At 39.2% G+C, this 476,001-nt stretch overlaps 18 protein-coding genes and 1 long non-coding RNA gene across 37 annotated transcripts; 9 read left to right on the plus strand and 10 right to left on the minus strand.

Annotated features, from left to right (window-relative positions):
* The first annotated feature begins 49,823 nt into the window (after positions 1–49,823).
* ly6g6c (lymphocyte antigen 6 family member G6C) lies at positions 49,824–57,012 on the plus strand. The gene is made up of 4 exons (XM_031891486.1): positions 49,824–49,923; positions 52,987–53,051; positions 54,348–54,458; positions 55,947–57,012. Exons 2-4 carry the CDS (start codon positions 53,003–53,005, stop codon positions 56,144–56,146), a joined length of 360 nt encoding a protein of 119 aa, XP_031747346.1. The 5' UTR covers positions 49,824–49,923; positions 52,987–53,002; the 3' UTR covers positions 56,147–57,012.
* Positions 57,013–71,626: 14,614 nt separating this feature from the next.
* LOC100487364 (lymphocyte antigen 6A-2/6E-1-like prostate stem cell antigen-like) lies at positions 71,627–77,311 on the plus strand. The gene is made up of 3 exons (XM_002939451.4): positions 71,627–71,939; positions 75,892–75,999; positions 76,616–77,311. Exons 1-3 carry the CDS (start codon positions 71,888–71,890, stop codon positions 76,834–76,836), a joined length of 381 nt encoding a protein of 126 aa, XP_002939497.1. The 5' UTR covers positions 71,627–71,887; the 3' UTR covers positions 76,837–77,311.
* A 5,281-nt stretch (positions 77,312–82,592) lies between these two features.
* Positions 82,593–90,399, minus strand: LOC116406936 (lymphocyte antigen 6 complex locus protein G6d-like). The gene is made up of 3 exons (XM_031892101.1): positions 90,244–90,399; positions 83,445–83,552; positions 82,593–83,124 (listed from the first exon to the last, which is right to left on the minus strand). The coding sequence occupies exons 1-3, from the start codon at positions 90,299–90,301 to the stop codon at positions 82,922–82,924; spliced, it is 369 nt and encodes a 122-aa protein (XP_031747961.1). The 5' UTR covers positions 90,302–90,399; the 3' UTR covers positions 82,593–82,921.
* A 38,960-nt stretch (positions 90,400–129,359) lies between these two features.
* On the plus strand, positions 129,360–148,538 carry abhd16a (abhydrolase domain containing 16A). The gene is given in 20 exon segments (NM_001006773.2): positions 129,360–129,663; positions 131,719–131,775; positions 131,888–131,954; positions 133,422–133,508; positions 133,911–133,996; positions 138,695–138,765; positions 139,427–139,549; positions 140,428–140,542; positions 140,698–140,799; positions 141,025–141,088; positions 142,135–142,184; positions 142,918–143,041; positions 143,207–143,311; positions 143,440–143,503; positions 144,688–144,744; positions 145,455–145,517; positions 146,179–146,255; positions 147,294–147,392; positions 147,492–147,538; positions 148,206–148,538. Coding segments are annotated over 20 exon segments (1,719 nt in total). The 5' UTR covers positions 129,360–129,486; the 3' UTR covers positions 148,290–148,538.
* Positions 148,539–159,374: 10,836 nt separating this feature from the next.
* On the plus strand, positions 159,375–162,851 carry LOC105948251. 2 transcript variants are annotated; one of them, XR_001171672.3, is made up of 4 exons: positions 159,375–159,513; positions 160,049–160,096; positions 160,771–160,824; positions 162,607–162,851. It is a non-coding gene; the product is annotated as an uncharacterized LOC105948251 (long non-coding RNA). The 2 variants fall into 2 exon arrangements; XR_001171671.3 differs by lacking the exon at positions 159,375–159,513 and adding an exon at positions 159,573–159,715.
* Positions 162,852–163,061: 210 nt separating this feature from the next.
* On the minus strand, positions 163,062–177,461 carry sapcd1 (suppressor APC domain containing 1). 2 transcript variants are annotated; one of them, XM_002939454.5, is made up of 6 exons: positions 176,387–177,461; positions 174,483–174,604; positions 168,782–168,916; positions 168,146–168,250; positions 164,401–164,484; positions 163,062–163,699 (listed from the first exon to the last, which is right to left on the minus strand). In XM_002939454.5, exons 1-6 carry the CDS (start codon positions 176,733–176,735, stop codon positions 163,595–163,597), a joined length of 900 nt encoding a protein of 299 aa, XP_002939500.1. In that variant the 5' UTR covers positions 176,736–177,461; the 3' UTR covers positions 163,062–163,594. The 2 variants fall into 2 exon arrangements, with proteins under 2 accessions (XP_002939500.1, XP_031747438.1); XM_031891578.1 differs by lacking the exons at positions 174,483–174,604; positions 176,387–177,461 and adding exons at positions 172,396–172,482; positions 173,040–173,607.
* Positions 177,462–182,495: 5,034 nt separating this feature from the next.
* msh5 (mutS homolog 5) lies at positions 182,496–215,250 on the minus strand. Of its 2 annotated transcripts, XM_031892343.1 has the most exons (24): positions 215,170–215,250; positions 213,596–213,719; positions 213,268–213,348; positions 210,470–210,541; positions 206,076–206,197; positions 204,722–204,831; positions 204,077–204,112; positions 203,332–203,414; positions 201,526–201,571; positions 201,253–201,391; positions 199,738–199,800; positions 197,623–197,751; positions 195,380–195,452; positions 193,777–193,886; positions 193,233–193,313; positions 192,389–192,476; positions 191,336–191,522; positions 189,993–190,119; positions 187,944–188,093; positions 187,103–187,177; positions 186,369–186,512; positions 184,748–184,885; positions 184,191–184,264; positions 182,496–182,692 (listed from the first exon to the last, which is right to left on the minus strand). In XM_031892343.1, exons 1-24 carry the CDS (start codon positions 215,248–215,250, stop codon positions 182,581–182,583), a joined length of 2,445 nt encoding a protein of 814 aa, XP_031748203.1. In that variant the 3' UTR covers positions 182,496–182,580. The 2 variants fall into 2 exon arrangements, with proteins under 2 accessions (XP_031748203.1, XP_031748204.1); XM_031892344.1 differs by lacking the exon at positions 193,233–193,313.
* A 12,224-nt stretch (positions 215,251–227,474) lies between these two features.
* clic1 (chloride intracellular channel 1) lies at positions 227,475–247,751 on the plus strand. Its single transcript, NM_203558.1, is given in 6 exon segments — positions 227,475–227,561; positions 239,818–239,927; positions 242,911–243,036; positions 243,140–243,246; positions 245,083–245,264; positions 247,061–247,751. Coding segments are annotated over 6 exon segments (723 nt in total). The 5' UTR covers positions 227,475–227,525; the 3' UTR covers positions 247,223–247,751.
* A 7,330-nt stretch (positions 247,752–255,081) lies between these two features.
* On the minus strand, positions 255,082–264,319 carry ctgfl (connective tissue growth factor-like). The gene is made up of 4 exons (XM_002939456.5): positions 264,170–264,319; positions 262,839–263,040; positions 257,072–257,274; positions 255,082–255,772 (listed from the first exon to the last, which is right to left on the minus strand). Exons 1-4 carry the CDS (start codon positions 264,236–264,238, stop codon positions 255,434–255,436), a joined length of 813 nt encoding a protein of 270 aa, XP_002939502.1. The 5' UTR covers positions 264,239–264,319; the 3' UTR covers positions 255,082–255,433.
* Positions 264,320–270,473: 6,154 nt separating this feature from the next.
* Positions 270,474–286,700, plus strand: ddah2 (dimethylarginine dimethylaminohydrolase 2). Of its 5 annotated transcripts, none has more exons than XM_031890345.1 (8): positions 270,474–270,582; positions 279,851–279,903; positions 280,056–280,321; positions 280,522–280,621; positions 280,950–281,023; positions 281,107–281,226; positions 282,864–283,007; positions 284,540–286,700. In XM_031890345.1, the coding sequence occupies exons 3-8, from the start codon at positions 280,058–280,060 to the stop codon at positions 284,654–284,656; spliced, it is 819 nt and encodes a 272-aa protein (XP_031746205.1). In that variant the 5' UTR covers positions 270,474–270,582; positions 279,851–279,903; positions 280,056–280,057; the 3' UTR covers positions 284,657–286,700.
* Positions 286,701–287,842: 1,142 nt separating this feature from the next.
* Positions 287,843–298,796, minus strand: LOC105948211. The gene is made up of 6 exons (XM_031892182.1): positions 298,523–298,796; positions 297,450–297,758; positions 293,240–293,378; positions 291,271–291,302; positions 290,130–290,203; positions 287,843–287,977 (listed from the first exon to the last, which is right to left on the minus strand). Exons 1-6 carry the CDS (start codon positions 298,569–298,571, stop codon positions 287,882–287,884), a joined length of 699 nt encoding a protein of 232 aa, XP_031748042.1. The 5' UTR covers positions 298,572–298,796; the 3' UTR covers positions 287,843–287,881.
* A 4,522-nt stretch (positions 298,797–303,318) lies between these two features.
* vwa7 (von Willebrand factor A domain containing 7) lies at positions 303,319–327,043 on the minus strand. 2 transcript variants are annotated; one of them, XM_012969247.3, is made up of 17 exons: positions 326,768–327,043; positions 321,695–321,957; positions 319,542–319,823; positions 319,138–319,234; positions 316,516–316,638; positions 315,870–316,065; positions 311,730–311,899; positions 311,178–311,290; positions 310,972–311,088; positions 310,575–310,763; positions 310,347–310,479; positions 310,118–310,246; positions 308,925–309,017; positions 308,454–308,713; positions 306,677–306,813; positions 306,324–306,492; positions 303,319–305,636 (listed from the first exon to the last, which is right to left on the minus strand). In XM_012969247.3, exons 1-17 carry the CDS (start codon positions 326,769–326,771, stop codon positions 305,253–305,255), a joined length of 2,859 nt encoding a protein of 952 aa, XP_012824701.2. In that variant the 5' UTR covers positions 326,772–327,043; the 3' UTR covers positions 303,319–305,252. The 2 variants fall into 2 exon arrangements, with proteins under 2 accessions (XP_012824701.2, XP_004916972.2); XM_004916915.4 differs by having other exon boundaries at positions 326,707–327,043.
* A 596-nt stretch (positions 327,044–327,639) lies between these two features.
* vars1 (valyl-tRNA synthetase 1) lies at positions 327,640–353,958 on the minus strand. 4 transcript variants are annotated; one of them, XM_004916912.4, is made up of 31 exons: positions 353,840–353,958; positions 352,409–352,739; positions 352,173–352,316; positions 351,821–351,935; positions 351,085–351,239; positions 350,897–350,981; positions 350,185–350,285; positions 349,579–349,706; positions 347,239–347,403; positions 346,828–346,909; positions 346,588–346,707; positions 346,080–346,188; positions 345,899–345,987; positions 338,663–338,753; positions 338,349–338,473; positions 338,128–338,231; positions 337,895–338,053; positions 336,991–337,081; positions 336,731–336,836; positions 336,167–336,237; positions 335,075–335,200; positions 334,729–334,833; positions 334,519–334,587; positions 333,739–333,817; positions 333,002–333,129; positions 332,600–332,755; positions 332,295–332,501; positions 331,676–331,787; positions 329,112–329,287; positions 328,153–328,302; positions 327,640–327,821 (listed from the first exon to the last, which is right to left on the minus strand). In XM_004916912.4, the coding sequence occupies exons 2-31, from the start codon at positions 352,721–352,723 to the stop codon at positions 327,753–327,755; spliced, it is 3,732 nt and encodes a 1,243-aa protein (XP_004916969.2). In that variant the 5' UTR covers positions 352,724–352,739; positions 353,840–353,958; the 3' UTR covers positions 327,640–327,752. The 4 variants fall into 4 exon arrangements, with proteins under 4 accessions (XP_004916969.2, XP_004916970.2, XP_004916968.2 ...); XM_004916913.4 differs by lacking the exon at positions 353,840–353,958 and adding an exon at positions 353,719–353,737; XM_004916911.3 differs by lacking the exon at positions 353,840–353,958 and adding an exon at positions 353,647–353,729.
* Positions 353,959–359,176: 5,218 nt separating this feature from the next.
* Positions 359,177–361,883, minus strand: lsm2 (LSM2 homolog, U6 small nuclear RNA and mRNA degradation associated). The gene is given in 5 exon segments (NM_001016402.3): positions 359,177–359,635; positions 359,753–359,812; positions 360,697–360,727; positions 361,211–361,278; positions 361,743–361,883. Coding segments are annotated over 5 exon segments (288 nt in total). The 5' UTR covers positions 361,746–361,883; the 3' UTR covers positions 359,177–359,509.
* A 2,401-nt stretch (positions 361,884–364,284) lies between these two features.
* Positions 364,285–367,270, plus strand: hsp70 (heat shock 70kDa protein). Its single transcript, NM_001112899.1, is given in 2 exon segments — positions 364,285–366,331; positions 366,376–367,270. A coding segment is annotated over 1 exon segment (1,932 nt). The 5' UTR covers positions 364,285–364,336; the 3' UTR covers positions 366,269–366,331; positions 366,376–367,270.
* Positions 367,271–371,866: 4,596 nt separating this feature from the next.
* On the plus strand, positions 371,867–383,887 carry npdc1.2 (neural proliferation, differentiation and control, 1, gene 2). 4 transcript variants are annotated; one of them, XM_018096976.2, is made up of 9 exons: positions 371,867–373,015; positions 374,913–375,047; positions 376,968–377,042; positions 378,444–378,638; positions 379,391–379,457; positions 380,343–380,421; positions 381,147–381,217; positions 381,346–381,439; positions 382,280–383,887. In XM_018096976.2, the coding sequence occupies exons 1-9, from the start codon at positions 372,967–372,969 to the stop codon at positions 382,334–382,336; spliced, it is 822 nt and encodes a 273-aa protein (XP_017952465.1). In that variant the 5' UTR covers positions 371,867–372,966; the 3' UTR covers positions 382,337–383,887. The 4 variants fall into 4 exon arrangements, with proteins under 4 accessions (XP_017952465.1, XP_017952466.1, XP_017952467.1 ...); XM_018096977.2 differs by having other exon boundaries at positions 381,180–381,217; positions 381,343–381,439; XM_018096978.2 differs by having other exon boundaries at positions 381,180–381,217.
* Positions 383,888–393,791: 9,904 nt separating this feature from the next.
* Positions 393,792–400,680, minus strand: tcf19 (transcription factor 19). Its single transcript, XM_002939458.5, has 3 exons — positions 399,834–400,680; positions 397,611–398,184; positions 393,792–397,055 (listed from the first exon to the last, which is right to left on the minus strand). Exons 1-3 carry the CDS (start codon positions 400,114–400,116, stop codon positions 396,833–396,835), a joined length of 1,080 nt encoding a protein of 359 aa, XP_002939504.1. The 5' UTR covers positions 400,117–400,680; the 3' UTR covers positions 393,792–396,832.
* Positions 400,681–400,803: 123 nt separating this feature from the next.
* cchcr1 (coiled-coil alpha-helical rod protein 1) lies at positions 400,804–445,497 on the plus strand. 2 transcript variants are annotated; one of them, XM_012967979.3, is made up of 18 exons: positions 400,804–401,184; positions 406,888–406,957; positions 407,658–407,856; positions 411,965–412,211; positions 412,444–412,619; positions 413,842–413,977; positions 414,071–414,181; positions 414,620–414,751; positions 414,926–415,036; positions 424,230–424,336; positions 433,185–433,297; positions 434,046–434,124; positions 434,743–434,870; positions 436,788–436,976; positions 438,210–438,311; positions 438,820–438,971; positions 439,851–439,995; positions 444,949–445,497. In XM_012967979.3, the coding sequence occupies exons 2-18, from the start codon at positions 406,903–406,905 to the stop codon at positions 445,035–445,037; spliced, it is 2,271 nt and encodes a 756-aa protein (XP_012823433.2). In that variant the 5' UTR covers positions 400,804–401,184; positions 406,888–406,902; the 3' UTR covers positions 445,038–445,497.
* Positions 445,498–448,548: 3,051 nt separating this feature from the next.
* Positions 448,549–475,023, minus strand: mdc1 (mediator of DNA damage checkpoint 1). 4 transcript variants are annotated; one of them, XM_031890791.1, is made up of 17 exons: positions 474,794–475,023; positions 470,566–470,681; positions 468,048–468,527; positions 467,202–467,283; positions 460,974–462,619; positions 459,880–459,948; positions 459,720–459,797; positions 458,007–458,051; positions 457,012–457,683; positions 456,875–456,930; positions 454,388–456,038; positions 453,900–454,168; positions 451,183–451,335; positions 450,602–450,784; positions 450,052–450,177; positions 449,013–449,123; positions 448,549–448,902 (listed from the first exon to the last, which is right to left on the minus strand). In XM_031890791.1, exons 2-17 carry the CDS (start codon positions 470,678–470,680, stop codon positions 448,714–448,716), a joined length of 5,925 nt encoding a protein of 1,974 aa, XP_031746651.1. In that variant the 5' UTR covers position 470,681; positions 474,794–475,023; the 3' UTR covers positions 448,549–448,713. The 4 variants fall into 4 exon arrangements, with proteins under 4 accessions (XP_031746651.1, XP_002939513.3, XP_012824676.2 ...); XM_002939467.5 differs by having other exon boundaries at positions 453,900–456,038; positions 468,075–468,527; XM_012969222.3 differs by having other exon boundaries at positions 453,900–456,038.
* Positions 475,024–476,001: the final 978 nt, after the last annotated feature.

Genomic DNA, 476,001 nt, shown 5'->3' on the forward strand with positions numbered 1-476,001 from the left:
CTTCTCGTCTTTTCTTCAATTTTGGAGGGACGTCCAGTTCTTGGTAATGTCACTGTTGTGCCATATTTTCTCCACTTGATGATGACTGTCTTCACTGTGTTCCATGGTATATCTAATGCCTTGGAAATTCTTTTGTACCCTTCTCCTGACTGATATCTTTTAACAATGAGATCCCTCTGATGCTTTGAAAGCTCTCTGTGGACCATGGCTTTTGCTGTGGATGCGACTAAAAAAATGTCAGAAAAGACCAACTAGAGCAGCTGAACTTTATTTGGGGTTAATCAGAGGCACTTTAAATGATGGCAGGTGTATGCTGACTCCTATTTAACATGATTTTGAATGTAATTTCTTAATTTTGAACACAGCTACATCTCCAGTTAGAAGAGGGCGTGCACACTTATGCAACCACATTATTTTAGTTTTTTTGGTTTTCTTCCCTCCACCTAAAAGATTTCAGTTTGTTTTTCAATTGAGTGGTACAGTTTATAGGTCACATTAAAGGTGGAAAAAGTTCTGAAATAATTTATCTTTGTCTCATTTTTGTACAGCACAGGAACCTGACATTGTAGACTTTTTATATCCACTGTATGTTCTTCTCTGAGAGGTAGTTTGATTTGCTTGAGCACTCTTTCACAGATTTTGATGAATGTGAGTAAACTAAGTTCTGATAAGTTATGGAACTGCTGGTGAAAAAGTCACATTCATTAAATTTTTCTGGGACAAAAAGGATTTTTTTTAACATCTTAGCATTTTCCTGTTGTTTCCTGTTGTTTTACACCTAAAGGTTCCACAGTGGCTTGCTTGGCTAGCAATAATTCCCTTAAAGTAGTGTTCAGTTCTTCATTCATATGAAATCATATGCTTACATTATATTTTTATATATTCTATTTATTCTATGTATTTAGAGCCATATAATTTACAGAACTGGGATTATGACTTCACACAAGTCAAGCATATTTAGAAAGCTAATGTTCTTAACACAAAAGCAGTTAGTAAGGGAACTTACCAGTGCTCTGTATTGTTGCCTCTAGGAAATGCCCCTAACGTAAAAGAGCTCAATTTGTTGTTAATTTGTGTGCATATTTGTGGAAAATTGTCTGTTGTCTGTTACATGTCACAAGAGACCCTTTAAGTATAGCGACTTCAAAAAACGGTATTTTTCTGGAAAGTACACATTCTGATTAAATATAGATATAATAGAGCTCAATTATGAGCTTATTTGTGCAATTTTGCCATGTTTTTTTTTACCCACATTGAAGGATTTTTCCCCCATAATTGCAGCAAAAGGGCAAGGGCACACTAAGTGGATTGTCCGCTTTCCTCTGCTGGCGTCTTTTAAAGAGCTGGATTAACGTTATTCCACTCTTATGTGCACACCCCCATAGCTCTATTGTCAAGTCTGGTGTTGGCCTGTGTGGACCTAAATGGAGCAGATATTGGTGTGAAAATGCATACATTCACATTTTCATGCCAGTATGTGCTCCATTGTAGCTCTATACAGGTTGATGCCGGGTCTGTTAATAAAGCTATGGGGGTGTGTGCAAAAGAGTGGGTCTGCTTTCCTCCGTGTCTATAAAAATGCCTTTGGAGAAAAACATACATTCTGCTTAGTGTTCCCTTGCCTAATATCAGTCCTGAGGTGGCATTGTGCCTGACAATCACACTGAAAATCTCCAATATTTAGATTTCATCACTTACATTGCTGCGTCAAAAGTACCTTTAATAATTGAAATATTTTTGTGTAAAGACTGCAACTGCACTTTTGTGTAGAAAGACATCAGGCATCATAATTTCGAACGCCTAACTTTCAATCTACAAATCATTATAAATATGAATGTCGGGTCAAAAATGCATGGTATTACAAAACTAATTGTGCACACAAACTATTTATGGGCAAAAACAATATTACATAAAAATCACAAAAATTATTTGATATATCTTTTTAATTTATTTAATATATTTTCTATAAGTTTGTTATACCAGGCAGAAAAACACTTTTAGAGCAACAGAATAAAAACATAGTAAAAAAATTGTGTACGGTTGCCAGATGCTGCAAATTAAATGAGCAGCATTCATGCCACCCATGATAATATCTTTTTTTGATATCAGGAGGATTTGCTGTGTTTAGCACTGAGCTGTCAGTATATACTCAATATATAGTGCCATTGTACAGGGACACTGTATGTATGATCTTTTCATTCTGTGAGCAACTAAGGTATTGAAAGGGTTTATGGGAAATTGAACAATAACATGTTGAATTTACAGTTCACCTATGAAGCTTGTAAGGACAAGGTTAACTTTTTGGATGTCACTGTTTCTAAAGGTGTAAATGGAGAATTGATTTCTAATTTAGAGAATTTAATTTTCTAAAGAGTTGGCAGACTTTCAGGATGATCTGATGAAGCTGACCCCTACCAGGCATACATGCCAAAATGATTAGACAGTATGGTTAAGTAACTCCTAATTTGCCCAACCATATCTGGGCATGTATGGCATGTTACACATCTGTTGGTAAGAAATGCTTATGTAACACTAGGTACCCACTTACATTTATATTGCCAAACTGGATCTGCAGCCACTTTTGTAAATATTGGCCTTGCCCATATAACTTTGAGCATTAAGGTGACCTTTCTGACATTTATCTGTGAAAAGAGAATGAGTGGATTTTCAGGTTGTGCGCTCTTGTACCACAGGATTTGAATGAAAGCTAATCTTTACATTTATTTTTATAAGCTTTGTTTTTTGGCATAGAGATGAGTGATGTGGGGATAGGCCTCGTGGAAGTGCCTCTTAAGGGTTTTTTTCTATTGGAGGGATGTGACTTCTAGATGTTTTCATTGTTCTGTTCCTTTGGGTTCAACAGTTGATAACACTGTATTTTCTTTTTTGTAGTACTTGATCTAATGTGTCAGTTGATAGCAGTATATACTTTTATATGAGGGTTAATTTACAAATGTAAGTACAAAAAGCAAAAATGATGCACTTAATTAAACACCTTTATGGACAATGTCAACATTGATGTGACATTGATTTTAGCAGACTGCTGGGTTCCTGGTTTATTTCAATAATATCCTAAGTTTTCCAGACAGGAATGATGACTATGGGTGCTCTCTATTTACACACACCTGTTTTGAATTTTTAATTATTTAGCCTATAAATCCTTACCGCTCAGTTCCTCCCACGCCCATTATAGATCTTTTTAGTATAGTTCCTGGGTGTGCGTCTGTTCTGTGTATTTGGTTCTGACCCATGCCTGTATCCTGGCTTTGTGTGAACGCCACCTGGACTGACCCCTTTGCTTGTTTGACTCCTCTTCTGGATCCTGATTCAGTACTGCACTAGTGTTCTGGTTTTGACCCAGCCTGCCTGACTTTGATTCTAGTAAGCTCCCTCAGTCCTCCTTCTGGTTCCCTTGCTCACTCAGAACCTTTGTCCTGGTCCTCTCACTTTAAGACCTGGCGGCACCCGAGTAGCAGAGGGCTCCACCTGAAGCGAAAGGTGGCTGTTATAGGCAGAAGTGTGATCTGTGACTGGGACCTTGGCAATTGTTCTGGGTTTTGGGTTACTGACCGTGACACTAATAATCACACAGCTCCAGCTTTGTCTTCTAAAGAAGACAGAACACACACTTCATATAAAAAGCACCAAATGGATAACAGTGCAAATAGGTTTGATGGGTAGGAAAAAAATCCCACTTCTCCTGAGTTTTAAGGCATGTAAATTATCTCAGCAGATTCTTTCACAATATTGTAGCGTGTCTCCTCAAAAAATTCTGCAGAAAACAGTCTATTTTATGCAAATGCCAGATAAAAATAACTGGATAAGCCTGTTACTGAAAGACATGCTTAAGGTACTGTGAGAGAACATGTGAACAGAATAGCTGAGATGGGGTCGGAATACAGCTAGGTTGTGAAAAATTGAACAGTGACATTTTCCCATCTACCAATAACACTTTCCTCAATATACAGTATTCTATTTCCCTAAGCAAATGTATTTTAAGGGTAGTATGCTTATTCTAATAGCAGTTTCAGTAGCATTATTTCATATTCATGATAAATAAAAACTACAATAAGATTTTCATTAATCACATTATAAGAGACCTAAGGCATTCCGTGAGAGTTAAAAAATAAAGACTGGTGTGGCTTTCCTAACGTTTTAATGCAAATAAGTCACACAATTTATGTCAAAATTATATCCAAATATTTTACGGCCTCAGCACAAGAGTAGAAAACAGGGATAGTCATTATGATTGGTAATAAAATCTCAGTGGAATTGATCTATCTGTATCTGACCCTATTGGCATTTATGTAAGGTAATATTTATGGTCCCAGCAAAACATAACTTTCTTTTGTAACACATTTTAACTGAGCTCCAAATGCGATGAAGCTCTTCCAACTTATCTGGAAAGGAACTTATGAAATGGCAGTACTGACTTCAGCAAGGGAATTGGTATCCCACTAGAGACAAGCCTGGAGATCACAAAGCTAAGGACAACCCAGCGGACATAAATGCCAAATGGTTGGGAAACAACATGGCTCCTACTTTTAATTTACCACTGGCTTTGAAGTAACCTAATTCAAAACAAAGGCTCACATCATATAATGGGAGAAAAGCCTATATAGACCTAAAAACCTATATTCAACTGAAACTTTTCAAAAGCCAGGGCACAACCTATCATGTCAGGCATTGATTGCCCAATTCATTATAACACACATAATATAACTCTGAGGAGAAAAAAATGTATGCGTTCGTAGGACAATTTAACCCACTCCCAAAGAGAATGATTAAACGCAAAGAAAAAGACAAAAAAAATACAAGAATTAGCCCAACAACCTCTCCAACTCAGGGAACTCACCAAGTAAACTCCCAAGACTTACTTATCAAGACTTTGATACTGCATGTTTTCTAATCAAAAGTTGCATGCAGATACCTAAAGAAGATAAGGATCCAACACAATTTCCCTACTACAGACCAGTTCTGTAACTGAATTGTAATTGCAACATATAATCTTGGATTTGTGCCTAAGTCCAGGCAACACCAGATATTTTATTGACATAATAACAACAACAAATGTAAGCATGTAAGGAAATGGGGTATGTTTGTATGTTAAGCATGATTTGTAACCTAGTATAAAGGATGATGCTATGGAGGACAATGAGAGGGCTGAAGCCTTATGGGTTGAACTTTCACATATTGTGCTGTCTGGCATTGTAAAAGTATGCTACAGACCCCACATGTAAGCAAAGAAGAAGAGATTCAGTTCCTGTTGGAAATAGAAAAGCTGCAAGTTTGGGACAAGTCTTAGTAACAGGGGATTTAAATTACCCAGATATTGACTGGAGCGATAACACTGCAAGCACATTTATACAGACCAAGAATACTTAACTGACACTGGGCTTCAGCAACTTAAAGGAGAACTATACCCCCCAGTGCAAAAATTACTCTTTACTATCATTGCCTAGAGCCCCCTCACCTCTCCTTTATCGCATAGTTTTTACATTTAAACTCTGACCCTATTGCTAACCACTAGCTAAAAATGCAAAGTAAGCGCGGCAGCGTACCTGGCCAACAGCTTCTTACCGACTGAAGACTCTTCGTGTCTCACCACTGACACGAACTCTGTTTGTGCATGCGCAGTTGAAACTGATTTCCTGCTGCCTCCAACTGCGCATGCGCAAGCAGGTTCTTATGGGCTGAGAGACCCGCAGTACCCGTGGGTAAGCCTCCCCATGTCTGTAAACAAGACACAGCTCCCAAGTTTTAGTGAATTGTTTGTGCGAATCAGATAGGATACTAGACATTTTTTCCATTGCCATGATCCCAACTCAATTTTTGAGAGCTTCGAACGGAATTTGTTTTGTTTTTTGTCTGCCTTCTTAATTACTATATCCCTGTTTCTTTTTAATTTAACTAGGGCCGTACTTTCCTTCATAGGTTCTGTTTAGACTTCTTATGTGTACTGCGTTCCCAGTGTTTCTTTACTTCTGCTGTCACTGTAGGCTGAAAAGCATTGAATGAAACACATTTTACCTCTGGGATAAAGTCAGTATTCAAAGAATACTTTTACAATCATAAAAGTGGATGGTATCTGCCATCCATCTAAAGGGTATTAAATTAGATTGACAGGCTAAAATATCTATGTAGCAGGGCCTATGTAGGGCAACCCTCGAGACAAGGTATTTTATTTATAAGAACACATAACTTTAGGGTAGTGCCACACAGGGCTGGTTCTTATTATGTTTATAAAATTAGGCTGAGAATTAGCTGACCCTCTGGCCTCCGCTTGCTCCAGAACAGAACAGATTTCAGCATGGAAACCCATTGTATGTATTTTAATGCCAAAATCTGCTCCATGTGCCTGCACCCAGGCCAATGCAGTGTCTGACACAGGAGAGAGAAAAGGCCAGTGGATCAAGTGACTCTTGTAGTGATGTGTGAGTTGACATTTTCTCAACCCACACCCCAACCTGCACGTGACCCAGAAAGGCAGTTGTATTTATATACCTGTGCCCTACCCGCCCATCCGGGATGTCACAAATGGGGCAGGGGAAGGCAGGCATGTGCCTATAAATACAGGCTGCCGGAGGCAGAAACCTAGAAGAGTAAAGTCGTAGGCTGGGAGGCTGTAAAGGAGGACTCAGCCCAAACCTGTTTACATCCTGAAAACTGTGCAAAGGTCAACCCGAACCTGCCCGGCATATGGGTGAACCCACAGGTCCCACTGGTTTTGGGCTGGCCAGCACACCACTAGACTTTTGGATTATGTTTATACTCAGGCCAATATCAGGTTATAAGGTTTACTTATCTATTAAAATGACTGCTCTCTATTAATTTTCAGGTAGAGCAAGCTAAATAGACCAGCCTCTCCTCAGGTACAGTATACAGTATACTAATATTGTTAATGAGAATATGACTGGCCCTAGTAACATATAGAATTGACATCGCATTCATGTAATGTTTATTAAGAATATGTGTGTGCGTTAATTGTTGTTGCACAGGAATGTTTTTTTTTTACTTTTAATAGGAAATGGTTTATTGGATCAAGGACTTGATGATGGACACTGATATGATCCAATCCAAGTAGGAGATTTTTTTTTAGGAACATGTTTGTGCAGTGGTTGTGTGTATATGCTTGATAAACAGTGGTTGGGCCCAGAACTTGTCCCAACACAATATTAATAAATCCAGGAAGATAGCAGTGTATTTCTGCCTGTTTGTGTGCTCCTTCCTGTTTTGAGTTTTTGGGGTTTTTTTTAAATGCTATCAGTCTAACAATCATACATTGGATCAACAAAGACTCTATCAGGAAAGCAATCAGCTACTTTAGCTCCCTCAGATCATTACTACGGGTTGGGACATTGGAGTCTATAGCTAAAAACACAAAATAGTTACATAGTTACATAGGGTTGAAAAAAGACCAGTGTCCATCAAGTTCAACCCATCCAAGTAAACCCAGCACACTTAACCCACACCTACCAATCTATACACTCACATACATACACTATATATATACAACCACTAGTACTAACTGTAGATATTAGTATCACAATAGCCTTGGATATTCTGATTGATCAAGAACTCATCCAGGCCCCTCTTAAAGGCATTAACAGAATCTGCCATTACCACATCACTAGGAAGGGCATTCCATAACCTCACTGCCCTCACCGTGAAAAACCACCTACGCTGCTTCAAATGGAAGCTCCTTTCCTCTAATCTAAAGGGGTGACCTCTGGTGCGCTGATTGTTTTTATGGGAAAAAAGAACATCCCCCAACTGCCTATAATCCCATCTAATGTACTTGTACAGAGTAATCATGTCCCCTCGCAAGCGCCTCTTTTCCAGAGAAAACAACCCCAACCTCGACAGTCTCACCTCATAGTTTAAATCTTCCATCCCCTTAACCAGTTTAGTTGCACGTCTCTGCACTTTCTCCAGCTCATTAATATCCTTGTTAAGGACTGGAGCCCAAAACTGCACTGCATACTTACCAGGGACCTATAAAGGGGCAAAATTATGTTCTCATCCCTTGAGTCAATGCCCTTTTTTATACAAGACAGCACTTTATTTGCTTTAGTAGCCACAGAATGACACTGCCTGGCATTAGACAACTTGTTATCAACAAAAACCCCTAGATCCTTCTCCATTAAGGAAACCCCCAACACACTCCCATTCAGTAGATAGTTTGCGTTTATATTATTTCTACCAAAATGCATAACTTTGCACTTATCAACATTGAACCTCATTTTCCAGTTTGCTGCCCAGTTATCTAATTTTGTCAAATCGCTCTGCGATATGATTTTTTTCTTTTATTACTATTTTTTTATCTGCAGTGATTAAAGTTTTTTTTACTGTTGTTGTTTTTTAAACAAATAACACACAAAGGGCCCGATTCACTAAAGTCCGAAATAAGGAGTGCTATTTATAGCATGCGTTAAAAATCTTATCACTTATTATTTTTCACTCGAGTCACTAAAAGGACACTTGTCATAATTAAGAAGCGATGTTCTTGGCGTTATTTATCTTACGATGACATATTTTCAAGCAATATATTATGCAGCGCACAAGATATTACGCAGCGCGCGATATTTTATGCAGAGCGCAATATATTACGCAGAGCGCAATATATTACGCACGTAACCATTACTTTCTGAAAACCACCATTTCCCTGAAAACTGGAGGATGCATCACTCTAGGGCCAACATATACTTGAAAAAATACGACTGCAAACTCCATGTTGTGTTGCCAATAGCTCACGAACCGCAATTTTCTTTAAGTACCGCCTGCCCCAAGTAGGGTTAATATTCACACAGATTAACACGATATTTTGCACATTTAACGCTTCATATGTGTTTGTGAATCATGCATTAGTACTATTTCTATTCGATAATTAACGCAATGCGTTTTTTTTGTGCATGCAATATGTGGATTAACACATGCGAAATGACTTTGATGAATCGGTACTTAATTATCGCATGCTTTTTAATGAAAAAAACTATGTGATAAGCGTTATTGACCTTTAGTGAATCGGCTCCTATAACGCTTATCGCAGATAAGATTTTTAACGCATGCTATAAATAGCACTCCTTATTTCGGACTTTAGTGAATCGGGCCCAAAGACTTTTATGAGGGAGATACTGAGTATAAAGTAATGATTAGATCCATTACAAAAGGTTAAAATCATTGATATCCAAAATAATATAGAAGTAGCACTTGATCTGTTTTTAAATGTAACATCTATTCCTATGCCATTTCTAACTAATGGTATCTATTACATCTTACATATTACATGTAAAGGTGGCCTTAAACAGTAAGATTTCCTTGTTTAGCAAGGTCGCCATGCTAATGCAATCATTTGGCCCTAGGGCCAATCTATTGCATTACTATGACAGGTATAGGAAAAATCAGAGCGAGGACCGCATCAATGACCCCATGTGGTACCTGGTTGTAGCACGGTGGATTTTATTTTTATTTTATAATGATTTACATTATATATCTGCTTTGACATATGAATCAAATCTTAGGTTTGAGTCAAGTAAAACCAGCAGATTTTGGGACATCTATTGTCCAGTGTTCAAGGTACAATGTCTTTGTTCTATGTATATTGCTGGGTAAACAGTAAACACAGGTATTGTTACCCAGCAAATATCCTTGGAATAAACAAACAGACAGCATATAGACAATACACTTTATGTACAACTTATTTGAGAAACAAATAAGGCTTTCTACAAAGTTAGTAAACTGTCTAGTTAATAGGTTTTGTTCATGACAAAAGTTTGTACACAAGTTAGCACTTGGTGTTGGGGGTTTGCTAAGAACTCTAGTATAAAAAAGGAGCCTCCACCATGGGTCAGTAGCTTCGCCTAGGACTCCTGAACGAGTGCCGGGATATTTGGATCATCGCTTGGTTATCGGGAACCTGAAGGTCTTGCGCCAAAGGTTGTGGGGCTCCCCGATTGTGCTGAATTGTGCAGAACTGGCTACACTTGTAACTAATCATACTAAGATAAGTAAATCTATTTGATTCTATTATTACTTGTGTGTGTGTAAGTTATTGCTCACTAACAGTCTATCAGAAGGCTTAATCATTGATCCTGCATATTTATTAATATTTGTCATTAATGTCAATTAATACAAATTATTAATATTAATAAAGGTTCACCCCCTTTATTACATTTGGCGTAGTCGGCAGGATTAACCCTTTTGATGCTGGGAAGTGCAGTAATAACTTGTATAGAAATTGTAGAATTTATAGTGCAGCTTTGTATGGTAGTGTAGTGGCAGTATTGTAGTGGCTTGTGCAGGGCAAACATACTGTTGAAAGTTAGCAATAATGTTCTGTTGGTTGAAAAACAAAGTTAGAGGGGTAGATGATCAAACGAGCAACCTTCCCACATGGGCTAGTTCCGGACCCTGGACCCATGTTGCTCGGGATGTGATAGGAGATCAGCAACTCTCTCAGGTGACTCACCCCCATCACCTGTTGCTGAATTTGGATTTGTCTATGTGTTCCAAGGAGCTGAAGTCCTCAGCACAATTGGGTTGGTTGTGTTTTCAGGCGCTCAGGGAGGAGACAGTCCAAAGGGAGGCAGTTGAGCTTGAGCTGCAGGCAGTTAAAGATCAACTAGCCACAATGAGAGAATGTTTGCGCTCCTCATTAGCACACAATGAGGAGTTGGAGATAGAATTTACAAAATATGTGGTAAGAACTATGAGTAAAAAGCACCATAGAAAAGGGACAGAACAAGCAGAAAATGGTGTATTAGTTAAAGTAAGAACTCTTGTAAGTAAAAGAGACTAAGGGAGTGATTTATTTCTCAAGATAGAGAAACAAAGTAAATGTTACATTGTGTTAAATTGTACTGTATGTTAATGTCATATGTTTTTCTGTTTCAGGATTTAAGAATCTGATTATTTTGAGTTAATATGGTTTTTGATAACAGGCATCAAGAGTTGATGGATCCATTATTTTTGACACTTTTTGTTTTGTTTTTTAAGTGCACAAATTTGTGCGTAAAGGCCTTAAGACATGTCTGTTTTTGTTAAAAAAAAAGTTTAACAATGAAACTTGAAAGTTTTTAACACTTTTTGTTGTATGTTTCTGAGAATGTGTGGGCCCACATGCATGTTGTTATGGTTTGTCTTGTCTTAATTGTGACAATGACTTAAATGTGACAGTGACTGAAAAATTCTTGACAAAGTAATACAAAATTAAGAAAGTTGTTAAAGTTGACAAAACAGATCTTAAATGCTAAGAACTGATGTTGCCTTGATCTTTTGTTTTATAGATGTTTATCATGGATATAACAAGTGCATTAACAAATGGGTTAATAGCAAAACAATGGACAGCAAACAAGGATTTGGACATTGTTAATCTTGAATGGACATCAGTACAAAGTATTGAAGAACCTGGAATTCATTTGAATGGTGACCTGGAAACTTAAATGGACATTGGTTTTGGACTTTATAAATGAATACTTATGTTTTGTTCAACTGTTTCTACAGACTGAAATTAGCATTGCATACACTATTGTACTAATGGTAATAGGAATGTTATGGCTTGTTACATGAACTGTAAAGTGCTAGTTAGTGGGTTTTAGAGCACAGGCAGCACAGCTGAACTGTATATCTCCTATGGTATATAATATTGTGCAGTGAACCTGCAGTATAGAGAAGGCCCTGGCTGACAATCTGTAGATGCAGGCAAATGCCAGAGGTACTGATGTAAGATGCCAGACAGTCACTATCTATTGGGCTGGTGGGGGCTGTTTGGGTCTTTGTGTATTTGAAATGCCAGGGCCTATTTTGAAATTAGTGTCAACGAAACTCTTTGATAAAACAGAAAGAGTGAAATTTATTATTCTGAGGGAGAAATTATTATGTGAAACTGACAATGTCTGTAGACAAGTATTATGGTATAAGTAATTATTGTAAGTGTGAATACGGTAATGTTATTTTGTGAGTTAGTACTGTGATGTCAATGGGGTTGGCTGAAGGAGAGTTTAGACAACTCTATATGATTGAAGTTAAAGACTACAACTTAATATACAATTCTGTTGAGGGACACAGTAGTTTATAAGAAGTCACTGTTAGACTTGATAGTATCATCCCAAGTGATTTGAATGCCCTGTGTGATTTGTGGCCTTATGGGTGGAATTTGTGGCTACTAGTGATAGACATATTTTGGAAAAGCATTGGCAGAATGTGTACTGAGGCTAAAACTCTGCTGAAAGGAATTCAGTTGCCATTTGGTCTATAAGAGGGGGGTTAGGTAGAAACAAAGTGCATGGCAGATACATAATATAGTAAACATATTGCTTATCAAAGAAGCACTGTTTACCTAAGTGAGCTGTAAAGCCTGCAATGAAACCTGCCCTTGGCCTAATTGTTTTGAGCAGCTGATAGTCTGTAATGAAAATGCAGAGCAAGAGGGATTCCTATACATGTTTGCCACATGATTGCCCATGATATGTATCTACAAGTAGACACAGATTTTCTCACTGGACAGAAATCATTATAGAGATGTTTTATGACTTGGGATGTAGGTGAGATTTGTTTAATCTTTTGTTAAATCTAGTGTCCTTCAGTCAGAATTACAGTCATTAATTGTTTATTTGTTTATGGTAATGGGGACAACCAGTGAATGCATATATTGCATTGAATGCAGCATTGTATGTTATCTGTATTAGAGGACTTACCAATTTGTATACTGTTGGTTATTATTATCAAATCAGTATATTTTGTAAATCAAGGGGTGGAATGTAGCACGGTGGATTTTATTTTTATTTTATAATGATTTACATTATATATCTGCTTTGACATATGAATCAAATCTTAGGTTTGAGTCAAGTAAAACCAGCAGATTTTGGGACATCTATTGTCCAGTGTTCAAGGTACAATGTCTTTGTTCTATGTATATTGCTGGGTAAACAGTAAACACAGGTATTGTTACCCAGCAAATATCCTTGGAATAAACAAACAGACAGCATATAGACAATACACTTTATGTACAACTTATTTGAGAAACAAATAAGGCTTTCTACAAAGTTAGTAAACTGTCTAGTTAATAGGTTTTGTTCATGACAAAAGTTTGTACACAAGTTAGCACTTGGTGTTGGGGGTTTGCTAAGAACTCTAGTATAAAAAAGGAGCCTCCACCATGGGTCAGTAGCTTCGCCTAGGACTCCTGAACGAGTGCCGGGATATTTGGATCATCGCTTGGTTATCGGGAACCTGAAGGTCTTGCGCCAAAGGTTGTGGGGCTCCCCGATTGTGCTGAATTGTGCAGAACTGGCTACACTTGTAACTAATCATACTAAGATAAGTAAATCTATTTGATTCTATTATTACTTGTGTGTGTGTAAGTTATTGCTCACTAACAGTCTATCAGAAGGCTTAATCATTGATCCTGCATATTTATTAATATTTGTCATTAATGTCAATTAATACAAATTATTAATATTAATAAAGGTTCACCCCCTTTATTACACTGGTCCAATGAAAATCAAGCCTATTCGATTGACATCTGGCCAATTTTTGCCCACATATAGGTCAGGAAGGCCTGTTGGAGTTCCCTATACACAGGCAGATAAGCTTTCTTAAAAAGATTAATTTATTTATTTTCATTCTGTTTCCTGTTGACCTGCTGAGGTGATTGACAATAAGACTAAGGGGCTGATTTACTTACCCACGAACGGGTCGAATGGAGTCCGATTGCGTTTTTTTCGTAATGATCGGTATTTTGCGATTTTTTCGTATGTTTTGCGATTTTTTCGGATTCTTTACGAATTTTTCGTTACCAATACGATTTTTGCGTAAAAACGCGAGTTTTCCTATCCATTACGAAAGTTGCGTAAAAAGTTGCGCATTTTGCGTAGCGTTAAAACTTACGCGAAAAGTTGCGCATTTTTCGCGTAAGTTTTAACGCTTTGATTCTTTGAATACTGACTTTATCCCAGAGGTAAAATGTGTTTCATTCAATGCTTTTCAGCCTACAGTGACAGCAGAAGTAAAGAAACACTGGGAACGCAGTACACATAAGAAGTCTAAACAGAACCTATCAAGGAAAGTACGGCCCTAGTTAAATTAAAAAGAAACAGGGATATAGTAATTAAGAAGGCAGACAAAAAACAAAACAAATTCCGTTCGAAGCTCTCAAAAATTGAGTTGGGATCATAGTTTAAATCTTCCATCCCCTTAACCAGTTTAGTTGCACGTCTCTGCACTTTCTCCAGCTCATTAATATCCTTGTTAAGGACTGGAGCCCAAAACTGCACTGCATACTCAAGGTGAGGCCTTACCAGGGACCTATAAAGGGGCAAAAATATGTTCTCATCCCTTGAGTCAATGCCCTTTTTTATACAAGACAGCACTTTATTTGCTTTAGTAGCCACAGAATGACACTGCCTGGCATTAGACAACTTGTTATCAACAAAAACCCCTAGATCCTTCTCCATTAAGGAAACCCCCAACACACTCCCATTCAGTAGATAGTTTGCGTTTATATTATTTCTACCAAAGTGCATAACTTTGCACTTATCAACATTGAACCTCATTTTCCAGTTTGCTGCCCAGTTATCTAATTTTGTCAAATCGCTCTGCGATATGATTTTTTTCTTTTATTACTATTTTTTTATCTGCAGTGATTAAAGTTTTTTTACTGTTGTTGTTTTTTAAACAAATAACACACAAAGGGCCCGATTCACTAAAGTCCGAAATAAGGAGTGCTATTTATAGCATGCGTTAAAAATCTTATCACTTATTATTTTTCACTCGAGTCACTAAAAGGACACTTGTCATAATTAAGAAGCGATGTTCTTGGCGTTATTTATCTTACGATGACATATTTTCAAGCAATATATTATGCAGCGCACAAGATATTACGCAGCGCGCGATATTTTATGCAGAGCGCAATATATTACGCAGAGCGCAATATATTACGCACGTAACCATTACTTTCTGAAAACCACCATTTCCCTGAAAACTGGAGGATGCATCACTCTAGGGCCAACATATACTTGAAAAAATACGACTGCAAACTCCATGTTGTGTTGCCAATAGCTCACGAACCGCAATTTTCTTTAAGTACCGCCTGCCCCAAGTAGGGTTAATATTCACACAGATTAACACGATATTTTGCACGTTTAACGCTTCATATGTGTTTGTGAATCATGCGTTAGTACTATTTCTATTCGATAATTAACGCAATGCGTTTTTTTTGTGCATGCAATATGTGGATTAACACATGCGAAATGACTTTGATGAATCGGTACTTAATTATCGCATGCTTTTTAATGAAAAAAACTATGTGATAAGCGTTATTGACCTTTAGTGAATCGGCTCCTATAACGCTTATCGCAGATAAGATTTTTAACGCATGCTATAAATAGCACTCCTTATTTCGGACTTTAGTGAATCGGGCCCAAAGACTTTTATGAGGGAGATACTGAGTATAAAGTAATGATTAGATCCATTACAAAAGGTTAAAATCATTGATATCCAAAATAATATAGAAGTAGCACTTGATCTGTTTTTAAATGTAACATCTATTCCTATGCCATTTCTAACTAATGGTATCTATTACATCTTACATATTACATGTAAAGGTGGCCTTACACAGTAAGATTTCCTTGTTTAGCAAGGTCGCCATGCTAATGCAATCATTTGGCCCTAGGGCCAATCTATTGCATTACTATGACAGGTATAGGAAAAATCAGAGCGAGGACCGCATCAATGACCCCATGTGGTACCTGGTCCAATGAAAATCAAGCCTATTCGATTGACATCTGGCCAATTTTTGCCCACATATAGGTCAGGAAGGCCTGTTGGAGTTCCCTATACACAGGCAGATAAGCTTTCTTAAAAAGATTAATTTATTTATTTTCATTCTGTTTCCTGTTGACCTGCTGAGGTGATTGACAATAAGACTAAGGGGCTGATTTACTTACCCACGAACGGGTCGAATGGAGTCCGATTGCGTTTTTTTCGTAATGATCGGTATTTTGCGATTTTTTCGTATGTTTTGCGATTTTTTCGGATTCTTTACGAATTTTTCGTTACCAATATGATTTTTGCGTAAAAACGCGAGTTTTCCTATCCATTACGAAAGTTGCGTAAAAAGTTGCGCATTTTGCGTAGCGTTAAAACTTACGCGAAAAGTTGCGCATTTTTCGTAGCGTTAAGTTTTAACGCTACGAAAAATGCGCAACTTTTCGCGTAAGTTTTAACGCTACGAAAAATGCGCAACTTTTTACGCAACTTTCGTAATGGATACGAAAAACTCGTGTTTTTACGCAAAAATCGTATTGGTAACGAAAAATTCGTACAGAATCCGAAAAAATCGCAAAACATACGAAAAAGTCGCAAAATGTTCGTTTTCAAGTCGGAACTTTTCCAATTCGGGTCGGATTCGTGGGTTAGTAAATCAGCCCCTAAGGGTGGCCCCTTTAATTAAAAAAAAACAACTCCTGTCAAAGTGGATAGACTTGCCAAGCCTCACCAATATCTTAGAATATACATTTTATATATTGAGTAAAGTCTAGCTATGCAAACCGCTGGCACATTCATATATCTCCCTGGTCACCAGTAAGTGACAGTGAAAATAAATCCAAATCCTGCTCTCCAAATGTTGACTGAAACACAACCAAATTATTAACATAGGTACAAAACCTCATTTGAAAAAGAACTCCAACCCAAATGAAAGAATTCAAAGCAACATTTCTATACATAAATCAAGATTCTTAACAGTATTTGTAATGAACCCATGTAGCAGAAACCAGCTTTCCAGCCAATAGATACACAATAAATTGTAAGGTCTTCAGTTCAGAGAGCTTATGCCAATTGTGCTCTGAAACACCTAAGCACTTAGTTACATAGTTACATAGGGTTGAAAAAAGACCATTGTCCATCAAGTTCAACCCATCCGAGTAAACCCAGCACACAACCTATACTAACCAATCTATACACTCACATACATAAACTATATATATACAACCAGTAATACTAACTGTAGATATTAGTATCACAATAGCCTTGGATATTCTGCTTGTTCAAAAACTCATCCAGGCCCCTCTTAAAGGCATTAACAGAGTCTGCCATTACCACATCACTAGGAAGGGCATTCCACAGCCTCACTGCCCTCACCGTGAAAAACCACCTACGCTGCTTCAAATGGAAGCTCTGTTCCTCTAATCTATAGGGGTGACCTCTGGTGCGCTGATTGTTTTTATGGGAAAAAAGAACATCCCCCAACTGCCTATAATCCCCTCTAATGTACTTGTACAGAGTAATCATGTCCCCTCGCAAGCGCCTCTTTTCCAGAGAAAACAACCCCAACCTCGACAGTCTCACCTCATAGCTTAAATCTTCCATCCCCTTTACCAGTTTAGTTGCACGTCTCTGCACTCTCTCCAGCTCATTAATATCCTTCTTAAGGACTGGAGCCCAAAACTGCACTGCATACTCAAGGTGAGGCCTTACCAGGGACCTATAAAGCGGCAAAAATATGTTCTCATCCCTTGAGTCAATGCCCTTTTTTATACAAGACAGCACTTTATTTGCTGTAGTAGCCACAGAATGACACTGCCTGGAATTAGACAACTTGTGATCTACAAAAACCCCTAGATCCTTCTCCATTAAGGAAGCCCCCAACACACTACCATTCAGTAGATAGTTTGCGTTTATATTATTCCTACCAAAGTGCATAACTTTGCACTTGTCAACATTGAACCTCATTTTCCAGTTTGCTGCCCAGTTTTCCAACTTAAACATAGATTTATTTATTTTTACTGTATAACTTGTTTGTGTTTACACCTTGTAAAGTGCTGCATGCATTGGTGTTGTTATATAAATAAATAAAATACAAACATACATATAATTAAAAGGGGCACTATTGCACCCATTAGAGCTCGAGAACTTGCATCTGGAGTCATAGTAATTGACCTTTTATATCTGAAGAAGTAATTCAAGTAGCAATCGGGAATCTAGTGTACTATGATTATTCCGTCTTATTGAGACCTTAGAGCATAAGGAAGAGCAAGCTCAGTGGAAGATAAGCAATAGTGCAATGTTAAGTTGAAGCATAGTCAAAGATTTGATGAATTTGGTGGAGTGCCCTGGTCAGAATGCTGTAGAATCAAAAGGAAGAATCACACTCAGATCCAGAGACAATTAGTTGAGAAGTCAGACCAACATTAAAAAGGAAAAGTCAGAAACAGAAGAAAGCACTGTATCTTGCCACACCAAAACAATGAGTGCTTTCATTGTCTGTTTACGCACTATCAACATGTCAGCACCAATGTTCCAACTAACGTCACAAGCATTAGTGAGTTTCATTACGAAAGCATTGGTGCATGTGCAGTAGCACCAACACAGACTTGCAGAGGTACAGAAACAAAGGGATACAAAGTGTAACAGGTGGCAATAATCTGCTCAGCTAAAAGCAATGTTCCGTGTGTACAATTATCTATCCTCTCGTATGTAACCCCTTTTTGGCTGAAAAGCACTTAAACACCAGGCTATGGGTAGAAAATGGGGTACTCTTTCTGAGGATAGGCCTTCTCTTAGGTGGAAGAGACCTTTATGGAGCTGAGGATGTGGTTAAACTACAAGTCACGACAGGTTGTGTACTGTAGGTGCATATAATTATGGACGCCAGAGAGGTTCATAATACATATTTTATTGTCCAAGACACGATGTAAATGGTACAGGAGTAATCAATACTCACATAAACAAAGGCAGAAATAGCAGGGCCCACTGAGGATAGCAAAGGAGGATGCCACCAGTTTATGCCACCTCTTTTGGAGTTAGGGCAGGGTAAAGCACCTGTCAGCTGGGCACCACTTTGGAAGGCAGTCTGGATAATTATTTCAATCCCCAGGTTGATAACCTTTAACTCTTGTGGGTCCTACGGCTGGCATAGATCAGAGTTTATACTAACCTGTATCCTGTCAGTAGTCCGTGGCCCTGAGGTAATGCAACATTGCCGGATGGAAGGAATACTTCCAGCTGTCTTCTAGTTGGGACATGAGCTGCCCTTGCTATCTAGATCTTAACTAGCTCACTCTCCTAGGGGGAGAACAAGTGCTGCTGTTCTTTTCTAAACCTTGTTCTCTGGGACCTGTCCCCAACTTCCCCAGAGTATGTATTAAGCTCTGGGGTAATGGCTTTGCTGTACTGGGGCCTTGTCAGCGGGAGCCTTCGGCACCCACAGGGAGGGTGTAGTCAGGATCAAGGAGGAAGGCCACTTCCAGCGAGTCCGAGCGAAGTACAGTTTCAGGGCAATCCAATAGAGAGGTCAGGTTCAGGCAAAGGTCAAATAAGGCAGGCAGCAAGGTTCAAGGTCAGGAACAGGCAGTGGATCGGCAACAGGAGAAGCAGGAAAGACTTTAAGAGACCCAGGAACACAATAGTAATATTGAGCTATACTCGGGCATTGAACCTGGGTCTCTGGCGTCCTTTTATTTTTGAATTTGGCGCCACAGCGCGTGACGTCATCGCGCCGGCGTCCTTGCGCCCACGTGGAGTCCTGGGCGCCGCCATTTTGGATTTACCACCGCACCGGGAAGGAGGACGCCGCTGATCGGGTAGGGAGCGGCGATCGCTCGTGACAGGCCTGTTTCTGCACCCAGGCTCAGTGGAGCTGTTCTTAGGTAACAGAAAGGCAGCCAAAGAGGAAGCCACTCCTCCTTGCTAGACTCTATATCAGTCTGCAAGGGGAGTGATCAACCAGACTAAACCAATGGGATATAAGTATAGTGCAAACTAGATATATAGGACATAGTAACAGTAGAATACATGAAGAGGTAGGATTTAAAGCCATAGGGGAGCTAAACCCTATGGGTCCCTACACGTATTTGGCTTATTTCTGGAAAATATGTTTAAAAAAATGTAAAAAAGTTTAAAGTGGAAATAATTCCCTTGAAACTGCCCATGTCCCTGTTGGCAAATTAATCTGTAATGAAATCATAAGGATACCACAGGAATGTTCTCTCTGGTAGGGTGTGTCTGGTAAACAGGACAGTCACCCTCTTTTACTTTGCTTCATTGCAGCCAAGATCTGTAACTTCTGTGTACAGCTTGTGCATCCCCCAGATGTAAGGCAGCAGTGAATGGCTAGGAATGCTGCACTGAGGGTCTGTCAGTTGAATGAGGATGTTTGGAACTGTGCCCAGCACCTGATAAATAGTTACAAGTGTAAGGCAAATGCTCTAAAGCACATATAGCCAGCATCAGGTTTTCAGCAGTTCTTATCCCACAGCATCAACAGATACCCATTGGGTGACGGTCTACTAAATGTATAATAAACAAATATATATTCTTCACAACTCCTCCTGTCTGTTCCATCTCCCTCCCTGATCATTCTCACTCCCTCTGTTTCTAAATGCTAGGGGAGGGCAGACGGTTTCCCCATCTGACTCATGTGTTTTTACTTGTTATTATACAACAGATCCCTCTGCCATGCAAGCTTTGGGCTCCTCCCATCAAAGGTCTCTAAAAGGTTAGCAGGTACTCCTAATACCATACACATACTCTGTTTCTCAATACTAAATTCCAGCACTTCAATGTAAATAAAAGTACAAATTATTTCACCTAAATAAAATATATGTAAAGAGATTTCTATTATTTAAAATTAATATCACAACTGATTGTAAGCTCTACAGGGCAGGGACCTCCTTCCTACTGTGTCTCATACCACATGGCACTTATATATATATTTATATATATTTATTGTATTTATTAATTATATCACTTGTCCTCCCTGTGTGTAATTTTGTATTTTGTAAGACTGTACAGCGTTGCGTACCCTTGTGGTGCTTTATAAATAAAGTTATACATACATACATACAATTGTATCCCTTGCTGAACTCCCTGCTGCTGCTGCCCTAATTCTTGTACTGCAGCACTGTTGTATCTCGCTTTCTACTGCTGCTACTGCTGCAAGTTTTGTTATGTGAAAATACAATACAAAGGGTCAAATTTCAATAGACCACAGACAGAAGTGAAGCTCAAGTTTTCACCGCAAATCGCAAGGTTTGATTGCAATCTCAGGGGTGTAGTTTCTGTAACAAAATCTAACTTAGTCCAGATTCTCAAGCCACATGTTCCCCACTGAATTACACAGGAATAGTGCCTTAATGGTCTCTTAATAGGAATAAAGTAAGTAAAGAGTAAGTAAAAGCTAGAATATTTTTAATAATAGCATCTGTCTTATTCTATTCATTTAGGCTAAAGGACTGTGCCTTTGGAACAGATGTTGTATCACTGATGGGACACCTCACCCTAAATCCTAACCTATTATAATAGGCAGAGCCAGGCCGAGAGATACGGGTACCCAAGGCTGCACAAAGCAAACCTCTACCCCTAACCCCCATTCATTTGAAGCTACCTACTGCCACACCAACTCATCCCATAGTTTGCTGCAACTTGTGCCAGCCCCGCTCCCCTATACACAGTGCTTCATGCAGAGAGGGTGCAGATTTACTAAAACTCCATAATTTCTTATAAATTTTATTTTCAAATTCAATTAATTTGTTTTCCCAAATGTCTGATATGTACAAAAAAAAAGTCGCAGAAACTTGACTTTTTTTAATTGATTACTCTATGAAGTTTTAAGACAAAAGAAAAAACTTCAAGAAAAGGGAAGGGACCTTTGCCATTGACTACATAAACTCAGCAAGTTAAATCTGGCAAATTGTCCAGTTTAGATTTTTAGCTGTTTAGAAGCATAGTAAAAAGTCGCAGAATTTTTTTTCAATTACTTTTTTGAAAAAAATCCAAATTGAGTTTAAGATACAAAATTGATGGTTAGTAAATGAGCCCCAGGATGTTCATCCTTTGTGCCTTTTGGTAATTCTGGTTTCCTTTCATATTTAAAATGCAAACATGCAGGTTAATTGACTCCTGTGAGTCAACCCTAAAGTGCCCATATAGCTGGAACTTGTAAGCTCCATTGGAGTTGGTACTGATATGAATGATGAACAATCTCTGTGTTCCTTAATATAGTTTATATCAGTGTTCCCCAACCAGTGGCTCGTAAGCAACATGTTGCTCCCCAACCCCTTGGATGTTGCTCTCAGTGGCCCCAAAGTAAGTAGTTATTTTTGAATTCCTGACTTGGGGGCAAGTTCTGGTTGAATAAAAACAAGATTTACTACCAAATAAAGCCCCCTGTAAGCTGATAGGGTGCATAGAGGCTCCCTAATAGCCAATCTTAGCCCTTATTTGGCACCTCCATGAACTTTTATGATGCTTGTGTTGCTCTCCAAGTCTTACATTTGACTGTGGTTCACAAGTAAGAAAGGTTGGGGACCCCTGATTGATATAAAAAAGCCAATGTGTAGTCATGGGGCTGCTGTTCAATTTACATTTAAATAGGGCTTTAAAGTCTACATTTGCATACTACTTTGGTTTTAGAACTTAAAGGCTGATAAGAAGAAATGCTGTCATTCCTAAATCACTACTCTCTACACACAGAAAGGATGAAAATCATTATTATATGAAAAGGAGACTGCTTGCGACAAAGAATGTTTTATATGCAATTGTTGGAGGGACAAATCTATAAACTGAAATCAAGTATTTTTGTTTTTGTGTTACTGGCACTTTAATTCTGTACTCTCAGTTTAACTGTCACCACACCTTATTTGTCAATAGTCATCATAACAAACTTTGTAGGGCAGATTTCCACCTTTCCTTTATTGACACAATACATTTAACAGATTTATTTCTGGCACTGTATTTGAGTAATCTTTCACAACAGCTCTTTGTTCTATATAGTCATCTCTGTCATTTGTGGTATTCCACACAAAACCTTTGCTTACATTATTCCTGTATTGAAGATATGTTCTATAGACTGTGCTACATTCTTAATGTACCAAATCACACAGTGTATACCTAACCTACTGCTGCTCTGACTACTCTGGACTGCAACAGAACATATATTCATTTTTTTATATTCATATAAAATAGAACCATATGCTGGGCTGTTATAAGGCCTGGTGGGCCCTGAGCAAAACTTTTAGGCCACACCCCTAAACACCAAAACAAAACTTAGAAAATGGATAACCAGCAATTTACCCTAGCTGTGCCAGTATAATCATTGTAGAAATGGCCAATGAGCACTCCATTAATCCCAGCCAGTAAGATCACTGAAAAGAAAAACTTCATTTGCTCAACACATGCCAGTAAGATCACAGTAAAATGGCTAATGAGCACTTCATTAATTCTGCACATGCCAACTAATAAGATCACTGGAAAATGACTCATAAGCACTTCATGATTATGTCATGATTTTTATGGTGTACTTTTTATTTCTAAATTGCAAATAATTTACTGACTGAGGTTTCGGAAGGAGCCAGTGCTACACATAAGAACTGCTTTCAGGTAACCTATTGTTTCTCCTACTCCCAAGTTACTAGAGGAGTCCCAAGCCAGACTTGGTTTTCTTACTACTGAGTGCTATTCTGATATCTACTGGGAGCTGCTATCTTGCTACCTTCCCATTGTTCTGCTGATCGGCTGCTGGGAGGTGGGTGATATCACTCCAACTTGCACAGTGGGCCCTGGGCAGATGCCCTATTTGCCCATTTAGTAGAGTGGCTCTGAGCACGTGTCATTGTGCACAATTCTTTCACCTATAAGATAAAATCATTCACCTTTATTGTACAAAATTAGTTCTCTGGGTATAAATAACTTTTTAACCTCTACAAAATTTCACCTGAGGTACTGAAAAGGCAGTAAAAAAAATCTTCTGATTGCTAATGCTGAGCTGTTATTAGTTCCTGTTAGCGCACCAGCACAATACCTTGCTACCATACACACTATATAGTTTGTGAGGTGCCTTGTGCCAAGTGTGGTTAGGTGAGTGGCTGGATCACATCTTACCTAGCTCATTTTTTGGACAGCTCAAATGTGCACAGTGTTGCACCCAGAGAATATCTTTAGTACCCAGTGCTACAGTATTGGATAGTGCACAAACATTATGTGAAAGAAATGTAAATATTACTAGAACCATGGATAAAACCATGCCATAGGCTTTTGTCTGTACATATAACCTGTAAGGTCCAGTTCATGTAAACTAGAAAGAAAGTCTTTGAAATTCAAAAAAGCAACTTACAGGGGCATATGGTAAGCACTAACGACCCTCTAACAAAAAATCTTTGTGGCCCTTCACCATATATATCTGGAATCGACTGAAAGTTGATTGAAACCAGATATGTTGATAAATTAATTGAATACAACAACACCAAAATTTGCTCTAAGCCACTCAGCACATCAAGTCTAATTTAAAATTTGAAACAGCCAGTGTCAGACTCACCGAATCAGGCGGCTTGATAGAAGTTGCGCAGATAATTGCACCCCCTACGCCTCTCACTGGGACTCAAACCTGGTAATGGGAACAGGGAGAGCCCAGATGTAGAGTAGCAGAGGTGCCGACAGGAATTAGTACTTGGCACTCGCAGTCACTGGAAAACATCAAAACAGTCAATTGCAGGTAGAATCGGAATCGAGGAGCAGGCAGAGGTCAGGACGGGCAGCAAACGGGAGAATCAGAACAGGCTAAAGGTCACAACGAGAATCAAATCAGGAACAATGCTTAGTGTCTACCAGAAAGGACGATCACCTCGCAAAGAACTGCAGGCCTCGGCGTCGATCCAGTTTAGAGAAACTTTTAGCCTCCTGCAAGTTCTGAAACAGTTCTGGAATGAGAGGAAGAGGATAACAGTTCTTGATTGTGATTTGATTTAATCAATACAAGGCCGTAAAGAACAATCTTTTTTTTCCGACAAAAAAAATATCAGCTCCAGCGGGTGATGTAAAAGGACGAATAAAACCTTTCTTTAAATTCTCCTCTATGTACTCTTTAAGGACTGCAAGTTCGGGCTCGGACAGAGGATAAATTCGACTGAACGGGATAGCAGCCCCCTTTTCATTAAACACATCAATGAAATCATGGAGAAAGGCAGGGATAGAAGAGACGAGGATCCAAGGTGGAACATAATGCCAAGGATTTAGGAGGTTCAGGAGCAAGGGTAAGATGAGAAAAACAAGTCTGAGTATTGAATTGAATACAACCTGAAGGGTTGTGAGCCTTTAACCAGGGAAGTCCAATAATAATAGGAAATAATAGTGAACAAACAACATCAAAAGAAAGAACTTCATAGTGTTTTGAGTCCAAAGTAACCTTCAATGGATAAATCTTTTGAATTACAGGACCTGAGGTGATAGGAGCGCCATCTGCCGTTCTTACCACAAGAGGGTGCTGTTTAGGCTGGATGGGAAATGCATGAGCCTTGATAAAGTCCATGTCAATAAAGCACCCACATGCTCCAGAGTCAACGACCACCGAACTCCTTAGCCAATCTTGAGGCCACTGTAAAGAAATGGGAACAGTAAACACGGACGACTCTCTTGCTGGGGGGGGGGACAGTCCGCATATATGAAAAACAAGTCTTACCCCTGGGACGAGTAGGACAATCCTTTAGGAAGTGACCTGATAGTCCGCAGTACAGACATAGGTTTAACTGACGCCTACGAGCCTTCGGATGCTTCGGAAACAGGGGTTGCCGAACAAGTGGAGGCAGCAGGGCGTGGAAGTAGCAGCGCTTTTGGAACCATCCACTGAGACAGGGCTGGGTTACTTCTCTCAGAATGCCTCTCCCTTAGACATCGATCAATTTGAATAGCTAGGTCAATGAGAGCTTCCAAGTCTTGTGGCACCCCAACCCGGGCAATTTAAATCAGAGAAACCCATTCAAAATTGATATTTCAGAGCCTTATCATTCCATTCTGTGTCTGAAGCATATCTACGAAAGTCAGATATGTAATCTTCAACCGGGCGCCAACCTTGGCATAAACTGCAAAGAGCAGCCTCTGCCGTGGCCTCTCTTCTGGGATCGTCATAGAGCTGAACCATGGCTTGAAAAAGGCATTAGAGTCATTCAGGAGGGGACTCTGGCGTTCCATAAGGTGATGAGCCCATACTTGCGGCTGGCCGGAAAGCAAGGAAATAATTACCCCCACCTTGTTCTGCTCAGATGCATGTGTCTGTGGCAACAGGGAGAAAAGGAGACGGCAGCTGTTATAAACAGTCCAGAACTGCTGTCTGTTCCCAGAAAACCGCTCCGGGAGGGGAATCTTGGGTTCAAGATGATGTGACTGCAAAAAAGGTGGAGCCAAATGAAGAGCAGGCCCAGCCGGAACGGCAGAAGGGTTAGGTGCAGTAGTAAGGCCCTGAATCTGAGTTTGCATTTGTTGGAAACCACCTTGCAACTCACGAACCGCTTGTGCCAGGGATGCCAGCTGTTGAGATAGAGGATCCAGCGAAGCTGAAGGAAGACCTTCACCCGGATCCATTCCTGGCGAGGTGATACTGTCAGACTCACCGAATCAGGCGGCTTGATAGAAGTTGTGCAGATAATAGCTCCCCCCTACGCCTCTCACTGGGACTGGGAACAGGGAGAGCTCAGATGTAGAGTAGCAGAGGTGCCGACAGGAATTAGTACTTGGCACTTGCAGTCACCAGAAAACGTCAAAACAGTCAAGTGTAGGCAGAATCGGAATTGTGGAGCTGGCAGGACGGGCAGCAAACGGGAGAATCAGAAGAACAGGCCAAAGGTCACAACGGGAATCAAATCAGGAACAATGCTTAGTGTTTACCAGAAAGGACGATCAACTCGCAAAGAACTGCAGGCCTCGGCGTCTATTTACGCGCTGTGTGCATGCATCAAAGCGTGCGCGCGGCAAAGATGTGCGTACGACAAAACACACACACGCGTCAAAGTACGTGCACCTGTGTGTAGATCCGCACATGAAGCGCCGAGACCTCCACGAATGCAGTGGAGGCTGAGGAACGAAGAAATAGACGTGAGTTAGCTGTTCCTGACAGCCAGTCTCAATTAGCATTCGCTCACCCCTTCACAAAGTTGGTCCCCGGACTACGTGTTGAAAAACACGAAACGCGTCAGGACAAATGTGAATAAAGCTATTTCTTAAACCACCTTCACCTGTGTCTGGAGTGCGTACCCATTGAGAAATTGTGATAAATTAATTGAGCCAGTAAGGAGTTATTGGTCTAACGGACTGTGTGAATTTAGGCCTCCATATGTTACAGCTGGTCAGTGATCTACTCATTTGACCATCAGGATGGAAAGGATGGATTTCCCAGTGTACTGGAAGCTTCAAGTAGCCTTAGTAACTCAGTGATGGAGGCCTGGAGAATCACAGTGCCACTATAATATATGCCTGTAAGCCCTTGCTTTATGATTGTACATCTGCCATCTTACAATGCCTGTGGGTGCTTACACTGGGCAGTGTTTGGGGCAGTTACATTAAAAACATTTGCTGATACATAAGCATGCAGGGAAATTAATGCATTCTGAAAAAATGTAGCCAAGAAATAAATACTTGAGCACAAGAAAAAAGGGGGAAAAAAGCACACAAAAGAAATTGCTGGTGTAAAAAAATATCTCCAACCTATTTATTGCGGAGTGCACATACAGACCAAACATTTCAAGAGCTACATGCTCTCTTCATCAGTGGATAACGGAGTGAGTTTATAGGGAACCGTGAGTGTATGACTTACTTTGTTTGTTAAGAAATAAATACAAACCGGATTCCAAAAAAGTTGGGACACTAAACAAATTGTGAATAAAAACTGAACGCAATGATGTGGAGGTGCCAACTTCTAATATTTTATTCAGAACATAAATCACGGAACAAAAGTTTAAACTGAGAAAATGTACCATTTTAAGGGAAAAATATGTCGATTCAGAATTTCATGGTGTCAACAAATCCCAAAAAAGTTGGGACAAGGCCATTTTCACCACTGTGTGGCATCTCCCCTTCTTCTTACAACACTCAACAGACGTCTGGGGACCGAGGAGACCAGTTTCTCAAGTTTAGGAATAGGAATGCTCTCCCATTCTTGTCTAATACAGGCCTCTAACTGTTCAATCGTCTTGGGCCTTCTTTGTCGCACCTTCCTCTTTATGATGCGCCAAATGTTCTCTATAGGTGAAAGATCTGGACTGCAGACTGGCCATTTCAGTACCCGGATCCTTCTCCTACGCAGCCATGATGTTGTGATTGATGCAGAATGTGGTCTGGCATTATCTTATTGAAAAATGCAGGGTCTTCCCTGAAAGAGATGACGTCTGGATGGGAGCATATGTTGTTCTAGAACCTGAATATATTTTTCTGCATTGATGCTGCCTTTCCAGACATGCAAGCTGCCCATGCCACACGCACTCATGCAACCCCATACCATCAGAGATGCAGGCTTCTGAACTGAGCGTTGATAACAACTTGGGTTGTCCTTGTCCTCTTTGGTCCGGATGACATGGTGTCCCAGATTTCCAAAAAGAACTTCGAATCATGACTCGTCTGACCACAAAAAATCTTCCATTTTGCCACACTCCATTTTAAATGATCCCTGGCCCAGTGAATGTTATCATTAACTTGTAACTAAAACAACTGTTTTTGCAAATATATGCACAAAATATATTGCTAATTACAGGGAGTATGCATGGAGCAATCCTCAGTTTTTAATGTCGTTCAATAGAACCAAGTGAACAGCGAAAAGTCTGAAAGATTTAGAGATGTGAAGCTAAGATAATTGGTGGGGGGGGGGTTGCAAAAACATGGTTTAATATTTTCCAGTCTAGTAACAAAAAACAACCAATCGGCATTATATGTTCATTATTCAAACTGCACTAGACCAGTAAAGGCTATCATCTGGGCAACTTTTACCACCCTGCTATTGAAACATCTTTTCCTATACAAAGTCGTAAGTCAACCGAAACTGCTTATACCAGTTACTATCTCTAAATCTTTCCTGTAAAGCAGTGCTGTCCAACTGGCGGCCCGCGACCCCCCTCTGTGTGGCCCCCCACCTGTCTGGCTGCTTTGATGGCTTACTCTTGTGTAAGCTGTAAATGGTATCAGTACTGTGATTAACTGACCCCCCCTGCATGGTTCTCACCTCAGATTCAGGCTGTAATCAGGCTGTATTGTTTAAATATGTAATCCCCTGTACTGTTCACACCTTTTAATCTCTGCATTGTTCATGGCATACACAGTGAAAGTATGGCACACGCAGGCAGGGTAGGGCAGGCAGAGTATGGCACACACAGGCAGGGTAGGGAAGGCAGAGTATGGCACACACAGGCAGGGTAGGGAAGGCAGAGTATGGCACACGCAGGCAGGGTAGGGCAGGCAGAGTATGGCACACACAGGCAGGGTAGGGAAGGCAGAGTATGGCACACACAGGCAGGGTAGGGCAGGCAGAGTATGGCAGGTTTTTGCTGTACTACAACCGTTAATATGGGTATGGTCATGTGATAACATGGGTGTGGTTTAAAAAACGGGAGTGGTCAAAACTGGCTTCCATTATCGGCCCTCCACCACGTAGGTCGGAAAAATTCCGGCCCTCGGTACAACAGAAGTTGGACAGCACTGCTGTAAAGCATAGTTTCTGTTATTTTATCAGCTAACCGTGTGTGATCTTCAACACACTCTACCTTGCTCTACCTGTGGGTGACAAGTCTCCTGAAAATACCTTTGGTGTTAATGGGAATCTCCACACTTGAACATATGAATTATTTACCTGCTAAACATTGCCTTCTCCTGCATTTTCTGTCAGTTATGCAATTTATATGTTTTACTGCCTGCAAGTCACACTGACACCAAAAAAAAAAGGTATTTTTTGGAGATGTCACCCGTGGGTACACAGTTTCCCATATGCGACAAATCTTCCAGGATGCCATATCCCTAACAGATGAGAACAGACCAGATTTGTCAACAACAATAAATCTGCACTACCACAGGGCAACAGATCTCCTGGAAATACCTTCCCCTTGGCTAACACTGGATCGCTGCTTGTAAGTTTTGAAAATGCCTACTTTTGCATTTTCCAGAGATTATGCACATTACCACAAGTAATGGTTGTCTATTTGGTGATCTGAAATACATTGGATGATATTTCAAACATATTAAATACAGTGAGAAGCAGTGGGAACTTCCTTCCAAAAGTGCAGTGGGAGACAGTGGGAACTTTAATTACAGATACATTATAAACAGTGAGGGGCAATTGTTACTGGCACCCCAGATCACCCTTACACATTTAAAAAAGTAGAAGGCCGGGGAAGGTTTCTGCATTATACAGACCAATATGAACTCAGAAATTGTTTGCATTGCTAATAATGTTCCCATGCCATACCTAGAGGTAGAGATTATAATAGCACCCAAGCAGAAGAAAGCAAAGCTGGACTTTGCAACTAGGATGAAATTTGTTGCAATGGTTGGATTGAATAGGGGAATAAAGCTTATCTGAAAGCAGTTCTGTTGTGTGGTGCTGGCTCTTTCTAAAAGCTCAGAATGCACAATGACCTGATATGGCTGCCTACACACCAATATTAAATCAATTGGTTCAAGAATAAAGTGTAATTAAAAGATTGAAATATTTGCAATATACACTGTGTAATAAAGTGCCATAAAAATCATGACAGAATCCCTTTAAGGTAATCAGACTTACTCTAAAAGATAAGCTTAATCTCAACAGTAATATATGAATGTCCATGCAACCCCATGTGACCCCATTTTTTCCATAAATAAAACTTTCATACAGGCAGAGGTTTTGTGCCATTATTAAGACATTGTTATGCCTAGTAGGTAGGTAGGTAGGAGGTAAGAACAATGACACTGAAATTATGAGAAGCAATGCTGCATCCATGGAAAATACCTGGCAGGCTGAGACAATTTTGTTTGCACTTAATAAACAGGCTAAATAGGAGCTTAGTTATGCTGTCTCTGTCTCCTCAAGGAAGCATATAACTCATGTGACATGAAATCAGAACACACCCAACCTTTGTGGCTGACAATACACACATGCTGTGTTTTAGCCCTTTATTCAAACAAATGGGTTTCTTCTCTGCAATAATGAAGGAGTTTCATCTGAATTAAAATGGACTGTGAATACAATTATGTATTCACAGTACATACAAAGACATACTGTAGTTCTCTCTTGCTGCTAAATGGCACTCAGTATTCAGCTCAAAATATTTACATTTGATAAAGCATTGTAAAAACATAACAGAGACTGCTTCAGAAAACTGGACTCCTACAAGTCCTTGCCTTGGATTAATCAGATTTGAATAACCTAACAATGCAGCATGCATGGAACCATGGATTTAACACCTGGGCAACGACAGATGCAAAATACAAGCTGCTATTGTGCCTTATTGTGCTGTGCCTAATTCAATGGACTGATCTGAGAGCAAGAAAATATAGACACAATAGCTTGCAGCATGGTTTTTTAATGCAAGTAGTACTGTGTCTGATAATAGTAAATAAGCTCCATATTCCCTTAAATTTAAACATATTAGTACCTATATATAGTACCTATATATTTTTTTAATTAATATATTTTTTTGCATGACAATGTCCTTTCTAGTTAGCTTACTAATTTAACAATTATTGCTGTGCACTTCACACAAAGCTCACCAGCCTTTACAGATAACCAAGAAGAAGACTGGAAACACTTACGAAGACAGTCCTGGGTTATACTAAATAAAATAAACTGTAACATTATTATTATGGGAGAATGAATGGCAATAACATTGAAGGTCTGACACAGTGCACAGTCTGCCTGTGGAACAACAGTTCCAAAGTGCATACCTCTGTTGTGGATGTGAGCGAATTGCCCTTTAGAGGCTCGCGTTAAAGCCCTAGAGGAACAAGTTGCAACACTGCGTTCGATTGACAATCTTGAGAGGAGTCTCTTGCTTACTGAGCAAGAGCTAGCGGGGTCAGATAGCTTGGGGGGAGGGGAGCAGCGAAAGGATGATAAGGCAATAAGCTGGGTGACAGTTAGTCAATCTAGGGGGAGATTTATTAAGACACAAACGCTCAGAAAATTCATTAGAGCGTTCCGAGCGTATTTTCACTGATTTTTTCGCGCTTGCGCGACTTTTTTGTACGCCCGTGCAACTTTTTCATACACTTGCACAAAAATTCGGAAAGGCTCTGCTGCTGTTTACAATTGTTCGATACGAAAATTTCGTAACTTTTGGATCGCCAATATTATCGTGAGTTCAGTATTATTAGATATCACCAGGTCCAAAATAGAGTCATTAGATATCACCAGGTCCAAAATAGAGTCATTAAAATATTGCTTTGCAGGTATACACAACAGTATATTCCCCTTGTAAGCAAGGAGAGGCATCACAAAGCAAAACCTTTATGGCTGAATAAAAGTGTTAGTGTTGAGGTTGGTAAGAAAAAACATGCTTTTAAAGCATTCAAGTTAGCTGGGACAGCGGAAACTTTCATCAGGTAATGAAAGTAATTTAGCTACTGACTCATGGGTCACTCGGGAGGAAATTCAAAAGAGACTTGAACATGTAAAGGTAAACAATGGTCCAGGACCGGATGGGATTCACCCAGGGTATTAAATGAGCTGAGCGCTGTGATTGCCAAACCTCTTCACTTAATTTTTCAGGATTCGTTGAGGTCTGGCATGGTGCCGAGAGACTGGCGGATTGCTAATGTGGTGCCGTTAATTAAAAACGGATCCCGTTCTCAGCCTGAAAACTATAGGCCAGTTAGTCTGACATCAGTAGTAGGAAAGATTTTGGAAGGGGTAATAAGGGATAGGGTACTTGAATACATTGCAGTTCACAATACTATAGGTTTGTGCCAGCATGGTTTTATGCGTAACAGATCTTGCCAGACTAATTTAGTCGCCTTTTATGAGGAGGTGAGCAGGAACCTGGTGGAATGGCAGTTGATGTCATCTACTTGGACTTTGCTAAAGCCTTTGATACAGTACCTCACAGAAGGTTAATGATCAAATTGAGGAATATTGGCCTAGAACATAATATTTGTAATTAGATAGAGAACTGGCTGAAGGATAGATTACAAAGAGTGGTGGTAAATGGAACATTTTCTAATTGGACCAGTGTGGTTAGTGGAATACTGCAGGGGTCAGTCCTTGGTCCTTTGCTGTTTAACTTGTTTATTAATGACCTGGAGGTGGGCATAGACAGTACTGTTTCTATTTTTGCTGATGACACTAAATTGTGCAAAACTATAAGTTCCATGCAGGATGCTGCTGCTTTGCAGAGCGATTTGACAAAATTGAAAAACTGGGCAGCAAACTGGAAAATGAGGTTCAATGTTGACAAGTGCAAAGTTATGCACTTTGGTAGAAATAATATAAACGCGAACTATCTACTGAATGGTAGTTTGTTAGGGGGATCCTTAATGGAGAAGGATCTAGGGGTTTTTGTAGATAACAAGTTGTCTAATTCCAGGCAGTGTCATTCAGTGGCTACTAAAGCAAATAAAGTGCTGTCTTGTATAAAAAAGGGCATTGACTCAAGGGATGAGAACATAATTTTGCCCCTTTATAGGTCCCTGGTAAGGCCTCACCTTGAGTATGCGGTGCAGTTTTGGGCTCCAGTCCTTAAGAAGGATATTAATGAGATGGAGAGAGTGCAGAGACGTGCAACTAAACTGGTAAAGGGGATGGAAGATTTAAGCTATGAGGTGAGACTGTCGAGGTTGGGGTTGTTTTCTCTGGAAAAGAGGCGCTTGCGAGGGGACATGATTACTCTGTACAAGTACATTAGAGGGGATTATAGGCAGTTGGGGGATGTTCTTTTTTCCCATAAAAACGATCAACGCACCAGAGGCCACCCCTTTAGATTAGAGGAAAGGAGCTTCCATTTGAAGCAGCGTTGGTGGTTTTTCACGGTGAGGGCAGTGAGGCTGTGGAATGCCCTTCCTAGTGATGTGGTAATGACAGATTCTGTTAATGCCTTTAAGAGGGGCCTGGATAAGTTTTTGAACAATCAGAATATCCAAGGCTATTGTGATACTAATATCTACAGTTAGTATTAGTGGTTGTATATATAGTTTATGTATGTGAGTGTATAGATTGTTAAGTATAGGTTGTGTGTGCTGGGTTTACTTGGATAGGTTGAACTTGATGGACTCTGGTCTTTTTTCAACCCTATGTAATTATGTAACATAAAGATTTCTTTTTTTATGTAATAAAATATATACAGTATGCTATGTATTTTGTTTTTTACAAATAGGACCAGTAACACCAATAAATTTATTTATGTACGGTACATTCATATGTAACTCCAGTCAAGTATCTTTAAGTTGATGGCAGAATGTCTCTGCTGTCTGGAGAACTTCAGACTTTGGCTTATTGTACTATTACGATACTGACTGTATCTTGATCCCGACCTCCGCTTTTACATTTGGCTTGGAATTAATTCTGATAAATTTGGGTCTGGTTGAGCTCCCGACTATTCTGCTTGTCTCTCCTTGGATTTGCTATTATTACTCCACAGAGCTGGCCCAACACACAAGGCCAAGGCAAAGCCACCACATCCCATTTGCTGCCTTTTTGTGGTTAGTAGGTGTGCATTGAGTAATTGATTGAAAGCCACCACATCCCCCAGATCAGCAACCACACCGCCTAGCTCAGAATCCTCTTCCCCACCCTATTAATCAATCTCCCCCCATTTGCACCTGTGCCAGCACGTCTTCTTCCACAGGTGCTTTCTGATCAAAGAGAAGGGCTGAAGTTAGAAGCAGATTGGGCACCTGTCTTAGGGTCTTAGTCCTCCCACAGTTGAGCTCTAGGTAGGTGCCTCTTCTGCCTACCCCTAGTTCAGTCCCTGCTTCTCCATTTGGTTATGTCTTGTTTTTTACAACAATGCCTCAGTAGGCAGAGCAAGAAAGTCTGCTAATTACAAAGCTTCAGGGGAAAGTGACTGTTTTTTTGTAAGTTACTTGGCCATTGCCTTGTACCAAAAGCCTCTTATATTTTCAGGAACCTTTGTTTTGAACATAATTCAAGAATACAGATCTGCGGAGAGATCTTTACAAGATAAAAAACTTCCATGGCCATTCGTGCTGGAAAGGTTGCTTAAATGAAATGTGCAAAATTTGCATTATATCTGCCACAATGCAGCATTATTTGCCAAAATTCCAATTTGGATCTACCTGTCAGAAAAGTAGTAAACCTTAACATTTTGTGTCCACACTGGTTTTACAAGCATTAGTATTGCATTAATGTGTGCAACGTGAATACATTTTAGGTTTTTGTGCATATAGCGCCTTCTGTTACTTGGTGGGATGGGGTGAAAATTTCTAAAGATGAGTAGCTTTGTCTGGAAGGATAGATAGTAAGGTTTTCTTTGTAGGTTTGTTATATTCTGTTATTTATCAACTACCCAACATACGTTTTGTGTTTTTTGCGAGGACAGAGCAGGTGTATTATTCAGCAACTATATACTTGCTCCAAGTTTCATTACTTTAACAGGCACACTGCCAATTGCACAGCCTTGTAAATACTATAGTTCTAGCAGAGCCAAGGGGAAAGTGCGTGTGAAGGGGAAGAGAGAGAAAGTCACACAGAAATGAGCCCATTGGCTGTTTGTTATCACTTTGTGAATCAGACATGAAAATACCTTTAGGCATCTATTACAGTCTTTCTCAATGTGGGCAACAACTTATGGTTGTAACATAATAATATAATTTCCTTATTGAAATGACCCAAAATAAACAATATCACTATTTCCCAACAATGTTAGAACTAAAACAACACAACAAAAAATATATACACTTTTGTTAGAAAGGTGTTGTTAATTTGTTAAGCACTAATGCTGATTATTTTTACTCACTTTATGTAGTAAATAAGCTCCATTATCACTTTCTCGACAGCTCCCATTTCTAACATCCATATTGCGTTGTATTCACTAATGACGTATGTCTATATTCAAGAAAGTAGGAGAGCACCAGTGTGCAGGTTAAATGCTTAGCGACTTTTTATTGCAGACGTACAGAGCACAACATGTTTCAGACCCTTAGTGCTTTTTATCGAGTTGATAAAGTTAATTTTGTAAAAAGTGCTAGGGTTTAACTGAATCTCAAATGAATCTTCAATCACAGCCTTCCTGTGCATTAAAGATACAGAAAATACAGATTGTTTTGATTGGCTTCTTTACTTTAAATGATAGTATTATTACATAGGAAACCTGTTTATAGATGCTATGCAGACGCAATAGCTTGTGCACCCCACTTACCTTCATTTGATTGGAGATGGTATGTTATTACAAATCACAGAACACTTTCTATGAGAGCTAATAGCTGTAAATAAGTGAAAAGCGCACATGTATTTCAATCATTTTCAAATGTGTCTAGACATGAAAACTGTTACTGAGTACATCAGCATGACATTTTTACTTGCCATATGGTAGCAAGTTGCATTCTCTGGTTATATAATGATAGCTGGTTGTGAATGTTTTCTGGGAGCAACGTCTTATTTGATCCTCCTCATCTTTGATGATCGACAGATTTTCCCTTTGAACAGAGACTCTTTATGATTCTAACCCCCATATGTAATAAAAGGCATTAAGTTTGCCCAGGAGCAGTAACCCATAGCAATCAATCAGATGTCTGCTTTTGAACAGGCGACCAGTAAATGCTACTTCTGATTGGTTTCATCATTATTGTGGCTCTGCACACATCTAAAGAGATACATGTGATCATTTTTCAGGATATGTTTTTATACAAATCAAAATATTTTCCTTGTTAAACATGGACAGGAAGCAAAGGATCTATTTTATAGAGCATTTTCTGTAATACTGGTGAAGGTTCATAATTTTATTTTCCCTTGGTCCTATTGGGTAGCACATAATAGGTTAACATTCCATGTAATAGGAGAGGAAAAAAAGCAGTAATGAATATTAATTAATGAGCAAGTAAGAAGGCCATACACATACCAATAGTTGTGTCTACAATTTTCTGTACATGTATGTTGGTCGGACAATCCACATAGATCTATACCATGGATTACAGTTGGTTCACGGGAAGTTTTGAATAATTTAGGCCAGATTCACCTTATTGAGAAAACCTTATCTACTTATTCAGTTTCCCACAGAGCCAGATACAAAAGAAAACTTATCTCCCTGTTCATCACAGTAAAACTCTATTGAAGTCTATGGAAGAAAAACTAGAACTGAATTAGGACTAAAGTTTTTTTGTATGTATGTATGTATGTATGTATGTATAACTTTATTTATAAAGTTATACCCACAAAGGTAGGCAGCGCTGTACAATCTTACAATATACAGAATTGCACACAGGGAGGTATGTTATAATAAATACAATAACTAAGTATAAATACACAGAGAATAAGTGCCATGTGGTATGAGACACAGTAGGAAGGAGGTCCCTGCCCTGTAGAGCTTACAGACTTTAGTGGTTGGGTAACATACAGGCACAAATTGGAAGGTAAGAGTGCACCAGGTATGGGCATTTGCCCTTAAGCGCAGGACTGGGCAAAATAATGTTTTAGTGCTCCAGAAGGTAGCATCTGAGTTTTATCTTAAAGAGAGTGGGCGAGTTTTCCCTACGGAGGGATTCAGGGATAGAGTTCCAGAGGGAAGGAGCAGCGAGATAGAAAGGTTTAAGACGAGAGAGCGCAGTGGGTGTGGATGGTTTAAAAAGACAGAGGCTCTGAGAGGAGACGACCAGGAATGTGCAGGGAGACCAGTAAATAAATGTAGTGAGGAGCAGAGGAGTGAAGAGCTGAATGTTAGCAGAAGGATTTTGTATGCTATCCTTTGCTTAACAGGCAGCCATGCTAGAGAGCTTAAGTGAGGCTGAACAGGTTCCCTCTTAGGAGACAGCAGGAGGACTCAAACTGAATCTCTCCCATACATTTTCACATGATAAACTATAAAATAACACTTTCTCATGGGACTGAATCTGGCTCTTCATCTTCTAGTTCACCATATTGTGTGATAAAAAGAGCATCCCCAATGGTGAATGCAGAAAAAATACCTTTATTTTTCTGCTTTTGGTATTGGTTTCAACATCAACAAATAACCATTCCAGTGAATGGTGCATCAATATACCGCAGTTGCATTGTTCGTACCACCTGGCTAAACAACCAGAACAATAGAGAGTTGCTCATACCCTGTTTGACTGTTATTATGTTCAGTCCATGGGTCAATTAGTCAGATACCATAGGATCAGCCAGCGTATAGCCCACCATGTGTTTTCCCAATAGGAACGAGGAAACAGATAATGAACCTCATGAAAACTTCCACTATTACATTGTGTTACACTGTGTATCAGTGTTCCTAAAAAATATTTATTTATTTAGGAACCTTTTTGCCCTGTGTGATGGAAAGAGAAAAGGCCTTAAAGCCCATAAATCAATCAATGCCAAATGGAATTAAAATGCTATATTTACACAATATACTTGCGATAGGAAAGATCCACACTTACTCCACCAATCATTTCAGGTACATGGACAGAGAACCTCTATTTGGAAATTTATAGAGGAGAAGCCTGGGCCAGCTTCCATATTGTATATTTGTTAAACATTACACGCGTGACATCCCAGCCTCTCAAGATGCAGCCTTTTGCAGTACCATCCATTGAACTGCCTTCTAGAATAATTGTTTTTTCTTCTTTGCTCCCTTTGGTTTGGTTCACTATATCCGATTCTGTGCTGCCTAATAGGATAGAAAGGAATAGGAAAAGGTCATACTTACAGGTGTTTCTGTCTATACATTAATATTCATTACTGCTTACATGCATGCAGGTTATATGGGGTGTCTGTGGCCCACCGGGAGTCTGACTGTAAGAGCCCTCTGTGCGAACTGAAGTGCTCTCCCCGGCACATAAGCTCACACCGCCCCCCCCCCCCCTGTACTTCAATTATGCATTGTGATTGGGTCTGTCCAGGGGAGAGGGGGTTTGTCCGGACGGGAGAGCGGGCCTGGGTCAGCTGGGCCCACCAGGTTTTTTCTCGGTGTCCCGCCAACCCAGTCCAACACTGCATACATGAACATCACACAGGGATGTAACTATAGAAGAAGCAGAGCTTGAAGGTGCTGGGGGGCACAAGAAGTATAGGGTGTAAAATTTTCAATTTTGCAAATAACTAATTTTTTCCTACCTCTTTCAGATTATAGCATCCTTAAAACATTCATTCAGTTTTATGGGTTCCACTGCACAACAACACAGGTGTTTTTACTTCTATACTGGGGGCAATACTGTTAAATAGCAATCCCAATGGTGAATGCAGAAAAATACCTTTATTTTTCTGCTTTTGGTATTGGTCCTTGCTATATGGACACACCCACAGGATACCCACATGGTAGAATGATGTCAGTTGACACTTGAATTGTTGTGTGGCGCAGCTTGTCCTCCCTGTTTCTATATTTACTGTACTATAAAAGTTTACAGTGTTGGCTATACTAGTAGTGCTATATGAAATATTATATGTGTAAGCATAGCATCTGCAAGCTGAAATTACATTGTACCCCCAAGGCAGAGAGCAATTGTTAGAAAAATGCAGAGAAATTGCTACCTTAGCCTTGTCACACAGCCAACATATTGCCTAATGGCACTTCAGTGAATTTATGCCATATTTATTTGTTGATGTTGTAACCCACAGTATCCAGTATCAGAGGAGAGAGAAACAGACAATAATACATTATGGAAGAGTATAGGGAACTGCAAAATATGATGATTTGCATTTTATGGAAATATTACCACAGAGCAGGTCCATATTTTAGAACAGAAAATTCAGAGCAAAACTGATATAAGGTTTTGGGCCATGGCAGCAGTTTTAAGCTGTCAATCTAAAATAGATTCCACTGTTTCCTTGGGCACAGTCTGAATTTTTAGTTCCTGTGGAATGGCCCATAAGAAAAAAATGAAATCTTTTTTTTACTGTGCCACATGTAGTTAGCAACAGCCCCCCATCTGGCATTGGTCTAGAAACAAAAGTAACAATTATTAAACATGCTAATATAATGTGTAGTAGAAACAGCAATGGCTGAAACCAACAAGTCTATTTGTAAATATTATCTTTGTATTTTGCTGTCGCTTTCCTGAAAAAAAAGTTTATTTGATCCACACTGAAATCCCATGCTTGGCCCTACCCAAAGCAAGAGAATACTTAACATTCCTGGTGGCCATAGTGCTTTACACTCCCTAAATGGGCCCTTGGGGTATAGTCTGTTAGTCTTATATATGCAGGGCCCTTGAGGGAATTTCAGCATGACTGTCAGTGCAAAGGCAGGACCACTTCACAGCTGATTCAAAGAAATGGAATGTTCTAGTGTAGCTGTAGTGTTGCCATGAATGTGGTTATTTTAGATAACTGCTTTACACACCCAAACACTTTACTTTGTGATCATTCTATTTGCTTATATACCTCTGTTTGCAGTCACTCCTGCTAGAAAAATGATTTGTTTATACAGTTTAGTATTGCCCACAGTTCAGTTTTGCTAATGGACTTTTCAGGTAAGGTGCTGTCTTTAGAGGGGTCCTGAGTCCTAGCAGACCAACAACTTTGGAATAGGAAGAATACGGGGAAAATCATTATCAGTAGTTAATAAAAGTCTCTTTTATTGAGCCTGGGATGGAAGGGACAGGAGTTCAACATGATGGTCACATTTCAGTGTTACGGAACCGTCAGCTGTTGGATTTGTAGATCAACTGCTAAAGGCTGGAAAATACTAATACTAAAGGTACATTGAACAAGAGAAGCACCAGCCTGGGGTCCTAGGTTAGTGGTTAGAATTACTGGGGGCGCCCAACACATTGTCTTTCTCCCAGTGATTTGGCAATACATTGTCCTTCAGATTCCAAACTGTAGCATTGCAAAACTTTAAATAAGTAAAAAAAAAAACAAAAAAACACACACACACACACACAAATGGGGTTAAGCAGTACAATTTCTCAGAATTTTAAAATGTATCCTTCTGACACTAGTTCTAGTTTGGAAAAGTTGCCAACAATCTAAAACTGGATTATATCACTGCAGTATATTAGCTTTTTTCTGATTCTAAAGGAGAATGAAAGATATGATTGTTGGTTGATACACATTTCAGTATGTTGCATACATGTCAAGATCCCCCTTGAAAGAGGTGTGATGTAAAGAAAATGCATTTTGCTTACCACTTTTTCCAGCCATTAAATGACAACAAGCTCCTGCAACAGACTTACACTACACTTGTTTTGGAATCTTAGAATTTAACCTGGCTGTTACAATGGCATTTGATTAATTCAAAGGCTGATACATGAACAAGGCCCTTGATTCTAGTGAAGAATCTACTAGCTACATTTGTGGGAAGAATAGAGGAGACTTAATTGTATGAAACTTTACTATCACAGGTTACACATGCAGAAGAAGATAGCAACCAATCAACAATTAGCTTTGAACACTACAAAATATACATAGTTACATAGTTACATAGGGTTGAAAAAAGACCAGTGTCCATCAAGTTCAACCCATCCAAGTAAACCCAGCACACCTAACCCACACCTACCAATCTATACACTCACATACATAAACTATAAATACAACCACTAATACTAACTGTAGATATTAGTATCACAATAGCCTTGGATATTCTGATTGTTCAAGAACTCATCTAGGCCCCTCTTAAAGGCATTAACAGAATCTGTCATTGCCACATCACTAGGAAGGGCATTCCACAACCTCACTGCCCTCACCGTGAAAAACCACCTACGCTGCTTCAAATGGAAGCTCCGTTCCTCTAATCTAAAGGGGTGACCTCTGGTGCGTTGATTGTTTTTATGGGAAAAAAGAACATCCCCCATCTGCCTATAATCCCCTCTAATGTACTTGTACAGAGTAATCATGTCCCCTCGCCTCTTTTCCAGAGAAAACAACCTCAACCTCGACAGTCTCACCTCATAGTTTAAATATATATAAATATAAAATGAAAGCAACCAGGTAATTGATTGCTATGGGTAACCACACTGGTGCAATTTAGTACCTTTGTCTGTACATCATTGCCATGGTCATAGTTAGAGAGGAATGATAGAATGATAAAAGGAACTCCTTCTGTTTCACAAACAGACTCTTGCACATCACTGTCCTTGCACAAACTTCTTTCCCTAATTCCAAAATGGCCAAAGTAGTTCTTATTCCTGCCACAGATGTAACCTCCTAAAGGAAAACTTTATAAACCACATATGCACAAAACCAACAACACAACCAACAATTACCGAAAATAAAAAAAAAATAAAAAATTCACCATTTATGTCCCGCAGTCCACCTCCTCACAGGAGTGAAGTATTCATGGTTTCTTAAAAACATTGGGTTCAATATTTTAAAAAAAAATGTCTTCTGTTTGTGAAACTGAACCTACAGGTTTATTTTATTGCAACTGAAACTTTCAAAATTATAGGGCACACTTGGGAAAGATCATTATATATATGTATAAAGTGTTACTTATGTACACAGCACTGTACAGTAGATTTTTTTAGCACACTAATATTGGAAAAACAATAATTCATTTTTATATTCACAGATCTACAAACCCTTAAATTAAAAAATATTTCCCAATGTTATTTAGTAAATGTATATTTTTAGATTTTAAGTCCCATTTATTTGATTTTATGAAAGAGAGAGATATACAAAAGAGGTACAGTATATAGATAGATAGATAGATAGATTCAACTTTATTGTCATTACACAAGTACACGTACAAGGCAACGAAATACAGTTTAGGTCTAACCAGAAGTGCAATTAGCAGAAAGTACAGGATAAGGGTATAAGTTCTAAGTGCATTTAAAGGGATATGTGCAGGTAGAGCTATAGGTACTTATTACAGAAGATTCACTGGTGAGCATATATACAGACTACAGATTACTAGTAACCATACTTATGAATTTACAATGGATGAATCCTATATAAAGGTATTATTAACTGTTAGTCAGAAATTTGCAGATAGATATGAACATAATATACGGGTTGCTAATTTCTACAGACAGGAGTTTACAAGTGAACATTTACAGATGAATATGGACATAGTGTACAGGAATTTACAAGTAGACATGTGCGAATATATACTCAGTCAGAGGTTTTACAAATGTATTGTAAATGGGTATTTGTATTTTTGTATTTTCAAACAGATATGTACATTGTGTTGCAATATTAAATAATGTAAAGTGTAATTAGTATAATGGTAAGAGTATAGGGTTGTGAGATGTAAACAGGTGTCAGTGGGGGGCAGAGTTCAATAAGGAGATAGCTCTATGAAAGAAGCTGTTCCTCAGTCTGTTGGTTCTTGACCTGAGACACCTGAAGCGCCGTCCAGAAGGCAGGAGAGAGAACAGTTTATGGGCGGGATGAGAGTAATCATTAAGAATACTGCATGCTCGACGCACACAGTGTTTCTTTTGAATGTCCTCAATGGCTGGAAGAGGAGTCCCTATAATACACTGGGCAGTTTTCACCACTCGCTGCAGTGCCTTACGCTCAGCAACAGAACAGCTTCCATACCAAACTGTGACACAGTTGGTTAGGATGCTTTCTATTGTGCAGAGATAGAAGTTCACCAGAATAGTTGAAGACAGCTGATTCTTCTTTAGTGTTCTCAAGAAGAATAGACGCTGGTGGGCCTTCTTGACCAGGCTAGAGATGTTAGTAGCCCAGGATAGGTTCTCCGAGATGTGGGTCCCCAGGAACTTGAAGGATGAGACAGGCTCAACAACCATCCCATTGATGTGAATGGGTTCATGTGAACCACTTCTTCCTTTCCTGAAGTCCACAATGAGCTCCTTGGTCTTATTGGTGTTAAGGAGCAAATTATTGTCCGTGCACCAAGTGGCCAGGTGCTTGATCTCCTCTCTGTAGGCAGACTCATCGTTGTTGCTGATGAGGCCAATCACTGTTGTATCGTCTGCAAACTTGATGATGTTGTTAGATCCATACACAGGCCTGCAGTCGTGGGTGAAGAGGGAGTAAAGGAAGGGGCTTAGCACACAGCCTTGTGGTACGCCAGTGTTAAGCGTGGAGGTAGTGGAGCAAATATGGCCTGACCTAACATGCTGAGGTCTGTTGGTCAAAAAGTCCATGATCCAATTGCAAAGTGAGCTGTTAATATCCAGATCTCTCAATTTGGTGATTAGTTTGGAGGGTAAAACAGTATTAAAAGCTAAGCTAAAATCCACAAACAACAGTCGTGCATAGGTGTTTGTCTTATCCAAGTGTGTGAGTACAGAGTGCAGCGCTATGGAGATTGCATCATCTGTGCTCCTGTTGGCATGGTAGGCAAACTGGTGTGGGTCTAGTGAAGATTGGAAAGAGCCTTTTAGGTGTTTCAGGACTAGCCGCTCAAAGCACTTCATAATGATGGGTGTGAGTGCTACCGGGCGGTAGTCATTCAGGCACGTTGGGCTAGAGTGTTTCGGCACTGGCACAATCGAGGTAGATTTAAAGCATGCTGGTACAATTACATGTGAAAAATCAGAAAACTTTTGGTTGAGTCCTACAAATAAATTGTGCTGTACTTGCAGGTACCCACAGGAGACCTGAAATGGACTTTTGGTTTTGTAAGGGGTACAGGATGATTTTCCTGCAGTTTGATCTGCATATATCAGAAGGAAGGCTAGGCTCGATCGATCAATCGCTGCATAGTGGATGCTTCTCCTTATACTTCCCCTGCATCGCCGTATCGCCTTCTTTCAAATGACCGGAAGCCAAGTTTTAACAGGTATTTTCTATTAAAGCATTCAAAATAATAAATGGTTTGCAGACTAGGGCAATTATTGGGGCAGGGTAGAATAGATTTTTTTACTTGAAAATTTTTAGTGTTACTTTTCCTTTAAGGGGCCCATTCATTAAAGCATGAATTTTCGCTACCAAAAAGCACAATTGGAAAAAAATTGCAAGTAGCCACGATAATTTCTGATGTGCGAAAATGTCACGAAAATGTATGATGTTCGAAGCCTTCTATAGCACTCCATGGCACTGTACAGACCCAACCTGGCGAAAAGATAGTCACAATAGCAAAGCTTGAATGAATAGTGAAATTTTCATAGCCGTTGCAAAAAGTACGACTTTTCCATGGAATAACAAACGTACCACGAAAAAGTTAGTGAAATTTTAACGAAATTATCGTGGATATTACAAAATGTTCTACCCAGTCATACCCAATCGTGCTTTAATGAATGGGCCCCTATGTGTGTTCTTTTTAAATTACCTTCCTTTATCTTCTGCCACTCAAGCCTTTAACTGAAAATATTGCCTGACTGCTAAGGACACTGAACTTATAATCAAGAAATTATTATTATTATAACTTTACCTGTCTGCTAAGTCAAATCTGTAATGCAAACCATTTCCAGACTACTAAGGTCGCCAACCCTAGCAATGAAATGTCAGTTTTTATGCCTCACTAGATACCTTATAAATATATGCACATACGGGCCGCTTCGCTTTGAGAAAGGCTGTTGACACAGTCGAAACGTCAGTCATGTTGTACTTTATTTTTTCATAAGTCCTGAGCGAAGCGGTGCGTTTGTGCATTTATCTACCTTGACATTTTGGAGGCCTGCACCCAGGCATCGGATGACTTAATTATCGTGAGTGCCTACCGTTTCAACTGTTAAATTATAAATATAATGTAAAAATGCAATCTTACTTGAACATCACTGTCTATAACACAATAGATGGTCACTGAGATAAGGTGTTTATGAGTCATTTTAGGCTGATGCCACACGTGGCGTTTTTACGCTGCGTTTTTTCTAATTCTCTCAGCGGCTGAAAAACGCCCGATATCATCATCCATAGAAATAACTTGAAAAGACTCGAGGCAAACCACACAAAGCGTAAATACGCTAGAAAATGCCTTAGCACGGATTTTTCAAGCGTTGGCTGAAATACGCCAGTATTTGCAAAGCAAGCTATTCCTATGTATACACAAAGGTAGCTGCCAGACCTAGCTGAAATACGCTGCGTTTTTTACTATTTTGCACTATTAGCACCATGGAAACGGGATTTGCTACGTCACCAGTTCTAGGCTGAAAAACGCCATAGTCAGGGGCTGTGTGGCTTGTGCAGCATTTTTAGGCTGAGAAAAAACGCAGCGTAAAAACGCCACGTGTGGCATCAGCCTTAGACATTCTGACTCACACACCCGACAGCCTTTTACCAGTGGAATGTGCCATACATTAAGCTGGACAGCCCTGCCTTCAGGCATTACCTCTGGTTCTGCATTCCACTCTCAGCAATATCAGTTTGCAAAGGAAAAACCTCTGTACAAGAAATAAAGCTCAGCAGTATGATATTTAATAACAACTAAAGATCACAGTGTAAGCTCAATCACTAAACATAAACTGCTCATGTCGAGGCAGTCCTTACGATAAATATTGCCCTGTGCCAAATAATGCAGTGGGCAAAAAATATAAAAACCCATAGTAAAGTGTAGCACTCCCTTGATTGAAAGTCTGCTTAAAAACAGTTCAAACATGGCTACTTCATTCCCCTTGGTGTACACTTAAATATATATCAGTTTAACAGCAATACATATGTTTTTAAGTATTTATATAGAAGGATAATCACAAGCCTGGTGGTCCTGTTAGAGCTAAACCACACGGGAGAGTTTAACCAGATTTTGTGGGTCAGATCTTATCTAACCCATAAAATCTGGTCATGAAACAGCACAAGAATTTGTGGGATACTACAAAATCTGATGCCCCGGTTAGATATTGTGTTTTGCCCGTGCATCTGCATCTGACAGTCACTGTATTTTAATGAGAACAAAAAATATTTTCAGAAAGCATCAGACTTTATCTTGTTAGATGCAGACAGAGCACGCAGAATTCCTTTCCCACAGACATTGTCGTTTCAAATGGCAAAGTTACCACGTAGCACACAGATTTTTCGATCAATCCCATTATATTTTGACACATGCAACTGCATCCTGCTTCTACAATGCCATCTGTTGATCCAATGCTATCCTACACAAACAGCAGCAATACTGCTTGCCAACGCGATTATTTGTTCTGGTAAATCTGGTACATCTATTTGTCTCAATATCACTTGGTCAAAGAAAGAAAAATAAAGTTTATTTATTCCTGTCTCCCTGGCAACCTGTGAGCTGTTTCCTGTAATAAATAATATTTCCATTATTTCTCTGCATTGAGTTTTTATTTCACGTTATCGGCACAGCCCAGGGCTTTCCTCACAGCCCCATGTGAGGTGCTTCCAGTGATGAGTAATAGTTCCATTCTGACAGCATAAAAGAGTGGAAAAACCTCTACCTGTGTCGGCATGTGGTTGGGGGTAGGGTGGGGCAGACTCCTGAACAGGACAGAGCGTGAGAAAGGAAGAGCTATGGACAGCAAGAACGAAAACACAGTAACTGACACACCCCAAATGCACAGTCCTTGTACTTTCAATGTACTCACTGGCCAATTGGGGGCTTAAGCACATTTCACACATGATTTGGGACACCTGCCCCCATATGGCCTAAAGAACAAGAATTACATGCAGAACAGGTATTGTCAGTATTATGCAGATTTTGGGGGGAATTATAAAACAGCAACCCGAGGAGGCTGAGGATGCTGCATATAGTAGTTAAGCAAAACAGCCTGACTATCCCTGTTATAGAGTATAAATACTGAGCTCACACTTTCCCACCTTAGATGTATTATGGTCATTATTACTTCCACATGGGTAACATGAAAATTCCTTCACATTAGTGATACAGGGAAACATTGTGTCTATGACAAGACAAGTTCAATCCCATTTTAGATAAAACTCACAGTAATACAAAGGAAATCAAGCTAGATATAGGAAAGATGGAGGTGCCAACTCTATGCAACTGCCAACTCTATGCAACTGCCAACTCTATTCAATGACCTGCTTCTCTCCGCCTGCATTTTGTGTGCCTGTCAGAGCATGTCTGCTTCTCTCTGGCAGCCGTCTGGCTACCAAACATAGATGGAGAGTGTAAAGAGCGTGTGGAGTTTAATCTGTATATACCTTTAACACTTCCAACAGAGAGAAGCGGGTCATATTCCTTATGTGCCCTTGCACTGCCTCATGATGTCAAATCAGGTAAACAATAACAGGGAGTTGCAAGTAATCTGTCTGTGGGCAATAGGATTAGAAAACTCTCAGTATCGATACACCTTTCCTTACATACACTGCTCTCACGTCAACAGAATCACATCTAAATACAATGCCTGGCATTCTTAAAAGTGACAAACACCAAAATGTATGTTACTACTGGCAACTGGGCTCCTATCATCCCAATGTGCCCTTTTAGTCCTTCAGGCTTAAAGTCAGATTCCACACCAACTTTATATAAGCGCTATTAAGGAGAACGAAAGCCATAAATTAAAGGCAATAGCTCTGGAGAGCATAGAGGGGGTTGGCAGGCGCCATCTGACCAAGGCTAACCAAGGCCTAGACTAAGGGGCCTGAGAGTGGCACCAACCTTACTTTCTAACAAACATAAGGTGAAAGAAGGAAATTATCTGTTTAAAAATCTTAAAATAATCCCATCATTCACCATGATTTTTTCGTCAAGCGGAAAAACGCTTGGCGAAAATTCAGCCCTACGCCTGCTACTTGTGCCTGCACCCGAATGAATGGAATACGCTTGGGTGCAGGCACATGTAGCCGATATACGCACAAAAACGCGAGAGAATGCAAAGTCTCGCGTTTTCATGCGTATATCGGCTACATGTGCCTGCACCCGAGCGTATCCCATTCATTCGGGTGCAGGCACAAGTAGCAGGCGTAGGGCTGAATTTTCGCCAAGCGTTTTTCCGCTTGCCGAAAATTTCAGCCCTACGCCTCGTGTGGCATCAGCCTTACACATGAGTGTTTGCTTGTGCATTGCCCTGTGCTGGATCTTTCATGTGTTCCACCGCAGGAGGTAATGAAGCCTATTTCATTCTATAGACTGGGAGGTTCCAAACTCAGGTGGAATACAACTTGATGCCCTTAGGAAGAGCCCTTAATCCTATCATTACATGAGCCCGAGTGACACGGATATTTACATGTTTTATCAGTGGAATCGGTTTGGAGCAATTGCTGAAGGCAAACATTCATTAAGAATGACCAGAAATTACATAAATATTGTATGGACATCCTTTGTAAACTGACGATTTACATCTTGATCAGATAACGCTTGTTATTCAATGTTACTGTTTGTTTGTTTAATAAAACAAAATAAATAAACACTTTAAAAAAAAAAAATTCTGAAAGGAAAGAAAAATGTTTATAAGGATTCAAGAGAACTCGGGGTTGATAACTGCTGTTGTTTTAAGGAAAATTAGCTAGACAGATCTGAAGATTACTTGTAGTACAATTGCACTTAAATGAAACAATGTCAATTAAAAAATTTCAAGTACTTCTGCAAATGCGTGAACTCTTTCTAAATGGCTTTTGTATGTGTTACATAATAGCCTTCTGAGTTTTTACAGCAAGCACTTTGCCTTTGATGCCTCCCATAAGATCCTAGTGCCATACCAACAGGGTATATCTATAAATACAGTATTATACAAGTACTAAAACCACATAATTCAACCCCCAAGTCCAGCAAGCAGCCTGGAAATTTCTGCTACTAAAAGTATTTTATCCTGAGTGCCTTATTCCATAGCCATTGGCAGTGTTTCTAGAACTACGGACATGACTCGCTTACTGGTAGCTGCCAGACAGGGAAATTCCCAGGGACAACTTTCTATCTGCCCTGGCTGACACTAAAATATAAAACTCATTTGTTTTGCAGCCCAAAAGGGGTCATGTTGCAACGAGTAAACATGTATATCCTTCTAACCCAGCCTTACACGTCACACACAGATATATAATTGAATACTAAAAATAGCAGCCAAATACAGAGGGGTTAAGGACAGTATGACATGTAACTTCTCCCTTCCCACCACACCCTGTTATGCACAGAGAGCTGCATGCACTTTACAAACACACAGGTGTGTCCCGTTAGAATCACCAGTTATTTGGCCCACAGGCCCCTCCCCTAGGAGCTGGGGTATATAAAGGTGGGCTAGACCTTCCCCCCAGCACAGACTCTATAGAAGTGACACAGCTGCAGGGAACGTCTGGTAATTTGAACTGTCCTGTGCATTTTCTTCTCTTCCATTACTCTCTGCCTGGGACTGGTGATCTGCTCTCTTTGGGCTTCTCTTTGGAGCTTTGACTTGTTCACATGGGCATCCTTGGAGCTTTCCACTCAAGCAGGGCAAAAGCAAGTGCCCTAGATCCCCATAATGGAGTTTGAGATCACAACTGCTGAACTATCTGCTGATCTGCAGTAGGGTCTCTGGCAGCTGCTACAGTTGTGTCTTTATATGTGAAAGAGACTATGGGGCAAATTTATCAAAATGTGAGTTTAATATAGAGCTTAATACATAAGAACTCACCCATGTTTTATTTATCCCTATGGGATTTTTAGAGGTGTATTAATCAATGGGTGAAAGTTAGATACATTTGATAAATATGCTTCTTAAAATCCCCTAGTAATGAATAGAACATCTGTCATTTTTTATGTATTCAGTTTGAAACTCATATTTGGCTAAATCTGCTCCTTAGTGTGAGACTAGTTGCATGTTTGTGAGTCTGGGCTTTTGAGCATGGCTACCTGTGGCCGCTGCACCAAGGGAACCCACCAAACCCAGTATGAGCTCCCCTGTATTTATTCTGTTAGGAGAAGGTAGGTGCTATTGTTTGTATAACAATGAAGCCTGTTTTATTTTGGCTCAAATCTCTAAGTTGATTGTCAGGTTTTTCCCAATAAGTCTGTTTTTATTACCCATCATATAATGTATAAGAAGGGTTTACGCTAAGGAAAGGTTTTGAGTGCTCTAGTTTAGCAGTAGAGTAGTTAAACTGCTGTAGCCTGTGGGATGTGGGTGGGAACATTTTTTTAAGGCACATTGTATTTGTGCTGAGTATTTGCTATATATACATACTGTATATATGCATTTAGTTATCCTGAGAACTTTGTTGAGTGCAGTTGAACTGCAGACAGGTTTGTGTTTTCTGTGGATATACATATACTGTATGTATGTGTGTGTATGTATATATATATATATATATATATAATATAATATAATTTAATTCTTAAAATTATGTAAAGAATCTTTAACTCTTCACGCGGCCTCCAGAACTTTGCTTTCACTGCCCTAACTATTCACTTTATGCCCCCAAAAGTTCAGTAGTGAACAAAGAAAAAATTGACTTTGAATCACTGTATTAGATTGTATAAAATATTGGTATAACAGAGTTACTGAGATATATTCATGAAATTAGGCAAGGATTGTTCTCCTGCTTTTAGATTCACTGTAAATTGAAACTTTTTTTTCCTGCATCTAAAGGAATAAATCTATAGAACTTGAAAATACCAATGGCAGGATCTGTAACTTTTGTTCCCCATATGTTCTTTTATCTGTATGCAGGGGTGCTGGAATTTTCAGGCTCAGCGACTTATACCCATACACTTTTGTGCCATAATTATATATATATATATATATATATATATATATATATATATATATATATATATGTGTGTGTGCAACACATTTTCATTATTTTCACTCTCTACTTAAACAGACCTCTAGTTACACAAAGATGTAAGCTGTCTGGCTTGCAGGGTTTTTCTGATACAAATCATCTCTCAAACTTGTCATTACCTAAATGCTTAGTTAGTGTATACAAAAGAGATGGGATTAATTAATGTACATTCCATGGGCCATGTTTCATTAGTAATTTAATATCTGTGGAAGAGCATATCATTTTAAAATGGGTTTTCAGTTGCAAAGTTGTGATCATAAAATTGCCAGACCACCTACAACATCAAGGTTATAGCCATATGTCCCAATTTACCTTCAGTCATATTTTTTTACTAGGCTGGTTGTGGTTAATGTATACAGGTTTAGTCTATGAATACAGGCTGCTATTAGTTAATGAGTTTGCCCCACCCTGGACGATTTTCTCTGGACACCCATGCTATCAGAATGATTACTATGCATTATACTATATTAGAAAATCTCCAAACTGATGATTCCTAAACCACTGTTGGTTTTAATAATGTGGATTTCCATCTTCTGCTCCATTTTCTCTTCTGAAAGAGGAATTCTTATCCACCTTCATTTTTCTATACAGAATTTCCATGTTATCAGAAAGTTCTTTCTGAAGAACTATGTGTTCCTTCTATTTCCACCTGCATTCTATTCATTCTATATCAGCTGGCAGCTCTCGCTCACTCACTCACTCAGGCTTGGGTATTCTTGGGTATTCCCTGCTAACTGCTTGTCTTTCCAAAGAACCTTGGCAGACATGAGTGCAACCCTTCTGCCCCATCATGGCCTTACACTCATGGTGCTACTTTGGTAATTTGGCAGAGTGCCATATTAGTGAGTGAAGAGGGTGGAAAAACAATTCAGTGTAAAATGCTGTGAGTACTAAAAGGCCATGCTAGGTTATAACATACAAGCTTAGATTTTGGGTGATACTTACTTTTCACAACTTGAGAATTAAGTATACTCTCCTGTATAGGAATGGGTGGCAGTTTCAATGCTATCCTATTACAAACCACATGTAGACTCAGCACGCCAGTATGTGCACCAAACCAGCATTGGTCAGGCACAGGTGTTTGCATTGTGTGTCACTCTTCGGTATCTGCCATATTTAAACCACACCACAATGCATTTGAATCCATCTAGGCATTTAAGTATCTAGCTTACTAAAGGACCTCCCACCTGCCAATTAAGCACCTGCATTGGATAAATGTACAAGAACAATCAGATATAATTTATTTTGCCTGTTATAATTTGTTAATAAAGAACCTTCTAAAAATGGCACACCTCACTGTGTTGATTAGCTGTAACTTTAGGCTATTGCTGCCCAGATCTTTCAATGAGTTGGGCCTGTTAAATGATGTGTGTGTGTGTGGCCAGATTTTATTAAAATTATGTTAAACTAAAGGCAATGGATTCCATAGGCAGATGGGGGGGGGGGGGGTCACATCCAGCCAACAGACCTCTAGCTGGCCAGTCATTAAAACTTGGTGTGTGGGTTTTATTGCCCCTTTTCTTTTTTTTCTCCCTGCCTTCCCATTCTAAACAACTTTCTTTATTTGAGACTGTTTCACAATTTTTTTTTTTCAGAGTCTTCTCAAGCACCATGAAGTTGCTTTTGTCCTTGTCTGTGATTATTGGAGCCATTGTGATGGGTAGGTGATGTTTGTAGGAAAAATCCCTTAAACTCGCCATACATGGGCTGGGTTGGTAGCTTATTGACCTATGTATAGTGGCAGTCTGCTTGGCTAATTGATATGCAATAAGGCATGTTGGTAAAGCCCACAGGGGCCTGTGTATGCCATATGGAAGAATACCTCATAAGCAAAACTGTATTGCTAGAATCCAGTTCACACAATATTTTGCATTTTCTGTGAATAATTGGGACATATATAGCAATTATAGTAACTTATCATTCTTTCATTCTGCATAATTAACAACTGAGGAAAATTATTTTTAAATATTAATAATTTCCTGCATCTTCCAATAATTATTGTAAAAAAAAATGTGGGAGTCTCCCTTTCCTATGGTTTTTTTGTCCGCTGCTGTCCTTCCCAGTCTGTGAAGCAAGAAGGTCAACTACAAGTATTATAGGTGGTCATCCCACAATTCTCTGTTTCAGAGCCTGTACAGTGCTGGAATTGGTGAACTGACTTGTAAGTGTGGTTTGGGACACCTGCATAAAAGAATAACAAGTGTGCAAGGTGTTTGGGAAACTGGAGTCTTTGCCCTAGAGAAACAAATGTATCTCAAGTCAACTCTCCAGCAAAGACTCCAGTTCCCAAAACAACCTTGCACACTTGTTAATATTTTATACAGGTGTACAGGTGTCTGATCTCCGACAGACAATGAAGCATCTGAAAATTATTATCAAGAATAATAGGCATTAACCTCATGTAGAACACTTTACGTGTGGTGATTTGGCTACATCGTGGGAAAATGCCTTCTGCATGTAAAGTGTTTAACATCAGGTTGTGGATTCAAAGGTATTTTTGGAAGCTTTGTTGCCCATGGATGACAAAGTGCTACGTGTAACATTCCCCTTAGTCTGTTAAACTAAGAAGAGAATAGCCGAGGACAGACTAACTACTTTCTGCTGCAATTTAATCTACAAATATGCCATTCAGCACACATTGTATATGCAGTGTACAGGATTAAAAATTATGAGCACAGAAGTATGCACCTACCTATAAGTGCAGGGTACAAGAACTAATGCTGCTGTTTTTTTGTATTTTGCATTACCATTGTAAAGCCCTAATAACGCCTGAAACATGCAAATCTTAGTCTTCCTGAGTGATATGCCTGAACAGAGCAGTTTTTTTTTCTGAAATCATCTAGAAAAAGGGTTAAAGACCACGCGGGTGGACTTTTTGATAAATACCCTTTCCTTGGTTACATAAGTCAGACACCTTTTAAAATAAATTACATTTTGCTTCTTTCTGTTCCCACAGCATCTACCTTGACATGCAATGTTTGCAATTTTCGGTTCCTGTTCGTTTGTATTGGCTCTTCCTCAACAATAAGCTGTACTGGAAACTGCTCGTTAACCCAAACTTTTGCTGGTAAATATGCTTTTGATCATTTCTTCTGTTTAATTGGTATACATGTTATTTATCATTTCATGGTAAAGAGGTGAGGGTGGTTTTTTCCAGTTGCTAAAGCACATATAATAATAATAAGTGAATCTGTCACTGAAATACTGGTAAAACGTTGAAAATTTGCAAAACACAGTGAAGTCAATGGACATCTTTTTGCGGCAACTTTTTCCATTACATGGTGGCTTTATTTTGCGGCCATTGGAGTCTATGGGCTTTTTACATAAAGTAAAATACAGGTATTTGTCAAAAGATGCATGGCATTATAACTTGTCTACCCAACCATATTACAATAGCATGACTGTACTGACACCTAACTCGCTCTTCAATTTATCTACATGGTTATGCTCATCTTGGGTTTAAAAACTAAGAGAAAAAACAAAATAGAAATGCTGGAAAGGCTGTCTTTATTTCAGCAGAACCTCTAAAGATCCTTTTCTGTTCTCTTGTAGTTGCACACACCTAGTGCATTATTAAAATGAATGTCATCACAGGTGACAGTCTTTACAGCCAGCGCCATCTAGTGGATCACTGGATAGCTTGGAAATCTCTAGTACAGTATAAACTCCTTTATGAAATACAGTATCTAGTAGAATTAAGTCTAAAACAACTGGACTTTTCTAAGCTTTTCTTGAAAACGTTTCACTGCTCATCCGAGTGGCTTCTTCAGTTCAAATGACTGGTAGGTTCGCCAGGGGTAAGGATGTCAAAGCGGCATTGTGTGTTGATGACAAGCGCTGTTGCAGGCCCCTTCCTCTGTTCAGGGATGGTTTTTCCATGCTGGCATAAATGGCCTCTTTCACACCTCTTTTGAACCATCTGTCCTCTCGGTCCAAAATATGGAGGTTACTGTCCTCAAAAGAGTGTCCTTTTTCCTTGAGGTGTAGATAGACTGCTGAGTCTTGTCCTGAGGAGTTAGCCCTCCTATGCTGGCCCATTCTCTTACAGAGAGGTTGTTTTGTCTCCCCAATGTATAAGTCAGAGCACTCTTTGCTACACTGGACAGCATAGACCACATTACTTTTCATGTGCTTTGGTGTAGGGTCTTTAGGGTGCACCAGCTTTTGTCTCAGAGTGTTGCTGGGTTTGAATTACACAGGAATGCGATGTTTGTTGAAAATTCTCCTATGTTTTTCTGATGTTCCAGAAACATATGGGCTGACTATATTGCTTCACCTGCTGTGTTACTCCACTCTGTTTGTTGGTCTGGTCTTTTTGCTTGTCTTTGATTTAAAGATTTGTTTTAGATTTAATTCTACTAGATACTGTATATCATGACCTGGATAAATGAGAATCTTCATAGACTCCTTTATGAAAGTTTTCCAGCAACTTTTCTTTCTGTGGTTTCTTCCTGTCCCAGCATTCACAGTTCACTCCCTGCACTGGCACACTTTACAACATTAGTGTAGGAGACCCAAGAAGGCAATATCTTAACTTATTTTTCTTTCTCTGCAGGCAGCGCTCCCTTTTTCAGCCAACAGGCATGTGATACAAATTGTGTTTCAAACACTACCACCCAAAAAGAGAATGTCTTTGGCTTAAACTACGTAAAGACCTGCTGTAGCACAGACCTCTGCAACAGTGGCAATTCAGCCAAGCTCTCTCTGTCCCTGGGGCTAAGTATGCTCCTCCTGTGGCTGCTAAAGTGTGTGTAAAACTTGGCAAAATGAGCAATACAGTGAACTGAAAATGTACAATTTAAGGACTGCTTGTAACTTCTTTTAAAACCAGGTTCAAAGTGTGTATAAAAAACCCAAAAGTGCTTTACCTATTAATATAGACTGTCCCCAAGCAAACACGTGTTTATAAAGGGCAGCTATGATTACTTGTGTGGAAATGAGGTCTCGCTGAAGAACTAATTCACATGGAAATGTTATCTGGCGCTTTCTCCTAATGTTACTTTTATTTGTATGTTTGTTTTTATAAGGATACTGGAGATGCCTAAATATTGATCATACAAACAGAATGCATTCCATTTCTTTATTGAGTTGTTTCTTGTTTCTTAACACTAGCTACCTTATATCAACCCCTTCCCACCATTCAGCGCCCAGGTGATAAAACTAAATTTAAAGGGGTGGTGGCTTGAATGAGAGATTGGAAGATGAATAGGAGAAGGGCTAGATAAATAATAAAGCAACAAAAACATTGTAGTATCACAAAACTAAGATTTTTTGGGCTTCTGTGGTCAGTAACCCCCATTTTATTGCTGGGCAGAAGAGGAATGAAAATAATTCAAAAGCTATAAAAAAATTAAGACCAATAATAGGACATTCTATTACATACTAAAAGCTAACTTAAAGGTGAACTACCTCTTTAAGACATAATATCAAGAATGTTTGATGCAGTACTCCAAACCCATAGCAGCTAAGCAGCAGGTAGCATAAACCACTGGTCAGCCAAACAGCTGATACCACTGCTTGGTCACCAGGAACAAGAAGCATATGTTGACACAAGTGCGGGACAGTCCCTCTTTGGAGAGCGCGGCCTACAGTCTCGGATTCTTACTGAAAAGTCCCTCATTTCCCTTTGATCTCCTGCACTGAACGCTAAAAAAGATACAAACTTAATTTAATAAGTAGCTTTTGGCACGCTAAGTTAACAAGCTTCACCTGCATTTAGATACAATTGTAACTAATAAGCTAAACAGGTCTCTTGGGGGAACTGAGACTCACAGCTTAAAGGGCAATTTCAGCTTTTTTAACAAAACTGTAATAAAACAAGACCCCAAAACCCCTAACAATGTGTCCAAACTTTAAATAACCTGCTAAATTTAGTCAAATGGAAGTGGTATTTAGGGGGTGTGGTCGCAAAAATGGTCGTGGGTAAACATTTCCCCACACAATGCACGGCATTTCTTTTTGTCCCTCTTTCAATTTTCAAAATGTTGGGAGGTATGCATTCATTCAGAACCTCTTACATTCTTTCTGTGAGTTGTTCTAATTTTTAATGAGTTGTTCTAACTTTTAAGGGTCAGTAAAAATTTTATTTATTTCTCATATAGTCGTAGATGAATATTTAATTTCTCCAAAGATTATGTGAAGGTTCTACTACCCTATGAAATACTCCTTTATAATCCTATTCCTAATTAAAGAGGGGGTGTGATCAGTCAAATGGAGCCATTTATAAAGCTCATCCTACCAGGGACATTTCCCTGGGTGTTTTTATAGCCTACACAGAGAGCTGAGAAAAAAGCCCATGGTAGCGGGACCTATGTCACCACAGGATCCTATGTGCTGCCTTAGTGGACTGGGATGGAGTTAGGGTTGCCACCTGACTCGTATTGTAGCAGTCTGGTCAGTAAAAATTATGGTTTATGTCAATGTTATTAATAGCAAAGAAATTTACGGTGTTACCCACAAAAAAACAAGGGTTATGTATGAAATGTGTTAAAACATCAACAATGTCACTTTTAAAATAAAAATGTCAAGACAACAAAATTTATTTTTTTTGCCATGGGTCAGTGGGTTAAATGGGTTTGGCCATGGGTAAAATTTTAGCTCTTCTGGTGCACTAGCACTGCGAGCCCCCCCCCCCCCAACCTGCTCTGACACAAAAAAACAGGGCAAGGGGTGGAGGGGCACGATTGAGCCCTGAGATGCACCTAAAAGGTTCTATGTAAAGGATCTGCAAGCTGAACCATAACACTCTCACACATCTCAACAATAATTTGGCTCCTAGTGGTTCATATTAATAGAGAGAAAGCCGTGTAACAAACATCTTCAAGGATAAAGAGGACTTCACTAAGTATACAGAATTGCTTCAACAAATCACATCAGCACATGGAAGCATTTTCCTTGGTAGCTAATCCCTCTGCTGGTATACAGCCCTCACCATACCAGAACTCCTGGAAAACATAGTAACATAGTAAGTTAGGGGTTGAAAAAAGACGTACGTCCATCATGTTCAACCATAATGCCTATATATAACCTGCCTAACTGCTAATTGATCCAGAGAAAAAACCCCATCTGAAGCCTCTCTAATTTGCCGCAGAGGGGAAAAAAGCTGAGGATTTAGCACCTCCTTTGCTAGAACAGGAAATGGACAGGTTCTTCAACATAGAAGAACTAACATTGGCAGCTAGGATTCAACAGTTAAACAAGATTCCGGACACATTTCCTACAGCAAACTAGAGGAAACTGCAAAAAAACAACTAGAACTCCCACTGTTGCCCCTTAGAAACCCATTACCTCCACTTTCTAGAGTGTGCTATAACAGATGCCACCCTCCGTCATGGGCTCTCTCTTGGCTCCCACTAAGGCCTGAATTAATGGGGATGGATAATGCCCAATGTAATGTTGCTACGTCATCCTGAATAATAGTGCTCACGTAATTCCACTAGCTGCATAACTGGGTTAAGCATGTTCAATGCAAAGGGCCATTGTGAGATTGGAGAAGCACAATACTGCTACTATATGGTTAAATGTGAGGCCACATAGTAGAGAAGCAGAAGTGGAGGAGAAGGAGAGTGCAGCTGTTAATTGGGCTGGGTTCAGGTTAGTAGACATGTTAACTACCTGCTTAGTCTTGTCAACTTATACAGATTATTCTGGAGTCATCCTGATTTGCGCCCACTTTGGTAAAACAGGAATAGCTACAACATTGCTGAGAAAGCTATGCTCATGGCGGCTTTCAGAATTACTGCGGCAAGAAATTGTGGTAACATAGCTCCATCTTGTGGATGAAATAAAAAAATTGGCAGCCCATTGATGCAACGGTGCAACACGTCTATGATCTTCCACAGCTGAATAAGAACTTGCAGGAGTTCTGATGTTTTTGTTTTTTCTATTCTCCTTCCACTTGACCAAAGCTATCAACCCTCAGGATTTCCAGGGAGTTACCCAGCCCCTTCCCCTTGGCTTCCTGTCACTAAATCCAATTCCACTTTTTTAGGTTTCTCCAAAAAAGTTAGATCTGCACATGTACAGAAAGCATTCAGTGGCAGGTTTGGTGGCTTCAGAAGGGCATCTGCACATGCACAATGATGTCACATTCACTAGGCCACACCCATATTCAGGTACTGAGTTCCCCTGGCAAGCGATTTGTCTTTGTTTGAGCTGACATCTGTCACGGCATGACATATGGGTGATTATGTCTTTGATGTGTCAGTGTTGATATTTTAATTTGTTTTAAAGTTCTTTTTATTAATCATTCAAAAAGAAACTTAGGCACCTTGTGTATCAAGAAAAAGACAATGCAGAGAAGCTTTGCAAGGACAAACTCCACTGACCACAAATGAATTAAAAAAAGTCAACATCTGCTACATGAACTTTCCAGCAGTAGAATGACTGGTTATTGGACCCTACAGCATCATTGGGCCCTCTACACTTATGCAATTTCCGTAACTTATGCAAAAATGTACGTTACTTTCAAAGAAACAAATGTAACTTACCTATGGACTCCACTGACCCCCCAATTGAACTACCAACACATACACTCTCACAGTGTATTTTCCCTTGAAGCCTCCAGGACCGCTATCTCCTACAGTGTCCAAGCTATATACAGCCCAGAGACCCCATTCTCCTACAGTGTCCAAGCTTTATATAGCCCAGGGCCCTTGTCTCCTACAGTGTCCAAGCTTTATATAGTCCAGGGCCCTTGTCTCCTACAGTGTCCAAGCTTTATATAGCCCAGGGCCCTTGTCTCCTACAGTATCCAAGCTTTATATAGTCCAGGGCCCCTGTCTCCTACAGTATCCAAGCTTTATATAGTCCAGGGCCCGTGTCTCCTACAGTGTCCATGCTTTATATAGCCCAGGGCCCTTGTCTCCTACAGTGTCCAAGCTTTATATAGCCCAGGGCCCCTGTCTCCTATTGGTACAAGCTTTATATAGCCCAGGGCCCCTGTCTCCTACAGTGTCCATGCTTTATATAGCCCAGGGCCCCTGTCTCCTAAAGTGTACAAGCTTTATATAACCCAGGGCCCTTGTCTCCTACAGTGTCCATGCTTTATATAGCCCAGGGCCCCTGTCTCCTAAAGTGTACAAGCTTTATAAAGCCCAGGACCCCTGTCTCCTACAGTGTCCATGCTTTATATAGCCCAGGGCCCCTGTCTCCTACAGTGTCCATGCTTTATATAGCCCAGGACCCCTGTCTCCTACAGTGTTCATATGTAACCCAAGCTTTCTCTCTACAGCTTTACTACCAGGCTGCTACCCTAATCCTACTCACTCACAATCCCCAGGGGCAGAAATAGGGGTAGGCAGAATCGGCGCCTGCCTAGGGCGCAATCACTGGGGGGCACAATTAAAAAGGAAAATATTTTTTTTCATTTATTTTTTTCTTTTTTAAAACTAGTTTCCTTGGCCTTCAAAAATCACCCTCCCCAAGCCCCTCTGGTGTTGTGCAACTTAACTTGTGCTGTACTCGGTAGTTGGAACCTAGGAGCACTCCCCCACCCCTCTCTTTGCCGGCGTGTACCTTAATAAACTGACGCGCTCTCCTTTTATCACATTGGCGCTGTGACACATGTGCAGTAGAGGGTAGCGCGCGGATATGCCGCCATTCAAACAGCGGAGACAGAGAGAGCTGGCGTGTTGCGAAGTGTGAAGAGAAAGTATGAGCAGGAGAAACCTGGGAGTCCTGACGCTTGCTGCTGGCACAGGTTGAGATGATTTGGGGCAATATATGATTTTTTGGCTGCTGCTGCCTGCTGGCATGGGTACCCATTGGGGGCAAAATGAAGGTTTGGCTGCTGCTGGGGGGCTTTGGAGCAATTTTTTTTTTTGGCTGCTGCTGGCACAGGTACAGTTTGGGGGCTTGGGGGCAATATCACGGCTGCTGCTGGCACAGGTACAGTTTGGGGGCAATATCATGGCTGCTGCTGGCACAGGTACAGATTGGGGGCAATATGAGGGGATGGCTGCTGCTGGCACAGGTACAGATTGGGGGCAATATCATGGCTGCTGCTGGCACAGGTACAGATTGGGGGCAATATGAGGGATTGGCTGCTGCTGGCACAGGTACAGATTGGGGGTAATATGAGGGATTGGCTGCTGCTGGCACAGGTACAGATTGGGGGCAATATCATGGCTGCTGCTGGCACAGGTACAGATTGGGGGCAATATGAGGGATTGGCTGCTGCTGGCACAGGTACAGATTGGGGGCAATATGAGGGATTGGCTGCTGCTGGCACAGGTACAGATTGGGGGTAATATGAGGGATTGGCTGCTGCTGGCACAGGTACAGATTGGGGGCAATATGAGGGATTGGCTGCTGCTGGCACAGGTACAGATTGGGGGCAATATGAGGGATTGGCTGCTGCTGGCACAGTACAGTACTCTACCCCACATACTGACTGCTTGTAGGAGCCCAAGCTGTCCTTACTAACAACTAGTGACAAGTGAAAATTTCGCGTAATGAGGCTACCACGTCACATTTTTGAAGCAACTTTGACTGATTTGATGAGACTTTTTTGACGTGACTGCAACTTATTTGATACAACCTCAACTTTTTTTGATGCACTGCAACTTTTGTGAAGCAACCAGGACTTTTTCCTCACTCTGCAAATTCTTCTAGCAGCAATTTTTTGCGTTATCATTAATAACTACCATATCAAACTCCTGTTCCGAAACTAGCTAATTACAGCCTCTACCCTCCTATCTACCCAAGCAAGGTAAGGGTGGCCCACCAGATTTAACTCTGTGTTATTTAGCTGTCTGCAGATCTTATTAGGCCAAATAGAGGAAGTGCACAGCTAATGCACACCCTTATATAGGCTTTCAGGTGGATTTGGCACCACCTGCTGGCTAGCCCTGCACATAGCTTTAACTACACTAATTAAATAATTTCTTACCCCTTTACAAGCACATCCTCTATTTTTTTTAAATTATTAGATAATTTACAGTGAACTATTGATCTCAGTTATAAGCCACTGACTACTTGATTCTTCCTCAATGCAAGAAGACTCTCTAGTTCATCTGAAATGTTAGTTCTTGGTATGATGCACTTAATAAACTTCAAACACTTGATTCAATGTTCTGTTTATTTATTTTACAAATATATTTGTGGTAAAATGAATTAATGTTAAGACATAGATTAAGTCTGTAACCACTATTTTTATGATTCTCTCTCCCTCTCTCTCTCTCTCTACATAAATCTACTGTATATATTTCTATATGATAAAAATCACGAAAGCACTCACAGAATAATGAAAATAAAAAACAAAAATGCTTTACTGAATTAAAAAAAAAACATTGCCACAGACATCGACGCCTTTCAATTGTTGTCAGGATGTGAAAGAAGGAAGTGAAAAATATCCCATTAACCCACTCATCACACCAACAGGTAATGGTTACATTCAACTTTAAACACACACACAGGCACACATATATATAGTTCAAATAGAGGAGCACTCCTATAAAAAAATGAGTAAATCAATCAACAGTTCCCTTGAGTAAGGCCACTCTTGTTGACTGAAACATGGGGTTTGTGAGTTAATAAAACACTTTTTTTCAGAAGTCCTGTTAAGTGCTGCACCACTTACATTTGGTTCCCCCCGTGGGCAATGGCCCTACATATTTCAGGGCCCTGTCTCATGTGTTATTTTAACAAAATCATTAGTTTTGGGACAAAAAGTTTTTTTCTTTTGTATGCAAAACTGCCACAACCACAACTGCCCCACATCCGCAACAGCCTGCCATTCTATCTGACCGGCCTGTCCAGTTTTCCAGGCAGGCAGTTTTGACCCAGACAACCCTTATGAAAACTGGGTTGCCCAGATCAAAACCAGCCTAACAAGATCCAAAACGATTAGCTAATGAGGATAATTTAAGATAAGACAAAAAATAAAATGTTCATTTTCTATTTACTAATAATTAAATTCAAAATCCCTAAATTGACTTGACTGATTGTGCGTATTGGATTAGAGAAGTGTTGAACAAAATCTCTCAAAATTAAAAAGCAAGTGAATTGAAATTTGAGGTGGCCATACATGGGGCAGAAATGTAGCTGCCAATCAGTGTCCTTCAGTCCTCTGCATCAAACTGTTCAGAATACCTGTGGAATTCAAATGTATAATGTTTATCTTAGTAGCTAAGCACACACAGGTGGTAAGATACTGTGCACCACTTTATATTAAAAGGCATGTTTGCAGCATGAGATCAGCCTGCCTGGAAATCAATTAAGAGACTCTTGTTAACCCTACTGATACCACATCTTGGATTGTTAGTTTTCCTGAACTCAAGCTTCCTCTTTCGTTCTGACTACAACCCCAGCAGGAGCCATGCAGGCCCTGACAACTTTACAGTGTCATAATTTACCGCACATAAAATCTAGGCATTGTGTATATGCATAGTACTGACTTGGAAATCCCTATCTGTCTCAAGCAAGTCATTACAAAATAAAAATAGTTTTATAGGGATTCCTCAGCTTTATAGCTCAAAGAACTGTACCTATAATCAGCATTCTTTAGATTACAAGGCAATAAATGTCACTAACAGTAAGTTGACTCCAGAAAACCATATAAGCTATGCATGTACAGGTATTGGGACCTGTTATCCAGAATGCTTGAGACCTGGGGTTTTCCGGATAAGTGATTTTTCCATAACTTAAATTTGTGAAAACTGAAAAAAAATTGAAAAATTTAAATATTGAATAAACCCAATAGGGATCACCTCCCAGACCTGGACTAAAGCATCCACCAACTCCTGGACAGTCTGTGGGCAACGTGGCATTAGTGGATGGAGCGAGACATGATGTCCCAGATGTGCTCAATTGGAATCGGGTCTGGGGAACGGGCGGGCCAGTCCATAGCATCAATGCCTTCGTCTTGCAGGAACTGCTGACACACTCCAGCCACATGAGGTCTAGCATTGTCTTGAATTAGGAGGAACCCAGGGCCAACCGCACCAGCACATGGTCTCACAAGGGGTCTGAGGATCTCATCTCGGTACCTAATGGCAGTCAGGCTACCTCTGGGAGCACATGGAGGGCTGTGCGGCCCCCCAAAGAAGAAGGCAGCAGAACGTTCTCCACGGCGTCTCCAGACTCTGTCACATCTGTTACATATGCTCAGTGTGAACCTGCTTTCATCTGTGAAGAGCACAGGGCGCCAGAGACAAATTTGCCAATCTTGGTGTTCTCTGGCAAATGCCAAACGTCCTCCACGGTGTTGGGCTGTAAGCACAATCCCCACCTGTGGACGTTGGGCCCTCATACCACCCTCATGGAGTCTGTTTCTGACCGTTTCAGCAGACACATGCACATTTGTGGCCCACTTGAGGTCATTTTGCAGGGCTCTGGCAGTGCTCCTCCTGTTCCTCCTTGCACAAAGGCGGAGGTAGCGGTCCTGCTGCTGGATTGTTGCCCTCCAACAGGCCTCCTCCAATTCTCCTGATGTAGTGGCCTGTCTCCTGGTAGCGCCTCCATGCTCTGGACACTATGCTGACAGACACAGCAAACCTTCTTGCCACAGCTCGCATTGATGTGCCATCCTGGATGAGCTGCACTACCTGAGCCATTTGTGTGGGTGCATGCCCAGGCATTGTAGGGAGGTCACACAGGCACGTGGAGGCCACACACACTACTGGGCCTCATTTTGACTTGTTTTAAGGACATTACATCAAAGTTGAATCAACCTGTAGTGTTTTTTTCCACTTTAATTTTGTGTGTGACTCCAAATCCATCCAAATCCTCCATGGGTTGATAAATTTGATTTCCATTGATAATTTTTGTGTAAGATTTTGTTGTCAGCACATTCAACTATGTAAAGAACAAAGCATTTAATAAGAATATTTCATTCATTCAGATCTAGGATGTCTTATTTTTGTATTCCCTTTATTTTTTTGAGCAGTGTACAAAGTACAGGTAGGGGACCTGTTATCAAGAATGCTCGAGACCTGGGGTTTTCCGGATAAGGGGTCTTTCTGTAATTCAGATCTCCTACCTTAAGTGTGCTAAAAAAATTATTTACACAATAATTAAACCAATAGGATTGTTTTGGCTCCAATAAGGATAAATTATACCTTAGTTGGGATCAAGTACAAGGTACTGTTTTACTGTTACAGAGAAAAATGAAACCATTTTTAAAAATGTGAATTAGTTGATTAAATTGGAGTCTATGGGAGATGGCCTTTCCGTAATTCAGAACTTTCTGGATAATGGGTTTCTGGATAAGGGGTCCAGTACCTGTACTGTTTTATAATTACAGAGAAAAAGGAAATCATTTTTAAAAATTACAATTATTTGCTTATAATGAAGTCTGTGGGAGATGGCCTTTCTATAATTCTGAACTGTATTTCTTATGTTTCTCTTTATTATGAAAAATCTGGAGTAAGAAAACATTAAAGCGGACTTAGGGGCCCATTCACACAAATTTTGTGTGGTTAAAATCACGATTGGAAAAAATTTGGAGTAACTATGATAATTTATGATGTGCGAAAATGTCACTAAAATTCTTTTCTCGGTCGTACGAAAATATTGTGGTTGTGATCCGAAAGTCACAAAATTTTCGGATCCGAACAATTGTAAATGGCACAAAAACCTTTCTGGCTTTGAAACCTTCAATGCAAGATTTTGGAAGCCTTCCATAAGACTCAATGGCACGCTACAGATCCAACCTGACAAAAAGATACCAAAGCTTGATTGAATTATGAAATGTTCATAGTCATTACGAAAAATACGACTTTTTCGTGCAAGTTAACGAAAACCACAAAAAAGTGGTGGAATTTTAACTAAAATATTGTGGACATAAAGAAAAGTTCTATAAATTAGAAAAAATATGTTTTTTTTCTTAAAAAAAAAAATTGTGGTTTCATGAATCATGTATGGACCCCTTAGTAACACAGTTTTCTATAAAAGAAATTAAAGTGTTTAGATACCGTGCCCTGCATCTTTAACCTTTTCTGTGCCCGACACATTTCAACATTTGAAGCAAGATGTAAGACTCACTAGGGCATATTTATTAAACTTTTTTCTGCAATCTGAAGTAAGACACAACAAATCTTAATCCTAATTGTGTTTTCTTGCATCAGTTGCCTTTTTCCACAAATTTGTTTTGAAACCATAAACATAACTCTATACACATATACAGTATATATATATATTTTTTTTGTTTGTTTGTTTTCTTAATTCATAGAAAACATGATGCAGAAAAACACAAGCAAGATTTGGTTCTCTCTCAGGTCCTACTTCAGATTGCCTGAAGCAAAATACAAATGGTAATACTTATGTCCCTTAGAAATCTACATCTTGCTACAAAAGTGAATCCTTGGCTGTTACTGAAAGAGTTAAAGACATAGCCTACAGTATTTTAAACACTTTAAATTCTTTTATTTAACAACTTGTTTGTTTCTGGACAGGCCGGAGGTGGAAAAACTCTCAAAACAGCAAGAAATATCTGGAAAACAATTTTAGCAATTCATTTTATTGTTCTCACAACTTTTCCCACAGAGACACAGGACAAACTACATTCTTCAGTATCCCTTTACGTGAAGCATCCACTGTAACTGTAAAGATATATTGTACAAACAAATGCCATGAACCGTAACCAGAAAAATAAGCCATTTCAATGAGCTAATCACAAGGTTAGATCAAGTGGAAAATAAGGCAAGTAGAAACATTCACTATCTTCACTGTTTAATCATTTTTAGATAACTTGTTATTATTAAGTTGTGTGTTTGCCTGTACAAATATTCAATATAAAAGTTATAATAATTGTCACATGCACACAAGGCATATGAGATGACATCATTTCTCCTTTTACCGAGAATAGGCAGGACAATTTGTGTCAATTTTGATTACATTTTGCTGAAAAGTTTCAAAAATCACTATTTTACCAAATATTTGATGTTTGGTAATTCTGTATAAAAAAAAATTTAAATTAAAAAAAATAAATTATATATATATATATATATTACATCCATAAAATAGTAATACAACACAATCAAGCACTATTTTCACTAGTCTCAGGGTAACACACACATGCCATTCTGCTAGCTGAAATTAAGGGGCAGATTTACTAAAACTCATTTTTTTCTCATTTTTATTTTTAAGAAACCATGAAAAAACAAATTTCCATTTATCAAAACATCTGAGCAAAAAAAGATCTTCCAGCAGTAAAAGTGACATCTGCCATTGACTTTCCTGTTTTTTCTACAATTTGATAAACTCGGAAAATTTTAAACTGGAAAATGCTTACATGTTTTTCAATGAAAAAAACAACAACTAACTAGTAATGGGCTAATCTGTCCTGAATCTGTCCACTTCTGCTTTGCTGGAGAAATTCGGGAAATGGTGAAAATAAGTGAAACACTTCTAAGGGGCTGATTTACTAAGACACGATTTCGAATCCGAATTGGAAAAATTCCGATTGGAAACGAACATTTTGCGTCTTTTTCGGTAATTTTGCGATGTTTTCGGTAATTTTTTCGGCGTCTTTACGATTTTTGCGTAAAAACGCGAGTTTTTCGTAGCCATTACGAAAGTTGCGATTTTTTCGTAGCGTTAACACTTGCGCGCAAAGTCACGCCTTTTTCGTAGCGTTAAAACTTAAAAGGCGCCATCCCACCGACGAACATGTAAGTCGCCGGCGGGATGGCAGACGCGGCGGGGTGATTTCCGGAAATCGGCGAAAAAGACTTGCGAGTCTTTTTCGGCGATTTGCGCGAAATCGCGCCGCCGCATGTGCCATCCCGCCGGCGACTTACATGTTCGCCGGTGGGATGGCAGGGGTAGGCAACTCGGGGAGATTAGTCGCCCGCGAACAGGGAGTTAATCGCGGGCGACTAATCTCCCCCGTGTGCCAGAGCCCTTAACCAGACAACTTTTAGGTGTTGATTTATTTTTTATGCAAGATTCCGCATTTTCTGTACTTAATCTCAAAAATAAGAGTTTTGGAATCTTGAATTTGAATTTTCAATTTTGGTTAATAAAAAACTCAAATTGTAGTAAAAAAAAATGCACTTTTACATATAAGTTTCTTTTATGCTTAATAAATGTTGAATATTTGAGTTTTGGAAACTTGAATTAGAAAAAGTCAAGATTAAAATTGCCGTAAAAGTTTAAATTCCAGTGTTCATAAATCTGACCCTTGTTGTTGTGACAAATGGTGTCAGACATGGCATTTTAAACTGCAGGCTGACCTTTTTTGTACATTTTGATGCAGCAGCAGGCTCAACATATCCAACTACTGCATAGTGAAAGAAAATATAATCATTTTCCAATGCACTTCAAGTAAAACTTGTGAGTATGGGCTGGTCAGATATCATACAGAGAAGCAATTAGGAAGTGCTTCCCCCCAGTGAATCAAAGAACCAGAAATAAAGTCAACTGAGCCAGTCATGTGTTCCTCTGGTATGGGAGTAATAAACAAAGTTAAATGCAAACAGCCCAACTCTAAAGAGGTGATGGGATTAATTTATCAGAAGAAGGTTTGGTCTTTTTCGTGGAGAACATCAGGACATTTGCTACTGAGTGGTGGAAGTTACAGGTTGAGTAAAATAACCCTTGGAAAACATAGGGGGGACTTCTTCTATTTCCTCCCTATTTTCCCAGATTGATGTATCTGTACTTAAAGGGGTAGTTCACCTTTAAGTTAACTTTTACTATGTTATAGAATGGCCTTTTCAGCTGTTCTTCATTTTTTATAGTTTTCAAATTATGTGCCTTCTTTTTCTGCCTCTTTTGAGCTTTTCAGCCAAAAAACGATTGCTCTGTGAGTGTACATTTTTCTGTTGTTATTGCTTGTCTATTCAGGCCTTCTCATATTTATGTTCTGTCATTCACAACACTGCCTGGTTGCTAGGTTATACTGGACCCTAACAAACCAATAGTTTCTGAAATCGCAAACTGAGAGCTGCTGAATAAAAAGCTCAATAATTCAGTGACTACAACAACAACAATAACATTGCAAATTGTCAGAATATCATTGCCTGCATCATACTAAAAGATAATTTAAAGGTGAAATACCCCTTTTCATCAGCTGAGAAAAATTATCTTTTCCAGGTCATTTTGTTCCACACCCAGAGTGCAGTTTTGAACATAATCACCCTGTTTTTTGTTCTACAAAGTTTTCCGCTAAATTTCCAGTGTCATTGTGGCCAAGAGGGGAGTCTTTATGCAGCTACAGCCTGTGCATCAAAACTGACACTTGCACTTTGACGTGACTCTGATGCATTTGAGCTGGTTGGCATAATTTTTGGCATCTGCCATGCAAGTAACCTGTGCCCTTTGGTGCAAGTGCACAGCGACAGTTGACCTAGGCCACTGTGGGAACCCTGGAGCTACTTCCTGGATCGGTGGTGGCAGTAAGGCCAGGGTCCCCTGTGCCTGTAGGAAGGACAGAATAGCACTAAGTGCAAATGCAAGGATCAGATGTTGAAAAAGAACCTGAATGGGATTTTTTACGCAACTGAATGTGGGAAAGTAGGAGACCACGTAAATGCTGTAAATTTGTATTTCTAAAACTGTGAAGTCATATCTATATTTAACCTTACAATAAGTTCTGCACCTTTTCCTTGGCATGCATGTAGCCTTTATCTGGTACTGTGGGAAGTCCTGCACTGAGTTAGTATATTGTTGCTACAGGATTCCTGAGTCTCCACTGTATGAAAGAAAAAGCTATACATTAGCATGGCATGCCTCCATCCAGGTTCAGGAGACACTATGCTATTATACATCTCCCTGGGATTTTCTCTAAACTACAATCACAACTCTTAGAGGAGAACTTCAGAATATCATTAGTAAATGTGATCTGCCCGCCAGGAGTGACCTTACACAGGAATGTCTTTGATATCCATTCCTTCCCGTTTGATTTTGTTTTATCTCTGATTTGATAGTTTAAGTTTGGTTTGCAACTTAACTAGTAACCAATAACAATCAATTAGCAGATAGCATTTTAAGGTCAGCTGAAAACAAACATTTGATTGGTTGTTATGAGTTAATAGATGTGGGCAATTTTCACAGCACAGAGACTTGTGGCCCCCACATGAATATTGCCCAGCTTGTAAAGGGGTTACCCCTATCTGCCCTCTACCCTTCCCGTAATTTGCTTATTATGTGGTGTGCAAGTTAGGAAACTTTACCAAAGGGCGAAATTCACTTTCGCTCATTGATAACTATGACTCCAACAATCCCATGAAAAAATACATAGTGGTGGAATTTATGATCTCTAGTGATAAATATGCCCCATGCAGCATCATATTGCACAAGTTCATTTGGACTGGATAAAGTATTTTCCTCATCTATTGATTTTTAACATATGTTGCAGAAATTGGGGCTTTAGACATGGTAGTTGCCCTGCGGGAGGTATAATGTATGTAAGATATCACTTCAAATGGTGATGTTATCATAGGCCTTGTATAGATGCCTATTTATTGTGCACATATAAGGGTGGTAGGAATTCTAACGCAATCGCCATGTTTTTACCAACAATAAAGTGCAGTCAATGCACCTTTTGAGGTGGCAGTGGCTCCAGGGTTTACCTGCATTCAGTTCAGAACAGGAGGCAGGACAGACCAGGCTGTGCAAAGCCAATCTGTATGGAAAAGCAAAGGAGTGTCTTTTGACACAAGTACTTGTAATGAATGGGATTGTTTTCATGCAGCAACTGCATTTGCGTTCAGTAATGACCCCTACAAAATATAATCCTAGTAAACCATAGCAACCAATCAGATGTCTACTGTGAAACAAAAGAACTAGAAAACACTTGTATTATTAAACTGACCGTGCAGTTAACAGAGCTTTGCAGTGACAACACAGCGATTCTATAGAAATTAATTGAGTAGCTATAAGTGTTAGGCTGTTAATGTCCTGGAGGCCGCAGCATTTCCCCCCCAATAGATTTATCTTCAGCTGAAAACAAAGCTTTTTGTAGCAATGGGTGGTTGAGGGTTAAGATTCTCCCCTTCGCCTGTAAACAACAGTTTTAGGGTACAGCAAAGAGGCCATTTGCCCTTGATTCTCAGCATCGGAGGGGCCCATTGGAGAAAAACATGGATACAAGTACAAAGAAAATATGCACAATTAACATTTGTTAGATATTTCCAGTATATACTGAAGTTAGAGACAAGTGCAACCTGCAACCCTCCAGCTGCTGAGTTATTTATAAATTTCTCCCACAGATAGGGCCCCAGTCCTCCTGTATTGCTCTTTTCTTTAGGTCTCTGGCCTTGCTCCTTATTACTATGCCTTTATTCTCCACCACATTTTAAATGATTTCATTTCTTCGACACACATCTCTAATTTATTTAATATACAGAAATAAATGCCAGAAGCAGTTTTTTCTACATAAATGAAATTAGAAGGATCAGTGACTGGGGGAGGTTAGGGAATAGGGAATCTATATAATGAAACACAAGAGAGGCAGGCTGTGGGCTGAGAGCAGTGGGTGGAGATTCCTGTACTATAAGTGAAAGTAGCAGAATCACATTCACAGGCTGACTGGGGAAGCAGAAAGAGACAATGAATTCCTATAGTCTGATGATAGTTGTCCTTCTTTTGTGCAGCAATGTTGGTAAGTAAAATCCTAGACTATGTGTGTTTTAAATCCAGCTCTCCTTTATGCGGGTTGTAGGGTTTCTGTCAGTTTTCCACAATGTTCATTTATACACGGCTGTTGTCTGCTTTACCTTTCAGCAATTAGCTATTAATCCTGTGCTGGTGCTCTGTGTGTGGAATCTGGTACTGGCATGCTGCCCTGGTGTGTGTTTGTGTACATGGCTGCTGTTCTGTTGTGATTGTGTGTGTGTGTGTACTGGGCATATGTAGGATTTTATTTGTTCTGTCCTTTGCAGGACCTAGCACAGCTACAATTGTACTCAGATGGATGATAAACTGAATCCATTGTTCCTCCCAGATTTAATATGTAAGCAGCTGCAACCTCTATGCATGCCTAACATGCATCCTTCAGCTGTTTTGGTTTTACCACTCTCCGCTTTCTCCTAGCGCCAAGGGGAAGGTAGTTTAATAACAGCCTGAACATTTATGTGCTTGTAAAATACATTTGTGTATGTAGGGTACAATTCTCTGCTGGCTCTGAGACATCCCTTACAGTCTTTATTTGACCTTTTATTTGCTAAGTCCCTATGTCCATAACCTAGATACTTGGGAGGGGTAAGGTTTCATATAGTGAGAGGGAGCATTTGGCTCTTTCTCTTTGGCCTCCACCTGCTAAACTGTGTGGGTGACTGCTGGGGAGCCTGGGCTAGCAAGGCCCCAGTAAAAGACCTAAGGTAGGTGAACCCTTAGTAAAGTTGGGGGGAACAGGGACCCTGTAATTAAGGTAATTAGACAGCAAGATAAGATAAAATAGTTGTCAGCTAGAAAGCGCAGTACTGAACTCCATTATAGGACTGATAGATTGGAGGTGTCTCTCCCAGGTGAGACTCTGCCTGAAAGTGAATGCATCACAGTGGATAGGGATTCAAGCTGGAAGTGTTTATCTGAGGTTCCACTGTACGAGATCTGGGTCCAGTAAAGGGTGTCACAGAGCAGAATTGGGATCCTGCCAAGTATGTTTCCAAGGTGGTTTCACAAAGTTATGCTCTGTTAATTATTAATGCTGTAATCACTTTTCCTCATATTTCTGCACTGGTACTGCATGAGTACTGGTTCTCTGTTTTGCTTAATAAACATTTGTTATCTGGTTAAGAACCTCTGGTGTCCAAAATCCTGTTTGTCCTCTCAGTGGTGTAGTTCATCTACACCACTCTCTTCCTCCACTCACTAATGTGAAGGTCCAGTGTAAGCAGTGCTCTGTGTTTGTTAAGCTAGCACTGGAGTTTGGGCTAAAATAGGGTTACATATATATGGAGAGAGAAAAGGACAGACATACAATTCTTATGTTTAGCCCAATAAGAGCAGAAACTGTTGTGCATACAACAGACAATTTGTGTGCAAATATCCTTATCCTTACATTAGACATCTATATATAGCTGTCAGAAGCAACTTTGCAGCACAATACTTAACAGTTATCCAGTTCTCCCTGTAACTTACATGAAGAACAATGACCATTGTGTTGCCGAATGTTCTACAAAATAAGTACTGTCCTGCCCACTTCTGTTATTGTGCCTATCAATTAATAAAGTTGGTATCAATTATAATTTTGATAAGGCAGGCCTGTACACATGGCAGCCCTGGATGGAAACCATTGAATAGCTTTAGCAACACTGAAAATACTGATATAAACAGTTAACAATAGAAATTAAAACCAGCAAATCAGCAGGTTTGTTCTTCCCAATGTCACCCTAACTATTTGCTATATTGTATGTACACCCTTTGTTTAGATATATGCTAATGCACGTGCCCAGGATAAATTTCAGTTTACTTAATCCTCAGTAGCTGCAAAGATCTAAAATAAGAAAACCACTTGGTTCCTGCCTGGCACTGGGATCAAATTAACAAGGAACAAAGCTATAACATTCTGCACCTGTATTTTGTAACTTGCCCCTTTTCAAATATGATATATATATTTCCTTGTTGTTTCCCAACTAGAATACAATCCAACTAATTCCTGTGGCTAGAATTAACCCTCTAAAAGCTTTGGACTGCCCAGAAGTGCAGTATAATCACTGTGTGAATGTAAAAGTTGATCACAACTGCCATATGTTAAATATATACAGTGCCTTCCAGCAACAAGCAGAGCCGCACGGCAAGGTTGGTAGCCCCATGTTAGGTTGTTTAACACCCAAGCTCTCTGGTAAAAGAAGCAGTAAAGTTGATCTGGGTGTGACTTTAACTGCACATGCTCCCAGATTGGGAACTGAGCATACAGTTTGCAAATATCAGAAATTGTTACCAATTTAACATAAACAGCTTATTTGGGTCTAAGTTAATAAACCACATATAACATCTGTATATGCCCGTAGGTAAGAAAAATTTAGAACATTTAAATTAACATACTGAAACTGAATTTAATTGTAATCTATGACCTGCACAATAGCAAGAAAAAGAGGGAAAATAATACTCGAAGTAGCCATGATTGTTGCACTAAAGAGTAAACTTTAATAAAATACTCGAAGGAAACATCCAGTGGTTTTAATTCTTACTTCAGAAATTCTTAGCTTTTTACTTAGAATTCTTAAACACTTTAAAAGAAATAACCTCTAGTGGTATAATGTGCCATCATGTTGCTCTTCCTGCCCACCCACATATTGAACCCCCCCCCCCACACTGGCACGCACGACTTATAAGGATATTCCTGTTGCAGGGCTTTTTTTGTTTGTTTGTTTGTTTGTTTTTTTTTTAAGGTATTTTGTGAGGGTTGCCAGCCAAATCACACTGAGGATATTTAGTCAGATCACTGCAAAAATTAACCCCATGATATTCTGGTTTAGGGATCATTAGGTAATGCATAGCTGTTTAACGTATTATGTTCGTTTAAAAAACCAACAATGTTCTTCAGCCTCTCCTACAGTTTTAGAGGTACAGCACCCAAACTCTCCACAATTCGTCCTTTAGTGGAGCTGGTTTTCTAAGAGATCCCGCCTTCTGTCTTTTTGTGGCGCTACTTTGAACACCCCAACTGCTGCCACTCTTATGCCTTAATACTTTGGCATGGCCAGAACTAGGGGTGGGCAAAAGAGCCTCCAAATAGGACACGAGCGCACTGTTAGTGTATAGTGTCCCAAAAATTAGGATCAGGAAGTGCATCGCATCTTAAGAGAACTAAGAGTTTCCCATTGTGAACAGGACATTTTTGCACAGAAGCAGCAGGGTTTGCTAGAGCGGGGTCGGAGTCATGTTTTTGGGAGGCTGAGGGCAGAGATGCTAAGTGGAGCAGGGTTGGAATGTGTGGTGACTGGGGCTTGCCTTGGACATTTTTATGTGTTGGCCTGGTTCTGAATGCTTGCAAATAAGTAAAGCTGTTTTAGATTATATACCGGCACAAAAATCAGGAAGTGCATCCCAGTTTAAGAGAACTAAGTGGTTCCTGCTGTGAACAGGACATTTTTGCACAGAAACAGAGGTGCCAAGCATCTAGTGTGGATGGAGATAGGGTTGCAGAGAGCCAGGAGTCAGTCATACAGTATGTGTTAGTGGGGCTGAGGGCAGAGATGCCAAGTGTAGCTAGAGGGTTGGAGGAGTGTGATGAATTGGGCTTGCCTTGGGTGCACTTATGTGTTGGTCCAGCTCTACTTTGAACAAGCATTTCATAGCCTCAGAATGCTTTTACTGCGTTATGTTTTCCCAGGAGAATGACAACTTGATCATTAAATGTTCTAAGATCTAATCATGAGTCCATGGTACCAATGCAGAGTTATTATATCTGTTGCTCTGGCCTGTTGCCAAAGTATCAGAGGTTTTCCCTCTGGACCTCATCCAAGGACAATGTCTCTTAGCCCTTTCTTATTTCCAAGGCTGATTCTGTTTGTGTATGGAATATGGGTAGATCAGTTTGTGTGTATTATTTGTAATTGATGCTGATGCCACAGATACTAATGATGTGCACATTCTGTCTCTTCTAGGCCACGCAATGGATTGCTACAAATGTGACTATGGTGCTTGCCTGTTTCCTTCAGTGACAAGCTGTCAGTTTGGACAGGTCTGCATGACACAAACAGCATCAACATCTTGTGAGTGTTACATTCTAAAAACCATTTACAAACCTACCCACATTTCAACTAATTTAATCCTTTAGTGCATGTCACACTTAAATAACACAGAGTCAAAATATAAAGGCAAAACTCAGGACTGAATGAATTTTATTGTGGCTACATGCACTCTCAGGATGAAATATAAACCATTTAATATAAACATTAACTTTGTTAATGTACAACTGGTTAGTAATTGCAAAATAATAAAATCTATCCAGATAACATTAAACATATAATGGGTTAAAAGTCAGGGAAGGGACTAGGGACACAGAGTAGGGGTATTTGGTCTCTTAATAGCTTTTAGAAGTTATAAGGTTATTAAAAGGGGAAACGGGGTAATGTTATTTTGGTTTAGACTAATATTTCTCGTGTTTGATAGTGGAATGATGGTTGGCAATATCTGGAGGCATTATCTAGTATGTATATCTTCCAATACTGCCCTGCTGGGAATTAATTGAGGATAGTGTGATGCAGTTTCCCTAGTATTTATAATAAATATTTGGTTTCTGTAAAGATAACATACCAAATAAAGGTTAAAATATCTTCTGTAAATCACAAATACCTGCCCTTTCAGCTTGACACTACTTTCTTTCAGCCCTGCCGTTGGTGTCGGATCTGGTAACTCTTCGCAGGAAGGACTGCTTATCAATATTAGCTTGTGGAAGCGAAGCCTCAGATACCTACCTGGGTGTTACAGTAAAAGCCACGCGTACCTGCTGCTACAGTAACCTCTGCAATTCAGCCATCAAAACCAGCATGTCTGCTGTCACCAGTGTGGCTCTCTTGGTGGCCCTGTGTTTCACAAAGCTATTTTAAATCTATCATCTGTTAAAACTGCTCTTCCTCTTTGGCTGAGTATCTTCACCATATTTAATTAAATAGAATGTTGTGTTCCACAGAGAGAATGCTGTATAGCTACTATCACACCGTTTTCAACCACTATGCTTTTCAGGACTCAACTTGCACTCCAGAAAAAGTTTCCTTATGGGAAAAATAAGTAATTTTCTTTGTGTGTCTTTTTAGTTTTTACTATTCCAAAGGTGTAATTTTTAATAATAAAAAAAACTCTGTGCCCGTTCACCTGCTGCTGAAATAAAGCTCCCAACACCTAGAATGCTAGAGTCTGAGGAACACAGTTACACATTACTTACACTTTCCTCAGAACCTTTACAATGAATGTACACTATGTAGAACTACACTACGGGTTCTTAGCTAATGACCTAGGCTTCTTTAACATAATTTGAAATGTGTATTTTTGCAAGCAATAAAATTGACTTCCATGTAACAGAAATGTATGATGATTGGTCTCCATAATGCAACAGGGAAAACCTTATTACAAGCTTTATAGACAATTACTATGCATGGTATATAATGCTAACAAGCTACATCAGGGGTCCCCAACCTTTTTTAGTTGTGAGCCACAGTCAAATGTAAAAATACTTGAAGAGCAGCAATAGCATCATAAAAGTTCATGGAGGTGCCAAATAAGGGCTATGATTGTCTATTAGGGACCCTCTATGCTTACAGGGGGCTTTATTTGGTAGTAATTCGTGTTTTTATTCAACCAAAACTTGCTACCAAGTTAGGAATTAAAAAATACCATCAACCCCACATCCGAGGGGTTGGAGGCCACAAAGGCCTGGGCCTAGGGCGACAGAAATGTAGGGGGCGGCGTTCCACCCAGCCGCAATGTGATTTTGCTCATATGGAGCAATGGGGACCGGACGCACAGAAACTTTAGTGCGTTCTCGTCCCCACTGCTCCGTATGCGGGGGAAGGGGGGGTCCAGCGTGAGGTGGGCAGGTGGCGAAAGGGGGTGGCCTCGGAGCACCCCATTCTCAAATCCGGCCCTGGGCGTTGGTGAGCAACGCTGAACTACTGGTTGATGATCACTGGGCTACATGGTCACAAGCAGGCCAGTACTCTTATTTCCGCATCCAGGATTTATGTAATGTTTTCATGTGTAGAGAAGGATTTCTTTACATGCACAGGCCTCTCCTTCTATTTCTGCCCAGTTCTCAGTAATTGTGGGGGACGGCACCCCCTTACCGATATGGATTCCCAAAGAGATTATTGGCACAACATGGGGATTATATGCAGCTCCCACAATGTTCACCTGTTCGCACCTCAGACAGACTTTAGCATTGCCAGCATTGTTTCACTGTATGTACTGCCTGTGTGTGCCATACTCTGCCTGCCCTATGCTGTCTGTATGTGCCATACTCTGCCTGCCCTATGCTGCTGGTGTGTGCCATGCTCTGCCTGCCCTATGCTGCCTGTGTGAGGTGAACCTAGCAGGGGATATAATAGTCATTATATTGTCCCTAATGTGTGTAATTAGGGGGTTGCTGTGCTATTCATAGGGGAGACATATGGATTTAAGGGTATTTCTTAATATGACATAATAAACTTCTTTCACATATGGCTGAAGGGTTATATCCTTGCAGTGCACACCAACCATTTGGATTTTTCCAGCGCTACCACCATTAATGCGGGTATGGTTTTAAAAGCTCTTGTGATGGGTGTGGTTTCAAAAAGGGCAGTGGTCAAAACTGGCTTCCATTATCGGCCCTCCACCATGTAGGCCAGAAAAATTCTGGCCTTGCTACCACAGAAGTTGGACAACACTGATCTACAGTCATTTAATATATATATTGGGAAAAAAAAGCTACATACTACTAAAACACACTCATATATTGTCAAACACACATTCCCAGCACAAAGGTCTCACTCAAATACATATTACCCAGACTTGAACACTGTCACACTTATTTAATAGACCATACTTCATAAATGCGGAATAACCAGAAAAAAACATGTAAAATAGGGCAATCCGGAGGCATAAGAAAATACTCAGATTTATAAATATACAGTTACATGTTACCCCAGGTGAGTGCTCCTTTTAGCAGAAACTGCACCGGCCTGGGGTACATGGGAGCGAGTGATCCTCTTCCTTCTTTTGTCGCACTGGGTGCGCATGTGCAGTAGAGTGAAACATTGAACTTTAATTTAAAAAGCCTTTTTTTTCTCTCTGCTGCGCATGTGTCAAGCCTGGGATTTTAAAATAAGAAGGGAAGACAAGGTAAGATAATATATCATATAAAGTAAAACAAAAAACGAAAAACAAAAGTAAATTTCTCTACATATGATAATATGTGCTCCAATTCACAAAATACAATCTGTACCAATCTAAACAGTGAGGTCCGGGTGTAAAAACCCCGGACGTATCGCAAATGCTGTTCAAGGAACACAATAGTCAAGCATAGTCAGTGCAAGTCAAAATAGCTCATCGGTATCCCTGGCTGGTCCGGGTGCAGAGGGGCCCGAACCATAGGCTTATGAGTAAGTGTGCTTGGCACACGAAACGCGTTAGGCGTTCCTTCTTTTAATGTAACAATAAAGATTTGATTTTATGAGAGACCCCGGAGTGCTTGGTGTTCACTATGTTTGAAATTAAGAAGGGAATATGCCAGTGCAGTTTTCTGCTAACAGGAGCACCATCCCAGAGCATTAGTTAAGTGATTGTACCTTTTCTTCTTCTTTAATTCTCCCTTGCATCTCTTTGTCCTCTTATTTGCATTTTACCTGACCATGATACTGTCACACTAATCCCACTGACCATGATACTGTCGCACTAATCCCACTGACCATGATACTGTTACAATAATCCCACTGACCATGATACTGTCGCACTAATCCCACTGACCATGATACTGTTACAATAATCCCACTGACCATGATACTGTCGCACTAATCCCACTGACCATGATACTGTTACAATAATCCCACTGACCATGATACTGTCGCACTAATCCCACTGACCATGATACTGTCGCACTAATCCCACTGACCATGATACTGTCGCACTAATCCCACTGACCATGTTACTGTCACACTAATCCCACTGACCATGATACCGTCACACTAATCCCACTGACCATGATACCGTCACACTAATCCCACTGACCATGACACTGTCACACTCACATTTACAATCATACTGCCACACTCATTATACTGACCAGCATGCTGTTATACCGTACTTATCTCGCTAACTGTAATACAACCACTCTCACAGCCTCCAAAAGGGATGCCCCAAAGTCAGAATTCTTTTGCATCCCACCCCTACTAAATCTTTAGGGTTATGGTAGTGTATTTCAGCCAGCAGAGAACACCTACTACCACCTCCCACTGACTTCAGTAACAATTGACTTCAGTTCTTGTGGCTCATGTCCTGAAAATACAGAATCTTCCAAAGTACTGTACTCAGCATAATTTTAGCAATTTTTTTTGTCGTGAACTTTCAAGGTTTGACAATTTAAGGAAGTCATAGTACAGGCTTGTAAATTGAACTCTAATTTAAATATGTGAGTTGGGCTACAGATTCAGTTTAGTATTTATGTAGGCTGCTGTTGGCCACTCCAACAAAAATAGATTCTGTGAATACTGTCACACTTCCACACAGACCAGCAAATTGTTGATCTTGCTTCATCGAGGAGGTTAATGCAGGAGCCTGAAGCCACTGTGAACCAGTTAGGCCTACATGACTGGATAGTAATAGATTAGTGAGAACCTGTAGCACTGCCAGTAAGGACAGGTGAGAAAAGCTGTGTACTATCTAGCTAGACTTTAGCTCTTTTTACTCTTTTAGCCATGCTGCTATATCCAGAACACAGGGGGCAAGCTCCAATTTTTTGAGAAGAAGAAAGCAAGATTTGAGGATGTACACAAGTAAGGGCTGCCCAGGGTAGAAGGTTGTACTGTTTGTTAAAGGAGAACTAAAGCTTAACAAAAAAGTAGGGTAGAAATGCTGCACATTATGTTTTGGGGTTTTGTACCAGCGCAAGGAAACCACAGCCCTAGCCCCTAGTACCACACCATCTTCTTTTCTGCTCTATGCTGAGGTTAGGTATTGCGTTTGGTGGCAATACTACTTGGCCTGGCTCTGCACAGTATACTGTATTTAGAATTTAAATGTCACAATACAAGGCTGCATTCTCTCGCGTTTTTATGCGTATATCGGCTACATGTGCCTGCACCTGAGCGTATCTTATTCATTCGGGTGCAGGCACATGTAGGAAGTGTAGGGCAGAATTTTCAGCAAGCGCTTTTCCGCTTGCCGAAAATATCCATCCTACGCCTCGTCTGGTATTAGCCTAATTCAGCCCTGTAGCATCAGCTTTTATAACAGGTGATCCTTATTTTACTTATTCTGTGATGATTTCCGAAGACCCTTAAGCTTAGCTTTTGTCCAGACCACACTGAGCATGTGTCACTGACACACCTACAAAAATCCAAAGTGGCGAGCTCCTGTGCACAATTTTGAAGGTCTGGGTCTTTACTGGTGTATGGGTGTTGAACCTTTAGGCTGACAGTATGTTCAGTAAATAAAATACTGAATTTATATATATATATATATATATATTTATTTAAAGATTTCCTTTAACCTCTGAGAAGGACTGCTCCAATAAATGTTCTACTTCTGGTACACCAAATCTGATACATCAATGCATCTATAATACCTATATCTTGCAGTAAATCTCCTTCATTCCTGACCTAAAACCATAAAACAATTCTTCCTTATTCCTTATCATAATCTAGCAGACATGTCTGGGATGGCAAGTGTATTTCCACTAATGTAAGAAAATGGTAGTCAGTTCAGTGCTAGAGAATGACGGAGGCTAGAAAATAGGTTGGATTACAGACAAATACCAAACTCAGCTGGTGTATAGTACAGATATCTGTTTTGAGGGGGGCAAATTATTTTATTCCTTTCTTTTTCATTTCACTCTAACCATATTTTTAAACTTTTAACAAAGGATACATGGGAAACAACCCATTTGATAATGTTTTGTGGTAAATTTGTCCTGAATGAATTTGAAAGGGAAGTTTGTTTTCCAATTATATTTTAGAATTACGTGGATAATATTATTCTAAGACACTTTGAAATTGAAGGGGAAATTTTTAAGACTTTTTTTCTGCAGTTCACCAGCTTGTAATACAAACTTAAAGTCACTAGGGTCAGTGACCCTAGCAACCAGACAGGGTTTTGAATAGCACACTGCTTTCCAGTCATTTTTGCACACTGGTTTTAAAAGTGAGCCCAACTATATATTTTGTTCACACAACCAAAAAGAAATGGTTCCCAACAAAAAGAATTATTAATAGAGCAGGTGATCTGTTAAGTATGATATGACAGGTTATAGTCACATGTTAATGATTTCAAGAGAGGAAAGCAGAAAAGACAGAAGGTACCCTCTGGCTCTTGTAAAATGTGGATCAAACATGCTGTGCCTGGCCCATGCTTGAAGACAGAGCTTAGAGTCCTGTAAATAATATATGGACTATATTGTCCTATATTGGTCCTTTTCCTTTCCATATCCGTATGTCAGTATGGGCACAATGCTGTGCCTATTTCTATGTAAAGTGGTAGGCACAATGATGTTGGAATTCTTGAAAAAACACTGCATTGTGGATAAAAACATATTGCTGGTTTTTGCACTTTGCCTGCTGTTAGTAAATTAGACCTTATATTAACAATCAGTATGTGGGCAGAGAATTAAAACAGAATGCAGAATGTGGAATTTTGTTTAATAACCAGAAACCTAAAAACAAAGGTTGAGGTGCCTTTATTTGTCCAGGAGTAAATAGGTGTGAGCTGTACAGAATAAGTGTTTTCAGAAAAACCATAGCTCCAACAAGATCAGTGGAAAAGAGAGGATTCTTCAGACCATATATACAGTGAAGTCAGGTTTAGCTAAAGATACATATAACAAGCAAAAAAAACATAACAACCCATTTAGGAATAATACATTCCGAAATAGTATTTAAAAGATCCAAGGGTGGCACCATAAAAGTAGTTTTTGGCAAATTTACTCGCAAGAGGCACATTTCTTGGTACTTAATAAAACTTAGCTACCCAGTGAGTCACCAGGGCTGCTATGCCACTGACCACAGACAGACTCTGTGTCACAGCAGAATTGCAGAAATCAGTGGAACAGCAGCTTGGGGTAGCTGTCACCTGGACACCTAAATGTGTATCTGAAGTATTTACGAAACACTTGCTGCTTTCAATGCAGTCCTTCCTCATTAAGGGAATTGCACCTGCAATAAAGATATTTTAGGTTAAATATATATTTTTTTAAATAGACATATACTGGCATCTATTGCTAGCAAATATAGACAGTAAGGCTTAAGCAATTACTTTATCACATTATGAGAGTGGTAGTGGTCATATTCAGTATGAAATATGTTTATCTAGGCTATCTAATATTGCATATATCTAATTTACATATTTCAGGGTTTTTTCTTTTTTTTAAATCTTTTTATTCACACATTTAAATAAGTGCACTCTGATTTCACCATCCCGGATGGCACAAATAACCAGCTAAAGACCATGTTCTGAGGGGCACTATTTTACTTACCAAATTTTGCTTTTATCGTCGCACATTGTTCTGAAATATCACAGGTCTTTGTTCTCTTTGCAATATCACAGGTGCCATAGATGCATGAGAAGCACTGCAGAGTATAACCTGAGTGAAACATTAGTATTAGTATTAGTGCTTGTAGCTTAAAATTAAGTTCCATCCCTGTGCTAGGTCATTTTTTTTGAGCCAGGGTGACATCGTTAAGTTATTCGTATATAATAAAGCTTACTCAGGAGACGTGAACCTTGATTTGGTATAAACTACTTTGTTTGGTGACTCTAGGTAAGCTCAGGATATGCTGCTAAATGAGCCCCTGGCAGTAGCCTGTGTATCCAAATGAAGAGGTCACCCCTGAAAAAAACAACTTGACCTTGTGGGCTGTTAACATGAAGGTCATTTGAAGGTATGTGTGCTTTTATAAATAGTGGAACAACAAGATCATTCAATGACTGAACCCTCTCCACACAGACGCACACATGCACAGTTTCCATTGCTCTAGACATAACCAGGTTAGACTAAGAGCTCAAAGTTTCCACAATGGCAATGTACTAGCCTTAATCAGTGACACAAACTATAAAACAGGTTTAATAGTTTTCCTCAAGAAAATAGAAAAACCTATTTCCTGCCAGCTAAAAGTATTAAATGCTTATCTTCTTGAGCGATAAAGGCTTATAGCGTGCACATGTTGCACATATTGCACTCAAGTGTGCATTTTCTGGCAAAACATGTGTGCAGTGACTTCTGACAAGCAATTAGCAGTATAAAACTATACAGATCAAAAATTAAGACCAAATTAAAATCTGCTAGTAATAGGCCATACTATAACATAAGTCAACCTAAACCAGAACTACCCTACTAGAATGTCATAGTTCATCATGATTGTTTATTTATATAGTACAGGTATCGGACCCCTTATCCGGAAACCCGTTATCCAGAAAGCTCCGAATTACGGAAAGCCCGTCTTCCATAGACTCCATTTTAATCAAATAATTCAGAATTTTAGAACTGATTTCCTTTTTCTATGTAGAAATAAGACAGTACCTTGTCATTGATCCCAACTAAGATATAAATAATCCTTATTGGATGCAAAACAATCCTATTGGGTTTAATTAATGTTTTATTGATTTTTTAGTAGACTTAAGGTATTGAGATCCAAATTACAGAAAGACCCCTTATCCGGAATACCCTTGGGCCCGAGCATTCCGGATAATGGGTCCTATACCTGTACCAGAAAGCTATGCAGTGCTTTACATTCATTTATAACAAACATGGGATATAGAATACAAAATGGGATCAAAGAATCAATGTAAAGAGTTTGGGTACATTTGAAACATAAGAAAGATGAAAACAATTGGTGACTTATGATTAGTTGATGTCTGCTCAGCCAAGATGCATTGAATAAGATTCTCTAAACAAAAGTGTTTTTAGGGACTGTTTGGAAGGAAGGAGAGAGTTTGATAGCGGAAGGTAGAGAGTTCCAGAGACAGGCAGAAGCCTGAAAGAAGTTATGCAGTGTAGACTCTTTAGGGTGCACCAACTTCTATCTCAGAGTGTTGCTGGGTTTGAAAAACACAGGATTGCAACGTTTATTTTCTGATGTTCCAGATCCATATGGGACGACTATGTTGCTTCGCCTCCTGTGTTCCTCCCTTCTGTTTGTTGGTCTGGTCTCTTTGCTTGTTTTTGATTTAGGTTTGATAAAAGCCCAATCTGGGTACCCACAAGTTTTCAGAGCTCCTTTTAGATGTTTGTATTCCTTCTCTTTAGCCTCTACATTGGTTGCCACAGTTTCAGCCTGATGATGTGGCATGGCAGCAACAGGAGGCTTTGATTGGCAGTCAGAAATTCAAAAATGAGCACCTGCTATGAGACCATTGGGGGAAACATCAAAGGGGTTGGTGAGAAACATGTTGCTCGCTAGCCACTGGTTGGGGATCACTGGCCTAAAGTAAAAGGGTGCAAAACCTTCCTACACATAAAAACAAAAAAGAGTGTCAAAAGCTAACTTGCAAGTTGTATCAAGAGTAAAACAATATCTCTTGTAGTGCAATATTTTTGAGTGTTAGAAAGAGTTGGTCTGGTTATCTTTTTTCAATGAGACAAACTGGTGTTTCAGCAAAAAGGTAGAATGTTTTACATAAGAACTGAAACAGTTTCTGGACTCCAAAAAAAGCATTCAGATTGATGAAGAGGACCTTTCTATGCACGAATAAAGAAGATTTGTCATTGCCTCCAATACATTATTTGCTAAGATAAAAAGCACATCCTACTGTAGTAATTACTATAATTTGGCCCCATGAATTTTCAATCCAGCTCACTAGGAAAGTCACAGCTTAGGCTAAACCGCCCATATTATAATTATTAATATATATAATCTACAACATACAAAAGATTCCTGTACATGTTTACTAATGCTTCACTCCACTTTTTACACAGCAAGATAAATAGAATTTTTAGTGCCCCATAACTTGCCTGGTAGGCTGACTTGGAACTAAAGACCAGGTCCCAATTAACCCACCACAAAAAAACCTCTGAACATAATTCCTTCAAGTGTTCACAGATACTTGACATTTATGGCATGATGCATCAGGGAATTTGATTTAGCACATGCAACCTGAACACCCAGAGTCAATTTTTTTGTGTGTCCTCTCTCTTTTTCAACAATACACCTTTCAAAAGTCCACAAATCTTTTACTTAAAACTTAATACAGTATATGTAGCAAATAGCATACAAAACCTTGTGGAGGAACAACTGACTGTGCTCTGTAAACCATATGTTTTGGGTCCTAATCTTCCTCTATACCCCCCCTTCCCTTTCATTATTATGTTGGGTTGAAAAACCCAACATATTGTTCTTCGACTTCAGTTTATTCTTCCGCTTTTTCTTCTTCTTCATCTTCTTCTTATTCTTCGCGCTCCCCATTTTCTAAACGCTACTCCTCCTACAGTTTTAGGGGTACAACACCCAAACTCTCCACACTTCTTTGCCCTATAGCAGAGCAGGTTGCTTGTGCTTTTCTAAGCGATCCCGCCCCCCATCTTTTTGTGGCGCCGCTCCGAACACCCCAATTTTTCCATTGACTTTGACAAGGAAGATTTTCAAACTGCTGCCGCACTTACAGCTCTGAAGCTACACCCCCCAAACTTGAATAAAATAATAATGGGGTCACCCCGAATGAAACAGTGACATTTGTGGGAGGAGTCAACAACAGCCAATCAAATTTCACCCATTGACTTTTATGGGGAAATTGAAACTGCTGCCACGCTTACAGCTTTGAGGCTACACTCCCCAAACTTGAATCACACAGTCATGGGGTCAGCCTGAATGAAAATATGATTGTTGGATGCCCAAAAGTTGGCGGAGCTGTAAACAGCCAATCAGATTTTACCTATTGACTTTCAATGGGTAAATTCAACCTGATGCCATTCTCACAGTATTAACACCAGGGTCCCCAAACGTTTCACAATTGGTCACTAGGGGACTGCAGTTTTAGATTTGAAAAGTGGGCAGAGCCACCAACAGCGAATCATATTTTACCTATTGAATTTTATTAGTTTAATGCCAGGGTTCCCAAACTTTGTGCAGTCAGTCACTGGGTGACTTCATACTCAAGGTTAGAAAAAGTGGGCGGGGCAGCCAAAAGCCAATCACATTTCTTTCATTGTTTTCAGTGGGGAAATTTTAACTGCAGCCATTCTCACATGTTTAATGTCAGGGTCCCCAAACTTTGCACAGTTTGTCACTAGGTGACTATGTTCCAGGCTTAAAAAAGTGGGGAGGGGCCAATAACAGGCAGATTTAACCTATAGACTTCATATGTTTAATATGCTGCCATTCTTTAAATTTTAATACTAAGGTCCCCAAACTTTGCAGAGCTAGTCACCAGGTAACTGCAGTTCAGAGTTAAAGTGGGTGGAGCTACCAACAGCCAATCAGATTTTAACTATTGATTTTCAATGGGGAAATGCAACCTGCTGCCATTCTCACAGTATTAACACCAGAGTCACTAGGGGACTGCATTTTTAGGTTTTACAAAGTGGGTGGAGCCACCAACAGCCAATCCATTTCCACCCATTAAATTTCATTGGTTTATATTTAAACTGATGCCATTATTTAAGTATTAATTCCAGGTTTGTTGAACGTATCAAAGTTAGTCACTGGGTATTTGCTGTTCAAAGTTAGAAAAAAGTGGGTGGAGCCACCAACAGCCATCACATTTCACCTATATACTTTCAATGGCGAAGTGTAAAATGCTGTCAGTCTCACAATTTTTATGCCTGGGGTGACTGGGGTGACTGGGGGACTGCAGTTCAAAAATAGGGAAAGTGGGTTGGGCCACTAACAGCCAATCAGATTTCATCAATTGAATTTTATTGGTTTAAATTTAAAATGCTGTCATTCTCACACAATTTATGCCAGGGTGCCACTGTTTGTCACTGGGTGCCTTCGACTCAAGGTTAGAAAAAGTGGGCACACCCACCAATCCCAATTTACCTATTGATGTTTATTGTTTAAATTTAAACTGCAGCCATTCTTTAACTATTAATCCTAGGGTCCCTAAACTTTGCAGAGTTAGTCACTGGGTAACTGCAGTTCCAGGTTATTAAAATAGGGCCACCAACCACCAATCAGATGTCACTCATTGACTTTCGGTGTGGAAATTTAAATTTCTGCCATTCAGACACTATTAAAACCCCGATGCTGCCCCCATTGCTCCTGTAGTAGATAGTACTTGTAAAGTACTTGTAAATTTTATCACCATCTCCAAAAGCAAAGTTGGAATTTATTTTAGCAAACTGCCAGTAAATTTATCTGCTATGATGTTGCTATATGAAGTTTCTATATTATATATAATATATATATATATTTGTAACCTTTCTTGAAAGTCTCCGTAGTGGTCCTTTGATGTTAGCATGTCACACTCTTACTGCAATGTTTAACTATGAGTTAAGAAAAGACCTGTTTTACACCTCATGACACATCCACCCATCCCACCTCTCTGTCATAACAGCTTGCAAACTCTGCCCACCACACCTCACCCTGGAGATGTTTTCACTGGACTAGCTCTGTATGTCACGCCCCAGCCAGTAACTTGGAGGGTGTAGATAAAATAATTATGTGAGAGTAAACCCCACCAGGTCCAGAATGACACAATATCCATAGGTATGAAGAAAGCCTCCTGTCAGATGCATTAAACATATCCTACCTATGGGTTTGGCTATTATACTACCACTATAATTTGTGCTTGGACAAAAACTAGGGGTTCTCAAGTTAGGCATTGCTAAACCATGCAACAGCATGCTAGCTTGGTATATAACCCCCCCCCCCCCCCCCCGACAAACAGCAAAGGCCATTTAATATAGCTATATGTGTATGCTAAATTATGTTCATTTTGTTATATCAGCATATCAAATATTGTTTTAGAAACGATAAATAGAGAAGGCAAACAGTTTGGTGAGGGTCATCTAACGCTGAATCCCCAAGAATACATTTAAAAAAAAACCAAATGAAGGTCAAATACTAGAAAAATGTATTATTATGTATTATTAATATTATTTAAAGTTTACAATAATTTTTTTTAGCACCATCATCTCCCACAGCACTTCACAGAGAAAGGGAATACAAATTAAAGACAAAGCTAATGGGAAATGTATAGTGCAGGGCTGTACTTTGCAATCTCCCAGTAAGTGCGGTTCTGCCAACATTCTCTTTATAGGTACATATAGGAAACGTGGAGCTCACAGGGCTGTGCTAAAATCTCTGTGCCCAAACTTTAGCTGTTTTGCTTCTAAATCTCCCTTTATATTCTATGAAGAATGTACTGTGCAGGGCTGTACTGAAATCTCTGCAGTTTTATATTAGTTGCTCCTGCTACAGACTTATTGAAGGGCTAATTATTTAAAACACCAAATATTTATGGGCAATGCTCTACTATCAAAGAATTAGTAAACAACATTTCCTTCCATATCTAGTTCTCCAAACAAAAAAGATGAAATAGAAAAAAAGAATACCTACCTAAGCCTGGACACAGCATAAATAGTATTTTTACCTGTGACTTCTTTTCTGGCTGGGACACTTACTCTTGTCCAATAATTGGAATCTAATTATTTTGCATAATATACAAACTAGCCAGAACTGACTCTTAAGGTGGCCATACACGCACCGATATTATCGTACGAAACCTCGTTTCGTACGATAATCGGTGCGTGTATGGCATGCCGGCGAGTCGACCGATATCGCAGGAAGCTGCCGATATCGGACGACTCGCCGATCGGACAAGTTTGAAAATTTTGATCGGGCGCCATAGAAGGCGCCTGACCAAAATTCTCCTTTCAGAGCTGAATCGGCAGAAGGAGGTAGAAATCCTATTGTTTCTACCTCCTTACCTGCCGATTCAGCCCTGAATGGTGTGTGGCGGATCTTACGATGTTTCGTGCGACCGATGGTCGTACGAAACATCGTCAGATCGCCACGTGTATGGCCACCTTTACTTTATGCAGGGACTCATACAAACAAACATTATGAGGTAATAAATACGTAAGCTTACAGAGTCAGAGGATCCTAAGAAAGACTTATCTAATCTTGAGATTAATGTATTTGCACAAAGCACAACTCACTTTCAGGGACATATTGATTAAAATGTGAAATAGTTCATCTGAGGGAAATTTTACAGCTCTCTATTCACTTGTATGGGCTTTTTATGGGTGCAAAAAGAGCTTTCCCTATGATGAACTGTGGCAAGTTCTATTTTTGATAAATAGTGTAAAATGGGAGAAACAGTGTACTTTTCCTTACCTTGTTTGCAGCCGAGAAGGAGGAAAAAGACAACTGCAATTAAAATCTTCGCCTGCATTTTTCTATTTTCTTTCTTTTTCTTTTCTTGTCTTTTACTTCTTTGATCCTTTAGACTTCACACTTTTTCAGATGTCTTCCTTCTGTGTACAGAATAATTGTGGCAAACTACATCCCACCCTCCAATTCTACACACCCTCCATGGAGGCAGGATGGATAGGTGTTTTGGGAGGTTGTACTAAAGAGATGATGTTCATTAATTATTTAATTTACAGAAACAATTGTGCAGTTTAGAGGTTTGTTACTTTCATTTATTGCAAAGGTTTCTTTGTGCTAAACATTACATTAACATTTAGCACGTGGACTTGATGTGACTGGTATTCAGTGGTTACAGAGGCACACAGCGTCTGAGACACCTTCAGACTTCTAGGCTATGCACTTCTTTAACCATAAGGCTGTTATGTTCTTTATTTACCTGCATATACACCACAATGTACACTTCCCAAATAACACAGCTGCAACTTAAATTCTCCCAGTGTGCTAAGAAATCACAAGTTAAACAGTAAGAGAGATTTATATACAAAATTAAGAAAACATCACATCCATAATACCAACACAGTTGCCTATATTCAACTACACTACAGTAGTAGCTGCTGGTATTTTTTATGGTTCATTGTGACCACTGCTGTATACTGTAGTAACTGAGATAAGTACAACAGAGGCCTTTACCGCACACCCTAGCTCTCCAAATTTGAACGCCCGGTGCTCACTGCTGGAGGGATCGGCACCCTCCCAAAAACCAGTGGAAGTACAAAAAACAAAATGGCACTCATGCTTGATAAAGGGGCTGTTTTGCCTCGAAACGTTGCATTTTTCGCAAATAAAGATTTTTTTAAAAAGGAATTATTTTCCTCTAGCCCTGAGTGCCATTTTGCTTTTTGTACTTCTACTGTAGTAACTGACACACTGGGAATCATTTACTTTGGCGGATTTGTCATTGGGGCGCCCCAAGGCCCCCCCATTCGCGCCCCATGCCCCACGAGTGTGCATGCACATTCGCAAATCCACCCCCTCCCCGCCCCCCACGAGCATGCCGCCCCTAATTTTGTGCCACCCTAGGCCCGGGACTTTGTGGCCTCACCATAAATCCGGCCCTAATCATTTATAAATACTGGGCAAATTTATTCCTGAGCAGTAACCCATGGCAACCTGGGCAGTAACCCATGGCCATCAGATGTTTGCTTTCATTTTTCTACCTGCATCTGGCTGAAAAAAATGAATCGCTGATTGGTTGGTATGGGTTACTGCCCAGGTGCAAATGTGTCCAGTGTTTATAACTGAGCCCCACGCAAACCAAACATATTGCAGTTTCTAATTGTTGCATGTGACAGTGCTATAGCAAAATAACCTAATTACTGATTTCCTCTATAAATATGATGTTTAATGGAATACATACATCTAAATTAATATTTTATAACAGAATACCAGAACCCTGAATGTCATGTTTTTGAAAAATTTTAATGTATATGCAGTTGGAGTGCTACCCATACAAATAAATTGCCACTAATTGTGATGGTAGGATCTCCTGCCTGCACTGAAGACTAAAGAAGCACCGCATTCACTATTTTGGGATCTGGCCGAAACCCGAATCCTTTGTGAAAGATTCAGCCGAATACTGAACTGAATCCGAACCCTAATTTGCATATGCAAAGTAGGCTATGGAGCAGTTAAAGAGAACCATGTGCAGTGAAAAATTTTCAACTTCTGAGTTTATATGACAAAAAGTCTTATGATTTTAAAGATTTGGATTTGGTTCAGCCACGCACTTGGATCTGGCTGAGTCCTGCTGAAAAAGACAGAATCTTGGTAGAATTCCGAACTGAATCCTGGATTTGGTGCCATACTGGGACCTTTTTCAAGCCTTTTAAAAAGGGCCGGTGAGGCCCAAGACGACACCTGTATGTTACTTTTGGGCTGATAAATGAATAAATAAATTCTTCACTCATTTTTAGTGTGCCACTGGATTTTTTGTTTGAAATTTCTTAATTGCTTGGGCCACTTCTTGCCATTTCTTTCCTGGCTATGAGTGCACTTAAGTTGTATTCTTGTTCATTTTAGTTTTTTGGTAAAATTACATATGTCCTCCATACTTTATTTAACTTGTTGCTCAGTAAAATATAATGCAATTCTAAGCATTGAGGAGCACAACTGAGGTCTGCTACATTGTGTCAACAGTCGGTTTCGGAGAACTGAAAGGGATACACAATTTTTGCTTCCAGTTGCAGCTACATTTATAGAATTAAATTAAATGGAAACCACTGAAATGTTTTCATTATTGTATATTGGAAAGTTGATTTGATTTACATTTTTGTTAATCCTTATGGGTGGAGAACTTATTACTCTGCTATGTCACTGCAATTTGAACGTTTAATTGCAGAGAGATTTCAAACAGTGTTGTTTATAATTTCTACAGAATTATGTAAAGTTCTAATTAAAGATCCAAAATACTTTCCTCCCCATAAAGACAAGCCGCTGCTTGTAGACTGCTAAAAATTCAGGTTTCATTGCTGCCAGTAAAGCAGGCCCTGTGGACTAGTATTGTTTTCAACCACAGCAAACAGTAAGAACTATTTGACTTGTAAAGAGAAAATCTGTGTAACAATAGTAATAGTTGAAACACAAGTACTGTAAATTATTTTTGCTTTTTATCTTCCTGACTATCCATTGGCACAATTCTCGTGTAGCCTTAAACCCCAACTACTAATGAAACAATATTAAGACTCAGAAACATGTATAATTTCCTTGTAAAAACACAGAGATAAAAAAAAAACAGGAAAATAATGATTATGCTGACAAAAAGCTTCTTTAATGTACAGAAAGAAGACACACATTTCAACCAACACCATACATGACCTTCAGTTTGTAGTGTTGAAAGAGGTTCTAGGTGGCTTTTGAAATGAAAACTTTATAAATGAATTCTGTAGGGACTTAGGCACCCACATTGCACTGATGGCCCAAGCAGAGTGTACTTGTATCCCCTCTGGGACCTGCAATCCATCATCTAGTCTTAGATATTGATACCAAAAGATCCTTTATTGGGCCCCAAAATGGTTAAACAGCCTGAAAGACTTTATCCAAGCAAAACATGTATGAAAATAAATTGCCAAAGACTTCACATGTACAGGCTTGATTCCATTAATGAACAAGGCATTGCTTAGAAGAAAAGAACAGCAACCACTGAACTTAGATGCTATTCAGAAACAAGTATGTTAGTAAGAAACTTCTAAACTAGTCATCTAAGAAATACTCCTCCAGGTTAAACGTTAAATGTGAGGCATCTCTACTAAAAATGCTTGCAGCTCTTCACACTGAAACTACTCAAACTAACACATTGCTTTCAAAGTCAAAAGAGAGCTTAGGTTCAAGTTCAATAAAGAATGCTACAATCACTGTGGGGGCTGGATTCCCAAAGCTACCGCCTTATATCTCTGAACAGCCGGGCCTCCAAGTTCCTGAAATTGCAGAAACTTAAGATATTAGGGTTTGCCAAACTGTGTATCTAAGCACTGCTGCAAGGTTTAAAAGGTCTGGAACCTGAAAGTTATAAATGTTATTCTGATTAGCATGAGCTCAATCAACATAAATGTCTTCACTTGAATAAAATTGGATGACAATGCTCGCTCTTGAGCTGTGCGAAGCACACACAGAGATTTATCAAAGTACATTTACATAGTAACATAGTAAGTTATGTTAAAAAAAGACATATGCCCATCAAGTTCAACCACAATACCTATGTATTACCTGCCTAACTGCTAGTTGGTCCAGAGGAAGACAAAAAACCCCATCTGAAGCCTCTCTAATTTGCAGCAGAGGGGAAAAAATTCCTTCCTGACTCAAAGATGGCAGTTGGACCAGTCCCTGGATCAACTTGTACTAAGAGTTATCTCCCATAACCCTGTATTCCCTCACTTGCTAAAAAGCCATCCAACCCCTACTTGAAGCTAACTAATGTATCAGTCAGTACGAGGGAGGGAATTCCACAACTTCCCAGCTCTCCCAGTAAAAAATCCTTTCCAAATATTTAAACAGAACCTCCCTTCTTCTAAACAGAGTGGGTGCCCTCGTGTCAGTTGGAAGGACCTTCTGGTAAATAAAACATTAGAGAGGTTATTATATGATCCCCTTATATATTTATACATAGTTACCATGTCACCTCTTAAGCGCCTCTTCTCCAGTGTAAACAGACCCAACTTGGCCAGTCTTTCTTCATAACTGAGACTTTCCATACCCTTTACCAGCTTAGTTGCCCTTCTCTGGACCCTCTCTAACTCAATAATGTCCCGTTTGAGCACTGGAGACCAGAACTGAACAGCATATTCTAGATGGGGCCTTATCAGCGCTCTGTAAAGGGGAAGAATAACCCCCTCCTCCCGTGAATCTATACCCCTTTTAATACAGCTCAAAACCTTGTTTGCCCTTGCAGCTGCTGCCTGGCATTGCTTGCTACAGCCAAGTTTATTATCTACAAGGACTCCAAGGTCCTTCTCCATTATGAATTTGCCTAGTGCAGTCCCATTAAGGGTATAAGTGGCTTGCATATTTTTACATCCCAGGTGCATGACCTTACATTTATCCATATTAAATTTCATCTGCCTCTTAGCCGCCCAGATTGCCAGTTTGTCAAGATCCTGCTGCAAGGATTCCACATCCTGGATAGAATTGACTGGTCTGCAGAGTTTTGTGTCATCTGCAAAAACTGATACATTACTCATAATACCCTCCCCCAAGTCATTTATGAACAATTTAAACAAAAGTGGATCGAGTACAAAACCCTGTGGGACCCCACTAAGAGCCTTACTCCCAGGAGCAAACGACTTCACTAAGACCAATAGACCTTAGTTTAGAAAGCAGCGGTTTGGGGGGAACGGTATCAAATGCTTTGGCAAAATCCAAATAGATCACATCTAATGCACCCCCACTGTCCAGCTTCTTACTAACCTCATCATAAAAAGCAATTAAATTGGTCTGACATGACCCTTCATAAAGCCATGCTGATTACTGCTCATAATGCCATTCTCCAGTACATAATTGCCAGGCTGAGCTCTTACACCCTTTTTAAATATAGGAATGACATTAGCATTCTTCCAATCCATAGGTACGGGGTACGGGGTAAGGGGTAATAAGGGATAGGATAGTTGAATACATTGCAGTTCACAATACTATTAGTTTGTGCCAGCATGGTTTTATGCGTAACAGATCTTGCCAGACTAATTTAGTTGCCTTTTATGAGGAGGTGAGTAGGAACCTTGATGCTGGAATGGCAGTTGATGTCATCTACTTAGATTTTGCTAAAGCGTTTGATACAGTACCTCACAGAAGGTTAATGATCAAATTGAGGAATATTGGCCTAGAACATAATATTTGTAATTGGATAGAGAACTGGCTGAAGGATAGATTACAAAGAGTGGTGGTAAATGGAACATTTTCTAATTGGGCCAGTGTGGTTAGTGGAGTACCGCAGGGGTCAGTCCTTGGGCCTTTGCTTTTTAACTTGTTTATTAATGACCTGGAGGTGGGCATAGAGAGTACTGTTTCTATTTTTGCTGATGACACTAAATTGTGCAAAACTATAAGTTCCATGCAGGATGCTGCCGCTTTGCAGAGCGATTTGACAAAATTGGAAAACTGGGCAGCAAACTGGAAAATGAGGTTCAATGTTGACAAGTGCAAAGTTATGCACTTTGGTAGAAATAATATAAATGCAAACTATCTACTGAATGGTAGTGTGTTGGGGGCATCCTTAATGGAGAAGGATCTAGGGGTTTTTGTAGATCACAAGTTGTCTAATTCCAGGCAGTGTCATTCTGTGGCTACTACAGCAAATAAAGTGCTGTCTTGTATAAAAAAGGGCATTGACTCAAGGGATGAGAACATATTTTTGCCTCTTTATAGGTCCCTGGTAAGGCCTCACCTTGAGTATGCAGTGCAGTTTTGGGCTCCAGTCCTTAAGAAGGATATTAATGAGCTGGAGAGAGTGCAGAGACGTGCAACTAAACTGGTAAAGGGGATGGAAGATTTAAGCTATGAGGTTAGACTGTCGAGGTTGGGGTTGTTTTCTCTGGAAAAGAGGCGCTTGCGAGGGGACATGATTACTCTGTACAAGTACATTAGAGGGGATTATAGGCAGTTGGGGGATGTTCTTTTTTCCCATAAAAACAATCAGCGCACCAGAGGTCACCCCTATAGATTAGAGGAACGGAGCTTCCATTTGAAGCAGCTTAGGTGGTTTTTCACGGTGAGGGCAGTGAGGTTGGGGAATGCCCTTCCTAGTGATGTGGTAATGGCAGATTCTGTTAATGCCTTTAAGAGGGGCCTGGATGAGTTTTTGAACAAGCAGAATATCCAAGGCTATTGTGATACTAATATCTACAGTTAGTATTACTGGTTGTATATATATAGTTTATGTATGTGAGTGTATAGATTGGTTAGTATAGGTTGTGTGCTGGGTTTACTCGGATGGGTTGAACTTGATGGACAATGGTCTTTTTTCAACCCTATGTAACTATGTAACTATGTAACTATGTACCTATACCTGATGAAAGCGAGTCAGAGAATATCAGAAACAGAGGCCACTGTAAAACGGACCCTACATTTGGAGTTGGCTGATACAGTATTTTGGTATTTATGTATTTATTGTGATGGATTGGATCAGGGAAAGAGATGACAACGGACTCTGCAGGGTGAGAGGGGAAAAAAGGCAAATATTGAAAGGAAAGAAGAGAAATAAAAAGAGAGAAATAGCTACTAAAAGAACAAAGGTAAGAAAACTGGGAATTGTTCTCCATACAGTGCCACACATTTAAACTGCACATTAGCCTTCATTTAAAGTTCCTAATGTCTTGCAAGGTCCTTCAAGTGGTCTATGAGCAACATGTGTTAAGCAAAGGCCGCAGTTCACCATTAAGTCAACTACCAGGTTGTAAGAATAACCAGCTACACTAAAGCGAGTTTAGAAGTCTTTCCACCTAGATGTGTTCTGCTCTGTAGTAAGCTGGGGTGATTTCTGTGGGAAAAGTGCTACCATGTAAGGGAGGCTCATATAGACTGTCTAATCTATCTTTTTGTAATTTTCATAATTTGGATCACCATACTTTATTATTTACATGTTTTTAGTTGACAGCTGATACTTTTATTTGCAGTCACAATGAAAAACCTGCTGTATGTGTAAATTTCACCAGCAAGATTTGATTACAAAACATAGTCTGTATGATGCATAGCACCCACAAGTACAAAACTTTCTGTTCTGTCACACCCAACAGACTAGTAAGCACATGTTTTATTTCTTGCAATTAGTATCTAAATCATACATAGTAATTATGTTCCTAACAACATAGTTAAACACACCTGGTTTATGGCACTGTATAGGCAAATTTGAAAACTATAAGGAATTTTGCAAAAAATGTAATTATCTCTTTAAGAAATCATGAATATTAACAAATAACATATGCCTTACTTTTTAAAACACTATTATTCTTATTTTAATCAGTTTTTTGGGGGAAAGAAATGTGTTGCTGGATAAAATTAACAAATCCTGATAAGTTCAAAGGCAAACAACTCTGGGATATAACGATAAAGATTCCTTAAATATGTTTGCCTTATCCAATAATCTATGATAAATATACATAAACACTTCTACATAAAAAGTTCTCACATAAGTAAACAAGCCCTAACATTTCAGCAATATAAATATATAATTTTCCAGGGCTGATTGAAGGGTGTGGATATATTTCCTGGGCAGATATAGGTCTTAACTTGTAAGAATCATTTTCAGGTCTTTAGCAGATCTTGCTTTTGCCATCCTGATTAATGTTTTGTTATTCTTGTATCTACTGCCCTTTTTGTTCAATCTACATAAAATGTCCCCCACACATAGATAACCAGATAACCAGCAAAACAAATAAAAATAAGAGTAATATCTACTATGAAAATTTTTTTAAGTGACTTTTAATGAAATTGGTTTCTACCCTACATCTTTTCCAAAGTTACTTTTGCCACTTACCTGTAAGTAACATCAGCAGATTAGAGTCACCTTTTTACTAGATGCCACTATTATTACAATGTATTCTTGATTTAATGTGAAATGCTATTGTACCTTTTTAAAGGTGGCCACTGGTACACTGATTTGTTGTAGCATGGACTCGCTAGCTACATTCTTAGATTTTGGTAATCCAGTGGAAATTATATCCCTTTTCTTTATTAAGCCCCACTAAATTGTTGCATTATTTTGGAAATCCTCACACTTTGAACAAATGCTTTGGACATGTAACTGTTGTCCTTTTGTGATACTTTTTAAGCAGTACATCATTATAAGTATGCTAGTGGTGTTTTGAAGACCATTTAAAACTGTAGGTTTCCTATTACATTTGTTAGATATTTTGCCATCCCCAATAAACAGGGTTTACCTGGCACAGGGGGTGCATCTCCCTGTTATTATGTTTAGTTGTAAAAGTAAAAAAAGTTGCCATCATTCTTTTTCATCATGGCCATGCATTATCAATGCCCACTGTCCAAATAATTATAAGTCATCAATATATCTAGTATACTAAAAGTATAATAATATATAAATAATAGAGTCCTCCCATTGTGCCATGTATAGGTGTGAATTAGAAGCTAAAACTTGATTCCCAATATGCACAACTGCTATTCTTTGCCAGACAAAAAAAAAAAACAGCAAAAAATAAAGCATTATATGTACCCTTGGGTTAATTGGGGATGCTGTCCTACTGAATAATATGGGTAAAGGAATACTGTCATCAGTTAATAGAGCTTCTACAGCAGAATCCTGCATTGAAATCCAAAACAGATTTTTTTTTTTATATTTAATTTTGAAATTTTACATGGGGCAAGCAATATCTTGATATGTGAGTGATATCATCCCCCTCCTAGTAGCCGATCAGCAGAACAATGGGAAGGCAGCAGGATAGCAGCACCCAGTACATCCTAAAGAAATAGACTGAATAACTGAATCTTTAACTAAAGAAATAAGGGAGCTAGGCCATCGTACTTGATCTACTTTAACAAAAAATAAATCATAATATTACAGTTTGGGATGGCCATGAGGTGTGAACAGGGGAACAATGTGGGTGATTACAGCCTGAGCCTGAGGTGTGAACACTGCAGGGGGTGAATAATGCAGGGATTAAAAGGTGTGAACAACACAGGGGATTAAATTTTTAAACAATACAGGGGGTTTACAGCCTGAATCTGATGTGTAAAGGTGGCCATACACGCACCGATATTATCGTACGAAACCTCGTTTCGTACGATAATCGGTGCGTGTATGGCATGTCAGCGAGCCGACCGATATCGCAGGAAGCTGCTGATATCGGTCGACTCGCCGATCGGCCAGGTTAGAAAATTTTGATCGGGCGCCATAGAAGGCGCCTGACCAAAATTCTCCCTTCAGAGCTGAATCGGCAGAAGGAGGTAGAAATCCTATTGTTTCTACCTCCTTACCTGCCGATTCAGCCCTGAATGGTGTGTGGCGGATCTGACGATGTTTCGTGCGACCGACGGTCGTACGAAACATTGTGAGATCGCCACGTGTATGGCCAGCTTTAACCATGCAGGGGGCCAGTACTGATACCATTTAAAGCTTACACAAAGGTAAGCCATCAAAGTAGCCAGACAGGTGGGGGGCCACACAGAGGGGGGTCGCGGGCCACACTGTGTTATATCATATAATTTCTTCAAAGCGTGTACTTTTGCTTTGTTTTTCGGAAAACTCAAATAAAAATAACAAAAATGTGGATTATAACTTATGACATCACTAAGCAGAGATCATAAGGATATATCTGACAACTCCATATATCTGACAATCTACCATAGTTCAGGTTTTGTGCAATACTCAGGGCTGATTCAGTTCAAGAATTAAGCCTGTAGATGAAATGCAGTTTAGGAATTTGCCCCTAGGTTGATAGAGATTGCATACTGTCAGGGACTGCTGCCATCTGTAGCAGAATCCCCGTTGTGGCCCCCTTACTCACTCCATGCTCTTTTCTTTAACATTGGAGCAGATATGGGTGGGGCGGAATCGCTATTGCAGAGATCACTTTTGTGCTCTCTGCACTAGGAGAGCCAAATTTCTGTTTTAAAAATGGAAATTTGGCTGTTAAAGTTACCAGAAGCATTTTTTGCCAACTCTGGTAACTGGCTGCTCACTGTCACTTGAAGCAAGGTTCTTCTCAAAAGCGGAGCTGCATACAGTACTCCTATACTCAGCTTATACTTTTAACATTTTGTATCATACTTCATTACCAGCACTACTGTACCTAGAAAAGAAACAGCGCAGCATATTGTAGGCAATTAGCAAGAGTGCTGAGTCCAAAATCAGTCTAAGGATTGGGGTAGTTCAATCAGACTTGGTATACAGGCAAAGGCTTGAGGCAAGTAACAGGCAAAAGAGAAGTCTAAAGTCAGACTGGGTCAAATCTAGGCCCTGTTTGTTATAAATCAATGTAAAGTGCTGCAGTATATAAATAAATGATGATTCATTCCTGTTATTTCACACATGGGATGGGTGTGGGTTGTTTTAGAAAATAGCAGGGAAAACCCAATGTGTGCCAATAGCCTTAAATGTATTGAGCAGATAATTTTATTTTTACAATTTTCACACATTTTGCATGCATTTTGACATTTTCCAAATAATAATATTTCATTTGTAATAGTAAATATAAGACTGGCGTTCATTTTCCCACTCCCTTATTCCCTTTCCCCCAATAGAGGTTAGGCACATATACTTGCATTGATTTTATGCATAGTCTCTGTAGCATGAGCCTACTCTCCATAATCATAACTCAATCATAGAGTGTTACTTATAAGGTTTGCTGCCAGCGCTGCTATCTGGCTCTTCACGTTCTTAAGAGCAAATTTATACACAAACAAACACAAATGATTCTTGGGGATTTAAGTGCTTACATGTCTGATTATACAAAAATCAGGTCTCTACTATATGTGAAATGCAGTAGTTGTGTGAGGATACTATTGAAGGAAAATATACAAGAGTTGTGAGTTGTCTTTACCAGCTGCATTGTTATTCATTTTGTTGTATGCTAGTATTCTTAGCTATTCAAGTTTAAGAAAATATATAGGCGGAATTTTAGTGAAAAGCTTGGGAAGGCTAAGTTTTTCCAAACATATATTTGCTATAGATGAGCTCAATGTTCTGGACATAATAGGCATGATGGATATGATATTTCTTCACCATATCATCTGAGCTCTTATATTACAACCTCTTCCAATCCACGTTTAGTTTTTGTATAAGCTCTTCACATTAATCATTTACTCTCCCTTTCTAACCTTTCATCCACCCTTCTTACTTTAATCCTATATCTTTCAACAGTGTGGTTGTAACTGGTTCCATATGCCTTGTAATTACTATACAAAATGCCCAGTACCAGTATAGAATTGAACGTGCCCTGCCATGCTTTCTGGGACGACATACATGGAATTAGCATTGCCACTGTATTTATCCTGCTATGTATTCTGTATGTTGGTTATTATACACACATTTACATAAATACATACTTTTGGCATTGCAATTATGCATGGTTGCTATGGACAACATTACCGGTGATGTTGGCTTACACACTTACATATTATGGGGTATATTTATCATAGTATGTAAGCCAAAATAACCTGTGATTCTGCTCATAGCAACCAATCAGATATTTGCTATTGTTTTATAACTTGTAGATGATCAGTCAAATCCAATTGCTATGGGCAACAGCACACATAAGGGTTGATTCACTAAAGTGTGATAACGCTTATCGAATGATTTTTTGCATTAAAATCGACGCGGAAAAATGCGCGATTCGCTAAAGTATTATCGCATGCGTTAAGTCACATATTGTGTGCGTTAAATATCGCGCAACCGAATGCATTAATTTTACCGCATTGCGTTAATTAACACATGATTCACAAACACGCACGCGCTAAATATTGCATTAGTCAATGCGAAAATTAACACCTACTTGGGGCAGGCGGTAATTATAGAAAAGTACAGTTCATGAGCTTTTGGCAACATAATATGGACTTTGCAGTGGGATTTATTCAAGTATGTGCTAGCCCTAGAGTGATGTAGCCTCCAGTTTACAGGAAAATGGTAATTTTCAAAAAAAGTAGTTTTACGAACGTAATGCTGTGTATGGCTAATATGGCGTGCACACGGTAAGTAGCGCACATGCGTTAATTAGCACGCGCGACAAGTAGCGGGCTGCGTTAATTAGTGTGCATTGCGTAAAATACCACGAAAATAGTCTTTGCGAATTAAATAACGCAAACAGCATCGCGTCTAAATTAACGCAAATATCCTTTTAGTGAATCGTGCGTTAAGACGAGAAAAAATAAGGCGTGATAAAAATTTTAACGCATGCTATAAATAGCGCTCCTTTTAACGCACTTTAGTGAATCAACCCTATAGTCAGTGTGTACATACACACTATAATAAATATGCCCAAAAAGCAGCAAATAATAAATTGTTGTTTTTGTAAGCCACTATTCAGAAGGAATGCACAGTTGTATAGTTTTGCATTTAAAAAATGGCATGGTGACTGACTCATTAGTAGTAACAAAAGGTTTATATTTTATAGAACTGTGGACAGCACAAAAGGAAAGCCTCAGTGCTGCTGCAGGTGTGGGACAGAACCCTATTAGCACAAGTGTTTTCCCAAAATTTTGCATTTATTTTATTTCTGTTTATATTTTTATTTTTGACAGTGATGAATGTCATGCCCAGGATGCCTCACTGGAAGTGGTGCTTCAGTAGCTCTTGTGCACAGTGAGAATGTGCGCTGTAGCAACTTGCTGGTTAGGCTTGTTTATTGGAAATGTGGTTATTCCTCTGCATTGAAAAACATGTTTAAAATGATTCATGCAACCTGCCACAAGTATCTGTAGAAGAGGATTTATGACAATGGTAAACAGCATACTGCAACAGATTTGAAACAAGATATACTGTAATATCAGTACATTCCAACAATACTTCTTAAAGTAGTTTTAAGCCCCCAAAAATTCTATTGTAAATGGAGGACATTTTATTGTCCAGCATTTACACAAACTGACATCCTAGGTATCAAAAAAGGTGCCTCTATGTTGGCATAACATTTGCTTCATCTGTGTAGATTGTTTACTTTGTTTGCTTTGCCAGCCACAAGCTATAATGGCAATTGTATTTAGCTATATTTCTTTATATAACAACCCAAATACATGACATGCTTTACATAGCAAAAATAGAGGAACAGAAAACATATGTAAAAGCATACCTTGTACTATAGATGGTAAATATGTTTAGAATAATTTACTCAACATTTGTAATTTTAGTATAGATATCAGAGACTTGGCTAAGACCCTATGTGTAAAGCATTTGCGGTAATTTCAGGGCAGCCCAGTACCTTGAAGATCTTCAAGCTCTAAAGTGCGCACATAACAAAGTTGGGGTTTATTTCAGGTGATTCCCATGTACTGCATACCATCTGCCCCCATGCTGTGCTGCATTTAGAGCAATGTGCATCTTGTTGCACTCCATTCTAGGAGCACAAACTGTACCTTAGGGAGCAACAAGCAGGCCAACGTTCAAACAGGGTGATTTATATCTGTTTTATGTTTGGGCCACAATGCCCCATGTTAAACTAATGAGGCCCACTGTGTTTTACATAACGATTTTTATGTTGTTAGACTTATCTTTGGCAAAAGTTATCAAATAAATGGGGTTATGTAATAAAAGGCACTAAGTCTGCCCAGGAACAGTAACCCATAACAACCAATCAGATGGCAGTATTTATTGGTCAAGCAAACATCTTATTGGTTGCTATTGGTTACTGCTCCTGGGCAAACTTAGTGACGTTTATTACATATCGGGGTTTGTTTACATTTTCCCAAACAAAATATAATTGTATGGGTGTGGCTCATGTTATAAAGACATGTCTCAAACAAGTACTTCTGTTGCTTTGAACAATATACATATAACTATATACTGTATAACTACAGAGCAGCTAAAGCTTTAAATTACTATGCGTGGGGGTTGAAAACAGACCATTAGGCTCTTTAGCTTCTATCAATGGGGTGAAGGGGCAGAGCTGAAAGCCTTACCTCTAAGTCCCATGGAACCCAGAGAGGGCCCTCTACTAATGTTCTACTAAAAACAACATTTTTTAAGTTTGCCCACTTGTTAGTCTTGGTCCAAAAGCAAACCAAGCACACAAACAAATAAATATTAAAAAGTGAGAAAGTGGTTTGTGAGCTCCTTTTTTATATTATCTCTCCTTTGAACAAGTCTTGTATAGTTCTCCTACCCAGGTATCCTTGAATATGGCTGCCAAGACTTCCAGATAGAGATATTCCACAGCATTTTACAACAGATGATTGTATATATCACCCTCACCCCTCTCCTCTATCCTTCCATCGCCATTCTCAATCTGCCTTCAGCTCTCCATGATCCACCATAGTTCTGTCCTCCCTCCATGATGCTCCTCAGTCCCATCTTCCCTTAACCCAGCAAGATCAGCCCTCTAACTCAGCCCCCTTCTACCTCAACTCACCACAATCCACTTTCCCCCCCTTTATCCTCCCTCAGCCCACCTCTTTATGTACGTTACTTCTCTTCTCTCTCAACCCTTAGCCCTCTTATCCATCCTTCCTTAGCCTCTACTGATCTTCCCATAGCCCTCCATGATGTGACACAGTGTCCTTCAACCCAGCAAGATCTGACCTCCATTCCCATCTCCATCAGCCCATCCCAATTTATCCTCAGCTCCTTTTTCATTCACATCTTCATCCGCAGAGCACCGAAAGAGACGTTTTTGGCTCTTTCCAGCATGATTTCTAAGACAAGAAGGGAAACAAGAAGTGGGATCTTTATCTGCAGAACTCTCTGAAACCAGCAGGGAAATGAGAAGTGAGATATTCAACCTATGATCCGGAATAGAGGAATGAGGAACGAAAAGTGGGACTGTCTCATGAAAAGTGGGAAAGTTGGGAGGTATTGCAGCTGCTGTCTAGGTCATGTAATTTCCAGTTCCAGGTCCCATAATGACGAACTGAAAGCCAACCTCTGGTCTTCACCCTGTGTACATGCTTCTCTGCACAGATATCTATGTGCCCAAACATAGAGGCCCATGCAGCTAAGCAATAAGGGCGCCACTCAGGGGAAACAGTTAAGTGTGGATCTGTGCAGGGTGCTGTGGTTTGAGAGGGGCAGGGGAACTGTGTCCTGAACTTAAGGCAAAACTTATGGGGGAGGGGGGGGGGCGGTGAGTGGGCACGGTGGCGTCCACAACAGAAATCATGGGACACTATACCTCTTTCTATGGGAACTCATAGCTGCAACAATATAAATAGGTGATTGGAAGATAGCACAAAATGTGCCAGGGAAAGAAATTCACTTATTGCAAGGATAGTCTGGTAGTACCTTGGACAAGACCAAAAATGAAAACAGCAGCCACCAAATTGCATCAAATTAATTTAAATGATCTCTGCGTCCAAGGATTGCCAAACTTTCTATCATCTCGTGTCAACAGGATATTAACCCATGAGTGACCACTGCCATGTGAGGATCAGAAAATATAATCGGTCAACTCAAATTATTAGGTAAAATACCTGTTACATTTCTGCAGCACATTACAGAGATTATTCATCATTCACATCAATCCCTGCCCAAGAGAAGCTTACAATCTAAGTTCCCTATCAGACATTCACTATGGTCAATTTAGTAAGAAGCCAATTAACCTGCTTGTATGTTTTAGGTGTGAGGGAGGAAACAGGAGTACCAAAACGGAAACCCACACAGACATGGGGAAAACATCCAAACTCCTGATAGTGCCCTGGCTGTGATTGAACTCAGCGCTACAAGTGATACTCACTAAGCTACCACCATGCTCATATAGCTACAGCCCTTGTGGTTTTCTGTTAAAATCAGTGCAAGTATCCAGGAAAGGTATTCCATTGCCAATGTATGAACATACAATTTTGTTTGTATTTTATGTTATTAATTAACTTGCCAAATTTTACCTAAAGTGGACATAAATGGTTTTTGGACTTTAAGGTTTACTGTCCCATTGAAGTCCAGCATTTAGCCAGGGGCCCTCTTTCCTCATAACAGGTTATAGATATATGAACATATTGTTTAAGCAGCTATGTTTTGTCCCAGGTGCTCAAGGTCTTTCTCTGGCATTGCTGGCATTTCCGCTAGAGTGAGCAGTAGAAAGTTTGATAATCTCTCAGAGGTACTCTGATACCATCATGTGGTTGGATGGTGCAGTTGCATCTGATCCTTGCTCAGGGGAGCAAGGATCAGGGGACTTGCTCAGGGGAGATTCCACACATTTCAGCAAAATCTGTACATTATTTGTACATTACTGATCAACACTGGGCAGATATATTTATTCACATTTACAAAGGAGTCAATAAAAAGCAGATACTTTGGGAAGTGAGATATCTTACACAAGAGATAAACCATGCATTGAATAACTGAGTGATTAAGGTTCCTCTGGTGGAGTCTGAAATGATTCATAAGTATCTGACCCATGGCATTTTTGAATTAAGAAAGAGAACAGCATTTTGACAATTAGATGATTACATGTGCCTGTTATACCATACCCACACCTTTACAGGAGAAATGGAAACAATACCATTACCATGGTTAATTAGAAAGTACCTTGCTCTGTGGAATTTAAAGCTGCTTAAACCCCCCAAACATCTGCAGAGATACATAGTTCATTTTGCTGAAAAGACACTTGTCTATTAACTTTGCCGCTTCAATGTACCAGCCAGCACCATTAACCCAGAAGAGACAGAGCAACCCATACACGTCTTGCAAGCTGGCCGCAAGAATTTTGCAGATGGTGGCTATAATGCTGGAAAAATTGTGATTTACATGCATTTTTGGTACTTTGTACATAATTATGGCCTAAGCGGGTACTAGCATCTATAGCATATTGTACATTGAGAGCAGTTGATACTGAAATCTACAAAACACTTAAAGGTCACCTATCACATCTATATTGTTTCCCCCCACCAGATAGGTGAAACAATAGTTTCAATAGTAACTGCCCCTTCCAGTGCTGGGCTACCCACAGAGGGAGGGAGCCCCCAGTGTGGGCAGCCGTATTGAGGCACATGCATGCACATAATGAGCGAGTGCTGCAACTCATTATGCACATGTGTGTGATGTAGGAGGGTGAGTTACATCCACAGCTCCTATGTCAGGCGCATGCGCATAGTAAGCAAGCGGGGAGCTCCACTTTTTATGCACATGTGCACCAACCAACATGGCCGCCCGCACCAGGAGCTCCATCTCAGTGCAGGTAGCCCAGCGCTGGTGGGGGGAGTTTTTTTTAAAACTTCTGGTGGGGGAAACAATATAGAGTGATAGGTGCCCTTTAAGTAAGAGCTTTGGGTACCTGAACCTATACAACATTTGACAGCGAGAGCAATAGGCACTTACATTAATAGCTTGTTATACAGCTATGAGACTTTTTATCTGGAATGCTTGGGACCTGAGGTTTTTGGATAACCATACCTTAAGATTACTAATAAACATTTAAACGTTAAATAAATCTATTAGGAGTGTTTTGCCATGGATACGGATTTATGCAACTTGGCTATCAAATACAAGGTACAGTTTTATTATTACAGAGAAAAGGGAAATCATTTAAAAACCTAAATATTTCCTTCAAATGGTCTTAGTGGGAGATGACCCTCCTGTAATTTGGAGTTTTCTGGATTTCAGATTTCTGGATAGGGAATCCCATACCTGTATAAAGAAAGCAGAGGACAGTGGCACATTCCAACATTATACAGTGACAGCAGTGCTGTTGCAGGGCTTAGTGCCACCCTGAGGCAGCCAAGTTGATGCCACTCCCCGCTCTTTGTTTTGCATTGAGGGGGCCATATTGCTAATGCAGAGATCACAATAGTGCTCTCTACGCTAGAAGAGCTGAAATTATGATTTATAAATCAGAATTTTAGCTCTTTAAGTTACCAGGAGCTGCTTTTAGACTCTCCCGGTAAGTGGCAAGGTGCTGCCACCTGAGGGAAGTTTATCAACTCGCCTCATGTCAGCAGTGCCCCTGAGTTACAGCAGATGGTATTTGCAACCTACAGCACATTTAAAGTGAAAGCAGAGTGTACTGGACCCTAAAGTGTATTTTAAAAGGTGAAAGCAGAGTATACTGGCTTCTCTGGCTCATTTTACTGAGACAGCACAGGGTCCTGGTGCCCAAAGCTCATTAAATACCTGATCGATAAATACTGATTGCATATTATAGTGTGACGACAGTCCTTTGTTTTCTTCTGCCACCCTTCCTCATAATTTATGTGCAGTGGGTTATAAGATAACAAATAAACAAAATGTTTAGGTCCTTGGAGATCTGCTACATCAAAGAGCAACAGTTTTTTTTTGGCTGCCATGGCCAGTGAAAAGCTGGAAAGATTCAGAATTGAAAAGCAAATAATTAAAAAATGATAAAAAATAAAAAAGGAAGACCAAACTGGAATGTTGCTAAGAACTGCCCATTCTATAAAATATTACAAGTTAACTTAAACCATCCCTTGTTGGTTCCACATCCCAGGAATAAACATGCAGGTTAACTGGCTACTAATGAAGTAGATCTTTTTGTGTTTGTCTAGGGAAATAAGACATATAATAATGCACATAATTCTCTCTCTATATATAAATATATATTACAGCAAATGTTAGAATACTTTTAAGTAATTATTTTTTCAGACAAATAAGTTCAAATGAGTTAGCAAATATATTAAAATAGTTATATCACTTTGGACATGTTTATAAACAGGCATAGGTGTAGGGTGACCTTTTTGTTCGGGGAGGCTAAAGATGGGCCTTACATAGACTGACCTAAAGCTAATGTGAGACTTAGTGGATTCGCTGCTGGTGTAAAAAATGAACCTCCCAACTACCTCTTGCTGTTCCCAATGACTTCCAATGATTCTGTACAAAAGTGCGGGTGGGGGTGCTTTTTTTACCCTAAAATGCTTAGGATGTAAAAGTATTGGTACTTTTACCACGCTTCACAACACCCCCGACAGGGCCAACATCAAAGCAAAAAATTTGGAAATAGAAGCGGAGCACAGGGTAGCTAGTTTAATAAAAACACTTATTTATTTCCATCTTTTAAAATCATAGCAAAGCGTCCTCACCTATACAGCTTAATGCGTTTCATGGCTAACATGCCACTTCCTCAGAAGCTGAATCTGTGACCCTGACCACCAATATTTAAGTGATTACACACCCAAATACACACCCACTAATCAATTGACAATTAGTCATTAACCCCCATAAGTGCAAAAAATACAAAATGAAATAAAAAATATATATAAGACCATAACATAACAACCATTGTTGTAGGGAAAAATACAAATAAATGCATCAAACCCCCCCTAGCCATAATCATAATTATAATTAGTTACTACAATATAAAACCATATACATAAACTTTCATATGACAATTGCAAAAGTATATATAATATATAATATACAGCATAAAATAATCATAGAGTCACAGTATGGTATACAGGTGGTAGTGTCAGCCCGAGTAATGTTGCCCATATCATTGACGGAAGCGATGATTAATGAATGATTAATGAATCTTAATTAATGCATTCAATAATACTACAAATGCTCAATTAATCATTATTTACAATAACACAATATCTCCCATTCTCTATTGAGGCCCCCATATTGCTCTATAGTTTTAAGATGATAAATCCAATAAACCTCTCTCTCCAATAGCCTTTTATCTAGGTCACCTCTCCTAACATTGGCCTTGGTTTATCTATAATTTGAAATGTCACCTGGCCCCTACTATCATGTTTCTCAATCACATGCTTAGCTATCACAGACTTAAAATCCTTTCTCTCTATATCTATGTACATACTAACTGGTTACGAAAGGGGTTACCATCTCCAAAGACATGGAGCCGCTCCCACCACCCCATAAAAAGGTTGGCGTAGGTGGGAGCAAAGGATGCCCCCATCGCAGCCCCACGTCTCTGGAGACAGAATATCCCATCAAAAAGAAAGTAGTTAGTGTGTGGAAGAAAATGAACAGCCTGTAAAATAAAATCCATTTGTGTCGAGGAAAAACCCCCATCAAAATCCAACCAGTGCTGTATTGACTATAAACCCAAATTATGATCAATCGAAGAATACAAGGCAGCCACATCCATTGAAAACCACCAATAGGTCGGTTTCCAAACTAAATCTGCCAGTTTATTAATACACATAGTGGTGTCTCTCAGATAAGTTGGTAATTGCACCACCAGGGGCATCAGTAATTTATCAATATAACGGGAAAGCCCTTCATTCAGTGACCCAATACCCGCCACTATCGGGCGTCCTTTCACATTCTCCAATGATTTGGGAACTTTCGGGAGAGCGTGGAAGATCGGAATAGTAGGATGTAAAGGATGTAAAAGATGGAAATAAATACCGTATATACTCGAGTATAAGCCGAGTTTTTCAGCACCAAAAATGTGCTGAAAAAGTGACCCTCGGCTTATACTCGGGTATATACGGTAGCACCCCTGTGGATGGACTGATGGGCGGGTACCGCCGGCGTGCGCGGTGCTGGGGAAGCGCTTATGTGAGTGATTAGGTTGTATTTACGGTATGTAGGTTGTATTTATGTGGGTGCTTACTTGATTATGAGGTGGGTGATTATTGTATTTACGGTAGCAACCAACCGCCGATGGCGTGCTTTTTTGGGGAAGCGCCTCTGAGTGATTAGGTTGTATTTACGGTAGCACCCACCCCTCGTGGACGAGCGGGTCCCGCCGGCCCACGTGCGCGGTACTAGCGTAGGTATTATCTCTTCTTAACTGTACCACTGCAGCTCTGCACTCTGACTGTAATTGCGGGCGGATGGACGGACAGACGAACGGGCGGGCGGGCAGCGGGTCCTGCCGGCGCGCGTGCGCGTTTCTAGTGTATGTATTATCTCCTTACCTGTACCACTGTTGCTCTGCACAATTACGTTCATCGATGGCTAGGCAATAGTAATAGGGAACAGCAATCCTACTGCAATGGTCAGCATAATATTAAGAGAAATGTTGCTATGTTAGAGATACTGTATATGTGCTAATATCATGAAAATATACAGTTTGCATGCCTAGCTTTTCTGACTGAGACAGATATACCCCATAGTTCTGTGAAAAAACTAAGCAGGCATTACATACAGGGGTGATCCTGGTTCCTGTGCCAGCCTTTCCAATGCCACCCTTGTTGTCTTCATACTTAACTTTTTGGCATTGGAGAAGGGGCTGCATCTCTAGTGCAGAAAGTGCAATCATAAAAAAAAAGCATTTCACTCTGACAACCTAATATTAGGATCCAGCATTAATGCTAAATAGAGAACGTGCAATCTTAGCTTAAGTATTTATGTCTTTTTTAATGTATTCACTTTCACCAAAAGTCCAGAACCAATTTTAAAGCCCTCGGCAACTCAACATAAAATTATATTGAGCATTGGGTTGGAGGATTCCCACTTGATCTGCTTATTCTTATATAGGTGGGAATAGTCAATTCCTCAGTACCTCCAGGGGGAAATTTTCCAGCTGGGAAGAATGTGTCATGTTTGTGATGCACTATCACAAGTAGAAGCTTTGCTGTCAGTTGTGCTGGGAGAAATGCTGCATTGCGATGGGAGCGCACACAGCAGGATGGCAAGTACTTGATACTTAGTATGGCAGCTTCCTTAGCCTTCCCAAAACACCCTAGGCTTATACTCGAGTCAATAAGTTTTTCCAGTTTTCTTAGGTAAAATTAGGTACCTCGGCTTATATTCGGATCGGCTTATACTCGAGTATATACGGTAAGTGTTTTTATTAAACTAGCTACCCTGTGCTCCGCTTCTATTTCCAAATTTTCTGCTTAGAAATGAACAAAACAATGACAAAAAAAAAAAATAGTAAGTGCAAAAAACAACAACAACAAATATATAAAAGCACAATGAGCTTTTTCAGGGGGAGAGAGTTAACTTACCATCCATCTGTTAGGGTAGGGGATAGATTATATATTATTATAGATGTCAGGTCAGGCAAAAAACAATTTAATATCAGCTAGTGATTCCGCTTTTAGAACTGTATAGTATCTGTGGTAGTGGGATTATACAGTATAGTACCTGTGTATAGTACCCGTGTATAGTGCCCGTGTATAGTGCCTGTGGGAGTGGGATGATACAGTATAGTGCCTGTGTATAGTACCTCTGGGAGTGGGATGATACAGTATAGTGCCTGGGTATAGTACCTGTGTGAGTGGGATGATACAGTATAGTACCTGGATATAGTACCTGTGTATAGTATCTGTGGGAGTGGGATGATACAGTATAGTGCCTGTGTATAGTGCCTGTGTATAGTACCTGTGGGAGTGGGATGATACAGTATAGTACCTGGGTATAGTACCTGTGGGAGTGGGATGATACAGTATAGTACCTGGGTACAGTACCTGTGGGAGTGGGATGATACAGTATAGTACCTGGATATAGTACCTGTGTATAGTACCTGTGGGAGTGGGATGATACAGTATAGTGCCTGTGTATAGTACTTGTGGGAGTGGGATGATACAGTATAGTGCCTGTGAATAGTACCTGTGTATAGTACCTGCATATAGTACCTGCGTATAGTACCTGGGTATAGTACCTCTGGGAGTGGGATGAAATCTGCAGCCAAAGTTGAGAGTTACAGCCTGCAGATTTTTCTTTTCAGTCTTCATTTCTGCACTTCCTTCAGTCTGTAATATCTCCCGAGCCCTGACTGCATCTGTGCTTTGATTGGTCAGTTTTACTGTCTGTCAAGAAAGCTGTGCTCTGATTGGAGAATCCACAAGAAGAAAGATCCAATCAGAGCACAGCAGGACCGGAGCTTGCAGGAACAGAAGGTTTCCAGGACAGTACAGAAATGGAGTGAGGTTTTTCTTTTTGTTTTTTTTAATGTGCCAAGCAGGTTTGGGGAGGCTTAGCCTCCCCTAGCCTTGTTGAAAATCCACCTATATAAACAGGAATTGTATGTAATGTTCTTAATTAGCATATAGTATAGTTACATAGTTACATAGGGTTGAAAAAAGACCAGTGTCCATCAAGTTCAACCCATCCAAGTAAACCCAGCACACCTAACCCACACCTACCAATCTATACACTCACATACATAAACTATAAATACAACCACTAGTACTAACTGTAGATATTAGTATCACAATAGCCTTGGATATTCTGATTGTTCAAGAACTCATCCAGGCCCCTCTTAAAGGCATTAACAGAGTCTGCCATTACCATATAACCATTTCCTCGTGTAGAGGTGTCACAAAACAAAATTGCTAAATGTACGAGTTGGGCTGAGGTCTTCTTTAATACTGAACCTGGCAAGAGGTGACACAGAACTCCATGTCATGGGAGTGATAATGATTCAGTCCTGGGTTCGGAAAATGAACTAGGGGTTTAAAAATGCTCAGCAAGGACCATTATCGTCAGAACATGGGGTTGGTTCAACACATCTAAAAATATTGCAGAAGTGTGAATTTTCTTCTCATATAACTCAGTTCCTCAATTCTTCTTCTATGGGGACCTATACACAGGAGACCAATTATGTGGGGGGGTTTATCCAGCTCTAGTAATCTAATTATCTACCTCACAAGGACCAAACATGGAGTATGCATTTATGTATGTATGTATGTATATAGCTGTATTTCCCCTGTTTGTCATGTTTAGTGACATAAGCATTTTTTTTTTTAGTTCATTACTCCATATCTCTGTAAAACATATACTGTGATGGAAACTATGAATGAAAATTACCATGTGATGAAAATAAGTAACCACTAGGGTTTGTTTGCATAATACAGGAATATGTTTAATAACTGATGGCTGCTAATTACAGAGGCAGATAGCGAAAATCCAGAGTTTAGGCTTGCCCAGTTTAACTATTTGTTTGTTTATATCAGTAATGCATTTGGGAAGATGTAATTACCTATTAAATGACTCACCAAATTGGCTGTAGCTGGGTGAGGATACTGTGGGTTTCAGTTACCACTGATCACTCATAAGCAATTTGGCATGCATGTACGCCCTCAGAATCTACAAAGTATTAGTTATTTATTCAAGGACAAAATGACAACACAATTAATGTCAGAACAACTATTTATAACAAAAGACTGTTATGTTTAGATCCACAAAATAAGGAAACAGCCTGCGAGAAAACAGACAATGATGGCTATTGTTGAACAGCTTGTTCCTTTGGTTTGCCATAAGATGCCATAAGCAGACTCTATTTATTCAGCCTGTGGGGGGCTGTTTGGGCTTCTGTGTATTTTGAAATACATAGGCAAATTTTAGCTGCTGATTCAGGTCCTTCAGACAGCAGCTTATCTGACCATGTATGGGCACCCCCGATGGGCCTACCTGACCAATATCTGGCCTAAAATTGCCCAGATCTTGATTGGGCAGATTTAATTTTCCTGTCGAAATGATAGGGTCTTCGGTCTGACAGCCCATATACCCGCCATTTTTTGGCCCTAGGGACAAATGATCACATTAGCTCCATATCGCTCACCTTAGGTGGATATATCAGGAGAAGAGCCTCTCGTTTGGTGAGATTTGCACATGTATGGCCACCTTGAGTCTGGACCTGAGTAGAACAGCTAACTTTCCAATGGGAAAACTGGCCTCCAGGCTGTCTTCCATTGAAAAAGGACTAGCCTTACATAAGCTAAACTGTGGTAGCCAATCAAAGACTTAACAAGGCTTAATAATATAATAATTCAACATGACTGTGCATAGTTATATTTATATTTTTGAAATATATAATCCTTAAGTCCTTAAGTCTAGTACATGTCTACAAAAAGCCTGAACTTTGCTGTTTCCCTTTCATGGGAACCATACATCTAATTTTAATGGTAATGAAGCAAGTCCCTCTGCACCTACTCCATATAGAACTGAGATTTCCCTATCTTATGGTCTGTCTTCCATCTACTTCCTAGAGCACTTTACGCTATGCCAGAAGTAAAGCTGTGTTTCAGAACATGCCCTGTCATGTGCATAGTAAACCAATGAGAATGTCACTGTACTCTAAGGAACAATAGAAATCAATACTGGCACATGATCTTCCCTGTTAAAGGGTTGAGGTTGCCTTGGGCTGGTACAGAAGCCCAAAACATAATGTACAACATTTATAGCCTACTTCTTTAGTTAAGCTTTAGTTCTCCTTTAATGTGTTTTGAATGATAAGCAGAATTTTTATTTAGGCATACATGATGATATATTTTATGTCTGAGAGACAAATGCTTATTTTTTATTAACAGTATGATATGGGCACTGTATGCTTAAGTTTTACATCTGTTTGTTTCTGGCAGATATGTAGATCCTTAAATAAATCCTTGTGCTGCTCCTACCTGCAAAATTATATACTTATGTATGTCTCATTCACCAAATATTTTTCCAACAGAAATACACATCATGTGTACTAACTCACTCCAGTACCATGCCATGTAAAGAATATATATTATTATTATTATCATTATTAACATTTATTTCTAAAGCGCCAACATATTCTGCAGTGCTGTACAGTAAGTGGGTTTCATACATTGTACATACATTTAATACAGAGTAACATATAAAGCAACCAATAACTGATACAAGAGGTGAAGAGGGCCCTGCCCAAAAGAGCTTACAATCTACAAGGAGAAAGGGTTAAGACACAAGGTATGGGAATGGGCAAGATCACAGTTAAGTAATGTGAGAGGTGTGGCACAGGGTATTGCTTTTAGCAGCGCATTGAGGTTAAGTTAAACTAAATTAGGGCAAGCTTCTTTAAATAAATGTGTTTTTAGAGATCTTTTGAGGGCAGAGAGATTGGGAGAAAGTCTGACAGATTGTGGGAGCAAATTCCAGTGAAGGGGGGCAGCCCTTGCAAAGTCTTGAATGCGAGTGTGTGAGGAGGGAATGAGAAAGGAGTTTAGGTGCAGGTCAGTAGAGGAGCGTAACAAGTGGGTTGGTTGGTATCTAGAGATAAGTTCAGAGATGTAGGGTGGGGCAGAGTTATGGACTACTTTGAATGTGAGAGTCATTAGTTTGAATTTTATCCTGGATGGTAGGGGAAGCCAGTGCAGAGATTGGCAGAGTGATATGGAAGAGGAGTAGCAGTTGGAGAGGTGTATAAGTCTGGCAGCAGTATTCATTATGGACTGGAGAGGGGACAGTCTTTTCTTTACATGGCTGTGGGCAGTAACACTTCAAACTCGAAAGGCCATGATAGCAAGCAACTTAGGTGGATAGTATTGCAGGTTGTCAGTTTCCCCCTAAAGAAGGCGATTCAAATAGGGTTCTATTACAAACAGAAGTCATGTGGATTGAAAGGTTAGATACTATGGCACCTATGGGTTTTCATGATGAGATTAAATATTCTTGCTTCTTTTAGTTCACTTAAGTTTTTTATGTATAACATTATATGCTCTAAGACAAAAGGTTGTATGCCATCTTTTGCATTAGGGGTGTTGTCGTTCTTTATGCTGTTCCATTTGTACAATTTAGCATATGCACCTTTTCCTTTCTAATAATAAGCAGATATGGGTTATTATTTATGCTTTATGACATGGACTTAAATCCGAATGCATTTCAACATATGGTTAAAAAGGTGGTAAAAATGTATCCTCTTTGTTTATATTGAATGCATACAGTATTTTGCCCTAAGTAATATACACTGCTCGCTTAATGGTCACATGATATGGTGGGAAGGTCTTGTATACTGCGTTCCCTTGAAAATACCTGTACCTAATCACATCATGTAAAAGTACTTGAAGAAAGGAGTTACTCCGAAATGGTTGCTGAGATCTTAATAAAGCAAGTAGTGTACATTTCAGAAAATAAGAGCCATTTGGATTGTGTGTTATTAGGTGGACCTGAAACTTGATTCATTTAAATATTTTTGCCCATTGTTGCTGAACTTTATATTTGCTTTTTACTCTAATAAATTTTCTTTTTTCTTAAGTGTCCTTCCCTTTTGTTATATTGTGCCATGACTGGAAATTAAATTTTATTGAAACTGGTGCGTATCACACAAGTTTTGTGGTTTGGTTACAACAGAAAGAAATCTACACAAAATTGTTCGTCCGCAGATTGTTACGTTGAGAAAACATTGTTCAAAATTGATTTTAAATAGAACCGAGAAAAGAATGTTTATGTATCTTGCTACAAATTCATTCAATGACTAGACTGTCATGAGCTTGTAAGCCTTTTTGTATCAATACAATCAATCACGATAGATGGTTCTCTAGCTTTTTTAGATGGGGTGTGAACTTTAAATAATTTTAGGGTAAAACAACACACCACACCTCATGTCTTATACCACAAATAATCTTCTTCCTGCATTCCCCGTTTTCTTGCTTGCTGCCATATTTTCTATTCCACTGATACCAGAGCCGCACCTTGAAACTTCAAAGAGAAAAAAAACTGTAAACCTCAAAGCACTGCAAGACTCTTCCTTGCCCGGAAAACATTCCTAAGATAAGATTTGTCCCATCCCCCCAAACAAAAAGTATATATAAAGGAGATCATACATAATACAAAAAGTCCATTCTTGGTTGGAAAAACTCTCAGAAAAATCTTAGGATGACACTCTACCTGCTGCTCATTCTAATAACCATGTATGGAATCAAGATGGGTATGTACTGCCATTTGGGATACTATTATTATGATATAAGGCAGTGATGTCTGGGGGTCTTTTTTAATATATGCATAACAATCTGGATGTAGATTCCTAATTATTATTTGTCCTACGTTTTCCATGAATTCCTATTGCAATATAAATGTTGTGGTCAAGGGGAATTATCTCCAGCTTAGCATTGTGTGATTTTCCTTATGGGTACAGAATAATCTGTCTAAATATTAAACCTATTAAACATTTTTTTGCATTTTTTTTAGATTCTATAGTAAAATCCCAAGCCTGCTCCTCAGCAATCCTCTTAATCTTTCTCTCTTACCTTGCTACCCATTGGTGCTGGATTTTTAGCATTGCAACATCTAGTGTGTTATATTTCTGATCAGTATATTCATCTTATCAGCTCTATGGCCATTGCTTTGGTAAAAGGTGATGGAAAACAAGACAAGCATTGCTACTTACTTTTCCTTGCTTTCAGAAAATTCTGATACTTTTCCTCTGTCTCTCAGTCATACTCAGAGCAGGATAAGACTTAGCTAGCCTTAATGTTTTCCTTATTAACTTATTGCTTGCTGTCTGATACAGAGGGCTAATATTAAATTAGTTTTAAAACAGTTTATTTTGTCTGCTTTTCCTTTTATCTGTCTATAACTAGCTTTCTTGATTTTGCAGCCTGTGCACACAAACTCATATTTTAAGTTAACTGTAAAAATGGGCATTTCCCTTTCTTGACACTCTACATCACTCTTGATACAAACTGGACAGTACAGGGCCCCGCATTTTTCCCTTTTGTCTAATATAATTAATCCAAAATGGAGCTTGAATATTCAGCCATCCTTCAACTTATTTACAAAAGAGTGTGTTCACAAATTCAAAGTCTAGACCTAAGTCCAAAATTGTGTACGCACTAATGCTATTCACAAAGGTACTTGGCTTCTCTATACTTTTAAATTGTGCCAAATGGTTAGTTTGGGGCTGCTTTGTTAAAAAAAAGAGCAGGATGCACTTCCAGGAATAAGTATTTACCTACACAAGCAATTGACTTTCCTAATGAATCTCATGTCAATATTGGCACACTGGAAATTATGCAATTTGCCACTCTTTCAACAAACTAAAAGCAAGACCACAACGTGTGCACTATTTATCAAAGCAGATGCAATGGCAAGGTAGACTGTAAAGCACTCTATTACACAGGAGTTCTGGGAAATAAAACTGGATGGGCATGTTTTGGGCACTTTGTACATTGCACTTGTTAAAAAAAGCCATAACATTTTTACTCCAGTACTAGTACCTTAAGTTTGTTTACAACTCTCTTGAAACAATTCTAAAAGCCTCAGATGAATATAAGTATATCTTAGTAACATTGAAGCTTAAGACAGACATACTTATAATGCCTAAACCTTCTCTGAAATAATTCCTACTTAGCCTCAAATACTTGCTAGTACTTAGCTATCCTTAGCTTCATAAACTAAAACCATGAATGTCTAGTCATTTATTAAAAGATCTGAATTAAAAAAGCACAAATAAATTAAAAGAAAAGAACACGAAAACCCTGAATTTTTCATTTTCATAAGAATTTTCAGCCCAAACCTCTAAAACCACAAATAAAATAATGTAACAAGTGGTAACTGCACATGATAAGTGGCCCCGATTTCTGCTGGCCCCACATTTCAAACAAGTTTAAAATTTTCTATCTGTGTCATTCCCTGATCGCAGTGATTAGAAAAAAACTGTAAAGACATGCTGTATTGTGGCACAACACGATATTTCATAAAGACCTACCCACCACCGCCTATACATATTTGGGCAGATATATCTGGGAGGTGTTGAGTTCTTTTCTGAATGTGCTGCACATTCAGCTTTTCATGATTCTGGAGCTGCATGCAACTTTATGGAATACAATTTTGCCAAGCTACATATTCCTCTCTTAACCTGACCCACACTTTGTGGGCTGCCTTGGCAACACCTCCACAGTCCCACCATAGCTTACTCTCTGGTCCAAGCTGACTGGAGTTCTACTGTGTAGAGCATTTTCTCTCTCTGATTGCCTATCAACTGGTATCCTGACTGCTTTATCTCCATTGTATCTATAAAAACCTGACAATCCCTCAGTTTACGCAGATTGTTTGAATGCCTGTTTTCCAGCTTGTTCCATTTAAGGTTTTCCTGCCTTTTTTAGTGCAGGCTTCCCTGGCCATTCCAGTGCCTGCACCCAAGCTTGTCAGTGAGGTCCTGGGACCTCCTGGGGTGGGGAGTACTGTGAGGCTAGCCTTGTCTACCCTGTCCACAATTAACCTAAATTTTGCATGCCTTGCATGTTGTGCCTATCTTGCCATTTTTGTCAGTTGCCTGTCTTGCATAACCAGTTGATCTTGTCTGTCTTGTCTTTTATAAAAAGCAAAGCCTGTTTTGGCAACACCAATCTTGCTTGTCTTGCCTATTCCTCATTATTTGCTGCCTCCTCCAGTCCATACATCATATTTATAGGCCACTGACACATACATTGTGCAACATGTTGGCCCTATATAAAAAATATCATAATATTGGCACATTTTTAGTCAGAAAGGACAAAAACAGTAAGAAAACTCAACTTACTTGCATGCAGTTAGTCAGTCAGTCAGAAGGGGAGTGTTAATGCACACTATTTTTCATTTCAAATAAAAGTACTGTGTATCTATTTTTTTTTTTAATTAGAAAAAAAGAGACATGCCATATGTTAGATTAAATACTCTGGTGTTTGGTCTTTGATCCTTTAGGATAAAAAAAAATGATTTTTTTTTTTCCTTTAACAGGAGAATGTCAGGTCTACAGACAATGCAATTTGTGCAACATAAAAATAAATGACCAGTGCCTCGCCACTCAGGCTTCTGCCGCTTTTTGTCCTAATGAAGATGATCAGTGTGGGATCATGAGGTTCACAGCAGGTAATGAAATTTTTAGTTAGTTGTATACAGTGCATATGAACTTTAAGGTTAATATACTAGGGAAAATCTGTATCATTTTTTGCCCTATCGATGCATTACTCCGATATAGGAGGAGGAGGATAAAATGCTACAAACCCCCTTTCGCCATTCACAGAAGAATAGATATATTAAATCAGTGATACTCAGATTGGCAGGACTGATGAAGTGTATAATATTCTACCAGAGGAAAACTACTCATAGTAGGAGAACTAAAGCTTAACAAAGAAGTAGGATAGAAATGATATACATTATGTTTTGGGCTTCTGTACCAGCCTAAGGCAACCACAGCCCTTTAGCAGGGAAGATTTGCCTCAAAAGGTGCCCCACTAGCTCCCCATCTGCTTTTCTGCTAATTCACTGCACATGCTCTGTGCTGCTGTCAGTTACCAAGCTTAGGGATCAACTCTGTATATACAAAATATAAATGTCCCAATACAAGGTTGATTGGCATTCAACTCATATTCTCATAACATGGCAGAAGAAATTAATAATCAGCCCCGTAATATCAGCTTCTATGACAAGCAAACCTCATTTTCTGCTTCATAATTTGTCACAACCCCTAAGCTTAGCTTCTCAACAGCTGCCCAGAATCCACTGAGCATGTGAGTGTGACTGACACTGGGTGTAGCACAAAGGAGTCAGGTCTTCAAGTAATTTCTGTTGTTTGGTTAGCAACCCACAAAAATTGCTGCTCTTCCCATGATTGTTGTAAAAGCCCCTGAAAAGTAAGTAACCTCAGAAATCTATACATTTTTGGAAAGTACACATTCTAACATATTCAAAATGAGTAACAATGTCTTTCTAATCCAAAATATAAATACTCGTCCTTTTATACTACATAAAATATATGCATCTCAACATGTAAGCATATAATATTATTGGAGCAGTCTCCACAGCAGATAGTTGTGGATACTTTAAAAGTCTGTGGCAGATAGTGTAAATCCTATTAACCACTATATTTCTTTTTGACAGATGGTACTAACACTATATTCAGCAGATATGGATGTTTTCTGGTATCAGACTGCAACAAAACTAATGCTCAAGTTTCTGGTGTGCTGAGGGCTTTGTCCTACAATTCGACCTGCTGTGTAACTAATTTCTGCAATGGAGGACTCACACTACATGCCCCTCATCTCATCTTCCTTGGAGCAATAAGCATTTTTACTGTATTCATTAAATCATAATTATACTGAAGTAATATTCCTCTATGCCGTAGGATACAAAGAAATACCCCTCTGTCCATTAACTTATCATTGTTAAAAATACAGTCTTAACAAATGTAAATACAGGAGCATACATATGCAAGTATAGGTATAAACAAGAGAACATATATATGAGTAAACATTCCTTGATTAATCTTTGGGGTCATTCATATGGTGCAGTAATAACTTCAGTACAGGTATAGGACCCATGACCTACAATGCTTGAGACCAGATAAGGGGTCTTTTCATTGGATCTTCATGCCTTAAGTCTACTAAGAAATCAATAAAACATTAATGAAACCCAATAGGATTGATTGCCTTCAATAAGGATTAATTATATCTTAGTTGGGATCAAGTATAAGATACTGTTTTATTATTACAGAGAAAAAGGTAATCAGTTTTAAAAATCTAATTTAATCTAATCTAAATTATTTGCTTATAATGGATCAGGCTCCCTCATGAATACACATTAGGATATTTTAACTTGAATTTTTGAGCTTTATCAAAATGTAAAATCTTGACAATGTATATGAAAAACTTTAGCAGCTAAAAGCCGGTGTGGTTCTTTAAAATGTTAAAGTATATCTAACAATCACATAACTTTTTTCTTAACTGAGTTTATTAATACAGTTTATTAAAAACAGTCAAAATCTGACAGATTTATTAAAATGAATGGAACAATGTGTTTTCAGTTGCCTCCACTATTAATTGCTGAAAAAACATCTGTATTTTTACAAGGTTGAAAAATTTTACACGTGACTTTTTAATGATAACAGCAACAGAGTGACCTCTGTGGTGCACTTACATGTCACTGCAGTAGCCTTTGCATAGACATGTACCAATCGAACTTGTAACATATAATTGTATATGGCAGTACCTACATATAATAACTATTTTACCCTTGTACTGAGATCCCAAATTTAAAAAGAAACATAGGTATTAATATAAATTTAGAATGAGTCATACTGCATTACTGCATTGCTGACCAGGTTAAAACTATGCAGAATGTAAAATACACCTTCTTCATCAATGTTTTTGGAAGTCAGAGATAATTAGTATATTGTATTATTTTTAATTACGAAAGGATGTAAAAACTATTGATTATTGTGAATAAATTGTGCCTAGATGTAAATGCAATAAATGATATTTACTATCACATGAATAAAAAATATATTTTACAGCATGTACAGCCTTAATACATTTTTATAAAGATTCAGGGGCTGATTAACCAGGTTAATCCAAAAGGATTCCCAGCAGTTTGTAATATCACCCAATTATTAAAAGTTTACTGCCAGGAACATTTATGTACCACAAGTCCACAAGACCATAGGTCACAACAGTTTTTTAAATGAATCAACAAAAACTTGACTAATAACTTAGCTGCCAAAGGCCTTCCCACCCTGAACCATAGCACTAGGGAACCCATTAACATCCACATATGTTGTTCCTGGCACATTTGAGAATTGCAGTGGTGTTGGCAGGTGTCATCTAGTGTGGCTTTAGGCTCTTTTATCTAATACCTCAGACCCAGAGCATGTGTACTTGAAGCCAGGTCCAGATTGGCTGCTACTACACATGTAACTGTTGGGAGGTTGCAGAGATGAGTACCTGAAGCGGTGCAAGGTGGTGCCTGTCAAGCTTTTATAACCATTTACAGTATGTACAGCAGTTTATAGGCCCCTCAGTGGTGCAGTTTGGAGAGGGAAGGGTAGCCTCTGGATAATGCTACGGTATTAAAGGAAAAGTAACACTAAAATTTTTTAAGTAAAAAAGCTATTCTACCCAGCACTAACTGCCCTATCCTGCAAACCACTTAGTATTTTAAATGCTTTAACAGAAAATACCTGCTAAAACTTGGCTTCTTCTTTCTGTATAAGAAGGAGTCAGGCTAGGCTTGACCAATCGATCTTCGCATAGTGGATGCTCCTCCTTCCTTCGCCGTATCGCCGTAGTTCAATTGACAGGAAGCCAAGTTTCAGCAGGTATTTTCTATTAAAGCATTTAAAACACTAAGTGGTTTGCAGGATAGGGCAGTTATTTAGTGTTGCTTTTCCTTTAAGTAGTCTGCAAGGCCCACCAGGGCTTCTGTCCCATTGCCCCCCCTCAAAGAGGCCCTCCCCCCGGGGGGATATCTTCAGCAACACTCAGAGCAACATCCAAGGGGTTGGTGAGCAACATGTTGTTCACAAGCCACTGGTTGGGGATGACTGTCTGTAAAGTTTTACCAAGTGGTAAACACTGTACTGTTACAACAGTTGGCAACACTTTATATTTATCTGCATTATGTGTTGTTTTACAACTATAATAAACAACAAGCTAACAATACATAAATTGAGAAAGGGTCCGGAGGGGCCCTAAACGTTGCTCTTTGCTTGTTTATATGTACTTGGGCAAATAAAACATTTTTTTTCACGGCTTGCATCTTCAGTGTGCTACTGGATTCTTTTGCTGTTGGATATTGACCCCCATGCAAGGTGAGGTTCTTCCAGTATTTGCACCTGATACCCGCTTGGGTAAGTTAACAGAGGGTTGAGCTCCCCAATACTGCTATTGCAACAATACATTAACAGGCACAGTTGAAGAATAAAACAGGAGTAAGTTAGCTTGTTTGTGGGAATTTTCAAACAAAGGATATATTTATATTAATGTTTACCATATGATTTAGATTTCTAGCCTTATTTAACATGCCCCATATGGAGGGCATGGAAAGTGAGCTCCAAAATATTTGCATAAAGTCAAAGGCACGGTTATGGAGACTGGCTGCATCAGGGTCACATTGGCCCACTGGGATATCAAGGAAAACCCTTGTGGCCCTGGTGGGCCCTTGGCAGCTTTGGACATGCAAGTTGCACATGCACTGGTTGCCTCTGCTCTCCCAGTACATATCAGATGTCAATTGGCACACACAGGCAATGCAGCAGCCAGCCAGACCCTCATGTCACAAAGTAGGCTGGCCTTCAACATCCTGAAAGATTCACTAGTTGGGCAAAATGCTTAAAGAGTAGAGCCCCTGTGAGCATGGAATCATATGGATCATTGTTAAAAAAAAAAACACCTCCACCCAGAATACCAAAAGACAGCATCTGAAATCTGATAGACCTGCAGATCTCTGGACGCTGACATCCTACGTATGTACTCCTTTAAAGCGGACCTGTCACCCAGACATAAAAAGCTGTATAATAAAAGTCCTTTTCAAATTAAACATGAAACCCAAACTCATTTTTTTATTAACACATCCATACCCATTATAAAAGCATTTAAAAATCCCAACTGTCAATCATATATTCTCTGGCCCACCTCTGTGCCTAAGGCAAAGAGGCGGGGCAGACACTTACTTTCACTTCAAATTCAGAAATTCTTATATGTTGCTGCACTCCTCTCATTCCCCCTCCCTCCTAACCATCTAATTTTGTAACCATTGCACCGGCATGAGCATCAGGTCCCCCATACTGGCACAGAAACCAGATTTTGGCAAGATACAAAGCTTACCTTAATAGCAGTGTCCACAAAATGGCACCTACCTATTTGATATGACTATGTAATTCCAGGACTGAAGGAAACAAGATTTACATTACTTATATAATGTAAGTGAAGTTTATTTTGCTTAACAAACACAATAAAAAATAATTTCAAATTATTTCTTAGGGTGACAGGTCCTCTTTAATGAATAGAATAGATTTGTTTGTGCAACTAACCGTGGGGAAATTTGCATGACTGTAACTGTGCTAGTTATCATAAATGACTTGTAATGAATACTTCACCCCTTTCTTGTAGCTGCCTTGGCTAAAAGATACTGTAAGCAAAAGTGCATTATGTGTGGTTTTATCTGTGTCCTGGTAATTTATTTATCTATATTAAATGGGAAGTTGGAAACATGGAGAAACCTCAGTCTGTTTGTCCTGTTTAGCTCAAGAAATAATAAAAATCATAGGGGGTTGTGTAATAAAAGGCACTAACTTTGCCCAGGAGTAGTAACCTATAGCAACCAATCAGCAAGTAGAATTTACTGGTCACCTGTTTAAAAGCAAACATCTTATTTATTGCTATGGGTTACTGATACTGGGCAAATGTAGTGCCTTTTAGTACTTCTTTATTCTGCAGAAGTCCTATTTATTTAACTCATGCTAATAAAAAAGGTACAGTACCCCTTCATTTTTGACTGATTTGCTTTTTGACAATATGATACTCATTTTTTCATCATTTGGTTGTCCAAACACAGATTAATGAACATTAATACATCTGCCCCTTTATGATTCAAAATCTTTAGATGTCCAATATGACTGGAAAGTTTTAATTAGTTGAGCAGTCTTAGAACAGATGGAGAAATAAAGACCTCTCCCTCCCACATCTCCAGCACTGGTCATTGGGACTCTTCCCCATACTGGCTAGTATGTTTGGGGTCAGATATATCTGATGTATAACTTATCCCTGGGACACAAGGAATGGAAACTACCTTAGGGGGTTGACTGGAATAGAAAGTCTAGGATACAGTTACTCATACGTGACATTGTCAACCCCCAATCTCAGAGGAAAAAGCATGGTGTTATTGATAATACTTGAGGTGATGTTGCATACATACTTTCCTTGGAGGAGGGCCAATACGGTAAAGGTTTTTCATGAATGTTGGCCTCTCCTATGCCAAAGTCAGCAAGGTTTCAAAAATGTGGAAAGGAGGAGTTTCCGTACAACAGTTGAAAGATGGCAGGTATGGGGAAAAGTAATTGTGGTAAGATCCTTTAAGTCTTTACATACATGAGCCATATCTTTAATTGTGCCCAGTTCCACAGCCAAGATGAGTGTTTTGGGTTGTCAAAGTCTGGCATCACCACCCCATATGCACTACATACTGCAGTGTGATATAGTATATCCACAGGGCTCAAATCCAAGACCTCCAGCATATATTGGGGCAGTGAGTTTTTCCCAGGAAAATTTGGGACTCATTCACTGAGATTAAGGGCATGACCATTTGAATATAACTAAATATGGATTTGAGGAGAATATAAAATAATTTTGGGGAGGAAAATAATTTGTAAATGATAAATCTTCCGCAAAGTGGGAGTCGCAACCATTTCCGCAGCACTATTTCCACTTTATGGTGCAGAGTTAGAGCCTCTCTTAAAGGAACAGTAACACCAAAAAATGAAAGAGCTTTAAAGTAATAAAAATATAATGCACTGTTGCCCTGCGCTGGTAAAACTGGGTCCTCCGGGAGAAAAGCGCATTACAAATGTTTGTTGTTGTAAAACTGGTGTGTTTGCTACAGTAACACTACTATAATTTATATAATAAGCTGCTGTGTAGCCAGGGGGGCAGCCATTCAAGCTGGAAAAAAGGAGAAAAGGCACAGGTTACATAGCAGATAACAGATAAGCTCTGGAGAATACAATAGTGTTTTATCTGTTATCTACTATGTGCCTTTTCTCCTTTGAATGGCTGCCCCCATGGCTACATAGCAGCTTATTTATATAAATTATAGTAGACTTTCTGAAGTAAACACACAACTTTTACCAGTGCAGGGCAGCAGCACATTATATTTTAGTTACTTTTATACACTTTCATTTTTTGGTGTTACTGTTCCTTTAACCCCCTTGGCAACAAGCCAAGGGTGCTGTCACATCTTTCATGTGATGCAACCTACTCCTAAACAGCAGACACAACAGGACCACGTCTGCTGTTTGGAAGGCCCTATTCAGCCCCCTGCTGTAAAGACTTTGCAATCCTAAATGCAGAAAATTTCAATATTTTTAGATGATTTTTAGAAGTATCATAAATCCAATGACTTTAGCATAGCTTTTTTAGCTTGATAGTTTGGAGTATAACAATATCTTGACCCATTTTGAATGTCAGAATGTGCACTTTTCAAAAATATATGGGTTTTAGGGGTACTGCCTGTGTATTATGTGTTATAAGAACCCCCTTCTTATAACACACAATACACAGGCAGTAGAAGATGAATTAGCAGCTGAGAAAATCCACATGCACTCTTTTAAATTTAGGGTCACCATGCCACATACTATGGTAAGTCTATGCACATTGAGCATCAAACTGTTCAATAGACCCTTGACGTTTATATTTAGGATGTTTTATCTTTATACGTAAGAAACTGTGCAATATAAATTTGGCAAATTGCAATATTTTTTAGGCAATTTTCAGATATGTCATAAAATCCACTGCCTTTAGCAATGCCTCGCAGCTTGGTAGTTTCAAGTTTTAAAAAACTCTTTATTCATTTTGGATTTGTCAGAATGTGTACTTTCTGAAAATATATGAGGTCCACATACTCTTAGGGGCTTTTAGAAAATGTAAAATGCAGCAGCCAAATTGTTAACCATGAAATTTCTTACGTATAATTTTCATTTTTGAATGCCTCCAAACCACACACATTTGCCATCAAATTCTTAGTATAAACAAAAGCTCTAAGGCATTTTTCAAAAATTTCATTAAAACCGCTAACTTTAGCAAAGCTTTGCAGTTTGATAGTGTGGAGTACATAGAGAATCCCACATGGGTAAGTACCCCATTTCATTTCTTTTTTGGAAAAAAAGGTAGGTTGGTGTAGAGAAAGTATGCTATTCTTAGATGAATAATCCGGTTTCCATGCCATCATCTCTAATGATAAAGGTGGCTGACCATACAAAAGTAAGGAAAGTACAGAAGGAAAGCGCAAACCACTTGGAGGTGCCAAATGTTACTATGGTAGGAACAGCTACCCACTGCCTTTACCGAAAATGACTAAGGTTGCCAGTCAGCTTTGGGCCTTATGCCCCTGGCTCCCAGAACATTCAACCCTGGTACTATATGTGCTGGAGAACCATGTGCTCCCTCTCCTGGTACAAACTAGGTACAGGAACTGGCCCCACCATCCCTGAGCCAAATAACTCCCACACGGGTAATAGTTAACATGCTGGTACTTCTGTCTTGAGAAGTAAGAAAATAATGTATTTGCGTCCCCTACAGTCACACCATGAAAAATGAGTAGAGAATTCGTACAGAATACAATACGTACGACCAACCAATAAAAGTAAATGCTTTTACAAGCCTGGAACAAGTATTAACTTATCAGATACAATATCTAGCATGATATAGAAGCTAGTACATTTCCTTGCTTCCTATCTCTAAGCGACACTAATAAAAGCCCCGCCTTCTCAAGGACACGCCTTTGCATGTATTTTGTCGAATCGGCTTCCCTTCCTTATTAGTGGAGTCCCGCCCATCTGTCGCTGGACTTTACCGTTTCACAGGCTTCTTGTCAGCTGATTGGACGAGCGCCTAGAAGCACAACATATTCATTCTCCTGCCGGTGACCCTCATAACGTGAGCTGCTAGTTGCTTGAGGGAGTCACATAAAGTGCTGATATCGCTGGAATGGCGGCTGCTGGGGGGCCGGTGGGGGATGGCTTAATTCGGAGATGTGTAAGGGGAATGGCCCTGCTGTATCTGTGTGTGAAGGGCCCACGGCTCTACCGAGTGTATCGGCAAAACGGAAGGACGGCGGCGATTAGAGGACGGGGCCAGGAGGAGGAAGAGCCCGGGGTTTCCTGGGTGAGGGAATATGAGATGTATTCCTCCATGTTGTTTAGGTAGACCTTTCAATAGGCAGGGCCACTTTAAATGAGAGTTGACATTGGGCCCATTACCTAACAATGAGCCTGTATAATGTTACGGTTCAGTTGTATCCTGCGCATACTGTATGTACCAGGTAGGGGCGCATGTGTACTTATTTCATTGGACTAATATAGAAACTTAGAAAGGTAGCGCAGTATTCAGGCACAGCCAGTCCCTGCAGAGCTGTCACCCAAACCATGTCATGTGGGAGATAATGAGCTGCTGCAGGCCTTTTTAACACCTTATTTCATTTTGTCATTTAGGGTCATATTTATTGAAGCGCGTAAAAGGATTTACGCCGTTTTTTCGTCGTTAAACGCGGTGTAAACCTAAACTTGCGTCATTAATTCCGACGTTCTTCAACCGCGTCTTTTCCCGCCGTTATTCGCCATCGCGGAAAATAGCCTGGCGATCTTATTCATTTCCGCGCGTACGCCAGCGGCGTAAGCAAATTTTATGCCGGTGGCGTACGCAAATTTTACGCTCATTTCAATGGGTGTAATTATCACGTTTTATATAAATTAAATTAATAACGCCGTTTTTAACCAACCAATGAAAACAACTTGCGGAAACTTTAATAAATAACGCCGTTTTTAACCAACCTATAAATGAAAACAATAGCTTGAAATAGAACACGCATGCGCTAAATTACATTCACGCTTTCGCTGTCATTTCCGTAAGAAAGAACTCCGTATACACTGCGGTTTTACGCAATGCAGAAATAGCAGCCAGTACCTAAGTACGCTGAATTTTACACCGTGAACGGCGGCGTAATTTTATGCGTTATAACGCCGTTTTTTAAATATGCCCCTTAGTGTGAAGAGATATTCAGGCCTAAAATAACGAAGGACTGGATCATTATCTCCCTCGTGATCTAGGGTTGGCTGACAGCTCTGGGTTTGGAGATGTGGTATTAGGATATTAAAGGGCTGGTTCACATTTAAGTTAACTTTTAATGTGTTATAAAATAGCCAGTTCCATGCATCTTTTCAGTTGGTCTTCATTTTTTATTGTTTATAGTTTCCGAAATTATGTACCACCTTCTGCCTCTTTCCAGCTTTCAAATGGGGCTCTCTGAGGCTACAATTTTATTTTTATCACTGCTTTTATTACTTATCTTTCTACTCAGCCCCTCTGATATTCATATAGCAGTCACTCTCTCAAACCACTCCCTGGTTACTAAGGTAAATTGGACCCTAGTAACCAGACAACTGCTGAAATTTCAAACTGGAGAGCTGTGGAACAAAAAGTAAAATAATAAAAAAAAACTAGCAGTAATAAAAAATGAAGACCAGTTGCAAGTTGTCTCAGAATAACACTATATATAAAACCAATATATATGCCTTATATATTGCTAGGATGCAAGGCTGATGGCCAGTTAGAGTGAAATTAGGCTAAAAAATTATTTGCTATTTACAACCTATTTTGATGTTATTTAAAGATTCATAATAAATTTCATTTGTAGTCATCTGCCCCAATGGGCTACTTGCATGGACCTTTACTTTGGGCTTGTTCTGTTACGGTATCCTTAGGAGGGAGGATAGGAACCGATTTGTACCTTGCAAATCCTCCATTTTTAATGGCCAGTTTAAAATACAAGGTTATACACATGGAGAATAGTCATTTGCATGGACACTGGGATGGCTCTAGTGACCACATAATACTTACAGTTTCAAGCTGAAGAGGAGTAGAATAGTTTGTATAGTAGAATAGGGTTTGTATAAAACTTTCATCATTACAAGTACTCTGTTTTACATTTAAAATATTTAACCTTTTAAAGAGGATATTAGTGTAGACCTGCAGTAAGCATCACTTTAGAGCTAAATGTTAGCTTTGGCTGGTTGTGTTCAAATCTGACTTTTAGTTATGTATTTGTAATAAATATTTTACTTGGCTGGGTTTAAGAATAAAGTTGAGATTATATTTTGCATTATTTTTTACTGTTAATAGCATATTGTCTTGTATTCCTTACCAATTATTGTTTCTTTAAAGGAGTCTTTTTATCAGCCACGAGCACTGGAGAAACACACAGATAGCATTTTAGCTTGGGTACGTATGGAATTCCTATTGCTGTAGTTGGTTATTGATAGGACTAGATAAAAACACTTTTACATTAAAATAATGGTATTTTATGCTGTTGGGTTTTTTCTATCCCCATTAGGTTTCAGTCTTGTGGACCATTTCCTATTATTCATCCCCTCTTGCTATCTGCTATATGTACAGAAAAGGTATGGAATCTTGTCAACATGCAATCAATACAGTAATTAATATAGTTTGTGTTGTGTTCGCTGCCATAAAGGTGAAAAATTATCCACAAACTTTCTTAGCGTACACATATGGAAGCTGTTATTTGATGATGTGATTATACAATTTGTAATGATGGTGTTACTATTTTGCTGCAGATTTCTACAGAACTGCCACAGACAAAAAAGGTGTTGACTAGCAAAATTGCACAGCTCTTGGTTTTGCTTGGGTATACTGGGACACCATAATGCTTTGGCAGTTATCAGTAATGTGATTTAAATGGGTACCTGGGGTCCAGTGTATTGGTGTTAAATACATTTTTATTTTTTTTTTATTTTTTTTAAAAAGTAGGAAAAAATAATTATTCCATACTGGATACCCCATAATTCTCCAGATAAACAACAACAACAACACAGCAGTGCAACACACAGAATATTTATTGGCTACAGATCAAATTAAAAAAATTCAGTAAAAAATGCATACCATACCAAATGACCATAGTCACTTCCTAGTGCCACATGGCCCCCATGCTCCGCCCTACTTATACGTTTCCCACCATTGGGGGCTTCATCAGAGATATAGTCTGATATAGTGCAAAATGCATGCATATGGAAACAGAGCATAGGGGCCATGAGGCACTAGCAAATATCTTTGGTTTCTTTGGTATTGTAACCAATAAATGTTCTGTGTGTAGCACTGCTATATTAGCTGCTTTAGCGCTAAATTACATACACTGGATGTCTTTTTTTCTGTCTTTAAGTTGATTAATAATGACAGCCAGTTATCCATCCAACAGCTTTTCAAACCATCCTTCAAACAACTAACCATTAACTCTTTCATTGTACAGTCACTGTGAGCTCAGACTGATGTGCATAATGTCCCAAAGTTAATGCAATGTGACATGGAGTTTTTCAGGGGCTTAACCTTTCAGTTGCTGAAAAAAATCCCTACTACAGACTAACATTGCAATTACCTGACAATTGGTTATATCAGCAATTGTCAGGAGATTGTTGCTTATAAAGGGTGCACAGCTACTTTTTCGAACAACTGTCACCTAATAAGCACTGGCAGAAGTGCCTGACTTGTGATTATAGTGTAAGTAAGTGGGGTGTTGTTTTGGGTGCTTTAACACTGTATTTATGCTTGTTTGTATGACTTTCCCAATATTTTCCTTCTTAATACTAATTTTAACCTATTCAGTTGTCTTAACTACTGATTATGCACTCATTTTTTTAATTCTATTGGTACTGCTTTCTTGACATGCCATCTCTTATGTTCAGCTCTTCTGCCTCCTTTTCTGTACTTCCAGTCTTCTGAAAAAACATGTGTATGTAGAATGTTATTTAACTTTTTTGTTTAATTTTTGTTATTTCCCTTTACAAAAATGCCTGATGTAGTTAGATCTGTGCTTTTGATATCTCTGTGCTGACAATCATCTTTTTGGGTTTCAGGTTATCTGAACATGTCCCGATTGGTTCCCCTTGGACAATATGGTCTGACATTTCTACTTCTGCTGGCAGGGGTTGTGTGCTTGAGAGGTAAGGAAAACTATAGGACAAAGCATGATTAAAAAACAGAGCTACGTGTACTTACTATTTTACACACTGCTTTATAAGAATGCTGATCCTGCATTAGCAATTAAATTCTTCCCTTTAATGATGTATAAGACACTTATAGCTAGTTATATATAGATTGGTGGGGTTTAGCAACTTCATTGCTAAGCCTCATGTTTAGTAGTTTTACTAAATTATGACAGTGGATCTTAGTTTGATTTTATCTGCTGATGACCTCTTTATGAGTATGCAGTTCAGATGTGATCTGGCCATCAACATAACTGGACTGATTACGCATAAGGTTCTCATGTGGCCAAATGGCCCCAGTCAGATGATGTGGAAAAATGCAACTTATCACTTTTTACATTGTACTGTCTTTCCCTGCAGGTATTGGCAGATGGAGCAACCCTCATTATATTCAGTTTATTTACATTTTAGAGAGAACCAAGATAGAAAACAACCCAGAGAACAAAGTAAGGTGCTAGAGCATGCCTGTGTTGCATAGGTGCTTTTTCTGCCTGTATGCCATTTAATTACAACTGTAATTTCCAAGTTCCAGGTGCTGTGTTTTTTTAAATATGTGATACATAAGTATTATGGTGTGTGTGATGGGTGGAGACTGCAACTAAAAAAATGGGTTTGCAGTATTAACATAAGTGCCTTGATATTTGAGTAAGCATATCTGAGAGATTATGGTTTATTGTTACATATTTTTAAGAGGGAGTGGCTAATTCCTAAACCTCATTTCAACATAACTTTTTTCATACATTCTCTCTTGTTCTGCCTATGAATTGTGCTTATTAGGTGACAGTTGTTTGAAAAAGCAGTTGTGCAGCTTTTCATGCAACAATGTCCTGACAAGTGCTGTTGGGGGATTTTTCAGCAACTGAAATATTAAGCCCCTGAAAAAGCTCCATGTCACATTGCAAAGATGAAGCAAGGCAGGCATTATACGTTCACTAAGTATGCTAAGATACCAGGAGGGAGCTTCTAGGGCTCTTTACTCGGGTACAGTGGCTTGCAAAAGTATTCGGCCCCCTTGAAATTTTTTACATTTTGTCACATTACAGCCACAAACATGAATCAAATTTATTGGAATTCCACGTGAAAGACCAATACAAAGTGGTGTACACGTGAGAAGTGGAACGAAAATCATACATGATTCCAAACATTTTTTACAAATAAATAACTGCAAAGTGGGGTGTGCGTAATTATTCAGCCCCCTTTGGTCTGAGTGCAGTCAGTTGCCCATAGACATTGCCTGATGAGTGCTAATGACAGTACAAATACAGCTGCTCTGTGACGGCCTCAGAGGTTGTCTAAGAGAATATTGGGAGCAACAACACCATGAAGTCCAAAGAACACACCAGACAGGTCAGGGATAAAGTTATTGAGAAATTTAAAGCAGGCTTAGGCTACAAAAAGATTTCCAAAGCCTTGAACATCCCACGGAGCACTGTTCAAGCGATCATTTAGAAATGAAAGGAGTATGGCACAACTGCAAACCTACCAAGACAAGGCCGTCCACCTAAACTCACAGGCCGAACAAGGAGAGCGTTGATCAGAAATGCAGCCAAGAGGCCCATGGTGACTCTGGACGAGCTGCAGAGATCTACAGCTCAGGTGGGGGAATCTGTCCATAGGACAACTATTAGTCGTGTACTGCACAAAGTTGGCCTTTTATGGAAGAGTGGCAAGAAGAAAGCCATTGTTAACTGAAAACCATAAGAAGTCCCGTTTGCAGTTTGCCACAAGCCATGTGGGGGACACAGTAAACATGTGGAAGAAGGTGCTCTGGTCAGATGAGACCAAAATGGAACTTTTTGGCCAAAATGCAAAACACTATGTGTGGCGGAAAACTAACACTGCACATCACTCTGAACACACCATCCCCACTGTCACATATGGTGGTGGCAGCATCATGATCTGGGGGTGCTTCTCTTCAGCAGGGACAGGGAAGCTGGTCAGAGTTGATGGGAAGATGGATGGAGCCAAATACAGGGCAATCTTGGAAGAAAACCTCTTGGAGTCTGCAAAAGACTTGAGACTGGGGCGGAGGTTCACTTTCCAGCAGGACAACGACCCTAAACATAAAGCCAGGGCAACAATGGAATGGTTTAAAACAAAACATATCCATGTGTTAGAATGGCCCAGTCACAGTCCAGATCTAAATCCAATCGAGAATCTGTGGCAAGATCTGAAAACTGCTGTTCACAAACGTTGTCCATCTAATCTGACTGAGCTGGAGCTGTTTTGCAAAGAAGAATGGGCAAGGATTTCAGTCTCTAGATGTGCAAAGCTGGTAGAGACATACCCTAAAAGACTGGCAGCTGTAATTGCAGCAAAAGGTGGTTCTACAAAGTATTGACTCAGGGGGCTGAATAATTACGCACACCCCACTTTGCAGTTATTTATTTGTAAAAAATGTTTGGAATCGTATGATTTTCGTTCCACTTCTTACGTGTACACCACTTTGTATTGGTCTTTCACGTGGAATTCCAATAAAATTGATTCATGTTTGTGGCTGTAATGTGACAAAATGTGGAAAAGTTCAAGGGGGCCAAATACTTTTGAAAGCCACTGTATGTTAAAGCTTTCTGCAGAATAAATATAGCATTCTAGGTGGCTCTAATGTGGCTAATCTATTGGCAGTAAAATGCCGAAATGACTTTCCTTCTCCTTTTAATCAAGTAATTCAGAAATGTAGAACATGTTTATTTTTTCTTTGTAATAATAAAACAGTAACTTGTACTGTACTTGATTCCAACTAAGATAAAAATAATTCTTATTGAAGGCAAAACAATCCTGTTAAATTCATTTAATGTTTAAATTACCTTTTAGTAGATTTAAAGGACAATGAAAGGTTAATATAAATTAAAGTAAGTCTAAAGGCATTCTTTTTAAGTACTTACTGCATATCTAAATTCCCAGATCCCTGCTTGCTTCTCTGAGATATGGTGCTGGCAGGCTACAGCAGTGTGAAGACTACAGTGAGATCACTGAAATATCTCTGTCCTTCCTGTAGGCTGCCAGCGGCAGCCTTCCTATTCTCTGAGCATGTGTGTAACTTGATCCTGTCTGCTGTTCTGAGCTACACATACCCACCAGCCAATCAGAAGCGGATCTGCCAGAGGGGAGGGGGGGAGGGAATGAAACACATGTGCAGTATGAAGCAAGGAGGGAAAGGAAGGGAGAATACCTTTTTAGAGATGGCTTCCTGTTCTAGAAAATGTGAAGTAAGTGTGACTGAGTAAATATTTGATTAGGTGAGCCAAAAGTGTGGCGTTTTTACTAAGCAATAGGAGGACTATTGGGCAGTATGCTTTTTAAATTTTGACTTGCATTCTTAAATTAGAACTTACAGTCTGTGATGTTTATTCAAGAATGCTGCAATATATCCTTCAGATACTACAATGTTTCCTCTGGTGCTTAGTTGCAAAAGACAAAGCAGAGCATACATAAATACACAGATATACACTAACAAGTAGCCCTTCTCTAGCATATTGCCAGGTACATATAACTGTATGGGGATAACATCCAAAACTGCAGCATTTAACCTTAATAACAAAGTATTTTGTGGTGCATATTTATATACACAAGTATTTTCCCAAAAACTTGGCACAAACACTGTTGTAAAATATACTAGGGCACATTTACTACCTCAACCACAGTTGTCAGTTGCCACAGCAAAAATAAACACGGCCTTGAGTCCTCGCACTTCAGTACATTGGCACAGTACAGTGGTGCTCGATGCCTGTGCTTCTGCCCAGCTTTGTAGGTCGCACTAGCTTTAAGGTTCCCAATAGATGCAGCAGACTTGCACCTAATTATAATAATACATTTTGACAGCAAGTGCCAGAAATTATGACATCCTGACTTAAAATTTTCAGCACAAGTTTGTTTGATTTGCTTTAAAATTTAGGTGCATTTGTACTCATTTTAATGCACCAAGCAGCTGCAAATATGTTGGACTGGTGGGGAAAACCGTGTTCTGTGTGAAAGATATGGCAATTTGTCTGATATTGCACTTTGCACACTGCACTTGTATAAGTAAATGATCTTTGCACATGAATTAATTTATCGTGATCACAGATGTGCATTACAAAGGCCCAGTTTATGCGGTTTATATGGCATACGCGGCGCCGCGATTTGCCAAAGTCGCTGAAGTTTCCTATCCAGCCGACTTCAGTTATGGAAAGTGAAATCAGTATTATACCCACTAACAAGGGAAGGGACTACAGGCAAAAAAACTAAAATTTACTGTCGCTCTAGTGCTGAAAAAATGTCAGACGCAGAAGTACGTGTGTAAGCGCTTATGCATAAAAATACAAGCTAGGTCGCTATGATAAGATTCACCCCCTAGTGTGGTTACAGCACATCCCCCAATCCCAGTGCATTAAGTGGGCTGTTGTGTAAGCATTGCAGAGCTTACAATTGCATTCATTGACTGACAGCTACGTATTGCCTTAATGTTGTTGATGTACCAAGTTCCCAAGCTGCATTAAAAATGAGAGAATCACTGTTATTAATTTTTTACTTGATTGAGGTTTTTCCAAGGCCTTTCTATCTCACACACAATTTCCTATTTTAGTCCTGCAGTTCAGAGTTGCAATCCAGATCAATTAGTATGGTTTATTAAACCATATATTAGAATATTAGTGGCAAATTATGGTCATGATAATCACTTGTCTGCTGTGCTTGGTACCCTTCTGTAGAAATACATATTACTATCATTACATTTTTAGCAATTTTGTGAAATAATATACCCATTTGTTAAATAAGGCCATTTGGGCAAAGAAATGCTTTTGGCAGTTATTGTCTGATATATGGCTGATCAATGAGACAGTGGCACTGTTTTTAAGCTGCAAGATGTTCACTGAGAAATTCCATCTTATTGCCTTAAAAAATAGAAAGGTTTAAGTGCTGAAGAAGTTATTTTAAGTTCACATCATTCTGTTCTCTTTGTTGTGAGGCAGTTGTTTGGTTCAAAGCAAGACATGTTGGTGGCTGCTGTTCTACTGTTTATATGATTAATTTTACATATTTGTGTTCTGGCCTAGGTTAGGGGCCTGTTTGTTGCCACTGGCTTGCCAATACTTTGATATAAATACTGAATTCCCATAGTATGCAATCACAGCAGTAACCACTACTTGCATTATTTTAATCAACAGAAATTGCTCTCCAGCTATAATTTTGACTTTCACAGCTGGCCAGTGGATTTTCAGTGGAATGAAGCAAGCAGGTATGGATTTAGTTATTTGGCATACAGTGGTCCACATCTACAAACTTGTTATGCTAATGCATGGAAAGTATATACACCAAGTTGGACATCTGTTTATAGATGGAGGGCATGTTTACTAACAGGGCTGATGGCAATGCACAAGGGCAAAATGACATGTTTTTTTCTATATGTGCCTGAATTTCTGCATATTTTTTTTTATCCTGCAGCTTGACACAAGTGTCTACAAAATATAAATGTAAAATGAGTTCTTTTCTCTAAATATATGGCTATATTGCACCCTTGTTTTATGGTTATCACTTGAGATGTTCATAGGCATTATCTTGCTCCCTATAAGTGTGTTATTTAGTTGGAAAAAAAGTCTCAAGGCTTTATTTAATGACTGGTCTCTGCAGGTATAGAGTACAGGCTTTCTTTGTGCAAGAAGTGTTGACATAAGGCACAACAAAAAAATAAGAGCTTTCTGTATTTTTACTCTATGCAAATTACATGCACTTTTGTACATAGCACTGCACTGCCCATGGTCTTTTGCTCCCTGAATTTGATATAGACTAAGGTTTTTGAAGAAGCATTTGCAACATTTATTTTATTTGTACAAGCACAGTAACAGAATTTATCCAAAGCGCATATTAAGGGCCCCCTAATATGATTTTTATGTCTACAGCAAAGATCTTAAAAGCACAGGCCCACTTGGGGGAGTTCCTTTACTCAAGCCAGATCCTCGTCCACGTGGGACTACAGACAATGTGTTACAGAGGATTCAAAAATTACCATGTCAGATTACCAGGTAACAGCTTTGCCATTCTTCTAATTAATATGGCACAAAGGAAATCAAATTCTACTATAAAAAGTGTGTGTATGTATATATTTATATAATATATAGTACACAGGGAGGAGCACACCCTATACAAGTCCAAATGCCCTTGGTGCAGGTCAAAAACAAATATATAATAGAAACCAGAGTGGTTTGTCCCTGAGGAAGAGCACTGGTTGTGCTTGAAACGTTGGAATTTTTTCAATAAAAACACTTTTTTCTTTTGTATCAAGTCCCTGTGTGTGAGCGATTTCTTTCTATTTAGATATACATACATATATCTATACATAAGTATTCAGCCAAACACGGAGTGATTTATTAGTTAAGTATATAACAGCTGACAGGGTTCATGTGCCTCCATCCTTTTATATTTTGGTTCTGTACAAATGGAATTACCAAGGAGGGTTTGTAAATAGTTTTTTATATTGGTATAATTCAGGACTGAGATAATAGAGGCCACTCTTTTTTTATTCTGGATTGACCCTTGATACATGCATGTGCACATACAAAGCCAGGCCAACTTATGACCTGTTTAGGTAGTTTAGACACTTGTTTGATGTAACCAGTATTAATCAGCTAAAAACCAGAATGATGTCATAGGGAGACAAAACATTGTCTTATAATGAATTGTTAAGCTATATGTTGGATATAATAACAGTTCTTGGAAACATTAGAAATATTTAGTGACCATATGCAATTTACATCCTTTGAGGAATGCACAGTATAGTATGGAATTCTATGTGCAAATGCTTCTTCTTGTAGTTTTGGTTTCTGCATATGTTTCTTGCTTGATTCAGAGTAGGTAAGTAATCTAATAAATGCAATATTTTAATTATCCCCTTTCCTCTCAGTTATGCAGTAGCTCACTCATTTGGCAGGCGTATGTTGTACCCTGGCTCAGTATACCTATTACAGAAGGCTCTCATGCCCATGTTGTTGCAAGGGCAGGCCCGTCTAGTGGAGGAGGTGAGAGACTACTTTGTATAGCCACTTTCTTTCCATTCCAAATTCTATTTGTGTCATTTTGCCTTTTTACATATGTGCTCCACACAGGTGTGTCTCACATTATCCATGTAACAACCACTACATGGTCATATTTACTCCTTTATCCCTCTTTTTAGTATAATGGAAGGCGAGCCAAGCTGCTGGCATGTGATGGGAATGAGATAGATACAATATTTGTAGACCGCAGGCACTTAGGAGACAACAAAGGAGCTAAGCTGGTAAGAGTTGTTTGTGCTTGCCCAATACCAATGTATATTTCACTTTCTGTTTTAACAATCTCCTACCCAAAAGACTAAGGAGCCCTGGGCATTTTGATAACCAGTTTATATTGATTCCCAGCATTTTTCCCATACTTTTCCTGGGACAAGTAGCCAAAATCAAAACTCCCTTAGTCACACAGTCCTTCTTATGTTTCCAATTTAATATTTGGTTTTTTTATTAAGGTTATATGCTGCGAGGGGAATGCTGGATTCTATGAAATCGGCTGTGTCTCCACACCACTGGAAGGTCAGATTTAAGTTTCTAGTCAAGTATAACATTTACGTTTATTGAATTAGTATGATTTAGATTAAATGCAACTGTTGTTCGTATAATAGGGGAGAGTGTTAGTTCAGAAGATGTTGGCAGAATCATAAACTAATTATTATTGTGCTTGCAAGTACTGGATAGTTCAAATCAGCTCCATCTGACAGAGCAGTCCCTAATACTGCACAAGATTTCTTAAATGTATGCCAGCCTCTCTCCTCCTTATAGCAGGTACTTTTTGCTTACTGATAAGTCTCTTTCTTGTAGGCCTGTAATATTTTCTCCATGTTCAGACATGGTGAGAGGGGTGCAGTGAGCATGGAGGGAGGAGTAAAGATTTTGATTGCTTTGTCCTGACTAAACACACAAGGACTGCTCCTATCTATCTGCACTGTCATCACAGCCTTACAAGAAAAGGATTTGTCTGTAAGTTTACAATCTTACCTTTATTTTGCTATAGCACACATTTAACTGCGTTTGCAGCAATAGTGACTTTCACCGTTGACATTCTTTTCTTTAGTATGTTTGCAAACCTAGCAATCTATGCATTCTCTTCGCAAGCTAATTTTCTTATGTATTTTATTTCTTATGATGAAAGCCATAGCAGAGTACTTACAAATGCTTAAAATAATGAAATATAATTTGTCAGAACTGTATTATATATGCAATTTTCTATATAAATGCTTATATAATGCTTATATATGCTTAACTTGTAATGGCATACTAGCACCAAGATAAAAAAATACTTATTCTAGAGATGCTTGCTCTCTTAAAAGCCGACAGAGAACAATGAAGGGCTGCACTGTTTAACCTAGATAACCACAGCCAACTGCTCAGCACTGGCAAATGCTATCCTACTGTCTGACCTTTTGTTAGTATATTTTAGGAATTTAAAGCTAAATAACCTATAGTATGTTTGTTTGCTTTTTGTATAGTTGATTGGCACAATTTTTAACAGAGAAATTGTTGCTGCAGCATATGAATATGGGCCTGCCTTTTTTGTAATGCTTGGTTTCACTGTTTTGCAGCTGGCTATTCAGTCCTTGGCTGGAATCATCCTGGATTTGCTGGTAGTACAGTAAGTTATGTAATTACTTTGAATCCATACATTTTAAATTGTGAAAAGTAAACAATAACAGGTTGCTAAGTCAGGTTACTTCACTCAAAGGCTCAGCAAGCTAATTCTGGTTATTAGCAAACCAGTTCAGATTATATTAGTTGAATGTTGTGGTGCCCTAGGCATGCCACACTCTTCTACCAAATTGGTGCATGCCTAACACAGTCTATACACAAGTAATTATTGGTTAGGAGTGGGGTTCCCCCACTATCCCTGAGCTCCACTGCCAGCACTGAGCTAAAAAGAATGCTGTTGACCTGGGCCTTCAGGTGCCTGTACAGAACATTCACCCTGATGGTGGATACAGTTTACTGGAATTGTAGCATAGACTGAAAACATGCTTTTGATGAAAAATATGCCTAATGTAGAAGCCTAAAAATATAATGTGAACATTTGGTTATACAGATCATTATACAGATGGGGTTTCATGTGTTCTGCACAAATACATATAGTTCTCAAGGGATTAAAAAAATCATTGTTTTTATAATTATGTTTTATTGGGCGAAAACATTGTTTTTTTGGAGAGTCTGTATTACAGTATTTGGGTGTATAGCATAAAGAGTGGAGGTAATGGAGGTGGTTTGCACCAGTAGATTAGTTGATAGCATAGATGTATGTGTAATCTAGTGATTTATGCACTGGTAAATGATTCTTACTTCTACATATTTAATCTAATATTCTTTTCCTTCTTCAGGGTGTTCCTTTCCCACAGAATGAGGCAAATGCAATGGATGTGGTGATCCAATATGCTCTGTACAAACTTGGATTTCAACTGCAAGATATTATTGTATATGCGTGGTCTATCGGCGGTTTCACAGGTGAGAGAGGGGACATGGTAGCGCAAAGGGTACAAGCGGGAGTACTGTGTATGTATGTGTACGTTTGTACACTCACATTATGTATGTGTAATGTGTCTATGTAAGGTATAGATTTACCTTTTACCCTCACCCTTGTCTTATTTTGGACTGTCCTGTCTTTTACAGCTACCTGGGCTGCCATGTCCTACCCAGATTTAAGTGCTATCGTTCTTGATGCCTCCTTTGATGACCTTGTGCCCCTCGCTCTGAAAGTGATGCCAGAAAGTTGGAGTAAGTATAAGGAAATATACACTTCTGGTTTTTTTTTTTTTCCTTTTGGTTTCTGTTTCTTTCTCTACTTCATATTTACTTCATATTTGTCTCTTTTTAAAAATAATTTCCTGCTCTTTACTTTCCAGGAGGTCTGGTTACCAGAACAGTAAGGAAGTATTTAAACCTAAACAATGCAGAGCAACTTTGCAGGTAAATTCTCATACCACAGGAGGCACAAATATGAGCTATAAGTTTGAACTTCCCCTGCAGATTAACACTTAAAGAACTGTCAATCTGACCTGCATGGTGACCCATAAGTATGTATCGGCTTGTCTGTCCCTTAGTAAATGAACTATGTGTCTTTTGGGGTTAAGAGATGTTGCTTAGTTATATATCCGTGTTATAAGGCAGATCAAAATAATGAAAATGTAAAGCCAGTTTGGTGTAGGTCCAAATATTTCATATAGTTATTGCAGTGTCATCAATAAAAATATATTTCAGTTTATGCTGATCTGTGTAGAAAGTCCTCAGGTATTCAACAGATTTTTCTGTTCACTTGTGTACACCAGGAATAAAGTTTTTCTATTGCTTGCTTTTTTTACTGTTTTTCTTAAATTGAAAACTTTGCTGTTTCTTTCTGTCAAACAACATAGCAATCCAAGCGCAGCCTCTGGACTATTGTAACATTAGTTGGTACATTTCTCAGCATCGTTTGTGGAATGTTAGCAGATATTTTAGCAATTTTAACAGCTGCCTGGGATTATGCTCAGCAGAGATAGAGATAAGAATTTTTTTAAAATAACAGTTTACAGAGGCTGTGACTTCTTCTGTCTTACAGAGCTGCTCCAGGGAGACAGGTGAAGGTGGAGAATGACATTTTTAAACTTCAGTTCTTTGAAAAAAGATAAATAGTAGAAAGCAATTTAAAAATATTTCTGGTTAAGCTATCTGAAACCAACTGAACTGTTAAAATATAAGTGTTCCCAAAATAAAGTAAATGTGAAGGGAGTTTTCCTGTCCATTTTCTTATAATGCTTAAGGGGACTCCTACACTAGCTTTATGCATGCAGTTATATAGTATAGTTCTGTAGGTTCCACAATGCCATGTTCCGATCCCAGTGGTCCATGTTTGAATGTCGGGATCAAGTGCTTGTTTGCTGCATGGGACTGGGAACCTTTCAGAAAATGGTGACACAACACTGGCAGAAATATATCTTGGACAGGTGCAATATGCAGAGTACCCCAGGCTGGGGTTTAAAGGACAGTCCTGCCTGTGTAAGCCTGTATTCTTGATGAAATGTATTCTGAATAATGGTCTGTGTGTGTGTATATGCTGTTTGCAGAAATTTGCACAAATTCCACTGCATCTGATATGTAATCTCTCCTGCCTCCAGGTATCAGGGCCCAGTACTATTAATCAGAAGAACAAAAGATGAAATTATCACAACAACGTAAGTACATTTAAATGGATTCTGGCATGATTTTTATTGTGTACTTTTTATTTCTAAATTACACTGTTTACTTAGCAAATAATTCACTCTACCATTTAAAATGTTATTCTTGAACCAACAAATGTATTTCTTTAGCTGTAATATTGGTGTGTAGGCAGCCATCTCAGTGCATTTTGCCTGAGTCTGAGCTTTCAGAAGGAGCCAGCGCTACATATTAGAACTGCTTTCAGGTAACCGCTTGTTTCTCCTACTCCCATGTAACTGGAGGAGTCCCAAGCTGGACTTGGGTTTCTTGCTATTAAGTGCCATTCTGATATCTACCACTTTTAGCAATACAGGTGTCAGGGCACCTTGCTACCTTCCCATTGTTCTGCTGATCAGCTGCTGCTGGGGGGGGGGGAAAGGGAGGGGGAGATATCGCTCCATCTTGCAGCGTACTGAAGTTTATCAAAACACAAGCTTTGTGGCTGTGGCACCCTAGAAAATGAGGAGCATGGCTAGCCCCATGTGAAATTTCAAAATTAAATATTACAAAAATCTGTTTGCTCTTTTGAAAAACAAATTTCAGTGCAGGATTCTGCTGGAGAAGCTCTATTAACTTGTTTTGCGTTTTGAAAAAAACACGTTTCCCATAACAGTATTCCTTTAAGTGGTTATTGGATCTGAATTTGTTATGAATATTATTATCTAATAAAGTGTCTGCTCCACAGACTCCCAGATGATGTCTCCTCAAATAGAGGCAATGATTTGCTCATGGCTCTACTTCAGCAGCGGTGAGGAACCTTCCATTAAACAGTAAAGGTTGCACTGTCGGCCTTTAGATTTGATCCAAAATCCAGTGTTACAATTGTAGCCCTTGACAATTTTACTGCTGATCTCACATGTTGTGTTTGGTAGTAGGCAAAGAGGCAAATTGACTTGTATTGCATCATAGATAATACACTTCTCACACATTAAATACTGTTGTCTGAAATTTGTTGTCTTTTGTCTTCAGCCAGTCATGCACAGTACCACTGATTTTTATTATCTGAGACAGTTTCTGCCATTTTGCCTCCAAGTAAAAATTCAAGTGCAAGATGCCATTAGCCTCCGTACATATGTATGTATGTATGTATGTATGTATGTATGTATGTATATCTGTATTTATAAAGCGCTACTTATGTACGCAGCGCTGTACAGTAGAATACATTAATACAAACAGGGTTATTAAGGTAATAGATACATACAAAGTATAACAAGATACAGTTGCAATAAGTTAAGAGTCAAAGACACAAGAGGATGGAGGTCCCTGCCCCGTAGAGCTTACAATCTATATGGGAGGGTAGGAATATATATATAATCCTGCTGTAGATATTAGCTTGATTAAGTGCCTTTACACTGTTTATTTTGATGTCTTTTACCCTTTATCCTTTCTTTCTGTGTTCTTTTCCACAGTTACCCCAAAGTAATGTCTGAAGAGGGCAGGAGGGTTGTAAGGGAGTGGCTGGCATGTTCTACACCTGAACAGGAAGGTCTGATTTGAAATGTTATATATTATCTTTTTCTCTTATTCTCTTTAAAGCCATTGTCCAAAAGGATTTCTATTTTTACCTTTAAGAAGTACTTCCAGGGACAAGTAAACATCCTAGTCTTTATGATTGGCAGAAATGCTCATTAAACTACAGAGGGGCAGTAAACAACACCTATGGGTAGTGCCAGATTTGGCAGGCAAGGAAACAGCCCATTGTCTTTCATTCTCTTGTGTTTCTCTGCACTGACAGGCACTGTATCTGTTTTGGTGCAGGCACAGAACAGATTATGGTGTTGAAATGCTCGAGTATCCATTTTAGTGCCAAAATCTTCTCTGTGTGTCTTCAACCAGGCTAGTGCCATGCCTGTCAGTGCAGAGACAAATACGAGTTGGTGGGCTGTATCTCAGCCTGTGGCCGCACATGAAGAAACACTCCAGAGTAAGCACCTATATACACTTTTTTCAGCACAAGCAAAATAAATATGATGTTGAAAATACATTTTTAATTAAAATAATCAACATTTTTACACTTTTTGTTATTATATAGTAGTAAATGTGAATTGTTTTGCTTTTCCACTCACAAACTCCCCTGCAAGCCAAGTAAGTTTAACTAGAGATAAAAAACCCTTTGTTGTGACTGTCCTGTTTTGGCTTACAAAAAAAGTACCATAAGTACCACATTTGGCCATTATGCTGGTGGTTTAGCTGTGCACTCATAATTTGATTATCTACCTGGCTGGAACCAGGAAATTTAACACATAAAGTATTGCTTGACTTGTTTTGATAAAACAATTGGCAAAATATTTGTTCAGCACAAGCCCTATATACTGAACTTACATTAACAAGGGGTATACTCCCCTTTTAATATACTTCCCATCTATTATACGGTTTAGTTTTTCCTTGATTAATTTCTTGGAGGTGCTAGTTACTTTTAAGCTAAATAGCAACCTTAATTCTTAGGTACCACTGGCAACATTTTTCTTATTAAAGACTTTAAAAACCTCTCACCCATTGTTAAATTATTCAATTTTTTGTGTAGCCTCTGTGCAAAGCCATTATGGAGTAGAAGATGACTGGTGTCTCTCTGTCTTGCAATCATATCAAAGTGAACACACAGGCCTTTTCCCATGGAGTGTGGGTAAGTTTTGCAGTTTGGGATGGTTGGAAGGCAAGGCAAGGCAAGGCAAGGCAAGGCAAGACAAGACTTAGGAGTGATGTGTTCATATTTTTTTTCCAGGTGAAGATATGAGCTCAGAAGGAAGAAAACAACTGGCATTGTATCTAGTATGTGATGAGTTTTTCACCTTTTTCTTAGTTTTGTCTCAACCATAAATTCTTTTACATCCTTTACGCAAGTCATGTGTTTCAGTTTTGCTATTCTGCAGTAATTTATAGGACTCTCTATTTTCAAAGTGCAGTTTGTGTCTTTTTGGCCCAAATCTGAATGACCCTAGTTGTGTCCTACTACCCTACAATCATCATTGCTTTTGTCTGTTTCAGAGAACAAGCAATTATTGTACACAAAATATGCAAATAAGTTATATTCATAAGTTATGTCACAGTCCTATACTAGTTTATCTCTTGTGAGCTGTCCACATGCAGCTTAAACAAGGATCCATGTTGGAAATATTTCCTAACATCCAGGAGATCCCCAGAGAGGTTAGTTATCACTTCTGGTATTGTCATTGACAGCACCTGTGGTATCTAGTGGATAGAGGAGGTTTCTCACAAGTGTTTTAATGCCTGATTAGTAGATAGGTTAGAGAATTACATACATTTATGTCACTTACACCCTAAACTTTTGTTTTCCTTATGACAACTTATCTAAGTTACTAATGTATCAAAGTTGCTCCAGTAGTATTGTTGTGGTCTTAAATTCCCAGTCAGTGCCACAGTAATGCACTTTGTGTTTGTTGTTACTCTTGATTTATTTGTTTACTTTTCTCAACAGGCACAGAGGTATCTAAAGAATTTTGAAGCCACACACTGCAGCCCACTTCCAGCCAGCTATTTTCACATGCCATGGAAGTTATAATGTGGGTGTTTCTGTTCTGATTACCACCAGATTGCTAGTAATGACCACTGTAATTTTTCTGCCCCTAATACTGTGCCTGCCACACCCCATAGCTCTTGGCAGCTAAAAGGAAGAAGAATCATGGCTGCCTTCCTGAAGACTTTATACCTCAAATTTTTTTTAAAACTGAACCCCTTAACAAGTGATGACAAGACCACCATCTTAAGTTCGTAGTCGTGGCTATTAAAACGTGAAAAATGCTGTACAAAATGTCTATATGATGCTTCTGGGTGGAATTCCATTCCAATGTTTTTTTTCTGCCTCAAACTTACAAACTACAGAGCTCTTTGCCATACTGCTGCCCATGCAATCTGCAAGACCTAGCAATTTTAAGAAGAGTAGTGCTGCCCTTTAGTTACCTAAAATGGTACCTTACGCTTGAACAATATTTGGGAGTTAGTAAGGGAGTTAGTGTTAATGTATCATTTTAAAACCACAGTAAATTTGTGGGTCATGAGGTACCTTGATATCGGACAGAGAGCTAAAACCTCTTCAGCATACAATACTATGTGTTTGTGCTAGCATAGTTTTATGCACAATAGATTTTAACAGACTAAGCAGAAACCTAGACTCTGGCATGGCAGTGTATGTGATCTATTTAGACTTTGCTAAAGCATTTGATTACAGTACTACACAGAAGCGCTGTCTTGCATAACAAATAGCATTAACTTGAGGGATGAAAATATAATTTTGCCTCTTTATAGGTCTCTGGTAAGGCCTCATCTTGAGTGTGCAGTGTTGGGCTCCAGTCCTTAAGGATATTAATGAGCTGGAAAAAGTGTAGAGACGTGCAACTAAACTGGTAAAGGGGATGAAAGATTTAAATTATAAGGTTAGACTTTCATGGTTGGGGTTGTTTTCTCTTGAGAAAAGGTGCTTGAGAGCAGAAACAATTACTCTACAGGTACATCAGAGGGCATTATAGACAGATAACAGATGATCTGTTTTACATAAATTCCAGTATAGTGCCCCTTTAAGAGTGACTTGGATGATTTCTTGGACAAGCTAAGATATTAGGCTACAAATATGAGCTAATGATCTTAGTTTTAGTTTAGTATAGGTATGTGTGTACAGGTATGGGATCTGTTATCTGAAAGCCTATTATCCAGAAAGCTTCAAATTATGGGAAGGCCATTTCCCATAGACTCTAATAATAATTCACAATTTTAAAAATAATTTCCTTTTCTCTTTAATAATAAAACAGTACCTTGTACTTGATCCCAACTAAGATATAATGAATCCTTATTGGAGGCAAAACAAATGCAAGGTTTATTTAATGTTTAAATAATTTTTTTTAGTAGACAAAGTTTGAAGATCCAAATTACATTAAGGTCCCTTATCCGGAAAACCCCAGGTCCCAAGCATTCTGGATAACAGATTCCATACATGTATACATTTATTTATAGCATATATATGCCCTGGGAGGATTTGAACTTGATGGACATGGCTGGTAATTGTTTAACCTAAATTAACTATGTTACTATGTTTAACCTCTAGGTCATAAATATATCAACAAGACAATATGATTCTGTGTGGAGTTGTTTGTCTTAAGCTCACAGCTTGTTATTCTGTTTTAAGGAGAACTATAGTGTCAGCCTTATCTCCTAGTATTATATTTCTCCTTTCTTTAAATGACAAAGGAAAAAAATGTTTTAAATCATATTTTACCACCTAAAAATGTCATTATATCAAATGTGTCCATTCATACTCTTACAGGAAATAGTAATACCTGAGTGACAAGCAAAACTCTGCAGCAGCCCGTGTCTGTTACCCTCCCTATGAAATTGCAGTTAGTGGAGCTTCTAGTTTTCTCTAAACTGTGTCCTTATTTACTGTTTTATACACTGTGTCCCAGTATCCTGAATCTAAGGTTGAATGGAGTTTTTGCTGGCGGCAGGAGGGTCACAGCAAAGTACTGTATATATAAGACCTATTGCTCTAATGGCACACAATAAAACGTAAGCTTGAGGAACAAGCTGCAGCTTCTTTAACATTGCTGTCACAGTCTTTGTGCTAATGTCATCAGCCTGGGAACAAACCATACACGCACCGGCAGATATTAGCTGCCGATTGAGACCTATTTGGCAGCTTATCTTCCCATGTATAGGGCCCTCTTGACAGGCTTCCTGACCATTATCTGGCCAAAAATTGGGAAGATGTTGATCAGGCAAGCTTGATTATTCCGTTGGCTCAAGGACAGCATAGGCTCATTTTGGCGACCTCGTCAAATGAGTGAATTTTTCAGTGTATGGCTACCTTTAAGGTGTCCATACACAGGCTGATTCTAACTGCCGATATTGGTCCCTTAGACCGATTCAGCAGCTTATCGGCCTGTGTAGGGGCAATAAAGATGGGCCGAATTAGCCTGAATTCGCCCGATAACGCCCACCCGTAGGTGGGAATATCGGAAGAATATCCGCTCGCTTAACGTGTACCTTTAGGATGGGGTGGGTTTGGTCTGCTATTGCTGTGTGGTGCTGGTCACTCATTGACATCACCGGGTTATGCTAATGAGGGAGGAGCAATGGTTCTGACTGCCAGATATTCAAAAGAGGACGTGAAGGAAAGGGGATGTACTGAAGTTGTTTTTTGGAGAAACTGGATGCAAAGGGTATGCTAAAAAGTGAAATCAAGGTACTGTATATAGTGGTGTGAAAAACTATTTGCCCCCTTCCTGATTTCTTATTCTTTTGCATGTTTGTCACACAAAATGTTTCTGATCATCAAACACATTTAACTATTAGTCAATGATAACCCAAGTAAACACAAAATGCAGTTTTTAAATGAGGGTTTTTATTATTTAGGGAGAAAAAAAATCCAAACCTACATGGCCCTGTGTGAAAAAGTAATTGCCCCCTGAACCTAATAACTGGTTGGGCCACCCTTAGCAGCAATAACTGCAATCAAGCGTTTGCGATAACTTGCAACGAGTCTTTTACAGCGCTCTGGATGAATTTTGGCCCACTCATCTTTGCAGAATTGTTGTAATTCAGCTTTATTTGAGGGTTTTCTAGCATGAACCGCCTTTTTAAGGTCATGCCACAACATCTCAATAGGATTCAGGTCAGGACTTTGACTAGGCCACTCCAAAGTCTTCATTTTGTTTTTCTTCAGCCATTCAGAGGTGGATTTGCTGGTGTGTTTTGGGTCATTGTCCTGCTGCAGCACCCAAGATCGCTTCAGCTTGAGTTGACGAACAGATGGCCGGACATTCTCCTTCAGGATTTTTTGGTAGACAGTAGAATTCTTGGTTCCATCTATCACAGCAAACCTTCCAGGTCCTGAAGCAGCAAAACAACCCCAGACCATCACACTACCACCACCATATTTTACTGTTGGTATGATGTTCTTTTTCTGAAATGCTGTGTTACTTTTACGCCAGATGTAACGGGACACGCACCTTCCAAAAAGTTCAACTTTTGTCTCGTCGGTCCACAAGGTATTTTCCCAAAAGTCTTGGCAATCATTCAGATGTTTTTTAGCAAAATTGAGACAAGCCTTAATGTTCTTTTTGCTTAAAAGTGGTTTGCGCCTTGGAAATCTGCCATGCAGGCCGTTTTTGCCCAGTCTCTTTCTTATGGTGGAGTCGTGAACACTGACCTTAATTGAGGCAAGTGAGGCCTGCAGTTCTTTAGATGTTGTCCTGGGGTCTTTTGTGGCCTCTCGGATGAGTTGTCTATGCGCTCTTGGGGTAATTTTGGTCGGCCGGCCACTCCTGGGAAGGTTCACCACTGTTCCATGTTTTTGCCATTTGTGGATAATGGCTCTCACTGTGGTTCGCTGGAGTCCCAAAGCTTTAGAAATGGCTTTATAACCTTTACCAGACTGATAGATCTCAATTACTTTTGTTCTCATTTGTTCCTGAATTTCTTTGGATCTTGGCATGATATCTAGCTTTTGAGGTGCTTTTGGTCTACTTCTCTGTGTCAGGTAGCTCCTATTTAAGTGATTTCTTGATTGAAACAGGTGTGGCAGTAATCAGGCCTGGGGGTGACTACAGAAATTGATATTGAAATTGAAAATTGAAATTGATAAACCACAGTTAAGTTATTTTTTAACAAGGGGGGCAATCACTTTTTCACACAGGGCCATGTAGATTTGGAGTTTTTTTTCTCCCTTAATAACGTAAACCTTCATTTAAAAACTGCATTTTGTGTTCAATTATGTTATCTTTGACTAATAGTTAACGGTTTTTGATGAGCAGAAACATTTAAGTGTGACAAACATGCAAAAGAATAAGAAATCAGGAAGGGGGCAAATAGTTTTTCACACCACTGTATATCCCCTTCAAGGAAATGGCCCATTCCAATTAAGAAATGGTGAGTTTTCTCTTAAACTTATTTAAGTCGTGGCTCTCTGGATTCTGGGACTGTTTTATGTAGCTGCATATTAAACTGCCTGATCCACTGTAATGTAATTTTTATAGTCTTACCCCTTTTGCCAATTTAGAGGGACATTTGATCACAAATAAAATCAATGGAATGGATGAGTGGTACATAACTTCCCTGTAATTTAACACTAGTTTAGTAATAATAAAAAAGAATATACAGATTATTCCTAGAGTCTGTCTGAGCACACCTATATAATAGCTAGAATAAATGACTATAACAATTGGGAAACAAGATGTTGGACTGGAAAATGGAGAGGATGTTGCCTGTACAAATGAGGATTTCATGAAGAGTAACTTAGCCCCACAATAAATCAGTTTTCTTATAACATTTTCGACTTCCAAGAATAATATGTAATTAGGCAATTGATGGTAGCCCAAACCAGCTCTGAACTAAGCCATAGAATGGGACCTGGCGCTCCAGGTACACTCCCATAGACACACACAGGCCCAATAAGTAGTGACTCAATGTCATCTTACAGCACTGGCAGACTGTTTCTCAAACTTTTTAAAGGGGACCCATCACCCTAAGAAATAATTCAAAATTCTTTTCTATTGTGTTTGTTAAGCAAAATAAACGTCACTTACACTATATAAGTAATATAAATCTTGTTTCCTTCAGTCCTGGAATTACACAATCACAGCAAATAGGCAGGTCTTGTCATTTTGTGAACACTGTTATTAAGGCAAGCTTTGTATCACCCCCAAATCTTGTGTATGTGCCAGAATGGGGGACCAAATGCCCAGGCCCATGCACTGGCTACACAATGAGATGGTTAGGAGAGAGGGGGAAAGTGAGAGCTGATTTGAAAGTTAAAGTACTTGTCTGCCCCGAGGCAGGGCAGGTAATATATGATTGACAGCTGGGGTTTTTAAATGCCTTTATAATGGGTTTGGATGTGTTAATATAAAAATGAATTTAGGTTTTTTTTATTATACAACTTTTTATGTCTGGGTGACAGGCCCTCTTTAAGAGTTTCACAATTTTTTTTGCTGAAACAGGACAGATTCGCTCATCACTAATTCAATGCTCCTATGTCTTATCAGTGATTTGGGATGTGTAAGTTACCTAAACATTGGGACATGACAAAAGAAAACAGAATGACAAGTACATTGTGTTGAAAGACCTGTTCTCTGCCAGTGTTTCTACACCTGTGGTGCCCCTAGCCTTAAACTGAATGCCAATGCAAAATAGCTATACTGAAAGAACATATGAAACTGTTTTATTCTGGTATTTGATATCAAAAGGGCATACCAAGTTGTAAAGTGGGGGAGAGTGGAATTTGAATTTGTCTGGGAGATTTCACATACATCACAAACTATATGGCTCATTCTCACTAGGTGCTAAAACTGGAGTTGTATTGCATTCCAATAAGATACTCTACACATGCGCTTGTGTCTGTTTGCACTCAGTGTGGTGGTTCAGGTTTCGGTACTTGGTGGATATGTTGCATCAGAACCCTGTATATAACAACTCCCTTGACCAGGAATCAAGTACAGTGCTCCCTATAAATGTTGGCTGTTGCACTATATGCATCTAAACAGAATTAAAAAGTAAGTGAACAACATTGTGCCACCCCTTCCTTATTTCTATGAGATAAAGTTTGTATTACATTTCTGTTTATGTGATAGTCCCACTTAACTAAATACTAAGGGCAGGAATGTTGTACATTATATTTTTGGTGTCTGTACCAGCCCAAGGCACCCACAACCCTTTTGAAGGGAACATCTGTGCCTCCAAAAATGCCCCAGTAGCTCCCCATCTTCTTTTCTGCTGATTCCCTGTACATGCTCTGTGCTGCTGTCAGTTACTAAGCTTAGTGACTGACTCACAATATAGTTTATATACAGAATATAAATGTCACAATACAAGACTGTTTAGAATTGTGATGAGTGAATCCTGTCCTGTCCTGTTTTGCTTCGCCAAAAAATTAGCGAAACTACGGAAAAATTCCCAAATCGACTTTTTTTGACCCGCTCAACTTTTTTATGCTACCTTTGGCAGTAGTTTTGTGAAACAGTTTGCCAATGCCAAAATATGGAATTTCGCTGCAAATCCATGCCTGATGAAAAAAAATTTGCCCATCGCTAATTAGTAATTAATTCAGATTCTCTTTACTTGGCAGCTCTGAAGCCAGTACAATTAGCATCAGTATTTAGTAATCAGCCCTGTAGCTTCTGCTTCAATGGTTGATGCACTCCATTTTTTGCTTAATAGTTTGCTACAACCCCTAAGTTTAGCTCCCCAACAGCTGCCCAGATAGGGTTACCACCTTTCTTAACAAATAATACTGGATAGAGGAGAGGGACAGGTCAGGTTTGGGTGGGGTTGTAATGTAAATGGCTGGGGTTGTTATGAAGAAGGGGGCAGAGCAATGATGTGACAGGGCGGCTTGGGATGGATCTGACTAATGGTATAGAATATTTGGTGAGTTATACTGGGATTCTATTCAAAAGATTATTGAAAAAATCTTACCAAAAGAATTAGAACTTAACTCTATATCAATTCTCTTATTGTATGATTCAAAAAAAAAAGGACATAATCTCCAATCCTTTGATTAAGTATATTATTACTATAGCTAAAGCAATTATTCCAAGAAAATGGAAGGATACAGAACCACCGACAATAGCTGAATGGTCGCACCTACTTGAAGAGTCTAAAAACATGGAAGAATCTATTGCGTACAGACACGGAAATATACTGAAACATTTTCAAAATTGGAGATTATGGACTGAATACATAGAAAACAGTTAAAGAACGTATGTTATTCCAATCTATGAGTTGCAACTCCAAAGAAAATCAAAATATAGTAGAGATATACAGTGTTATATAAGAAACATCTTTTTTATGTCTGAGTAATATACTATTTACTGTGAAAAATTGTCTCTAAATCCAATTGCAATAACAGTAATATCATGAGAATGCAAAATCACTGTGTTATGTCATGTTATCTATATGTCTTTAAACTGTAATACTTACCTTTACCCTAACCCTCCTTTTCTTTCTGTACCCCCAAAAACCTGAAAAATAATAAAAAGTTATTTGAAAAAAAAAAAAAAAGAATATTTGGTGAGTTGGGTGGGGGAAGAGCAGTATCAGAGAGAACACAGGCAGCCTCAGAGCAAGAATTTGGGGCGAGCAAGGGGCAGAACAAAAGTTGATTACAAATTTATCAGCAAATATGTTGCTGGTGTAGCACTATTATAACAGTATAAGGCCACACCAGTGGTTTTCACTCAGGGCTGGGCTCTCTCTCTCTTTGTAGTGAGAGGATTATCAGAAAGGTTGTGGTGTAAATTAAGATGAAGAGTAATGGCGCCAGGAATTCTTTAGAAAGTATATTTATTTATGCAGCAACTGAAAAGTAACATCTCACTACACTGTTCAAGTATTACAGTGGTGACAGTGAATGCAATAATATAAGCAATCAGGCAAAGTTATATAATAGCAGGAAACAATGCAATATAATATTTTAACAAAGAATATGAGCAATGCTCTATGGTCTCACCCAGCCAGGCCTGCTGACGGACACTGCCGGTAGAATGGGAATCCTCTCTATAAGTAACACCCTCCTTATCACTGAGGCCCCTATTCTGGGTTGCCAGGCATCAACCTGTGTACAACCAGGGAACTAACCCACTGACCTCCTGTTGGAGCTTTGGACTGCTCAGCTACCCTGACTGACACTAAGTGGGTGCTGACCCACTCCTATAACACAGGCTGGCTAACACTTACTAAAACTAAGAGAGGATTCCTTGGGGGTCTTACCCTCTATGCAGGTAAACAATTCTCTCACTCTCCCAACGGCTGTCTGTAACCGACCCTGTAGCTACCAAGACAACCAGGAAGTCAACATCCTCTTCCTCTTCTCTAGAAATCTGGAAGAAACCATTCTTTCCCAAGAAACAGGGGATGTTGGTCTCTCAAACTATTTACAGATAGGATGAACTAAAGATAAAGTGACACCTACTCGTAAGGTGTCAAATAGCTTATAGCAAATAGTTGCAACCCTGAGGGTTACACTGGTAAGTTTGTAATACCAGCTCCAGCCTTGGCTGCTATTTTACCCACCAATTGGTAACCCTATGTCCAGGGCACGCTGAGCATGTGAGTGTCACTGACATTTCTAACAAAATTCAAGATGGGGAGTTCATGTGAAAACTGCAAAGGCCTGGATCATTACTGTAATAGAGATGCAGAACCTTTAGGCTGGCGCAATAAGCTAAGTATATAAAATATGGCATCGTAATGACAGAGCAGCTCCTGCCTGGCGCCCCCCATTCGTTGCGCCCTAGACAGCTGCCTCTTTTGCCTACCCCAAGTTCTGGCCCTGCTTTTGAACTGGACCCATCATCAGAAACTGGGTCCTCACTGCAAGTCTCATACAACAAAGGCTGAGAACTTAGAGATCAACTATACCAGTGATCCCCAACAAATGGCTCACGAACAACATGTTGCTCACCACCCCTTTTGATCCCAGTAGGTGTCCATTTTGAAATTTCTGCCTTAAAGGTAAACCTTGGAAGCGCAGAGACAGTTTTATTCCAATATGAGCCTCCTTCCAGCCAACTGTCCACGTGGGCTACCAAATAGCCAATCAAAGCCCTTATTTGACATCCCCAAAGAACTTCTTTCATGCATGTGTGGCTCCCCAAGACTTTTTAGATCTGAATGTGATTGGGAAACCCTGCTTTATACCATTAGAAATTTTAGCTGAAAAACTACTCGGACTTTAAAAATTGTGGGGTGGGCTAAAAGTGGGGAGAAAGCATGAGAAAACAACAATAACTAAAATCATGTTTTAGTCAGCCCAGGTGCAGTCACAAAGGGGCACATTCATCAAAGTACGATTGAGTCCGAATACAATTTTTTTTTATTTTTTCTAAGCTTTAGAACTGTGTGTATTTTTGCAATTTTTTCGTTAATTTGTGCTACTTTTCCGTATTTCCGACAATTTACGCAACAATTGTATATGTCGAAGAGTACGCAAGTTTCAGATTAATTCAAGCTTCGGTATCGTGACTTTCCTTGGGCCAGGTTGGAGCTGCTAAGTGCCATTGAGTCCTATGGGAGGCTTCCAAAATCATACGTTGAAGGTTCAAAGTCAAAAAGGTTTTCGCACCGTTTCCGATAGTTCGGATATGAAAATTTTGTGACTATCAGAAATGATCGGATTTCGTGATTCGGATTCGTACCTTAGTGAATATGGCCCAAAGTGTCTTGAGTATGCAGTTAAGCACTAAAATCTGCTCCGTGTGCCTGTTTCTGGCCCGAGGCAATGGCTCCGGGTGCAGGCACAACAATAAGCTTTTTGGAGCATGGGGTGGATTCTCTGCCTGTGTTTATCTGCAGGCTCTGAATCCACCCTGTGTGGCAAAATAAGCTACACCCATGGCTGGATCCTATCCCTTATGCAGAATGGCAGCTAGCAGCAACATTAGATTACATTTTGTACATGAAACAAAGAATTCACCTAACCCCATGACAGGAGGTTGATAAAGGCAAATCATACCACACTTACCAAGATTTTCTTTTCCTGGACTATAACATTTCAGTGGGCACCAATGGTGACAGGGAATTAACCTTAGCCCACTGCCAGTTGAAGGCTAGGAAAATACTATTTCCTCTTTACACCCAATGGCAACATTAAAGTTTTAAAAATGCCTACAGCCGTTTCTACAATTGTCGCTGGACTACAACTCAGAAATCTGCAACATATATTAAAAGCCTAATGCATGGTGGTAGTTGTAGTTCACAAACATTTGGGTAGCCAAGCTTAAGAAAAAGGGCTCAATGACTTGGGGTTAAAAGTCATTACATTTTTTTTAACAATGCAGTATGTATGTATGTATGTATAACTTTATTTATAAAGCGCCACAAGGGTACGCAGCACTGTACAGTCTTACAGAATACAAAATTCCATCTGTTATTCCATCTGTTACTTGCATCATATCCTGCCTTGTTGCATCCTCTTTGCTGAATAATGTCCACAGGTGCAAAGGAACTGTAATAAAAAAAACCTGCCTCGTGTTGTTACTTCCAAGGCTTAGCATGTTGCATCTACACAGCTAAATTGCACCTCATTATTCATTGCACTGGAAGTGATGCAATTTAAGCCTATATTGTTACCAGCAAAGTGAAAATACAAATTGTGCACAGTTTTACCTATAGAGACCCAAACAGGGTGAAACCTGAGGCACCTGAAATTATCTGGAAAATCATTCTGTATTGCAGATAAAAAATGCAGATTGCTTACATATTTTGCACCTTGAGCTTCCAACATAGCTTAGTAAAATAGTGCTTCTGTGACTGGCAGAATCACCGTACTTTACCAGCAAACATCCTGTAAATAGTTTATTTTAGATGTTATAGTGCTCGTTCTGACTAACTGCTTGCATATAATATTGGAAGTGAGCACTCAGTTTGTTCTAATTAGTATAATTAACATAGATATTCCCTAAGATATTTTCACCCTCAGCTCCTTGCCGCTGATTCTTAAACAGGCTGTTGCTTATATAGAAAACCTCCTCCACTGTAAGTAATACCCTCCAGTGCCAAGAATATGCACAGACAAGTCTCCATGTGACATTGTTCTAATACAAGAACCCTTCATGATTTTCTCTTTCCTTCCCATCCAGTCCTTAAAGAACAATCAAGATGATTGCATCATGGGTTGAGCCAGCTGAACATAATAATGACTATTCATATTATCTGACTTGGCAAAAGAGCTGGAGGTTACTCCTCTATCTGAGCAAGTGAAGGTCACAGGACTGGTTAATAAGATAGGTCTGTAAAAGGTAAGTGAGTCATTTTAGCAAGATTGAAGTCTCTGTCTTCTGAGCTTTAAACTGCTGCTCCCACATTCCTCAGCTAGACCCATTCATCAAGTTTTTTTTCTGGGTCCATGTAAGGGTATATATTCATGGGCTTTTCAACTTGCATTTGATGGCTGGTGGATTTTCATGTGTTCCACTACAATCCCGCACAATGCAAATGCAGGTGAAATCCCCCATGTGTTGACATTATATGAAACAGAGGCACTGTATACATGATCAGTATTCCGGTCAATTCATACCTGCTTTCCTCTGCATTGGAAAGCACATAAAAACACTGCATGGGAGCACAGTTATGGATGCCCACTTTTAGTTCTTGCATAATTATTTGACTGCTGCCCATGCAATGCTGGTTCCAATTTTGACTGCATTATGTATTTGTTATACTTGCAACCTCTTAAATAAATCCCTTCCCCAGAAATAGGATCAAGATCTTTGGTTTTGTATTGTGCTGTCGCAATAAGCAGGTTAGCTTTTTTTATTGTACCTCTACTTACAGATGGAAAGTCCGGGACTAGAACTGAGCATCTCTTCTTTTGATGACAAGGTGACATTTCTTTGCTTCTTTATCCACGATGTGCATAAATAGTGTGCTTGACCATATGAGTGACTTGGAGCAAACACATACTGTACCAGGTTAAAAATAGTTTTTATGCTTTTTTTTTTTTTTGTATTCAACCTATTAAAGAGAATACAAATTGTGGGGCAGACTGCATCCATACAAAAATATGGAATTGATTTTTTAACTTACTAAAATAAGTCAGTTGCATGTTGCTAATGTTGTAGCAATATTTGGCCATATGTGGGGGCCTAACCCAGCTAGAAGACTGTGATTTCTGGGTACTAAGCTCCTTGCTAATAAGTGCTGCAGAATAGTATGGGAGCTTTTGGGATCAGGGCTGCCTCTTTGTTTGAGCTGTTTTTCTACTAAATACAAACTGAAAATGATAGGCTTTATTATGGTTTTTATTCCAAGAAGTAATTATTAGCAGTTAGTTACCTCCAAATGATGAAATGCAGTGAGACTAATGAAAGCAGAATCTTGATTGAATAGTCAACAATTTAAAATTGAGAAATAAAGCTTCATATAAATATTCTAGTTTGCTGCTAAGAATCCAGTTGTAATGCAATTTCTAGCATAGGTTTGGCCAATAACTTCTCTATGCAGGTATTAAAAAGTCTGTGTATGTGCCTTATCCTTACCAAATATTTATTCTGCAGATGAAAATTCCACAGATGGATGGAACAGAATGTGATGCATCAGATGATAATGAGGTGAATATCTGTATCAGGTGCTAGGCTAATTAGAATCTCCCAAACTATGGGGGAGCAGAGGCAGTGGGACTTAAGAGAATGTCCATTAACTCTCCTAGATAAACCTGAAAGCCCAGCTTGAAGGTCATTTAGGGGGTGATTTGGGGGTGAATATGTATTTGCTGTCCTAGATATTCTTCTTAGGGATTCACCAACCATGTGTATGTTGTACTTAAGAATAGAACATACGTATTCTATTCTATATTTGCAATATGTATTTTATTTATCTTACTAAAGTTGAAAGAATTGCGCTGGTTGCTATGGGTTACAGTACTCCAGAGTAAAATTACATTGGGGGGAATGCACAAAAGTGGAGTAAAACTAAAACTGGAGTATGAAAAATTATTGGAGTTAAACTGGAGTTAAAAGAACATCTCACCCAATTTGTGAATAAAGTTTTATACTTTGTTACGAAACTGCAAGTTTAATTGTTGTTTCACAGTGAATTTGAAATACCAAACTTCGTATTTAGAGTACAACTTACACCAATCTGAGTTATTCACTCCGTTTTGCTGTCGTTAGTGTCCTAGTTGAAAAGATGGAGTTAAACTGATAACTGCTTTAGTTGACAATTTTGTTTTTTTTTAATAATTTTGGAGTTTAAGTGAAGGAAAAAAATGTTTGCAGTTCAGACCATTGCGAGTCTGGGATTTAATGGTGTAAACGGACATTTAACTCCAATTTAACAGCAGATCTTTTGATACACCCCTCTGTCGGTTGCAATCTTATACTGTTTCCCAAGCTATGAACCATGCTTCTGGCTCTGACTTTGTTATATAGCCTTCAAAGTATACAGAAGCTTAAATAGGGCACACAATTATCAACACCAATCAAATACTGGTAATCTGGAAACATTTAACATGGGAAAGTATTCATCACAAACTCTAAAATTGGCAGTATCTGCACATTCAACTTTAAAGACTAGGCTGAATGTACTTTTTGCCTATTGTAAGGGTTTTATTTCTTGCACTCAGACAAAATCTGAAATTGAAAGTAATTATTTGTATACTCCTCGGGGTACAGTCAAACCAAATCAATTGTCCACTGAGAAGCATTTGCACAAATAATGCCCTGCTTATTAGTATCGGTATTTTACAGCACTGGACTGTTTATGCCAAGTCCCCAGTTTCTGTAGTGCACATAATATGTATGGTCTTTGTGTTACACTCCTTTTATCCATATTGACCATCATTCTGGACTGCCAGAACCATCTAGAGTAGAAAAGTCACCCCACCTGGCCCTTAGCTGGGCTTATCTATCCACAGCCATGGGTCCCTTAGAGCAGTGATCCCCAACCAGGGGCTCGTGAGCAACATGTTTCTCCCCAACCCTTTGGATGTTGCTCTCAGTGGCCTTAAAGAGGTGCTTGTTTTTGAATTCTGGGCTTGGTGTCACTTTTTGTTTGTATTAAAACCAGGTGTATTGCTAAACAGAGCCTTCTATAGGCTGCCAGTCAACAAAGGGCTAACAAAATAGCCAATTGCAGCCTTTATTTGGCATCCCCAGGAACTTTTTAAATGCTTGCATTGCTCCCCAAGTCTTTTCACATGTAAATGTGGCTCACAGGTCAAAAAGGTTGGGGATCCCTGCCTTAGAGCTTGACAGATTTGGTTACAAATACTATAAACCATGAATGGTAACTTGTTTTTATTTCTATGCTCTCCAATTATCCACTGATTACTAATCTTTAACAGCACTGCTCTTCAGTTATTTACACTTCTACAATATATTTTGTGTTATAAGGTATCTACAAATAAAAGCCATCACTATCGACTTGGTCCTGATAACCTTGATGACACTCTGGAGTACATGCCCTTGTGTTGTGACCCTGTTCAAGAGCTGGGGTGTGATAATTCCCTAATACCTGCCTCCGGATGAGATTTGGTTGCAGCCACTCATGATCTTTTGTAGATTTTAATACTGTACAATAATGTTAATAAATAAAAGTATGTGGTATTCCTGCATAGTTCACTGACTTATTAAACCAAGTTACCTCTAATACAGAATTTCCCCTGAATAGGCCACAAAGATTCTTTTAGTACTCACCACAGGGAGCTGAACAACACTCCAAAGCAACCTGCCTTCCACTTAAATGACTGAAGCACTTGAGATAAAAACCTTGTGTTGTGTTATATTATTCAGCAGATGTTGGCTAGCTAGTATACACATCAATACATGTCATTCAGTAAGCACAAGAGGCAACTTCTGTATATTTTAATCTGAAAGTGTTAAATGCACAATTATTATATACTGTAATGTTCCTTGATTAGGAAGTAAGAACATATATTGCAGGCTCTCTTAGCATTATCGTTCTGCAGGTCTCTGGTAACCAAGTGGGTAAATGCTCTGCAAATGTTATCACTGTAGTGAGAGAGATGCTCTGAAGTTCTCTAGTCAGTAAATAAAGAAGAGCCATGCATGTTGGTAAATCCATATAGGGCTTCCAGAAAAAAAGAATTCAGGCTATTACTGGGTCTTGAGCTATTGTTTTGTAGTATAATCATATATGTTAATATATTGTGTCACATATCCCTTTGTGCTTTGTGACTTTCATGGACTAGAATGCATTTAGTCCCAGGGGGTTTTGTACAGGTACCTAGTTCAGCTGGTGCTGATGCAAAGTCAGCACCCTCTGAATATCAGACTTGGATCAGTGTTCTGCACCTGTCCGCCCCCACAACATCCATTCTTGTCCTAACTCCTTCAGAGTTAAATTGTTGAACTGCACAAGTCATATAAAAGTTGCTCGTGGTGGATGCCGTTCTTCAAGTTCCCTGTATAAAGCTGTGTTCTCTCTTTGCAGCTTCCATAGTCGTTCGCTCTGCATAGAAAGCTCCTGCATATGAACAAAAGTATTCTCTGCTATTACAGTGCTGATACAAAATCTCCATCCCTAGCTCACATAGACACCACAACCTCTGTAATAAACCCATAGGCAATATCTGGCTCTAACAAATTCTCTGCATTCTACTACCAGTCACTTCATGCATTTAGCTAGAGACTCTGCATTTACCAACTCTTACAGGCATGGATATTAATAACTGTAGTAGCCCTAATGTGCAATTTGCCTTAGTCGCCTCTACTGGAAAAGGATTACACATTATTCATTATTACATGAAAGGCAAACCAAGTTATGCCAGTTTTTCATCATAATTTAAAGTCCTCCATTGCTAAAATGAGCTTTCAATCCCTGACCCATTTTTAATCCACTTATACATTTGAATAATAGTCATAATGACCAGCACGGAACTCTATATTAAAATGCAGAGATTTATTTAGACAACTTACATTACAAAGCGATAGTTCAGACTAACAATGTCTTTCTCAAGTCTTCATCATAATACAATTAACAGGAATAAAGTGATATTTAAAGGTAAAGCATGGCCACGTAACCCTATTGGGTAAAGTCAAATGACTTCCTCTCGACTTGTTTGAATATTTAAAGTACATGTTTAAAGGTAATGTTACTTATTAAAGGGAAATTAAACTCAAACATTCAAGCAAGGCGCAAAGAAGTCCACCACACCATATACTTACCCTGTTGAGAAGCTCATTTTGGTATTTAAGGGTGTTGAGAGTATCACACGTTGTTGTAGTGCAAGAAGGATGTCTTCGTGAAACCTATGGCAGCACAAAGATAAAGGTTTTTTTAATAAGTATTACTACTTCTTATTCGGGCAAGAAATATATCTACAGAAGATGGGAACCAGTATGGGTACACGCTTTGCACCCCAATAAGCCACCTTTTACACCAAGCCTCTGACGTACCTCCGCTACATAGACAACATAATCTGGACACATGGGCGTCCGCAGAAAATTTTCCAAGGGGGGGCAAGTAAGCTAGCATCATCCTGCAACAGATAAATATATATATATTTTTTTTTTTTTTGCAGGATGATACTAGGGGAGGCTAAATATGGCCCATACACAGACTGACCTACAGCTAATGTGACACTTAGTGGATTCACTGCTGACGTAAAAAGTTAACCTCCCAACTACCTCTTGCCGTTCCCACTGACTCCCAGGAATACTGTACAAAAGTGTGGGTGGGGGTGCTTTTTTTTTTTACCCTAAAATGTTTAGTATTAGTAGTAAAAGTATTCATACGCGCACTTCTGTTAGGGGATCTGCAAACATTTGTGTTTGGGATCAGTTAGCTTAAAGGGGTAGTTCGCATTCGAATTCTTAATGGCTTAATTTTTAATGGTTTTTCAGTTATTTAGCTTTTTGTTCAGCAGCTCTCCATTTGGTATTTCAGCAGCTATCTGGTTGCTAGGGTCTTATTTACCCTAGCAACCAGGTAGTGATTTAAACAAGAGATGGGAATATGAATAGTTAAGGGGCCTACTTGGAAAAATAAGTAATACAAAATTATAATAATAATAAAATTGTAGCCTCGCAGAGCAATATTTTTTGGCCCCCATTTGAAATCTGTATAGAGGCAGAAGAGAAAGGCAAATTATTCAAAAAAATTAATTAGGAAGACCAATTGCAAAGTTGCTAGGAATAGGCCATTTTATAACATACTAAAGGTTAACTTAAAAGTGAACCACCCCTTTAGATGTGTTTATGTTAGTTTTATAGCAAGAAAGGCAGTGGGTACTGACTCCCCATTATATACAGTGAGATGCAGTCCGTATTTACAAACCCAGCACATTATATGCCATGAGGAGCAGTGGGTACTGATGGCAGATATTCAGGCCCTGGCACTATAACACTGGCACTGATACACAACATTGGCCCCACTGTAACTTACTATAAATGAACAAAACAATGACAAAAAAAAAAAAAAAATAGTAAGTGCAAAAAACAACAACAAATATATAAACACACAATGAGCTTTTTCAGAGGGAAAGAGTTAACTTACCCTCCATGTGTTAGGGTAGGGGATAGATTATAAATTAAACAATTTAATGTCAGCTAGTGATTCTTTAGAACTGTATAGTACCTGTGGGATGAAAACTGCAGCAAAAGTTGAGAGTTGGTTCTCAGGTAAAGTTACAGGGGCAGATTCATCTTTTCAGTCTTTATTTCTGTTTCCAGTTTGCAAAATCTCCCGATCCCTGTGTGCATCTGTGCTCTGATTGGTCAATTTTACTGTCTGTCAAGGAAGCTGTGCTCTGATTGGTGAATCCACAAGAAGAAAGATCCAATCGGAGCACAGCAAAAACGGGCTTGAGGGGAAAGTGCAGAAACGGAGTAAGGTTTTTGTTTTTTTTGCTACTTTTCCAGGGGGGGGCAAGTGCCCCCTCTTGCCCCCTTCTGTGGACGCCCATGTCTGGACAGGTACTGAACAAGAACTCATTCAGTTTCACAAACAATTTCATGACTTTCACCCAACTATCAATTTAAAACTGAACCACTCCCCTACTCACATTCACTTTCTAGATACAACCATTCATATCAGGGAAAATAGTTTACAAACCACCATATATCGAAAGCCAATGGATAAACTTTCTTATCTCATGTTTGATCGCTTTCACCCTGACCACACTAAACACTCCATCATCTACAGCCAGGCTCTACGTTATAATCGGATATGTTCTGACGCTACTGAAAGGGACCACCACCTAAAGACACTCAAAGCAGACTTCATTAACAGGGGGCTACAACCCAAGAATTGTGGATCAAAACATCCATACAGCCACCAAGATTCCCAGAAGTCAACTTCTGCAATACAAACAAAAAACAGAAACAAATCAAATTCCTCTAGTGGTCACATAAAATCCCCAGCTAAAGATCCTCAGAAAAATAGCCAAGGATCTACAGTGTACACTTCACAAGAATGAGAGGCTCCAAAACATATTCCCAGACCCACCACTTCTGGCATTCAGGCAGCCCAAAAAGACTAATAACAAGAAGTGCCTTGACACAACCCAACAAAAATGGAACTTATCTCTGTGGCAAAAAACAATGCAAAACCTGCCAACACATCTGTACATCAGACAAAATACAGATTCCAGACACATTAGATGAATTCAGCATCCATGGCCAGTACAACCGTTCTTCTTCCAACGTGGTGTACTTAATACAGTGCATTAGATGCCCAACAGGAGGACTGTATATAGGAGAGACTGGTCAAAGCCTGAGAAAGAGAAATACACACCACTGCTTTACCATAACGAATAAAAAACTGGACACACCAGTAGGGAACCATTTTAACAGCCCTCACCACTCCATAAACGATTTAAGAATCTTGGTCTTTAAGAGAAAATTTAAATCAGAGAATGAAAGGAAGTAATGGGAGTAAAAATTAATGAAAACTTTCAACTCTCTGGAGAAGGGACTGAACCTGAGCCTTGGATTTATAGCAAATTGTATAGATTAAGAACTGCCTCCACCAAGCCAGAAATACAAACATCTGTAGAGACACTGGGCCAGTTAATCACATGGAATTCCTTTTAGGGCTCTGGCACACGGGGAGATTAGTCGCCCGCGACAAATCTCCCTGTTCGCGGGCGACTAATCTCCCCGAGTTGCCATCACCTGCTATCCCACCGGCGAAAGTGTAAGTCGCCGGTGGGATGGCACACGCGGCGGCGCGATTCGCCGCCGCGTGTGCCATCCCACCGGCGACTTACACTTTGGCGCGATTCGCCGCCGCGTGTGCCATCCCACCGGCGACTTACACTTTCGCCGTTGGGATGGCAAGTGATGGCAACTCGGGGAGATTAGTCGCCCGCGAACAGGGAGATTTGTTGTGGGCGACTAATCTCCCCGTGTGCCAGAGCCCTTACTTCACACTTCATTAACTTACCCTAATTTATATCAAGCCACTTTAATCCACATTATCTTGTTATCTGTTTGTCCCTTGCAGACCCCCTTTATATGACTTTGTTAACACCTTCCACACAGATATTCCTTTTTTCTGGTTATTTGATCTATGAGCTGAATGTTGTATATATATCAGAGAACACCACAGCTTCATTGTAATCAGCTTGAAAAAGGAACTAAAATGTTCTGAAAGCTGGCTATGATTATCTTAGTTAGCCAATAAAGGTATCACTATCCACTTTTGTTATTTTTTATTTCAAAAGGGTTACCCTGTAAACATTTTGACTGTCTAGCATGGTACATCACCTTTTCCTGCATTAATAAAAAGTATATAATACCATTAGCAGAATATCCAGTTTATCAATTATCCATATAATGTGTTGGAGAGTCAGAGTAAATTTAAGTTGCTTTCACTATGGTAAGTTCATACATCTAGGACATGTGCTCCAGTTACCAAGTCTGTATTCTAACACAAACATGACAAGAAAATGTAATGAAAGAACTAAACCTTTTCTGGGGGAGAAATAAGATAGCTTAGGAATCTGTTGACTTCCTGGATTTGAACCATCAAGGAAGAGCCAAGAAGTGGTGGAGGTGGTACCATAGGTAAGTCCTAAGAAAAAGAATAAAAATAAGACCATACAGAAACAAGATAAAAATATAAAAGCCATTGAGGTACATGCAAAGTTTACAAACAATGCCATAAAAGTGATTATATTAAAGACCAATTTTCCCCTTTATATTTTCGTTACCTTTTTCTTGGTTTCGTTCCAGATAACCACCCATCTATTAACCATATTGCTTAATTATGTTGCTCATTGCCTGCTATTCTCACTGATGCTCTGTGGTTACTCTGTTAAGGAGGGTTTGGCATTGCAACTGCTGCAGGCCGGACTGCTATTTCAAATACACAGAGGCCCAAATAGCCCCCCACCAGCCCAAAAAATAGTGACTGTCTATGGCATTTGCCAAAACCCACAGATTGCCAGTCTGGGTCTGATCTTTAGAGAAAGATACAGCAGAGCTTGCACAAAGTTTTATCAAAGAGCAGTCACCTGGTAATACATTTTCAAAAGGGTGTAAGCAAACATGGCTAAATTGTCTATAAATGAGCACAAGTCTATGTCAGAAGCGTGTGCATTACCATGTCACACTGTAGTTTCTTGTGCTGTTCTGCCTCACGTAGTTTGTCTCTGTACCATTCCCGGGCTTTGTCCACCAATTGCAGCCCATCTAGCAATGCATCTCGCTCCTGCTCTAACTCCTTCATACGACGTAGCTGTAACAAACATTAAAGGTTATCCCTGAGATTCAAAATAGCACAGGGATTCAGACAATTCATCTCTATCGAGATATAATACTAATCTGAATAATAATCAGAAAAAGAGAGAAAAGGGAGAAAAGTGAAATGATGGAGACATTTAGGTAAAGATAGCCACATTAGCAGGGTCTACTGTAAAATCACATTTTATTGGATTATTCCCCTTTAATAGTTGGTTGTTTTTTACTGATTACTTTATGATTAAGGGCACATTAGTTATTTCATTTAGTTATGTTTTACTTGTCATGGTACCAGTTTGCAAGGCAGTGTACCCCTACACCGGAGCATAAAAAGGCTGCTTAAAAGATGGCACTGTTTATACTATTTAGTTAATATGGGTTTCCCATCCCAAGAAAATCCTGCATTTGTTACAGATCATTAGAATTCATTTTTTATTCATTGCAATAAATTTATTCTACAGTTATGTTGTGATCTATATAGTCAGAGCATAGTTTGTCAACTTCAAAAATTATAAGGGGATGTAGTTTTTGGCTTATTTACTAAGGGCAAGGGGACACAGTGTTGGCTCCAAAATGCTTCAGGCAGTTGGCCTTGTTGTAAAGTGGTTGTTCGGCTTTGAGTTAACTTTTACTATGATGCAGAGAGTGATATTCTGAGACACTTTGCAATTGGTCGTCATTTTTTATTATTTGTAGTTTTTTTAGTTATTTCATTTTCAGTTCAGGAGCTCTGTAGTTTGGAGTTTCAGCAGCTATTTGGTTAATAGTGTCCAAGTTTGGATAAGAGACTGGTATATGAATATGAGAGGGCCTGAACTGAAAATAAAGTAACAATAGCAATGAAACTGTAGCCTCACAGAACCATTGAAGAATAAAAGCTGCTCTGAAACAAAGGGAGGGCAATTAATATTAATACCCTTGGTAAGAAAATTAAATATTGGAGAGGTAAGCATACAAAAACTTTTGGCCATATAGTATTTATATGAGTATAGTAAGTACCAGACTTCAATCACAGCATTTGCAAGCTGCTATTTCTTTGCCTACATTGCATCACTCTGCCCCTCCCTGAGGACCCTGCAGCGTATCAGAAGAAAACAAAGTTAACATTTACTTCAAATCCCCTGAGTGTATTGTCTTATTTAACACCGAACTGTTCTTCAGAGAACCCAGCATCCATATCTATTTTCTTATATTAGGGAGTGCATGGCCTTTGGAGTGTTTATATATATATATATTATAGTCCATAGGGTGCACACCATTTGCAGCAACAAAACCTGGGTGCTAGTACAAAAAAAATGCACTGGAACAAACATGTTATGCTTTGTTTTTCACTACAGATGAAGGTTTCTGTGTGAGACTGAAACATCAAGTAATGAACCTTTCTATTTTTGCATTTACATTTTGCTCACAATTCTTTAAATCCTAGGAGTGCTGTCCTTGTTCCAGTATATATATATTTATATAGTTCACTACAGAACATTCAATAGGCAGTGAGGCAAAATGAAGCCACCATTCAACAAATAAATAATATTCATGTAACTAATAATTAAAGCTTTAAAAACAAGTAATATGACCCATGAGATTTGCTCTGGTTTTAGATTCAGTAGTTGTTTTCTGCATTCTTTCTGCACAGTTAACTATTTGTTTTTGGCAGTGCACACTGGGAACATTTACAACAGAAAGGCAGATTTATGCTAGGGTACATATTTAGATACATGCAAGGACAAATCTAGGGGCACAGATTTACTTTTTATTTTCTCACCATCTTTTAGTTCCTGCTTATATGGGTGAATCAGTGCCAAATATGGGCTGTAACCAATGCTTGCTTCCTTCCCAATCCCTGAATTTTTTCTCCATAAAGCACCTAAAGGTGCATTGCCTGTTCATTAAGGATTCTGACAGGAGAAACAAGTAGCTATTAGTAACTGTGTATAGGAAGCAATGTCTGTGGAGTATACATGCTGACTCCATAAAACATGTGTGTTGCAGTTATATAACCTAAAGGTGTAACAGGGAACTTGGATCTTGCTATATGTATCCTCTTGCCCAGTTTTAGTTATTAAGGTGCCTTATTAAAGGAAAACAATACCCCCAAACAATGTAGGTCTTTGCATAAAGCAGCTTATATTTAAAGCCCTTCTTCATCTACATAAACAATTTTCATAAAAATATACTTTTTTAGTAGTATGTGTCTGAGTAACCCTAGATAGAAAATTGCCATTTTAAAGGAAAAGTAACACAAAAAATTTTTAAGTAAAAAAGATATTCTACCCTGCACCAATAACTGCCCTATCCTGCAAACCACTTAGTATTTTAAATGCTTTAATAGAAAATACCTGCTAAAACTTGACTTCCTGTCAATTAAACTACGGTGATACGGCGAAAGAAGGAGCAGCATCCACTATGCGACGATCGATTGATCGAGCCTATCCTGACTCCTTCCTATACAGAAAGAAGGCTAGGCTCGATCAATCGATTGTCACATAGTGGATGCAGCTCCTTCCTTCACCGTATCGCCGTAGTTCAATTGACAGGAAGCCAAGTTTTAGCAGGTATTTTCTATTAAAGCATTTAAAATACTAAGTGGTTTGCAGGATAGGGCAGTTATTGGTGCAAGGTAGAATAGCTTTTTTACTTAAAAAATGTTAGTGTTACTTTTGCTTTAAGTACTAAGGGCTGCCCCATGGGATCATAGTAGTCACAGTGCACACAAACACACCAGGGGCACACATACATGCTAGGCTACATCAGCCTACTAATGGATATAGTCCTGTCTTTTGCTCCCACGCTGAGGGAGCACACAGATGGTGGGTCAAGGGAAAAGGGCAATATTTACTGATATATTCCAGTTTGGTACGATTCTTTAATAGGCCACCTAATATAAATCTGTTGGTTAAGTATTTATTCTGGAGGCCAAGAATCAGCCCATATGCTGGCATCAGCCTTCTTCTTTGCATGGGTGCGGCACACGCGGTATTGGCTCTGAAATGCAAACCCTCATGATTTTGCCCAATAATTTTAAATGTGCTTAGTTTAAAAAATTGAATCCTATAAAAAGTATTAAAATGTATTTAAATTGTATAGGGCTTCAGTAAACTACTGATAGACATTAACTGGGACTTATTTATAAACATTGGGCAAATTTGCACCTGGGTAGTAACCCATAGCTACCAATCAGTGATAAGCTTTATTTAGCCATTTGATTGGTTGCCATAGGTTAATGCGCATGTGCAAATTTGTGCCCAGGGATTATAAATGACCCCAATGCAATATTAAGAAAGAAAACAATAGACAGAGGGATAAAGAAAGCAAACTATGCACTGACAGGATCTAGACATGCTGTATGAGTGAAGAAGGGAGATAACCAATGCAGTTAGCAGATAGATAGTTGCAAAATAAACAGAGACAGAATAATATCTACTTAAGTGTCAATCATTTCTTAGACACTTAAAGTATTTTCTCCAGTTAGGGACTCACCCATAAGTAGAACGTCAAGGCCTCTCTGCTGCTTTGCAGGGGGAGGATGAGGATGGTGTACGCTGCTACAGCCATGGAACATATGAACTGGGAAAATTAGGTATATTTGTGCCTGCATATGATTCAGGGGATGTATTCACTAATGTCTTCTCATTATATAAATGTGTATGTGCCTGTGTTTAAATGTCTCAAGTGAGTGTGTATGTGTGTGTCACCATGTCCCTCAGTGTCTGTAAGTTAGTGCATAAGTGTGTGTACGCACACACAAACACATGTATATGTGTATCAGTAGGTAACTTTTAATCTTAAAGGGATTTTTATCTAATCCATATATCATATATAAAACTTATTATATTAGTGCTATACATATATACACTACAACCTTATGAGCAGGTCACCATCTGACTCTTGGGTGTATATGTGGCTTCCCTGTGGGAATGTATAGGTGTGTCTCATTAGGCATTTACAGTTTATGCTATTCCCACCCTCTTGTCTCCACCCCTCTCTCTGTTCTGTCCCTCTATTTGTCCCAGTCTTTCTCTCACACCCACGTATAGTTTCCAGTTTCTGATAACACTGGCTTTGATTTCAGACCCATTTTTGAACACCTTTCCCTCTTCTCTGCATTTTAAATTTTGCGTTACCTTTCTGTTGTGAAAATACACTCTGTCCTTTTCTTGATACTCTCTCCTTGCCCTTCTCTTCCTTTCTTGCATTTAATATACCCTACCTCTCTGTATAATCCTTCCTCCACCTGTTTTTCTTGATTCCTTTTCTTCTGTTTGTGGTTTGCCTTTAGTGTGTCTCTCCCCGCTTAGGAAAGCCGCACTGACTTGTCTGACTGTTGCTCTCAAACAGCAATCCCATGTGAATAGAGAAGGTATGTGAACTGACACTCCCTCTTCTCTCTCTCTCATTCTATCACCCTCTCCCTCACCCCTCCTTTATTCCTCTCTCTTACTGACGGTCCGAGTCTTCTAACCCACCAAACTATGACTTAATTTATCTATATATTACCCCATTCTCCAGGTGCAGAGAAAAACTGTAGTAAAAGACAAACAGTGAAAGTATGGAAAGGCAAATAAAGTGGGATAATGGAGGAGCAAACAACAAAAAGGCAGTGGCTAGGCAGGTGCCAGGGGAGGGCTGTTTTGTTACTAGCACATTCTGTTAGTGGAAAATATTAAACAGATCCCATCCCTGATGCTTGGGACAAAGACAACATGACCATTAAAAAAGATGACCAATCCAAAATCAAAAGAAAATTGTATGGCAATTATTAAATCCAACGTATTAACGAAATATGCACCAAAAATTTCCTAAAAGTATCTCAAAGAATCATATTTATGGAACTAGAAAAAGAAAGAGCAAGATTTCTGGGACAGAATAATGGATTGTGAATCAAGAACCACAGAAAAAACAAAATTCCCAAAAATGCAGGTATTAGGACCCCCCCCAAAATAAGAGCATCTTTCAAATCACAAATCAAAAAACATTCCCTAGGTACATCTAGTATAAATAAATCTAACGCAACTGGACTTGTTAAGTACTCATTGAAGACGTTTCACTACTCATCCGAGCAGCTTCTTCAGTGACTCAACTGAAGAAGTTGCTCGGATGAATAGTGAAACGTATTCAATGATTACTTAACAAGTCCTGACCTGGATGAATGAAAATCTTCATAGTCATATTCCCTAGGTACATTATTTGGCACTAATCCAGCCTGGAATCTGAACCAAGATAAAATACATAAAAATATACCGCAAATGCAAATATGCAGAAAACAAGCAATCAAGCCATTTCTATTACACTTAATTTAAAGTATATATCAGAGGGTCAGCCTTATACTGCAATGTATAGAAATCCAAAATAATAAATCAATCCATTGCATCAGCAAAACTTAATAGGGGCTAAAGTGCATTGTCCAGACTAATTGCACACTACAGGATCCAATTTCATTGGTAATCCAGGGCAGGAATGATGAAGAGTGCATGACCCAGACAGTACAGTATTACAAATCCAGAGCTAGCTTTATACATACTACAAAATACATAGTAGACAGCCTATAGCATTGCAGGTATTATTACCGTATTATAATCTATGGCACTGGTAAGTGTATGACGCCGTGCGCGTTGCTCTTGACGCATGTGTCGTAGGGTGTTGGTAACATCATTATTGATACTGTGGGACCGCGTGACACCTTTAATACCTAAAACAAGAGGATAAGCACATAATAAACAAGAGGCATGCCAAGTCTTTAATATAATTTATTTAGATAAATAATATGCCAGCCTTTTCTCAATTGTAATCAAAACAATATGGTAGTGAATAAATGGCAACGTGTTGAAATTAATGATCACTTACTAGACAAAAGAATTTTGCCTGTGGGGGCTCTAAACGGCAAATCACTAGCCTCTCAATGGGATTTTCTTACAAAGAGGTTGAGGCATGATACTGTAACCTCTGTGTAATTAATTTTTCACTCTCTCCATCTGCTTCTATTCTAAACCAACAGCTTAATTCTAAAAGTTTGTGTTGGGACTCAGAAGGCATGGCTTTTCACAGTCATTAGTGAAATTCTAGAAATAATGGATGTACAGAACCTACACAGTAAATTAATTCTAAACCAAGTGCCCCAAGGTTGGAGCCGTTTGCCCTTAGAGAAACTGTATAACCCTTAGGAGCTCTTGGGGTTGCACATAGGAAAAATGCACATTGTATGAACATTAGCTCTTATAAAGTTTCCCTCTAGAGATCATTACATTGGGAGGTGTCATGCAAGTCAGTCAGTTTCTTATTTATTTTAATTTAAGGGTTCTACAGACTAAGGGTCATGTTCTAGCAACTGCCTGATAATGGTACAGCATAAAGTTTATTTATTATATGACAAATGATTTTATTTCTCTCTCTTTTATATGCAGCAACATATACATGTTGCTCCCCAACCCCTTGGATGTTGCTCCCAGTGGCCTCAAAGAAGGTGCTTATCTTTAAATTTCTGGCTTGGAGGCAAGTTTTGGCTGCAAAAAAACCCAGTATAATGCCAACCAGAGCCTTCTGTAGGCTGCCAGTCCAAAATACCAAATAGACAATCATAGCTCAACTTGGCACCCACAGAATTTTTTTCATGCTTGTGTTGCTCTCTAGCACATTTGCCATTTTAATGTGGCTCACGTGTATGAAAGGTTGGGGACCCCTGCCATAGAGATTCAAGGCTTCATTTACAAAGCCCCAAGCAAAGCCCTAAGGGGTAGCCTCAGAGCACTGCAGGATTTCTGTGTAGGCTGTACAGGAATTTTGGCTCAAGGTGCTGAGTGCAATTCTATAGGAATGCTGTCAGTACCAGACTGCCTCTTGCACCCTTAACGATGCCCATGCTGGCATGGGGGCTAGGGGATAGCTATATACAGCCCACACCCTCATAAATGCAGTCCTTCTGAATGTATGGAGCTCTGTATTCATGGGAAAGTTGATGTTTTTTGCACTCCATTCTGAAGAGCAAATACCTGCATGTAAGGCACAAGCAGCGAGGCAGGAAGCAAAGTGTAAAAAAACACAATAAGAAAATTATGACTTTTTTAGCACTTAGCTTGCATTCATAGTAAGTTATTGCTTCTTCCAGTGAAAGTGCTCTGTGTTGTACAAGAGTATTAATACTCCTGGCTCCCTCTTTGTTCCTCTACTTGCTAGCATTTATTTCAGCCTGCAGATTACTCACAGACAGATGGTGCAGATTAAAGCTTGTTACAATACAGAGCTGTAAAAAACACTGGCATGTAGGTTAAACAGTTTTAAGAGACAAGAATAGAGTGAGCCACAATGCAACCAAAATGTTTCCACTCAAAAGTGAATTATAGCAAGAAATGTTTGAAAAAGACAATATGTGGACAATGAAGGGTGAGATAATGAAGACAATCTATTAATAGAAGATTGCAGTACAATTTCTCTCTAGATGAGCAAAACCCAAACAGAAATTTCCCCTCAGACTCACCTCTTCTTTTCTTTGTGTCTGTCTCCTGGGATTCTCCTGCCCTTAGTGCCTGTGTAAGACCTCTCACCAACCGAGGGAAGCTTAGATAGCCACCACTACATGCTGTTGCATCCCTTAGAGCCTGGGGGACACAGGAAAGGATGCTGGGGCCTGCCCACAAGTTCTCAATGTCCTGCACATGTACCTGACCACCTCCTTCCTCTTCTAGTATCCGGTACAAAATTCGAAGATTGTGAAGAAATCCCCGAGATGGACAAGAATGCAGAGAAGGATGTGGATCTGAAGTGGCGAAGGAAGAAGGCATAGGAGCGATAGGAGCAGGTGAACAGGGAAGGAGCAGAGAGCTCATAATAACCTTGTTACCTTTTCTGTTTATCTATCTGGATTCCTGTGTCTATCTGCCCTTATTCGGTTTCAGTATTTTGTAAAAATATGTAAAATTCCTTTATGGATAAATCTCTATTGCTGCTAAGCAGTTCATATCAGCATTCTCTCATCTGTTCACATGATGCTATCAGTGACTCTGTTTGCCTCTTACTAACATTATTCTGACCACTCACTAAAGTCTAGATCTCATTTAATCCTACAATTGTCTAACTGATTTCCTCTGAGATATTTCCTATATTACTTAGTTTTGCTATATAGGTACTTCTTACTAGTTTTTAATTTCATTTGGCTAGTTTCTGCTTATTCCTATGGCATACTTTCTGCCCCTCCCCTTTCTGTGTGATATTTATTCTCTCTATAGTTGCACTGTTCACTTTCCTTTTCTCTCATATCTCGCCTCTCGTATCCCTCTCTCCTGTACTGCTGCCTTCCCACTTCTCCCTTTCTCGCTAGTGTCTCACACTGTCCCGCATTCTTCCTTTCTTTTCTTTCCGTCTTTTGGTTTGTGTTCAGCTGTCTCTCTTCCCTCCCTCTGTGTATAATCTCTCTGTGATTCTTGCTAAGTCTCTGCTTCTGTCTCCTCTCAATAGCATGCTTCTCTTCTTTCACTGGTGAGAAAGATTGTCACATCTGTGATGTCTCTTTAGATATAAAGGACTGGGGCAGTCAGAACCAGAGATGTTCTGCTCTCTCGGTCCTTTGTCTCACCACTCCACCCCCAATGTCCCCTCTCCCCTTTGTCTCCCTTGCCCTCCTCCCGCATACATTGCCTTTCCAGTCCTTTCACCTGTCAGTTTTTCAGCAAGCATGCATAACTAATTACTTTTTCTCAAACTGTGCTTATTTTTAGATATAAATGTATTTAGGTGAATATTTAAGCAAATATTCTTATAGTTTGTTACATATACACTGAATCAAAGGAAGTTTCTTATGTACATAAAGTTAAAAATCATAATACAGAATATGCTAGAGACTATCAACCACCACAGAGACAAATAAGTGAGTGATAATAGCTTGTTGCACTAAAGGTCCTGCCCTGTCACCTCATGATTTTTTTCCTTTGACAATAGTATGTGCTTTCCATGTTACGTTACACACAAAATGGTTCACAGTGCTTATAGTAACATGCAAGTGTCAGAGAGAAAGCTCACAAAGCCTATGTGGCAGCTGTCATGGGTCAGGGGTGAAGCTGCTCACTAACAATCTTACCATGGACTCTGCATGCACTGTACTGACTTTATATATAGAATGTAACCAGGCAAGTGTATCATCTTCTGCACTAAACAGTTAAGCATATTTCTGATTGTTACATTTTTATTTTATATACTTACTGGCATCTCTCTTGCACATAAAAGTAGTTCCAATATAGAATTGGGAAGGTTGAACCACTAAATCGCTAATTTAACACAGATTTTATGATACTCCTGCAATCAGTTTGTATCACGTACGTGTTGTGTTGCAGGTTGGGGCTTGCTTACTAGGCAGATAGAATAGCCAGATGAAATAACCAATAGCACTTGTTTATTCATACAATTTGCAAAGAATACACAAAAAAAGAGAAATGTAAAAAACAAAACAGGAGAAAGGTAACATGTAGGTTATCCTGTGTCAGAGTTAATTGTTAGTTCCTTTATCCTTACAGTGTAATGTATTTATGGAGCTGGTTGAATATTTAACTTTAGGTTGTGTCGCTTGTATTTTCTCCACCAAATTAGTAGTGGAAACAATACAATGTGGCACAGCCAGTTATGAGTTTAGTTTAGTTTTACTCAATTTAGTATTATCAGCAAAAAGAGCAGACCCCTAATGTACTTTACTAGCAACACCGGTCCAATTAGAGAATTCTCTATTTACCACCACTTTGTAATCAATACTTCAGTCAATTCTCTATGCAAGAACAAATAGTATTTTCCATACCATAGTATTCGTACTCACTGCACTGTGATTTCCAATTTATTCAAGTATCTTATTGCTCATTGCCCCTTCCAAAACATTCCCCACCAACTATATCAAACTTACAAGCCTATAGTTTTCAGGCTGAGAAAGGGATCCCTTTTCATGTAGTGGTACCACGTAAGCAATTCACCAATCACTCTGCACCATGCTAGACCTTAAGGAATCCTAAAAATTAAGTGAAGAGGTTTGGCAATCACAGACCTCCCTTGACAAAGGCGTTTGAGCCAAAACGTTGGGGTATTCTCTCTTCCAGAGTATCTGCCTTCATATCCTTTTTTTTTTAGTTTTTTCACTGGGTGGTATGTATTGATTTGTTTATTGATGGATATTATATTGTTTAAAATGCAATATTTGGGCTGCATAATGAATTGTTAAAAGACAAGGCAATGCAAAATATAATTTTTTGCCTAATAAAAGAAATCAAAATTCTGAGCAGCTTTGCAATATACATGTATTACAAATTTGTAATGATTTTTGAGTTATTTGTACATATAATTGCTATTAAAAGCAGTGTTTGTCTGTCCTTTTCTATTCTCTGCCCTGGTGGCTCTGACTGTTGACAATGTAACACAAGCAGCAGACTGACTGACCTGCCTTGCTGGAGGAGACTGACAGTTGCAACATTGTTTAAAAAGTAACAACCAGGAGTTCTGAAAATGCTGCTTTCAATAGCAATTACATTTATAAATAACTTTTAAAGCGCTACAAATTTTTAATTATTTCACATTGGAAAATTGCTTAGACATATGGTTTCTTTTATTATGCAAAGTATTATTACTTAAAATTGTATAGTGAAAATGTCACTAGTAACACATCACTCCCTACTCACCTTCACTTGTTTAAATACATGGAGAACTACAAGACTGGGCATCCAGGTATATACACTGGCAATATAAAATGTCTGCAAATCATCAACCTCAAGAAAATGAAACAGTAAAGATGTTTCTATTAAGGCATTTTACTATTAATAGCTTCACTTTTTTATGTTATATTTCCCCTCTGTTATTATATTGTAGAATTAATATTATTTAACAGTGTGTATTGTATTATTATTGTATTTTAGTGTTCAGTTACATAACATTAGTTTAAGAACACTTTATTGTATTTGTATTGCATTATATTACTGCATCCAGCTTGGGGGTGGGAGCTTGAGGATAGTGGGAAGGACGCTGGGGGGGAGCTGGAGGATGTTGTGGGGGGAAGCTGGAAGACGCAGGAGGGGGTAACTGGAGGATGCTGGGGGGTGCTGGCTACCAATGTTTTAGGGGGGCCCTGGCTACCAGTGTTTTGGTGGGGGGAGCCAGAGGAAGTCACTGGGTGGGAGCTAGAGGATGCTGGTGGGAGCAGGGGGGAGCCAGAGGATGCTTGGGGGAGGGTGGGAGCTGAAGGATAGTGGGAAGGACGCTGGGGGGAGCTGGAGGACGCAGGAGGGGGTAACTGGAGGATGCTGGGGGGATGCTGGCTATCAATGTTTTAGGGGGGCCCTGGCTACCAGTGTTTTGGTGGGGGGAGCTGAGGGGAGCCGGAGGAAGTCACTGGGGAGGGAGCCAGAGGAAGTCGCTGGGGGGGAGCTGAGGGGAGCTGGAGGAAGTCACTGGGGGGGGAACTGGAGGATGCTGGGGGATGCTGGCTACCAATGTTTTAGGGGGGGGAGCTGAGGGGAGCCGGAGGAAGTCGCTGGGGGGGAGCTGGAGGAAGCCGCTGGGGGAGTGCCACAGGAGGACGCTGGGGGGGAAGCTGTACAGATGCAGGGGGGAGCCGGGGCACATATCAAGAGGGGGGAGCCACAGGAAGTCGCTGGAGGATGCTGGTGGGAGCAGGGGGAGAGCCAGAGGATGCTTGGGGGTGGGTGGGAGCTGGAGAATAGTGGGAAGGATGCTAGGGGGAGCTGGAGGATGTTGTGGGGGGGAGCTGGAGGACGCAGGAGGAGGGTAACTGGAGGATGCTGGGGGGATGCTGGCTACCAATGTTTTAGGGGTCCTGGCTACCAATGTCTGTGTGTCCTTTGTACTGATGGGAGGGGCCATTGGGGGGCAGGGCGTGTGAGGAGGGGGGACCAGAAAATTTTGTTGTTGAGGCCCCGTACATTTATCAATGTATGATTGGTTACGATTGGTTAAAGAAAATGTATATATAAAAATTTGTAAGTATATTTTCCACGACTTTTTCATTAATTTGCACAACTTTTTCGTACATTGTGACATTTTGTGTGACAAAATCGTATTTGTTCACAGCGAGTATGAAAGTTTTGGTATTCATTCAAGCTTCGATATCGTGACTTTCCTTTGGCCAGGTTGGAGCTGCAGAGTGCCATTGAGTCCTATAGGAGGCTTCCAAAAACATGCACCAAACGTTCAAAGTCAGAAAGTTTTTTGCGCCATTTACGATTGTTCGGATACGAAAATTTCATAACTTTCGGATCGTACCACAATATTTTTGTACAAGCACGACGCGACTTTTCGCAAAATTAACGCACACAAAAATTTTTGTATTTAATTGTCGCAAATTGTACTCGAAATACGGACTTTAATGAATCGGCCCCTATATGTATGTTATTTGTTTACATGATCTGTTTATCAGTTGGGATTGCCGGAGTGGATAGCAGTAAAAGAATGAAACAAAGGCACTCAGCACACTGCAATATGGGATAGGAACCAATCAGTAGCTAGGCTGACTTGAACTCTGTCTTTGCTTGTGTGACTGCAGGGCAGTGATTGGCTATCCACCTCCTACTGTGCTTCTGGCAGGGACCATTAGGACACGCCCACCCCTCTTTTTTAACAGGGATCTGAGAGGATCAATAGGGAGCTCCAATAAACAGATCATTTTTGAGTTTTTTTTAAAACATTCAAGGCCAGATTTAAAAGCTAAATGGTCTGCAAAGCACATCTGTGTTTAATAATGTGGCCATCCGCTGATCAGAAACCCCTTAAAATTGTTTTTAATAGGGGTTATGACCACACCACTCCCAGAGAGTTTTCAACCGCATTATATACCATCTGCCTAGACATTCTTTACATTATTGCTATAACTCCTCCACATCCATATTTTCCAAAATTTTGTAATGAGGTGATTCCCAATCCTGTCTTCATCCCACCCTACCAGTGGATTTTCAAATCGAATGGATCTGCCAGAAGGTCTCAGCCATTAGGTGAACCACTGCACCTTTAGGAATAAGAGGACTGCCCCTCACTGTACAAGCAATAAAGTTGCTATTTTGTCTCAGAGAGGAAAGCGATTAAGGGCTCTGGCAGACGGGGAGATTAGTCGCCCGCGACAAATCGAAATGCAATCCCACCGGGGAGAATGTAAATCGCCGGTGGGATGGCATACACGGCGCTGCAATTTCCCCCGAAATCGCAGAAGTTGCCTTGAGAGGAAACATTCTCGCTTGTGGGATGGCATTTCGGGGAGATTAGTCGCCCGCGACAAGGGAGATTTGTCACGGGTGACTAATCTCCCCGTGTGCCAGAGCCCTAGACTGATTTTTGATTGCTTAAGCAAACAAACATATCTCTTTGTGAAGTGCATAGACAGTTCAGAGCTGTAAATCTGTCACACAATTGGGTATAAAGTGGAACAGCAAAGTCAGCAGTGCTGGGATTAGTTACCATCAGCCAAATGCACTTTTGCTAGGGTAAAGTGTTGATCCTATACAGAAGTGAAGTGAGCTAATAATATTAATATGTGTATTTGTAAAGGATCAGTTACGTAGAAAATGTATGTGTTAAATCATTGGAAAAAAAGAGTAACATGAAAACCATAATAATAATTAACATTTTGTTTACTTTGACATTTCGTGTAATATATTCAAAGATGCAGAAATAATAAGGTTTCATAGTAAATAAAGCCTATAGAACTGATGAAGACAAGGGTAGGACCTCACTGGTCATAAATTTCTCCACATCAAGCTGGGGATCATCAAGGTCCAGACTGAGGAAACGAGAGACCAAATTCTGGCACCTAATAACAGGAAGAAAACTAGATTTATTCCAAACACACACAGAACCAATGAATGAGAGAGTTGAGGCATGCCTAAAAATGGAATAATAAACAAAAAGAAAAGCATATCTATACATATAATTAACACAGTATTCAGAGTACAGGCAGCAGCATGTTGCCATATGCATGCCACAGCAGCATGGCAACTTCTGCTCCCATCTCAGGTAGTCAAGTTCCGTATCACAAAATGAATTTACAGAAAGCAAACATTATATCAGTAATGAGTAAAATTTTACATCAGGTTTTGCCTCAAAAAAAACCGCCATAGACCCCAAAGGTTGCAAGAAAAACATTGCACAGTAAAAAAAAAAAGTTGCCCATTGACTTAAATGCATTTTGTGAATTTTTTCAGAGGTGAAACGTGACAGATTTGCCCATCATTACAAAATATTCATAAGTTATCATATTCCTGCCATGGAGTAAAACAAGAGCATTACAAGCAACATACATTTCTGTACTAACTGGGTGATAAAATATTATGAAATTATAGTAAAATATGATGTACATTATTTTCATACCCGAGACAAATCAGAACTGCACATAATCTGTTTAATTTCTGCATTTATTTCAGTTGCACTAATATTGCAATTAGGCAAAAAACATTACACTATGCACTTTTATTTCACATGAAATTGTTTTTCATTCTGAAAGGGACACTTTCGTCACAATGAAAAAAAAATCTTCATAAAAAATTATTTACTAAATTAGACTATCTATTAAAAAAAGCTCAAGTTATTTAAAAAGAGTAATCCTTTAATGATTGTATATTTATGCCATTATTTGCAATTGTGAAATCTCCTTTCAAGAGACAAAGCAATGTTGCACCCCACTGATTTTTGTCTAATCTTTTATAATTCATACAGCTCCTTTTGTCAACAATGCAGAACATTCACTTTGAGTGATCCTTCAATCTAAAAGGTGTCTTGTACAGAGGAAAACATTTTTCATAAATATGAGTAACAGGCTGGATATTTTTTTATCTAGGCTATCTGGTACATACCATCAGCTTGTGTTGGTGGGTCATATGCATGTCAAGAACAGAGCAGCATACTAAATGGGTATGTGGCTTTTACATATTTACTATTCTGTTTTCATCTTCCATTAGATAATCAGGGAAGCCAGAGCTGTGCAGCATGACTTTGCAATAGAGGCCCTGAAGCCAGATTCATTAGACAATAAAGATTTGATGGACAGTGGTCACAATGCCACTATAAGCCTAATTTTAGGGCTAATTTTAAGAAAATAAAAAAGCTGATGGCAAGTCTAAGTAGTTAAAGTTATCAGCCATATCTTATCTTCTAATCAGGAATATCACTAAAAAAAGGAATGCCAGAGATCATATTCTTACTGATCTGAAAAGTAAAACATTGTACAATAAAACATGGACTAGACAGTGTTTTAGGACAAATAATTAGACAAATCAAGAGCAAAAAATGAATCCTAATCTTTATATCCTCACTTTTCCTTTTTTTTGTCCATCTCTGTTTGATTTAGGCACTGAATGGCTTGTCCGGTCCGGAACAATTCTGACACCTTTAGGGGAGAAAAGGAAAGAATCTAAATATAATATATATTAGGTTAAACACAACAAAATAATTAGGGGCAGATTTACCAAAATGTGAGATTTGAGTTTACCACAAAAAAAAAACACTTTCTATTTATTCTTATGGAATTTTTAAAAGCATCTTTATCAAATAGTGAACTCTAACTTTCACCCATTGATAAATACAATTCCACAAATCCCATAGGAATGAATAGAAAGTGGGTGAGCTTTTCTGCAGAAAAATCTAATCTCACATTTTGATAAATCTGCTCTTAAGTGTCCATTTTACAGTCCCCTAAATGGCATCTGACTTGCTTTGGCCAACAGCCACCCACTGGAAGACTTAATCCTGTAAATGCTTAAACCTTACATTTGTCACATAAAAGTATATTAAGCAGTATTTAATTCTTAATAAGCAATAAAACATGTAGAAGTTTTACTGTGCAAAAGTTGGGGCCCGATGTCAGTCTCACCTCTATTGCTCTTTTGATAATACCTGCAGGCAAACCTGCTAGGGCTGCAACTTTGGCTGCTTGGCTAGCTTCAGATACCCCATCCTTTATCTGGTAAAAGAAAACTATCTCTTCTCCATCCAGACACCACTCTAAAGTCTGCAGAGCAAAAAAGTAATAATATCACTAGCACCAAGAAGGGAGAATTGCCCATGCAGTGGATTAAAATAGTCACCACTAAGATTGTTTTACACAATGGAACCTGAATCTGAATGGAATAGTGTACAAGTTATGGAATAGAAGAGTCAAATATTTTATTTTTAATCTCATTAATACACACAAAGCATGGTCAATTAAATTACTGTCATTATAACTGTATGTAGTGTATATATGTATACAGTTCAGTTGGTACACAATAAGGGACAAGTTCACTAATTAAGAATTTTCCTCCAGCTTAATCACAAAAAAAATCTAACCCAGAGCTCAAGTTTGTTTACATTTCTAAAATGGTGTATTATTTTGTACTATTTCAAGTGCTTTCTTTTATAGGCCAGTGCCAAGATTGTGAAAACCACCCAAGCCAATGGAGATTCCAAATCTGAGATATGCTCAATTTAAATGCAATTTATTTTTACATTGTGAAAGAGAAAAAAAAGATTGCTCAGCATTAGTTAATCAGCCCTTTACAAAGTCAGGTATTTTGTAGTTACTATATATATGTGTGTATATACAAGTAGTACAGCACTAGTTAGTTTGGAGTTTCAAAATGCCTGTTTCTTGTCTCAAAAGTGAAACTTCTGTTTGAGAGAATATAGTAGGTTCTGTGCAGGGCTAATATGATCCTGGTGTTTCACACTTTAAACCAATTCTGAACCATTCAACACTGAATTATCACTTTATTTGCCTTATGATTTGTAATGTGCTCATGGAGAACCACAAGACACAGATAATTAAAGAGGGTTTTACATTTTCACAGAGCTGCCCTCAGTAAAAGCAATCCCCTACTTTCTGTTTCTCATAACCAGATACATTGTGCAGCGTCAGTTGGTGGTGGGATTTTAAAACATACTGCACATATCTTCATGTAAAAGTGACATTATATGGAGAAAAGATATCCATAATAAGATATGTATCCATATACAGAGTATGCTGAGGTGGAATCCTAAATACTATAGTACATTACATTTATATTGTGGAGCAGCATTATGGCTCAGAGGGTAGCACTAAGCTTTGCAGCTGAGTCCTTGCAATATCAGCAAGTAGTTTGTATATTCTCCCCATGCTTGCGTGGATTTCCTCTGGGTACTCCAGTTTCCTCCCACACTCAAAAAACATACCAGCAGGATAATTAGCACGTGATAAATATGACTTAATTGTGTGTAAATGTGATAGAGACCTTAGATAGTAAGCATCACTGAGGCACGAAGTGATGTTAATGATTTATAACCTCTGTACAGCATATGAAAATCTGTTGGCAGTACATGGTAATAAACCAAAAGTGCTGCCAGGTTTGCTTTAATGTGGTAAAATAACTCCTTTCTGGCCCACACTATTCTCTTGTTCAAGTAAACGTAATATGTATTATTAAAAGTGCCTCTGAGAATGAGCAACAGTCAGTTTACTTTTTTTGAATAAATCTTACCTGAAACTGTAATATGGGACTGTCAGGCAGGATTTTGAGCTTTACCAAACTGTGGAAATTGGTGGCCACAAAAATATGAGGACATTGACATCCCATATTTATCCAGTGCCTGAGGACAGCAGCTAAGAGAGAGAGACCATCCACCTAAAACATACAGCAATCCAGTAACACAGACAATAGTTACATTAAAATATTCCTGGTTGCAAAAAAGTAGAATCCAGTCTTCATTATTCATTCTTGTTAAATTGAAGGTAATCTACATGTGCACTGTCCATTCTACCCTGTAGACAAACACAGTACCTAGCAGTACCAATACCTGTATCTGTGCTCTAACATATTGCAATGATAACAGGCCATTTTGTTTTGTTATCTACATATGATTCCCCCCAAGTTCCCTGAAATTTTATATAGTTTGTGCATACAAATAGCTTGCCTTTGTGTTCACTTTTAAAACACGGTGTGCACAAAAAATTAAATCTTGTGGCATATTGTGTCTCAGTAGACATAAGAAAGATGTAGTCATATTGCAATGCCACACCAAAATGGCATTCTGCATTCTATACAATTATGGGAGGTTTGCAAAAATGAGGTTTTCATGATTCAAGAAAATACTTCAGTTGTGTGATAATATGCAATAATAAGTATATATATATATACAATAACTTTAACTGTAGGTACAACTGTATGCACCATTCAACTGCATGCACTAGAGAAGAGTGCAAATGATTACTTACCGTGTTAGTCCCTTTACCAAATTCATCAATCAAAACCAGTGACTTCTCAGTTGCATTATTTACTGCTCTTGCTACCTAGGAATGCAGATACATAGATGCTTGAACAAATACGATTGACGGTAATGACAAACGCTGTAGTAACAGGCACAATGACAATACATTGCAATTCACATAATCAAATGTGCGTAGTCAGTGAGAAACAAAGCCTTTAGCATCTCTGTTGCTAGCAAGTAGACAAGGGATAATTTGGCTACCATACCTTAACCATAAACAGTTTGAAGACTCTATAGTGTGCTGTCTGTCAAGTATATTGCTACCAGAGCCATAAATTATCTGCCTTAAAGGGGAAATATCATGAAAATTAAAATTTAATTTAAGCTTTATTTTTTAGAGGGGTGTATTAGTGCTAACTCAAATAAATGACTCCAGCACAAACAAAATGTAGCAAAACAACTGAATCCGTCACGCATCCTGCATGAAGAGAGATAGGACTGCCTTTCCAGCCAGTTATTTTGAGAGTGAGCTCTTATACATCTTCTAGGCAAAAGGACCAACCTCCGAAACAATCTCCTGCAATAGGAGAGAATGAAGAGACACTGATTGCCGAAAGGGGGCAGTGAAGAGAAACGTGATTATTTCCACGCCCATACATCATTTTTTATTAATTTATATATTTAAAAAGTTTCTTATTTAACTGAGAAAATCTTATATTAAATTTTCATTTTTACAATAGATCCCCTTTTCTTTTTGATTTGTAGCTTGCATCATGTTTTCTGGAAACACATAGTGCAGCAAGATCATAGAGGGTTGTAAGCCAAGGGTTTAAACAGATTTTATATACCTGATTTAAATCTATCATGAAAGTAGATAGCCCAAGGGACACAGACTCAAGACTCTGAATACGGGTAAAGATGCCATCAACTGGTCCAATTTCAGCCTCTGCAGCTGGAACAAAACTTCCAATCATAGACATGAAGACTATGAGTCCAACCTATGAAACATAATTTTAAGTAGGAAATATATGACAGCTAAATAACCGTAGTAAAAACAGGGCTGATGGCTATGGGAAAAGGAACAAATTCAGAAAATATGAAGGGAGATGAATAAGGCAATATAGCAAAGCAGATTCATTTTCTAACACCAAATGATAAAAAATATTTTTTTTATGTATTTACTTATGGTTGGTATCAATTCATCTCCATGGCAAAACATAATAAAACAGCCTCCAGTCAAATATTATAAGCACAAAATTGTGAATTATTTGTTAAAAGTGCCACCCTGTTTCTAGAGAGAATGCCCGCCCAATAATATTACAAGGCAACAACATGAAAATTTCCAGCGTATATCCAAGTTAGTAATTAAATGTTTTCCACAAATCTCATCCTATCTGACTTGAAAGCTGGACTTGCAGGAGTATCTAGAAAGCAAACAGTCATTCCTATTTAATCAAAAGTAAAAGAATTGCTAGGTTTATGAGTCTCTGTATAGATTATAGAATTCTGTTTTTCCCTGCAGCTTGCAAAAATGTGAAAGCAAAGTTTAAGTCATTCACTCTTTTATGATGCTGATCACAAATATATGATGACAAAGATAGTTTTCTATATTCTTTATTCCTCTAAAGATATATTTCCCCATTAAGTTCTATAAATAAAGATGACATGATTAATAAATAATAATAATAATAATAATATGAAAACATGGTACCCCCTAGACAGACAGTGTATGCTAATTTGTAGCACAGAGCAAAGAGGTCTGACACACATCCCACTGATGTAACTTCAACCAAACAATTTAATGTTATTATCAACACATTCATATTTTCAGTTCAAAAGAAGCTGATGTCAGAGCCTTTGGGACAACAGGAAAATTTTATTTGGGCAAGATGTTTGTACTGGGTTTATATATTGTAATTTTAATATTTTATTGATCCGCTAGTTTCTCTTCGATATGCTCTGCCTGCCATGCCATTAAGGCAAGATCTCAGCCCTGTCCTTACCAGGGTATGACCAAGGTGCAGGCCAGGGTGCAAAGTGCAAATACTATGGTGTATAGAGGCCATTTTTATGCACTTAGCAATCTGTCATTAACTTAATGAATGACCCTCTTATGACTGTAGTCATTCAGATTGTAAACTATGTAGAACTGATCCAATATTATTAGTATATAAAGTGAAAATTACATTACTGTGTAATCCTGACATACATTCTGAGCAACCTTTCCATTTGAGTTGCAGCTGCATGTGATCATTCAGAGCCGTAATTATTAGTAGGGGAATTGCAAAAGCATCAACTCATACTACTTTCTGTTTGTTAGCTTTTTAGACAGTGTAATTTCTTATACGCTAATATTTTGCTCTCAACAGGTGCCTCATGCCCAACAGTAAGGCTATGAATGCAGAAATACCAAGTGCATGGTGCTGCTGAAAATTTTACAAAATCAATGCCTGTCTCAGTCTCACAATCTCTGAAACAGTAGCTGTTCTTCAGGGTTTCACTGCATACCCTGTGTAATTTTACCACTGCAAGTGAGATTTGCTTCTGAAGGCTCTGGTTGGTTTGCTGCTGCCCCCTACTGAATTGAATAACATTCACAAATTGTGAATAAATATATGCAATTTAATAATCATGCATTAGTGTACCCAAGACATAGATTGCACTAAGACTGAATAAAAATATTATTTATTTTAAATAAAGCAAAAAGATAAGAAAACAAAATCCTTAATGGTGGCAAGCCGGCTATTTTCCTGTACTTTATTAACATCAAAGAACTAAAGCAAAGATTGGGGTTTGTACTATACAAAGATGACTTTTTGATGTTTTTCCTCTTTCTATATCCTTATTTTTTTCATCACTTCCTTTGTTCAGTATTTCACAGTCTCTTGCCATTTTACCTGTTTTAGATACACACTCTTCCCACAAGAGTTTGGTCCAGTTATTATCTTGATTCTTTTCTCATTCTGCTTGCTGAGAGTTGAATTTGGAACAAAAGTTCCAGAGCAAAATACCATGAGAGGATGTCTATAAAAGATAAGAGGCACTGGGTGGGAAGAGAGAAGAGGCAGACAATAACATTTGGATTTGAGACTTTTTGATCAGCATAATAGGGTTGTTTTAGTTCTTACATTAAAGCAGGGCCAGAACTAGGGTTAGGCAGAAGAGGCACGTGCCTAAGGCTCAACAGTGTGGGGGTGCCTGCCTACCCTTAGTTCAGGCCCTCAAGTCCTGCACACTCTCCCTGTGCGCCATGCTTCGCCCCCAAACGACTGCTCATCACTCTGGCTCCCCCTTCTTTACTAAGCACTTTAGAAATTTACATCAACTTTCTATTTTTAGCAGATATTTGCACTTTTAGACTGCTAATACCTTGGCTCAAGAGAGAATCAGCAACCCTAGGGTTAACCGAATACAAGAAGGGCATAGACAATTAGGGTCGCAATGACTGCATCCAGTCTGTCTTTTATGTCAGTCAATGGTAGAAATCCTTCAGACTGTCAGCAGAAGGGTGCTGCTGAATGCCAAAAGACTCATGATCTAACTGATCTGAGAAATGGCAACTTAGTTAACAGGCCTCTCCTTGGCAAAGTGTACCCAATCAACCCCTTAACTAAGGCTTCCACTATGGGTTTTTTTATAGTGCTCAATATCTCACTTTAATCAAATTACTCAATATAAAAGGGGAGAGGGAGTAGTTTTAGGCAAAAACCAAACCATTTCCCAATGATTCTTTATAATGGAAAATATTTTTTTAAATGAAAAGAATAAGCAGGATTCATTTTCAATAAAGGTCTTTTTTTGCTCATGTATAACAAAGGTGTATAAAACTGCAACACATTGTAATATAACCTGGGACACATTGGTACCCAATCTAATTGATGCATGGAACAGATGTGCATGCATCTTACATAACCTTTATGTAACTTTTATGTCACTGCAATTATGATCTATAGTCTAGCTTCAAAATCTTTGTTTCCACTGAGTATAACAATATAAACCCAGGTGCTGTGGAAGATCATTTTTAGTGGGGTAGGCAGAAGAAAAGTTTTGCTGCTGTGTGCAGTTTTTCTTGCCTCTCACTTGCCTGCCCACCTAAAAATTAAAAACTGGGGCAGATAATTCTAGGAGGGCCACGCCCCCAATGACCCCCTGTTCTAATGCCTATGGAAAAACTACAAATTTAATTTGACTGATTTGACAAACATGAAGAAAACTTGAACAAGTATTACATATTACATACCTCCCCTCCTTGATGTAGATGGAGTTGCCCATGGTGTATCGGGGACGTGTGTATCCATTCTCACGAGCAATGACTGCCATTGCAAGGAGAGCATCCAGTTGTCCTGTAAACTCTGTAACATACTGAAACACTGCAGACTTCTCCAGTGTCAAAGTTTGCAGCTGGTACATGATTACTGTCTCTTGATCTGGAGGGAACAGACTAATACATTTAAAATCTCAAAGGCTAATCAAATTCTGTATTATGAGTTAATGGTCTCTATGTAACTTAATACTTTCTTAATAAAGTTTTAGAATTGTTTGATAACAATGCAATGGTTACTTGACAAAAAAGTATCTTTAATCCAACACATACAATATTACTCTGGGCTTCAAACCCCCATGTTTATTTGCATGTCAGTAAACATCTTTGCCTATTATTATTAATATTATACCATCCCAGACACCAGACCTCAGACAGTCTGCCACCCACCTTGGTGATCGGTGAATGGGCAGTGTATGTTGCACATGCACTGATCAGACTCCTACCCTTCATATGAGTCAAATTATATATATATATATATATATATATATATATATATATATATATAAAATGTGACTTCTACAACATAATATTGCATCTATGATCTAATGTAATGATGACCCTGTCTGTTAAGGTTTTTTTGTGTTTAATGTATCACAGAACCATCTGCATATACAGAAGTAAGATGATTCTACTGCACAGAACAACCCTACTCAAAAAAGTATTTTTGTATGACCTTAAAGGAGATGTTTACCATTAAGTTAAAATTTAGTATGTTCCAGAATGTCTCATTATTAGCATCTTTTTATGATAGTTTTTGCATTATTTGCCTTTCTTGTCTGCCTCTCCCCAGCTTTCAAATGAAGGGCACTATATATGGTCTTCACTATATACTTCTAACACTAGCTATAACAACATCATTGCAAAATGTATTTTTGAAATGTTTCTAAACATCTTCCTGTCACTGTTATCATCTCAGTTCTAAACTAAACTGTGATATCCCTGCTTTGCAAACACAGTAATCTTTCTTACCTCGGATTTCACAGTGGAGGTCCCCAAATAATGAATCCAGCTCTCTGGTCCGGACAGTTCTGTAGTAAAGTCGACCTTGTAACAAAAACTGATACAAAAATGTTCATATCTTACAAAATGTAATAATCACATTAGGAATACTAATTATCGTGTTACACAAGTGATACATGGCATTGAACTAAAATGCTAATGTTTTTGGACATTAGCTAGAAACTCTGTATAGTACTGACAGCTTAGTGAATTACTTGTTAACAAGCTCTGTACTCATCGGTGAACTTTTCTTAACTTCCAAGAACAGCTGTGGCAGCCATTGGTAGCATTCAAGCAATTATCTTTGATTATCAGAGGACAGCCTAAGCTTGTACTACCCACCCTTCATACTCTTCATGCAAGCTACAATGGATGGATAACTTGACTACTATAGGAGTGACCAGGATTTTTAGCAGAGCCATAAATTTGAACAGAGTTTAAACAGTGTAGAAAATATACTCTGCACACCCTTATTTGTAATAAAAACACAGTAATGGTATGCTTTTAGAAAAACACTAATTGAGAATAACAGATATAATACATACCACTCAACTGTACAATTTAAGGGGGAATTAATCACTCTAGCACCCCATTTGATTAATTGATTGAATCTTAGGTGTAGTGGGTATACTACACTGGGAGTGCCCTCCGATTAATATTATTTAGAGTTTAAACAGTGGACAGCATTTTTGGAAGAGCCAAACTACAAGAGAAGCTACTGGATAACTTTGGAAAAATTTCTTAACTAATTGAATTTTTTTTTATTTTTGCAGAACAATTTTCCATATATAAAAGTAGCCTGTAGGGTTTTAACCATAAATTCCAGGCCAGCAATCTTAAAGTCATTCTTGTCCTCCATGAAGGGAAGACGTTGGAAGGATAGAAGGAATCCAATCTGAAGAAAAGATAAAAGTGTGAGAGACACTGCATAAAGTATCATGTAAATCATTTAGATTAATATATACTGTATATATCTGCAAGCCCACTGAAACACATATTTAGCTATGAATCTAATAAATACAATTTATGTATTAAGAAGCAGACTAAGGGCAGGGGCACACATATCAATATTAGGTGGTTTGCCCACTGTACTTTTTAGTAGCTCCAATATGTGGGCTAAAATTGCTAAAACCACCCTACATCTCAAGCCCAAGTCTGTTAAGCAGAATGTTGAGAGCAAAACACTTGCACCTGGTACAGTTCCGTCACTCTGTACCTTGTGCTAGTTATGCTGTTGAATGCAAAATCACTGCAAGGTGCATATTTCTTTGCATGCAAATGATAAGGTATCAAATACTGGGCTCTGACAGGTAAAGACCCCTAATAATTACTGTTTGTTTTGTGCTCTCTTGTCTCACCAAAGGAATATAGATGATATAACAGGATGGTATGTGGCTGTCCAGGGTCTCCAACTCTTTCTTTGCTACATCGGTAAGGAAGGAAGGTAGCCCTCGAAGTTGACGTTTCTCTGTCACACAAGTAGAGAGAATGGCAAAAGAGGCCTTAAAGGGGATTTCAACCCAAAATAGTTTTTTGCCTAATGAAGGAAAGTGTAATTCTAAGCAAATTTTTAATATACATTCGTTACATACAAAAGTGGTGAACTCAATAACAGACCTTTGCTGAAGTAAGAGCCAGGAGTACTGAAAGGGATAAGCCAATCCTGCTTTCAATAGCTACCTTCTTATCGAAGCAGTAAATATGTAAGAAACATGTTGATGCCCTGACTCTCATTGGGAGTTTAAATTCAGCACAACTACTACTATGAAATGTATCATATAAAATATCATAGAGAGGAATTTTGTTACATTGATGCTCCTCCTTCTTGCTTTGTTCACGTTTTAATAGAAAACTTGAGGTACATTGCTAAAAATAAATTCTAACACAAATTAATACCAACATTTCCAGCTACTCATTTTTCACAGATTGCTGCTTACAAAATTCCACATGAAAGAGTATTATTTTCATGGTAAATGAAATTGCAGTGTGATGTAACTGTAACGTGGCATAATGAGAAATTGTATAGCCTAGCTAATTCCACTTTGCAACATATATGCCAAGAAGAATAATTTGGAAAATGGCAATTTTACTTACTGCTTCTCAAAACAAAATGCCTACAGAAGATACTGCTTGAAAATTGCAATATCCAAAGTGCAAAGCTTAGCTAAAACATAAAAAGAATATTTACATTGTATGATATTTGAAACATATGACACAAATAATAATGTACATATGAATTAAAAAAAAAATCAGCATTTTAGCTAATTTACAAGCACCAGTCTGAAGTCAGTTGAAATGGCTCCACCAAATCTGTTCTCTGTAAATTACAGATTCAAAATGGTGTGATTATATATCTTATGTGCTCTGTGACAATAACAATATTTACAGTAGTAAACAGTAGTAGACCATTATGCTGTCTCACTCAAAATGAATATAGCCATAGATTATATTACAATATGTTTCCTTTAGTAAACCTTGCTGGATTAACTTGAAATTGACAGTACAAATCATTTTAAGATTACTTTTATAACTAAAATGGTTATTTCAAGAAAATTCCAAAACAGATTTTCTGAATTAACATGGCATTCACAATTCCATTTTAATGGTCATTTTAATGGTTATTTATCAAAATTGGTATTTGTTTCGGATAACCTTGAAATGTTAAAAAACATTACATTACATTATTTATAAAAAAAAAATGTGATTGAATAAAACTCGGAAAAAAATAAATTCCTTGAATGAATAATTTTTGCTTCATTTTTGATGGGTGGCAAAGCTCAAAAACAGACTACATAGTTAAAATGTTGCCTAGGGCCACTCCCACTGACTTCTACATGACCTCACATGTATGTGTTTTTGTGTTTTTTTTCACTTTAATATTGAAAATTTCACGATTACTAGTGCAAAAAAGCCAATTGTAAACAAAAAAAAAATACAGATGTTGATAAATAACATTCTTACTCTCATCCACAGCAGGGTCCACAAAGGGTTTAATACAGAAACATCTCCCTTTCACACTTTCTTCAAAATCCACCTATATGACAAAGAAAGAAAATATATAATCTTTACATTAATGTTTGGAAAATATACTCAGACAACATTATGTAGAAAGCAGTGGGGCAGTGGGCACAGTCTCAGTTGCTACATTAACATTTTTTCCCCATAACTACATTACTTTACATACAGTAAATTTATACAAAGATTACAGACTATGGGGCTGATTTACTAATCCACGAATTCAAATCCGAATGGGAATAATTCGGATCGGAAACGAACATTTTGCAACTTTTTCGCGATTTTTTTCGTCGCCGTTACGACTTTATCGTAAATTGTCGCAACTTTTTCGTAGCTGTTACAACTTGCGCGAAAAGTCGCGACTTTTTCGTAGCCATTACGATTTGCTCGTACATTGTCGCGACTTTTTCGTATTGAGCGCTTGTAACCGGCGAAAAAAAAAGTTGCGACAATTTACGAAAAAATCGCAAAATACCGATCATTACGAAAAAAACGCATTCGGACGCCTTCAGACCGTTCGTGGAGTAGTAAATCAGCCCCTATGACTTCAATATATATGGTGGCTTTACAAAGTAACATAGTAACTTAGATTGAAAAAGACATACGTCCATCAAGTTCAACCTTAATGCCTATATATAACCTGCCTAACTGCTAGTTAATCCAGAGGAAGGCAAAAAACCCCATCTGAAGCTTCCATAATTTGCCGCAGAGGGCAAAAAATTCCTTCCTGACTCCAAGATGGCAATCGGACCAGTCCCTGGATCAACTTGTACTAAGAGCTATCTCCCATAACCCTGTATTCCCTCACTTGAAAAAAGTCATCCAGCCACTTCTCCTTTACTTTTTTCTCCTTATAAGAGATACTATCATAATTTTTATGGTATTGTTTTTGGTATGATACTACATTATGTGACATGCAAAAAAAAACTCATGATACAATTTAAAATTGTATTTGTAAACTAATTAACAGTGTGTGGACAGCAATTACAGTTTATTATGTATGATCCTGTGCTTGCAGAGACTTGCAACTTCAGGTAGTCACTGCCTTAGCTATTTATTTCTTATCTTCAAGTCATATACAGTATGACACATGCACTTGCAATTCCCCTGCTGGTGGCTATTCTCATACCTAGCACTGCATTTTCATATAGGTGTGAGCTAGGTGGAAATGATTTATTAGCTAAGTGTGACCCTCTCGATCCTTCAGGTAACATGCTTTTTGGAAGGGTAAGACACCATCTGGGGTGTCAGGACTCTTTGCCTTTCTCTGTATATAATTAGGAGCATTGCATTTGAGTGTCAGTATCCTCTGCTTCTCTCACTGTATAATGTATGCTAGATGTCAGCAGCAGCTAAAATGATTACGTCTGATTCTATAAAAAGGAAAGCACTCTATGGGACCCATTTACTATCCATCAGATTTTTTTTTTCTCGTTTCAGATTTTTAGCCCAAAAATCAAAGGAAAAAAAAAAGTTGTGCTTTCTTCAAGATTTACTGTGCGTCAAAACACCTAAAAATCCGAATCTGACAATTCACCATGTAGAAGTCAATGTCAGAGGTCAATGTCTCGGAACTTTAGAGGTTTCAGATTTTTGGCACTGTTTTTTGGTGTGAACAATTTAAGAGGTATAGGTTTTGGTGTGTCAAAATTTTTTAAGTTTTCACAGTGACAATTCAAAAAAGTCACAGTTCATATCAAATTTTTTAGTAAAATGTCAAACATTCGAGGAAATGGGTTTAGTCAAACTTCAAAATAAAAAAAGATGAGAAATCATAGTTTTGGTAAATCTGCCCCTAAGTAATGAAGCAGTGAAAGGTGCTTTTCATTTGGTATTATCAAACATTGTGACAGGTAGATGGGGCATTCTGCTGCTGGTTTTCCCTGATAGCAGAAGGAGCCAAAAACATCCCCCAAGCCACCCATGTGCTGTAGCCATTATGATAAACACACAAGGGCTATTTTGTCACCTATGGAAAATGCTGCTCCCAGCAGGTGATAAAACAGCTGAAAATACCTTTACATGGCACCTTACCTGTGTCATTTGCACCATTTAATTGTGTGAAAATGCAGAAAAATGTTTTGTCTTGAAAATACATGGTTCAAATTTTAGACACAGCAATTCAGCAAGGTGTCATGCAATGGTGCAGTGGAAAGCCCAGGGAAATAAATATGCGCAGAAAGACAAACCACTTTGCCAATCAGGTTTTTGATGTACAGAAGCTCATTGCTGAATGCTGAAGAGATGGTGGAAAAAAGAGACACATTCTGAGGCAGGGTGCGGCAAGTGTCTCCAATGTAAATGGCACTGCAAACTGCCTGCAAAAAAATAATAATGGCAAAAGAATAATGCTAAATTAAAAAGAATAAATATGAAACTAAGAATAATGAGAAGCAAGTATAGTCTAGAGTGTACATTGGTACAGTATGACAAAGTTCAATAAATCCTATCTATTCAAATGAGTTGCAAGGCCTTGATTAGGAAATCATTATAATTTACTGTACATGTGCACTGTGGGTGGGGATAAAATTCCCTAGAAGACCTATCATAATTATATTTTTTTTAAAAAGGCACACTGCCACACTATAGGGTTGATTCACTAAAGTGCGTTAATTTTTATCGCATGCTTTTTTGCGCTAAAATAGACGCGAAAATTAACGCGCGATTCACTACAGTATTACCGCGTGCGTTAAGTCGCATATCGCATGCGTTAAATTTCGCGCTACCGCATGCGTTAATTTTAACGCATGTGTTAATTTGCATGCAGAAATGAATACTAATGCATGATTCACAAACACTTAGGGGCACATTTACTAACCCACGAACGGGCCGAATGCGTCCGATTGCGTTTTTTTCATAATGATCGATATTTGGCAATTTTTCGGAAAATTATTGCGACTTTTTCATTGCCATTCCGAATGTTGCGCAAAATCTGGCGATTTTTTTCGTAGCGTTAAAACTTGAGCGAAAAGTCGCGCCTTTTTCGTAGCCATTCCGAAAGTTGCACAAAATGTTGCGATTTTTTCGTAGCGTTCGGATTCATTCAAGCTTCAGTATGGTGACTTTTCTTGGGCCAGGTTGGAGCTGCAGGGTGCCATTGAGTCCTATGGGAGGCTTCCAAAATCATGCTAAGTCTGAAAGTTTCGCCCGCCGCTTACGAGCGCTCAATACGAAAAAGTTGCGAAAAACTCACGTTTTTTTGCGCAAATCGTATTGGTAACGAAAAAGTCACGACAATTTCCGAAAAGTCGTAAAGGCGTCGAAAAATCGCAAAAAATCGCAAAATGTTCGTTTTCCAATCGGAATTTTTCCAATTCGGATTCGAATTCATGTCTTAGTAAATCAGCCCCTTAGATGCGCTAAATATCGCATTAGTCTATGCAAAAATTAACACCTACTTGAGGCAGGCGGTAATTATAGAAAAGTACAGTTCATGAGCTTTTGGCAATAAAATATGGACTTTGCAGTGGGATTTATTCAAGTATGTGTTGGCCCTAGAGTGATGTAGCCTCCAGTTTGAAGGGAAATGGTCATTTTCAGTACAGTAATTTTCCGAAAGTATTGGCATGTATGGCTAACATGGCGTGCGTTTTTTCGCACACGGCAACTATTTATACGTGGTGCGTTGATTAGTGCTCGTTCCGTCAAATACCGCACGAAAATAGTCTTTGCGACTAAAATAACGCAAGCAGTATCGTGCGTAAATTAACGCAAGTATGCTTTTAGTGAATCGTGCGCGAAAAATTAGACGCGATAAAAATTTTACCGCATGCTATAAATAGCGCACATTTTAACGCACTTTAGTGAATCAGCCCTTATATTTCTTAAACAAAGGAGGTTCTAATTAACTAATAGGCGCCACACTGTACCAGTTTTATGCATAGCATCTTTGTTTTCATTTTAATAACTTGATGTAGCCTTAAAAAATATATAAAGGGCATTTATATTTATATTTTTTATATTTTTATGGCACATATGAAGAAAAATCAGCTCCATAAATTTTATAATTTACCCAAAACCAATTAAAATAAAATGTAAACCATTTGTTTGGTCAGATTGATGTCCATATGAAATAATGATGTCTGTTTGACTTTTTGATTTTGTGATATGAACATCATAAAATGTTAGTATAAAAAGAAAGTGGAAAAATAATTTTTAAAATGCCAAATTGTGAGGTCTTCCAAAGAAACCTTGGATCAGTAAATAGATCCACAAGTTTCAGGTCAATTTGACAGCAACAATGGTGGCTCTGCACTAAATTATACAATTAGATCTATGAACTGATAAAGTGTTGTAGTTGTTACCTTATGCAAAGCCAGCCAATCAGTCACCTTAGTATTAGAGAGTGTCATGCGTTTTAAAATTAGCTGAAACAAAACAACCATTGTAAGAAAATGGAGCTGATGGGAACAATTCAAAAGAAAACAAAGTTAAGATAGAAAGAGAGAGTGGAGCCATTAGTTAGTTCAGCAGTGGTGCAATATATCTATTAGTTTTAAAGACACATTTCTCTACTATTTTTTGCTTATCCCATAGAACAAATGCAAGATTAAGGCAGCAGTTCCAAAACTGTGGGAATACACCTGGGTGGGTGGGTGGGCGTTATAAAATTTATAGGGGAAGATTTGGAATCCTTATTTATCCTGTTAGCTAATTCTATAGCCCAGCCAGAAAGTTATTTAGGATGAGATTTGGTGTAAGCACTGCTTTGCTATTCTAGATTTTTCAATTGTATAGCAATGTTATCATATATCTATCATCTTGTTAATAGGTAAGGGGGATCCTCAAAGTAATGTTACTGACTCATCTTGCATTTCCAGACTTGTGAAAGCTTATATCATGAATATAATATTATATATAACTTCCAAGAACTTCTTCCAAATGCCAAAATCTCCTTAGAAGCCCCTTGGTGAGTATAATGCAATCTATTCCCAAAGCTCCACCTCATTTGTATGTAAACTTACAAACTAAAAGAATGGACTAAAAAATAATCCCACATAAAGTATAGTATTTTTGCTCAAAGTCGGATGTATTTACCCAATGTACTGGTTATGCCAAAGACATAAGTGGTAAAAACACCTAGAATTTTGTTGCTGCGTCTTTTTCTAAGAGTAGTACTACAACAATATGACATAAGCGTCACTGGCATTAAAGTAGCACTTTTTATCTGCATTTATTGAGTAAGATATATTATGGTTTATGTTTTGACACCCCCTTTGGTTGTTAGTAAAACACATTACTACCAGGTATATCTGAATCTATAAATGTTGGGATTTAGTAGAAATATTATTTAGTCATGTGTAACAGGAATTAAGTTAAGGAGTTAAGCATACTTAAATTCCAAGTTAAAGGGACAGTATACACCCCTTTTCAACATGAGCTTAATAAATAGGGCTTCTACTAAACATACTTTTTGCATAGGCAAAAAGTATGTTTAGTAGAAGCCCTATTTATTATTTATTTATTATTTTTTAATTACAAAAAAATCTATGGTTTCTGTTATTTCTGGTACTAAACAATATGAATTGAGTTTCACTTTAGTACTTCCTGTCACTTCCTGATCCCACATAGCTTCAAAGAAGCTAATAAAAAAAGAATTACCAGTCCATTGAGAAGCCCTTGATAATGAGCTGCTTAAAGGCGGCTGCTGCTTAGAGAAGGGAGGGGTTTGTTTGTTTAAAGGTAGATAGGGAGCTCCAAACAAATTTCAAATTTTTGTAACATCACTTTAACTTGTCCTAGAAAATGTAATGTACAAACAGAGAAAAAACTGAAATAGAATGAGTGAAGAAAGGTAACAGATTTAATTACAGAATTACAGGGATATTTTTGATGCTTTTCAGACTGCTCTGGAAATTCTCCACAATCTGCTGATTTTGTGGTGCAATGAAGAATTCAATGACGTCTAATCGAGACCCAAGCTGACATTGGTTTGTAGTAGGTCGCATTAGCCACATCCTTTACCAACAAGTAGAAAATAAAATGATAATGTTTTGCTTAGAAAATAATTAGTTGATAAGCAACCATGATGAAAGAGAAATAGAGACATGCAAAGTTTCAGATGGCACACAAAAGTTACAAAAGAGACATACCTCAGTGTATTTTCTCCCTGTTTTGTACAGCAACGATTTAAAAGTCCTAAAGGAAATATATGTATATGCATAAAAGAAATAGCTAATAAAGGCATAGGGGCTATAGTTCATTGCACATAAGTAATTAAAGTACTGTTATAGTTATGGAAATCATTTATATGCCATCCCTAGGGCCACTGGGATGATGCTTTTTTCATTGCATATACATTGCATATACACATTCAGCACCCCTGGGTCACACTGAATACAAACTGGTTATGCATCTGGGTTTAGGCAGATGGAGGTTGTCCCTATCCTTCTGAGACTTCAATGACATCATCAGGTCTGGCATATCCCAATGGAAACTGGTTGCAAAGGTACAGGTTAGGGTCAATTTGAAAATTTTACAGCCTGTGCATCTATACAGCTTAGATCTTTACTGTCATAGGGCTGCTGGTTTTTGGCAAGTAAAGGAATGCAAGAACTAAGGTACTTTTATTGTAAACTAAGTTTGCTATGGTTTAGCTGCCATTTACCAAATACAGTGTATGCTACATGAATGCCTTTAGCACACTCAGTCTGTTTTCTTAAATGATCTCTTTTCTAAGGATGCATATGTTTGGCTAGACCCTTCACTGCAGGAAAAACTATCACTATTCCTTGCCCTGGAAATAGCAGTAATTCCAGTACTATCTGTGTTTTTTTGGTCCCTGAATCTTCTGTGCTACTGCACAACCCTTTACTTTTGTCTTTAAAAACGTTTAAAGGGGTAATTAAATTAACTTATGGGGGAGATTTATCAATGTTCAAGTTTGGTTTTTTTTTCACGATCTGAGTTTTTTTGCACTAAAAAAAACTCAAATTGGAATTATGGTTAAAAATTTGAATGTCTGGTATCTATTAAGTGTAAAAAACTTGAGTGTAAAAATTTGCCATCTAAAAGCTTGCTAGTTTCTGTAGAAGTCAATGGGAGTTGTCCTAGGCAAGCCATATTTTAAAACTTGAATTTTTTAAGTTTGTAAACTTGAAAATTTGAAAATTTGAGGTCTTCAAATTTTTTATTCAAACAAGTTTTCCTTATTAATAATTAAGCAAGCATTCAATATGCAAGTTTATTTGATTTAGAAAAACAAACCAAATTCACAAACTGGAAAATTGGTAAATAAGCTCAATAGTGTATTATAGAATGGCCTTTAACAACCTTCAAAGTGATCCACTTTTTTATTTTTTTATATCTTTTACATTATTTTCCTCCTCTTTCCAACATGCAATTTAAAATCTTACCAAACCACTGTAATTTACAATTACTGTAATTTACTGTCTATTCAGGCCCCCTCTATTAGGCTTCTGGTCTGTCAGCAAAACCACTGCCTGGTTCTTACTGGGTAAACTGGGTAAGACTGCAGCAAAACAAATACCTACTAAAATTCCACAATTGAGCGGTGCTGGACAAAAACTTAATTTAAAAAACATATGAAACATGAATATCAACTGCAGACTGCCCTAGTATTTCTACATCTTAATAAAAAGTTGAAATACTAGTTTGAATAGTACATTTACTGATTCATTAGACTGATTTATTAACCTGCGAAATGAGTTTTTCTGCAATTTTCTGTGTTTTTTCAAAAAATAAAAATGCTGCCAAGTTTTAGGTGGTGAGATTTAACATTTTTTTTAATGTGATTGCAGTCTAAACCATGATTGAGAAAACCCCTGCACCTGCATTTTTTTTTTTTTTTTTTTTAAATTAAATTTTCTTATGTATAAAACTGGAAACTGGAATTGCTATGGAAGTAGATACATATGTAGAAGGAGAGCATAAATTACCATACAGACTAAGTCCTTCTTTAACTCCAGAGGTCAATTTATAGACAGAAGGATGCACCTCACTTTTGAATATCTGCAGAACACTGAAAAGAAAAATAATTATGAGTGCATTATTTCTGAGAATTTAAGGGGCATAATCTGACAAACATTTGCCACAAAATCAGCAGTTGGGGGCAGATTTACTAAAATGCTGTGACTTTTTCAAATTGTCGACAAAAACCAACACCAAAGCAAAGAAAGATCTTCCAGGGAAGGGAAGGGACATCTGTCATTAAATTCAAATTTATGGTGACTTTTAGCGCTAAAAATCAGAAAAAATATTAGATGATTAGTAAATATTAGTAAATAGCCCCCTTGGTGTATTATTTCACCAAAAGTAATTTTGCCAGGTCCAAGCTGACAAACTACCACTATAAATATACAGCAGCGATGTTAGTATTATCTTGTCATATCCTCCTTGCTTATATACCTCGTTTTATGGCATAAATTCACCAGTATATTTTCCCAACTACCACTGCCTGTTATTTATGGCAGAAATGTTTCAACACATTATGCTTGCAATGATGTAATTATTATTTTAAGGTAATATACAATGTTGCCTGATCTATTGAAGCAAATTTTGGAGGAGTTAAAAGGAGAAAATTTACATTTTAGTGCATATGTACCTAAAGGTCTTTTCTCAAAATACCTTAAACTCTGTACATAATTAGAACAACATGCCCCTGATGAGAACTGTTATATCTACCTGTAGGTATCTTGATCCATATCAACAATGTCTGATCTAATGAAAAAATAAAATGAGCTGCAGCTTTAAACTGTGGTATCAAAACTTTTTTGGTGCTAACATTTAGCAGAAATAGTTTAATGTAAAAGTTTTATTACTGCTAGTATTGTCAAGTGTTTTTCAAGTAGGTATAAACAAATGAACAACAAATTAAAAGGCTAAAACTTTACTCATTTTTTCTTTTTTAAACATATGATCAAACTCATTTCCATGAATGTCTGATATTTACTAAAAAGTCTGAACTGAAAATGTATGTGCGGGAAAAGTCACATAAAAGTAGCAAAAACTCAAAATGTGTCGACTTTTTGGATGAAAACCACATCTTTTTTTGCAGAAAAAACAGCGTCAAAAATCCGAGATCCTCTAAAGTTTTGAAGCAAAACAAGAACTTCCAGGAAAGGGACATTTGCCATTGACGTTTACATGATCTTGACAAGTTTTAGCTGGTAAATGGTTGGGTTCGGATTTTTACCTGTTTTTAGCATAGTAAATCTCAAAAAAGTTGTGACTTTTTTCTGCAACTTTTAGAGCTAAAAAAATCTGAATCGGAAAAAGAAAATTGGACCATTAGTAAATGGCCCCCTTAATGACAGTTGCATAACATACAATACATATTTTTTGAGGCTCAGGATAGGAACTCCAACACTACAGTCTTCAAGCTGCACTCCAATCCTTCTACGTTCCAGAAACTTCAAAAGCCCCCCTAGAGTGCAGATCTGTATAGAAAAGTGTAAGATCAGTATATACATGGCATAATAAAGTAAAAATAATTTATAAGTTTAATGAGAGACTTCAGCAAGGCTGGAACTAGGGGTAGGCAGAAGAAGCATCTGCCTAGGGCACAACAGTGGGTGGGCACCAGGCAGGTACCTCTTCTTTCACTTAACCCTATTTCTGTGCCCTTTAGCCCCACCGCACACTCCCTCCAGCGGCCCGCAGCCCCACCCCGTATGCGCTCATAAGCGTGCTCACTTGCGCATGCTCATACAACCACGGGAGAGGGGGCTTTTTCTGATGCAGCAGCTCTGTTATGCAAATACATTGAATATTGTAGTCTTTCTTATGCCTTTTCTGAAGTCCAGTGCCGGGCCAAGCCGGGTGAGTTGCCCGGCACTGGACTTCAGAAAAGGCATAAGAAAGTCTACAATATTCAATGTATTTGCATAAAACAGCTGCTGCATCAGAAAGCTCTACAGTATGGTTCTTATTATTTCCTTAACTTTTTTTATTGTAGCATCGCCATTTTGTCCTTTTTTCTGCTCCCAGGGCTGTTGGTCCAGGGAGGCACACCTGGGGTTCATGTCTGCTTCAGTAAGTGCAAACCATTTCTTCACTGCCTGCTTTGCTATATTGAAATTTATGTGCTTGAGGGCTATTCTTTCACTAATTTTTGGGGGGCAGTGGGAGGCCAGCAATGAAATTTTGCCCAGGGCCCATCCTCTGGTACCTTAACGTGGCCCTGTCCCTGTGGTTCTCTATAGGGGGCTCGGGGGCCATATTTGTTCTGCAGTTTTCTGTCAGTGTTACAGACTCTGACAGGTTGATAAGGGACAGTCAGGTTGGCAACGTAGTCAGGTTTAGGAACTACAGGTAACAATTACTTAAACAGACTTATCAGTAAAAAAATACAGATCAACATGACCTATAGGTGCATTAACATGAGTATACTATTATTATCTTATTAATATATGAGCAGTTTTTTTGTCAGTTTCACTTAATAATAATAAACTTTAATCACAATTGTTACAAGTATGCCTAATTCTATCACAATACTGCCTTGTAAAAAGTCCTATAATGGTAACACATTTTGGTGCAGTAAAATATCCTACCCAATAATAGTAAGTAGATTTTTTTTAGCCCTGGGTTAAATATGGGAAAAGGCTTTAAACCTTGATGAATTTAAAAAAATGTGCCCTTATGCATTAATAAATTTGTTCAGTGACAAGTATCAATATTTTACCATTTTTGGGCAGTCAAAAGGAATGATGGAAGAGAGGTACAGAATCTTCTCTGATTCTGTAAAATTAGACGGTAACGTTGGAAAGTTCCAAGAAAGAATCCTTCTCTTGCAAATCTGTAGTCCTGGGTGTGACAAAAACACAACACACTACATCTAAATTTGCTTTACTTGGTTAAGCCACCTCCTCCATGGATATATATTTATAATGGCTGCTCACAACATTAAAACCCACAGAACCCAATCAGATGTGCACTTTTATTCTGCCAACAAAATGCTATACTACATAGGTTTACTGTTGATTATAGGTCTCATGGTTGTGCATAACCTTTTTTGTCTTCCTGTTCAGGATAGCACAAAGCAGTTATACATTTTTATTTTGTACAGTGTGACCAAGTTACAAAATGCCTATGTTTGTGACAGATAGTTAGCATGCAATATTATAATAGTAGTCACAAAACCTTGTGTCTGTCTCTTTTATGTGAGGGATTAATGTCATACACTTGCTTCATTTTGTTTGATGTTTAATATTTAAATGCATGAACTCAATGCACTGAGAGTGCTTAGTCTCCCAAGGCCTCATTTACAAAGTGAGGGACAGAATGCAAACGACCATGTTTTTACATTCTGTCCTGCATAATATACTTCAGAATGGTCCTTATTTTACAGTCTTGTGTCCCCTCAGATACCCCTTAGTTCATGCCTTTGGTCTATGTTTTTTCCATAATGGTGAAAACGAATAATCTATTCAAGTCTCAATATAATTTTCCCTAACTTCCTGTAGAATCTGGGGTTATTGATCAATCCAGTTTATTACAGTTAAGTGCCCTTAACTCTTAAGTCTTGACTCCTGTCAAGCATATGAATAGTGTTTCCCAAGAAGGTCCTGCCCTCTCTTTAGGTCCCTCTCAGTGGCATGTTCATCAGTGTTGATAACTTTTATATGTATAGCAGAAGAGGAGCTCTAAAAACTGTTCCAATACCAATTTCAGCACAGCTGCATGTGTCACAAAGAGAAGGGTGAATAAGTTTAAGTTTAATATGCACGAAGGTTGTTCCTTCAGGTACTCATCCAGTGCAGCAAGAAGGGATAGGGGTAGAGAAATATGTTGGAAAATTAACCAGTCACATCTTGACAGCATGGTGTGGAAAAGGGCATATATCACAGTTTATTTTACCACTTGAGGCACAAGCAAACCTTATTTAAAATCAGTCTGTGACTGGCAAAGTTTTGAGTTTTGATGTATCATCTGATGGTTTCAGCAAGTTTACAATGGTACTGTTATTCCAATACTACAAGAACAATTCTCCTAAAAGTGATGATAATTTAAATAATGATATTGCAAAATAATGTTCTATGTAATTAGTTATCTTTATGCATTTCTTACAACCAAAGGGGGTGTTGTGCCATAATTTTGGCATTTGAATACATTAGAAACAGGGGGTTATACATTTAATATAAAAATAAGTTCAGCTAATGCTAGCTAGAACCAGTAGACTGTAAGCAAAATATAAAATGAAGTCCACATAGTACGATTAAACATTTTCCACCTTAATGATGAATAGGGTTTCCATCTGGCCAGTAAAAATTATGCTTAGTGCCAATGCTAGTTATAGGTAATAAAGGTAAAAATATAAGAGGCTGTTATTTTTTTCCAGAAAAGGTTGATCTGTTATCCAAAGAAATAAAAAATAATGTTTTTCTCCTCTGTAAATTGTTTACATACAACAAATTTTCCTTATTGAATGCATTCTCTTTCCACCATAATAATGAGTGAATGGCTTGAATTTGATGTGGCCTATCTCATCTGGAAAACTTCAGTACATAAACATTTCAGATAATAGACCCCATACATGTACAGCCTCAAATTGGAAAACTAATATTAAAACACTAGAGGAAACCCTAACTATAAAATGCCTCAGGAAAATGCCAAAAAACTTTGGGAAATATAAAACAAATTAAGAACAGAAGCCCTAAACCTAGAAATCTTGTTCCTTCTTAAGGTTAAAAAAAAAAACAATCTTCACATATTGTGGGGTTACTGTAGGGATACTGCCATCTATTGGGTACAAATAGAAAATACATCTACTACATTTGTATTTTTATTGCAGGCTTTAAATTTGAGATTCATTTTTATAACACAATTAGAATGTGTAATTAGAGTTCACCAACTGGACCAAATCATGCTGAACATGCCATACTTACTTAGCCTTGTTTACAGTATTTGACTTTCTAGAACTAAATCTAGCCATACACATCATGCGAAGTTTCCAAAATTGCAGATCTTGGAAGTGGAGGGCTCAAACTAGGATGACCTGATAGTCTGGTCCCATGGGACAAAAACAGATCATAATATGGGCTTATGAGGACTGGCATCATTTGCCTTATTATGTCCTTGCATAATTTAATTTGTAAACCTGCCAAAAACATATGTGACTGATCCCCAATTGCAAAAAACAAAAATTGTAAATAACACCACCTGGAACCAGTTGAGATGCCTTGGAAGGCTATGGGAAGTATATCCTCAGCATTTCGGTAAATTGAAGATTGGGGTTTTTTCTTCTCTGACTTGATTTTAAGACTTGCTTAGACATGCATGCAAAAATGTAATACACAATCTTTCCCTCTATTTTTTTTTTACGTGTTCTTGCATACCTCCCAGCTGTCCCGCTTTACGTGGGACAGTCCCAATTTTTCACCCTGTCCCGCAGTGCCGGATTTGTCTTCAAATGTGCCGCTTCCTCCGGCTGCATCCCCCGATTCTTCTTCTCTCCGTGACGTCACATTCACGTCTCTGGGGAGCACCTCTTCTTCTACTTCTTCCGCTCAGCTCATTTAGGTGAATGTGGTGCAGAAGCTGCGGTGCTCCAGAGAGACGTGAGTGTGACGTCACGGAGAGAAGAAGAGTCTGGGGACGCAGCCGGAGGAAGCAGGCGGACCCAGCAGGCAGGTGGTGGGGGGAGGGGGAGCCGCAGGAAGTAGGGGGACGCTGGGGAGGACGTTGCGGGGGAGCTGAAAGATGTTGGGGAGGATGCTGGGGGGAGCTGGAGGAAGTTAAGGGGGAGCTGGGGGATGTTGGGGAGGACACAGGGAGGGAGCTGGAGGATGCTAAGCAGGAGCTGAAGGATACTGGGGGGAGCTGGAGGATAATAGGGGGGAGCTGGAGGATGCTGGGAGGGAGCTGGAGGATGCTAAGGGGGAGCTGGAGGATGCTGGGAGGGAGCTGGAGGATGTTGGAGAGGATGCTGGGGGAAGCTGGAGGATGCTGGGGAGGGCCCATAGTATAGGGACACTGGGGAAGGACCAGCAATGTTTTAGGGGGCCCTTAACTGGCTAGCAATGTTTTAGGGGGTCCCTGCCCTGGCACCAATGCAAAACGTAACACCTGGCTACCAATGTTTTAAGGGGGCCCCTGGCTACCAATGTTTTAGGGGGCCCTGGCTACCAATATTTTAGGGGGCCCTGGCTACCAATCTCTGTGTCATTTGTACTGATGGGACTTCATACAGCTTTGGTGATTTTCTGAGTTTTGAATTGTTTAGAAATGGGTATTAGAGATGCTGAGGGTCAATATGTAGCATGGGAGTCTGTCGAGATATACAGGTGCCACAGTTCGTAATGAAATCCTTAGGGCCACAATATGTCATAAAATGATTGGGGCCACTGTGTCTGTCTTCTGGTGCACTTTGTGTATGTTATGCTTTTCAGGTGTGGTTTTGTAAAATGGGTCTATTTTGGGGGCGTGGCCATAAAGTGGGCGTGGCCTGAAAAATTTGCCGCACTGCGCGCACCAGATTTTCTTCTCCCTCCTTCTACTTTTCAACTGTTGGGAGGTATGTTCTTGAGTAACCCATTTAAAAATCAAAGGAAAATTTGCAGTTATGACCAGGGCTGGAACTAGGGGTAGGCAGAGCTGGCAGCTGCCTAGGACACTGCAGTTGGAGGCACAGTTAGAAGGAAAAATTACCATACAGCCACTTCTGCCTGCCCTGTCTTCAATTAAGTTCTGTAAAGCTAGGGGAAGCAGTTTAATGTAGGAGGCAGCAGTGGAAAAGAGGGTTTGGCTGCTGGAAGAGAGGCTCCTGAGACAAGAAGGAAGTTGCCACAGCAGGCAGTCAAGGATTAGGGAGGGGGCGAGTGGGAGCAAGGACAATAGGTACTTTCCTTGGGCACAAGTACTGTACCTCTTGCCCGGGGACTGGATGTGACTATTTTTTCTTTCACAATTAGATGAATTTGCTATCATTATTGTGTATACACTAACACTTAAGCCAGTATATAAAAAAAAAGATTGTTCCTTATACACATGTCCATATGTCACATGTGAATTATGCCTAAAAATAAGTTTTTTATTACCCCCCTGACAAGAACTTAAGTTTAGTGCACTGTATAATACCAAAATCCACATGTGGAAAAACAATGATCTCAGGTCTGGAACTTCCATTACTTTCTTCATTATGGCAAGAATCTGTAAGAATAATGATAATAAGAAACTTATAAACACAAATTGAATAAAAAGATCTAAAACATTTAGAAGTTTAACTGTTTTTATATGTATAATGTTACAAGTTACAAATGGATACATATTTGCTGGAACTGAGTACTCAATAAAAGGGGTAGTTCATCATAGCAGTGCAGCTTAATTTATAGAATAAAATACAGTGACATATAGTGAAAAAATCCATTGCACTAATAGGAGCTTCGGACTAGTTGTTTCTAATTTAAAGTTTCTAGTTTAGCACAGCAAACAGTATGACTTAAAGAACAGGACTTAAAGGAGAAGGAAAGGGTCAATCACGGAGGGTACCAAATGTCAACCCCCCCTTATTTCCAAAAAATGGAAAATGTTTAAAGATTTATTTATGAGTGCATGCTTAGATTCATAGAAGCCCAGACCTAAACCAAATTGACAAAAAGTATAAACATCAGAGAACACACTGACATTTCTTGGGTGCAAAGTCCCCTCCATTCTTAAAATAACATTATAAAAATATATATATTTGTAACAGTTTACATATTTTTGGAAACATTAATATTTTGCTGCCATTTTAGTATAAACTAAAGTATCCCCCTTTTTTTTTTAATTTACTGTATGCCATTATGCCACCATGTTCTTACCCGCAATGTGGCATTTTTGCTATAATTTCAGTCTCATGATAGCCTTGAGGGGAAAATGCGCCTGACCAAAATGCATGCAATAAGTTAAAACGAACACAGCTGCCAGTGCCACTTGATGCAAATTGAGTGCAACTGTTGTGAAAACTTGAAATTACATCTGAACCCAATTCTTTAGGCACATGTTCCTGCAGATGCAAGTTCCTTGTTGCAGGATACGGTTGGAACACTGGAATTACCCCCAGAAAGGTTATATGTAGAGGGGAATTATTGAAGAAACAATGCTAAGCAAGTCGCCTAATTTTAGAGCTAAATACACACTTAGTTACAGTACTAAGTTGCTTGTTGCAACTTTGCAAACATTGAAAACTGCATCCCTGCCACATACAGTGGTGTGAAAAACTATTTGCCCCCTTCCTGATCTCTTATTCTTTTACATGTTTGTCACACTTAAATGTTTCTGCTCATGAAAAATCGTTAACTATTAGTCAAAGATAACATAATTGAACACAAAATGTAGTTTTTAAATGAAGGTTTACGGTATTAAGGGAGAAAAAAAACTCCAAATCTACATGGCCCTGTGTGAAAAAGTTGTTAAAAAATAACTTAACTGTGGTTTATCACACTTGAGTTCAATTTCTGTAGTCACCCCCAGGCCTGATTACTGCCACACCTGTTTCAATCAAGAAATCACTTATAGGAGCTACCTGACACAGAGAAGTAGACCAAAAGCACCTCAAAAGCTAGACATCATGCCAAGATCCAAAGAAATTCAGGAACAAATGAGAACAAAAGTAATTGAGATCTATCAGTCTGGTAAAGGTTATAAAGCCATTTCTAAAGCTTTGGGACTCCAGCGAACCACAGTGAGAGCCATTATCCCCAAATGGCAAAAACATGGAACAGTGGTGAACCTTCCCAGGAGTGGCCGGCCGACCAAAATTACCCCAAGAGCGCATAGACAACTCATCCGAGAGGCCACAAAAGACCCCAGGACAACATCTAAAGAACTGCAGGCCTCACTTGCCTCAATTAAGGTCAGTGTTCACGACTCCACCATAAGAAAGAGACTGGGCAAAAACGGCCTGCATGGCAGATTTCCAAGGCGCAAACCACTTTTAAGCAAAAAGAACATTATGGCTCATCTCAATTTTGCTAAAAAACATCTCAATGATTGCCAAGACTTTTGGGAAAATACCTTGTGGACCGACGAGAGAGAAGTTGAACTTTTTGGAAGGTGTGTGTCCCGTTACATCTGGCGTAAAAGTAACACAGCATTTCAGAAAAAGAACATCATACCAACAGTAAAATATGGTGGTGGTAGTGTGATGGTCTAGGGTTGTTTTGCTGCTTCAGGACCTGGAAGGTTTGCTGTGATAGACGGAACCATGAATTCTACTGTCCACCAAAAAATCCTGAAGGAGAATGTCCGGCCATCTGTTCGTCAACTCAAGCTGAAGCGATCTTGGGTGCTGCAGCAGGACAATGACCCAAAACACACCAGCAAATCCACCTCTGAATGGCTGAAGAAAAACAAAATGAAGACTTTGGAGTGGCCTAGTCAAAGTCCTGACCTGAATCCTATTGAGATGTTGTGGCATGACCTTAAAAAGGCGGTTCATGCTAGAAAACCCTCAAATAAAGCTGAATTACAACAATTCTGCAAAGATGAGTGGGCCAAAATTCCTCCAGAGCGCTGTAAAAGACTCGTTGCAAGTTATTGAAAACGCTTGATTGCAGTTATTGCTGCTAAGGGTGGCCCAACCAGTTATTAGGTTCCGGGGGCAATTACTTTTTCACACAGGGCCATGTAGGTTTGGATTTTTTTTCTCCCTAAATAATAAAAACCCTCATTTAAAAACTGCATTTTGTGTTTACTTGTGTTATCTTTGACTAATAGTTAAATGTGTTTGATGATCAGAAACATTTTGTGTGACAAACATGCAAAAGAATAAGAAATCAGGAAGGGGGCAAATAGTTTTTTACACCACTGTACATAATTTAAAAATTACTTATTTGTGCTCATTAACAGAACAATAAGAATTGACAGCTTGAGAAATAAATAAAAAATTAGATTACTCGTGGATTGAAGAAAGTCAGAAAATGGCTGGTCCTGCTTTGCACTTGTCAAAATACATTTTGGTTGCAGATCGGCAATAACTTAATAAAAACAGAAGAAAGAAGCCAGTATTTAAAATACAATGTATAAATCAGAGAACTTCCATAGGTGGCCCATAACTAAATTATACATTACATTGGTAGAGCCCCTGGTTGTAGCTCCCTTGTATAGTTGTGATGCAAAACCAAAATAGAAATTAAATTTATAAGAAAACTGAAAATTGAAGGGTGAAATAAAAAAACAAACAAAAATGTAAATGCATGTTGTTATTTTTAACAATTTCCTTACTTCTTTTCAGCATCCGGAACTCTTCAGTTTCAGGAGCATCTGGCATGAAGTGAACAGAGCAATTACTTGAGTTGTAATACACCACAGCCAGTACTCCTGCATGCCACAGTACAGACAAATAGATCTGCAAACAGAGAGAGAGGACTGCTATCTCTTATTTTTGGCAATTGCCTAAAATGTTGTTATGCACCACAAAATGTGACATTTAAACACCAATGATGAGAGAAATGTAATGAAGTGTTAAATAATCAGTCTTATACTCCAGACTACTTATCGTCTGCAAATATTTTATAGAAAACCATCCATTTTTGCATGCAATCTTTGTAGAGGACTTTGTTAAAAGGACTTGCATGACATTTGATCCAAAGAGGTAGACAATGAGTTTGCTTACCAACTGGTAGCTGAGGAATGTGAAGAGCCTGTAAGCTGAGTTTCACTGACTTGGTGCAACTATGCTGTCAGGTGTCCAGTAGCCAAAAAGCAGCAAACATATTGTACAAACAATGGTGTTCTCTCATACAGAGGAGGCATCCTGAAGTAATCCTTTATTCAAGCCAATGAAGGCATAGGCACAGTGACACAGTCACAGTAAATGCAACAAATAATTGTTTACACATAAACGGGAAACACAAATACTTTGTTGTACAAATAAATGACAACAAACATTTCCTTATATATTTCAGAAACACAGGTATAACCCATGCTGGACTAAACAATCACAAAGTGTGATATATGGCCAGCATAAGAAAGAAATATATTTGGTTGAGGTTTCTAATGTGCATGTTTTTCTGCAAATTCTTCTCAGCTTAAAAATTTAATTTTTGGAATGTAACACAATGTAAAAAGCTACCATTCCTTAGTCATGTATGGCCATACATCAGTAGCATTCGAGCAAAACTTGTATTTTTCCTCCTTGAGAATTTAATGTTTTATTAATGAAAAGTCAAGCTTGCAGTTACTAAATAGATTGGATCTAAAAGTTAAAAAGGCTTATTTACCAATGGTAACGTCACACAGTCTGGAGGCAGACTGGGGGACATACAAATCCTTTGGAGGGCTGCCTCCAGTTAGACATCCCTGGTGTACAGACTACATAAAGGCTTCTTCAGGCATTCTATTGTAGGCAAAGGCTTGTGCCACACAGTGATGCTGCAGTCTGTAAATGACTTGGATGACATAAGTCCAAAATTCACAAAATAAACTGCTTCATGCACTATGGGAACAAAGGTGGTAAATCTCTGTTGTGTAACTACAGGTTGCACAACCCTTTTAATGAGGTTCTTCCAAGTGCACTTACAATCAAGATTAGGTGCAGAAAGCTGTTCTAAAATCCAGTTAAATTACAAAAAAGCTTCAAATGTTGGTTTTCAAAGAATGCAACATGCAAACTAGGAGATTCTGATACAATATTGGCAAAACCTAAAGGTTAAGAAGACTAACTTTAAAATGACCATAGCATATTACATTGCCATCATAATGAGATAAATCGGCCAATGAAGTTTAATATGTCACAAATACAATTTATTGACCAGAAGTTACTTAAACATGTGAATAATAATATTCAATAACTTTACCTCAGATTCTTCCAGTTCCTCCTCTTCCTCTTGTTCATGTGTGGTGTAAACAGTGAGATTGGGAGCAGGATGTTCATCCATTTTGTCTATTTGGGAGTACATTAGAAATGAAGGTAAATGACCACACAAATAGTATATTGTAGTCACAAAGTTCTGAAATTAACTTTACCAAATTTGCAGAAATATTCCTAGCTGCAAAATAAAAATTCTTATTATGAGTAAATTCTAGGCCATAAGAGTTACGTGAGAATTTTTTCTATGATTCTTTTGCTGACATTGATTCTGGCATTGTTAAAGTGACTATAGTCTCTATGCCATTATGCTTTACTTAACATTTTATAAAAACAGGGTAAATATAAAGCTTACTTATAAACAGGGTAATTTACCTTATTCTACTTATTTCCATGACATCCATTACTTAGGCTCATGCCACGCTTAGAATATATTGAGTCCCTAAGGGTAATAACTATGTGGCAGTCTGTTGGTTTTGATGATACCTATATTGTCAAAGATTTGCCATCTTACTCTGCATACAAATTTGAGGTATTTCAGTTTTTTTTATGGTTTTATTTAATCAAATTTCACATTTTTAAAATTTTGAGGTTATTAAAAAAAAAAATACAACGTTTGATAAATAATCCCAATAATGGGCCTGATTCACTAAAGTGCGATTTAACGTGCGCTATTTATAGCGTGCGTTAAAATTTTTACCGCGTCTTAATTTTGGCGATTTTTCGCACGATTCACTATATGCATACTCGCGCTTTTTTACGCGCGATATTGCATGCGTTATTTAACTCGCGAAGACTATTTCAATGCGGTATTTGCTGGTACATGTGCTAAATTACGCCCGCGAATAGTCACCGCATATGAATGGTAGCTTAGAAATAGTGTATAAAAATTGTCGCCGCATATAAATGGTATCATATAAATAGTAGATGCTTATAAATAGTAGCCACTAGTGATGAGCAAATGTGTTCTGGTTATCTTTAGTGAAAATTAGCAAATCTTTCGAAAGATCCACGAAACGGCAAAAATGTTGTGCGGGCAAAAAAATTGTTGCTGTGACTATTATTTTTTGATGCTTGTATAAATTTTTGTATGTGCGGTGAATTTTTGCGTGGCAAATTTTTTCACGCGTTTCGCCATTGGCGGATTGTTTTGCGAAACGCATGAAAAAATCCGCCGCAAAAAAATTCAACGCACGTCCAAAAATTCGCTGCGAATCCATGCCTGGCGAAACATTTCATCACTTGTAGCCAAATATAAATAGTCGCGCAAATGAACGCACGCCATGTTAGCCATACACGCCAATACTTGCAGAAAATTACTGTATTAAAAATGACCATTTCCCTGCAAACTGGCGGCTGCGTCACTCTAGGGGAAACACATACTTGAATAAATAACACTGTAAGTCCATATTTTATTGCAAAAAATCATTTACTGTACTTTTGTATAATTTTTCGCCTGCCTGTAGTAGGTGTTAATTTTCGCATAGCCGAATGCGATATTTAGCGCGCAAAAGTTATAGTGAATCATGCGAAATGTGTTTTCACCCACCACCCCTAGACCTACAGAAATTTTGCTGAACTTCAACAATGTTTGGATTAGTAGCATTAAACACATATGGTAGAACAGCTTCTTTTTTTCCTGCATTAATCAGCTTTTAAAATTTTGAGGTTATAAGTAGAAAAAAATTTAAAAAATTACACAAATACAAAGTTTCATACTTTGCTTACTATTAAAATTTAAAATGCATGTCACTGTCATACTTTATTTAAATAAAAAGCTCAACTCTTTGGGCAACAGTAATTTTTATTAGTGAGTAGCTTTCAAATGGCATTCTTTTACCCTACATTTTAAAGATGCCATCCGTCCAAAAACAGTTTTTTTTCACAGTGATAGAAAATATAATTCTAAGCAAAGGTCCAATATACAATGATTTTAAAAATTCCATGGTTTAAAGTTATTTGTAAATGTAATTGCTTACATTCTCTGCACTCCTGTCTCTGACTCCTGAAACAATGTTCCACACCAGTAGATTAAAACTGAATACAAATGGAGGCCTGATTCATGTTACATTATTTTAAGGGTCAAGCCCAGAGAACAGAAAGGGATAAACAAACACGGCTTTCTATTTCAATTACATTTACAAATAACTTTTACCATAACCATTTGAAATCAACAATTCATATATAATGCAAAGTTGCAGTTTCTTTCATTGTGCAAAAAATAATTTTTGAGGTGCAGGACCCCTTTAAACTTTAAGTCATATACATAAATAAATGTGGCTATGTTAAATGAATTCACTAAGAATAGAGTATATATGCAAGAAAGAAAATGGGGGGACATGTTAAGAGTTTAAAAGAGATTCACCAGAACAGCTGAAGTAATATCACACAAGAAAGAAAGTTAAGCACACACCACAGAGGCTAAAGGTGATTGGATAAAAGAAAGAGCGGGAAAATGACTATGGTAACAGTGCAGCCAATGGGAACTATATTGCATAGAGTGCCATGCATCAGTGCTGTTAACAGTGTGTGAAAAGTGAAATCCTACTACAGTAATCTGAATAGGAAAACAATGCAATGTAGTAGCAGTACAGGGACTGAATGTAGCTGGGTGTGACTGTATTCTTATAATGCAATCAAGTGTAAGAAACAATTGCATTTTCATACAGCAGTACATTCTCCTGTAATCTGATATCTGGTAAACCCACTAATCCCTCATACATAGGTATAGGTTTAAAAGATTATGATCCTTTTGTAAATGTATTAATTAATTCATGTTATAGTAGATAAGCTTAGGGTAGTACTGGCCTGTCACTGTACCAGAAACTCTTTCCATGACCTCACATATTTCCAAATAGAGCAATGGCAAATCACTAGCAACTAGCACATATTATTTCTAATGTTTCTTAAAGTGGGTGTTAGGTACTTAGGGCCAGTCCACTAGACTCCACTTTAATCAAATAATTCAGAATTTTAAAACCGATTATCCTTTTCTCTGTAATAATAAAACAGTACCTTGTTTTATTGATGATTTAGTAGACTTAAAGGACAAGGAAAGTCAAAATCTATGAAGCACACTATTAAATAGTACTACTATTACTATTGCTAAAAACGCTATAATTCTGGCTTGCCTAATGAAAGATTTACAAAGATACACCTGCTACATTCTACATACTTGTTTCAGTGAGCGGCGCCGCCATTTTGTCAGCACCCCCCCCCCCGCTCGATCTCTCTCTCCGGTCCGCTCCCTCCTTGCCTCTCCCCCCACCAGCACCTGCTTGCCGGCTGCCACACACCCCCCGCTCGCTTCGTTTTGTCAGCACCCCCCTTGCCGCTTGCATCTCCCCCCCTGCCTCTCCCCACCTTGCCTCTCCCCCCACCAGCACCTGCTTGCCGGCTGTCTGTTCTTCTTCTGTGCCGCTGCCGCTGCATACACGCATGCATACACTTGGCTGCATACATGCCATGGCAACCGGATGCTAGGGGGGGTGCGTATGCGCCGCCTACAGTCCCAAGTCGCCAAGTCTGGGCAGGAGCGAGGCATTATGGGAATCTTCTCTACCCAGCTCAGCGTTTTTTCTAATTGTTTGGCTTCAGATCTTCTGAACGGGAGAAATATGGGGAGACTTAAGGGCACTATTGAGACAACTGAAGGTATGCCTGCATTTTGAGATTAACTTTTTACTAGACTTTCCTTCTCCTTTAAGGTATGAAGATCCAAATTATGGAAAGACCCCTTATCCAGAATACCCTTGGTCCTGAGCATTCAGCGGGTCCTATACCTGTATTACAAAATGTTTTCAAATAATCAGGACAAAAAAGGGGCAACCTATTAGAGGAACTGTTATTTTGGCTGCAGCATCTTACATGGTGTATCATTTATTATGCAATATTATTATTTGGTTATATATGGGAGACAGGCTTTCCGTAATTCTGAGCTTTCTGGATAACGGGTTTCCGCATAAGGGATCCCATACCTGTACCTGAATGTGCAAGCCCTGGCAAAAGGCACTGCATTTGTGTCAGTCAAAATTTTCATATTTCAAAATAGTAAAATGATACAAACATTTTTTGCTTAGTAATGAAAACAACTACTCTTACTGCAACATACGGCATGTGAAAATTAACATTTTTCTAGAAACATTTATTAGTGCTATATTTATTTTATTTTTTTTTACATTTTATTGAAGTTTTGCAATAAACATGTAGGATGAATAATGACAAATTATTTAAATATAGGTTGTACAACAATAGTCACATTCAACAGTTTGTCCTACAAAAAGATAAAAAATGAAGAAAATAGAATACTTACAGAGAAACAAAATAAGTAATTTAAATATAGAAAAACAAAACAAATTAACTAACTATGCCCAGTGGATAAACTATAAAAAGAAAAGTTTCCTAGAGAGCAAAATCAAGGATAAATTAGCTTATATGTTCATAAATTATTGAAATAAATCTATATATGCAGCATTTTATAAATCTGATCCTTATTTCTTGTATCTTTGGCATTAAAGAAAAATCTTCGGACAAGACCATGGGTAGTGGAATAAATTAACACCAGTTTCGTTACATTTGGGGCAAAAAGAGTTTGTTTTAAAACACTTATTATGAACAAAAACATTTCCATAGCCTAGATGGACAAATTTGAATTGCTGAATCCTCCAGCTATCAGCAAAAGTCAGATTGTTGAATTCATTTATAGACTTAACCAATTGCGAAGGGGATATAAAGTGTTGTAGATAAACAGACCACTTAGCAGACACATTCTCTAAGGCAGTGTTCCCCAACCAGTGGCTCGTGAGCAACATGTTGCTCCCCAACCCCTTGGATGTTGCTCCCAATGGCCTCAAAGCAGGTGCTTATTTTTTAATTTCTGGTAAGGAAACAAGTTTTGGTTGTATTAAAACCAAGTATAATGCCAAACAGAGCCTTCTCTAGGTTGCCAGTCCACATAGTGGCTATTAAGTAGTAAATCATAGCTATTATTGGCACCCCCAGGAAACTTTTTGATGCTTATGTTGCTCCCCAACACTTTTTCCATTTAAATGTGGCTCACAGGTATAAAAGGTTGGGGATCCCTGCTCTAAGGGATGATTATCTTGGGTAAAAACATCCCAGAAAGTATGTTGATTTTTATATTATGTGGTTTGTCTTTAAATTCTAATATTGCCTCAGCCAGTCTATGTTTGGCGACAACAAAATTGTCTTTATTGTGAGTCGCTGATAAACCACATTGGCAGGCTAAGTAAAAGTATTAATTGTTTGGATCTAGTAGGTCTTTCTCAGATGTTAGTAAAAAGGAAGAAGACCTTAATGGGTCAGAGGTTTTCAATAGAAGTTTAACTGGCATGAAGGGAGTTTAAGAGTAACTGAAGCCATGGCTGGAGAATAGATATTTTCATACAAAAATAGTGTCCTGATATAGAGGATTCCTTTTAATATCTCTTGGTACATTACTCCATTTACTATGTAATGCAGAAAATACAGTATATCAGAATAAGGTTCATGGAGAGTGCTATATGTATTGTATATTGCAAGCAGTTAGTATTCTTCCTAGCTTTTGTGCTAACACATCTGCACAAAGGTACTTCTCTAGATAATAGCAGTGCTATGTAGGGAGACTAGTAGACATTGTTCTGTGTGAGTAATATGATGTGGGAGTGATCAAATTGTTCTGCAAGGTTTATTAGCTTAGAAGCCAAGTGGCCACTCTTCTACCTTGGTAATAGACTATGCTACTTGGGCACTGTTCTTACTAGGTAGTGCACAGAGAGGTCAAGTAGCTGTTGTTCTTCATTAGTAATGTGCTAAGAACCATTTTTCACTCTGCACATAATATGCTGAGGGGTAAAATAGTCACCTTTTGGTGTGAGTAATGTCTTGCTTTTGGTAACTGCTGATAGGGGTTTGTGGGTTTTTGTGGCTTTTGTAAAAAAGTTAAAAACATTCAGAGCTTAAAGGACATGTAAACCCCACAGGCAAAAATTTAATCAGTGAACAGCCTCTTCCAGTACCTGCCACTCTGGCTGTCCAGAGGTTGATAGTAAGGCTGCAGCATCCCCTTAATCACTCAGATTTCCTTCTCCTCCTGTAACCCACTTAGCCCCCTCCCTCAGGAATTTACTTTGGCTGTTGGCTCCTGGGCATGCTCCAGTCTAGCTGCCAATGAAGAGATGGCATCGCTGGTTCCCAAGGAAACTCATCTCTAGCTGTCTGTTCCTATTTTTTCTCCTAACCTCCTTTCCTGAGCTCAGCTTAGTTATTACAGTGCTCAAACAAAGCAGAACATTTATCAAAGACAGTTCTGCCTGTGTCTGGCCTCTTGATTAAATTTATGCTGAAAAAGGGTCTGAGTGTGTGTATGCTGTTTGCAGATTTAAATGTAACTGATGATGTGTCAGACGAAAAATGGCCACCAGGTAAAAGCTGCTATTTGTTTTACGAAAATGTGATGGTGCTAGCAAAAGGAGGGTATTTATGCAGTACAAATGATGTCATTTGGGTGGAAGAGACATATCCAACTAATATACATTGTAGGAAAATGTAGGATTTACATGTCCTTTAATCTTAGCATTGTAGTTTCCGCCACAATATTATTTATTCCTGTTATAAAAGTTTATACTAATTATAAGTATACATTCACTATGTGTAGGTAACATAAAAGCAAAGATGTCATACTCATTAACAATCGCTTCATATGTGGACCATATAATTAAACCATATATTGCTTCCTTAAGAAACATACACATTAGCTCTACGATGATTGTCATATTCTGATTTCTATATAATACATCTGTCTTTCAGTCCTATCTAATACCATAACATTTCTTCTATTAGACCAGGGGTGTCAAACTCAATCACATAAGGGGCCGAAATCTAAAACACAAGTTTTTTATGAAGATACTTAGTAAGATACTAAGGGGCAGATTTACTAATCCACGAATGGACCGAAATTGGCCCGAGCGCGTTTTTTCGTAATGATCGGTATTTTTGCGACTTTTTAGTCGCCGTTACGACTTTTTTGTATGTCCCGCGATTTTTTCGTCGCCGTTATGACTTTATCGTATATTTTCCGCAACTTTTTTGTCGTCGGCGTGAAAAAATCGGATTGGTTTTTCCTCCGTTTACAATTGCTCAATACGAAAAAACGCGATGGCGACAGAAAAGTTGCGCAAAATACAATAAAGTCGTGACGGCGATGAAAAAATCGTGCAAAATACGAAAAAAACGGCGTTGTCAACGAAAAAGTCACAACATTTTCGTTCCCAATCCTATTTTTTCCCATTTGGGATTCGGATTCGTAGATTAGTAAATGTGCCCCTAAGTCTTGGTTACTATGTGGGGAAAATAGAAATTGATCACGCTGGATGGTCAGACACACTCACTAAGGGCCACATAAAGCAGCCAGGCAGGTCTTGTGTTTGACATATGTGTTTTAGACAGTCACAATAAATTGTCACTGCTGAGAATATCCTGATAGTCGGTGCTCCTGCTGGAGCTGCACAGGCTCGTATACTGTAGAAGCACCATGAAGCAATCACTTTCTTTTGTGTCTTCATTCTTCGACAGCCCCTGGCTAGTGCATGCACAATAATGTGAAAAGGCTGGCTTTTTGCTTTAATTTCAGTTTTTCAATTTACTGTGCATGTACTCTCAGCTTAAGGAAAGAAGAAATAGAAAAAGATTGTTCAGTTTTAATACCACAGATGTACCCTTGTCCTAAAATGGCCCTTGCTACCTTTACTTGAGCCTACTGCTTGTTGTATAGTCTCAAGCATAGGTAGCAGACTGTATAAAAGTTATGTTTTTACTTTTTACAGCATGTCTAACAACTATTTACAAAATAAATGTTGTGACTAATGCACAAAAATATTGATCTCAAAATACACTAGCACATATGACTGTTTCTTATATAAAACTTTTTAATATATGTATTTATGTGAGTGCTAAGCTTCATTCATATGCTTTAGTGTTTTCACAGAAGCAAACCTCTCACATAACTGAGCAGAAAGGATGTGTAATTCCTGCAAGGGTTTTTTTAAATTTCCTCCACTATATCTTTAAGCCACCCCCTCTTCCTTCCTCCAGCAACTTTAATACACTTACATTTGCAGTAGTCCAGTTATAAAAGTTAGATCTTGTTGGTCTTTCTCCTAGAAAGGTCTTGTGATAAATCGGTTGGGAGAGGTTTAAAGAGTGCAATACATATAAATGCAAAAATGCACATATCTTAATTCTTATTTAAGAATGTGTGAGGGAAGGAGATGCTCATTTATAAAATTATATTTAGCTTTATTTGTTCTGCCCAGTTGTAGTGTGGCTTACAATAGTCTTTTCCTTTAAATTAAATAAGCCTGCTCCGGATATCCCTTCACTAACTATTCTGCTCATTCTAAGTGGGTGCTGTTATTGTCTGGCAGTTCTCTGTTTTAGTTATTCTCTGAATCGCCACTTCCCCTTTTAACTCTTGTTTTACATAGTTGCACTAAGCTCACATACAAACTACAACGATTGCTGTACACAGGATGCACTTTCAAATGCAAATGTCAGGCCTGCATTACACAAGGAGGCACATTTACTAATCCACGAACGTCCGAAAAGCGTCCGAATGCGTTTTTTTCCGTCGCCGTCGCATCTTTTTTGCGAATTGTCACGAGCAGCTTCCACGATCAGCATGGTTACCTCTTTTCTGGTCAAAGATTCCAGCTCTTCTATTTCTTTCATCTATCCTCCCGATTAAGAACATTCATATTGATCACGTGGTTTTATTTTTACTTACTCTGCTGGTAAAATATCAGTCAGGTACCAATCCTACCTGAACACAGGTTGAAAACAAGCATTGGCAAGTACCTGTTATTTCTGGGGTGCTGCTGCCATGAGGTGAGTTGAGAAACTCGCCTCAGGTGGCAGCGCCCCTGAAGTTGCCAGATGTAGCAAAAAGCCGCTAATGCACTTCAAGAGCTGAAAGTCTGTTTTTTTAATCAGAATTTCACCCCCTTCTAGTGCAGAGAGCTCAGTGTGCACTAGGGAAGCACTAGCCCACCCACCCCTTAGCTGCCCCGGACACAAAAAAAGCTAAGCATGGAGGGGAGGCGGCATCCCTTAGGCCACCTCAGGGCAGCACTACAGGACGAAACACCCCTGTGTTATCTGCATATTTTGTTCCAAATTTAAAACTAATTTATAAGATAGCTGAGTTGTCAGCAACAATCCGTCAATCATCCATTTTTGCACTTTGCACTGCGTGCTGCATTAAAACAGGGATCCCACCTTTTATACCTGTGAGCAACATTCAAATGGAAAAAGTGTAAGGGAGCAACACAAGCATGAAAAAGGTTCCCGGGAGTGCCAATAAGAGCTATAATTGGCTACTTAATAGTCCTTATGTGGACTGGCAGCATAGAGAAGGTTCTGTTTGGCATTATACTTGTTTTTTATGCAACCAAAACTTGCCTCCTTACCAGGAATTTAAAAATAACTCCCTGGTTTGGGGCACTGAGGGCAACATCCAACATCCTTAAATCAAATGCTGCCTGTTATAGGCCACGCTTGATCCAAAGAGGGGTGGGTGTGAGGAAGGCATGTAGGCATCATTCGGACATAGAAGTTAGGCAGTGGCAGGAGACACAATCTGCATCAGGGTCCTATCAAGCAACTTTTTCTGAGGCACACTTTTTCTTGTCACACAGGGTTTTTTTTGTCAATTCTTTTGTTACCACTTTTTTCTCAAATAACCTTTTTTTTTTTTTTTACTAATCCCTAACTGTCCAAAGCATGCCTTGGCAACAGCTTCACTCTTGCTAATTGCCTTGATTTATATATCCTGCACTAGGTTTCAAGTTCAATCTTTCACTAATTCATTACTGTACAAAGTAGCTCTGCTCTTTCACTAATTCCTTGCTTTACAAATCTTGCCCTGGTCTTAAGTTCCACTTAAATAAATTCTCAACTATACTGTACAAACCTCACCATGGGCTTCTGCTCAATGAATTTTTTAATTGCTTACTATATAAAGCCTACACTGAGTGGCCACTACAGTTGTTTACCTATTCCTTACTTACCAAATACTATATTCAAATTCTAAAAATTCCAAATTTTTAAATTCTTTACTGACAAAGACTGGCTCCAGACATTTACTAATGACTGCCATACATGGGTCAGTTGCCTACACTCTCCAACCTGACCAGCTCACATGTGTAGGCTTTACTATATAAAGCCTACACTGAGTGGCCACTACAGTTGTTTACCTATTCCTTACTTACCAAATACTATATTCAAATTCTAAAAATTCCAAATTTTTAAATTCTTTACTGACAAAGACTGGCTCCAGACATTTACTAATGACTGCCATACATGGGTCAGTTGCCTACACTCTCCAACCTGACCAGCTCACATGTGTAGGCTTTACTATATAAAGCCTACACTGAGTGGCCACTACAGTTGTTTACCTATTCCTTACTTACCAAATACTATATTCAAATTCTAAAAATTCCAAATTTTTAAATTCTTTACTGACAAAGACTGGCTCCAGACATTTACTAATGACTGCCATACATGGGTCAGTTGCCTACACTCTCCAACCTGACCAGCTCACATGGTGGGCTGCACACATTATGGCTGCAGCTCCTCTACTATTATTGTGGTGCAGCATTTGATTGTGTAGACATTTTAAAAAGCAATGTCCATAGTCATCACCGTATATTGGCAGTACAGTGTTTCCTTAATAACTAGGCAGTGTCAATGGGACCCCTTTTTCACAGCACTTACCAGCAAAAGCCTTTGCAGGATTGCAGCAGCCACTGGTGTGCCACCGCCATATTTTAGCTTATTCTCTAGGCTCCAGGTACCAATTTACTAAACAAAAGCTTTTTTGGTTATACTGCAAAATATCTACCTTCTAGGCTCCTGCTGCACTCATTTGGCATCCATTATATATGAACCTTTCTATTTGCCCCGGTCTTGTCCAAAAGCTAAACATACCTTTCCAAAAAAGGGCTAGCAACCTAAGGGCCATTGCCCACTAGGAGATTAGACATCTGTGGTTAATTTTGGCTACCGCTGGCAACTGTTCCCCACAAAATGGAGAACAATAAAGTGAATTACCGTGGGAAGGCATATGCATCACTTGGTTTTCTGAAGTTGCGTGAACGAGATGACATTACCATTAGCAATTTACTTTATCCTGGTGGGAAGGCATTTTAGGGCCATGGCCAAAAATGTAGCAATGACTCGCAGGTCAACCTTGTGCACATTTCTTGGGAACTGGCATTGCATTTCTTCGGCTAAAGATTGAGAACAGATAAGACACACAGGTATCTCTTGATATTTGGAAGTCCCATCTTCCAGGTCTTGCAAGCCTTTTGCACAATGTCATCAGTAAAAGTATGATATTTTCTGCCTAAAAATTGCTGTACTGGCAGATAACTGTAGATCCTTTAAGAATGGGCTATATGTCCATATACTATATGAGCTGTAACTTACTTCTGCTTCTGTCTTTTAAAACAATATACAACAGTCAGCCTTGGATGATTCTTCACATGTCTCCTGCATGTGTTCCAAAAGTCTAAACCATCAGTGCAGGTAACAGAAAGAGATCGGCAGATGTTTTCAATGTCAAATCCATAGAAGAATAACTTTAAACAGTGGAAAATATATTATTAATATATACATCTTTAAAATTGAGAACTACACGAAACAGCCCTACAACTCCACACTGCATGCAATCTAATTATTCTTGTGCTCACCCTGCGGCTTCAAAAAAAAGGAGCTTTATTTGAGTTTATGTGTGACATTATTTCCTATATTCACCACACAAAAATGCAACTCAGCTCTGTTTCCAATCCTCCCCATTATTTGATTACACTAAACGGTCCTGCCGAGACACACCTACACCTCTCAGAGCAGCTCTGTCACCCATTACCACCCTCCCCGTTCCTACAGCCTCTGCTTCTGTGCCACTCCTGTAGCCTATTCTAGGCAGCCCCTCTTTCATTTATTTCTTCTACCTTACAGTCCCCCGCAGAAATAACTTCTGGAGTCTGTTTTCTCGCACACAAACCCTAACCCTCCAATTTCGTATTAAATCTGAGCAGTTTGCAGCCACGCACACCCACACCCCCCCCTACATTCTCCAATCCGTGCTGTCTGCCTGTACCCTGCCTTGTCTCTTCCTGCTAGTGATACAGAGCCGGCCCTCCTGTAGTCACTTCCCACCCCACCCTCTCTCTGAAATACTAGTCGGTGAGAAACTGCACCCTCTCATCTCTCTGGATCATTCAGAGCCCGGAGTTCTAATTAGTGTACGCCTACTGAAGAACTACTGACTTTATTATTATTTAAGAAATGTCAGAACAACCTCAGGTGGAATTATTTGTGAAGGTAAGCTGTGCAAAGTTTTCCTTTTCCTTTTTTTATCTGTGCATGTGTACGTAAATACTGGTACTATGCATACGCCTGTAGCTATGTTCTATTCACTGTGTGCTGACATTCTGCCATGTGCTAGAAACACTTTTCTAATGGTTCAGTCAGTTCAGGGAAACTCTGTGAAAGTTCCAAAATGTAAGATTTATTGTAATGCTTGCTAATCAGATTCCCAGCCTGTAGCTGTGGAAATGTACCCAGGATCCTATTCAGCTCCCCTATAGTGATATAGGAACGGAGGGTAGAAAGTGCTCTTGTGCTTTACATGTCAATTTCTGTGAAAACCTACAACAGGTTTAACCTTTTTTCCTCTGACTACTGGATAATGATTAGACAGGACTCCAGACCAGTAAAACGTGTTGTGTATTAGTTGTTGGGGGAAGGGTGTTGAGTTTGTGCGGGGGCATAAAAGGTAAGGTTGTTTTAGTTGTGGTATGGCCTGGGGCAGAATACTCTTTGTTTTTGTGGCTGTCAGTAAATGGTGAGACTTCATCTGCAGGTTGGCCAGTCTTGATATGAATTGTGATTCAATAACTGCCCCACAGCTGCAGCCAAATTCCACAAAATATCCATGTGTAAGGGGCAGTTCCTCTGTGTAAAACTGTTATTCTGCAGGGCCCCACAGTCTGGAACCTGTGGCAGTTGCATAACCCCCCCTGCCCGCTGAACAAAAGGTAAAATCCTGGAGGTCAGGTTGTTAAAATATAACTTTTAGTATCGCGCAGCATCACTTTTGAACTTGTGTTTTTTTTATTAAACGGATACTGATGTATTTTTTAAAACAGGTGCGTACCCCAGGAACTCATAATACGGGGTGGGCAATTTTGTTTTTCAAGCTCTACTCTTTTCGAGACTATGGCAGCCCAAAAAAAGCTGTCCAGATTTACTAAAAAGCCCTGCACTGAAGGCCTGTTTCAAAGTGTTGCCCTGCATAATGCATTTGGCATATGTTTCTCTGATTAAATGATGGTCTAGTTAACCTATTCCACAGATGACAGCCGTAAGCTATTGCTGAGCTTACAAGTTCCAGCATCCTGGAACAGCTTTTGGTGGAACCTGTAGTTCGGCATAGCCAGTGAGCCACAGGTTGCTTGTTTCTGCCCTCTGGTTGTTATTTCATATAACTGATACACAGCAGCTTTTTCTTGTAGCAAGGGGACACTGCTTCAAAGTATACATTTAATTTCATGGCATCTGGGGGAAAGGTTAACAAAATACTATGTAATTTCTGCTTGCTGCTCTGTAGGTGCCTTATTCAGTTTTACAAGCAGACTTTCTCCATATTTCTGCCTATCAAAAATTATGATTTTTTTTTATAGTTTGTTATCTAATGTTGATTCTCTGATCCCTTTTTTAATATGTAAAAAAAAAAGTTTTCAAAAATGCATTTGCTATTTTTAAACTGTGATACGGAAAGCATTGTTTCTTTATACTGCTCATTACTTGGCAGAGATATACATTAGTGCTGCAAAAATAATACCTGTAGTAGTGTGAAATGACAGTGTGCTGAAATTAACCTAACACAGGGGGTAAAAATAATTTTAATTGTTGTTTACTGAATGTCTCTATAGAGGTATGTAGTCAAATTTTCTTGACTTAATAAATAGTGCTTTAATATTACCAATTGCAGTGAGTCTCTTCATGTAAAATGCCAGGGGCCATAGCACCCTAAAAATATACTCCATGTGTATCCTTAATGCACTTGATTTGTGAAGCTCTGGTCCAGGGCCACACTTTAGCTGCATAAAAGTACCCTGCCACATCCGCTCACTTGGTATGGGGGTTCTGTAATTGCTTGAGGCTGTTAAAGGTCATGGGGCCCAAAGTAAGGAAAGATGGTCAGTGTTGAATTAGGGTGACAAAGAACTGCAATACTGCCCACTGATTGGTGTGGGATCCAGATTGCATTGCATTGCATTGTAGTTGGCAGGGGCAGCATGGCCAAATTTACTAGTATAGAAAAAGAATGTTTTCTCAGTGTGTTAGCAGAGATATTAAAAGAGGTATTAGCAGAAGTATCATTTGGCTTGGTAGGTATTTATTGTCTGTCTGCAATAGCATTCCTTCTTTCTGACACTTATAGTAAAAGATGATCTGATTAACAAGCCTCCACCCACATCTAAACAATCAGTTGGGTAAAGTTCTAAGACATATAAATGGTGTATGTTCTGTAACAAGAGGAACAAGATTAGGGATTGCAGCAGGGTGGGGAGATGTAGGAGGAAAGGGGGTAATAACTGAAAAGTCAGAGAGGTTTTTCTGGCAAGGAAAAGGAGAGATAGAGAAGAGGTGGAGTAGTATTGTTAGACTGGATATAGGAGGGGAGAGTAGTCTGAGGGGATGAGGTCATTGCAGTTTTTACTGTACAGGCCGTATACAGGGATGGAGTTGCTGATAATAGGGATATTTCCGTTGCACACAGCTGTTTCAGTCAAGAGGAAATGGGGTTTATCTCAAAATATCCTGACAATATAACAGTCATACCGCTAAAGAACCCTCTTTCAGCCATCTGTTTCTCACAGATTCAAACTCTGCTTCTGGGTGTACATGATTTATTGCTGTGTGACCTTTTTTTTCCCCTTAATTTGCTTGTTTTACATATTGCCAGGATTCTGATGAAGAATGGCTGCCTTCCAAATGCATGTTACTTGTCTTGCTACGTAGAGGTTGATTAACCCTGTGTGCATACGCTCCAACAATAGTAACTGTTTGATGATCTTTCTTTTAGTTTTACCATTTGCCTGTGAATAAGGTGCCCAGGAGATGTCGTGTGGTGGTTAAGCTTGAAAAACTACGAAGATATTAAGACATGTTATGTAGCAGTAATATTTGTTGAAGTTAGGAATACACCTACCCAAGACTTGGTTCAGGATTCAACCAGAACTCTGCAGTTTTTGCAGGACAGAAATATGTTCAGCTGAGCCTAATACAAACTAATTTTATTGACCACAATAGGTGAACAGTGATTTCTGTTTTTAGGTAATGCAAATTTGCAGGATTTTGCTCAGATTTAATTATGAATTTAGATGTAGGTTTGTAGCTGAATAAAAATAATTTAGAAGTTTTCTTTAGTTGACACAGAAATAACAATGTAGTGTTAATTTGTTGTCTTGTTGTGGGGGGCCGGGTTAGTTTCCTACATGTACTTAACTACAAGGCTAATGCCAGACGAGGCATAGGGCGGATATTTTCGGCAAGCGGAAACGCTCTTGCCGAAAATACCGCCCTACGCCTCCTACATGTGCCTGCACCCGGATTAATGGAATATGCTCGGGTGCAGGCACGTAGCCGTAATACGCATAAAAACTCGAGACTTTCAAACTCTCTCGTTTTTATGTGTATTTCCACTACATGTGCCTGCACCCGAGTATATTATATTTATTCGGGTGCAGGCACATGCAGGAGGCATAGGGCGGAATTTTCGGCAAGCGTTTTTCTGCTTGCAGAAAATATCCACCCTATGCCTCATCTGACATCAGCCTTAGAATAATGGCAAAGGGGTGGCATTTTTGTCTACAATGCATGTTATACATTAACAAGCCCCCTTATTGATGCACAAAGAAGGATGGCAGGTGGCAAAAGTTGCAGGCAGACATTTTGGCGCAGAGGTCTGCCTGTTGCCATTCTGTGTGCATCAGCCAATGCACTTCTCATTGTATATATATCACTTCTCTTGGCCTTTTGACTAAGATCAAGTGCAGCATTTGCATTTATCAGATGTGGAAGACACCACCCCACTGGTAAGACAGAGAGGCCCTTGATCCTCTGGCCAAAGGGCCGGCAGCTATAAAGCCCAAGCTCTTTTGTGCCCCTGGCTTTACATGGAATGATTAAGTTTATGGTGGCATCATACATCATGACTGGCATATAGCACTTTGGCACTGAATGCAGTTTGTTTTATCCTCAGACATATGGGCATTGAATGTTAAAGAAAATTTCTCATTCAGGCTGGGGCCTATGGCAGCCACCTTTTTATGATTTTTTTTAATCTGTTTATTATTCCACTTTCGCTTGTATGTCACCTTTCACTACTTTTTATGGATTCAGTGCAATGCATTATGGGTCCCATCGCAGATCTAGGGTTGGAATTTTTGGCCATTACATTCCTTCCCCTAATGGACATGGTTGCAGAGTTGATGGGATTTCCCTGGAGGTTCACTTATTATTTCTTACTGCGAGGTGCCTAACATTTGGCAGCCCCCAGTGAACCTTTTGTTCTCCTTTAAAGATTTGTATACATGTAGAAATATTTTTTCGAGCACATTAACTGTGTAAACTGAACCCTTTACCTGCCAATGACAAAGTATCTATGCCTCCAGGCAACATATATTATATGGGTTAAATGTTAATGTTAATCCATGGCAACGCACAATCCCAGAGCAGCTAAATGATGCTAGAGAATGTGATTGTAAGAATGTGGTGCTAGAGAGTGTGAGCGTCTGTTCATGGTGACAGGTAAAAGGTTAAATACAAGAACATTTTTATGAAGCATGCATTATTTGTAAGTAATATCATATGCAAATAATAAGCATGGTGACTTGTAACCTGTGTGTGGCCAATCAAGGCTCACATCCCTGGCTGTTTATTTTTCAAGTAAAGTATATAAAATCTGATTCTAAACAATTGTACAATATAAAGTTAATTACATCATTTAGTGATTTTTTTTTCTGTATTTTTAAATGTTATTACCTTGTAAGCACTCTGCCTTTCTGTTTGCACTCCTGACTACATGTACAATTGAAACTATATAACTGTAACCCACTCTTCTCCAACTAAGACTTCCCCTTTAACAATTTACCGTCCCATATAGATTGTAAGCTCTATGGGGCAGGGACCTCCTTCCTCTTGTGTCCTCGACTCTTAACTTATTGCTGCAGTATTTATCTGTATTTATTATTATACTTTGTATTTATCTATTATCTTATTAACACCCTGTTTGTATTAATGTATTCTACTGTACAGCGCTGTGTACATAAGTAGCGCTTTATAAATAAAGATATACATACATACAATGCTGTTCATATTTGGTGTAATGGAGAATCTCAGAAGCATACAGGGCATTGTGGGAAATGTTGCTGAGTGGTGTTGTTTTGTGAGTATATATTTTCCCTTCGTTATGTCAGAATGTAGCCTGGGGCATTAACACGTGTTAGAAGAGCTTGTGGTGTAACATTTGGAATTTAATGTTGTGACTGAGACCAGTGATCTTTCTTTTATCGATCTAGTCAGTACCTTAATGTACCCTTAAGGGGGTGAACATGGCTAGCCCTATGTGAAATTTCAAAATGAAATTGAAAACTGATTTCAGTGCAGGATTCTGATGGTGAAGATCTATTAAATGAGACATTGTGAAAAAAAAAAAACATGTTTTCCCATGACAGTATTTCTTTCCTGAAGTCCAGGTTAGAAGAGGTTACAGCGTATTTTTTTTTCTGAAATGTCTCTTACAACTGTGTAAATGACAAATGAAATGTATTGATCGTTCTTACTATTATGAATTAAATTACAGCCAGGGCCGAATTTCTGATTGGGGCACCCTGTGGCCGCCCGCCCACCCACTACTACCACGCATGCGTGCACCCCACCCCGGCTTTCATGCTGTGGGCCTCACTAGCAGGTTTATTTTGCTGTGCACTCTGTGCACATCTTTTTGAGAAACTGCCAGCCTTATATAATTAACAACCTCCCTGTATTCTCCTGCAAATCTGTGGCAATAAATGTGGCCTCTGTAGTACCCCATGACAGACTCCTAATCTAATTCTATACTATCTTTTTTTTTTTTTTATGCCGAAACTAAATGAAACACAAGCAGGACCTGGAAAAATTAGAAAAGAGTTAATGCTCTGTGCTCCAGAAAGGGCCCACTAAGGTCAGGGCCCACCGTGAAAAGTCCCAGTACCCTGGCAGGTCAGTCCGACTCACAAACATTGCCATATGGTGATCAGTTCTTTAGTTTTACAAAATACAAAAAGTTAATTATTTCCTTTTTAGCAATGAAACAGTAAGCAATACTTGGCCTCCTATAAGTACTCATATTTTAGAAATTGGCATCTGATAATTTGCACTAGATAGTTAATGGCCTGCAATTTGCACCCATGATGAAATGGTTATTTGTGTGGGTGGTTCATACTGTATGTGTATACCTTTATGAACCTCAGTTACACACGGCTATTTTGGATAAAGGCATTTATAATTTTATTATATTATTATAATATTGTAGATCAGGAAAAAGAAATAAAAGAGCTATAAAAGTGGCCATATGAAATGAACTGTATTGTTTTTGGGAATGCCTTTGGAAGTATGGATAGTTCAATCTTTAAAGGGGTTGTTCACCTTTGAGTTAACTTTTAGTATGATGTAGAGAGTAATATTCTGAGACACTTTGCAGTTGGTCCTTATTTTTTTTACTACATTATTTCATATGTGGAACGCGGAAACTTAGAAAATCAGTCATAACATTTAGTGCATATAAATTTTAGTAGTTGTTAAAACCCAAGTAAAACACCAGTGAATTTATACCCTGTAGCTAATTTAGTTTGGAGGGCCAGCATCCAAAAGAGTAGACTGTATGTTTATACATTGAAATAAACTTGCAAGCACACATTCACATTCAAGGGTGGTCGATGGTAACTGAAGGCACTGGCAAACAGGACTGTGTGGGTGGGGCATTTTGTCTGCCTAAAGCTCAGTCATCCTCCATGGCTTTTATGACAATAACATGAAAGCACCAGTACATATGCTTCTCAGGTACAAATTGTCTGGCAAACTTATACCGGCACTTGTATGTTATTGTCATAGAGACCAATGAAGAGTCACTCTAAGGGTTTTTATTTTGCAATTTTAGTGAGGCAAAATTATGTGTGTGCTGTTGTCCTTTTGAATTTTGTTGGTGTTATTATTTGGCAGTGTTGCTCTGCTCAGACAGCCTTTCTGTTTCATTCTCGTCTGATAAACAATGTCGGCTGTTTCAGCACTGAAGAAAAATGCCAAAGTTCTATTTATGATAGTAACTACAGCAAAGCAATGACAAAACTTATTGCCAGTGGTTACTCATCAGCCTTTCCCAGAGATTGTCATGTAGCTACCCCTTACAGTGCATGACTAGGTCAGTAACCAAATCACAGCAATCTAATCACTAGCTTGTTTATGGCAAGCCAATTGCGGAGAGACCTTTTGTCACAGCAGATATCCTGTAGACCAGTGCTGTCCAACTGGCGGCCCGCGACCCCCCTCTGTGTGGCCCCCCACCTGTCTGGCTGCTTTGATGGCTTACTGTTGTGTAAGCTTTAAATGGTATCAGTACTGTGATTAACTGACCCCCTGCATGGTTATCACCTCAGATTCAGGCTATAATCCCCCTGTATTGTTTAAATATGTAATCCCCTGTGTTGTTCGCACCTTTTAATCCCTGCATTGTTCACCCCCTGCAGTGTTCACACCTCAGGCTCAGGCTGTAATCACCCCCATTGTTGCCCTGTTCACACCTCAGACAGGACTGTAGGAGCAGTAGAAACCCACAAATAATCCCTGCACACTACAAAAAGAACATATACTGTGGTGGTACTGCAATTAAAAAGTTTTTTAATATATAGTTATTGTACAGACTGTAGGCAGAGTATGGCACACACAGGCACTCAGGCAGGGTAGGGAAGGCAGAGTATGGCACACACAGGCAGGGTAGGGAAGGCAGAGTATGGCACACACAGGCAGGGTAGGGAAGGCAGAGTATGGCACACACAGGCAGGGTAGGGAAGGCAGAGTATGGCACACACACACAGGCAGGGTAGGGAAGGCAGAGTATGGCACACACAGGCAGGGTAGGCAGTTATGGCACACACAGGCAGGGTAGGGCAGGCAGAGAATGGCACACACAGGCAGGGTAGGGAAGGCAGTTATGGCACACACAGGCAGGGTAGGGCAGGCAGAGAATGGCAGGTTTTTGCTGTACTACAACCATTAATATGGGTATGGTCATGTGATAACACGGGTGTGGTTTCAAGTGGGTGTGGTTTCAAAAAGGGGAGTGGTCAAAACTGGCTTCCATTATTGGCCCTCCACCACGTAGGTCGGAAAAATTCCGGCCCTCGGTACCGCAGAAGTTGGACAGCACTGCTGTAGACGATCTAAGTGCCTTCTTCTCTAAGACAATTTTTTGGTTTTAAAGAAGGAAAGGCTAGTAAAGAGTTAATCTCAAGCTGCAGGCATACCTTCAGTTGTCTCAATAGTGCCCTTAAGTCTCCCCAGATTTCACCTGTTCAGATCTGAAGCCAAACAGGAAGAAAAAACGCTGAGCTGTGTAAAGAAAGTTCCCATAATGCCTCACTCCTGCACAGACATGTAGACCACACTGAACATGCTCAGTTAATTAGACTATGAGTCAGCTTCCTGCTGAATGGCTCAGATCCACATTCCTAAGGGGGGGAGTGAGTTCTTAGCATTCTTGAGGGAGGGGGGAGCAGGAAAGGGCAGAGAACAGTAAGCTGCGTGTCTGTGGCACAGGAATTACAGACACAACTAATCTTTTTTCAGAGAAGTCAGTGCAGCGTTTCTGTGAGTGCTTATGGCTGTATTTACATAGACCTTTCTGATAAAGCTTACTGAGTTTTTACCTTTCTTTCTCCTTTAAAGGCTCTGGCACACAGGGAGATTAGTCGCCCGCGGCAAAACTCCCTGTTCGCGGGCGACTAATCTCCCCGAGTTGCCTTCCCCCTGCCATCCCACCGGCGAACATGTAAGTCGCCGGCGGGATGTTAGAAGCGGCGGGAATTCGCCCCGCCGCGTGTGCCATCCTGCCGGCGACTTACATGTTTGCCGGTGGGATGGCAGGGGAAGGCAACTCGGGGAGATTAGTCGCCCGCGAACAGGGAGTTTTGCCGCGGGCGACTAATCTCCCTGTGTGCCAGAGCCCTAAAGGATATCCTACTAATGATCTATTGCTTATGAATACAATAAATGTTTTGTAAATATAGGTAGTACTCCTATTTTTAAATGATTCTTTGGTCGAAAGTTAATGCATGGTAAATTCAAGGCAGGGTTGTTCCATGTTTCTTTGTCTGATTAAATATCTGTGAGGGAAACAGTAATTTTGGATCTATACATAGAATAGCAGATTGGAATTGTAGATTGTAAGCTCTTTTGGGCAGGGCTCTCTTCACCTCCTGTATCAGTTATTGGTTTCTTTATATGTTACTCTGTATGTCCAATGTATGTAACCCACCTATTGTACAGCGCTGCGGAATATGTTGGCGCTTTATAAATAAATGTTAATAATAATAGCAACTAGGTGAAGGCCGACTTTAATGTTGCTAGTGTACCTTATTTGCTACAAACTAGACTTCTTTTAGTGGGACCCCTATTACCATGAGTTTTCAATATTATTGTATAAAATGTCTTGTACTTGATTTCCCTCATTGTACTGGGCATAATAAGAAATGATAACTCAAGATATTTTTACACTGCAAATACCCAGTTTCCTACAAACAGGAAATAGAACGTCACTTTTTAAAATGCTCTTCTAATAGGAATTGAGTGACTGGCCCTGTTCTCGACTCCAGTGTTTCTACGTCACTCCATTTCTATAAGAAGAGCATTTTTCAAAAGTGATATTAATCTTTCCTGTTGGGAGGAACCCTCTGACATGGATAAACACCCATTTACACATTTACCTAATGATCTCATCTTTGTGTAGTGTTTGGGTGCGGTGCAGTGTACTTTCTTGCTCACAGCTATTTCTGCCCATAGATTATTCTCATTAAAACATTAATGAGGCATGTATGATTTTTATCTGTCCTTCAGTCATAACATACAAGTGTCCTCCCACCCACCCAAGTGCAGTCAGGTGAATTTGTTGGGGCCAGTATTTATTTTCACTTGAAGTTCTAATTGACTCTTCTATATTCTGCTGGAGCAGCGCTTACAATGTTGTGCACTTTTTGGTGCTAATTGTCATGTGTCATTCTTTCACTTTGCCTTAAGTTTTACCTGGATGTTAACTACACACAGCTTCCATGTCTTTTTCTAATGGTCACGTTATTTAAAAAAATCCCTTACCCTTTGTTTTTCTCACCATCCAGAGGTCGGCATACAGAGCATTACTTTTTTTTTGTAACAAATAAGTAATATATAGCTTTTTATTAACTGTGATTGTTACTGTCGGGATTTCCTCACTATTAATCCAGCTGTTTTTGCTGCTATCAAATTAAGAGAATTAGAGGCCCAGAACTGATTCAAAAGTGATTTTGCAGCAGAGGCCTGGTGACATTGGATTTCTGTGCCTTCCACTATCTTTTCCCAAAGAAGTCAATCCTTCTGCCCTTGCAGCCTGTCAGGATGGTGGCCTTTGACCTTAAGTGGATTTTTTTTTTTAAATTAATTCATGGTATGCATATTAAATATTTTGAGGCATCAAGGGAAGCTTGTAGCATACTATGGAAATCCTGTCCATTGATTTGTGATGTTATTGTACAGGTTGCAATCTAATAGTTACTGGGTGTAAGGCAGAGAGGATAAGCCCAAAACGGCAATCTTTTTTACACCTCATCAGCTATGTTTCTAGGGTGTCTCATAAGGCTTATTAGCAGTAAAATATTTCCTCATTTGTCACTGACAAAAAATATATTTTACTGTACATTTAACCTTTTTAGTGCTGACAACAGAGGCCACAGTAAGCCCTTCTTGGCAATGCAGTTTGCCAAGGGCTACATGTAAACCAGAAAGAGTATCTAAGGTGCTTGCACACAAGTTAAACTAGACAATTTTCAGTACTTAAGGTGTTGAAGCACATTAATATGTGATATATACATATAAGGGAGCTAGCACTCAGCATTTATATGGTGTAAATGTGTGTGATTTTTTGCCGCACATGTTGGCTCGGCGAGCAGTTCCGGGCAGTGGTAGCCCCAGGGCTCCCCTGTATTGCAGCAGGGCTACAGCGGGAATACTTAGCCACTGCAGATATTTTGACCTTTCACATGACGTTTCCTCTGTGCTGTGCTAGGACTGATGTGCTTACACACAGAACTCCCTCCTTCCACTTATGTGCATTTAGTAAAGCACCAAGGAGCAGGTGTGTCTCCCATGCTCAAAGAATGTGTACAGGCTTCCGTGCCAAGTGTAGGAGAGGAGGTGGTGCAGATCCCTCCCTGTGTACTTTTTCCCTTATCCATGACCAGCTTCTGTCTTTGATTCCTGGCACCCCCAATCTTATATTTCTCTCTTCCCTGTGACATTTTTCTTCTTCCTTTACTGTTTCTACTTATGATCTGCCTTATATTTTTTATCATGCATTTTTTTTGCATTCTTTTACTCATACTGCTTCTGTTCCTTCCCTTCTCATACATCTCTCAAGCAATTAGTGAGGTAGTTTACCTTGCAAATTCCTCTCCCAGTCTCTTGACCAACACATCCATTGTTAATAAATAACGGAGACACCTGAGAGTCAGAGTTCTCTCTGCTCTTGCTGAAATTCCTGACTTTCTTTGCCTGATATAGATCATCTAGCATGATTTATATCTCTCTTCCTTCCACTGATGTATAAATTAAGTTAGGCCTGAACTATTTTTTTAACGAGAGTCAGATCATCATCCCTTCACCATTGATTTTTCTTTCTTTTTCCCTCTCCATTGTACACTTGTCACCTGTAAAGCTGGAGAGAGTCAGCTGTGCGTGCAAATTTCCACCACACTGGCTGACATGCTTGGACTTAAACTGATAAATCTATTTGTATCATAGCTGTATTGGTACATTGGTGATTATTAGCAGGCTGAATAAATTTATTATTATGGTAGTTTGTGGCCAATTATCTGCTAACCTGGCCATCAGACTAGCAGTTCTGCCAATCAGTACCCAATTTGATAAATTGATAACTGGATTGTTTGTATCAGAACTCATGGCTCTGGGGAGTAATTACATGTACTCTCAATCTGCTATCCACACGCTGTGCAGGCCATTTCAGCAAATCGCCGAAAATGCCTCGCAAGGCAACTTCAGCGATTTGCCGAAATCACCTGCGCAGCGTGTGCCATCCCACCGGCGACTTACATTTTCGCCGGTGGGATGGTAGTTCGGGGAGACTAATCTCCCCTTGTGCCAGAGCCCTTAAACCAGCCCCTTATCATAGAGTAATATATAAGATATTTTGGGAGCTTTGTAAATTGCTTTTCCCATTTATGTTTGTATATCCCATTAATCACATTCTTACTTGTCTTTCTAACAGGCTGCGAATGATGGGCAGAGCATCGGAAACTGTCCCTTTTCTCAGCGCCTCTTCATGGTCCTCTGGTTAAAAGGAGTCACGTTTAATGTAACTACAGTTGATATGAAAAAGTGAGATGATGGTTTAGCATTTTCTATAGAGAAGATATGCAAATGTATATCTATATCTGAATATAAACACTATCATTATTTGCATTTCCGTTAGTCTCCAAGTCTAAGACTGAATGTATTCTTCTCCTAAATTTTAAAAAAGTAACCGTTAGGGCAAGAATCCACGGAATGCTTGAGCTCTATCGTGGGCGACAAATCGCTCCAAAAAGGCTTTCCACTGGCAACAACAGGAGTTTCTTGTAGAAAGCCCTTTGCATTGATTCTTTTTCCAAAGTTGCCTGCAGGGGGAAATTTTTCGCAACTTCAGATTACCGAAGCAATGCAAAAGACTTTCCACCGGCAACGCCGGTGGAAAGCCTTTTTGGAGCAGTTAGTCACCCGCGATAGCAGAGATCTATCATGGGCGACTCAACCGCTCTGTGGGACATCAGCCTTACTGTGGATTAATCATTATCTCGTAAGAATTACGAACAACTGAGAGGAGTGGCCTGTGCACAGCATAGATATTCTAAAGGATAATGCACAAGGGTTTTGGGTTTTTTTGATTCTCAGAGACAGACACAGTGATCATAACACCCTTTTCTTCCAACCATTGCACCATTTGCACATATAATGAACTTTTGCATGTTTGTATATTCCAACAACAATTTGTATATTCCTTAATACCAAGTTACTGGACTCAACATGATTAATTCATTTAATGCCAGGTAGAGAAGTATATTATCTTGTGCACAAATACTAAAGATTAGTTTTGCTGTTATCTGTGCCCAAAAGCTTTATAAATAATTCCTATATAATCATTCATTATATATCAACTTAATAGGGTTCTATGCCTACTTGTTTAACATGAGCTCAATGAATAAGGCTTGTGCTGAACATACCTTTTTTTTACTATTGTTTTAGTTATGCAAATTGTATGGTTTTGTTATTTCTTGCAAGTCTCAGAAAAGGTTAGTGCAAAAAAATTAATTATAGAGCTGATTTATGAACATCCATGCTAAAATACTCCAGTGCGGTTGCCCATACCACCCATTTTAAGTTTTTAAAGGGACCAGAAACAAATTTATGTAAAATTGGGGAAATGCATTATGCATTTTATATTGGTGGAACCACAAAAAACAGTGTAAAATAAGGCTAATCGGCTGCTACTGCTAACAACACTGATACTACATAGTGTGTGTTAAGTTCCAGGGCAGTGGCACACGGGGAGATTCGTTTTATTAGACTAATCTCCTTGCAATGCCATCCCCCCGGTTAGAATGTAAATCGCTGGTGGGATGGCATATGCATCGCTGTGGTCATCCGAAGTTTCCTCTCAAGACAACTTCGGGCGACTGTGGGACATTGCAGCAACACGTATGCCATCCTTCTGGCGATTTACATTCTAACCAGTGGGATGGCATTGCGGGGAGATTAGTTGCCTGCAACAACGAAGATTTGTCGTTGGGCGACTAACTCCCCTTCTGCCACTGCCCTTAGGAAACTAACTAGAAGCTCCTATCAGCAGGGCAAATACTGAAAGTTCATAAAGCTTCTAGAGTTATGCATCCAAATGAGAGCTAAAAATAAATATGTGCCAGCATTTTAATACTTTCCTGGAAAGTTTGACTCATCAGTCAAACTTTTTTTTTTTCTTTAAATCTGCTATCTGCATAACATGAGAGAGAGGTTTAAAGGATTGCCCATCTGCCTTCTCATAGAGGAACTTGAGAACCTAACTGAAAGTGAGTAGGGAATTAGCAGAGTTCAGAAAGAAAATGCTCTTTCTTAGTAGTGCTGCCCTGAACATGCCACACCCTCCTTTCCCTGCATATCCTGCACACGCACCCTTCCTGTCTGTTCATTGCACAACTCTAATCTTCATGGCAACAGATAGCAATGTAACCAAATTTACTGTGTGAACTTTAGTCTGCACAAATATGCTATGATCCATGTCTATTGCAACAATTCTGCTCAGCTAACCCCAAATTCTTGCCCTCATAGCAGTCAGCAATATCCGGGTTATCAAACGTGTGTACAAAAATAAGTCAGTGCTGTTTAACTCTTTCTTTGTAAAGAGCAGAATTAAATTGACCATACACAGGCAACCTTCTACACAGCATTATTATATAACACATCACACATGATATGGAGCTTACTGATAACCAATTAGAATGTGCTGCTTTGCCTCTGAACATTTAGCTGAGAGCTCTGTACTGTTTTTCCATGATAAAATGTATTCACACATTAACAAGCCAAATTGTATAAAAATGCTGTAAGGATGAATTATAGGGGATGTATTTAATTGTTTAATTTGCTCAACTAACATTATATAAAATAATTTGGAGTTATTTCTTAGGGTGACAGGTCCGCTTTAAGTAGATATATATAGACACACCAGTTCCCCATTTTGGCTTGCAGTGTAATGCATTCCCTCCCCCACCTTGTTCTGTTACGAAGTGATGGATTCTGGGACTTGAAGTCCCTTTACTTAAAAAAAAAAAAAATCTGTGCGCAACCTACTATAGAAAACAGACTCACAATAAAAAAAGGAGAGGGCACAAAGTTTGTGCTATCTGTCGATTCAGGAAAATTGTGGAGCTACCACCACCTTTAAGCTGGGGTAATTCAAAGGTTCCCACTGTGGGCTATGTCAATATGTTGGAAAAGACAGAATCTTAACTCTTTGTCATAATGCAAACACAGTGGCACATGTTGATGCATTGCCACAATTATGTCAGGCACAACTTCTCCACATGACCGCAAATATGCTGGAAATTGTGGGGGTGAATGCTGCATTTTGGGTAAAAATCATGGCAAATTGTATATGACATTCCATTAACCATGTAAACCCTAGTAGTCAAAGCTGTACCTGTGTTGGGTCCAGTACAACGTAACAATGGACTTTCCTAAACATGTATCTTTTCTTTGGATTTTTTCAGGCTACTATTGATGGTATGATAGTATTACATATTTCCCATTTCCTTCTGTTTTCCTCTTTTAGAAAGCCAGATATATTGAAGGATCTGGCACCTGGGGCACAGCCCCCTTTCTTGCTGTTTGCTGGTGAAGTCAGAACAGACACCAATAAGATAGAAGAATTTCTTGAGGAGACATTGTGCCCACCCAAGTATGTAAAGGAATAAGCCACTGGGATAATTATGTACTTTGCATTATATCTGTCTGTTTAGTTACTATTTTGTATAATTTAACAATGCATATAATCTTACCAGATATCCTAAACTCGCGTGCCGAAACCAAGAATCAAACACAGCTGGACTTGACGTTTTTGCAAGATTTTCTGCCTACATCAAGAATTCCAATCCAGCACCTAACCAGAGTAAGTAGTAGTAAATGTTTGGGGCAGTGGAAATATAATGCAAGACAATTGAATGGGAAAAGATCTCTAAATCTGTTATTAATAAGGTTGGTTGCCCAAAAGAATGTTCCATCCATTTTCTTTTGTCCTCCACTGTGATATTTTTATCCCATAGAATGAGTTTTCTAAAACAGGCTTGCATTGATATATATCAGAGAAACATAAAAAATAAAAATCTTCCTAAAGGTCAAGGGATAGAACCATGCTTATACTGGTAGCAAATAGTGATAACTGTGCAGAAATAGAGAGACCCATGCAGAGTTCATTCTAGAAAAAAGAAGAGTGGAAAATATTGATCCAGTGGGGATAAATAAATAAACTGTGTACCTCTCCTGCCGTATTAAAATTTTGGCAGAATCTCATAGGACTGTGTGCTTTTACCACTGAAGCACACAGTCCTAACAGTTTCTAAAAAGAAGAATTCTAATAAAGGTGCAAGGTGGAGGCCAGAAGGGGGGGAAGAAAACTGCTATGGAATCAAAAGGAAATATTTTAAGGAAATAATTCAGCTGAATTCCCTTTGCAGCAGCTTAATATAGAAACCCAGAAGCAGACCAGTCCTGTGAAAGTGAAGATATTTGGTTTTAGTTGTGCCTTTAGGTGGATATTTCTCAAATCTTGATTTTCACATACTGGTGTCAGTGGCACTGTATATTTTCACTGTTCTCTACTCTTCTGTAGGTGATAACTGGCTTGCACACTCTGTGCATTCCTAGGGCTTTTTTAATCTGTACATATGGTGTACATTTCAGGACATTCTTTTTCCAAATCTTTATCCTACCAGAGCATTCTACACTGTCATTTCTTAATCACAACAACCCATTAAAGAGGGATTGGTAACTGATAAAGTTGGAGAGGATAAAGGAATGCTTACTTCCAAGTTTATGGGAAGAGATACAATACAGTGTGAATGCAGGATAAGGATTTGAATGTTGTTAATTGTACATTATAACTGTCCTGGTTAGTTATGGGGTGGGTACAAAAACATCCATATTAAGCTCTTCCATATTTTTCCACCATCTTTTTACTTCTTGCTTATGTTTTCTCTTGTCACTATTATAATTCTGAAGCTTCGTCTCATGTTTGGTAGCCAGATTTGCTGATTAGGTACACAGTGTTGTGTGTTATATGCAAATCTACTGCCCAGGTACCTGGGACTTTCCAGATAAGGAATCTTTCTGTAATTTTGATCTCCATACCTTAAGTCTACTAAAAATTAATTTAAACATCATTTAAACCCAATAGGATTGGTTTGCCTCCAATAGGGATTAATTATATCTTAGTTGGGATCAAGTACAAGCAACTGTTTTATTATTACAGAGAAAAAGGGAATAATTTTAAAAAAATAGAATTATTTGATTATAATGGAGTCTATGGGAGATGGCCATTCCGTAATTCGGAACTTTCTGGATAACGGGTTTCCGGATAAGAGATCCTATACCTGTATTGTTTTTGTAAGTCTCTTGAAGCATCTTTTGTCATTTTGGAACAGGGTAAGTCATTTTACATAGCCGTGCTTCATATGAATTAACTAGAATTTTAACCAGCCACCATATTAAGTCTCGGTATCAAAGGGTTATATAGGCAAAAGTTGTCCCTGTGATCCTATAGCACTAATTTGTATGACTGCTCACTAACTTTTTTTTACCCTACACAGCGTACTCTGAAAAAGCACTTATCCTATGGACTACTTTTTATCACTGCCATTTCATCTTATGTATTACCCAACCTCGCTTTTTTGTCTTCCTTATACTGGGTTCATTTATTTTCTCACATTGTCTTCCACCTTTATTTTAGGTGTGGAAAAAGGTCTTTTGAAGGCATTGAAGGTACTTGATATCTACCTTAACACTCCCCAAATAGATGAAATTGATGAGAACAGTGCAGAAGATGAGCCTGTCTCAAACCGCAAGTTCCTAGATGGTAATGAGCTGACACTGGCTGACTGCAACCTCCTCCCTAAGCTCAACATAGTGCAGGTGAGAAATGACGATGAACTCTCAAAAGGCAGAAAGAAGGCTGAACAGCAGTGTCTTCTGGGTAAACAATAAACATTGTCAAATTGGCTTTACTGCAGAAAACAGAGAAAACTATGGCTAACCCCAATCCTTACTGCCACTCAAGTGTGAATTTTTGTTTTAATCACAATATACCTAATGTGCAAATCCCATTCCTGTCAGTGCTACAGACCATAGGATAGTAATCAGCAAATTGCCATTTTCTCTTCTGGCATGTATCTTTAGCCGTAGTGTATAACGTATGAAAAGGCAGAGAGCAGTGCCAGATAAATAGTGAGAAATCAGGAAGCAGTTTAATCAACACAGTGCAGAAGGCAAGCAGAACAGAGAGGGCAGAAGGATAAAAAGCAGGATTGGGAGGTTTAGAACTGGAGAGCTTTCTTGGGGATGGCAAGTGGAGCAGGGTGGATGATAGGTGAGAGATGAAGGTCAGGAATGATAGGATGGAGAGTAATGATTGGATAATATGCAAGGACAGGAAATGTGACAAATGTAGACCAAAGTGGGGATAAATAAGGAAATAAAAGAGGAGAGTGAGTTCAGAGTGGTTACTTTGGTAGGAAATGTGTAGAGAAAAATGTAAAGCAGAAAGGGGAAGAAAAAATTATGATCCCAAAGGCAAACACATTATCCAGGCGTTTGGCCTAACTATGTACAGTGCATCTGCCTTCTCATAACTGTGCACCATAGTCATTGTGTATAGAACAGAAGGGTTCATTCACAATTGCCAGGTTAAAAATATCTTCACTTAAGGTGTTTAAGAAGAATGAAAGGATAACTAATGAATTAGAAAGGGAAGTTTGAGAACAAACTTCATGTTGGTTTGAAAAACGTGAAGTTACTGAATGAAATCTGATTGGCTGTTTTTCTTACCTTGGACCACAGTGATATAGTAAAAACCACTGTGCAAAGCTCAGGGACCCTGGTTTTAATAGTGTCTGAATGGCAGCAATTTAAATTTCCCCACTGAATGTCAACGAGTGACATCTGATTGGTGGTTGGTGGCTCTGCCCATTTTTTCTAACCTTGAGCTAAAGTTAAAGGGCACCCTGGCATAAATAGTGAGGATGACAGCATTTTATATTTAAGCCAATGAAATTCAATGGATGAAATCTGATTAGCTGTTAGAGGTCCAACCCACTTTTCCTATTTTTGAACTGCAGTCCCCCAGTGACCAACTCTGCAAAGTTTACTCGGGCATAAAAATTGTGGGACTGACAGCATTTTACATTTCACCATATATATATATATTTACTTTCAGTGGTGAAATGTAAAATGCTGTCCCTGACGAAAGCTCCTGTGTGGAGCTGAAACGTTGGTCACAATAAACCTCTGATTTATTCCATTCTTTTGATCCTGTGACTCCTTTGTGAAAATCCTGTGTGTGCCGTCACTCCAGCCTGTATACTATATATATATATATATATATCTACAATGTAACAACAGACACTCACGACAAAAAGGTTTTAAATGCCTGGGTGCAGTCCAAAGAAATAGATAATGTAGCAAAAGATTAAAGGTACCTCACTCACAGGGCTTGTTCAAAATACAAAGTAATTTATTAAAGGATAGTGTCTAACGTTTCGGCTACCACTGCAGCCATGTATGTATGTATGTATGTATGTCTGTATGTATATAATATACACAATATACACACACATACTATGGGGTAACAATTTAAAGGGGAAGGAAAAAAAGGGGTAGATTTCCTCAAAACATATAAATACAGTTTTGCTCCGGTTTTACTTTTTTCTTAGGTGGTATGTGAACACTTTCGGGGTTTCAAGATTCCAGCAGAATTTACTGGAATCCATCGCTATCTGCAGAATGCTTATAAACGGGAAGAATTTGCCAGCACTTGTCCTGATGCTGCTGAAATTGTACGTGCATATGCCGAGGTGGCTAAACCTCTAAAATAAAAAGAAAATAGAGGTCTCGTATTTAATAACATTGTAAAAATGCCTTGCTTCTATTTCTAAAAGAAGGCAGACCACCATACCAGGCCAGCTTGCTGTTTGGCATGGTCCTATTCTACCACTTTTATATTCTTCTCTATATAGGGAATGCTATTTCATTGCCCAGGGTCTATGACAGACAGCAGTCATTTTGATGGCGACATCTATCTCAGAGTTGTTTTTACTTGCTGAGGTTGTTGTCATTTATTGTCATTACTGACATATTATTCACCTACAATTAGAAAATCAATGTCAGCTTTATTTAAATTATAGATCACATTTTACCCACGGAATAGATCAGCAGAACATCACCTCCACACCTTCCTCTACTTGCTTAACCTAGACTGCAGTTATATTTTTTGTATTTAGTAGTGTGGGGCAAAGATTTAAATACCACATTGTCTTTTTCACTGCGTAATCTTGTATATTTAATTTACTGAGTACTACATGCTGAGTATTCATGTTTATATTAAAAGGAATTTTCTCCAAAAAATGTGTCCTGTTCAAAATTACTGCATGTAGGCTGCCTAGCAAAGTTCGTGATTTTTTTTATGAACAGCATTGAGTATGTGAAGGCGGAGTAGCCCTGGTCAAGCTGAAGGAAATGGAAAGAGCATAACTCCACAATACTTAAAACAATGAGGCAGTTAAAATACGTTAGTTTATTATTCAGTGTTTGGAACTTCCAGACCATACACTTGGGCTCAGTACTGTACTCGTTATTATTGCTAGGTGCTTGGCAGAAAAAAATATCTATAAGAAGTAAGCAACGCATGGGTTAACAAAGGACAGTGGGATATAGTAACCTTAGTTTGGATAATGGTGTGTTGCAGATTATGCATTTTTTTATTTCTAGGGCTAAAATAGAGTAAGCAAGAGTAGGGATGATATCAGTATACTCCCCAGAGTTGATTTCTCTGCTGTGCCAGCATTGCAGAGATCAGTGTCACAGCAAGTATTGTGAAAGGTCACATTTATGCCAAGCGTACTTCTTTGGCCACTTGTGTCACACAGACTGCTTATGGCACAGCTCCTCTCATGCAGAACAAACTGGAAGTCACCTGTGGAAGAAATTAACATCACTGAAGCCCAATAAAGACAGTGTGTGTGCTTTTTTGTAAACCAGAAACTATGCACATGTCATAGTTAGCCCTGATACCTGCTAGGAACACCATAATTAAATAGCAAGGTGTTACCTTACCTTACAAAAGTCAGTAAACCTATAATCCCTGTAATATGCCCAATAACAGGTTGGCAACTTCTGTTCAAGTCATCACTGTCACACCCAACATCTAGTATAAGATAAAGTGGAGTTCTGTCTCTGACTCTGTATAAATATATAAAGGGATCATATAATAACCTTTCTAATGTTTTATTTACCAGTAGGTCCTTCCAACGGACACGAGGGCACCCACTTCGTTTAGAAGAAGGGAGGTTCCATTTAAATATTCGGAAAGGATTTTTTTACAATGAGAGCTGTGAAGTTCTGGAATTCCCTCCCCGAATCAGTCGTACTGGCTGATACATTATATAACTTTAAGAAGGGGCTGGATGGATTCTTAGCAAGTGAGGGAATACAGGGTTATGGGAGATAGCTCTTAGTACTAGTTGATCCAGGGACTGGTCCGATTGCCATCTTGGAGTCAGGAAGGAATTTTTCCCCTCTGCGGCAAATTAGAGAGGCTTCAGAGGGGTTTTTTGCCTTCCTCTGGATCAACTAGCAGTTAGGCAGGTTATATATAGGCATTATGGTTGAACTTGATGGACGTATGTCTTTTTTCAACCCAACTTACTATGTTACTATGTTACTTCCACAGCAGCTCTTGCCACTTCACACCACTGTAAAGGGTCGCTGTAATTCAAGGGAGATGGACAATGTCTGCACTGTAGTGAGAGCCACAACATACTAAGGTTGGGAATCAGGTGCTGTGTATTAGAATTCTAATGTGTAGTTATACAGTGCCAAAATAAGATTTTAAGAATTTAAATTGATTATTAGGCAGCATATGAATCTCTGAACACTTGGGTTTTGGGATGCCTCCAGTAAATTATAAACTCTGGATCAGATCTCCTAAATCTGTTTTTCTCTTCACCCACTCCCTAATTCCTTTCTTCATTTGCCTGCTGGACAGCGCTAGCAATGAAGGTACTGGGATGATATCTAACTGGTGGCTGTGTTGTGAAACAGTATCCCACTCTTATGAACTACATATGCCAGTTAATTTTCCTCTGCAGTTATAGGGATATAAAATGAATATGATTTATGTTAATGTGATTTGGTGCTCTAAGCAGTTAAGATTCAGCCAAATCAGAATTATGCAAAAAAAGTTGTGATACAGTTGCATCCCTAAAATAAATCCTTATAAATGTAAATGGTTCTTATGGTGACTTGGCCTTCAACACTTTTCATGACCATATAAAGACACAATACTGGTTTGTAATAACCTTATTTAACAACAGGGGATGTATTATTCCCTTTATTAATAACACATCATGGTCAGTATCTGTGCACCATTTTGAATGGTCAATATAATGAAGCGGTGTTACTTGGCACTTTCAAATAACTTTCTATATGCAGCTATTGTGCTTACCTTTTCTCCCAGTGGCTGTAGAGGTGAGACATCTTTCAGAGGGAGGGCAGGAAACTGGGAATTTTAAGCATTCCAGAGGTGAAATTGTTGGAAAAAGACAAGTGTAACATTTCAAAGAGTTTCCTGCAAAATAAAATTTTTAAAGTTAAAAAGTTCCAACTTAAGTTTTCTTTAGAAAGCTGTGTTTAAGCACACCCTGCTTATTATATTATATACACAAATTTATCACAATGGATGAATCACCAAGGATTTTCCTGTTCTGCTGAGTAGATTTAAACATGCAGTTCATGTTCCTGTTCTGTTCCTAGATCGAGAGGCCACACAGTTATCCCAGCTATCTCTCTTACTTCTATTCCTCTTTGATACCTGGTGTTTCTTATTCCTGTTGCACTACAGAAGGGACTGCTATCTCTTATTCCAATATTTCTTCAGATACCCCTATTCCCCTACAGAATACCTAGGTAGCTTTCATTGCTACTCCACTAAAACTTAATAGTATAATAATATTGCTTGTTCCCCAATAAGATTCACAGATATCTTGATAAAGGGACTGAAATGTCGGTTGTACATGCAATTATAATACACTAATATCTATTTGAACCATAAGACCCTTGGTGCTGGTTGTGTTTGATTCGGTATCTATATGGTATTCTGTGAACAGGGGCAGCTACATGGTAGCAATCTTTGGGGTGTGGTGCTGTCGTGTGGACTCTCTTTTATTTATATATATATATATATATTTCTATATCGTACATCTCTATAAGATTCCCAGCAAATCCCTATAGCAGTCATTTTTGTATATTTTTGCTTGGAGCACCCCTTTTAGGTTAAGCTTCTTTTTCAGCCCCACCCCAGGCCTAACAACACTGATTTATATAATTATCTTTCTATAATTTCAGAAACACCCAGGACAAAAAAAAATCACCAATAATCTTATTATAACAGAACTGCCTGGATTTTGAGGACAAAAAAAACAAACAAACATTCATCCCAAATCTCCCCCAAGCTGGCCTTCAGGCTAGGTCTCACCAATAAATTGTTCTGCTTCATTCCAAAATAGGTTATACACCATACTTACCACTCTGCATTAGTAGCATTAATGATAAAAAGATGGTTGAAGTGTTCATTTCTGTTTCTGCAATTCCAAGCTTTTTCTGTGCATGTGTGTGTCTGTATTGCTTCCTCTTATATGAGTTACTCTCTCACTGTAATTATTAGCCTCCTTCTACCAGTTAACAGTAATCCAATTTTGTTATGCTTCTAAAATCAGGAAATTGTATTAAGTCTGCAGCCTAGCATTATGACAGGGGAAACATCAATTAGAGTCAGAATATAACTCAGTTCAGGAAGGACCAAGTGTGATGAAAGGCAGGGTGTATTGACAGCACTTTAGACTTTACTATATTTGCAGTGGCATTATGTAAATCCACTCACTGGCTCATTGCATCTTAAATTCAAACTAGTCACGGTTACATTCAAAACCTTTAATAATAGTGCTTCTTCCTAGATCTTATTCATCCTGTCCTTCTTGTCCCCTGTACTCCGCATCTTACCACCTTCTCTGCATTGTCCGGTTAGACATATCTCCTTCTCCAAGACCTTTTCCCTCCAACAACATTCTATTATTTATCTAACCTTTAGACTGTAATCCCATGTGAACAGAGGACTTAAACTTTTTGTGTTTTTTATATTAGTATAATACTAAGAAAGACTGCATAACTGCTGGTGCTATATAAATACATTTTTATAATATGGAATGCATATTTTTCATCTGTATACACAAGTGAATATTTACAAACAGAAAGTAAATTGCAGTGCAAATGTCAAAACTACATCAGTCAGGTATGTCAGTGCTACCCAGCCTCGGGTTTCCCAATAATTTTAGATGTACCTTGTTAACAGTTTAAATTTTATTAAAATGGTGACATTACAGAATGATATCTGTGAAGCTTGTGGGCAAAAAAATGGCTACTGAAGTCTCTTGCAGGGCAATGTGCATATGGTGCATTTTGTCATGGGCTGTGTGCTCCCTCCATTTCCTTTTCCATTAAAAGAACAAAAGCATTTATGCATTACAATACCCCCGCTCTTAGGTGCAAGCTGTACCTTTAATACATTTATCAATACTGGGCATATTTGCAGTGCAGTAACCCATAGCAACCAAACAGGAAGTAGTTTTGATTAATCTGCTCTAGGTAAAGTACTGAAAGCAAATCTCTGATTGATTGCTATAGGTTAGTGCACTGAAGCAAATTTTCCCGGTTGTATTCAATGTTCCCCTGTACTGAAATTTTTGGTGGTCAAGTATTTTTTTAGTACAGCATTCTGCAGACATCTGGTGCCCCCAGACAGTTCCTTAAGAGTTTTAAATGTGAGCACTGTGATAGTCTGTCTGCCTTTTTATTGTATGACAGTAACAGTAATTAGCATTTATACAACTTTCTGTTTAACCCCACCATACAGCGGACCTCCAAGTGAAGGTTATAAATGGTGTGTATGTATGTGTTTATGGACTGTCTAAAGGTGGCCATACACGAGCAGATCCGCTCGCTTGGCGATGTCACCAAGCGAGCGGATCTTCCCCCGATATCCCCACCTACGGGTGGGCGATATCGGGGAGCATTTAGGTAAAAAAAAAAATAATCCGATCGTTTGGCCCTGGGGCCAAACGATCGGATTATTTGGGCAGCAATGGTGCAGTCAGATCTGGGGCGGCATCAACGCGCTGATGGGTCCCCGATCCGACCGGATTTTCTAACCTGGCCGATCGAGATCTGGCCAATTTCAGGCCAGATATCGGTCGGCCAGGCCGCTCTGCTCTCCCCATACACGGGCCGATTAGCTGCCGAATCGGTCCAAGGGACCGATATCGGCAGCTATAGTCGGCCCGTGTATGGGGACCTTAACACTCCTCCCGGATGTAGAGGGCTGTTAAACATTACCAAGTTAATCCTAGGTCTGTTTCCATTTAAATCAGGTATGACCGGATCCCTTTAGGTAATACTGGGAGTTGGAAAACAGTTGTACCTCAGTAGAAATTACATATAATAAATTAAGTGCAGCGACTTCCTGTGACTGGATCCTTTACAAAGTAGACACAGAGGAGTACGTTGTTAAGTTGCTCATTGTTAAGGCCCATTTACAAAGCACAGCCACAGCAGGTGTCAAGCTGTCCTGCTAGTCTGTTTGGCCGAATTGTGCTAGTGTTCTTATTGGTGCTGGGAAACCCTGGGTCTAACACCCCCTCAAAGATGAGGGTAGCCCCAGGGTTACCACAGAAGCCTGTACCAATATTAGCAGTGTACTTGCACATAAAGAATTTTTATGTAGATGTAATTTTGACATCAAATATTGAAAATGACTATATACCAACATCAAAGTTTTCATTGTAATTGCCTCAGATCCCCAGTGAAGCACAAGAAACGGAATTGCATGCGTTTGAATGCATCAGACGCAATTGCACCAAGTGCAAGTCCCCCTGGTTATACATCTCCCAGGAACAGCAATTGCATGTGTTTTAATTCATCAGATGCAATTGCACGAAGTGCAAGTCCCCCTGGTTATACATCTCCCAGGAACAGCAATGATTGCTGGGGAATAAATACAATATGGAGGCTGCAAATGTGTGTATGATTACATGGACAGCACACTGAATAGTTTGTGTATTTAGTTGAGCAATATGAAGATATTTTGTGACATTGCTTTTAAATCTTCTGTACATGCATGCAGAGTGGGGTGGATTCAAAAACAAAAGTGCCTTTGTGTAGGCAGAGCATTGAGAACTATGAAACAGTAAGCAGAGACAATGCTGTGAGTCAGTCGTGCAGGAAACGTAGTGAGTGGTGAGAGCCAGAGGGCAATAAGCAGTGAAGCACATTTAGCACAGAAGCAGCAGGAGCTTATGAAAAGCAAGGGGCAGAATTCTGTGCAGTTAGGATGGGAATATATTTGAGTAGGTTCACTTCGTATTTTTTTATTTTTGCTAAAGAGAAGTATATCTAGAAAAAGAATTCAGTTCAGGATAGCATTTAGAATCATGTGCACAGGCTGCTATAGACAGCTACAGAGAAGCAAGCAATGATAGGATTTGCTGCAAGGACACTTGGCCACAGCAAGAGTGATAGAACTTTGCATAGCCAATTTACTAATCCAGGTACCATATCCATTAGTGAGGTATTTTCAATTGACCACTAGATTATTTAAGGCTAATTGCTAACTGGGTGCTGTGGATTACAGGTATCAGATCTGTTAGCCAGAAATCCGTTATCCAGAAAGTTCTGAATTATGGAAAGGCCATCTACCATAGACTCCATTATAAGCAAATCTAATTTTTTTAAAAATTATTCCCTTTTTAAAATGGCACCTTGTACTTGATCCCAAGTAACATAAAATTAATCCTTACTGAAGGCAAAACAATCCCGTTGGGTTTAATTAATATTTAATTTTTTTTTTTTTTTTTTAGCAGAGTTAAGGTATGGAGTTCCAAATTACATATCCGTCCCATACCCATACTGCACATTTTTTTGCAGATGTGTGGTTTTATTGATCAGTGAAGGAGGAAAGAAAACTTCATGCTGACTGGGTGCTGAGAAGCGCTGAGAGTTGTAATGGCAGAACAGTAGATGGAGAGCAGAGAGGGTATTATTTTTTGGCTGTTTATTAAGCAGCATGCCTCTCCTCGTGCTTGTCACAGGACATGTGGGTTTCATCCAGTATTTCTTATTGGATAAAAAAGATTGTTATGCTTTCTTATTTTCCCAGTCAATTCATTATTACTGCTCCTCTATTTAATGTATCCTTACTATTCTGAACCTTTATTTAAACCCTTGAGCCACATTTAAATGGAAAAAAGTGTAGGTGAGTAACACAAGCATGTAAAAGGTTCCTGAGTGAGCCAATAAGAGCTATAATTGGCTACTTAATAGCCCCTTTATGGACTTGCAGCCTACAGAAGGCTCTGTTTGGCATTATACTTGGTTTTGAGCAAAACTTGACCAAACCTTGCCTTCTTACCAGAAATTCAAAAATAAGCACCTGCTTAGAGGCCACAGGGAGCAACATCCAAGGGGATGGGGAGCAACATGTTGCTCATGAGACACTGGTTGAGGATCACTGCTTTAATCCATGTAATATTACCATCTCACTATTCTACCCCTTGATCATGTTGGATCTCTCCAAATTGCTTCTCCACCACTTCCAGCCTGTTATGTAGTAATTTAATTGAATCCAGCCTTCAAATCATATGACAGCACTTTATTGCATTTCTATTAACACAGAAGGGTTTGTCATCAGCAATAGCAAAAGTGAAAAGGCTGTAACTGAGCTAAGAAGTGCACAATAACCCTTTGTGTGGAAGGATCAGTGAGCACTGAAATATTTGTTAAAATGTGTGCATAAATATACCAGTATGTATTAGCTAAAGATAACCCACACAACAGCTGGAGGGTCACAGTTTGATTCTTATCTATGAAAAAAATTATTTCTTTTTGTACTGTAATCTCCCCTTAAAATGTTCCCTGGCCTTTCCTGCAGTCTGCACCCCCAAACCCTCCCATTAACCTTTTCTTCCAGTTTTCTTTTCTATTCACATTTCTTCTATAGCGTTAAATTTTTCTTCTTCATTTTCACTCTCCTTCTTCTTTTTATGTCTCTTTTCTCCTTTCCCTTTTTTACCTTTTACCAAATCCCTGCACTGGCATTTCTCCACCCACATAAACTGACGGGTAACCACTTTAGAAGAAAGGGGGCACTTGAAGGACACGGAGCGTGTCTCTGTCTCTGAGGGAAAACACTTCCTCCCATCAGAGCATAACCCACAGAATTTGGGACGCAGAGGACGCTGTGTGTGACATCCACGGTGATTCAGCTTGAGAGGTTCTGACCAGCGCAAGACACGATTGCAATTTTTGGTGATCTTCAGAAGCTAAGAGAAGGAAGAGAAAGAAAGATGAGCTGTGAAGAAAGAAAATAAAAACAGTCCCACCTGCTTCAGTCTCAGCTGATATATTTTTATTTGTTAGGGGGTCAAAAAGAACAATGGTATCATTAAGTTAACTCACAACAATTATCCAAGCAACTTAGGCTATCAAAAGTTTGACCTTATAGAATGAAATATCTGTGTCCTAAAGGTAGTTGACTCGCCAGTTGAGTACAAGGCTAGTGGAACACTAGTGCTTGCTCAGTCTGCATAGAAACACAGGCAAGCCGTTTCATGCCAAATTCCCGTGTTTGCTTGCACCCAGGCCGATGCAAAAGCTCTGGATGCAGGCACAAGCAAAGGCTTTTTTCAGCATAGGGGAACATTAGAATCCACCCAGTGTGACATCACTCTTATTGTTGTGTGTTCATGTCTGCCTGTGACGAAAGGCATGGATGGATTTTGGCACAAAAATGCATGAGTTCACGTTATCACTCCATATATACCCTGACAGGTGGATGCTGTGCTGAGTTTTGCACTTGCATTTTAAAATCCAGTTAAAAAATAAATGTACCCTCAGGTATCACAGAGAGGTGAATTATTAAAGGGGTTGTTCACCTTTAAATTAACTTATAGAGTGCTATTCTGAGACAATTTGCAATTGGCTTTAATTTGTTATTATTTAGGGGTTTTAAGTTATTTAGCTTTATGTTCAGCAGCTCTCCAGTTTGGAATTTTAGCAGCAACTTGGTTGCTAGGGTCCAATTTAACCTAGCAACCAGGCAGTGGTTTGAAAGAGAGACAGGAATATAAATAGAGGAGGGCCTAAATATAACATAAGTAATAAAAAATGTAACAATAACACTGTAGCCTCACAGAGCAAAGGTTTTTGGCTGATGGGGTCAGTGACCCCTATTTGAAAGCTGGAGTCAGAAGTGGAAGGCAAATTACTCAAAAACTATAACAAATAAAAAATGAAGACCAATTGAAAACTTGCATAGAAAAGGCCATTCTATAACATACTAAAAGTTAACATGAAGGTGAACAACCGCTTTAAATGGGTTACGCATAAAACAAATGAAAAGAGCAGCCTTCACATGTGTTCTGTAACATTCTGGTCTGAAGCCTTCTAACTTAAACTTCAGACCATCCACTCAGCCTTGGGAGTACCACCAAGCTCAGAACTGTATCTCTGCTCCTGTCTCTGTTTCGACTTTGTCTTTTGCCTTGCTATGCCTCCCCACGCCATACTTTTCACAATCTTATAATCAAATCGATATGTTCCTTGCTTCCCTTCTTTCTTACCGTGTAGTTTCCTATGGAATACTCCCCTTTGCAGGGTCTGATCATGCACAATCTCTTCTCTGCTCTGGAAGTGCAACTTTCCTTGTCATACTTTATTCTTAATGACTGCCCAAACCCACAGGAACGGGAGCATGGTGTCCACTCTGTTGGATCCTTATTGCAAGTTATTGGTTTGATAACCATCTCTCTGTCTTTGCTGACATCTGTAAATAAATAAAAAAAAGAGAAAAAGATACTGCCATTTAACATATTGAACTGGACTGAAATATATTCATGTAGGACTATTGGTCCATTCAATATCACAGCTAGAAAGAGCCTTGACAACTAACTTGACATTATTCACTACTACTACATCCCTAACAAAACTAGGGAAAGTACATGTTTATATGCACCACTTCTTAAGAAATGCTAATATATGAATGAAGGCACAAAAACAGAGTCACAAGACCAACAGAAAGCAGACATGGTCCTAGTTTTAAAAAGGAAGTAAATTTTAAATTAGCTCTCATGAACCTGAAAGTTTAATTTCTGTAACAGAAAAGGTTATTATGGATTTTGGTTAGCTTATACACCTTTGTGACACTGACGTGAACTGCAATTTTAACAGCATGAGATAACTAGAGGTTAATAACAATTTAAAAAATATATATATTTTGGTTAATGCTATAACTCCAGAATTCAGTGTTTAAAAATTAGGGCCTTGCCTTCTTATGTTGTGGTCCCACAACAGTACCTCAGGCATCCCCGTAATTTGTCTTAAAATCTCATACCATGAGATCTGGGAGAAATACTTAGGAGCTGTCATTTACCAAAATTGGACACATTTGGCAGTAACCTATATCCAGGGGCAGAACTAGTGGTAGGTAACAGAAGCATAATGGGGAGGGGGGGCACAGCTCCTGGTGCAGACACAACCAAAAGATTTTTTGAGAATAGGCACAGTTTCTAGGCCTGCGGTTATCTGGCCCATATGGGATCAACCTTAGCCCACTGCGGATTCAGGCTGAGTCTGCTAGTCTTCTTGAAGCATCTCTCCTGCTTAAAGCTAAAGGCTAATGCCACTCGGGGGCTGATTTCCGCCTGCGGAAACCAAAGGTCGAGAATCAGCCCCAACAATTACCACACAATGGTTCTGGGTGCAGGCAAAGAAGAAAGCTAATATCAGTGTTGGGGCTGATTAAAAGCCTGTGCTTTAAAACCAATCTCCTGGAATTAATCATAGCAAAAAACATGGCACATAATCTGCAAGCCTCCAACTAACTTAAGTTAGTGAACACTAGGGTCAGAATTAGGGTTTCCACATGTCCGGACATTCTGGTTTTTAAAAGGGTTGTCTGGGTCAGAACCAAGCAGGACTCTTCTAGACTGAAGCGGCAATTGCCCAATCACTGATCGCAATGTCCCCACCCTGTGACGTCACCGCTCACACCCCTCACACCCCTGTCCAGATTTGATAAGAGGGAAATGTGGTCTCCCTGGTCAAAATGCAATGTGCTACTACAAAAAATTCTGTTGTATAAATTGAAGTGTGATTTCTAAAAAAAAAAAAAAAAAATAATAATAATAACGTAGAGCTGCCTTTGGTAAAATCATGTGACAGCAATAAGTATACAAAGAACAAACAGAGCGCATACACAATACAAAATTATGCAAAAAATATGCATTGAGTTGGAACACTGGTCATTATCCAATTATACTGTGCAGAAATAACACATAAAAATAATAAAGATTGCTGAGATACAAAATAACTGAATATTCTTTCAGGAAAGCACATGACATTTCTAAGCAATGCTCCAGAGACCCTGTAGTTACTACAATCCTCAGTTCAAGGATCTATATAAAGATACTTTTATTTACTAAAATATTTTTTACCTCATCCAGTAACAAATTACAATTTATTTAAACATTCTGCAGTAAAAACTAACTAACTGCTGTTCTGTTCTTAAGCTGGCTATACACATACCGATAATATCATACAAAAACCTAGTTTCTTATGATTTTCAGGCCGTGTGTGGGCTCCGAATTATCGTTCCAATAATTTTCGTACCATGCTGATCGTTGTTTAGTTGATTGTATCTGCGAATGTATTGTGTATCTGACTATATACAGTGGTGTGAAAAACTATTTGCCCCCTTCCTGATTTCTTATTCTTTTGCATGTTTGTCACACTTAAATGTTTCTGATCATCAAACACATTTAACTATTAGTCAAAGATAACACAAGTAAACACAAAATGCAGTTTTTAAATGAGGGTTTTTATTATTTAGGGAAAAAAAAAATCCAAACCTACATGGCCCTGTGTGAAAAAGTAATTGCCCCCTGAACCTAATAACTGGTTGGGCCACCCTTAGCAGCAATAACTGCAATCAAGCGTTTGCGATAACTTGCAACGAGTCTTTTACAGCGCTCTGGAGGAATTTGGCTCACTCATCTTTGCAGAATTGTTGTAATTCAGCTTTATTTGAGGGTTTTCTAGCATGAACCGCCTTTTTAAGGTCATGCCACAACATCTCAATAGGATTCAGGTCAGGACTTTGACTAGGCCACTCCAAAGTCTTCATTTTGTTTTTCTTCAGCCATTCAGAGGTGGATTTGCTGGTTTGTTTTGGGTCATTGTCCTGCTGCAGCACCCAAGATCGCTTCAGCTTGAGTTGACGAACAGATGGCCGGACATTCTCCTTCAGGATTTTTTGGTAGACGGTAGAATTCATGGTTCCATCTATCACAGCAAGCCTTCCAGGTCCTGAAGCAGCAAAACAACCCCAGACCATCACACTACCGCCACCATATTTTACTGTTGGTATGATGTTCTTTTTCTGAAATGCTGTGTTACTTTTACGCCAGATGTAACGGGACACGCACCTTCCAAAAAGTTCAACTTTTGTCTCGTCGGTCCACAAGATATTTTCTCAAAAGTCTTGGCAATCATTGAGATGTTTTTTAGCAAAATTGAGATGAGCCATAATGTTCTTTTTGCTTAAAAGTGGTTTGCGCCTTGGAAATCTGCCATGCAGGCCGTTTTTGCCCAGTCTCTTTCTTATGGTGGAGTCGTGAACACTGACCTTAATTGAGGCAAGTGAGGCCTGCAGTTCTTTAGATGTTGTCCTGGGGTCTTTTGTGGCCTCTCGGATGAGTTGTCTCTGCGCTCTTGGGGTAATTTTGGTCGGCCGGCCACTCCTGGGAAGGTTCACCACTGTTCCATGTTTTTGCCATTTGTGGATAATGGCTCTCACTGTGGTTCGCTGGAGTCCCAAAGCTTTAGAAATGGCTTTATAACCTTTACCAGACTGATAGATCTCAATTACTTTTGTTCTCATTTGTTCCTCAATTTCTTTGGATCTTGGCATGATGTGTAGCTTTTGAGGTGCTTTTGGTCTACTTCTCTGTGTCAGGTAGCTCCTATTTAAGTGATTTCTTGATTGAAACAGGTGTGGCAGTAATCAGGCCTGGGGGTGACTACAGAAATTGATATTGAAATTGATAAACCACAGTTAAGTTATTTTTTAACAAGGGGGGCAATCACTTTTTCACACAGGGCCATGTAGATTTGGAGTTTTTTTTCTCCCTTAATAACGTAAATCTTCATTTAAAAACTGCATTTTGTGTTCAATTATGTTATCTTTGACTAATAGTTAACGGTTTTTGATGAGCAGAAACATTTATGTGTGACAAACATGCAAAAGAATAAGAAATCAGGAAGGGGGGCAAATAGTTTTTCACACCACTGTATTTGGGGGACCTACAATGGAAGTCACTTTTGTACGATTGGTGTCTGCCAACTATTTCATGTTCAGAATATTCTCCGATTTGTATTTTATGGGCTTTAATTCAATTTCAGTCTGAATGTTAGTTTCAGATGGTTGCTTTTAAACGTACGACCAATATCCGAACGTTCCTCGGAAGAAAACTAATATCAGAATGTGTATGGCCACCTTTTACAGCCTGACTTGTTGGATTCTATGGCAGAAGAAAGCAGATAAGTAAACCCTAGCTGCTATATTTACAGAATGTAAGGTTACTGACTATTCAAGCTCAACATCTTCAAAACAAGCTATTTAATCAGAATACAAGCTGTTATATATTACATAATGTCATGTAAAAGGAAGGATAAAGCTTACAGCACTGAAATAAAGAAACTTCCATTCCAGTAGAATTTTAGTTTCATTGCTTATAACAACCTACAGCATTAAACTGCTGTTATCAGCATGAGAGAACGAGTGTCAGATATTAAAAAGAACCTCTAAAAGACCTGCTATTATGTTGTAATTAAAATGCACCCTGAAGAATAACTAGTAATAATTAGTAATTAGTAACCAGCAAATAAATTACTGATTTATAGAAGGAGAGCTGTTAGCAGCACACAAAGGGGGTTATTTTGCCGCTTGTATGACTGAAGTACCTATTAAAAACTATTCAGTAATGTAGAAATTCAGATTTGGTTCAAGATTTTACAGAATCGAAAGTTTTTATTCTCAGGTAAAGTGAACCTGTAGTTAACTCCACCTCCAGCTATCAGTGGGATCAGGGTGGTTGAAGCTGAACAACAGCAATATGAATACCCATGTATAGGACCTGTTATCCAGAATGCTTCAGACCTGGGGATTTCCAGATAAGGGATCTTTCTGTAATTTAGATCAGTGTACCTTAAGTCTGCTAAAAATAATTTCAACATTGAAAAAAAATAAAAGGATTGTCCTGCCACCAATATGGATTAATGCATTTTAGTTAGGATAAAGTACAAGGTACTGTTTTATTATTATTATTATTATTATTATTATTATTATTAAAAAGAAAATTATTTTAATTATTTGCTTAAAATGGAATCTACAGGAGATGGCCTTCCTGTAATTTAGAGTTTTCTGGATAATGGGTTTTCTGCATAAAGACAGGCTTGTCAGCAAGACCCCAGAAGCAAGTGACTTTCAAATGCGCATAGTCACAGTAAATGAACCTTAAAGGAGAACTAAACCCTAAAAATGAATATAGCTAAAAATGCTGTATCTTATATACTAAACTTTTTGTACCAGTCTAAAGTTTCATCATTTCAATAGTAATGATCCAGGATATCAAAAATGTCACAGAGGGTCACCATCATTGAATGTGTCTGCAACACTCGCATGCTCAGTGGGCTCTGAGCGGCTGTTGAAAAGCTAAGCTTAGGGGTTGTCACAACTTATTAAGTAGAAAATGAGTTTGGCCTGTAATATAGGCTGATGCTACAGAGCTAATTATTACTGCACTGGTTACTGAGCTGCCATGTAGTCATTATCTGTAATTATGAATCAGCCTTATATTGTGACATTTATATTCTATATAACCAGTATATTGTGAGTCGGTCCCTAAGCTCAGTAACTGACAGCAGCACAGAGCATGAGCAGTGAATCAGTAAAAAAGAAGATAGGGAGTTACTGGGGCATCTTTCGAGGTATTTCTTCAGTTAAGCTTAAGTTCTCCTTAAATGTCTTTTTTGCACATTTATCTTTGTGCATCTCAAAAGAAAACATAAAAAGAAAGGCTTCAATAACTTGCATAAGTGAGAGAAAGGACAGAAAAATTGTAATGATACCAAAAACAAGAAAATATATTTTTGAAGAATTACAATAAAGATGTATAATTAGAGCAAAATATACATAATGAAGCATGCTAACCCCTACATATCTGAGCTTTAATGTCATATACAGCTAACAAATAAAAGATTAACTGAACCAAAAGATCTTTTTCTGTCATAATGTTAATCTAAGTCTTTACAAAATATAGTGCCATGTACCTTTGCACACTCCTGGCTTCCCCTGCAAGTCTGGATATTCACAGCTAAGGTTCTGATTTGGATTGCATGGTCTTAGTCCATCACATATGGCACCTTCTTCCTGGGCACACACCTCGCATCCGCAACCACAGGTATCCAGGATTTTTTCTGCTTTCACAGAGCATATGTCATTCACTGGGCATACACACCTATGGGGACAGCCCTAGAGTGGAAAGGGAAATTAGCAGTTTAACATCAGTCATATAATGATAATTTTCACAGTGAAATATATATTTAAAATGTCTATACAATTAATGCAAATATTTTGTTGTTTATATTAATGAGAAGATACCCTTCAATGCTAACTCTAAGGGGTACCTCTATGCATCATAATTCATAAATCTCCAGCACCATCCCATTTTATATAATCTAGGCTCAGTGCTCCTTGCCCACAGAATGATATCCATCCCTATTACTTTTGCCTGCAGCCATATGTTCATTCCTAAATCTAAATCCTTTTACTTATGCTTTAACACTAAGGGGGCCATTTACTAACGTTTGTATTTTTTCCCTGTATTCGTATGTTTTTGCACTAAAGCAAGATTGTTTTTGCAAAAAAATTTAAATTTTTCGCCATTTATTTTGCGTCAAAACCAGAAAATACACAAATGTAAAAATACACCATCTAAAAGCTGTGGAGGTCACGTAGAAGTCAGTGAGAGCTGTCAATGGCAGTATATTTGCAGTCCTTTTACTTTGGGGTATTCAGGTTTTTTGTATTTTTTGGGGGGAGCTATTAGTGTTATTTAAGTGATGTAAATTCACAATAAGAGGTTTTTCACATTTTTTAATGCATTTTGGCATCCAAGTTTTTTTATTATTAAATAAATAAGGAAACATTTGTGCCTTTCTTATTTGTGAGTTTAGTCCAAGTAGAAAAAAACTTTTAAAACTACACAAACTCAAATTTTGATAAATCTGCCTCCAAAGGGGCCTATTTATTATTAATCCTCCATTGGGACTGGGTCATTAAATGTAAGTGAGCTCTTCATCTTGTTTGAGTTTTATAACATTGATGCATCAATTTTTTCATGGCCACATTTCTTCCCAAGAATAAAGAGCTTGCCAAGTTACTAGTGTCAAGCTTTATATTTTCTGAAAATACACAATGTTAAAAATAAGATTACCATGGAAAAAAATCAATCATGGAAAAAATGCTAGCACGCTATAGAATTTTCTTGCACTTTATTACATCAAAGAACCAATCCCAACACACAATACAAAATCTGCCTCTCTACGTTTGCAAATATTAACCATATTTTTAATACAGAAAATAAATCATAAAAACGTACCTGTTTATCTCCGAAGACAAATTCAAAATTTAACAAAGTCAAACCTAGGATAAAGTTACACAGCTCCATATTTGCTTAAAAATGATCAGAGTGTTCTGCAGTATGGATATAAAGCTGCAAGGGAAGCTTGGGTCAGGGTTAATATGGGGGTATGGCATTTTAATATGGTGATTTAAAAATAAAGCATGTCTGGAGGTTGAGATAAAGATAGAGGAAACGGATATTTGCAATGTGGATATTGGCGTTTTCCTGGAGACAGTTTACTCAACTGGCTCCTTATATAGAAAGTGTAATTCTTACCAAAATGTTTTAAACTTTTTGTGAATGTTATTGCAACTGAAAGCAGTATTTGTTTATCCTTTGTGTCCTCTGGTTCTGACTCCTGGAACAATGCAACAGGTTGGTTCTACTCTGTCACTTAGCAGGCTTCTGCTTCATTCTTTCAGCAGGCAGAAGTATAAGTACACAGCATATAAACAGTCAGATAGGCACTGCTGTCTATGTCACTTTTATAAATCACCATTTCTATTTAATGTAATTGGAGATATACTTATAAAGCATTATGCCAAAATGTGGAGAGTCCCTTTAATAATGCATCTTCTTACAAAATCAGTAGTTACATAAAGCTAGAAAAAAATAAAGCTTCACAAAATATATTGTTAATACTGTAGGGGTTCTTAACAGGGTTGGATTTATCAGAAAATATTTCCTTTGGGTTTACTTATCTAAACTACCAGAAGATGCAAAATGAAAAATGTATTTTAATAGTACAAAGGAAGTGTTTTTCACTGAGATAAATAGTTTTTTTGTGTCACATGTAGACAGATCATTCAGTAATATGTTTTAGATCAGTTTGTGAGTGCATGCTAGTACATTTAGAATTACTCATCTCAGCAATATCATCATCAGTTACCTGGTCAGTCCCTATATTTATATGAGGGATAATGTACATTGTTAGACCTAAGGATAGGAAATGTCAGAGAGGAGTTCCATTCTTCTCTTAATTTTTCTTATACTTAAAGTAAGATGTTCATAATGTCTTGCAATAAAATGCAAACTTCATTTTTAAGCAACAGTGGCTGGGGGCAGACATGGAGGAAAAGAAGTTAGAGGAAAGGTGTCCATGCCACACAGTATGGGACGTCAGAAGCATAGGCGGAGGGTGACTTTTTTGTTTGGGGAGGCTAAAGATGGGCCATACTGAGTCTGACCTATAGCTACTGTGGATTCGCTGCTGGTGTAAAAAATGAACTTCCCAACTACCTCTTGCCGTTCCCAGTGACTCCCAGGGATACTTTGCAAAAGTGCGGGTGGGGGGGATTTTTTTAACCCTAAAATGCTTAGAATGTTAATTTTTAATATAAGGTAGACATTGATATTCTGAGACGATTTGCAATTGGTCCTCTTTTATTTTTAATGGTTTTTCGGTTATTTAGCTTATTGTTCAGCTGCTCTCCATTTGGTATTTCAGCAGCTATCTGGTTGCTAGGGTCTTATTTACCAGGTAGTGGTTTAAACAAGAGATGGGAATATGAATAGTTAAGGGGCTGCATGGAAAAATAAAACTGTAGCTTCACAGAGCAATACTTTTTGGTCAGTGACCCTCATTTGAAAGCTGGAAAGAGGCAGAAGCGAAAGGCAAATTATTCAAAAACTTATATAAAACGCAGTCTTTATATATAAAACCAGCACATTATATGCCATGAGGAGCAGTGGGTACTGAGGGCAGATATTCAGGCCCTGGCACTATAACACTGGCACTGATACACAACATTGGCTCCACTGTAACTAACTAGAAATGAAAAAAACAATGACAAAAGTAAAAGAAAAATAGAAAGTGCAAACAAACAATCTAATATATAAAAACACAATGAGCTTTGTCAGGGGGAAAAGTTAACTTACCCTCCATCTGTTAGGGCAGGGGATAGGGATATTATAGATGTCAGGTGACAAAAAACAATTTAATTTCAGCTAGTGGGTGAGTCTTTAGAACATATACAGTATAGTATAGTGCCTGTGTATAGTGCCTGGGTATAGTGCCTGGGTATAGTGCCTGTGTATAGTGCCTGGGTATAGTACCTGTGTATAGTGCCTGGGTATAGTGCCTGGGTATAGTGCCTGGGTATAGTGCCTGGGTATAGTGCCTGTGTATAGTGCCTGGGTATAGTGCCTGGGTATAGTGCCTGGGTATAGTGCCTGTGTATAGTGCCTGTGTATAGTGCCTGGGTATAGTACCTGTGTATAGTGCCTGGGTATAGTGCCTGGGTATAGTGCCTGGGTATAGTACCTGTGGGATGAAAACTGCAGCAAAAGTTCAAAGTTGGTTCTTGGGTAAAGTTTCCAGCCTGCAGATTCTTCTTTTTTTAGTCTTCAATTCTGCACTTGCCTCCAGTTTGCAAAATCTCCCGATCCCTGTCTGCATCTGCGCCTTGATTGGTCAATTTTACTGCCTGTCAAGAAAGCTGTGCTCTGATTGGATAATCCACAAGAAGAAAGATCCAATCAGAGCACAGCTGATTTCTGCAGAACCCGGAGAAGATTTGCAGGGCAGTGCAGAAACGGAGCCAGGTTTTAAGGTGGCAAAGCAGGTTTGGGGAGGCTTAGCCTCCCCAAGCCTTATTGAAAATCCGCCTATGGTCAGAAGTGGTGTGCTTGATTTTTAGTATGACCATAATACAAATCATCTTCTGCCTGGATTGGAAAAGAGTTTGATTGCTGTCAGCCAATGAAAATCTTAGCACAAATGTTTTTTGCACATAAACAGATGTATTTCAGAAGACTATATTTGCATGATATAAATGTTAGTCAGCATGTCTAGTTATCTGGTAAGAAACAGTATGACCAGTGAATATATACAGATATCCTAGAATGTTTAAGTTACCAGATTATATGTAAAGCTACGCTGGTTGCAGATTACCTGCAATACCATATTTAATACCATATGGCAATATGGGTCTGGCTTCCATTAGCTTTAGTTAGGATGTGTTTGCAACACAGGGCTATAATAAACCTGCATAACTTGCAATACACAAACTATTGAGTGATGTCATACTTCTCATGATCTATCAGCATCAAGTGAACTAGAAGAACTTTTCACTGGATGAGAATAGCACAATGGGGATTTAACATTGAAATGGCACAGACTTACATGCAGTAACAGTGAGGCAGACATATGAGTAAAACTGGCAAGACTCAGGGAGGCTGTCACCAAGAAAATACAAACATTTGTGAGAACACTGACAAAATTTTAGCCTCATGAAAATATGACCCCCTCTTCTAGATTACAACAGGAACCATGCAAAACTGGTCATTGGGTAAAATAGGTCACCATCCCTGACCGGTAAAAGAAGCTCATGCCAAATTAATATTAACTAGTGAAAATACTCAGTATTATCAATGAAAACCACACTACTTTAACTGGCAAAGTAGATGAGCTGAAAGAGGGAGAAAGAAGAGAGAAAAAATGACACAAGATGAAAAATTAATTAAAGAACTGAAGGACATAATAAGGCATTTGGCAGGTCACACAGACATCATGGCACAGCAATTTTCTAATCTTGAGGCCAGTTGGAAGACCTTAAAAACAGACTGGTGCATTAAACATCTCCCTGGTCTATAGTTGAAGGTACTGAAGTGGATACTGAAATTGGCTGACATAACTAGTACTACTTCTCTCCTGCATTCATAGTTGATGACGAAGAGGATTTCTGGATCCTGGAACTGCTGGTAGCATCTCCTAGACGACTAATAGCAAGCATCCTGATCTACCAGGGCAGAGATAAGCAAAGAAAACAGGAAAAACTATATGAGTCGTATGATAATCAAAGGATCTGCATTTGTCCTGTCCAGGGGATACATGTAGTAGGAAAAGTTGGCAATGTCTTGGTATACAGGGCAATAGTGATGTGTTCCTGATAAATCAGAATTGTCACTATCTCTTTTAAAGGAGTAATTGAGACACTAAGGGGACCATTTACTATCTATCAGATTTATGTTTTCTCAATTCGGATTTTTAGCACTAAAAGTCGCAGAAAAAAAGTTGCAACTTTTTCAAGATGCGTCAATATGGCTAAAAATCCAAATCCGACAATTTACCAGCTAAAACTTGCCAAGATCATGTAGAAGTCAATGGCAGAAGTCCCTTCCCTTTCCTTTCCTTGAAGATCCTTCTTTTGTAGGGTTCTGATTTTTTTTTGCTGGTTTTTGTTCAACTATTCGGTAAAGTAGAAGTTTGGGTGCAAGTCAAAAATGTCTGCAGACTTTTCTTATCTGATTTTTTTAGTAAATGTCAGACATTCAAGGAAAAAAGTTTAGTCGAAATTTAAAAATAAAAAAAATGAGAAATTTTAGAGTTTTAGTAACTCTTCCCCTAAATTTTAGACATGCAAACTTTGGTAGTATAAAGGCTTCTCTGCAATATATTAACTGGGAAATACTTTTCTCAGAGTTAACACAGATGAAAAAAGGAGTGTTTTTAAAATGCTGCTTAATAAATATACATGTAAGTACAGTATATTCCCCTTGTAAGCAAGGAATGATATCACAAAGCAGAACCTTTATGGCTTCACAGAAATGTTAAGTGTAAAGGTTGGTAAGTGAAAATGTGCATTTAAGGTATTCAAGTTAGCTGGGTCAGCTGAAACTTTTATTAGGTACAAAGAAGCCAATAAAGCATGCAACAAAACGCTATCAGGCAAGCTAAAACATAGAATGAAAGGGGCACTGCATAAACAAGAAATGTAAAATAGTTTTAAATAAATAAATAGCAAAAAAGATTTATATATATGCACTGGGGGTCATTTTTGTCTTTTTTCCACCTAAAGTAACTATGTAAGTCAGTTACATATTTGTGTATGGTAAAAGAATATGAACCTCTAAGATTCTCAGTTCATTTGAAGGCAATGTGTCATGTGTTTCAATCAATCTATTTTCCGACTCACAAGTGTTTTTTCCTGCGCTTCCCTGTGGTGGCGGGGGGGCTATACTAACACAGGTGCATGTAAGTGCCGAACGCAGGTGGAACACAGCATGTTGCGTTCGCCGCTTACATGTGCCTCTGCTCACAGTCCCCATCGGTGCTTCCCTCCTCCAAAATAAATAAATTAACAGGGACAGTACATGCATCATCTGTGGAACCTTTTAAAACACACTTGCATTGACTTTTTCTATGGAATACATGTGAGCAAGCTGGACCCTGTTTGCTTGTATTTCCCAAGTGGCTATCTAGTAAATCACACACATGTGAACTAGCTAAATGGATCCCATTTGCTACAAATAGTGTTCTGCACATCTGAAGTCACATACATACACTTTGGGCCAGATTCATTAAAGTACAAATTTGAATCATGAAATCCTATAATTTCTGATGTTTGCAAAAGTCATGAAAATTGAATTTGTTTGAATACGAAGATTTTGTACTTACTATCCGAAAGTTCCGAAATTTTCGTATTGAAACGATCATTTGCGAATGGCGATCCGATAGTCACAATATTTTCGTATCTGAAGGATCGTAAACAGCAGGAAAAGCTTTCTGACTTTGAACCTTCAATGCATGATTTTGCCAAAGGACTCAATGGCACTCTGCAGCTCCAACCTGGCCCATGGAAAGTCACGATACTGAAGCTTGAATGAATCCGAAACTTTCGTACTCATTGCGACAAGTACGATTTTTGAAATTGGTGCAAAGTATGAAAAAGTCGCACAAATTAATGAAAATATCGCAGAAAATACACAAAAGTTGTAAACTTTAGAAAAAATAAATTTTTTTTGTATTTGGACCTGTCGCACTTTAATGAATATGCCCTTTTGTATCTCATATGGGCATCTTGCTTTTTCAGATAAACAATCTTGTTTACCTAGACAATGCACCACATTTAGTCTGTTGGTGCCAACATAGATTTATTGCATTAACTTAAATGTTTTTATGTCTTTGTATTAAAAGTGCATGTATAATTAGAGGTGTTCTTTAAAGGGGTGGTTCACCTTTAAGTTAATTTTTACTATGATATAGTGTCCTATTCTTAGCAATGTTGCAGTTGGTCTTCATTATTTATTTTTTATAGTTTGTTAATTTTTTCTTTTCCTATCCAGCTTTTAAATAGGGGTCACTGACCCCAGCAGCTAAAAAACTATTGCTTTGTAAGCTTAGAATTTAATTTTTCTGCATGGCTCATTAGTTAGCAAGTAATTCAGATGCATTCTGCAGACTGCACTGATTTAGGGCTTGCACTTAAAAGCATTTCTTCCTGCACTCCCCTTAGTACAGCCCTATTAGGAAGAATGGGATCCGAGCCCTTATGTCCATCCATGCAGCATGCATCTGAATTAACTGCTAACTAGCCATGCAGTATGTGGATTCAATATGTGACCAGTATTAAACAGGTTCAGGTGGCAACCCAAGCCCCAAGATATTGGTAGGTTGACCTATTCAACAACATATGTTAAAATTGTTCATTCGGCTCCCTGCAACCTCAGGGTCTGCTTCCTCGTAGTTTTCCCTTAAGTATCTGCCACCTTATATGATGACATGTTCTTACTACTCTTCCAACTTATTATTTAATTTATATGTATTTCACCTCTTTACTAAATATATTATGTGCTTAGTATACACATTTGCAGCAAACTTGGTGCTTTGACCAAAATTTTACTTGGTAGAAACAGCTATCTGCACTATAAAACCAAAATTCTGCTTCTTTGCTGTGAGTTTTGTTTAGCTGTTAATTTAGGCTGATCAGATCAACAGCATAGGCAGCATGAACAATCAAACACAAGTATTATCAAACTCTGCTTCTTTCTCTAAACTGAACATAATATTGGTAAGAGAAAGGGTAAAATAAATAGCCCCTCCCTAACTAGGAAACACAGACTTGCTGACAATAGAATAATGAATACATGTGTGCAGACCTGAAACAGGTAAGATGTGTGTTATTTTGCTCTCTGTTGCATGGAGGAAAATATCTGTACAATATGATCTGTGACAGGCAGGTGTCCCAGATGTCTTTATTAATAGGTCTGTGGATATGGAATGGGGTATTAGAAGAAAGAACCATCTATAAGAGGAGTTCAGGAAATCTGTGAATTGAGTGAAATGGGCTGATGACTATAAGGTGACAAAAGTGAGTTAGCTGTGCATTCCCTAGAGGGTTGGGAGGTTTGTATCTAAATGGCAGAGCATGACACGGTTTTATGTGTTGGACACAAGTTACTGGTATATAGAATTCTCACTAATGCATTTACCATCAGATATATATGTTTTCCATGTTAAATACTTATTTCATTTATATGCATACTGTCAGGTGATTACTAAATTAATGGGCCCTCATTACAAAATGTTTTAGAGATTATAACTTCTAGCAGATAACAACTTGTGCAAATATTTATTAAAATTTGAAATCAGTCTGGATCCTCTACACATGCGGATCCCTGCCAGTTGCAGGTACATAGGTATTCCTGTTGGCTGTGCATTGGGGTGGGAGAAGGTAATATATTGGGTGAGATTAAAAAAAGGCTTATGTCTATCAGGTCCTTTAAAAACTAGAGTTAAAGAGGACATCTTTGTGTCTAAATGAAAGCTGCCTAACTTATAGTTGGCCCAGAGGAAGGCAAGAAAATCCCATCTGAGGCTTTGTGTCCCAATCCTTCCTGGTCCCAAGAAATCAATCAGACCATTCCCTGGTAGGATGCCACTTCTTATTGTACATAAGGACCAGCTACCCGATCTGACCTGCAAATGTACATTATCAACTTAGGACAGGTGGCAAGTGGGGCATGAAATCTTCTTTAAGACTGACCCCCTTTCCTGCATTGTATTGGCATAAAGGTATTGTTGATGGTTGTTATATTTGGGGGTAAGTGTAGCTAATGGTTGTGCATTAGAGGGTACGTGGTTGGTATTTCTGATGACTGTGCGATGGGTATCTTATTGAGTTTGGTGTGAAATTTAGACAGCTAATGGCTAAGGAGTGGGTAGTTGATGGCGGCTGTGCATTAGGGATGAGTGTTAGGTAAGTGATGGCTGTGCATCAGAGGTGAGATTTTGGCAGCTGATGAATATGCATAAGTGGTGGTAGAAAGTGTATAGCTGTGTATAAGAGATGAGCAGTGGGTAATGGATGACTGTGTATAACAAGTGGGTGGTAGAGCTCACTGGTACCTAATGGATAGTTGGGTATTAGTGGAGAGAGGAAGATGGCTAACAGGGCCCAAACTGGGGGTAGGTGGAAGCTTGGGGGGTTGGGCAAATATATCTTCTGTCTGCCATCCCTAGTTCTGCCGCCTGTAATGGCAGTGACAGAGGGGGAGATTAGTCGCCCCGGAAAAAATCTCCACACAATGCCAAGTAGCTACTACTAGTAGCTCCATGTGTCTTCACCCTAGTCAGCACTGGTGGCTGATGGGTATGCATTAGGACTGAAAGGTAGTTAGTGGATTGTTGTACATTAGTGGTGAGAAGTGGGTGGCTGATGGCTGTGCATTAGTGTGAGAGGTATGTAGTGGCTGGCTGTGTGCTTGTTGTTTGGGTATTTTGGGGAAGGAAGATGAATGAAATACATGCACCTGAATATTAGGGGAGGGGGTGAGATATGAATCTGCATCAATCCAGGGTTTCAGTAAAGTATGATTCCCTGATGTTCAAGTAAAGGGGGGATAATTAGGGGGAGGTGTTACCTGGGAATAAGGGAAAGGACATTGTACAATTCCAGATATCTGATGCTTGAGGAAAGGGATTTCCCAATGTTTGGGAATTGGGAGAGGTAGGATTCCCCAATGTCTGGGGTTTAAGGAAAGAGGATAAACATGATGCCACCATGTAGGGGAATAAGGGAAATAGAAGAAGTAGGGTATCCCTATGTCAGGATATTAGGTGGAAGGAGATGCATTATTTGCTGATTCCTGAGGTTTCTATTAATGACGACTGGCCGTTTCAGAAAAGAGACAAGAAAACATCCCTGAGGGACTGGCTGAAGTGAATCCCTTGGTGTGAAAGTAGAGGGTGCGAGCGATGCACACAGCAATTAGTTGTGCTTGTTGGTAGATATCCAGTTTCCCTGCATTGAAGCCAGACACTGTGCCCTCTATGCTTCCTGTATGTATGTGCGGGCAGGCCGGAGAGCTAAAGGTAAATGCCAGTTCCTTGCTGCCTGCTTAGAGCTAAGGATCCAACATGTCTGTGTTATCTGGTGTCTGTATTAGCTATGATGTGTCTGTAGGAGGAGAGAAGGGAGGGATGGATAGAGGGGAGGGATAAGGGGGAGGCAGCAGGGACGCTTTGGGCTGGATGACCCCCAGTGCTCTGCGGTTTGGGGACAGGAACGTGTCACGTGTGTGCACCCTCTCCTCCCTGCGGTAAGTGCCCTGCACCCCCCTTCCCTCCTCCATCCCTGTACCGCCGGGCCCTCCGTGCCTCACCCTCTGCTCTGTCTCATTCTCCCTCTCCCCTCCCTGCTGCCTGTCACATTCTACTCCCTGTCAGTCTCCCTTTTACCCATTCCCCCAGCACTATTACACTTTATTTTCTCCTGCAGACTTTTCCTTTCTTCTCCCAGATAGCTATCGCCTTCACACTCTCCCTGGTCCATTATTCCTTTTCCCTTTTGCAAACTGCAACATTCCCAGCTCTGTCTCATTCCTCTCCTCCCTGCTGGCTGTCTCCCAATACAGCCCAGTCCTCCATCAGTGCTGTCTGTTCCATTCACTTCCTCCTTTATGTTTCTTGTAAACTGTCACATTCCCCCCATCTTTGCTCTCTTTCCAGCTGTCACATTCCCCGTTTTTCTGCAGTCTCCACCCTATGTGCCACACACCCCTTTTCTTGGCTCTCCCCACGGTGCAGGGTGTCACATTCCCCCACTCCCTGGTGTGTAATCCCTCAGGCTGCCTGATCCCCATTTTATCTGCATGTCTGGCCCATATCTCTGATCACTTTTGGGAGCCTTAGCCTTATGTTTCCCATCTCAGTGGCACTTTATTCTCCCACCTCTGTCCCCAGTGTGTTTGAGGCCACACTCTTCCTTTGCGCATCTCCCTCTTTCTTTGCCAGAGTGTCTGTCTTCCTCGTCTGTCTGAGTCTCTGGATTTATCCAGTGAATCCCCCATCCCTTTTCTTTCTCTCTGACTTGGTCCCCTTCCCTCCCTCTCTTGCTTTCCATTAAATAATAAAAACAAAAGGCCAGATGTGACCTTTAGTGCCCTTTGAGCCAGAGCCCCACTTAACTCTTTACTTACAGTTAAAGTTGGCAACTATTTTAAACTGTTTTTAACCACCAAAAACCTGGTGACCAGTTAAACATTGTCTTTACATTTCAAGGCTGCTTAACCCTTTACTACAATATAATCCAATTTATAAATACAATATATGCTATAAATCGTTTTTAGCCCTTTACATGTAGGCTTAATCTTTCATCTGCTTAACAAATCCACCCCTAAATTGCAAGGGGTTGTCCACTTTTGAGTTAACTTTTAGTATGACGTAGAGCAGTGCTGTCCAACTGGCGGCCCGCGGGCTCTGTGTGGCCCCCCACCTGTCTGGCTGCTTTGATGGCTTACCTTTGAGTAAGCATTAAATGGTATCAGTACTGAGATTAACTGGCCCCCTGCATGGTTCTCACCTCAGATTCAGGCTGTAATCACTCTGTATTGTTTAAATATGTAAACCCTGTGTTTTTCACACCTTTTAATACCTGCATTGTTCACCCCCTGCAGTGTTCACACCTCAGGCTCAGACTGTAATCACTCCCATTGTTCACTTCTTCACACCTCAGACATAGGTACTGTAGGCAGAATATGGCACATACAGCCAGCATAGGGCAGGTAGAGTATGGCACACACAGGCAGCATAGGTCAGGGAGGGTATGGCACACACAGGAAGGGTAGGGCAGGCAGAGTATGGCACACACAGTCAGGGTAGAGCAGGCAGAGTATAGCACACACAGGGTAGGGCAGGCAGAGTATGGCACACACAGTCAGGGTAGGACAGGCAGAGTATGGCACACACAGTCAGGGTAGGACAGGCAGAGTATGGCACACACAGTCAGGGTAGGACAGGCAGAGTATGGCACACACAGTCAGGGTAGGACAGGCAGAGTATGGCACACACAGTCAGGGTAGGGCAGGCAGAGTATGGCACACACAGTCAGGGTAGGACAGGCAGAGTATGGCACACACAGTCAGGGTAGGGCAGGCAGAGTATGGCACACACAGTCAGGGTAGGACAGGCAGAGTATGGCACACACAGTCAGGGTAGGACAGGCAGAGTATGGCACACACAGTCAGGGTAGGGCAGGCAGAGTATGGCACACACAGTCAGGGTAGGGCAGGCAGAGTATGACACACAGGCAGGGCAGGGTAGGGCAGGCAGAGTATGGCACACAGAGGCCGCATAGGGAAGGCAGAGTATGGCACACACAGGCAGGGTAGGACAGGCAGAGTATGGCACACACAGATAGCATAGGACAGGCAGAGTGCTGCCTGTGTGTACCATACTCTGCTTGCCCTATGCTGCCTGTGGGAGATGAACCTGGCATATGAATGATGGTTGATATCCCCACAGTAAGGACCAAGCATTTGGGATTTTGCTGTGCTACCACCATTGTGATAAAATAGGTGTGGTTTCAAGTGGGTGTGGTTTCAAAAAGGGGAGTGGTCAAAACTGGCTTCCATTAGCGGCCCTCCACCATGTATGCTAGAGAAATTCCGGCCCTCGGCACCGTAGAAGTTGGACAGCACTGACGTAGAGAGTAATATTCTGAGACAATGTGTAATTGGTCTGTACTTTTTATTATTTGTAGTTTTTTAATAATTATTAAATTGGGCTCCTGGGTCAACTAACAGATCATAAATTTCAGCAGCTTGGAGTTTCAGCAGCTATTTGGTTGCTAGGATTCCAATTACGTTAGCAACCATGGTGTGGTTTGAATGAAAGGCTGATATATAAATAGGAGACGGACTGAATAGAAAAATAAGTAATATAAAGTAACAATAACAATTAAACTATAGCTTCACAGAGCAATAGTTTTTTGTCTCAGGGTCAGCAAAGAGTTAGAAGAAGGAGGCAAATAATTAAAAAAACTATGAAAAACAAATAATGAAGACCAATGGAAAAGTTGTTTAGAATTGGCCTATACGTACTAAAAGGTAACAATAGTTACCTCTAGGCAAAACATTACATATACATTTACACTGAACAATTTATTTTCTGCTCTTGATGTTACAGAACACTGAAAATAAGAATTGTTCTGTCCTTTTTCCCAGCATGCAATGCAGCAAGAAGGATTTGGATAGGTGATATTTCTCAGTACTCAATGAGTACTATTACCTCATAAATTTGAATGCTGTTTTGCTGCCAAAAAATTCTGACAAGTGAACTTTACTATCTTCTTTAAAAATCTGTAATAACTTTCCTTATTATAAATGTGATAAATAATTAAAATATTGAATGGCCATTGGGGGGCACTCATAGAATAACGCAAGCGAGGGGGAATCTGTGCCTAGTCTCTAAAACCATGTTACAAGGGGCCCCAGAAACAAAAATTGGTTTCTGATGGTGGTTCTGATCACGGATATTAAATCCATTACAGTTGATGCATAGATACAGAGCTGCAATCTCTTTTGTTAACCTTAATGTGTGAATTGAAATAGTAGTACAGGTGCTTGCATACTTACCACTGCATAGTACATGAATTTGGGTACATGCACTGCTAATTTTAGATTGGCCTTCATCTTGAATCTACTATTTGCTGAATACATACATATTAGCTCACTCCAGTTAACCCTTTAGAAGGGGTGTATCGCTCTCAGGCTTGGACTATGCCAGTGTGTCCAGCAGTGGGCTCTGGTTCCAAAATGGTTCTTGATTATTTGCATATCCTGTAGCACAAAGGCTTCTAATACAGTAAACCATTGCAACTATTCAGTTTATTGGAAAAGTTAGGCTGCTATAGGTCACTACCCTGGTGCAGTTAAGAAAATCTGTTGTGTAAATATCCTCCTTTTTATTTTCCTTTAAAGAATCTTACAACCAAGATTGTGAGGACTGCTTTACAAATATAGGTGCCAAATTGTACTAGCTGGAGTAACCAATCAGCAATTAGTTTTGAACAGTTCACTACAAGTAAGAAACTGACAGCAAAGACCTGATTTTGCACTTTTCCCACTTTTGGACCTAAATTCATCAATCAGTGAGCACTATTGTAATACATTTTATTATTTCACCTGAAGTGTGGTATGGATAACAGCAGACTATTGGGGTTACTTTCTTATTGTGTCTAAGGTATACAGCTCAGAGCACAGCCTGTGAATTGGCTTGAGACCAGGTACTAAAATAATTGTATGACAATTATTTCTTCATTGCTGGTAAAGGATCATGTATGTAAGAAGAGGTGCCATTCAGGGGGTGTAGGTAAGCTTGAGGCAAGATGTAGTCACTTAAACTTTCTATTGGTGCTATCCAACCTACAGCCTCCAGATGTTTTCAAAGGTTTCCCCAAAAGTTCCATTGTACAGTGAACCACATGGAAAAGTGGGTTTCAATAATAATGTTAAATAATAAATAAAGCCCAGTGTCAAGTATCTGGATCTGGCCCATGCACAACTAAGAACAGCCCTGTTTGTATTATGCACCACAGTTGCTGTTTATACTTTATATGCCCTGACAAACATATTATGTTCTATGTATGTATTTTTTTAGTAATATAGTCCTACTTGTACAAACTGTACAGTAAAACACTACTGTTTGGAGCCACAAAGTCAATGAAAAATGCTATATAGGCTTTATATATCTTTAAGGGTCAGGGTGTGACACAATACACCTTCTGCTGAACTGTAGGAGGGGGGGGTCACTGTCTGTGGTATGAGCTTACACTAAAATGAACATTATGTAAAAAAAAAACATAATACATTAGTGTAGTAGTGAAAAATTACACTCTCCCTGCTATACTCTACACAGCATGCCGAAAGTATTAGTGATAATAGTGTGGCTTTAAGGTTTTGTTCATCTTCACGCAAGATAAGTCCACTGTCTACGAGTGATCTCCACACCATTAAAACCAATATATAGATGTAAAATGGCTTACTATTTTACATCCACTTAGATTGTAAGCTCTCCACTTAGATTGTAAGCTCTATGGGGCAGGGACCTTCCTACTGTGTCTCATACCACATGGCATATATATATTTATTGTATTTATTTATTATATCATTTGTCCTCCCTGTGTGTAATTTTGTATTCTGTAAGATTGTACAGCGCTGCGTACCCTTGTGGCGCTTTATAAATAAAGTTATACATACATACATACATACATACATACATACATACATACTATATATAGCGATAATGAACAAACAATTATCACCGCATATGGACAGTGCAAGGAAAAAAGTAGCCTCTATCTCCTGCAATGGGAGTCGCATGGATGCGTGATGTAACACCATATTTGTCCAAACTTTTATTGGCTGCAAAGTACTAATGATGTTTAGGTGCTTGCATAGCAACAGAGAAATTGGAGTACACTGTAAAAGACTACAGAATGCGATACAGCAGATGATTGCAACAGGAGAGGAAGAGGCTATTTTAATAAATGGGCAAAAGGGACAAGACAGAGGGCAATCATCAGACCTTTTATCTGTTATCAACTTTTTACTGAATCATACCCTTGAAATAGCAGACATCTGTAATCAACCAGAGGACCACATCACTGATAAGTTCATTATTAAAGGCTGAATATTTCACCTTTTATTTTGTTTTCCCATTTTGTAATTCTGTTTTGTCCGCTGTAATTGCATTAGGGTAGTTTTTATCTCGAAACTGCTATCTCAAAGCTGCTACAGGGGACTGACCAATTGGCTCTTTGCCATGGGCCCATTGGCATCTTAAATCAGCCCTGCCCCCCTTGTGTAAGAGGCTGCTTGCATTGTACCAGTGTTAGAAGTCAGGAAGTTTCTGGGGGGATTATTTTTGCAATTTTTATTTTTTTTGCTGATCAAAGTATGTTAGATATAGGTTTCAAATGGCACTTATAATTGAACTAATACAATATATTTTTGACAATATATTTCCTTTAGGTTTAGTCAGTTTGCCTGTTTGAGCTATATTTCCTGCTTAATGAGACCCGGCCAGTGTATTGCCAGTTCTTATTTTTCAGTGCTGCCCAGTGTTTTCCATGCAGCAGGCTAGCTAGCCAATTTACCCATTGTTTTTGGGACAATGAGTTAAATTGCTGTTTTCCACAGCAGGCTGTGCAGCCTATGGGCAGGGTGTGGCACTGCATAAGCCTGTTGTGACATTTTTGATGGTATCAAGAGCTATCAAATGAAGTCCCCCTAAAACTGCTGCAGAATTCGACAAGCAGAAATTCTTCCCTTTTGCACATGAAAAAGGCACAACATGCTATTATATAAGATAAGCTCCTATTAACCATATCTTGACCGCTGAGTTCTCCCACTCTTCTGTGATCCCAGTTTTTTGGATATCTCCCCTCTGAATATAACATTTTTAAAAAGCAGGAAGGATTTGTCTGCAGGTATAAAAATACAGTTTTGTGGAAAAACAAATCTCACTTGTAACTGTGCTTTTTCATAGTACTTAATTAAGGATTATATTTTCAGTCTGTATGTATTTTCCAGAACCATAAATAAGTGCATAGTATGTGTCTGTTCTAACTATTGTTCTGTTTTCTTGCTTCACAGGAAGTGAATGAAGGAAGGAAACCGGCATTCAGGGAAAAGAGGAACTTAACCAGGTGGGAGACAAGGGAGAAGAGGGGGAACAAACAGGAGAGAAATCTGTAGGAAACTATAGATTTCTGCAAGCATATATTATAATAAGGAGCTTTATCACACAAACATTATCCATCTCACTACTTTTCCTAAATTCATCTTCCTTGGCACCTAGAAATGAGTGGGCGCTACACCCATGCTGTGGTAAGGGGAGTCCCCTCCTCCCTGGCAAAAGAAGCAAATGGACAGGTAGACCTGGCACGGGCACAGCGTGAGAATGGAGTCTACTGTGGCATTCTGAGACAGAAGCTTGGGCTGCAGGTGGTGGAGTTGCCCCCCAATGAGGAACTACCCCAGGGCCAGTTGATAGGGGACACGGCTGTAGTGATAGCAGATACAGCCCTTATCACCCGCCCATGGATACCTGCAAGGAGGAAAGAGGTGATTTACACTCTGTTCTTTTTCCTGTTCACTTTTAATCTTACTGTATATGATTATGCACTCAATCTGTTATTCATTCCAGTTTTATAATCTGCCATCTGTTATTTGAAAATTAAAGATTAAATCATGCATCTGTTAACTCTCCCCACTCCTCCTCTTCCCCTGCTTCCCCCTCTATTCTCCCTGTCACTCCCTCACAGACTGAAGGCCTGCAAAAAATCTTTGAGGAGCTGAAATTCCGAGTCTGCGAACTAAATGATGAAAATGCCACACTGGATGCAAGTGATATACTATTCACAGGTAAGTAAAGGACTTCTATTTGTAATGCTTGTGTTAGGCTCTTTCCAATTTTGATAGGCTTTAGGCCCTCTGTTAGACTGATATACAGGTTTACCTGGGTCTAGGTCTCACATACTTTTTGCCTAATGGGCAAACTTACTGTCTTTTGAAATTTGACATTCTGAGTTTTGCCAGCCCCTGCATTCCTTTAATGGCAAGGTTCTCCCTTCCTGGAAAAACAGATAGGATGATGCATCTGATCCTTTACTGACTTCTGTGGTACAGGGTAGACAACTTGCTCATCCAGGAAACTATATTGTTCAAATGTAACTACTATTTCCTATTACAGGTTCAGAGATTTTTGTAGGCTTGTCTAAATGGACCAATCTTAGAGGTGCTGAGATGGTGGCAAAGACCTACCAGGTATCTTGTGTGTGTGTGTATGTGTGCTTTGCTGCTGCCACCATATTTCTCAGTAACTCTGCTAACATGCTATTATTCTTTAGGATTATGCTGTTTCAACTGTTCCAGTGTCTGGAGACTTGCACCTTAAAAGCTTCTGCAGTATGGGGGGTCCTGATACTCTGGTCATAGGGAGTAGTGATACAGCTAAAAAGGCATTGAAGGTGAGTTCCCCCTCGGAATATCAGTCCTATTCCATACTATAATCAGTCTTAGCACAAGGGCTGTTTTATTTTAAATTTCAAGATATAATTTCCATTAAGGTTTGTGTAGCGGTTTACATAATGATGTTTAAATTGATGTTGTCTTATGCTGCAACTTTCAGAATTTTTAGTGATAATAACCATATTATCTGTGTTAGGGCTCTGGCACACCACTCAAGGCAACTTCCACGATTTCAGGGAAATCGCGGCGCCACGTATGCCATCCCACCGGCGATTTACATTTTCGCCAGTGGGATGGCATTTTGGAAGATTAGTCGCCTGCGAACAGGGAAATTTGTCGCGGGTAACTAATCTCCCCGTGTGCCAGAGCCCTTACTGCTGTTTCACATAAATCCATTTAAAGATTGAAAGGCCTCAGCTAGTTTGCAGATAGTGATGTAAAAATAAACAAAAGGGGTGGTATATATACTTGTTAAATGCACAGGGCTTTGGTGTAATCACAAATAATCTATGGTTTAGATTACCAGTAGTCAAGCCCCTATTCTCCCTTTTTGTAACTGTTTTGGCTTGCAAATAAGAGTCCATTTTACAGGGGAATTATCTGTGCCCATAAATATGCTAATAAGTCCCCTGTACAGCCCTTAAAAAGGGGTAAATGGGAACTGGATAAAGCAATGCAGAGCTATAGACAGGGGTGGAGAAGTGTTACACTGAGCTTTACTGCATTTTAAAAATGTTTGGAAAAAATGTTTCTTCTCCATTTTTTTTCGATTTTAATAACATATTCTGTCTCTGTTTTTTTCAAAATTGTGATGGTTGAATCAGAATTCTGGTGGATTCCTGTTTGTGAATATGGAAAATGCATTTACAACAGTTTTAACCCCACTTTTACATTGAAAAAAATGCTATCACCATTTTTGTGAATTCCCCCAAGATGTTCTAATAGATCTCTCTGTTGAAACATTTCTATAGTGTATAGAAGATAAACATTGTGTTCGGTTGTTCTGAGAGTCCTTGGTGTTGGCTATGGTTTCATAAATGGCCTTTGAAAATCTCTTCTACTGTAGGTACTACAGTAAAGTACAGTTCTTCCCTAAGTACAGTTTCAGTTAGACACACACCTTACCTTTCCTTCTTATACACCCTCAATCATTTTATTCTCTAATAATGTAGAAAACCATTGCTATAAAGCAGAACATTACCGACAACATCCTCCAAATGCCCTTTAATTATTCATATGGACCAAACATCCCCACAGGTATGTTCTTTTTCAAAGTGAATTCCAGCTAAAGTTCAGAGAGTGTAGTGTCTGAGTCCTTACTCCTACAGGCTACCATTTGTCCTCACATCTAGGTACGTCCCTACAGCAACTAGCAAAAAGTACTAGCTGTCAGCAACAGTCATAAAAGAGTAATCATGTTAGGGTGCTCCGTATACTTAGCCTGTCGACACATGTTCTAAATACATTAAGGCTAATCCAGATTTATATGCTATGTCTTATATAGCTTGGCTATCACAAATGTTCCAGTAGTTTATTTGCCATTATAAACTGAACATAGAAAATATGTAAAGAAATGAGTTACCTTTTGCTATTGAGAAATCTCTCTTTTGACATCTTTGTAAAATATTTTTCACAGACCATGGAACAGCTGACTGATCATCACTACGAGACTCTTACTGTTCCAGATGATCCAGCAGCAAATTGCATCTATGCTCGTGTGGGGCCCAAATCCAATGTCTTAATTCACCGCAGCGTGGACGAGTACCCCAACAGTGCTCAGGTGCCCTATATATGTAGCATGGTTTTGTACAGTTATATAGATACAGGACAGTACAATTCAGGACTCTCCGTCAGTGTTTAGATACCCTGTATCATTATACATAGCTACATTATCCTTACTAGTGTATACATGCTAATTATAAATATACACTGTAGTGACTATTTGTCTACATTCAGATTTGCTGACAGGTATAATGGTTTTATTTGCAGTTCCAAGATGTATGTTATATTTTTGTATTCTGTGGCTGAAGTCTAACATGTAGTTATATGGCACTTTATATGGTTTTAATGAAAGGTTTTACTGTACAATGTCTGAACCTAAACATCTTCTTTATAAATCTCCAACATATTCTACAGTAAATAGAAAGCTATAAACGTCAAAACATGCAAAGTAAAGAATGTAAAGAGGGCTGTGCTCTTTAGCTCTGACAATCTAAAATGTAGTAAATTTCATTGGCATAGTTTGCAGAAAGCCTTTGATTACACCAATAATAAATGCCCAGTATTTCGTAGGGTTCACAAGCTTTCTCAGATAACTCCTGTTTGTGTAATGCTTATATCTAATAGGGTTGAGTCTCTAAGGGCAATGGCACACTTGCCCCCAGATAAATATTTTTTACCATTGGGGACAAATCTCCAGAAAATGCCTTCCCATTGCCAAACAATGGGATCTCCATATGTAAAACATATTACTCCCGGTTATCCAGCTCAACCTCAGGGTAATGCGAAAGAAGGCAATTCCAAGCCAGATCACCATGAGTAATATGTTTTACTTGTGACCATCCAAGTGTTCAGTAAAGGGAATTTTTGTGAGATTTGTCACCTGCAGTAACGCAGGTTTACTACCTGCCAGGGCCCTAAATGTCTAAATAAGGATTCTAAACACACTGTGATATTGCATGTACCTTTTACAGTATTTTTTACTGTCCGACCCTGGGTCTAGATCCATCCACTAAAAGGCAGAGAATGGCCTATATCTCCTAAGTTTGTAGTATATTAAAATACCTTTTTTAAAAACATTTTTCAATTTTAATACATTGTACAAGTTCACTCTGTAGTGGAATAGGGAACAAAAAATACATGTTTCACTACCCTGAGCCACCTGTTTATAAAAGGGGAAATATACACCCATCGTTGTACATAAAAACAGGACTTCCAAAATTAGTATAAAGATCATTTTGGTTTCCTCTCAATTATATATAATATTTGTAATATTCATTATGGACGTTTTAAAGTTATATGTGGCAATAATTGCAGCTGATAAAGGTATATTTATAACAGCAAGATTATTCAAGAGCAGTTTCATTTACAGTTAACTTTATAACCATTAAAAATGTTTAATTCTAATAAACTTTGTATTATATTTTATTTTTGGGAGGAGGTCCCTTTAATGTTTAGTGTAGGAAACCAAAGCACAACAGGAAAGCATGCTGTTATACAGAGCAGTGTAACCCTTCACAGCCTAAATAGGGTGTTGTATGGTTAGCATGTATTTAATCTGTAATACTAAGAAGTATACTTGTCCTTTCCCAGGTATTTCAGAAACTGACCGATTACACTCTTGTCCCGGCAACTTGCACAGAATTGTCCAAGATTGGAGGCTTCCTGACTTCTTGCTCTATATTGATAAATCGCAAGCTAGAAATCTAATTTGTGAGCCATATTCTGCCAATTACCTTACCGACTGGAGCCCTGTGTATAGAGGCTGACTTGCTTCTCGTGTGGGTGTATATGCACTCTCTCTACATATCTCTTTGTGCAAACTTAGAACTGTGGTTTATATACAATACATGCGCTTCTGTAGAATAATGGTATACACCCGCACAAAAGACCGAGGCTGCCTGAAGATTTTATTATTTTTCTGTATCATTTTCCCAATGAATTTTTTGAATTTGAGGAACCACAAATAAAACTGACAGGATTTTTGTATTCTTGCAAGTTTTGAGCTGTGAATTATTTGAAGAAGAGTGCAAAGATAAATCATATTGTTATCCTGCAACCCAATAAGTTGGTTACTACTGACCAATGAAGCTGTAAGTCTATTTGTTGATCAGCTGGCTTTTGGATGTGTGCAGAATAAGTCTGCCAAAAGGTGGGCTTAAAGGGGTAGTTCATCTGTAAATTCAGTTGCAAAGAATAGGACATTCTATACCGTTCTAAAGGAACTTTAAGTTGAACTATCCCTTTAAAGAAATACAGACTCTTTCTAGACACTCCAGTTATCAGCATTGTTATGTGTAATCTTCTTTAATGCTTTAATATGTTATAGCCACTAGAGGGAGACCTCACAAGATTTTATCTGTAGTGCAATATTCTGCTAATTGATCTTAATTTCATACTATATTGTTAAGCATTCCTTCATATCTAATATTCTGCAGTATTCAGCTGATGCATACCTTATATCACCCTTCAGTGGGAAAGTGTACAGTTGTTCAATTCCCAACACTTTCTGGTGCTAAATTACTTTGTTTTCCAATGCAATTGTGCAATTGTAGCATTCCCTGCCACTACCTCCACCTTCCATTTTACTGTACCTCACTTTGCAACAATTAGTAAAGAAAATCATCTCTTCAGAATAAGTCAGGTAGAAATAGCCTTAAAACCTATTAAGACCTATTGTTGCCCAGAATTGTAACAAAATATACAGCAGATCCGGCAGCTGCTGAGGATTCCAGGGGGTATGATGTGGGTCCTTAAGGGTTTTCAATCTTTATCTGTGCAAAACAAATCCATTTTTTTTGCAGGGCTCTGTATGATTCAGTGATGCCACTGGTATTGACCATGGTTGGACTCGATCATCTAAATAACAAAAGCCACATGGTTCACTGCAGTAATAAATCAAACTCCCTAATAACAGTGCGGGTTCAGATGTATCACCGTGAGCCTTCATTGTAAGAGTAGTTCAACTATAATTGGGCTCACCAGGAAGTGTGTTTTTTTTTTTTTTTTAAGCAGTGATTAGCCTTATTTGTGTCCCAAATAGGCCAATATATCCATAGACTTGCATATGGACTTTACATAGCATAGTGACAGAGCTGGGAGGGCAGGTTCATTTTAGAGTGAGGTGACCTGGCAGAACTAATATAAACCCCAGTGAGAGCTAGACTCGAGCTTAATGTACAGTATTTGATCAGTTCCAATCCCATCTAGTATCTCTTCCATTTTATTTTGATTAACTCCTCATGTCATCCATCCACTTTACCTTATAGGAGATGTTCCACCAGATAAAAATAGAGTACCTTTGTTATCAGTAAATATAATTCAGATGTGTATATAGTCATGATTTGTTTTACAGACTTATCAATGTTTCCTCCACATTTATATGACCCATGGCTATAGCAGCTAGTAATACCAGGAATGGGCAACCTGTAGCCATACAGATGTTGAGCTACAGCATCCCACTGCCATCTTATAACTGATAAGGGATGCCTAGGATTGTGGTTTAAAAGACACTAGAAATACTTGTGTTGCTTCTACCAGACCTAGAGAGTGAGGTTTGCCAAGGTAAAGTGATTTTCAAAATAAACTTTAGGAATATTTGTGTTAGCATGTTCTAGTTTGGTGGAACATTCCTATTAATAACATTTCCTCTTATTTCTCTTTTGTCCATAAACAAAGCAACTTTTTCTTACTGGGGAATTGGGGGTGATTGTTTTATATCCCTCTAAATTTTCAAATAAACTACTTAAAACAAGGACAATGGTTTTGTTTTTATGTGGTGGTATGTGTTTGTATGCTGTATTTGTGATATGTTTGTATGATGTCTGTTTACTTTAAGGCCAATGGCAGAAAATTGCCTTCTGCTTCTGAATGTGTGTGCATGAGATCAGCCTGTCAGTGCCAACACGCAATATTGCTATCCAGAAATGTTAAAGTATGCATTTCCATGCCTGTCAGCACACACATTCATAAAGTGGAAGGCAGGTTGTTTGCCTTTTCTCAGCAGCATTCAAGTTAGCTGGGTCATAAGCCAATTGAGTATGCAAACACTGAAGATTAAAAGTGTGTTTCTGAGAAGAGTGAAACAAATCCCAAATTCAGTGTGGTTACTTAGGGGGCCCAGGCCCCAAGTTTCATTGGGTTTCCTCCCAGGGTTGCAGGGTCTGCCCCCTCTATAGTTACAACGCTGCACAAATTACATTTTGAATATATAAATTGTAAAAAAAACCATAAAGTAGGAGGATGTGGGCCCCTTGGTATTATGAGGATAATAGAAGTCACCTCTTAGACTTAGATTGTAAGTTCTACGGACTTAGATTGTAAGCTCTACGGGGCAGGGACCTCCTTCCTACTATGCCTCACACCACATGGCACTTATTCCCTGTGCATTTATATATATATATGTAATTTTGTATTTTGTAAGATTGTACAGCGCTGCGTACCCTTGTGGCACTTTATAAATAAAGTTAAACATACATACATACACCTCGGAATTCCATGACCTGAATAAAAGCACTTGGCTTCTCTTAAGCTGGATAAACACCCACCAATATCCTACAAAACCTTATTTGTACGATATTTAGTGCATGTATTGGGGATCGACGAGACGATCGTTATCGTAAAGGCTGCGGATATCTGTCATCTCATTGATTGTGCAAGTTAAAGACTTTGATCGGCGCCCAAGCAAAATCTGCGTTTAGTGCTGAATCGGCAGGTGGAGGTAGAATCTCTATTCACCCCTGATCATTAACGGGGGACCAATGGTCACAGGAAAGATCGTAATTGCACCAGTACTGGTATTAGTGGTGTACTTTTTAAAAACATGCTTTGTGAAGGTTAATGCCACCTTTTGTGAAGATTTCAAGAAAAATAAAAGTCTTGGACTTTTTATTTATTTAACCGAGGGCATTTTAATGAACTGTTCAAATATGTTAATCATACAATAGATGCATAAATAGTAGAGCGAGGATTTGCAGGCCGGCATTCAGATTTCTGAACCAGATCTAGCTCCACGTAAGAGACATTATCATCCTAGGGAATAATAGGATAGAACATGTTATCAGAGACTGTGGTAAATTTCTGTGCTTCTTCTGAAAATGTACGCTGTAATAATTATGTTTTACAGGTGCTTTGACGCACCAAATTCAGAGGCTGCACCCACTGGTGTACAGATTGATATTTCTCTGCGTGAAACGTAAGTAGGAGCATACCAGGCAGCATAGAGGACCTGAGATTAAGTATATGGCGGTGACTGAGATTAGGGACAATAAATTGAGGGGGGGGGCCTAGGTACAAGATTCATACCAGGGTCAATATGAATTGAGTTTTGCTGCTGGGTTTTAACAGAAACTTTCTCACAAATGTTGTTCCTCTTTCTAATAAATTTGCCAGTTAATATTATAATTGTGAATAGTCACCAACATATTTCATTGCAGATCATACAAGTTAAACTTATTTTAACACAGTGTAAGCACGTACACAGTCAACATGTTTAAAATCATTCTCTAGTAAATTAATTAGATTTTCTGTACCATGGAAATGCAAATATGCACCAAGCTTCTACTGTTTGAATGCTGAGCTATAACATGAAAAGGTCAATAACAGCTAATTTGAAAAGCACCATTATGTTATGTTTCTTCCAAAACTGCAAGAGTTAAAACTCAATCATGACATACCCATGCAGCATATACCATTTACCTGAAAGAAAAGATGAATATAATGCAAACAAATCCAATAAAAATTGCTTAAGACATTACATTTCCTTAATGTCCTTTCACCACATCCATGGTTAATACTTCTCATCATTGGGTAGTTGGAAAGGCATAAAAAGTGAATAAAAATAAACAATGAACATTTAGTGCAGTGATCAGTGGCTCATGGGCAACATGTTGTTCCCAGTGGCCTTAAAGGAGGTACTTAGTTTTGAATATTTGGCTTAAATGCTAGATCTGGTTGCATAAAAACAAGGTGTACTGACAAACAGAGCCTTCTGTAGGCTGCTAATCTACATAGATATTCTACCTCTGTCTGCTCAACCTCTTACTTCTTGTCAAAAAAAAGTGAAAATTGATTTTCCCCACTGGTACTGGAAAGTTTCACATATAGTATTGCATATATTGTATGGGGTTAGCTAATGTTTAACAATTACTAAGTTCTAAATGATTAAAGATGAAATATTTATAGGATACCCTATCTGGAAACTCATTATTCAGAAAGAGACAAATTATGGAAAGGCCATCTCTTTTTTTTTAAGAAAATAATTCTAATTTTTAAAAACGATTTCCTTTTTCTCTGCAATAATAAAACAGTACCTTGTAATTGATGGTAACAAAGCTGTGTGAGTCCATATTGGTAGCAAAACAATCCAATCTGATGTTTAATTGATATTTTTTAATGATTTTTAGCAGACCTTAGTATGGCGGTCCAAATTACTGAAAGATCCCTTATCTGGATAATAGATCCTATACCTGTACTAGGATGTATTTTCAATGAGGCACAGGCCTTTCTTCATATTAGCATTTATGAATATTTTATGAATGGGTGCTTCCATGCTGGAGAAGCATTTAGGAATTTTAAAGTAATACTGTAATGGGAAAACATGTTTTTTTCAAAATGCATCACTTAATAAAACTTCTCCAGGAGAATCCTGCATTGAAATCAGTTTTTCAAAAATGCAAACAGATTTTTTTTATAATTAATTTTGAAAATTCACATGGGGCTGAAATTATCTATTTCCCAGGGTGCCACAACCATGTGACCTGTGCTCTTAGTCACACTTTACTGCTGAGCTGCAAGTTGGAGTGATATCACCCTCCTCCCATCAGCCGATCAGAAGAACAATGGGAAAGGAGCAAGATAGCAGCTCCCAATAGATATCAGAATAGCACTCAATAGTAAGAAATCCAAGTTCGGCTGAAAAGTTTACCTGAAAGCAGTTCTAATGTGTAGCGCTGGCTCCTTCTGAAAGCTCAGACTCAGGCACAATGCACTGAGATGGCTGCCTACACAGCAATATTACAACTAAAAAAAACATACATTTGTTGGTTCAAGAATAACATTTTAAATGGCAGAGTGAACTATTTGCTATGTAAACAGTGTAATTTAGAAATAAAAAGTGTACCCTAAAAATCATGACAGAATATGTGAATGAGGTTTTTATAGAAAGAGTTGGTTGAATGATTACCGTTTCAGGGGATGGAATATGGCCTCCAAAATGGAAATCATCTGTAAGGGGCCAACTGTTAGACTCCAGGTTGCCTGAAAGATGCACATATATTATAATATATTAGTGTAATTGTGTTTACAACCTATATAGTACATAGGACTATAGAGGAAAGTAATAGGGTTCCCTATGCTCCCCCTTGCGCATGCCTTCTCACATTCATTCCCCAGCACTCAGAAGATATAAAATAATTCCCACTGCTACATTAGATTAAAAGTGTGCGCAGAAGATATTCATAGCTGCTGGAGCCTAGCTATGCTATGCTATGTAGCAGCACCCCTTGCCATTTCCCCCAGCCTTATCAATAAAATATCTTTCATAGTATACACTGATACCATGTTTTCATTTTACACCATGTTTTGTACCTCTAGGTTGGAACATGGAACTTGCTTCTAAATAAATAGTTTTTCCTATGCTAAAAATTAATTCAACCCATTCCAGGCCTGATGGCTCACATGGCAATGTTTTAGAGTACTTTTTATGCCTGCTGTGTTTTCGGTGCCAAAAATTGCCCACTGCCACCTCTCATTGTATTCAGTGGGAATTGTCTGAAAGTAGCAGCAGTGGAGCTTTTTGACAGTTTACATATACAGGTGCAAAAAAATCACTCTTTGTTCTATAAACCTTAAAACTAATTTGCTTGCCAGCACAACTGCTCATTTCTTCAAATGATTTGCTCACATAGAGATTATACATTTTCTTTAATTTTTTTGCCAAGCTTATAGTATGAATACCTTATGCAAAGTGATCAGGCATACAGTACCCAAGGAATCATATCTATATAACATGAAGTACCCCAAAGGTTTTTGTATAACTAGATTGTAAGCTCTACCGGGCAGGAACTGCTATCCTCTTGTTTCTTAGATTCTTGTTGCAGCAGTACCTTCTATTTATTTGTATTTATTATCATACTTTGTATCTTTTATTATTTTAATAACCCCCTGTTGTATTAATCTATTCTACTGTACAGCGCTGTGTACATATATAGCACTTTATAAATAAAGATATAAATGCATACATACATCTCTGCTGCAATAATACAGTTGCACAGTGGGCAGCCCTGCCTGCATTCATGTAGCTTAGTACACTAAGTCAAATTTACCTTGAAGCAGTTTATGATGAAGTGATGTTCTTCTACAAAAGAGAAGTGTTGACAGTAAAATCATAAGAACTTTATAATTTAATATATAAATACTCAATGTGTAGGTAGACATATATATACAGTGGAGGAAATAATTATTTGACCCCTCACTGATTTTGTAAGTTTGTCCAATGACAAAGAAATGAAAAGTCTCAGAACAGTATTATTTCAATGGTAGGTTTATTTTAACAGTGGCAGATAGCACATCAAAAGGAAAATCGAAAAAATAACTTTAAATAAAAGATAGCAACTGATTTGCATTTCATTGAGTGAAATAAGTTTTTGAACCCTCTAACAAAAAAAGACAATACTTAGTGGAAAAACCCTTGTTTGCAAGCACAGAGGTCAAACGTTTCTTGTAATTGATGACCAAGTTTGCACACATTTTAGGAGGAATGTTGGTCCACTCCTCTTTGCAGATCATCTCTAAATCCCTAAGGTTTCCAGGCTGTCTCTGTGCAACTCTGAGCTTGAGCTCCCTCCATAGGTTTTCTATTGGATTAAGGTCCGGAGACTGACTAGGCCACTCCATGACCTTAATGTGCTTCTTCTTGAGCCACTCCTTTGTTGCCTTTGCTGTATGTTTTGGGTCATTGTCGTGCTGGAACACCCATCCACGACCCATTTTCAGTTTCCTGGCAGAGGGAAGGAGGTTATCGTTCAGGATTTCACGATACATGGCTCCGTCCATTTTCCCGTTAATGCGAATAAGTTGTCCTGTGCCCTTAGCAGAAAAACACCCCCAAAGCAAAATGTTTCCACCCCCATGCTTGACGGTGGGGACGGTGTTTTGGGGGTCATAGGCAGCATTTTTCTTCCTCCAAACACAGCGAGTTGAGTTAATGCCAAAGAGCTCTATTTTGGTCTCATCAGACCACAGCACCTTCTCCCAGTCACTCACAGAATCATTCAGGTGTTCATTGGCAAACTTCAGACGGGCCTGCACATGTGCCTTCTTGAGCAGGGGGACCTTGCGAGCCCTGCAGGATTTTAATCCATTGCGGTGTAATGTGTTTCCAATGGTTTTCTTGGTGACTGTGGTCCCTGCTAATTTGAGGTCATTAACTAACTCCTCCCGTGTAGTTCTAGGATGCTTTTTCACCTTTCTCAGAATCATTGACACCCCACGAGGTGAGATCTTGCGTGGAGCCCCAGAGCGAGGTCGATTGATGGTCATTTTGTGCTTCTTCCATTTTCGAACAATCGCACCAACAGTTGTCACCTTCTCTCCCAGCTTCTTGCTAATGGTTTTGTAGCCCATTCCAGCCTTGTGCAGGTCTACAATTTTGTCTCTGACATCCTTGGACAGCTCTTTGGTCTTTCCCATGTTGGAGAGTTTGGAGTCTGCTTGATTGATTGATTCTGTGGACAGGTGTCTTTTATACAGGTGACTAGTTAAGACTGGTGTCCTTAATGAGGTTGACTAATTGAGTAGAAGTGTCTAACCACTCTGTGGGAGCCAGAACTCTTAATGGTTGGTAGGGGTTCAAAAACTTATTTCACTCAATGAAATGCAAATCAGTTGCTATCTTTTATTTAAAGTTATTTTTTTAGATTTTCCTTTTGATGTGCTATCTGCCACTGTTAAAATAAACCTACCATTGAAATGATACTGTTCTGAGACTTTTCATTTCTTTGTCATTGGACAAACTTACAAAATCAGTGAGGGGTCAAATAATTATTTCCTCCACTGTATATATATATATATATATATATATATATATATACACTGTATGTATATAAAATAAAAAATCATTGGAAAAGTTTTAGAAAACTAGAAAACAACTAGACTAAATAAAGTAATAGGCTTTACTCATTTTGGAGGAAGCAAGCTATCTTTCACTGTAACTAAAGTGTAGAAACCAACTTGCATAAGTTACTGCACTAATATAGTAACATCATTTTGTTCATTGCAAACAAAATATATTACCTGCATCGTCCAATGAAATGATTACGTGATGGAATTAGTAGAACAGCAATGAGTGTGAAGGTTGCAACAACTACAATGATGCTTGTTAGAAGAATTCTTGTATTTTCTGTATTATATTCAACAAATGTTTCTTCTGTGGCTGTAAAAGATAATGTTTCCCACTATTTGATGCACTGTATTTAACACACAGGTTAGTGATTTGCCTCTATAACACTATTCTTCACAATCAAGCATGTGGTAGTTCAATGGGTTCATATTTTCCCCCTATCAGGGCCTTGTGCATAATGCTTAAAGAAGTAGTTCACCTTTTAGAATGTTATAGAATGGCCAATTCTGAGCAACTTTTCAATTGGTCCTCATTACTTGTTTCTTATAGTTTTTGAATTACCGTATATACTCGAGTATAAGCCGAATTTTTCATCTCTAATAATGTGCTCAAAAAAGCACCCTCGGCTTATACTAGAGTATATACGGTAGTTATGTTCTCCCGGCCGTTTATTACTGCGGAGGAAGCAAAGCCCGGTGCTGGACGCATTGCATCGCATTACATGTTTACCGTATATACGCTCATTGCGCGCACCCCCCTGTGGACGACCTTACGCGTGGACGCGTCAGGCGCACGACATCATGTGCTGCGCGTAGCGGAGCAGCATCACTGAGGGCCACTTGTGCTCGTTGAGCTTGTTCTCGTTGCGCTCGTTCACGTTGCACACAGCCCGACCCCCCCTGAGACCTTACCTCCCGGGTTTAAATCTCACGCGCACTATTGCAATCGCACTGGATTGGCAGGAAGGCTGAATGCGCGGGCCATTACCGGGTAAAGGAGCCCCCTCTTTCAGTTTTCAAGTTTAATTGCAGTACTCTCATTACATAGGGACACTTCTGTGCAAATAAGTCATTTGGCAATCATAGGCTTCCCTGTACATGGGACAGACTCCCAAGAATGGACTTGCTCCCTTGTATCTGACCACAGAATGCAGAGCTGTGGTGTAAGGTTGGCAAGCCAAGACCATATCAGATTTGTGTATGCATGGTCTAATCACTAATTGGGTACCTTCTTCAGTTGCACAGGGATATAGATATAAATTATAAATATTTTAGACAATTAAATAAGCAGTAAACTCAAATGTCGATATTGCCATGTCTTGAATACCCCTGTGCATACAAGAACCTGTCATACCTGCTTCTCACCAAATGTAATGCTCTGGACTTGTCTCTAATACCTGTAGTTACAAAAGTAGAGTAATCGCTTTATCCCTCCTGTGTGCACAATGGTCACATATCATTTGCTTACATGCCTGTGTATAGCGCACAGTGACAGCGCCAAGACATCCTGTGTATAGGTCAAGATGAAGTCGCTGCAATAGTTGGGGAAATGGGAACAACTCTAGATATGATATGTAACGAAGGTGAAGTGGTTGCTTTCTTTCTAATCTGTCATCCTCTAGTCATGCAAAGCACACAGCAGGATGGCAAGTACTTGATAATTAGTATGGAAGCTTCCTTAGCCTTCCCAAACTTGCTTTTGTCTGCTGCTGTAGCATTTTTCTTTCCCTAAAGTTATCTTTTATTTATTTATCTGTTATTTGATTATTGAAACTTAGCAGTAGCGGCTGCATTTCCCAACCCTAGGCTTATACTCGAGGCAATAAGTTTTTCCAGTTTTCTTAGGTAAAATTAGGTACCTCGGCTTATATTCGGATCGGCTTATACTCGAGTATATACGGTATTTGCTTTCTTCTTCAAACTGCAAACTCTTTGTAGCTTTTACAGCTTTCAAATGGGGGTCACTGACCCCGGCAGCCAAAAACTATTGCTCTGTGAGGCTACAGTTTTATTGTTATTGGTACTTTATATTACTTATTTTTCTATTCATATATCAGCTTCTCATTCAAACCACTCCCTGGTTATTGAGGTAATTTAGCCCCTAACAACCAGATAGCTGTTGAAACTCCAAACTGGAGAGTTGCTGAACAAAAATTGAAATAATTAAAAAACTACAAATAATAAAAAATTAAGACCAATTGAATATTGTCTCAGAATATTACTCTCTACGTCATACTAAAAGTTAACTCAAAGATGAACAACCCTATACCCCCAGAATTAATACGTAACCAACAGATTGTTGGTTACAGACAGTTTATATTATGTTAAGTGACCTATTAAAGAATCTCGCCAAACTGGAATATATATAGCAGTAAATTTTGCCCTTTTACCAATGGCACATACTATTAAAAAATATATATACATTTTTTATGAAAATGGTTTATATACAGTGGCTTGCAAAAGTATTCGGCCCCCTTGAACTTTTTCACATTTTGTCACATTACAGTCACAAACATGAATCAATTTTATTGGAATTCCACGTGAAAGACCAATACAAAGCGGTGTACACGTGAGAAGTGGAACGAAAATCATACATGATTCCAAACATTTTTTACAAATAAATAACTGCAAAGTGGTGGGGTGTGCGTAATTATTCAACCCCCTGAGTCAATACTTTGTAGAACCACCTTTTGCTGCAATTACAGCTGCCAGGCTTTTAGGGTATGTCTCTACCAGCTTTGCACATCCAGAGACTGAAATCCTTGCCCATTCTTCTTTGCAAAACAGCTCCAGCTCAGTCAGATTAGATGGACAGCGTTTGTGAACAGCAGTTTTCAGATCTTGCCACAGATTCTCGATTGGATTTAAATTTGGACTTTGACTGGGCCATTCTAACACATGGATATGTTTAGTTTTAAACCATTCCATTGTTTGCCTGGCTTTATGTTTAGGGTCGTTGTCCTGCTGGAAGGTGAACCTCCGCCCCAGTCTCAAGTCTTTTGCATACTCCAAGAGGTTTTCTTCCAAGATTGCCCTGTATTTGGCTCCATCTTCCCATCAACTCTGACCAGCTTCCCTGTCCCTGCTGAAGAGAAGCACCCCCAGAGCATGTTGCTGCCACCACCATATTTGACAGTGGGGATGGTGTGTTCAGAGTGATGTGCAGTGTTAGTTTTCCGCCACACATAGCGTTTTGCATTTTGGTCTCATCTGACCAGAGCACCTTCTTCCACATGTTTGCTGTGTCCCCCACATGGCTTGTGGCAAACTGCAAACGGGACTTCTTATGGTTTTCTGTTAACAATGGCTTTCTTCTTGCCAGTCTGCCAACTTTGTGCAGTGCACGACTAATAGTTGTCCTATGGACAGATTCCCCCACCTGAGCTGTAGATCTCTGCAGCTCATCCAGAGTCACCATGGGCCTCTTGGCTGCATTTCTGATCAGCGCTGATCATGTATGATTTTCGTTCCACTTCTCATGTGTACACCACTTTGTATTGGTCTTTCACGTGGCATCCCAATAAAATTGATTCATGTTTGTGGCTGTAATGTGACAAAATGTGGAAAAGTTCAAGGGGGCCGAATACTTTTGCAAGCCACTGTAGATGAATCAGGGCACTGACATCAGAGAATGTACTGGTTCTACAACAAAATTATTTTAGAGCCCCAAATATAGGACAAGGAAACCCTTTTCTACAAGACTTTTGGTATATTGTATATTGTTGGGCACCCCTTAATGTACCTGATCGCTACCTTTATTTTCCTAAATACCTTTTATTATGGTTCACTCTCACAGTTTAAAATATGCCTCCGTTGCAGCTGCCATTTTATTTTTTTATTACAAACGTCATTAAGATGAGCCTCGTGATTTATCTGCGTCTGCGCAAATATTTTTACACCCGTTCGCCCTCACACATCATCAGGCCCAGATTTGTGGAGAGGCCACAAAGGCCTGGGCCTAGGGCAGCAGAAATTTATCGAGTGCCGCATCTTTGAGTTTTGTGCACTGGGAAGGAGGCAGGAGCACACAAACACCGATCAGCACAGAGCAGGAATAAGTTGTAAGAGCTTGTTGATCGGTGTATATGTTCCTGCTTCCGTTGCGCGTCACCATAGTAGCCATATTACTTGGTTGCTATTGGTGCATGCTGAATACAAGTTGGGCATTACAGGTGTCAATGTTTGTGAGCAAAGTATGAAATGCTTTCCTGAAGATCATTTATGCACATGTGCTGATTAGGAATACTTTCTTATACGCATGCTTGGGTCTTGGTTTTGCTAAACTGGTCAAAAATATTATATTGATTCCCTTTATAAAGTCTAGTTCTTTAAGTCACATGTGAGGCAGAACAGATCCAGCAATGTCAATCACTGTGTTACTTACTTGTACTCTTCATCTCAATAGGTGAGACAGTGGTGGTTGGACCCAAATAATACTCCACACTGATATTTGCATATTCTTCCACTTCACATCTCCACAAGCCTTGGTTTTCATTTTTGTTTGGGTCCAGAAGATAAAGAAGACCTCGTTTATTTTTCTTAATGCTCTGTACCTTACCCTTAAGTAATGAGAGCTTGAACGTGAATATGTGCTGAGTGTGGGAGTCTTGATTCGTGCAGATATTGCATACAAGGGCCTTCTTTGTCTTTACTGGAATCAAGGAAAGAGATAAAGAGGGGGAGAACAAGCAGCCTGTGGGAAGATAGTAACATTGTGAAGAAAGAAAGGTACAGTAGGGGAAATGCATTTTTAAGATATATATAAGAAATGTCAGCTTCTGCACAACTTCCCCCCTATCCTCTGTCACTTAAAAGTGGCAATGCTTGTGTACTTAAAGTGTGGGAGATACAGGAGATATTTGCACCATTTTAGCTGGAACCAGGCACAGTCCCAGTCACTATTTCTGATGCAAATCTGATGCAGGTTGTCAGTATAATTCAGATAAAGGTATGGGATCTGTTATCCGGAATCCTGTTATGCAGAATGATTCAATTTACGGGAAGACCATCTCCCATAGACTCATTATAGGGGAATAATTCCCATTTTTAACAATGATTCCCTTTTTATCTGTGGTAATAAAAAGTACCTTGTACTTGATCCCAACTAAGATATAGAGACAAAACAATCCTATTTAGTATAAATAATGTTTAAATTATTTTTTAGTAGACTTAAGGTATGGTGGTCCAAATTACGGAAAGATTTTTTATCCAGAGAACCCCTGATTCCAAGCATTCTGGATAATAGATTGCATACCTCTAATGGCATTGCACAACACCAAAAAGAGTCAGACTCTACAACTTTAATTACACATTCACCTCTACATTCATCATATGATTATCATAAAGCAAAATGTATGAAGCTATGTACCCAATTTACCAAGTATACCTACATCAATGAGTTCACACTAATGTCAGAGTGTATATTCCAATTCTTTCTCTTCTGTAGCTATCACTCACCTTTGGTGCCATAATATATCAGTATGTTCAGTATCACTGCCAGCAGCATATTGTTTCTCTGTATGTGTGCCTCTTCTTCTATCTTTATCTTTGCCCCTTAATCTAACAACCTTGTTTTAGTAACCACCTTTTCAGTTTCTAGTGGTTCTTCTCTTATATCTGGATTTCTTCATATGAATTTTGCCTTTTCACTTTCTTCTCCTTTTGTCTTGTTTTGCATCTATTACTATGCTATTTCTATATTATTCCCCTTTCTCCTCCTCCCTCTTTTCAATTCCATCATCTCTGTTTATAGTCCTCTTTTTTGCTTTGCCCTTTTTTGTCTGTCAAACTGTTGGAGCTTTTTAGCCCCTCCCTTAAGATGAAAATATAGAGCGGAACCTCATAGGTCTTATCACTGACTAGCAGTCCCTCATAGAAGTTTGCTTGTTTTTAACTGAAGCATCTGAAGTGGTTTATAGTGTGATCATATAGTAATTCTATTCAAACGAACTGTAAATCTAGTTATCTACCTTGCAAGGACCTAACACAGAGTAGCTAGAATTATTTGAGAACAATGCAGCTGGGAATATAGTGCTCTCTCCCCATTTATTGCTGCAGTGGGAGACTCTTCTCGGAAAAAGCCATAGTAACAGAATGTTTTCAATGGAAAAGGACATATGCTTCAGGCACCAATAGTAAGGGATGCCACAGTTTAGAACAAAAGACAAAAAATACAGATTTACACTGGTGCTGTATCGTATAGCCATAAGCTCTGACTGCTCTGACTGCTCTACTGCAGTCAATTTAGAACGAGTCTTTGATTGATTGATTGATTGATTGATTGATTGGTTGATTGTTTCTAAGCTTATTCAAGAAAGACATTCATTTTGACTCTTAGGCTGATGCCAGACTGAGTGTATGGCATATATTTTCAGCAAGCTGAAAACCGCTTTCCAAAAATACCGCCATACGCCCCTACCTGTGCCTGCATCCGAATGAATGGAATACACTCAGACGCAGGCACATGTAGCCAATATCCACTAAAGATACAAAGTCTCGCGTTTTTTGGTGGATATCGGCTACATGTGCCTGCACCTGAGCCTATTTCATTCATTCGGGTGCAGGCACAAGGTAGGCGGTTTTTACAGTAGCGGGGCATATTCTCAGCGATTGATTTGCATTGCTGCAGCCAAGTGTAAAAATGTAACCTGTAAGGAACTACATGCTTTCCAGAAGAACAAAATGTAACATGTAAGGAACTACAAACTTAGGGTTTACTTAAAGTTTAATTAACCAAGGAAATGTTGGCTCTTGGTTTTGTAGCCACAAAGGCCTGTGAAAGAAAAAGCTGAATTAAAGGGATACTGTCATGATTTTTATGTACTTTCAATGTCTTATTTACCAACAAATATATTTTTTTTAGCTGTAATATAGTTGTAGGCAGCCATCTCAGTGCATTATGCCTGAGTCTGAGTTTTTAGAAGGAGCCAGCACTACACATTAAAACTGCTTTCAGGTAACCTAAGCCAGACTTGGATTTCTTACAATTGAGTGCTATTCTGATATCTACTGGGAGCTGCCATCTTGCTCCCTTCCCATTGTTCTGATGATCAGCTGCTGGGAGGTGGGTGATATCACTCCAACTTGCAGCTCAGCAGTAAAGTGTGACTGGAGTTTATCAGTTTATAAGTCAGTTTATAAGTCACATGGCTGGGAAATGAAGAATATGACTAGCCCCATGTGAAATTTCAAAATTAAATATAAAAAAAAATCTGTTTGCATTTTTGAAAAATCGATTTCAGAAGAGAAGCTCTATTAACTGATGCATTTTGGAAAAAAAACAGGTTTTCCCATGACAGTATTCCTTTAATAGTTTACATTCAATCTAAAGATCAAGCAGTGAACAAGTCCAGTTATATCACAGTACTCCATGTCATGTTAGTACAGAGCCTACTTCCTTCCTGCCATGACACAGCAATGCTGCCAAACTGTGACTGGGATTCAGGATAAATTTAATGCAGGGTATTTTTTTTGTTTTGTTTGTGTTTTACTTTCTGTGCAAATTTGAGGGGAGCCTAACTATATTCATAATAATACTAATCCCCCACTATGGGGAACCCTAGAAAATGCTTTTACGCTTATTCCAGTAGGTATCACCAAGCACCAGTTACTTAAATGAATGTTATTTGCAGCAAGGCAAGTTATAGCCAAGGTGTGGAAAATCCTTAATATCCTAAACCTTAACATTGAATTGGTGAAGGTAAAACTTGACTGGATCTTCTGCAATAAGAAATGAACCAGCATAGTATTAGATAACAATTTGGCAGCCTTGGATTGATTAAAGGTACCAAGGATCTTTACCAAGCTACTTATTGTCCTTATAATGACATAATAAAACTTGAATTTAAGGTTTAGAGGATTCTTATAAATATAGATTATACTGAGTTAAGATATACTTAGGGGCAGATTTATTAAAGTACGATCAGTCCGAATCTGACTTTTTCATACCTTCCATACCTTTTTTGCCGATTTTTGCGAGACTTTTTCGTACTGTGCGTCAAAAATTACGTTATTCTTCCCCTTTACAGAGCGCTGGTAAGGCCCCATCTAGAATATGCTGTTCAGTTTTGGTCTCCAGTGCTCAAACGGGACATTATTGAGTTAGAGAGGGTCCAGAGAAGGGCAACTAAGCTGGTAAAGGGTATGGAAAGTCTCAGTTATGAAGAAAGACTGGCCAAGTTGGGTCTGTTTACACTGGAGAAGAGGCGCTTAAGAGGTGACATGATAACTATGTATAAATATATAAAGAGATCATATAATAACCTCTCTAATGCTTTATTTACCAGTAGGTCCTTCCAACGGACACGAGGGCACCCACTCCGTTTAGAAGAAGGGAGGTTCCATTTAAACATTCGGAAAGGATTTTTTACTGTGAGAGCTGTGAAGTTCTGGAATTCCCTCCCCGAATCAGTCGTGCTGGCTGATACATTATATAGCTTTAAGAAGGGGCTGGATGGATTCTTAGCAAGTGAGGGAATACAGGGTTATGGGAGATAGCTCTTAGTACAAGTTGATCCAGGGACTGGTCTGATTGCCATCTTGGAGTCAGGAAGGAATTTTTTCCCCTCTGTGGCAAATTAGAGAGGCTTCAGAGGGGTTTTTTGCCTTCCTCTGGATCAACTAGTAGTTAGGCAGGTTATATATAGCCATTATGGTTGAACGTGATGGACGTATGTCTTTTTTCAACCCAACTTACTATGTTACTATGTTACTATGAGACAAAATAATTTTGTCATGCCGAGTACGAAAGTTTCGGATTCATTCAACCTTCGGTATCGTGACTTTCCATGGGCCAGGTTGGAGCTGCAGAGTGCCATTGAGCCCTATGGGAGACTTTCCTTGGGCCAGGTTGGAGCTGCAGAGTGCCATTGAGCCCTATGGGAGACTTTCCTTGGGCCAGGTTGGAGCTGCAGAGTGCCATTGAGCCCTATGGGAGACTTTCCTTGGGCCAGGTTGGAGCTGCAGAGTGCCATTGATTCCTATGGGAGACTTTCCTTGGGCCAGGTTGGAGCTGCAGAGTGCCATTGAGCCCTATGGGAGACTTTCCTTGGGCCAGGTTGGAGCTGCAGAGTGCCATTGATTCCTATGGGAGACTTTCCTTGGGCCAGGTTGGAGCTGCAGAGTGCCATTGAGCCCTATGGGAGACTTTCCTTGGGCCAGGTTGGAGCTGCAGAGTGCCATTGATTCCTATGGGAGGCTTCCAAAAACATGCACAGAAGGATCAAAGTCGGAAAGGTTTTCCTGCCATTTCCGATCGTTCGATACAAAAATTTAGTGACTTTCTGATTGCCAATACAATATTATCGTGACTATTCTGATTTTTTCGGAAGCATTTTTGTGATATTTGCGATCATCAGAAATTATCGTATCTAATCCTAATTTTTCCCATTTCGGGATTTAAACTCGTTGAACTCGATGAATGTGCCCCCTAGTAAAGGGTTCATAGGCAGTGCCCATTGTGTTAAAGTGTGTTTCTTTTCCTTTTGTTTATTACTTTATATTGTTTAACTGTTTTTTTTGTTCTTTTTGCAGTAGGTTATTTCCATACTATATGCTCAAAGGGATTTCTAACATCACAATATAATATAGGGGTGTACAATGTATCTAAGATTGTGTAATATAATATGATACAGCAATGTGAGTTGTAAACTCTATGTACAAAATGTTATTTATCCAAGATAACATGGAAATCCTCTATTTGTCTTGAAATAAGAATTTACTAAAAAAAATTGCCTAATGGAAGAAATCCTCATTCTAATCAACAATCCAGTATACAGTGTTTAGCTGGTTTCAGTTAGTTGTCAATATACCTATGTTATAATGTTATTTAAAAGCAGTATGTGCTGCAGCAGCCAGCTGATTTACAGACCTGTGAAGAAGCATGCAAGTGTGGGAAACCAAGTCTCCGCTGGACTCAGAACCAGGAGTGTTTAAAGGGACAGACATATTATGCTTTCAGTCCCTGACAATTCTGCTTTTTTTTCAGCTTGCAATTAATTGTTGGGATTGCAGGCAATGTCAATGGCAGATAAGAATACTACATGCAGGAGATAAGTATGTAAGCCTCTAAAACCTTTAATAAGCCTTTTTTTCTTAATTTATGTTCTTAGTGTATTGTCATCCTGACAAAAAGTTTCTATTTAGCAACAATATGTTCACCTAAAAGACATTCATTCTACAGACACATTCCCAGCATGCCTTGAGAACCTTTCCAGGAAGCCACATAGATTACGCAATAATTTACCCACATTGGATCAATACCCCCAATAATCCTTTTATTTAAAGCTCACACATAGATTCAAGTCACTGATAGGACATCACAAAAATCCATTACAAGGCATGACTGTATTCTGCAAAGTACATAAATAATCACAGCCTTCAAGAAAGTTAAGTTGTTTGTGTATAAATGCCAAAATGAAGTATACATATTTGCTTTATATTAAATATCACTGTTCTTATTGGGTATACAGGAAAACATAATTATAATAGAAAATATTCAATTTGATTAATTTAAAGTGTATCAAATTCCAGGCAAATGACTGTGCTTCTTAAATCTAACACACACAATGACTGTGCTTCTTAAATCTAACACACGCTATGACTGTGCTTCTTAAATCGAACACACGTAATGACATTGCTTCTTAAATCGAACACACGCTATGACTGTGCTTCTTAAATCGAACACACGTAATGACATTGCTTCTTAAATCGAACACACGCTATTGACTGTGCTTCTTAAATCGAACACACGTAATGACATTGCTTCTTAAATCAAACACACGTAATGACTGTGCTTCTTAAATCTAACACACGTAATGACATTGCTTCTTAAATCGAACACACGTAATGACTTTGCTTCTTAAATCGAACACACGTAATGACTTTGCTTCTTAAATCGAACACACGTAATGACTGTGCTTCTTAAATCTAACACACGTAATGACTTTGCTTCTTAAATCTAACACACGTAATGACTGTTCTTCTTAAATCGAACACACGTAATGACTTTGCTTCTTAACTCGAACACACGTAATGACTGTTCTTCTTAAATCTAACACACGTAATGACTTTGCTTCTTAAATCGAACACACGCAATGACTGTGCTTCTCAAATTGAACACACGTAATGACTGTGCTTCTCAAATCAAACACGTAATGACTGTGCTTCTTAAATCTAACACACGTAATGACTTTGCTTCTTAAATCGAACACACGTAATGACTGTTCTTCTTAAATCTAACACACGTAATGACTTTGCTTCTTAAATCGAACACACGCAATGACTGTGCTTCTCAAATTGAACACACGTAATGACTGTGCTTCTCAAATCGAACACACGTAATGACTGTGCTTCTCAAATTGAACACACGTAATGACTGTGCTTCTCAAATCTAACACACGCAATGACTGTGCTTCTTAAATCTAACACACGCACAATAGAAAACACACACATATGCACAAATGCAACCTACTGCTGATTTAGGAAAAAGGTGGCAAGAAATTCATAGAGAGAACTTAGGGTCAAAGTGCTAGATTTTTGTAAATCACATATCAGATGGATATCATTTTCAGCCTTAGTGGGTTGGCAGTAGAATCAAAGTGAGATTAATATAGGTATTAATCCTAAAGGGGAATGAGATCTCTAAACACTGAATCTAGATCTCTAGACACTGCATGTAATTAGCCACACCAACTTCTGGGGACTGTAGAGTGGTGTTTTGCACCTGCTTTTCTGGAAGACACAAGGCCAAAGCACCTCTACATCATTCAACTTGCATCCTGCAATGAATAACTCTGCATCTGCATGAATGCAAGTAGTGGTTACGGAGCTTCCACTTGGAGTGAGGCCATGAATAGCGTACTTTTCAGACACTTCAGCTGTTAAACAGTTTGGCAAGATACTTCCTCTAAGAGATGAACCCTCTATCATTAATTTTCCTAAAAATCCGCTAATCTACATTTTACAAACAAATAAGTACTGTAAATGAGCTTTCCTCACTATAAAAAAGGAATTTCAGGAATTTTCATAGATTGAAATGCTTTTTGCATTTTGATAATGATGTGCTTTTAGGATTTCAGATGTATTTCCTTATCAGTTAAAATAACATTTATGACTCTTCACACACTCTTACAACAGAAGCTGAAGGACTTGCCTGTTACATTTCCATTGGAAAGACACAATATTCAAATCATATGTACAAGAGATAATTTACCAGAAAACTACAGTACATAATAACCAGCAGAATCCAGTTTGTACACTGTCCCAGATTTGAGGTATTGGAAGGGGCACTGAGATGGCAGCTACTTGTTGCCCCCCTGTAGTTCATAAGTAAGATTTCTGCTCTTGGGAAGCAACAGTTTGATGAATATTCAACTCGTTCTAAGGTTCCATCAGGTCCATAGGAGATAGAACCAAAACCAGAGAGTATTTGAGCAGATTTTACTCCATCGGAGTCTGAAATATGGACAACAGAATGCCACTGGTGCTGCTGACAGAGTCTTGGAGGAAGCGAGAGGGGGCAGGAACCAGAATAGGAGACCAGAGAGCAGACAGGGGAGTGAAGGGAATAAACCTGGGAAGAAAGGAGAGAAAGGAGAAGGTGTAAGTAATATGGTACAAATAATAGTGTTGTAACATAACTTCTGAGTTTAAAAAAGACACATAAGTTATGTGTTACACGTGGAACAAAGAAGAGGAGAGAGTTTTCATTTATGGAAATATGACAGCGCTCAACAGGATCTTTCCATTTGCTTCACCATATACAAGGCTAAACTCAAACCAGACATGGTAGGACTCATTGATTTATGTGCATTGTATGTAAAAAATAAAATTAATTTTGCACTCCATTAGTAAATGAGCGTTTTGCACTTTTCGGTTCAAGCCCAGTTTGGGGTCCAGCACTTGGACACAACACAACTTTCCTTATCACAAAGTTACAAATGTATGGAAGCACTGCTGGGTAAACTTAAATTAGTGAACTGGCATAACATACAATTGCAGCATTTATTGCCCTCTTATTTGTGTTTATTACCCAACCATTTTGATTGTAAGCACTATGGGATAGCGACCTTTTCCTTGTGTCTCTTTTAGAACTTAATTTTGATTATAATTGTTTATTGTGTACGGATTTCTTTTTCTGTATATACTGTATTTTTAAGCATTGTCAAGTGTGAATTCTTGCAGAAATACCAACCTCAGATAACAGGTTTACAGATATATTTTCTTTCTCAGTCCACTAGTTGCAGACAAGTTGCCCTACCTCAGGTCTGGCCACCAGTATCAGTGGTATAAGTGTAAAACAGCTTTGTGGCTTGTCCTCACAGGCTTCAGCCTGAGCTGTTACAGCGACAGTAGTGTCTGTCTCAGCCTCATCAGGCGCCTGGATCCAGAATTTCGCCTCATGTGTCTCATTCACATCAGTAAATATTCTGGATATAGAGAAGGATGAGACAAGTAGTGACTGATATAACAAGAATTAGTGGGTACAGACAGAAAAAAAAATTAACAATAGTGGTTTCCATCCAGTTCCAAAGTGTATACAGGAAAAAAGTGAGTTCAGAATTTAGAGATAACCAAGAAGACTTGAAATTCTCAGCTGTGCTGGACCCTCACCTGGGTATAGTTGTGTTCATATTGTAGCCACGATCATTGCTTAGGGTTATTATGTAGCAATGAGATGTTCCATAGCTGGTGATGCTAAGAGAAAGCCAATGCATTTCCCCTGGCATTAGAGGGTACTCATTAGTTATCTGCAGAATACAGAAAGATAAGCCCAAAGCTAATCAATTCACTTCCACCAAAGATCAATAAAATACAGACAGTGTAAGTAAGTGATGTAAGCTTAAGTAACAAAGAGTGTTAAACAGAAATAAAAACCAGTCACTATTTGATCACTCATTTTTCCATTTGCATGGGTTAATTCACATAACAAGTGTTCTTTATTAACACACCATGTATATTTAAAGGAGAGGTAGCCCGTAGATAACCCTAAGGCGGAAAATGCATATAGAGTTTTCTAATAAAACACTACCCTCTAGTGGCTATATTTTTTTGAGAAGCAATACATTACACAATTGCAACAGTAATTATAGTAAGTATAGTAAAATGGGCTACAGCTGAGAACCTTCTGGGGAATATTATGATATAACAGTCTCACTGAAAACATGTAGCAAATATATGCAATCTTTCCGTTTAAGAGTTATTAACACAACCAATGTTTCAGCTTGTATTTTAATTTTGTTTCTCTGTTCTTTCATCAGAACTTTCCTAAATAAATGATACAGGGAGGTGCTTGTTATGGTAACTACAGTTTGTTTTATCAGTCAGCACAAAATAAAAGCTGGCAACAAATGTGCGCTTTTTGGCGTAACATAGCTAGAGTTCAAGCAATACTTATGTGGCCCCACCATGCAATTAGTATAGTGCATAATGCAATAGGTAAGCAATATGCAGCAGTTAGTGCAAATCTAATGCAGTTGTTACAGTATGATGAGCTGATGATATAGTTACATGTTGATGTAGTAGATTAGCTGATGATGTAGTTACATTTTTTGTTGCAAAAACATTTAAAAATTGTAAAGTTGCCAGACAATAAAGAAGCAATGCACTGAGCAAACAAGTCAGGACAGCACATGCAGTGCAATGCATTAATGAATACACCACTATTTTATAGAATTATATATTTAACAATTTAGAGTGTTCTATATTGTTAACACATTTTAAAGCGGACCTGTCACCCTAGGAAATAATTATAAATTGTTTTCTATTGTGTTTGTCAAGCAAAATAAACTTCAATTACACTATATAAATTTTTTTGAAACTTATTTTCTTCAGCCTTGGAATTCACCATTGCAGTAAACAGGCAGGTGCCATTTTGTGGACACTGTTATTAAGGCAAGGGGTCCTGATACCCATATCCATGCACTGGTTACACAATTACATGGTGCGGAGGGAGGGGGAATGTGAGGAGGGCAGTGACATCTAAGAAGTTCTGAGCTGAAAGTGAAAGTAACTGACTGCCCCACCCATATGCATAAGGCATAGAGGCGGGGCAGGCAATATGTGATTGACAGCTGGGACTTTTAAATGCTTATATAATGGGTATAGATGTGTTAATAAAAAAATGACTTTGGGTTACATGTTTAATTTAAAAAGAACTTTTATTATACAGTGTTTTATGTCTGGGTGACAGGTCCACTTTAAGTATTTTGGGTGCATTCAAAAGTTATCTAGAAAGGAGTTTACCTAGGAGTCACGAATATACATATATAAATATATGATTTCATACAAAAGAAACATTCTATTAACATAAAATTATGGAAATCAGTTTAAACAGTGCCAACAGATTAGTAAGGGATGCAGTGCAATTAGTGTACAATACCATGCGCACCTCAACCACGCATTCCGCTGATTTGCCATGCTGCGGGGCTTCCCGAAGAAATGCACTTCCCTTTCCATCCTGACCGCTCACCCCAATGCTGAAGTCTCCAAAAGGTACCTGTCCCACCTGGGCCACCAATAGGCCTGTCTGATTGGCTGGTTCCAGTTCCAACTTCAATGGGACACCTTTTGCTGGTGTTATGGTCACGTGGTCCAGGTGGGCAGAGTCTGGGAGGCCAATCGCATCTACAACCAAGATGGCAGAAACACCTACACACGGTGACAGGAAGAGGTTGGGAAAACAGAGTAAGAGAAGCTGTAGTGCAAACAAAAAAGAGCAAAGTGATTTAATGATACATGAGTCAAACTTGCAATGAACACTTGGAAAGTGCAGTGTATTATGCAGACACCAGACAAATACCTATTATGAATTTGTTTGTACATGTATTCTGCCTTTATTCGCGTGGGGGCAGTTACAAACCTGATACTGGTTGATTGCTGAGTTTATAAAGCCCAGGGTGAGAGCCATTTACAGGAACCCCAAAATAATACAGGAAGTCGACCAAGCTACGACCTAAGTAACAGAGCAGATAGTATTTAGAGAAAGGAAGAAAAAAGTGATATGTTGAGGGAAAGAAAAACAAGATAATGAAGCTGAATTTCTGGAATAAGAGATGATAACTAAAATGCGGAAGTAGACAGAAGGCTTATGAGGGAAATAGTTAACCCAGCGTTTTTCAACTGCTGTTCCGCGGCACACTAGTGTGCCGCGAGATGTTGCCTGGTGTGCCGTAGGTGCAGGGCCGGCCCTGCACCTACGGCACACCAGGCAACATTGCGCCCAATCGGGCCCTGCGCCAATGGGGGCCCCGCGCTCCACTGAAAAAGAATAGCTTTAACTCCCCCCTCCCTCACTCCCTTCCACCCGCACGGACTTCCAGTTACATTTACCTCTTATCGCATCAACACCAGAGGAGAACTTCTTCACAGGGGGCTGTGCTGCAATGCGATTGGACACAGGCATAAACTTTGACCCTCTGCTCTCACCGTGCTAAAGCAGACACGCACGCACGCACAGTCCCCTGTGAAGGAGTTCTCCTTTCGTGTCGATGAGATAAGAGGTATTTGTAACTAGAAGTCCGTGGACATGTTTTTTTTTTTTTAAATAACTCAGCGGGGGGGATAAATGAGCCTGGAGCTGCTGCAGGTAATGATTCAAGCTGTTGCTAAGATGGCTGACATCTTTGCCTGAGAGCATCTGCTATACATAGGCTGCTGGCCTTTACCATTTAATTATGTCCCCCAGCCGCACACTAGTTATATAACTGCAATAAACTGGGAGAAACAATGGGACCCGGACACTTTATGGCCACAACAAATATTGTATGTGGAAACTATGGCAGCTTTGTGTTTATTTGATTCCTATTCAAGAGAATTACTTTATATATAGTCAATATAGGCACAGAGTTACATTTTTTAACATTTTCTAATGGTGGTGTGCCTCGTGATTTTTTTCATGAAACAAGTGTGCCTTTGCCTAAAAAAGGTTGAAAAACACTGAGTTAACCAATAAACATTAGAATCAAATAAAATAAGATTTCAGCAGAATGGCAGGGTGGCATAAGAAATAAAAAGGCAATAATTGTATTAAACAGTGTCAGACAGTCTTCTTACCTTGTATATGCAAGGTGTGGGGTCCTGTAGTCTTCATCTGAATTCTCCATCTTCCTTTAGGCAGAGGGTGTTTGAAGGAGACACGTGTAAACTTTCCGTTACTTTGACGGTTACCATTCTGGATTTGACCTACTCCAAAAAAAATGCAATTTCTTTATTAAGACACCTTTAACAAGGGCTATATTGAATAAATATAACTTGTTCCATCTAATAGTTACCGTGTCCTAACCTGCAGGGTCAAGAATGTTGAAGGTGCTTACATCCCCATTGATAAACAAGCAGATACTGCGCATGAAATCATCCACCTGAAATTCATGGACCGAGTTACCCCTCTCCATGCTTTGTTTGTGGAACAGTGTGACCTACATGGAAAGCAGACAATGACAATGAAAGCAGTCCTAAAGATTCAAAATACTATTTTCCTTGTTTGCATAGTCTTTTGCGCAGTTTGACTCACCACATCGAAGTGGACTGATTCTGAGATGACTTCAGATACTGCAGGAATGTCTTGGTTATTAGTAAATATGATTTGGCCTCCAGATATCTCAGAAAGGTTAGCATAAAGGTCAAATCTGTCCGGCGTCAACAATTCTCTTCGGCTCCTGACTCTAGCTCTAGAGGGATCTTCTGTGACCAGGAAAGAGACCTGCAAATGCAAATGTATATTAGGTTATAATTCCCTTTTATTTCTTAAAACGTTAGCCTTACTGATTTGCACCACAGCCTTTTCTAAGCGCTAGCCTTTTATTTAACAAACAAACTGAATAGAAGAAACCAGTCTTCCCGAGCTCCTTTCTTCTGTCCGTATACTAAGTTTTTAACACATTTGAGGGAAAACACACAGTTCTGCTTACTTTGATTTTTCTCTCCTGAATCAGTGCTTCAACTGAACTCCTTAAATGGGCGTCTTTGGATGAAGCATCCGTAAAAACAAAGATTTCTGAGTTGGGAGGAGTGTGGATCAAAGCCAACTGAAGAAATAGATAATGGTGTGAATGTAAAAGCAGAAATAAAATGCATAGGGAGTAAATAACACGGCAAACAACACGAAAAAATGTACCTGTAGTGCTGAAAGACACATTTCAGGTTCATCGCCCCCTCCAAGAGCTTGTAAGTTATCCAGATAATGAAGGAATTCATCTGGATCACTTGTTTTATATACTGGACCATAATCTAGAGACAATATCAGACACTGAATTGTATCTCATGAAAAAACAGACTGCAGATAGGTAGCCGGCGGGCGACTAATCTCCCCGAGTTGCCTACCCCTGCCATCCCACCGGCGAACATGTAAGTCGCCGGCGGGATGGCAGACGCGGCGGCGCGATTTCGCGCAAATCGCCGAAAAAGACTCGCAAGTCTTTTTCGGCGATTTCCGGAAATCGCCCCGCCGTGTCTGCCATCCCGCCGGCGACTTACATGTTCGCCGGTGGGATGGCAGGGGTAGGCAACTCGGGGAGATTAGTCGCCCGCGAACAGGGAGTTAATCGCGGGCGACTAATCTCCCCCGTGTGCCAGAGCCCTAATGGAAGGCAAGAAAGAAGTGAGGATAGAAAGGGTAGGTCAGGAATAAATACAGGAGACAGATATTGAAGGGATTATGATAGCATACTAGGGTCGTTGAATGGCACCAGAATGTAAAAGTCAGGATATAACAATGTCTGTCGCTGATGTTGGATTATGTGGCGGGATTGCAGCCGGGCTGTAGTGATTTCTTCTCCCATGCTGCCTGTGGTGTCCATAACAAAGCTGAGTGCTGGGGAAGCCGACACTCCAAGAATCCTGATAGAGCATAAAATAAACATGGAGAATGGAACTATGCAGAGAGAGCAATACACTACTGAATTGTAAGGAGAATAATAAGTATGTTTATGTACTCAATAAGGGAGTCACACATCAAAGAAAGGTGATGCAGAATAACAAGAAAAAATTTTGCAAAGAATAATATGCTGTCATTAACATTCACATATATGCCCAAACTCACTGACATTTCTACTAACTTTCCACCCAGCCATACATTATAAGGATCCAACAGAAACAGCACACAGAAATATCTGTAGTAATAAGTCAAATCAACTGGGTGTTTTTCTTGGAGGTTTCGCTAGTCATCCAACTGGATTTCTCAAATCTTAATTACTTGTACAAGTATCTTTCTGGAATCAGGGATCTCACAAAGGTGTTGATTGTATTAACATGATTGGAGGTGCCATGATAAAAGGTGCAAAAACAGCTTCTATTCAAGCTTGGTTCTTCCATTTTCACATATATGGCTTCTTTAACACTTCTTTTAAATCAGTTGTCCTCCCTATCCAGAATGTGAACTTGGCAATAGGGATGTAGCGAACATCGCCAAGAATGTTCGCGAACCCGTTCGCGGACTTTCGCCAAAACTCGCGAATATTCGCAAACTTTGCGAACCCCATAGACTTCAATGGGAAGGCGAACTTTAAAACCTAGAAAAGCCATTTCTGGCCAGAAAACTGATTTTAAAGTTGTTTAAAGGGTGCCACGACCTGGACAGTGGCATGCAGGAGGGGGATCAAGGGTAAACATTTCTCTGAAAAATACTTTGTAAAAAAAAAACGCCAAAAAAAAAATCTGCCAAAAAAAACGCCAAAAAATAACGCCAAAAAAAACCCGCAAGCTATTCCTATGTATACGCAAAGGCGAAAAACCGAAGCGAAAAACCGAAGCGAGGCAAAAAAACGGCGCAAAAAAACGCGGCGAACCAAAAATGGCGAATATCGCCAAAAGTTCGCGAATTTGCGGACTTGCGAACACCCGATGTTCGCGCGAATTAGTTCGCCGGCGAACAGTTCGCTACATCTCTACTTGGCAATCTTCAAACCTGTGTCCTATTTCCTTCAGATGTAGGTACACGGCTGAGTCCTGCCTGGCCAGAGGAGCTGGTTCTTCTGTGCTGCACCATACGCTGGTGTAACTGTTGTTTGGTTTTACCCACATACAAATCAGAGCACTAATCACTGCATTGCATACATGATGTTACTCTTCTTATGCTTTAGGATTGGGTCTTTTTGTCTTTAAAGCAGACAGGGATGCAGAGTTTATAAAAAAAATCATTCTGATTTTCTCAGACACCCCAGCAACGTCACAGAGGACTAAGGCTTTTTACCTTCACTGGTAGTTTTGGTGTTATTGCTTCTCTTTCTACTGATTTTAATAAAGGCCCAGTCTGGATACCCACAATTTTAAAGGACAATGAAAGGTTAATATGAATTAAAAGTAAGTCTAAAGGCATTCTTTTTAAGTACTTACTGCATATCTAAATTCCCAGATCCCTGCTTGCTTCTCTGAGATATGGTGCTGGCAGCCTACAGCAGTGTGAAGACTACAGTGACATCACTGATATCTCTCTCCCCTTCCTGTAGGTGCCAGCGGCAGCCTTCCTATTCTCTGAGCATGTGTGTAACTTGATCCTGTCTCCTGTTCTGAGCTACACATACCCACCAGCCAATCAGAAGCGGATCTGGCAGAGGGGAGGGGGGGAGGGAATGAAACACATGTGCAGTATGAAGCAAGGAGGGAAAGGAAGGGAGAATACCTTTTTAGAGATGGCTGCCTGTTCTAGAAAATGTGAAGTAAGTGTGACTGAGTAAATATTTGATTAGGTGAGCCAAAAGTGTGGCGTTTTTACTAAACAATAGGAGGACTATTGGGCAGTAAGCTTTTTAAATTTTGACTTGCATTCTCCTTTAAGAGCCCCTCTGAGATATTTCAACTCTTTCACCTTAGCTTCTTTGCTGGTGGGGATCTTGTCTACTCTGTGGTGTAGGGTTCTGATAACATGTAGTGAGGTAAAAAACAAAACAAAAAACAAAAGCCTTTTGGACTATACGTCTCAGCATCATACTTTCTACTCTATAGCATGATACACTCCAGCTATACGTTTGGTTTTTTAAGTTCACATAGTAATTGCCGATTATAACAGCCACCACGATTCTTTCTAGGCTTACCTAAGTGTGCTTTGTACTATATACCCCTGTTTCCTTACTAATATAGCTCATTACTACTAAGTTGCTATGAAAACATAAGGGTCATAGTGGATGACATCATAAACGTCAGACAAGAGGTCATAGTGGATGACGTCATAAACGTCAGACAAGAGGTCCACATGACACACAGAGGAGGAGTTTACTAGGGCTATATAAGTTGGGCTACTGAGAAAGAGACACCACTTGATTCTTGCTCCTGAGGAAGTGCACCGAGCAGTGCACGAAACGCGTTGGGCTTTTCGGGCTATTGAGTTCCTATATCTGACTACATACTGTAAGTTTTATTCTTTATATATTGTTTTATAATAAATCATATTGCACTAGTGGCGGTTTTTTCCTTTTTGTATGCCTCAATGAGGATATAGCCACAGTGCACATAAGGATAATCAGACGTGGAGGATACATCGATACAATTGAGACACATCCCAGGGATACAATATCCGTTCAAACAGCTACAAGTCTGCAATGAACACATGACGTTTATTTTACTTCAACAACACTGCCATCTGGTGAGCAGTTAGCAGTACCACACTTGGTGTTAATATTAATTTATTGAACACTGGGAACTTTAAACGGGGTTTAATACTGTCACAATATTTAAACGTTACTACACTATTATTGTTTTTCTTTTTTCCCCCATTCTATGCGCTCTGGATCTGTTTATTTCGTTGAGTTTAGGGTTCTGATAACCCCCAGTATGTGATGGTGGTTTCCCATAGACCACTTTTTCCAGCTTTCCACTTGACTTGTACCAGGCAGGCCAAAAAAGACAGTGTGTTTACTTGCACATCTTCTGGTGTAAACTTGATGTTGTGGTCCACTTTGTTGATGTGTTCAATGAAAATCTGTACCTCTTGTGTGTGTATTTTAACCCAGGTATTGGATCCAATGACTGGGTGGGATTCCTGAATGTATCCAGGGCCTTTCTTTGCTATTGTCTGCCACATTAACTCTATTCTGAAGGTTTAATAACACTTCATAGCATCAATCATGCTAATACAATCAACACCTTACCTTCATGAGATGCCCCCATGCTGGTTATGATAAACGGATTATGCTGATTGGAGCAAGATTCCAGGAGATTTATTCCAGGAAAATCTTTGTACAAGTCATTCGGAATTAAGAAAGCCAGTTGACTGGTGAAACGTCTTCAAGAAAAACACAAGTCTAGTTGATTTGACTTATTACAAATATACCATGACCTGGATACATTTTTTGCCTTTAGGGAGAGGAAAATGGCTATAACCAGCCTTGTGTTTTCTATAAATTTGTTTCTGGTGCATTACTAACCAGAATTTGTTTTGGGCCAAACACTGTACTCCCTGACTTTATACTTAATTACATATTTTATGTATTTCCTTGAAAAAAGATTCTTACATATATATTTGGCCATTTGGCCTACTAAAAAAACATCCATGGTATCATATATAATTACTGGCCAACTCCGCTCTGATCTGCATTATGGTGTGTCTGCACCTAGAGTCATTGCATTGACCTGAGTGCAGAAACATGGAGTGGAATTCAGCACCAAAATGCATGAGTATGCATTTTCACAACAAAATCCATTTAGTCTATGCAGGTTAGCTCAGTGACTCTGGGTGCAAACACACCATAAAGAAGATCCAAGGGAAGGTTTCTCAGCTTGTGCTTATATGCAGGCAGTAGCCTAAGGACCAGGACCTTAGATAGATGATTTACACAAGTCACAAATATAGCTGATTTGTATATATTTTTCTTACCTCAACATATCTCTGTCTGTTACTTCATTCCTCAATTCATTCAGAAATTTGATAGAAGCCTTAAGAGCTAATTCAGCTGCTATTTGATGTAAAAAGTGATGAGGAGAAAACAAGGACACTGCAGTATCTTTGTTGATTCCACCTCTAGCACTGAATAGTCTGCTGTCATCAAAAGGACCACCATGGCTACACTTCCCTGGGTGAAACAACGAAATGCATTAATTGCTAATATATTAATTCAAAAAATGTAATCCTGTAAAATCCAGAGCTGTCTGGATTTACACAATAGCCTTACTCAAATTGTGTTACTTACGCCACGTATAGAGGAAACTTATTTAAGTATTAAACATAAAGAGGAGCAATCATACCAGGAAACAGATTGCCATTGCTGAATGAAAAACATTTTTAGATAATCAAGCAAACAGCAATTACATGATATCTCAGCTCAGTCAGCCAATGTTGCTTAGAGTTAGGAAAGTTTTAACAAATCGGAAAAAATATGAAACTGCTGTGAATTCTTCAGGATCCCCAGGTCGATAATTGATAAAATAGCCCCTAAGTAATACCTAGCCTTCAAGGGAACTTTGAAGAGACTGTTATAAACCATTATTACTGACCAAAATATGGAATCAGGTCCTTTAAATACCTTGAGGCTTCTTGGGCAAATCGCCATAATACCCAGATGTTAGGAGCTGTCTTTTTTCAATTGCCGGTACGATGTTATTCTTACAAGAGAGTTCAGTGCAATCTGTGCATGTTTGATCAGAGACTGGGGTATAAAAAGAAAGAAAGTTGGGGGTAAAGCATTATAGAAAGATTAAGATATAGAATAAGGAATATACTGTATTTAATACAGTGAATGTAGGTTTCTGGATAATAGGAGTTAAGTAAAGCTGGGTATACACTGTGATATATGATCAACCAATTTTTCTGTCGATCTGGCAGACCAGCATCCACCATGTGGCCAAAACTATGAGATATTAATTAGACTGGAAAAAGGAACTAAATAAGCAATCTCTGCAAAGGGCCATATTTTGTCTCACTGCACATTGAGCTGAACACTGGACTGGGAGCAAAATCCTCACATCTACCCATAGTGCATCCGCACTATGGGGCCGATTCACTAAAGGCTGAAAAAACAAGTGTTATTTTTAGCATGCTTTAAAAATATTATCACTTCTTATATTTGGAGAATTAATGATTGATTCACAAAAAGGACACTTGTCTTAATTAAGAAGCAATTTTATTGTCGTTATTTATGTTGCGGTGACATATTTTTAAGCAATATTTTAAAGCATGCAATATATTAATGCATTATTTCGTAGCACGCAATATTAGTGCACGCTATTACGCACGTAACCGTTACTTTATGAAAACTACCGTTCTTAAAATTACCATTTCCCTGAAAACTGGAGGATGCATCACTCTAGGGCGAACACATAGTTGATGCTCTTCTTCAGATTCCAGAAGAAAAACGACTGCAAACTCCATCTTGTCACCACAGAATATCACGAACCGCAATGTTGCTTAGTAATGCCTACTCCTGGGAGGCGTTAAGTTTCACAGTAATTATCGCCACATTTTATGCTTTTAACACTTCAAATATGGCTGTGAATTATGCAACCCGGTCGGCCAACTCCGCCCACCGCCCCGCCCCCCCGAACGGCGCATGCGCGCCAAAGCACAGGAGGCGGTGCAGGGGGGGGCGGGGCGATTAGATCGGTCATTGCCTCCGTCGCTAATGACAAGTGGCAGAGGCAATGACAAAGTAGCACTAGGGGTAGGCAGGAGAGGCTCCTGCCTGGCGCCCCTCAATCGTTGCACCCTAGGCAGCTGCCTCTTCTGCCTACCCTTAGTTCCGGCCCTGGTTAGTATTATTTCTATTAAATAATTACCGCAATGCGATGTAAATAACGCTTTGTGATAATTGGGGTTATTGTGCATGTGATATGAGTAGTAACGCATGCGAAATTACCTTGATGAATCGGTACTTAATTAACGAACACTTTTTAACGCATTAAAATAGCGTTAACGACCTTTAGTGAGTCAGCCCCTATGTGTGCCTGAATTTTTTTCATCAATATTTTTATTAACGGTGTTTAATTTTTTAAAGTACTACTTATTCATTCTTCTTTCCTTCCATCACTTCTCTTAGTTACAGTTATTTAGTTACTATAGTTATATTTAGATATTAACATCATATAAGAATAATCACACACTGCAGTACCCAAATACCAATCAATTCTCTAACTTTACACTTAGGGGTGTATTTATTATGCTGTGTAAAAAACAGCGAGAAAATTCACCACACATCGCCAGGCTTCGCCGTGTAAAAATGGCGTAAAAACGGCGTAAAATCGGCGTAATTGTTTTACGCGTTTTTTCTTCCACCGGAACTTATGGAAAATAACTGCGTAATATCCCGCGTAATATCCAGCGTTCAGATCTTTTCCATTTATTTTACACAGCTTTTTACTCCGTTTTTTTGGCAAATTAGTTTTACACAGCATAATAAATACGCCCCTTACTCTCCTTAGATCAGAGAGGATAGGATTTTTCCTAAATTGCTTCAGAATTAGGGCTGTGACAGACAGGAAGATTAGTCGCCGGTGGGATGGCATTTCGGGAAGATTAGTCGCCCGCGACAAGGGAGATTTGTTGCGCGGTGACTAATCTCCCGTCTGTCACAGCCCTTAGAGTGTATGATAATGGAACGCTAGTGACAGATGTAGAGATTGTGGATTTTGGTGTAGAAAAACTGAATGCTTTATACTGCGCTGTGCACTAAAAGCCATTTACAGAGGATCAGTGACTGCTTTTGGGCGGCATCTTTGTGTGATCCAGAAAAATATTTCTCAGGCACTTTCACACATACACACTACAGTTTATTAACACGTAACAATTAACTTGTATGTTTTTGGAATATGGGAGGAAACTCATATTAAGATTAATGCTTCAAAGTAGTTTAGACGTATAATACCAATTTCAAAGAGAAACGACTAAGCTTGACCCCTGTGAACTTTTTCAATAATTCAGTTTATTCAAAGTGCTTAGTGACTAACTAGTAAGTGATAAGATTCATGCAATAATACTGATATTTGATTTAATGATACAAAATAGCTTGCCCCAGTTGTGCAAAGTGCCTAATGCCCACTAGTGATTAAACACTGTGGCACTGAATAACTATTATAAGTATAATACCACTAATGAGGTAAGTTTTGTAAAAAGAATTATAGGTTGATACATATTGTAAGTATCCGTCTCTTACGTCCAGCAATAGAGTGGATATCTCTTCCTGGGGTAGCAAGATCCGGATGAATATCAGTGTTACCCATTTCAACCCAGTTGGTGTGGCTGTAAAAATCCTAATGTAAAGAGAGCAGAGCAGACATAATTAAAATTGATGAACAGATGTTTCTTTAAATTTATAGAAAAATAAGAAACCAGTCCCTTCTGCAATCACTGCATAAACAATTGTTTCCTTATGCACAAAAGTAAATCTGCAAGAAAATGTTGTCATTTTGGCACATAGTTATATTTTTACATATGTACCCCTTTCTCAGACTTATTATAGTTCAGGTGTTTTTGCACAGTATATTTGACTCATAAACAAACCGATTAACTGAAATAAGAGTGGCAGACAAAAATATAAGGAAGGAGTAAGTATATTACCTGCAAGGAATGAAGAATTTGTCCGAGTCTGTCACGTGCCCCTTCATATTCTTTGGCCTTCACAGAAACTAAGAGTTGATCCCGCATTCGTAGCAGTAGCCTATTCCCCTGCTTTAGCCTCTCTGAGTCAAAGTGGCAGAGAGGGTCATCTCGTGTGCCATTAAGAAAGTCCATGTTGGCATTGGCACTAACTATTTGTCTTAAAGAGGCTCGGAATTGACGAGGAGAAACTTCTTCTCCAAAATATGCCGCCAGTATGGCATCTGCAGTCAGAGTTTTACCCTGGAATGATACAATGGAGAAAATAATGAATAGTAACAACATAGTAATTTAGGGTGAAAAAAGACACATGGCCATGAAGTTCAACCTTATATGCCTATATATAACCTGCTAGTTGATCCAGAGGAAGGCAAAAAAATACATTTCTGAAGCCTCTTTAATTCAGGAAAAATTCCTTCCTGACTCCAAGATATCAGTCAGACCAGTCCCTGGATCCACTTGTACTAAGAGCTACTTTCAATAACTCTGTATTTCCCTCACTTGGCATCCAACCCCTTCTTGAAACTATAATTCCACAACTTCACAGCTGTCATGGATGTCTGCTGAAAGGACCTATTGGTAAATAATTCATTAGAGAGATTATTATATGATCCCCTTATATATTTATACATAGTGTAAACTAGCGGGATCCACAACACAGGGGTGCCCATTTCAGCATACAAAACAAATCATAAAAATGAATCCTGCCCTCTGGGCGCTACCTTCACACATTAAGTGGGTTCCCTCACTAACCTGGGCCCCTTGTGGACTACCAGTGAGAAAACACAGATCATTGGGGTCCCTCCTGTACTCACAATACTTCTTGGGGATTTGCTCAGCCTCCTGGGTTTCCTTTCAGCTCCTTAGACCCTTAGTCTCTTGGTTGCTTTCTCAAGTCAAGTCTCCCTCTGCTCCTTGCAGTGGAAGGAAGCACTCCCAGCCCCACTGGGAGTCTTAACACTCAGACTGGTATCCTCCTTGCTTTGTGCCCTGCTCTGAGAGAGCTTTACACACCTTTCCATACAATTAAATACCTTTCCACAGGACAGCCTTAACTTAAAGGGAAAACGTACATTTTCTCTTATTTGTTGGGTCACTCTACCACAATAGTTATCATATTACCCCTTACGTGCCTCTTCTCCAGCGTAAACAACCCCAACTTGGCCAGTCTTTCTTCATAATTGAGAATTTCTAAAGCTTTTACCAGCTTTGAACTCTCTAATTTAATAATATCTCTTTTGGGCACTGGAGACCAAACTGTCCAGTATATTTTACATGGGGCCTAACCAGTTCTCCCCCTGCTCCCAAATATTAGGCACCCTCCACTGAATGCAGTCACTTACCTAATACCGCTGGCTGGTGCTCCTGTTAGGATAAAACTGCATTGGCCCAGGGTATGTGTGAGCAAGTGTTCTTTTTCCTTTTTTCTTCAGTATCCAGGGGCAGATGGATGCGCAGTTGAGCGAAAAAGTTGGCTTTTCATTCTACTCATCTGCATACACCCCGGCGGTTTTCAGGTGAGCGATTACAATCACTGGGGAGTGCCTAAAACCCCAAAGGAGCCTTTCTTTCTCCTTTAAGAGTATAAGTGGCTTGCATATTTTTACATTCCAGGTGCATGACCTTACATTTCAAATTACCAATCGAATCTGATCTGCCACTTGACACAGTTTGTCAAGATCCTGCTGCAAAGATGCCACATTTTAAATGGAATTAATTGGGCTGTTATCTGCAAACACTGCTACATTATTTATAAGTGGACCTAATCTGGTCTGGCATTGAATATCCTCATCAGCCAGTGGCTGTACTTTACCTATCTTAGTGGGACTAAGAGACAGAGGTTCTCTAAGTTCTTCTAAAAGCAAACAAAAAAGTTCACAGCTGCACTTACCTCATATGGCAATGCTCCAACAATGTGCAGAGGAAAGAAGAAATAGAGACTGCACTCAAACAAATTTTGGCTAGGGAGCTTACCCCATTTATTCTACCAGTGTACCATCTTTGGTACACATATCATATAACTCAAATCTATAACCTATGGCACCCTAGAACTGACTTCAATAACAAAATTAACAGTCTTTAAAATTTAGGTGCATATTAATAATCCCCTTCACCTGAAAGTCCTGAGCCTTTAGAGCAGGGCGCAATGAATGGGGGTTGTCCAGTAAGATTTGAAGGGTGATGTTCAGTATTGCCTCCTCAGTCAGATCCTGGTGTGTGTATGATCCCCATGTGAAAGACAGGAACTTGGACCAGAAGTTGGGGAAAAAGGAATGGCTTCCTGGTGTAACCGCAGCCATGAGCAGCAGAAGGGGGAGAAGCATAGTATATGAAATAGCCATGGACCCAGAACTGGAACAATCTAGCAGAATAAAAGCTGCAAGAACAAAAAATATATTCATCTCTTTGTCAGCATATTACTGGTTGCAAACCAGAGTAATGTATCAATATCCATTATGTATGCATATTAAATACAATTAAATACAGTAACACCTTGGACAAAAAAATGATATGCAGCTTACAGCCAATACATGTTCTTAAATTATTTTTTAGCTTTTTATTTACCAGCTCTCCAGTTTGGAATTTCAGCAGCAGTCCAAGTTAGCCTAACAACCAGGCAGTGGTGTGAATAAGACAAAGGTAGATGACATAAGAGGGCTACATTGTTAACAGGTTGTTCTATAACATACTAAATGTTAACTGAAAGGTGAACTACCCCCATTCTCCCATAGTAGGAAAAGCAGATGCCTACTTAGCAATTAGTTACAAATAGACAACCCCAGATCTACATTCCTAGAAGTAGACTGGTAGAAGAAAGAAAAGGTTTAAGACCCAATTTGATAGGGCTGCAAGGCCAGAACAGCCTGTAAGACCCAGTTATAGCAGGAACGTGGAACTTAGCCTAAAATGCCTCTAGCAGTTGCTGCTGCCTCCTGTTACTACAGAAAGTTTCTTTGCTTAGGTACAGACTCTGTCTGACTAGTTATAACCATTAACCAAAGAATGTCATTTAATCCCTATAAAAGAAAAACAGGATTCTGTTCTCTGAACAAAGCAGACAAATCAGAACATCTAAATGATCGATTGATTCCATGCAATTTCTATTTATTCGGACCCTTTCCTGTTCAAATGGTAGTAAGGAAAATGAGGCAACCATTAAAAAGCGCATATATGCAGAGCCAAGCCACACAATGGCAGATACTAGAGAATACTGTCCATTCTAACAACATCTACTATTACAAGGCAAGCGGAAGTGATTTAGACCACTTGAGAAACTGTTAACTGACAAGGTTGCCCCAAAAGCAAAAAAATCATCCAGAAGTGGATGACACTTCAATGTCAAAAGAATATTGAATATTTTCCAGATGTCATGTAAAGAAAAGTTTGCACATGCAAAGTATATTGCTTGCTAAGACATACACCCACTACTCAGCACATACAGTTGTAAACAATGTTTAAAAATAATCTGTGCGCGTGTTTAATAGGAACAATAATTCTTCAAAACCAATGCCTCAAAAGCATTTTTTGTGAGATTTATCCAAACAACTTTTAAAGTTTGTACTGCACAGAGTGCTACGTATCTATATTGTAGCATGGTTGGGATAATCATAGAAGGAAAGTGTATTCCTCCCAGAATTCTCTATGAAGCAGCACAAAGGGCTGTGAAATGAAGGGGCTGTGCAGCTGTTAGGGCTGATTATCCTCACCTGGAGTTAAAATGTGCTCCAAGAGTAGTGTCTGGGCTGCTCTCTCCTGGGAGAGAGGTGAGACACTGGAGCTGCAGTGTGGACCTTTCCCTGGTTGGGGAAAAGTGTGTTGGGAACTGTTTTCCTCTGAGAGCCGGAGGAATATTACCCACAGAGGTTGTTGGCCTAGTATCATGGACCAGTTACTGTATGCTGCCCTAAAGACTGAGGGACTGAAGTGCAGCTGCTTCTGAGGAAACAAAGGAATACTACAAAAGACTGCGAGTGTTACCTGTATGGGCTTATTCTGCCCGGGTGTGGCTGTGTGTGCCCCTGGGAAGGACAGTTTTTGAGTTTCAGCAAGACTGCTACTTTGGTTGTATTTGGGATATCACCTCTATGGACTTTTATTTGCTGTCAAGCCTGCTGTGGTAAATAAACTCACACCAGAGTTCAGCTGAAATCCCTGTGTCCCTGTCTCTTACCTGCGTGAAAGGAGTTGCCGCTTCTACCGAAAGAGCTTAATCCTCACAATTATTTATATATATATATATACATACACACATACATACATTGTGCTACACTATCTTTCTAGCCCTGGACTTTACACAAGCATTGCCTCTGAATCAGACCATCATTTGAATCAGTATTCTTTACATGAGATATTTAGCATAAGTATTTATAGTGGAAGAAAAGTTTTTTAAAGTTTTTAACAGCCACTTTCTAGACAAAGTAGTGTTAACAGTTAACAGTCTTGAAGTGTAATACTTTTTATTGCATGTGGTATTTTGATGCTCACAAGATATTTAAAGCTAAAGCCACTTCCTGTTCTAAGATCTGTTCTACAAACCTTTAAGGGGAACCAAAGCATAACTAAAGCTGTAGGGTAGAAATGCTGTACATAATGTTTTGGTCTTCTGTACCAGCCCAAGGCAACCACAGCCGTTTAGCAGGGAAGATCTATGCCTCCATAGATGCCCCAGTAGCTCCCCATATTCTGATGATTCCTTGCACAATGTACACAAAGGATAGCACACCGCTACATACCATGCCTCGGGTGCCAGGTACAAAAAAGACCACCAATACCAAGATTTCTTGTGAAAAACACGAGAAAATCTCAGTGATGCTGGTCACTGTAAAAATATAAATGGCAATTCTGCTTGATGTTTGTGATGACCCCTAAGCTTAGCGTCTCAACAGCTGCCCAAAACACACTTCTAACAAAATCCAAGATAGGAAACACTTGTGACAACTTTGTAGACCTGGATCATTACTATTTTAGGGCTGCTGAACCTTTAGGCTGGTGCATTAAGCAAGTGTGGCATTTCTACCCATATTCATTTTTAGGGTTTAGTTAAGCCAGAGGATGGAAGACAAAACCAATCTCCATATCTGGAGGTAGTCTATTGCTTCTCAGCACTTTTAGAAAATAAAAGAAGACCTTAGAGAAATATAAATGTCTATTAGTTGGTGGCAAAAGGAGTGGTCTTAACAAGTACGATATTGGAAGGACTTTACTATAGGAGAAATTCCCCACTAACACTTACAATGGCACAGTATTAAATGGATAAAGAACATCATTACCGCATATTACAAGATGAAAACAAATACCCACTAGAGAGCCAAAGGTAAGATTCTCGAAGAATTACAAATTCTCTAAACTCCAAACATGATGCCTCAGCCTCCTACAAAGCAGCCTTTAGTAGCATTATATTGAAATAAACACTTCATTTAGCATAGGGTTATAAGTAAGTATACAATTTTGCTTTTTGCCTCATTCTCTGAGTTTCCATCCAAAACTCCTACTAAACAAATTCAGGCATAGGCAGATTCCTTTTTTATCTAGCTGTTAAAGGGAACAATCAAGCCACCAATAGGCAGATTGCACTGATTTGTTTTTCCTGAAGGCCAAATGATCAGAGTGGAGAAGAACTGTTAAAAAAGGACTTCTTTCATGACCAGGCCATCTAGTGGTTTCAGACATGCCAACTTCCTGATTGCATAACATTGGAACTGAGTTATCGCTCAAAAAATATCTGAACTGTCTGATCATATTGCTTTATTTAAAGCCAGCTTCACCCTTTAGTAAAACAAAGCTGCTGGTGGAGGGGTCTAGAAGTACTTAACAATGCTAGATACAGGCACTTCCACGTATAAGTTACTTCTTTGTGCAGTATTTGAAGCGCAGCTGTAAAGTCCCACTGATACAGAACAGTATAGAAACAAAGAGTGCTATGTTGGACCAAGCTCCAATTTTTTTTATGGTATGAAAGTAACAGTATAAATGAAGACGTGATGAACAGAGGAGCAGGGTACCAAAAACATTGTATCTTTCCAGTATATTACAAATGGGGCCTTTAACTCATACTGTGTGTACTTGTGTGCCAGTCTACATCATATTAACAATGTATTGACCAAGAATACAGTGGTTCATCTGCTCTTCCTTCTTTAAGTAGCAAAAACTACCAAACTTCTAATACATCATCTCCCTATGTACACTTGAACTGATTTAGGCATTTCTTAACGGATCATTTTCCCCCTTGCTAATGCACCGTAATGTGCTAAATAAAGACTCGTAGTTTAGTTATCCAATATTTTCCCATATACTTTTTGTAAACGTGTATTTGGATGAAAGGGAGCCCTTTTTCTTTATCCAGACAATTGCAGCTTTAAAAGCAGTGCATATTTTAGCAATGAATGTATGCCTTACTTAAAATGAAGCCTCTAGAACTATATTTTAATGTATGCTAGATGATAACGCCATTGGCCTGTAACATATTTCTTACCATTGATAATGATATACATGATTTGTACAACCTGGTTTTACTTACACCTTCCCCAGTTTTGGACAACTGCCTAATTTTATTATATTAAGTCACCAACATAACCCTTATTAAAACCCTGAACTGAAGGTATTTAAAGTGTCTAATATATGCCCTTTGGAAACCCCAAAATGCTGTATTGTGTCTTTTTTAGGACTGATGTTGGGACCCCCTGATCCAAATGATTACACAAGTACCATGTATAGTTACCATATTAAAGGCATAACTAACTAATATATTACACAGAAAGGCCACTGCACTGACACCTGTCCTGCCGTTAGTACAAAACCAAGTAGCAATTCAGCAAGTGCTACCTATAATTACTGCCAGTCCAAGCACTGTAATTCAGAAATGCAGTATGCATGTTAATAACTGTCCCTTACACATACAAACATATATACCATACAGTTGATTATGATATTACCTAGAAACAGGCACATATCTATAGTGATATTGTTGGAACAAACCTAAGCTCTTCTTAAATTATGTTACAAGAATTAGGCAATTTGCTCCTATTTGTTACACAAAGGAACATGCACATACAGCTTGCAGTCACACAGATTACACAAAACAATTTTTTCACACTCTTTAATCATTCATACACTTTGCAAGATATACCTTTCAATTCACATTTCCCCATATTAACCACTTATCTGCCAGACAAGGGAGCGAATCTTACACATTACCCCCTGCCCATCTGCACCGGCAGTTCTCCGCGTTTCCTAAAGGGACGGCGTCTCCTTACACGGCTTATCTCCCCCCCAATAACCACTTCTCATTGTTATCAGTCAAAACAACTGCGAGATCCACCCTCCACTCTTAAAGGGCTACACACGCTAAATGAGGTGTTTCTATTGGGAAGTACAGCTACTTAATATGTGGTTTTACTCATTGGTTTATGATAAAAGCAGAAATGACATAAATGGGAAGTGAAGATAGACAGGGTAACTTTTTCCAATGTTAAAGGCAATCACCGACTTAATATTAAGGATGTACAGTAGTAAACTAGCCATGTATATGCATTGGGAAATAGAAGTTGCACAAAAGCACCCATTTCTAAGTTCCTTTGCAGCTTTGTATGAACCAGTGTGCTCCTTTGTCCTACTCATTGCGTGCCTCTCTTTTGTGTGAATGTGTGTGTGTGAGAGAGGTCACGAGTTCTTTGTGTCCCCACAATACCACATAGCAGGGGAGGAGCGTGAGAAAGAAAAAGCTCCCTCTAATAACTGAGAAATCTCCATGCCCTCTGTGAGTCCCAATGCAGCATTGGTTGACAAAAAATATAAAAATCAGTCAACTGCTTCCTACCCAGATAAATACCCTGGGTTTAAAAAAATCATGAAAGGCAACACTATAGCAAATCTGCATTGGCTCCTTTTTCCACCCAACATTGTCCCCCTCTAAGTCATATGTATTGCTCTTTCCTCTTTAGCTCCCCTAATCCCTTCTTATTCTTTCTTCCCCAATTCCTGTGTAATTATTGCAAATTCCATGTATTTAGCTTTCCATTGTGTCTTTCCTCTGATGCCCACAATAATATCACACCACACCTTGTTTCCACTGTCTTTTATTATATCGGGTTGCAAGACCAGCCACATTTAAAAATACATCTCCTTAAAGCAGCAATGAGGTGAATGAAAGGGTCCAAGGTGCCAATGAAAGCCCTACACCATTTTCTGAAAGTTCTCTGCAGCCTCATTCACCTTCTTGAACTCTGTCTCAGTCTGTCTGATCTGGAATAGGGATCCGGAAATAAATCAAATAAAAAGACACGGAGGAAAAGAGAAAGAAAAAAAATCCAGAAAATCAAACATCTAAAAGACATGGAGTGGGAATAAAAACCTACCCCCCCCACCCCCACCATTTATCACACTCCAAAATTTCTACACATTCTAAAAAAAGCAATATTGCTTTTATCGCTAAAATTTGTAATATCCCTAAAATCACTTCTTTAGCGAGGCAAACTTTTAAATCAAGGAATATATCAAATAAAAAAAAGATAATGTTAGGATGGATTTAACCTTCACAGCACACCCATCAGTAAATAGTAGCAATTTGTTTTACCCGCTCTGCATCTTGTTGCTGCACTGTTTCGGGCACTTTGCTGCGGTAATCTGCACTGCCCATCCTCTCACGCAGCTTCTCTAGCTGTCTGCCCAATTCAGTCTTCTTAACTTGCAGTTTGGCCAGCTCCTTCTCTACATCTATTAGGCCCTGTGAAGAGAATTTATATTTAAGTGACAGCAAAATATATGCTTGTGCAAGACAGAAAACTATGTGAGCATCACAAACATGAGAGTGAAAGTCATGTAAAGTGGTTACCTCTTTCTATAGAATCACGCAGTGTGTGTAATAACTGAGCAAATGGATCAGTGTTATATGTATGCAGGTGTCCCACTGGTAAGTATTCTTTTTCACATTATATTCTACATTATATTCTACTACTACTACTATATTTTCCTACTAACCGGCCTCCCAGACTCCCACCTCTCTCCCCTGCAATTAATCTTAAACTCTGCTGCCAGGATCCTCCTGCTCTCTCCTAAGAGGGAACCTGCTTAGCCTCACTTCACATCCACACCCACTGCGCTCTCTCGTCTTAAACCTTTCTATCTTCCTGCTCCTTACCTCTGGAACTCTATCCCTGAAGGATAGAAAACACTCACTAACTCTCTTTGAGAAAAAACTCAGCTGTTACCTTCTGGAGCACTTAAACATTATTTTGCCCAGTCCTGCGCTTAATGGCAAATGCCCATACCTAGTTGCACTCTTCCCTTTCAATTTGTGCCTGTATGTTACCCAACCACTTAGTCTGTAAGCTCTACAAGACAGGGCCCTCCTACTGTTTCTCATACCACATGACACTTATTCTCTGTGTATTTATACTTATTTATTGTATTTATTATAACACTTGTCCTCCCTGTGTGTAATTTTGTATATTGTAACATTGTACAGCACTGCGTACCCATGTGGTGCTTTATAAAGAAAGTTATACATACATATTCTATAAGTAATAGGTTTACCTTGAGCACCACATACACAGTAGCTTTATCTGATGCAGTATTAACAGCGCTTCCGGCTGGAGCAGGATCCTGAGCCTTCAGAGTAACCAGAGAGCGTGAGGAAGAGAGGACCGTGATGAATGAAGTGTAAGCAGTAACCACAGAAACGGTGTCAGCATCTTGACATTGAACGAAACCTAGAACACAAAGCATAATATTTTTTTCCACCCGACAAATGGGTATATTTAACTTTTTAACTTATAAAACCTCACTCAGTTTTTTAGCATATAACCAGCATATAGCATAGAAACTTTTTCTAAAGTTCTGTTTTGTCCTTTTTTCCCCACATAAAGGAAATATTAGGAACACTATATTGACCAGTTATGGATTAAGCACTATCTGTCTGGTTTTGCCTATACAGCAGAGCCTTGGCATACTTGTAAATTTGCCTGCACCAGATGAAAGGCATTCTTCTTCTTTCTGAATATAATTCTGAAACACACATAACTTCCAGCAATCTGGATATTATTATTTCCTATGAGCCAATCAGAAGAAAAAAAAAAAAATTTTTTGCACTGGTTACCCAAAAGTAAAAATATATAAGGGGTAATAAATGGTCATACTTTAAACTTTCTGATTGTCTAATCTGATTGGTTGCTTTGTGTTACTACATGTGGGCAAAGTTAATCGCTTTCTAAATCCAATGGTCTTACCCCTCTCAGCTTTCCCACTGTGACATACCAAATGCTCCAAAGTAACAAGGGCCCACAAAATATAAGGCTGCTTAGGAAACCACACCTGACAGAACTTTGCAGCCCAGGCTTTCAAAACAAAAGATATTGAAGATTTAAATCTGCAATGAGCATTGGGAGACGTTTAAGGGGTCCTGTATATCTTACATGGCCCTTGGGTACCCAACCTAGGCTTAGGCCCAGGGCAGGCTCTCCTGTCCCTTCTGGAGATACTGGTGGGCAACAGACTGTAAGGGAGCTACCAGACATAAGGTAAAAACCATAAAGGGAGTCAGAACAGTGAAACTCTTAAGACTTGCTAGTGTAAATCTTTAGTGCTCTAACAGGATGCAAAATATGAAGAGACCTGGGGTTTTTTTTGTTGGGGGGTGGGGGGGTTAGGGAAGAATTTTGAGGAAAATCTGTCAAATTGAGGAAAATATGGAAACAACGTTTTACAGTTTTCAGCACTCAATTTTGGATCCCAAATCAATCTTCAGATAAGTTCTCCAAACGCTGTTGTAGAGGTGGGAGGCAGAAATCCATAAGAACACAGCACAGATAATTAATGAAAATTATTGCTCCTCTCAGGTGGACTGAAGATCAATGTGTCAAAATACACTGGTTAAGTCCTGAAGGAGGACTGGACCCCGAGACAGAAGGTTGGGCCAGTTCAACAGGATGACAGCAGAAAAACAGACCCTTGTTCACATGTAAAATACAGGGACTTTGGGGTTTGCAATATGGCCCTATCTCTGGGTATCAACTCATTGTGGAAAGACCATTTGCATAAGTCCAGAGTCTACATCTATAAAGGTGACATCCACATTCTGCACCTATAATAGATACACTCTCATCACCACATTCACATGCTCTCTGCCTCCTACAAAGCAAGATGTCTCTTTATTCCTTGCTGGTGAATCTAATACACTGCCATGGTGGCACTGTCAGTGTGTATCACAAGGCAGCTTTGCCATACAGTACAATAGTCAACTGGGATGGTTTCCAAAAGACTGTCACTGTAGCTCCAGAATGTGACTAGCAGGGACTTGCATCTTTTGACCAGGTCCTTTGGACTTGAAGATAACCAAAAAGCTACCCACTGCTGACAAACTGTCAGTATTTCCTTTAAAGGAATACTGTCATGGCAAAACATGTTTTTTCAAAATGCACCTGTTAATAGTGCTTCTCCAGCTGAAGTCTGCATTGAAATCTGTTTTTCAAAAACACAAACAGATTTTGTTATATTTCATTTTGAAATTTCACATGGACTTTACTGCTGAGCTGCAAGTTGGGGTGATATCACCCCCCTCCCAGCAGCTGATCAGCAGAACTATGGGGATGTAGCAAGATAACAGCTCCTAGTAGATATCAGAATAGCACTCAATAGTAAGAAATCCAAGGTCCGGCTTGGGACTCCTTCAGTTACATGGGAGTTGGAGAAACAAGGTTACCTGAAAGCAGTTCTAATATGTAGCGCTGGCTCTTTCTGAAAGCTCAGACTCGGGCACAATGCACTGAGATGGCTTCCTATACTCCTATATTACAACAAAACATTAATTTCAAGAATAAAAATTTAAATTGTAGATTGTAATTGTAGAGTGAAAAATAAAAATCAGTATCCCTTTAAGGAGTACAATCCCTAAGAAGACATTTAAAATACTAAGGGAATGGCTGGTGTTAGGAGGGGTAAAACCATTGGAGGCCAATATAGTATCTCTGGGTGCAGGCACATCAAAAAGCAGTTAAGGGCATAGTGGATTCTTGGCCTGTGTATACCTGCAGACCGGGAATCTGCCTGGTGTGGCACTGCCCTTGTGGATAGTCCCACTATTAACCAACCTCATTACTTACAGTCAGCCTTTGTTTTAGTGAGATTATAGTCTGCTCGCAGAGATCGGATTGACTTGACAATGAGCAGTGCCAAATCCATATTTCTCTCAATTTCCTCATCTCGCCAGTTGCACTACAACACAAGAACAACATTTCAGCAAATTGATGTGTGCTATTCACAAACTTTCATTTATACCTACAGTAAAACTAATTGCCTACACTACGTGTGTTTTTGCCAGTGACATCTGCACAATAATACATATATTTTGGAGGGCATGTAACTTCAGGAATTTTAAAAAATCTTGGTCAGCATACAAAAATATTGTGAGAATCCTTTTCACTCATTGGTAACCGAGAACCAGTGCATGCATTGCATTAACCTCCCCCTTTCCTTAACACAGCCGGGGATATAAAGAAGGCATCCCATAAATCCCAGAAACTACAGTGAGATATAAAATATAAAGCTATGGTTATGAATACTGTTACAGATGTAGGTGTAATGTATCAAAGCTTTGTGCAAAAGTTTTTTTTTTTGTTTTTTTTTAAACCTTAACCCTGTAATTATGCAATACAGAATACACCACAGCAACACACACACAAAAACAGTTACAGCTTTAGTCTAGGGTGACAAAAAACTCACTTCTGATGTCTCTGGGTAGGAAGTGACTGAAATACTTGGAGTTCTACTGCTGGAGCGCCGGGGAAGGCGCTGATATAATTCCTCAGTAAGAAATGGCATGAAGGGAGAGAGAAGACGAAGGCCAGCATCCAAGCAGGTGTACAGCGTGTTCCGTCCCACAGATATTGCAGCCTCATCAGAGCTTAAAAATACAGGCTTCAAACACTCCTAATGAAGGAAGTAGGTTAGGAATATTAATTACAAGAGTTAAGATACATATAAAAACCTACAAGAAAAAGAAAGGGTAGAATGGGTTTTGCTCTCACCAGATAAACATCACACAACTCGTAAAGCCAGAAGTTGTACACAGCTGTTGTAATGCCAGGAAAGTCATAGTTTTGAAAACCATTATTACAGAGATCAACTGCAAAACTAAGGCGGCTCAATATCCATCGGTCAGCAAGGCTTTCTTGTCCACAAGCCTGAAAAAGAGAGGAAGCATATTCTTACAACCTTACAGGAAAACCTGTTCATTGTCAACTTTATGGCTGGCCCCCTGAATTATAATTATGATCTCCAACTCAAGTCATCTTTTAACAACCACAATAACAAAAAGCTTTATTGACCAGCAGTGATATTATTAGTAAATATTCTTAAAGGTGCACTGCATCTTAAACATCACAGTGCCACTTCATGCAGAACTAAATCATTTAGAAATAACTTCTCACCCCTGCAAAGTCAGGTGGAGAATAATTATCTCCCAGACCTTTCATTGCAAACTTAGTTGCATTCCAGATTTTATTGCAGAAATGACGATAACCAAGAATCCTGTTCACATCCAGATTAATGTCCCGACCTGTCACAAAAGAAAAAAACAGGCATTGTTAAAGATATAAAAGAACACAGAGAAAATGAGGGTGAGTAGTTAGAGTTACAGTGGAAGCAGTACCATAACATAAAAGAGATCTAATAACTCTTCCAAACTTATGGATTGTTTTACATCTGACAATGCATGGCAAGGAAAGGCTGTAGTACTGGATATCAAAAGACATATTTGATAATGTGGCCAAACTGACCTACAATATCATTCTACAATATGTCATTATATAGTATGTATACAGGGGCGGGCCAAGCCGACCGGGCGCCCTAGGCAACCCGGGCGGCCAACTCTGCCCACCTCCCCGCCACCCCCCGAACAGCGCATGCGCGCCAAAGCACAGGAGGCGGTGCAGGGGGGGCGGGGCGATTAGATCGGTCATTGCCTCCGCCGCTAATGACAAGCGGCGGAGGCAATGACAAAGTAGCACTAGGGGTAGGCAGGAGAGGCTCCTGCCTGGTGCCCCTCAATCGTTGCGCCCTAGGCAGCTGCCTCTTCTGCCTACCCCTAGTTCCTACCCCATTATGTATTTCACATCGAAAGAGGACATTTAACCACCCCAAATTACCTGTGTAATTGTATACTCACCTTGACTAGTATAAGCACATAGTGCAAACCTCAAAGCATCCGTTCCACATTCTGGGATGCCATTAGGGTAATCAGATTTCTAGATTGAAGAAAACAAAAAAGTGGGTAAAGGTTTTAGCAACAAGCCCTTAAGTCATATTTGGCCCCCCCAAGGTGATTTACCTGGCCCCCACTGCGTCCTCGCCCTTGGCTACTACCTGTCTGCAGACAGGAAACAGGGAGCCAGAGGACACAGCAGGAAGCGGGTGAGCAGGGAATGGGAGGATGCAGCATGGAGCGGGCTGTAGTTTTGAGGAAGCCGGGGGGGCGTAGTTTGAAGACTACAGTTCAGCCCCTCAACAGTCTGATGGATCATGATCTGGCCCCATGTTAAAAAAGTTTGAGGACCCCTGCCTTAAGACTTACAAAGTTTGGGTTGTTTAGACTATTACACGAGCAGGAACTCAGGTATACATATATTTTCAGTCTTCTTAAATTGATTTTTTTGGGGGGGTTATGTTAGTGTTTTGTTCTTTTTTATGGCAAATTTTTGAAATATTGGAGGTTTTTAGTATTAATTTTATCACAATTTTTTTTAATAGCGTCTCTGACTTTTCTGTTTCAAATATGATTTTTCATTCCTTTCCTTACTTTTCAAAATGTTTTTTAATATGATCAATGACAGTTTCTAGGCATAAATTCAAATTAGAATTTTGTTGACAATATTTTTAAAAAGGGCAAAATGCTCAAAATCACAGTCTTTTTAGGTTGGGTAAAGTCTGCATAGCAGGCTAGACTTACCTGCCCATCCTTGGCTCTCTCCAGCTCTGCAGGGTCTAGGTTACTTTCTAAAAGTTGTTTGTTGAGACCCTATGATACAGAAGGGTTAGTGAACAAAGTTCGTGAACAAAGTCATGGAAAAGAGTAAATAGCAGAAAAGACAGAGAAAGAAAAAAAACAAAATAACACAAATAAAAGAATGGTTGCCTTTTGTTTACTCTCTGCACTTACTTCCAGAGTGATGCCATTGATCACATCCAAAGGATCAATGACGTTTCCCAGTGACTTGCTCATCTTTCGACCATGAGCGTCCCTTACTACAGCATGGAGGTACACCTGAAAAAAGTGAGGGGGAACAACAAAAATAACTACGAGAAGAAGAAAGAGAAATTGATCTGTGATGTGATTACATCACAGTTGTCAAGCCACAAAGGAAAAAAGATGGGCTAATAACGATTTGCTTCTTATACCGGTGTTTCTGCTTGAGGTTGCACGTAAATGAACCCTTCAGTTGAACCCTTCAGCCTTTGGATAAGATTGGAACAAAATGGACAGTATTTTATGTGAAAAATATTACCTCTTTAAATGGGAGTTTACCAGTTAAGGTTAAACCAAGCATCACCATCCGAGCCACCCAGAAGAAGAGAATATCATGGCCAGTCTCCAGTAGGGTGCCAGGGTAGAAAACGTTAAGGTCTTCAGTCTGTGAGAACAGAGACACTATGGCATTAAACCCACTATTTAAATATATAAAAAATATAAATACTATTGTATTAAATACTATTTGTATTTGCTTTCTTTTCTGTCAAGACATTCAAAAGCTGTATTATAAAAGTCCTTTTTAAATTATTAAATATATATTAATTTTTTTATTTTTTTAAAAAAAAAACATCCATACCTGATATACACTCATTAAAAAAATCTCAGCTTTCAATTATATATTGTTTGCCCAATCTCTATGCATGAGTAAGAATTAGTACTTGCACTTTTAAAATTACATTGCACTCCTCACATGCCCACTCTCTCCTTTCTATCTACTGTAACTGTTTGTGCATGGGCAACAGGTCCCCCATTCTGCTACATACACAAGATTTTGGGATGATGCAAAGCTAGCACTAATAATAGTGTCCACAATATGGCACCTACATATATGACTAACTGTGGATACAAACAAATGAATGATAAAGGATTTAGATAATTATTATAGTGTAAGTAACTTTCTTTTGCTTAACTAACACAATAAAATTGTACTGGTCCCTTTTAAATGGTGGGTTGGGACAGCAAAAGACCAAAGTGACCTCTGATTGCACTTCTAAACTACCATAAAATGGTTATTCCTTATATAAGTTGTGCAACAGTTGTAACTAAAACACATAATATACTAAGATATTTTAAGCCAAAATGGAGTTGAAAATAACCTAACTTTACTACTGCCTGACTACAGTAATTATCACCTTTAATTGCTTAGACTTAGCTCAGTGAATTGCCCCCTCTGGTGTTCAGTTGACACCTTTCCCACATCTGGCCAACTCACATCAACTCAGAAACAGAAGAAACCCAATTATTTACACAGCAGAAAGAGCAATGGTTGCGCTTTGCTGGAGAAGATTTTGGTGCCTGGGCTTCAGAGACAGGAACAAAGTTATCCATTTAAAACATACTCCAGTACCTGATTGGGCCAGCCAAAGATGGAAAAGGGAAAAATCCCAGAAGAAAACCAGGTGTCAAGCACATCATCGTCTAAAACAGGAAGTAATGGTAAGGGGTATGAGTTAGTCCTTGAAATACCAAAATGTCTACATTTGTAACAATTTTTAGGTTCTTGTTAAAATGTTAGCTTTAAAAATGATGCCCTGCATCCTGTATGGATTTCCATCATTTCTCAAATATTTGTTTCACTGGTGCTTGGCTAGATAATCTGATGATCATAATTCACTGTTCCAGTAATGAATAATACTAGCAAATGAATCTAATTTTTGGCTCAGAGATGGGGATTTTGTGTTATTGTTAAATCCTTTTCTCTTCAGTCTCTTGGGAACACAGGAACTGCAGAAGAATAGCATGTATCAGGCAGGACATTAGGAATAAAACTGTTACCTTTACAGCTATACTTTATGCACAGCCAACACTACCTTAGTTTTAAAAAACAAAGACTGGATAATGAAATAACCTTGAGTACTGAACTGTATATATATATTTGATATGAGGTCTAAAGTTATTATGTGGCTCTTACCTTGCCTCAAAGATATTTTTTCGGGCGCTACATTAAATACTCTTGCTGCTTTCTCTTTGGCTTCTTGTTCAGAGCGACCACTGATCCAGTACTTTCCATCTGTATCCTGTACAATTATACAGTTATCTTGAACACATGAGATCATCAATGCTCACCCTGTCCTATACTTCTCATGCTGATCAGGTACTATTACCCATATAACATATTAGTTTATCTTCATTTCCTTTGAATGATGACATATCTAAAGCATGTATTGTTACCTCTCCAGCAGGTACAGATGGATCATTAACTGTCACAAAGTAAGCTGGGATACGGTGGCCCCACCACAGTTGACGTGAAATGCACCAGTCCCTAGAAAAAACATTTAAACTCATTTCAGAGAACCAGTTATTGCAATATTTTAGGGTGCTAATAAGAGACCTAGAGTGTAAGAGCATTATGCATTTCCTAGCAGTGGATCTTTTAAGCTTTCCACTACAAGACAGCACATGAAGTAACTCAGCATGTTATTTTCATTAAGATCGTACCAACTCTACATAAGTGCTGAACGCAAATGGAACACAATCAGCACGAACTGATTGGACATGGCAGTCTGTATTAACCTCTGTGTTCCCCTGCAGTGGAACTCAAGACAACCACTCCTCTGCCCTTATGCAGTCGGACAGAAAAAAAGACAGAGGTCAATTTGTAAAAGAAAGAGAAATGTGTTTAAAGCATTGCACACATTTTATAAGAAACCAAGTGTCTTGGGTTGCTATTACAAATCTTCTATACTGAAAAAGATCACATGGAGAAAAAGATATACTGAAAAAGATGCCAGGGGATTAAATGGGAACTATTGCAAAACATGTCACTCTTCATTCTTGATTGACAAGTAGATCTAATACATCTTTTAGGGTGCACTTCCTTTCCTAGCAGATGTATTGGAGTTAACTCTAATAACCAGAACAAAAAAAATAACTGACTTCAGCTCAATTCCTTAATGCAGAGAAACGAGCAGAGTGAGCTCTTCTAGGCAAAAGGTGCAACGCCCCCAAAACATGTATTAGACCTAACTGTCAATCAAAGCCCCTTAATAGTACAGTACCTTTTCATCAAATACAACTTATGGTGTTGGGGTTACTTCAAAAAAATTACAAAGCCTGAAGCAAAATTTTTGTTCACCTGATATTGTCCATCCAAATGAACCATGTCTTAGTGTGGAATTCAGGTTTAATTAGCAAATGTCCATCACGCACAGCATCAGCAGCTCTTTTCCCCATCTCATCACAACGTACATACCACTGAGGCTTCAGCAAAGGCTCTACAATGTCTTTTGAACGGCTAAGGGAAAAGATTTGAAAATTAATGTAAGCCTATAGAGAATCAATCTGTTGTGTGGCTGCTGTAAATGTTACCTGCAAACTGGCACAACCATAGGGTTGTCTTTGACCTCCTTGAAAAGTCCCTTTTCTTTTAGTGCATCCAAAACAGCTTTTCTGGCATCAAATCTTTTCATTCCCTGAAAAAAAGATTTTTGCTTAAAGAGAGCATGTGACAGAAAACAAAGATTAACAGTTTAGCACAGAAAGAAAAGGTTAAATTATGTAAAATTGTGTTGTCCATGTGCTATTCTTACCAGGAAAGGTTGGGGTACATTTATAAGAGTCCCATTGTCATCCATGATGTTAACAAAATCTAGAGAGTGTCTCATTCCAACCTCATAATCAGTTGGATCATGGGCAGGAGTGATTTTTACAGCACCTGTATAACAAGATGAAAAGAAAAAGTGTAATTTTTGCAACCTGTCTTTCACATTCAAATGTTCATCAAGTGTTGCTATGTCCAGACTTGAAATTAAAACCTCAGATATGCACTATGCGCATAGCATAGTTGATACTCATCGTCTATTGTTGATATTCTTCAAATCAAAACTTGAATTTCTGCAGGTACCTGTTCCAAAGCTCATGTCTACAAACTCATCAAAGACGATAGGAAGGAGGCGAGAGCAAAATGGATGGAGAACGTGATGACCCTTTAAATGCTGTAAAAGGGATAAGTAGAAGCTTTATTAATATGATCCTACAATTGTTGCATTCAAATGTCTACAACAGATACAAAAAAGGGGTGGTAAGTGCAAGTGTCGGCCCAAACCCACCCGACCCGCACATCACTAATATATGTTACAAATAATATATGCCTTTCTATAATATACTATAGGTGCCAGTACCCACTGTCATTTACTATGCACAAATTGCTTGGGGTACCAGTATCTACACATTCATTTCATATAATACTTTATATCAGGGATCCCCAACCTTTTATACCTGTGAGCCACATTTAAATGGAAAAAACATTGGGGAGCAACGCAAGCATAAAAAAGGCTGTAATTGGCTACTTAATAGCCCTTATGTGGGCTGGCAGGCTACAGGAGGCTCTGTTTGGCATTATACTTAGTTTTAATGTAACTGCAACTTGCCTTCTCCCCAGAAATAAAAAAATGAGCACCTACTTTGAGGCTACTGGAGCAACATCCAAGGGGTTGGTGAGCAACATGTTGTTTAGGAGCCACTGGTTAGGGAACACTGCTCTATATAATGTGCTTTGGGTGTGGGTATTCACACGCAGCTTTTTGCCACTCCTGGTAACTTGCTGGGCACTGCCATCTGAGGCATGTTCTCAACACGCTTATGGTGGCAGGCCCCTGCTGCTACTTGCACGTCTCTCCAGCTAAATATGTACCTACATTTTAGAACTGACAGTTTAGTCCAACATATATATATAAAATTATATATTTAGGGGCAAAATATGCAGACATGATATTTTGGTCTTGCAGAACTTTTCCAGTGCAAGAGTTTAAAGACTATCCCATCACCCGGGAGATAAAACAGTAACCAAATATCTAGGATGATGAGAACAGTCTGCCTGGATGTTAGGTTATATGGCACTGAAGTTATAATGTTGCTTTTAAACCAGTGTACCGAAAAGGCAGATTTTATCAAAATGTATTATGAATACTGTGGTGCTGAGCCTGGCTCTAACCATGACCCACATGATTCCTGAGAAATAGATTACATTGAAAATGAGTGCCTTTGAAAAAAAAAATAAGCATAAAAGCATTTCCACTAAAGCCCTTGGATGTTGCTCCCAGTGGCCTCAAAGTAGGTGTTTATTTTTGAATTCCTGACTTGGGGGCAAGTTTTAATTGAATAAAAACAAGATTAGCTACCAAATAAAGCAGTCTGTAAGCTGACAGTGTGCATAGAGGCTACCTGATAGCCAATGTTAGCCCTTATTTGGCACCTCCATGAACTTTTATGATGCTTGTGTTGCTCTCCAAGTCTTTTTACATTTGACTGTGGCTCACAAATAAGGGGATTTATACTTACCGTTACATCCTTTTCTCTTAGTCCTATAGGGGACACAGGCACCATGGGGTTAAATCCCCTCCCATCAGGAGGCAGGACACTGTATAATTTTGATTTCTCTCCCCTATATAACCTCATCCCCCACCCAGGTACCTCAGTTATGTAACAAGACCGAGCAAACAGTGCTCTTAACTTAATAACTATAAGCTATAACACAGCTGAGTGAGAAGGTATGCATGATCCCTAAGTTTCCAGGGAGGGTGGCCTGTGTCCCCTATAGGACTAAAAGAAAAGGATGTAACGGTAAGTATAAATCCCCTTTTCTCTTGCGTCCTGGGGGACACAGGCACCATGGGGACATACCAAAGCCGTCCCCCCTGGGAGGGAGGAAACTGAACTAGGATTAATTGCAGTCTAGCTTTGAACTACCGACTGCAGAACTTTACGCCCGAAGGCTGCCTCGGCCGAGGCGAAGGTATCGAAGCGATAGAATTTTGTAAAGGTGTGCGCGGAAGACCAGGTTGCCGCTTTACACAGCTGCTCCGCGGAAGCCCGGTTCCTGCATGCCCAGGATGCCCCTAGTGCTCTGGTGGAATGTGCTTTTATCCCGAAGGGGGGTGTTTTTCCCAGGGATATGTACGCCCGGCGAACAGTTTCCCTGATCCAGCGAGCAATTGTGGCTTTTGAAGCTGAACAGCCCTTACGGCTGCCTGACGGAATCACGAAGAGATTCCTGGTTTTGCGGAAGTGAGCTGTCCTGTCTACATAGACTTTCATTGATCTAACTACGTCTAGTTTGTGTAGTTTGGCTTCTTTGGGATTTTTGGGCGAGCTACAGAAGGAAGGGAGAACTATCTCCTCGTTTAGGTGAAAGGGTGATACCACTTTCGGTAGGAAGGAAGGAACTGTGCGCAGGACTGCTTTTTCCTCGTGGAAAATTAAGTGAGGAGAGTCGCACGACAGTGCACTTAGTTCCGAAACGCGTCTTGCTGAAGAAATTGCCGTGAGAAAGACTACTTTCCAGGTAAGCAAGGGAAGCTCAATGGTGTGGATGGGTTCAAAGGGGGCCTCCAAGAGTGCCGACAAGACGAGATTGAGGTCCCAGGGTGGCACCGGGGGTCTCCAGGCCGGTGACAGGTGAGCTACTCCCTGTAAGAATGTTCTTACGTCTCCTAGCCCTGCCAGTTTCTTCTGTAGCAGAATGGACAAGGCTGATACCTGGACTTTAAGGGACCCTAGGCTCAAGCCCTTGTCCAGGCCATCTTGCAGGAATTGGAGGATCAGAGGAACGTTTGCACTCTGATAAACTACTTGCTTTTGTGCGCACCAGTGGATGAAGAGGTTCCAGATTCTATGGTATACCTTAGAGGATACCGCCTTCCTGGCCCTAATCATAGTCTGAGCCACTACTATCGAAAACCCTTTCCGGGTCAGAATAGCGGTCTCAAGTGCCACGCCATCAAATGGAACATTTGAGGGTTGTGGTGGAGGATTGGGCCTTGGTGAAGCAAGTCTGCCCGAACGGGAAGTGCCATGGGCGGATCGATGGAGAGATTTACCAGGTCTGTGAACCACGACCTCCGTGGCCAATTTGGAGCGATTATGATGAACGTGCCGCTCTCCTTCCTCATCCTCTTGATGAGACGTGGTAGCATGGCAAGGGGGGGGAAGGCGTAGGCCAGCGGGACCCCCCACGGTGCAGTCAGGGCATCTACCCCTGCTGCTAGATGGTCCCTGGTCTTGGAGATGAATAGTGGAACCTTTTTGTTGTGGCGAGACGCCATTAGGTCTAAGTCTGGTCTGCCCCATTGTTTCGCTATGATGTCGAAAACCTCGGCATTCAGTTCCCATTCCGTCGGGTCTAGTCTGTAGCGACTGAGATAGTCCGCTTCCCAGTTCAGAAGGCCTGGAATGTGGACTGCGGAGATCTGTGGGACGTTGTTCTCTGCCCAGCGAAGGATCTTGCTGATTTCGCCTGCTGCTGCCACACTCTTGGTTCCCCCTTGGCGATTGAGGTACGCCACAGCAGTGGCGTTGTCGGACTGGATTCTGATGGCTAGTCCTGTCAGTCGGGTTTCCCAGTGGGTCAGGGCTCTGAAAATGGCCCTGATCTCTAATATGTTTATCGGCAGTCTGGATTCCGCTGTTGTCCATAGGCCTTGTGCCGAAAAGTTCTGGAAGGTGGCTCCCCAGCCCGACAGACTGGCATCGGTTGTGATGATTTGCCAGTCCGGGTCCGCAAAGGGTCTTCCTTGTGTTAGGTGAGGTGGGGTCAGCCACCAATTCAGAGAGTCGACCGTCTGAGTCGGTAGGGAGATCCTCTGGTTGAGAAGGTGATGTTTGCGCCACTCTGAGATAATGGTCCTTTGAAGGGGCCTCAGATGGAATTGTGCAAATGGGACCGCTTCTGTGGAAGCGACCATGACCCCCAAAACCTTCATGCAAAACCTGAGGGATGGTTTGGGGATAGATCTGAGTTGTCGGACCAGCAAATGTGTCTTGTGGACCTTTTCCTCTGGTAGGAGAACTCTTCCTAGGTGGGTGTCGAGAAGGAGCCCGAGGAACTGAATTCGTTGTGATGGGAAAAGGCATGACTTGGTCATGTTGATCGTCCAGCCGAAGCTCTGAAGGACCCGGATGGACAGGTCCAGGTCCTCTTGTGCCTGGTGCAGTGAGGGCGCCTTGATCAAGAGGTCGTCCAAGTATGGAGTGATATACACCCCACGGACTCGGAGAAAGGCTGCCATGGTGGCCATTATTTTCGTGAAGATACGTGGGGCCGATGATAGGCCGAAGGGGAGGGCCACAAACTGGTAGTGGTGATTGTGGTAAGCAAATCGCAGGAACTTTTGGTGAAGAGGATGGATTGGGACATGAAGGTATGCGTCCTTCATGTCTAGGGATGTCAGAAACTCCCGGGGTTCTAGTGCCCGGATTACCGATCTCAGTGATTCCATCTTGAATCGTCGGTAGTATACCCATTTGTTGAGAAGTTTGAGGTCCAAGATAGGACGGTATGAGCCGTCTTTCTTGGGGACCACGAAGAGGTTCGAGTAGAACCCTTGGAACCTTTGAAGTGGAGGAACCGGAGTTATTACTCCGGCCCGTGCCAGTTCCTGTACGATGGATAGGAAGGCGGTTTGTTTTTGGGGTTCTATGGGAACCCGGGACATGAAGAACCTCTGTGGAGGTGTTCTGTGGAATTCTATCCTGTAACCGGAAGATATTGAGTCTACGACCCAGGGGTCGTCTATGAGTTCGGCCCAGGTGGTGGCGAAGTGTTTGAGACGTCCCCTGACCTGAATGTCTGGCCAAGTGTCGTGCGGCCAGTCATGCTGAGGAGCTCTTCTCGTTAGAGTTCTTGGTAAATGTCTTGCGAGACTGCCAGGTTGTTCTGCCTCTGGAGGTGGGCCCACCTCTGGCAGAAGAGGAGGATCTGGATGGAGGTGATCCTTTTGAGAAACGCGTACCTTGGCCTCGAAAAAAGCGCTGTCTCTTGTAAGATGTAGTAGAGGGTCTGCTCTTGGGTTTTTGCTGGGGCAACAGTGTACTTTTGCCCCCCGTTGCTTGTGAGATAATTTTTTCTAGTTCTTCGCCGAAAAGGCGGGAACCTTTGAAGGGAAGAGAGGTAAGTGACTTTTTTGAGCTAAGGTCAGCCGACCATAGTCGAAGCCACAGGGAGCGGCGTGCGGCTACTGAGAGAGCGGATGTGCGGGCCAGTAGCTTCAGGGCATCCAGTGAAGCCTCACTGAGGAAGGAACTCGCCTCTTGGATGTGTAGTGCGACGGACTCGACGTCCTCGATGGCGGTTTCGCTCTGTAGACCGGTGAGGATGGCGTCGGACCACACTTCCAGAGCCCGACTTACCCATGCCATGGCAAGAATGGGTCTAAAGGCTGTACCTGCAGAGGTAAAGATAGCTTTAAGGAAGCCTTCCAGTTTTTTGTCGGTGGCGTCCTTAAAGGCAGATGCGTCTGGGACGGGTAAGGCGGTGGCTTTTGACAACCGCGATACCAGAGCATCCACTAGAGGTGGGGTGCTCCATTTTCCCAGGTCCTCTTTTGGAAAGGGATAAAGTTTTGAGAATTTTCGGGTGACTTGGAACTTGTGTTCCGGGAGGTTCCATTCCTCCTGGATGATGGCTTGGAGTTGTTCATGGGCTGGGAAATTTATTTCGTGCGAGGCCGTTCTGCGGAATAGACCCTTAGAGGTCTTAGCCCCCTTGTCAGTATCCTCAATGTTAAGGGCCTGAAGGACTGCCACAATCAGGTCATTTGGTGACCTGGCAGAGTCCTGGGCGGTTGAGGCAGAGTCGCCCTCTGATGCGGAGTGGGATAATTCCCCTTCGCTGAGCCCTTCCTGGTCCGAATGGGACTCAGGTGAGGAGGGTGCAGTAGAGTCATTAGGTAATGGGCACTTGCGTTTAGATGTGCTCTTAACTACATTAGGAGATGCTAGTTTGTCTAGGATTTTATCTAGAGATGATGCTAATAGTGGGATTCCCTGCAGATTAGCTAGGGAATTAGATAGTGAAACTGCCCAGGCTGGAGCCTCAGGGGCTTCTGTAGCCACATTGTCCGATGTTGAGGGTAGTGCTGCCTGTACATTCTCCCCCTGGTCTGTTAATTGTGGCGTGGGTTGCTCTGCATCCGTGGTAGCAGTGGTGCAAGCTTTACAAACTGGGTCTTTTTGTGCCACCTTAAACTTTTTCTTGCATTGAGTACATGCAAAGAAAGTTACTTTGGACGCCTGTTTCCCCCCTCTGAGGAATAGTGCATCCCCTGACCCCTCAGCCATGTTGGCTTAGTGACCCTTTTACCGTATCTGTGCCTGGTAGAGGGAAGAGGAGATATGGAGGGTGAGAGACGTGTGGCGTTCTGACTGCGTTGGGAGCAGGGCTGCCGTGTAGCGTAGCTGCGAGCGCGCGCTCTGTCAGATGCCGGAAGGGGAGGAGCCGACTGAGGGCGCGAATGTGGGGAGGTCACGTGAGCCGCACGCACTTCCGGCGGTACAGCCGGAAGTCTCGGTGCGGTTATTGAGGGTGCGGAAGCCGCGTACCATCCATTACCTGCCGGGCTCCCTCTGCCTCACTCTCTCGCCGGCTGCGTCACAGCAGGCGCGCCGTGTGAGAGTGTAGGGGCGGCTGCCGGAGGATACCCTGACCCTCCGCCTGCCAGATGTAGGTATGGGGGAGAGGTTGGGATCTCCCGTGTGTGAGGAGGGGCTGTAAACCCCTGTTCACTCTCGCTACCTGTGGTCGGTGCGGAGGGTTAGAGGAGACTAGAGGGGACCTCATGCTCCTCTGTAATCCCGGGTTTGTGCCGTGGGCCCCCGTTGTAGGGAGGGGGGGGGGGCGGCCGTCGGGTACATTGCCTTTTCTAGGCAGCAGGCTCAAGGAGCCGTCCAGCGTAGGGGGCTGACGCAGCGAGTGCAGCCTAGGCTGCCTCAGGTACCACCCCGGGTGTTAGGGCTAAGCCCTGAACCGTAGTGATCTTTTCAAGTTGTGTCTCCTAGAGACTCTTCTGTCCAACCTCCTGTTTGCGAGGACACTAAAAAAACTGAGGTACCTGGGTGGGGGAAGAGGTTATATAGGGGAGAGAAATCAAAATTATACAGTGTCCTGCCTCCTGATGGGAGGGGATTTAACCCCATGGTGCCTGTGTCCCCCAGGACGCAAGAGAAAAGAAAGGTTTGAGACCTCTGCTGTATATCTTGACTTGGACAAATGAAAGCCTTCGTTAATATAAACTTCAATGATTCCTGTGCACCATAAGACACAAATTTAGATACTTAGACAGAATTTACAGAAAGGTCACCTCACCTTGTACCTTTGGTCCTGAGGATGTACAGCAACTGCCGTGTCCCCAAGCATTGTCTCCACTCGAGTTGTTGCCACAACAATTTCCTCACCTAGTGTACGTAAACCATAGGAGATAAAAGCTTAGGATGAATATGCATAAGCATTAAAAGGGGAGAATACACTGTGATTGATGTATTAATACCTGTTTCTTGAACTTTGTAAGCAAACGAGACAAGTACACCAAATTCCACACCCTGCTTATAGCCAGGCACAGGTAGTAGAGTACGACCACTCAGTTCCTTCTTGTCTACCTATTGATATGAAGAACATGCTTGTCACAACTGCTATAACAACTAGTGTTGCTGACAAGCTTCAACTGTTTTAAATGGTTGATTCATGCATGGTTAAGCAATTCACAGTGCACTACTAATAAACAGCACAGCAGAGTCAATTGTTATATGAAAAAATGTTTGGTTGACAAAGCACACCATCTATATTGAAAACTGTAAGAAAAAAAATAATGCCTATTTGTGAAAAAAGAATTAGTAAGCATACTCTATAGTTTGAGGTGTTTAAATCAATGATAGTGGCCCTTCCCATGTTGACTCCTCTTCTTTTGACTCACAAACTACTCCTCGCTTCATCAAACAATTTCTCTCATCTGCTCCATCTAAAGCATTGCATTCCCATCCTCTCTTTCCCTCCTTTACCTCTATGTCTGATATAGCAGAATTAAGAGTGCAGGACCAGTTGACTAGACGTTTGCTTCGATAAATTATTCCAGCCTCATGCAAGCGGATAAAAGCTTCTTGTACAGCAAAGGAAAGTTTCTGGAAAAAAACAGAGCATAGCTGATGTGAGGGCACAAAATAAATCAGAGATGTAAACAGAAACACAAAACAGAAAGCAAGTCAGGACAGAGGCAGTCAAACACAAAAGCAATTTCTTACAGGATCCATTGTAAAACATGTTCTATCCCAGTCCAGAGAACTTCCAAGAATCCTCAGTTGGTGGTATATTCTGTCACCTTTCCTAATAAAAAAAGAAAAATTGTGCTACAGCCTAGGAAGTAACAACAATACATAAGAATTACAGGCAACTGAGAACAAGGTAAACCAATATCCAACACACTCAGCCCTTAAAAACTGCTGCTTAATGGAGAGGTTTTCTAACTCCTAACATATTAATCTCTAATAACAGGGATCCAAGGATTTATTTAAAAAGCATAAACATAAACATCTTACTCCACCAGAGAACATAGTAATATTGAGCTAACATCACGCAGCTCCCTCGAAAAATGATGGATTGATATTTTTAGTTAAGTTTAGAAAGAATGAGCAGGCCATTAGCAACAAACTTACTCTCTTTTCCATTTCCACACCTCCTCTATAAAATTCTCTCTTCCAAAGTCATGTCTGGTCTTCCCACGCTCTCTCCACAGCTTCTTCTCCACCACTACTTGAGTAGCAATACCTGCATGGTCACAGCCAGGGTTCCAGAGGGTTAGCTCCCCTCGCATACGATGCCTACAAAAAAGTAGGTTTGCTATTATGTATTGCTACACATGATATATGTCCGACAAAACTACAGTCGTGAGCAAAATTTTTGAGAATGACAAAAAAATCACAAAGTTTGCCACTAAACTGCTTTTAGATCTTTGTTTCAGTTGTTGCTGTGATGTACTGAAATATAATTACAAGCACTTCATACGTTTCAAAGGCTTTTATGGACTATTACATGACATTTATGCTAAGAGTCAGTATTTGCAGTGTTGGCCCTTCTTTTTCAGGACCTCTGCAATTCGACTGGGCATGCTCTCAATCAACTTCTGGGCGAAATCCTGACTGATAGCAACCCATTCTTTCATAATCACTTCTTGGAGTTTGTCAGAATTAGTGGGTTTTTGTTTGTCCACCCGCCTCTTGAGGATTGACCACAAGTTCTCAATGGGATTAAAGGAGAAGGAAAGGCTAAGTCACTTGGGGGTGCCAAAATGTTAGGCACCCCCAAGTGACTTAGATCGCTTACCTTTTACCCCGGGCTGGTGCCCCTGTACGGGGAGAACAGCACCAGCCCGGGGTAGCAGCGAGCGCTTCCTCCTTCCTTTTCGCTTGCGCACACATGCGCAGTAGAGTGAAAAGCCGAACTTAAACAAGAAAGTCGGCTTTTCACTCTACTGTGCATGCGCTGGCCGACGGATTTCGCCGGCAGAAGAAAGAGGAAGCACTTCCTACAGGTACCCTGGGCTGGTGCTTTTTTCTCCGAACAGGGGCACCAGCCCAAGGTACAAGGTAAGCGATCTAAGTCACTTGGGGGTGCCTTACATTTTGGCACCCCCAAGTGACTTTAAGATCTGGGGAGTTTCCAGGCCATGGACCCAAAATTTCAACGTTTTGGCCCCCGAGCCACTTAGTTATCACTTTTGCCTTATGGCACGGTGCTCCATCATGCTGGAAAATGCATTGCTCTTCACCAAACTGTTGTTGGATTGTTGGAAGAAGTTGCTGTTGGAAGGTGTTTTGGTACCATTCTTTATTCATGGCTGTGTTTTTGGGCAAAATTGTGAGTGAGCCCACTCCCTTGGATGAGAAGCAACCCCACACATGAATGGTCTCAGGATGCTTTACTGTTGGCATGACACAGGACTGATGGTAGCGCTCACCTTTTCTTCTCCGGACAAGCCTTTTTCCAGATGCCCCAAACAATTGGAAAGCGGCTTCATCTGAGAATATGACTTTGTCCCAGTCCTCAGCAGTCCATTCACCATACTTTCTGCAGAAGATCAATCTGTCCCTGATGTTTTTTTGGAGAGAAGTGGCTTCTTTGCTGCCCTTCTTGACACCAGACAATCTTCCAAATGTCTTCGCCTCACTGTGCGTGCAGATGCGCTCACACCTGCCTGCTGCCATTATGAGCAAGCTCTGCACTGGTGGCACTCCGATCCCGCAGCTGAATCCTCTTTAGGAGACGATCCTGGCACTTGCTGGACTTTCTTGGACACCCTGAAGGCTTCTTAACAAGAATTGAACCTCTTTCCTTGAAGTTCTTGATGATCCTATAAATTGATTTAGGTGCAATCTTAGTAGCCACAATATCCTTGCCTGTGAAGCCATTTTTATGATGATGGTTGCACGCGTTTCTTTGCAGGTCACCATGGTTAACAATGGAAGAACAATGATATCAAGCATCACCCTCCTTTTAACATGTCAAGTCTGCCATTCTAACCCAATCAGCCTGACATAATGATCTCCAGCCTTGTGCTCGTCAACTTTCTCACCTGAGTTAACAAGATGATTACTGAAATGATCTCAGCAGGTCCTTTAATGACAGCAATGAAATGCAGTTTAAAGGTTTTTTTGGGATTAAGTTAATTTTCATGGCAAAGAAGGACTATGCAATTCATCTGATCACTCTTCATAACATTCTGGACTATATGCAAATTGCTATTATAAAAACTTAAGCAGTAACTTTTCCAATTTCCAATATTTATGTAATTCTCAAAACTTTTGGCCACAACTGTATTATATACTAGACAACAACAAAAATAATTTTAAACCATCACACCAAACACTCACATGTGTCTCTCTTGCTATTATTTTCTATCTTTACTTTATCTATATGCATTTTTTCATGAGTCAATTACATTTGTGAATATTCTGCCTCCTCATGTATAAATCCAGTATCAGTTTAAGGTCACTTACCAGCGGGTCAAACAGTCCTGGATTGCATTAGTAAGAGCATGTCCAAGATGAAGTGATCCAGTCACATTTGGTGGAGGAATACACATCATGAACAAACCCTTTGGGTTGGGCTCTGAAATGCTGCTTCTCTGGGACATAAAAAATTGCAGAATGAGATGAGACCTATTTATTTTCATACAGCAATAAATCATTTTAAGCACATTTGTAAAAACATATTTTGTCCCAGACTCGAAAAACATATGATCCAAATTTGATGCCCAAAGGAACAATTAAAAGGAGTGGCTATATGCTTTGGACAAGTAGCTGATACAGGCTTCCTAAATTCAAGTAACCAACAGAAGCTGCTTGATGCAGCCATAAAAGTAGTTTGCATGAAAGCATTGATCAGCTCTTGTATATTATGTCCTAACTGTCAAGTGTTTAATCCATAAAACAAGATATACAGCATGTAACTTGATCAATACAAATAACAGATGAGAAAGGTTGTTTTTGTGTTTAGAATACTGAAAAGAACTTCAATGTGATTGATTTAATAGACACACACATTTGCCTCGCTTATTAACTAAAAAATGCCACATGCAGGCTTTATTAACATCTCCGACTCACCCCAAATTCGGGCTTGAAAAACTTCTCTTTTTCCCACCATGAGTACCAAGCAGATTCTACATACTGGGGACTGTAGGAGTCAGGCATAGGACCAGAAACATCTACCAGATAAAAATGAATACAAGAATTAGAGAAACATACAGGATTAATGGAGCGGTAATATAGACTGGATATTTGGAAACAGATTATATGGGCTTTGCAACTACAAAGTGCCAGAATGGACACAAAATTAAGCATGCATTGTTTTTCACAAAGGTACTTTGCTCCTAGCAACATGCAAAACACCAATGCACCTCTTTAGACTTGCACACAATTGTACATATGAATGACAGGGAACCCTAGAGCTACTGCCACCCTGGACCTCTCAGTTTTTCCACTGTTTCCCTTGAAAGTTGCATCTATGGAAACAAGTGACTTGAGCCAACCAAATCAGATGACAATGATATTAATGATGGCATGCCAGAAGTAACCTGGAACCACATACCACAACTTTACAAAAAGTGTGAAGTAATTTGCATCCGTTTTGTTTTATTTTATACGAATTGCAGAGAATGCTACATAGTGGTTGCCCTTAATAACACCAGAATCCTGGGTTGAGGATAAAAACCATGATAATTTGCTTCCAAATGTTGCATTATTGACTTACTTTAGAAATAAGCCTTACATCTTTTAATTTCCACAAATTCATAATTTACGTTGCACAAACTGTTACCTTTTTTATCACCTGCAGGAGTAGGAATATCATATGTAATCACCCCAAGTTCTTTCTTGTCTTTCTTTTCAGGTTTGGGCTTTTTCTGTATTTGAAAGTTCAGAAAGAGAAGGTGTAAATATTTGTTTGGACTGTGTGTGTAGCGTGGTAGGGGCTTATCATGTTGCCTTTAAACAGGCCATGCCCACCTCCCCCTGCAGTTCTTTTATTTTCTCTTGCTTTTGTTGGAACCGCTCCAGTTTTTCTTTCTTCTTAGACTCCTTCTTTAATTGGGCTGCAGTTTTAGGGGGGGCATTGGAAGGGGTACCAGAAGGACCATCTGAAGTTTTTGAAGCAGCAACATCTAGGATGAAAGCAAGTCACATGTAGAAGGGGGGTCATCAATAACTTCAATCCTCAAAGCTGTCAGATTCCACTTTCCCTAACATGCTGCCAGCTTTACATATTCCACTTTCTCACTTAGTTAACTCTGTTACTTTCTTTCGGTATTGTTTGTGGTATGAATGCACTTACTGCAATGCTTAATAACCCTATCTTGGGGCACCCCTTATAGCATTAATTTATTCCAGAAGGAACAAAAGGAGTTGCAATAGCAGAAGCACTAGCACTGTGCAACACACCTTGTACAGGAAAGGTCTGCACAGCAATGTGTCTTTATCATGCTAAATGTGAACTTTTATTCTTTTCTAGTGCTTCATCATACATTTCTTTTAAATACATTTTTGATCCCTAAGTTTGAATAAAATCTAGAATCCCTTGCAAAATTTTCCAGCTAAACTTTCCAGCATTTGCAGTTTTAGGTGTAATGCCTTTGAACCAGCCTCAATATTGAAAGGTGAAGTACTTTATTGTAATTATGCTAAAGGAAAAATAAAAACTTACAATAAAATATGAAAAGCCTTGTCACTGAGCCATATATGTTACCTGTTTTTAGAAAGTTAACCTCCCCTAGAATATCTTTAAACTGCTGTTGATTAATGCAAGTTTGGAACCACCGAGTAACATTAAGAAGTTTCTCTCTTCTTGTGGGAGAAAGAACCTACAAAATAAACAAAACAATTGGAAAGGGAAGTGGTGACATGACCAATAAGAAATATAATGTAAAAAAGGAGAATCATAACATTTAGGTGTCTTTACTATTTATGTTGTATATGTGAGATGATTTTTGGTGTTAGGATACAATTTCCAGCATCCTCTCACAGATTTAAATGACTGGTGCTATAATTCAACAGAAGAAACACCAATACCTTAGCTGGTCAGCAGATAAAATACTTACTTTTGTATAGGGACTGATCAAACAACACGCTACAGCAATGTCTGCAAGACTGATGCTCTCTCCCACAAGATATGTGCGAAGTCTAAGATAAAAATCAAGACTATCCAGAATCTTCTGCAGCTCCAGAAGAGAACGATCTTTAGTCTAAGGAAAAGGAAAACTTTCACCATATGTACCATAGGAAATTCATTTAGGGTTAAAAATAACAGAATTATGCAGGCACTTTAAATCTGTACCTGTGAACGTTCTGCTCCATACACAGCAGGCAACAACTCTGACTCTGCATAGCTCACCCACTGTTTAACAAGAGCACCGGAGCAGGGGTCACATCCTCCAGAAAGTGCTTCAGGAGCAAGCATATATGAAACAGCCCAAGAACCCCATACTGGTTCATTGGAGGGTGAGAGCAAACAAGGAAGTGGTAGTCCGTGAGGGCCAGAAGACACCTCCTGTACTTTTGGCTTACATAGGGTAGAATACTGTCCAGCAATGCGCACCCACAGAGATCGCGGGTCTGATGAGGTGGAGTTCGGAAGATAGAGGGTAGACATGGTGAGAGAAAGAGACCTGTAGGGCAAACACAACCGTGTGTTATTGTGAGGTAGGCTCTAATAACTCAAATACAGGCATTTTCAATGCATAGAAAATTATTATTGTCCAAATATTTGCTTCTTTATTTATATTAAACTTATTCTCAGTGGTTTATTATCAAAATGAGGAGCAAGATGAAAAAAATGGCACAAAGCTGTTGCGCCTCCTGGGCAAAAATAAATGACTCCTTTAGTCTTATAATGGCATTAGCTTACTCAGGAAAATTAAATCTAAACAAGTTGCATTTACAAACTTGCTGTCATCTGCACTATAGCAACACTATTTTGTGTTGCTATGGCTAATTAAACTGCTGCTATGTTTTTTTTTTGTTTGTTTTTTTATTATACCCTATTTATACAACACCAGTGTGTTATGCAGCACTTTACAGAAACTACTGATCATTCACATTGGTTCCTACCTCAATGGAGCATACAATCTAAGATCCCTAGCATGCACATACACATACTATAATCATGCCGATCTCATTTCATTAGGAGACAGTTAAGACCACCAGCATGTTTTTGGCCTGTAGACTCTATACAGATAGTGCCTTTCTCTTAAAATCAAAGACCCCAGTTCAGTAAGTGGGTCAGTATTGGTAAATAAGTTCCATTGTCTTTTACCAGCAGCCAATGACAGCACATCTGGTCTGACCCTACTTGACCCTGCTATACTACATTACTTTCATTTGTTCATTTTTCATTATTGTTCACTAACTTGCTATGCTCCCACACCACCTCTCATTAACTCAATTCTAGACCTCCCTAAGTGTTAACCTTTTTTTACATTTGCCCTTTTTCTGCTCTGTGCCTTCCGCATTCACCATGCCCCACTCCATCATTCACTCTCATCAGTATTATCCCCTTTCCATTCTCTTACACACTTTTCTTCCTCTCGTACTCCTCCGATCCGTGCAATGACGTCAAATGTATTACCCACGTGTATTTTTGCTCACCTTCTTACTTCCTACTTCCGCCCTTCTTTGCAGCTGCTGGAAGGACAGCAAATTTGCCCATAGTAGGCTGTTCTTAGTGTGCAGTAGCCGAACGCTCTTTATTTTTATTTCTCTTACGTACCTTCTGTTAACTCAGTAATTACAATTGCATATAGTTCTGGTTGCAATATTATTAGGGTCCTTCCACAATACACGCGAAGATTTCTTTTTAGACTTTGTAGCCCTAATAAGACAGGCAAACAAACCGGCCGATAGGTACAATAGAAGACGTACTGCCGGAATCATGGCGTCAGGAACTTTAGTGCTGACACCTAGTGGGCGAATACGGAAATATCAACCTGATGCAATTTATAGTAATCCAGCTTCTGATATTGAAAGTAATTATACTAGATTACTATAAATTTCATCAGGTTGATATTTCCGTTGGTGTTAAAGCGAGTTACATTGATTCATTGTATAGCAACAACTGTCGAATTAACACTGGTTCATTGACAAAGATGAAGGGCTATTTAAATTACACATTCATGTAACAGCTGGGTTCTGTAATTTTTGTCACATGTAGGTAGGGTTGCCACTTTTTGTGGGGAAAAAACGGCCTGCCTATATTTTTATCTTTCTTCCCTATTAATAATATTGGTATCAAGTATCATTTTTACCATCCAGGCTGGTAAAATTCTGGCCAGGTGGCAACACTACATGTAGATGGCCTAGACTACTTAGTTGGTAACAGCCGCTTGTCTTGGTATAACAGTGTGTGTCTGCTAACGGTGCAAACACGTAAAGACTACATACGTCACTTTAAGTTCTTATCTGGATTGTGGCATGGCTGAAGTACAATTTGCTCTGTTTTTTCTATATTAAATCTGGTAGACCAGTGCTGAGCATTTACCAGAGCTGGGCCAAGAAGTATTAGCACCAAAGCCAATACTAGTTTTCCTGTGCCCACCCTGCCCGACAATTACTCCTTCCTGTGCCAGCCTGTAAGCAAGACAAAACACCACTGCCAACAAGAGCTGACACCTGCTTCAGTTAAGGTTTAGCAAATGCAGAGAAACCAATCAGCTCAGGACAGGAGGAGCTTGGGGCTGGCGACACTCCCTTACACTAGCCAAAAGTAACATAATTTGTATTAAAGGCCAATGACAGAGTTGACAAAGTGAAAAAATATTTGATCACCCACCCCTAACAACTTGTCACCAGGTCTGCTTGAAGGCAGTAGTGGGGCCAGGGCAGAAATCTTATTGGTAGGCCACTGCAACTATACATTTCTCCTTTTCCTGTGGCCAAACTTAGACAAGGTGGCAAAGTGGTAGAATGATTACATCAGTAAGTTGTGTTAATAATTTGGGTAGGAGCAGTGATGTTCAGGTTGGAGCAGGGGCACTTACTGCTGCCCTGAGGCAGCCTAGCCAATGCCACTCTCCAACCCTATGCTTAGTTTTTTTCTTTGAGAGGGCAGCTCTTTGCCACCCCTGGCAACTTGAGGGGTGATGCCTCCTGAAGTAAATTTCTCAACTCACCTCATGGCAGTAGCGCCCCTGGTGTGTAGAAATGGCTGTAGAGTGGGGCTATGACATCAGGGGCCAAGATTGGGACAATTTTTGCCTGGGTTTCAGAAGCCTCTTCTGTATGCCCCTAATTCCAGCCCTTACATTAGTGACCAAATGGGAACAAATAACATAAAAAGTAATATAATAGCCATGGCAATTAATCAGTCTTTTATTTAAACATAGCAAGGAATGGGCAGACACATTTTCTGTTAGAGAGGGCACAAACTTTTTTTCTAGTTCTAAATAAAAAACAAAAATCAGAGACATAAAGGAGGATGATCAGGGACGCAAGTTATACAGACAATGTACCATCTGCTGGTGTCTTGAAGAAGTGCCCATGGTATCAGGGGTACATAGCAGCAATCCTAGATGTGGATTGAACATTAAGTGGTTTGTGCACAGTAAGGTACACTGATTGAATATAAAGAACTGGGTGAGACACTCTGGTATTGTGCATGAGTAGGAGTAAATTATTATAGTACAGCAGTTTATGACTGCCCATTTTATGTATGCCCCAGCAGGATTAAGGCAATAAGAGACTTTTTGATTGAGGTTTTGACTGAAAGGTACTGTACTAAAACTTATTATACCCACTGGAGTGTAAAGGTGGCACAAACAACGGGTCTGCCGGACTGCCATCTAGCCTGAAATCAGACAGATCTCGATTGTGCAGGTTTGTTTTTTCCATTGGATTGGGGACCGCATTGGCTCGATGATGCAGTCCCAGAACCAACAGCGCCTATACCTGCCATTCTAATTTGATCATTTGGCCCCAGGGCCAAATTTTTAAATTAGCCCAATATCGACCTCACATTCTGAGTTTAAAGGAGAAGGAAAAGCTAAGTCACTTGCCAAATGTTAGGCACCCCCAAGTGACTTGAATCGCTTATCTTCTACCCCAGACTGGTGCCCCTGTATAGAGAGAACAGCACCAGCCCGGGGTAGCAGCGATCGCTTCCTCCTTCCTTCTTCGCTGTGCGCACATGCGCAGTAGAGTGAAAAACAGAACTTTAACAGAGAAGTCGGCTTTTTCACTCTACTGCACATGCGCCGGACTCGGAGTCGCAGAGAAACTAAGGTGGAAGGAGGAAGCGCATCGCCCCAGGTGCCCCGGGCTGGTGCGGTTTTCTCCTAACAGGGGCACCAGCCCGGGGTACGAGGTAAGCGATTCAAGTCACTTGGGGGTGCTTAACATTTAAGCACCCCCAAGTGACTTAGCCTTTCCTTCCCCTTTAACAGGAATGTGTCACCATTCCTCAATATATCCAGATACAACTAAGTGTTCCAATCACTAGTTCCCCCTGCCTCTCCTTCCCACATGTTGATCTGTGACAAAGTACAAGTTCCTGAATTACTTTGTACTTAAAGGCAGGAAAATGTTCTGATGAGTGGCTGGGGCGCTATTTACTTTTGTCCTCCAGCCTATTAGATAGCCCAAAACAATAATTCATTGTGTCGGAGATCTACATAGATAGTAAGTAGCAGGCGTGGAGAAGGCAGGAGAGCCAGAACATTCCTGTTAAAACCTAGAACTTTTAGGGCTCTGGCACACGGGGAGATTAGTTGTCCGCTACAAATCTCCTGGTTTCCTCTCAAGGCAACTTCCGCGATTTCACTGAAATCACACCGCCGCTTATGCCATCCCACCGGCGATTTACATTTTTGCCGGTGAGATGGCATTTCGGGTAGATTAATCGTCCGCGAACAGGGAGATTTGTTGCGGTCGACTAATCTCTCCGTGTGCCAGAGCCCTTAAGAACTATTAAGTTATCTCTACTGTACATTGCCATGTCACAATTTGCTGGCCTTGACTCTTTAGGGTGAAGACACACTTTACAGCTACTAAACACCAGAAAATACCCTGCCATAGACAATAATGAGAACTGCCTCTGCTAAAACACAAAGAGACAATTATCAGTAAATGATCAGCATTGCCTATTTTAGTAGCCATGACAAGTAGCTACTACTAGTAGCTCCGTGTGTCTTCACCCTTAGTGAAGAGCAATTTTAGTGGTTGAGTCTGTAATACCACCTGAGTACATGCTCAATCCACTTCAAATGCATTTGCATTATTTGTATATGCCTTTCTCTCCACTAAGCAAGCATTTTTCCAATATATATCCATTACCAAAAATAAATGGCTTAGGAAATATTAGCTGTTTAATAGTGCACTCAAATGGAATGGACAGTCCTTCATGAGATACAACTTTGAGTTATTTTTTTGTTTTTTTGCTCCCTCAGGATTTAAAACTATGCAAGAGCTGCTTCCCTTCACCCTGGGACAGGCTCGAGTCCTCCACTTTCTGTTTTTTAATTCCTGCCAGCATCTCACTCACTGGAAAAAGGGGAAGGTCTCCGTCCAATTTTCTGGACCCTTATAGGGGTAATTTCCCTGACCCTAGAAGCTAGAGCACTTCGGGCACTTTTTTGCATCTAGAGTTTGGCTACATTCTGTACCTAGTGCCAGATTTATATTTTGCTGCTTGGTGCAAAGAAAAGCACAGCACCAGAAGGCACACGGCAGCCCTGTTCTTAGTACATGCCAATGGCAAATGGTAAGAACAGGGCTTCATTGTAGCCTATCCCTGCCAGCCTAATACACCTTCAAATAAAGACCTATGATACATGATCTTTGTCTAGGGACAATTCTTGGTGTTGAATTTGTCCATATCCACTTTGCTAGGCCCATGGGTTTTAAGTATGCTACTTCTCTGCAATCTATTTTTGCACACCAGCTACAAAACTTGATTTATCCCACCATGTTTACCATTGCTATATTCACTTTAAATCCATAATAAACCCCACAGTGATTACCTATATTAAAATGAACTCAGCAGAAGCTCCACTTTTCTGATCTTACATTGACTCATTATTCCACTTTCTTTTCCAGCCTGTCTACTGTAATTTTTATTTTATATCCAACATCCTTTGCATTGCAGCAAAGATCCTTTGGTGTCCTCATCTATCGTAACATTTTCTAGTTCATTTAACAAGACCTCTTGCCTGCAACTTTTTTTGTAAAATTTTATACAATGTCCCATTTAATGGTGTATCCCCAATTTAAACTAAACTGTTAATCATCTTAGCTCACCAGCACTGTATTGCTGAGGGGAGGGAGTGGCACAGGAGGAATCCTCCCTCCTGCCTTATGTGGTGGGATAAGGCTCTGCAGGAGGAGCAGAGCACAGCTTAGCCCACAGCCCAAGTGCTGGATAAGTGACCACTAATCTTGCACTCCATATCAAGCCTTATATGTTCTTCTGAGCAGGGCAACGGTAGCCCATCTGGGTCAGTGATTCAAACATTGTCTGCTGCACTCTAAAACAGAAAGGCTAATAAAAACCATACAAAATAATGTAAAAGTTGCCTAGAATAGGTGTATTTATAACATTCTAAAAAGTGTGCAAGCATTAACTTTCATTTGAAGCAGCGTAGGTGGTTTTTCAGTAAGAACAGTGATGTTGTGATGGCAGATTCTGTTAATGTCTTGGGCTTGGATGCTGCTGAGAAGGGCTTTCCACTAGAAGGTTAAACACTGCACACATTTAGTTATGCTCCCAAACACAGACAAACAGAAAGGTAGATTCTCATTTGGCATTTCAGTTGGGCTTAGGTAAAGATTCTATGTAGGCCAGTAAGGTCTTTGCACTTTAGCAATTCATAAAAACTCTGCTTTATGCATGTGGTATAAGTCATATGACTTTAAAGCTCTGGACAACAGAATGTTATAAATTTCTGTTCTTCAATGTGGAAAATTTCTGATTTTTCAAATTCAGGGTATGGGTTAAATTTACCATACGCATATTAAAAAAAAATTAAACCAGTAAAAATCATATTACGACAAAATTAAGAAAGGCAGATACAAACAGAAGGAACTAGCTTCACTAAAAAAAAAAAAAAACATGAGCTGATGACTTAACACAAAATTTATTTAAGTAAAAAAAAAAAAAAGTTAGGGCAGTCTTTCCCAATTAACTCTGCTTATCTGAGACCACTTCTTTGCAGAGCAAAATGCATTGCTTGGATTCTAAAGTGAACACACAAGTCACTGCACTTAAAAAAGTTTCCAGAACTAGGATGAGAAAAAAAAGTGTGGGTCTCTTACAGAAATGTAATGCAAAACCTGTATAACAGGTAACAAGTTGCTGCTCACTCCTATATTTGGCCTTATAGAAATATAGGCAGTTGACAACACCTAGTGCTGCTTGTGAACCTGCTTCCATCCTTCTAGCTCTTGTACATCACTGCTTTTGCTGTACAGCTTCTTTCCGTGCAGCGTCCTGGAGAAGCTGAGTGTCTACTTCATCAGCAGGGAGCTGTACATAGCGGACCACAGATCCCCGAATGAAACAATTCTTTACAGACAACTAAAAAAAAAATTTTTTAAATAATTACATTAACAAGTGTTTCAAAGCAGGATTAAAAGCTAAGTATCTAGTTTACTGGTGCAGATAAAAAATACAAAGAAAAAAAAAAAAGCTTACCATGTGTGGATATTTTTCTGGGTCTGTTACACTGATATCAGTCAGCTTAATGTTCAAATACTATAAAAAAAAAAAAAAGTGAAATCTTGTTTGAGATAATGAAAAACACAAGTTCCCCCCAAAAGTTCTATTCCAAGACATATTCCTCTATGCAGAATGCAAAAGATGATGTAGCACACTGATCACACATTAAATAAAGTGATTTATTGGCTTAATTAGCAGACATCTACTGGGAACATTTCAGCCAGTCTGAGAGTGACCCAAAACATTGCAAGAGTCGGTGCAACTTAATGCAACCACAATAACGGATCAGTGTGCTACAGCATCTTTGACCCTGGGCAGGTGGGTCTACAGACTGTTTAGCACCAGACACCTGAAAAGGTACTACGATAACAGGTAGAGCAGAGATATTCCTCTATGCAAACAAGCCCTCTAGGGTATAAAAAAAAAAAAATATGAGCAATATTCTCTTTGGAGAATCTTGTAGTAATTATGTTAATAAATATTCCCTGGTTTGACATTATACTCTGCAGGATGCGTACATTTTATTAAAGGCTCTGTCCCTTCAGGGGTTGTTCACCTTTGAATGAACTTTTAGTATGATGTGGACAGTGATAATTGGAGACAATTTGCAACTAGTCTTCATTATCGCAGTCTTTAATTAAATTTAGCTTTTTTTATTGCAGCTCTCCATTTTGGAATTGTAGGCGCTATCTGATTGCTAGGGTTTAATTTAACCTAGCGTTGTGGAAATTTCAGTAATGGTAAAGTCATTTAAAAGAAAATTTTCACTTTTTCATTTTTTTTTTGCCAACCCAACATTTTTCCCTGGCACTGAAAGATTTTATGCCAATTTCAGTTGCAAGGCTTAAGTGACAACATGGCTGAGCTGATAATTATGCTGAGAAAATAAACTACATTTATATATTTGCTCAGTTACTTACCTGATCAACTGAGTGTAGAGTACCACAGATACTGCAAGAGATAAGACCATTTATGTAATAGTGCAACAAAAGGCTAAATGGATGAAAGATGGCTAAATGGTAAAGAAGTGGTTATTTAAGGGTGTGAAGTCTACAGGAGCACAAGAAAATGTTTTTATAAATTCTGTCTACACAATACACTCTGCCCTCTAAAGTTTGACAATGGTCAGGGGGACTCTAAGTGCTGCTGCACCCACCGTGCTTACCTCTTTTGTGTTGGGCACATCACAAGTGCAGAAAGCACAACTGCACACACTGCACTAGGTTTAAGGGCTGTGACACACAGGGAGATTAGTCGACACGCAACAAGAAAGATTTGTTGCGCGGCGACTAATGTCCCCGTGTGTCACATCCCTTAAAGTACAGAAATTAGGTTCTTGAAATGTACCAGTGGCAGCTTTTTGCCTGACTGTATAGCATGTGGGGGGGGGGGGGGGGAAGCAATTCTAGAAAGAACATGGGGCAAAACACTCACCTCAGATCATTCTTCAGCTCTACCACCACATCCTTTCCTACAAGAGACTTGAAGAAGGAGTAGAATAGCTGTACATGATAAAAACAAGTAGTTATAAAAACCAGTTGCCTCTCCTGTAGCTTACCCAAGGCACATCACATAACAAATGTTGCCAAGATCCTTTACAGATCAAGGCAAAGCATGTTCTCTCATAAGACACAAACAATAACAGAGACAGACAAGTTGTTCTGTCCAACTAACATCAGGTTACAAATGATTGAAATGTTGTTGCAAAGCAGGGATGGCCAAATTCGAGCCCTCCCACTGCTATAAGACTACAAATCCCAGAATCCTGGTATAGGCAAAACATGGAACGTCAAAGCAGGGCATGGCCACTCAGAAAGCTGACCTTGCGACTATAGGGGGGGGGGACTGATTGCCAAACAGGTCTGTATACGCTGGTACACCACAAAATACATGGCTATCGACTCCTTAGGTTCTACCCTACAAAACGTGAAACAGTAACGGAACGCTAGTGTTCTTAAGCGGTTACCATTGCTTCTGTTGCAGTCGCACCACCCAAGCTCTATCTGGAAACTGAAGAACAAAACAGACGCCGCTGACAACGACAGATCTACACACCAAATGCCTTCCGCTCATTCACCGCTCTAGCGCCTCTGCATAAATCTCGCGAGAATTTAAAGCAGCAGGAATTTGCGCGCCGGCTTCAGGCACCGGCCGAATGAATGGGTCCCACGGTGATGACGCAATCATGATCTCGCGAGGACAGAAAACATTTTTTTCATGTAACTTTCTTGAGAAGTCCCCTAAACGTATTTTATCCCTGAACAACTAAAATACGTTAAAAAAAATACAGGTTTTATAAACTGGGAGCAGGTACTAAGTGTAACAAAGTATAGATTAGTTTATGAAACAGTAGAATAAAAATGAACTATATTAAGGTTAGGCACTCCACATTAGATCTGTAATGTCCAACCTTAAAATGTTTTTTTATTTTATTGTTTCTTCTGCCAGCAGAATTCTAACCTAGGGCCAAACTAGCGACAGTCAGACAAGAATCAGATTTATCTCTCCTTGTTCTTTGGATCCCTTTTTTGTATTTTTTTAATCCCTAACCTTTGGTTTGTCACTTGCCCACCTCCTGCCCTTTTTGAGCTTCTGCTCAGAGAAAATGTCCCTTGTACCAGTTTATTAAACAACTTTGGATTCCAGGTGTAACTACAGAGGCTGGAACTGCATTCTGACCCACAAACACAAACTATCAGTTCTTGCACAACAAACATCAATTGTAATGTTAAGGACCAATAATTACCAACTCCAGGTACAAGGCATGAGGGTTACGAGATAGCTAAAAGGAGTTACGCTGTCCATACCTGGGCTAGTTACTGTTAAAGGAGACATATCCTATAAAAATTATGAATGTGCCAGTGAATTATACTCCTCTAGATATAGAAGGAATGTGCTTAAAAAAGTTGTATTTCAGACAGATTTATTGAGAAATTCCCCCAAAACCCCACTAGTCCCCCCCATCTGCTCCACTTCCTGCTGGCTGAATTCTCTGGATGAGCTGGGGAGCCAGCGGCCCTCTATACACTGCACTGTAGGATAGGAACCAATCAGCAGCTAGGCTGACCTGATAGGGAACTGAAGCCTGTCTTTGCTTGTGTGAGTGCAGGTCTGTGATTGGCTCTCCCCCTCCTACTGTGCTTCTTGCAGGGACCGTTAGGACACGCCCACTCTTCATTTCAAACATGGTCAGAGAAGAGAGAGGATCTATAGGGAGCTCCAATAAAGGGGCCATTTTTACAAATAGGATTAATGTTTAGCCCAAAGGGAAACCAGCACCGTATATTATTCATAATTGCCTACAAAATTAGGGTTTTCCCCATTTATCAAATATGTCTCCTTTAATTTACCCTTCATATAAGTCGGTTCCATATTGGTCTGTGTAGGGACATTGCAGTTTTCATTTAAAAATGGTAATTATCTCAGGACAAAACAAGACAAGGAGACTGGAGGAACTTGGTGCACCTTAGGACGCCTGTCCAGGTTGTTTTGTAGCTCTACCCCTCCCACCCAAGCCTGCAAGCGCACAGGTCCCACAGCTTGGGCTCAGGAAGGATGGAGAGTGCAATGGAAGTGCAGGTCCTAACTTGGCACCCTCTCTCCCAGGTCATCTGCTATAGCGTTTGACTGAACTGTCCCCAAGACTTGAGGCCAACAAATGTCTGCAGTGGGTTAGAAAATGTCCTAAGGAATGAAACTCATGGGCCTGTTCATGCAGTTCTCTCGCAAGATACCTGCATATGTCCCTCACTCGACATGTTAATTGGCTCTGGGGCTAGACAAACGGTGGACAAACATGGAAAGATTTGTTTGCTTTGCAAAATGACATAATTAGCATCTGTTGTTAAAGCAGACCCACTATAACTAGTGTGATACCATAGCAAGTGCCTGTGGGCGCAACACAACAACGGAAGTGTACAGAGTTCCCTTTCACCTTACCAGAGGAGATGTAACTAGATAATATAGTTATACAGCAACACTAAAGGAATTATTCTACAATTAATGTTAAATAATCCCTCCTATTTCCAAACAAAGCCATACAAGCGCAAGAGGTACGCATATTTGTAGCACACGAATAAAACCCACGCATCAATCACTCTCTATGCATATCTATTATATTCTAGCAGCTATCGCCAATTTATTAGCAGATGATTCACATTTCACGCCACAGTTACACTCCCTGCCATTCTCTCTAGAAAGATCGGGAGTCTTCGGCGATTGCCACTATCCGAACAACCCCGAATCTGCGGGCAAACTCGAGAAAATTCTTAGAATGATATCATCGGCAAAACTGGTTGCTGATTGGCTGACGACGTGGAAGCCTCGGGAAATTTCGGGACGGTTGCTGAGGTGACCGGGGCTGGCGTCGGGAGTACTGCTCTGTGATTGGCTAATATGTTTTGGAAGCGTCCTATAAACACTGCGCGATTTGCCATGTTATGGAGTAGCAGACAGTTTTGAGAGCTGACAGAAACAAACTATTAAACCTTAATCTCTCGGCAAAGACACAGCTGCACATATACAAGCGGAAAGTGTGAAGAAACTCTAAGGAGCAGAAACATGGCATCCAAAGGAGTCGCAGTTGGCATTGATCTCGGCACTACCTACTCCTGCGTTGGTGTTTTCCAGCATGGTAAAGTAGAGATCATCGCTAATGACCAAGGGAATCGCACCACTCCTAGCTATGTGGCTTTCACAGATACAGAAAGGTTGATTGGTGATGCAGCCAAGAATCAAGTGGCAATGAATCCCCAGAATACAGTCTTTGATGCTAAGAGACTTATAGGAAGAAAGTTTAATGATCCCGTGCTTCAGACAGACCTGAAGCACTGGCCGTTCCAAGTGGTAAGCGATCATGGGAAGCCAAAGGTTAAAGTGGAGTTTAAAGGAGAGGAGAAAAACTTCTTTCCCGAGGAGATCTCATCTATGGTGCTTATAAAGATGAAAGAGACAGCAGAAGCTTACCTGGGCCACCCTGTTACCAATGCTGTTATTACTGTGCCAGCCTACTTTAATGATTCTCAGAGACAGGCCACAAAGGATGCTGGTGTCATTGCAGGACTAAATGTTTTGAGAATCATCAATGAGCCTACAGCAGCTGCTATTGCTTATGGCCTAGATAAAGGAACCAGAGGAGAGCGCAATGTTCTTATCTTTGATTTGGGAGGTGGAACATTCGATGTCTCCATCCTTACTATAGATGATGGCATCTTTGAAGTTAAGGCAACAGCAGGTGACACACATCTAGGTGGAGAAGACTTTGACAATCGTATGGTCAATCATTTTATGGAGGAATTCAAGCGAAAACACAAGAAGGATATCAGCCAGAACAAAAGAGCTCTAAGGAGGCTGAGGACAGCCTGTGAGCGAGCCAAGCGCACCCTGTCATCCAGTAGCCAGGCAAGCATTGAAATTGACTCCCTGTTTGAAGGTATTGACTTCTACACATCCATCACCAGGGCCCGCTTTGAAGAACTGTGCTCTGACCTCTTCAGGGGTACATTGGAACCTGTGGAAAAGGCTCTGAGAGACGCCAAGTTGGACAAATCACAGATAGATGAGATTGTCCTTGTGGGAGGTTCCACACGCATTCCTAAAGTGCAAAAATTGCTTCAAGACTTCTTTAATGGCAGAGAGCTAAACAAGAGCATAAATCCTGATGAAGCTGTGGCATATGGAGCTGCTGTACAGGCTGCCATCCTAATGGGTGACAAATCAGAGAATGTGCAAGACTTACTTCTGCTGGATGTTGCACCTTTATCACTGGGCTTGGAGACAGCAGGAGGAGTAATGACTGTGCTTATCAAACGAAACACAACTATCCCAACCAAGCAGACACAGACCTTTACAACATACTCTGACAATCAGCCTGGTGTACTTATCCAGGTGTTTGAGGGAGAGAGGGCTATGACCAAAGACAATAATCTTTTGGGGAAGTTTGAGTTAAGTGGAATTCCCCCTGCTCCTAGAGGAGTTCCTCAGATTGAAGTCACCTTTGACATTGATGCTAATGGCATACTAAATGTTTCTGCTGTGGAAAAGAGCTCTGGCAAACAGAATAAGATTACAATTACAAATGACAAAGGGCGGCTGAGTAAAGAGGACATTGAAAAGATGGTACAGGAGGCAGAAAGGTACAAGGCTGATGATGATGCTCAAAGAGAAAAGATTGATGCCAAAAACTCACTAGAATCTTATGCCTTTAACTTAAAAAGCATGGTAGAAGATGAAAATATGAAGGGCAAAATCAGTGAAGGAGACAAAAGAATTATTTCAGAGAAATGCACACAGATAATTTCCTGGCTTGAAAACAACCAGCTGGCAGAGAAAGACGAGTATGCCTTCCAGCAAAAAGAACTAGAGAGGGTATGCCAACCTATTATTACAAAACTGTATCAAGGCAGTATGCCAGGAAGCATGCCAGGTTCTAGCTGTGGTGCTCAGGCCCGACAAGGTGGCAGCTCTGGACCCACTATTGAAGAAGTTGATTAAGAACTTGCTAAGTGAATACTATTTTTTTAATACATTACTACTGTTAATTAATTATTGCAAAATATTAAAACTATGATTTTAAAATCATTTAATAATTTATACTGCAAATTGGATGATATCTGTTGCAATTATGACAACTGAAATCTTCTGTTGCATGTAGTATGTGCATTAGCAATGCAACTCCTTTTTTATCTCAGTGTAAAGTAATAAGTATTCTTATATATAACACAGTATGCAATACCAACATAGTTAGTCAACAAAATAATCTGTATGATTTTGTCTGTACTGTATTATGTCATTATATAGTTTAATTTTGTTTTTAAGAAACACCTTTCATCCACAAATTACATTTTAAAGGTATTAAAGCAGACATTTAATTTCAGGAAAAGTACTGCATTGTTCCTTTTGTAAAGCTGAACATTTAAAATTGTTTTCATATAATTGCGTGTATTTTGCTTGTAATTTTGTTAATATACTGTGTCTTTTTGGTGATTTTTATATATTGTTGCTTAATGTACAGTATCATATTAGTGTAAACTGTGTTTTACATTTTAATGAATAAAAATAAACACATTTAAGCAGTTTAACCTCTTGTTTAATTCATCTTTATTCTACCTTGCTTGATGTGTCATTTTGAGTAAAGTGTCATAATTCTCAGTCACTTGTATATCATATTAGCAAAATTTAATAGCTGTGATAAACATTTTACTTGTATTTTTCTGTCTTTCTGCTTATTCCCACAGCCACTTCCTACTCTACAATCATCTGCTGGTACTGCAGTTTCAGAACTTACACATTTGCCTGTCACTTGCAAATGCTATTTAAAACAAATATGTTATAAGGCTGCATTGTGTGCATTTGCAGTGTAATCAAGTGATGCAGCACTGTTAATTGTATAAAAAGAAAAACAGTATGTTAGCATAAATATGTATTTTTGTCATTAAAGGTGACTTGTCGCTCAGACATAAAAAGCTGTATAATAAAACTCCTGTTCAAATTAAACATGAAATCCAAATTCCTTTTATTACTAATGCATTCCCATTATGAAGTAATCTAAAAATCTCAGCTGTCAATCATATATTGCCTGTCCTGCCTGCCTTAGGTATAGACCTGTGCTTTTGCATTTTGGGCCCCCCTCTGGCACTGGGCCTCTCACAATGCTGCCTTGATGGTGATGTCATATATAATAAATCATTCACAGTATTTCCACAGCGTGTTCAAAGCTGATGCCCATGTCAAAGGAAGGGAAAATTCACCGCACTTATTATTTCGTCCATCTCTAGTAATATCCTTACTGTATATTTTAAATAGGGCTTGCATTTTTATATTCTAATTAATATGACTAACTGCACTTCTTTGTGCAGCCACAGCCACACTAGAAACCTAACTACTTGGGTTCATTATTCTATTAAAGTTCATTGCAATAAAAATAGTACTGTGCAGAGTGATTGTTACCTTGTTCTTGAATAGATAAATCCTCTGCGCTCAGCCTTCCAAACTTCATGCATCAAACCCCCAGCAATAGAGCCACACTCTCAGCCAATGTCCAATCGAAAAATATATATAGGGGGAGCACGAGACAAAATGCAGAAATTTTGCATTTTGTCTCGTGCTCCCCCTATATATATTTTTCGATTTTACCTTGTTCTTGGTCAAGCCAAAGGAATTCTGCTAGACCAGTGGTTCTCAAACTTAATGCTGCGACCCCAGAGGTGTCCCGACCCACAGGTTGAGAACCGCTGTGTTAGACAACGTTCAGACACACGGGTATGCAACCTGCTGCCCAGTCTTCCTAACAGCTTTACATGTATGGGTATGTTGGACCTTTGCAGGGGGAATGCACGCAAAAGAGGTATGTGCCCGGTGCCTTCTTACCGTTGCTCTCTAGGCACATACTTTTTCTGCCTACCCCTAGTTCCAGTCCTGGGTTCACCTTGAAAGCTGCAGTTAAAATTCAGTCCCTTTGTTAAATGTATATTGAAGCAGTAGAATTCTTAATGAATCAGATGAAAGTGAGTGTAGGACTGGCCAGACCGGGGATGATTTGACATAGGTGGCCAACTTAAAGTATATTGCAATATATGGGCAAACAATCCATATTTTTATATAAAGTAGAGGGGATTTCTTGGTAGCTTAATGCACAGATGTCTTAATGTCCTATATGTATTGTTAATGGGTGGGAGGAGCTATTGTTGCTTTCTTTATTAATTATTTGGGCACGCCTTCATTGCACCCCCACCTAATGGTTTAAAATTTAGTGTTGAGCACAACTTTCCCTTTTTTGCTATAGTTTATACAGGAGCAGTGGCCAGCTCTGTGTTGTAGCTCCCATCATTCCCAGCTACAGTCAGGTGATCCTAGTGGAGCCAATGAAAGGGCAACCATTTGGGGGTTTTAACCTTGAAAGAATTCTTAATAAATCAGATAAAAGTGAGTATAGAACTGGCCAGATTGGGGCTGACTTTGACGTAGTTGGCTAGCTGGAAGTTTATTGCAATATATGGTCAAACAATTCCTTCTTTTCTTGGTAGCTTAATGCACAGAATGTCTTATATATATTGTTAATGGGTGAGTGCAGAGAACCTCTTGTTGCTGTCTATATACATTTATAAATAGTTATCATATTTCCTCTTAAAGGGGAACTATAATGAAAATCAAAATATATTTAAGCTTTATATAATTACAACATAATAAATTAAAAATTCTGTACTGTTACTGAAATATTCAAGTTACTCTTCACTCCATCTAATTCAAATAACTGATTCCAGCACAAACAAAATCTAAAACAAAAACAAAATAATTGATTTTGGCTCAACACAAAAGTGGGCAAAGAGAATGTATTAGACCTATCAATCAAAATCTAACTCTTAACTCCTTTAAAGGACATGTAAAGCCTATATTTGCCTACAATGTATTTCAGTTGGGAATGCCTCCCCCACCCAAATGGCATCATTTGTACTGCATATATCCCCTCCGTTTGCCAGCACCATCACATTTTCCTAAAGCAAATAGCAGCTTTCACCCGGTGGCTATTTTACCTCTGATACATAAATGGATACATTTAAATCTGCAAACAGCCCACACACACACACAGACCCTTATTCAGCATATATTTCATCAAGAATACAGGCTCACACAGGCAGAACTGTCTCTGATAAAAGTTCTGCTTTGTTTGAGCTGAGCTCAGGAAAGTTGGTTGGGATAAAGAAATTGAAGCAGACAGCTGGAGCTGAGTTTCTATGGGAACCAGCAATGCCGTCTCTTTACTGGCTGCTAGACTGGGGGGCGTATTTAGTAATCTGAGCTTAGAACAACTGAGCATGCCCACAAGCCAACAGCCAAAGCAAATTCCTGAGGGAGGGGGCGAGTGGGTTACAGGAGGAGAAGCAAATCTAAGTGATTAAGGAGATGTTGCAGCCTTACTATTAACCTCTGGACAACCAGTGTGGCAGGTATTGAAAGATTTCAAAGAGGCTGTTCACTGATTAAATTTTTGTGTGTGGGGTTTACATGTCCTTTAAGAGATACTGAAGAGATACAGATCTACTAGAACCCACTGTTAAAATTCCTATGTACTTCATCATCATCAAAAAGCATACAGCCATAATGATTACTACTCATAATGCCATTCTCTAAAACAGAATCATAACATTCCCACTACAGCTGTCAATCTTATTGGCCTATTATTGCCAGGTTGAGATTTGTTAAGAATCACCTCAAGTAATGTATTTTATTTGTGGTGATTTACAATATTAACAAAAGGCGGGGGGATTTGTTGGCCGTGGTAGCAATTTTCTAACAAAAAAATTTTGTGACTATGGCCTATCAACTCATTGGTAATTCACTTCCGACTCTTGGGCCTCTTTTCATAGTGCAATCAACCTGTCTCATACTCATACTCATACTCGTTTTACGTTTGTGGAAACTGTTTTTTTTGGAATACTTGTTTTAGTTTTCTTATTCTTTTAATAAGTATCTGTCTCCTCTGACTTGTAGTTTTTAAACTGCTTTCCTCTTCATTTCTATAAGCCACATAGGGTAGTCATTAACATTCTTACATTTCCTTCTTAAGAAAATAAAGTGAGAACAGCAATGATTTAATATCATTTTAAATTACTGCCATTTCTTTTGCGCTTTTATCAGAAAACCTAACATCCCAATGTATGCGCTGATTTATATATTTGTAATAAAAAGCACAAACTTTGGCCAGGTGCCGTAACCCATAGAAACAAACTAGATGTTTGTTTTTAGACATGTGACCAGTATATGCTACCTGCGTAGTAGTTGCTATAGGTGATAAGAACCATGGCAAACCTTGCTCCTTATATTGCGTATCTCACCTCTTTTAAACATAAAGGAGGAACATTAGATCATGAAAAGAACATGAAATTTATTTGCACCCACTCAGGGTTACAGGAGTGAGATTCACATCCTGGCTTTTGTGTTTGATTAATCCAAAGCCTTTGCTATGCTCCTGCTAAGCTAGGGTTAACTCCTGCAGCCTCTTCTTCCTTTAGCAACGGCTCTGTTGCTGTGCAAGCAACTAAATCTGCAAGGTCGAGCTGTCTGATGCTAACAACTGTGATTTGCACAATGTCTGACACTTCTGTAATAAAGACTTCAAGGAAAACTATTCTCCGGAACATTTGCGGGTCTTTTTCTGTATATATCATATTAAAGGGAACCTGTGACCCACACATAAAAAGCGGTATAATAAAAGTAATTTAAAAATTAAACATGAAACCCAAAGTCTTTTTTAATTAAATCATCCATATCAGTTATAAATGTATTTATAAATCTGAGCTGGCAATCATATTGCCTGTCCCACCTCTATTGAAGGAAAAAGAAATTCAATCATTCATATAGTGTAAGTAAAGTTTATTTTGTTCTACTAACATGATTCATGCATACTAAGTTATATCATACAATAAATGGTCAGAGCTGAGTCTCTAGACCTGTTTTCTGCCAGGTGATCAGTGAGAGAACATAAAACATTGCAAAATGTTGGCTAAAAGTATCATTTGAAAAGAAGAGAATTTTTTACTGATATATACGTGCCAATTTAATAAGAGTCTTTGATTGGCCACTAATAAGAATATAAATAATCTGTTTTAGTTAAGAATATACAGTTCTTCTTTCATGCTCCCGAGGTTTATGGAGAGAAGTTTCAAGTAAGTAGGTTGTCCTAGCTTAACAGGACAATTGGTTCTAATTTTATGCCATAAAAAAACTAAAATATATATCCAGATGACAACTGCAATTATTCGTTTACTGGTGTTTGTTCTGAAAGTTGAAACCCCCTCCTGTTGCTAACATCTAGCTCTGACACAACATTCACATCCTTTCTTCAAATTTCCACACAAAAATAAACTGTATGTTTATTAAAAGCACATCGCACGCATTGTTCTTTGCTCAAAGTATTTGCATCCCCCTCTCTCTCAGCATCTTTCGGTGTTGATACACCTAATCTATTGTTTTGCCTCTCCGCTATCCTCATTGGCCCCTGAACTGGATGACTCAGTTCACCACACACAGACTCCTACCCCCTCCCACGCATTGCTCCATTCATAAAGAAATATCAATGCGCAGTGTCTGTCACACAAGCACACCCACATCTCAGTAGGATTCCGACAGAGAAAGAAGATAGAGAGGATGAAAACAGTAGGTAGTGAGATTATGAAGGCAGGGTAAGAAAGGGAGTGAAGAAAAAGAAGTATAGTCAGAGCAGGGTAAAGAGTTGGAGAGGAGATAATGGAGAAAAGAAGGTCTCTGATGGGGAAAGAAGAGATCTGAAATACTTAATTGAGGAAACATTAGTCCTTTTAGTGTCCTGTGTCTCTCTGGGAACAACAGTGTTTGCATGTGTTCTTGTCCAGTTGTTTTTACGTTGAATAGGACTGTGCAATCTAAAAAGTCCCCTGGTGTTTTTGCTCATCCTGGGTTTTATTGTCTATACAGTATTAGATTTCTAGAAGCAAAATTAACTGGGCATAATTCTTTGTAGTGTATAGATGGTCCTTAATGCTGTATAATTTTATTGCTAAATATCTCTTATACATATAATTGTGTTAAAAGGCAGAACAGTCTGTGTCATTTCAATGGAGTTTAGATCTAATTCTGCCTGCTTGTAATTGCGCATGTACGTGTATACAGTGCAGCTTTGTTTCTATGGATATATATTAATATCGAGGAGATGCGTGTGGTGCAGTAGTGTTTCTCTATATGGAATATAATTCTGTGCATTTTTGTATATATGGGTAAATAATTATTTTTCAAAGTGTTAACTACGTATTGCAGTGTGTGTGATTCATTCTGCATTGTGTTACAGTTGTGTGTTATTTTTCCTTTATAATTGTTTACATAGCCCTAACATGTTGATGAGCTTTCATCCTTTTGTTGCTGCCTACTATTGTATATAGCTAACCTTTGTATACTGGCTATTTGTGTGTACTTATTTGTCATTGTCGAAATAGTGTTTCTGAAGGCTATATAACATAGTATTTATTGGTCCTTTTACTGTGGCTGATTAAGTGTGTTGTTGTGTAAGCAGTATTGGTGTGACTGTTTAATCTATCCTTGAAACCTGTGTGCTGGTGTTTACTTTCAAGACAATATTGATTTGTTAGTGTATCACTGTAAAAATCGCTAGTATAAAGGGAGTCCTAGTGCCTCAGAGCATAAGTACATCTGTCAGTGAGATGGGAGGCCAAGAACTTTACATAATACTGCTTCTTTTAGCAGTAACAGGTAAGTGCTTTTTTCTATTTTCAATAACAACCGATTAGGAGTGCTGGTCTGCTTTCTCTCTCTCTATCTGTATCACTCTCCTTTCCCCCACTTCTCTACCATATACGCCTCTGACGTACTTTGCTCTGTTTTCCTGGTTCCTAGACTCTGACTCTGTTGCCATGGACACTCAATACCTTCCTTTACTGGGATACAACAACCTTAAATCAAAAGGTCAAAGTAAATGATTTTAATGAATATGCCCTGTGTTTTGATTTGTGTTTAATATACACGATTTGTCGTAAAGAATTTTTACTAACTTTATTATAAGCAAAAGTTTTTCATAAATGTAAGTATTTGTTGCTAATCCAGCTATCACCGATATTACCACGCTACAGTGGTAATTTTTTTTTTTTATCTTTTTTATTTATTTATTTATTTTTTTATCTTCAGACCCTTTATAATTCATCTTCTTTTCAAAACTGGTCCTTAGTTGCTAGGGTAATTAATCCTAGCAACCCCTTAACTGACCCCGAGCACCACCCACTGTGGCAACCAGACAGCCTTTGTTGTTTCAATCCTGAAAAAGAAACAATGATTAGAACAAGCACAAAACCTCATTCATACTAGTGACACCAACCAATCTCCTTCTGGAAGGATAAGAGATATTAATAGCTCCAGTCAGTGAAAAGGAAGAGCAACCCTCAGTACTAGGTTTATAAGCAAGCAGCCCCCACCACACAAATGCTATCACTTTCTTGCCCCTCCTACCCAGGCTTCAACATGTAATCCATCACCTTACCTCCAGTGGGTCATGATTTTTCACTTAAAATGTTCAACTTACCTCCAATCCTTCCCAGAAAAGACAAAGCTACAATTTATTAAGAAAACTTAAATACATAATGTAGGACACAAGGAAACTAGACCAGGCAGAAACTACTGCGACAGTACAGGTATGGGATCTGTTATCTGGAAACCCATTATCCAGAAAGCTCCAATTTACAGGTTGGCCATCTCCCATAGACTCCATTATTAGCAAATAATCCTAATTTTTAAAAATGGTTTCCTTTTTCTCTGTAATAAAAAACACTACCTTTTACTTGATCCTAACTAAGATATAATTAATGCTTATTGATGGCAAAACAGTCCTATTGGGTTTATACAATATTAAACTGATTTTTTTGTAGTAGACAATGTATGGCAGTCCAAATTACAGAAAGATCCCTTATCCAGAATATCCCAGGTGCTGAGAAATCTGGATAACAGGTCCCATACCGGTAAAATATAAACTGTATTGCTGTATGAAGGTATATGAACTCTTTATCTTATTTAATGTTTTGTGGCACTAATTGTGGCATATTGCCATACTAACATTCATTTGTGGTGCATAAGGTGGGATTCAAGCATTAAAGGTAAGTGAACCCTAATAATAAATATGGCTAGAAATGCCATATTTTATACACTAAACTTATTAAACCATCCTATATGTTGAGCCACCCTATAATAACATATAGTTTATAAATGTCACAATATAAGGCAGATTTTTAAATTGTGATGTTAACTAAACTGGTTTCAGAGCCACCATGTACTAATAATCTGATTTATTATACTAATCTGTCCTGTAGCATCATTTTATGCGACAGGCAAACCTCATTTTATGCTTAATAATTTGTGATGACCCCTAGGCTTAGCTTCTGAACAGCCACAACCAATGATGTAGACCAGACCCACACTTGCTTCTTATTAGGGAATTATAACAATGTTCTTAATACCTTCAAAAGGTGCTTTGATACTATTGATACAAAATGCATTATATTTTTTTTTGCTACATGATTAGGAACAATTAAGAGAATCAACGATTTGGACTTTTAAATGCAAAAGAATTAATTTCACTTCATGTGTTTCATTTTTTTTGCAGTGGTGGATGGACACTGCCCACCTAAAATCACATGCATTCTGAAAAAGAGAGAGATGTGCACTCCAGGTAGCTACGACTGTGGCCCTTGTAGGTCTTCATACATGGAGGCAGCAAGTGGGAAATGTATATTAAAAGGTATAACTTTTATAGTTTAAAAAAATAGATATTAATCATCTTCTCCCTTGCCTCTTTCTGTCGGGGTTCCTCAAGGCTCTGTCCTGGGCCTCTTACTATTTTCTCTCTATACCTCCTCACTTGGCAAATTAATCAATTCAATTGGCTTTCAGTACCACCTCTATGCTGATGATACTCAGATCTATCTTTCCTCTCCTAGTCTCAACCCAGAGCTTCTAACTCGTGTCTCTTCCTGCCTGTCTCCACTTGGATGTCCAAACGTTACCTTAAATTAAACCTCTCTAAGACTGAACTGGTTCTCTTTCCCCCATCCCACATTGTTCCCGAGGTATCTATAACGGTTAACAATTCTACCATCACCCCATCTTCCCAGGCCCAGTTCCATGGGGTTATCCTTGATTCTGCCCTGTCCTTCACGCCTCATATCCAATCACTTTTCAAATCATGTCACTTTCACCTAAGAAATATTTCCAAAATACGATCATTTATTACCCAAGATGCTGTCAAAATTCTTATTCACTCTCTTATAATATCTCGCCTGGACTACTGTAACTCCCTATTAATTGGCCTTCCCCTCCAAAGACTGTCCCCACTCCAGTCCATAATGAATACTGCTGCCAGGCTCATACACCTCTCCAACCGCTCCTCCTCTGCCATATCACTCTGCCAATCTCTGCACTGGCTTCCCCTACCATCCAGGATAAAATTCAAACTAATGACTCTCACATTCAAAGCAGTTCATAACTCTGCCCCACCCTACATCTCTGAACTCATCTCTAGGTACCATCCAACCCGCTTGTTATGCTCCTCTACTGAGCTGCACCTTAACTCCTCTCTCTTATTCCCTCTTCACACACTCACATTCAAGACTTTGCAAGGGCTGCCCCCCTTCTCTGGAATTCACTCCCACAAACTATCAGACTTTCCCCCAATCTCTCTGCCTTCAAGTGATCTCTAGAAACGCATTTATTTAGAGAAGCTTACCCTAATCTAGTTTAGCAATACCCTGTGCCCCACCTCTCACAACTCTGGTCATGCCCATTCCCACACCTTGTGTCTCAACCCTTTCTCCTTGTAGATTGTAAGCTCTTTTGGGCAGGGCCCTCTTCACCTCTTGTATCGGTTATTGATTGCTTTATATGTTACTCTGTATATCCAATGTATAAAACCCACTTATTATTGTACAGCGTTGCGGAATATGTTGGCGCTTTATAAATAAATGTTAATAATAATAATATTTTTCCTCATCGTACTAAATCTGTCACAGTATGCATATATTGCTGGAATCAATATTACATTGTAGAGGGTAAATTAAAAGGATATACCTACTCAAACCTTCAGTGCATTGTGCCTGAGTGTGAGCTTTTAGAAAGAGCCAGCACTATACAATACAATGCGGGTATGGCAAGTCGGCGAGTTGACCGATATCGCAGGAGGCTGCTGATATCGGTCGACTCAACGATCGGCCAGGTTAAAAGTTTTTGATCGGGCACCATAGAAGGCGCCTCATCAAAATCTGCCTTCAGGGCTGAATTGGCAGAAGGAGGTAGAAATCCTATTGTTTCTACCTCCTTATCTGCCGTTTCAGCCCTGAACACTTAGTGGCCGATTGTACAATCTTTTGTGCGACCGATGGTCGCACGAAAGGTCGGAAATCGCCACGTGTGTGGCCACCTTTATATTCAATGTATTTCAGGTGCCACTACTGCTCCTCACTGTAAAATGTATTTAGGATTTAGAATTTTATTAACTAACCTTTTCTCTTCCCACAATAGCTCAGATGAACCCAGAAGTTTAAAAAAATCAATGTTCTTTCATTTTCTCAGTTTGCCCACTTAATACAATGCAACAAGGGTCTACATTGCTCTATTAAGATACATTAATTCACAGTGTTTTGGTTTACTCTTTCTGTCTTTCTAGGAAACAGGTCAAAGTTTACTGGACCTGATGCAATAATTGACTTTCTGCAAAACATGTTGAACTCTATGAATGAAGGTATGCCACTTAGCAGTGTACTTAGGACACATGTCATTCAAAACATGTGTGAACACTGCTCATGAAGTTCAGGAATGGACCAGCTTTTGATTCACAGTATAAATTGTGAGAAAAAAAAAACAGAATTCTAACTGTGCCAGTGATAACAATAGGGAAAACCAACAGTTTGACTACCAATTTCTTACTATTTTAATAATCACTGTTATTTTTTATTTAAAAGGGCATATCATGCTCCTAATAAACATACTGTAGGCTTGGTTAATTAGCAAACCCATGCCTAATAAGTTATAACTCTCCTTCAGTAGTTACAAATATTCTAAGGCTAATGCCACACGTAGCATATGGCGCATCCAAAAACGCAGAGAATATGCTCCATACGCTTAAAAATGCCCCTACCTGTGCCTGCACCCAAACGAAATGAATACACTCGGGTGCAGGCACATTTAGCCGATATCCGCCGAAAATGCAAAGTCTCGTGTTTTTTGGCGGATCTGCTACATGTGCCTGCACCCAAGCGTATTCCATTCATTTGGGTGCAGGCACAAGGTAGGCGCATTTTACAGTAGCGGGGTGTATTCTCCGCAACCATTTTTCAGCTTGCCAAGAATACACCCCGGTGTGACATTAGCCTAAACGCAACAGGGCCACTGTAAGCCCTTTTATGTATTAAAAGAAAATGTCTTTCTTTTAATCCACATTCCTCATACCATTTCTATTTAGAAATCAAACGTTTTTGGCTACATAATCCACCTAACCACATTCTTTATGCTATAAAATCCCACATTTTACAGTAGTAGCAATTAGGACTTCCAATAGAAAATGTAACAGTTGGGGGCATGCATTTAGATATATTACCATTCTTAATTCAGATGCAGAACTGCTAACGTTTGCATTATATTCCTTTTTTGGTTAGCACTAGCACTGCCTTGGTCTCTAAAGCTGGCCATACAAGCACTGATGATTCGGTGCATGTATGGCGACTCGGCGAGGCTACCGATATCGCAAAAGGCTGAGCATAATGGTCAACTTGCCGATCGGCCTGGTTAAAAGATTTTTGAAAGCGATCGAGCAAAATCCACCTTCAGGGCTGAATTGGCAGAAGGAGGTAGAAATCCTATTTTTTCTACCTCCATATCTAAAGATTCAGCCCTGAATGTCTGTGGAGGGTGGGAACTATCTTTCGTGCGACCAATGGCCACATGAAAGATCTAAAATAGCTATGTGTGTGCCCACCTTAAGTCTATGTAGCTGTGTGATAATCTATGCAGGTTAGATTGCAAGCAATGGAGGTACTGCCACTTTTTGTTTTGTGCCAATGAACTGTGTACCACTTATAGTGTGAATGTGTCAGCTACACTTTCATTTTCTCACAAATCCATCTCTTATTTTTGTTTCTCAAAGCCGGTTTTGCAGCTCCTAGTACCACAGATAACCCAGCTGCGCCCATTTTCACTTCTTCCTCTTTACAACCTGTATTTCTCAATAACTCCACTGCGACGGGAACCAGGAAACCCACTTCTACAACTTCTCCAGCAAGTGGACAAAATTCCAGAGTTAGCCGGAGGAAGAAATCTATGAACCAGAACTTTTCACTAAGTAATTAATGTCCAATTGCTTTTTATCTATAGCAAACAGATCGCAGACCAATGATGTATCCAGCTAACTAAAAATAAGTGTGATGCAAGGTCTGCACATATGACAAATTACATTTATAATGCTTCTTATTTGTGATCAAGATTACTTTTTTATTTTCATGGTACTTTCCTTTTACGCACCCACTACACTTGATTGCTTTATTGTAGTAGACTTTTTACCATTATTACAGATATATTACCAAACTGTCACAATCTGAGACAAATAGTGATTATTTAGCTCAATGAGAAAAAAATAAACAAACTGTACAATATAATTGCATGCGCACTTGAACTTATTACATTATACTAAACATAATGTAACCAAAACACCAAATCTGCAGTGGTAAAAGTAAAACTATCAACAAGCTTCTCTGTGAAATAAATCTCCCTATAACCCTATAATATATTATATATATACAGGTATATATACACACACACACACAAATACAAACTACACACATTTACAAACTCAAATAAAACTTGGAAACACGAAAATCTCAAATGGAAAATATAGTTTGACTTTGCCTAGGACAACTCCCACTGATTTCTATAGAAACTTGCAAGCTTTTAGAAGGCGAAGTTGTACATTTGAGTTTTTGGGTTTTCTACACTTCAGTACCAGACATTTGAGTTTTTGAACCATAATTCGATTAAAATCACCCCTGTGTGCAATATATGCAAGATTTATCAGTATACCATATCTTTTATATACAGCTCTGATCGTAATCTGCAGCCTGACTGGGGTCTCAGGAATAGTTGTTGTTGCCCTTTGCTGGTATCGGTGAGTCTGCTCTTCAGGTACTACCATGCTCTGACTATAAGACATCTTGCTTGTTCAGCTAGAAAATATATAGTTAACACCAGTTCTGGACTGGTATACAAAATAGGACCTGGCATTTCAAGTACAAAGAGGAGCAAACAACTTTCGCCTCCACCACCAAATAGTGACTGGCTACCGCATCTTGCATTTGCCAGAATCCACAGATTCAGGGAAGAAGCTATTTATACAGTTCATCGGAACATTACAAGATATATCTCCGTACCCACATACATCTGGGCATATTCCTCTTACCTTTCACACCCATGAACTGAATCTGTAACCACGGCCAGTATTTCTTAAAGTAAGGCCAAGTAGCTTTGTCATACCCCTGTCTGGAAGTATTAGTGATAGATACAGACTAGCTGATGGGGAGGGGGATGTGAAGAGAGACAGGAAGCTGGTCTAATCATGAGCTGCTCAACTTGTATGCTGTTCTGTTAGTATGCCATAGAAATTAGGGTTAGTTACAGAAAGAAGCGGACACTTTTTTACAGCATCATTAGCAACTTATGGTACAGTAAATGTGGGGCTCATTTTTCAACACTGGGCAAATTTGCCCGTAGGCAGTAACCCATAGCAGCCAATCAGTGGTTGCCTTTTTTTCAGCCAGCTGCATGTAGAACAACGAATGCTACAATTTCATTGGTTGCCATTGGTTACTGCCCATGAGCAAATTTGCCCAGTGTTGATAAATGACCTATGTTTTGTCTGGATTCTGAGAGTTTTAACTCAGAAACAGCTGACGTTACATATTGGGCAAACTTTGTGCACCTTATGACCTAGACAAGCTAAGAGAATAAATATAGCATGTGTTTATAGCTTATTAAACCCAATCACTTTTTTTAGTTTACAGAAGGAAGTGCAGTTGGCACAAAAGACAGCATATGCCACATGTGCAGACCGTCGCCAGCATATTTGCAACAGGGTGAGACTAAGCTATTGCTTATGTTTATGAACTCATCATTCCTTAAAAGTATTTCCATTCTTGTGGGGTGGGCAAGCTTTGTTGTGATGCAGAGCAGTATTTAAGAAAACCTGCAACTTCTCTTTTCTTCTCTCTTCTCTTTTTTTTTTTATAATATTAACTTCTTTGTTCTGTAACTCTCCAATCTAAAATATAAAATGCTATATAGTTTCAATAATCACCATTTATAGCAAGTAGGCACATCTAAACAACAAAACACACTTATACAAAACTTTACCATCTAAAAGCTGTTATTTGTTTGCAAGTACATGACGATTCGTAGGAAAACAAAAAATGTGTGGTTTTAGTGTAAAGTTTTTTGAATTTCGTGTGCTAAAATGTATGGTATTTTAGAATATCATAAATTTTGGTCAAATGCTAAAGATATAGCTGAATTTGAATATAAAAGAAATCCACAATTAGGCTGAATCCCAGCACAGTCTCTGAATTTGGGGCATGTCTAAAAGCTAGATTTATTTCTCCATAAATAATGTTATAGAAGTACAAATGTTATATTGCCAAGGAATTAATACTATTGTCAAAATACTAATGTATTTTCTCTTTTCATCTTCCTCACTTACTGTTTGCATGTACTTTTTTTTTTTTTTTTAACTCCGCGTCCCATTCACCTTTAAATTGTCCCAACACCCCACCCTCATGCTTTGAGCGATTGTCATTCAACTCAGTCTGCTGGTCACATTTCCCATTATATTCAACAGTATCAAAATAAGAAGCAACAGCTTCAGGCACAGGAAAGGTGAGTGTCCTCTGCAGCTCACATCTGTATAGCAGGGGCAATAAAATGCGTCTTAACATCAGATAAGAAATTTGTAGCTAAGATGCTAACACTACTAATTTTATCTCTAAATTACTGTTCCATAGCAGCAGGTCATCATTGCAGCCTTATCGGCAACTCTCCACTGACTCTGAACCCGACACTGACGATTTTACCATCTATGAATGTCCCGGACTAGCTCCAGTTAGTATACAGATAAACTTTCCATTCCTTGTTTCCTATGTATGTCGGATTACCAAACATGTTTGGTATTTTTGAAATGGAAATTTTTTATACAGACACCTTCACATAAAAGAAGGTTCTCTTCTCTTACACAGAAATTAAGTTAAGCAACCCACAATTTCAACAAAGATAATTCATTTTCACATTTACTACTAGCTAACCTGTATATAGACAAGCAAAATGAGATGAGATGTTACAGTTTGAGGTTAGTAGTAACCTGCCCCCTTCTCATAAACCAGGTAAGAAAGATGTTGTGCCATAAACCCTTAAGCTTCCCCTGCCCCTGGGATGGTTGTGGGGATTCTAAAATAATGTGTCCCTACTCTCATGTATGGCCTTAACCATTCTGAAAATACCTTGGTTTGAAGCCAGCTGAAAAGAATATTAGAAAGCTACTTTTTTCAAGGGGTCAGGTTAGCCTTTTCATCACCTAAATACAAGTATGGGATATAATATCCTGAAACCAATTATCTTATCCAGAAAGCTGGAATACAGCAGCATTGAGCTGGCCCAGATTTGTGGCAAGTGCCTAGCATGGCACAAATTAAGGGACTGCATGCCTCCCAGCCGCACCTGAAGGTGTGAAGGGTGCTGGCCTCTGGGCATGCTGCACAGAAATCCAGCCGTGGCATAGAGTATATACTCAAGAATTTTCAAACATCCCCCCTCCCCAAGAAAAAAATATTTTAGATAACTCCCTATGGTCACTCCCTCATAGCATACTTACAACAGACATAAATGTGCAGTCCATTGGGGTTAAAGGAACTGTACTCTGAACTCTCCATTTTTTTGCACTTACAGACAGGAGAAATGGAAGTTCACAACCCACTCTTTGACCCAGTAAGGTCTACACAGTGATGCTATTCTCAGTGGCCGCCTGCATCTTGGATTATTATGTACATCCAAAAAGGATTTTTTTCTTTGGACGCTGGATGCATGTATTTTCATTTTTACATAGTGTCTCAAAATGAAAAATAAAGTATTACTTCAAAATCTTATTATTATATGAGTGTGCAATAACAAGAAATTGCCCTTTTGTTACATACAGGAACTAAACCCTGAACAAATTTTACTTATCTGATACAGAATCAAGTATTATTATTCAAAATCCTCTCATTTTATGTGTTTCAGGACTACATAGACTTTAAATGGGTACTTTGCAACAGCATCCTTAAAAATATTGTTTTGTGAGGCTAGAATTTTATTTTTGTATTACTTATCTTTCTATTCAAGCCCTCAGCTATTCATCTTCCAGTTTATCATTCAATACACTGGCTGCTAGGTTAAAAAGAACCCTAGCAACCAGGTAGCTAATGAAATTCCAAACTGCAGAGCTGCTCTATAAAAAGCAAACATTTTTTTAAAAAAAAACATAAAATGTAAAAATATCACAAAACTACCCTTTTACTTAGCACATTTAATCCTAATTAAAACTGTGTCCATGAAGTTTTGAAGGATTATCAGATTTTGAAGCATTTTGGATTTTTATAAATGGCCAGTTAATATTTTGAGCAAGTAAACAACAACAAAGAAGTTTTGTGTTCTGCAAATCTCCCTCATTAAATCTAATCTGGTTGGTATGCTCACTCACTCGGGCATTTTGTGAAAGATAAGCAATAGAAAGCATAAAAATGACTAATAATCTAGTCTTAAAGTTAAATAAAATAAAGTGTGCCGCTTTGCCCAAAGACTCTTACCGTGCATAGCTGCAGACCTGGGTGTACAAAACCCGGGCCAACACAGGAGCCAAACCACAACAATTTAATCCAAGCCAGGATGTGAGGTGAAAAAGTACCCACTCAGCTGATTTTGTTGCCAGTGGCCAGGGCGCATCACTCCAAACCCATAGCTTGGGGTAAGATAAAACTCTGGATACAACTCTGTCCAGTTGGTTTACAGTTATTTGCTTTATATCATCCTCTGTACTGAGCTTACTGACTTTATTAAGTCAAGTGGACAACATGGCCCAGAAAGTTTTCCATTGTAGCAAAAGGTATCTAGTTTCTGCTTTGTTATTATCTACATGGACCCTGTATACTGCTAAAAGCTTCTACAAAGGAATAAACAAAGGTACCACATTTTTTTTTCCACCAGAGTACATGTTTTAACTATAGCATTTTAAGGTATGTAGTAATTTCCTTTGTGCTTCCTGTGCAGCATAGGGGTGGTGTTTCTTATCGATATATATTGATTCCAATGGATAATTATATGGCACGCATTTTCATTGCTCTTCTGGATCTTTCCCATCTTTGATACCTTCTGCATCAAGGCATTTGCATGATATTGCTGATAATTCATTTGTGCACTTATCTGACTGTAGTCTAATTATGGTTGTGTGTAGTATTTCTATTACTATGTTAACATTTAGGGGGAGATTTATCAACGTTCGAATTCCAATTTTTTTTCACAATTCCAATTTTTTTTGTACTAAAACTTCCAAAATTCAAGTTATGGTTCAAAAACTTGAATTTTTGATACAGGTAAATTATCCCTTATCCGGAAACCCATTATCCTAAAGGTTCCAAATTACAGAAAGGCCATCTCCTATAGACTGTGTGTAGTATTTCTATTACTGTGTTAACATTTAGGGGGTGATTTATCAGTTAGAACTCAAATTTTTTTTCACGATTCCAGGTAGGTATAGGATCACTTATCTGGAAACCCATCCTCCTGAAAGTTCCAAATTAGAGAAAGGCCATCTCCTATAGACTTCATTTTAAACAAATGCTTCTAATTTTTTAAATTATTTCCCTTTTCTCTGTAATATTAAAACAATACCTTGTACTTGATTCAAATTAAGATGCAATGAATCCATATTGGATGCAAAACAATCTTATTGGGTTTATTTAATGTTTAAATAATTTTTTAGTAAACAAATCATGGAGATCCAAATTACAGAAAGATCCTTTATCCGGTAGACCCCAAGTCCTGAGCATTCTTGATAATGAATACAGGTATGGGATCTGTTAAGTGAAAAACTCGAAACACCACAAACTCAAATTTAAAAATTCGGCAGCTTTAAGCTTGCAAGTTCATGTAGAAGTCAATGGGAGCTATCAAAAGCAAAGTCAAGCCATATTTTCCATTAAAGAGATACTGACACCAGAAAGTAAATCTTTTTTTTACATCTATCATAACATTGTCTTTGCAAGAACTTTATAATTTTGCCATAAAAATATTTGCCTGATGCGTTTACATTACCTGTCTGATCCCCTGCGTTCCTCTATGAGGGGGCGGCCATATTTGTCTGTTAGCATTAGAAGCTATAACTGACAGGCTGAGAAGGGACAGTCAGGTTGGGAAGGGACAGTCAGGTTTAGGAACTTCAAGTAACAATTACTTACAAAACCAAACCTCACGACCTATAGGTAGCTTTTTATGTATATTCATATTTTGAAAATTAGTTTTTTCGTGTCAGTATCACTTTAAAAAAAATTTGAGGTATTCAAGTTTTTTTTTTTATTTGAACTAGTACGAACAAGCATTCAAGTTTTTTAAAATGCAAGTTTATTAGAACAAGAAAAAACTCTCAAATTCACGAACTCCAAAAAAATAAGCCAATTAAATCAATGCTCGGGATGTTGCAGATGAAAATAATGCCATCAACTTAGCAGTTTCTTTTAATATGTTTTATTTTGCCTTTCTATATTGCCTCTCAAGAGAAACCTGAATCTACTAGTCTGCTTTAATAACTGTGTTTTATCAGTTTTGAGTTTGAGTTTTTTTCTAATTTGAATAAACTGCATTTAAAAAAAACTTGAACGCTGGTTTATTTATTAATATGGTAAACATGTTCCAATAAAAAAAAATTGAATACCTCGAATCTGAATTACCAAAAATATGGCTTGACTTTGCTTAGGACAACTCCCATTGACTTCTACATTAACTTGTAAGCTTTTAGCTGCCACATTTATACATCTGAGTTTTACGGGGTTTTTTTGCACTAATAAATAACAAGACATTCAAGCTTTTGAACCATAACTAATTTTAGTGCAAATATTCAAACTGTGAAAAAAATTCAAATTTGAAAGTTGATAAATTTGGGATTAACCTCTAGAAAGGTAAAGGGGCAAACAAGACTCCTGTTGTAAGCTTGGTCGAAGTAAAAAATGTTTAATTCACATTATTTAAAATCGCAATCAAACAATGTGTTTCGTTTCATGTAATAAGTAATCATAGGGTAAGGTACACAGTAATTAAAGAGCCCTTATAAAGGAAGTGAGGTCACACAATTAATGACACTCCAATCCACTAATTAACACATTAAAAACTACACAGAAGTGATAAACAATAACATGAAAAATATCATTGACCAGTGACCTATTAAGTGATGGGCATAGAGAGCCTTCTGGCTGGATAGAGGTGGTGATTTGGTCTCTAGGCTGTTGTGCAGGTGTTTTGGATTTTTACCTTGGGGACAGACCAACCTAAGGGCTTAAATAAGAGCTTGGACGCCATGTGCTTTGTTTTGTTAGTTTAAGATGAAAATTGTATGCTTTTGCGCATAATGAATTGTGGATTTTGAGTATTTTGTTAGTGGTTGATACACTGTAATTTCATTAAATATTTACAAAACTCAAAGAATATGTTTTAATGTATGAGCTATGTAAAGTGACTTATTGTTAATTGTTCAATGTTTACTGCAAAATATTTACTTTGAAACTTTAATATTGCATTTAAATTACTTTTCACTGACCAATGAGATTTTTCGCATTATTGTTTATCTCTTGTGTGTAGTTTTTAATGTTTTAATTAGCGGATTGAAGCATCTCTTAGGGCAGTGGTTCTCAACCTTCCTAATGCCGAGACCCTTTAATACAGTTGTGGTGACCCCCAACCATAAAATTATTCCTAATATGTGTTTTCTGATGGTCTTAGGCGCCCCCCGTGAAAGGGTCGTTTGACCCCCAAAGGGGTCCCGACCCACAGGTTGAGAACCACTGTCTTAGGGGCACATTTATTAAAGTTAGTTTTTCTCTGGCCTTGAAAGACGTATAAGTTCGACATGGTATAAATTTAAATTAAACTCGATTATTGCTGTATTTATAAAATGTCACAACAATGCTTAAATCGTTAGTACGAAAATTTTGAGTTAATATTCTAAAATTTGAGTTTAAATGGACATTGCTTTCGATGAATCCTCTTTATTTTTCCAAAACAGGAATTGCTCCAGCAGCCATTTTAGGAGCATTTGCACTCTTGAAAAACAATAATGTGTTTAAGTTTCACTTGAAACAGGGTGAAACTGAAAACAATAATGGGATTAACTTCCCCTTGAAAATGTGTCAAGGGCAGGCTGTCACTGACTATTCTATTCCTTTTATATTATAAACCTCCATAGGACTCTATGGTACTCGACAGATCAAACCTGTCGAAAATGTATTTTTTTTTTTTACAAAAAAAAAAAAATAGGTAACTAAAGATTAATAAATCAAGAATTATGGGAGTTATTTTTGGGGAACAATAACAGAAAAATTGAGTTCTGGCAAAAACCCATTCATAAATCTTGAAATTATCTAGAAGAAAAAAATCCCACTATCTCAAAATTGCTGAGTTAATGTACCCCTAATTGTGTGACCTCACTTCCTTTATAAGGACTCTTTGATTTGTGTGTACCTTAGCCTCATTACTAGACCTATTTATCAAAATTTGAATTTCTACTTTAAATAAACTCAAGTTAAAGCGATACTGTCATGATTTTTATGGTATACTTTTTATTTCTTAATTACACTGTTTACATAGCAAATAATTCACTCTACCATTTAAAATTTTATTCATAAACCAACAAATGTATTTTAGCTGTAATATAGGTGTGTAGACAGCCATCTCAGTGCTTTGTGCCTGAGTCTGATCTTACAGAAGCAGCCAGCGCTACACATTAGAACTGCTTTCAGGTAACCTATTGTTTCTCCTACTCCCATGTAACTGGAGGAGTCCCAAGCTGGACTTGGATTTCTTACTATTGAGTGTTATTCTGATATCTACTGGGAGCTGCTATCTTGCTCCCTTCCCATTGTTCTGCTGATCGGCTGCTGGGAGGGGGGTTAATATTACTCCAACCTGCAGCTCAGCAGTAAAGTGTGACTGAAGTTTATCAGAGCACAGGTCACATGGCTGTAGCACCCTGGGAAATAAAGAATATGGCTAGCCCCATGTGAAATTTCAAAATTAAATATAACAAAATCTGTTTGCTCTTTTGAAAAACACTGATGTTATTATTAACTGTTAATATTAACTGATGTGTTTTCCCATTACAGTATTCTTTAAAAAAAAAAAGAATGCTTATTTAAAAAGCCAAATACAAAAAACCTAAATGAATAAAACTGTGGAAAAAACTCAAATACCTTAAAATATCAAGTTTACAAGCTCAAAACAAACCAAAAAACCTTGAAAACTCTAAAATTTTGAGTTGAAAAATGGCTTGAATTTTGCTTAGAACAACTTCCATTGACTTCGGCATGTAGCAAATTAATGTAGAAGTTTTACATTGGAGTTTTTCATGCTTAATACCAAACACGAGTTTTTGAAAATACAATTCAAATGTGAGTTTGTGCAAAAAAAAATAATTTTTCATTGTGGAAAAAAAACACAGAATTGAAGGATTGATAACATCCCAAGAGTTTAGTCTCAAACTTTGTCTGCTTTAATCACTGCATTTTAAGTTTCTCTTGAGAGGCAAAATAGTAAGAAAAAAAAAATGAAGAGTTAATTTTTTATCTGCAACATCCTGAACGTAAACTTTAAGTTAATACACTAATAAGAACACTACACACAACCATAACCAGACTGTATTCTGAAGTTTTCAGTGCACAAATGATTTATCGCCAGTATCAAGGATGGGTGAGATCCGGAAGAGCTATGAGAACCTCAGTGCCACATATTTGTCAACTGGAATCAATATATCAGTAAGAAACACCACCCCTGTGCTGCACAGGAAGCACAAAGAAAATAACTACATTCCTTAACATGCTATAGCTAAAAGTGTATTCTGGTAAAAATAAATTAAAAAAAATAAACGTGATTTCAAAATTTATTCCCCCATGTACAGTTGCAAGAAAAAGTATGTGAACCCTTTGGAATCATATGGATTTCTGCACAAATTGGTAATAAAATGTGATCTGATCTTCATCTAAGTCACAACAACAGATAATCACGGTCTGCTTAACCCTTTCACTGCCAGCCGTTTTGGACAAAGTGGAACTTTTGAACATTTTGAACATGATTCATTTTAGGGGCCTTTCCTCGGGGGGACTTTTAGTTTACCCAGGAAAACAATATATTGTTTTCTTCAGGACAACCTAAGCTTTTAAAATATGGTGGAATTTTTGTGTAATTCCAATTCTGTAACAAGATATAGGCTCCTAAATATCTAAAAAATGAAAAACAATAATATTTTCCATAATATAAACACATACACCAGAAACAAAAATGAGTTTATGCATGAAAATACAACTGATTTAGAAAGTCCCATGTCTCCTGTACGTGCCAATACCAAATATATATATGGAGATTTCTCACTTGTATAGGTCAAAAACTCCCTGCAGTACACTACCAAATTTCCAAAGCACTGCTCCAGAAAGCTGAATACTTTAGATTTCAAGGCCAAAAATTCCACTAACAGAAGGTTTATCCCAGAAAATTATACATTTTTAGAAAGAACAGATTCTGGGGATTCTCGGGAATCCAGAATAGGTAGAACTGTCTGTCTACTCCAAACTACCCAGCTGCAATGCTTTCCTAAAGTTATTGGTTTTTATCAAAATTTGTGAAATTTTTTAAAAATCGCTTCAAAGCTTCCAGTCTATAGTATCTTATCTCCTACAGGTCATAAAGTAACCAGATAAAACACCCGAAATATGAATGCCAGGGGTCCACTGAACAGTTTGATACCCAATATGTATAGGTTTACTTAAGTATGTAGCATGTAGGGGCCCCAATGTGAACATACACCCATATGATCTGTCATTTCAGCTTCTGCAAAATCAACACATTTACATCATTATATGTGGGATAATGCTAGTAAAATGTACATCCCCCCCCCCGAGAAAGTAATATATTTTTGGAAAGTACACATTCCCCCGAATCTAAAATGGGTACCCATGTCTTTCTACTCCAAAGTACCAAGCTGTAAAGCTTTCCTAAATTTGGCAATTTTGATAACATTTCCAAAAATCCTCTCAAAGCTTCCAGTTTCCAGCATCTTATCTCCCACATATCATGCCCAATATGCAAAGATTTACCAAAGTATGTGGTGTACAGAGGCACCCAAATGAAAATAGTGCATAGGAATTTTCTCAGCTGCCAACTCAATTTTTGCAAAAAAAAGCCCAATGACCATGTATTATATGCCGTAAGACCCTCTAACTGTACAGAAAAACACTGAAAACCATATATTTTTGTAAAGTACACATTCTGACAAATCAAACATGGGTAAAGAGTCCTTTCTACATCAAAGTACCAATTTGCAAATCTTTCCTAAATTAGTGGTTTTTATGACATTTCAGAAAATTGCATAAAAATGTTGCAATTTGACGCATTTATCTCACACAATGTCTTGCATACAAAGGCAAATCACCCCTAATAGGAACACCTAAGGTCTACTGAACAGTTTGATGTCCAATATGCATAGATATACCAAAGTCTGTGGTATGTACTGACACCAAAATAAAAAAAGCGCATATGGATTTCTCACCTGCCAACTCAGCTTTTGCACACAGAGCCCCTTGACAGCGTATTATGTGCCGTAACACCTCCTAACTATACAGAGACCCCCAGAAAACCATATATTTTCTGATGAATTCAAAATAGGTGAAGTCATTTTTCTACACCAAAGTTACACATGGCAAAGCTATGCTAAAAACAGATCAGGAACACTAATACAGGGATAAAAATGCAATACAACCACAAAACAGTTTTTAGGGAAAAGAAACTAAAAACAAAAGTAGTAAAAAAAAAAAAAAATTTAAAAAAAGTGTATACATGTGTAAAAGTTGTGTGACAGTGTGTAAGTGTGTATATGAGTGTATATAGGTGTAGATAAGTGTGCAAAATGAAAAACAAACAAACAAAAAAACCCTGCAAAATTGTGAAGCGGGACCAAGCACATGCCGCTTCTGCAGAGAGTAACCTTATCTGCCAAACAACGTACGGAGCACAATTCACGCAAGTCGTAACAGCGACGAAAAAAATACAAAAAAAGTCGCAAAATGTTCGTTTTCCAATCCGAATTTTTCTCATTCGGATTCGTGGATTAGTAAATCAGCCCCATAGTGTTGTGTGTTTCTTCCAAACAACTCAACTTTGGTTTCATCTGACCACCAATATTTTGCCAGTACTGCTGTGGAACATCCAGGTGCTCTTTTGCAAACTTTAAACGTGCAGCAATGTTTTTTTTGGACAGCAGTGGCTTCCTCTGTGGTATCCTCCCATGAAATCCATTCTTGTTTAGTGTTTTACGTATCGTAGATTCGCTAACAGGGATGTTAGCAGATGCCAGACACTTTTGTAAAGTCTTTAGCTGACACTCTAGGATTCTTCTTCACCTCATTGAGCATTCTGCGCTGTGCTCTTGCAGTCATCTTTACAGGACGGCCACTCCTAGGGAGAGTAGCAGCAGTGCTGAACTTTCTCCATTTATAAACAATTAGTCTTACCGTGGACTGATGAACAGCAAGGCTTTTGGAGATACTTTTATAACCCTTTCCAGCTTTATGCAAGTCAACAATTCTTAATCATAGGTCTTCTAAGAGCTCTTTTGTGCGAGTGCATTCTTGGGAAAAACAAACCCAAAACTGGTGTGTTTTTATAAGGGCTCATTGATTGGGCTCCAGTTGGCTGACACTTCACTCCAATTAGCTCTTGGAGATGTCATTAGTCTAGGGGTTCACATACTTTTTCCACCTGCACTGTGAATGTTTACATGGTGTGTTCAATAAAAACATGGAAACCTTTAATTATTTGTGTGGTATTAGTTTAAGCACTGTGATTTTCTATTCAGATGTGATCAGATCACATTTTATGACCAATTTGTGCAGAAATCCATGTAATTCCAAAGGGTTCACATACTTTTTCTTCAACTGTAGAAGTTTTTAGCAGGATACAAACAGCAGAAACTTTATACCTTTTACTACAATGAAAAAGTTCTGGATCATGCTGTTCACGTGCCTAAATAAAGTCAGTAGGCCTAGTACAGAGGCAGATATACAGCAGATAACAGAAATCCAACTAGGCCCAAGGTAATGGTACTACCTGATGCAATAACACCATTTATATCTGGTTTGTAAATGTGGAGATTAGGGTGGGGGCCATTTATAAACACTGGGTAAATCTGCCCATGGTACCAAACTTTAAAAATGAAGATGTATTATTCCAATCTAACTGCAGCTAGTTGCTTTTGGTTACTGGTACATTTTCCAGTGTTAATAAATGAGCCCCCAGGTGTATTCTAAACTGTCAGCTAACAAATCTGCATGATCCTGTAATCTGAAATAGTTTGTGTCAGACATAATTTAAACGAGAAAGTAATTTAATTGTAAATTGTTTTTAAAGGGGTTGCCCACCTTTAAAAGAACTTTTAGCATGATGTAGATGGTATTCTATTTTAGACAGTTTGGAATTCCTCTACTTTGTGTGGTTTTTGTTGAGCAACGCGCTAGTATAGCATTTCAGCACCTATCTGGTTACTAGGGTCCAAATTACCCTATAAACCACAAGTAGTATGAATGAGATTAGATATGAAAAGGAGATGCCTGCATAGAAAGTAGTATTCAAATTTAACAGTAGATCACACATATGTAGATCACAAAACCTAATGGATACCATTATCTTTTCAAGAATAATCACAGATTATTATAATCAATTTAAAGATCCCCCTAAATACAGTCAGATCTGATGTACTAAATAAAGAGCTGCATGTGAGATCACTCAGTACCTGGCTAACACCCAACCCAATTTACTAGGCAGAACTAGATTTTATGACCAGAACATACTTTAAGCAACTTTATGTTTTAAATTGAAAGAGAAAAGGATCAACTCTCACCAGAAATGTATTATTGCCACACAGATTTAAAAAGTTTCACTACTGACTGAAAGTATACATCTGATTTAAGATTTATGTTCTGTCCTTAGCACACACAAGTGGCAGACAAAGTAGGTAAAATAGTGCTTTGAGTTTATTGAGGATCTTTTATATATAAAACACATTACAAAACATCCATGTTACACTACATTTGTAATTTGTCATTGAATTATCGTGGATACAGATTCTTAATTTACATTTGGATGCTTGTAGGAGAAAAGCATTTTCATGTCACAAAACAACAATACTGTGCATATTAAAGTTTTTTTTGTTTTTTTATTTAAGGTGCTATCATTTTGCAATATCCATTATTTAGAGGAAATATATATATATAGTGCCAAGAGCAAGCATTTGCATTATACATGTTTTAAAAGTTTCATATTGTGCTGCTTAGAGCCAGCAGCACTAAGCATTGTGTATTATAGCAGGTCAGCCAATCTCCATCTGGTTATTGGGCAGACAGCCACAACAACAGCAGGTTTGCAAAGTTGACTGGGAACTACACTACGGGGCTGATTTACTAACCCACGAATCCGACCCGAATTGGAAAAGTTCCGACTTGAAAACGAACATTTTGCGATTTTTTCGTATGTTTTGCGATTTTTTCGGATTCTTTACGAATTTTTCGTTACCAATACGATTTTTGCGTAAAAACGCGAGTTTTTCGTATCCATTACGAAAGTTGCGTAAAAAGTTGCGCATTTTTCGTAGCGTTAAAACTTGCGCGAAACTTTGCACCTTTTAAGTTTTAACGCTACGAAAAATGTGCAACTTTTTACGCAACTTTCGTAATGGATACGAAAAACTCGCGTTTTTACGCAAAAATCGTATTGGTAACGAAAAATTCGTAAAGAATCCGAAAAAATCGCAAAACATACGAAAAAAATCGCAAAATACCGATCATTACGAAAAAAACGCAATCGGACTCATTTCGACCCGTTCGTGGGTAAGTAAATCAGCCCCTACATGTTTGAGCTGTGACTGGTTACCCACATCCTACTGTGCTTTTGGTGAATGATAAAGCTGTCGTTTTTAGAGGCTAACATTTATTTTTAGCACAGTTTTGATTAGGGTCTTGCATTTACATACATACATGATCACATAGAAAAAAAAAGTCAAAAACATGATATATACCCCCATTAATATTGCAAAACGATTACTGTTTTGCGAGTGGTGATTCGAGCCGAGGTGAACCAGTGCAACAGATTGGAATAAGCAAAGATTTTAACTATCCAGTGTACTCTACTTACTGGCTATCAGAAAATCATGGCACATTACAGTAGCCATAGAACTGTGTTAACCTAATTACACAATCTATCAGAATTGCCATTGTGCAGAATGCTAGTTTCTTAACTTTAAATATATCTCCATATTCTCCACCGTTAATGGGAAAACTGCAAATACCCTATAAGAATATAATTGTAGGGAAGTTGCAACCATCTTTATCTACAAGCCTGAAAATAGGTTATGTAAAAGCACTCTCGTACCTAACAGCAACTTTTAAACTTATCTTCTTAGGATAAAACATATGTAGTTGCCCTGCTTAGCTAGTGTGAGATTTATGGTACCGGTACGGGATCCCTTATGTGATCCGTTATCCAGAAAGTTCTGAATTACAGAAAGGCCATCTCCCATAGACTATTAATAAGGAAATAATTGAAATTTTTAAAAATAATTTCCTTTTTCTCTGAAATAAAACAGAACCTTGTACTTGACCCCAACTAAGATATAATTAATCCCTCTAAGAGACAAAACAAGCCTATTGGGTTTATTCAATATTTAAATGATTTTTAGCAGACAAGTTACAGAGATCCAAATTACGGGAAGATCCCTTATCCGGAAAACCCCGGGTCCCAAACATTCTGGATAACAGGTCCCGTACCTGTACATGCTTTTCCAAATAAACCTGGAATCCTGGGAAACATGATACAAAATAATTTGAATGCTGTTGTTAGTACCAAACTGTGTTTGCTGCAGTGTTAGGCGCAGTGGCCTACAGAGTACACTAATACCATGGAACAGAGTAAAGGGAAAATTTCAGTTGTAAAGTGTGCTCCTGTCCCACCCCCTCAATTTAGGAAAAATCAAATTTTGCGTTACTAAAAAAAAAAAAAAATATTGAAAGTTATGTATGCTATCATGCTGCGTAAGGAAAAAAATATTATGGGAAAGGATGATGGTGAAGCAGTTTTCTTATGTCCATTACTTACTTCTTAGTCTTATACCAGGGTGAAAAGTTCAAGTTCCAAATAATAAAATCAGACACTTACCTGAGCAGGAGGGGGGGGGGGAAACTAATAGTATTTTGTATGTAAACAGGCTATTCTCTTACTGAACATCCCCTTTTTTTAGTTTTGGTACTGTGCCAAAGAGAATTACTAAAGACGAGTGACAAAAATGAAAGAAAATGTTAACTTAAATGCATACTACCTGTCTAGAAAACAGTATATAAATAAGCAAACTAAGGGGAAATAATATCATTTACAACATTTATGATTACATCTTGCAAGCAAATGTAATCATAAGCACCTAATACAAAATAAATTATGTGATGTTTATGCATTTTGTAAATGCACGCTGTTGAAAGTAGTATCATTTGCCAATTCTTGCACTGCTGGTTGACTACATGTACCAATGGCAATACTGAAATGACAGCTTTCCTTCAGATAGGACCCCACTTTGCACAATGCTATGATTTTCCTTAACATGCATGTTAATCACAGTTAACTGCAATTATAAATATAAAACACAAAGTAAATATTGCTGAAAATGTGTAAACTCAATGGGGCACATTTGTACGAATTTCAGACATTAAGAAGCATGATACAAAAAATTCGGATTTAATCCGATATTTTCTGATTGCGAGTGTAAGAAAATTTGGGATCGTGGTCATACGAAAATATTGTGGTACGATCCGAAAGTTACAAAATTTTCGTATCCGAACGATCGTAAAAGGTGCAAAAAACTGACTTCTGTGCATGTTTTGGAAGCCTCCCATAGGACTCAATGGCACTCTGCAGCTCCAACCTGGCCCAAAGAAAGCCATGATAAGGAAGCTTGAATGAATTCAAAAAGTTTCGTACTCATTGCGACAAATACGATTTTGTCGTACAAATTGGCACAAAGTATGAAAAAGTCAGGCAAATTAATGTAAAAAGTCGCAGGAAATAGGCACAGTTCTAAAACTCCGAATTTTTAGTATTAAGACTCAATCGTGCATTGATGAATGTGCCCCTATGTCTGTCTTTGCTGTACCCTGCACTGCTGGTTGTTGTAATTAATATACTGTAGAAAATGAGGGAAAACTTAAAATCAGGGTACATTAAGTTGAGGTGCAAGGTACTTTGGGAGCAGAGTCTTGGCTGAAGGAAAGCATTTCAACACTGGTACATGTAGTCAGCCAGTAGTGCAGAGAATACAAAATGAGACATACTCCTACAAACAGCAATAACATTTGCAAATACATATCACTTTTTAATAATGTTCCTTAGAGCTGCATACGCTTTCATCATGCAAAGCATTTTCTTTGGGTTTACAACCTTTTAACTAACTTTTGTGAGATGGTATATTATAATGCTCTAGTAAACAGAAATGCCCTTGGGAAAGGGGTTGCAACAGATCTTGCACCTGTTAACAGCAAGGCCCTAGTGTGTGACTGATATGAAACGCTTTCTGGTTAAAAGCAATTTCCTTGTGAGACAAATATGAACAGGATGCTGTAGTACTGAAATAAAGGCTTTTTATACTTTTTTCTTTCATGATATGAAAAATCTTTTTCCTCCTTTTAACTGAATCTCAGAAATGCTTTCCTCGAAATGCCCCAAGACAAAATTAAGTGTTTTAGGGCTCATTCCTTCAATGTCCACAAGAAATGACCCAATGTGAGCACCACTACCTGCAGCAGCACTAAGAATGTCTAGCAAGTCATAGCACTTAGCTGCCAAGATAACGAGCAAATCAGAAAAAAATATGTATCGATGTAAAATAAACTGATACACATTACCTAGTGCAGGAATGCCAAGCAACTGCAAAAAGTCCCACATGGTAAATTATTTGTTGAAGAAAAGTTACAAATACATGAATAGCTGCATCAAACCGTTTCAAAAAGGGAAGAAAAGAACTTTAGACTGAAGATAATGCTAAGGTGTATTTTACCTTGCAAGACAGGGAGAAAGAAATTGGTATGGCAAGAAAGGGGAGAAAAAAAAACAAAAAACAAAAAAAAACACAAAATTACATCCTAAAAGAAAATAGGCAAAAATTAGGTCCCTCAACGGCTACGTGCAGCCACAGTGGAAGTCTGTGTCTTGCAGGGAGGTCAGACTTCGGCCGATACACACAACATGATACCATGAATCACAGTGATCACATTGAACCCAGCTGACTGTTTCTTCCTGTGGAAGGCAGCATGAACGCCATGCACAAGGCTCTGCATTGGACACTGTCTGGGACACTACAGAAGGAGGGATGGGGTGCTTCCTTGGGCGTCCACGTGGTTTCCTTAGAGGGGAAGAGAGAAAAAAAAAATTGTATTGAAAATGCACTTAATGATATTCTCCATGTTTTCTACCAACAAATACAAATGTACTGGTTTTTAACTTGTGTTATGCCGCTATTGCACCAAGGTTTTGCTTTATAAATTTAAATTGCATGAATATGAATATTTTTAAAATCATGTCACCTGATCAATTTCTAGGACAGTATAATTGGATCATAACATTTACAATTCATAAGGTTACCATTAACTTTATGATAATTAAAAGATTATCAGATGGTCCTGAAATTGGTAATGTTTTGGTGTAAAAGAATACCATCTATGGCAACCTTAACATGTTTAAAGATGACAGACAAGCCCTTTTACTGATGCAGCTCAACCAATACCATGGAAAGCATGGAAGTTATTCCATAAGGTACATACTGCAGGGTGCAAGAGTAATAACATATGGGATAATGGTAGCTAGAATCCGACAATTTTGAACAGTTAGAGAAATTACTTAAAACAAGCCAGTTTCCTTGGTGAAATCACAATTTTATGTTGATAACAATTCTTAATACCTTCCAGTCTGCTCATGATTAACCATTTTCCTCTCTTCTTTCCTTCTTCCTCTTTTCCTCTTCTTCATTTCTCCTACTTCTACCTGTCCATCTTCTTCATCCTCTTCTAGTTCACAAAGTACTTGATGCTGTGCTTTTCTTCGGCTGTGTCTCCTTTCAACTCCAGTCCGAGAGGGTAAAGGAAGATCAGGCGTGGATGGTTTGGTCAGTTCCACTGCTCCTCCCATGAGCCCAATGCCCTGCATCCTTTCACGCTTCATTTTACTAATGCTGCCAATGGAGTTCAGAATAACAGTGGCTCCAGTAGTATAGTGAGGTGACCCGCCTCGCCCTCCACTAAGTCTCTGTGTGGCTAAAACTGGGGTAAAACCAGGAAAAGAGGATCGAGCACGTGGGGAAGTGATAGCGGAAAAGTCCAATGGACGCACTCTAACACGCTGGAAAAGGAAGTACGTGTCAGGGGAAGATGACTGACATGGCGAAACATCTGATTTTTCTTGGAAGCGGAGGAGGTCACCATCTGAAAGTTCCATTCTCTGTCCTTGCAAAAGATGAACATCATTTATGTATATACCTGTTTGAGGACACAAAGGGAATGTACCTTAATAAAAGCATTGCAGTAATGGCAGAAGAGTAAGAAAAGTGATTGTTTGCGGTTGAATTGCTGGATCTCCAGTAAGAAACTAGTTTCTATACTGTACCTGGATAATCAATTCAACATTCTAATGATGAAGATATGGATATTAAGTGGAAATCTGTATTCCAGTAGGCATACAGCAACAAAAATATCAATCCCTACCACTGTCAGATGCAAGCATATACTTCTGCAGAATGCATATGTACCTTAAATGAAGTAACTTCAGTTAGCTCTATCTCCATTGCTAACTTCATGACTACGGTCCCTCAAAACACACACACATCATTCAGTCTGCCCACTGTAAAACACAACTATAACAACTTGCAGCATCTCACCAACCATTCTATAGCTGTCCCTTACCTACACTGACATTTCCTCATGTTATTAATCACATGCCCACACTGTTTCATTTTATGGCAGTCCATATAGCCATGACATTGCCTTTCCTTGTTTTCCCTCAAACTTTAGCCAAGCACATCACCCATTATTTAATATACCATACATTGTAAAAAGTGTTCTTTTGTGGCAGTGAGGATGGAACAGGGCTCTTTCTGCTCTAGAGATCCAGCACCTCTCTTAAAGTGCCCGTACACCTTCAGATCCGCTCGCTTGGCGATGTTGCCAAGCGAGCAGATCTTCTCCCGATATCCCCCACCTACGGGGGGGCAATATCGGGAGAATCCAGGCTAACTCGATCGTTTGGCCCTGGGGCCAAACGATTGAATTATAACGGCAAGTATAGGCAAAGTCAGTCCGGGGACCGCATCAACGAGCCAATGCGGTCCCCAATCAGACTAGATTTTTTAACCTGCCCAATCGATATCTGGCGATTTCAGGCCAGATATCAGTTGGGCAGGCCCGTCGGTAGTGCCCATACACGGGCCGATTAGCTGCCGAATCGGTCTAAGGGACCGATATCGGCAGCTAGAATCGGCCTGTGTATGGGGACCTTAAGCTTTGAATACAGGCCCACTACTGCCACAAAAAGGGGAATCATTTTCTTAAGAAGCTGTCTGTTTAGGGCAGTGTCTAAAGCTGGCCACACACGTGACGATTTTCGATATTTCATGTGACCTTTGGTCGCATGAAAGATCCTTCCAACCCTCCACTGACGTTCAGGGCTAAATCGTCAGATATGGAGGTAGAAACAATAGGATTTCTACCTCCTTCTGCCGATTCAGCCATGAAGGTTTTGCCTTCAATGGCGCCCAATCAGCGAGTCGACCAATATCTGCAGCCTTCTGCCATATTGGTCACCTTGCCGAGTTGCCATACATGCACCAAGGTTCCGTGCGATATTATCGGTGCGTGTATGGCCAGCTTTACAGTTATGGCAGGGGAAATAAAAGCTTTGAGAATGAGAGCACTCTGTGGGCTTGTGAGCAGCGCTGTATGTTTCACAGGGTTACCAACACAGCTAAGTAGGGTGTGTGAGCATTGGCTTGGGATAACAAACATAAAGGGCGATAGGTGGAGTACAATGAGCCCAAAACAAAGAGAGCCTGGGCATACCTAAGAAATAGTTGTTCACCAGATAAGAGTGATGAAATCTCTACATATCCTGAACTATTTGGCTACAAACTTACCAAAGTGAGTGCAGCTTTCCAAGTTAACCTTCCAGTCTCCTGAGAGCTCCCGCTCTGCATGTATTTTTGCATGGACAGCAGGTTTTCCAGGGAGGGGGACATCACATAAATCATGCTGGGCTCCCAGTCGGTAGATGCAGCATGGCGAGTCTGGCAGGAAAGTATACAAATCTCTGGACGCTGTGCTATTTGCATTTATGCTTGACTGTCCTGGGCTTGAGCCCATGCGCAAAAGCTGGAAACAGGGCTGTACCTGTGTAAGCACAACTTCTGACCCTACCATGGCAGCCTGCCAATTTTCTGACCAACCCACCTTTTTCCCACTACCTTAATGGAGTCCCTTACCCACAATGAAATACTGTCCCTGCTAGTCTAAATATATAGATTTTATTTATAAGTTTAGGTGGAGCTCTTTGTCGCAGTGCAGCACACTAATACTTAATAGCAGCCCTAAACCTCGCACAGAAGAACCATCTCACCTAATTCTATCAGCAACACAATGCCCTTGTACAGAACAGAAACTAGACCGACTAAGGCTGCCTAACCTAACACTGCAGACCTCAATATAGTTTGCATCCCACACTATTACAGTAGATGTACTCTTCATGCACAAATCTCCCCCTAGCAATTACTTCCCATGGGAGTCGCAATATAGCGGGGGAGACTGAGTGCGTGACGTCACGGTTCCCACCGAGCCGCCGCTACCAGCTGAGCCCAACTCTGACCGGGACCACGGCGGGAAATCAGAGGAAGGAAGCGCGCCTTTGAAATTTGGCGCGTTATCGCCCATAGGTTGACACCCACCTCCTTGTAACCACGCCTACAAACGAACTGTCTGGCAAAAAAACACTGTACCTAGCCGACAACAGTTTTACTCACTTTATACTGATTGGTTAAGAGCTCTCCGCGCCTGTTTTTTTTTACCAGCCAAACTCTCGCGAAAGAGACTTCGTGTCTTCTATGATTGGCGGCTTAGTTTCCTCTGTGCTTATGATTGGATAGCAGCTACGCAAATATATCTTGCTTAACTTTATTGGAAACAAACAAATACGAACAGTGAGTGGGTAAAAGAAGGTTGCCAGGAGGAAGGATTTGTTGTAGTTCTGTTTGGAATGGTGTTAGTTATACGGCTGCAGTAGGATAGGGGATTGGTTCCCGGGCTTAAAGCCGCGAAATTTGTTGATCGCAGAAGGGAAAGCGTACAGAGGAATGTATTATAGTTCCATCACAGTCATGGGTCGGGTTGTTATTACCATGCTATCCATAGATGTATGCTCTTGAGTGGCGAGATTGTTATTAAGATCTGTTGGGAAATAGAGACTTCAAGCCTATATTCACTCAGTAGTAGCAGGTAAGCAAAACACAAATGTTTGCCAGTGACGCCAAGATTTTTTACATGAACTTATGTTTTAGAGTGGAAAATTCTGAGAAAATATGCAGGTCTTTTTATTTGTAAGTTTTGTATTTAGCAGCTGTCCAGTTTGAAATGTCGGCAGCAATATGGTTACTAGGCACCTGTTTACACTAGCCACCAGCAGTTGATTGAATGAGAGAGTGCAATATAAAAGAAAAGTACCTGAATAGAAGTGAAATCATTTAAAATAGGGCACACTAAGCCCCGCAACCAAAACTCTGTATTAAAGCTGAAAAGCGGCAGAAGAGAATTGTACATAATCCAAAAAATTGAAAGACTGGTTAAAAAGTTTCTAAGGATAGGCCATCCTATAACATAATACAGGTATGGGACCGGTTATTCAGTATGCTCAGGACCTGGGGTTTTCCGGATAAGGGATCTTTCTGTAATTTGGATCTCCATAACTTAAATCTGCTAAAAATAATTTAAGCATTGAATAAACCCAATAGGCTTGTTTTGCCTCCAATAAGGCTTAATTTTATCTTAGTTGGGATCAAGTACAAGGTACTATTTTCATTACTGAGAAAAAGAAAATAATTTTTTAGAATTATTTGCTTTTAATAGAGTCTATTGGAGATGGGCTTGCTGTAATTCAGAACTTTCTGGGTAAAAGGTTTCTGGATACGGGATCCCATACCTGTAATAGGTAAATTAAAGGAGAAGAAAAGCTAAAAATCACTGGGAGTGCCACGCATACGCAGCAGAGTGAAAAAGCTGGATTTTTTGTTAGTTCAGCTTTTTACTCTACTGCTTGTGCGCAAGCAGCAAGAAAAGAACGAGAATGGCTGGCTCACAGCTACCCCGGGCTGGTATGCTTTTCTCCTAACAGGAGCACCAGCCTGGGATAAAAAGTAAGCCATTACAGTCACTGGTGGGTGCCCCCTGGCACTCCCAGTGATTTTCCCTTTCTTCTGCTTTAAGCAACAAAATGATAAAAACACAAATTTAACAATTTTTAAATATATAAAGGTGACCTTTAAGGACAAGGAAAGCTAATTTCACCTAGGGTGCACCTCCCAGTGAATTCAGTCACCTATGGGTGTAGTTATTAACATTTGATACAGATGTCATCAGTGCATCAATGTCATCCGGTTGCTATGGGCAATATCACTGGTGATCAGGGTTGGACTGGTGGGTGCAGTGCCCACTGGGGCTCCTGCAGGTGCCCCAGCCAGTCGCGTCCCCTAACCCCCCTGCAGGGCCCCCACCTGACATCCTCCCTGAGCATGTATAAATTGAACGCGTCAGGGGAGGTACAGTCAGTAGGGGGAGCGCCGGATTTTTCCTGGTGTCCCAGTCCCAGTCCGACCCTGCTGGTAATGTTTGTCTCTGATGTTAATAAATACTCCCCGAGCCTGCACTCCTATGAAGGAAAAAAAAAAAAAAAGTAATTTCTAATGGAGTACTGTACTGCAGTGCCATTTTACTTCCCAAGCTCCCCTCTCGCAGATCTATATTTGGGCATTTGTAATTTATTAGAATAGGAAGAATGTTAGTTGATTTTGCATATGCATAGGGTCATACTGGGGGGTGCAGGGGCTACTGCCCAGGGGCCCTGCACCCCCCAAGGTACCTCCGCCGGCCACATCCCCTGCAGGGGCCCCCGCCGCACACCCCTAACCCTCCCCCACCTGACGTCATCCCCTGATTAAGCGTATGTACAATGCATCAGGGGAGGACATCGGTGGGCAGGGGAAGCAGAAACAGGATCGAGTCTGGGCCGCTGGGGCCCACCAAGTATTTTTCCAGTGTCCTGGCAGCCCAGTCCGACCCTGCATGTGCAGGTATAAGTCTAGCAATCCGAGGGAAAAACGTAGCAACTGGATTCACTGGAACAGTGAATTCACCCCTGGTGAATTTAGTTTTATTTGTTCTTTAAAGTTATACTTCATGTCATTTAATTAAATATGTAAAACATTGAAGGCAAAATATTTTCAGTATATTCTGAAAAATAGTTTCTTTTTTTCTAAAAGCCCTAAAGAAAAATCTTTTTAGCACCACCGTGTCCACTTCCACTCTAGGTTGCAGGATAGATCACATTTGTGCTGTCACAATTATTTTTTTTTTCTGGATCCTTTATGATAAGAAAAATTAGACCAGCCTACAAAGACTAACATAAGTAAAGCCAACAGACTTGGTCCCTCTGCACCGAGTCGGCAACTTATTGCTATACAAATGGGGCCAACCGTCGGGCCTACCTGACAGAAATCTGGCTGAAAATTGAAGACCTTCCCAAACAAGCAGATCTTGCCATGTATGGCCGTCTTTAGTTAATACATTCAAAATTTGTCTCCTTTTATTTACTTACAAAGTCATTTTTTTACATATGGTTGCTTGATGGTGGCCTACTAGTCTTCTTCTTGCTTATCTGTCTAATGGCTCTTACATAAAGCAGGGTACTCGGTGACTTATACTTTAAATTGTGCACATTTGTCTTGTGAAAGGAAGAAGGTGGTGTCACTGGTTTGTACCGCTGTGTAGTTGGATGCTATCGTTTGCAGCTGTGCAGTCCGTACTAAGCTCTTCAACAAAATGTTTCTGAATATTATGAAGAATAGTTATGTGATGGCATCAGTTAAAAGCTTACCCCTCAATACGGTGGGTCCAGGTGCTAAAGCCCCAGACCTTCAGCTGTGGGAGCCAAATTAGTACAATTTTCCACAGAAAATTTCGTGCCTTCCAGGGCACTTGTTCATAGGCTCAATCACTAAGTGCCCTGTGAGGCACAAAACGCGTAAGGCTATTTTTCTGTGGAAATTTTACCAAATATTTCTGCTAGAATCTAAAATGTGTAGATTTTTTTAAAAAATAAATTAAACAGAGTTATGGCTGGCCTAGTCGCTCACATTTATCAGAAAACATTGCCACTTCCTGGGTAACAATTGAAATGTGACATTGCTCATTTTATCCTGGACACTGGGGATAGCCAAACTTTTTCAGTCATTTTTTTAAGTAAAACACAGTCATTATACTTTATGCAACCCCTTTTTTATTTGGCCTGGCTCAGGCTAAACTAACAAATATTGCCCACTACAGGGCATAGTGCCTGTCATTTGCAAACTTTGGATGGGCTTTTCATACCCTGTTTCGTGATTGGTGGCATTTTTATGCTTAGAGTCTGCCCTTCTCTGCAGACATCTGAAAGGACAGGTCAAGCTCAACCCATTAAAAATTTCCTGACCTGCTTACAGGATTTATTATCATCAACATAGCACTAATGAGTAAATGTAATAAAATGATGTGCATTAAAGTAGAAAGGCCTACCCTTTGAGAAAATATATACAATCATTTATATATACAGTGGCTTGCAAAAGTATTCGGCCCCCTTGAACTTTTCCACATTTTGTCACATTACAGCCACAAACATGAATCAATTTTATTGGAATTCCACGTGAAAGACCAATACAAAGTGGTGTACACGTGAGAAGTGGAACGAAAATCATACATGATTCCAAACATTTTTTACAAATAAATAACTGCAAAGTGGGGTGTGCGTAATTATTCAGCCCCCTGAGTCAATACTTTGTAGAACCACCTTTTGCTGCAATTACAGCTGCCAGGCTTTTAGGGTATGTCTCTACCAGCTTTGCACATCTAGAGACTGAAATCCTTGCCCATTCTTCTTTGCAAAACAGCTCCAGCTCAGTCAGATTAGATGGACAGCGTTTGTGAACAGCAGTTTTCAGATCTTGCCACAGATTCTCGATTGGATTTAGATCTGGACTTTGACTGGGCCATTTTAACACATGGATATGTTTTGTTTTAATCCATTTCATTGTTGCCCTGGCTTTATGTTTAGGGTCGTTGTCCTGCTGGAAGGTGAACTTCCGCCCCAGTCTCAAGTCTTTTGCAGACTACAAGAGGTTTTCTTCCAAGATTGCCCTGTATTTGGCTCCATCCATCTTCCCATCAACTCTGACCAGCTTCCCTGTCCCTGCTGAAGAGAAGCACCCCCAGAGCATGTTGCTGCCACCACCATATTTGACAGTGGGGATGGTGTGTTCAGAGTGATGTGCAGTGTTAGTTTTCCGCTGCACACAGCGTTTTGCATTTTGGCCAAAAAGTTCCATTTTGGTCTCATCTGACCAGAGCACCTTCTTCCACATGTTTGCTGTGTCCCCCACATGGCTTGTGGCAAACTGCAAACGGGACTTCTTATGGTTTTCTGTTAACAATGGCTTTCTTCTTGCCACTCTTCCATAAAGGCCAACTTTGTGCAGTGCACGACTCATAGTTGTCCTATGGACAGATTCCCCCACCTGAGCTGTAGATCTCTGCAGCTCGTCCAGAGTCACCATGGGCCTCTTGGCTGCATTTCTGATCAGCGCTCTCCTTGTTCGGCCTATGAGTTTAGGTGGACGGCCTTGTCTTGGTAGGTTTACAGTTGTGCCATACTCCCATTTCTGAATGATCGCTTGAACAGTGCTCCGTGGGATGTTCAAGGCTTTGGAAATCTTTTTGTAGCCTAAGCCTGCTTTAAATTTCTCAATAACTTTATCCCTGACCTGTCTGGTGTGTTCTTTGGACTTCATGGTGTTGTTGCTCCCAATATTCTCTTAGACAACCTCTGAGGCCGTCACAGAGCAGCTGTATTTGTACTGACATTAGATTACACACAGGTGCACTCTATTTAGTCATTAGCACTCATCAGGCAATGTCTATGGGCAACTGACTGCACTCAGACCAAAGGGGGCTGAATAATTACGCACACCCCACTTTGCAGTTATTTATTTGTGAAAAATGTTTGGAATCATGTATGATTTTCGTTCCACTTCTCACGTGTACACCACTTTGTATTGGTCTTTCACGTGGAATTCCAATAAAATTGATTCATGTTTGTGGCTGTAATGTGACAAAATGTGGAAAAGTTCAAGGGGGCCGAATACTTTTGCAAGCCACTGTATGTTATATTATGCAGTACTGATGTTGTAAATGCATTGCATTGCTAGATGGAGTGCATGCAACTTGAATGTTTGGAAAATATGGGTGACATTATTCTTTAAATGGGGAACAGATTGTATCTGTATAGAAGATAAATGGCTACCACATTTCTTGTGCCTGGGTAATAGAGTCCTCCTAATTAAAAAAGAAAAAACACAGATATCAGTTCAGCAGTTTAAAGGAGAACTAAACCACCTGGATGTGTGCACTATTTGAGATGGACAGCTTAATGCAATTACATCTGACCCCTCTTGACATTTAAATACCTCTAGTCTTTTCAAAGAGCAGCATTAATCTATGACAGCTTTCCCCCTCCCTCCATCTCAGCAGCGACGCTGACTTACGCAATAAATCCTTGTAACAAGCAGGCACATGCACAGAGGCTGTCGGGAATCGCAGGCAATTGTGGCCAAAAGATGGACAGGAAGGACAAGTAACAAAAATGGTGTCCGTGAAATGTTGTAGTCTGTGAGACAAACTAAGCAGTGTAATCCGTTTTCTGTGTATGTATCTGTAAAACTAATTCAGCAATTCATTTGGGGGACTTGTTACCTAGGCAGGTGTAGTATTTGTTAAGAAAATGTGCAGAGGGTTTAGTTCTTCTTTAAGGGACTGATGATGCAATTATCATCCTAATCAATGTTATGAATATTTAATATATTTAATAAATATTTAATTCTACTTTATACTATTCTGCAGTGTTAGAGGCCTAAAATGGAAAAGAAATCATTAGTTCAACCATCAATGTTTTCAGCTGACAAGCAGCCAGGTAAGTCATACTGGAACTACATGTGATATATTTTTTGATTAGCCAGGTTTCACTCTACATGGCAAGGTTGGACTCTTCCGGTTGTTATGGTAATGCATTGCGGTAAATATACCGGCCTAATTTTCCATCACTGAAAAAATAAATCAGACATTGGGGCTTACAGTATTTATGAGAACACTGCAGTCGCCAATAGTAACTAATATGAACTTTATGTTTAACTGTCTACTTCAAGCTGGAAAATGAAAGCAAAGACTGATTGGTCGCTTCTGGCAAATGTTCATGTGCAGTTCAACACCTACATTTGTGAAGCAGCCCTCTTAAATAAAAAGTGCAAGAAACTGATAAAAGGATTTTTTCAACTTCCCAGCTTTTACACATTAACAGGCTCTGGCAGGAATTATGAATTCGTTTTATTGTTATGCAAGGTAGTTTTTACCAGGGTGGATAAGCTGTGCCCATTCAGCTTAGCTTTTCACTGAGCTGTGTGATGCCATACCAGTCATAATTTTTAACTCTTTTTTCCAAAAGACCGTCATGATTTGTGTTCAAAAAGGGGTGAGTTTCAGGAGATCTTTAAAATGTAACAGGGTGTTATGTAGGAGAGCTTTGGGAGTGGTTAAACATGTCATGACTTTCACAATAAAGACTGTGACAATGACATCTTCATTGTTTTGTATGATGTTATCTTTCTCTTCTTTAGGTCTAGGTGGGCTGATTCCCCCTTCCCATTTTGAAAACCGTCGTCGTGTGTCTGTTCCTCCACCTTCTGTGTCGGTTACATCTCATCCTCCAATCTGTGAACCATGGACAGACCTTGCAAGGGAGTTGGTAAGCCTAAGGCAAGCAAATGAGGAACTGAGAAAGAAACAAGAGATGGAGAAAGAAGTTATCCAATCAAGGTATATCTAAAACTAGTGGTTGCTCATCTTCCAAACACTTTTTTCAGTTTAATTGTTTTAAGAGAGATTATTTTTTCTAATATTGAAGTTTAAAGTTGCTGTTCCTCTCTCTGGTGCTTCAGTCCAGCAGCTCATTAATCCAGATGCAGACTATTACAATTTGATACTTTTTCGGTGTCTTCTATCTAATGTTAGCAAACATTGTATCAGTTATAACAGTTGCTTTTAATGAAAGCTGGGATTATGCTCAACAGGGCCAAAGAAATGCATCAACTAATGGGATTAGAACAGTTAAGAGTTGGAGACCCCCTCACAGAGCTCACCAGGGAGTAGGTGAAAATGAAACTTTAAAGGGGATGTTCACCTTCAGAACATCGTCTGAATTTGAACAGGCCCTGTGAGAAAAAAACATTTTTGCAAAGCATCTTTATCTTTAATAGTCAGTACTTTAAGCTCTTACTATCACTATCTACTGCTATGCTCTCAGTAGGGGATTTTCCAGATCATATATATTCAATTCCTGACTTTTCAAGAAAAGCAACAGATTAATAATATACTCCTAAAAAGTATAATGTGTCTGCACCAGCATCTTTAACAACTCTGATTGTGGATACTTACAGTTGTTGTCCCCAGCAATATGTCTGATGGCTGCACATTCAATATGTCCAATGTCAGCAATTCTAAACAATACGGTGTGATTTAGCTGTCGCACAAATTTCTCACATGCTGCAACTTTTGTGCAATATGTTGAGTGACATGATAATTTGCATTTATCATTACATGTAAAGTCCTTCACATTCTTTTTGACGTTATTTTGTAAGATCATTATACCATACTAGACCATTTAGTTTGGAATTTTGGCCAGAAAAGATTGATACAGTAGACAATTGCATGACTAATGTAGTTCTTCTTCACAAACTTGGGCATAAACAAGCTAAAAAAAATCTTGCTGCGCCTTGAGGGTGGGCAAAATTGCATTAACAAAATAAGGTAGAAAAGTAAAGGAATCTTATGTTTTAATATCTAGCCTTAGGTCTTAAACAGGTGTAAGGGCATGTATTACACAGACATTTCTTTCTGGAATGGAGTAAACATTTGGATTATATTCAGGACAGGTTGTAGATTCTTTAAATGGATACTGTCTTGATTTTTATGGTATACGTTTATTTCTAAATTACACTGTTTACATAGCAGATAATTCATTTTACCATTTACAATTATATTCTCGAACAAAGAAACGTATTTTTTTTAAGTTGTAATATAGGTCTTCATAATTAAGATGACCAATTAAACTTGTGCTGTCTACACCATACTAAAATGTGTGAACTACATATTTACTTCGGAACAGCCAAATTAAGTTAAGCCAGCCACTTGAGAACTCTGTAAGGTGTCAGTGGCCACCCTGTAATTTCTCTGGGCCTGTACAATTTTTTTCCAAAAAGGGGCATCAGGGTTTAAATTTGCCTTTTCTTGCCCTTAAAAGGGGAACTACTATACAGTGGATGAAAAAAAAAGTTTACAAACTTTACAAATGCAATGCATGTATTACTTTGTTGAGTTTTTTTTTTTTAATCATAATGTATAAAGCGATTTATGCCTTGGCATAGCTTCTTTTCTGCCTCTGTTGAAAGAGTTGCATCAGAGATGCTTTGGTTGACTGAGAAAACCTGCCCAGCATAGTTATGAACATCTACCTTCTTTATTCTTCCATGTTGCACACACCAGTAAGCTCTGGTGTATACATAAAAATGCATTGGGACACACTTTTATGTAAAATCCACCTATTAGTTTTGTTAGTTGGCCCACAGTAAAAAATATAGGTAGCACAGCAGGTAAAATTTCTAACCCTAACTTTGTCACATATTTTATCCTTATTGAAATTTTTATTGAAGAGGCTGGCTCATTCAAGGGCACTGAATGGCAAATATATATAACAGGTCATATCTTTTTGGAGATGCCAAGCCCCCTTAAATATCCTTTATTATCTTATCTTATTTATTACCTATGCTTGTATAGAGGGGGTGATACATGGGCCCTATCTGAACAGGAGTGGTTGGGGTATGCACCGAGAAGACAGGAACAGAGAAAGGTCCTGCTGAAGTTTTATCCAGCAACCCATGCTTACAGGTAAACTCATGGGTCCAGTGTGCTTCAGGCTGACCTCCAACAGTTGCCCTGGAATCAGCAACTCACATAATATGGAACAGAACCAACCAAAATAGTTTTAAAAGTGCCCTGACTTAAAGCCAGATGGCAGGTGAGTAACAGCTTAAAGAACGAAACCCAGCTTTTACAGCATGTCCCCAAAGCATTACCACTAGTCCCTTTTCTAAACCACCGCACTGAAATGCATGCACCAGGGATTTAGTTTCTTATAGCGAGGCAGTGGTGATTCCTTCCCATGAAAATTAAGAAACTCCATGCAGTCAAATCAAGATAAATATACTGGCTGCATCAAATTCCTCTAAAAGGTGCCTTTGTTCAAGCATGTAGTTCTTCCAGGAGACAGTAAAAAATACTGGCAAGATATTCCTTTTTGTCTTTATAGAATAAGATTCTCCTCTGGGCATTGAACTTCAAAGCTGACATATGTTTCCCTCTGCTCAACACTGAGCTATTTCAGGGCTTATATTTTGGCTAAGAATGGCTACATTAATACTTAAATTTAGCAAAATAAATTTGTTCTGTGTTTAGGCTAATAATATCAGTCTATTGCTTATTTGTTATAGTTCTTAAAGTTTTATAATATTTCACCTTATTCCAAAGCACTGTACAATGGTTTGGGGATACTGGAAACTCTAGGGCAAACAGATAAAATAATTGCAACTATAGGAACAAATATAATGAAACTTGGGCATGAAGCCTTTTCTCCCAGTTGGGGGCAGTGGTGAGCGTTTGTGGCAATGTTTCACAACATAAAAGGGTAATGGGATATATAGCATGCTTAACTGAATTGGAATGGTTTTGATGCACACTCAAACGTGCAGAATAATGCAGGGTGAAGTTAAATGTTTTTACATAGAATTAGGATAAGAATAAGGTCTTATGACAGGGGCACACTAAGGGGATCATTCTCTTTTCTCAGCCTGCATTCTGTGTAGCCCCATTGACAGACACAGTGTTGGCCTGTATGAAGCTACACTAAGCGCTTATTGATGTGGAAATGTGAAAGTTTGCTGAAATCCACTCAGTGTAGCGCCACACAGGCCAACACTGTGTGTATCAGCTGGGCTACACACAAGCAGATTGGTTTTCCTCCGCCTGTGTATAATGTGGGGAATAGAGGTGTATATGACTGTCTTCATCTCAGAGGCCGTAACGTTTATAACATAACATTTGGGTGGTGAAGTGGTATGTGGAGCAGACAAGGCAAATTAGTACTGGATCTTTAGGTTCCCAAAACGTTGGGTTTGTTTAAAGGATAAGTAAGCCTTTTATCATAAAACCCCCTAAAAAGACTCTCTATGGTCCCCAGAATAATATACCATTCTCAACTTATCTCTCTCCCTCTTTTTTTTTTTTATTTTGCTGAGCTCTCCTTCTCTATTTGACTGTAAAGGTGGTTGAAGAGGTGTCTATTGCACATGTCTGATTGATTTCCATTGGAGAAGAGACCACAAGTATATGCAGTAGGCAGAAGGAGATCTTGGCAAAGGAAAGGGGGCCGAGTTTCACACTAGACTAGGAAGTAGCAAAAAAAAGTTGAGCTACTTGTTTTAAGGAATCTGCATGAAACTGAGTGCAGGGAGAATGGTTTGTAATTCTGGGCGCTGTATAGGGTCATTTTAGAGAGAGAAAAATTTAGTTTAGAGGCAAAACAATTTGCTAAGCCATTTATTCTTTGAATTATTGTCTTATTTATTTAAAGGTAAACATAGAGAATCCAATTGCACTGTGTGTTTATTGTGCTCATTAAATAAAAACTAGCCTTATTTGTTGCCAGATGTGGCACATAAGTGAAAGGTGTCAGTTCAAAATGTCCAAAACTTTTTGCAGGTGTGCCTGAGTGTCTACCAACACAGAACCCGGTAATAATGTAAAATTCAGTGAGAAGATTAAAACATTTTGAGGAACTGTAAAATGTTTATTTATATGTTTGCTATAATAGGTCCTTGCACCGTCAGCCTTCAGAGGGAACCCCTTCAGAATCACGAGCTTTAGAAATAATTGCACACCAGATACAGGAGATTCGCAGATTAGAGATCGCATTAGCTGATGCACATGAGAAGGAAGAGCAGTTACTAAAGCTGGAACAGGAGGTCAAGGAAATGGATCAAAGGCAGAAAGAAAATGTAGAAGCAGAACAGAGGAGGCATGTAGCAAAAGAAGCTGCTGCAAGGCAGCGTGAAGCAGAGGTGTGTCTTTTGAGATTTTTTTATATACATATATTTATATTCTTTTTTTGTTTTCTAATATAAAATATAGCATAATGCAAACACACTGAATTCTAGGAAACTTCCTTGCATTCAGTCTGCTTGTGTGTAAATATGATCATGCTCTTGACTGTTTACTTTAACAGAATCATGCGTTACTTGGTGTAGTAGTTAAATAAGGAGGGAATGACACAAATGAATTTCCCATTATCAGTTGGAGACAGCATTGCAACACCAGAAGATGGAAGCAGAGAAGCTAAGAAGCAGAGTGCAGGAACTAGAGGTGGAGCTTAAAGAGGACCAGGAACAAAAAGGGCAAGAAGTGGTTTGTTTGAAAAATAATCTCCAAACTGCTATGCAAGAGAGAGAAATATTAGCTGACCAGTTTAGGTATGACTTGCAAAGTTTTGTACATTGTTAATGACATAACTGTTACGCAGTTAATGTTTGAATAGCATTGCCAGTGATTGCACAAGTGAAATACATGAACTCCCCTAAGTTTTTATCTTGTAATTTATCTTCCTATTTAAGTAGGAGGGCTCCTAATAAGACAATATAATCAACTAACTAAAGTCTTTTTGACAAACTGATTAAATTTTCTGCACATTTACAAAAGATCAGGTATAATGAAGGTTGAGGCTAGTGAATGGCTAATGTATTGCCATTTAGGACCCAAAATATGCCATTGATGTCACAGAGAGCAGGGCAAGGTAGTTGAACAAGAGGAGAAAGAAAGCTTCAAGATTAATTGGGATGGGTGGTTTTGTTACATTTGGCTCAGAGTAGCCAAAGCCTATCTTTGGGGCATGTGTAATATCAAGACAGATACATGTTTTTCTAGCCTGCTTGTTTCTTGCCCAACTACATCCACCTTATATACTGTTGCTGCTGCTAAACTGTGGTTGTGTTTTGGCGGGAATATTTCCCCAAATACACCAAAGCCAAAAAATAGAGCACTATGATAGATTTTTCCCTTAGCGTGGTTACACCAGATAAGTCTGTGCTGTGTGACATCAAAGTCCTTGTGGCTGTAGCCTTGTGGTAGAAGTAGCATAACAAGGCTGGAGAATTAGAAGGGAGCTACACTCTACTTCCCTGATGGGCTACCAACTTCAACTGACTACCTTCCCTTTTATTAGTATTTTCCACTTTACTAAGGTAAATCATCATTGAATAACTAACATAACAGTGCAAACAAGAGAGAATAATAGAAAAGAAACCCAGATAACATTTTTTATAAAATACTCTTTAGACTAGAGCTCAAACTGGGTGTTCTTCCCAGGGTTCCCTTTGCCTACAAAAAGCATGTCCTCAAAATGCCTTTAACAAAATTATAAAAAAGGCAGAAATATGGCAAAATGCTGTAGAAGAAACAAATATAATTTATGCATTAATATACTTTCAAACAAATCCTAAATCTATCCAGTTACTTTTATTAATATATTTTTCTTATGAGGCTCTGTAGGGTAGGTGGGTGGATATTTGGAGGCCCACATTTCTTTGTTTTTGAAGGTTTATCTAATGCATATTTAAACTGCTACATTTATGCATTATCTAGACACGTCTTAATGTATTTTATTGTGTACATTACATAAATATTTTCTTTGTTTAGTCAGTCTCAGAAAGCTCTAGACTCCCAGAATTCCTTGGTGCAGCAGCTAAAGACATACATTGGTGAGCTGGTTCCTGATAATAAAATGATGGAGGAGCAGAACAGAGAAAGGATGGAGCTTTCCAACACTGTACAAGTGAGTAGCATAAGTAATCAGTATTCTGTGTTTTTTGTGTATTTCCCTTCACTGTTTCATTATGTAGGTAAATGCATGTATTTTGTTTTCAAGGCCCTGGAAAAAGAGCGGAATGTTTTGCAGACCACATTGTCTCTGCTTCAAACCCGTCTATCATCTCTCACAAATATTCTGTCCTTGCAGGAAAATGAAATTTGTAAGAAGGTAGGTTTTCTTTATTAAAGACCCTCCATAGCTAAGTACACTTATCTGCAAGTTGTATTCACTAATATTTTTCTATGGAAAGACTATTGTTAAGGCTGATTGCAGACAAAGGCATAGGCGCTTTTACGCTTGCCGAAAATATCCGCCTACGCCTCATCTGCCATTAGCCTAAAGGGTTGCAATGATAAGGAAGTGCCTGCTTATGTAAATGCTGGGCAGCATAAAAAATAATAAGGTTGCACTCACTAACTGTGTGTATTGTGTTTGTTCTTTCTTACATTATTCTGCATTTGGATTGCTGTGAGCGGTCACAAATTGAATAAATGTTAATAGCTCTCCTTGTTTTATGCTCCGTGTGGCATGATGGCACTGAGACTGCAATCAGAGCTAAATAATTCAGTTAATTTATGCAAACCTAAACATGGCTTTATTTTGTAGGGCGTACCCCAGGATTATGAGAAATTTCAACATCTTCTGTCAAGATGGCGTGAGAAGGTTTTCTGCCTCATGGTTCAGCTTAAATCTGAGGAAATCAACAAAGAAGATGACCATAGAAAAAGCAGAGAAAAAGTAAGAAATGGAAGAATGGTGTTGAATGGAGATTGAAAAAGTTGTGTGCGAGAGATATTTAAAAAGCAGTGTGTCAGTAAACAATGCACAGACATTTCTGTGATTGCAATTCAACTCTCTTTTGTTCTTTGTTTACAGTTACATTTTAGCCGGCTTGTTTTTCATTTATTGTAGATCTTATCCCTGGAAAAAGCTCTGCAAGAAAAAGATCAGGAGCAGATTTTACTTTTACACACCCTACAAGATCGTACAGCTGAGCTGGAAATGGAGAGGGTCCACAGTAAAGTGAGTATGGAACCTTATAAATTGGGCTTCATTGCAGTACTTTTAAGGTTAAGGGCAGTGGTTAGTTTTCCAACAGTAAATAATAAAGCTTCCCAAAATTTCAAAAAATGTTCTATTCGGAACATAAAACTGTTTGTGTAGTTCAGTATAGTCATCAGCCTTTATTTGTGTTAGTTTTATGTTTAATGCAGATGCTTAGGGGCTCATTTACTAACCATCTATTTTTTATTTTAAACTCAATTCAGATATTTTTCGACATTTACTATGCATCTAAACGGCTAAAAATCCGAATTTCATAATTTGCCTGATTAAATTTGCTGAGTTCATGTAGAAGTTAATCGCAAAGGTCCCTTCTCTTAAGGTTCTTTCTTTTATTTCAAAACCTTTGAGATTTTGCAGGGTTTTGTATGAAAACTCGACTTTTTCCAAATTGTTGCAGTAAATTTTTTTAGTAAATATTAGACATTTGGGAAAATCAATTTAGTTGAATTTGAAAATAGAAAAAAGTAGAAATTATGGCATTTTAGTAAATCTGCCCCCTTAATGTTTGTTCTGTATACAGACTAGGGATGCACCAATCCTTAAAATCATGTGACTTTTTGTCTCACAATCGTAGAAGCTGAAAAGTTTTCAGCACACACTACATGCGTGGTTCTCTTTAACCCTTCCTTTACCTAATTTACATATTAATTCCGTATTCGTTCAAATCTTTGGCAAAGTATTCAGGGTTCAGCCGGATCCTAAAATAGTGGATTTGGTGCATCCCTGGTACAGACTTGTTAAATAATGCTTTGGGTGGCTAATGTCAATACTTTTGCATTTAACTTGGTCATTTCATCTAGTGCCCCCACATGGCAAGTCACTTGGCTCATTTAATTAGCTTGTGTGTGTTTGTCCAAAAAATCTAACAAGATGCATCTCTTTCTGCCATTATTTGCACATTGCCATAAAAAGCAAATTATGTCTGACTTTACATTCCCGGCATTCCTGGCTCTGACTCCTGAAACAATGTTGCAAGCAGGCTAATTAAAACGACCTGGAGGTCACTAAAATATTGGCCAATAGGTTATCTACTCTAGCCCCTATGCTAATCCACCCTGACCAGGTGGGTTTTATAACAGGGAGACAGGCTGGAGATAACACCAGAAGGGCAACTGTATTACTGGAGGCAGCACAAAAGCTAGGCAAACCTATGGTATTTTTAGGGTTGAATGTAGAAAAACGTTCTATCGCTTTAGCTGACCTTACCTATTTTCCCTTCTAATACATCTTGCCTTCAAGGGCCCTTTCCTTACAGCTATACAAGCATTATATAACTCTCAAACGGCCCAGCTTAAACTCCTGGGCAAGGGTGCCCTCTATCCCCTCTTTTATATGCTCTAAGTATAGAGCCCTTGGCAGCATATATTAGAGACCACCCAGATATTCAAGGGCTAAAAATCTCCTCCACAGAATACAAAATAGCATTGTTTGCAGTCAATGTACTTCTATCAATAACCAGCCCACACACATCACTCCCTGTCCTCCATAGTATCCTTAGCACCTATAGCAACCTGTCAGGATATAAGATCAATATGGACAAGTCAGAAGCTCTTTCACAAGGTATGCACCCCATGACAGCTGAAGCACTGAAAGAAAAATTTGCCTACAAATGGAAAACAGATAAACTTACCTATTTAGGGGTCTGCCTTACACCTTTTATATAGTTCCCTTCTTAAAGGACATGTAAACCCCATACACAAAAATTTAATCAGTGATCAGCCTCTTTTAAATCTTTCAGTATGTGCCACACTGGTTGTCCAGAGGTTAACAGTTAGGCTTTAACATTGCTTCTCCTCCTGTAACCCACTCGGCCCCCTCCCTCAGGAATTTGCTTTGGCTGTTGGCTTGTGGGCATGCTCAGTTTTTCTAAGCTCAGATTACTAAACATGCCCCCAGTCTAGCAGCCAGTGAAGAGATGGCATTGCTGGTTCCCATAGAAACTCAGCTCTAGCTGTCTGCTTCAATTTTTTTTTTTCCTGAGCTCAGCTTTACCTACAGTGCTCAAACAAAGCAGAACTTTTATCAGAGACAGTTCTGCCTGTGTGAGCCTGTATTGTTGATGAAATTTATGCTGCATAAGGGTTTTTGTGTGTGTGTATGCTGTTTGCAGATTTAAATGTAACTGATTATGTATCAGAGGAAAAATGGCCACCGGGTGAAAGCAGCTATTTGCTTTAGGAAAATGTGATGGTGCTGGCTAGCGGAGGGGTATATATGCAGTACAAATGATGCCATTTGGGTGGGGGTGATGTGCCTAACTGATATACATTGTAGGCAAATGTAGGCTTTACATGTCCTTTAAGCAAAATTATTCTCCCTTGATTCACCAAACAAAACTCACGCTACATAAATGGTCAAACTGGTTTGGTCGTATTGCGGCAATTAAGATGAATATCTTACCTAAATATTTGTATTTATTCGAGACCATTCCGGTGACAGTACCTACTAAAATGATAAAGGAAGTTCTAAGTGCTTTGTAGAAATTCATTTGGGGTAATAAAAGGCCTAGAATTTCCAGATCAATCCTATTAACCAATATGTTACAAGGCGGCTTAGGAGCCCCCTCTATCCAAAATTACCATGATGCAGCTCATTTAAGGTGGATATCCGCATGGTCCCACTATCATACAAGCCCCCTATGGGCTAAAATTAAAAACCCATACCTACAGCCACAACTGATGAGTTCCTGGATCTGGACCTCAGGCCCTTATAAGGCCTTCCCAAATACCATACTGGAGTCATCAAAAGCCATCATTCAGGTTTGGTGACGATTGAAGGACAAGCTAAACCTGAGCTTATCTTTATCACTCCTAACCCCAATACTCAAAAACCCTTCTTCCCCCCCTGGGATGCAAAGATCCTTTTACCACAAATGAGTTATAAAAGGCCTCTTTAAGATCTATGACTTAATCAACCCCATAACCTGTCAACTACATAAGTTTGAAGAATTACAAGCAAAAACTCCAGAAATCTCTATAAAGTTTTTTGAATACCTGCAAATGTGCCACTTCACTCTTTCTTTCCTATCACTGCAAGGTAGATCAGCTCTCATACCTTTTGATGCCTTGATGAGAAATGGATGGCCACAAAAGGCATTACTATCAAATATATACAAAATGCTAAACTCAATACCCTCACCTAACTCCCCCAAACACAAGTACATGCTTCGTTGGGAGCAAGAAATAGATGTTACCTTAGATTTAGAAGAATGGGAATCAATATGGTGTAACGCGAAAAAAATGGTTTCATGTGTCAAACAGAAAGAAAATGTGTATAATTGTTATGATGCTGTGGTACATGACCCCCACAAGATCTCTATATCACCTCTTATGGACTTGCCCTTGACTAATACCATTCTGGGACAAAGTCCAAAATATAATCAGCTGGTCAACAATCTCTTAAAGGAAAAGTAATGCTTAAAATTTTCAAGTAAAAAATCTATTCTACCCTGCACACCATTTATTATTTTGAATGCTTTATTAGAAAATACCTGCTAAAGTTTGGTCGATAGCCCGACTCCTTCCTACAGAAGGAAGTCTAGGATCGATCAATTGATCATCGCATAGTGGATTCTGCCCTGCATCACCGTATCGCCCTATTTCACATGACCGGAAACCAAGTTTTAGCAGGTATTTTCTAATAAAGCATTCAAAATAATAAATGGTGTGCAGGATAGGGCAATTATTGGGCAGGGTAGAATAGATTTTTTACTTGAAAATTTTTAGTGTTACTTTTCCTTTAACAATAGCACGAATAACTATTGCTACAAAGTGGAAAACAGTAACAATACCAGCTATAGCAGAGGTCCACAAAAGACCTCTCAATAATATGTCCTTTGAAAGCTGTTTAGCTCACGCACAAAATAAAGTCAACAAATTCCTGGCAATTTGGCCACCCTACAAATTGTTAGCTAAACCCCCTGATTAAGAAGCCACCCGATGATCCCATACTGGGACTATCACTATCATTTATATCAGGGCTGTGGAGTCGGTAGATAAAATCTCCGACTCCTCAGTTTCTGATACTTCCGACTCCACGACTCTGACTCCTCTGTTTTTAATATGCTAATGTATTTTATACATCCAGGAAGGGGAAGGGGCACTTAAAACACAACTGAATAATAAACTAACTGAATAATACTATAACTGATAATAAACTGATAGACAATTTTATCTACAGTGGAGGAAATAATTATTTGACCCCTCACTGATTTTGTAAGTTTGTCCAATGACAAAGAAATGAAAAGTCTCAGAACAGTATCATTTCAATGGTAGGTTTATTTTAACAGTGGCAGATAGCACATCAAAAGGAAAATCGAAAAAATAACTTTAAATAAAAGATAGCAACTGATTTGCATTTCATTGAGTGAAATTAGTTTTTGAACCCCTACCAACCATTAAGAGTTCTGGCTCCCACAGAGCCAGACTAGACTCTTCTACTCAATTAGTCAACCTCATTAAGGACACCTGTCTTAACTAGACACCTGTCCACAGAATCAATCAATCAAGCAGACTTCAAACTCTCCAACATGGGAAAGACCAAAGAGCTGTCCAAGGATGTCAGAGACAAAATTGTAGACCTGCACAAGGCTGGAATGGGCTACAAAACCATTAGCAAGAAGCTGGGAGAGAAGGTGACAACTGTTGGTGCGATTGTTCGAAAATGGAAGGAGCACAAAATGACCATCAATCGACCTCGCTCTGGGGCTCCACGCAAGATCTCACCTCGTGGGGTGTCAATGATTCTGAGAAAGGTGAAAAAGCATCCTAGAACTACACGGGAGGAGTTAGTTAATGACCTCAAATTAGAAGGGACCACAGTCACCAAGAAAACCATTGGAAACACATTACACCGCAATGGATTAAAATCCTGCAGGGCTCGCAAGGTCCCCCTGCTCAAGAAGGCACATGTGCAGGCCCGTCTGAAGTTTGCCAATGAACACCTGAATGATTCTGTGAGTGACTGGGAGAAGGTGCTGTGGTCTGATGAGACCAAAATAGAGCTCTTTGGCATTAACTCAACTCGCTGTGTTTGGAGGAAGAAAAATGCTGCCTATGACCCCCAAAACACCGTCCCCACCGTCAAGCATGGGGGTGGAAACATTTTGCTTTGGGGGTGTTTTTCTGCTAAGGGCACAGGACAACTTATTCGCATTAACGGGAAAATGGACGGAGCCATGTATCGTGAAATCCTGAACGACAACCTCCTTCCCTCTGCCAGGAAACTGAAAATGGGTCGTGGATGGGTGTTCCAGCACGACAATGACCCAAAACATACAACAAAGGCAACAAAGGAGTGGCTCAAGAAGAAGCACATTAAGGTCATGGAGTGGCCTAGTCAGTCTCTGAACCTTAATCCAATAGAAAACCTATGGAGGGAGCTCAAGCTCAGAGTTGCACAGAGACAGCCTCGAAACCTTAGGGATTTAGAGATGATCTGCAAAGAGGAGTGGACCAACATTCCTCCTAAAATGTGCGCAAACTTGGTCATCAATTACAAGAAACGTTTGACCTCTGTGCTTGCAAACAAGGGTTTTTCCACTAAGTATCAAGTCTTTTTTTGTTAGAGGGTTCAAAAACTTATTTCACTCAATGAAATGCAAATCAGTTGCTATCTTTTATTTAAAGTTATTTTTTCGATTTTCCTTTTGATGTGCTATCTGCCACTGTTAAAATAAACCTACCATTGAAATGATACTGTTCTGAGACTTTTCATTTCTTTGTCATTGGACAAACTTACAAAATCAGTGAGGGGTCAAATAATTATTTCCTCCATTGTATACTCCTACTCCTAATGATTTCCCTAGAATCCCATAGTCATGTTTAAAGTTTAAGCTAACATTACAGCTGAATTACAGCAGTTTTTCAAATGTTTTAAAGCTTCAGTCTTAAAGGAACAGTAACACCAAAAAATAAATAAAACTGGTGTGTTTGCTACAGTAAAACTACTATACTTTATATAATAGCTGCTGTGTAGCCACGGGGGCAGCCATTCAAGCTGGAAAAAAGGCACAGGTTACATAGCAGATAACAGAAAAGTTCTGTAGAATACAATAGTGTTTTATCTGTTATCTGCTATGTGCCTGTGCCTTTTCTCCTTTGAATGGCTGCCCCCATGGTTACACAGCAGCTTACTTATATAAACTATAGTAGGGTTTCTGTAGCAAACACCCCAGCAGTACCAGTGCAGGAATGGCTGCCCCCGGGGCTACACAGCAGGGTATTTATATAAACTATAGTAGGGTTTCTGTAGCAAACACCCCAGCTGTACCAGTGCAGGAATGGCTGCCCCCGGGGCTACACAGCAGGGTATTTATATAAACTATAGTAGGGTTTCTGTAGCAAACACCCCAGCTGTACCAGTGCAGGAATGGCTGCCCCCGGGGCTATACAGCAGGGTATTTATATAAACTATAGTAGGGTTTCTGTAGCAAACACCCCAGCTGTACCAGTGCAGGAATGGCTGCCCCCGGGGCTACACAGCGGGGTATTTATATAAACTATAGTAGGGTTTCTGTAGCAAACACCCCAGCTGTACCAGTGCAGGAATGGCTGCCCCCGGGGCTACACAGCGGGGTATTTATATAAACTATAGTAGGGTTTCTGTAGCAAACACCCCAGCTGTACCAGTGCAGGAATGGCTGCCCCCGGGGCTGCACAGCGGGGTATTTATATAAACTATAGTAGGGTTTCTGTAGAAAACACCCCAGCTGTACCAGTGCAGGAACGGCTGCCCCCGGGGCTGCACAGTGGGGTATTTTATATAAACTATAGTAGGGTTTCTGTAGCAAACACCCCCGCTGTACCGGTGCAGGAATGGCTGCCCCCATACTAGACAGCAGCTTATTTATATAAATTATAGTAGATTTTCTGAAGTAAACACACAGTGCAGGGCAGCAGCACATTATATTTTAATTACTTTTATACACTTTCATTTTTTGGTGTTACTGTTCCTTTAAACTATTGACTATCCATTCCCTTCACGTATACAAGTATTTCTAGTCCTGCAAATTTTTTTTACTTAATTAGTTATCAGTGAGAGTTAGGCTAGGTTCCCAGTGGGCATTGGGTTCCCTGTAACAGAGGAACACGACGCAGTGGAGCTGCCGCATTTTAACTGTGCGTTACATCCCATTTAGTGAAGCATACAGTCAATGAAAAGCATGCTTCATGGTCGCTCAACGTGTTTGTTTATGCACTGCGTGCATTGGGCTTTATTCTTAGCAGAGAAGTAATTAATTATGACTGTTTGTGAATTGGGACATTTAAACTTGCTTTATTTATTTTTTCATTTAAATTTAGTCGGAGTCGGTTCATTTTTTTCCGACTCCAGGTACCCAAAATTGCCTCCGACTCCACAGCCCTTATTTATATGGACATCATAATGACAAAAAGAAAAAACACGGTCAGACCAACCACCTCGAGATTTGGACAGTACCCCATAAAAAGTTCTCACCCCTAATAGGTTATACCATCTCTCAAACTGTTATCCTTATCAGAATAGCATCATTAACGGAATTTACCAAACTATAAGTAGAAACATAATGATTATTACTGCTTGTTTAATTTTCCCCTCCCCCTTTTTTTCTCTCTTGCCCCCTTCTTCTTTCTATAGTTTTTCTTTTCATGTTTATTTTTATTTGAACATAGGGGAATCGATAATATAGCTACTCATGTACCTATTATGTAGGTTTACTACGCATCTTTCTGTCTAAAAATAACCCCATTCAATTGTACTTCATATGCATTGTTTGCATGATCCTCTTTGTTTCCTTTTTTACCAAAAAAAAACAAAACGATCTGGAGGAATACTGACACCTGTTTTAGACCCAGGAAAGAAAAGTAAACACACACTTTTTTCAATACAAATAAGTAAATCTTAAAATTGATGAGTGTACATTGCAAAAGTGCTTAGAACTGCACTCTCATCAATTTTACAATTTTTAGTCTTTTTCCAGACTATTTCCTTGACTACATCATGGTGGGAAACTGACCAGCAAATCTTAGGGGGAAAAAAATGAATGTACATTGCAAAAGTGCTTAGAACTGCACTTTAATTTTTTCCCACTAAGATATTAAGGGGAATGTGTTCTGTTTATATGAATTAATTTTGTTACATTAGCGCGTCCTGCTGGTCAGTTTCCCACCATGATGTAGTCAAGGAAATAGTCTGGAAAAAGAAAGAGGACTGGGCTAATGTTCTTTTGGTTAGGAGAAACATGAGAAAAGTTAACTGAGGCTTTTACTGTTTCTCCTAAGCAGAAGAACATCAGACCTGCCCCCTTTCCAGCAGGTGCGGCTGTTGTAACAAAATTTGTCTAGACTAGCACTCATATTACTTTTACATATTTTAACATTTTACTTATCCTTTAAAACTGTGAAAAGTATATTTAACATTTTTTACATTTTTTTTTTATTTTTTTTTGAGTTTCATCAAGCCAACAAAGCATATGACAATGTGGAGATGATAATTTTTACTATATAATTATATAATGCAAAGTATAGCATTAAACTGTAGATTTTAAAAAGAAAAGAAAACATTTCATAATACCATCAAACAAAACTGTTGATATATTGTCCATACTGCTGTCTAACAAGCTTTCTTAAAACAAATAATACATACTTGACATATAGATCAGGGTTAAATGTTAAGAAAAGATGGGGGTATTGCCTGTGGTAACAATGTATTAATTGCCACTTGTGAGGCCCCTTTAAAACTAAAATCTAGATTTTAGTGAATTTTAATTACTCATTTATGATATTACAAATAAGGCTCTTTATATTGCATTTAGGGTTTGTAGCCCTGCCCTCAAAGACTCTGTTCTGCCATGAGTGTGAATTAGTCAAAGGTAGATGTTATTACAAGAGACCTGTCTTATTAGTGGTTTTCTACTTTATGCCACTCCCTTTTGGTGATCTTTGTAGAATGCAAGTGCAGGATACAAACCTATGTCCAGATGTAATGAATAACCACCATATTCATAAGTAGTGATTAAGTGGGAGTGAATTAGGAATAAGATTAGCTTGATGGAGTAAGCATGGTGCAGTGCAAATTGCTGTCTTTTAGAGGTTGGGTGCATTATCTGGAAAATAATGTTTCCTTTACATGTTGGATTTGGTTGCTATTGCATGTACATTCTGTCTTTCTCTAGTGCCTACTGGATGAACTGTCTGCAGCAAAAGCTAAATCTGACCATCTAGCAAGCAAAGTTGAAATGACAGACAAGGCTGTGCTAAACCTGAAGCAGTTGGTTGACAGGTAAGTCTGATGTGCTTTGTACAATGTATAGGATTTCTTAAGTTTTTTAGCTATGCAGTATTATTGATGTTATTGATCTGTATAAGAATGCCAGCCCTCCCAAAGAACACCACTTTTAACTGTAAAGTTAAGGATATGTTCTATGTAAGCCAAATCTTAATGGAAAGAATTACTTCTTAAAGTGATACTGACACCAAAAAATTTTTATTAAAAATATGAACCTACTTCCAAACCTACCTATAGGTCATGTTGACTGTTTTTTTTCCCTAAAAGTCCTGTTTCTCCACATAAATCTTACTGAAGATCCTGAACCCGACTGTCTGGCAACCCGGCTGTAGCTTCTCAATCTGTCAAAAGGACTACGTCATAAACTGGGAGGATTCAGCTTGCCGTTTGCTTCAAAGAGCTCTCCCTCGCATAGCATTGCATGGCGTTGTGAACTAGATAGCAGGCAGGCTTGATCTTTCTGTTGCCTGCCTACTTCAAAGGGCTGTGCCCCCTCTCTGCTCTTCCCACGAAGAATTAAATAGCAGGCCAGCTTAAGCTCTCCAGTGTCTGTCTGCTTCTAAGGGCTCTCCTTTCCCCCTCCCCATTACACATAGACAATGGAGCTGAGCTTGTCACACACCAGCTGAAAGCAGAAGGGGAGTTGCAGGTTTGTGATTGGGCATATTTATTCACTTGGGAGGCATTTCAATTAAAACCCAGAAGAGGGGAACAAACATGGCTGCTCCGTGGGTCTGTAATTCGTGCTACCATAATTATGAAGTGAAAAAACTTTGCAGATTAAGTTTATAAGGAATTTAAAGCTGATACAAATTAAAACACAACAGCAGGTGTAAAAAAAATTTTTTTAATTGGCTGTCCGTATCACTTTAAGATGCAATTGTATAATTATCCAAAAACTTGATGTCTGCTAGGATGGTTTTGTATGCAGTTTCATTTTCCAAATTTCATACCCTGGGTAGCATATGACTATGGAACCAAATAATACACACAGTCGGTGTGATATGTTTCTATTGACACAAAGTCAATGAAATATAAATACTTTACAGAGGAACTTTATTACTGTTGCCAGTTTATTCTGTTAAGCTGGGGGTGACCCAGTCTTTTACATTACATATCTCTGTCAGTGTGCTGGTTGCTCTATAAGAGTGTATAAACAGATTTAAGAGCAACCTTATGAAAGTAAGGGAGATAATATAGATTATGAAACCTCTTTTAATGTAGAGGTTTACGTAGTCGAGATCCTCTGGTATTTGCCTTAGGGTTATATTACACCAGCTATCCTGATAGCCCTGGATTGGACATAATATCATATACCACTGAACCCAGTAGACCAAGTGGGGCTTTATTTAGGCAACTGATATCCACAGACACGGCAAGTGGATACTAAGCACAGAAAACCGATATGCTCTAGAGAAAGCATTTTTATGTTTGTGAGAAACTGGTATGTCTTAAATTAAAATAATTTAATTACAGGTATAGCACCCATTATCCAGAATGCTTGGGACCAAGGGTATTCCGGATAAGGGGGCTTTCCGTAATTTGGATCTCCATACCTTAAGTCTACTAAAAAAAATCAATAAAACTTAATAGGATGGTTTTGCATCCAAAAAGGATTAATTATATCTTAGTTGGGAGCAATTTAAAGGTACTGTTTTATTACTACAGAGAAAAAGAAAATAAGTTTAAAAAATTCATTTGATTAAAATAGAGTCTATTCGGAGCTTTCTGGATAACAGGTTTCCGGATAACGGATCCCATACCTGTACTATAATAAAATGGTTTGTTATTGGTGGTACTGTACTCCTGCACTGTTAGAGTAACTCTGCCTGAATTTTACTATAGTTAGAAAACTAGCAGTTAGTTACTAGAGCTTTTTATGTTTTTGTTTCTTAATGTGACTGTTCGCACCCTCCTCTTAATAATATTAAGTAATTAAGTAATTTTGGGCACCCCAGGCTTGTGCTCCTGTTTGCTAAAAGTTGCGCTGGCCCAAGGTTTTACTGTAGGAGCTTCACTGCGCCATCTTCTTCTCTTTCCAATCCTCTCTGAAGCCTAGTCCAGATACAAAGTCGCAGTAGAGTGAAAAGCAGAACTTCTTCTGTTTCTTGGATTCCTTGCTGTAGCCCCTGGCTAGGTGTGCAGTAAAGTAGAAGATTGCAATGTGGTTCTCTTACAGTAGTACCCCAGACCAGTTCAGTTATGAGTACAGAGGAGTACCGGCCCTGCTAGTCCTTTAAATTCAATCCAGCATCTTGGTGCTTGGGTCTACAAACTGTAACACAATTGTTCATATATGCCCTGTGTGATACAAAACTATGCAATATGATTTAATCATGAACTGATTGTTGGTAAATATTTTTAATTCATGAATGTATATATTTAAAGTAGATGAATTTTGATACATTTTAAAATCAGAATTTGTGCCTGTCTTGTTGAGTGTGTGTTTTTACATATATGATAAAGCTAGGAAGGCTGCATGAATCGGTGTGTATTGGTAAGTAGCAAACTAATAAATACAAGAATGCTATGTTAACAACACTCTAGATAGTATTTAAATACTAGATAGATAGTAGCAGCAGAATACAATTGCAGCCCTGAACACAACGTGTCTATTAGGTAGTTGCTAAACCCCTAGTTGTCGATCCCATCCTTTATGTCCCCAAATTGCATTTCACATATTCCATTGTCCTGATTCTATTTCTAATTCAGGCATTTTATTGGATGACTTCAGTTACACCAGCAGGACATCTCCTTGAGATATATATATGTAACTGTCTCTAGGCTGCAATGGTATCTTCCAGCCTTTGCCCAGGCTGAGATATGTAACTGTCTCTAGGCTGCAATGGTATCTTCCAGCCTTTGCCCAGGCTGAGAAATGTAATTGTCTCTGCGCTGCAATGGTATCTTCCAGCCTTTGTCCAGGCTGAGATTTGTAACTGTCTCTAGGCTGCAATGGTATCTTCCAGCCTTTGCCCAGGCTGAGATATATAACTGTCTCTGTGCTGCAATGGTATCTTCCAGCCTTTGCCCAGGCTGAGATATGTAACTCTCGTTGCGCTGCAATGGCATCTTCCAGCTTTTGCCCAGGCTGAGATATGTAACTCTCGTTGCGCTGCAATGGCATCTTCCAGCTTTTGCCCAGGCTGAGATATGTAACTCTCGTTGCGCTGCAATGGCATCTTCCAGCCTTTGCCCAGGCTGAGATATGTAACTCTCGTTGCCCTGCAATGGCATCTTCCAGCCTTTGCCCAGGCTGAGATATGTAACTGTCTCTAGGCTGCAATGGTATCTTCCAGCCTTTGCCCAGGCTGAGATACACACACACACACACACACACACTGTTTAATAAATATTGTCCTGATTCTTGAATAAAGTCTCAAGAACCCATGTCCAACTCCCTCAAATTAACATTGTTTATTGACCAGTCAAAATATGACATCTCAACCAAATGGTCAGTCTTTAGGTTCATAGAATGTGGTGAAATAGTAGGTCCTGTGGAGTTTTCAGCAGGGAGGCCACAGATGCCAGACCCGTTGAAGCACAAGTATAAAAGTGGCAGAGGAGTAGATATAACCTATCCACATGGCTTACTATCATTGTTACTACCTGTACAGGTATAGGATCCGTTATCCGGAAACCCATTATCCAGAAAGCTCAGAATTACGGAAAGGCCATATCCCATAGACTCCGTTTTAAACAAATGATTCTAATTTTTTTTAATTATTTCCTTTTTCTCTGTAATAATAATGTCTTGTACTTGATCCAAACTAAGATATACAGTGAAGGAAATAATTATTTGACCCCTCACTGATTTTGTAAGTTTGTCCAATGACAAAGAAATGAAAAGTCTCAGAACAGTATCATTTCAATGGTAGGTTTATTTTAACAGTGGCAGATAGCACATCAAAAGGAAAATCGAAAAAATAACTTTAAATAAAAGATAGCAACTGATTTGCATTTCATTGAGTGAAATTAGTTTTTGAACCCCTACCAACCATTAAGAGTTCTGGCTCCCACAGAGCCAGACTAGACTCTTCTACTCAATTAGTCAACCTCATTAAGGACACCTGTCTTAACTAGACACCTGTCCACAGAATCAATCAATCAAGCAGACTTCAAACTCTCCAACATGGGAAAGACCAAAGAGCTGTCCAAGGATGTCAGAGACAAAATTGTAGACCTGCACAAGGCTGGAATGGGCTACAAAACCATTAGCAAGAAGCTGGGAGAGAAGGTGACAACTGTTGGTGCGATTGTTCGAAAATGGAAGGAGCACAAAATGACCATCAATCGACCTCGCTCTGGGGCTCCACGCAAGATCTCACCTCGTGGGGTGTCAATGATTCTGAGAAAGGTGAAAAAGCATCCTAGAACTACACGGGAGGAGTTAGTTAATGACCTCAAATTAGAAGGGACCACAGTTTTTGAACCCTCTAACAAAAAAAGACTTGATACTTAGTGGAAAAACCCTTGTTTGCAAGCACAGAGGTCAAACGTTTCTTGTAATTGATGACCAAGTTTGCGCACATTTTAGGAGGAATGTTGGTCCACTCCTCTTTGCAGATCATCTCTAAATCCCTAAGGTTTCGAGGCTGTCTCTGTGCAACTCTGAGCTTGAGCTCCCTCCATAGGTTTTCTATTGGATTAAGGTTCAGAGACTGACTAGGCCACTCCATGACCTTAATGTGCTTCTTCTTGAGCCACTCCTTTGTTGCCTTTGCTGTATGTTTTGGGTCATTGTCGTGCTGGAACACCCATCCACGACCCATTTTCAGTTTCTTGGCAGAGGGAAGGAGGTTGTCGTTCAGGATTTCACGATACATGGCTCCGTCCATTTTCCCGTTAATGCGAATAAGTTGTCCTGTGCCCTTAGCAGAAAAACACCCCCAAAGCAAAATGTTTCCACCCCCATGCTTGACGGTGGGGACGGTGTTTTGGGGGTCATAGGCAGCATTTTTCTTCCTCCAAACACAGCGAGTTGAGTTAATGCCAAATAGCTCTATTTTGGTCTCATCAGACCACAGCACCTTATCCCAGTCACTCACAGAATCATTCAGGTGTTCATTGGCAAACTTCAGACGGGCCTGCACATGTGCCTTCTTGAGCAGGGGGACCTTGCGAGCCCTGCAGGATTTTAATCCATTGCGGTGTAATGTGTTTCCAATGGTTTTCTTGGTGACTGTGGTCCCTTCTAATTTGAGGTCATTAACTAACTCCTCCCGTGTAGTTCTAGGATGCTTTTTCACCTTTCTCAGAATCATTGACACCCCACGAGGTGAGATCTTGCGTGGAGCCCCAGAGCGAGGTCGATTGATGGTCATTTTGTGCTCCTTCCATTTTCGAACAATCGAACAGTTGTCACCTTCTCTCCCAGCTTCTTGCTAATGGTTTTGTAGCCCATTCCAGCCTTGTGCAGGTCTACAATTTTGTCTCTGACATCCTTGGACAGCTCTTTGGTCTTTCCCATGTTGGAGAGTTTGAAGTCTGCTTGATTGATTGATTCTGTGGACAGGTGTCTAGTTAAGACAGGTGTCCTTAATGAGGTTGACTAATTGAGTAGAAGTGTCTAACCACTCTGTGGGAGCCAGAACTCTTAATGGTTGGTAGGGGTTCAAAAACTAATTTCACTCAATGAAATGCAAATCAGTTGCTATCGTTTATTTAAAGTTATTTTTTCGATTTTCCTTTTGATGTGCTATCTGCCACTGTTAAAATAAACCTACCATTGAAATGATACTGTTCTGAGACTTTTCATTTCTTTGTCATTGGACAAACTTACAATATCAGTGAGGGGTCAAATAATTATTTCCTCCACTGTAACTAATCCTTATTGGATGGAAAACAATCCTATTTGGTTTGTTTAATGTTTAACACTTTAAGTGCCACAGGACGTAGATTCTACATCCTGCTACACTTCCGGGTTTGGGAAAAGCCGCTTCTCTGCTCCCCGCTCGTTCCCCAGCCCCTAGGCAACAAGCACAAGGGGTGAATGAGTGGCCCCTGTGGAGTATTCGCCCAGGGGCCCCATATGAAATGCCTGCAATTCACGTGGCTTTCCCTGCAGTGCCTCTCCCTTCTCCAGCTACCCCCTCTGGCCCCCCCTCTTCCTGCACCACCTACTCACAGATCGTTCAGTGCAGCTGCCTCTCCTGTGTCTCTCCTGTGTCTCTACAGATTCTTCTGCCCAGGTAACTGCCAAATACACACACAAACACACAATCACACACTTATTACACAAATTTACACTTACACACACAAACATACATTTTTGGGGGGGGGGTTGGTGGGTTTCACACATTCACAGCACTTACACTTACTTGCGCACACACACATGCACACAAAACACATTTTACCTAGTGTACACACTCACTTACACACTTATGTAATTTTCAATTTTTTTTTTTTTTTATCGCATCGTTTTTATTTTTGCCTGAACAAAAAGGTTTTATTGCCATTGCGGATAGCGTATTCGTTAACCGCACTGCGCAATACCTTTTGTGTATTATTTTGGTGTTTCTACTACATTTTCTGTGATTTTGGTGCATTTTTGGGTATTTTATTGCATTTTTCGCCATTTTATTGCATTTTCAGTTATGCATAGTTGTTGTTCGCTTGACTTTGTCTGTAAAACTTATTTACCCAAGCCAGAATACTCAAACTGTTATTCTGACTGCTGATATTATTAGGCCAAAAAAAAATTATTTTAGTGAATTTTTATTTTTATCAATATTATTTCACATTGTTCTTTGTTATTTGTCTTTGCACATGGACATTTTGTCTGCTGTATTTCAATTTGGCATCCTCTGTACCCCACATAGTTTGGTAAATCTATGCATATGGGGCATCAAACTGTTCAGTAGACCCCTGGCGTTCATATTTAGAAAGTTTTATGTTGATACATTACAAAATGTGGGGGTACATAATGAGGTAAAATGCAAGCTTTGTGACGATTTTCAGAAATGACATAAAAAACGTTCTGTTTAGCATAGCTTTGTAGTTTGGTAGTTTGCAGTAGAAAGTTGTGTTTACCTATTTTTGTTTTGTCAGAATGTGTACTTTCGGAAAATATATGGTTTTCTAGGGTCTCCGTACTGTTAGGGGGTCTTATGGCACATAATGCAGCGTATACACTTTGTATGCACTAACTTCCTTTTGGGGTCTCTAAATGCCAGATACATGGTGATCCTATGCACAATGGGCATCAAACTGTTCAGTGGACCCTTGGCTTTCATATTTAGGATGTATTTTCTTGGTACCTAATGTTATGTGGGAGATAAGGTGCTTGAAATTGGAAGGTTTGATGCGATTTTCAGGTATTTCATCAAAACCGGCAATTTTGGCAAAGTATTGCGACTCTGTAGTTTGGAGTAGAAAGACATGGGTACCAATTTTGAATTCAGCCGAATGTGTACTTTCCAAAAATATATGGTTTTGGGGGGTCAATGTATTTTTTTGTGTTTTTACCCCACAGAAAATGCAGTAAACATGTTGAATTTTCAGTAGCTAAAGAGATTTCTGGGGCAATTTCTATGCACTAACTCCCTTATGGGGTCTCTAAATGCCAGATACATTGGTGGTTCTATGCACAATGTGTGTTTTCTTGGTACCTAATGTTATGTGGGAGATAAGGTGCTTAAAAGTGGAAGATTTGAGGTGATTTTTTTAGAATTTTCATAATTTTTTATACAAACTGCTAAATTCAGGAAAGCATTGCCGTTTGGTACTTAGGAGTTGGAAGACATAGTTACCCATTTCGGATTCGTCAGAATGTGTACTTTTCAAAAATATATGGTTTCCTGGGGTAAACCTAATGTTCCAGGATTTTTGGCTTTGGAATATAAAGTATGCCGTATTCTGCTTAATGCTTTGGAAATTTGGTAATTTACTGCTGGGAGTTTTTGATCTATAGAAGTCAGAAACTGAATAAAACTAAACAAATCAGGTATTGGCATGTTTGGGAGACATGAGGCTTTCCAAATCAGTTGAATTTTTTTTTTTGTCCATAAAATATGTTTCTGGTATAAATGCCTATATCATGAAAAATAGCGTGTTTTGTTTTTTTTTGTTTTGTTTTTTTTTTTGTATTTCAAGCTCTAAATCTTGTTCCAGAAGTGGAAATACACAGAAAAACAATATATAGTTTGCCTACCTAAACTTAACCCTTCCCCCAGTAAAAGCCCCTAAATTGAGAGAGCACAGAATGTTTACAAAACGTCTGGCACTGAGGGGAACCGAAATGTCAAATTCTGCTGGCACTTAAAGGGTTAAATGATTTTTCGGTAAACATAAAGCATGGAGATCCAAACTACGAAAAAGATCCTTTATCTGGAAGACCCCAGGTCCAGAGCATTCTGATCCCATACCTGTAATATAAATATGTAGGTTTAGTGTTGTTTTGTATTTATTGTGTGTGTTTGTCATTACTGTAGATGTATGTCCATAGCTTTTGTTAAATAAATGTGTATATTGATTGATCTATTTTCTTAATGAATCCTCATAACAAAAATACATATTTATGTATAAAAGAACAAATATACATATTTACATAAATATAATCTTGGACAACACGCTCTAATAAAAGCAGGGTGCTAGCAGTTATGCCCCTGTATCTCCTGGGTTAATAGTTCTGCTAAAGGCTTTCTTTTTATGATATGCCTTCTCATAATTGCAAGTTTTATCATGGAATATCCAAGTTCTGTATTTTGTGTTGTGTGAATTTATATTAAATATGTTTAATTAGACATAAATATTAATGTGGTAAATCTATTTACACAAAATCGACAGATGAGAATCTTCAACTTTGAGTACATTTTGTTTTCTGCTCTTTATTCTTTATCAGCTTTGTACAAGCTCTGTCAGCACAAGAAATAACCTTGAAGGGTGCTCTCTCTCGATTGGTCACACTCGGTCAAAGGGTGTCATTTGCATCTAAGAGGGTGGATACAACGCAAGGTAGTGAGAAACATTTATTATAATTCTTATATTATTTGTTTTTCATCAAAACTATTATTTAAAAGTAGTACTTAATAAGGCATTCTGCCACTAGGTGGGCAGGGCATGCATTATTGTCCTGTGTTCCGCAGGCTTTAAGTGTTGAAACAGGCATATGGAAATAGAATGGGTCAGATTCTCTTTTGAACATTATTTTATGGTTTGTCACATGAAAAATGAGGCAGCTTAAGAAAAAAAAAATTCTCCATGTGATAAACAGTGAGAAGCTTTTCTTACTGAATTGCTTGTGGCTGTATGGGAAAATTCTGGAATTGAATTGGGAGATAAGCATTTCTCATCAAATTGATTCTGGCCCAGTGTATAATATCTTGCTGCTGCTTTAATTCAGTAAGAGAGATTTTAATAGAGATCTCATTCAGCAATTTGATATTCAAATAACTCCAAATTACAAGGATATCTCCTATTGTTTCCATTATAAGCAAATATTTTTCTGTAATTAAAAGCAGTACTTAAATCCTAACTAAGCTGCATAAATCCATATTGATGGTAAAACAACCCTATTGAATAAATGAACATAGTTTTGTTTCATTAAAGAAAAGATAAAAATGTGATGCCTTAATTCTATTTTATCTCGTAATTGTTTAAATTTGTTCATCCTACTAAGTAGGTTTATGTCTATTCATTTTTTCTTAGCTTGTTCATAAATACTTTTAATTTATACAAAAATCTCATTTCATTTGTGTTTAAGGTTTAGTAGCACAGAGATTTGCTCTGCTAAGACTTGCAAAGGATAAAGGAACCAGACAGCCATCCACACATTGTGAAATGTGAGTGATCATGATACAAGCAGCAATGCAATACCATCAGAGATTAAGTGAATTCTCATGTCTGAAAACATGCAGATAGGTGTTTTCCCACTTGTTTAATCTGTCCAGAGTGCATATCCTTGATGGTCAGCTGAACAAGTCCTAATGATTAAATGGGGAAATATAAGTTAATTCTTAAAGACTAAACTTGGTACCTGTGCCCAACACATTCTTTAGCCATAGGTATAGTATTAGTAGTTTATGTATAATGCATTCATCTCCAATTCAAAGAATAGTGTTTCAGCTCTGTCAACATGGATATGGAGAGTAAGAGTAATGTGCTCTAATAGATAGATGTTCTGTTTTGCTGCAAATTATAATATGTTGTATGTGGATTAAAAGTTCTCTAGATTTTACAGGGAAATATGTTCAAATGGTAGATTTTAGTTTTCTAAGTAAAATTTGCACTTTGAAACAGTTGCACTCCAGAGAAGAGGGCCTTGTGCTTTCCAGCACAAGGTCTGCATGTAACATAATGCACAGTAAGCAGAGGGGTATGTAAAGCAAACTAAGTAAAGGTGATGATATAATAAATTTGTCATACAACAAGACTAATTGAACATGCTTTTTGTTCAGTAGCCAACCATCTTATGAAGATCTTGAGGCTGAGGTGAAGCTCTTAAACGAGGAGAGAGATCGTCTTAGCGCAGAATTGAAACGCAGTGCACACTTGATAGAGAGCCGAGTGGCTGAAACTAGAGAAAGATGTATGTATAAAAGTAATTTATGTATCATCCATTTTCAAGTGGATTTAAGAAGCATGGAAGTTCACTGTCTGGTGCATGCACTTTATATGTACTACATGTACATTCTTAATTACATCCATAGCCTACAGCAGTGGTCCCCAACCTTTTTTGCACCAAGGACCGGTTTCAAACAAGGACCGGCGGGGGTGGACGTGCATTTCAGGCGCATAATAGAGCACAATAAACTAGTCAGTGCGTAGTATATTATTACACATATAATGTAAATGTAATTATTTTATTTTATGCACTTTATATTATTATTACATTGTAATATATAAGTTGCTCATTTTCATGTCTGTAGTAATGCGGGGTGCACCTGGCGCAGGGCAAATATCTAGTTGCCTAGCTAGCCCTAGCAGAGAATGCAGATTATTTGCCTAGCTAGCCCTAGCAGAGCGTGCAAACAGTTAAGCTGATGGGAGGATGTAAAGATGTCGCAGTGGGACACTATCTCCCAGTATGATGCATATGAAGTAGGCCACTTCTGATGCTGTTGCATATCACAATGTATGGTGTGTCACTGTGTCATCTGTTGAGCATTTAATGCATCATGCGCATTGTTACTGTGCGCAATATGTGATCCATGTCATTATTCATGCAACGCGTTCATTCGTGTCACTATGCGCGCAACACGTACATTGGTGTTATTATGCGCGCAACGCGTACATTTACGCCATTGTGGCCAAGCCAGATCAGATCTGATCTGGAATCAGAAGGGGCCCGGTGCAAAACCGCCCATGGCCCAGCGGTTGGAGACCCCTGGCCTACAGGACAAAATAAACAAGTGGCTTCTCCCTATTTAAGGTTAAAACCTAATGAAGGATCTGTATGACTATGCCACCTTGCAGAGGACTGTCTACATTTTCCAAGGTGGTGATGTTCAAGGTGTTATGATTTTGTCTCTGCTTTTGGCCAATCGGGAAGTGGTCTATCCTTCCTACACGTGAAATGAGTGACCTGAGATTAGTCAGTCCACTGCTCATCCCAGGGCTCAGGTGACAGGATAACAATAACCTAAGGTACATTAACTGCCAACTCGTGTTTGCAAAAGAAATTGGCATGAATGTTAGCCTTTATCAAACATCAGCTGCTGTTCATAAGTCACTATATCATTATACTGGCAACCAATTGACATTGAATTACACAAAAAGACATACTGTGCTGACCAAGGTAGACGTGCCCCAGTGGGCTCTGACAAAGGGTAATAAGCAGGCACTCACAGAATTTCATGTAGTCAAGAATAATGTAAATATAAATCTGATTATAACTGTCAGAACCCTTATTACTTTTTTTTTTTTTTTTTCATGTTTAAAACATCATTTTGGATTGGGTTTACTCACTGAAATGAACTTTTAATTCTCCATTTTAGCTTGTCTGAGTTTTTGGGGTTATTTTGCATGCTTTATTGATCACTTTGTACCTAATTAAAATTTTAGCTGTCTCAGCTAAAATAAAACCCTAAAAATGCACGTTTTTCTTACCAGCCTCAACACTAACACTTCTATCAAACTATAATAGTACTTTCTTGCTTACAAGGGAAATATACTGACAGGTTTATTTGTAAATCATCATTTTAAAGACTGTTCGTTTGCATTCCATGTTTAACCATTTAAGAAGCCTTTACCAGTTAATATTACAAAAAAAAAATTAATGTATTAATTTATAATGTGATACTAGCTTATACAGTTGTCTCTTTAACATAATCTCAAAGGAGAACATGTTATGATCACTGTTCCCTAAATACTCATTGACTTAAATGCTAGAGATGGATTTGATATTAGTTATTACCAGATCCAAAAGAATATCTTTTCTAGTAGGTTCCTGATCTAGTGTGGTGGTTTTAGTATGAAAGTGGCACTGCTTTCTGTTCACTTGCAGTGGAAGCTGAAATAGCAGAATATCAGCAGACTGCATCTTTTTTGCGCCACTCTCTTGATGAGAATGAGAAGAGCAGAAGTGAACTTAAAGAACAGTTGGGAGTCACTGAGAGGGAATTGCAAGAATCTTGTGAGAACACAGCAGAATTAAGGGAGCAACTGCTGGGAACAAAAGCAGAGTATGAAAAAGGTACCATGTCAAAGGCTCGATGCCTTCTAAGGCTTTGTTGTTACCTTGTTTATTAAATAACATTGTCCACCCAAACCGTTTTTTTTTTTTTTTTTGTTTTTTTTTGCATGATTGAAAATGTAATAAGCATATTTGCATTATGTGTTAATTAAAAATCGCTGGTTTAAAAGTTATTTCTATTTACAATTGAAAGCAGAATAACATAAATTTGGCAAATACAGTGTTTGGGTTGAGGAAGCATTTAGTGCAGTTTGAGTGATTAAATTGAGTCAGTGTCATAAATGGCTCTTTCTGAAAAACTCTTCTAGTGCTTCCACTTTACAGCATTGGATCATGTACATGTCCTTATGTACAGAGATCTATAATATGAATGGCAGGTGTCTTTTTGAAAGTGATAAACATTTGCTAGTGAATATTAATTGGATTACCAAAGTATGTGACCAAAAAAATGAAACTAGCAAATATGACATTTCATGCCTGATACTTCATTTACTGCAAACACAACACGCTTTTTGCGTTTTATGCATTGTTAAAGCTTCTTACAGTAAGGTGAACCCAGAAAACTATACATTTGGTTTTTTTAAGCACACATTCTGACAAATAGGTGAAAATACCTTACATATGTTACAGTATGACATTACAGTTGGCAAATAAGTACCCTTGTTTAGCTGTTTATTTGGAGCTCTAATGTATTAACATAGTTTAATATATTAATATTAACATAGTTTAACTGCATAACTGGGTACAGCTGCTTCACTACAGAATGATTCAACTATAACCCAGCTCCTAATAAGGTTAGCTGTTGAATGCTGTCTTGTGATTTGTTTATGTAAGCAAGTGTTCTTTTTCACATGGACACTCATAGTTTAAACTCGTACTTTGTAGTACATGTATAGGATCTGTCATCCGGAAACCTGTTTTCCAGAAAGCTCCGAATTACATAAGGGCCATCTGCCATAGACTATTATAAGTAAATAATTTTAATTTTTTTAAAATGATTTCCTTTTTCTCGGTAATAATAAAACAGTACCTCGTACTTGATCCCAACTAATACATACTTAATGAATATAGGAGGCAGAACAATCCTATTGAGTTTATTTAATGTTTTTATTATTTTAAGCAGACTAAAGGTATGAAGATCTAAATTACCGAAAGATTCCTTATCCAGAAAACCCTAACCCCCTGAGCATTCTGGATAATAGATCCCATACCTGTATTGCATGTTTTTATTAGAATTGCAGAGGAAAGTGAATGAATTAGCAGATCATCACGTACAACAGTTGGCACAGATGGAGAAGCACTTGAATGAAGCAAGAAGAGAACACACTAAAGCCGGTAAATACATTTTATACAAGGTCATTTTTTTGTTCTTCTTTCTATAACATTGTTTAAAGCATTTACACTGATACACACTAAGCACACATTAATTTTAGCTGCCTCTCTGAAAACCAAGAAGTGTATTATTAAGCATTTGTCAAGGCTTAATTGCACCACCTTTCTACCATAACCCCCTTTAGTTGTTCTGCCTTTAAAGGTCATCAGCATTTAACTCATCATATTATTCCACTTCTACATGTTTATAGTCTTTTCAGTCTTGCATTTCACTTGTCTCATCATTTGACCTTATAGCATAGAAATTGAAAGAAAAACTCCTTAACAATGGTCACTGATGCTGTCTTTAACATACATATTATCATCCTTGTTAAAAATTGGATAAAAATTCCATGTTTCAGTTGCTTAAATTGTATAATGTATTGTTGAGACAAGCAGCTGCCCTGTGGCATTGTTAAGCAAGCTGAATATACATATCTATCTTATATTCCAACTTTTAAATTCCTCCAAGTGGTTGCTCTCCGGCAGTCAGAACGTCAAATGCAGCGTGAGAAAACGAGAAACCAGGAGACATTGCGTTCATTGGAGGATGCTTCTCGAACCCGTGAGGAACAATTAAGTCAGCAGTTACGGGAAGCAGAGAGGGACAAGAACCTGATGATTGTAGGTGTCTTTGTTTTTGCTACAGTTTTAGATACCATGTCTTCTGATGAAAAAAGAATGAAATGCATGCTATACTTTATGAAGTAAACTAATCAAAAAATATGTATTTTTGTTTTTTTTTGTAAATATGTCACTATTTCAGTGTGTGATTATATTAAAACTTTTTTTTAAATAGTTTTGTTTCTCCCCATTGAGTATTAAGACTATGGTGCACAGGAAGATTAGTAGCAGATCCTTTTAGCTGTCTAACAGTATGGAGAAAAGAGTCTTGTATACTCTCATAAAGCTATGAAACCTATTTATAGTAATCTGCTAACTAATAACACAGCGTGGCACACCAGGCAATTTCTGTATGGAAAATGGCCAAAACACCCATAGCGTCTGCCATTGACTTTAATAGCAGCTGCCTGTACAGATGGTGATTTCTCCAGCTTATTTGGCCTAATGGCATGGCATATAATCCTTACAAACTGTTAGCACTGATGTATGATTGCCAGGCTGAGGGCATATATCCTTTTTAAATTTTAAAAGGACGGCAGCTTAGTTCTACTTGTACCATACAAAACAAATGGGAGTATGAAAAGAACATCCTGAGAGAGAGTGAGTGAGTGTGTGTGTGTGTGTATGTATGTGTATATGTATGTATGTATGTGTATATGTATATATATATATATATATATATATCTAAGGTACATCTAACTATCTGTCTTTTAGAGACATTACAGAACACTCTGATGCACTTTTGCAAATGTTTTTTTGGGGGGGTGGGGTTTGGGAGTCACCTTGCATGAAGAGCTGGTTTGAATGAACTGAAAATCTGTTAGAGTAATAAAAAAATATTATTAATTGTGTTCAGAGAAATGTTCCTTTCTCCTCCAGGCCACACTGAGGCAAGAGGGATTATTAAATACATATCAGAAAAATAGAACAGCTGCTGCCCAGATTTTGAGGACAGAGGTGGAGAAAGCACATAACCAGAATGTGAAACATGCCTCTTTACCTGGCTCCACTTATTGCACTACTGGTAAGTGATGCTTTTGCTGTAAAAATCCACTCTGATTCTGAAAATGGTTTATTTGTATAAAGCAGGGTTTTACATTTCAGCAGTTTTATGCAATATATTTTTATAATACGGTATACAGTTTGGTCATTTCCCTATGGGATCAAACTGTAAATTATATCCTTATTAACGGTGCTTAGTGATGTCATCAGTTATAAAAGGAGCTTAGTGATGTAATTTCTGTCACATGACTCGCCAAAACTTGTATATTATAATAAAGTACCCCCTGTTATAAAATATGTGGATATTACAAGTTACCTCGGAACTGCATGACCTGTAGTCATGGAACTCCTCTGAGACTTATAATAGCCTTATATTTTACAATAGGGGGTATTTACTATATTCACTGTATAAAGACCTGCAATGTTCAGGGGTATAGTTTTCCTTTAACTACCTTGAAACATAGACATGCCAACAATTAAGCTACATTTAGCACTTAAAGGAGAAGGAAAGGTAAAAACTAAGTACCGTATATACTCGAGTATAAGCCGATCCGAATATAAGCCGAGGTACCTAATTTTACCTAAGAAAACTGGAAAAACTTAATGACTCGAGTATAAGCCTAGGGTGGGAAATGCAGCAGCTTCTAAGTTTCAATAATCAAAATAAATTCCAATAAAATTAGGATCTATCAATCTTACTGAACAAATACATACAGGGAATGAGTATGCGAGATGCCAGGCTCTCCCCTACTGCCTTCCACAGGCTTAACAGCATGATAAACTGGAGAAGGAATCACTCATTAATACCTGCGTTGCTATTGAACCACCCCTTCCCGATTCCCACAAAATGCACAAGGTTGCTGGGGGCTGATGGAAATTCCCTCTCCCCACTCCCCATTAGACACATAGAAAGACGCCATAGAGCAAATTCAGGCATCGCTGTCCTTAAACACAGACCCAACGCAGACCTCTTTGTCTATTCCTGCTGCTTCCCAACCTCAGGTGTTCCAGACTGGGTCCAACAAACTTCTGCACAGTGGTATCAACGTTAATGCTGCTCCATTCCAATCAATGCAGACTGTTTTCAATATGAATGCACCTGTCCCTCCTGTGAATGAGCCAGAAACACTGGAACAGAACCAGTACCAGGCCAGTTACAACCAGACCTTCCCTGGCCAACCTCATCAAGTGGAACAAAGAGAACTTCAACCAGAGCAGCTATAAACGATTGTAAACACTTACCATGGCAACATCAGACCAGTGCCATCAAACGTCCTCGGGGCACCAGCAGCCCGCACAGCAAAACACTGGGCTTTAGAGGAGGATATGATGGTTACCGTACTGCTTTGTCCAACACTTCAAACAGCGGTTACCCCCAGGCACAGTTTAATGCTCATCGTGACTACAGCAACAACTATCAGCGGGACGGATACCAACAAAACTTCAAGCGCGGTGCTGAACAGGGAAGTCCGCGGGTCGCATTCTGCTTGCCGCAATTTCCTGACTCCTTGCTCGGCCCCCGGCGTGACGTCACACCTCGAGGGGCGACCTGCGGACTTCCCTGTCCAGCACCGCGCTTGAAGTTTTTTTGGTATCCGTCCCGCTGATAGTTGTTGCTGTAGTCACGATGAGCATTAAACTGTGCCTGGGGGTAACCGCTGTTTGAAGTGTTGGACAAAGCAGTATGGTAGCCATCATATCCTCCTCTAAAGCTCTCTTCTGCTCGCCAAAACTTGCTGACTCCTTGCTCGGCCCCCGGCGTGACGTCACACCTTGAGCGGCAACCCGAGGACTTCCCTGTCCAGCACTGCGCTTAAATTCCGTCCCGTTGATAGTTGTTGCTGTAGTCACGTGGAGCATTAAACTGTGCCTGGGGTCAAGGAATCAGGTAACAGAGGGTGCAAGCAGCTGTAGGGACTCGAGTATAAGCCGAGGGTTAATTTTTCAGCACATTTTGGGTGCTGAAAAACTCGGCTTATACTCGAGTATATACGGTAAGCTTTATCAGAAAGGTCTATGTAAATACAGCCATAAGCACTTACAGTAATTCTGCACTGAGTCTTCTATCAAAAGAAACACAGGATTTCTTGTCTCTTTTTTTGTAAACATGATGTTCCGGTGTCTGACTTCCTCTCTCAGAAACAGCCTTAATTCCCGGGGCCAGAGTCTGCGCAGTTCTCCCCTCTCTCCTGCTCCCCCTTCCCTTAGGAATGTGTGATCTCAGCTATAACGGCTAGAGACTGCAGGAAGGAAGCTACATAAAATGGCAGCTGCTATCTTAAGCAAACGGAGAAAGCTTCTAAAGCTGTTTGCTCAGGTATGTTAATGGTTTCTGCAGAATAAATATATTGTTCTAGGTGGCACTAATGTGGCAAATCTACTGGCAGTAAAATGCCAAAATGACTTTCCTTCTCCTTTAAGATCGTTCAGCAAAATTAATAATTACATTTATCAAAATAGAATTTGAGTTTCTTAAAATCAGAAAGGAATACTGCATTAGCAATTCAACTTGAATAGCCAGCTCCCATGCTATTGTACTGCCAGACAACCAAAAAATAAAGAATCACAAGAATGAAGAGCTACTAGTAGCAGCTACTTGTTGATAATTGTCTCTACATGTGTTTTAGCAGAGGCAATTCTCAGTATTGTCTAAGGCAGGGGATTTTCTGAAGTTTAGTAGCCATGAAAAAGTAGCTGCTACTAGTAGCTCTGTGTGTCTTTACCCATTAAGATTTGCTTGTTTGGTGAGGTCTTCAAATGAGCAGATCTTCTCTGGATATGTCCACCTAAGGTGGGCAATATTGGGCTAATTCAGTTGGCCCTAGGGTTATTATAGTAACGGGCATAAGGGCCATCAGACCAAGGACTGTATCAGCGAGCCAATGCAGTCCCCAATCCGACGGGGAAAATCAAACCTGGGGGGCCCTATACATAGGCAGATAAGCTGCCGACTCAGTCTAAAGGACTCTAATCAGCAGCTTAAATCTGCCTTTGTATGGCCACCTTTAGTTTAATCTTGACAACAATTCATGCTGAATTCATTATAGTTATTTGATCAGTGTCCCTCTGTATATAAAGCTCACTGTACTGAATCTGTGAGCATTCTTGTTGTTCTACCTGCCCTCCAAATTGTCTAGGGCATTAAAGGTATAAATGAACCAACTGCTCCGATTTTTTTTCCCCTCCCCCTAACAGCAAAAATGTGTGTGTAAAGAATTTCATCCAGTTTCCCACCGTTAACCCACATAGAGTTACACAGGTCTGTAGTCTTTGGTGCAGCCTTATGTAGCTCCTGTGTGATGATCCAATACCATATATACTCGAGTATAAGCCAATCCGAATATAAGCCGAGGTACCTAATTTTACCTAAGAAAACTGGAAAAACTTATTGACTTGAGTATAAGCCTAGGCATCAATTTCTTTTAACACACCTGCACAAAACGCTATCATCATCAAGGAAGATAGAGAAAACATTGCAGATGAAAAAATAATATTAATAAAATAGATAAATAAATTGGGCGTTTTCTCAACCTGTGTATTTCAGCCATCTGAGAAGCATCCAGATACCACCCTTGAGTTTGGCAAAACAACATACAGTATATCCAGTCTCTCAAACACTCAAAATTACCGGCCATAAGAAAGCTGGCTTGTGTTAAGCCACCTTAGTTTGTGCAACATTATTGTATTTAATTAGCCCTGGTAATGCAAAGACTTTAGCACAGTGACAGAAGTACTGTATAAAAAGACAGGACAGGCCAGTATAAAGGTCACACAGCAATAGGAAATAATGTACACATTGGCGTATGGATCATACATTTCTAGGCTCTGGTGCAGTTGGTAAACTACAGATCTCGCATTAAATGGTCGCTGGGGAACACTGGGAGTTGTAGTACATATCGGCCATAGCTTTAGGAAAGCCTGCCCCAGTAGCTCATTGCAAGAGTGAATACAGTAGGTGAATAATTTACATCCATGCAGTAGAGGGAAGGAAGGGAGGCGATGCAGGCTCTCTGGGAGATGGCTGCTAAGAATCCAGCGACAAATCCGTGGCTAGAACTTCTAGTAATAGGTTATTAAGTCGATGTACTTTGGTCGCCTGTGGTCCCCCTTTTAATATTGCAGCTCCCCCATTGCGCTTGCTGGTAGTATCTGCCACTGCAGGGGAACGAGCCAAAACGCTGTGCATTTGCACTGGCGCACCGCCCTGCCCTTACCTGGCGTAAGTACCTGACAGGGGCTGAGTGTGTGTGCGATGGATGCGATTGCGCCTGATGGCTAGAAAGGTAGTGGATCACCGAAATAGAGAGAGACGGATGTGGTGGGGTGGTTTTGCTTCCTCCGCAGTAATAAACAAACATCCGGGGGGGGTAGGGGTGGTGTTGCGAGCGCACAAACATACTTCCACGGGGCTCGCAAGCGCGAACATATGTCCAGGGGTGGGCGGTGAGAGAACGTAACTACCATATATACTCTAGTATAAGCCGAGGGTGCCTTTTTGAGCACTTATTAGTGCTGAAAAACTCAGCTTATACTCGCATAAATACAGTATATGATGTGATGTGACCCTGGGCTTCTTCAAGACTGTGTTGATCAAATACAGCATCTGAAATGCCTATTCAAAGTGACCACATCTGACTTGTAGGATGTGTTGTTAATGAGACACACATAGCTCTAATGTCAAGGCAGTTACGTAAAAGAAAATACTTAGTGTGTGTTTCCATTCTAACTATATGTTCTACATGTAGATGGACCAACAAATCTAAACAGCCAGCCAGGAGGGTGATGCTCAGAATCAGTATGAATGTGCATTACAGTAGCTTGAAATTACTACATTTGCGAAACTGGGAGCTGTGTATCTGGACACCGCTTTCCACTTTTTGCAGCTAGGTCCTAGATCTGTGTCAGGCACCAATTACCTAACCTAATATTGAGGCTATTTAAAATGCTGCTCATCTCCTTGAAATTTTCCTTCTAGAATCAATTTCATCAATGGTAGCCAATCTTCAGAGCCTTGGATCTACTCTACTGGATGATGACGATGACCAAGAAGAAGAAGATGGATAATATGATGGACATTCTCAACCCTCAATATAGCACCTGTGCCTGAATTTAATATCACTAAGATTTAAATAAGCACACAATAACTACGGGATAGTTGCACTCTGAGAGCACTGCTCATGCACTGCATAAAGAATAGATAGACCATTACTACCCATTCTCTGCTCGGTAGCAATTGCACAGAAATCCCCATGTGTGATAGGCCTAACACTGTTCTACCTGAATGGCTGTATTTTTAAACAATAGAAACAAGTCCAAGTCCCAGTTGGGTAGCAGAAAGGTCTACCTCTCCCCAAAATGTTGTGCTGTATAATATATATACATTTTGATAAATAACTCCCTGATGCAGCTTTGTTTCTGTATTTATGCCAGCAGATAAACACACTAATATATATCAGCACTATTACTTCAAAGAAAATGTTCTCAAGTATTACATGGAATAAACATTTTGATAATGCAAATTGTAGCTTACTATTATATGTTATTGGTGATACCTGTGAGAGAAAAAAAACTGTCAGGACTAATATTTTGTACTTTAATGCGTCTTGTTGCTAGGACTGCACCAAATCTTTCTGGAAGGAATCGGGCGCTTCCTGAATTTTAATCCAACCCCTAACTTGTATATGCAGATTAGGGCAGGGAAGGGTTAATAGGAAATGCACATAACAAAAAGTTTGATTTACCTATTTGATTATGACTTCAAGGGTTCAATTTGGTTCGGCCTGGCACTTGGCTTCTGCCGAATCTCGAACCAAATCCAGAATTCTGTGCATCCCTGGTTGTTGCTAAAATCTCAAACACAGGCACAATTATACCATATTTGTTGGGATTCCTATATGTAGTATTAGGTCTGTTAGAAGTCCCTTTTGTATAGGAATCTAGCAGAATTGTTACTCAACTGTGAGTGCACAGGGATTACTGCTTCCTAGTAAAATCAGTTCTTACAGATTAACTGGCAAGGCAAAGGGCACCTAAGTGTTTGGATGGAATGTATAAAGGATTTGATGTATTCCTTCACACAACAATGCAAGTTAACTGATCTCTGCTAAAAGCAAATATTAATGCTTAATGCAGAAAAAAAACTAAGCATGTCATCTCAGGGGCTTGACTGGTTCTGACTTGGGGGGGGCATTTGAATGTGCTCACTAAAAACCAAAGTACCAGTTGAAAACAGAAAATTTATCTTTAAAGGTTTCAAGAAGTGGCTTTTTTTTCCTGGTAAAGTGCTATCTGAGACAACCTTGTGGAAGGAATAGCACTGCCGGTCATGTTTTACACCTGCTTTAGTGTAAATCTATGCTCCTGTGGATGTAAAGCCATATGGGACTCAAATATCAGTAAACCCTAACTGTACAGAAAAACCATATAGTTTTGGAAAGTACACATTCTGACAAATCCAACAAGGGTAAAGAGTCCTTTCTACACCAAAGTACCAATCTGCAAAGCTTTCCTAAAGTTAGTGGTTTTTATGACATTTCAGAAAATCGCCTAAAAATGTTGCAGTTTGCCACATTTATCTCACACAATTTCTTGCGTACAAAGGCAAATCATCCCAAATAGGAACACCAGAGGTCTACTGAACAGTTTGATGTCCAATATGCATAGATATACCAAAGTCTGCGGTATGTACTGACCCCAAAATGAAAATAGCGCATATGGATTTCTCGCCTGCCAACTCAGCTTTTGCACACAGAGCCCCCTAACTATACAGAGACCCCCCAGAAAACCATATAGTTTTGGGTAAAAGTTATAGTTTTAGGTAAAGTTATTTTTCTACATCAAAGTACCACATGGCAAAGCTATGCTAAATATTAATCAGGAACACTAATACAGGGATAAAAATGCAATAAAACCACAAAAATTTGTGTTAATCGATGAAACAACAAAATAAGTCACACAACAGCGTAATTAGTGGTTAGAATATCTGATCCAACGCTGCCAAAATAACATTTTTAGGGAAAAAAAACTAAACACAGGAAAAAAAAAATTGTGTATACATGTGTACATGTCTAAAATTTGTGTGACCGTGTGTATATAAATGTGCTAAAGTGTGCAAAATGGGGAAAAAAAAAAAAACACCTGTGCTAAATTGTGTGTAAATGTGTGTGTATTAGGCAAATAAAGAGCACTTACCATTAAGAAGGTCTTAGGGCTCTGGCACACGGGGAGATTAGTCGCCCGCGACAAATCTCCCTGTTCGTGGACGACTAATCTCCCCAAATTGCCATCCCACCGGTGACAATGTAAGTCGCCGGTGGGATGGCACACACTGCGCAGGCGATTTCGGCAAATCGCCGAAGTTGCCTCGCGAAATCGCGCCGCCAAGTGTGGCGACTTACATTGTCGCCAGTGGGATGGAAACTGATGGCAACTCAGGGAGATTAGTCGCGGGCGACTAATCTCCCCGTGTGCCAGAGCCCTTAGGGATTGCAGGCAGGCAGTCCTCTCTGTAGTCTTCGCAGCACAGGAAGTGCATGGGGGCGACACAGGACAAGCAGCAGACGCGATTGCATCGCTGGACCGACTTGCCAGCCCCCTTGGCTCGTTGCCGAGGGGGTTGGGGGCACAGCTGACTCTCATTAGTACCAATAACGTAGGTACTATGTTGTTGGCACATAACTGCTTTTTTTTTTTTTTTTTAAAACATGTTGTTGGTAGGGAAAGGGTTAATAGGCTGCAGCACCAGAATAAACACAATTTCTAGGCAATTACATCTTTGTCCAACCCCTGGCATTTCACCACAGGGGTAAGGAGGAGATCTTGTTTTTACCAGTTGCTTACAACAAACATTTCAGACTCCTGTGTTATTTCCGTTCCTCACTGTTTTCTTCTGCAGTTCTGGTATGAAAGAATCAAGAGGTAAAATAAAGGCCATCGCTTAATTCCATCTCTACCTTAATGCATTTCTGGAAGAGGCATCTTTCACCAAGTAAAAGTAGAACTATTTCACTTTCCTGTTGTAATTGGCCATGGAATGCCTGTGACTTCAACTGCCGCACTACATTGAGCTCTTTGAGATTTGATGACCAAGTACATATACCTGTACAAGAATACCTACATGACATGCAACATGTGAAATATGAATGGCTGTTTATTTCACTGAAGCATGTCATGGCTGACATGGGACAGATTATGGTTACTTTGTCCACTGTATTTATTTATTTTTTTTAACATACAATACTTAAATCCTTCTTTGTCATCTGCCTCTGAGTTGCATGTTAAATACCTGAGGGCATAGTGCCCACTTTAATGTGCTTTACATTGAACTCAAAAGGAGGTGGCAGAGGGCAATCCCTACATCTAAGTATCTTATAAGAATTAAATTCATATTTGGGGTACATGGCTGTATACACAATGCACAGTTTTATAGCATCCACCAAACATGCATACTTAATAAATGCTTTGAAAAACATGGTGTCCTATATTAAAGCCATTTCCAAGCTGTAGCTACTGGGGCTTAAACCACTAGTGAATTGTCAGCACTGCCAAACACCCCCAAAGTAACGTGTCACAGAGAAAACATTTCCTGGTTCTTTAATATGTACAGGTTTACAATAAATGAGCCAGAGCAATCCTAAAAGCCACAGTGGGTATAAAAGGCATAGTATATACAATCAGTAAGCGGTGTGTAAGACAATATTCTGAACTGAATAAAGTACAGTCACAATAAAGAGTGAAGATCTCAGCGCCTCCGTTTGGCAGGGGTAGGCAAAGCTTCCTCAGGTCCAGTACTTAGCAGATAAGCATGTGGATTTATTTCCTGACGCAGGATCCCAGTTAATATAAATTCCGCAGAAGTAACAGGGATAGTGGAGGGAGCAGATTTGCAGCGAGTGGCATCTTCCTTACATGATACAATGATGCATTTGTCCTAAATATGAAAGGGGGACACAAAAAATACCATCAGTATTTGTGGTCCAAATGTCTCTGAGCAAGGGCTATTATTGGACCAGCCCATGGGCTAGCTATATGATAACTTACCTTGTATACTTTGGGCATTTTAGGAAGGAAAGTTGCCCCACTGCACTGTATAATATCTTTCATGTGTTCAGGCTCAGGTTTCACATTCGGGGTGACATGAATTTCATAGCCCTACAGATACAGAGCAGCAAACATTCTGTATAATAAATGCAGTTACAAAGTTAATTAGATATATTCCTTCCCCTACACAGGATCTGAACCAATCTCTCACCACAAGCTGCAGCTCTATGCCTGTACAGATACAGACACAAAAGCTAACGGACACCCTTGATCATAATGAGGACACAGGAATATTACTTTCGGGTATACTTCAGTGGAGTACCTACAGGTTTTATAACCATACCTATGATCCCAACTGATAAAATAGTAAACTTTCACACAGGAAAAAGTATGAAGTGGCCATTTCAGCCAAATTCCCTGATTTTACTTCAGTTTCCAATATGTTATGGGAATGCTTTAATATCAAAAGGGAGATTGAATGCAATAGAACCTGTTAAAGTCTGCTAAAAAAAAAAACAAAAACCTGAATTGGATGGTAGTTCATTCTTCAGCAGGACAATGATCTCAAATACAAGGCCAGAGTAAGCAACTGCTTAGCCAAAGCTCTGCAACTACCTCAAAACTGAGGAGGACTGCACCATAAGCAAATCTAATCTGCCTGGAAAACGGCTAAAATCACTTGGTGTGCAAACCTGGTTTAAAGGAAAGCTTCAAAAACTGGGGGATGCCAAATGGTATGTACCCCTAGGTGCACATCTATCGGTGAGATTTTGTGTATGTGTATATCTGCTAGTGTGGTGGGATATGTTAAAATCCAGCATTAAAACAGCTGATAGTGAGTCCAATGAGATAACCGGGCAAGGGTCTGAATGCTTTTGTACAGTACTCTATAGATTTGTATATATGTACATTTGATTATAAAGAGCCAAGTCTTATATTATGTAAAACATGATATTACAGTCTCAAAAAAGACTGTTTAAGGTTTCTGAACAAAGTACTTTGATAATGGTCTCTGAAGAGACCAAAAGTAGAAACTCACCTCAAACAGCAGTTTCTTTTTGGCTTTTTGCAATGATTCTGACAAATCGAAGTTGAAGCTTTTCTCCTGTTCTTTATCGTTCACCAGAAATTGAGCAGGGGACAAAAAACATCTGCTCTTTTTGCACTGTGTGGGATTATAGAAACAGAAACTTAGCACTGGAATCAGGTAGTCGTAATTTACACTTATCTGGCTCGCCAGCCTCTTTAATCATTGCCTCATTGTTTCAGTCTGCAGTAGACATGTGAGCAGCCATTTTATCCCAGTAAGAAGAAAAAAAAAGTGCTCATTTTGTTTGGCCCATGTTGCTGTAGTTATAATAACCTGGCAATTACTAGGTCGGTAGGTTTGTACACTTAATATAAAAGTTACCAACTAAGAGTAATTTGCTCATTTGAAACCAACTCAACTCAAAGCATATTTGGCTCATCTGCAAAAACAATGAAGGACAAGAGTAAAGAGTGTCAAGCCTAGTCACAAATCTATGATAGAACAGGTTATGGGAGGCTTTGGAGGTGCAGTGAGGGTACTGAAGTAGAAAATGATTCACCTTGTCAAGCCAGTCTAGTGTCACAATAGGGATGCCCTTGGCAAGAGCACAGAGAAATTTGACGGTACGTCTGATACGGTCAGTTACAAGATGAGTGCAGTCAAATATGGATTCTGCAACTTCCCCTCCTAGATTACGAATGGTCTCCTCACCTGCAGGGTCGACCACACCTGTAAATAGAACCTGGCATGCAAAGGGCAAGTTAGGATAAGGAAGGGTTAAAGAGAAGCGCACAGTGAAAAAAAATTCACTTTCACGTTTATGTGACAAAAATTTACATGATTTTAAGGATTCAGATGAGGTTTGCCCAGAGGCATCCGAATCCTTCAAAAAAAGGGAATCCTGGATTTAGTGCATCCCCACATTTAAGAAGGAGCAGTTCCTTGCATAGCCCATATTCTTTCTTTTTTAAAAACAAAACTGATAAGAATGTGCAGATAAGCAGGACAATTAGACTCGCCTTGGAGTCAAAGGGATGAAAGCATGAAGGATGTAAGGAATACAAGTTAACTTAACACAAGAGAAGGGATTTGCAGTGGAAATAAGAACAAACTGGTGAGCAAAAAACAATCAGAACTTGCCTTTGCTGCAATGCTCCGTTGGGACATGTAGGGGCTTGTGGTCAAGCTGCGAGCAGCACGTCTTGGTGTCCGGCCTTCTGTCGGGCTTTCAAAGGATGTGCTTGGCCTTAAACGGGAGTTCCCCGAGGGTGATGGAAAAGGAACGGCCGAGTCCTGAAAAATGGAAAAATATAAGCTGTGAGAATCCAAAGACTTGCTGGGATATCTACACCAATTCTTTACCTCTCCTACAGCCAGTGGTGAAAAGTATTAAGAAAGCAGTACCCACATGAAAGCCAGGGGAACAGGAGGCTCTTTAGGTGGGATCACGGATGACCTGCGATTTGTACAGTATGGAACACATGGAAGATGTGGTGAATTTTATCAGGAGCCAAATAACCTGCCTGTATGTTTTTTGGATTGTGGGAGGAATCTGGAGTATTCAGAGGACCCGATGAGCACATGCAAACTCTTTGTAGATAGAGCACAGGCTAGATTCAAAACCAACACTGCAAGGCAGCAAACCTAACCAACTGAACCCCCATGAGAGATTTAAGAATAACCCCAATAAAGGAATACTTAATGCCAGCAGTGACACAAAACTGCAAAGCTGAGCTGAAACAATGCACACCAATTTAAAATGATACCGACACCAAAAACTACTCTTCAAAATATTAATGTGCATTAAAAGTTACCTGTAGGTTGTGCAGACACAGTTTTTCACTATTATGGCTGCTTTTGTAAGTAATTGTTACTTGAAGTTCCTAAACCTGACTGTTTTTCCATCCTGACTGCCCCTTCTGAACCAGTCAGTTATAACTTCTAATGCTAAAGGACTACTGCTGCACAAATATGGCAGCCTCCTCATTGAGGAACATGGGGATCTGATAGGTAATGTAAAAGCATGGGCGAATACTTTTAAGGCAAAATTATAAATAGCATGCATAGAGAGTATTATAATAGATGTAAAAAGGGTTTAATTTCTGGTTTCAGAATCTCTTTAAGCCTTGCTTCATATTTGCATGGAGGGTTGGGGAAAGGGCAGAAGAAGAGACACCTATGAGCCTTCTCCCGCTGAATACAGATATCACTGCATTTATGGGGGTACCTGAAATGGAGTGCAGACACCTGCAGCAATTAAGACAGTGTGGAAAGTGCAAAGTAATGACAGGTTGCACCCTGCCTAACACATTGTAAAAAAAGGGATTTTGTAAAACTTACCGTAAAATCCTTTTCTCTCTGAGGTCTGTGGGACACAGGGACCATGCTATACCCCACGGCACTGTGTCCCACAGACATAACAGAGAAAAAGGGATTTTGTAAAACTTACCATAAAATCCTTTTCTCTCTGAGGTCTGTGGGACACAGGGACCATGCTATACCCCATGACCCTGTGTCCCACAGACATAACAGAGAAATAGCCATTTAGTCATAGCCCTAGCTTTGCTGAAAATTTTATCTGCCTATTTGTTTCTTTTTAAGAGACTATGATTGTTCCCCAATTAATTGGTAACTGAATACACATTTTATATTGCAAAATGAACAAATTATCAGCATAGGTGTAGGAATGCTTGCTTGTTCATTTCTGTTTGTATTCTGTAGGAAGAAGCACATAAAGCACATACTGCTATCTAAATCCTTAGCAATGAAACTAAGGGTGGCCATATACGGGTAGATTTCAGCTGCCGATTTTGGTCCTTTGGCCCTGTGTGGGCACCCCCGACGGGGCTACCCGACCGATATCTGGTCTAAAATTGTCCAGATCTTAATCTGTTGGATCGGGGACCGCATCGGCTCGTTGATGTAGTCCCCAATCCAACGGCTCCTATGCCCGCCTTTAGGTGGGCATATTGGCAGAAGATCTGCTTGCTTGGCAACCTCGCCAAACAAGCTAATCTTCCTGTGTATGGCCACCTTAACTCCCAACAACATGTAATCATGATAGCATGCTACTGAGGCCCTGGAAAAGTTGAGCAGCTGTGCCTAGACATTAGTAGTGTGGGGTGTATTTTAACTAATTTAAGTTATTTCACCAGCGTCTGCAGTCCGTTTTTCAAATTGCCATAGAAACTGAAGCTTAACTGCATTACACTAATATTTGGTATTTAAATAAACACCTAACATTTCCAAAGGAAAAAAAATCTGAATAATTGGAAAAACCCACATCTTTTTACATGCTGTTATTATGGAGCAGAGCCCCTGAGACATTACTATACAATGATTTAGAGATTATCAGTTTTATAATTAGGCCCAGATACATGTTATGGTTAGATTATATTATGATCCTTTTAATGCATTGATAAAATGTATGTTTTACATACAAACATAACTTGTCATGCTGAGCCTTTCTCTGCATAGGAAATGTGGGCAACATCTCCCATAAGTCTCCAGCAGGAAAAACAAGATATGTATGTTTAATAATTACCCACATTTTTTCACTTTTGCAAATAAAAGAAACATGGAAAAAGGTGTCTGGTTCTGAAAAATACTCTTTTCTAATAAATTTAAGCTTGTATGAGATTTAAAAAAAGAAAGTTCTCATGTCAGACACCATTAGTATTGGTAACTGCATGCTTTTCAAAGGATTAATTCCCATTTGGAGGATGAATCACTAGAACTGTATTCCCCTTTTCCAATAATCTATTGGTTTACTGGTATTACATAAACACAAATACATTGGATACCACTTCAGTAAGTATCTATAAAACTTATATAAAAAATCTCCTATAGCCACTGACCTTTCCAAAACTGTTGCCGTCAGTATTTTCATCCTCCAGCTTTGGTTGCCGTGCTTGGCCCCTTCTACCCACTGTTTTCTCCTGCTCAAACTCTTCATTCACTTTTTTTCTCTTGACCTCATCTCCTCCAGTTTTTGGCTGTTGCCCTCTCTTCCTTACTGGAGCCAGAGTGGTAGACTTGAGTAATTCCTCCTTGGTTGTTGTCCGCCTGCTTTTTCTCATTCCAGTTGGTGAAACGTCTTCGTGCGAGTCTATTGTCATGCTACCATCTAGCATTTCCCCTTCTACCTCTGTGGTTTTTTGAGTCCCTGTGACAACTTTTTTTTTCTTCCTTGTTCTTATATCTGAATTACCAGACTTGGAGTCGACTTCACACAGTGTTTTATTATCGTTTTGCACATCTCCATCTTTTGAATTGCTTTTCCTTTGAGTGGTCTGCATTTCATCTAGATTTTCATTCTTTGATACAAATACATTATGCTCAGTATCTCCCTCCTTAGGTTCATCTTTCAAATTCTTCCTTTTACTTCTAGGAACATTTTTTGTGGGTGGATCTTCTTGTTCAGGTTTACTGATAACTAGAACCTCACTGTCCATCAGATCTTCCTCTATGCAACTCTTCTTTCTTCTCCTTGATGTTCGTCCTACAGAGTCTTTCCTGATGGTTTCTACAAGGGTTTCTTCCTCATTGATAACAGGTTGTGGCAAATCCTTCTTTGTCTTCCTAGATTTTCTAGATTGATCTTGTCCTTCAGCCTCAGTATGTTCTTGTTCAGACTGTTCAATGGATGGTTCTACTTTCGACTTTTCATGGTCCTCCATGTTCAGTTTCTCTTTGCATTCCTTTCTTGTCCTCCTTGAGGTCCATTTTTCAGTGTTGTCTCTGTTGGTGCCCTCAAGTTTTTCTTCCTCGCCCCTTTTCAAATTCTTCTTTATATTACGAGATTTTCTGGACTGGTCTTGTTGCTCAGAATCTACAATATCTGTATCCTCTGGTATGCTTTCTACTGACTCTGATAGCCTGGAGTTCCTTCTTGTGACCCTCTGTTTACTGTCTGCTTCTTCTTTTGACTTTTCCCATTCTTCCATGTTCAGTTCCTCTGTGCATTTTTTCTTTGTCCTCCTTGATGTCCTTTTCGGAGTGTTCTCTCTAGTTTTGCCCTCACATTTTTCTGTCTCTTTTGATTCATCCACTTTTAAATTTTTCTTTATATTTGGTGATTTTCTGGACTGGTTTTGTCTTTTAGAATCTAAAATCTCTGTATTGTCTGGTTTGATTTCTACTATCTCCAGCTGCCTTGAATTCCTCCTTGTAATCCTCTGTTTATCATCTGCTTCCTCATTATTTTTCTCTGTAACATTTGGCCTGTTATTCCTTGTTGGTCGCTTTCCAGGAATGTTATCTACCACAAACTTGTTCTCCTCTTCCTTTACATTTCTCTTTGCACCCTTTCTTTTTACATTTATAGTTGTTCCATTAGCAGTTAAGAATTCATCATCTTTCTGATACTTCATGTGTTCATCAGAAGACATATCTACTTTTTTTTCCACTACTGACTCACTAAGGTCTAAACTGGAATGCCTGGTTATTTCTGGTAAATTTCTTGACCCAGTCTCCTGATCATTTCCATCCTTTGGTTTTCTAACTGATCTTCTTGAAGTAAATCTTTTCATATCCTCTTCTACCTGTTGCACGCTCACATTATAGCCTTCTACATTGTAATCTAAAGGCTCTTCGATATCTTGTTTTCCCTTTCTACCTGTTTTTAAACGTGCAAGGATAGAGCTAGTGTTTGGCTTATTGTTCTGCTCTTCTTTACATTCTTCTTCCATTTTTGCTTCAGGTAATGCTTTTTCCATGACCTGCATTTTAGCTGTTTTTTTGCCTTTTGTCTCCTCTGATGCTGGAGATGCAGTCTTTTTCCAGGTTCTCTTTTTACCCCTAGTAACGGAAGTTGTAACTTCTGCTGAATCCTTGCTATCTTCTCCTTCTGTTGATCTCCTCTTTCCTTTATTCTCTTCTCTGTCTTCTTCTGTCATTCTGGTGGCTGCTTGAGGCTGCTCTGCAACCTGCTCTGTTGCTTTCTCCAATGGAGGAACAGAATGCACAAGAACTTCACCTGGGTGCTTGCTCATAACCTGCAAACAGTGAAAACAATGTAAGATCATATTTGTATTTTTGGATTTATATTTAAAATGTAACCGTTAAATATAAAAATACTAATCAGGAGGTAAAACTCAATTTTCCATCACCTGAAGAACCCAAAATTATCCTAATGTTAAACACACTCCTCGTTTTGGTGGGAGGGGGGTTCATTAAACAGAGCAAAATCAGAAAATGCAAATAAAAAATTAATCACATTATACATCCTGTCCTGACAAGAAAAGTCAAAACAAATCAGCATTTCACCAAGACGCCACACACTGAACTTTATGTGTAATTTGGAGTGGTATCATCCCCCTCCCTTCCCCCCCCCCAGCAGCTGATCAGCAGAACAATGGGTAGCAAGATAGCAGCTCTCTGACAGGTGCACTGCAAAAAATGCTGCCAATGAAAATAGCACTCAATAGTAAGAAATCCAAGTCCGGCTTGGGACTTCTCCAGTTACATGGGAGTAGGTGAAACAATAGGTTACCTGAAAGCAGTTCTAATGTGTAGGGCTGTCATCCTTCTGATGACTGCCTACACACCAATATTACAGCTAAAAAAAATGTATTGGTTCAAGAATAAAATGTTAAATTATAGACTGAAATATCTGCAGCAGTGCAATATAAAAATACAAACTATGCCATAAAAATCATGACAGAATCCATTTAAACAACATTCATATAACATGCTCACTATCAATATTCACTTTAAGGTATATTTTCTACTTGCCTTCCAGGAAATGCAAGCAAACACTTCTAATGTATCTGTTTAGAGGAGGGACTACCTATATTTATTGAGGTAGAGTAGTAAATTAATGTTAACTCACATTGTTAGAAGGGTCTAACTGCTCAGATATCATGCTACTCTCACCTCTGCAAGGACCTGTAAAACAGCAAATTTATAGAATTGATTAGAAAACATGTTCTGGCTATGCCTACCTGTGACAATTTGACAAGTACTTACCTTGCTTTACTGATACTTTCTCTTCTGAAATGCTCACTGTATCACCTTCTTTAAGGGGCATACTAAATCCATGACATTGGGTTGCATCAGCCTCATTTAGACTGGAAGGCTGCATGGGTTCGCCATCAGATAATTGCATGCTTGGGTTACAGGGTAGAGAAGCAACACTAGCTACAGCTGGAACAACTGTATTTAAATACTGACTAGCACCATCCCCGGAGACAGACTCACTCATGCTACAAGGCTGTGTAGCCATGTCACCCACTGTCGGTAAACTTAAAACATATGGTTGGGTGGCATCCTCTTCGATGTCTTGGACACCTTCATCAAGCTGTTCCTCCCTGTTTGGAACACTTTCATTAGCCTGTTTGACCTTTTCTTCATTAATTCCATCAAGATATTTTTCTTGTTGAAAATTTGTTGTGCAAGTTAAATTTGGTGCCACCAAGTTACTTGAAGCTGTTTTATTCAAGTACTGAGACACTGGCTGGGTATCATCCTGAGATATTTCTTCTTGAGGCAGAGAGCAAGCTACATTGTTCTTTTCCTCAGCAATAGAACTTTTTTTGGCTGGCTCTTGGTCACTGTGTTCCTCTGGCTGCTTTATCTCACAGCAGAATGGCTGAGTCTCCGCAATGGCATTTTCATCTGGTTCTTCCTCTGATGAACTAACTGGGAGAATAAAGGTTTATTGTTATTCATTTTCTTACAGGCTTGTGGCATTGCACTTCATATAACAGTATATGCATATGTGGTGAGGCTAGATATACTTGTGGGGAAATCTAGGGAAAAAAAATCCTACATTTATAAGGCTATATAAGTCAAGTAAAGCAGAGGTATATGTTTATTTTAAAGAATTTGCTTTTATCATTCTTCCTGTTTTATAATTGGAAAGGTACTGCCTTATTAGTTATATCCAAGTGAATAGTTTTTTGTACTATATCTTACATATACTGAAATATATTTGCATAAATCATAATTTAATGTGTACTTACCAGTCACTGCTGAGATTTGCAAAACTCCAATAGGATCGGCTGGACCTGGGTATAAAGCAATTTATTGATTGATCAATACAGCTTGCACAGCAATAACACAAGGGTGTACTGCGACAGAACTCTAGCTTTATTTCATGGAACTATTTCTTAATAAAATCAGTTAAGAATTCTGTACCATTTCTGCCTGCCCTACCCTGCATTCTTTATGCTTCCTGTGTGTGCCATACTCTGCCTGCCCTACCCTGCCTGTGTGTGCCATACTCTGCCTGCCCTACCCTGCCTGTGTGTGCCATACTCTGCCTGCCCTACCCTGCCGGTGTGTGCCATACTCTGCCTGCCCTACCCTGCCTGTGTGTGCCATACTCTGCCTGCCCTACCCTGCCTGTGTGTGCCATACTCTGCCTGCCCTACCCTGCCTGTGTGTGCCATACTCTGCCTGCCCTACCCTGCCTGTGTGTCCCATACTCTGCCTGCCCTACAGTGCCTGTGTGCCATACTCCGTCTGCCCTATGCTGCCTGTGGGAGGTGAATCTGGCAGGGGTTTGTTCTGGGAGCTTGTTAGTATATGGATTTAAGGGTGTGTTGTAATATGACATAATATAATTCTTCACATGAATGAAAGGTGATATCCCTACAGTGTAGGTATGGTCTTAGAAGCTCTTGTGATAACATAGGTGTGGTTTGAAGTGGGTGCACTTTAAAAAAGGAGAGTGGTCAAAACTGGCTTCCATTATTGTTCCTTCATAATTAAGGCATTTTAATCAAATAATTCAGAATTTTAAAACAGATTTTCTTTTTCTCTGTAATAATAAAACAGTACCTTGTACTTGATCCCAACTAAGATATAATTAATCCTTATTGGATGCAAAACAATCCTATTGGGTTTAATTAATGTTTTATTGATTTTTTAGTAGACATAAGGTACGGAGATCCAAATTACAGAAAAACCCCTTATCCGGAATACCTTTGGTCCTGAGCATTGTGGGTAACGGGTGGCATACCTGTACAAGTTTTGTATGTTTAAAAGCAACAGTAAAGCATGAAGGAAGTAGCATTACTGTTTAGGTGGTGTTTACCACTTATTGGGAATCCCTTTGTGATGCAGCTGGATAATGATCCTAAGCATATTTCCAAGATCTGTCAGAACTATTTAAAGAACAAGGAAGATAAAGTAAAGCTGAAAGGGACGACTTAAGCCATGACCTTTCTATTCCATATCAGCTCAGTGGGGTTTACCAACCAACTACAGCAACTGTGCTAACTGTAATAAAACATATGAAACTCTGAGTGTTAAAAAATCCCACACATCTGAGTGGTAGTGTTTACCATTATTTGTTCAAGATGTACTGACAGGGGTCTTTTGTATAATTTGTAATATTAAAGGGCATGTCAACCCCAAAAATAGGTTTTTGCCTTATAAAAGAAAGCATAATTCTAAGCAACTTTCCAACATTAATTTATTAAAAATTGTCAGTGCTTTAAAAGTTATTGTAAATGTAATTGCTATTGAAAACAGCATTTGCTGAACTCCTAGTTGTTTCTTTTTAAACAATGTTGCAAAGGTCAGTCTCCTGCGGCAAGTCAAGTCTGTCAGTCTGCTGCTTGTGTTACATTGTTTCTAATTAAGCAAAACATTAAGCAACGGGTATGCAGAATATTAGTAATACTAATAAACTTATTTTTTACTTTACTGTCACTAAGAAAAAAACCTACGTTTAAATGGTTCCGGCTCAGCCCATGTGGAACTGAAGATAAATGCTTGTGTAGCTTCCTCAGCACAATCATCTTCATCTAAAATAGCAATAGAGATAGAGCACATTTCGTGAGAATACCTTCAGCTAATAGGAAACAATAACTAGACTAACAAAGGTACCTTGTATATCAGTCTCTTTTTCCTGGGGCTCTAGATAACACTGAGTAGCCATCATTTGATATTCTGCATCTGCAATACACATTGTGAGAGTGTGGCACAGTCATGATTAGAAGGTAATAGAGGTTTATTGTCCATTTATAGAAGATAAAAGCTCTTTATATATCTGAGATGCCGAACAACTTGGATTTGGACATACTATAAGGACACATTGAAATTTTGCTGGTATCCCAACCATAATCTGCATATTCAGATTTGGAGGAAAACCAAACATTCAATAAATTGTAATCACAAAAATCATCACATTCAGTTGTTCTGAACTTTAAACTCTAACCCACACATGTAATAAAAGGCACTAAGCTTTCCCAGCAGCAACCCATTTACTAACCCCCTAAGGGTTTACATTGGGCTGAATATTGAGGATTCGACTGAATTCCGAACCTAGTCCTGGATTTGGTGTATCCCTAATATTTGAGGGGGTTTACTAATTCTTTAAGGAATCAAATTACTGTTTGTGCAGAACACTGCTTCCCTTCATATCTCATATTCATAATGTGTAGTGTGGCCATATTTGTAAATTTATGACAAAACAAGTATTGTCAGTTTCCACACAATGGTTTAAAGGGGAATTAAGCATTTATATTTAATATATACACAGTTCAGCATGAGACACATAAATAAGATTTTGAATAAAAAAATGTGCCCTCTGTCAAAAACGGAAGATAAGTGTGGGTCCAAATAAACACTAAATTTAGAATCTTCAAACAAAATTCGTGCATATATATATATATATATATATATATATATACACACACACACAGGGACTTTGCAGAAAAATCACACCTTTAATGAGAAAAAAACAAGTCCAACGTTTCGAGCACAAAATGTGCTCTTCCTCAGGGACAACCAACAGTCTGTTGGTTTGTCCCTGAGGAAGAGCACAGTTTGTGCTCGAAAGTTGGACTTGTTTTTTTCTCATTTAAGGTGTGATTTTTCTGCAAAGTCCCTGTGTGTGCAGCTCACCGTCTGTGTGTATAATTATATATATATATATATATATTATATATATATATATATATATATATAGCTTTACTCACCTTCGCAGTCTATTCCATCAGTCTCCCCTTTTTCTGTATTTTCTGTGATTGAAGAGGTTACATTTTTCACATTACTTCCTGTGTCTGAGGTACAATCAGAATGTGCTATGGCTGTAAATTTCTTTTCTATGCCACCCACCACAGGAGGGCCACTGTCATTTTCCTCCAGATCTGTATCACTGTCCATGTGAAATGTTTCCTTCCTATCAACTTCTGTTTCATCAGCTTCATCCACATCTGTATTGCTGTCCAGATCAATTTCAATAGCCCTCTTTTCCTTTCTTTCTCCAGGTGAGGTTCTTAGTTTTTCAAGGATAACTGAGTGAACCTCTGTGACTTTTACCCTAGTACTAGCACTTGACATATCTAGTAAATTATCATCTTCCTCAATATCTGTATCACTGTCTAGGTGAAATTCAGATGTAGCCTCCTGTTCTTGTGTGACTCCACCTGTGTGGCATTCATTTCTATCTGCAGACACCACAATCTTCTCTATTCCAGCATCTGTGCAAGTTTCCTCCCCAGCAGTTGTATCGGTTACATTAGTATGAGCTGCTTCTGCCTTATCCTGCTTCTTCACAACACTTGGGGAAGATCCATCAGCAATGTCTTCAACATCTGTATCACTGTCAAGGGTGGATAGATAATTTTCTTGCCTTTTACCTTCTGTGTTTAGAGATGTACTACTGTAATCTTTCTTTGTACCTGCTGGGTTCCTCCTCTCTTCAACCTTTGACATAATCGAATCATCCGCATCAGTATCACTATCTTGGATCATTTTTGCTTTTTCAGTATTTTTCAACCTTTTATTTACAGAATTGGAGTCATTACCCTCAACATCCGTGTCACTGTCCAAATTAAACCCTTCCTCGACATTCTGTTGTATGGCAGGTTGCAAAATTTTAGGTTTATCTTCTTCAGTATCTGTATCACTGTCTGTGTTATTCCCAGAATTCTCCACTCGGGGTACATTTATTCCAGGGATTGAAGTATCGCTCTCCTCTACATCTGTGTCACTGTCCAAATGAAAAGCCCCTTCTCTGATCTGGTTGTCTATTTCCTTAGTATTGACGCAACCTTCTTCCCCATCTATATTTTTGTCTAGAATAATATCTGCAGATCCTGTGTTTACCAATTTTACTTTCAAAGTTCTGTTTTCCTCCTGATTACTATCCAAGATAATTTTAACACTCTCTTGCTGTTTGATGTCAACTTGCAGGGTTTCATAACAGTCATTTTCCTTTTTTTGGTTTTCCACTTTTAGACCGTCTATCAATGGATCATCTGTTACTCCTGTTCCACCTTCCTCAGCAATATTAGTGTTTACTATAGGAGTATTGTTCTCTTCCTTTGTCTCTCTATCATTTTTGTCAGCTGTATCAGGACTACACTTCGAGACTTTGGATTCAGTGTTTACTTGCTCATCTGCAAACATCTCTTGGTTGCTAATCAAAGTAGATTTTGTGATTTCACTGTGGTCTCCCACAACTTGTTCTTTGAAAGAAGGAGAAAGCACACAATCTTGGGAGGGGGTGTAGCTTGTGCCTGCCTTCATGGGAGTGTCATGAGTGTCTGTATCACTATCACAACGGAGGTTGAGTGAAGGGAAACGTGGTTCAGACACAGATGTGTCGTTCTCCTCATCACTGTCAAGATAAAATGGTAATTTTATGGTCAATACAACATATCATTGTTACTCAGGAATGGAAAAGAGTTTGTACGGTACTGTGTTTGTATCATGACTGGAGGTAGTGCTGGGTGGTATACCTTTTAATACCGGTATTTTTTATTTTTTTTAAATGATATAAATTTTGCAAATACCCCCATACCGGTGTGTCAGAACCTGGGAGTTGAAGCTAAGGAGCCGGAAGGCGGAAGTGCTTGGGGCCGGGACTTTGATGGAGCGCGGGAGAGGAATTTGATCGCCGGCAGCGCTTCACCCATTACCATAGCAACTGTCGGGCAGCCGCGGCCGGGGCACGGAGGCATGAAGCGTGTGCTTACATAAGCCGGGAATCGGCTGGCAGCTGTGTGAGGCAGTACTGCTGAGACCGGCGCAATGAATAGGAAGAAAGGGGACAAGGGCTTTGAGAGCCCCCGACATTACAAATTATAAGTATCCTTCTTTATGGCCCTCTTATTGTGCCTATCAGTATGTGCTGTCATGTATTACTTATTTATTTGTGTGATACGTTCCATACATACCTGGAGGGGGGGCATCTGAGTCTCACCCTCTCCTTATAAATCTCCCTCTAGCAGTGACCTGTGCCTCCCCCTGTGTCTGTACCTGTGCCCCCCGTGTGTCTGTACCTGTGCTGCCCAAGATCATGCATGGGAAAAAAAAAATACCGTCAAATACCGTGACACCGATATAATTTTGAAAAATACCGGGATATAAATTTTTGGTCATACCACCCAGCTCTAACTGGAGGCATACAAAAGCATAGTTTCCGTCTAGCTTTTAGCACAATACAAAGGGTAGGACAGAGTCAGAGCTCATTCTCTATGTCATTCATTGTCATACTGGAGAGGAGTGACGGACTCGTAGATTGTAAAGACTAAACTCAGTATTAGAATTATGGCCTGAAGCATTATATCACTATACAGTGGTGTGAAAAACTATTTGCCCCCTTCCTGATTTCTTATTCTTTTGCATGTTTGTCACACAAAATGTTTCTGATCATCAAACACATTTAACTATTAGTCAAAGATAACACAAGTAAACACAAAATGCAGTTTTTAAATGAGGGTTTTTATTATTTAGGGAGAAAAAAAATCCAAACCTACATGGCCCTGTGTGAAAAAGTAATTGCCCCCTGAACCTAATAACTGGTTGGGCCACCCTTAGCAGCAATAACTGCAATCAAGCGTTTGTGATAACTTGCAACGAGTCTTTTACAGCGCTCTGGAGGAATTTTGGCCCACTCATCTTTGCAGAATTGTTTTAATTCAGCTTTATTTGAGGGTTTTCTAGCATGAACCGCCTTTTTAAGGTCATGCCACAACATCTCAATAGGATTCAGGTCAGGACTTTGACTAGGCCACTCCAAAGTCTTCATTTTGTTTTTCTTCAGCCATTCAGAGGTGGATTTGCTGGTGTGTTTTGGGTCATTGTCCTGCTGCAGCACCCAAGATCGCTTCAGCTTGAGTTGACGAACAGATGGCCGGACATTCTCCTTCAGGATTTTTTGGTAGACAGTAGAATTCATGGTTCCATCTATCACAGCAAGCCTTCCAGGTCCTGAAGCAGCAAAACAACCCCAGACCATCACACTACCGCCACCATATTTTACTGTTGGTATGATGTTCTTTTTCTGAAATGCTGTGTTACTTTTACGCCAGATGTAACGGGACACGCACCTTCCAAAAAGTTCAACTTTTGTCTCGTCGGTCCACAAGGTATTTTCTCAAAAGTCTTGGCAATCATTGAGATGTTTTTTAGCAAAATCGAGACGAGCCATAATGTTTTTTGCTTAAAAGTGGTTTGCGCCTTGGAAATCTGCCATGCAGGCCGTTTTTGCCCAGTCTCTTTCTTATGGTGGAGTCGTGAACACTGACCTTAATTGAGGCAAGTGAGGCCTGCAGTTCTTTAGATGTTGTCCTGGGGTCTTTTGTGGCCTCTCGGATGAGTTGTCTCTGCGCTCTTGGGGTAATTTTGGTCAGCCGGCCACTCCTGGGAAGGTTCACCACTGTTCCATGTTTTTGCCATTTGTGGATAATGGCTCTCACTGTGGTTCGCTGGAGTCCCAAAGCTTTAGAAATGGCTTTATAACCTTTACCAGACTGATAGATCCCAATTACTTTTGTTCTCATTTGTTCCTGAATTTCTCTGGATCTTGGCATGATGTCTAGCTTTTGAGGTGCTTTTGGTCTACTTCTCTGTGTCAGGTAGCTCCTATTTAAGTGATTTCTTGATTGAAACAGGTGTGGCAGTACTCAGGCCTGGGGGTGACTACAGAAATTGATATTGAAATTGAAAATTGAAATTGATAAACCACAGTTAAGTTATTTTTTAACAAGGGGGGCAATAACTTTTTCACACAGGGCCATGTAGATTTGGAGTTTTGTTTCTCCCTTAATAACGTAGACCTTCATTTTAAAACTGCATTTTGTGTTCAATTATGTTATCTTTGACTAATAGTTAACGGTTTTTGATGAGCAGAAACATTTAAGTGCGACAAACATGCAAAAGAATAAGAAATCAGGAAGGGGGCAAATAGTTTTTCACACCACTGTATAACTCAGTAATACTTAATGGAAAAATAGCACTGTATATTACAATATTATATGTCCAGCTTGCACCAGTGAGAAGTCTGGTGAGCAATGGCTTTTGTAGCTGGATAGTAAATTTAGCATACCATGAGAGTCTAGGAATGTAGGACAGATTTAGGGGATGGCAGATCTATTATCCTTGGGTTCTGGTAAACTGTGGTAAGAATTCTTGAGAGAAATCTTACTCTCACTTGCATTTTCTCACATTGATTTTTTTTTTGTTTCCTCGTGCAGGATTTGTTTTTTCACAAGCATGTTTTTTCCATATATAAAGAAAGCTTGTCACCTAAAACCTGCCAAAAAAAATCCCACTCAACATTGGTCTCACATTTCCTTATGATTCACCCAAACCCAAATATCAAAGTATAATCTGCCCCCCAGTGAGTTACTATATAGGGGGCTATGATCATGGCTCCTTCTTTTTGTTTATGCTGCAAGAAAGGGGCATTCTCATATTTTCCCTTATTGTTGTTGCCTTACAGCAAAAATATTTACAAGCTCAATATAAACAGTAATATTAGATCTGATTTTTTAAGCTGCTGTAGTATTTTATGGCTTTTAGTGGTAGCCTTAGCACCCCTAATACTTATTTTGTTATTAATGCCCTTCATCAAGGTCATTGTTTTAAACTTCTCAGTTAATACAGCCAAAATGTAACAATAAAAAAAAAAAAAGCAGTCTGTAAGAAGGCATTTTGCCAGTTATTTGGTGAAGGTTATAACCACAAGAGAAGGGTCTATAAATCCATAGCACGTGGATCCTTTTTCTTAATATGAGATCAATCCTTTTAAAGGGAAATTACACCTAAATGCTTTACAAAGTTTTTTAGCACATGGGATATATATATATATGATTTGTCCCTTCTTCTGGGCTCTCACCTTCCAGGGTAACTCACACTCAGGCTTCACATTAAGCCTTGCTGACTCCTTTCAGCACTCATCCGCCTGGTCACGACTCCCTCTGCTCCTTGCAGTTGCGGGAAGCACCCCCAGCTCCTCTGACACAGGCAGGCAGCCTTCCTGCACTGTGCCCCACTCTGAGAGACCTTACTCAGTGACTCCTGGCACTTCTCTGGGTGACTCCTCACTTGGTTACTGCTCCCTCTGCTCCTTGCATTGGCAGGTGGCACCCCCAGCACCTCTGGGAGTTCCTAACACAGGCAGGCAGCCTTTCTGGCCAGTGCCCCGCTCTGAGAGTGACCTTCTGAGTCAAGAATCAACCTCCAACTCTAAAAAAAAAAACCCTTTACTGTGTGATCCCACAGCCCTTTTATTTGCTGCTCACCTGCAGCCTAATCAGGCAGCTCCCTCCAGCTGGCCAACTGAAAACATTAACTGGAGTTCAGAATGGAAGGTCTTTCCTGCTCTCCCTCCATTCACTCCAGGGACCTATTAAATTTGGCTTTTCCTAAGCCAGTAACTTAAACACAGCATTACCTGCTGCAAAACCAGGCCTTTTACCTGTTGTGCCGGCCACGGAATATTTATTACTGGATACTTCAAATTCGGCTGTGCACCCCGCAAAGTTATGAGCTTTGGACTGCAGACACTATAAGGACTGATATATATTATATATACGTATGACAATTTTAAAGAGTGTGCCGGCCACGTTTTCTCTAGCCTTTGGCACTTGGGACGTGGTTCATACATAGTGGAGAGACTGATAAAACCGGCAAGAGTGAAAGTTACTCTGATAGCTCTACATTTTAGTCATAACATCACATCCAATTGAGGTTGCAAAGAATTCTTATTGTTCCTGTTTTTTTCTTTGTCATCACTTTTTTTTCCACTTTTTATCACTATTGTAATATTGGAAATTAAATATAAAATAATAGGCAATCTCAAAATAAAATGCAGTATCACTCTGCAAAATGGAACACCACAATTTTGTCATAATTCTTCCAGCATGCTAAATAACGATTAACCAAAGTAGAAAAGGTACAATTTCAGCCCTCACCTTTCAGGAACAATAGTATCCATGTTGTGGGAAAAGGAAGCACTGGCAGGTGACTTGCATTCCTCCCCGGATGTTTTAAGACCTGCAATTAAAACAAGACCATTAGGAATGTCACTGTGCAAAAACTGCAGACCAGTGAAGTACTTTTTGGGTACAAGTGTCCTTTAAGGTTAATTATTTGGTCATGACCTATCTCAGCCATAGTTCTATGAATATCTAGTATTTTGGTGAAAAAAATAGGCAGCCTGCCCTAGTTCCACTCTATCTGACCCACTGCTCCAGGCACGTCCAGCAAGGACAGCTCACAGCTTGGGAACCAGTGCTCTAGACAGTCTCTAAAGCCTATAAGCCAGCTTTAAAAATTGTTGCTATTTTTTATCCAACACACAGGCAACCATGAACATCTCTGTATATCTGCCACCATCAGTGAGAAAATGATAACACTGTGTTTGTATGACTATTAGAATTCCGCCATAAACATATTCACCTGATGCTTTTACATTACCGATCTGATCCCCCATGTTTCTCTTTGAGGGGGCGACCATATTTGTGCAGAAGTAGTCGGTTAGCATTAGAAGCTATAACTGACAGTCAGGTTGGCAAAACAGTCAGGTTTAGGAACTTCAAGTAACAATTAATTACAAAAGCAGCCCTATCAGTGAAAAACTGTCAACATGACCTATAGGTAACCTTTTATGTACAGTAGTACATAAAGAGTAGTTTTTTAGTGTCAGTATTACTTAAAGTTCAAATGCCCATGTGAACACCTGCATTTCTATTTGTCTCAATGTAATTTGTGAACTATTTATCACAGTTAAAGAAAATGTATTTTAGGAATCCATATACCTTCTTGTATGTAATTGTCTTCCTCACCTTTAGCTTCATAATTCAGATCTTTCCCTTTTAATTCCTCTTCTTCCTCATCACCAGAGTCCATTGCCAGCACTGCTCCTCTCCCCATTCTGCGTATTGCTACCCCAGGAGTTTTTTCAATTGACAAAGTAGCCTGTGTTCCAGGAACCAAAATATCATCTTCACTTTCCTCATTCTCTGCCTCCTCCTCCTCTAGTTTTTTTGTGAATGAGTAACGACATGCTACATCAGCAAATAACAATAAGTCTCCATCAGACAGAGCATATCTCACATGAGGAGCAATGGCTGCCTTGCCACGGCGAGTTTTGTTTAGACTTCCTTGGTCACAGAGGGTATGGCAGTCAGCCTCAACCTCTATAATAGCATGTTTCTTAGAGACAGACTGAGCTGGAAGAGTCACATCACAATTTGTATGACGTCCTATGATATTCGTACCAGGGTAAATAGGGAAGTCTAGAAGGATGAAAGAGTAAAAGTATGATAAATAAGCACCATAAACATTATAAACAAGGAGTAGAAATTAAAGGGCAAATTAAAGCTACAAAACTATATCTGCATGCTATTTAATCAAGTCATGGCTACTGTGTGTGTTCACATGTACAGCAGCCCTATCAAATGTGAAATACCAAATTACAATGCTACTTCTATCTTCTATTTGTTGCACGTCATCTCTACCAACTCAGCCAACCCCCTTTAATTTGTTGTGTTTACATAATACCTGTGTACTCATGGCTAATGTAAATATGTCTGTGTGGGTAAGTGCTCTTTGTCCTAGTGTAAATAGCATATCCACCGTGACTGACCAAATGTGGGAGCAAAATCATGGGTGACTCTCTCTCACAACTGCTTTACTTATACTTCTGAAGATATAAAGAGGTAAATTAAAACAGGCTATATTTGATTACAGTTAATACTAACAGAATGATACTGCAATTTAGTAAACCTTGCCTATAACAGCACAGCGTCAAATAACAGACATTATGCAAAAATAATGCTGAATCATTTTCTTGCCATTATCAGGTATTTTTGATCAATGTTAACATATCCTACCTTAAAAGAAGTCACCTTTGAAACACAGTTGGAGGTTTTGGCAGTCAAATGTAAACTTTGGAATTTGCTCATCTTTTATAAAAGGTAAAAATGTAGAACTCCACTGCGGCAAATATGGCCACAATCATTAATTGCTCCTATTCATTAAACTTGTGAGTTTTGGTGCAAAGCACCAATGTGCCCCTCCAGTCTGTTCAGATACATTGTGCACAGTGCACCGACAGACGCAGGGGAGCTCTAGTGCTCCAGAGTTCCCACAGAAGCCTGCATCAGACTCAGCACACTTTCATCTAAAGAACAATGCAAATACATCATTTTGATGCCAAGTGCCAGAAATGACAAACTCCCAACACTGAAGATTTTCATTGAAATTAAAGGGGTTGTTCACCTTTGAGTTAACCTTTACTATGACGTAAAGAGTAATATCCTGAGACACCTTGCAACTGGTCTTCATTTTTATAATTTGTAATTTTGTAAATATGTCGATTTTTGTTCAGAACCTCTTGAGTTTGGCATTTCAGCAGCTATCTGGTTGCTAGGGTCCAAACTACCATAGCAACCTGGAAGTGGCTTGAATGAGAGACTGGTATATGAATAGGAGAGAAGCTGAATAAAAAAATAAGGATTAAAAATAAAAATAAAACTGTAGCTTAACAAAGCAATCGTTCTGGCTACTGGGGTCAGTGACCCCTGTTTGAAAGCTGCAAAAAGTTATAAGAAGAAGGCAAATAATTCAGAAACTATTATTAATAAATAATGAAGACCAACTGAAAAGTTACTTAGAATTGGCCGTTCTATAACATTTTAAAAGTTAACTTAAAGGTGAACCACCCCTTTAAAGTTGAGCTACCCTTTAAGTCCAGTTTACACGCATTTTAACACATTAGATCAATTTTGCCATCTCCCCCTATTGGATGCAATGATGCTGGAATTTTGGGGAAAAAAACCCACTGAATTTTGGTTTAAAACCATGGTGACTTGCACCCAAAATTACGCTATGAATACTGCCCTTGCAGTCATAAATGAGCCCTTAGGTATTAAATTTGCAATTTACAGCAGAGAGAGGCTGGAGCCCAAGGAAAATCTAAAAACATCCTATATGTATGTATATATTTATAAAGTGCTACTATAGGTGTAAAGGCATCAGTCTAAACTGACAAAGCCATCATACCGATTTTTTTTTTATAGTTTTCTTATTTAATTGTTTGTTGCTAAGAAATATGGAGTACATGGAGTTCCTCCCACCACTTTTTCATAATTTCCTATACCCCAATAAAATAATAGTAAACCAAATTTTTAACCTTTGATTTAAAACTGGATGGAAAAAATGGGATGATCTAATATCACTATTAAAAGGTAATAGCACACTGGGCGCTTTCAGCACTGCAATTCTACAAATGATATTCAGGCAATAGTAGCGTAAAACATTAGTGCAATTTACCTTGTGCTGGACCATGGATTCCATTGAACATATGCAGATTTCCTACTGGTTTATCTCTATCAAAAGACACATCTTGTTCTTCATCGTCCCACTGCAGGCGCTGAGTATCGTCCATCCTGAATAACATATGTAACATCAGCTATGTTGCCACTAACAAACATTCAGAAGTGTTATATTTGATCTTTTTGTAATGGGCAAACACAAATTTACTGCATATAAAATGATGTCTAGTAAACATTAAAAGTTGGGAATTGTCGCAGCCATGCTCATAATACTCTATGGTGAAAAGTTGCAGCGACTTGCATCGCTAAAAGTCGCTGCAACTAATCTCCCGTGTGTCTTCGCCCTTAAGGCAGGGTTGATTACTCAAAACTATCAAAGCAATCTCTGCCTGAAATCTTCAGCATCTGCAACACAATGTAGGCAAGGCATGGAGTTTGACTTATACAATTCTTTTTGTGAGCACGTCATTTAATTTACTTCCAAGTTTCAGAAAATGCCAATTATAAAAAAATGTTGTACAGACATAAAAGATCTTGTGATTTTGCAAAAAAAAAAAAAAAATCAGTTTGACATTTTTTCCCCGCATTTACTGATTTTTTTGCAACTATCTTAGTGTCACAATAACCAATGGTGTTGAGAATTTATCATAATCACAACATTTTTGAAAGACAAAATTTTGATGCCGTGATGAAAGTGGCACAGAAAAATGTTACTACTTTATTTGGCAATTTTTGCTTTTTGGGAGTACTCATTACACAATAACAAATGTTTTACTATTTATATGACACTGTTGAAAATTCTAATTCCACCCACAGTGTCCATCAGGTCCCAGGATACTCACTGTCACATATACTGAACTTAAAATAAGTCAATGCACACCAGAACTTTTTTACCAATACCCCAGCCAACCCCTAGCATTTCCCCTCTCTCCTGTCTATAACTTTGTAGCCTATGCATCGGTATCAGGTCCTCGTTTTTAGCACACACACAAGATTTTGGGTTGATGTAAAGCTTGTTATAATAACACAAAATTGCTTATGCCTGCTTGCTATAGGTCAAGCCAGAGCAGTATAAGGGTAGACCCTGGAAACATTTGGCTTTGGGCCCACAAAGAGACCCTTAATTAGATATTTCAGCAGGAGGCTGTGGTAAAGATGTCACTTACTGGCATATAGGAGTCACACCATTTGGGCAGAGACCCTGGGACAATTGGATATAACTGGATATAGAAAAAGATCCATATCTCATTTGCTATGGGGTTTACATGCTCATAAATCACATATTGGTTATGAGGAGGTCACATGCTTCCTAGTGATACCAAACAGGACCAGCCAATACCCACTAGTTTCCGGACACCCATCATGTTTGGTATCATTCTGTTTGCCAACCCTTGGATCACAGCATGCCTATATTTTATAATAATATTGGGTACTCGCAAGTACCAATATTATATTACAGAACACTGGCCTTACAACTTATCCCAATGTGAGTTGTAAACAACGTATTTAGAAAAATGGATCAGTGAAAAGAAAATTCTGACGGGGGTAATTGTGTTAAATGGTACTATGTACCAACCAAAGCATAAAAAGCAAGCCTAGAAAAAACACTAAAGGGCACATTTACAAAAGCACGAACGCTCCGAGCGTATTTTTGCCGATTTTTTCGGGCGTCCGCACGAAATACGATTTTTTTGTAAGCATTTTCGTGATATATGCGATCTTCCGAAATTTTCGTTTCCAATACGATTTTTTCCCATTCGTGATTCGGATTCGTGGATTAGTAAATGTGCCCCTAAGTGTAGAGTCACATAGGGAGCAGATGCTGCTTGATGTTGGATACATAAGTTAATATATAAGAGCCAAGTTTCGTATCAAGCATAGCTCTGATATTTATGTAATTTGCTCCAAACCGGATTAGTATATGCTATATTCTAAATTTTAACTGTAACTTTTTTCTCATTTCAAAAAAGCAATAAAAGTTTAATAAAGTTAAAACTTCAGCCTAATTAACAATATTACAAGTTCTGGGTGCCCCATATAAATTCTGTGATCATTGTAAAGAATACTTAATAAACTGTTCCCATCCAATATGTGCCTCATGCTTATTAATGAGTGCAGCACCTTTCTAAGATTATTGCTCCATATTGTACAGTACCATGTTTAATAATGAGTGCAGCACCTTCCTAAAGGTGGCCATACACATAAAGATCCGCTCACCTAGCGAGGTCGCCAAGCGAGTGGATCTTCTCCCAAGATCCCCACCTACGGGTGGGTGATAACGGGAGAATTTAAGCTAATTTTTCGGCCTGTGTATGGCCACCGTAAGACTATTTCTCCATATTGTACAGTATCATGTTGTATAATGAGTGCAGCACCTTTCTAGGACTATTGCTTCATTTTGTACAGTATCATGGTCATTAATTAGTGCAGCACCTTCCTAAGACTATTGCTTCATATTGTACAGTATCATGCTTATTAATGAGTGCAGCACATTCCTAAGATTATTGCTCCATATTGTACAGTATCATGTTTAATAATAAGTGCAGCACCTTCCTAAGATTATTGCTCCATATTGTACAGTACGGCACAGGACATATAAAAACTGTACACACACAGTTTCAGTCAGTTCTTATTTGGACACAGATTTCTAGTTTATACTGTGCGGAATGACCTTTGCTCATGTCATGCCAATGCTAAAATGCCGTATAGCATCTGTGGGTGTAAGGCAACTGTAAAAATGACTTCCTAAATGCCACTTTTTTCATATCTGCACAACTAAAGTCTCAACTTTTATCTGAGCCAGAAGTGCAAAGAATCATGGGAACAGAGGGGAGAAAGACACAGCAGAACACATGGGGGATTTATGTCTAGAGTCTGTGAGATAAGAGCCAGTGGATCTGAGAAAGCTGCTGCTCTCTGCTCTTTCTGCAAACAAAGCTCTTAATACGGACATATATCCCAATTTTTCCCTTAGCTGAATATAATTATACGTTAAAAAATTGAATGGAGGAGTTTAAGCATACCTTTTGGATCCAGTTTCTCCTAAAACTCCAAAAATCAGCTACATCACCGCCCCCTTCCCTCACTTCCTCTCCTGCATGTTTAGCCACAAGCTCCTCCTTATTAGCATAACCTGGTGATGTCGGCGAGTGACAAGCAGAACTCGGCAATAGCAGCCCAAGTCCCAACCCCACGTCTCTCTGCTTGATGATAAAGTCCCTCCCCGAATCTCTGTTCCCAGCCTGACTGCACTGTGCGTGCCAAAGTCTTTTGCCCATGGTGGTTAGAGAAGCTGCAGCTTTTCGCTAAAGCTTCTCTGTGTTACTTTTATCAGCCATTAGGTCTCATTCCTTAATGTGGACATACACTGTAAGATCAGCTCCTTTGGTGAGGTTGCCAAGCAAGCGGATCTTCTCCCGATGTGCCCACCTACGGGTCGGTGAAATTGGACTAATTTGATCGTTTGGCCCTAGAGGCAAAGGCCTAGGCACCGGGATCAGGGACTGCATCAACAAGCTGACATGGTCCCTTTTCTGATGAAACCTGCCCGATGGAGATCTGCTCAATTTCAGGCCAGATGTCAGTCGGGGAGGCCCTTGCTGGTGCCCATACAAGGGCAGATAAGCTGCCGAATGGGTCTAAAGGACTGAAATCGGCCCATGTATGGCCACCTTAACACTTATTCTTCTATGTATAACAGCCTCCCATAGGACATGCAGCCTGTATTAAAGCGCTGACTCTTATAGTATGTGGTGCCCTCCTGCTGTAAGACATGACTGTCTTCAAACTTAAATTGTGATTTAATCACAGCTGGAAGGCCAGTTCCTGATGTACTATTGTAACTAGATAGTCCTCCAGCTGTCACAGAACAATTGGGTCCAGGCAATGGTGCAGGCAGTTCTTGTTATGTAACAGCTGGGGAGCTGATATGGGTTAATAGAATGAATGTTCCTTCATAAGAGCAGGTGGCCCCTCCATCTGTCTCAAAGCTACAATTGCTTCTAGTTGAAGCTGGTCGGTTGTTCTGTGACAGCTGGAGGGTCGCCCAGTTACAACAGTGAATCAGGACTTGCCCCCCAGCTGGGACTGAATCACAATTTGTTCAATCTAAGTTTTGCTGCCAGCATGCAGACCCCACCATTACGTAAAGCAGCTACCGCTTTGTGAGTGTCATTTTTCTGTTATCAAAAGCAGAGTTTTTAAACTTTTTAAACAAAACCACCTACCTCAGACCATTTACACTAAATCTGGCTATATCAGGCTAAATCGCAGTTATTTCAATCTGCACATGAAAGTACAGTTTCGACTTGGAGCCAGACGTGCAAAGACTCATGGGAAGTAGCTTTCTCTCGCGATATTTCCCCGTCTGCTACAGTTAGAGGAGCGGGTAATCGGAGAGCGGAAGCAAGTTAGGTTATAGTTAGGTTATAGTACGTCTGTTATAATTCTGCTGCTTCACTCTGTCTTCAAACAGGGATTTTAATTGCCTTAGTGGACTCCTCCCCGTTCTCTTTATTTTGGCTGCGTTTTTTAACCCTGTATTCAGACAGCAGGCAAAGTTCTTGGACGTGTGATGGCACAACCTGCTGCTATGTGCACACACAATCTTTAGAAAGTATAAGTTACTTTGTGAGGTCCCACTCCCCACCCCTGCCTTTTTGTTGCATCCTTTTTAACCCCAATTTATTTTTGCCAAAGAAAATATAATTCTAAGCAACTTTGCAATATACATTCCTTACAAATGTGTAATGCGTTTTAAGTTATTTGTATTTATTATTGCTGAAATAATGTGACACAAGGCAATAGACTGACAGACCTGTCTTGCAGGAGACTGACCTTAGCAACATTGTTTAAATAGAAACAAACAGGTGTTCAGCAAATGCTGCTTTCAACAGCAATTACCTTAACAAATATATTTTAAAGCACTACAAAATTTTAGTGGAGAGAAATAGATTTAGGATTGGAGCTTGACCCTTCCTGGAGGTTTGTGTCCACCGAGCCCACACTGCAGATGGGGTAAACAATAGAATTTCCTGAAGAAAAGTATTTTTCCATATGTATTCAGTCCCCCCACCAGCCATGATGTGAGTTCAGTTGTAGGGAAGCCATGCTGGGCATATGTGTATGCATAATATTTAAGGGTCCCAGCATGTGGGTGAGCTGGGACACTTACGCATTCTGCACGTGTAGGTGCTCAGTATGGCTGTGAAAAATTAGGAGCAGGAGCAAAAACACAAAGATGCCAAAAATTGCTATTATTTTAGCAATAGGTGTCTTTAACCATATATTCAGGCAGCAGGCAGTTTCTTCTCTCAGTTTCATGTAAAAATAACTTACCACCAGTTTATTGAGTATTTTTTTTTAAACTTCAAGTAGAGATTATAAAAAGGAAAACTACAACTTGAATGCACAAACTGAAGAGTACTGTAGAAAT

The sequence above is a fragment of the Xenopus tropicalis genome, chromosome 8, assembly GCF_000004195.4.
Source record: "Xenopus tropicalis strain Nigerian chromosome 8, UCB_Xtro_10.0, whole genome shotgun sequence".
NCBI classification, from domain to species: Eukaryota; Metazoa; Chordata; class Amphibia; order Anura; family Pipidae; genus Xenopus; species Xenopus tropicalis.

Coding starts and splice junctions, on each gene's coding strand:
- ly6g6c (XM_031891486.1), top strand. CDS start 53,003: ATGAAGTTGCTTTTGTCCTTGTCTGTGATTATTGGAGCCATTGTGATG. Junction 53,052..54,347: donor TATTGGAGCCATTGTGATGG/GTAGGTGATGTT, acceptor CTGTTCCCACAG/CATCTACCTTGACATGCAAT. Junction 54,459..55,946: donor GTTAACCCAAACTTTTGCTG/GTAAATATGCTT, acceptor CTTTCTCTGCAG/GCAGCGCTCCCTTTTTCAGC.
- LOC100487364 (XM_002939451.4), top strand. CDS start 71,888: ATGAATTCCTATAGTCTGATGATAGTTGTCCTTCTTTTGTGCAGCAAT. Junction 71,940..75,891: donor TCTTTTGTGCAGCAATGTTG/GTAAGTAAAATC, acceptor TGTCTCTTCTAG/GCCACGCAATGGATTGCTAC. Junction 76,000..76,615: donor ACAAACAGCATCAACATCTT/GTGAGTGTTACA, acceptor ACTTTCTTTCAG/CCCTGCCGTTGGTGTCGGAT.
- LOC116406936 (XM_031892101.1), bottom strand. CDS start 90,301: ATGCAGGCGAAGATTTTAATTGCAGTTGTCTTTTTCCTCCTTCTCGGC. Junction 83,553..90,243: donor CCTTCTCGGCTGCAAACAAG/GTAAGGAAAAGT, acceptor TGTTTCACTCAG/GTTATACTCTGCAGTGCTTC. Junction 83,125..83,444: donor GACGATAAAAGCAAAATTTG/GTAAGTAAAATA, acceptor TCTTTATTGCAG/GTGCAATTCCCTTAATGAGG.
- sapcd1 (XM_002939454.5), bottom strand. CDS start 176,735: ATGAGCTCTCTGCTCCTTCCCTGTTCACCTGCTCCTATCGCTCCTATG. Junction 168,251..168,781: donor AGAAACTACAGTGTGACATG/GTAATGCACACG, acceptor TCTTTTTCTTAG/GACTTACCTATGGTACCACC. Junction 163,700..164,400: donor AAAATGAGCTTCTCAACAGG/GTAAGTATATGG, acceptor GTTCATATGCAG/GAGCTTTCTATGCAGAGCGA.
- msh5 (XM_031892343.1), bottom strand. CDS start 215,250: ATGGATGAACATCCTGCTCCCAATCTCACTGTTTACACCACACATGAA. Junction 213,349..213,595: donor GTTCCGGATGCTGAAAAGAA/GTAAGGAAATTG, acceptor GTTTTTATTAAG/TTATTGCCGATCTGCAACCA. Junction 199,801..201,252: donor AAAGCATCAAAAATATCCCT/GTAATTCTGTAA, acceptor GTTTTGTTTCAG/CTAATTTTAAAACGCATGAC.
- ctgfl (XM_002939456.5), bottom strand. CDS start 264,238: ATGGAGCTGTGTAACTTTATCCTAGGTTTGACTTTGTTAAATTTTGAA. Junction 257,275..262,838: donor GAAGCCAGGAGTGTGCAAAG/GTACATGGCACT, acceptor ATTTATTTACAG/ATGTCAGCAAAGACAGAGAG. Junction 255,773..257,071: donor ATTCCATAGGAAACTACACG/GTAAGAAAGAAG, acceptor TCCTTCTCTTAG/CTTCTGAAGATCACCAAAAA.
- ddah2 (XM_031890345.1), top strand. CDS start 280,058: ATGAGTGGGCGCTACACCCATGCTGTGGTAAGGGGAGTCCCCTCCTCC. Junction 280,622..280,949: donor AAGTGATATACTATTCACAG/GTAAGTAAAGGA, acceptor TTCCTATTACAG/GTTCAGAGATTTTTGTAGGC. Junction 283,008..284,539: donor AGTACCCCAACAGTGCTCAG/GTGCCCTATATA, acceptor GTCCTTTCCCAG/GTATTTCAGAAACTGACCGA.
- LOC105948211 (XM_031892182.1), bottom strand. CDS start 298,571: ATGCTGCTGGCAGTGATACTGAACATACTGATATATTATGGCACCAAA. Junction 293,379..297,449: donor TATTGAGATGAAGAGTACAA/GTAAGTAACACA, acceptor TATCTTTTACAG/CCACAGAAGAAACATTTGTT. Junction 291,303..293,239: donor CATTTCATTGGACGATGCAG/GTAATATATTTT, acceptor TCTCTTTTGTAG/AAGAACATCACTTCATCATA.
- vwa7 (XM_004916915.4), bottom strand. CDS start 326,728: ATGGGGAAATGTGAATTGAAAG. Junction 316,066..316,515: donor TTTGCCCAAGAAGCCTCAAG/GTATTTAAAGGA, acceptor TGTTTCACCCAG/GGAAGTGTAGCCATGGTGGT. Junction 311,900..315,869: donor ACAGACAGAGATATGTTGAG/GTAAGAAAAATA, acceptor ATGCTCTATCAG/GATTCTTGGAGTGTCGGCTT.
- vars1 (XM_004916912.4), bottom strand. CDS start 352,723: ATGTCTACCCTCTATCTTCCGAACTCCACCTCATCAGACCCGCGATCT. Junction 351,936..352,172: donor TGATCAGTCCCTATACAAAA/GTAAGTATTTTA, acceptor TTTATTTTGTAG/GTTCTTTCTCCCACAAGAAG. Junction 346,708..346,827: donor CATGTTTTACAATGGATCCT/GTAAGAAATTGC, acceptor GTTTTTTTCCAG/AAACTTTCCTTTGCTGTACA.
- npdc1.2 (XM_012969669.2), top strand. CDS start 372,967: ATGGGAGGCCAAGAACTTTACATAATACTGCTTCTTTTAGCAGTAACA. Junction 373,016..374,912: donor GCTTCTTTTAGCAGTAACAG/GTAAGTGCTTTT, acceptor TTTTTTTTGCAG/TGGTGGATGGACACTGCCCA. Junction 378,639..379,390: donor GAACCAGAACTTTTCACTAA/GTAATTAATGTC, acceptor TTTTATATACAG/CTCTGATCGTAATCTGCAGC.
- tcf19 (XM_002939458.5), bottom strand. CDS start 400,116: ATGGTAGGGTCAGAAGTTGTGCTTACACAGGTACAGCCCTGTTTCCAG. Junction 398,185..399,833: donor GGAAAGCTGCACTCACTTTG/GTAAGTTTGTAG, acceptor GTCCTCAAACAG/GTATATACATAAATGATGTT. Junction 397,056..397,610: donor AATCATGAGCAGACTGGAAG/GTATTAAGAATT, acceptor TTCCCCTCTAAG/GAAACCACGTGGACGCCCAA.
- cchcr1 (XM_012967979.3), top strand. CDS start 406,903: ATGGAAAAGAAATCATTAGTTCAACCATCAATGTTTTCAGCTGACAAG. Junction 412,620..413,841: donor ATATTAGCTGACCAGTTTAG/GTATGACTTGCA, acceptor TTCTTTGTTTAG/TCAGTCTCAGAAAGCTCTAG. Junction 415,037..424,229: donor TGGAGAGGGTCCACAGTAAA/GTGAGTATGGAA, acceptor GTCTTTCTCTAG/TGCCTACTGGATGAACTGTC.
- mdc1 (XM_012969222.3), bottom strand. CDS start 470,680: ATGGACGATACTCAGCGCCTGCAGTGGGACGATGAAGAACAAGATGTG. Junction 462,620..467,201: donor GATACTATTGTTCCTGAAAG/GTGAGGGCTGAA, acceptor TTATCTTGACAG/TGATGAGGAGAACGACACAT. Junction 456,931..457,011: donor GAAAGTATCAGTAAAGCAAG/GTAAGTACTTGT, acceptor GCTGTTTTACAG/GTCCTTGCAGAGGTGAGAGT.